This window comes from Leucopleurus acutus (assembly GCF_964270905.1).
Source record: "Leucopleurus acutus genome assembly, chromosome: 19".
NCBI classification, from domain to species: Eukaryota; Metazoa; Chordata; class Mammalia; order Artiodactyla; family Delphinidae; genus Leucopleurus; species Leucopleurus acutus.
The window spans coordinates 15,422,153-15,973,697 of record NC_139161.1 but is presented as its reverse complement, the minus strand read 5'-3'; the positions used below and the strand labels follow the sequence as shown (position 1 = coordinate 15,973,697).

Here is a 551,545-nt window from a genome sequence, read left to right as displayed (position 1 = left end):
GTTTTTTGTTGTTGTTGTTGTTTTTGCGGTACAGGGGCCTCTCATTGTTGGGGCCTCTCCCGTTGCGGAGTGCAGGCTCAGCGGCCATGGCTCACGGGCCCAGCCGCTCCGCGGCATGTGGGATCTTCCCGGATCGGGGCACGAACCCGCGTTCCCTGCATCGGCAGGCAGACTCTCAACCACTGCACCACCAGGGAAGCCCTGTTTCTCCCTTTTGGAATGAGAATGTCTGTCCTATGCCTGTCTCAGTATCGTATCTTGGAAACACATAACTTGTTTGGTTTCACAGGTTCACAGATGGAGAGGAATCTGCCTCAAGATGAATTGTACCTCGGGACTTCCCTGGAGGTCCAGTGGTTGAGATTTCGCCTTCCAATGCAGAGGGTGCGAGTTCAATCCCTGGTCGGGGAGATGGGATCTCACATGCCTCGCAGCTAAAAAGCCAAGGCATAGAACAGAAGAAATATTGTAAGAAATTCAATAGAGACTTTAAAAATGGTCCACATTGGGGCTTCCCTGGTGGTGCAGTGGTTGAGAGTCCGCTTGCTGATACAGAGGACATGGGTTTGTGCCCCGGTTTGGGAAGATCCCACATGCTGCGGAGCAGCTGGGTCCGTGAGCCATGGCCGCTGAGCCCGCGCGTCCGGAGTCTGTGCTCCGCAACGGCAGAGGCCACAGTAGCGAGAGGCCCGCGTACCGCAAAATAAAAAAAAAAAAAGGTCCACATCAAAAAAAAAAAAAAAAAAAAAAAGATGACTTGTACCTCAGGTCTCACCCATATCTGATTTAGATGATATTTGGATGAGACTTTGGAGTTGATGCCAGAACCAGTTAAGACTTTTGGGCTGCTGGGATGGAATAAATGTATTTTGCAGGTGAGAAGGACATGAATTTTTGGGGGGAAGAGGGAGAATCCAGTGGACTGAATGTTTATGTCCTCTCAAAATTCATGTGTTGAAATACTAACCCCCAATGTGATGGTATTAAGAGGTGGGGCCTTAGGAAGTGATTAGGGCATGAGGGCAGAACCCTCATGAATGGAATTAGTTCACTTATAGAAGAGACCCTAGAGAGGTCCCTTTCCTCTTCTGCCTTGTGAGGACATAGCTAGAAGACCACCATTTATGAACCAGGAAGTGGGCCTTCATCAGACACCGAATCTGCTAGCACCTTGATCTTGGACTCCACAGCCTCCAGAACTGTGAGAATGTTGTTTAAGCCACCCAGTTTGATATTTTTGTTACAGCAGACTGTATGCCCTACCTTTCCTCCTTTCTTTGCTCTTTATTTATTTTATTAATTATTGTTATGGGCTCATAAATTCCTATTTTTCTCCAATAGCATTATTGTACTTGATTTTGGGAGGATCAAATGTATTGTTTGGGCAGTCCAGTTGGCTCCTGTGTCCTTGTGACGTGCCTCCAACTCCAACTGAGTATTGTCAAGTTTTGAATTTTTGCCCATCTGTTCGGTAAGAAATTGTTATCTCTATGTAGTATTTTTTTCTTTTTTAATATTTTATTTTGGCTACGCCAGATCTTCGTTGTGGCATGCGGGCTTCTTAGTTGCGGCATGCAAACTCTTAGTTGCTGCATGCATGCAGGATCTAGTTCCCTGACCAGGGACTGAACCCGGGCCCCCTGCATTGGGAGCACGGAGTCTTACTCACTGGACCACCAGGGAAGTCTCTGTATCTCTATGTAGTTTTAATTTGCATGGATCTGACTGAATTTGAACTTTTCATGTTTAAGGGGCATTTTGTTATATCTTTTCGTGAATTGTGTTGTTCGTGTCTTTCCCCCTCTCAAAATTAAAAAAAAATTTTTTTACACATTAGGGGAATTATCCCTTTATCTGTGACATAAGGGCAAATATTTCTTCCCAGTTTGTCATTTGTCTTTCTTTTGGTCATGCAAAGTGTTTTTAATGTAGTCAAATTTATCAATGCTTTTTGTTGATTTTTTTTTCAATTTAAGGTGACATTTCACTTCCTCATATGCTTTTAAAAGCATATTTTTCTTTAGCTTTGCAGTTGTTTTGGGGAGAGTCTTTTTTATCAGCAGAAAGCCTTTAATTTACGTTTGCTGGCTTTTTGCAATAGTTTTGTATGGACGGGGATCGCTTTGCTCTATTCCCAGTCATTTCATGGGCAGGATTCCTAGTTTGAGAGCTCTTTTTTGCAGTTTCAGGATCTTGCTGGTAGGGGTGGGAAGAATGATGTGCTTTCTCTTTTCTGCCAGTCTTTTATTTCCCCTTTTTCCTTTCAATGCCTCTTTTTCGTATCTTAGTCTCCCGTAGAAACACTGCTTGTATGAGGCTGCCACTCCTGGTTCCAGACATTTTTAAACCTTTCCCTGAAGTGAGGGCTATAATCTACCAAGTCCCAACCTGTGTTCGGTATTTTACATTTGTTTCATTTTTTCCCCCGAAGATTCTGGGCTTCCTGTAATAAGTCTTCTACTCCATTCAGCTCTGTCCATGGAGAGACTTAGCCTTTTTCCTCACTTTCTGTGACCACAGGCTAATGGTGATAGCAGGATCCCTACTGGAAAATTTCCGCTCTACTTACAGGTAATTTGAAGTTATAGTATTCTCTTAATAATGAAGGCATGAAACATGTACAGTTTTGTTCTACTTGATTTTATGGTTGTTTTGGGAGAGGGACAGATTTGTAATCAGGTTAAGTGCCATTGTTTTCCAGCCCTAGGAGTCTCAATATACTTTTTTCTTATCAGACATACATTTCAGCACCCAGTCACGATGTAAACCATTGAAAACTAGCGATGGAAAGGAGGTATCTTAATTATCAATGGTTATAAATGGTAGTTGAAGTGAGAGTTGTGTTGGAATTGGCAATGAGATTAACAAAGGCAACGTATTGCACATGAGTGGTTTTAGATTATATGGAGTTGAAAGTTTGAGAAAATTAAGATGCATTTTCTTTAAGAATCGGAATAAAACAATGAGTGCTTGATATTATGGCTGCTACTGCTCCATATAATATTGGTGATCCCAGCCACAGCAATTAAAAAGAAAAAAGAAATGAGGTATTTTACACAAGGATTAAAAAGGAATTAATGCGAGAGAGAGGCATGGACATATATACACTACCAAACGTAAGGTAGATAACTAGTGGGAAGCAGCCGCATAGCACAGGGAGATCAGCTCGGTGCTTTGTGACCACCTGGAGGGGTGGGATAGGGAGGGTGGGAGGGAGGGAGACGCAAGAGGGAAGAGATATGGGAACATATGTATATGTATAACTGATTCACTTTGTTATAAAGCAGAAACTAACACACCATTGTAAAGCAATTATACTCCAATAAAGACGTAAAAAAAATAAAAAATAAAAAAAAATACATGATGGGGAAAAAAAAAAGGAATTAATGTCAGGAATTCCCTGCTCAAATAGAAACCCTACAAATTCTTAGAATAAGAAAGTTCACTAAGTTTTTAGGATCAACTGACAAAAAGCGCTACCCTCTCTACAGCAGTGTGGTAGGTGCTCTTGGCTGCTAAGCCAACAGCCATTCCCCCTTCTTTGCTAACAAAATCTCTGGGTCCAAACACAGATCACAATGTATCTAAACCAGTCATGGCAAACCCAGTCCCTTTTACCAGATTCTAAAATTTACCAAGTATCCCTTGCAGCTAAGGATGATTATTTGACCCAGTCCTGGCCAAAAATATGTAAGCAAATGTGTGCCAAGCTGTTCCTGCAAAAGATCTTCCTCTTTTTGCAAATGCTTTGGTTTCTCTAAGACTTAGTTTCCTCTTGTATGAAACAGGTAATACATGCCTTACCTTATAAGGCTGTAAAGATGAAATGAGATTATTCTTATATCAAAGTGATCCATAAATCCTAAATAAAAAGATGAATGCTAGCATTTTTCAAGATATGCAAATGATTATGGTCACAGATTTATAGCATCGACTGGTATAAGGGCTGCAAACTGGCATAAGTTTAAGGAGTGCTGTTATATACAAAGAAATCCCTTTACCCAATCAAGTCTTTTCATTATTAGGAAACTAAGAACTGATGAATTTTTATTCTTGTGTAGCACCTTGCCCAGTGATGTATTAACTCACAAAATATTGAGAAAAATCTAACACCTTAGACTACATGTTATTTGGGGTGATTTGCAGATAGTTATGCCAATATAGCTGTAAGTTCTCGTTCAGGGGTTACAGGATATAAAATGTCAGAATATATGTATAGTATATAGTATATGTGTATATATGTTTCTATTTGTGATGTTTCTATAACATCACCTCCACCCTGACAATACCACTGTATATTTGTACAGTGCTTTAGTTTTACAAAGCATTTCCATGCTTTAACACATATGATCCTCAGTCCTCTGTGGGATAAGAAGGGTAGATCTGATCTTCTTTTTATTGATGAGAAAAAAAGTTTAATTGTTCAGGGTCACACAGCAACTAAGGGGCAAAGTCTACACTTCCTAGATATCAGTCTAGTGCTTTTTAAAAATACATGATTAGAAACCTTAATTCTACTTCTTTGCTCCCACTGTTACTTACTCTTTTTCTTATTCCAACTCCAGTGATGCACTATCCATTTGAATTTTCTTCTCAAATACAGCTTTTAGCCTCAAATTGAAAATTCCATTTTGAGGGTGTTGAATAAAAAGAATGCTTGTGTTAAGGGAAATTGGTAATTAAAAAAAAAAGTAAAAATGGAAGGAAAATCAAGCACTTAAAATTTCCTACTTTAAAGCAAATTCTAGTTACTCAAGAAAGGGATACCGCTTTCAGTTTCAGTATGAAAAGTACAGAGGGAGGATACACATAAAAGCCCCTTCAAAGGACTAAGCATATAATAAATTTAAATCTACAGTTAGTAATAAAGTTTCCTTTGTAAAACCCGAACTTCTGTGATACTTAATGTCAAATGCTAGGGAGGACACTTGAGAGTTAACATTAGATATGATCTGAAACTTCCAGAGAAGTCCAAAACTAAGTAAAAGGTTTTGAACATACACAAATGCCAAAAGTGTCCAGCTCTATCATTTAATAGTTGAGTCTTGGTTTTCTCTTTTGTAAAATGCAGTAGCACCTACCTTATAGGGTTGAGGACTGAAAATACTGTACACAAGGAAAGTAACACGGTGCACATGGCAAGATCTCACTAAACATAAGTATTTAGCAAAGTTTGCACTTCTGAACCTTCATGAACCATTAATTAGAGGCTAAACAAACCAAAGAATACTTCCTACCTACATTTCTAGTTATCCCTGCCCTGCTGACAGCAAATGGCCGGTCCTAGGGAAGGTTACGGTCTGAGTCATTCCCTCTCACTTGCTCAGCGCATCTCACTTTATGTCTTTTTCCCTATTGCTACCCTTCCTTCAAGTCTGAATAAAACCCTTCAGCTCTCTACCCTTTTTCCAAGATATCAAACTAGAGTAAAATTTGGTTTCTATATTCTACTTCTTTCAGATCTTGATATTTAAAATTGATTCTAATTAGAACAAAAAAGCTGTGTGTCCCTTTTAAAGGAATTTCAGAAATCACATGATTAAAGAATAATAAGCAGTTGACTTGCAAAGTAGCAGCTGCTGGCAAGGGACTTTTGTAGTTTGGGAAAAATATGTTCTAAAAGTTACCATTTTTTGGTCACAATATTTATTTTGACATTCCAAATAATACTAAAAAAACGGTGTGAGTTAAAAAAATATATATATATATTAGAAGAGGGTGTAAGTTAAAAAAAAAAAGAGAAACATTGCCCTAGACTTTTGTGGAACATAAAACTGTAATCTTTCACTATTTTGCTGTGCTTTACTATAAAAATACAGATGGCACAGCTCTTATATAGCTTTAATGACTTGATTATAAATTTGCTTTCAAAAGTAATTTATTTGGATTTTCCATATCCTTTAATGAATTGCAAATATATTAACAGAAAAGACTTTCCCCCCCAAGACTGTACAATTTCCGAAATGTCAGGAAAAGCAAAAAGAAGACACAAAATTACATTGTTTCAATGCAAATAGAACACACACATCACACCCACGCTTGCATTTTCCTAGGTTTTCACAAAGAAAACAGGTCACCATATTTCTTGTGAAGACCCATACTATACTCTGGCTAAACAGAGACTTGCAAACTTTTTTCTTCAAAAAGAGCATTTTTAATAGACTAAATACTGGTTATCACTGAGTTTTTGTTTAAGGTACAACAGCAGCATGGTTCAAATGTCACTTGCAGTTCTTGGAAAAAATAAAAATTTTAAAGTAATGAAATACAGAAAAAGTAGGACCACCTTTCATTATTTTGAGTACCATTGTTCTCTTGAAAAAATATTTTCCAAACTTCTAAAATCCCAGAGTTAAGAACCATTTCCAAGGGGGAAAATATCCAATGCCACAACATAACTTCTGAACAAGAGTGTGTGTGTGTGTTTTTGTGTGTGTACACACACATGTGAAAAGCTTAAAGAGAAACAAGGACGTCAAAGTACTTAGTATTTCTGATTTCCTTCAAAATAACTTATGAAATTTGAAGCAAACATTTTGCTTGATCAAAATGCGTATCTTCTTCTGGTTGTTTAATCTCCATTCCAAGCAAAAAAGAAAGAAAAAAAGAAAAGAGAAAGCCAGAAACAGTAAATAGGCGGGAAATAAGGCTTCAAATACCTAAATGACTCTGAAAGTAGAGGTGTGAGGAAAATGCAATCAGGTCAAGCTTAGGCTGATTATCCCTCAGCCAACCATTGCCATGCTGTGCCTTCCACAACTATCCTTTTATCCTTGGTCTCAAAATTAGTACCAGAAAGACTTACTTCTGGCACAGGACATAAATTCCTACTACAAAAAATAACTAATTATACATCAGCAAATTGTTTTCTGAGCATAGCTTTCTCCAAGCTCTGTAACAAAGAGCTCAGTCCAAAGCTTTCTATGAAACTCTATATTTGATACTGTTATACAGCTGGCTTATGATTTGCCAATTAAAAAAATAAAAGAATATAAAATTAAATATTACAGAACTAATGGATAAAAATGGAATATTTGTTAGAATCCAAGTGCTAGCCTTTGGGAATTTTTAATGATATTCGTTTACTCACAACCTTTCCTTTTTCTTATAAATTATTTTTTTTTAGGCAGCACATATATAGATTTAGGTAGAAAATTTTGTTAAATACCTCTCTGGCACCCAATACCTAATCTAAGACTCTGACTTGAATTAGTTTGTAACGGTATCTAAGCCACATTCAAATCAGCAGATTAATAGTAAATGATAGAAAATTACTGAGTCTACAGGCTAAAATTTTTTTCTTATCTTCTGTAATCCACCTTATTTTCACAGCTTGACTAACAAATACAGGTAACCAGTAGATAAGTTTGTCCTTCATCAAATAATCCAAAACAATAACTGTAGGCCTGTCATTCATAAGAAACTATAAATTTGTTATATTCTGACATTGGCACTTAACAAAATGTTAACTAAAGTTTCTCTAAAAATTTCCATACATTACAATAAAGGAGATACACAATTTAAGACTTTAAATTGGTTACTGTGAAATTCCAATAATTCCCATTTCATTATGCATAATTAGATCTTTAAAATTATGGTCATTCCCCAAAGACATCAACCTATATTATGACAAACTCAAAAGAGAATTCCTCTCCTTCGTAAGAGCGGGGTTTTTTTTCAGCTAAGAATTTCTAATATCCTAAACCCAATCACTCTCAGTAAATGTTTTGGTGACTCACACTATTGAAAATAATTTGAAGCAGAGAGTTGAAAAGAATGGAAATGACCTCAACTGAAGGTAACCACACATTCTTGCACCCTGCTTAAACACTTAGAAAAGTCAGAGGGATACTGTCTTGAACAAATATAGATTCAAGGTTATGGCAGGATTCTGATTGTATTAAGGCTTTCACTATCATGATCTCCTAAAGTCTTTGCATTTAGTGTTCTCATTTTGATTCTTCTGGTGAACTTAAATGGTTATTAAGAGCCTTTTTTTGGCTTTTCAGTGGGCAACCCTTCTATCATCTCTGAATGTTAAAGGTGATCCCACAGAGCTCAAAGAGAAGAGGCAATATGGTAAGGACCAATTTTAAAGTTTGTAATACCTAGACAACAATGATCAACACTTTGAAGCAAGATGAATAAATTAAAATTCTTGGTTAGACATTAAAGTATTCTTGCCAAGAGTAACTGTACACTGTATGGAGGGATATTGATTCCTACATATGAGTTCCAATATGCCCATTATATTTGTTTATGGGAGACACTGCAAGTTTAAGGTAATTTACATTCCTTGGCAATCAAGTTACTCTGTTATAGGCAATGTCTTTTATTGTTCCATCTGGCACTTGCTAACACCATTCTTGAAGAACCTAGAAATGAAGATCAGTCACTTTGTTTATCAGGAACAGAACCAAGTAAAACAAATTTTTGGAAAAACGACCAAGAGATTCTGGTTCATCACCATTTTCCATCTCTAATGGTTCCTTCAAGATAAAACAAAACTCTTCCTTCCATGATAGCTTTCCAACAAAGGGAGATTAAAGAAAAAAAAAGAAAAGAAAGTTTCCCACCCTACCTACCCCCTAAATTGTCATTCATACTGGTGAAAGAGCCAGTCTTGTTAGCAGCTAAATATTGCACTGCCTTTCATTCTGTGTACAGTCAGGGTCCAATGAAAGGGGCACACTCAGGGTATAAGTGATGGATGATGACACTGCTGGCTCAAGAGTGAAGACTCAGTATATGGAAGGACAAGAAACACATCAGCACTAGTCACACATCCAGTTGCAAAAGTCTTGATTTCCAGAAGTTAAAATTCATCACTTTCAGCTGCATGAAGTTGTGTGTCATCCGCATCTGTCATGCTGCTCTCCTGGGATTCATCTGTTCCCACTTTAAAAATAAAACAAAAATCTATAGTAAGGTATCTGACAAATATTTTTTGTTGGTTCATGAAAACAAGAAAATTATTATATTCAGAGAGATGAGACCTTAAATAAAAGCCCTTAAAAATCCTGATATCCTTCAATAAAATGCAATTCAAGTTCCTTATTTTATAGCATGTCTAAGATTATTTTATTGCATTTAACCTTTAAGAGTTTTAACTACTAAAACTGCCTCTCCCTAATGAATTCCTATTCCTAACCTAAGAATCAGAACTATTCTCTGACATTCCGTCCAATTGTTGACTCCACTTTGGGGACAGTCCCTGTTAGTTCACAAAAATATAGAATATAAATATATTTCTGGAACAAAGTCATCTTAGTTTATCTCATCAGAGGTCTCTCAATTCTCTTACTAAAAAATATTAATATATTAAGTCTTGGCTCTCATTAATTATTTTAAGACATACTCTCAATTAAGCGATAGAGTATATATATTTTTTGCTTTTTAATTAATTGATGTATAGCTGATTTACAATATTATATTAGTTTCAGGTGTACAATGTAGTGATTCAGTATAGGGATAGAGTATTTACTGCCTTAAGTTATCAATCTAATTCTTTGTTCCTTCCTCTTTTTTTGACCTCTCCATTTAAATATATTCACCATATACTTAGATTTTAGGTTTGTGAGAGCTACATAGAATTTGAATAGCTACTACAGATCTGTCAGTACTTTAAAAGGTGCACAAATTTATTATTCATTCACTTAACACTTATAATGTTTTCAACGTAGTCACACCTATCATCTTTTCTCCCCCTACCACGTTCCTATGAAGCAGATAAGGCAGGCATTAGTTACATAGATTGAAGCTTAGGTAAAAATTAGCAATGGATTTGTCAAAAATCACACAGCAAACTAGATCCAGAACTGAAACTAGTTACCTGGCTCCATATGCATGCTGTTATTAAACGACCCTGTTCAATTTCCCTAAAATTTCATTTGGTATAAAGAATCTAACATGGTTAGAGATAAAATAAACAAGCAGTCCCTAAATCCGTATACAAAAGGTAGCTTTCTGAATACTCAAAAAAATTTCCATGTTTATTCTGTGCCATAAAGAAATATTTGTTTCATCTTACCAACTGTGATGTGGTGTTTCATTAGCTTTCTAGTTTGAATAACCACATATAAACCTAATTCACATGGATGATACTCACTGATCTGTTCCTCTTGGGTGATTGGCTCCTCATCATCTGGAAGGTAGCGCTTATCAATTGCCTCTTTAATCTGGTTATTGGCTCCTTTAGGATCTAAATCCATAGCCCAAGAGAAATTCATCAGGGCGAGGTGCGTTTGACCTAACTTCTTGTAAACCTAAAAATAAACAGCAGCACTACATTTTTCATTAAGTTGTAAGCTTCAGCTATAAAATCCTAAACATTTTAAATTTAAATTAGGCTCTTGATTATATGCTATAAATTCATTCTGATGAGTAGGACATTTTCATCCTATCGAAGAATTCATACCAACTTTTGAGTTCCTTTTAATATATTCAGGTATTATTTTCAGAATTCCTTGCCTATATCTCTCAGGTAGTGAGCTTCCAATAAATCTCACTCTGTCTGGAACAATGATAATGGAAAGAAATGGACTATAAGCTGCTTGATTAGCATTCATTTACACTGATTTTAAACGGAGTTACATCAACTCTCAGCACCTGTCCACTGTCCTCAGCTACCTTAACCAACTGGCATCTGGGGACCCAGTGTGTAAAATCCTGACTAGTCTGGCCTTGGAAATTTTGCAAGCCATTTTTTCAAACTAAACAACACAGCAGCATTACTTTTCTTCTTTTGGGGGATGTTTGAGTATTTTATTGATAATTGGAAGCTAAGGGCTTTCCTTGAGGTAGCCTCAGTTAGGAACTCATTACTGGCCATTGGCTGCAAGTGCTAATACACTTGCAAAACTATAGAAGGATTAGGGTTATAGGGTGTGTGTTCTTGCTTCTTCAGTAGGATGTCATCTTCTTAAGTGTTAAAACTAAATCCATTCTTTATTTCCAGAGCAATTAGTTCAGAGCTCTAGTTGAATTTGCTCAACAGATATTGCACAATAAAATATTATATTTATTCTTCAAAAATTAATATGTTATGAAAGTCACAGTTTAGAACCAGGGCCCCAATCTTTACCTTTCCTATTAAGAAGTAAACGAGGGACTCTTTGGGAACAATTTGTTTCAATTCTTCAAGTTCTTGTAAAGCAGACTGAAAAAAGCAAAGAAAAACACAGTAGCAAAATAGTACAGTTTTGACTAAGCAAGTGTTTTTATCTTAACTAAATCATCTTAACTAAAGCTTACTAGATCTTAATCAATGTACTTCCTTGTTGCATTAATTCTTGTTGTGAAAATAAAATGCAAGGAAAATACTTATGACAACAGGAACTAAGAAGTGGCAGGAATTCACCAAAATTTACTGAAAACACACACAATTCTTTGTGAAATATGGAGGTGACAACCCTTGCTTTTGTCACCATTTTGTTTAAAATAACTAAACTCCATCACACTGTATATGAAAGTGTTTTAAAACACTAAGTTGCAGAACAACTCTGAAGTTCTGTTAATTTACCTTCTCCCTGACACCAGCACTAAGCTTTGAATACCAACCTGCCATTTTAACTAATGATGAAGAGCCTAAAACTTAACCCTCTGAATTGAGTTAAAATTATCTAGCAATTTTCTGACCACTGCTAAAGGGTTCAGGAGATTGAAAAGACAGATAGGAAAACTGCATTTGTATTTAAAAGAAAGATATGATGATTAAAAATAAAAACTGGGGCTTCCCTGGTGGCGAAGTGGTTGGGAGTCTGCCTGCCAATGCAGGGGACATGGGTTCGAGCCCTGATCTGGGAAGATCCCACATGCCACGGAGCAACTAAGCCTGTGTGCCACAACTGCTGAGCCTGCGTTCTAGAGCCCGTGAGCCGCAGCTGCTGAGCCCACGTGCTGCAACTACTGAAGCCCATGTGCCTGGAGCCCATGCTCCGCAACGAGAAGCCCACACACCACAACGAAGAGTGGCCCCCACTCGCTGCAAAGCTCGAGCGCAGCAGCAAAGACCCAATGCAGCCAAAAATAAAAAACCCAAAAAAACTGGCTCCCCAAATGAGATACTGTCAATTTTTCACCTAGTAAGTGGACAAAAATAAAAAGTTTGATGTTACATGAAGTTACCATGAGTGAAGGAAATCAGGTATTCTCATCACTGAGGGCAGAATTGTAAATTGATGCAACCTCTATGTGAGGACAACTTAGCATTATCTATTAAGTTAACAACTGCAGGTAAACATTGATTCAGCAATCCCACTGTTAGGAATCTAGCCTAGTTATGTTAACTAACATAATACATTTCTAATCAGAACAATAAAATCAGTGAGAAGAGTGACACTGTTTAACATTTTTGCAAAACTCTGGTTAACAGAAGACAGCTGGACTCTCTTATCTGCTTCTGCACTCAATCTGTTATGATATCACATCAAGTAATTTTTGAAACATTCCACTGTACACTGGGGAGCAAATGAAAGTGAAAAAGGCAAATAACATCTAAATATTATTATGAAAATAGTTTTGACCTTGTGGACTTCTTGAAAGGGTTTTTGGGACCACCCCCACCAGAAGTTCCCAGACCATACTTTGAGAATCACTACTTTAAAGAAATTTTAATCAAGATAACATACCCCAAAACTTCTATACTTCTACACCACACACAGTTCACACAGTTCAGAATTGATGTGTGTTTTTTCCTATGACTATATGTTACAACTGTTATCAAAATTTCATGTATCTATCATGCCTCCCCCCGATAATCTATCTGCAAATAGAAAAATAGTGAGAAATAGTGTCTAACACAGCACCAGAGTTCTCATTTTTGCTCTAAAAGACTTAAGACTTACACAACTAGATATCAACACAACACATTAAATAGGGTGGTGTCTAGCAATGTTTTTGCCACAGAGACTGAGGTGGCCCTCTAACACAATTTGATTTTCATTTTGGAGGCAAGACATTTCAGGAGCAATCAGTAACTGTTCCTTATGCCCTTTTTCTACCTGTATCTAATCCATGCATCAAAGTAGCCAAGCCCCAAGCTGGTACTCAAAAATGACTATAACCATTACAGCCTGGACAGTGGATCAGATTAGAACATGAGCTTCTTGAAGCAAGTATAAGGCTGATTTACATGGCATTCCTGGTAGGTGTGGTGGCATTAAAATGGCTTTAAGAACAATAAATTGAATAAAATCCTTCAACAGAAAAACCTGACCACATATCTAGAGAAGTACAGTGAAGCAAAAAAATGAAAACAAATGCTGAATTACAATTATAGTGCTTCAAAGAGCAAGTTAAAAGTGTTTATTAGATTTAAAAGAAGTTTTAAAAGGACAGAACAGTAGGATTAGACATCCACTTCATAAAGAAAACCAGAGCGAGACTATAAGAATCACTGAATAAATGACAAAGAATAAATTATACATTTAATCCCTTTATATATCTTTCTTAGTCTTGTAAAAAGTTAAGGGCTTACCACCGAGTTTGTATTTTTCGATTTCAGCAAATTTCAATGTGTACTGGAATAACAGATTTCTAGGGAAAGAGTCCACTAAAATGCATTATTTAACCCAAGTTTTTCCGTGCACTTAAATTTCGGGTATTTTTTTGGTAACTTTTTAACTGTTTTTAGTAGAAAGAGCCTGAATTTATTTAAAAAGTAACCTGAACTTAAAATCAAAACTTTGGATTCATAGTTTATGATTACCTAGTCTCCCTGTTATAAGATCTCATAACTCACTATGTATACTTTTCCTTTATGTATTATTCTTGTGATTATTTGATTAATGTCTGTTCTCCCTCTAGAAGGGTACTAGACGGTAAGCTATTCAAAGGCAGGAAATATGGTTGCTTCACTTGCCACTATATTCCTAGTGCCTGACATATAACAGATACTCAAATAAATACTTATTGAAAAATGCACACATTCATTTGTCATCTGTTCGCATATTTTGGTCCTAACAGGATGGTTTATGTTTTACATTTAAGATAACTGCCTTTCCACGTAGGAAATCTTTTCAAGGGATAACCATATACTCCTAAATATCCATACACCCATCCTTCCCATGAGTACTTCTCATGAAGAAATAAAATCACACAGGCACAAAACAGAAATTAAAAGCTTTTAAAAATGGGGAAAATAGACTATTTAAGATAAAAATTCAAGTATAAATAACTTTTAGTTTATTAAAAAAGGGGCAAAACTTAAGCAGTACAACGTTGGAGATGATTAAGATACATGTATATATCTTACCTTATATTTTTCATTTGCAAATAAAACTGAGGCTCTGTGAAATTTGCATAGAGGGTTCTTAGGATCAATAACAATGGCTTTGTTTAGGGTATCCAAAGCCTTCTCAGATTTTTTCAGTGCGTGCTGAACCTGTAAGAAATAAAGATCCTACTTTTCCTTTTGATATTTATGAGGAAAGGTGAAAACCAAATAGTGTGACTCAAAACCAACATAGCTCCCAATTCACCATTACCCTACATAATGATAATCAAGATTCTATCTTTAGAGTAGATAGTTGGTTACCTTTAAGCTTAAAAGATAAGAAAAACCTTTGTCTTCCTTCTCAAGAAAATCTGTACTATTTAGCTAGGTAATACTCACATTTTAACAGATTTATTATGGTCCTCTAAATATTAGACTTTTCGAAACTTTCCAAGAACCCCTAGAGGATTTGGCTCTAAAACTTACCAACCCTGTTTCACTCGGAACAATTACACTTTTACATATTTTAGGAATTTGTTTTAAAAATGGTTCTTCTGCTTTACATATTTGAAAACCATTAATCTGTAATTCTGGGTAGTAAATAATTTATTTTAAATAACTTAAAAAAAACCCAACCAAGTCTCACTATTTATTCCTGTGTACTCATATTCTGCTGTTCCTCCTTAGATGAATTATATGTTAAAAATGAAGTGGAAAAGACTCACAGACATAGAAAACAAACTTATGATTACCAAAGGGAAAGGGGTGGGGGAGGGATAAATTAGGAGTTTGGGACTAACAGATACAGACTACTATATACAAAATACATAAACAGCAAGGACCTACTGTATAGCACAGGGAACTATATTCAATATCTCATAATAACCTATAATGGGAAAGAATCTGAAAAATAATATATATATATATATATATATATATATATATATATATAACTGAATCATCTTGCTGAAAACCTGAAACTAACACAACATTGTAAATCAACTATACTTCAAAAAAAAACAAAAACAGGGAAACTATAGCAAAGATAAGTGACCTTTGTAGGTCTTAGAACCCACAGATCACACAGTGCTGGACTATGGGCTTTAGAAACTAGCCAGTGGGGGGTGTTCAACCATCACACTTTGTCTGTTTTATATTGTATAATTATGAAACCATGACCCAGTCTCTTACCTGGAATTTGAGTGTGATTGGAAAGTGGGATTAAAACTGAAATTATGTTCCTTGAAAATCTCAATTAAAATAAATAAATAAGTTAATAAAATAAAATAAAGTGGAGTGAATGGATGTGATTGTGGAACTTTAACCAACAAGAATGTGAGAGTAGGTACTGCCAACATCTGGTGCTAAATTCATCTACGCAATGATCTTTGCAGAAGGTTATTACTACATGTGGCCAAATATTCTGCCCACAGAACTGAAATCCTAAATACTAGTTTCCTAACAGAGAAGCATACTCTTTTATCTAAAAACTTCAAAGAAACCACTCAAAATTATAAAACAATCTGTTCCACAATAACTTTAGAAGCAAGCCTACTATAAAATATGTTCAACTTCACTAAAAGGTATCAAGAGATAATCAAGTTTGGTTTATCTTAAGTGATGGAAAAAAAAATCTTTAATTTGACATACTTTATATTTTTTGCACAGTATCTAACTATAAAAGAGGTTACCATGTCAATTTTTAAGAAAATTATTATAAAGAACTAGAATTCTTCCCCCAAAATGAACAGTGAAATTCCAAACTAATATAATTTTCCTCATATTGTACGCTTGCTCACACAAAAGCCAAACTTGCTGAGAGAAAGAAAAAGGGGCAGGGGAAGGAAAGAGGGAGAGGGGAAGGGGGTGAGAGGGCAAGAAAAAGAACTTAAGGTACCATGCTTGCAGAGAAACTAGTAAATGAGATTTTAAAAAGCAAACATACCTTTTCTCCTATCTTATCAAAGTACAACTTATTATCAGATACATTAAAAAAATATATAAAATTGGCAATCCACACTGCCTTATGATAATTTTAATTACTCCTGACATATCTATATCACTCAGAGGCTAAAATACAGGAAATAATTTGCCTTAAATTATTAATTACTTAATTTAGGAGCTAAATATTAATATGGAAAACTGCTTTCAAAAATATGAAGTATCTCATATGAGTGTTATAATAACACTCAAAAATATGAAGTATCTCATATGAATGTTATAATAACGCTATGAGGTATGCAAGGTGGTATTACTTGTCATTCATAAAATAGAACCTCAGAGAAATTAAGTAACTTGCCCAAGGAATGAGGGTACTCCAGTGATTTCTCTTTATGCCAAGCAAAAAGGCAATATTTTTGGCTGTAAAAGAATCTAGGATATTGTTTCAAGAATAACAATAACAAAAAGCCCTAATTTTCATTATAGCAATTAAGTCAATAACAAACATTTCAAAAGGGATTAACTGAACAATACTTAGAAAGCTACTTACTACTCCAATGTGGCAAAGCAAAACTGAACTTTGAGGGTTGATGTCAAGTGCTTTCTGGAAATGCATTTCTGCAAGGCTGAATTTTTCTTGCTTGTAATAAATCATTCCTAAACCATACCTGAGAGTTTAAAATAAAGTACAATTTTAGGGATATGAACTGCTAATTTAGTTCAACTAATAAAAGGATATGTATGGAATGTGGCATTTTAATAAACCAGTAGAAAAATACTGATGGTCTTAGGACAGGCAAAAACGATCAGTCATGATAAATTGTCAAAGAATTCTAGCCAAGTCACTTTTACAGGTAAAAACAATAAATCCAATCCAGTCAATCAATCAATCAATCAAATAAAACTATAACAATGAGGGAAAAAAGAAACCACATCCTTAGACCCACCACTACAATCTAGATTTAGTAACTAATTTTTACTGAGTGGTTATCATGTGTGTGTGCCAAGAATTTTGTTAAATTCTTTGTGTGATTTACCTCATTTAATCCTAGAAGGAACCAAGGAGATAGGTACTGTTACCAATCACATTTTTAAATAAAGAAACTGAGGCTTAGAGAAGTTAAATAACTTGCCCAAAGTTATACAGCTAATAAGGATTCTAATCAGTTCCTTCCTTTATGATTCTAGACCCTAAACTCCTAACAATGCTAATTCCATGTTATTTGTCCAAATGCATATATATTTTATACTATAATTAGAATATGCATAGTGTCATGTTCTGCTTCCATCCCGTCTCCCCACTCACTGTGCCAAAAATATGCTCCTATAGATTTCAAAATTTACAGACTTCAAAATTAAATTTTTTAAAGGCTTCAAATAGACTTCAAAATTATACATTTTAAAGACTATGTAACAGTATAGTAACTTCACATACAGGTATTTTTCCTGAATTTTCAAAACATCAAATGAACACATTGTGACAGATTTACATTAAGGATCCCTCTTGGCTAAACTAGCTAATGATGATGGGGAATAAACACCAAATAATTAAGAAAAAAAGCACAACAGTATATCTGCTTTATTTGTGTGGTTTTGTTTATTATTATAATTGTGTTAGAGGTGAAGAAAAGGTATGAAAAGTTCTGTGCTAATAACGGTGAAAGTGGAGATAACTGAAGATTGGAGTTGGAAAAACAAATTTGCTTAATGTTTAGTTAAATACTTATATAGTTACCTAAATAACTCAATATTGAAATTCTTCCCAGTAAAAGCTTGCTAGTCTAAATATTCCTCCTTTTCTCTAATTGAAACAATTATTTTTATAGCATAATATTTGATATGGTAAAGTTTTTTTTAAGAATGCAACTATTGCAATATAGCAGAACAGACAGTACATATTTAAAAAACAACAGAAGTCCTATTAAGAACTGAGCTCTGAAAATATCACAGAGAACTTTATGTGAATGTTGGCAAGCCTGACTGTTTAATAGGTCGGCAGAAGCCAGCACTTATCAGGCCATCTTTCAGGCAATGTAACTACTTAGAAATGAGATATCCATTAAAAAACACATATACACCAATGAAAAAATATATTTCAATAATCTAGTGCTTCAGATTTAGTGACAAATAGAAAATTGCTATAATGATTAACCCAAAAGATTAACCTTCCACAGTCCCAACCACTTTCTATTTTAATCACCATTTTAGTGTTCTAAGAAATAGTAGCAAATCAAAGTAACAAAACCACCTATTTGCAAAAATTTGGTAGGAGAAAAGAAAAGGTTGAAACTGTTGAATATAAGGATCTGGAATTCTATTGGCATTAGTTAAGAGTTTGTTAAAGGTATAAATTTCACATAAAAAACCATTTTGGTTAGAAGTTATCAACTAGTAGGTACCATTCTCAAGTATTAGTTAGTAATCAAATTCATGACAACAAAGAGATATCTAATAAGAAAAATTACTGAGTATCAGCCCCATCAATAAGACACTGCCTTTGCACTTTGTTAGCACTTACCATGCATTATAATGTCTAGGATTGACTCTGATAGCATTTCGAAAACAAGCTAATGCTTTGTCTAATTCTTCAGTTAACACAAACTCATGCCCTAATAGAGTATAGGCATAAGCATAATTTGGATCAACCTGGATAGCTCTCTGGAAGAATTTAATCGCAATATCATGTTCCCGTTGCAAACTGAAACAGTTCCCTGCAGCACACCAGGCCTTAAAAAAATGGAAACAAGAACCAAATGCACAATTAAAATTTTGTTTTATTTTTTTCTAACAAAAGCAATCTATGACTAAAATCAAGACTCAGATCTTATTTAGAACAGAAAGACAGCAATTGAAAGAGTTTTAATATAGTCAATCCTCATTCATGGATTCCATATTGGCAAATTTGTCTACTTTCTAAAATTGATTTGTAAAACCAAAATCAATACTTGCAGTGCTTTAGTGATCACTGGTGGATCCAAGTGTGATATGTGTGTGTGTATTTCCCCTAGGAGCAATGGTTCAGTATTTGCCAATTCAGTGTTCATGGAGACTACAGAAGCTTAAATATGTTACAGAAGTACCACTAAATATTCTTGAGGTGCACAGAAATAAAATCCTTATAGGACTGAAACATGTAAACTGCGCCTATGTCTTAAAATGACAGTTAAAATTATTACTTTAATTTAAAATGAGCACTTTAAAAAAATCTCTATTTCTGTTTAATGAACTCTACTCTTGGTGACAACAGCAATTATAACAAAACCAAATCTTGATTAATCCTGAATGAAAAATCTGCTTTATGATTTTTCTATTTGTGAATCTGCACCATATACTCTAGGATTTCCCCTTCTTCCCTGAGTCCCTGCCTATACAGAAGAATACGAAAATAAGTGTGGGTGATACTAAATGAATGATTTGGGTCATTTCCGTTTGGTAAAGATGATCAAAAGATAGCTACAGGGAATTCCCTGGTGGTTCGGTGGTTAGGACTCTGCACTCTCACTGCCTAGGGCCTGGGTTCACTCCCTGGTCAGGGAACTAAAATCCCACAAGCTGCGCTGGTGAGGCAAAAAGAATAAAATAAAATAAAAATAAAAAAAGATAGCCACATAAGCAAAGTGTTTCAGTTAATTTACCTCTGGTGAATTTTTATCCATATCTGTTAAGTCTTTCGAAAGAACTGAAAGAGCAACATCCTTTTGAAGATGCCAAAGTGTTGTAGAGTAGATCTCCATGCCTTCGACTCTGTAATTCTCAATTCTTCTAACCTCTGAGAATATTCTTTCAGCCTGAAATATAAAAACTAGTAAGGGGAAAACAAGTTGATACAATTTACATATACAGAGGGAGAGTGCTGGGCACTGTTTTCATAGGACCTAAACGCTGCCTTGTTTTACAGTGTTTATGTGAACTAGTATTGATACTAACACATGGCCAAATTGAGCAACCTTCTATGGTAGGTCAAATATTGATGTAATCATATTCACACTTAACCTAGTTTTTATAAACAAGTTATGGCAGGAACATGAATTCTGAAAAGAAAATTTGTTTCCACCAAAAAGACAGAAGAGAGATCTATACAAAGTTAATAATTTAAAAAGAAGTCAATTATTTTATTCTCAAAAAACACTATTCCATGTTTTAATTATGGCTTTATAGAATAACTCTCAGGAAAGGTGAGAGAAGAATGACCTGTGTAATACAAAACCTATTTTTGTACTGATTATTAAGAGGTTGAGCTGAAAACTTCAGGGGAAAAACAGGCTTGGCTGGCCACCAACCCTATGGCATGTTGAGCACTGAATATTTTCATCAATGTCTTACCTGCTAGGAACTATAGTCCCTGCCTAGTATAATTCCCTTTTCTTCTGCAGCACTCTCTTGACTTTAGGGTCCCTTCTCAGCTACCAGGTCAAAGTTTTTCCTCACCACACTCAAAGCTTCCAGAACTGTGCTTCTCTCCCCTGAAGTTTGAGGCTTTGGGTTATGTAGCTCCCCAGTTTATCAATTCAGTAAGTTAAAAATTCTGAAAGTCAAGTTTAGTTTAGAATAAGGAATATCTGGTCTACTCTTAATGAAATGAAGATGACAAAATATGGAAACAATTTATAAAACTAGAAAAATAGGAACAATTCTTACATATGGCCATATACTATCTAAATTTAGCTTAGATTTGTGACTTCCCTGAATCCCTTAAAAGTTATACAGATAAGTTTTTCAAATGGACATTTTTCAAACAGGCATTGGTTAAGAGAAGACAGACCTAACCACCCGCTAAATACGGGTTTTGGAAACCTTCTGGTTTAAAATTTTTCAGAATCTATTGCTTCCTCTGAAAAGTGACTGTGCCATAGACAAAAAGGAAAATGAAAAAAAAACTTACTAAATTAAGTTGAAACAAAGGCTTTCTTTAGTTAAATATCTGGGTCTACATCTGCTCTATAATTAGGGGTAACAATAAAATTCATGTAAAGTACCTGTGAAACAATAAATAAGAAATAATCCACACAAAGCTTTTACCTGTGTACCAATTAAAAAAACCACAATCCAGCAATGAAAAAGTCTTTCTGTCTACAACTCTTTTTTCTTTAGTACTCAAAATTACAAGATAAATTACAATTTATTACAAGATAGATTACAAAAATTATAAGATAAATTACAATTGTAATTTACAATAAATTTCAATTCTGCATTTATTCTCTACCTGGAAGTACACTTCACCCCTAGAGCTTTGCATGGCTCATTCAGGGAGAAGTAACCTTTTTCTGAGCATGTTTTTTAAAAAATAGCACCATAATTCACTGTCTCCCAATCTCCTTACCATGCCTCATTTTTCTTTCATATGACTTATTGCTATGTCATATGCTTATTGCTATTATTATTGCTATTTCTTTCATATGCTTATTGCCTGTCCTTATATATTTATTGGCTTACAATATGTCTCTTACTAGAAAGTAAGCTCTCTGAAGGCAAGCAATTATCTGTCTAGCTATATTACAGTACAGAATAGAGTCTAGGATACAACATGCACTCAAATATATGCTGAAAGTAATCAGGGCAAATAAGTGACCTTATTATCAACTTTAAATAATTTATGTTAGAGAAATTTTACTAATATATAGGTTTCTTAAAGTTTTTTTTAAACGTTTTTCTAATTTTAAGTTTAGGGGCAGGAGGATGAAGTGCTTTGAAAGAAGAAATGGGGAGTAAATTAGAATTTTCTTTGGCTTTAGGCTAATCATCCTCTCCTTTCCTGATTTAAACAGATAACTTAAGCAACAAATATAATTAAAATTAAAATGATAAAAGCCTTGTAATATGGACATTATGTTCTCCATTACATACAACTTTCTCCATAGTATTAAATTTATAAAACATACTAAATGCCAAAAAGTCATCCCAGTAAGAACATTACATACAACTTTCTCCATAGTATTAAATTTATAAAACATACTAAATGCCAAAAAGTCATCCCAGTAAGAACTCTATATATATAGTAGAAAGAATTGATTATAAACATCTATTACATGGTAAATACACATTTTCAGATCCAACTAAGTAGAGTACAAATGGTTCACATAAGAATGTATCGATGGGGACCTCCCTGGTGGTCCAGGGGTAAAGAACCCACCTTTCAAGCAGGGGACACGGGTTCCATCTCTGGTCGGGAACTAAGATCCCACATGCTGTGGGGCAACTAAGCCCACGTGCCACAACTATTGAGCTCACGCCTCAAGGAGAGAGCCCGCATGCCACAAACTACAGAGCCCGCGTGCCACAACTAGAGAGAGAATACCTTCCTGCCACAACTAGAGAGACACCCAAGCAGACCATGTGCCGTAACAAAAAGATCCTGCATGCCTCAACAAAGATCCTGTGTGCCCCAACTAAGACCCGACACAAGCCAAAACAAAAAAAAAAAAAGGAAAAATAAATTTAAAAAAGAAAAGAATGTATGGATGACTTGGGTTCTCTACAACTCTATCTCAAGTAATCCCAAAGAATTTAAACTACCCCTAACACAAGAAAGAATTGTGCTCATATATATATATATATATATATATATATATATATATATATAGTGACAAAATAAATATAGACATTACATAATAAATACTGACCCTTTATATCTAGGCTTCTCAAGCATAAGCATTTTAATTAAATTTAAATTATCTCTAGAAAGGCATATATAACTGTTTTTCATACTTACTTGCATGTACTCTGAAAGTTCAAAATAGGCCCTTCCAATCTGGCACAGGACCCAACCAGTATTGTAGTGGTGAGAAGGTAGGTGGCTCAAGATATTTATAGCTTCTTTGCAGTTGTATGAGCACAAAGCTAAATAACCTTTCCCCATTTCACGAAGAAGGCTCATCAAACCTTCTAGGAGAAAACAATGTAGTAAACAAAGGAGAAAAACACAGTAAAGCAGTCTGGTTTTCTAGAAAGGCTAATTACAAAATAATTCATTAAAAATTCCAACATCTATCCAGAAAAACATGGAAAGCACTTTAATGAACATAAATAAATTTACTTAAAATAAGTGAATAAAATAAAATAAAATACAAAGAAGACATTAAGCATTTAAAACAGACCTGCTGCTGCTTTCTGTAGATTAAATGCCTGGATCTGAGGTGTGATTGTGGAGATTTTCCCTTCTGAAATGATTGCAGAGTCTAATTTAGTTATTTCTAGGCTATCATTTATGTTAGGTTGAGTTATTCCTCCTTTATTAGTTTTACTTTTTGTTTTTCTGTTTGGGATTTTAGGTGGAAACTTCATTTTTAATTTTTTGCTATTCTCCTGTAACAAGAAGGAAAATCCCACACTTATTATACTCATTTATTTTAGACATCCCCCCAACCCTTTTCTCAAGTATTAGATATAAAATAAACAGTTTTGATTGATCTGTATTTTTCTCAGAAAACAAGTCATCAGTCATTTAATTTGGAACACAACAATTCTGAAAATAAATCAGAGTAACTAACTAGTGTTTAAGGTACATTAGCTTTAAGCATTTCTCTTTATTGAAAGTATATCACTTTTGGGACTTCCCCGGTGGTCCAATGGTTAAGAATCCACCTTCCAATGCAGGAGACGTGGGTTCGATCCCTGGCTGGGGAACTAAGATCCCACATGCCGTGGGGCAACTAGGCCCATGAACCACAACTAGAGAGAAGCCCACGTGCCGCAACTACGAGCCAATGCAGCCAAATAAATAAACAAACATTTTTTTAAAAACCATCACTTTCATTTATTATTTAAAAATAAGAAAGTAAAAAAAAAAAAATAAGAAAGTAAGTAGATACAACAACTATCTAATTGTCTCAGAGCATTGTAATTTATAAGGTACAAAATTGCTGATCTATATATGTCAAAGTTAAAGACTGTCCATAATATTTGTCAATAGATGAAGAAAATTTACCAAAGGTATAAGTTCCTCCAATTGTGCAAAGAAACGTGCAAAGAAAACACAGAAAATTTCCATTTACTCTTCCCACAACTTTTAGCAATGGTAACGTTTGACATAATCGTAGTACACCATCAAATCCAGGAAATTGGAATTGGTACAACACTAGCAACCAAAACTATAGATCTTATTTGGATTTCATCAGTTTTCACATGCACCTTTTAAAAAATTTTGGTGTGTATACTTCAGTATAATTTTGTCACATGTATGGATCTGTGTAATCAACTACCACAATAAAGATATAGGACTGCTCTACCACTACACAAAGAAATTCCCTTGTGCTATGCTGTAAAAGTCACATCCTCCCCTCAGTTCTAGCTCCTAATAACCACTGACCTGCTCTCCATCACTATAATTTTGTAATTTCTACAATGTTATATTTATTAAAGGACCAAGAAAATTTACAAATGTTACAGATGGTCCTCCAAATTAAAAAACATTAAAAAATTTTTAAATAGTCTCCTAATTTATTCATCAGACATTGAGTCATCGATGAACAGAAATTTTAGAGGAGGAAGCATTAAGTAAATGTGATATACAGAAATCTTTAAATTACCTTGGTTGTAGAGCTGTCACTAGTAAAAAGTCGTGAACTTCTTCGAGGCAGTGCATTTGGGGGAGATGTGATAGTGGGGCTCAATACCTGAGGTGTTGTACTAAAAAATTATAAAAGTAGACATTAAAAAAAACCCTCAGTTTATGACCATTAACTATTGTTTCAATTCAAGTATATTAAAAAATAAGCATTCAACATGTTCGCATTCTAAAATTGATGACATCAGTCCTTTTCTCATCCCCCTATGAAAACTCTTATTTAAAAAATGATTCTTGTTACGATAAAATGATAAAAATTATAGCACAGATCTTCACTCTATCTGAAATTGCTAATTTGAACTTAAAACAATCCACATAAAAATTATGGGTCAATAAATAGTAAACACATCTATAAACCAATTATCTCTAGCCCTCATTTGCAACTATAGCAAGTTAGAGAAAAAGAAAAAGAAAGCTGGACATGGACAGTCTAAATGTGGGGTATTTGCCAACAAATAAATACCACTAGAACAATTGATACCTGGGAAGTTATTACCCTGTAAATTCAAACAGCCACACCAAGGGATTATTCTGTTTAGAGCAAAAGGAATCTAATAATCACTTGGATAGATTTTTTTTTTTTTACTTTAAAGGCAAATCTTAAGATATAAGAATTCTATTCTTGATACACACACTATACATAAAATAGATAAACAAGGATTTACTGTATAGCACAGGGAACTATATTCAGTATCTTATAATAACCTACAATGGAAAAGAATCTGAAAAAGAATATATGTGTATGTATATATATATATATATGTATGTATGTAAAACAAATCATTTTGCTGTACACCTGAAACTAATACAATTTTGTAAATCAACTATAGTTCAATTACAAAAAAAAGAATTCCATTGTTAGAAAGCAAGCAGATTTAAACCTCAAATTATCTAATTGACAGTAAGTCTATGGACTAAACTATTTACAGTTTATACAGCTTATGGGAAATCCTACTAATTACCTGAGTCTGGGTCAAAGAAGCTTCTGAAAATAAAAGAGAAGCTGACCAGTGAATAAAAGAATGCACAGGCTTTCAAAGATACAATCTCAATGTAGAGATTTCAGCAAGTGAGGTCATTTGGGTTGACCAATTTACTTTTTAATGATAATTTTTTTATTAATACTATTTTTTTTTAGCACAGTTTAAGGTTCACAGCAAAACTGAGGGGAAGGTGCAGAGAATTTCTATATACTCCCTGCTCCCACACATGCACAGCCTCCCCCGTTATCAGCATCCCCCACCAAAGTGGAACAATGTTACAGTTGATGAATCTACAGTGACTATCACATTGTCACTCATTGATAATCATCCAAAGCCCATAGTTTACCTTAGAGGTCACTCTTGGTTTTGTATATTCTATGGGTTTGGAAAAATGTATTATGACATGCATCCATCATTATATTATCATACAGAATGTTTTCACTGCCCTAAAAATCCTCTGTGCTCTGCCTACTCATCCCTCCTCCTTCCTTGGCAACTACTTACCTTTTTACTGTTTCCATAGTTTTGCCTTTTCCAGAAACTTATTCATTTTTAAAAGTACCATTATCCTTTACTTGGCAGGAACAACTATGTGTCATTTATACTATACATGTAAGCTATATTTTGTCAATAAGATTACGTAACTATAGAAAAGACTTTTGCCTGAGAAGTAGGAGGGAATAACTTCATAGTATGGAGCAGTTTATAGGGAGGACAAGACTGAGAAAGATGCTGAGCTTGCTTTAAACAGGCAAAAGGCTACATGAGGGTAACATACATCTTGTGGGGGTAGAAGTAAAAATAATAAGAGAGTTCTGGGGCTAGGAGGTTAAAGAAGACATCCCTGTATTATAATTTTCATTAGGGTTCTGTTAGCTCCAAAGGGCCATCTGACAAAATAAAAAACTCGAAGTCTGACAGGCACCAGAAAAGTGAAACAGGATACTGCATCTGTTTAACTAGGAGTTTGACACTGAAAGGCATGTGCTCCAGAATCAGACTGTTGAAGTTTAAAATCAGGTTCTACCACTTACTACTTAATTTGACTATGTGCCAATTATATGAAATACCATTTAAAAAAGTTTTTGTAAATAGCATCATCTTATGGCTTTGCAATAAAATATGAAATATCCTAGTAATTATAGGAAAATGCCTTGGAAAGATTATAGAAATGATTTTTAGAGGTTAACATGTGGAGAAAACGATGACCCACAAACTTTCTTGGGTGATTTAGCTAAGAGTACTAAATAAAAGAACAGACTTCTACCAATTATGATAGAGTAATATGGAATTATTTATTCCAGATTTATTCTCCCATCTTAATCAACTATAATACTGAACAAAATATATGAAACAATGTTTTTCAGACACTGGACAGCAGGTAGCACATGCCTGAGGAAAGTTCTGAGGACGCAGGGCAGGGAAGGGGAACACAACTAGAGCTCAGTGGACTCCGTGTGTTGAGAAGAAAATGTTGAGAATTCAGGGAAGCCAAGGCAGTTAGAATCTGCAGGTTGCAGCACCAGAAAGGAGAGCGCTAAAAGAGGGGAGCTCCAAAGATCTGTAAGAGGTTTCCTTAGAGTCTTCAGTTGAAAACTGACCAGTGCAGGTGTTTGAGTGTTGTATGATAATTTGCCTAGTCTTGTCCCAAGTTGTTGATAGGGAGCTTTTAAATCTTCAGAATTTCCCAAGTGATATCTTTGTTACTCATTGTGGGTGTCTGGGACCATGCCTAAGTTTATGCTAATGAAGTGACTCATGGTGGGGTCCTAGATAGTTTCAGGATGGGGGGCTGGCCATATTGGAAAGATTAACCATGTGATTTGAGGACTGGACTTTGAGCTAGGTGATATTAGCCTGACCTCCTCCAGGAAGGGGAAGGTGGCTGGAGACTAAGTTCATTCAAGGGATCAATGACACAATATATCATGCCTATGTAATAAAACCCATTAAAAACTCTGAACATCAAATCTTGGTTGAGTTTCCTGGTTGATGAACACACAGATATGCCGAGAGGGTGACATCTGGATTCCACATGGAGACAGAGGGTCTTGTATTCAGTACTCTCCCAGATCTTAACTTATGGGTCTCATTTGTCTGGTCCTGCTCTGTATCTTTTATAATAAAACTGTAATTTTAAGTATAGCACTCTCCTAGATTCTGTAAGTTGTTCTAGCAAATTATCAAACCTGAGGGGCTAGCATGAATCCTCAAATTTGTAGCCAGTTGGCTAGAAGTGTGAGTGGCCTGGGGAACCCCTGAGCTTGTAACTGGCAAGTCAGTAAGACTTGATGACAGTCTTGTTGGGACTGTGACCATAGCCTGCAAAATCTATGCTAAGTCTGGGTAGTTAGCATCAGAATTGCTTTACAGTATTGCAGTGAGGAAACTACCAGAATGTGGTGAAAGAACTACTGAAAAGGAGCAGGCAGAACAATTCTTGGAGCTCACCTTGGTCTGGGAATGGCTCATATATTCAATAGCCAGAGTGAAAAAACCTCATACTAAACAGAACATTGAGTAGAGTATTCAAAGTGGGGCAAAATTAATCCAGACTAAAGGCTGCTCTTGTCCCACCGAACAAATCAAAAAGCACAACCTGAAAGGATCAAGCTGTTAACAAGTAATTTAAGTGCATCCCACATATGGTCACCTTATCTTTGATAAAGGAGGCAAGAATATACAATGGAGAAAAGACAGCCTCTTCAATAAGTGGTGCTGGGAAAACTGGACAGCAACATGTAAAAGAATGAAATTAGAACACTCCCTAACACCACACACAAAAATAAACTCAAAATGGATTAAAGACCTAAATGTAAGGCCAAACACTATAAAACTCTTAGAGGAAAACATAGGCAGAACACGCTACGACATAAATCCCAGCAAGATCCTTTTTGACCCACCTCCTAGAGAAATGGAAATAAAAACAAAAATAAACAAATGGGACCTAATGAAACTTAAAAGCACAGCAAAGGAAACCATAAACAAGACGAAAAGACAGCCCTCAGAATGGGAGAAAATATTTGCAAACGAAGCAACTGACCAATTAATCTCCAAAATATACAAGCAGCTCATGCAGCTCAATATCAAAAAAACAAACAACCCAATCCAAAAATGGGCAGAAGACCTAAATAGACATTTCTCCAAAGAAGATACACACATTGCCAACAAACACATGAAAGGATGCTCAACATCACTAATCATTAGAAAAATGCAAATCAAAACTACAATGAGGTATCACCTCACACTGGTCAGAATGGCCATCATCAAAAAATCTACAAACAATAAATGCTGGAGAGGGTGTGGAGAAAAGGGAACCCTCTTGCACTGTTGGTGGGAATGTAAATTGATACAGCCACTATGGAGAACAGTATGGAGGTTCCTTAAAAAACTAAAAATAGAACTACCATATGACACAGCAATCCCACTACTGGGCATATACCCTGAGAAAACCATAATTCAAAAAAAGTCATGTACCACAATGTTCATTGCAGCACTATTTACAAGAGTCAGGACATGGAAGCAACCTAAGTGTCCAATGACAGATGAATGGATAAAGAAGATGTGGCACATATATACAATGGAATATTACTCAACCATAAAGAAATGAAATTGAGTTATTTGCAGTGAGGTGGATGGACCTAGAATCTGTCGTACAGAGTAAAGTAAGTCAGAAAGAGAAAAACAAATACCGTATGCTAACACATATATATGGAATCTAAAAAAAAAAAATGGTTCTGAAGAACCTAGGGGCAGGACAGGAATAAAGACGCAGATGTAGAGAATGGACTTGAGGACATGGGGAGGGGGAAGGGTAAGCTGGGACGAAGTGAGAGAGTGGCATTGACATATATACACTACCAAATGTAAAACAGATAGCTAGTGAGAAGCAGCTGCATAGCACAAGAAGATAAGCTCAGTGCTTTGTGACCACCTAGAGGGGTGGGATAGGGAGGGTGGGAGGGAGACACAAGAGGGAGGGGATATGGGGTTATGTGTATATGTATAGCTGATTCACTTTGTTATACAGCAGCGACTAACACAACAATGTAAAGCAATTATACTCCAATAAAGATATTAAAAAAAAAATTTAAGTGCATCCCAGAACAAAACTTGAAAAATACTTAAAAGGATACAAAAAGTCCAGCATTCAACCACGTAAAATTTCCAATAACCGGCATACAAAAAAACCCTGGCATGGAAAGAAGCAGAAAAATATAACCTATACTGAAGAGAAAAACCAATCAATAAAAAACAGACACAGTAAGACTTAGTAGTTAAGATCATTAGAAGAGCTACTATAAAATGTAGTTCCATATGTTAAAAAAGGTAGAAGAAAGCACGGGCATGTTAAGGAGAGAACCAAATCAAACTTCTAGAGATGAAAAACAGAATGCCTAAGATAAAATACACACGCACACACACACACACACACTGAATGGGATTAACAGCAGATTAGACACTGCAGAAGAAAAGATTCGTTAGCTTGACGACACAGTAGTAAACCCTATCCAAAATGAAAGAGAAGAAAAAGACTGGAAACAAAAAAGAACAGAGTATTAGTGAACTGTGGGACAACTTTAAACAGTCTAATATACATGTACTTAAAGTCCCAGAATGAGAGAGAAGGACATGGACAGAAAAAGTATTTGAAGAAATAATGGCCCCAAATTAGCTAAATTTGATGAAAACTATCAACTTACAGATCCAAGGAGCTCAATGAATTTGAAGGCCAAGAAAGGAGAAAACACACTACAGCACATCATAATCAAATGGCTTAATTATCAGTGATAAAGAAAATATCTTAAGAGTCAGAGAAAAGAGACAGATTACATACATAGAGAAACAAAAATGAGGATGGCAACAGGCTTCTTGTCAGAAGCAATGCAAGCCAGTAGACAGGAATGCAACATCTTTAAAGAAAAAAAAAAACTGTCAACTAGAATTCCATACCCAGGACTTCCCTGGTGGTCCAATGGGTAAGACTCCGTGCTCCCAATACATGGGGCCCGGGTTTGATCCCTGGTCGGGGAACTGCTAGATCTCGCATTCATGCCACAACTAAGGGTCCACATGCAGAAACTAAGAAGCCCACATGCTGCAACTAGTAAGTCCACATGCCACAACTAAAGATTCCGCATGCCTCAACGAAGATTCTGCATGCTGCAACTAAGACATAGTGCAGCCAAAATAAATAAATATTTAAAAAAAGAATTCAATACCCAGTGAAAATATCTTTCAAAAATAAAAACAAAGGTGAACTTAAAACTTTCTTCTGCATACAAAGGCTGAAAAAAAATTCATTACCAACAGACCTAGACTACAAGAAGTGTTAAAAGAAGTCCTTCAAGATGAAGAAAAAAAAATACCAAATTGAAATTTGGATCTACAGAAAGAAACAGAGCGCCAGAAACAGTAAATATGTGGGTATCTATAAAACAGACTTCTTTTTCTTATTAAAAAAAAGTCTCTGTTAAAGATAACTATTTAAGGCAGAAACTACAACAGTCACTCTAAAGTAAAATATATGACAGCAATAGCATACAGACTGAGAGAGGAGCATGAAAATATACCGTTATAAGGTTTTATACTGTATGTGACATGGTAAAGTATTACGTGAAGGTAGACTTTGATAAGTTAAAATGTGTAATATAAACCCTAAAACGACCTCTAAAAAGACAAAATAAAGAGTAAGTGTTAATAAGGCAATGTTATGGGTTGAATTGTATCTCCAAAAGGATATGTTGAAGCCCTAACCCCTGGTACTGTTAATGTGAACTTTTTTGGAAATATGGTCTTTTTAGATGTAATCAAGTTAAGATGAGGTCATCAGGGTGGGCCCTAAATCAACATGACTGATGTCCTAATAAGAAAAAGGAAATCTGAATACAGAGGCACACAGAGAAGATGGCTATGTGGAGACAGAGGCAAATACTGAGTTGTACTACCACAAAATAAGGAATGCCTGGGGCTACGAGAAGCTAGAAAGATAAGGATCCTCTCCTAGTGGCTTCAGAAGAAGCATGGCCCTGTCTATACCTTGATTTTGGATTATAGCTTCTAGAACTGTAAGTGAATAAATTTCTGTTGTTTTAAGCCACCCAGTTTGTGGTACTTTGTTACAGTAGCTGTAGGAAACTAAAACAAGCAATAAAGAAGATAAAGTGGTGTATATCAACAATACCTTAACTTAAAAAAAGAGAAGATAAAATGGAATTAATAATACAAAGAACACAAAATCATTATAGTTGATGCATATTAGTTAGTATATTTGTTTAAAGTGAAATGTATAATTCAGTAAATTATGTTTATGTATTCTTCAAGACTAGCATATACTTGGCCTGATTAATGCTGCTCTGCAGGAGGCCTCAGGCTCCTTCTCATAACTGAGCCTGAGGCAATCACTGTCACCTGCCTGAGAGCTGGCTCTCATGATGAGATGTACCATCCTGGCATTTTAGAAATATTGAGGCCTTTTATATAGTCAAGGTGTATGCGCACGTACGTCTGTTTTAAGACTTATGGTACATGTTCATTATTTTAGGAGACAAAGTTGGAGCTTTCTCTTAAAATATTAGCTATAATTTATTTTTGAGTCCTTGAACAAGAGAGATCCTACTTAACACCACTTCTGTGTGGAAATGGATTCATTATTTGAAGATTTATTGGAAGATTAGTATTATGATCCGTTTATAGAAATGCATAATAGGGGAAGGGGAGAATAATCTATCTGTACTTGACCAGTGGAGAAGGTCATATAAAAAAAGAAGAAAATTATTTTGGAGGACTGCTCAGAATATCTAGTTCAAACAAATTCATGAGGCAATTAGAGTAAAAAGGTATTTTAGCTAACTCTATTTGCATAATAATACTCAACTAAAAATTAAACTCGTTTTTCAGTAAGTTAGAAATTTCAAATTTAACATATTCAAAATTTAAAATAGTCATTCTAGAATTCTTGGGACAGTCAAAACCTGCCTAAACTGAAGGATTACAATCATGTTTCACAATAAGAAACAATATCAAATAATGAACAGTATCAAATAATGACACCATAATAAATACCTTGTTTGTGGGCCAGAACTTTGTGTTTGTGCAACAAGAATTGGAGTTACCTCTCGACTGTTTCCACTCTGTGAGAAGACAGACTTTGTTCCAGTTTGGCCGATTCTGGCAACAGACTGTAAAACACAAAAAGTCTAAGGTTTGTGAATTATAAATTGCACTGTAAATGATAAAAGACATCATGATGTGCCCATCTACATTTTCCTAATACAAGATTTCATATTATATACCGTCTGTCATCTGAAAACACAAACTATTAATGTCATTATTTATGTCATTTTAGGTTAATTTAATGTTATATTAGAATGAACATCAGCCTATTTCTTCATATTAACCTCAGTATTTTTACCCTTACACTATCCTTTCATCTTTCAACTTTAGTTTCCAGGGAAAGGCTCAAAATTCCTAGAAGCCATTTATTTATATATCTTTCCCAGTTGGGCTAAATGCTGAAGAACTTTAAGACAGCTACTATTCTCAAGATTTATGATCTAACTTAGTATACATAAAAAAATAATAATACAGCAAGATTTCATATCCCTTCTTTGGCACTTAGTAAAAACAGTTCTAGAGTAATTCAGAGGAGTAGATTAAAAAAAAATCATCTGATTATTTTCCAAATTCTAAGAATATTGCTCTTAGAATTAGCATTTCTTTCTGGTGTGTTCAATCTTCTATTAACTGGCCTCTGCTTGCCCCTTCTCTTTTCTCTAATTTACTACCTTATTTCTATTTATTTTAATCACTTAACCTTTTTTTTTTCTTTTTTGGCTGCACCACACATAATGAGGGATCTTAGTTCCCCGACCAAGGATGAAGCCATGTCCCCTTGCAGTGGAAGCACAGAGTCTTAACCACTGGACCACGAGGGAAGTCCTCACTTAACTTCTTTATAAAGTGATCTCTGGCTACTGTGTCAGTGGATACTAAAAAATTTTTTTACTACCAAATTAAGATCTTTAGCTACTCTCTCTTTCCCCAGGAGAGCCTGGCCATTCTAACCCTTCAATTATTATTTCTATCACTTGGCCAGAGTCTTTCCTCTATAACTAACTATCCACTGAATATTTTCACCTAATCTACCACTCCCTTCAATAAAACTTTTATAACACTTCCTCCTCTTCCTTCCCCAGATTAGCACCTCTACATTCACACAAGGGACAAAACTTAGTCAACTCTGGTCCTTATTTAGCAAAGTACTATCTACTAAACTCACTACTTGGTTTGATATTTTTAGTTGATACTGCAGGCAGACCTAGAAGTATACCTTTTCCAGGAATGTCTTGTAATAGAACAGAGGCAGAAGAGGTTGAGACAGGAAGAGGTTGAGACTGGGCAATGAAATCATGTAACTGTTCATTGCCTAACTTGTCCTTAATTACTCTGACTCACATGGTTTTGGCCTACTTCACCTGGCATGCTAACCACCATCCTGCTATGCCTTCTCATAACTGTAATAAACTAATTTCCACACTTATATTTCACTCCCATAATAATACAACAGCAGGTAGTTGCCAACTTTTAAAAAATCCTATTTAAAATAATCCACATATTAACTACTTTATAGTCCCTGTTTACCACTCTTGGAGTTCCTATTATCACTCATTAAGAAGCTATCATAGAAAAAAATTTTGCTCACTCTAAGGAAGTTCAGGAGTAAGAGTAAAAACAAAACAAGAAGCAACATGTCTCTCTAGGAGGGTAAAACGGCTATATCAGTCATTCACATACCAGTTTGACTCATTTAGCTTCCATTTCTTAAACATCTATTAAGCACGGCAATAAGTATTTTACATATAACTAATTTAATTGTTACATAAGATACCCTGCACCACGGATATGTTTTAAATAAACAGCACTTTGGCTTCTACTGCCACAGACTTTAATAAAAGAATATTATAAAAAGAGTCGCAGTTGCAACTCAGTCTTGTTGCAGTATTTACTATAAGGATACTGTGAAATATTTTTCATTTTACTATACATTTATTACATATTTACTCCACCTGTATGAGGATCCACTATAAAAATTTTATTATCAGAAATAGCTGGCTTTATCATGTTAATTAGTAAAATTAAAAAACGAACATAGTGGTGGGGATAAGCAAAAACTATGGCAGGTATAATTTCCATTATTTACCTTTGAAGTGATAGAAACAATCTTAATTTTGTTTTTTAAAAAAAGGAAATTAAAAATCTGAATGTTTATTTAGCTATATGCTGAATTAAACTATACTTGTGAGTTACAAACTTACATGGCCAATAGAGCAACCAGCTTTGTGTCTCCTACTATGACTGGAGGCTATGATAATGACAACTTTCTTTTACATTTACATAAACTCTTCTAAGGCAACAGCAATTAAAGAAAGTTAGATTCTGAAATTGCCTTTAACAGATTGGAATTTTAAATGAATTTCCTTCATCAATACCAAAACTGTATTTTACACGGAAAATACCTTTTTTGAAGGGGCTCCGGTTGATGGCACGTCAATTACAGAAGATGTATTAGTGTAGTTTTGTAAATAGGATCCATCTCCAGGACTTGGGGTTTCTAATGGCAAAATCCCAAAACTGAGAAGAGGTTGAAATCAAGGTGTCAAAAAGTCATCAAGGCATATATAAAGCAGCAGTATACTTAAATTAGAAGGTCTAAAAGGAAGAGAATGGCAAATCAGTCTTGGGGGCATTTAGGATCTGAGGGGCAGATTAAAAATAAGCTGTGAATGTAGACTATTCCACCCACCATAACTAAAATTTAAAAAAAAAAAATCAAACAATAAACTACATTGAGCAGCAACTACTGACTCAGGAGATTTATTAGAAATAAAGAAGAGTGGATTTGTAAAAGCTAAGATCCAAATTATCAAATTACTTCAAATTCTTGCAATTTATGGGATTTAGACCCTATTACAGAGAAAATGTCTCCAGAAGCCAATGAACACATCTGTGGATTCAATGAGTTTTGTAATCTCATGGTCATACTATTTTAGTAGCTCCCTGGAACTGGGACCCAACTCATAGTCTGTTTTAACATATAATTTTTTTTTTTTTTTGCGGTACGCGGGCCTCTTACTGTTGTGGCCTCTCCCGCTGCGGAGCACAAGCTCCGGACGCGCAGGCTCAGCGGCCATGGCTCACGGGACCAGCCGCTCCGCGGCACGTGGGATCTTCCCGGACTGGGGCACGAACCCGTGTCCCCTGCATCGGCAGGCGGACTCTCTCTCAACCACTGCGCCTCCAGGGAAGCCCCTAACATATAATTTTTTATTTTGATTCTTTTGGATATGCTTCCTCTGGGCTGGGTTCCTATATTTATATATACATATATTTCTGATAATTTGACAAAATATTTCATATCAATAGGTGTCAATTCTTCCTTCCCATTTTGGAATACAGTACTTTAACAATAACCACTGCTGTCACTCTGATTATTATCATAAGCAATCCAACATTTTAAGAGGTTCACTGATGCACAGCCATAAACACAATATTTTTTAATGCATACACCAGGTGAATAATGCATGTTTTAAAATTTTCTCCAATATTTAAGACGGAATTTTTATCACAGGTACTGTATTTCTATTACTTCATTTTCTGAAAATGGAATAGGTTCATTATTGATTTATTAAATACCTCTATTTCCATAATGATTTAGAAGTTGCTGTTCATATTAATTTATATTACTAATATAGGAATTACTATATGATCGTTTAATATTACAGCACATTTTAAAGTATCTTTTATTTGTCTTACCTTGGGGTTAATGGGCTAAGAGCAGCTGGTCCTCCTAATAAACTTCGACCAGTTTTTGGTTTATTTTGAACTTGTTTAGATAATATGGAAGTTCCTGTTCCAAGAGGGACAGTATCTGGTGAAATTACAGCTGAATCAATATAAGACACTGAAGAATCTGTATTCAATGAGTACTTTGAATTGGAAGATTCTAAATTCAATCTGTTTAATTCCTGAAACAGAAAATTTCTACCATGTCATTTATGATACATTATTTAGTTCAGATCATTGATTTTCATTTTCACAATATTTTGAACACTAGTGTATAATACACTTACAATTGTGTCCTGGGGTGTTTCTGTAAGAACTGTCTCAGGCTGTCTGTGAGATAAACTATGATTAGATACTAGTGTTGTGCAAGAGTTGGGCAGACAGCTGCTAAAGTTCTGTAAAGATGTTAATTTAAATGTTTGGTCAGGATCTGGCTTTTCACCTGTGAAGGGGAAAAAAAAAAGTTTGCCTCTGAGGAAACGAAGGTTAAATTTTTTTTTCAAGCATGCATAAATCAGTGGAAATAAGGCCTTATCCAAAGTTTTAAAGTTCTTCTGTTTCAGTGAATCAGATTTATCTCCCAAAAGCCCATCCATCAATTTATCGTAAAAGTTTACCCCTAAGATAAAGCTGTAAATTCAGGAAATAAACTAAACCACAATGACATTGACTTTAAATATAATAAATCACAGGAGAATGCAGATTTCTGTGTTTGTTTTAAAGCAGAAAGCAAATAGATCTCATTTTGCTCAAGGTAAGGAGTGAGGGTGAAGAGGTGAAACGCTGTAGAAATCATACTAAAGTTTTGAGCACTTCCATGTAAAGACACAACAATGTTTTAAAATGATCCTTTATGCATCCTGGAACATATATACTGAGACACTCTCCCCCCATATTATCCAGGTCTTATTTATAGAACAGTTTCTGCTCTGGGCATTCTTTTAATTTCTTTTCTTACCCAGAATGCTGTTTTGGCTAGTGTTATACTCACAATACAACTCATTCTAGAGGACACAAGAATGGACACATTATTCCTAAAACATATGATTCTACCTTATTTCTTGTTCTCAATTTTAAAAGCCCTTAGCTTTGAAAAATACTTTTCTTGTGGATAATTTGTATCACTCTCCAAAAATTAAGCAGGGGAAAAAAAAGAAGAAGAAGAAATGGAAGAACCCTCCTGTAGCCACCTCTACAAGCTTACCTATTTCACATAATGATTCAAAGGGGGACCAGAGGAAAGGATTTAAACTAAGGCTCTTTTGGTAACATTCTGATCCTTTGGCAAGCCGATCTGTCTTGCTGTAAAGACAAACAAATAGATTAGACAAGCTATAAAATCTAAAACATCTATTACAAAGAAACTATTGATATAGAAAATTAGGTAAATCTTATATAAGTTCTGAGAGTACTCTGCTAGATTCTTTCTTAAATTATCTATTTCTCCTTCTTACCATCCTCCAACCTCTATTATTTAGGGCAGTTCAAGTCAAAAGTCAGGTAAAAGCAAACAGAACATGAATTGAAAGGAATGTTAACAAAATAAACAAGCTATCATAGCCTTCTTAAATACTATATTGCTTTTAATTTCCTGTTGGATATTAGAATTACTGAGGAAATATGGAAAACACCCAAATATTTCAGTCTTATTGTTGATTTTAAATATAAATCCCAGTGGTAATTTTGAAAGTGAATTAAATGCTTCAAATAATAGCACATTTAAATGATCAGATTTTTTAACAAAGTAGAGGTGGTAGCTCTTAACTTAAAGGAAAATTCACGTTTCTTTCTAAATTGGGTATATAAAGGCTCACATTTAGAATATAAACAACGTTCTTGGGACCCTATATACTTGAAACAATCTGGAAATTATCAGAACAGCATCGTTGCCTCCCTAGCTTTAATTTTATTTTATTTTAAATTAATTAATTAATTTATTTTATTTTATTTTTGGCTGCGCTGAGTCTTCATTGCTGTGCACGGGCTTCCTCTAGTTGCAGCGAGTGGGGCTACTCTTTGTTGTGGTGCACGGGCTTCTCCTTGCGGTGGCTTCTCTTGTTGTGGAGCACGGGCTCTAGGCATTCAAGCTTCAATAGTTGTGGCACGTGGGCTCAGTAGTTGTGGCTCACAGGCTCTGGGGCGCAGGCTCAGTAGTTGTGGCACACGGGCTTAGTTGCTCTGCGGAATGTGGGATCTTCCCGGACCAGGGCTCGAACCTGTGTCCCCTGCATTGGCAGGCAGATTCTTAAGCACTGCGTCACCAGGGAAGCCCCTCCCTAGCTTTTAAATGGGGGAAGATGGGATTGAGGGTTAGTGAGACTTGTTGGAGCTTTCAGGTTAAAAAATACTATTCACCTGGTCTAAGGTTGAAATTCTTCATTATCTAATGGAAAAAAATTAAGATACAGCAATTTTTCCAAAACCCTAAGGTTTGATAAAGGACCACATGGCATCTAACCAAGATTTTCAAAACAACCTTCAAATGAAACTATCAGTTAAAACATAATCTGTTTATGTGCTGTCAGTGTATCTCAGAGAACTGAAAAGAAGACCCCCTTGAGTAACTATATATTGGTGTGCCTTACTTTCAAATTTTGCAAGTGAATAGAAACTAGAATAAATGATGTAATAAAGACAAGAAAATACCACTAGTTGAAGACTATCTAGCTTCCCACATTTGCCTAATTTGACCCAATAAACACATAGACAAAGAAGGAAGCAGGAGCAGGAGGCAGGCTTTCAGAAAATGTAAGTTTTATCAGTCTATATCTAGGATTGCTTAGATGAAATTTCTTAAAGGAAAAATAGTTGTAACAAGAATAATATAATCATTTACCATGGATAGAGGGGTAACTTAAAAATAGGAAACAAAGCAAAGACATAAAAAGAGTATTTTTTTGAAAGTGATAATTAGGAGTGGAAAGTGTCAAATCAATGCTCAGGAACTTTTAACATAAGGCCATGAAAAGAAAAGTACAGTGAAATCTCAATGTTTGACCTAAACTAACTCATGTTATATAGCCCCATCATTGCTTATATAACTAATTATGGTTTGTCTATTTCTTTACCTTTTTTTTTTTTAAAGATTTTTTTTTTTGATTTGGACCATTTTTAAAGTCCTTATTGAATTTGTTACAATACTGCTCCTGTTTTTGTTTTGGGTTTTTGGCCAGGAGGAATGTGAGATCTCAGCTCCCCGACCAGGGATTGAACCTGCACTCCCTGCACTGGACAGCGAAGTCTTAACAAACGGACCACCAGGGGAGTCCCCAATTTATTTATCTTTCATGTGTGCTCTCTTGCAATTGATTATAAGCTTTCTGAGGACAGGAAATTAGATTTCTCATTTTTATATTACCTCTTTCCTGTTTACAATAGCCTCGCCCCCTTGCTTTGCTTGTACAATATATCATAAAATACTTTTACTAATAATTTTTAAAGTTGCATTGAGGAGAATATATGAATTACTTAAATGGCCAGAAAAGTGGTGGATGAACTGATGAAGCAAAGATAAAATAATCTATTCAAGAAAAAATATTATGAAAATGTAAGAGGTGATCATTTGTGATGAAAATCCTCTTCTCCAGTATTATGTAAATTATATTCTCTTTTTACATTAGCAAAAGGTAAATTTTCTTAAACCTTTGATAAGTTGGCAAGGCTGATTTTTATAATAAGCCATGATCTGATTAATAGACCATAAAATAAATGTAAAACAAAATGTCTGCTAAGAAGAGATTAGATATACACAGACATGCACACACATGGATAGATACTGGTATGTATAAATATTGGGTTGGCCAAAAAGTTCGTTTGGGATGTTACGGAAAAACCTGAACAAACTTTTTGGCCAACCCAATAACATAAAAGTTAACTGGTGAAGAAGCCAGATGTGGACTTACAATAACCAAATCTGGGAGACAGATCTCTGTTCAATAGAGAGATAAAAAGGGGGAAAGATTTAATAAAATTAAGCTGCCTGGAGTGCCCCAACTTTAGATGGATTTTTTTAAAAACTAAAACTCCGAAAGAAGTTTCCCAAAGAATTGGGGTTAAAAAAACTATTTAAATGGCACTGGGAAGAAATAGGTTAATCTAAGAACCAAACTTAGTATCAGCTGTGTCCTAAAGATGCACGTTTCATGTGGTATTGTAGACAAAAAGACCAATGATTGTCTACATCAAAATACTGGAGATAAAAGATAACCTAACAAGCTGTAGCTTCAAAACAATAACACATGGGTTTCTAGATTACGGGGTGCAACTTTGGTCACAAGACAGGTGTATGATGACTGAAATGAAGCGCCAGTTTTTGAAGCAGGGTTGTGCCCCATTGGATACTTAATCTTTTAAACTTTATGATGAATAAAAATAACCCATCCTTATTTCTCTGAGGAAGGGGAAAAACCTTCCTTCTTCATGTTTAGGACTTGATAAAACTGCACCTTCAAAAACTTTTAAACAAGTGATCTTGTTTTAAAATAATTAGTAATATATATAGCATTTTTGTGATTTAACACCTTCCCTTACTTTGTTTTATTAAATAATGTTATATAAATGATATCATAGTGTATGTAAAATTTTGAAATTGGCTTTTTTCACTTGTCATAATGCCCTTGAAAGCCAAGTTATTATGTTTATCAATCGTTTGTTCCTCTTTATTGCTGAGTAGTAGTCCATTGTATGGATGCAGTTTTTTTATTCATTCACCCACTGAATTTGAGTTGATTCTATTTTTGGGCTTTTACAAATAAATCCGCTATGAACATTCATGTACAAGTACCATTTTACATTCTCACCAGCAATGTATGAGAAATCCCATTGCTCTGCATCCCCATTAGCACTTGATATTGTCAATACTTTTAATTTTAGCCATTTTAATAGGCATGTAATAGCTTCTAATGGTAGTTGCTTTTCCTTAATGGCTAATGATTTGGTACATCTTTTCATGTGCTTATTTACCATTCACATACCCTCTCTGGTGAAGTGTCCGTTCAAGATTTTGCCCATTTTCTAATTTTCTTATTATTGAGAAGTTAAAAGAAACAAAAACGACTCTTCTATCAAGTCTTTCCTAGTTACCATCTTACCTCTCTTCTTAACTGGGTAGAACTGATTATTCCCTCATTTGAACAGAATACTGCTCAAATTTTATCATAGCACTTAAATTGTGATGATAAAAATTTATAAACTTTTGTTTACTACTTCTTTCCTCCTACACTTTATTATAAACCTTTGGGGATGGAGAGGAGGACAGTGAGTTATTTATCTTTACATTCCTAGTGCCAAGTATGGTGGTGTCTAGCCATAATAGGGGATGGATCTCAAAGTGTTTCGAACAAATGACAAGAATCATAGTTGCATGAACTAAATCCATTACTCCAAGTCCTTCTATTAAGATAAATGAAGATATTGGTATTATATATTTACTTACTCCTGTTCTCAAAAGAGTGGTGCCATCTGAAAATGAGCCCCAAATTTCAGCCAAATAATTTATTCTGTTCAAAAAGGTATTTTCAAGGTTTTTAAAAAAACTGCTATTCAAACTAGCCTCAATTTACCTTAGAACAGATGCTAACCTAATTCTTTAGATAAGCAATCCTCAATTATTTCTCCCACATGCAACAGATGACATTTACACATGAAATACCCTCCCATGGCCAGTTGAACAATTCCTGTTACCTAATTACTCCCCAACTCAGAGTATTTCAGAATAAAAATCAGTGAGAACAATATTACCATAGTGATAACTCTGAATTCATTCTCACTTGCTTTTAAGAGACTTAATTTAAAATAAATGTAAATAAATTTTAAGATTATTTGTAAAATCACTATCATTTCAGCTACCATCATAGGAAATTTGTCAAATTCATTATGACATACCAGATGGGAACTGCTATTCTTTATTACTGAAACATGACTTCATGCCTCTTTCTAAGGAGCAGTGGTGATATTTAATATCATAGAAAAAACTTCACTCTTCGCTTCTTTTTCCTCAGTAGGTCACATGAAGATATTCTCCTCACCCAAGGTAAAAAAAAAACCCACATGCGCACTCAATTGTTAGGTAGTGCTGCTGTAGCTATTTATCATTAAAGCAAAGTGGACAGTCATAGACAGGATCAAAATCTCTACTGTTTTACAGGTTTAACAAGATCACAGAACTACAAGACTGTGTACTACTCAACCAAATGCTATTTGATAAACACAGATCAACATAGGTTTTTTTAAAACCACAAAGCATTCTAGTACTGGAAACGAATTTCTGGTAATTTGAATCATTCTTACTTACCAATATACATGTCCCAACAATGAAAGAGTAAAGCAAGCTGAATCACCAAACTCAGTAACAATATCATCATGGCTTTTCTGCTTATTAAACACTCCACCAGATAAGATCTGTTCCCCTTCTGCAAGCCTTTAAAACACAAATTTACACATTAAAAAAAAAAAAGTCAATATAAAAAGCAGTGTGTGTAAAGACATTCTTCATTACTAATGTACCTCTTACTATGGAGACAAAGTAAATCTTAAAATTTCAGTCTTACTTTTAAAAACAGAAACAGTTACCTTTATTCTCTGTACGTACAAATCTAGTCTGAGCAACATACACATTACTCACGTCAAAAGAAACGGAAGACCATTATACTGGGGGGAAAATATGAATGGTTCTTCATTAACAGATGTGGAGGTCCTTCTTAGTTCTATAATTCCTTGAAGTATGAATTTGCAAGCAGGTTAAACAAGACTAACATATTAATTAAAAACTGCATACTTAATGGCCTCAGTTATTTTTAGGTTTACAAATAAAACCTGAATAGCACTTTATTTATCAATTATGTTTTCTTGATATAGAAAATTACAAATGTTCCCCAAAGGGAAAAGAAATTTGCCTGATTTCACTATGTATTTTTTAGCATATCAGAGTTTGTAATGGTTTGTGTTTTAAAGTTTTTTCCAAATCATCATGTGGAAAACTCTCAAGTAAGCTTACATAGTATATCCTAAACATAAAACTTGATATCTAAAGTTCTGTTACTATCAGTGGAACTTTTTAAAAACTATAAATATTTATAAATGGGATAAGAATGTCTAATATAAGAACTGGCTTAAGAAACTGGTAAATTAAATAAGTAGATTTTAAAGAATTTAACATTAGAATCTTTGGAGTAGAAATAATTCAATAACAAATGTCTCAGAAATTTTGTATATATTTTAGCTAGCTTTAATTTAAAAGTCATCAATTAGACACTGGACAAATAAAACATTTAGCAGACTATGGAGACTTTATGAGGCTTATTTGTATTCTCTCACTGTAAATCTACAGACTAAATACAAAGGCTTTTACAATTATCTGTTTAGTCACCTTTACCATTATTCCATTTCTCACAGCACAGAAAACAGTTTGACAGAATACAACTAGCTAAATCTCTAGCTGCCTCCAGATTCAGAATATGGACAGCTGACTTGGTTGAACTGTACTGTGCAAAAGAAATGTTCTCCTGAATCTGCCTCCTTGCTTCAAAGGAGTAATGGTTCCCAAACCATTACCAAGAATGATCTTGAAAGGCAAATAATTACACAACTATTTAGACATAAGGGAGCATTAATCTCAGATGAACTGGTAAGTTAGGTTTTCAGGCTTATTCCAACTGGTCTAGCAATGAAAGCAAAGGAGAAGAAATAACACTTAGGATCATTTTAGAAAATGATTGGAATTAGTTATAACTTAGGTTTCTCCAGAGTTAAATTCTATTATTTATACCATAACAATGAAATCTCTCCATAACAAAATAATAATGCCATAAGCAGCAGTGTAAACATTTCAAAAGTTACTGAAATAGACAAACCTCTACTATCAAAAGAGGGGAGAAAGGGAGTCAGTCAGAGTTTAATCCATCAAAAGAATTTTATCCAGAATTCTACAGTGTAAGTAGAACAAAATTAGATAGAAAAGATTTAGAAACTTACTTGCTGAGATCAACACAACATTTTGCAAGCAGGTATTTACATTGCGGTGTAGTACAACTGTGTCCTTTCAAGAGTCTATATGCTTTATATGCCTTTCCTGAGCGGTAATAACAGGTTGCCAGTAAAAACAAGGCTTCTTCTGAGTGTACTAAGAACACACACACAAGAAAAATTGCCTATTATTCAGGATGTTGAATGGTAATCATTTTCACCTACCAATAGGTAAACAAGTTTAGCAACAACAACAAAAAATCAGCCATGTTATTTAATACAAAAAACAATTTATTAATTCAAATTTGAATTAAGGAGAAATACTTTTCTGACAGAAAAGTTAGTTCCCCAAGGAACCAAGGAAATAATATTCTGATAGAAAAGTTAGTTCCCCAAGGAACCAAGGAAATAATACAATGAAGACAATCGTAGTATTCTCTGTAAATCTTTAAGAAAAGCAAACACATGCACACAACTACCCTTAAATAGACTACCAGAAAAGCATCTTGTTTTTATGTAGTATTTTTCTAATAGACTCTTTGAGAGGACAGAAGTCAAATTTCATGAGAGGGAAACTCAGGGTTATAAACGTAATTATCAATCTGTATATTAAAAAAAGACCAGATTGGAACACAAACAAACACAAAAAACCAACCCACTTACTTCTAACACCAAATATACACTAGAGTATATTCAAGATAATTTAAGAAAAAGGAAAAAAATTTCTAAATTGTGAATATCCACACTATTTAAACACTCAATTGACAGACTTGACACCTGTCCAGTAACAATAATTAAACTGCTCTTTAATGGCAAGAGCAGAATTATTTATCAATCGCTTGCCTTTTCTTTACATTAGGAAATGCCTTAGTTAATGAAATGTGGCACTTTTCCCCTTACTCTCTTCCAAACTGACCATCACCTCACTTCTATCCTCACAACCTCACAACCAATCCAGATAAGAGGTTTTTTTTCTTTTTGGCCACGCCACGTGACATGTGGGGGTCTTAGTTCCCCAATGGACCAGGGATCGAACCCATGCTCCCTGCAGTAGAAGCGCGGAGTCTTAACCACTGGACAGCCAGGGAAGTCCCCAGATGAGAGTCTAGAAAGGTAACAATAAAGGGGATAGAAAGAAAGAGGGGAAAATCTGTTCTGTGCTTCTAAAAATGGGTTATGTAATAATATCAAGGCGCTGAGGGATCATCTAAGCCAGTGGTTCCTGAAGTGTGGTCCCTATACCGGCATCAGCATGACTTTGGAGCTTGTTAGAAATGGAAGTTCTTGGGCCCCATATCAGCTCAGACCCCTAAAATCAGTAATTCTGAGAGTGGGGACCAGTAATCTGTGCTGTAATAAACCCTTCAGGTGATTCTGATGCATGCTAAAGTCTGAGAATCACTGTTTTAAAGTACAGATAAACTTGCCACATCTTCCTGAAAAGTTAACTCAAAGATGTGGGATAAAAAAGTAATTTGAAATTTTCCTGTTATAAAGATTTTCCTTTTTCTTTTCTTTTCTTTTCTTTTCTTTCTTTCTTTCTTCTTTTTTTTGCTGTTGTTGTATGTCATGTATGTGCAAGCAAAACCCAACAGAACCCTTCTTCTCTGGTCCATTTTATTTTTCATGAAACCCTAGTATAAAAAACAGTGTACAATAAATGACATGTAGTAAATGATAAGAAATTTTAGCATATATGTGTTAATAGGATCTATAGTAGTATCTGTGATTCAGAAGCAAAAAAATGAATGAGGAGCTCTACTGCAGTGGGAACAAACTGTTAATTTCATTGAAATACAAGTGCTAATTCACATAAGTTAGAAAGTATGATTTCTTATAGATTTTGCAAAGGCCTAGTTTCTTGTCATCTAAAAAAGTAAGCTTTTAAAAACTAGTTATACCAATAAACGATGGCTCCCAAAAACTAGTTCAACTTTCAGCTAAAAAAATGCTTTATCAAATGTTTGTTTACAAACACTTATGTTTAGGTCCATTTTTCACTGTAGTAAAATTTCCTAATACTGAAACTCCTCTTCTTACAAACAGTTTAGGCTTCAAATATAGGTTAGGTCATTTAATAAAAGCCCAAAATAATTAAGAGGAGCTTAAGCTTGCATCCTTCAGGGACATTTCCATCAAATGGGAAGATGAATTAGTCCCTCAGTGCTTTCACACACACAATATTTGGTATAAAGATACCAAATATTGTGTGTGTGATTTTAGTGTCATACTGCAACTACGTTTTTGAAGTGTGATGACTTAAAAACTATATGTTTAAGTGAGATTATAGATTGGAGGTTTAAACAAATCTTAAGCTTAATGAAACTATAAGATAGTGAAGTAAATCCAGAACAACTTGAAGGGTTGTAAAACACATGGAGAGACATGGGTGGTTTTTGAGGCTTCCCAGAAATAACTTGACAGCCCCAAACATAGCTAGTGAACCAGCAGTAAGTGGCTATAATAAATCTAAAAAAGGTAGAGTACTGACAAATAGATTTCATCTGGAACAGTAACGCCAACTGACTGACAGTGGCTGCCTCAAGTACTAAACTCAGAAAAATTTTAAGGTTGATCATGGCTTTGCCAGTAAGTGTGCAAAGATCAAAATACCAGGATCTGGAAATAGTTATAGATGTCTGCATGACATTTATTTGCCATCCTTTATTAACAGCCTTAATTAAAATATGTGATTGGGAATTATATGGTGCATAATATACAACTGGCCCTCTGTAGCTGCAGGTTCTGCACCTGGAGTTGGCTGAATCTGCAGATGCAGAACCCATGGGTGGTCCTGAGATGGCTGTGTTTTATAAACAGGAATAAAGTAAACACTGATTCCACAAAGTTACTCTTAAAGTAATACTGATAAATCAATCATGTACGAGTTAAATTAAGGTACATCCATGTGATTAAACACTCTACAGCTGTCAAAAAAAAAAAAATGACAAAGATTTCCAGGATGCATTGTTAGGTGAAAAAACAAACAGAAAGTTACAGAACAATACTGAAAGTCCTCTTCTTACAAACAGGTTAGGCTTCAAATATAGGTTAGGTCATTTAATATGAGCCCAAAATAATTAAGAGGAGCTTAAAGCCTGCATCCTTCACATACATTTCCATCAAATGGGAAGATGAATTAGTCCCTCAGTGCTTTTAAATCAGACAGACACCTCTTCTTCATGTTGGCTTATAATCTAAATGAGCAGCCTTTTCCAAAATGCACCAGTTTTGGTAAGACTTAAAAAAGTCTATTGAGGTGAGTGTTCTCTACCTAGCCTTGATAAACTCTACAAATACCACAGAGAACTCCTTAGAGGTTAGAGTACTCTGCTTGCCACCCTCTCAAAAACTCTGATGTTATAAGTATTCAAAGGGCATAAAACCTATGGAATCATCTATGATTTGTGATACACATTTCATCTTTTTTAAGATGTTTTTTGCTGTGGACCATTTTTTAAAGTCTTTATTGAATTTTGTTACAATATCACTTCCGTGGGTTTTTTTTAAATGTTTTGTTTTTTTGGCTGCAAGGCCAAAATGTGGGATCTTAACTCCCCCACCAGGGATCGAACCCACACCCCTTGCATTGGAAGGCAAAGTCTTAACCACTGGACCACCAGGGAAGTCCCTACACATTTCATCTTAATTATCTTTTAAGTTCTCACATCACCTACAGACAGTATAGCACATGGATTAGAGTAATGACCCTACAGCCAAAACGCTTGAGTTCGGATTTTTGCACTACCACTTATTAGCTATGTGACTTATTAGGGCAAGTTAACTTCTCTGACCCTCTGTTTTTTCATCTGTAAAATAAGGATATAGTGATACCTACTTCTAAGTACTTAGTGCTGTTAGAATTAAATGAGTTAATATATACGTACTTTGGATAGCACCTGACACATAGTAAGAGCTCTAGGTGCCATTATTAAATTATTATTATTGACTTTCTAAATTTGCAATACCTGAGTAGTCATCTGACATTCATGTGGGGTATATATACACGACACTGAGCCACAAACTCAAGTAATTCCGTTTTATCACTTTTTTTGCTGTTTCCAAATGCCTGGGCGCTGTACTTTACATATATGATTTGTTCCACCCTTCAGAGTCATTTCTGTTGTTGAACACTTCACCTACATATACAACTTCAGTATTTTAATACTATTCTTAATTTTTATTTTCTCTATATTTGTTCACCTCCTAAACTTCAGTACTAACTGGTTTTATACCTGTTGTATATGATGGGGGTTAATATTTTTTAATACTTTGAAAATATGCTTGGAGTAAATACACCACAGATAAGAGGACTGGAGGAACTTTTAAAAGGCTCCTTAGTGTTTGAGGGGGAAATGACAATACATAAGGAGAAAGCAGACAGCCAGACTGTGCAGGGCTTTGCAAGCTATGTAAAGATTTAGGGATAAATTATTATAGCTATTATAGATCTCTAAAGCGTTTTGAGAAGGAAAGTAAAGAGAATGGGTTGATTTGGGAGGGGGAAAGAGAAGCGGCAGGAAAGAGTAAATATGGGAAGATCAGTTAGGAAGCTTTTCTAAGACATATTGGTGTCAGATTACAGTGGGAACATTATGAATCCAGTTTTGCATGAATTGAGTTTGATGTATGTGATGTTTGTGTGAAACATCTAAGTTAATGCATTGAAATAGTTGAGTCTTGGATTTAAAAAGTTCGTTGGGAAGATGAGAGTCTTAATTCACTAACACCTAACGAAAATGAAAACTATGATGATTAAAAAAAAATAGCATTGGGAGTTCCCTGGTGGCCTAGTGGTCAGGATTCCAGGCTTTCATGGCCGTGGTCTGGGTTCAATCCCTGGCCAGGGAACTGAGATCCCGCAAGCTGCACGGCATGGCAAATGAACGAATGAGTGAATGAATGAATTGAATATATAAATAAATAAAGAGAATATTAAAACAAAAAAAGCATCATATTTTTCACCAGTAAGAATTTAATGATGACAGTAAAAGAGTAGGCCAATGGGCCAGATATCCTTTCTGTCCCCCCATATGACAAAGTGACTTGAATTTTTAGCAACAAGATAACATTTATCAAATTTTCCACAGGCAATGGCCTAAAAATGATACAATATGCCATATCTTTAGAAGTATTTGGAAAACTTCCCTCAATGATGACCTTAACATAACTGTGTAAGTAATTTTTTTTAAATGTTGCCATTTGCAGTCACGTATTTCTGTGAGTTTGGGCTCTCAATATAATGGTTAAGACAGAGAAGAGAACCAGATGCTGAACCTTTTACTCTGATTCAGTTCTCTTCAACTAAGCCCAATTTATGGAGATCACTATACTCAATGCAATTTCTACATCTGGCCCATTAATCATTAAGACAGGTAGAAACCTGGTGAACAGTGGTCTTAGTTCCTTCATTTCTAAAATGGTAATAGCAATGTCTATTTTATAGGATTGTTGAAGACTAAATAAGGAATTAATATTAAGTACTCAGAGTCCTACTACACAGTAAGAAATCAATAAATGGTAGAATTACTGTTATTATTATTGAGCTGGGATAGTATCTACTCCCATTGCACTTAAATTCTAAAATCTTCCCTCATAGAAATATAGTCAAACAGAGCAGTTAGGTTCTATATTGAGAGAAACTAACAATGAGCAACTTTCCAAGTGTTAAGCACTGTATCAGACACAGGTAGTAAGAGGATTAAACAGCTTTATGTGGATTAATTTGGAATCCTGCCTCAATTCTATGGGAAAACCTGTTCATCTAAATTTGAAACCGCTAATTTGCAATCTTTTGGAACCTAACTATAATAAACTAGAAACTGCCTACCCTTTAATAAACAAATTTAAAAAAAGAAAGAAGTATAAGTCAGCAAAAATGGGGGCTTGCCTAGGTATCAATGAAAATATATATAAATAGATTATCCACAATCAACCTTGCTTTTACATAATCGAGCAGAATAGGGCAATCTATTATATTACCTTCTTTCTAAGCCTCTCACTGTTCTAAATCTTTTCATTTGGACCTCAGACTTCTGCTCAACAGATCTTCCCTCACTTTCCTCACTGAACTCCTGTTCTCCCCTGAGGACCTGTCGGCACTCCCAAAGGGATGCTAATTCCCTCCTATCCCACAGTAAGGTTGGTTTCCTCCTTGCTTCTCACAACTTTTTCCAAGCATTACCCTTTGTCCTTCTGTGAAATTCCTTCCTCCTGAGATTCATACCTTCTCCTTATAACTCTCAGTTACTAAATTCAAGACATTCTGCTTCATTAACGAAAGAATTCTGCACCTCATTCACAGTCTTCCTCTCCTAAGTTATTCTCATATATCTCCCAATTCAACTTCATCTGGACTTCCAGTACCTCTCTAAAACCTCTTATTTACCAATCCCTTCCTGTGTTAACTTTCCTATGTAGTTTACATTTCCTGGTCCACATCTTGCCTGTATTCTTAATGTTCTTATCCCTTGTCCCTTTTTGACACATGCCTAGCAAACCCCTAATATCTACCTTCTATGCCTGCAGTTGGGTTACTAAGCACTTTATTTGAGTAAAATCATATAACTGAGCAGAAAGGTTCCACTACTAGTTCATGCAGACACACAAAAAAACTCACCTACAATCATAAAAAAAATTAAAAATTTTGGTAAGTAATCCAATGGGAGGTTACTCAAAAAGTGGGAAAACTGAGTTAAACACTGGAGTAAAAAGAAGGCAGCACTGTTCCTGGTTAAGAAGGCTTTAAGATAGTAACATGTCAGTACTTGCTAAATTAATTCATAGACTTATATAGGTCCGCACTGATCAAAATATTTGTGAAATTTCAAAGCAGTAGTAAAATACACATGAAAAAAATAAAGAATTAAAAAAAGGGTAAAGACTTCTTAGCAAAGAAAGAATTGGGAAAAAAATGATGGGAGATAGGCGTTATTAGATATTAAAAGACAATATAAAGTGTTAATAATAAAACAGTATGATACTGAATTAAAAACAGAAAATTAACTAATGAAAGAAAGGAGAGGTTCTGGGGACAGAGCAAAACATTTTTTAAAAATCTAATACATGAGAACCTGTTGTATAGCACAGGGAACTCCACTTCATTTTACAGCAGAAACTAACACAACATTGTAAAACAACTATACCTCAATAAAAAATAAATAAATAAAAATTTTAAAAATAAAATAAAAATTTAATATAAAACCAAGTAAGATACCATGTGGGGCAGGGGGGAAATTATTTAATAAATAACATGGACCAAACTAAGTAATAATACTATGATAAAAAATTTTTAAATATTTTATTTATTTATTTATTTGGTTATGTCAGATCTTAGTTGTAGCAGAAATTTTTAAAAACTTTTTTTAAACTACCAAGAACTGTATGTTTATTGAGTTGCAGAAAGATGACAATTTTCCAGCTATTGGAGCAATAGGAGAAAGTTTAAATGACACAGCTGATGAGTTCAACTACATAACAATTTAAAATACCAGATTAATAAAAACCAATAGAATTAAGATTAAAAGGCAAAGAATCTGGAGCAAATATGCAATAAACAAAGATACAGCTCACAGAAATAGGAATACATTTAAAATAAACACTTGAGAAAATACCCAGAATCCTTCACAGTTATAAACATGCAAGACAAAATACCTCACAATTTTCCAGTAAGCAAAAATACATAATAATGGTAAATCTGATATTGATAGGACTATGAAGGAAGTCTTACACTATTGGTGACACCTTGATTATCACACCTCTCTCTGCTGGGTTATCAACTGGGCAAAAAGTAATTTGTTGTAGAACTGATCACACCTTTTGACTCATAAATTCCATTTTAGAGTATATAACCCAAGGAAATGACTTAAAAGAAAAGTTGTACATAATTATCTATCTTAGCATCTTAGAAAGAGGATTATAATAATTAATGACAGAAACAAAACACACATTACCAGCTAATGTTTACTGAGCATTTATTACCATGCCAGAAGGCTGTGCCAAATGCTTTAAATATACTACTTCATTCTTCAATTCTATGAGACAGTTACTATTATCTTTACTTTGTAGATGAGAAATCTGAAATAATCAGACATTAAGTAACTTGCCCACAGTATACTACTGCATGTTTAAGTGACAGGGTTAGGGTTTGTACTAAGGCTGTAGGCTCAAAACCCATGCTCTAAGCCACAGAATATAGACTGTAATAAAAAACCTGGGAAAAAATACCTAAAGATGGGGAACATGATTAAGTAAACCATAGCATAAAACCCAAAGCAACTCTACACAGTTATTAAAAGTAGCATATAAGGAGCTACACAGACACTCGGAAATATTTTTATGAACTAGTGTCAATCATAAAGATAAAACAAAAGTGATACCTAGGGGACTTCCCTGGTGGTCCAGTGGTTAAGACTCCGTGCTTCCAATACACGGGCCACGGGTTCTATTCCTGGTCGGGGAACTAAGATCCCACATGCCCCGTGGCGTGGCCAAAAAAAAAAAAAAGGAATACCCAGAATCTTGTTACAGTCATAAAAAGTGATGGAATTCCATATATTTTATTCTTTTACAGTTCTATAGAAACGAACAGATTACAAACCTTCTGCATATAGTCGCTCTGCGAGGAAAACTGCATCTCTGTAAGCATAGTGGTTTAGTGCTTGCCATATAGCAGCCTGTAAGTGGAGGAAAAAGAACATAAATATACAAACATAGAGAGTTTCAAGGTAACTCTTAGCACAGAGCCTTGCATATAATACTCAAATTAACATGTCTAAATTAAGTAATAAAACCTCACTGCCCACAGTGCAAACTCCATAACATATTAATAAGGCTCTTCACTGTATGGCTCCTAACATATCTGAATTTACTCACTCAACTCCCCATGAAATTTTAGACCTCTGTGTCTCTGTACTTCCTTTTCCTTCACTGGGGAATGTGGGCTCCTTCACCTACCTCCTCTTATAAATTCCTCATCCCTATAGACCCAGCTTAAATAATATCTACTTCATAAAGCTTTCTTCACTGGAGAGCTCTAATATTCATTTATTCAATAAATATTTACTGAGTGCCTACTATGTGCCAGCACTTTCTAGACTCTAGGCACACAATAAATAACAAATAGTTTCTGTTCTCATAGAGTGCATTTTAGTGTTACTCCTGTCTAGATCAGTGGCTATCAACCCTTTCTTGTGGTGCTCTACCTCAAATCCACTGAATCACAATCTCTGGAAGTTGGGATTGAGTTTAGATATCCTTATTTTTAAACCTTTTTACTGGTAAGCATTCAGGGTTCAGAACGATTCTTCTACTTTCTAGGTAAGTAGTTCTGTCTCCTTTTATAGTATACTCTTTTGAAAAACTTATAAAGCTATGGACCTCCTCCCCAGAAAAAAGCACATGGACATATATACAGAAAATGTGTATACAGTGTGTGGGGTTCACAAATATCTTGGTTCATTAAGAATCACTGGTCTAGCTGATGGGAGACAGTATTAGAGCCCAATACATAAAAGGTGTTCAATAAATATTTATGGAATTCAATTCAGATACTTGAAAGGGGAAGAGACAAGTTACTGACCTAGAAACATGCTTTCTCTTTTGCATATTAGAGACTACAGCAGTACTAGTGCCTTGAGGAGCACTGCCGCTGCCAGGACTAGGAGAGGTACTCCTTGTTTGAAACTCAAAAAGTCTTTCACTATACAAGGTCAGAAACGTTGGGTAAGTATACATGAAATAACAATTGTACTGGTAAATCAATCTGGGTAAGTTATGGATTTAAAAGATTTTAATGGGCTGGTTAGTGAATCTAACCATCATTTATAGAACTGCACATAAAGAAAAGTACCTAGGGTCTATCCCCTCTTTCCTAGTCCCAGTCTGTAACAGAATCTTCTTTCCTGTAAACTTTTATTTTCCTAAGTGGTTTTTCTACCTACAGGCTACAATGTAATCCATCCTGTCCCAAAATTCCTCAAACAAAAACATCATCACGGCTAAACAGGAGACAATAGTGAGAGGCTTGGGTTCAAATTCATGTTCCATGACTTACTAGTTCTGTGTCTTGGGCAAGTAACAATGTCTCTTAAGACTCAGTCTCTTAATTTAAAACATAAGACTCCAATAAAGTACACAATGGTTCCTAGCACATACCTAATAATTACTCAATAAATTTTAGCTGCTGCCCTCATCATTATCACTATCGTGTCTTCTTCCCTGATCAAAACTTGCTAATGATTCCTCTTGGATAGCCCCACAAAGTTTACATAATAAACATCTACAGAACAAAGCTCCATCAGTCCCTAAACATCAGCTGTATTTTCATATTTCAGAGTCTTCACCTCTGTTTGGGCTGTCCTTTGTCTTTAACTTCTATCTCCTGAAATTTGTCATCCTTTCTTCAAAATTCAGCTTACATGGTCTCTTCCTTTCATGAAGCCTTCACTGATCTATCCCATGCAATATTAATTACTCCATTCTATGAGGTCCTAGACAATTTTGTTTATACTTTTTAAAAAAATATCAGGCTTTTTATTAGATTTGGTTATATTATTTGGTTAACCAGGTTGCAACTTCTTGCGGGCAAAAGCCAGATTCTATTTTTCTCTATAATTCCCTGGTTATCCTACTTAACTAAGTTATTTCCCTAGTTATCCTAGATAACTGTCTTCAAACATAGAGAATGCTTGGGCTTCCCTGGTGGCGCAGTGGTTGAGAGTCTGCCTGCCGATGCAGGGGATACAGGTTCGTGCCCCGGTCCAGGAGGATCCCACATGCCGCAGAGCGGCTGGGCCCGTGAGCCATGGCCGCTGAGCCTGCGCGTCCGGAGCCTGTGCTCCGCAACGGGAGAGGCCACAACAGTGAGAGGCCCGCGTACAAAAACAAAACAAAACAAAACAAAAACATAGTGAATGCTCAATAAAGTTTGTTGAATGAATGTTTTAAAACTCTGAATCTATTTTCCACTTACTGACCTGTAAACTTTTAGTAACCCAATCTGGAAGTAAAATATAAGATATTCCTATAAACATTATTAAAACATTAATGTTGGCAATATAAAAAAATACAAATTAACATCCAGCTGTTTCTTCCTTGATACAATAAGCAAAACATTATAAAGGAACCAAGAATCTGGTAAGGAGATAAGGGTCAGTCTGACCGAGGGGTTGGAATACATCAGATTTGGGGGCAATAAAATCTCTCAGTGGTGTGATCTATAAATACCTGGAAGATAACCAGATTTTTCTGGTAAATGGCAGCTGAGATCATGTCTCCATACTACTTGGATCATTTTCCTTATCATCTTATTCAATATGCCTGCCACCTCTGAAATACATCATTCATCCATTTGGTAAATATTTATTGAGCATCTACTTTGTTTGCTATATGATCCTGATTGCAGTAAAAAAAAAACAACAACATAAAAAACTTAACCAATTTGAGAAAATCAAGTTCTTCAGGTAGGTTACACAAAGCCTTAACATTTTGAATTTTCAGGTATTTACTGACAATGAGAAGTAAGTCGGGTATTATTCTACAGGCATCTATCTGGTCATTGTCATTGTGCTCACTGTGCTTTTGTTTTCTTATCAAACAGCCAGAAAGCTGAACCTTTGAACAAAAATATGTGGTGTTAGCAAGGAGCGAATATAATAGCAGGTTTTAAACATACTACAGAATCACTGCTATCTAATCTGTATTTCCTCTATACTACAACACAACAAAGAGACAGATAAAAGATAATGCAATAAACTGTGTTTTCCTCAGAGAATTTCAACATTTGGGTAGAATAACTCAAAAAAAGTCATTCAGAAAACAACAGCTAAAGGGTATTCAAACCTAATGTGACTCAATTATTTCTTGAATACTTAATATGATCTCCACACCTCAATCCAAGGCAGATAAAGATCCCTCGGACACTAATCTAGATGACCAAATCAATTCTCTGACCTTTAGCTTTAATCATCTGTAAAATAAGGATAACAATACTTACCTCTGAGATAAGCCTAGCACAGTGACTGGCTAAATTCTAAACCCCCCAAAGAACTGATCTGGCCTTCTGGTGTTCTACCAGACCATATATGACCTAGGGTTCTGAAACTATGCCTATAGGTATCTTTCAAAATGATACTCATTTATTTCATTTTATTAAAAAATTTTTTAAATTAATTTATTTATTAGCTGCGATGGGTCTTCGTTGCTGCGCATGGGCTCTCTCTAGTTGCAGCGAGTGGAGTCTACTCCTCATTGTGGTGTTCAGGCTGCTCATTGCAGTGGCTTCTCTTTCTGCAGAGCAAGGGCTCTAGGTGCGTGGGCTTCAGTAGTTGTGGCACACGGGCTTAGCTGCTCCGAGGCATGTGGGATCTTCCCGGACCAGGGCTCGAACCCGTGTCTCCTGCATTGGCAGGGGGATTCTTAACCACTGCGCCACCAGGGAAGCCCCGATACTCATTTAAATTAGGCAACTGCAGTAATAATGAAAGGAAGAAACTTAATAAACATTTTTTTTTTTTTTTTTTTTTTTGGTGTGGCATGTGGGATCTTAGTTCCCCGACCAGAGATCAAACCTGCGCCTCCTGCATTGGAAGCGCAGAGTCTTAACCACTGCACTTAGGGGACTGCCAGGGAAGTCCCCTAAACATTTACTTTTAAAGGCAGACCATTTTTTCCCTGGATTACTTTAAGAGTGTCTTACTTAGCCCCTCTGAATTCTTTTCTACCCTATGATCCATTCTCTCCCTATGAGCTTTTCACAAGTCAGATCTGATCATATCACCCCTTTGCTTAAAATCCTTCAAAGGCTTCTCACTGTTCTTAATGATAAAAGCAAAAGCCACCAAACTAGGCAGTGTGGTATAGTCTGTACCTACCTCTTCTGTTCATCTTGCATCATATTTTCTCATGCTTTCCATGCTACCACAACGACCTTCTTTCAGCTCCTCAAATCTGCCATGTTATCCTTCTGCCACAGGTCCTTTAAACATACAGTTCATTTTGCCTGGCACACCCCCTTCCTTTCCTTCAAAATATGCAAATTCTAGTCATTCTTTGGACTTCTTTCCCAGGGAAGGCTTTTTTAGGACACCCAGATGAGGTTAGGCATCCTTATACACTCTGATGACACCAAGTACCTTTCCTTTGCAATACTTCTCACTGTTTTAATTTTACACATATTTAGAAGAGTATGTGAATAATGTCTTCCTCACTATAATATAAACTTTAGAAAGGTAGGGACTACATCTGTTTTTGCTCACTATATACTCCCAGCATTTATTATGTACTTTTTTTTTTTTTTGCGGTATGCGGGCCTCTCACTGTTGCGGCCTCTCCTGTTGCGGAGCACAGGATCCGGACGCGCAGGCTCAGCAGCCATGGCTCACAGGCCCAGCCGCTCCGCGGCATGTGGGATCTTCCCGGACCGGGGCACGAACCCGTGTCCCCTGCATCGGCAGTTAGACTCTCAACCACTGCGCCACCAGGGAAGCCCTATTATGTACTTTTTAAGTAGGTGCTTTAACTAATGTATGGTGAATGAATAAACAAATGGCCTTTGAACTCTGGCAGTCCTCCCACTGTTAGCATTTTATGTTAGTCTTAGCCTTAAGTTTTTCTATATTATTATATGTCCAATAGTTAAGGATCTCTGGAAATCTCGAAAGAAACTCCATGGTACATAGAATTATTTTTGTAATGCAATTAATTACCACCTAATTACTCCTTTATAAAATATGGGGATTTCCTAAGAACCTACTAAAAGAACATGGTGAAGAGAAAGAATATACCCAGGATTTGATGTTGGAGACCTGTGTTCAAATGTGTGTGCCAGCACTTTCAGCAGTGTGACTTTGGGGAATTATTTAACGTTTCTCAGCCTCAATTTCCTCATGTGAAAAATGGAACTCTATTTTTGGACTTGTGTGGGTTAAATGAAATGATATGGTGCTCCTGGTATACTGACTGGCACACATTAGGCACTTAAAACCTTTTGCTTTTCTAGCTCTTAATATAAACAAATTCAATAAATATAATTTATAGTTTGTGTTATGTAACATCTCTCATTATATCTGCCACAGTTGTTTATTTTGTAACATATAAGCCACACACACACACAAAAATAGATTCTGAAGAACCTAGGGCCAGGACAGGAATAAAGACGCAGACGTAGAGAATGGACTTGAGCACACAGGTAAGGGGAAGGGTAAGCTGGGGCGAAGTGAGAGAGTGGCATGGATACATATACACTACCAAATGTAAAATAGATAGCTAGTGGGAAGCAGCCGCATAGCACAGGGAGATCAGCTCGGTGCTTTGTGACTACCTAGAGGGGTGAGATAGGGAGGGTGGGAGGGAGACGCAAGAGGGAGGAGATATGGGGATATATGTATATGTATAGCTGATTCACTTGTGATACAGCAGAAACTAACACACCATTGTAAAGCAATTATACTCCAGTAAAGATGCTGAAAAAATAAAGTAAAATAACTAAAAAAAAAAAAAGACCCAATGATTGATTCACCAGCTACATTAGTGATATTGATCACCACGAAAATTTGGCACATTAATATTGTGGCCCAAAACTCCTAGAACTTTGACTTTCTGTCTTTTTAAAATTAAATAAATGAAAGAGAAAAAAAGTATCATATTCAAGAGTTCTATCCATTTCTGATTTAAAATCAAGTTTTGCTCAAAACAACATCATTCCTTTATCACCAATTCGTAAGAGGGTCAGAAAGGGACAGTGAAGGCAGGCAACAAAAACTCCCATACATCCCAGAAGTAAAACTTGCCACATAACAGCTTCCATCACCACTCTGCTCCAGCATCTGAGTGACGGTATGTATCTCTTTTGGGGGAATGGAGTGGGGAATAAACTATTTTCTAAAGCATTACAAAGTGGTAGCTCATGACAGACAGGGTTAAGATTAGCCCCCTTGTTATTCATTTACTGCTCAACTGCTGGTGTAAACCTGCCCATAAAAGAATATCATTCAGTGAATCACTTCAGGAGTTCTACAAAGTAAAGCCACATGGACGAAATGCTGCGAAAGGTTATGAAGCCAAACAGAGCAACACCCACCGACCCCAAAAAAAAGTTTAAAAGAGAAATCCTACTGATTAAATTAATGGGTCAGTCCTAGGCTACAGTGATTTTAAAGATACTTAAATCAACACCACAGAAATGAAATGGCAAAGTTCCTTACTTGCTTGCTCTTCTTAAATATAAAATATTATTTTAAATATAAACAAACCTCTGTAAGTTGTACAACTAATGCAGACTTAAATGTGACCACATAGATTGTTTTGTGTTATTCTTGTTTTTGTCAAAAAAGAAAATAGTTTTCTTTTAGATTATAAAAGATCTTTTTTTAGATCATAAAAGAAATGAACAATATAAGAAGGTATGAAGAAAAAAAATCACTGTGGAATTTTCCTATTATACATTACAATCTAATTTCTAGAACTCTAATTTAGTTCAGGTCTACATCAGTGGTTCTCAGTCTGGGCAATTTTGCCCCCCAAAAGGACATGTAGTGATGTCTGGGGGGGCATCTTTGGTTGTCACAAACAGAGGGGACATCTAGTGGGTAGAGGCCAGGGATGCTGCAAAACACTCTACAATACACAGGACAGTACCCCTACAACAAAAAATTAGCTTGCTCAAAACATCAATAGTGCCAAGATTGAGAAACCCTGATATACATTACCATGTAACTGGATTTCTCTACTAGCCTGTATGTCTCCTTAAATCTTGTCTTGTCCCTCCTTCCCAATAGCATCAGATTAATTTTTCCAAAGCAGTGCTTTCATTACGTAATTTTTCAATAGGTTGAAAAACCTATAATGGCTATTTATTACCAACAAATTAAATCTAAACTCCTCAGCCTGGATGTTAAGTCCCCTGTAACCTGATTCTACTTGGCTAGCAAAACCTTATCTTTTCCTCCTCTATTTCCATCCTAGCCAATGCTATAGTTTTATTATTTTCCTGTTCCTAAACACCATTCTCAACGTTGGGCTCTTGCTCATGCCATTCCATGCCAAGAATATTCTCTCTTCCCTACCAGTTCAAACCCTTTCCACCTTCTAAAGCTTTAAGTTCTACTCCTTCAAGAAACCGTTCCCATTTTTCCAGTCTACAAGGATCTCTCTTTCCTGTATTTATTGTTATCTGTGCAATCACATACTGACTTGTAACATCATCCAGTTGTTCCTGTTAAGTATACTTATCTTCCCAACAAGACTAGACCCCTCAAAAGATTAGAGGTTACATATCCACATTTCTACTGGTTGGTTTCACAAATATCTCCAACTCAATTTGTTCACAACAGAATTCTTAATTGTCCTCCTTCAAATTTGTCTCCTCTCAAAGAATTCTCCATTTATTAAATGGTGCCCCCCCAAATTAAATCCAGGTAGCTGTTCTTGATCCCCCCACAAACAATCAATTTCCATGTCTCATTGGTTCTTCCTCTAAAACATCTCTTGAATTTATCTACTTCTTTCCTACTTCACTGCTACCACTTTAGTCTAGGTTACCTTCATCCTAAGACTGTGTTTACTTTTGCCTCCTTCCTCCCTGACCTTTCACGTATAGTAGCCAGAGAGATCTTAAGATCTATATCAGATAGTGTCAACCCATGGCTGAAAATCCTTCAGTGATTCCCCATTACAGTTAGAATGAAAACTGAACTCCTTATAATGGCCTTCCATTACTATGCAACTCCAGCCACACTGGCCCTCCTTCAGTTCTTCCAATGCCAAGTTCTGCTGTGTCTTAGGCACTTTGCACATGCTGTTTTCTCTGCTTGTAATGCTCTTCAAACTACTGTTTCCTTCTCAAACTTTGAACTCAGGTTCAATGTTATTTGCTCAAAAGGAACTTTCCTAACATCCTTTTTAGAGTAGGTGTTAGAATGTCTTTTATCTGTGCTTGGCACATAGCAGGTGCATAACAGTCTTCCCAATTTGATTTTTTTCATTGAGGCTGCTTCTGAACATTGATGGTCCAATTGCAGATCTGACTTAGGTCAGGACCCTCCTATTAGGTCTCTCTCCTAACACCCTATTTATAGTGCCCTTCTTATCACAGTTTATAATTATTAATTTGTGATTATTTGTCTCATGCTTTCTCTATATATAAGCACAAAGGCTATATCGGGATACTAGTCCATAAAGGAATTACTACATATTTGTAACGACTTCCCCCTCTACCTCCCCATCCCAAAGCTTATTCTCCCAGTTCAGGTACTATGTAGCACTGTCTTCAAGACACTATATTGGACCTAAATATAATGTAATCTGTTTTCCAAAAGAAAATTTTATAAACAAAATGTTTCAGCTAACTTGAATATATAAATTTTTTCAATGAAGATCAAATAATCAAATGCCTATTGATTTATCAATTTAGTTACATACATATATTTTTTAAAAGCATAAAATATATTTAGGAATTTCATTTTTTTCTACTCTCGTTGGATAACACAGCTTTATTGAAAAGCCATTACGGGGGGTGGTGGGAATCATCTAACACAATTTTCCTGAATACACTACCTTCAATTCTATTGCTTGAAAATGGTACCTTATGAATCCACGTTAGATGCTGTCCCTGTTCATCTTATCCCAAGCCAAAAGTATTCCTTCACTATCTAATAATCTCTAAAACAATATTATATGTGTAAAGCACCCACTTACTATACTGCTTACTAAGGTGATTTTTACAACTTCATCCAACACTTCTGTGATGTCCTACCCCCAGGAATAATTGATAAATCTACATAAAATGTCTCTTTAAAAATCAACTTCATCAGGTGAATTTTATAAACATGCAAATTAGCATGGATTCAAGTCACTTAGGCTAGTGTGTCTTCCCTAAATAGTTATTTTAAAAATAAAATAATTGACAGAATTTCTGCCTCATAATAGGAGAGATTTTTTGCAAAGACTCAAAGTAACAATTTCCTATAAGAGATAATTTGGAGCGCTTATATTTAGGCTATGTGACATATCAACCTGGGTATTCCATGTTAAAACTTTAAAAAAAGAAAAAGCAAAAAACAGTTGCTCATCTTTTCTCGCAACTTTTTCCTATGCCTAGTAATACCTCAAACCCTGAGGCATCCCTAGAAAGGAAACGCTTTTTCAACTTACTCTCATTCCTCTACAAATACATGCAATCGCTTATCATAGTTTAAAAAAAAAAGTATCTTATTTAGTTGTTCTATTTTTATTTTCTTCCCTACTCTTCTTTCCTGTTTTCAGCACTATCCCTGATCAGTTTATCTTTATCATCGTAGCCAAAGTTGCTTGTTCCTCCTACTGCTCCAGATCCCTTCTTGAATGACTTCTTATCCTAAAAATTATAACCAAAATTCTCACCTAGCTATATCCTAAAACTTCTTACCTCGGTCCCCAAATCTAATAAACAAAGGTAGTGTGTGTGTGTGGGGGGGGGAGACAAATTTGACTCTTAAGCCTTAAAAATACCTACATGCATTACTGCTAAGACTACTTTAAGGAAAAAGAGAAAACCTATGGGTACTATCAAGGAGTTGGCTACATGTTTCTTTTCTTCTCCGTGTTTTTATGCAAGTTGAAATTGTTATTAAAAAGTGGTTATAGGCTAGCAATAAAACTAGTTTATCATTTTAGAAGCTGTACCTATAGGGCAAATGTATCATTAATTATTAAGACAAAATAACAAAAATATGAAACAGAAATTAAACAACTTGAGTGATCTGCTTATCCATTTAAGAGTATAGATAGCAACTTCTAATTTCATGTTAGGCCTCAAAAAAAAAATCTTAAAAAGAGACTCTTCACTAGTAAGAGAAATTTGGATGGAAAGAAATAGCTTTGAAAGCACCAGTATAATGTACAAACAGGTAAACTTCCTAAGACAGAATCCCACATTACATTAATTAAAAAACGAATAGCTGCTATATGTAAAGAGCTGGAGAAGGAGCCAACTAGGAGAAGTTGATATTTCATCCTGTGAAGAAAAATTAAGGAAATATGGAAGGAGTGATGTATTAAAATATTTACTATTTTACATCACAGGTCTTTAAGGGCAATATGAAGCAATTTCTAAAATCGGTTTGCTTTATAACTTCAAAATAAAGAAAGCCCATGACTCAATGACAGCAGTTGACAGAGGTCAACTCTTCTAATTAAGTCAAAGATCACAGGATAGGGTGAAAGTCTCACAGACCTGGTCCATCACCAAGGGACAAAAGATTCAGTTGCTTCAGATGGCGGGGGGGAAATGACTTGGCACTGCTTCACACACTTAAAAATCCAATAGTGTTTCTTCCATGCCAACAGAGCACTGTGCGTCAAAGCATACCTTGGTGTGGTATGGATGGAAAAACCATCATTTGTCTTTCATTTTCTGAACGCCTTGTAAACAGGCACAGTAAAACACTCCTCATCCCCCTCACAGGTCATGGAAAAAATCCAATTTGCCGTTTCCACCCTCTCCCCTTGGATAGGTGCTTGCGCCTCGGCACTGGGCCTCGGGGCTCTCTTCGCAGATCGTTGTCCAGAGGGAAATTTACTGAGCAAGAAAAGCAACGTGGACTATAAAGTCTGTTACCAAAATAGAAATTAGTATTAAAAACACCGATCCTACCCTCCCTCCACCTCTCACAGAAAACAAAAACAAAACCAACACTCGTCCTGCAGACTTGCCGCACCGTTATGAAGATCGCACAAGCGCTGATCAAACGTGCCTCCCAAACATCCTTAGGCAAGAGAGCACCTGGGGCGAGCTGTCGGCCCCTCATCCCTCACGCCGGCCGGGGCCCAGCCGCTGGGCTGACAGGAGGGGCTCACCGGACGCTGGCCCAGGGAGAAATGAGGTATTATTGCCGAACTCCGCTCACACCCAGGGGAAGAAGTAACGTAGGGCCAGAGGTAACACGGCTGAGGTTGCGGGCAAGGCCTCGGAACCAACGAGAAGACAGGCAGGAGCCGGCGTGAGGGTAGGCGGGAGAAGCAGCTGGGCCTAGGCCGCACCAGGCCGCGGAGTGGCCATACGCTGCTTCTCGACCGAGGCTGAGAGCCAAGCCTCAGAGAAGACGGTTACCATTACCTGGACAGGCTCCTGCAGCACCGTCATCCTGGAGGCTCAGGCCCACTTTCTGCAGTGCCTCAGGCCCCCCCCGTAGCGGCTCCGGCCCGGCCAGCCCCGGCTCATTTAAACTCACCAGCAACCGTTACCGGGGGATGGGGGAAGCCGAGCGTTTGCCGAGCACCTCCGAGCGGGACACGGAAAAACCCGAAGTGGAGAGACCCGCGCGGGAGCCAGACGAAAAGGCCCGAAGGAGACCGGAAATACCCGAGGTGAATCAGCGGAGGAGGAGACCGTTGCCGGAAGTTGTCGAGGACTACCGGAGACTACCGAGTGTGATCCAGAGCGTAGGTTCCTCTTCTCGGCCACGCCTTCCTTCACGCACGCCACGCCCCATCGGCCACCCAAGGCTGGGGCACGCCTCAGCGACAACCAATAGGCTGGGCGTGGCGTGCGGGAGACCGCTGGGAGCCTTACGTGGCCGGGCCGAGGTCTCGGTTCGCCATTCAACCTTGCTGGATTAATTGGTGCGTGGTAGATTAAGCAAAGAGTTAAACTCGAGAGTTTGGGGCTGACTTTAATTAATCAAGAAGTATCTGTCTGTTGAGTTTAGGTTGTTCATCCGTTCCAGAACTACCTATTCATGGCTCAAAGGGAAATAGGAAATTGGAAAGATTGCCATTCTTCAAAGATTTAGTATGACCTCTGTCCTGAAAGAGATTACGGTCTGTTTAACGAAAAGTAATGTAACAAAGAATGCTACATTATGTGGTGCCCATTATAAGTGACGTAAAAATTCAGAGGAAAGGGAAATTAATTAGCATTGAGAGTTAGCATTCAAGTTTCAGACTTCAACTGGATTTTGAAGGGTGGGTAGACTTAGAAGAAATGAAAGGAGAAAGTGAAAGGATGCAAAATGAGATCAATCTGGTAAGAGTTAAGACATTAACTGGAAATGAGTATTTAGGTGCCCAGATCACGGAAAATCTCAGGAGAGCAGAAATTTTTATTCTTGTTAAGAGAGGCGTTGTGGTGTGTTGGGAAATCCGGAGGTTGGATTTGAATTTTATCTCTGGCACTAACTTAACTTTAGGTCCTTAGGCAAGTCACAATCTCTCTGAACTTCTATTTCCTTAGTCTGAAAAAACACCGTTAAGAGAACTACGTGCATTAATGTATGTGACTGTGTCTAACACACGTAAGAGGCTCTCAGATTTCCTTCTTGCTCCCCCTACCCCCGAAATGTGTGAACAGGGAACTATTAAAATTTTGGTTTTTGGTAGATGAGAAAAACAGTCTCTGCAATATTTTTTTAATTGAAGTATAGTTGATTTACAATATCATGTTGGTTTCAGGTGTACAGCAAAGTGATTCAGATATATTTTCTTTTTTCAGATTATTTTTCCACTATAGGTTATTACAAGATACTGAATATAGGTCCCTGGGATATACAGTAAATCCTTGTTGCTTATTTTGTGTACAGTAGTTTGTATCTACTAATCCCACACACCTAATTTCTCCCTCTCTTCCTCCCTTTCCCCTTTGGTAACCATATGGTTGAAGAAAACAGTTTTTAAAGGTTGCTGTCCTAATGAGGACATCTCTAGGGTAGATGTGGGACTCAATGGTATATTCCATTTGTGTGGAAATTTCCCTTTCTGGTTCTCACATTTTATGCAGATAAAATCAGATTAGAATGGGTCACTCCCTTCCTTTGGGTGATGTTGCAGGGGAGTGTTTTGTTTTGTTTTAAACACCAGTTGACAGAGCTATAACCTTTACCACCAGCCATCTCTAGTCACTGCTTGTGTACTTATAGCCCCATAAAGGGTAGGTGCTAAGGTGATTTTATGCTGCCATATGCCCTGTTCTGTTAGCAGGATTATGCTGGATGAGTTAGAGTGGAAATAGTGTTCTACACTGTCCAGTGTGGTAGCCACTAGCTACAGTTTAGTTAAATTCAAGTGAAATTAAAAATGAAGCTCTTCAGATGCCCTAGCCACATTCTGAGGACTCAATACACATATGTGGCTAGCGACTCCCATACTGGATAGCATAGATACAGAATATTACCATCGTTGGCTTGATTAGGGCTGGAAGATCCAAGATGGCTGCACTCACATGTTTGGGGCCTTGCTGCTGGCTGTTGGCTGAGCCCCTCATTTCTCCTCCACATGACCTCTCATCAGTTAGTAGTCTAATCCTAGCTTCTTGACTTGGCGGCTGGCAACCAAGAAGGCAAAAACGGACGCAGTGAGACCCCTTAAGGCCTAGGTCTGTAAGTCAAACCCCATCACTCCTTATTGGTCAGATTAAGACACAGGGCCAGCCTGTGTCTCAACAGGAGGAGATGGGAGGAATGGCGAAGTGACACTGCAAAAGGCTTGTGCCATGGGAGGGATTGACCATCTTTGAGATGAGAGACTGGCAGTGGGAATGGAAAGACAGGGGTGGGTAAGCGATATTACTCTTAAAATGTGATGCTTTAACTGAACACAGCACTCCAGATTTAGTCAAATGAATTCAGAAGGCAGTAGGACTATTGCTTTTACTATCTGGATGACTTCTATTAAAGTGCACTAAAGTTGTATGTGCATAACAGTCACATGACTGCTCATGCTAAGCTTTTTGTTATTTTACACACATAGCGCTGTTTCACACAACATGCTGCTGTGTCTTGTACCTGCGCATTTGATTCTTGTAAATTTAAATGTAGGAACTCACAACACAGGATATATAAAGATGATATTTTTTGTGTGAAAATGTGTGTCTAGGCTCAGCATTTAAAGACTCTGTGATGCTTAGCACTCTGGCTCTTAAGCTTAGAATTTGCCTAAAATTCACCCCCACCCCCCTGCCCTTTTTTTCTTTTTTCTAATAAAGAGCATCTCTTTTCTGACCATTGTTCACTGGGCTAACACATTTGTTGCAGTTTTGTGCCCATTCAGACCCCATTGTTTGAAGTTGTGCTTTGATGGACTCTTTTAGAGCATTTTTACTTCCTTTTCTGTTCCTGATTGACCTACTTAAACTCACTGTCCAGCAACCACTTGAGCATCCTGCCATCACCCATTATCAACATATCTTTAGCTGGCAAGTGGAGTTAGGTTACAATAAGCATTATTCCAAACATGATAAATTATCCTTTTCCTTAGCCTGCCTCTTGGTCTGTTTCATATTCAATCAGATTTGGAAACCAGGGTTTAGGGAACTATTCAAGAAACTAGACATGGTATCATTGGCAAGGTGCAGGCCCACTGGTATAGCCAGAGCAAGCTTACTCTTCTGAATTCCTTCAGTCCTCCTTATCTGTACGCTTCTCTTGTCCCTGTTGTACGCTGCCTCTTATCCACTTTGTACTACCTGACCGTGAAGCTTCCCCCACCATCTTCGCTCCTCTCTCTTCATCAAGTCACCCCCTTCCTTTGGCATCTCTGATCACACAGTCTCCTGGTTTTCCTCCTACTGCTCTGTTCTTTATCAGTTTCCTTTACAGAACCCCTAACATTAGAATGCTTCAGGGGTCAGTTCTAGGCCTTCTCATCTTACACCTTCTTCTTAGGCAAACTCTTTCATTCTCATGGCCTCAATTTTTTATCTAAAATTGTTCCAAAATCTGTATCTCCAGCCAGACTCTTTTTAGAACTCCAGACCTAAATGCCTAGCTGTCAACTGGATGTCTCACAAATACTTTGTTCAGAATGGAACTCCTCGTTCCTCATACTTGAAATATTACCTTACTTGAAATATTACCTATCCCAGTTTCTCCATCGCCCAAACCTGAAACCACTCTCTTTTTTTAGCCCTAACATCCAGTCTCAGAGCCCTACTAATTTTACCTCCTAAATAGACACCTTCATGTCTCTTCCTGCCTCAAGTCTCACCTACCTCCAAAAACAAGTTTAATCATGTCAGGACCCCCCTCGCTAAGCCTCCCCACTGTTGACCTAAAACAAATAGACTGGGACTTCCCTGGTGGCGCAGTGGTTAAGAATCCGCCTGCCAATGCAGGGGACAGATTTGAGCCCTGGTCTGGACAGATCCCACATGCCGTGGAGCAACTAAGCCCATGCGCCACAACTACTGAGCCTGAGCTCTAGAGCCCGCAAGCCCCAGCTATTGAGCCCACGTGCCACAATTACTGAAGCCGGTGCGCCTAGAGCCTGCGCTCCGCAACAAGAAGCCACCACAATGAGAAACCCACGAACCGCAACAAAGAGTAGCCCCCGCTCTCTGCAACTAGAGAAAGCCTGCGCACAGCTATGAGGACCCAACGCAGCCAAAATATAAATAAATTAATTAATTAAAAAAATTAAAAATAAAAAAATAGACTAACAGTTATTTCTTCAGCAACAAATGTTTTTTGGGGGATCAGCAAAGTTCAATTCAGGATCTGCAACTATGGTGAGCCATGTGAAAGTCCCCAACAAAAATGGAGAAGAAGAACTCTTTTATAGAGGGGAAAAGGAAGTCAGGAGGGCTATAGTAAACAAAAAGTCCATGGCTCTTCCTTGGCTGAGTTGTGACAGTCTCTCATTGGCTGAGCTCTTGCCAGGAAAGAAGAGGAAGTCTTTCCTCTTCCTGTTGGGCTCTGCTATTGCTCTCACGCCCTCTTCTGGTCTCCCAACTCCATTTTAATTGAAGTTTCAGTTTATTAACTTTTTACATGCCCCAATTTAGGATTTCCCATTGTTCTCAGGATATAGTCCAAACCCTTTAACTAGTCTTACAAGGCTGTCCAAGGTCTAGTCTCTGCCTCCTCATTCAGCCTTAAGTCGCCTGTCTCCCTCTTATACTATATATTCCAGTGAAGGGGATCAGAAAATGCCACTTTGGCATGAGGATTATTTTGAACTGAAAGCAATTAAGACAGCAAACATAAATCTTTTTGCCCTCCCCCTATCTGCCTAAAAGCATGACATAAATTCCCCTTTGTGAAGGTGTATCCCCTCCCCTCTCCTGTAAAAGGAGCAGGAAAACAACCATTATCACTGGAGACAGAGGGTTGGCACCGAGCTGGGTCTGCACCAAAAACCCTTACTAAAATAACCTTTATCTTCCATTCATTTCCCCATCTATTTACCTTTCCACAATTTACCACCCCTAGAGGCCCAAACCCTGTTTCTTTGTCTTGTTACTTCTCCACAAATATATTGCCCTTTGCTAAGATGATAGGTAGGCCCCAAATTCTAACCACCTCTTTGAGTCACTTATCAATGAATTCGCCCATGTGTATGCATGTTGCATGTGTAAATAAAATGTTGATTTTTTTTGTTTGTTTTTTTTTTTTTTGCGGTACGCGGGCCTCTCACTGTTGTGGCCTCTCCCGTTGCGGAGCACAGGCTCTGGACGCGCAGGCTCAGCGGCCATGGCTCGCGGGCCCAGCCGCTCCACGGCATGTGGGATCTTCCCGGACCGGGGCACGAACCCATGTCCCCTGCATCGGCAGGCGGACTCTCAACCACTGTGCCACCAGGGAAGCCCTAAAATGTTGTTTTTTAAAATTCTGTTAACCCGTCTTTTGTCAGCTTAATCTGCAGGGCCCCAGACCCTGAAAATAAGAGGATAGAGGGAAAAGGTTTTTTTCTTTCCCCTACACCAGCTACATGGAACTTCTTGACCCACTTTCTTGCCCCAGTCTTTGTATATACTGCTCTCTCTGTCCAGAACACTCTAATTCCACTCTTCACTTGGCTATCTCTGCCCATCCTCCAAATATACTTCTTTAGATTTTTTCTGATGTATTGGAACACAGGGATAGGTTGCCTATCCCTGCTACTGCTCGAGTGCTAACATACTTGTCATTATTCTTATTGCCCTTTACTGTGATTACTTCCTATCTAGCCTATAAGCTCCATGATAGAAGCCTTGTTTGCCTGTTGCAGGATGTATTCTCCACCCTTAATACAGTATCTGGTACAGGCATACCTTGCAGATATTGTGAGTTGTATTCAAGACCATCACAATAAAGCAAATAGCAAAACACAGCAAGTCACACGAATTTTTTGTCTTCCCAGTGCTTATAAAAGTTATGTTTATAGTGTACTGTAGTCTATTAAGTGTGCAATAGTATTATGTCTAAAAAAATGTACATACCTTAGTTTAAAAATACTTCAGCAATTAATAGTAGTAACATCAAAGATCACTGGACACAGATCACCGTAACAAATATAATAATAATGAAAAAGTTTGAAATATTGTGAGAATTACCAAAATGTGACACAGAGACACAAAGTGAGCAAATGCTGTTGGAAAGATAGTGCCAATAGATTTGCTTGATGCAGGGTTACCACAACCTTCAATTTGTAGAAGGTTACAAAGCAAAATGTAATCAAACAAGATATGCCTGTACATGATGGGTATTCATTCTTATTTGTTTAATGAATGAATAGAATAAACTCATTCTGTTCCTATTATTATTTAAAAAAATTTTTATTGGGGTATAGTTGGTTTACAATGTTGTGTTAGTTTTTGCTGTACAACAAAGTGAATCAGTTATATATATATATATCCATATCTATATCTATATCTATATATAGATATCCCCTCTTTTTTAAGAGTTAGGTCACCACAGAGCATTTAGGTCACCACAGAGCATTGAGTAGAGTTCCCTGTGCTATACCTGTTCCTATTATTATTTTTTGTTTATTGATTGATGTTATATACTGAATATTTGTGTCCCCCTCCCCTCCCAATTCATATGTTGAAGCCCTAACCCCCAGTGTGGCTGTATTTGCAGATGGAGCCTCTAAGGTTAATGAGATCATAAGGGTGGAGCCCTGATCCAATAGGATTAGTGTCCTTATAAGAAGAGACACCAGAGAGCTCACTCTCTTTCTCTACTGCCCTCCCTTGTGCATGCACATCACCATGGAAATGTCATATGAGGGCATGACGAGAAGGCAGTCAACTACAAGATAGGAAGAGAGCTCTTACCAGAAACCAAATTTGCTAGCATCTTGATCATGAACTTCTAGCCTCCAAACTATGAGAAAATAAATTTCTGTTGTTTAAGGCACCCAGTCTGTGGTATTTTGTTATAGCATCCTGAGCAGACTAATACAATTGGTTATTCTATTTATGTCTTGTCTCGCTAAGGGAAGGCCAAGTCTTATATTTCTCTATACTGTTATTTGAAAAGCATTACATATTTAGTAGATGTTTAAAAAATATTGACTGAGTGATTAAAGTGTAAGCCTTGACAAATGTTACTTCTTCTTCCTAAAGTACTTTTCCCTTTCTCTTTAACTAGTTAAATTCTACTCATCCTTCAGGCCTCAGCCTTAATATCACCTCCTCAGAATATTCCGTGTGCTACCTAATCTAAATTATTAGCTTCATCCTATCTTTTTCGTTTTTTATAAAATTGAAGTATACTTGATTTACAATATTGCATTAGTTTCAGGTGTACAGCAAAGAGATTCAGATATATATATATATATATATATATATATATCTTTCCAGATCCTTTTTTTTAACTTTCTTTTTTTATATATAAATTTATTTATTTTATTTATTTATTTTTGGCTGCATTGGGTCTTGGTTGCTGTGCATAGGCTTTCTCTAGTTGTGGTGAGCGGGGCTACTCTTCATTGTGGTACGTGGTCTTCTCATTGTGGTGGCTTCTCTTGTTGCAGAGCCTGGGCTCTAGGCGTGCGGGCTTCAGTAGCTGTGGCTCGCGGGCTTAGAGCTCAGGCTCAGTAGTTGTGGCGCACGGGCTTAGTTACTCCTCAGCATGTGGGATCTTCCTGGACCAGGGCTTGGACCTGTGTCCCCTGCATTGGCAGGTGGATTCTTAACCACTGCACCACCAGGGAAGCCCTTTCCAGATTCTTTTCCATCGTAGGTTATTGTAAGATAATGAATATAGTTCCCTGTGCTATACAGTAAATTCTTGTTGTTTGTCTATTTTATATATAGTAGTGTGTATCTGTTAATCCCATACTCCTAATTTATCCCTTCCCTCCCCTTTCACTTTTGATAACCATAAGTTTGTTTTCTACACCTTGTGAGTCTGTTTCTATTTTGTAAATAAATTCATCTGTATTATTTTTTAGATTCCACATATAAGTGATATCATATAATATTTGTCTCTCTGTGTTACTTCACTTAGTATCCTCTAGGTCCATCCATGTTGCTGCAAATGGTAATATTTCATTCTTTTTTATGGCCAAGTAATATTCCTTTATATATATTATATATATATATATACATATACACACATATCTTTTTATCCATTCATCTGTTGATGGACACTTAAGTAGGGTCCATGTCTTGGCTATTGTAAATAGTGCTGCTATGAACACTGGGGTGCATGTATCTTTTCGAATTAGCTCCATCCTATTGTTCTCTCTCACAGAGTCGTCATTCTTTTCCTTCATAGTATGTATGGTAATTTTAATTATATTGTTTACTGTAAGTTCCTTGTAGGCAGGAACTTTGACTCTCCATGATATCACCACCACCTAGCACAGTGCCCTGTACAAATATGAAGGGATATTAAAATATTATAAATCTACAAACATTTTTGGAATATCTGATGATTGAATGATTTGACCACTTAGCTTATCTCTTATTGGTCATAACTTGATGCTTTTTTGACTCCCCTCTCTGGACCCAGAGAACATGCTGGCCTTGCCTACACGTCCTTGAGGGATTTAAAGTCTAGGCAGTGTCTGAAGTGTTGAGGCTAATCAGAAGATGCATCTTGGCTAGGAGGGCTATGCAGACTCAAAGGGAAAGAGATCAACGGTAAGCAAATTAGCTTGTTTGGAGCGGAGGCTGTATAAACTTGGTTGAAATGATGGTGTTGGGGACAGTTGATAAGCTTTGGGTTCCAGGCTGATGACTTTAGACTGATAAAATAGACCAAGGGAGCTGCTGCTGGTGATTGAGCTGCGGAGTGACCTCATGAGAATGGAATGTGAGAAAGAGTATGCTAACAGCTGAGGATTGTGTGAATTGGAGGAGAGAGTAGGGACCAGGAATACAGCAGAGAGGCTGCTAGGGAGTCTAGGCAGCTCTGAATTTCTATTATGATAGGATCCTAGATGGCTGAATCTGAAAAAAAGATGGAAAATGGAAATGGTTCTGAATTACTCATTTATAGTGAGAAATATTCTTATCCAATTCCTTCCCCTGAGGGCATTAAGATTCTAACCGGAAGGCAGCTTGGTGACTATAGACTTCAAACCAAAAGAGCTAATTGAATGATCTTACTGGCTATTATCTACTTATCCTCAGAAGGGACATATATGTCTGACTGCTAGAGAAAAAAATATCTGTATCATTTGGAGAGGACACCAACCAAATGATAGATTCTTTATTTCTCCCTTTTCTAGTTTCTAGAGAGACTTTCATTGTTCTCTAAATAAATTGCACAACAATGGATTAAACACAGACTTGATTTATTCCAGTCTTGAGTATACACCATAGTGGTCTTAAATAGACTTTGTTATTATTCTTGGTTTGTTTTTGTGTCACAAATATTTGATTTGGGAGATAGGTGATAAGCTAGGTTTAAAACATACTGAGTTTGAAGTGCCTCAGGTGAGAAATGTCCAAAGGTCAATTGAAAATGTGAAGCTTGAACAATTTAAGAAAGAAGCTGGCACTGGAGATATAGATTTTTCAGGTAGAACTAAATGCTTTCTTTTTGGGGTTATGTTATACCTTGTAAAACCTTTGTGAGACTATTTATCATTATATTAAAACTCTGTTTATATATCTGCATCCTCCACACCAGACAGTGAGCTCCTTGGGGCCAGCGGAGGCCTCTCACTCATCTTAGTAAACGTACCTGCACACTGTGGGTGCTCATCAGGTGTTAGTCGAATGAGTGAATGAGAGTAATGTAGATAAAGGAGATAAAGGAGAGGAGGGTCAGTGACATCTTTGGTGTTGTAAGTACAGCAGAGAAGGCCTAGAGATATCTAAGACCACAGATGTAGCCACAGACAAGTTACCAATGGAGTGTTAGGGGGGAAGTCAGAATTCAAGAAGTGAAAGAAGAAGCTGGTGGAAAGGGAAACCGAGAAAAGAGAATCATCTCTAGCATTGAAAGCACATCCCCAAATGCTGAGAACAAGTGCCTGCTAGGAGTTTGAATCACCTCCTCCTTACTGAGAGCCATCCATGCTGTAGGCACCAGGCCAGCTCTTTCACTGATGCCTTCTTGCTTCCATGCTCCCCTGGGTGCCAGGCCTCTCCCAGAGGGAACCCCTATCAGCAATTCCAGCTCCCACTGTCGCCTTAGTGTCCTGGGTTCTTGTCCCAGGTCTGCCGTGACTCACAGTGTGACCTCGGGCAAGTCACCCCCTTTTCTCTGGGTCTCTAAAGCCCCTTGCAGCTGTCAGGATGTCTGGGAGAATGCAGTTTGGATGACTGGTGAGGATTCCAACTTGCTCTCTGCTGCTTTTCATCTGTAAGTCGCTTTGCCAAAGCCCAGCTGTCCTGCGCTCTGTTTTTGGTCCTCAGGCGGACTCTAACCCACCTGTCGTTGGGCCCCTGCAGCATCCTCCTCCCACAGTTCAGTTCACAGATATGTCACCAGGCGGCACTGCTTTGATCTCAGCACAGAAAATAGCTTCAACCATTTAGGCTGACTGTTGAGTGATGAGGCCAAGCATATGTAGCACTCTCCACCTGAACTAAAACAGCCAAGGAAACGAAGTTTGAGGACATGATTTAAGTGCTCTGAGAGCTGGTGCTACCATGGTCCTTGAAATTTTGATTTTAGACACCTTTCTACTTCTTTTCTGCCTTTACCTTGGGTGCTCCGGGCCTTAAGGGTCTCAGAGTTCAGGTGACTCATTGCTTTTTTCCTCCTTCCTTGGTGGCAAGGAATCTTAGATACAGAGGACTGGGTTAAACACTCTACTTGATTTATAGCCTTCTTTCATCAATGGTTCATGCAAGGCCTCTCTTGTTTAATTGTTTATTTATTCCCTTTAATCTCATTACCCTTCCCATCTAAACAACGCTCAACATTACAACGTTAGGCAACCATCAGATATTTTTAATGTGTATTTCTTTTGTTTGTATGTGTTCTTTTGTGTGTGTGTTCTTTTGTATGTGTTCTTGAATAACAGGTAATGTTTCTAGTATGCATGTATTTTAAGATTTTTAATATATTTTATTCCACCTAGTGTACCCAAAATGTTATTTCAAGATGTAATCAATAAAAAATTACTAATGAGATATATTACATTCTGTTTTTTATTTGGTCCTAAGTCTTCAAAATCCAGTGTGTGTTTTACTCTTATAGCATTATCTCAATTTGAATGCTAAATTTTCATCATAAATATTTGGTCTGTATTTAGATTTCATAAAATTCACAGTTGAAAAGTAGATTCATGTATATGAGTTGTTCCAAACATACTTTAAAATTTTCTAGTAACTGAATCAAATACCAAAAAAATCATTTTCTTTTAATATTTGCATCCAAATTGAAAAAATTGCTTCATTTTATTTTATTTTATTTTTTAACATCTTTATTGGGGTGTAATTGCTTTACAATGGTGTGTTAGTTTCTGCTTTATAACAAAGTGAATCAGTTATACATATACATATATCCCCTTATCTCTTCCCTCTTGTGTCTCCCTCCCTCCCACCCTCCCTATCCCACCCCTCCAGGTGGTCACAAAGCACTGAGCTGATATCCCTGTGCTATAAATTGCTTCATTGATTTGACTTTGAAGCAAAAGCATGTCAGTTTCACAACTATGTACAAGTTAAGTAAATTTACCAATTCTTGTGTCAATCAGAATTATTAACATGAAATTCAAAGAGATATTGCATAAATTGGAAAGCAACTCTAAGATTTATTAACACCAGCAAAACATTTAAACTTTTTTGTCATTTTTGCGGCCAATTTACATAGGACTGTTGATTACAATTAAAATATCCTGTGTGTTTATGTTAGAAAAATGTGTATTGATTTGCATTATGAGAAGTTTCAATTTTACCATAAATTCTTGTACCTACCCAGCTAAGTGGCAAAGAAGCATTTTCTTTCCTTGGAGCTTCAATTTTAGCTTGTTCATATACAATACGATATCAGTGAGATTGTATGCATATATTTTTAATTTATAGAAATATTATCGTGGCTTATACCTCATTCAATGTCTTACTTATCACTATGTTTCTTCTGTGTATGCATCTAATCCTTTGCTTCTAACTGCTACATACTCTTTCATGGTACATGGTGCATCTTACCCAGGCATTCACAGTGATGGAGACCCAGATTGCTTCCAACTCCTGCTACCACAAATCATGCTGCAGACATCCTGTTCATGTACCTTATGAATTCATGTGAGATTTCTTTCAGATGTATACTTAGCTTGATTGCCCTTCTAAATCACAAAGCAGTACTCCTTCTATCCCCCATATTTCTTAGCTTTTCTTTTTTTTCTTTTTTTTTTTTTGCGGTACGCGGGCCTCTCACTGTTGTGGCCTCTCCTGTTGTGGAGCACAGGCTCCGGACGCGCAGGCTCAGCGGCCATGGCTCACGGGCCCAGCCACTCCGCGGCATGTGGGATCTTCCCGGACTGGGGCACAAACCCGCGTCCCCTGCATCGGCAGGTGGACTCTCAACCACTATGCCACCAGGGAAGCCCAGCTTTTCTATTTTTTCTTTATTATTATTACTTTTTGGTTGCATCAGGTCTTAGTTGCAGCATGAGGGGTCTTTGTTGAGGCGTGCAGGAGCTTTCGTTGTGGTGCGGGCTTTTCACTGTGGCGCGCAGGCTTCTCTCTAGTTGTGCCGTGTGGGGTTTTTTTCTCTCTCTAGTTGTGGCGTGAGGGCTCCAGAGTGCATGGGCTCTTTAGTTTGCAGCACGTGGGCTCTCTTGTAGAGGAGCACGAGCTCAGTAGTTGTGGCACACGGGCTTAGTTGCCACGTGGCATGTGGGATCTTAGTTCCCCGACCGGGGATCGAACACATGTCCCGTGCATTGGAAAGAAACTTCTTTACCACTGGGCCACCAGGGAAGTCCCAGCTTTTCTATTTCTTTGCCTTTCTTTTTTCCTTCCTGGAGACATTCTCTTTTGTCTTTCAATTCCCTAATATGTTTCCCAGCTGTGTCCAGTTTGCTACTTTTCATATCTATTATGTGCTCTATTTTAGTTATTTTTATACCTAACATATTGCTTGTTTTACTAAAGTTGTTTTTCTTATTTCAACTATTTCTTTTTAAATTTATTTATTTATTTTTGGCTGTGTTGGGTCTTCGTTGCTGTGCACGGGCTTTCTCTAGTTGTGGCGAGTGGGGGCTACTCTTCGTTGCAGTGCGCAGGCTTCTCATTGGGGTGGCTTCTCTTGCTGCGGAGCACAGGCTCTAGGTGCGTGGGCTTCAGTAGTTGTGGCACACGGGCTCAGTAGTTGTGGCTCGTGGGCTCCAGAGTGCAGGCTCAGCAGTTGTGGCGCTCAGGCTTAGTTGCTCTGTGGCATGTGGGATCTTCCCGGACCAGGGATCGAACCCATGTTTGGCAGGCGGACCCTTAACCACTGCGCCACCAGGGAAGTCCCTCTTATTTCAACTATTATAATTTTCTATATGTGATGTTTCTGTTTGGTTCTTCTTTATGTTTTCTTGTTCTGATGTCGTATTGGTAATATGTTCATTTCTTTAAGCATGTTTATTAAGCTACTTTTAAAATCTTGGTCTATCTGTTGTCATCTTTCTACTTAAGGTACAATCTGTAATCAAGTGGGTTGTATCCATCTGAATTAGATGTGTTCCTCACCTGTCTTGTTATTTGGCCCACGGGCACATAGGTTGCTCTGTTCAACAATGTGTACCAGTGCCATTTAGCTCAGGGGGTGAGGGTCAGGGGTGAATGAGCCGTAAGACTGAGAACCTCAAGCACCAAAACTCCCAAGTCAGTCAGACCCAACCTCACTAAATAATTCCTCATGTCAAGGCTTCACCTTTTGTCCCCACCTCCCAAGGGAGAAGCAACCTTAGGGGAAGTACTTCTTAGATTGCAGTTCTCCTGCTATGAGAGTTTAGGGGGCGAGGAGGGGAAACAACTGTCCGAAGTTCGGTTTCCCCTCCTATTTTTTATTGGATCCTCACAAGCACAGTGCGTCTTCAGTGCCCTGATTACTCTTACCAGCACCTGGATCAGCAGTTTGAGTCAGGAAGGTGATGGCAGGCACATCACTGTTTGTTCTAAGACACTGGTGGAGGAAAAGACAGATGAGAACCCCCTCTTCTTTTTTTATCATTCCACAGCCATGCCTGGCCACCTCCTGCCGTAAACCAAAGCCACCCCTTTACCACACACCACACCAGTTCAAAACAGGGCCCCCCTTCACCCAAGGGGTATCTCACAGTTTTCTTCATTTCTTGGTGTTTTCTGTTTATAATTCTTTCGTAGTTGCCCTTGGGAGAGGGAGCAGCAGTCACACTGGTTCAGTCAAGCTTAAGGATTTTGAGTACTTGCTTTGTGCTGGACACTACTCTAAGTGTAGCATCTGTATTAACTCATTTAATCCTTACAATCACCCTGTGAGGTTATATTAGCAGCCCCATTTTACAGACGGGAAAACTGAGACAGAAAGAAGTTTAACTAGCTTGCCTAACGGACAAATCAATCAGGACTCTAACCCAGAACTCTTAACTCCTGAGTGGGCCCTCTTAACCTCTGCCTTGCGGCAGAGTCCTCTACAGAGACATATAAATGTAGTGTTGGCCAGGGCTTTGCCCCCATGATGTCTAGCTTATGAGACACTGTCTGGAAGAGGCGGGGGGAGGTGACAAGAACAAAGCATTAACAGCCAGGCACACTGTCAGCATCATTTGATCCCAGGCAGGCAGGACACAGACCCTACATGGTTAGAGGTGAAGGGAGGAGGATGTGTGAGTGTGTGGAAGCCCAGCCCAAAGGAGGGCTGATGTCAGTTCTCTTCTGTGCGTTTGTCCAGATTTGACATGTGGTGTAAGCTGATTGGTGTGAAATTCTGTTCTGCGTTTTCCATCTACTGAGTGTGAGGTTCTTCCAGTGGCAGCATTCAAGTGGCTGGAGCAGCTCTGGCTGGGGACCACTCGATGCCTCCCTAGAGGCAGTAGTTAGGCTACCAGTACCTGCTACTATGCTTGCCTCTTTACACTTCTGCCTCTTCCTTCTGTCTCTCTTCCTTTCCTTTGCTCTGATTGGTCAACCCTGCCCTAGGTCCTGTGAAGGGTACCCTAGGTGGATGAAATTGCAAGGTGAAAGTCAGTGGCCGTGAAGCAGAATGAGGACCAGAAGAAAGTGAAAACTCTGACTCCAGTTCTTGGGGGTCTCATGAACTGTGGGCATCATGGGTTTTAGTATAACAAGGCTAGTGTCAGGTATCTTGATTCTCGACACAGCTCCTGGGAAACCACAGCTCCCCTCTAGTAGCTTCTGAAGTACCAGCCACTTCTTTAGCTGGGGGCTGCTTAAAGAGAATCAGAAACTGATTTGAGGAGCATCTCCTCCCCCACTGAGGTTTCAGGCAGCCAGGTTCCTCGTCTGAGTGTCGCTGACAGGCAGGCTGCCAGGCCCCAGGGACCAGTTACATGCTTTCTGAGCCACAAATATTTCACACTGTGGGTACCCAGCTGCTGCCCTTCCCCTCCCCCATTCCCTTCCACCTCTTTCTCCTTCCTAAACCCACACCTTACAATCAAGTTAGCCACAGCCACCTTCCCCGTCCCTCCCTCCTGTGGGCCCCTCTCCTGGTGTTCCTTCCAGGAAACCTGAGACACCAGAGCACACCTCTAGCTTCCTCTGGCTCAGAAAACAAAGTGAAATTGCCAGCTATGATTGTTTCCTATATGCCAGAGATGGTCTGTCGTGTCTAGCTAACATTACTTCATACAAATCTCACAACAACTTGAGAAGGAAATGTGTACTGTTAAAGGTCCTGAGGGTCCTGGGCCCAAGATTTAGAAATGGCAAAACCAGGATTCAGACCTATGCTTGTCTGCCTCTAAAGTCCACACTCTTTCCACGTTTTCAGATCCTCCAGCCCCATTCTGCGCTCCCAGTTTTCTAACCTCAGAGCTCTGCTCCCAAGCAGTCTGGATATTTTGTTTCGCTTTAGAATTAAAAAAAAAAAAAAAAAGAGGAGAAAGAAGAAAGAAAGAAAAGAAAGGAAAAGACAGAGTTACAACTGCCTGTCTTTTGGGGATCATATTTCTTCATAGAATGATTAGAATACCTTGTTTTTCTATTCAACATCTCATTCATTGGTTGTTTTTGAACTTTTAAATCATGGAACTATTTCCTACAAAATGACCATGGGACCTCCAGTATATAAAACACCTAGGAGTGGTGCTGTTTGAAGTGGCAGGGGATGGGAGAGCCCCAAGACCTGGCCCCTCTGTGTCCCTGACAGCCAGAAGCAAGCTAAGGAAGACGTAAGTGTCTGTCGAACACATTGAAAGCTCCTGACTATCTCTCACTTTAGAGATGAGGAAGCTGGGGCCCAGAGAGGGGAAGCAGCTTGACGTTCAGGACTAGTAGTGTCTGGCTCTTGCAGCTTCTGGCCTGCAGCTCTCTACAGTGTGGGTATCTCTGCACCTAGACCAGGAAGGGGATGAGGGTGGGGGTAGAGAAAGAGGAGAGGCGGGGCTTCCTCTTTTCCTCCTTCCTCATGACCAACAAACTGAGCTCCCAAGCCCCTTGGGGAAGGAGGTAGTCAGGGAGAGAACAGCCGGGGAATACTGAAGGGTGCAAGCAGAGGCACGCGGGAGCGCAGGGACGAGGAGTCGGAGGGAAGAGAAGGCTGGAGAGGGGAAGGGGGGAGGGGAAAAGAGCGAAGGAGCTGCCGGACCAGCCCAGGACCGGGACTGGCCTAGGGTTTGCTTCCTGGTCTTGCTCTAGGGTCCCCTTGGGCAAGACCTGCCCCCCTTTCCTGCCTCAGTTTTCTTTGAAGGCTTCTCTGCTCACCGGCGGTGAGAGCACGTGCAGGGTACAGGAGCGGCAGGGTGGTGTAGGAGCACCGCACACGAGCAGCCGGGCTTAGCTGGCGCAGCTCCGCCTGTGAAGAACTGAATGTCTCGCCGTAGCTCCGAAGTCTCCGGGGCCTTAGATTCCTCACCTGTCACACCAGACTGGATGAGACGATCTCTAAGGGCCCTTTTGGCTCTGAAAGATGTGGGACCTGGAGCCTGTGCTTAGGGAACCTAGAGAATGGGCAGATGTGGGCTCCAGGGCACCAGGCGTTATGTGGTCTAGCAATCTTGTTTTCTTTGTTTGTTTGTTTTTAATGTATATTTTTAAGTCTTTATTGACTTTGTTACAATATTGCTTCTGTTTTATGTTTTGTTTTTTTTGGCTGCGAGGCATGTGTGATCTTAGTTCGCCCACCAGGGATGGAACCCTGCACTCCCTGCATTGGAAGGTGAAGTCTTAACCACTGGACGGCCAGGGAAGTCCCTAGCAATCTTGCTTTATGGGAGAGGAAACTGAACCTAGAAAGGCAAAGTGACTTTTCTGCTTCTCTCAGCTTTATTTCTCTTCATCCTCTGAAATGTAGAGCGATACAATTCAGTTCAAAGCAAGTCTGTGCAGTGGATAAGCTTTTTGTTGTTTTTCTGAGCAATTTTATTTTGGCTTTCAACTTTTTTTTTTTTTAAATAAAAACAGTACATGCTCGTTGTAAAGACTTCCGTTAATACAGGAAGTGAAAAAAGTAAAAACTGCAAATTGCTGTCATCCTCCTGTTCTTACCCTTTGAGTCCTTAGGGGTGTCTCCTGTTAACATTTTAGTGGTATTCATCCTGACCTATCTGATGAACCCACAAATATATATGTGTCCCCCCCCATAGGATTATAATATCAATGATTCAGGCACAAACGTTAGAATCAGACATACCTGGGTTCTAATCCCAGTTTATAGCTAATTAGCTGAGTGGCCTTGTTACTTGGCCAGTTTTAGTCTCAGTCTCCTCATGTGTAAAATGGGAGTCATAATATCCACCTTATAGGACTGCAGTGAAGATTTAAGGAGGTTTTGTATGAATAGCACTCAGCTACCAGTGCCCGATACACAGTAAGTACTGCACACACACACACACACACACACACACACACACACACACACACAGGGGGCACAGAATGAGTTAGAGGTACAGTATATAAAAACGAGACCCAAGTTTCCTTACCTTCAGTCTCATCGACTTTCAGCCAACCTCTCTGCTTCTCACCCTGGCTCCACGGCACAAGTTATGTGCTCAATATTTGTTGAATGAATGATTGAAGTTGTGGGGTGGACCCAGGGATTTGAGGTCTGTGGAGTTCCCGGGAAATGCAGGGTTTTACCCGGTAGATTGGGAGGGTGTGGGACAGTGTGAGTTGGCCGGACCAGCTGTTGCTTCAGGGCGCCAGGCCAGAGAGTTGAACCTCAGGGCAGAGCTGAGGCCCCAGAGTGGCTCTCAGCTTAAAGGATCTTGGCTTAAAAGGAATGTGCAGTGGGCTGCCTCTGTTCAGGAGGGACTAAAAAAAGCCTCGCCCTCCCCTGGGCTTTGTGTGAGGGTTATCAACTGCTCAAGTCAGCTCATCTCTCTGGCTGGACTCTGGCATTTTTGAGATGGTCTGTTTCCCTGGCCCCTCTGGGTGTCCACCGATTGGCAGGAAGGGGTCAGCCTGACCCACAGGTGGAGGTCATGAGGAGTGTGAGGTGTGGGGGGAGGGGGAGGGGGAGGGGGCTGGTAGCCCCAAACCTGGTGACAATGCACAGTTGTCAGCTGTACCCTGCTGGTGTTTCTTCCTTTTATAGTCAGCAGCAGTTGCTCTTGCGATCACCCAGCCCCTCCGTGGGGGCTCCTGCCCAGGATAAAAAGGGCAGGAGGCAGCCCAGTCTCCCGTCTCAGCTCCTGGGTGCCGCATCTCTCGATTCCTTCCTAGGTCCCACCTCTGTGGAAGAGCCCAACGAGACAACATGCCTCCCAAGAAGCCTGAGCCTAAGAAGGAAGCGCCCAAGGCAGCCTCAGCCCCAGCCCCGGCCTCGGCCCCACCTCCCGAGCCTCCCAAGGAACCTGCCTTTGATCCCAAGAGTGTAAAGGTAAGTGAGCCTCAGCCACTGGGATGGGGGTGGGGATGACATTCAGAACGCTCTTTGCTCTGGAGCTCAGAGATCTACTTCACGGGGGCTGGACCGGGGTGAGGGCTGCAGTGTCCATCCCCCGCTCAGGGTCCCATGGGGCATGGAGCAGGTGTTGGGGCTGGTGAGGGCTATTTTAGATTGCAGGCTTTTCCCCTCAAGAACAGGTTTCTGCTCTGTCTGAGGAAGCCCTGCTCTGTCATCCCAAATTTGCCCAGCAAAGTTGGGAATGGCAGGGCGGTACGACCAACGAACCATCTAAACTTTCTTTAAGGCACTGTGGGGACCACCATAGTGAAGTAAAAAAGACTGTGTGATATCTTATGGAGAACAGACACAGAATGATAACTTCCAGTGTAACTTGGAGTAGGTGATAGAAAGAGCGAGGGAGCACTGCTCCCTGGGTGCTGGGGTCTGGGAAAGGCTTCACATGCAAAGACTCTTGCACTGGGTGGGTGGTGAGGGCAGGGAGGCCCTAGATAAGATGAGAAGAGCCTGCTTCTCTCTCCTCTTCCCCACCCTGGTGGACCCCTCCTTCTGTGCCCTTAGCCTGGGCTCCTATCTGGAGCACGCAGTGGCCTAGCCTAGCCCAGGCCGAGACCCTCCCTCTAACCTGGTGTAGGAGCTGGGCCAGGCTCCCTCTGCCGCCACAGCCCTATTCCCTCTCTGCCCCACCACGCTCCCCTCACCCTGAAAGGCTCCTCTCCTTGGAGCTGGTGTAGACCCTGCCGGCTGACTCAGTCATTTTAGGCCTCCCAGCTATCTGGCCCAGCTGCTTAAGGAATGGCACGGGGAGGGGATGGGCCAATGAAGGAGGGGGTCAGAGGCCTCTGGAGACTGAAGCAGTTTTAAGCTTTGGCACCAGAATGTAAGAGGTCAAGTGGCTACTGGTATGAAGGGCTATTAATAGCAGGTTGGGAGTGGTGGGCTCTTGGGTATATCAGCCTCAGGGCAGGGCTGGGGGTGGTGAGGAATCAGATCAAAATTAGAGCTCAGGACCTGGTTCTGTGACAAAGAGGAAGAGAAACTAGCCCCCAGAGCTCTAACTGGATGACCCTCCCTGGCCCTCTCAGGATACTTCCTAGTACCCACAGCCCTGGGAGACCCTGCCACTGTGCCCAGAACCCTGGGGTTGATCTATGGTAGTCCCTACAAGGGGCGGAATTTAAGCAGAATTGGCTTGGCCAAGAGATGGGACACTCTGGGGAAACTGAGGCACAGGGTAAGACCTTGAAAGTACCTGAAGGTTTTCTAGGTCATACATCGCTCCCTCTCTGGACAAAGCCTAGCAAGAAAAGCTGACAATCTCCCCCTTCAGGAAACCTGGATTTCTGAGTTGTTCTGATACGCACTGTTCCCGTGGGACAGCCTAGACTGGACAAGAGCTGCCTAGTGCTATCATCCGAGTTCCTTCTCTTGGGCCTATCACTTCCCTCCATCCACCCACCTTCCCCAGTTGCTCACATCTGGTTGCAATTCTCTTTTCCATGTCTGGATTTTCCAGTTCTGGGGGTTGTTGAAATTGCTTTAAAGCGGAAAAAAAAATTAGGTATTTTTCATGAAGACTATTTTCACTATTATTATACTTTACCCAGTTCCTTTGCTTAGAAGATTCTTTGCTCAAAAATAGAGCAAAAGTGGCTTCCCTGGTGGCGCAGTGGTTGGGAGTCCGCCTGCCGATGCAGGGGACACGGGTTCGTGCCCCGGTCCGGGAGGATCCCACATGCCGCAGAGCGGCTGGGCCCGTGAGCCATGGCCGCTGAGCCTGCGCGTCCGGAGCCTGTGCTCCGCAACGGGAGAGGCCACAACAGTGAGAGGCCCGCGTACCGCAAAAAAATAAATAAATAAAAATAAAGCAAAAGTAAACTTAAGCCCAATGCGTGTGGTTATGACCATATATTCAGATGTTATGTCGTTATACTGATTTCTCTTACACGTTTAATCCTGGGGCTTAAATCATCGCAAAGTAAGGCAAACTGCACCGTTCCCCAGAGGGTTCCTTCAAAGCATCCTTTACCCCATTTAGGGGGTTTCTTTAACTTTCTGACCCATTCCTGGGTACAGCTAGCTCTCTTCCCAACACGGTGTAACCCCTCTTCTGCTCTCCTAGCTCGTTCCAGCCACCTCCAGTGGTCCTCATTAACAAGGTCAGACTTGGATGGGCACAGAGCAGCAGAATCAGGGCTGGGAATGGTGGCACACAGAGAAGATGCTCCAGGATTGGTTACCACCACCAGTGGAGAGGGGATTTGAGGGGGTGGTGGTGGTAGATAAGGACCATGAAGTAACATGCAAGATCCTAAGTTAAAATAATGACTAATGCTTGTTCATTGTCATTCATCTTCAGAGCCTTCCACCTTCTTCTTCTGTACTCAGATTTGAATTTAGGGGGGAAAACCCAAAATTTTCTCCTCTCAACAAATATATTTTGAGTGCCTACTTTATGCCAGGCATTTTCTGGCAAATCCCCTGCCCTGCCGGGACCCTGGCTTCAAGGAATCACAGTGCACATAAAGGCATGACAGGAAAACAGTTAGGAAGCGTCCAGGGCCCGCCCGAGAGGGATGTGTGCCGAAGGAGAGGCTGGGATGGAAGGGGTGAGGGAAGGCTCTGTTGAAGGAGGTGGGTTGAAAGCCAGCATCAAGTAGAAACGGGAGAGACTGAAGGGGTGGATGCGAAGGCTGTTTACAGCCGCTGGGATGGAATTTACATTCGACCCAAAGGAATTATAATAGGGAGTCAGTGTGGGTTCTAGAGTTATTCAGAGTGTTTCTCTTTCCCTCTCATTTGGAGCCATCACTTAACAAGTGGTGCTGAGAGAGCTCTGGAGGCTGCATTATTTGACAGCCTGTCAATTGCGGCCCAGTTGTCAGGAGGCCGGTCGGTGTTTGACTCTCAGCCCGTAGTCTCCTTCCGTCCTCATCAGTGTCTGCTGGAGGTGACCCGATTGCTGCGGAAGCCGCTTCTGCTTCCTTTGGAAGGCCTTAGCAGTCCCAGCCCTCATTCCTCTGTGTTTCTCTCCACAGATAGACTTCACTGCTGACCAGATCGAAGGTGAGTACTAGCGACCCCACCTAGCCCATCACACTCTCTCTGTTGCGCTTCCTGGGGAGGAGTTGTTTTCACCACCATAATAGTAATCATCACCATCACCACCCTCATAATCACCACCATCACAATCACCATCATCACTGTCACCACCATCACAATCACCACCATCATAATCACCACCATCACAATCACCATCATCACTGTCACCACCATCACAATCACCACCATCACTATCAACATCATCATCTTCATCATTGCAAACCCGTATCTGAGTCAGGGTACACAAAGGCGTGACTGGAAAACAGTTACGCAAAATAGCAAGTATAGGTGTGTTCTCTGCTCACTTTCACCTACTACGTGTTATTACTTAAGCACTTTACGTGGATTAGTTTATTTAATTCTCACCGCAACCCTGTGAGGTAGGGACTGTCACCACCCCACTTTACAGGTGATAAAACTGAGGCACAGAGAGGTTGGGTGGCTTGCCCAGTCTCACACAGACAGTTGGTGGTGGAGCCAGGATTCTAACTCAGGCAATCTGATTCCAGACTTGAGTTCTGAACTACTCTGCCAGACTGCCTGGAACATAATAGATGCACAGCAAAAATGCCTTTTTTTCCTCCACTCTATAATCTCCTATCCAAGACATTTAGAAGCCCTCATTTCTGGTTTGTTATTGGAAAGCCCTCCTCAGGTTACCAGCTCCCTCTCCCTGCATCCTGAAGTCTGCCAAGATGCTCACCCGCTAATGGTGGCAGGACCAGCGGTGACTTGAGGGTGCCTTAGCCCACCTGTTATCTCCATCAGCCCTTCTCCGTCTTTGATGAAGACAATTTGTTTTCTCAACTTAATATAAGTATTCTTAAGTGTAGCTTCAAGACTAGCCTCGAGACCTCCCGCCCTCCAACTTAATTGTTGCCCCTCAGCCCTCTTCTGTAGGAGTCTGGTGTTTTGAGGATGAAATATTTCATCAAGTGATATCTACTTTACAGCTGGGATCCACCTTCATTGCAACTTATCCCTTTGTTTCCCCCACCAAATGCCTCCTGGACATAAAATCATAGGAATTGAAAGGGACCTTGAAAGGTCACCTGATTCAACCCCTTGATTTTAAGCACAGACTATATTTTAAAAATCAAACGAATCCATGAACATGGTAAAAAAAATATATATACTACTTAAAAATAAAGAAAATTAAAAATATTTATTTTCCCCTTGCTTTCCTCTCATACTGATCCCCTCTCCCCAAGACAATCATTGTCAATAGGTCTGTGTATCCTTTGATTAAAAAACATATAATGTTATACCAGTATGTATGTATGTATGTGTAACGTTTATACAAATTGAGTCATGTGGTGCATACTGTCCTGCATCTTTTATTTAATATATATTTGGGTTTAACAATGTATAACATAGTACATATTATTTAATAATATATTTAAATATCTTTTTATATTTAACACCAACAGTTCTACCTCATTCTTTTAAACAGTTATGTAGATTCTCACACACGGATGCACCTTTTAATCCAGTCAGGCCCACATTGATAGACCTTCAGGTTGTTTCCAGTTGGGGGAGATAGTGCTTTCCCCAGGAGATCTTCCCAGCAATGAGGCAAAGGATATGTGCATTTTAATAGTTACTGCCAAGTTTCCCTCCAAAAAAGTGATGCCAGTTACCCACCAATAGGGCATGAGAGATGGCAGATGCATTTTGAAACAAGTGAACCGAGTCCAACTCCGTTTTTGCAATACCCTGTGGACAGTCACTTTCCATCACTAGTTTGGAGCACTGTGAAATTCTTAAAATAAATTTTAATGCATTTTTAGTTAAATATATATATATACTCAGTGTATATACAAACACAGTGGTACCCATGAGGACTAGAAAATCAACTAATGATAAAAATTTTTCATTTCCCAAATGGGAATCCTGGTCAAAGCCAACCGAGACAGCTGGTTGCCTCTTTTCTCTGTGAAGATATTCAGGGCTGGGGCCTAACTCATTCCAGCCTTTCATCCCTCTGACTTTGAAGGCATTGTTCCTTAGGTTGGATTGGAATTGTTTTTGCTTTAATTTTATTCCTATCTCTTCATTTGCTCTTTGGTGAAACTGAAGATGGTTTTCTCCTGTTTTGCTGGAAAAACGTTATCTGCAACCAGGAGACTTTGAAATTAGCCCCAAATCTGCCACTATTGGCCATGAGACTTAGAGCAAGCCACTTCTTTAAACCTGGATTTTCTTATCTGCAAAGTGAAGGTATTTGGTTCTTTTCGATTCAGAAATTCTGTGACTCTCTTCAGCATCTTCTAGATACCCTCCATCTATTTGAAGACAGTTATCAAATCCCTTCCTGGCTTTATGATCTCCAGGTGATATGGCTCCAATTTCTTTTATTTATTTATTTATTTTCTCATAGGAATTAGTTTCTAAGTCCTGACTTCCTTCTCTGGCCCATATTTCCATATCCTTCTGGAAAGGGATCACCACCATTGTTCACTGCTCTAGCAGGCAGCTCCCTACTACAGATCTTTCAGAAGTTTCTTCTGGGACAATGCACTTCATCTCTCATATACCTCGAGATCACACTGGTCTTGTTTTCCTCCTAGTAGCTATCCTAGACTTCAGTGTTTGGTTTTTATGTGCATACCAGCCTTCCCAGCGGTGTGGAACATTAGCTGGTGCAGCAGGCCTCTTCCTCCTCCTCCTCCTCCTCACTTGGTTTCCTTAATAGTTGGCTGGAAGTCACAGCTGCAGTGGCCTATAAATGAGGATGATAATAGCTATAGCATAAAGTCTTTGTAAAGATGAACGGGATAATTCATGCAAAGTTATCAGCTCAGAGCCGGGCCCACAGTAAGTGCTCAAATCATAGGTCATTACTCCTGTTATTTCCCCCCTGTTCCATCCTTCTATTAAATATCATTCTTCTTTTAAGTAGAGACTCCTACTTTTATTAAGTTTGCCCTCACTCTTCTGAATGAATTAGAAGATCAAAAAGTCTGAGTTCAGATTCAACTGCCATATTTATTGAACAATGAATTTGTGCCAGAAGCCATGCTAATTGCTTTAAAAGTTCAAAAAGAATTAAATTGTTCTAACAAAGCTGTGAGGTCAGTGCTATTCCTTTTGACAGAGGACAAAGTTCAGTGAGGTTATGTGACTTGGCCAAGATCACACAGTTAAGTGGTAAAATTGGGATTAACCTCAGTAAGAGATTACTAACAGCATTGTTGGAGAATTTACTCTGTGTTAAGACACAGAGTTAAAGTTTTATGCGCACATTACTGTATTTTATTTGAATGTAATTTAAGGACCCTATGAGGTAGGTGCCATTTATAGAAGAAAAGAGGTTTATAGAGGTTAAATATTTACTTGCCCAAGGTCACACAGCTACTGAGCAATGGAAACAGAATTTGAACTCAATTAGTTAGTAATTTGAAAGACAGGCAGCTTTATATCTTTGAAATTCATACAAAGCCTAATAAAGAGTGGCAGGTAAATGTCTTGGGGAACCTGTTTTGATATGTGGAATGATTTGTGAATAATCCGTATGCAGCATCAAAGGAAATAAGTGTTTCTAAAGTGCTTAGAGAGGATTAAAAGCAGCTTTTCTCCTAAGTAGTTCACACATTCTTCTTAGGTTTATATTGTTAATCTGCTTAGTAAACCGTTTTGTCGCCGGGAGCATAAGGTAATTTCAATGCCATACCCAGTCCATATTATCCCCAGTGACGAGTTGGTTGAATCCAAATTGATTAGGAATTAAGGTTCTTTGCAAAGGGCCCAGGAGTGCCTTCATTCAGCCTTGCGCCTTGGACACCTGCCCTGGAACCTTCCTCTGGGAGTCTGGCTCCAGAACTAGGAAATATAATAATAACCACCATGTGTTGATTCCCTTACCACATGCTAGACACCATGCTTGGAGTGCTTTGTAATCCCCCCAGCAGCCCACACAGGTGGACACGGTATCCTTACTTAGAGCTAAGAAACAGAGGGCCCATGGGAGTTAGGAGTTTGGCCGAGGCCACCTGCGGGTCAGTGGTAGAGCTGAGGCGAGCTGACTGTTTCCACCAGGTCACCTTGTCCAGCCTGGGAGCCCCCTCTCAGCCTGGAACAGGCAGTACTGATATTAGCTGACTTCTGAACAGGTCTTGTCACTTTGCAAAGTGCTTCCACACACTGCCACCTCCTTTGACACTCGTAGTAACTGGGAGGGGAGGGCGGGGTGGAGCCTTACTTTCTGCGCGTGCGCAAAGAAAGTGAGACCCAGCCTGGTGCTGCTTGGCAGAGCCAAGAGGAGAACCCAGGAATCCTGACTCCTCCGCCAGTGCTCTTTTCACTTCCCTGCCTCTTTCAACAGTCAGCCACCTCACCTGCAAAGGGAAGGATGGGTGGGTGGGAGGGGCGGGGGCAGGGGAGACTTCAAATGATGTGACAAGTGATCGATGGAAGAGATCCCAGGCCCAGCGCTGGAACAGGTCGTGGGGCTCCAGGATGCTTCTTTAGTTGTCAGAAGATGGGGTGGGGATGGGTTACAGGGAGCGGCTGGGATGATGGCTGCAGGGAAATACTGAAATATTTTATCAACCACAGCGCGGGTGGAGGCCGATCAGCCCCAAGCCACCGCCTTCGCTTGGCCCCGGGGGCTGCAGCCAGTCTTTTCTCTGCAGAGTTCAAAGAGGCCTTTTCACTGTTTGACCGGACCCCGACTGGAGAGCTGAAGATCACCTACGGGCAGTGCGGGGATGTGCTGCGGGCCCTGGGCCAGAACCCCACCAACGCCGAGGTGCTGCGCGTCCTGGGCAAGCCCAAGCCGGAAGGTCAGCTTGGGCCTCGTGGTGTCTCCCGCCGCCCCTGGGGCTCTCTCCCTTCAAGACCAACCTACCCTCCCCAGGTTACCCTCCTCCCATTGCTAGAATTACCTGGAAGCACCTGGCACTTAGTTGACCCTCTCTCTTGGGCTTGTTCTTGTTTTCCCCATGAAGGCAGGAGCTCCTGGGGAGCAGGAACAACATTCTGCTTCTTTAGTGTCTTCCTGTGACACCGAGGGTGCCAGGGACATGGGGCAGGGAAGCTTGGAGGGAAGCTGATAACTGAGCAGCGCCCCCCCCTTCCCCACCAGTAAATTGTGGTCGAGGTGTCACAGCGCTGAGCTGTCCTCCTTCTAATGATGGTTAGATCACTGAGGATTGCAAATTATTCATTTAATATAAATTAGAGCAGACTCAAGATTAACTCTATAATGATGCTTCTTTCACTCGTTTGTATTTGATAGATTTTGGTGAATGAGAGGTTAGAAAGTGGTGCAAGTGGCAACATTTGTGAACGTCACCTGTCACCATGGCAGTCAAGTTGACAGCTGCCCTAACACACATGTCCTTCTGAGAGGACGGGGCCAGGCAGACCTGGGCAGGGGCCCGCAGCCAGGGTGGGCCATCTCTGGAGGCTTCCTGGGGCCCATGTTCGCTCTACCCCCTTCCTTGGTTTGGCCCCTTCCCCTCCTGCTCTTGCTGGTGAAGACACTGGTTGGGGGTGAAGGATGTGGGCCAGAAGGACCAGAGGAAGGAGCCTACCGGTGTCAGTAGGGCTTCTCAGAGGTCGAAAGACATCTGGGCACTTCCCTTGTAGGAGGTTCCTGGGTTATAAAAGAAAGCAATGCCAACATTTGGAGGTATTTAAAAATGGTTTACCTCTATTAAATTAAAGCTTTTAACACATGACAATGTGGGAGAAGGGTGCTAGTCACACAAGAATCACACATTTTACTGGTTAGTAGTAAATTGATTCAGAGTTGCTCCAGGCACTGTTGGTCTAGTGATGGGACCCAAATTTGGAGTTATGCAAAATTTTCTTTTTGCAATTTTGTCAGTTTACCCTTGTGACTGGGAGTCTGTCACGTGTCAGAAGTCTAAGTTGTGAATGTGAGGCCTGCGCTGTGTGGCCCTTGGGGTCCCTCAGATCCTACTGCTGCCACCTCAGCTCCCTGCCCCGCTGGCCACCTGGAGCTCAGAGGTCTGGGTGGAGTCACGGTCCCTCTTCCCTCCTGCCCTAGTCCTTTCACTGAGAAGAGTGCCCAGAGTCAGCTCCTGCCTGGCTCCCAGGCCTCTGAGCCCTCCAGGATTGCTGACGGGGTGCCCCACCCAGAAGTGGCGGCGGCTGAGCTCTGGGTGCTGCCAGGGACGGGCTAGCCTGGCAGAGCCAGGTGAGACCCCCCTGACCCTCTGCTCCCTCGAGCTCACGTCGAATTCCCTTTCCTTCCCTGTCCCCGCCGCAAGAGATGAACACCAAGATGCTGGACTTTGAGACGTTCCTGCCCATCCTGCAGCATATCTCCCGCAACAAGGAGCAGGGCACCTACGAGGATTTCGTGGAGGGGCTGCGCGTGTTTGATAAGGAGAGCAACGGCACGGTCATGGGCGCCGAGCTTCGCCACGTCCTCGCCACCCTGGGTATGCCAGCTGGGCAGAGGTGGAGCCCAAGGGCAGGGGGAACAGAGGCGTGGGAAGTGACCGAGCGGCATATGCTGGGGACACATGGGGGTCCCTGCGTCCTGAGGATCACATCCTGATCCAGGCCTGTCTTGCTTCCCCAGCTGGGTTTGCTCAGCAGGGTGGGAAGGAGAGGAGAGCAGGTTGGCCGAGCGGGGGTGAGGCCTGAGAGGTGGGACCCAGGGCTCCTGTCCTTGTCTTTGCCTCAGTCACTGGGGCCCTGGTCTGCTCACCCACTGGTGGCTGTAGCCAGAGGGAGAGACCTTGGGAACTAGGAAGGACCTTAAGACCCTTGGCTCCACCCTCCAAAGCCTCTGGGGGAGCTTTGGTATGGCCACTTCCTACACCCAGGAAGTCTTGAGCCATCAGACTCAAGGGGGTGCTTGGGTTTGGCCTGTGCCTCCTTTGCCCATCTGTAATTAAGTGCCCACTGTCTCCCGCCCCAGGAGAGAAGATGACTGAGGCTGAAGTGGAGCAGCTGTTAGCAGGGCAGGAGGATGCCAATGGCTGCATCAATTACGAAGGTATCGGCTCATGCTGCACTTCCCCGGTCGCGCAGGGCTGGGCTGGGCTGCAGAACAGAGCAGATGCAGGGGCTAGGGAGCATGCACACCCCGTGGGCTTTGGTGAGCTCCCAGTGGACATTGTTCTTTTTCTTTCCTGGGAGTGAACATCACGGTGTAATGGAAGGGGCATGGATTTCGGAGATAGCTCTGTGATATACCAGCTGTGTGACCTTGAGCAAGTCACTTACCTTCTCTGAGCCTTGGTTTTCTCATCTGAGCAATGGGGTGATGCTGGCCCCTGTCCCAAGGTTGCGGGGATTGGCGGAGATAATGTAGCTCATTTCATCTGTGTCAAGTACCAGCACAGAGAATGGACACAGAGCAGTGGTTATGTCTCTTCCTTCCTTCTACCTTCTCCCCATCAACCCTAAATGGGGGAAAGAATCATGCTCTGAAGAAAGGGTATTGGGAAGGTTTGAGGTCAGGCGGTATAGAGCAGGGAGAAGAGGTTTAAGGGGCTGAGAGGGGCCAAGTGCAGTGGCTGATTTCCGTCTTCTTTCCCAGCCTTTGTCAAGCACATCATGTCTGGGTGAAGCAGACCCCTCCAGGGTGAGTGCAGCCTCTCCTTCGGGGTCCCTCTGGGGCCCCACAGGGCACTGCAGGGGGCGGAGAACAGCCTGGCCCCGCCCATCAGTCCCCTGCCCTCTAAGTGCTCCTGTCACCTCCTGCTCTGCCCCCTGCCCTCCCTGGTCTTTGCACCTGACCTTGACCTTCATCAGTCACATCCTCCTGCCTCTTCTGGGGTCTCTCAAGGCAAGACCATTCCCTCAGGAGGGGCCTCCTGTATAGGCTCCTGTGTGTGAGGAGCCAGGTACCAGGTGCCCTTGACCCTGTTCCTCTTTTCTCCCTTCCCTGACCACCCCCTGCACCCTCCTGCCCAGGCTTGGTGCCGTCCTGGTAGGGGTGGGGTCTGTGATCAGGGGCTGGGGTATGGAGAGTGAGGTAGAGCCCTGTACATCTAGTGCTTTCTTTCAGGTGCCTGGCCCATGGCCTTAGCCCAGGTGAGTTAACGAGAGGCCCAGAGTGACTGAGCTGGAGTTGGAGTCCTGGACTCTCCACTGCACCGCAGCCCCGAGGACCTCATGGGCCCATAGCCGTCCCCGTAAATAAACAGCTCCGGCAAGGTTGTGCCAAGTTCCCTGATTCCAACCAGTCTCTGAGTTGCTTTTTTAAATGAATTAACTAGTTGAGTTGGGTTTTTGTGAGTGTGTGTGATGTCACCTGAGGCCTCATGCATATTCCTCAGAGAAATAAGCAGTAACTGGGAGCTGGGGGACAAGGGCCAGAGCCCAGAGATCTAGAAACATGAGGGCCAGACCATGCACAGAGAGCTCAGGAAGGGCCTGCATTTGAGGAGCTGTAATCAGGAGTTTCATTTCCTTCCAAGGCTCACTCTCCACCTTATGTCCCGTGCAGGTGACAAATAGGAAGAAGCCACCTGCTTCTTCTTTTTAAAAAAATTGTGGTAAACAGGGGGAAGGGTTGGGGGGAGGGATAGTTGAGTTTGGGATTGACATGTACACAATGCCGTACTTAAAATGGGTAACTAGGGACTTACCTGGAGGTCCAGTGGTTAAGACTCTGCCCTTCCACTGCAAGGGATACGGGTTCGATCCCTAGTGAACTAGGATATTCTGCATACCGTGCAGCTCAGCCAAAAAAAAAAAAAAAAAAAAAGGATAACCAACAAGGGCCTACTGTACAGCACAGGGAACTCTGCTCAATATTATGTAACAACCTAAATGGGAAAAGAATTTGAAAAAGAATAGATACACTTTGCTGTACACCTGAAACTAACACAATATTGTTAATCAACTATACTCCGATATAAAATAAAAAGTTTTTTTAAAAAAGAAAAAAATTGTGATAAAATACATATAATATAAAATTTTCCATCTTAACCATTTTTAAGTGTACAGTTCTGTAGTGTTAAGTATATTTACATTGTTGTGTAACCAATCTTCAGAACTTTTTCATCTTATGAAACTGTAACTCTATATCCATTAAACAATAAATCCCCATTTCCTCCTCTCCCCAGTCCCTGGCAACCACCACTCTACTTCCTGTCTCTATGCATGCACTTGACTACTCTAGACAGCTTACATAAGTGGAACCATACAGTATTTGTCTTTTTGCGACTGGCTTATTTCACTTTGATAATGTCTTCAAGGTTGATCCGTGTTGTAGCAAGTGTCAGAATTCCCTTCCTTTTTAAGGAGGAGTAGTATTCTACTGTATGTGTGCAGGTACCACATTTTGTTTATGGTCCTTGTATCTTTTTTTTTTTTTTTTGGTCATGCCACATGGCACGCGGGGTCCTCGTTCCCCAAACAGGGATCGAACCCATGCCCCCTGCATTGGAAGCTCGGAATCTTAACCACTGGACCACCAGGGAAGTCCCAGTGTTTATATCTTGATGTGGGCCCTTTAGGTGTCTCTTCCCCTGAGAGCAAAGCCTCTGGTGCCTGATTCAGCCCTGCTTGTTCTGGGCATCTCACCGACTCCCTGCTCAAACCTACGACTCCGTACCCGGGACTCTGGGAAAGTGCCAGGGCTTCAGAGGGAGCACAGGCCTCAGGCTGGGAGGGCAGGGGAGTGCAGGGAGGCAAGTGAGAAAAGGAGGAAGACAAGAAACCAGAGACTGGGAAGAAGGAGAAAGAACATGTAATGAAATTAAAGACACACATGTGAGGGGACTTCCCTGGTGGAGCAGTGGTTAAGAATCCGCTTGCCGATTCAGGGGACACGGGTTCGAGCCCTGGCCAGGGACGATCCCACATGCCGTGGAGCAACTAAGCCCATGCGCCACAACTACTGAGCCTGCGCTCTAGAGCCGGTGACCCACAGCTACTGAGCCCGCGTGCCACAACTACTGAAGCCCACGCACCTAAAGCCCACACGCTCCACAGCAAGAGAAGCCACTGAACGAGAAGCCTGCGCACCACAACGAAGACCCAACACAGACAAAAATTAAAAAAAAAAAACTAAATAAAAGAAAATTACATGTTCATGAGCCCTTTAACAAATAATAAAAAAAATAAAGGCACACATGTGAGGGGACTTCCCTAGTGGCACAGTGGTTAAGAATCCGCTTGCCAATTCAGGGGACACGGGTTTGAGCCCTGGCCAGGGAAGATCCCACATGCCGTGGAGCAACTAAGCCCATGCGCCACAACTACTGAGCCTGTGCTCTAGAGCCAGTGACCCACAACTACTGAAGCCCGCGCACCTAAAGCCTACGCTCCACAGCAAGAGAAGCCACTGCAACGAGAAGCCTGCGCACCACAACGAAGACCCAACACAGAAAAAACTAATAAAAAAAAAACTAAATAAAAAAAAATTACATGTTCATGAACCCTTTAAAAAAATTTAAAAAAATAAAGACACACATGTGAGCAGAACACATGCCAGAACTCAGGGGCCCAGTCACCCCTGGATGGGCGTCCCTTAAATCCCTGAGGACTACCCAAGGTGGATTAGATTCTCCTTCTCACAACCTTTCTGCTACCCTGTCAGGGCATCCAGCCACAGAATTTTGTGAAACATCTTTTATTGATAATGATCCAGCCGAGGCTGAGATTCCATGAGCCCAAACAGGAAGTTGTCATGGGAAGCTGAGAACCATGAGCCCAAATTCAGTCTTCTCAGAATCTAAAGTCTGGCTGGGAAGATGAGACCAAGGCCCATGTGCACTTTTCTTCCTTGAGGAGGGGCTCCAGCTTCGGGAGAGAACTGTTGAACCATAAAACCTGAGATCTTTATGTAGTTGTGAGTGGGGTTGTTGACACCAGTGGTTTTCAGACTTGGTTTTAGCCCCGTAGCCTTTTGCTCAAAATAAATTCTATGCAGAAGCCAATGCATGAATCTGAAGGGAGCAGAGCTTCTCTGGCTGAGGAGGTGAGGCCCAGATGCCAGCATCTTGGAGCCTCTGCCTGGGCTCCTTGGAGCACAACCAGAAGACCACTGATTGAGTCAGACCTGCTAACTGTAAAAGTAAGAAAATGGATCTTTAGAGGAGAATTGACTTACCCAAGGTCACAGCTAATGACTGATGAGCCCAGGTCCCCGGAATCCCACATTTTTCCATCTTTTGACACACACCAACCTGCCTTTGAAATTTTTTCCAGGTTAGGCTCTTGGGATTCTTCTCTCTTGTTTGCCTCCTACCATTCTGCCTGCTCCTTTTTGACCTTACTTATTTCTCCTTTTTATTTTTTATTTCATTTATTTTCTTTTTTTGGCCGTGCCGTGTGGCTTGCAGGATTTGTTTCCCAACCAGGGATTGAACCAGGGCATGGTAGTGAAAGCCCAGAATCCTAGCCACTAGGCCACCAGGGAACTCTCCATTATTTCTCCTTTTTAAAAGTCACCCTCCCCAACTTGAAATGCTAGCATTCCTCCTCAGTGTTGGGGCCCTGTCAGGTTTTCCTTCCTCCTTCCCTTCCTCCCTCCCTCTCTCCCTCCTTTCCTCCCTTTCTCCACAAAATATTTATTGTCCACTGTATACATTTTTTCTTTCTTTCTTTCTTTCTTTTTTTTTTTTGCGGTACGCAGGCCTCTCACTGTTGTGGCCTCTCCCGTTGCGGAGCACAGGCTCCGGACGCGCAGGCTCAGCGGCCATGGCTCACGGGCCCAGCCGCTCCGCGGCACGTGGGATCTTCCTGGACCGGGGCACGAACCCATGTCCCCTGCATCGGCAGGCGGACTCTCAACCACTGCGCCACCAGGGAAGCCCCCACTGTATACATTTAGGAGGAATTGGGGTTAAGCTCCCAATGATTAAAAACTGAAAGTGTTTTCCCTGCCAAAGTAGCTTACCATCCAGTTAAGCAAGGACATAAGCATCAGGGCACTAACTAGAGAATGAGCATCACAACAACAGCAGGACAACTTCATCTACGAAACACAGGGTAAGTTCCAAGGGACCTGCACGAAGCAGAAGGAAGTGAGGTATGACAGGGATGATTTTCCTTGGTGGGCTTTAAGTGAGACCTTAAAGGAGAAGATGCCCCAAGTCTGCAGCTCAGGCTCAGGTAGGAAAAGGGCACGAGCAGGGGGTCACTGACTCATTGGACAGACACTGATTGAGTGCCTGCTGTGTGTATAGCACTGGTTTGGGCCTTGAGAATACACTGAACCAGACAGACATGGTCCCTGCCCTCAGGGAGCTTACAATCTAGTGGGAAGACAGACATTAAATAATTGTATCGTGTGGCAGATAACAGCCAACATTTATTGAAGGCAGTATCGGTTACGAGTATATTGATATTTGGCTGTGGGTTATGGAGACCGAAAGACAGCGGCTTCTAAGATGCGAAAGTGCATTTTCCCCTCCCACCGAAGTCCGGAGGTTGGCAGTCTAGGGCTGGTATGGCAGCCGCTCTGCACGAAGTCCTCAGGACCTAAGCTCCTTCTATCTTGTGACATTGATGTGTGACCTCTATTCATGGCCCATGATGGCTGCTCCAGCTCAGCCACCTTGTCTCCTCAGGTCTCCTACTTGGTGAACCCTCCTCAGGAACTGGCATGACTTATTGGCCTCCTTATGGTGCTGGGCTCATTCATTTGAAGACCGAAGAACTCCTGTCCTCCTTGTCACCTTTTCTCTGCCCCAGCCTCCTCCTGCCTGGCCCATCAGTAAGGCTCGGCACCGCCCCATCTGGGAAGAGGTATGGGTAAAGGGTGAACTATTTCCAAGATTTTCTTTGGACTGACTTCCAATATTTCAAACCGGGACTCAGACCATGTCTTAGTCTGCTTGAGTCGCTATGACAAAACCCCATAGACCAGGTGGTTTCAATAACAGACTTTTATTTCTTACAGTTCTGGAGGCTGGAAGTCTGAGATCAGGGTGTCAGCATAACTGAGTTCTGGTGAGGACTCTTTCTGGCTTCCAGATGACTACCTTCCTGCGGTATCCTCACAGAGAGAAAAAAGAGGAGAGAGAAAGAGAGACAAATAGACAGACTAATCCCATTTTGAGGGCTCCACCCTCATGACGTCACCAAAACATAATTACCAAAGTCTTTAGCTCCAAGTACCATCCCATTGGAGATTGGGGGCTAGGGCTTTAACATATGAATTTTGGGGGACACAATTAAGTCCCATAGCGGACCATGTAATTTATAGGAATAGGGCTGCTCCCACTGTGGTCCCTTCCACCACCCTGTGGGGTGGCTGACTGTGGACGTGAGAGGATAGCACTATAGGAGGTTGAGTAAGGGTGGGAGGAGGAGGAGGAGGGGTGTCCCAGCTCTTGGGTGGATTGAAGGAGGGCTCCAGCCTGGAGCTAAAGATGGCGTGAGTCCTGACAGGGTGACGGCAAGTGATGGGACATGAGACAGCTGCTTTTGTGGGGGGAAGATGACTGAAGGTGCCCATAGGCTGAGCTTCCTGCCTCCCGGGGATTGGTACAGTAAACATGGCCCTGGTGCAGCTGCCTTCCCACCCTAAACCCTGCGGACAAATGTTGCGGAGAGTTTTCTGCTCCATGTCAGAGAGGATGGGTAATTTCCTTTAAAGTTCCCATTGTCAGAGGGAACGAGCCAAGGCAGGAGCAGGGATGAGACTTACGCTCTCCCCACTCAGCTCCTTTCCTTTGCAGCGTTTAGCTAAGTGCCATCAGGTGTTGGGCATCCTCTACACGCTCTCTTTGGTAGCTTGGGCTCTTAAGGTAGAATGTATGCTGGCGATTGCTGGTGGTGCAGTATCGGCCTCATACCACTGGATGGCACAGTTGCAGCATCATGCTTCCAAAGGACACCCCGGAGTGGGAATGAGAGCAAAACTGATTCCCAGCCTGGGTTAGAAGGAACCTTCAGAAGTCACTCGATCCATCTCTGTGCCTTCAGAAAAATGGGGGTTTTATTCACTTTCAAAGACTCACAACTATTAGTGAGCTTGTTTCAGTACCTCCACAAAGGTTTTGCAGTGAGGGGTCAGAGAGCGGACACTGTTCTGGACACGTGGAAACCTGGCATGTAGGCCAGTTGTGCTCCTAAGTCAGATACACACTCAGCTTCCGATCCACAGGTTGAAAAATAAGGAAGTTGATTAGATCATCTTTTTTTTTTTTTTTTTTTTTTGTGCGGTACGCGGGCCTCTCACTGCTGTGGCCTCTCCAGTTGCGGAGCACAGGCTCCGGACGCGCAGGCTCAGCGGCCATGGCTCACGGGCCCAGCCGCTCCATGGCATGTGGGATCCTCCCGGAGAGGGGCACGAACCCACGTCCCCTGCATTGGCAGGCGGACTCCCAACCACTGCGCCACCAGGGAAGCCCAATTAGATCATCTTTAATATTCTTCCCAGCTCTCTGATATGGGTCATTTAGAACTCAACTAACTACTTGCTGTACTCAGCTCTAGTCCATTTGTTTTATTTTCACCCCATGTATATGTGTTTAGAGTATTAAGTGGTAGAAAGTATTCACTCAAAATAACTATGGAGTGCACAGTTGTACGTGCTTTGGGAGATAAAAAGCAAAGCCGGGCTTCTCTGGCGGTGCAGTGGTTAAGAATCTGCCTCCCGATGCAGGGGACACGAGTTCGAGCCCTGGTCTGGGAAGATCCCACATGCCGCGGAGCAACTAAGCCCATGTGCCATAGCTACTGAGCCTGCGCTCTGAAGCCCGTGAGCCACAACTACTGAGTCCATGTGCCGCAACTACTGAAGCCCATGTGCTTAGAGCCCGTGCTCCTCAACAAGAGAAGCCACCACAATGAGAAGCCCTCGCTCTGCAACGAAGAGTAGCCCCCGCTTGCCACAACTAGAGAAAGCCCACGCGCAACAACGAAGACCCAATGAAGCCAAAGATAAATAAATAAATAAATTTTTTTTTTTTGAAGTTGAAAAAAAAAAAGAAAGGAAAGTCACTCATGGTCTTTCACTCCATGAGTTTATACTCTATGGAAGTAAGAATGATCTACAGGTGAAAATTTAAACTATGTTATAAGGCAAAATAGAAGAAAGGACACCAGGCAGTATGTGTCTAAGAATTGAGGGAGAGGTGTGTGTGGGATCATAGCCCTCGGATCTCAGGGAATGGCCAGGGAGGGCTTCATGGAAGAGGAGTGAGATATAAATGGGATGGGATATAAATAGACAAGAACCCAGAGAGTGTGATTCCTGACAGGAAGCAGAGGGTGCCTTCTTCTTTGCCAACTATAATCACAGTCCCTGCCTTTTAGGATTTACATGAAAAGAAATAAAGAGGAATAAAAGAAGAGTGAGAAAAGCAACTAGAGAATGGGACAAGAGGCAAGAAGGGAAGAATGACAGAGGGAGGGTGGAAGGGTGTGCAGGGGTCACACTCTGGAGTGAGGTGCTACCAATTCAGAGGTAGAGAAGCAAAGTTTAAAAATTCAGTGTATGCTGGGAAAGTACTCATTCTTTTCTCCCCTAATCTTGTTAGGCCACAGAATCACAGGCTTTCAGGGTTGGAAGAGACCTCTAATTCAAACCCTTCCATAAAAGTCCTGTAAAATGATCGTCCAGTGTTCACTTGAATACCTACCATGACACGAGACTCACTGCCTCCCAAGATAGCCCACTCCATTTGGGAAAAACTATCATTTCTATTGTTCTTAGTAGGAATCTTACATTTACATCCCTGAAATTTCCATCCACTGGTCCTGGATTTGTCTTCCAAAGTGACCCAGAAAAGACCTAAGACCATTCCCTGTGATAGAAGTTGACGTTTCCTCTTTTCTCAGCTCAGCACCTCCCAGCCGGTGCTTGTTCCACACTGAGATTCTTGAACCCATTTCATGTGGCCGGTTGCTGTCTAATGCATTCTATCTTGGGCCTCAGTTCCCTCTTAGCAATGTAGTTTGCCACGTTAGAGTCTGGAAATTAATCTTCTTGACAGAAAAGACGGAACTGAGGTCAAAGAGAGGTTCGAGAGTTCTGCAAATGTCACACATGTAGCACTGAGGACTGTGCCTTTTCTGTATTTCTTGCTCTGAACCTTAGTGCAGCCGATTTTTGTTAACTTTACCGTTAAAAAAATTTTCACCTAGCTTGGGACTCACGCCTTCTTGGCCTTGTTCTCACAGCCCCATGTCACAGCTTTATGTTCATAACAAGCCCTTGGCTGCCCCACCTTCCGTTTATTCTGGATAAGAACGCTGTTGAACTCTCTTTCCTCAGCTCCACCAGCCTCTTCAGAGCCCCTTCCCCAGTTTCCTTATTGAATTGTTTGCATTTCACTTTTTTTTTTTTTATGCGGTACGCGGGCCTCTCACTGTCGTGGCCTCTCCTATTGTGGAGCACAGGCTCCGGACGCGCAGGCTCAGTGGCCATGGCTCACGGGCCCAGCCACTCCGCGGCATGTGGGATCTTCCCGGACTGGGGCACGAACCCGTGTCCCCTGCATCGGTAGGCGGACTCTCAACCACTGCGCCACCAGGGAAGCCCGAGAATTTGTACTTTTCATCATATTTTCAAAAGGGTAAGAGACCCAAAAAAGGTTAAGGACTGCTATTTGAGAGCCTTTGTGGGATTCTGTTTATCTTTCCTCTGAATGTTTTGACATTGCATCTGCTGTGGCCAGCCTTCCGCCGGGCTACCACGACCTCTAAAATAGCACATCTCCTTCTCTCAGGACCCTCTTCACTTCCCCCTCTCCCCCAGCCATTCCTTGGGTCACACTTAGGTTTAGAAAGGCAGTTCCACCTTTCACTTTTACTCCCTCTGTGGCCCTGCTTTTAGCTGAATAAGAATTGCTACCACACCCCTCTGAGCCTTGCTCCAGACTCTGCTGAACCAACGTGGGCGTGCACCCCCCAGCTGGAGCCGCGGGCTCACGGGCTCACCACATCCCCATGGTCCCTTTGGTTCCTCTCTCCTTGATCAGACTCCGATGGCCTCCGCTGGGCTTCCTCCCTCAGACAGGTGGGTTCCCTGTGGATATGAATCTTCTTGATGGTCTGCACTCACATGCCCGCTCTCCTAGCAGTTTTATCTTTCTTAGAACAGAGTCCGTTGTCAAATGGCGATGATTCCCATCTCACAAATTTTTGGTCATACCCAGAAGAGCATGTAGAGAGATTCTAAAAACTCTCCATCATTTTGCATTTATGTAAATCTCATAAGATATTAGTTATTAGGGATCAATGTGTCATTTCGTAACCAAGGGCCGTGGTCGGTGTAAGGACAGGTTGTTGAGGGTGTCCTGAGCGTCTCTGTGGAGTGTGAAACTTCGGTCTGGGCATCTGAGGACTTGAAACAGCACACCTGGCAGTGCTGGTCCATTAGGGATCCCTCCGCTTCCCAGCCCCCAGGCTTCGAAGGAAATTTTAAAAAATGACCACTTTGGCCCTACCCCTTCTCCCATTCCATCCCACCCACATTTCAGCTCTCATTGCAGCCTTTCTGTGCCCTACATGTTAAGGAGAAGCCAGAGGTCAAAGATCTAGTGTTTAAAACTTGGTTACCAGTTGGAATGGGGGGAGAGCTCTTGTGTAGTTAGTTTCACAATTATTTACTGAGGGCACTTTATTGCTGGTACTGCAAGTTTTGTTCTGATTTAGAATTTAGTCTTTGTGCTATTTTGCCAGTGTCTAGTTTCTTATAATGGCAGCTGGCATTTTGCCAGGACTTTGGGGTTTATAGAATTGAATAGGACCTGCTCCTTGCACTTAGGACTGACAGGTAAGCTAAGACATATATGTGCACAGATACAAAAGCATCAAGTGGAAGGCAAAGGCGGTGAGACAGATACTAACAAAGAAGTGGGGGAATTTTAAAGGGAAAAGCAGGATTATTTCCAGTTAGGAGATCATAGGAGGCTCTTTGGAGGAGGAGGGACTGGCCCTGAAACCATGGAGCATGGGGGTGATTTGGATACACACTCATAGAAGAGAGCCGTAGTCAAGAGCGTAGTCTCAGGGTCAGGATGGGTCTACACTCATGAGCTGTGTGACCCCGGGCAAGGTCTCCAAGCCTCAGTTTCCTAATTTACAAAATGGGGATAATAGTAGTGCTGACCTCATTTGGTTATCACAAGGATCCAAGGCGTTAATCCATGTAAAGCACTTAAAACAGCACCTGTATATGTATAACTGATTCACTTTGCTGCACACCTGAAACTAACACAACATTGTAAATCAGCTATACTCCAATAAAAATTTTTTAAAAATCTAAAAAAACCCCCAAACAAAAACAGCATCTATAACATAGTAAGGACTCAATTATGAACTCTGTAGGGGAGAAGGGTATTCTAGGTAGTGGGTACAGCTCTAGCAAAAGAAGGAAAATGAAAGAACTATTATTCTTTTGGGAAATCCCCAAATGATAGAACTACCCAGGAAACAGTGGAGAGAGAAATGGCGCTCATCATAATAGCAGCTCCCTGTGCCGCATAATTACTCTGTGCTTAACGCTCTTCCAAGTGCTTCACGTGCTTTGTATGCTTACTCTTCCCAGCGACTCCTCAAGGGGCAGGTGCAATTATCACCATTCTACAGGTGAGGAAACTGAGGCTGGTGGAGGCTAAGTAACTCCCATCAGGGCACTCAGTGAGTGGGCAGAAGCTTCAGACCCACCTCTGCTCGTAAGCACCAGCTACCGTGCACTTGCCTTCCTCGGCCCCTGCAGGCTCCGCCCCACGCCCAGTCAAACCCATGCCCCCTGCAGTGGAAGTGCAGAGTCTTAACCACCGGACCACCAGGAAACTCGCTTAGTTTCCTTTTGAAGTAAAGGAGTCAAGGATATTCTGGAAGTCCCTCTCTTCTCTAAGGAGTCTGATTTCTTCTTCTCCCTTCTCCTCAAAACTTGTCTTTATTTGGCTGTCATGTACCATTCCAGCCATCAAATGTCCCGATGACAGGAGTGCACAAGGAAGTAGAAAGCCAAGCACCCAGGTTCCTTGGTGCAAGCCTGCTAGCAGGTTAAAAGGAAAAAAAAAAAAAAAAATCAAACCAGCATGTAATAAAATCAAGGCAGAAAAACTGAGGTGATTTGGGATAAGGAAGTGACCAGAGACAAGAAGTCAGTGAGAGACCCTTCCCAGGGAACAGGAGTCTAAAATCTGACCTCAGAAAGAATAGGGAAGGCTGCTTTGGGCTCCAGCTGGTAAGGTGGAATGAGGGGCTGTTCCCCAGCGACCCCGGCCTCTGGTCCTCTCTTTGTGGCATCTGGGGCATCTGACTGAGATGAAGCTTGAGGGTTGTTGTGGGGAGAGACAGAGCAGGAACAGCGCATTTGAGGGCAGAGAGGGGAGGCAGTGAGCCACTTGCGTGACATGGCTGGCAGTTAAAGGCGGACATGTTACTAAATTTCTTTTTTTCTGGGAATTTGGACTTGTTAGGAGTAGTCTTGCACTATAATCACTCATATTTTTTATTTGGTTTCGTTTTCTAGCTTGATAAAGAATACAATTGAAAAACTGCCGCACATAAATAGGGCAGGGACTTAGGCTTTTTTTTTTTTTTTTTTTTTTTTGTGGTACGCGGGCCTCTCACTGTTGTGGCCTCTCTCGTTGCGGAGCACAGGCTCCGGACGCGCAGGCTCAGCGGCCATGGCTCACGGGACCAGCCGCTCCGCGGCATGTGGGATCTTCCCGGACCGGGACACGAACCTGTGTCCCCTGCATCGGCAGGCGGACTCTCAACCACTGCACCACCAGGGAAACCCAGGGACTTATGCTTTTTAACCCATGTAACTAATTTCATGTACCTTTGGCAGTTCTACCATGTGCTTCTCCATCTTCTGCCATGCTACAATTAGTTTTTGAAGGACTTTGAGAGTTCTGTCCCCCTGCCTTAAAGGACACTCATGGTCACCTGCCACAGTGTCCCAAATGTCCGTTATTAACCACCAGCCTCCTGATTATTGAGGGTTTGGGCTCTGAAACCAGAATGCCAGGGTTTGGAACTGAGGACTAGAGTACACCAGTGAGTGACCTCGGGCAAACAACTCTCCCTCTCTGCACCTCAGTGTCTTCATCTGTAAAATGGGGATAAAAACAACACCCATTTCATTCAGGGGTATTGTGGGGATTTTACAAGCTAATATCTATGAAGCATTTAGTACAGCACCTGGCACATAATAAACCCTCGATAAATGTTAGCTATGAATTTGTCACCACTCTGTCATCTGAGCTTAATGGATTGCCCAGTAGAATTCTGAGGCAGTAGGAAATAGAGGTTCATTCTGTGATCTGGACAAAGGAAACAGGGCATTCCTTAACTAGGATGGTCCCAGTCTGAAGGTTTTACCACAGGCAAAATCCTCTGAACATTTAGGGGATGGCTAGAGTGTAGAGTTCCCAGGGAAGGACCAAAGACACAGGGCCAGGAAGACAGGTGAGAGGTGGTTGCAGGTAACTATCCGGGGATGGGGAACGCAACCCTTGGGGTAGTCACAGGTGACTGAGCTCCTGAGGGGAGGACACTGGAGCAAGAGGGGAGAAGGGTGGGGAGCCTGAGAGGTCGAGGTGCTCTCCTGCCAGGGGTTCTGGTTGGAGGGCACGAGGTGTGGGCTCTCCACTTCCACTCCTTCCTCAGACCTTGGGGCTTCCAAGTCCGGGCTGAGGATTGCAGACCTTACTGGGTTGGAAGCAGCCAGAGCCTTGGGGAAGTGAGGCACACTGCCGATCATACTCGAGCTCACAGTCACCCTACTCTGTGTCATCCTTTCAGGGAAAAGCTGAATCCCAGGGGCCCTCTGTTTGCCCCAGACCTTGGTCTAATGACCAGGTTCTTCCGGTGTAGCTGTCATATCTCAGGAGTCAGCTGGTCATGGCTGGTAACTTCTTGTAATCGTTAAGACAGGAAGTGGTCAGGACCTTTAAATAGAGCAGCGCTAGGCGGTAGGAGAGCAGGGAGAAGGCTTTTTCTGGAGGAAAGGCTCTGTGTGCCTTCTTGGGCTATGTGTGCAGAATTCCTGGACTTGGCCTGGGTGGCAGGATCCCTAGGGAAAACTTCTTTATGGACTTCCCAATTTAATGTCTTCCTTTATTCCAATAGGAATTTCTCCCACGAACATAGCAGTGCCCACTTGAAACATTTGGGGGTGTCTGGCAACCTATAGTCCCACTTATAGCAAGGGAGACAGTGGGTTGTCAAGTCTGACCGACCTGTTTCTCAATCCCTGCTTTGCCACTTACTACCTAGGTGCTCTTGAGCTAATTATCGCATTTCTCGGAGCCTCTGTTTCTTCACTTGTAAAATCAGGATTCCCATGCCTATTTTGTGCTGACTAAATAAAGTATGAAAAGATTCTTAACATAGTATTTTGTATATAAAAATTACAAAATAAACGGCAGCTAATATAACAACAACAACAAAGATAGTAACTGTCCCATCACCCCACCTAACCTCAGTTCCTACCTCCGTAAAATGAGTTATTATGAGGATTAAGGGAGATGATCAATATTTGTAAAGGAGGCGGTATACAAAAAGAAGGATATATATGTTTTATTTATCTTTTTTTTTTTTTTGCGTCACGCGGGCCTCTCACTGTTGTGGCCCCTTCCGCTGCGGAGCAGAGGCTCCGGACGCGCAGGTTCAGCGGCCATGGCTCACGCGCCCAGCCGCTCCGCGGCACGTGGGATCTTCCCGGACCGGGGCACGAACCCGTGTCCCCTGCATCGGCAGGCGGACTCGCAACCACTGCGCCACCAGGGAAGCCCAAAGGATACTTATTTTAAAGAAGGGAGGAAGGTGATCTCCGCGTCTTACTCTTCCGCCATCTTGAAGCTCCTCCCAGAACATGACTTAACGTGAACTTTATTTCTGTCAGAACCTGTCTCGCCAAGCCGTGGCTGGAAGAAACTCTGGATACAGATCAGGGGCAGAGAAGGCGCTCTCAAATCCTAGCCCTCTCCCTCAGAAGGAAATCACACTCAGGGGAAAAGGACCTGGGTAAGCAGCTCATCACAGTGAGGGGAAGTGGGGGTGAGGGGGAAGGGAGGCCATTTTCTGGCTGGAGACCTGGGGAGCTAACCCTCCCTGTTGAGGGATTGGGGAATGGATTCAGGCAGATTTGGGGGCCCGTTGACTGGCCCCTGTTTGTACAGAGAAGCTGGAGTGGTGGCAGGGAACTGTGGATACTGTTGACACTGGCTGCACTGGGGGCCCCTCTGAGTCCTCAGAGGCCCAGCAGAAGGCCTCCCAGCCTCATGGGGTTCTAGACTCTAGGATTCCCCCAAAGCAATGGTTCTTAACATGTGGAATCACAGACCGTTTAAGAAGCTAGTGAAAACTAAGGACTATTCCTGTAGAAAACATATATCACACAAACTTTTGCCTATTAGAGGGGGTTCACAGATCCCTTGAAACTTATCCAAGGTCTTGGGGTGAAGAAACTCTGTCCCTGGCTTCAGAAGAGCCCTGATGCTTTAGGTGTTGGCAAGAAGAGGGGTCCATGAGCTTGGGACAATCTGGTACTTGTCCCAGCAGCACTGATTATGCCAAGAATCAGCCATGGGTTGGTACAGGGGCAGGGGACCTGACCCAGGAGCTACAGCAGAGGATGGTCAGTTTGACCAGCAAGGACCATGCCCATAGCCTATAACATCCTCCTGCCTCAATTCAGCTCACCTCAACTAGCCCAGGGGGCTAGTGATAGGCAACAACTATGAAGCAGTGGGTATCTTGACTTTTAGGCAGAATGTGGGGATATACTAGGAATCCAGCATAGATGAGTTGATCCTAAGGGGGAAAAAAAAGTTCACCTTTATTGAATACTTATTGCAGGCTGGTCACTGTGCTAAGTGGTTTGCATTAATTCTTTCCAGTGAACCCCGATTTTACAGATGGGGAAACTGAGGTTCAGTGCAGTTAAGCCACTTGCCAAGGGTCACTGAGCTAATGAATAGTGGGGCTAGGATTCAATTCTTGGCCACCTGACTCTTGTACAGGCAATCCTTACTTTACTCTGTCTCTTAGGAAGGCAAGGAGGGTCTGAGAAGTCTAAAATACATGTCTGGAGGGGGAATTCCCTGGTGGTTCAGTGGTTAGGACTCTGAGCTTTCACTGCCGTGGCCTGGGTTCGATCCCTGGTTGGGGAACTAAAATCCTGCAAGCCATGCGGTGCACCACACCGCCCCCCCAAACAAACAACAAACAAACAAAAAAACATGTCTGGCGCCCAGCTGCAAGTTTGGATTCACTGAAGCAGGGCCCCAAGGAGGGTGACTGGGAACTTAGAAAGATGCCAGAGCAGGTATTTGGGTCCAGAAGCCAAGAAGCAGCTCTATTATTAGAACGAGGCAACCATGGCTTGGGGGTTGGATGGGGAGGGTGTCTGGATTGGTCTGAGATGGGGTGTGAGCAGCCATGTGATGCCTTCTGTGGGCACAGAGCTTGAATCCAGCCTTGGCCAGGCAGTACTTTGTATGCTGAGCTGGGATGGAGAGTCCACGGGTTCTTACATTTTCTTCTCAGCAGAGAAAGGTCTGGCTCATCACTTGAGGATGGTCTCCTCACTTGAGGATGCAATCCCAGACAGAACTTGATTGTCTCAGGCCCAACTGGGCTCAAGCTCTAGGAGGGCGGGGCCTGGGGCTCTTCACTACCACATCCTCAGTATGCTGAGAATCACCTGGCACGCAGCAGGTGCCTAATACATACTTGTGAATGAATGTGAAATGCCAAGGCTGAGCTCATCCCTCCACAACGTTGATAAAAATCTAGGGGTACTTTCTCAGACAGCTCCCCAGAGCCCAGAAATTCCAAGCTATATCATTGTTAAGTCAGAGTGTGGACTCTGAAAAGCCCATTTCCTTTAAGCCAAAGGAACAGCTCTATCATCTCTCTCTCTCTCAATGGACAGAAGAGCCACTGACAAATGTGTAGGAGGAGAAGATTCTGAGCCAATATACTTACTCTACACTCAGTCTCCTTCACTAGAGGAATGAATTTGCATTGATAGACCTACAATCGCTCCACAAATAATAACAATAATAAGAACACTTCCTCTGTGTTTTTCAGATTCCAAAGGCTTTCATATCCCTGGTTTCTAGAACCTCATAAATGTGTGTGTGTGTGTGTGTGTGTGTGTGTGTGTTGGGAGGGGGTAGAGTGGGTTTGGGGGTGAGGAAAAGGGCAGGGAACGGATAGTTATTTTTACAGATAAGGAAAATGTGTATAGAGAGGATTTGGAGACTTTTTTTTAAACAAGATGATCGTGTTTTTTTTTAACTTTTTATTTTATATTGGAGTATAGTTGATTAACAATGTTGTATTAGTTTTAGGTATACAGCAAAGTGATTCAGTTATACATATACATGTATCTATTCTTTTTCAAATTCTTTTCCCATTTAGGTTGTTACGTAATATTCAGCAGAGTTCTCTGTGCTATACAGTAGGTCCTTGTTGGTTATCCATTTTTAATAGAGCAGTGTGTACGTGTCAGTCCCAAACTCCCTAACTCTCCCTTCCCCCTGGTACCCATAAGTTCATTCTCTAAGTCTGTGAGTCTGTTTCTGTTTTGTAAATAAGTTCATTTGTATCATTTTTTTAGATGATATATATATATACCATATCTTCTTTATCCATTCCTCTGTTGATGGACATTTTGTTTGCTTCCATATCTTGGCTATTGTAAATAGTGCTGCAATGAACATTGGGGTGCATGTGTCCTTTCGGACCGTGTTTTTCTCCAGATATATGCCCAGGAGTGGGATTGAAGGATCATATGGTAGCTCTATTTTTAGTTTTTTTAAGGAACCTCCATACTGTTCTCCACAGTGGCTGTACCCATTTACATTCCCACCAACAGTGTAGGAGGGTTCCCTTCTTGGAGACTTTTTCAAGATCACTTAACTAGTAAGAGGTGGGGCAGGGACCTAAATCCGGGGACCTTCTGACTCTTAGTACAAAGGGGAAATGAGCATGACCTTGAAGGCAAGAGGTCCAGGAAATGGCCACAAAAGTGTTTCCTCCAACTTATAGTGGTGACAACGAGGAACTGGATAAAAGTGAGGCTTCCCCAAGAGGGCAGACTATTGATGAGAGCACAGGGAAAGGATTCGTATCTTGGGGTCAGCCTGGCCAAGGTCAATCAAGGAGCCAGATACTGTGACTCTTGCATCTTTTTTTTTTAAATTTTCCTCTTTATACTGTCTCATCATAGACATTTATTTATTTTTATTTTTTAGTTTTTGGCCACACTGTGCAGCTTGCGGGATCGTAGTTCCCCAACCAGGGACAAACCCGGGCCCTGTCAGTGAAAGCACCACGTCCCAACCACTGGGCCACTGGGGAATTCCCTCTTGCAACCTAAATGGATCTTGGAGAAGATCTATCTGTCATGCACTGGATACCCCTCCATAGTCCTATCACCTGGGGAGTATGGTACTTGGGCAAATCACAGAATAGACACTCAGATCCCCCAACATCGTTGTTCAATTAATATTTTATTAAAATTAACTATCAAGGGCTGCTAAGAAGGCAAAAATAGGAAGAAATTCTCTTTTTTACTGAGAGCCTACTGGGGAATATAAAGATAATAAGCACTCAGGGATCTCACTGTCTACCACAGAGAGGTGATGGTGGAAGAGGTGGAGTGGAAAAATAATCACAGAACTTCTGCTTCTGACTATGACAGAGTGACTGGTATGGGACTTGCTCTTCCACAGATAACAACAATACATTTAGATAACATATATGAGAAACTGCTTTAGACATTGAATATGACAAAGCAGAATTATAATCCTTGAGGGAAGGGAAACACATCTGCCGAGCTTTCTGCCTGGGGGAACTTTCTGGACTGCAGTGCAAGAAGGTGGAGCCTAATAAGTGCATGATGGTCTGACTGAGGTGAAGTGCATAGATTACGGTTCAGGGCTGCTGAGGAAGCTGTAATTTGTGGGAAAGGCTTTTAGAGAGGAGGGAGTTGAACAGAGAGGCGCCCCCAGAAATCTGCATGGGTGATCTCCATGGTCTTTGGATAAGGGATGAGCTGCACATGCACATGATGAGACTCTATAAGGCTTAGCAGAGAGCAGCTGAGAGCTGACGAGAACACTACAGGTTGTACATGGCTTAGAGATGTTGGAGTTTTAGCCCAGTCAGAATGAAAAGATCTCACTAAACAACTTGGGTACTTAGGTGATACAGAAAGTCCATACCTTAGGAGTAAGGACCATGTTCTACAGTAAAAAAAAAAAAAACACACCCTAAGACTAAGGATAAAATTTAAAATGACCAGCCCTGAAAAAGAATAAAACCAACCTGTCAAGATAACCTGCCAGTAATTTAATTGCCTAATATAACAAAACTCAATAATCTTCAAGGGAAGACAATATATACTCTGAAATGCATAATTCACAATGTTTAGTATATAATCTAATATTACTATACATATGAAGAAGCAGGAAACTGGGACCCACCATTTAAAAAAAAAGCAATAAAGTGATACATTTCCTGAGATGAGTCAGAATTAGCAGACTGAAATTTTAGAATAGTGGTTGTAAACATGTTTAAGGGCTTAAAGGAGAATATAGACATAATTATTGAAGATATGGGGAATCTCTGCAGAGAAACTGAAACTATGAAAGACAAGCAAAGGGGAATTCTAGAACTTAAAACACAATGTCTGAAAAATTTCATGGCTAGGCTTAACAGCGTATTAGAGAGTGCCAAAGAGAGAGTTTGGAAACTTAAAGAGAGATTACTGTTTAACTGAAAAACAAACAAAAAAATGATTTAAAAAACCTGGAGCCTCAGTGGCCTGTGGGACAATTTATTTTAGATAACATCTAAAATATGGGTAATTGGAGTTTCAGAAGGTAAGGAGAGAGAGAATGGGCAGAGAAAATATTGGAAGAAATAATGGCTAAGGAGTTCCTATATTTGGTGAAAAATAAACCACTTATATATCCAAGAGTCTCACCAACCTCAAGCAGGATAAGTATGAAGAAAACCACTTATTCATCTTACAGTCCAGCTGCTAAAAACCAAAGATAAAGAGCACATTAAAAGCAGCTGGAGTCAAACTGAGACAGTTTGAGCAACAAAATAAATCATAGGATCGGATTATAACTCATAGGATAAAATAAATGCCCATGAATTCATACTGATATAAATAAATAACTGAATTTAAAAGTGAGGAAGAAGGGGGCAGGGCTTCCTTACTATGGAATACCAATTAATAGCTGTCGGAGGAAAAATGGAAGTGGAAAATCACTATTAACCAACCATCACACTAACTAATTGCAGTCAAGAACCGTTGATGGATGCTAAAATTAGTGGGTGAAAGTATGAAGAGAAACAGGACATTTGCATAGAATTGCAGTATTCTCATAAAGTATTTACTAATTACAAAGAGCAAAATAGTTATTTATAGTGAAGAAACCTGGCAGACACCACCTTAACCATGTGACCAAAGTTAACGCTGTAAGTAATAAAATGTATTGTCATCATGTACCCCTTGATATAATGTAATGACAAGGCACATACTTTTTGTGATGTTCTTGTATAGAATGCCTCAATACAATCATGAGAAAACATCAGACAAACCCAAACTGAGGGTCATACTATACCATAACTGGCCTAATAATTGACACAAAAGTGTCAAGGTGATGAGAAGAAAAGGAAGACTGAGAAAATGTCATAGATTGAAGGAGACTAAGGAGATATGATGACAATACAATATGGGGTCCTGGATTGGATCTTACACCAAAAAAAGGACGTTAGTGTAATACTGGCAAAATTCAAATATTGTGTCTAGATTAGTTAATAGTATCATATCGATGTTAACTTCCTGTGTTCAATAATTACAATATGGTAATCCAAATGTTAATAATAGGGGAAACAGTGAAGAGTAAAAGGGAACTCTCTAATATTTTTAAACTTTTCTGTAAGTGTAAATGATTAAAAAAAAAAAAAGCCAGAGGGAAAAGACAAGGGAACAAGAATGTAAATGATGGGAATTCCCTGGCAGTCCAATGGTTAGGACCCTGTGCGTTTACTGCCGAGGGCCAGGGTTCGATCCCTGGTCAGGGAACTAAGATACCAAAAGCTGCGTGTCGCGCGGCCAAAATTAAATAAATAAATAAATAAAATACAATAAATGATGGCTGACTTCTTATCAGAAACAGTGGAGGCCAAGATAACAGTGGGACAACATCTTTGAAGTACTGAAAGAAAAAAAAACCCTATTAATCTAGAAATCTCTATATAAGAAATATCACTAAAAATGAGGATGAAACCAATGAAAGTTGAGCACATCTGCTGCCAGTGAACCTTATTTACAAGATGTGCTAAAGAAAGTTCTTCAGGCTGAAGGGGTTGGAAATTTGGATGGTATGTTTTCTGGGCCAGTGCCCACCCCAAGTGGTTGGCACCAGCAGAGCTAGGCTGAGGAGACACCTAGGTGAATGGGAGACTGGTTATATATATATGGGAATTAAACACATAAGTAAATATCGAGGCAGAGATGTAACCAGGCTGTGTGATCTGGATTTTGCACCAGGGCAATGGCAACACTGTTGAAATGGCTTCTGACCTAGAGGCCTTCCCGCAGCTAGGAGAGGTATATTGTCCTCAGGTCAGGAAGCCCATCTACCCACTGTGGGCTGGCTCCTCCCCTGCCTCCTTGCAAATTGCTAGTGACACTTCTGCTGATGTGTGCTATTCTTTTGGTGTATCCTAGTGTTTGGGAGGTCTGAGGAGGGAATGCCCATCTCTGCTGAGGGTGGGGCAGAAGGAAGGGGGATATCAGATAAGATTACATGGAAGAAGTGACATCTGAGATGTTTTGAAAGAGAAGTGGAATTTTCCAGGTGGAAAAAGGAAGTAAGATCAATCAGACAGAGAGGCATGGCGTGTTCGGGAATGCTAAGTATCTTCTTGGACTAGGATGGGAGATGAGGCTGGACATCTGAGGCAGGGCCAGTTTTCAGGTATCTTGTGTGTCTTAGGAGAGGGCTTAGGGAAGCCCAGGGGCAGCCTGAAAGCCTTTAGGGGAGCCCAAGAGCTGGAGAGATGTCCAAATCCTGCCTGATGCCTCAGGCCTTATTTTTTTTTTATTTTATAAATTTATTTATTCATTTATTTATTTTTGGCTGTGTTGGGTCTTTGTTGCTGTGCACGGGCTTTCTCTAGTTGTGGCGACCAGGGACTACTCTTTGTTGCGGTGCACGGGCTTCTCACTGCGGTGGCTTCTGTTGTTGCGGAACACAGGCTTTAGGCGCACGGGCTTCAGTAGCTGCGGCACATGGGCTCAGTAGTTGTGGCGCACGGGCTTAGTTGCTCTGTGGCATGTGGGACCAGGGCTCGAACCCGTGTCCCCTGCACTGGCAGGCGGATTCTTAACCGCTGCGCCACCAGGGAAGTCTTCAGGCCTTGTTTTTAATCATCCTTAGAGTTTCCCATCGAGGCAGCCTGAACCAGCCCCTGCCACTGGTGGCCTCCTGCTCATAGCCCTAGCATTTTGCCCCTTTGAGCCTCCTGAAGTTTCTAGTTTGGGGAGGACCCAGAGAGCAATAGGTAGGATTCGGCGGAGGCAGGAGGCCTTTGAAGAGAGTAAGATAAAGCTCCAAAGCCTGTGAGTTTGAGTGGAGGTAGTATATTGACTGTGTCTTGAAACGTTTATCAGATACTTACCCTGTGCAAGCAAGTATTTGTAGAGAAAGGCCCTTTCTGGACATCAAGTGCTTACACAGCTTGAGATGTGGTCCTGTCCTCAAGAGGTTTACAGTTTACCTGAAAACCGAACCAACCCAAGATAAAAATTAGTGAATAATAAAGGACTAAACCGGGGCCTGGCACAGAGTAGGCATTCAGCAGGTTTGTCAATTAAATGAATGTGTGAATGACCAAAACTCAAGGTACAGAGGGCAAGTGCCCAAGGAATTCAGGGGAAAGAGAAAGCCGCGTGGGTGTCTCCAGGGAAAAGTGCCAGAGGCTCCTGGTTTTTCTAAGTATTCCAAGTGCCCAGCGCGCACCCTGGGACCAGGATGTCTGCGGAAGATGCGACCTCGACCCCCGCCCCCCTCTCCCCGGTCCCAGTCTTGCCTTGCGTACCCGCCGGCGATCCCCGCCGGCTGAGCCGAAGTGGCGAGAAACGAGCGGCGGTTTCTCACTTCCCCCCATGCGGTGGAGGGTCCAGAAAAGTGCCAGAGGGGAGGAAGCGCAAGTCCACGGCCCGCCCCGTTGCGTCCCACCCCCTGCGTCCCCTCCCCTTCGGCCACGGGAAAAGCGGCCGCGGGCGCCGCTGCTAGCTGTGGGGCTGGAGGACGCGGCCGAGGCGGAGCGCGGCGGCCAGCGGACGAGATGCGAGCGCTGCCGCTGTGGGCCGCTGTGCTGGTGCTGGGGGCGCTGGCGGGCGTCGGCGTCGGAGGTGAGTGAGGCTCCCGCGCGGCGGGGACGCAGCCAAGTGTGCAGACTTCGAGCGGGGAAACCGGGCGGGCGGGTCCTGCGCGGCTGCGCTCCGAGTGCGCGGGGCCAGCCTGGGGCTGTCGGAGCCCGGAGCTGGGGACCTTCCGGGCCCCGCTGTGGGAAAGGCGAGAGGCTACCTAGGGGCGGGTCCTCCGGGACACCGAAGCCCTTAGCCAGGTTAGGCGCCTGCTCCGGGCGGTCTCAACGTGCGCGGTGAGGTGGGCGCATCTCTGAGCCCCGAGTTCAGCCCCGGCTGCGCGCATCGCAGGTGGTCCCGGCCCTCCGAAGGCAGACTGGCTCTGGAAGCCAAGGCGAGCTGGGGCTTCCCGGGGCTGTTCCCGCGTGTTGGCAGAGGGATGCGGTTGTAGCTTCTCGGATGAGAGTGTGTGCGCCCCTGGGTTTGCCGGTTACTCGACATTCCCCTTTCTCTTTGTGTACACTTTCTCCCAAGTTTCTGTTTGGTTTTTGCTTGGTGGCTCCCCGCGGGAACGATTCGGAGGAGGATGAGGGCTCTGCCTCCTACAGTGTCCCCGGGTGGCAGCGGTGCCTCTGCTTCCGGGACAAACCCAGCATCCGAAAAATCTCCGCTGTATGCGAGCTGCTACGCCAGGGGTCCCTGGAGCTGGCTTGGCTCCCTGGCTTTGTCTCTCCTGCTGCTGCGCACACTGTTAGCTGCCAAGGCAGTTGGCATTCGGCCTCCTTGGTGCTGCGAGGGGCAGAGCAGAGCACAGCCCAAGGGTGCTGCCCGTTGTCTTTCTGGAGCCTGGGTGACCTTCCCAGGGAGAACGCTGGCTCCTGGTCCTCTGTGTTTCTCTGCAGAGGACGCACAAGTGTGCATATACCTACTTTTAGTGAAAAGAGTAGTACTTATTGTAGGGCAATTTAGTTCCTGCAGAAGATATTTTTTAAAAAGTAAGATTTATTGCTAAGGCCATTTCGAAGATAGCTATTCATAAATACTTGATGACTTCCTTCAAGACTCGTGCATGTATAAGAGATTGTGCAGGAGAGGGCAACAGCATCATTTAAAAAAACCCACTTTACTGAGGTATGATGGACATACAAAACGCTGTATATATTTAATGTATATGACTTGAATTTGGAGATAAGTATACACTCAGAGATAAGTATACACTCATGAAATCATAACAATTTATGACCCATAACTTGATGAAGGAGTTAGAGATAACATATAGGGGGCTGTTTAAGTTGTTACTGCTGAAGCTTCCCATGTGACAGATGCTCAAACAGGTCAGCTGATGTCTTTAGCCTGCAGTGAGCAGCCTGATGACTGTGGCATGGAATTATGAATCTCCAGCATTCAGCCCTGGGAGAGGTTAGAGCCTTGGTTCAGATGCTGTCTGAATGGAGAAATCTAGAGGCAATTCAGGTGTCTCCTACGGAGATGCCTGCTTCCATGAACTTAAAACATTTTTGCTTTTTTTTTTTTTCCACATCCACAGCTTCCTGAATTTCAGAATGATTTCTGAATCTAATCATTATATTTTCTTACAGTTTTAGAAGTAAGTAAGGTAACACAAGATAGAGCCTAGCATGGTGCTTGGATCAATTAGTGAAAATGAAGAGCGTATTTGTTATTTTGGTGTCTCTTTCTCCACCCCTGAGTATACCTTTTGTCGATCTGTTTTCTTTTTCAATAATACGTAGAGGATTCCACTGCATTGACATACCTAAGTTTGCATGAAATATCCTCTTGGGGATCTGTTCACAGATTCATTGTTGTGATTGGGGTGATTCCAGAAGTGGTGATAGGTTGTACTGAGCTAGCCTCAGACTCCCTCTGAGAGGCAGGATAGAGTCATATTTAAGAGCATGGGCTCTAGAGAAGACCTCCAGAGTAATAAGCCCCGCGTAAAAGCAGTTGCAATTGTCATTAAATCCCCCATCTCAGTGTTGGGGGCTGGCTTGCAGGTAACATCAGATCCCTGGGAAGCAGATGCAGGATGAGAGTTGGAGAGCTATATTGGGATACACAGTGTTGAAGGGACAGAGACAGAACTGGGTGGCGGTGGCACAGAGAGGCCACCCCAGAGTGGGAGAGTCTCGTATGGGGAATAGAGAGGTTGTTTGAGTGTAGACTTGAGTTTTGGAATTTATGTGCAAAGGTGATTTTTTAGCTTCACTCAAGAACTCTTGGGTCTTGTGGCTTCCCCAAATATGGTTCTTTTATTTTTTATATAAATTTATAAATTTATTTATTTTTGGCTGCATTGGGTCTTCGTTGCTGCACACGGGCTTTCTGTAGCTGCAGCGAGCAGGCGCTACTCTTTGTTGCGGTGTGCGGGCTTCTTACTGCGGTGGCTTCTCGTGTTGCAAAACATGGGCTCTAGGCACGGGCTTCAGTAGTTGCAGCACGTAGGCTCAGTAGTTGTGGCTCGCGGGCTCTAGAGCACAGGCTCAGTAGTTGTAGCGCACAGGCTTAGTTGCTTCGCGACATGTGGGATCTTCCCGGACCAGGGCTCGAACCCATGTCCCCTGCATTGGCAGGCGGATTCTCAACCACTGTGCCACCAAGGAAGCCCCCAAACATGGTTCTTTATTCTAATCTGAGACCTACTGAGTGACCAGTTTTGTTTGCTATCACCATCTAAATTGATTAGTTCTGAGCTGAGGTGCTGATTTCCTCCTGATTTATATCCTGGAAACTCTCCAACTGAAACCCTCTGCAGGAGCCCTCAGAGCCTGGAGAGACATAGGAGGAAGGCTTGCTGGCTGGGGACGGGGACAGCTGTGATTTAAAGCCAGTCAGATGTGGGTTTAATTCTTGATTTTGCCTCTTATTGTCTGTCTTACTTTGGGCAAGTGACTTAATCTCTTGGGTCCTCAGTTTCCTCATCTGTAGAGTGGAGGAAATAATACTTCTATGATTGTGCCAGTTAAATGAGATAAAGGCACAAAAAAAGTTTGCAGTAAATGGCATTATTCTTCCTATCCTTGGTAACTACAACGTATTGGAGGTAAGGCTGCTACTGCTTCATGCATGAATACAATCCAGCTTCCTAAATGAGACCCACGGGATCCCTTTTCCCATGCCTATGTGACAGGGGACTCCTCCTTATTTCAACCCATTCTGCATTTGTGGCTTGGCAGATCTCAGCCGCTCCGTCGCAATAAGAATTCACAGAAGAGTCCAAGAGGAAGAGAGGCCCATACATTTGCTTTATCCATGAGAAAACCTTAAGTTCTGTCCCTGGGAAAAGAGGAAAGTAAAATACATTCACAGGTTTTGAGAAGAAGGACATGTCTATTTTGTTTGACACTCTATGCCCAGTGGCTGAAACATAGGTGGCAAAATACGTACCTATGGAAAGCTATGAAAAGGCATCTAGAGGAGATGTGCCTCACCTTAAGATACCCAATATTTGAATGTCTGTATTCATTCATAGACGATCCTCAAGTGCTCCATCTGGGCATTCTGGAGGATATTAGAATACAGCCAAGCCCATGAGTTCTCTGGGCATTTGGACCTCTATACTTTTGCACATTTAGACCTCTGCTCTGAGGGTGCTGGAAACTCAGGGGATCCTCTGTGAAGTGTTTGCTTTTTCCCCCACCTCCTGGGAGAATATACACAGGAGGGCAGCATTCTTCTTTACCACCTTCAAAATTGTGAGTGTGAGCGGCTGAGGTCTCTTGGGCACAGCATAATTGGGGCAAGAAGGCAACAGTGACGAGGGGGAGTCTGGATATGACTCTGGAATTTCCTAGTAGAAATTCCCCCTCTACAGCTCCCCACCCCACTCAGGATCTCTGGTTATCATCCCCTCCCAGCCCTAAGACTCCTTCTGCCCTTGTTGGCAGGGATAGCCAGGAAACATGCCCACCGGAACCACAACTCATGAATCAGCAGACAGATAATTAACTGGGGGAATGACTGAGCGGCTTCAGGGATCAACCATTTGGCTTGACCCACCCCCCTCTGCTGCCCACAGAGCTGGCCTGCTGCGTCACCCCATCGCCTCTTCTCTCTTCTCCTGACCCCTGGCCCTTTCTGAGTGGGACAATCATTGTGGCTGATGGAGCTCAGGTCACAAGTGGAAGTGCAGGTGGCAGCAGGGAGATGACACTGCCTGTTCTCCCTGTGTGAACTGCTGGTGTTTATTTAAATGGGAGACTCTGCAGCAAAAATTTATAAAATCTGCCTTTCTCTGCATGCACACAGTATCGCCAGGAACACTCTTTTCTTTATAGTTAGTTTATTTAGGTGTAATTTATATACTGTAAAATTCATCCTTTTTAGGTGTACAGTTCTATGAATTTTTACAAATGCTCACAGTCAAGTAACCATCAGCATAATCAAGATACAGAATATTTCCATCACCCTAAAGAGTTGTCTTGAGCTCCTTGTCAACAATTTCCTTTCCCCACCTTTATTTCCTGGCAGATCTGTTTCCTGTCCCTACAATTCTTCCTTTTACAGAATGTCATATCAATGAAATCATACAGTGTGTAGCCTTTCAATTCTGGCTTTTTTTTTTGTGCGGTAAGCGGGCCTCTCACTGTTGTGGCCTCTCCCGTTGTGGAGCACAGGCTCCGGATGCGCAGGCTAGTGGCCATGGCTCACGGGCCTAGCCGCTCCGCGGCATGTGGGATCTTCCCGGACCAGGGCACGAACCCGTGTCCCCTGCATCGGCAGGCAGACTCTCAACCACTGTGCCACCAGGGAAGCCCAAGTCTGGCTTTTTTCACTTAGCATAATGTGTTCGAGACTCATCCATGTTGTTGCGTATATCAGAATGCTAAGAGGTTATCCCAGGCTACTCTGTCTTCCTCAGGTTCTGAGACAGTTACCCTGAAAGCAGGGGGCTATATCTGTTAAACCCAGATCCAGCTTTCAATCTCTAAATTTTGAAGTTGGATAGATGCATTTGCAGCCAGCACTTTTATTATCCTTGGTCCTAAAATCAAATGTGGTCAAATATGGTATGTCACAATCTTTGGAGCTAGAAGCTAAGTAAACTGGGGCTATTCTACCTTTTAAAATTTGGGGTAGCATCTCTGAAAAAAACAACCCACCCTAAGTCTTCCTTTCTGGTTTTCTTTCATGTTCCCACAAAAAGACTTCTCTTTCTCCCTGCCAGCATTTCTTAGTTCAGTTAGTAAAGCTATTTAAACATTCACGGGGTGAATGAGGTGATGTGTGCTCATTATATGAAAGCCACATGTTGGAGAGTAAATGGCTGGTTCCCCTCTAATTCTGTTCCCCCCTAATGTTCACTATTAATTATATGGTGTGTTCTATTCATATTTTTTGTAAAATCTTGCATATGTAATAATTCTTGCATATGTAATAATGCAAGAATTATTGCATTATGTAATAATGTATGTAATAATTCTCATGGGTATGTGTATTCCCTTACCTAAACTTGCATATGTAATATGTATATGTAATAATTCTCATTGGTATGTATATATGTAATAATGCTCATGTGTATGTCTATTCTTTTACCTAAACTTGTGTTACATTTTTTCAACTTAACAAAAGCCACTTTTTTGTTCATATAGAGAAAAACCCCTCAGGATGAAAAGAACTGTGGGTCTGGAATTGAGAAACCAATATGCAATTCATGGCCCTACAGGCTTTTCTGTCAATCTGCTGGGTGATTTTGAACAAGTCATCTTACCTCTGGGCCTCAGGCTCTTGGGGTCTCAAGGGCTGCAAACGGGTGAATGTGTCAAAGGGAGAGATGTTGGTTTGCTCTTGCCCTTCCCCACCACCAGCTGGAGAAGTTTTTCCTTTAGCTGATTAATAGTGTGGAAGTTCGTATAAGGATTTCTTTGGGGGGAAAAAAGGGAGGTCTGCAGTTAAAAACAAGCTTGAAAAACTTCGCCCTGGAAGAAAGCTCCAGAAGTTTGGCAAAAGGCACATTCAGTAGCCACTTTGAAAGTCCCTGTCGTCAACCCTAAATCTGCTTGGTGATGGGATTCTTGGATAGAGGGAACCCAGGTCTGTGAGAACCGCTGATGATTCCAACCCCCTGCTTTAGCTACTGCACGTGATAAACTCCTCCAGGTTGAACCTGGGCTGGAGCCACCTGCAAGGGGCAGGTTTGACCAACTCCTTGGGAAGGTGGAAGAGGAGGGCGTGCGGTGCCCCCACTCTGGGACCCCTACAGATAGAGACTAGACCACACTCTCCTGGGAGATTCCTGAAGGCTGTGGGAGCGGGCTGGCCAAGTTACTTCTGGAGTTCCCCTTGAGCTTTGGGATTCCAAGAGGCTACTGGGTTTTGGGGCTGAAGGTGCTTGCTTGTAGAGAGCCTGGCATGCCCTGGGGAGCCTACCTTTAAATGAATGCAAATGTAGAGACTGAGACAGAAGGGAAGACATTTAAAATTAGCTTTAGGGTTTTTTTTAGCTTATAAAACGAATTCAGCTTTTTGTGGGGGGAAAAAAAAATTCAAGGACATTCCCTGGCCATCCCGTGGTTAGGACTCAGTGCTTTCACTGCAGTGGCCAAGGTTCAATCCCTGGTCAGGGAACTAATATGCCACAAGCTGCATGACACGGCTGGGAAAAAAAAGAAAGTCAAGCAGTACAGAAATAGAATAATGTAGAAAGTACAAGTCCCTTGTAGTCTTGTACTTAAAGATAACCACTGTTGACAGTTACTCCAGAATTTTTTTCCTATCTATATGTCACCATATATAATGATTTATCATTATTGTTGTTTCTCAAGCAGAAACATCCACAGTAGGATCATTGTCACTTAATAATATACCGTGAGCATCTTTTTATATCAGTGCATGGCCTTCCATTACTATTTATACCAAGAGCTGTAACTCTAGTCAGAAGGCATATTGCTATGTGGATATACCTGAATTTTCTTAACCAATTCCCTGTTAGTAGACATTGGGATCACCCCCAATTATCTGCTACTACAGATAAAGCGGCAGGGGACATCCTTGTTCATTATTATGCACCTTTGTTCAAGTGTTTCTGCAGGCTGAATTTCTTAAACGAAAGCTGCTGGGTCAAAGGACACGAATATTTTAAATTTAAATTTTAATAGGTTTTCCAAATTGTCCTCCAAAATGGTGGGACCGATTTGCCTTCCTACCAAGACAGGCTGGAAGCAAGGGCTGGTGACAGCACCACCGCCTGCTGTTTCTACCCACAAGATATGAGCCTCAGGAGGAAAAGTAGCAGAATTGGACAGTTGAATGCCAAGGAGGTCACCAAAAGGGTGCTGCTGGGCTGGGCCTCAAACAGAACTTGGTATGGGCTTGCCTCTTTTCTATACTGAATGAGTCAGATGGGAGGTGGGGCCTGTGCTGATAAAATTTTCCAGAACTTGAGATGCAACATTTGAATCAAATATTAGTTAGGCTGTTAGGAAGAAATGGACATGTGTGCAATATTTGAGGGTTCTGGGGCCCTGGGATGTTAGGCTTCCTAGAGTATTAGTCAGCTTGTTGATGCTTTCTGTTTGGAATATATGTACTTCCAGGGCTGGCGGCAGCTTGAAAATCATCTCATCTAATACCGTTTGTTTTACAGAGAAGCACAAAGGGAGGTCCTGAGAGGTGAAGTGACTTGCCCAAGATCACACAACTAGTTTAGTGGCGTTGGTAGGGTCTAGCCCTGGGGGCTCCTGTCTCCTGGCCAGTGATTCTTCACTGTATCCTGTAGAGACCAAGGACCCTCTCTCATCTGACCCTGAGGCGGGTAGGGGTGTGGGGGGGATGGGCATTCCTTGTACAGGAAGTGATTTGCATGAAGGTAAGTAGGAAGGAAACCAGCATTTACTGAGCATCCACTCTGCTATCCGTGGTTCTTTCATCTGTGTTATCTCGTTTAATCCTAACAACTCCTGAGGTAAGTGTTCCGCCCATATTGGGAGCATGGGGGAAAGGAAGGTCTCCAGTGCTTGGCTGATGTGGCCGGGTTGCACCCGTTAAATAGGAGGGAACAATTATAAGTTCTCGAATAGAGATGTGACACTGGACCTTAGAGAGAGCACCAGAGAGATGAAGGGACGTGCCTGAGGTCACACAGCCGGTGGAGCTGTAAAAGTGGTTTTAGACCTGAGGTCTCCTGTCTGCTGTCCCACCACCATGCTTCCCCCACCACATCCACTGTTACACTGTTCATCGTTTTACTCCCCCTGCCCTCAGGGTGTTTTCCAGGGGCTGGGTGTTAATTTTAGATAATAACTACACAGAAGACAGGACTCTGTCCTTTTTATGCAGTGTTCAGCATAAAACATGGCGACTTAATTATCCCAGTTGGAGATGATAACAAGACATGTTCTGGCTTCGCTTACAAGGGCAGGGCCTACTGGCTGAAGAAAGGTCAGTGAAAGGGCATGGCCAGTGGTCAGTACATTTGAACTTTGTCCAAGGGGATCCACTTGTTCAGGGAGAAATCCTTCCTGTCTTTCGGTCATGTCCCTCATGCCAGTGGATCAGCAAGTCCTCAGAGAACATCTAGGGTCTAACCATGCCATGGATACCACTACCATCCAAATCCAGCCCCCTGCCATCTGCTGCCTGGATGGTTGTAATGCTTCCTAATTGGTCTCCTGGTCTTGTTCCCCTACTGTCTGCCCTCCTTTCATGGCCAGGATGATCTTCTGCTCACCTCTGCTCACAGCCCACCAGCGGCTTCCCACCACATGGAGAATGACAGCCACACTCCCTACCATGGTTACTGCTTCCCAGTATTATGGTCTCTGACTGCGTTTCCAACCGCCTCTCTATCTCTCTCCTCTTCCCTCTCTCTTCCTGCTGTTTTTTTAAGAGGCTGAGGACCATCTAGCTGCTGTGGGTTCTTTCTGGAATACTCGTCCCCTAGATCTTCCCATGACTCACTCCTTCATATCATTTTGAAATGTCACTCTGAGAGGCCTTTCTTTAAAGGAGACACCCTCCCCTTACCGATGCTTTGTCCTGCTTTATTTTCTTAGTGCCTTTGCCACTTTTTGAAATTGTACTTTTTCGTTGTGTATGTTTTGGCTTTCTGTTGAGCATGTTTGATTTTCGCTAAACTCTAAGCTCCACAAGAGTAAGGGGGTTGTTTATTTCATCAGTGTGTCTCCAGTGCTTAGCAGAGTGCCAGACACAGGTAGGTACTCAGTGAATATTTGTTGAGTAAGTGAGTGGATGAATGAATGCCAACACCATTGATATATGTTAGTAGAAAAGTATAAAAGAAGAGTAAACACTTTTCTGTTATCCATAGGTGGGTTAACCATTACAAAATGGTTAGGCTGGCTTTTTTCAATCATGCAGAGTATTTCAGAGCAGTGTTTCTCAAAATCATGTCATATATGCTACGGAAATGCAAATCCATTTTGTATTATTAGCTTCTTAGGGCTGCTGTAACTGGGTGGCTTAAAACAACAGAAATTTATTCTCCCTGGAAGCTAGAAATCTGAAATCAGGGTGTCAACAGGGCCATGCTCCCTCTGAGACGCTGGATGGACTCCTTCCTCATATCTTCCTAGCTTCTGGTGGTAGCTGGCAACTCTTGGCGTTCCTTGGCTTCCAGCTACATCACTCCAATCTCTGCCTCTGTCTTTATACGGCAACGTTCTCACTGTCTGTCTTCACGTGGTGTTTTCCTCTTATGAGGACATCAATCATACTGGTTTAGCACCCACCCTAATGACCCCATCTTGATTACATCTGCAAAGACCTTATTTCCAAATAAGGTCATAGTTGTAGGTACTGGGGGTTAGGACTTCAGCATATCTTTCTGGGGGACACAGTTCAACCTGTAACACATTTTAATATTGGTCGAGGCAAATTGTACACAAACGGCTTCTGATGTTAAGTACCATATTTAATTGGCTCTGATGCACTTTTTTTTTAAACATTTGAAAATCCCTGAAATCAGCCTGCCTCCTGTACGGTAGTTTGGACTCCCTACTGCTTTGGGAGATGCTTACTGAAGCTTTCTGCTCAGAGCACAGAGGTATGTGTTACCTTGAATCCCACCTTCCTGCCTTCTTCCCCTTCCTTGGATTACTGAGCTGCTGCTGCATGTAAGTGAAAGAACAAAAATAAGATAAACTTGCTTAACTGCTTGTTCTAGAGAAACCACTTGTTGCATCCACAGCACCGTTAGCCTCTGTTTTGTTCTTGGGTGAGTCACCCAGCCAGGTGACTGCAATGGGAGATCAGGCACTGCCCGAGTCACCCAGTGTCCCCATGGACCTATCTGAGAAGTCACTAGTCAAAGGTCAGTGGCGGGGCTGGAGACCCAGGCCAGAACTCCTCCCTGCAGATAGTAAGAGAGATGTGGTATGGACAGTCCTCCCTTCCACTGAACACCTCTCCCTCTGACTGAGCCCTCTCCTGGAGTCCCCTGGCCTCACTAGAGTGGCCCGTTCCCGTGTTCTGACATCCTGTCTAATTGGACAGCATATCCTCAAAATAGCTCTCATTGACGCATTATGACTTCCACTGGTTCCAACTCCCTTCCTTGTTCCCTTTTTTTCCTCCATTTTCCCCACCCTTTGTCTCTCTTCTGGTTCTGTGAATTGGGCTGATGTGTCAAACCACAGCCTTCTACTTCTACTTTCCAGGCAAAGTTCTTTGCTGGTCTTGTCTATGTTTTCTAATTGGCCTTCTCTTCTTGGCCATCCCTCTTAGATTATATATATATATATATATATTTTTTTTTTTAACATCTTTATTGGGGTATAATTGCTTTACAATGGTGTGTTAGTTTCTGCTTTATAACAAAGTGAATCAGTTATACATATACATATGTTCCCATACCTCCTCCCTCTTGCGTCTCCCTCCCTCCCACCCTCCCTATCCCACCCCTCCAGGTGGTCACTTTTGATCCCCTGCCTTCAACTGCTTGGGCCTCAGGATAAAAACAGCAACAATAAAAACAATAGCAACCATAGCAGCTGCAGCCTTTATTGAGAACTTTCTGTCTTGCCAGCTGTTGTGCTCAGAGGGTGACGGGGATTGGTTGCTTTATAACTACACCGGGAGGACCAGGGCCAGTCCTCCTGTTGCCTCGCTGTGGCTAAGCTGTCCAAGAAAATGGGTGCTAGGGTTGTTAATTTGTTTCAGTGACAAAGTTCTGATGAAGACCCTTGATTCTCCAGCAGAGCCAAGTCTGGGCCTCCGAGGCTGAGCAGGAACATGGGCCTTATGAATGACTGGAAACAGAGGCCCAAACTCCTTCCACATGTTTTGGGGGAGGGGTGGCCTCAGAGCAGCGGCTCGTTGAATCAGCATGGCCCAGGCGCAGAGACTTCTGATGAGTCAGTCACTTTCAGCCACTGCATTCCGGGGAACCTGCCCTTGGTCGCAGGTCTTGGTGGGGGGCATCCCAGGAAGCGGGTGTGGGGGGGAAATCCTTGATTCTCATGAAATCAACCTGTGATTCATTAAAAAGGAGAGGTAAGGGGAGCTGGGTAACCGTGACTCCCCAGCCATGACTTCCTAAAGAACAAGTCCCAGCAGCTCATAGCATCCTCTGGGGTCAGGGACTGCCCGTTCACTGCGGGGGTGGGGGTGGGGCTGCTGTTGTTTATTTCACATCTGATAAGGCTTGCTTTTGTGGCTATGAGTCAAGGACTCATGGGGAAATGCTAATTTGAGAATGAATGGATGGCTAAATGGATAGACTGGGAAAAGTTTTCAAAAAATAATTAGCGCCCACACCTCCCACAGCCCGCTTCTCTCTTCTGACGCTTCCTGCGATCTTGTGCGTCTCCTCTCCCTACCGAAAATCCATGTCACTTATGTCCAGAAGTACTCCCATGGATGTAGATTCTCATGGAAACTTCAAAAGGGGATGCCTGAAATAGTGCAGGCTGTGCTTCTCTCAGAACTCTTCCAATAAGGCAGTAAAAGGGGGATGAGTTCCCATCTGGCTGAGAAAAGAGTGGTTGTGAGCTAACAGCCAGCCAGGCAGCCCGTGAAGGGAGAGGCCCTCTGGATGCATTGCTGGTTCTGAACATTCAGGCATTCTGAATCTGGCAGCTCTGGGAAGATTGGCTACTTTTCTTCCATTAGAGACAGTACATGGCTGAGGGCCACCCCAGCTCAGAGGTGGCCTTGGTGCCGTAGGGCCAGGTCTGGAGCCACTGCCGTAATCTCCACTTCGCAGTCCTTGTATGGCATGCTTAGGTTGGAGTCCGTCAGAGGCTGGAGCCCCAGAGGTTACCCAGGGGCTCGCGGTAGCATATCACTTGAAGAATCTTAGGGTAGGGAAAGGCCTTTTTAAAACTCAATTTGTTTATTTATTCTTGGCTGCATTGGGTCTTTGTTGCTGCACCCGGGCTTTCTCTAGTTGTGGCGAGCAGGGGCTACTCTTCGTTGCGGTGCGTGGGCTTCTCAATGCGGTGGATTCTCTTGTTGCAGAACACGGGCTCTAGGCACGCGGGCTTCAGTAGTTGTGGCACGTGGGCTTAGTTGCTCCGCGGCATGTGGGATCTTCCCAGACCAGGGATCGAATCCATGTCCCCTGCATTGGCAGGTGGATTCTTTTTTTTTTTTTTTTTTGCGGTACACGGGCTTCTCACTGTTGTGGCCTCTCCCATTGCGGAGCACAGGCTCCTGACACACAGGCTCAGAGGCCATGGCTCACAGGCCCAGCCGCTCCGCGGTATGTGGGATCTTCCCGGACCGGGGCACGAACCCGTGTCCCCTGCATTGGCAGGCGGACTCTCAACCACTGCGCCACCAGGGAAGCCCTGGCAGGTAGATTCTTAACCACTGTGCCACCAGGGAAGTCCTGGGAAAGGTCTTTGAAGTTAGACAGACTCAGGGCTCTGAGGAAATGTGGGGCTTCCAGAAGGCGCTTCAAGGATTCCACATATAATCTAGTGTTTTGTGGAGAACAATGAAAATTTAAATTGCCCAAGGAACAGTTTCAACCCATTTGCCTGTTTTATGTTGGAATTGTATGCATAATTTGGAGAAATGAGCTCAGTTGCTTAAAAAACAAAACAAAACTGATCTAGTCCAATACCTCTCAATTTGCTCTAATATATATTTATTTAGCATCTCCTTTGAGCAAGGGCTGAGGCTGGGCTGGGCAGGACAGGCCTCAAGAGGCTTAAAATCTATTGAGCGGCAGTGCTGTTAAGGCAGATACATAAATAATTATAAGTTGGGAATATTGGAGTGAAGAAACTAAGGCTGAGAGGAATTAAATGACTCATCCAAGACTATATTATTAGTGGGTGACTCAGTTAGGACCACAGTCTGCTGACTGCGTGTGTACCTTTTCTGTTAGGTCACTTTGCCCTGAGATGGATACTGTTAAAGTGCAATTTTCAAAGAGTTAAATGTATGATTCTCATACAACTATAAAATGAACATGTGTCAAAGATTTCATCCAGCTTAATGAGGGAACCAATAAGATGTTGACTAGTTCAAAAGAGAATTCAAGTAAGGGAGTTATAGTCAGTCAAAGGAATGCTGAAATCAGTTACCTAACAGATTCAAAATTGGTTAATGTTCTACAAGGCAATAAACCTTAACCTTTGGGGGTTACCTTTTCTACCGGACAGAAATCATTTACGTTGCTGTTGGATAAGAATCATATACGTTGCTCTCCATTGTTGTTGGTTTTCTACAGGTCAACCTCTGTTCTTACAGAATCATAAGATAGAAGTCAAACAAAGGTACACATCCCTGGAAAATCAGATAATCCCTAAGCATGGTGGGTCTACTGGTCAACCCTTTGCATTACCTTGAAAGGACACCCAGTACTCCCTTTGCCTATTTCCACATTTTGGATAATTTTTCTTAACAATATTCTGTGTATGTGTGTACACACGCATTTGCTGGGTGTTTTTTTTTTTAATTTTTTATTTTCCCCAGATGTTGAAAGGGAGTTCAGCCACGCTGTTATAAAAGGGACTGAGACAGCTCCGTAAGAAGTTTCAGGGACACTGGGAAAACATCCCAGTGATGAGGTTGATTTCCCCCAAATATATTTGCTGGTCTTACAAACTGGGGGCAAGGGACCACTTTGGAAAATTGGATAAAGTAATTGTCAAGATAATTGGGTCACAGTAGGAATGGGTCTCCCTCATTCTGCTCTTTGCACAGTTGTCCCTCGGGATCTGTGGGAGATTGATTCCAAGCTCCCCTGACGACCAAAATCCAAGGATGCTCAAGTCCCTTATAGAAATAGTTCAGTGTTTGCATATAACCTTTGCACATCCTCCTGTATTCTATAAATCATCTCTAGATTACTTACAATACAATGTGAATGCTATGTAAATAGTTGTAAATCCAGTGCAAATGCTATGTAAATAGTTGCTGGCACGTGGCAAATTCAACTTTTGGTTTTTGGAACTTTCTGGAATTTTTTTCCTGAATATTTCCAACTCGTGGTTGTTTGAATCTGTGGATGCAAAAGCCACGGATATGGAGGGCTGACTGTACTGCAGAAGGCCTTCCTGGTGCACTGGAGGTTTACCTGACTGAGGCCAGGAAGGCTAAGCTGGGGGAAGGAGGGAGGATGGGGGCTTCTGTCCAGGCAGATGTCTGGGGTTTGCTTCCTGGTTGGGCTTCTCAAGGCTCTTTTCATGCCTCTGGTTGTCTCTGCTCCTCCCTGCAGCTTTTTCTCTGTCCTTTGACAGTATGAAGACTGTTCACACTTGAGTGGCATTTTGTAGTGTACCCACTGCTTCTCCTTTACCTCACTGACTTCTTTGCACACATCCTATGAGACAGATATCATCACTTCATGGAGGTTAACTAACTTGACCAAGGTCATGACACCTAGTAAGAAGAGCATTCAGAATTCAAATACAGGTCTTCCAACTCCAAAATTCCAAGTTCTTCCAGCTTATATCAGTCAACTTTTTCTAATATTTCTGCGGTTTTCCCTAAAGCATTCTATATACTTGGATCCCAAGATATATGTATTGGGAAGCTTGAGAAGATTTGCTTTCCCCTGGCAGGCCAGTAGGACACTGCCATGGCGGTCACCCCCCACCCCCATATTTAGACCGTGTGTTAATGTCAGTGCATCCGGGCTCTGAATTCCCTGTGTAGCGGCTGTGACTAAGTCACTAGAATAATTGGAGAGAGGGTACGTTGTCATGGCTCTGGGCCTGAGATTTTCATTTGTACAATGTAGGTGTCAAATCAGTTGTTAATTAAAGCCTTTCCGTCATTTATGATCTGACACTTGCTCCATCACTTGCCATCACAGTGACCTCATCAACTGAGGGCTGTGATGAGTTTCTCCTGACCTTCCTCATTCTCCTTCTCCCTTAGCAAACAGCCTGTGTTTGGTACATGTCCATGGGATGGGTAAGGTGTATTTGTGTGCATCTGAGAGCTGTAAACCTGGGCATTTGGGAAAGCTAGGAAAGGATGGGGGCAGACCAGGTACTTTGTCGTGTCAAATGAGATACTAATGCCTCTGTCTCTCTGTTACAGGGCCCAACATCTGTGCCACACGAGGCGTGAGCTCCTGCCAGCAATGTCTGGCTGTGAGTCCCATGTGTGCCTGGTGCTCCGATGAGGTAAGGAGCAGATATCCGACTTTATTTCTTCCCCAGACTTAGCTGCTTTTGTGTAGAGACAGACCCATGGGGATATCTCCTTCCTCCTAAGTATACAAGCCCCTTGTCCCTTCTGAGCAAAACTAGGGAGAAGCCTTCCCATTGATGGGCATCGAAGGGAGCCGTCATGGGCTGTTGCTGGGAATGCCATCCAGAGTGTATTGCGTGGCCCCGGCCTTAGGCAGAGTGGTTAGGCCTGCTGGCCTCTCTGTAGCCATTGCCATCCTTGACCACACTTTGCTTGATTTTTGTTGGGGTGCAACACCCCCGAGAAGCAGGGCCTCGGGTCTCAAAAAGGGAGGCATGAGAGGGTTATAGGTACAAAGGGGATGCTGGCTTATGAACATTCCAGAATTTTTAAAAGGCAAGTAAGAGAGGGATCTTGCGCTTGTGTGGAGGGCTGTTTAGACAGAGGATCTCTTCTCTTCCCTTTTCCTGTCTGATGACTGGACCCCCATGGCTGTACATTTTCCCCTTTCTTTCTCCTCTTCCTCTCCTTCCTTCCTTCTCTTTGGGAAGGTGTCAATGAAAGAAAGAGCTGGGCCAATTTGGTGAGGCTGGGAGGGTGACAGGAAAGGGTTAGCTGTGTCTAGGCAGAGGATTTGTTGTGTCTGGGGCCCTAGGGAATGAGTGTGTCTGAGGGAATGGCTGTGTTTGTGGCTGGGATGGGAATTTGGAGCTGGCAAGAGCTGGGGGGTGAGTGTGGCTGGAGAAGGTCCAGTGATCACAGAGTCTGGGGCTGAGTCATGGGCCTGGTCCCCGGCAGGTGGTTACCTGAGCTCCTGGCCTGGCTGCGTGTCAGCCACCTGAGGTGCCCTCTCCGTCCCTGCCCTCTGCAGCTCCGTGACTGCTCTAACTCAGGCCCTCATTCTCTCTGCTTCTCTTCCCAATCTGCTGAGTTTCCTAAAAAGGCAACCTCCCTGGAAGGCTGGTGGTGGGGGGGGGTGGGAGCCGAGAGGCTGTGTTTATCCCTCAACGAGAGGACAGCCAGAACGACAGAGGCCAGCCCAGCACACTGCTTTGGCCTCTGAGCAGTTCAGCACGAGAACTGCTTCCAGAGGCAGCTGCCCAACATCTGGGCCACATTGACTTCATTTAGCAAATGAGATATTCCCTGGGGCTGGGAGTTGGGGGTGGGGCTGGGTTGAGTGAGCCCTTCCCCTCCACCCCCGCAGGTTCTCCACCCCTCTGGGCTGAACTGGCTGCTCAAGTGTGATGTGGCCTCCTCCCTTCTCATTTGCCGTATGCTCCTTCCCTTGGTCGCCATCGTGATATTATTAAGCTTCTTTTACGAGGAAGTTGGAATTCTGCAGCTGAATCCTCGAAGAAGGGAGAGCTGGATGGGGAGGGCGCCTCATTGGATTGGGTGGCCTGTAGCTGGCTGGAGCAGAGGGGTAGCCAGGGCAGAAGCCCTAGTATCACTCAAAAGATGCTCCCCTCTCTTCAACCCAAAGCAAGACGAAATGGAGAAACTGTGGTTCAGAGGAGTCTGGGATTCTTGGAATGTCTGTCACCTGTCTTGATCTGCATAGGAACAAGCCAGGTAACTGGCCTGCTGAGGCCATGCTGAGGCCTGACCAGACAAAGCCCTTAGGTCATGTGACCAGAATTTGGAGATATATGTAGAATATTTATTGATGGCCGTGGTGAATTTTTTCCCATGGGGCATACCAAGGTGGGAGGAGGGAAGAAGGAGGGTGGGAAAGGTACCAGGTAGGATCAAAATATAATGTAGGACTAGCCTAGGGATGGGGGATGGAGTCAGAGAGAAGACGGGTGTATCCAGGACCAAAGAATACTAAAGAGAGGAGATAGATGGTCCAATAAGATATTTTCTAGGAGGATGGAATTTAAAAAGGAAAGTGTTTTTTTTGTTTTTGGTTTTTTTGAGTGATAAAGTCAGATTTATTGCTCTGGATTGAATCAGTGGACAGGACCTAGGGAGGGGGAGGGGGACACAGGAAGTTAGTCAGGCATCCTCCTGGCCTTTGCTGAGTTCTCAGCACCCTGGGGAAGCGGGAGGGCCAAGGGCTTAGTGAATGACTACAGTTATCTAAGAGGGGAGGAAGGGTAGCAGAGGAGACCAGTGTGGGTTAACATTTGTCAACCAGGGAGAAATGGGAGGTGGGAATCCCGGGACTGTAACTTGAACAGGACTGCTGTTTTTTTCCTGAGGGCTTCCCCTGCACTGACCAAGTTTAACTGCTGAAAGTGTCTTGGCTGTTGATTTTAGAAACCAAAAGTGAACCATCTGGGCCACTTTGCATGTGATTTGTTGAATAATCAATCCTGGAGAGCCCTCTGCTCCTGCCTCTCTTACCTTGGCTGTTACAGGCAGAGTTGGCAGTGCCTGGAAAAACAACTGGTTGGGCTCAGCTTTCCCTGGTCCTGGAGGACAGCAGCTCTGGGTGTGGATAGCAAGCCCTTGGCTGGGTAATAGGAAAACATAGCCAATGTGGATGAGTGCAGAGCTTTGGGCTCATCTGCATAGGGTGTGTTCTTGGGGGACTGGATACTGATACGGGTTGGGGTGGTGTGCTGTCTCTGGACTGTGAATCTAGCAGAGAGGCTGGCTTCACAGAGAGGTTCAGCTTGTGGTCTTGGCCTTGGTGGCATCATGTTGGGATCTAGAACCTTCCAGATTTGCCTTCTGGTAAGAATCACCTAGGGTGCTTGTTAAAGATAAGGGTTTCCAGGATGGACCCTGAACCTGTTGCATCAGAATGGGTTGTTACAATAGCAAGTTTGGCAAATATTGCTAATTGAAGGGGCTGATCATTGGGGTCATGATGGGTGGAGCTGGAGTTAAGGTTGCCAGGTAAAATACGGGACACCCCAGTTAAATTTGAATCAAACAACAAATACTTTTAGTATAAGTATGTCCCAAATACTTTTAGTATAAGTATATCCCAAATATTTACCAAATTTGGCAACCCTAATGTGGAGAGAAATACTAGGAATTCTTCTATAGTCGTGAGTGCACGTCAGAAGGTAGACCTGCTCACACTCAGCCTGACATCCATGGAGAAAACAAGAAGAAAGGGTTTGGATCCCACAAAGAAGAAGACTCTAATAGGACTTACTTCTCATTTTTCTTCTCTGCCTTTTTGGTGGGGGGAGGTTTAGGCCACTGTTTAATTCCTTTTTAGTCACTAATATACTTTCATTCTCACTTCTCTGCTGCTTTTTCTTTCTTCCTATTTTTGTTCTTAATCTGGACGGCAAACTCTCATCTTGAGTGTTTTGCCCCCATTTGTTATCATAAAAAAAGGCATAATATTAAAAGTGCTCCTCCCTCTGTAAACAGTGGGGTGTGAGTATCAATAACCATAAACTAAAATGCTTTCCTTTTCCTCTCCTTTCTGTCCCCTCCACACCTCTGTCTCTCTATGTTCAAGTGATTTCTTGTCCTTACCAGATGTCAAGAGAACAATGTTCATTTTTTTGGATTGGAGGCATTTGTTAGCACTCTGGGGAAATAAAATATACCACGACCTATTGTTCCTTGTCCTCCAAGAAAGAGTATGCAATAATAGCAGTAGTTAGAATGGTAATAGTAGAAAAGAGTCGCCTATTGGAATCTATTTGTTTATATCAGATCAAAAGGATTTGAGTATATTTGACTTCCGTTGAGATTTTTATATTTTGAAAGCATTTCCCATTCACAGTTTTATCCCCTGTCCAACCCTGTGAAATAAGTAGAATAATGACAGTTATTCATGCTGTCCTTTCCCAGTTTCTAAAATGGGATTAATGGAGAACGGGACTAGGAGCTGAATTCCCGTCGGGAGAGGGCGGGAGTTCAGCTCACACTGCGCGTGGGGTGGGACCTCCCCCTGCTGTGCTCTGGCTCTTCCCCTGGGGCTTGGTTATCTTTGCCCTTTTGTGTAACATCTGGTCTCACTGGGAACTGGAACTTGAACACTCCTCCCCCCCCCTCCAGCTTTCTCTCCGAGTAACCTGGACACATTCCTTTTACCTTCTCAGCCTGGGTGATTAAGAAAGGAATGTGGCCCAGATGTGTCGAGGTCAGTGCCTTGGTGTCCTTTCGGGACAGCAGGCTCTCAGGGCGAGCGCGGCTGAGGAGCAGGCCTGACCCCTGATGTCAGCGACCAGAGAGGGAGGGAAGGAGACAGTTTTTGTTTCTTAGTGTTTAGATTTCTTCGGAAATTCATAACAAACCATAAGCACTGTCAGCAAGGCTTGGCACTTCAGACTCTCTTCTAATAAACACTGCCACGTTAGGAAGTGGGGGGTCAGGAAACCCCCGCCAAGATATTCTCTCCCTGCACCGATGCAGCCTGAAGATACACGATGGCCTTGCTGTTCTCATTGTTTCCTGGTCTCCCCCTTCCCTCTCTCTCCTTCAGCATCTGTCTTAGTCCTGGAAAGGATCAGCAACTCAGGGCATCTCGGTCCATCCAATCATTGCCTTTTTTGGAAGGTTTTCTCTCTGGGGTTTTGTGGGACCCTGGAATCAGAGATACAGTAGGGAGTTTTTTGAGCAAGAAAGAGACTGCTTCCTGAGAGAGAAGGGTTGGGAGAGATGGACAGAAGCTGCAAGAATTGGGGCACAAAAACGTGCAGTGTTCGTGAGTTCTCCCTTCTGCCATTCTGTCCCTGGCAGAGGGACCTGGCTGGGTGAGGGGAGGGCATCTTCATCTCTCTGAGGAGCTCTGATGTCCTGTTGGGATCTTCTGAACCAGGAAGATTAAGTCTCATGTACCATTTCCCATTGCTGATGCCGTTTCTCTACCTCAGACCCGTGAAGAGGAAGAAGGAAGCTGCTGGCTTCTGGAAGCTCTTTCCACATTTTGCCCGGGCTAGGACGGTCCTCATGCCATTTGTGTCCGTTCAGGCTGCTGTAGCAAAAATACCACAGGCAGACTGCTAAACAACAAACATTTATTTCTTACAGTTCTGGAGGCTAGAAAGTCCAAGATCAAAGTAGCAGCAAATTCAGTGTCATCGATGGCCATCTCCTCACCGTGTCCTCCCATGGTGGAAGGGGCCAGGGAGATGTCTGGGGCCTTCTTTTAAAATAAGGGCACAGTCCCATTCGTGAGGGCTCCACCTCATGACCTGTCACCTCCCAAGACCCCACCTCCTAATACCACCACCTTGGAGATTAGGGTTGAATATATGAATGCTGGGGGACACACATTCAGTCTGTAGTACTGTTGGTGTTGTTCATGGTCCCATCCACATGGGGAAGCCTTTCCGCCCATCAGAGGAGGGCTGGGCGGGAGTGGGAGAGGGGCGTCAAGCATCGGGAGGGGTTTAAGCTACAGAGTCCTGAGTTTCTGAGTATGGATGTCTCCCTGTGGCCCAGTCCCTCTCCTGGAAACATGGCTTCCAGTCACCTGAGGGGCTGAGGAGGCAGAATGTTATCTATCCTTCCCACACCTCCCGTATCCCCATCTTGCATCCTGTTCCCTACCTGGTGCATTCTCAGGTGTGGCTCTTCCCGGGACTGTTTCTTCTGCATTCCTGCTTCTCTGCCTTGATTCCCGCTCTACACAGAATGCAATACAACGTACCGTTTTATGAGGATAATTACAGTCAGACAATCCGGTCAGCATCTCACTTCTGCCACTTCTTAGCTCTGTAGCTTTGGGCAAAATACTTAATTTCTCCAGACCTTCGATTGCTTACTTGTAAGATTGGGTTCCTCATTTGTGAAACCTCCAAGCCTCAGGTTTGTAATTTGTAAAATAATAATAATTCCAGCATTCCAGAACCGTGATCAGGAGGATTGCAATAATCCATGTAAAGTGCTTCTTCTGGTACCTGACATGCAGTGAGTACTCCATAAATGTTAACACTGGCTGTTCTGGGATATTGGTGTGGGTTATTCAGCTGACTTCTGGAAGTGGTTGTGAGAGGGGGTGGGTAGGGATGTGTGGGATTGTGGGGTTGAAGGCCTAGATATTTCGAAATAGGTCCAAGGAGGGGTTTTCTAGCTTTGCAGGCAGTTCCCCCAGCCTGGCAAGAAGCCCTTATGGGCTTGCGCCCACACGGTGCTGGCTAAGTTTGCTGAATGTCAGAGCAGGAAGGGACTGAGAACACCATGTCATCTAACCCCTTTAACAGGGGTGAACAGGTGAGGGAACTGAGGCTCAGGGGAGTGAAATGACTTATCTGAGGTCACAGGCTGGTTAGTGGCAGACCTAGGATTGAACCCATTTCCTGATTTCTAGCGTTCATTCCAATGCAGCATGTTCCCCGTTCAATACTCAGGTGGAAACACACACCGAGCCCCAGAGGGCTGTGGGATACACACCGGGGTGTTTGGAAGGGCACTCAGTCTGCCATTTGGCCAGGGTGAGGGAGGAAGCTGAAAGTGATAGGACAGGCTCTGATCAGTGGCTTGACATCATGGGATTTGCCTAAGCTTGTGAAGTTTATTCAAAATTAATTTATCCAGGAACTATTTATAGAACATCTTACAATAATAGCTAAGATTTGTTGAGCATTTACACTATGGCAGGCACCGTGCTATGTGTTTTACACACACTGTCTTATATGGTCTTGCAGAACATCCCTGTGAAGCTGGGGCTATTATTATTGTCATGTTATAGATGAGGAAACGAAGCCTGCAGAGTTTAGGTGACTCGCCCTAGTAACCAGCTAGGAGGAGGCAATGCTGAGATATAGTCTCAGCCAATCTGTGCTCTTAGTGTCTACTCTCTGCTGCTTCCCCATATCCTCCTGCCATCACTTAGTTGTCAGTCTCGCGTCGTGTGCTGGGAATAGAGGGGAAATGAGACACACATAGTCCCTGCCCTCGTGGATCTCACACCCCAGCCAGTGTTTCAACACAGTGCCTTCCAAACTGTTTTGACCCTCACCCAGAGAAAGACATACATTTTTATCATTATTTGTTATACATATTATACCCTACTCCCCAACATATAAACCTTTCCCGGGACTTCCCTGGTGGTCCAGTGGGTGAGACTCCACGCTCCCAACGCAGGGGGCCCGGGGTGTGATCCATGGTGGGGGAACTAGATCCCGCATGTTGCAACTAAGAAGCCCGCCTGTCACAATGAAGATCCCTTGTGCCGCAACTAAGACCTGGCACAGCCAAAATAAATGAATAAAATAAAAACTAAATATTAAAAAAAAGAAACTTAAAAAAGATTTCAACTTAAAACCTTAAAAAATAAATAAACCTTTCCCAAAACAATATTTACTTTTACCACTTACACACTTTGATACTTTCTATTCTGTTATGTTGCATTTTAATAAATTGGTGGTTGAGACCTACTACATTGATTTTTGAGACCCACAGGTGGGTTGCATTTTACAGTTTGAAAAACACTGGTCCAACAGGCCTCTTATTGTACTGTTCCTCTTCCTACCTGCCCATCCATGAGCAGGCACTCACCCAACCTTTCTGATGCCTCAGTCTCCCCCTTCTGTACAACAGGCCTAGGGGCTATCTTAGGAAGGACCACACGAGTTCATTTATGTTGGTTTAGCTCCAAAGTGCTGGGTAAGCTCTAGGCTGCTGGGATGTGGCAGAGCCTGCAGGAAGCAGAGAACCACCGTAGCTCTGATCACAGGGCTTCCTCTCGTCTTACAGGCTCTGCCTCCGGGCTCGCCCCGCTGTAACCTGAAGGAGAATCTGCTGAAGGATGACTGCGCCCTGGAGTCCATCGAGTTCCCCATCAGCGAGGCCAGAATCCTGGAGGCCAGGCCCCTCAGTGACAAGGGCTCTGGAGACAGCTCCCAGGTCACTCAAGTCAGTCCCCAGAGGATTGCGCTCCGGCTACGGCCAGGTGGGGATCCTGCAGAAGTAGCTCACAGTGGAATTGCGGTGGGAAGAGAAGGATGTGGAGGGAAGTGTGGGCAGGAGAATGGAAGAAAGTGGAAGGTTTGGGAACTTGAAGTCAGAAGATCTGAGTTTGAATCTTGACTCTTCCATATATTAGCTATTTGACTTTGGGCAAGTTACTTAACCCTTCTAACTTAGTAGGTACACAAAAATGTTTGTTTCTTCTTTCCCCCAATGCCTGTTTTACCCAGCATATAGCTTTTTATTGAGGCTCAAGTGAGTCTAAGATGAGAAAGCAAATTGTAAGCTCGTTTTCCGTGTAAGATTGGGGCAGGGCATGCATGGGGGCACAGAAAATAGGGCAGGAGACCTTCAGAGGGGGGAAGGATTAGGCTAAGAGACAGGCTTTTTTAAAAAAAATTATTTTTGGCTCCGTTGGGTCTTTGTGCTGCATGCGGGCTTTCTCTAGTTGCAGCGAGCGGGGGCTACTCTTTGTTGCAGTGCGCGGGCTTCTCATTGCGGTGGCTTTTCTTGTTGCAGAGCATGGGCTCTCAGCGTGCGGGCTTCATAGTTGTGGCACGTGGACTCAGTAGTTATGGCTTGCCAGTTCTAGAGCGCAGGCTCAGTAGTTGTGGCTCACGGGCTTAGTTGCTCCGTGGCATGTGGGATCTGCCCAGACCAGGGATTGAATCCGTGTCCCCTGCGTTGACAGGTGGACTTTTAACCTCTGCACCACCAGGGAAGTCCAGAGACAGGCTTTTCTGAAGCACTCATTTTGACTTTTCAATTAAGTCAAGAATTTAAGAAAGTACCTTCTACGTGCAAGGCGTATATTGGTTACTATGGGATTCAGAGAAGGGTGGGACATAGTTCCTACCTTTTACAGAGTCTGAAGTGTAATAACTGCCAACACTTCTGTGACTCAGGGTGGTAGACCCTTGGGACCCAGACGACTAGACAGATGAGGATTTAGAGAGGGTGGAGACTTTTAGAATGGAAAAGAAGAGGTTAAGGGCTTCCCTGGTGGTGCAGTGGTTGAGAGTCCGCCTGCCGATGCAGGGGACACTGGTTCGTGCCCTGGTCCAGGAAGATCCCACATGCTGCGGAGCGACTGGGCCCGTGAGCCATGGCCGCTGAGCCTGCGCGTCCGGAGCCTATGCTCCACAACGGGAGAGGCCACAGCAGTGAGAGGCCTGCGTACAGCAAAAAAAAAAAGAGGTTAAAAGTAGGAGGGTCAAGCGATTGGAAGAGGAATAGAATTGCAAGGGGAGAGGAAAAGGGACCAGGGCTTTCAAGTTTGGTTTGATTAAAAAGTTACTTCAGGGAATTCCCTGGAGGTCCAGTGGTTAAGACTTGGCGCTTTCACTGCCAGGTCCCGGGTTCAATCCCTGGTCGGGGAACTAAGATCCCACAAGACGAGTGGTGCGGGGGGGGGAAAAAAAAGTGACTTCATCCCAGCTGTGTCCAAATCTACTTAAGTCCTAGAGGGAGAAGAGGAGAAGAATTAACGTCCTTCTGCCTTGCAGATGATTCGAAGAATTTCTCCGTCCAAGTTCGGCAGGTGGAGGATTACCCTGTGGACATCTACTACTTAATGGACCTGTCTTATTCCATGAAGGATGATCTGTGGAGCATCCAGAACCTGGGCACCAAGCTGGCCTCCCAGATGCGTAAGCTCACCAGTAACCTGCGGATTGGCTTCGGGGCCTTTGTGGACAAGCCCGTTTCACCATACATGTACATCTCCCCACCAGAGGCCCTCAGAAACCCCTGCTATGAGTAAGTCTCTCTTCTAGAAGCCAGGGCAGCATCTCTCCCCGTTGCCCCAGACAAATCCAAGTCCTGCTTCCTCTTTCTAGTCTAGGGTAGCTTTGTTGGCTGCCTTCTGGCCAAATCATATCTCCTCTCTACCATGGTCTCCCTGTCCGGCAAGTGGGCCAACCCATTGATCTGGAGTGTTGTATTAATAGAGTCCAAGACTGTTTGGAGACCTAGAAAGGAAATCCATCAGCTTCTTGGTCTAGGCCACGAATAAATAGTATAAGTGGATAGAGGAGTTATGATTTCAGAATGATTGATTCCATTGCTATTGTCCTCGTTATCCAGGATATGAGTCCTGCAGGGTTAAAATGCAAGAAATTAAGTCCTAGAGGCATAGGAAAGAGTGGAAATGATATTTGTTGAACCCTCTAATAGCATAAGTTGATGTGTCCCTCTGTTGAGAGTTGGACTTACAACTGAATGGCTTATTTATTTGTTGGAGACTATGCAAATCCATGGATTATAATTTAAAATGATGGTTACCGAGCCTGACGAGGTATGAATTTACTTTTTAGACTTGAGAGTTATATGATGTGCCTTTTAAACCTTCTGTCTGGATTGTAAGAAATTGTGTCAGCCGTCAATTAAACAAACCATTGGACTGGGGACAGAAATGCTCCTGTTCGGCACAGATCTATCAATTTATTGATAGTTCAGGGACATTAAGTTATTGATGAACTTTTGCTTTGTTGTTGTGTTAATGTTACTTTAGAGAAGTGTTAAATATAAAGTGACAGCAACAACAACTAGAGCCTCACTCTGATCTAAAAGCTTTACATCTATTAACTCATTTAAGCCTCACAACTCTTATGAGATATGTGTTATCATGTCCCCATTTCTTTATAGGTTAGGTATAGAGAAGCTTGCCTAGGGTTCCATGACTAGTAAGTCAGGGAGCTGGGATTTGAACCCAGGTAGTCTGGTTCCACAGTTCACTCCCTTATCCTCTGATCTAGCTGGAGATTAGGTCAATGTGATGCCTAGGTAATTTGAAGGGTTTGGAGTCTAACCTGTCTGGGTAATGGTAGTTGTATAGAACTCGCCTGGGCATTCCACTGTCTATATCTGTCCCCCTCTTTTCCCTCCCACTCCCCATGCAGCCTTTTCCATCAGATGTCTGCTTAAATCATTCCTTCCCTCCCCAGTATGAAGACCACCTGTTTACCCATGTTTGGCTACAAACACGTGCTGACACTAACTGACCAGGTGACCCGTTTCAATGAGGAGGTGAAGAAGCAGAGTGTGTCGCGAAACCGAGATGCCCCAGAGGGTGGCTTTGATGCCATCATGCAGGCTACCGTCTGTGATGTAGGTTTGGAGGGCATGGAGTGCCAGGTGTGGGTGGTGCAGATCAAAACGGGGCGGGAAGTGGCTCAACTGTGGGGATTTCTATGTGAACTACGAGATAGGAACTAGGCAGAGCTTTGTACCATTTGTACAATTTGAGCAACAGGTTGCTCCCGATCAGCAGCCTCTGCTTGTATCCGCTCCCTGGCCAGAGCTGATACTTTTGGGAACCTCAGTGGTCCCAGATGTTTTCTGGGGAGAGGATCTTCTCTGGAAGTGTATCAGAGTCAAGGCTAGGTTCACCTAACCTCAGCAAAGTGGGCAGATGTCCAGATGGGATTTATTCTAGCCCAACCCAGCTCTGCAGATGCAGATGGGTTTCTAGATGGGCCATGTGATTATCATTGAAGAAGTTCTCTTTGGAGTTGAAGTAGGTGTCTTTCAGCTGCTTGAAGTAATGAGCCCTGAGACTGTTTTCTTAAGAGAACAGAAACCCCTGAGTTGGAAAACTCCAGCTTATGTTCCAAGGACTAGGACTGAGGCCCTTCTCCAAGACAACTTGTCTAGCCCTTCAGATGGGGAGCTTCTTGGGTCTTTGTTTTGTACCAGTGACATGGCTAAAGTCACTGTCTCTCTTTTGCCTTTTTCTTTTTTAACAGGAGAAGATTGGCTGGAGGAATGATGCCTCCCACTTGCTGGTGTTTACCACTGATGCCAAGACCCATATAGCGCTGGATGGAAGGCTGGCAGGCATTGTCCAGCCCAACGATGGGCAGTGTCATGTGGGCAGTGACAACCATTATGCTGCCTCCACTACCATGGTGAGATTCTCGGTACCACCTATGGTTCCTATTCAATATGGCCAGGACTGCCCTAACCCAGGCACTCTTTGTGTGAATATGAAAATGGCAGCCCTTCCTCTGGGCAAGGCTCAGGGCTCTTTTCAGCCCGCCCTCACCTCTCCCACCTGCTGGACACCCTCATCCAGGGTACCACCTGTACAGCCATTAGAGATGGTCCTGACTGTGGTCGGTGTTACCACTGCCTCCAGCACCAGCAGCATCGGCATGGCATCCAGAGTGGACCCAGAGGACTTCTGCAGGTCCAGCTGGAAAGCAGGCCATCCTGTCGACTGTGCATGGATTACCCCTTCTTGGAATATCATGCTCACTTGTGGTTATTGGAAGAAGACAGAGGAAAAAGAGACAAAGATCCTCAAAAGCATAGAAAGCCAGTCCTGTGAGGAAACGTTAAAGGGCTCAGAGTCCTTTAGCTGGAATAAAAGAAGGCTAAAGGATGCTTTAGCTGATCCATGAGAAGACTTTGTTTTTAATTTATTTTTTATTGAGGTAACATTGGTGTATAACATTATATAAGTCTCATGGGTACAACATTATATTTCTACTTTGGTGTACCCTACAGCGTGCTCACCACCAAAAATTTAGTTTCCATCTGTCACCATACAGTTGATCCCCTTTACCTATTTCTCCCTCCCCACAACCCCTTCCCCTCTGGTAATCACTGCTCTGTATGAGAAGACTTCTTATAAGTTGTTTTCTGTATAAGTTGTTTTCCTCTAACCATAGACGGTTAAATAAGAGGAGAGGAGTTTACATTGAAACAGGAGGAATTGCAGTAAGCCATAAAGAGAAGGTAGAGCCCTGCAGAATGCTGCCACCCTGAGTATCTAGAGGTGTGAACTCTTCATTTCTTAAAGACGATGTAGCAACTACCTCATCTAGGTGGCTTAAAGGTACAGCTGTGAAAAGGAACCTGAGTTGCATGAGCTCATGAGCTCCCTGAAAGGTCTAGGATTCCAGGGACATGTTCATAATTTACCAGCACCCCCATTTTGGCTTGAATTCTTTGGTGGCAGCCATATACAGGTTGAGCACAACCAGGCAATGGGCGAGTCTGTAACGATTGACACCTAGTGTATGCAGGGCCTTACCAGGGGCCAAGATAACAAGACTATATAAGGTCTCACCCTTAGGGAGATTTTGGTTTAGTTGAGGAGATGTGGTACCAATAAGAGAAGATGCATGATTACAGCTAACTGGATAGAATAGTTGATGAGGATTTTAGGTATTCAAAAGAGGAAAGCTCGTCATGAACTGGGATGATCAGGGAAGGCCTCCTGGAGAAGGTGGGACCTGAGCTGGGTCCTAAGGAAGGAGGAGCATTACCAAAAAGAAGGCCACTCGAGGTGGGAGAAAGAAAGACAGTGGGCCAGCTCGGTGGTAAGTAGAAGGGGGAGAGAGGTGAATGATTGGAAAGGAAGGTTGAGACCACATGGTGAAGGATTGCAAGCAACAACCCAAGGCATTTGTCAGTAGCTGCAAAATGGGAGGAAGCTTCAAAACAATGAGGTCTGGCAGTACCTGACCCGTGGAATCTGCTCCTTGGTACGAATGCATTGAATTTGAGTAGGAAGACAGAGGTGCTTAGTTTTGGCACTACCAGCCTGTACCTCTTTATCTATCCTTAGAGTTCACAACTGGGTTTGTGTTTGCCTCACATTGTCATGGGGTGAAAAGGTTTAAATCCCACCACTGTCAGGGCCATGGCCCAAACCACCCAAGTCCTAAGGCTTAGAATTCATGGATGTATGTGAATAGACTTCTTGACTGACCATCACATCCTCTCTTTTCATAGGATTATCCGTCTCTGGGGCTGATGACCGAGAAGCTGTCCCAGAAAAACATCAATTTGATCTTTGCAGTGACTGAAAATGTAGTCAATCTCTACCAGGTGACTATGCCTTTGGGGCTTCCTGGAGTGGGAGTGGGGCCTGTGATGGGTGGACTGGTCTCAGGGAACCAGCCCACACCAGCTTTGGCCATGGTCCCTAACTGGGAAAGACCCAGGAGCTAATGATTCCTCTCGACGGTCTCTCTCCTCCAACTTTGAACCTAGCAGGATAGGTGTGTTGATGTTTGCACTGGTGGAGGGGAGTAATTCAGTGGGGAGAGGGGTGTGAGAGGTTCTCTGTAATTTTGCTCAGTGCTGAAAAACTGCTAGATATATTCCTGGCAGTGACAAGTAAAATATCCCATCCTGGGCTTCCCTGGTGGCGCAGTGGTTGAGAGCCCGCCTGCCGATGCAGGGGACGCGGGTTCGTGCCCCGGTCCGGGAGGATCCCACATGCCGCGGAGCGGCTGGGCCCGTGAGCCATGGCTGCTGGGCCTGCGCATCCGGGGCCTGTGCTCCGCAGCGGGAGAGGCCGCAGCGGTGAGAGGCCCGTGTACCGCAAAAAAAAAAAAAAAAAATCCCATCCTTCCCTCAAGTTTCATTTCAAGACCCTCAGTCTGATTTGGGGAGGGCTTTTGGAGACTACCGGCTTCATCAGTCATCCCCGGACATCTCTGTCTTCCTTTCTAGAACTATAGTGAGCTCATCCCAGGGACCACAGTGGGGGTCCTGTCTACTGATTCCAGCAATGTCCTCCAGCTCATTGTTGATGCTTACGGGGTAAGTGTCTTACACTGGGAATGGGCCTGCTAAGAGTCCACTTCACTTGGCATTACCCAGGAGGGCTCAGATTTGGGAGTCCTGGCTGCAAGTCCACCATGCAGCTTTCACCGCCTTCCTCTTCTTCTTCCAGAGGCCAGGAAGTGATAGCCAGCACTGGGAGGACTGCAGCCTTCCGAGATAGAAACGGCTCAGAAAGGAACGCCTAGGAGGCTTAGGAACAATGGGGGAAGAGCTTAGAGAAGGTGGAAGAGAGAGGATGGGGATGGTGATGAGGACGAGCAGGGCCCTGAAATTGAGGGGGGCGGGTGCAGAGTGATGGAGATCTGGGCTCCAACAATAGAGCAGAGAGGGAGCTGAACCATGGGGAATGTGAGGTTGATGAAAGATCAGGTAGAAAGTGCTACTAGCCAAGGTGACCAGTATTAGCACTCCCTTCTCACACGTCCGTGAGTCCTGCAGGAGGGCGTAGCTAGTTTAGATTTTACCCAGACTCACCTAGAAGCAAGTGGAGAAAGAGAGAGAGCAGGTCTTGGGCTGGAAATACAGCAGGAAACAGGCTCCTAGGGATGCTCTGGCAGCTTGCAGGTGGACCTCAGCATCTGGCACTGCAGGTGAGTCCAGGACCATCTGGGAGGTTTTGCTTGGGATGTAATTGGCTCCTACTCATTTCCTCTCAGCCCATTTTCTTATCTTCTCTTGCCCTTTTCTGCTCAGAAAATCCGCTCTAAAGTAGAGCTGGAAGTGCGTGACCTCCCTGAGGAGTTGTCCTTATCCTTCAACGCCACCTGTCTCAACAACGAGGTCATCCCAGGCCTTAAGTCTTGTGTCGGACTCAAGATTGGAGACACGGTGAGGTGGGCTGGGCAGGGGCTGAGGCTGCAGCTCTGACCTTAGCCTGTGCCCCAGAGCGTCTGTGGGCACCCACCCCTTCCTTCCCTGTACCTTCTTTCTGAACGTCCTTACAAGTTAGATGTAGTGGAGCTGCCAGCCTTTTCCTCTGAGGCTTCTGTTGCCTAAACCTTCTCTATCCGTTAAGTAACTTCACCATCAGGATTTTTAAAAACTTGCGTTTAGGTTACCTCTGTTTATGAACAGTTGATTGCAAATGAAAATATTTCTACCTTCAGCCCCTAACTGGTCTCCAGCCTCCCCTAAGGTAATGCCTTTCTTTGCTTCACAAGGTAAAACAGCAGTGTCATCTATAAATATTTATTGACCACCGACTTTGTGCCAGGCATTGTTCCAGCTGCTGAAGATTCGGCAGCAAACAGAATAGGCAAAAATAGCCACCCTTGGGCTTCCCTGGTGGCGCAGTGGTTGAGAGTCTGCCTGCCGATGCAGGGGACATGGGTTCGTGCCCTGGTCCGGGAAGATCCCACATGCCGCAGAGTGGCTGGGCCGTGAGCCATGGCCGCTGAGCCTGCGCGTCCGGAGCCTGTGCTCCGCAACGGGAGAGGCCACAACAGTGAGAGGCCCGCGTACCGCAAAAAAAAAAAAAAAAAAAAAAATAGCCACCCTCGAAATTAACACAACATTTTAAATCAATTATACCCCAATAAAAATTAAAAGGAAAAAAAAATAAACACATACACAAAATACCCACCCTCCTGGAACGCCAGAATGCAAATGTTCATTTTGCCTCTCCAGTCCGTCTATAGTTTTCCTTCCTTAGTGGCTGGTTCTTCTCTGCTTCTGCCTTAGGGGAGAGGGGTTGGTGAAAGGGGAGGAAAAAAAGAGGGGATATCTATAGCTATATCATCTATATCTACATCATCTCTGTCTATATATCTGTTTCCATCCATCCATCTCTCTATCTTCTAGGCACATGTGCACACACCCTATGTAAAAAATATTGGCCTGAAACATGTTTGATTGCATAAGTGATGAAATGTTTTGTGGAAATTGCACAGTAGACTCTGAGCCTGTGGTTGGCCACTGTGTGGTGTGAAATAGTGCTTTGTATATCTTGATGATATTACGTAATCAGTCCCGCTAGCTTATTTGGCCACGGCAGAGCGTTTGTAAGATCAAAGGTTCTTTTCTGCTTGAGCTGGTTTATTTTCACGTATGGAATTTTAGAAAAAAGCTATCTGTGATTGTAAACCATGTCTACACCCAGCCAGATATGTCCCAACTGCACAACTATCCCCAGGCTCTTGCTTTGGCTTTGCAGACCGTGGTGGTGGGAAGGCTGAGGAACTCCAGCTTGCTGGGGGACAGGACACCCAGTTTGGGTATTCCTGGGCAGGGCAGGGAACAGCTTCTTTCCCTCCAGGGCTGGAGTGTCAACAGGGTCCACCTGTGTCTGAATGCGATCTTACTTTCCATCCAGGTGAGCTTCAGCATTGAGGCCAAGGTGCGTGGCTGCCCCCAGGAGAAGGAGAAGTCCTTCACCATCAAGCCTGTGGGCTTCAAAGACAGCCTCACCGTCCAGGTCACCTTCGACTGTGACTGTGCCTGCCAGGCCCAGGCTGAGCCTCAGAGCCACCACTGCAACAACGGCAACGGGACCTTTGAGTGTGGGGTGTGCCGCTGCGGGCCTGGCTGGCTGGGGTCCCAGTGTGAGTGCTCAGAAGAGGACTACCGTCCCTCCCAGCAGGACGAGTGTAGCCCCCGGGAGGGCCAGCCCATCTGCAGCCAGCGGGGCGAGTGTCTCTGTGGCCAGTGCGTCTGCCATAGCAGTGACTTTGGCAAGATCACGGGCAAGTACTGCGAGTGTGATGACTTCTCCTGTGTCCGCTACAAGGGGGAGATGTGCTCAGGTGAGTAGAACTGCACACCCCTCCCATCCTGGTACCCCCACACACTCACACGTCTGCAGCCTCTGGAAATGGATGCAGGCCAGGGCTTGAGGTGGGCACAGGAAGGCCCGGGGGCAGAGCGAGTAGATGGTGTGCCACTCCAATGGCAGGAAACAGAAATGAGTTTCTCTTTAATCCTCTCAGCTCCCTCTGCCCTTGCTCGAGGGGCACAAGGAAGAGAAATGAGCATCTGCTTCCTGGGGCTTCTCTCCTAGAAGAGGGTGGGAAGACGTGGGGAAACTTGAAAGTGAAGATAGTTTTTTTTCTTTTCCTTCATCTGCCCTTCTGCTAGTATTTTGTCACTGGTTCCTAATCTTTTCGAGGATATGGACCAACCCCTTTTTAAGTTTAAAAAAAATCACTGACTGATGGTAATTAAATTTTTAGTATATCTAGGTTTGGAAACTACATGATGTCAGAATATGTAATGAAGTTAGTAACATTTATTTATTTTCAAACAATTATTTTACATGAATTTATTTTTTCATCACAAAAGACGTGGAAAATGGTAGTGTATATGCAAGATATTGGAGCACATTTAATGTGCCACTATCCTTAGACAATGACTGGAAAATAGTGAGCTCTTATTAAATGTTGCTACTATTTTGTTATCACTATTGATATACTATTACTTTTTGTACTCTAGATCGCTGTTGTCCAATATGGCGGTTATTTAAATTTAAATTAATCAAGAGTAAAGTTTAAGTACATTTAAATCTAAATCAAATTCAATAAAAAAGAAAAAGTTTCATTTCTCTGTCACTCAGGAGCCACATGTGGCTAGCGGCTGCCCTTTTGAACAGCACAGATGTTTATTGGATAACACTGCCGTAGAGAGTCCCAGCCTGCAGATTGGGGGTTATGAATTTAAGTCCTTCTACCTGCAGGGTACTGCGTTTTGTCCTTCTCATTACAAAATTCAGTAAAATCTTGAGGCCCACTGGTAATCTGAAGCTGGTTTCACCTTGCCCCAAAGCCCACTCCTGGGGTACTTCGCCAGCTAGAAGAAGTCCAGCCAATGTTAATGTAGTCTTTATCTGCAGACACACTGACAACACTCCCAGAGGCAGTTAGGCAGTCTGAGTTGTTCCTGGGCACTGGGGATACATTTCTGCTGGGGTGTAGTGGACTGTGGCTTAATCCCTCTTGTGAGAGATAGATTGGAGATATTTGCAAATTGGTTGGGACTGGTTTGTGGGTGTCTTGTGTGGCCAATCAAAGAGAGATTATCATCGGCTTCTGGCGTGATCAAATCCATGACCCAGATTGGCTTCACTTGCATGGGGGTTCTAACCAGCTGAGCTAATTTACCCAGATGTTCACTTTAACGTCAGCCTTTCAGAAAGCCTGATGAGGAATGGAAATGTGTGTCGTGCTGAAGCCCAAGTAATATAAAAGTGGCTCCTATGTGTTATCTGCAACATTGTTTCCTTTACTCATTTTTTTAAATTAATTTGTATTGGAGGGTGGTTGCTTTACCGTATAGTGTTAGCCTCCACTGCACAACAGAATGAATCAGCCGTACACATACAGAGATCCCCTCCCTTTCGGACTCCCTCCCACTTAGGTTACCACAGTGCATTAGGTAGAGCTCCCTGTGCTATACAGTTGTTTCCTTTACTCATGCCAGCAAAATTCGAGAGAGAGATTGGAGAAAAATGGTATCAGAGATAATGGGAAAGAGAGATCAGATACGCACAGACACACACACACATACACACAGATCAATCTGAATTAGGGTGTGAGGCAGAAATTTCAGTTCCTTCTAATATTTAATAGTATTTACATCATATTCTAGTTTCCAAAGGGAATGGTTAAGTTTGACATGGGAGACCCATGAGGAGAAGTTTGGGGTTGAGGGGAAGAGTGTTACCCTAGGAGAGGCCTACGCATAGCCTACGGGGGCACCAGGGATGGAGGGAGGTCCTCTGCTCCTCTGTGGCCTGATTGTTCCTGGTCTGATTGAGGCATGTGGGAGGGACCCTGGCCAGAGTGTGTTTCCTTTGGCTGCCGGCCACACTGAAGCCACAAAACAAAGCTGCCGGGGTCAGCAGCGCTGGTTCCTGCCTCCCAGCAGTGCAAGAACAGCCCATCCTCAGTGTGCTCCTGCCAATTACACGAGGGAACCCCGGACAGCCGCTGCAGCTTCTCAGAGGCCTCCCTCTCCCTTCCTGCCAGGGTGTTGGGTGCCCGCTGGCCTCAGATCTGGACCCTGTGGTGCCATGATCACGTTCTCCGTTGACAAACAGTCAGGAACACATGCTCCCTGAGCACCTGCTCTGTGCCAGGCCCTCGGTCCATATGGGTGAACGGGGCTCATGCATGATTCCTGACCTGGCCAGGCCTATAGCCCAGCTCACCATTATCCCTGCCCAGAGCTGCTGGCCTGGTCTGTTTTTTTTTTCTTTTTTTTTTGCGGTACGCGGGCCTCTCACTGTCGCGGCCTCTCCCGTTGCGGAGCACAGGCTCCGGACGCGCAGGCCCAGCGGCCATGGCTCACGGGCCCAGCCGCTCTGCGGCATGTGGGATCCTCCCGGACCGGGGCACGAACCCGTGTCCCCTGCATCGGCAGGCGGACTCTCAACCACTGCGCCACCGGGGAAGCCCTGGTCTGTTCTTTGCTCAAGCAGGGGCTCATGAGGCAGGAGCACTATGCCTCGGCCATTGTTTCAACCCCTGGACGTCCCTGTCCTCTCCTCCCCACCGGAGGCATGGTCTTCGTGCTCACACAGTTTCAGCACCCCTCAAACGTCAGGGCGTGCGTCCTTGTCGTCAAGGGACTCTTCCACCTGCCACATCCGTGAACATAGATTGATCAGGCACCCACGTGAGCCAGGTTCTGTGCTGTGTGCCGTAGTGTTGTGGGATAAAGAGGCATGAAAAAGACAGTTTTGCTCTCCATTAACTTACCTAAGGAGAATTCACAGCATGAGGCAGAACCTCCCAGATCCTGGAAGTGGGTGTTATAGGAGTCCTCCGGAGAGAGACTCACTGTGGACAGGGGAGGCCTGGGCGGCTTCATGGAGGAGGTGGGAAGTCAGAGGAAGGGCTGGCTCATAAAGGAGGGCGGTGGAGTGAGGCATCAGCCCAGAAGGTCAAGCTATATAGAGAGAGTGACTTCATTCCTTCTGACCTGAAACACCGGCCCCTCCCTTTCCTCCTCTCCCGCCCCCCCCACCCCCCACCGCTGCCTTCTTCCCTACCTCCCTCTTCTTTCTTACACTTTCTCTTCATTTCCCACCCTCCTCCCCTGACTTTCCTGTGAACCCGTTTTGCTGGAGGGGTGCCAGTCCTGTGACATTACCACACTGTGGCTTCCTTTTAAGGGTTGACCCTGCCGGGGCCTTGGAGTCAGCCTAGTGGCACTGGCCTGCCACTTCCACTCCCAGCCTCACTCCCTGGCTGGCCTGCACAAGTCTTCTCAAAGATCGCTTTGTTTAGCCTCACAAAGGAAACACTATGGGACAAGCGTTTCAGAGGAGACGGAGGCCTCTGAGTGCTGCCAGGCCTCTGTGATGTCTTTTCCCTATCTGGGAGGTGTGGCCAGAAGCCGGGTGTAGTGGACACTGTGGGGTCCCACTCTGCTGGCTGGCCCACCCATCCCCCAGCTGCTGGTAGGGCAACTGATCGTACCTCACAGCTGCCCCTCCTCTGGAGAATTGTATTCAGCTGACAGGACCTGGATTGCTCTCAGAGCTTGGCTGATGACTGATGGACAGTGGGGTTACACAAAGCCAATCCCTTTGCCTCAAGGTTATTGTGGTACCGTCCATGTTCCTGAGCCCACCGTGGGATCAGGCTGCGGGGAGTCTCCGGATGAGACCGCATTCCTGCCGGCCTTTGCCTCCTGCCCTGTCCTGCGTCCCTCCTTCCCTTCTGCTTCCCCAGTAAGTCACTGGAACAAGAATCCTCACCGCAAGCTATACTGCTAGGGAACCCAACCTCACAATGCAGTCTTCTTCTTTCTCCACCCTTCTGCCAGCCCGGTAGCTCTACTCTCTAGATGTCCCTGGCAGCTGGGGCAGGTGAGGTTGTATTTCCCTTCCTTCTTGGGAAGCAGACACACACACAGTGAAGGTGTGTCTGAGTCTTGAATGCCGGTGTGGTTCCTAGAGGATTATGCTGGTATCACTCATCCTTTAGTGGGTGATACCCACCCAGGGGGACCCATTGTGGCCAATGGACATTTATCAGACCCACCGGGGTCACCGGGGACAGGGCTGCCAGCTAGTTGCTATCTGAGCTTGGCTGTGTACCACCCTCTCCTCCACCATCTTGGGGCCCATCTGCTCACACAGTGGCATCGTTTTCAGACCGATTCAGGTTACTTCCCCCTTGCTCCCTGCCTTTCCTCTGATTAACAATCAGATTTCTATTGTTCACCCACTTCTTCCTGTTTCAGAATCCTGCAGAATGAGTCACCTTTCTGTAGGGTTTAGGAGCCAAGTTTACCAATATTCATTGGTAGATGAATATTAGGGGAATATAGTGTTGAGAGTCAATGCCTACATTTAAGCCGTCCAACCCCCCACCCTAGTCTCTCTGTCCCGTTCTATACTCATGTGGGAAAGTGAATAGGTCTTTCCTACTAGGGCTGACGGCTCTTTGCAATACTATGATAATACAACCCAGGGCACATGTTGGTGGAGGTTTGTGTGAATTTCCAGGAATTTAACTAGGATGTAAGCTCCGTGATAGTAGGGACCTTGCCTGTCTTGTTCACTGCTGAGTCTCTAGTGCGCAGGTTGTGGTATGAGCTCAGTAAATATTTGTTGAATGGATGGATAAATAAACATTAATGGCATGCCTACTCTGTACCAGATGTTATGCTAATCACTATTGTTGGAAAAATGAATATGATATGTGCTCCCCCATCAGGGAGCTCACAATCCAGAAAGAGAAGCAGATAAGCAAGCAAATGGGTTGAACATCAGGGTTGAAATAGAGGTATTTATAAGTGCTGGGAGAGCACATGGGCAGACAGTTGCTTTGGCCTGGGGAGGTCAGGAAAAGTTACAGAGGGAAAGGAACATTTGGGTTGGGCTTTAAAGGGTGAGTAGGAGTTTGGTAGTGGTCACAGGATGAAAGGGCATCTAGGCAGAGGGAACAGCATGCAGAGAAGCATGAGGCTATGAGGACAGTGTAGAAGATGATTAACGACTCAGTGTGGGGGTGAAAGTGTGGCAATGTGAGGAGGGGTAAAGCCAGGATGCTGTCCTGGGGTGGGGCCTCACTGGCTGGTCTGCCCCTTTGGGCTGTGTGTTTTCAGGCCATGGCCAGTGCAGCTGTGGGGACTGCCTGTGTGACTCCGACTGGACCGGCTACTACTGCAACTGTACGACACGCACGGACACCTGCATGTCCAGCAATGGGCTGCTGTGCAGCGGGCGGGGCAAGTGTGAATGCGGCAGCTGCGTCTGCATCCAGCCGGGCTCCTACGGGGACACCTGTGAGAAGTGTCCCACCTGCCCTGATGCCTGCACCTTTAAGAAGTGAGTGAGTTGGAGAGAGTTGAGTGTCTGGGGATCCCCCAGACTGTGCAGGTTCTCTCTTACTCACCAAAGCTTTAGGGAGAGGAGTCTGTTACAGCAAATGACTAGCATTCCTCTTTCCATTGAAAACTTGGGGAAAAACTGGAGGTAGAGCCAAGCGTGAAGGGGACAGAGTAGGACCAGCTGGACTGCTGTTGGAGAAACCTCTCTTTTAGGCTGGATCCTGAATCCCTGAGTTGGGAGGAAGGCTAAACCAGGTGACTCCTGGGGAGTGTTCCAGTGCTCATGTTCTGATTCTGTGCGGGATGTGGGGCTGGGGTTACGGAGGACACTGTGTGAAACAGGAGAAGTTCACCGCTGCAAATGTCCCTCATCGGGGCGTCAGAGGAAGTCCCTGCTAGCCCAGGCCTGTGGCACTGCTGTTTCTCTTACTACTTTAAGCAGAGCTGGATTCATGGGCGTGCAACCCGCACATTTGTACAGAACCCCGTGCTTGGAAGGGCTCTACACTTCGTTTAATGTTCTGCTGTCACTGTTTTGAAATTCCTACTAAGTTTTGAATGAGGAACCTGACATTTTCATTTGGCACCGGGCCCCCAAATTATGAGACCATTTCTGACTTTAAGGCTCCCAGAAGTGGCGTAGGGTTTGCCCTCCTGTCACAGTCTTGGATGGGACATAAAGAAGTTTAATGAAGTTACCGGGGGCCTCTGCCTACCTGGCCTTACCTATAGGTGAGGAGGGCACTCCCACCCCGAACTCCAGACGTGACTATCTGGGACCCCAGGATTGTCTTACAGATGTTTTTGTTTGTGTTTGTTTTCTGGGATGGAACAGTTTTCCTGGTGTATGGCAGGCAGAGCCGGACTGAAACACATTGAGGTTTGTTCTTTCCCTGCCTTCATGCCTATGTCCTCTCTCCTTTAGGGAGTGTGTGGAGTGTAAGAAGTTTAACCGAGGAGCCCTATTCGAGGAGAATACCTGCAGCCGTTACTGCCGTGATGAGATCGAGCCTGTGAAGGAGCTTAGTAAGTTCGGCATGTCATACAGTTGCACACACCCACGTTCTAAATTTTTCCGATTTAATCCCATAACCTATCCAAGTCTCATCTGTAAAACGGAAGAGTAATTCCCACCTCGAAGGCATGTTGTGCAGGCCTGATGTACAGTAGGCACTTAAAAGCTGGCTTTCTTGAGAGTCCTCCTGCATCTTTACTTATCTGTTCAGCAGTCCCTTCCCCTTCTGCTTCCCACAGCCCACGGGCTCAGCAAAATCCTGCAAATACCCTTTAAAGTATGTCTAAATCAGGCAACCCTAACTTTACCACCCCAAGGAAAGGAAGATAATGTACCCCATTTTACAGATGAGGAAACTGAGGCACAGAGTGAGGAAGTGGTTACCCATGATAATCTTAGCTTAGTAGGCCAGTAATCATTTACTAAGTTTATCTAACTACGAGTGTTAAGCAATGCCCAGGCATACAGCTTTGCTGGTTTAGAGGGAAACCTTCGCCCTTACCGATTTGTAGCCAAAATCATTAGCCTGAAGCCCTTTTAGCTCTCCAGAGCCCCTCCTGGAGTAAGACAGATAGAAACATGATGGAGAGCAAAACTCTTGCCTGCAATTATTCTGGTTTGTATTTCATCTTGACTTAAAAGGAGATGATCTTTGCTGCTGTCACATACATGACGTGGTTATCTGGGCCAGCTAGGCATTGGGTGGTGCCAGGAGATGGCAATCTCTCTGGAGATGGTGATCTCCCATGAAGGCAGGAAACACATTTTCAGTGAGAGCCACAGTAAGACACAGCTAGCCAGCCAGCTTCTGGGTGGGGTGTTATGGGAAAGACTTAGATCCCTGGACCCTTTGGCTAATATCAAAAGTGGGGCTGGAGTGAGGGTAGTGATTTGGGGATTGAGTTAAGCAACAGTTTTTCCTCTGGAGGAGACCAGGCTTCCTATGATTAGCTTAGATGGAACAGACTGCTGAGATAGGAGATTTTTTTTTTTTTTTTTTTTTGGTACGCGGGCCTCTCACTGTTGTGGCCTCTCCCGTTGTGGAGCACAGGCTCCGGACGCGCAGGCTCAGCGGCCATGGCTCACAGGCCTAGCCGCTCCGCGGCATGTGGGATCTTCCCGGACTGGGGCACGAACCCGTGTCCCCTGCATCGGCAGGCGGACTCTCAACCACTGCGCCACCAGGGAAGCCCAGAGATATTTTTATCATCTAGACCAGATGGGTATTCCAAGTTAGTCAATAAGTACCCCAGCTCCCCCACCATGATAACCATAAAAATAAATGCTTCTTTGTATGGAATTTTATAACTCATACAAATTATAAAAGTATCTTTTCATGCACATTATCTTATTCTTCTCCCAACAAGCTAGTAAAGTAGAAGTTAGTACTATTGTTATCTTCATTTTGAGGATAAGGAAATTGAATCTCAAGAAAGTTAAGGAACTTGTCCAAGCAAATGAGTGGTGAGTTAAGATCAGAACTAAATCCTGAAATCCTTACTCTTTCCACTGTCCTGTAATACTACTGGTTTACTGAAGGCATATTGAGTTAAAGTCCGTAGGATGTGCTTTGAGACTCATGTCCTACCCCTACTCCATCACTTATTTGCTGTGTGACCTTGGCACCTTTGCTTAATCTCGTAGGGGCATAGTGCAGCTGGTGGAGGGTAGCCCATAGTTTCACAGTCAGAATAACAGGTTTTAGAATTAGAAGGGATGAAGCCAACAAAACATGATGGGAGTCAGAGAAGAGGAGATGTCTCTGGAGAGGAGCGCTGGATTGGAAGCAGAAATAGAAGAAATATAAGGGCTGAGTAAACAAACTATTGAGAATCATTGAGCAAGCAGAGAAAGGAAGGAGGGGGAAGGGCACGCCCACTGCGTGGTGGGTAGTTGACTTCATGCTGTTTGATTCTCAACCATCCCTGTGAGTGAGCGTATCTTTTCTTCGATTAGAAGAAGGGAGAGATTCGATGAGGTCAGGTAACTTAGCCAAGATCACATAGCCGGTAGGTGATAGAGCCAGGTTTTGAATCAGATTATGTAATGCTTTTATGTCATGCCCCTTCCAGAGGAAAGAATAAGAACCAAAAAGGGCCTGTGAGGGACAAAGTACATCAGCGAGGGTCAGCCGGAGGCAATTGCCAGGCACCACAGCCCTCTCGAATCTAGGCATCTTGCCTAACGTCAGGCATACGTGACATCCTGTCACCTGCTTTCCCAGACGTCCCATGACTGGCTTTGGGGGTGCCTCCCGCTTTCTGGAATTGCCTTGTTTTTCATCCTCCCATCTTTCCCCCTCCCCCAGAGGACACTGGAAAGGATGCTGTGAATTGTACCTACAAGAATGAGGAGGACTGTGTCGTCAGATTCCAGTACTATGAAGACTCCAGTGGAAAGTCCATCCTGTATGTGGTAGAAGAGCCCGGTGAGTGAACCCTGAGGGTCCCAACCCTGCCCCGCAGGGAGAGGGAGACCAATATTAGGCAGTTATTTCCACCCATCACTCCTCTTAAACAGAGGCAGCCAGGTTAAGCCTGACCTTACAAGTGATAAGTCAGGGCCTGTTATCTGGGTGTGAGGGTATATAAACACAAATATTAGCAAGAACTTACTTGCTAATTTAGGAGATAGAAAAATAAGAAGGTGGGTGAGGAGAGGAAGAAGGGAGGTATGGAGCTCATCAAGGAACAGAGTATATATAGCATGGCGTTTTTTGAGGTTGATAATGTTAAGAAGTAAGGAATTTCAATTCTAGCACTTTCCAGCACAAGGCATCTGCTCTTCTAAAAGTTAAATGGTTGCCAGGAGCAACCTGTTTGCTGCTTCAGAGGAAGGCCTGAGGTTTGAGGGCAAGCTGCCCTTGCCAGCTTCACCACAGGATGTGGTTAGGTGCTTGAGGCACCGGCCCAAGGCTGCCTTGAACGCTGAAAACTTACCTCTTGTTCTCAAGACCCTCTGGAAGCAGGGAAGGTCATCCCGTCACACACAGACCCACCACAGATTTGTCACCATCCAGCATGGTAGATTTGCTTGCTTCCCCTTATTTCCTTCATCTCCTTTCTTTCCCTTAAACAACAGACTAAGTAATGAATCATTTGACAATATTCTTGAGTACTTATTATATATCAGGCAGTGGGCTAGGTGCTGGGGTTATAACAGTAAATAAGGCAGATGTGGTACTCACAGACCATGGGGGAGAGAGGCATGTAAATCGGTAATGACACTGCAGAGGGATAAAGGCTACAGTGTGGCGGGCGTTGGGGATGGGAGGGGTGGACAAGAACTTTCAGGAGTGAAGGAACAATTTCTGAAGGCAGAGGGTAAATCAGTCAGTCGCTGGACATTCTTTACAGCCATAGGAATTTCTTCAAATCATCCTTTAGACCAGGGGCCAGCAAACTTTTTCTGTAAAGGGCCAGATATCAAATATTTTAGGCTTTGTGGGCCAGGTGGTTTCTGCTGTGACTACTCAACTCTGACACAGTAGCAGGAAAGCAGCCATAGACTATATGCAAATGAAGGGGTCTGGCTGCATTTACAGAAACAGGTGGCCAGCCGCATTTGGCTTACTGGGCCGTCGTTTGCTGGCCCCTGCTTTAGGGCAGTGGTTCTCAAACTTTTGTATGTTCCCTTGTTAAAAACTCCAGAGTCCTGAGCCCTGTCTTGCTTCCACAGGCCTATGCCTCTGTGTCCTTTGTTAATGCTCCTGGTAACTGTGACATATTCCCCAATGTTTGAGCGCCTCTGCTTTAGATACTTCACGTCCCCTGATGAGCCATCTCAGACCTCCTCCAGCCTCCATTCCGATGACTAGATTTGGTGACCTGTTTGATTCTCACAGCAGCTGTCCTTCCCTTTAGATGGGCCTTCATCACACTATCAAATTGCTGCTTTTTTTTTTATTGGAGTATAATTGCTTTACAATGGTGTGTTAGTTTTTGCTTTATAACAAAGTGAATCAGTTATACATATACGTATGTTCCCATATCTCTTCCCTCTTGCGTCTCCCTCCCTTCCACCCTCCCTATCCCACCCATCCAGGTGGTCACAAAGCACCGAGCTGATCTGCCTGTGCTATGCGGCTGCTTCCCACTAGCTAACTATTTTACGTTTGGTAGTGTATATATGTCCATGCCACTCTCTCACTTTGTCACAGCTTACCCTTCCCCCTCCCCATATCCTCAAGTCCATTCTCTAGTAGGTCTGTGTCTTTATTTCTGTCTTACCCTTAGGTTCTTCATGACAGTTTTTTTTTTCTTAAATTCCATATATATGTGTTAGCATACGGTATTTGTCTTTCTCTTTCTGACTTACTTCACTCTGTATGACAGACTCTAGGTCCATCCACCTCATGACAAATAGCTCAATTTCGTTTCTTTTTATGGCTGAGTAATATTCCATTGTATGTATGTGCCACATCTTCTTTATCCATTCATCTGTTCATGGACACTTAGGTTGTTTCCATGTCCTGGCTATTGTAAATAGAGCTGCAATGAACATTGTGGTACATGACTTTTTGAATTATGGTTTTCTCAGGGTATATGCCCAGTAGTGGGATTGCTGGGTCGTATGGTAGTTCTATTTGTAGTTTTTTAAGGAACTTCCATACTGTTCTCCATAGCGGCTGTCTCCCTCAGCTGACCATAAGTTCCATGAACACAGGAATGGTGTCTGTCTTATCTACTGTTATATCCCCATACTTGGGTCAGTCATTTACAGAGAAGATACCTAATACACAGTTTTTGAATGAATTAATAGGACTGATTATTCCTAGGACACAGACAGACTTATATACATCTTAATATCTGTTGGCAGAATTTTAGCTGCTTAAAGAAGGGAGGGGTTGAAGGTGGGAAGAGGGCTACATCTATGTCACCCAGGGTGTTGCTGTCCCCGTGGGTAGAGGAAAGCATGGGGTCCCCATTTGTGATATTGTTCATCAGCCTTTCCAGAACTCTCATCCTTTATAAGGGAGAAGGAAGGTAAGGAAAGGGCATCACCTTAGTTTTATTTTGTGACTCAGGGAAGGCTGGTGTGGGGAAGTGGAGAGGGAGGAGTCTGGGTATATCTCTCTGGGGGAGCAGATGTAGGTTAGTTTGGCCATGACTTCCTCACACTTTCCCATCCACCTGTGTTAACACATTAAATGGATTTTCCCACACCCTCCCGATCTGTACCATTGTCCCTTCTCATTACAGAAGGGCAGTGTGTTCCTGCTTTGGGGTTTAACATTACTTCATCTCTTTGTTATAACAATCCGGCTGGTGCTCTTGCTGTATCACTTACCAAATCATTTGACCTGGTATTCTGAGACTGGAGTCTACTTCCTGGAGTTGTGGGGAACGAAGATGATGATAACTGGGATGGTAACACATAACTAGTTAACAGAGTGGAGGGTAACTTTTTAGGCTTACTGCCAGTAGACCCCTTCCTCCACATTAGGAGATGGGACCCTAGACCTACGTTTCCTACCTTGTAGTCCTGGAATTCCAAGTTCTGCCTCTCCTCTCACCCCAACCTCCAATCATTTTCAGGGTCTCTGGCTTTTAGTAGAAGGTAGCGTCTGGGGCCCTGAGTGTAGGAGGAGATTATTCTCATTCTCTTCCCTAACTCATGTCCTTGCAGATGTCCTTTTTGAAGGGCTGAGCCACTGCAGGGCAGTGAAGAGGGCACCACCAGAGTTTGGCATTGGCCAAGTGGTGTTCAGCCCTCAGGTTATGAGCCCCCCTGAGCTGAGCCCTCATCACTTCCAGATAGTATTGCCTGATAAAATATAATATGTCCCATGCAATATGTGGCACATACTTAAAAGGTTACTTGTTGTTTATCTGAAGTTCAAATTTAACTGGACTTCCTGTACTTTTGTCTGTCAAGTCTGCTAACCCTACCCTGTCTTCCCTGACCTTGGGTCATCACCCGCCGTGGGCCATCATCCCTGTGGCTGGGAGGGCTCTCCAGAGACCGCCTGATCTTGTGTCTGCTTCCAGGAAGCCTGCCATCCACCCCTCTCAGGACAGATGGTTAAGAGATTTAATTCTTCCCCTTAAGATCTGGCATTCTACCTGTCCTGCCTGTACTGACATGTAAAATTGAAGAGATTCCACTTTGAGGTTTGAGGGTCAGCCCTACCTCAGTCTTCCAGAGAATTCGTAACTGCTTTTCCCAGAAGAACGGGGGCCCTTCACTCCTAGGACCTCGGACACTGGAACCTCACAGCCTCTCTCCAGACATTTCTTTCATTATAGACAGCTTGTAATTTGGTGGGATGGGAAATAGCCAGCTTGGATTCTGGTGGTGGCTGTTTTTGGGTAGTGTGTGGTGAGCATAGTGCATATGTTTAGAGAAGAAGGTGGGAAACAGTGTGGAAGGTAGGTGTGACTCCTTTCCAGGCCCATCAGTACTCACATATACAAACACCTAATTACATAACACCTGAGAAGTTACCGGAGCGAGGTCACTCATCAGATGTCTGTGGTTGATGGGAAGCAGAGCTGTTCAGAGCATATTCATCTTGGCCCTCAGAGGGGTGACGTACCTCTGTTTATGTTGGTTTTTGACTGGGATTGAACAGGAAGTCGGTTCTCAATAGGGTTAGGATTTTGGATGACTAAATATTTTGGGAAGAAACCCAAAATATTGTCTTGGCTGGCAAGCCTCCTAGTCTCAAAGTATGCTAAAATTGTCATTGGTTCCCAGCCCTCGGGGATGTTAGATATCTGAACCAGGGCAGCTAACTCAAATGCCTACAGGAGCTGGGTAAGTAAATTAGGGAAAATAGCCACGTGTAACAGGGGCACCAGTAATAATGGGAGCTGATATTTATCGAGCACTGGCTCTGCCAGGCACTGTTCTGAGTTCTTTCGATATATTTAACTTAATTATTCCTCATAATAAAGGTTTGAAGTCAGGGCTATTACTGTTAGAGATGGAGAAATGGGAAACAGACACCAGAAAGGTTAAATAATTTATCAAAGGTCACATAGCAGAGTAAGTGGAAAGCCAGGATTCACACCCAGGCAGTCTGGCTCCAAAGCCCACAGTGGCACAGACTCAATGACAAGTCACACTTTGCCTCTGTTTAGTGGAGAAAAGAGGGAGTAGTGAGGAGTCTGGCAAACTAAAAAACGTGTCCCATCTAAAAGGGGCAGCTGCTCCTCAGCCCTAGCCATTTACAACCCTATAAAAATATAGGTTCAGTGGTTCTAGGTCTTTTGACTTTTTTTTTTAAAGAGAAGAAGAATCTGAAATTCTAAGGGGAGAATCTCCTGATTATTCAATGTTGCCCACAAAATCAAATTTTTAATAAACAACTGTGTGGGTCTTCCCTGGTGGTGTAGTGGTTAAGAATCCGCCTGCCAATGCAGGGGACACGGGTTCGAGACCTGGTCCGGGAGGATCCCACATGCCACGGAGCAACTAAGTCCATGCGCCACAACTACTGAGCCTGCACTCTTGAGTCCGTGTTCCACAACAAGAGAAGCCACCGCAATGAGAAGTCCGCGCGCCGCAGCGAAGAGTAGCCCCCGCTTGCACAACTGGAGAAAGCCCGCGCACAGCAACAAAGACCCCACGCAGCCAAAAATAAATAAATTTATTTAAAAAAATTAAAAAACAAAAACCAGTTGTGGGGACTCACACAGAGTAGGCTAGATTCCGCCTGTGGGTGACCAACTAACAACCTCTCATTTAAAACCATCAGGACAGATTATTGCTGCTCTAAAGCTTGTACCCCCCGCCTTTAAAAAATTAATTGGCTTATTTTATAAGTCCTGTTCCCTTTAGATAACTTTCTAGTGTGAGTTGGGCAAAAAGTTCGTTCCGGTTTTTCATGACATTGGCCAGAAAAACCCGAACGAACTTTTTGGCCAACCCAATACTTCATTACTTTGTCAAGAAGATCTTATTTATAGCCAATTCGAATGATTCCTGTTCCATTGCCAACCACCCTGCTCTGTGCTCTCTCCTGACAGAGTGTCCCAAGGGCCCTGACATCCTGGTGGTCCTGCTTTCAGTGATGGGGGCCATTCTGCTCATCGGCCTTGCTACTCTGCTCATCTGGAAGCTCCTCATTACCATCCATGACCGGAAGGAGTTTGCTAAATTTGAGGAGGAGAGAGCCAGAGCCAAATGGGACACAGTAAGAGGCTGGGCTGAGCTGGGCATTCTCCTAAGTCGCTGGTTCAAGGGTCTCAAGAGGAAGCAGCAGATGCTTATTTAGGGTGGCCAGCATCAGCCAGCACCATAGTTTCCCAGTTAGCCTCTGTTCTGGAAATTGAGAGATGGTCTAACTGTCCTGTTGTCCGTATGCTTCTTGGAAACCACCCGATTCTCTCTCTACCGCATCAGTGAGTACCAACTGAGCACAGAGAGGGCTCAGCTCTGCTCTGGACACTGCGAAGTGATGAAAAGGAAACTTATTCTCTGAGTGAGGGAGACAGGACAAACTTGAGAATCCTACACTGAGGACATATAGTAATACATGATATACTACTGATGAAAGCATTAAAGACAAACAGAGACAGATAATAATAACTAACATTTACTGAGGATTTACCAGGAACTGTTCTAAATGCTTTTTACATATTAATTTATTTCATCTCTATAACAGCCCTATGTGGTGGGTAACATTATTATTCCCATTTTATAGACCAAGAAACTGAGTATAGAGAAGTTAAGCAGCTTTCCTGATTGTGGGAGGGAATTAGGTTATGATAGGAATTATTTTGGGTCAGCCTCTTAAAAGTACGCTCCCTGAAGTTTATCCTGATTGAATCCAATCAAACAAGCATTTATGGAGAACCTTCTGTATACTTAAGTTTACTCTATTCTCCTTTGGCTCGTGTTCCACATTTTAACTTTTTTCTGGACCTTCCAAATGACCGACTCCCTGAATACCTGAGGTTAGGCTGAAAGTTTGTTCCCATTTGATGGTGACCTCAGGCCATTGTACTCAAGGGTCCCAAGAAACTGAGATGTTTCTGTTCAGATGATGTAGAAATCCTGACTCTCTGAGGCACATGAGAATGTGCTCTGTTTCTTGAGGCTACCACTAAGGCCTACTAGACCTAATGGGAATTGTCTCTTTTTGTTAGAAAATAATTTGGGAAACCAAATTATTGTGAGGGCCTTTTTCCTGATAACGTGACAGTTTGTGGGTAGTGCTTGAGGGATGAGATGAAAACAGATTAAGAATTATTTGAGCAAATGTGGTCCTATATGTTCCAGCCACCACCTGCTACATTTCTCTTCTCTGCCCACACTCCCAATCACAGTCACAACAAAGAAAAAAAGGGAGAAAGGCAAAAGAGAGAGTTCATAGGGAGGGAGGAAATAGGAAGTATTGGCTAAAAGCTATCTTGAAGTGTTTTGGGATCACCAAAAGTGATGGGCTGAATTTAACCCCTTAGGCATGGTGGCAAGATAGCATTCCACTTTATCCTCTTATTTCCTATCCATTCCGTCCTTAAGAGCAAATGTGTGAGTACCATGAGCATCAAGCAGTCCATCGATGGTGTATCCCAGAGAAGAGTGTCTTGGGTAAACATCTCAGATGACGTGTAAACCCTGAGGGTAGGGAAGAATTGAGGAATTCGCTGTAAGACACTTTTCTGTTCTCTCCGCAGGCCAACAACCCACTGTATAAAGAGGCCACGTCCACCTTCACCAACATCACCTATCGGGGCACTTAATGACAGGCAGTCATCCTCAGATCACCATCAGACTGTCCCAGGATTGTGGGTGTCTCTGCTGTCGTGTTTACAGGGGCAATACCTGTGGGGCGGAATTGGGGGCTTGGAGTGGGGTGGGTTGGAAGAATGTGGGTCTCTGTGCGTGTGTGCATGTGAGTGTGCTGCGTGTGGGAGAGTGTGTAACTTAAAACTTGTGATGTGTCCCAGATAAGCAGAGCTCCTCGCCTTTGTCCTCAGAACGCCTCCTTCAGGGAGTCTACCTGCTTAACCTGAGGGTGACCTAGTAGCTGAGCAGGTATTCTTCATTACCTCAGTGGGAAGCCAGCTTTCCTTCTCAGGCCATTCTCTTAAAGAGGAGGGCAGGGCCAAGGCCTCTCATTTCAGAGAAAGGGACCTTGGTTTACCCTGTGTTTGTGGTTCTTGGGCCTGACTCTCAGCAGCTCTGGTAGGAACTGCCAGGCTTTGCAGCCTTGCTGTGTCATCCATGCCCCTAGCTCCTCTCCCTTTCCCTCAGGCAGAAGGAGAAATCCGGGGAGAGCTGAACCATCAGAGCTGCCTGTCTTTGCCATCACCTCAATCCAGCCTGGTTCTCTCCTAAAGGAAGTCCTTGCTACCTATTCTTCGGTCTGTTGAGAGTGAGAATGGCAGGGTCACCCACGGGTCATGCATGACCTTGGGTTAAGGTGCCCGAGTTCCCCAGTTCATAATCCTAACCCTTCAGATTTGCCTCATTGACAGCTCAACCCTAGTGATTCGTGTAGAAAAGGTGTGTCACCCTTAGACCAGCAACACCTCTTTACCTCCTATTCCACCCTCTCACTACTATAGACATTTGCTACATACTGGGAATTTCTCTCATGACCAGAAGCTTTTCCTTCCAGGGAGAGTGCTATGGTTAGAGCCAGAGGTCTGGCCTCACCCTTCAGGCCTTCTGTCTCGTGTCCAAGGCACCTCCACACACCCAACCCTGTGCTTCTGTGTGCTACGTCCACCCATGGGGCTGATTGCATTTACCTACCTCTTGGGTGTCTTGTGAAGGAGTCATTCCCACGGGTCTTTGAGTCTGCTGGGCATAAGTGCCAGGGTGGAATGATGGGCCAGTCGTATCAGCGTGTGTGGCCCATTCTCCTATGGGCCGGGCAACCTCATTTTAGCTCAGTCTTTAATCTGAGAGGCCACAAGTGCAATTTTGTTTTATTTTTCTCATTGGGGCACCTGAAACCATGATGAGGCTTGTTTAATCTAAAGGAGCATAGATATAAACACACTTGCATTATATTTGTAATTTTATTTGATGATGAAGAAGAAAAGGGTGAAAAGCCACACAGACCTGGGCTGGATGCAGACACTCCCACTTGGCGTCATTCATAGCAAGTTGCTGCCCAGTTGCTGGGTCTGTAAGGGCTCTCTCATCCCTGAAGCCTGCGGGGATGGACACATGGACATGCTGGACCTTTCCTAAGCAGGAGGAGGTAAATGGGCTGTTCTTTTTTTTATAGCAAAAGCAGAAAAACTCCATTGGTGTTTATATTCGTTCAACGTTAACCACCACCACCACTCCCCAAGAAAAAGGGAAGGGCCTAAAAACAGTGGTCTGATGGTCAGAAAATCTAAGTCCTGGCCTCAGTGTTGCAGCTAAGGAACTTTAACCTTAATTAAGGCAAGTTACTTTCTTTTTCCTGGGGCTCAGTTTTCTAGTTTGAAAAATGATGGGTTTGGACCAGCCAGTCTAGGCGGTCTCTTTCAGTATCAACAGTCTGTGATGCTGGGACTTACTGTGGCATCAAACATGCAGTCAGGATTCTGTGGGATGTTGATACTGTTTGTTTTTTCAGTTGGGAGACCTGGCTCTGGCAAGAGCAGATGTCATCCCATATCACCTTTCTCAATGAAAAAGCTTCATTCTGTCGTCTCACAGAACCCCTTTTCCAACTGTTGTTGGTAGTTACATCTCCTGGTGTAGCACTTAAGCTCCAATTACTTATTATTTCTTTGTTCACTTTGCACATGGTTTCATCCACGAATTGGGGAAGAGGACTCCATAAGAAGTAGCTGCAATGTGTCTTCTGTATCCATGTGTTAACATTGAGAATAAGCCTTGGGATTAGGAACAGGACAGATGACCGGGTTAGGATGACAGATTAGGAACAGGACAGATGCCTCACTCGTGGATTACACCTTCCTGTTGAGGATGGTAATGTTGTAGAGGGATAAACGGGGAGGGATGATCATGAATCCAAGAAGTTTAGAATCTAACTATAACCTTTGGCTACTGAGAAGAGACTCCACTGGAGTAACAGTTGGTCACTTTCTTTAGATAAAATGGTTTATATGAAGAAACTGTATCAAAGGAGGAGGAACATGTATTCAAAGGATGAAAAAAACAGTAAGAATCTTGTCTGAGTTTCTGGAATGAGGCTCACAGTCTTTGAAGATCAGTACTGTTTGTATGTGGGGAGAAGCTGTAGCTGTGCTCCCGAGATAGCAAAGAGCAGTCAGTTTTGGCATTGTGTAGGGTGAACATCAAAATAGTATTTTAGCCTCAGACAAAACAGCCCGAAGAAGTTATTTGTGCCTAGCTCTTTTGGAGATATTTTACGTTCAATCTCAGGGTCTGTGGACAATAATGGGAAATTTTGAACATTCCTGACAAGTTGTCACATAAGAAGTCAGTTCTTTACCTCTCAGATATTCCTAGACCATTCATGATTTCAAGATATTTCTCTTTGTTAAATATTCCTGGTTGAAATTACCTACCTGACTTCCTGACTTCCTAACCACCTCCTCTGTTTGAGTTGTGCAACGGTGAATTAAATGTGCTTTCCAAAAAGAATTGGCTTAAGGCTGCCCAGTGCTTCCTGTGTTGTTATTTCTGTTTCCTTTGGGTGAATAAGAGTGTCATTGCCTCACAAATGATTATTTTAGAACAAGTGTGCTTCCAAATGTAACAGAATGATGACGATTCCGGGAACTGAAGTTAGTTTTGGAACCTAGAGCTTTTCTTCAGACTTTAGTAACAAAACGAGTACATTTTTACTGTTATGAGAGTCAGAGTGTTGTTTTGTTTTTTTAATTGGAGATTTTTTAGGAACTTGTATAATCTCAACAGAACTGTCAATTTAGTCTAGGTTTTGTCTGCAGGAAGCATAAATTAGTAAAATAAAGGCTTAATGGCAAATTACTTACAGGACCATTTAAATGCCCAACTTTTATTTTTTTATTTTTTAATTAAAAAATGCTTTATTGCTAAAAACTGCTAACCATCATCTGAGCCTTCAGCGAGTCCTAATCTTTCTGCGGGTGGAGGGTCTTGTCTCAATACTGATGGCTGCTGATTGTTCAGGGTGGTGGCTGCTGAAGACTGGGGCGGGTGTGACAATTTCTTAAAATAAGACAACAATGAAGTTCACCACATTGATTGACTCTTGCTTTTACAAATGATTGTTCTGTAGTATGCAATACTGTTTGATAGCATTTTACCCACAGTAGAACTTTCAAAATGAGTCAGTCCTCTCAAACCTTGCTGCTTCTTTCTCATCAGCTGAGTTTGTGTAATATTCTAAACCCTTTGTTGTCATTTCAACAATTTTCACAGCGTCTTCACCCAGAGTAGATTCCATCTCAAGAAACCACTTTCTTTGCTCATCTATAAGGAGCAACTCCTCATTGTTCAAGTTTTATCATGAGATTGCAGCAATTCAGTCCCATCTTCAGGCTCCATTTCTAATTCTAGTTCTCTCACTATCCGGCACGCCTGTAATGACTTCCTCCACTGAAGTCTTGAACCCCTCAAAGTCATCCATGAAGCTTGGAATCAACTTCTTCCAAACTCCAACTTTTATTTAAGGCAGTGGGTTTCAAAGTGTCGGCCCTAGGACCAGATGATCTAAGTCCCCCTGGTGATTTTTTTGCATGCTCAAGTTTGAGAACCACTGATTTAAGGAATCATATACCTATCCTTTCTGGCTTAGAAAGAAGTTTACAATAAGTCAGCTCAGTTACTAAAGGATTAAGAACATACCTTGGCTGATAGACTAAGAAAACCAAATATCTACCCACACAAAATGAAAGTCTACTTTCAATCCATTTTCCAAGTTAAGTAGTCACAGGCTTATTGGGTTCACTCACAGCCACAAATTCCCATGAAAAACTAAAAGAAGTAATAGATCAGAATCACAGGGGAAAAAAACGCTAACAGGATACTTGGCTGGCATAGAAGAAAACCTTTTGTGTGTACCAAGCTGAGGCAAGAAAATACTCTTACTGCATTAATTCACAGGAGATAGGATCAAAATCTTAATTATTAACAGTATCATCCAATAGGATGCCAGAATAAGACTTTAGAATTTGTAACTTCACTTTTTGCTATTTAAAATTTATTAAGCACTGACAGTGTGGCATTGAAGTACTTTATAGAACATTTATTATCTTTGCCTTTGAGTCTTACATTCCTTACGTAATGTACATTTTTAAAAACACAATACAGTACATGTCATCATAAAAAGATTATGTGAACCTAGACTGAGTCCTTATATGGTGAAATTTTGTAAGATTCATTGTTTTATTTACGTCATGGTAACTGATGACTAAATGGATGAAAATGGAGGACTTTATGTGAAAATGAGATGGAAAGCAATATGTCAAGTATACGTGTAATCCTTTAACTCTTGACCTCTGTAGTTTGAATTCTATTATAATAGACATCTAATGACCACTGGGACCAATTATAAGCAGATTCTCTTGGAATTACAATGCCCTCATTTTTCACAATGATGTAAGGAAACAATAATATATGCTTTGCAGATAAGCTATTTAATACTTGTTGAAAAATAATCTCTACTTGGTTTTGTAATATAATATATTCTGGAAATACATTTTCCTAATTTGTTTTAGTTTGATTAAAGCACACAAGGAGGCAGTTTTAAACCTTTTGATCGGGGTTAACCATGCTGTTAAATAAAATTTTTAAAATCCACTTACTGTGGGTATCCAAGAATGGATTGTGTGTGAAAGGAAAATTATAGATCAGGAACATGACTGTGTTCCTTGCAGCTGCTAATGTCATAGTGATGTCTCTCCAGCCTCTTGCATAGAGGAAATATTTTTCATTAGCTGTGTATTTTCTGACAGTACACCAAAGAATGCACACGGAATGTAAGTATCTAGAAAGCAACATTTAGGAAATTTAAGAGACTTTGGGCAAAACCTCCATTGTAAATTATTCTTTAACAGTGTCCCTGAAAATATCTTTGAAAGGACAAAGTTTCACAATTCATTGTGTTTTACCTAATATATTAGTTTTTTTGTGACTCAAGCACAATAGGCATGATTCTTTGGAGAGGTCAGAGTGATGCCTGTATAAATATCATGTGATGGCCGATGGAAATATTTTGTTAAGAAAAAGGAAAAATGTTGATGGATCTATGCCAGACTTTACTTTTCGGTACCCTTATAATCACCCACTGTGACAGAGATTACTAATTGTGCTCCAGTATCTGTTTTCACCTTTTCACATAGTACTAGAACAACTAATTTTTAGCTGGACACATGGCTGCTCAGAATAAATACTGTTTCCTAGCCTCTCTTGAAGCTAGGTGTGTGATGGCCATCTGTTGACAGATGTTAATGAAAGAGGTGCACACAACTTCCAGAAAGTGCCACTTAAGGGAGGGAGCATGACTTTCTTCTCCCCTTCCTTCTTCCTGCAGGCTGGAATGTAGAGATGATGGCTAGACTGTAAGCAGACATCATGGATCAAGATGTGATCTAGGGGATTACTACTGTATAACAAATTACCACACAATTTTAGCAGCTTAAAACAACAAACACTATCTTGCAGTTTCTGTGTTCAGGAATTCAAGAATGGCTTAGCTGGGTGGTTCTGTCTCAGAGTCTCTCGAGAGGTTGTAGTCAAGCTGTTGGCCAGAGCTGCAGTCAACGGAAGGTTCAAAGGGGCTGGAGGATCCTCTCCCGGGATGGTTTATTCACATGGCTGTTGGCAGGAGGCATCAGTTCCATGCTGGCTATCGACAATAGGACATTTCCATAGGACTGCTTGAGTGTTCACGTGGCATGTCATCTGGCTTTTCCACAAGTGAGTAATCCAAGAGAGAGCAAGGAGAAAGCTGCCATGTCTTTTATTACTTAGTTTTTTTAAGTGTCACATCATCACTTTTGCCATACTCTTTATTATAAATAGCTCACTAAATCTAGCCCACATTCAAGGGGAGGGAACTAGATGCCTCTTCTTGAAAAGAAAAACTTTGTGGTAGACAAAACCATTGCCTGTGACCACTCCCACCCCCAGCCAAAAATATCCATATCTTAATCCCCAGAACCAGTGAATATGCTACCTTACATGGAATAAAGAACTTTGTTGATGTAATTAAGTATCTTGAGATAGGGAAATTATCATGGATTATCTGGGTAGGATTAATTTAATCACAAGAGTCCTTATAAGAGGAAGGCAAGAGGATCAGAATGAGAGTAGTAAATGTAATCATGGAAGCAGGTCAGAGTGATATGGCCATGTGTCAAGGAATGAACACAGCCCTTAGATGCTGGCAAAGGTAAGAACGGATTTTCCTCTAGAGCCTCCAGAAGGAATGCAGCCTTTGATTTTAGCCGTGTAAGACCCATTTAGGACTTCTGACCTCCATAAATGTAAGGTAAAAAATTGCTGTTTTTTACCACGAACCATGATGTTTGTGGTAATTTGCTACAGTAGCAATGGAAAACTAATACAAGCATCAAAGTATTTGTGGACATATTTTAAAAATCATCACAGTCCACCCTCTGGTCACAAATTATTATTTTTTAAAAACATTTATTTATTTATTTATTTTGGCTGTGCCGGGTCTTAGCTGCAGCATTCGGGCTCTTTGCTGCAGCAGCATGCAGACTTCTTAGTTGTTCATGTGGACTTCTTAGTTGTGGCATGTGGTCTCTTAGTTGTGGCATGCATGTGGGATCTAGTTCCCCGACCAGGGATCAAACCTGGGCCCCCTGCATTGGGAGTGTGGAGTCTTACGCACTCGTCCACCAGGGAAGTCCCATGGTCACAAATTTATAGTCCTCCCACATGCAAAATAAACTCACCCCTCCCAAGCGCCCCAAGTCTTACCCTATTATAGCATTGTTGGAGGAGGTAATCAAGAAGATGAGACTGCTGGATGACCCACAAGCTGAACCTGGCCAACTGGAGCTTCCTCACTTCCTCGCCTGTCCTTGGAATGTACATTTTGCCTACTGTTTCCACAGTGGGAACTTTTTCAAGGACGTAGCCTTGAGACAGTAAGGTGTTGTTGAGACTGTCCGGATGTTATATATGACTGAACCTAGTTAAAGCCTCTATATAAACTTAAAATTTAAAAAAAAATTTTTGTTGAAGTATAGTTGATGTACAATATTATATAAGTTACAATAGAGTGATTCACAATTTTTAAAGGTTATACTCCATTTATAGTTATTTTAAAATATTGGCTATACTCCCTGTGCTGTAGTTTTAGCTTACTTTATACATAATAGTTTGTACTTCTTAATCCTCTACTGTTATACTGCCCCTCCCTGCTTCCCAGAGCCTCTATATAAACTTTCAGGGTTCTGGTGGGTGGGTGCAGAAATCTACTTGTCTTGCAGCCTCCCAAGACAAGCCTCGTATGTAAGTTCCCTTGCTTATTAAAACTGCCACCTACCAATGGGGAGTGGTCTGCGTCTTTCTTTCTTTGGTCTCTCCCTGCCCTTCATGTGGGGGGCTGGTTTCAGATTTCACCCCAGGAAGCTCCCAAGGTCGCAGACTAACAAGCGTCAGCTCAAAGTCCAGAGTCTTATCCTCTAAATGCATCCAGGGGTAGATAGACTTCTTGGGTGAATTCCTTATATACAGCTACTTGAGTACCTCTCAATCTGAAGTCCTGTGAACTAAAGAAGCTATATGCTTCCTTCCTATAACAACCAATGTAAAATGGTGGGATAGATGGGATAACTACTACAGACACTCCTGTTCCAACAGACAGAAAACAGGAGGTGCGCAGAAGTTCCTGGCCCATTGCAATTCTCAAATTCACTCAGGTACAGGTTTGCAGTTCCACCTTCAAGGCCTCAGAATAATTCTCCTTGGCGCTAGGTTCTACCCTGTAGGCTCTTTGTTAAACCCTCTAAGTCATCCGTTTTTCATGAAAGGTAGCCCATGGTTTGCACCTAAATAGTTTTCTCAGCCTGCTCCCTGCTCATAGAACATGAGGGTCCAAAGCCCTCTTTTCTTTCTGTACTCTCTCTGTCTCTTTGAGGCCAAGCTGGCAGTGTTTCTGACAGTACAATTCTCTTTAAAAATTGTGAATTTCCTGTGAATCTTACTGGGGTTCAGTCCATGAGATAAAAGCCATATCCATAAGTATCTTTGAGATAAATCTTTCTCTACCTTGAGCTTCTGCCGAAGGAAAAAAGCCTTAAGCTTTTTAGAAGCCCTATTGTTTAAATGAGAAGATCTGAGAAGCATAACCTTAAAATTTTTAGAGTCTTTAGTTTGATTGAAAGATACCCTGAGGTAGCTCCATTAAATCACCCCTGGAACAGAAGCCAGTGGAACAATACAATAGAAGAAGCCTATGTACCTGCAACTATGGTACACATTAGCCCTGGAGTGACTATCTCTGAACCTCTTGAATGTGAGAGAGAAACAAAATTCTGTCTTGCTTAGTCAACTATTATTTAGGAATTTTCTGTTACTGGCAAAAGAATCTAATCCTAACTAATATATAGTTGGTGCTATTGTGGGGGGGGGTCTATGAAACTGACTAATACAGTACCTAACTAGCTCATGAATAGATGTAGTGCTAAAAAAACTACAAGTGTTCAAGATTTTTAAAGCATTCATAGTCTGTTGATCAGCGTACAGACTGCAGCCATTAGAGTCCTTACACATTTGGAACTGATGCTGTATGAATTGGTGGAAAATGGGCTGAGTCATTAATAGAGGTGACTGTAAACAAGGTGGGGGGGTGGGGAAGTAGGGAATGGAGAGTCGGGTATTTACAGAGATAAAAGACATGGTCTCAGCACTCAGATTACATATGGACTATTTAGGGAGATACACTGTATACATTTTGAATGTACTAAAGAATGCCTACAGAGCAGGGTTTAAGGTACAAATGATCATAGCAGTATCCCTGAAGGAATTAACTGTGGTAACATATTAGGTACTACACATACAGGTTTGAGTTATCACAATCCAGGGAAAATTAAGGCTTAGATAGCATGGGTAATTTGCCCCACCAGGTGCAATGAATAAACAGGATTTGAATTTGGATACATCTGCCTCTAAAGCACATGCTGTTCGCCGCATGTAAATAATGGAGAGCTCACGTTGGATCGATCAATGTGAACAATTTTACCTATATGTTTGTAAAGAAAAGATACTTTAAATCGTGGTCTATTTTCAAAACACTCTGCTTGACAGAGCATTTACAACTTTAACAAACCTTAAAGACGATTAATTTCATCGAATTGGATTTATACGACGTTTTAGGGACTCCTGCGGAAAGCCATGAACAATTGCTTTGTGTATTTTCTTTCACCAATATCAGTTCATCTGCATGAAAAGAAAAGTTGATTTTCAGCAAAAAAACAAAGTATCTGTTCCAAAAGTAGAGTTAGTCCTCGGAAGGGCAGCCTAGAACAAATCTCAGTAAGGTTGTGGGACAAACGGCTTGGAGCCACTGTCCATTACTAAGTAATAGAAGCGAAGGAGGATGGAATGCTTTAGAAGAAAGGGAGGGCGGGAGGTATTCAAAGGACGGATAGAAGATAACATTGAAATGGGATCAGATGGGGAAGGACAGCGGACCAGAAAATGAACACAGCTACCAGAAGAGCAGAGAGCGTGTAGGATGGAGGGAGAAATCGAGGTCCAGGGTGCAGGAGGGAAAGCTCGGAGATGAGCCCCGCCACTCGTGTCCAGGCCGCCGACCCCCGGCCGGGTGAGGTCACAGGCCCTTATGAGGTGGGGCAGACGGGTGCGGCCGCAGCGCTCTCTAGTCCGGGCGGAGGCGGCGGCGACCTCAGCCGCTGCCCGGAGCCCCGGAGCCCCTGCAAGGCGGCCGTGGCGACGGCATCCAAGGAAGCCTGGGTCCCGCGATCACCCAGCGCCGGGTGCTCAGTGGGCGGAGCATCCGGGCGGTCAGGTGACCCGGGGGCGGGGCCTCGTTGCGCCGGAGCCCGGGAAGGAGGTGGAGCGAGAGCGTCGCGCCGAGCGAGGGGCCGAGGGGCTGAAGCACCCGCGTGAGGACCCGCAGACACCTGAGGGAGCGAGGGACAGATTGGGGAGTCGTAGGGGGCCGACGGTGGGACCTTCAGGGGACAGAGGTGGGGAGGGGAGACCCGCTAAGGCGATGGGGAGGAACAGCCTCTGAGGCTGAGGGAGAGAAGACGGCCACGCGGTGTGACGTACAAAGTAGAACAGTTCCGGAGATGAGTGAAGGTTCCAGAAAGGGCAGTGAGGTGACGAGGCGGACAGTCAAGGGGCAGAGTGAGGGTTGACTGGGCCGGAGCCGGCAGTCCCTCAGAAATGGTGGTGGTTCTCGGAGGGTGGCGGTCACTGTGGCGGGGAGGCTTCCCTGCTCCTTCGCATACAGTTAGACCTCCGTTAGGGCGCTTGTTGCCGCCTTCGCAGGTGGTTTTCTTGTCTGCTTGTCTACTTGCTTTTCTTCCCGAAGAAGTCATAAGCTTCACAAGAGCAGGGCCCCTTGGAATCCTCCACCGCGCGGGGTTTTGCATGAAGTAGATGTTCACTTAATATTTGTTAAACAAAGGTGGCGATTGGGGGTGATCAGTAGATGCAGTGACATGGTTATACAATTGCATTTAATGGACGTGTGCCGTCAACAAAAGTGGAGAAGAGTGAGTGAGTGAGGCAGCTCGTGAGGGAATCGGTGTGGAAGGAAAGAGTGGAAGGTACTTTGTGAGGGGATGTCCCTCTGAGAAGCAGTCAGTTATTCTGTGGAGGTGATGATAATTCATCAAGGGAGAAGGTACAACTGTGGAAGCACAATGTAAACCTTAAGGCCCTAAACAACATTAAGTTTTATTTTGGGCTTTTGGAGTCAGAAGCTCTTTGTTTTCTGCCTCAGCTCTGCCTCTCTGTTTACTAGGAAGCAATGGAGTTTTACTGAACTATCCCTGAATTCAGGAGTCAGAGACCTGAAGTTTGCTACTGTGTATTTTCTTATGTACTTTGTGTGCGCAAATCACAATCTCTTTGTGCATCAGTTTCCTCATGTGTAATTAATAATTAAGGGGTTAGACTGGAAAGATTTCTAAGATCATTCTAGCTCTGTTATGGATTCTGTGATGTCATGTAACATCAAACAAGGAGTACCCCCCACCCCAGCCCTTAACATATATATATATTTTTAAAGATTTATTATTATTAATTAATTTATTTATTTTTGGTTGCGTTGGGTATTAGTTGCAGCACTTGGGATCTTCGTTGGGGCATGCGGGCTCTTCGTCGTAACACGTGAGCTTCTCTCTAGTTGCCGCACGCGGGCTTCTCTCTATTTGTGGTCTGTGGGTTTTCTCTCTCTAGTTGTGGCGCGTGGGCTCCAGGTCGCGTAGGCTCTGTAGTTTGCGGCATGCGGGCTCTCTAATTGAGGTACATGAACTCAGTAGTTGTGACACGCGGGCTTAGTTGACCCGTGGCATGTGGGATCTTAGTTCCCTGACCCGCAATCGAACCCCCGTCCCCTGCATTGTAAGACGGATTCTTTGCCACTGGACCACCAGGGAAGTCCCTAACATATATCTTTTAAGTTACAAAATTTTGAAAATTCTATACTTTGCCAAGGACTGGAAAACCATTTAGTAACAATACAACAGCTTGATCTACATAGGGAATGAATCAGTCATGATATTAAAAAAATACCTTTGATGTATCAGAGAGTTTTGAATTTTCTCACTTCTTTTTGGTAGTTTTTGATGAGTCAGATGATGACATCCAAGAAGCAAAGGAAAATGAGAAAGGATGGTGTGTGGGGGGAAGTGTGGTGGGCAGAATACAGGATATGGCTGCTGGTGGCTCTTTTGTCTCTTACTCTCCTAGTACCACTGGGACCTTTGCCAGAATGGATGCCCTTCATGCTTCTCATAGCTGTTTCTAGACTTTTCTTCCTCCCATTCTCAAAACTTTCAGTTTTGCACCTCACATCAGATTATACCATGCACTACTACTGCTTGTTGCAAATTTCAGCTCCAGGCTTTCTACCACTCTAGCAATACTTCTGTCATAATTCTTGTGATTTTAGTATTCACATAGATGATCCTTTGAATATCTGGTCTCTCAGTTCTTGCCCTCCTCTCCTACAATAATTTCACCTTTCCTCAGTCACTTGCTCCCTTCATAGCTTCTGTCTTATATTACCAGTAACTGAAACTCTGTTATCTCAATATGCTGCATTCTCCAGCCATCACACTCCTACCTTTAGTTAAAAACATTTTTTTAAAATGTCACCCATTCTCTGTTGTCCTTACTTCCCACCCACCTACTCAGTTTGTTTCATGGTCACTCCCTTGCATTTGCCCCCAGTTCCCTTACCACCTTTTCAGTTCATTTTACTTTCTTGGCTAAATCACAACCCTAGATTTAATCTAGATCTCTGCCTACTGAGTTTCAGCATTTTTGCAATGAACATGGTTGGAGGAAAACACACAACCATGATTACTGTTCACTTTAAATTCATGATCACTTACCTAAAGGGACCCTTCAAGCTGTCCAGCGATCATATCAGATTCCCCTGGGCTATTAATTCTATTTTTTTTTAATTTATATTACCATTTATTAGTTTTGCCCATTCTTTAAATTTTTTTATTTTATTTGTTGAAGTATAGTTGATTATATGACTTATATTAGTTTCAGGTGTACAACATAGCAATTCAATATTTTTATAGGTTATACATTTAAAGTTACTACAAAATAATGGCTATATTTCCCTGTACTGCACAATATATCCTTGTTGCTTATTTATTTTATACATAGTTGTTTGTGTCTCTTAATCCCATAACTCTATTTTACCCCTCCCTACTTCCCTCTCCCTACTGGTAACCAGGAGTTTGTTCTCTGTTTTGTTACATACATTCGTTTTCTTTTTAGATTCCACATATAGGTGATAATATGAAGTCTTTGTGTTTCTCTGTCTGACCTATTTCACTAAGCATAATACCCTCTAGGTTCATCCATGTTGTTGCAAATGTCAGAATATCATTCTTTTTTATGGCTCAGTAATATTCCATCACACACACACACACACACACACACACACACACACACACATCACATCATCTTTATCCATTCGTCTTTTTTCTTTTTTTAAAAATAAATTTATTTATTTATTTATTTTTGGCTGCATTGGGTCTTTGTGCTGCGCACAGTTTCCTCCTCGTGGAGGCTTCTCTTGTTGCGGAGCACGGGCTCTAGGCGTGTGGGCTTCAGTAGTTGTGGCTTGCTGGCTTCAGTAGTTGTGGTTCACGGGCTGTAGAGCACAGGCTCAGTAGTTGTGGCATATGGGCTTAGTTGCTCTGCAGCATATGGGATCTTCCTGGATCAGGGATCGAACCCGTGTCCCCTGCATTTGCAGGCAGATTCTTATCCACTGCGCCACCAGGGAAGCCCTTAATTTTCATATTATTAAAGATTCTGGTAATGCTACTCACATATAACATTTCTGAAGTTTTTAATATTTTGTTAGTGTGTTAGAACTAAAATTCGTCTTACTATTGGTGTTTTGCTTTTGACTTATATTTAATGCGTATTAGCATACTGCTTTATTTTCAGCATTGACTGATGTCATCAAAGCTATTGATAAAGATGAAAATATTGATTATGGGGATCTGAATACTTGTCTTCAAAATTTTGGAGTTTACCTTTCTAAGCCAGAATTTCAGAAGATCACAGAGTTGACTGAAGCTGGCGGTAAGTGATATATTTTCAGGAAAATTGGGTTGATGCATGTGAAAAGAGGATCAGTTTGCTATTCTTTTCCTCAGAATGATGACTTTATAATCTTTGTTAGAAAAAGAGTCCATTAAAATTAAGCCAATACTGAAAAGTACAAAAATACTCAAAAGTACAGCAAGACACTCAAAATCTCATTGTCCAGAAATATGCAGTCTTAATAGTCTTTTCAAACCTTTTTTTCTAGGCAAAAATGCAAACAAAAAGAAAGTAGGGTTTGTGATTTTGCTTTCTGATTGACAGAAGTTAGGACAAAAGGTATTAAGTGGGACAAAGAAGGACTGTTTATTATGTCAAAGCTGACAATTCACAATAAAGGTACCAATTTTTTTAGGTGCCCGTAGAACATAGCAGCAACTTTCCTAAAGAGAAAGGGTGAGAGTAAGGTAGAGGGGTGGGTGAAGTTATAGATGAAATAATAATGGCCATAAGTTGATAATATTTGCAACTAGGGAGAGTACATGAGTGTGCATTGCCATATACTTTCTTTTTTAAAAATTAATTTATTTTATTTATTTATTTTTTTGGCTGTGTTGGGTCTTCATTGCTGCACGCAGGCTTTCTCTAGTTGTGGCGAGCAGGGGCTACTCTTTGTTGCAGTGCATGGGCTTCTCATTGTGGTGGTTTCTCTTGTTGTGGAGCACAGGCTCTAGGCGCATGGGCTTCAGTAGTTGTGGCACATGGCCTCAGTAGTTGTGGTATGCAGGCTCTAGAGCACAGGCTCAGTAGTTGTGGCGCATGGGCTTAGTTGCTTCGCTGCATGTGGGATCTTCCCAGACCAGGGCTCAAACCCGTGTCCCCTGCATTGGCAGGTGGATTCTTAACCACTGCGCCACCAGGGAAGTCCACCATATACTTTCTATTTTGTATATATTTACAATTTTTCGTAATAAAAAGTAGGGGTGTGTGTGTGTGTGTGTGTGTGTGTGTGTGTGTGTGTGTGTGTGTGGTGTTGAAGGAGACCAGCTTTCCTGGATGTCAAGTCTCATTATAAAGCTATAGTAATTTAAACAGTGTGAGAATGGCACAGGGATAGAGAAATTGACCAATAGGACAAGATAAGGAACTTCCAAATCTATCTACATACATATATGGCAACATATATAATGAGGTGTTAGATCACAGCAGGGAAAAGAAGCACCACTTAATAAATGGTGCTGGAATAATTATTCAAATGAAAAAAATGGAATTGGATCCTTATCTATATACCATATTCAGTAATAATTTCCAGATGTGAACAGTAAAAGTTTTAGGAAAAAAAGAAGAAAATTTTTCTGACTTAGAGTTAGGAGGGATTTTTAAAAAAATACAAAATCACTAATAAGAAGAGAAAAGATTGATAAATTTGGTTACATAAAATTAAGAACTTCTCTTTACTAAAACATAATACAAGGAGAACAAGCCACAAACTGAGTAAAGATTATTTGCAACACTTATAACAGCAAAGGATTGTTGTAGAGAATATATAGGGAACCCCTATAAATTAACAACCCAATAGAAAAATGGCTAAATTTCAAGAACAGTCATTTCCAGGTGAAGAAACACAAATTGCTAATAATCATATGAAAAGCTTCTCAATATCATTAGTAATCAGGGAAATGCAAAATTTAGGTCACAGTGAGATAACTTTTTATACGCACTAAACTGGTAAAAATTAAGCTGTCTGTTAATCTAAGTGTTGGTAAATATGGTGAAAGTGATAAAACAACTTTGAAAAACGTAGTATTTTGTAAGGTTTTCATATCCCTGTGGCTTAGAAAAATCCATTTTTAGCTATAAATTCAAGGAAATCTCTTGCACTGATTTACAAGGAGACATATTCAAGAATGTTCATGACAACACTGATCTTAATAATAACAACAAAAAAAGAAACAACATGATCAGTGACAGAATGTATAAATTGTGGTATATACCTTTGTTGTATAATGGAATATTAATGGTGTACACATGAGTGAAAATGAACATAGCAATATAGCATATGGATGATTGTTGGATATATAATATTGAATGAAAAAAGCAAGTCTCAGATCGCTATAGTGTAACAAAAGCTTGAAAACAAAATTTAAAATAATTTATTTATCCAGTTACAAATTATATGTAAAAGAGCAAAAGATTGGTAAATTTTAAAAATTCAGTAATATTCTCTTTGTGGGGGAAGCAGGATAATGGAATGGGAAAAGCACAGAGGCAATGGTATTAATAATCTTCTTCAGCTGGGTGGTGGCTTCCCAGTGGTTTGGTGTATAATCACGCTTCATAACGAATATATGTTGCAAATATTTAGAAAGTTATATGTTCCTGTTAGGGAATGTAAATCTTAACTAACTCTATAATTACCCCAGAATTTTTCAAGGTCTCTTTTTTTTTGTCTCCAAAAATTTGGCTAAGAATACAAAGTGATTTGGTGCTCTTTGAAGTAAACGCTCAAAGATTTTTAATATTGGGAATAGGAAGTATACTGTGCTGTATTTTTTACAGTGCATTAGAATTTTTTTTCTCAATGGGGTAAGCAAAGGACTAGGGTTATCAAAAGCTCATTATATTTATATAAAACCTTTATATCTGGCCTTAGAAAATTCTTAGAAATATTTTATCCATTCTAACATTGGGATATTATGAAGAGTTATACATAATCAAGGAAAGCCATTGTCTAGGTAAAAATGACTATTAAGATGTTTAATGGTTTCAACAGTATACTAAAGATATCAATGTGAATGTTAGCCTGATGTAGAAGAAACAGAGTCAAGAGAGCTCGCTTCTAATTCTTGATCTTGCGTTTCCTACTGTGAATGTAGAAAAAAAAATCATATCACGTATGTGTTTTTTTAAAACATGTAAAATAACATACTAATTCTTTACCTACATTTTTTTATTTTGATGATGGCCATTCTGACTGGTGTGAGATGATATCTCATTGTAGTTTTTTTTTTTAACATCTTTATTGGAGTATAATTGCTTTACAATGGTGTGTTAGTTTCTGCTTTATATTTACCTACATATTTTACTGAGTTGTTGCAAGACCAAGACAAGATTAGTTTAAAGTTAAAAATGTTGTACACTTGTGGCTAGAAGGATTTTGACAAATTTTCTTGGTATTTTCAGGGTTTAGCTTTTGCCTGTAAATTGAATTGCTTTTCCACCTTATACCCTTATATCTTTAATGGTTAGTATTAGCTGTTGGATATAATTATGTTATCTCCCTGAATATATAACTTATTTTATATAATTCAGTATTTATCATAATAATTTAATACTTGAAGATACTGAAGAAAATGTGTTCTTTTCCCTTCAGAAACAAAAAAAGTGAATTTTAAAGAATTCGTTGATACTATGATGAGCAACACGGAACACTTCTCTGAAAAATTATGTTACAACATCGTATCTTGTGCTTTTTGTGGACTAAATGGTTTGACAGATTTTAGAAGAGTATAATGTATTAAAAGAGCTAGCCATCCTAAAGATCATCAGGCAAATAAATGCCTGGCTTCGTGCTATGTTTGATCTTAATCTTCTCCATTACTGATTCCTAAATCTAGAACTTCCACATGCAAATGAATTGAAAGCTATCATAATCTTACTGTTCAACCTCATACTTTATTATAAAGAGCTAGAACCACATATATGAAATTCATATTTTGGGAAGGTTTAAAATGTTTTCTTACTTTGGGAAAGTGATGCCATCTAGTGACCATAGCTGAGTACTATAATGCAGAATTTCTGGTTTCAGCTATTCGTATTTTTTTTCATCTTCCACTTTATTCAATAACATTTATTGAACCATTACTATGTACCAGATTATATGTTAAGCTGTGAGAGTGCTAAGGTGAAGAAGACAGTCTTTGTCACTAAGAAGCTCACTGTAAAAAAATGTAAGGTCATATATGTATATTGGAGTGAAATTAGTACTTTGAAGATTGGGGCTAAAAGTAGGAATGCGTTGTTTTGTGCCACATATTAGGTAATAGTGCACTTTAAGTAACAGCTATTTTTACCTTATATATCAATTTAATTTGTCTCCTATACAAGGAAACACAATTGATTAATTGGATACAAGGATTATTTGCATTGTCAGGCACTTTTCCTAGGAATTTCAGTTTCATGGAGATAAAAAATTTTATTAGCACAGGGTTGTATAATATCTTATTCATATCTGTAGTTATATTTCCTTTCTCACTCTTTTTCTTCAAGTACTTTTTTAATTAAAGTAAATGCCAATAGAAAATAATTTTAATAAAACCATTTCAAGCACATCCAATGACTGGACATATATTTTTACATTGTGTACTCATTCAGATTTTATGTAAGCCACTTGATCATTCCATGTGGCTGTCATAGAATTTTAGTTTTTATTCTTTTATCTTGGTTTTTATTCAGTTACTTACTTTTATTTTTTGTAGTTTACAAGATAATGGCTATAATTCCTTGTGCTATACAATATATCTTTGTTGCTTATCTATTTTATACATACTAGTTTGTATCTCTTAATCCCATACAGCTGTCTTGTCCCATCCCCTCTTCCCTCTTGCCTCTCCCCACTGATAACCACTAGTTTGTTTTCTATAACTGTGAGTCTGGTTTTGTTCTTCTGTATACATTCATTTCTTTTATTTTTTCAGATTCCACACAAAAGTGATTTCATACAGTATTTGTTTTTCTCTGTCTGATTTATTTCACTAAGCATCATATTCTCTAGATCCATCCAAATTGCTGCAAATGGCAGAATTTTGTGCTTTTTTATGGCTGAGTAATATTCCATTGTGTGTGTGTGTGTACACACATACCGTTTCCTCTTTATCCATTTATTTGTTGATGGACACTTAGGTTGCTTCCATATCTTGGCTATTGTGAATAGTGCTGCTATGAACATTGGGGTGCATCTGTATTTTGAAATTAGTGTTTTCTGTTTTTCCAAATATATACCTAGGAGTGAAATTGCTGGACATATGGTAGTTCTATTTTAGCTTTTTTAGGAACCTCCATGCTGTTTTCCTCAGTGGCTGCAACAAATTACATCCCCACCAACAGTGTACAAGGGTTCCCATTTCTCTGTATCCTTGCCGATATTTGTTATTTGTGGACTTTTTGATGATAGCCATTCTGACAGGTGTGAGGTGATATCTCACTGTGGTTTTGATTTGCATTTCTTTAATAATTAGTGATGTTGAGCTTCTTTTCACGTGCCTTTTAGCCATCTGTATGTCTTCTTTGGAAAAACCTCTATCCAGGGCTTCTGCCCAATTTTTGATTGGGTTGTTTTAAACTGGTAGTCATTTAAGTTCAAACACATTCTAAAAGGTCTACAGTTTTTACTCACTTCCCCCACATTTTGTGTTTTTGATGTCATATTTTGCATCTTCATGTTTATCTCTCAACTGTTTATTGTACTTACAGTTGCTATTACATTTTTTTCCAGGTGGTATTCTTCTGTATCACTTTAGTCTGCCAATCATTCCTTCTAGTATTTTTTTTATTTCAACTATTGAATTCTTCATTTCTGATTAAGTCTTTTTTATATTTTCTAGTTCCTTGTTAAAATTTTCACTGTTCATCTATTCTTTTCCCTAATTCAGTTAACATTTTTATTACCAATGCTTTGAATTCTTTATCTGGTAAATTGTTTATTTGTTTCATTATTAATTTTTTTCAGGGGTTTTCTTTGGCTCTTTCAATTGAGAGCAATTCCTCTGCCTTTTCATTTTGCTTAACTTTCTCTGCCTCTGTTTAGGTAAAACAGTTACCTGCTGTGGTCTTGAAGGGGTTTTCTTATGTGGGGGCATCCCTATACAGACAGGGTGTGCACAATACCTTTGGTGGGAGAGCTGGATTTGGCATGGACACAGGTCACATCTTTTCTCAGAGTGTGCTGGTAGCTATCACCTGGTAGGGGTGGGGCTAGAGATGGAGGGGCTAGAGATGGAGTGAGGTGTGAGGTAGGACTTCTCTGCTCAGTGGCCATCCCTGCCCTATCAGGGCGGGGTTTGATCCCAAGTTGCTGAAGCAGAAGCCCTGAGGGTTGGGCCAGGCCTGGCTCTGTTCCCTTTAAGTGTGTGCTTTCCCTTCTTCCTGCTCCGGGACCCTTGCCTGAAAGGGGAGGAGAGCTGAAGCAAGTGGAGTCCATGCAGGTTCTCGGCTTGTATCGATCTCAGACAGAGGTCTGAGGTATCTCCAATATGCTACCTGTGCAGGGGCCAGCAATTGTTTCCGTCACTCCACTCAGATGCAGTATTGGGTGCAAGTCTACTTTGTCCTTCACATCCAGTCACTGCCCCCGGCCTCCACTGCCCCCACCCTGTTGTGGAGCCACACCACAGGGCAGGCGGGGCCTGTGTGGACTCTCAGGGTGTATTGGGGGTGAGCTGTGGTAGAGTGGCCACCCTCAAAGAACTGGACTGTTCCTGATGTGTTGCTTGCGTAAGCGCCAGCAAATATTATATTTATTGATATTCTTAATTTAGTATTAGAATATGTTTTATTTTTGAGGTTGAAGGGGAATCTGGCTATTCTCAGTCTACCATATTGCCAGTTCTCTCTTTAAAAGCACTCATTCAGGTTTTTGACCTTGCCACTTCATACTAGCTTTTTACGAAAAGTTAAATCTCATCTTGTTAAATCCAATGGTCAATTTTCTGTCTTCATCTTGTTTACCTCTAGCAGGTTTTAATATGTTTCTTCTTAAAAATTTCTCTTCTTCTGTCTTCTGTGACACTGTAGTCTCCTAATGTCCCTCTCATCTTATTGGCTCTTCCTTTAAAAAAAAATGAGATATAATTGACATTGTGTAAGTTTAAGGTGTGCAATCTGTTGATTTGATACACTTATACATTGCAGTACGATTACCACCGTAGTGTTTAACTAACACCTCCATCACATCACATAAATATTATTTCTTTTTTGTGGTGAGAACATTTAAGATTTAGTCTCTTAGCAACTTTCAAGTGTATAATATAGTATTAACTATAATCACAATGCTGTGCATTAGATCCCCAGGGCTCATTAATCTTCTAATTGCAAGTTAGTATCCTTTGACCAACATCTCCCCAGTTCCCCCACTCCCCAACCCCTGGTAACCACCATTCTATTCTCTGTTTCTATGAGTTCTGCTTTTTTAGATTCCACATATAAGTGAGATCTTATAGTATTTGTCTTTCTCTGTCTGACTTATCTCACTTAAGTAATACCCTCAAGTCCGCAAATGGCAGAATTTCCTTCTTTCTCGTGGCTAAATGATATCCCATTGTATATATACCCCTTCCTTTTTGGTCTTGTTTGCTGGCTGCTTCTTTTCTGGATGACTTTTAAATATTAGTGTGATCCCAGATTCCATTCTGAGTCCCATTCTCTAAGGCTTTTCCTGAGTGATCTTATTGCTTTAAAATAATATCTGTATCCTTTTGACACCCTATTTATTTATCTCAAACTTAATGTGTATGAAAAAGAATTCTTATTCTTTCCCTGGTCTTCCCTATATCAGCTGTTGATACCACTCTCCACCCAGTTGCTCAGGTCTCAAATCTATAAGTTCTTCATGGCCCCCGCCCCCTTAGACTGTTATTCAATTCATCATTAAATACTCTCAGCTTCATGCTCAAAATGTATCCTGTATTTGTCCACTTCTCCTTATCTCTATCACTTTCACCCTTGTTGAAACCACTATCATTTTTTTGTGTGTGAGCTACTACAATAGCTTCCTAACTGCTTGATCTTCAGAAAGTTCGTTGTCTACATTGCAACAGAGTGATCTTTTATACTTTTGTAATATGATAACTTCACTCCCCTGTTAAAACTTTCCAAAGGTTTTCTATTGAAATTTTAATCAAACAAAATTTCCTTCCATGGTCTGCAGTGGTATATTAAAGAGGAAGTAGTTATCCAGGAAAGAATTTTTGGGGGACTAGCAAAAGCTATTTAATTCATGGTTTTATCAGTTGGACATGTTTGTGAATTCAGCCTTTTGTAAATCTACAGTTCAATGAAAGTTATTCTTTATAATGATTATTTAGGGGTGCAGACATTATAAGTTCTTGAAATATTTTAGAATCTTCAAAGATATACTTAATTTTGTATTATTTTATTCTGCTTTAATATTTGAAAATTGGCAATTAATTTATACTGTATTTGTTATTCTTCTTAACCATAAAAATCTCAATTCCTAACTATTCCAGATAATAGTTTGCTGTATTAACTTCTTGGACAAGTATGTTGTAAAACTTGTGTTTTATGTACCCTTTAGTATTGCCTGATGCTATTGAAAACCTCCACAATCTTAGCAAAGAGAAGATGAGTGCTCCTGACCTGTGGAATACTCTGTCTAGTTTGAAAAGTAATTTAAAAAAAGACGAATTCCTAGCTGCGCTGAAATTAGCAACAGTTGATGGTGAGTATTCCAAATACTAAAATTAAAAGATATATGTTTTTATCTTCTGTCAATCTTTATTTGTCCTTGTATCTTGTATTTGATTGATATGCCAATATATACATTTAGGAGATATAAAGAAAGCTCAGATTGTTTGTCCTATAGAAAAATATTAATATCTAATATATTATTACTCTACACTGATCAAATATGTATTGACTGTAACCGGATGAGGCCAGCAAGTTTGGCTTCTTGCTGATTGAAAGGCCAATACTCAAGAGACAAGTGTTGGTGGAAAAGGAAAAGTTTTATTTGGGAGGCCAGCAACCTGGGAAGATGGTGGACCAATGTCCTAGGACCATCTCCAAGTTGTTGGTTAGGAGACAAAGGTTTTACAATCAGTGTGGGGGAGGGGGCTGCAGGGTGTGCGAATGGCTTGTGCACAATCTCGGATTGGTCGGTATCAAGGTAAAGTTTCAGGCAACACCAATCCTCTGGCTTTAATTGGTTTGGGTTCTATGTGCTTGCATTGTAGTTTTCATCTGAGGGGTGTCTGCTTCCTGTAAAAACAACTGAGGAATATGTGTTAGGCCTTTATCAATATCTTCAGGGAACTGGGAGCTCAGTGACTCTGCTATGTGGCTGGTTTGTAGTCTAAATTATTACCAGTTTCCTGACCCAATAGATAGCTATTCTTTGTTTTTACATCTTCACATTTCATATTCATTAACTTTTTTTTAACATCTTTATTGGAGTATAATTGCTTTACATTGTTGTGTTAGTTTCTGCTGTGTAACAAAGTGAATCAGCAATACGTATACTTATATCCCCATATCCCTTCCCTCTTGCATCTCCCTCCCACCCTCCCTATCGCACCCCTCTAGGTAGACACAAAGCACCGTGCTGATCTCCCTGTGCTATGCGGCTGCTTCCCACTAGCTATCTATTTTACATTTGATAGTGTATATATGACCATGCCACTCTCTCACTTCGTCCCAGCTTACCCTTCCCCCTCCCGGTGTCCTTAAGTCCATTCTCTACATCTGCCTCTTTATTCCTATCCTGCCCCTACGTTCTTCAGAACCATTTTTCTTTTAGATTCCATATATATGTGTTAGCATATGGTATTTACTTTTCTCTTTGTGACTTACTTCACTCTGTATGACAGATTCTAGGTCCATTCACCTCACTACAAATAACTCAATTTTGAGTTATTTTGAGTCAGTTTTACTTCTTCTCTTACGATTTGAATTCCTTTTATTTCTTTTTCTTCTCTGATTGCTGTGGCTAACACTTCCAAAACTATGTTGAATAATAGTGGTGAGAGTGGGCAGCCTTGTCTTGTTCCTGATCTTAGAGGAAATGGTTTCAGTTTTTCACCATTGAGAATGATGTTGGCTGTGGGTTTGTCATATATGGCCTGTATTATGTTGATGTAAGTTTCCTCTGTGCCTACTTTCTGGAGAGTTTTTATCATAAATAGGTGTTGAATTTTGTCGAAAGCTTTTTCTGCATCTATTGAGATGATCATATGGTTTTTCTCCTTCAGTTTGTTAATATGGTGTATCACATTGATTGATTTGCATATATTGAAGAATTCTTGCATTCCTGGGATAAACCCCACTTGATCATGGCGTATGATCCTTTCAATGTGCTGTTGGATTCTGTTTGCTAGTATTTTGTTGAGGATTTTTGCACCTATGTTCATCAGTGATATTAGCCTGTATTTTTCTTTTTTGTGACATCTTTGTCTGGTTTTGGTATCGGAGTGATGGTGGTCTCATAGAATGAGTTTGGGAGTATTCCTCCCTCTGTTATATTTTGGAAGAGTTTGAGAAGGATGAGTGTTAGCTCTTCTCTAAATGTTTGATAGAATTCGGCTGTGAAGCCATCTGGTCCTGGGCTTTTGTTTGTTAGAAGATTTTTAATCACAGTTTCAATTTCAGTGCTTGTGATTGGTCTGTTTCTATTTTCTATTTATTCCTGGTTCGGTCTCGGAAGGTTGTGCTTTTCTAAGAATTTGTCCATTTCTTCCAGGTTGTCCATTTTATTGGCGTGTAGTTGCTTGTAGTAATCTCTCATGATCCTTTGTATTTCTGCAGTGTCAGTTGTTACTTCTCCTTTTTCATTTCTAATTCTGTTGATTTGAGTCTTCTCCCTTTTTTTCGTGATGAGTCTGGCTAATGGTTTATCAATTTTATCTTCTCAAAGAACCAGCTTTTAGTTTTATTGATCTTTGCTATCATTTGCTGCATTTCTTTTTCATTTATTTCTGTTCCAACCTTTATGATTTCTTTCCTTCTACTAATTTTGGGATTTTTTTGTTCTTTTTCTCTAATTGCTTTAGGTGTAAGGTTAGGTTGTTTATTTGAGATTTTTCTTGTTTCTTGAGGTAAGGTTGTATTCCTGTAAACTTCCCTCTTAGAACTGCTTTTGCTGCATCCCACAGGTTTCGGGCCATCCTGTTTTAATTGTCATTTGTTTCTAGGTATTTTTTGATTTCCTCTTTGATTTCTTCAGTGATCTCTTGGTTATTTAGTAGTGTATTGTTTAGCCTCCATGTGTTTGTATTTTTTGCAGTTTTTTTGCTGTAATTAATATCTAGACTCATAGTGTTGTGGTCGGAAAAGACACTTGATACGATTTCAATTTTCTTAAATTTACCAAGGCTTGATTTGTGACCCAAATCACAAATCTATCCTGGAGAATGTTCCAGGAGTACTTGAGAAGTAAGTGTATTCTGTTGTTTTTAGATGGAATGTCCTATAAATATCAATTAAGTCCATCTTGTTTAATGTGTCATTTAAAGCTTGTGTTTCCTTATTTATTTTCATTTTTGTTGTTCTGTCCACTGGTGAAAGTGGGGTGTTAAAGTCCCCTACTGCTATTGTGTTATTGTTGATTTCCCCTTTTATGGCTGTTAGAATTTGCCTTATGTGTTGAGGTGCTCGTATGTTGGGTACATAAATATTTACAATTGTTATATCTTCTTCTTGGATTGATCCTTTGATCATTATGTAATGTCCTTCTTTGTCTCGTCAGTCTTTATTTTAAAGTCTATTTTATCTGATATGAGAATTGCTACTCCAGGTTTCTTTTGATTTCCATTTGCATGGAATATCTTTTTCCATCCCCTCACTTTCAGTCTGTATGTGTCCCTAGGTCTGAAGTCGGTCTCTTGTAGACAGCATATATATGGGTCTTGTTTTTGTATCCATTCAGCCAGTCTATGTCTTTTGGTTGGAACATTTAATCCATTTACATTTAAGGTAATTATCGATATGTATGTTCCTGTTACCATTTTCTTAATTGTTTTGGGTTTGTTATTGTAGGTCTTTTCCTTCTCTTGTGCTGCTGCACAGAGAAGTTCCTTTAGCATTTGTTGTAAAGCTGGTTTGGTGGTGCTGAATTCTCTTAGCTTTTGCTTGTCTGTAAAGATTTTAATTTCTCCATCGAATCTGAATGAGATCCTTGCTGGGCAGAGTAATCTTGGTTGTAGGTTATTCCCTTGCATGACTTTAAATATGTCCTGCTACTCCCTCCTGGCTTGCAAAATTTCTGCTGAAAGATCAGCTGTTAACCTTATGGGGATTCCCTTGTATGTTATTTGTTGCTTTTCCCTTGCTGCTTTTAATATTTTTTCTTTGTGTTTAATTTTTGATAGTTTGCTTAATATGTCTTGGCTTGTTTCTCCTTGGATTTATCCTGTATGGGACTCTCTGTGCTTCCTGGACTTGATTCACTATTTCCTTTCCCATATTAGGGAAATTTTCAACTATAATCTCTTCAAATATTTTCTCAGTCCCTTTCTTTTTCTCTTCTTCTTTTGGGACCCCTATAATTTGAATGTTGGTGCATTTAATGTTGTCCCAGAGGTCTCTGAGGCTGTCTTCAATTCTTTTCATTCTTTTTTCTTTATTCTGCTCTGTGGTAGTTATTTCCAGTATTTTATCTTCCAGGTCACTTATCCGTTCTTCTGCCTCAGTTGTTCTGCTATTGATTCCTTCTAGAGAATTTTTAATATCATTTATTGTGTTGTTCATCAATGTTTGTTTGCTCTTTAGTTCTTCTAGGTCCTTCTTAAACTTTTCTTGTGTTTTCTCCATTCTATTTCCAAGATTTTGGATCATCTTTACTACCATTTCTCTGAATTCTTTTTCAAGTAGACTGCCTATTTCCTCTTCATTTGTTTGGTCTGGGTTTTTACCTTGCTTCTTCATCTGCTGTGTATTTCTCTGTCTTCTCACTTTGCTTAACTTACTGTGTTTGGGGTCTGCTTTTTTCAGGCTGCAGGGTCGTAGTTCCCATTGTTTTTGGTGTCTGCCCCCAGTGGGTAATGTTGGTTCAGTAGGTTGTGTAGGCTTCCTGGTGGAGGGGACTGGTGCTTGTGTTCTCATGGATGAGTCTGGATCTTGTCTTTTTGGTGAGCAGGACCACGTCTGGTGATGTGTTTTGGCGTGTCCTTTACCTTATTATGATTTTAGGCAGCCTCTCTGCTATTGGGTGGGTTTGTGTTCCTGTCTTGCTAGTTGTTTGGCATGGGGTGTCCTGCACTGGAGCGTGCTGGTTGTTGAGTAGAGCTGGGTCTTAGTGTTGAGACAGAGATCTCTGGGAGAGCTCTCACCGATTGATATTATGTGGGGCCAGTTGGTCTCTGGTGGTCCAATGTCCTGAATTCGGCTCTCTCACCTCAGAGGCTCAGGCCTGACAGCCGGCTGAAGCACCATGACCCTCTCAGCCACACAGCTCAGAAGAAAAGGAAGGAAAAAAAGAAAGAAAGAAAAATAAAATAAAAAGTTATTAAAATAGGGCTTCTCTAGTGGCACAGTGGTTGAGAATCCGCCTGCCGATGCAGGGGACAAGAGCTCACGCCCCTGTCCAGGAAGATCCCACATGCCGCGGAGTGGCTAGGCCCGTGAGCCATGGCCACTGAGCCTGCGCGTCCGGAGCCTGTGCTCCGCAACGGGAGAGGCCACAACAGTGAGAGGCCCGCGTACCGCAAAAAAAAAAAAAAAAAAAAAGACGGGAATTCCCTGTAACGCTGCCAGGAGTTTCAGTGCAGAGGAAGACTGTGAGTAATAGGACAAACTCCTGAAATGACCAAGTCAATAAGTGACAATAAAAAGAAAGCCATAAATCTCAAAAGAGGAAAGGTTTGAGTATTGTTGGAAAGCAGCAATTGGAATCTAGGAGAATGCCAAGCCTAAGGCAATGGAATATAGAATAATGAGTAGCTTTCTCTAAAAATAAATAAATATTTTAAATTTAAAAAAAATAATAGAAAAGTCTATTAGGAGGAGGCGAAGTTCAGTTAAGAAAGAAGGTAAGAGTCTTCAAGGAGACTGATGATACAGAGAAATTCAAAGAGTCCAAGAGGGCACTATAGGAAGGGTGGAAAAGAAAGCTATCAATGGAAAGAAAATTTTGAGTAGTAAAACACAGAATAGATTAGAGAGAGCATAGAAATTTTTGAGGTGCTTACATTTTAGAGAGTGGAAATGATACAAATAAAAGATATGGTTAGAATAATAACCTTGAGGCAGAAGACCCATGTCTGTCAAAAGCCTGATCAAGTTAGCAGACTGGTAAGATGCTCTTTGTGTCTGAAGAGCCATTCCTTTGTCTGGTTACAGGGGAATATTAGGACTCCTGTGGTCCAAGGCTTCACAAAAGTGTTCTGAAGCAGCTTGGGGAAAACAACCCTTGTGAACATTTCCTCCCAGGCCCTTGTACAGAAGCTCGCTAACTCCCCAGATACTCTCCTACCAATAGTAGCACTGCAGAGTTTTCTTTTGCAGGAACTGGAAATGATTAGGATGTCCAAATTGTCTGCCTAAACTGCATCTCTTTTTTTTTCCCCTAGGTTTATTGAGCTGTAGTTGATATATAACATTGTTTAAGGTTAAGGTATACACTGTGATGATTTGATACATGTATTTTTACCACAATAAGGTTAGTTGACACATCCTTCACCTCACACAATTACCATTTTGTTGTTTTGTTGCTAAACTGTATCTTCAAACTAAAGAGAAGAGCCATGTAAAGGAAAGCTTACACATAGCCATCCTACAAGCAGATGGGGAAACAGTTGCAGGGGGCAAGGGTAAGTGGGGCTTTCCACCCTCATAACCAGGAACCAAAAAACAAATTAGTTACCAAACAAGTTTGTTAGCTTTATGCCTTACCCATGCTTGTGATAGTTTGGTGATCCCTGTCTATTTCACTCTACCACTTTACATTAAAACACTAAAAATAAAAAATCTCTATGTGCTCGTTTTCCTGGGACACAAAAAAAGAGGCGAGCTTGGAAGACTGCATCTAACTTTCTAACTGCCCAAAAATATACTGGGTGGTGGTAGCTGCTAAGAACAGAGGACGACAAGGCCACGAAATCTTTGAGATGTGACAGAGAGCCAGGCTGGGTTAAGAAAGAAGGTCCTGGAGAAAAGCCCGGCGTAGTTCTATGATATGTGATTAAGCAGACTCAAAAAAACCAAGATTTTAATGTGTGCACAGAATTATATTTTAATAGCAGTGTTTTCCTTATTGATGTATTCTCTCACTCTGATGAATGTTTCCATCTACTGACTCACAGCCTAACTTTGATCATCATTGTTTTCGCCAAAAAGCTCAAGATTACATCTTAGCAATAGCTTGCATTCTTGCCAGGTTTACTTCATTGCTTAATCAACAAATGCCATGGAGACATTTTTTTAATAATAAAGAATCATCGTTCTTCAAATTTTCAACCATTACCGTGTTTTACTTTTTAAAGGTGAGAAGGTTGATACTAGTGACCTGGAAATTTTTCTGCAAAATATGGGGATAGAGCTCACAGAAGATAAAGGCATGGAATTACTGAACAATCTTCCAGTTGATGGTGAGCATTAAAAATATCACAGTGGGGTAAACAGTCACAGTGGCCTTCAAGGAAACTTGAGTATACGGACTTAGGTGACTAATACTCCCTATTTAAGGAATCTTTCATGCACCCCTTCCCCACCAAAATGATTTCACCAAATTGAGAGCTGTTTCTGTTCCTGAGTTTTATTCTTTTAAGTGAAATAATATAAATGTCTAGAATAAAACATTTAAGTCTTTATGTTTCTAAAATTATGCATGTTTTATTCTATTTTAAAATATCTGCACTGCTGTCTGAGACTTGAATTTTTCCCTTTCTTGCAGCCAAAAGAAAGGTGTATATGAACAGATTGATGAAAGAATTGCAGTCTTTTAAAGGTGAGTGAGAAGTATGATGAAAAGGCAGTTAAAACTGAGGTCATGGAGCTTTGTTCTTGTTTTCAAAAACTTTCTATTTCACATATTTCAGATGATTAATCCCGCTGTCCCAGTTATTCAGTATTTATTCTTTATAAGCTTTAGGTACTCTACAGTCACCAAAAATTGTTTAACTACAGTAAGCCCAAAAGCAGTGGTTCCCAAATAAAGTTGTACATCAGAGTCACTGGGAGGGGGGGGCGGAATTTAGCATTCAGATTACTGGGCCCCTTTCAGTCAATTTCCGGAGATAGCACCTAGAAACGTATGTTATTAAATGTATAGGATTATGATAGTGTAAATCCATGGATTGGATGGATAGTTCTCCATTAATTTAGCAAGTTTCAAATCCTACTATGCAGACATACTTATAAAGGTTGATTTTAGTCTTTGCCATGACTTACCACATACCTCTAACCCCTCACTTTCGTCTCTTAAAAGTTTTCCAAGTCCCAGAGATCAGGGTTAGGTATTCCTGACTTAGACACCAAACCATATTTACTTGAACAGTTTGTTCTTTGCTCTTTATTTTCTATACAGTATTGATACCTAGGCATGAGCTACAATGACCCACTCTTTACATCATTACAAATATTTCTCATATCTACCCCTTTCTTTCCTAAGGGACAAAGGTATCTTTAGATAAGGTGGACACTTTCATTAAAAACATGGGAATTGACCTCAAGGAGAAAGAAATCCAGGAATTGAAGGACCACCTACCAGTTGATGGTAAGAGTTTTGAATATCAATATACCCCTTAGCAAAACTTTGCACATGAGGCCAGTATCAGGGCTGGAAAGACTAAAGATAGGATGTATATGAAAAGAAGAAAAAGAAAGAGTGAGGCCTTCAGCATAGCTGAAACCAAATAGCTATCACTTGAGAAGGATCACCAAGAATGCTACCCAATATAGATGGCAAGTGTCACTCTCCATAGGAAATGCCAAGGTCTAACGAGAATACTTAAGACTGTAATCTTTGGGTTTTGGGTTGTTTTTTTTTTAAAGAATATGGAGGATTTATTAGACTAGAGATTTTGCAGATTTCAGAGCATTAAGAACTCACAAAATCATATGATCCAGTTTCCCTACTGCTAATCCAGCATTAGATAGCAATGACCAACACTTATATAGTCCTGACATGTGCAAGGCACTGTTCTAAGCACTTTACATATATAATCTTATTTAATCTTCCAAACAACTCTATGAGGTAAGTGCCATTTTAACCCTAAATTTACATATCAGGAAACTAAGGCACAGAGAAAACAAGTAGCTTACCTAAAGTCAGAAAGCTAGTAAGTGGTGGACAGGCAATCTGGCTCCAGAAACTATCTCTTAACCACTGTGCTATACTGCCATGGATTACAGAATTAGTGAACTTAAGAAGATGTATAGTGAAGTTACCAACTGGATTAATTAAATTTGGCATATGTAAGACTGTTCTCATGCTAGTAGAACTGAGACAATTTTTTCAGGAAATTTTGAGGGACACTTGCCCCCTTGAGCAAGTAGTAAAGATGGAAAATTTACACGAGTCAATGAATCTGGGTTTTTCCAAATTAGTAGTACCTTCATTCTTCTTTCTTTCTTTTGTTTACTTAATGAAAGTTTCTTTAAATTCTGTGGTGCTTTACAATTTTCAGAAGTTTCACACACATGATTTCATATAATCCCACAAAACCCTTTTCCCCCCACCCCTACAGTGCCCCTCCCCCATCCCTCTCCCCAGCACCTTTCATTCTTTCATTCTTAAAGATGTTAAAAAAAAGAAAGAAAAACTTTAATTGAATGCCTATGATGTGTCAGGCACTGTTCTAGGCCCTTGGGGCCTTTGCCTTAGTAAGAGGTAAGCAGTTTTTCCAAAAATGACATTATTTCTGATTTTTTAAACCCTTTCATAACTTTTTTTTTTTTTTTGCTGTATGCGGGCCTCTCACTGTTGTGGCCTCTCCCGTTGCGGAGCACAGGCTCCGGACGCACAGGCTCAGCGGCCATGGCTCACGCGCCCAGCCACTCCGCGGCATGTGGGATCTTCCCCGACCGGGGCACGGACCCGTGTACCCTGCATCGGCAGGCAGACTCTCAACCACTGCGCCACCAGGGAAGCCCTATTTTTAACTTTTTGAGGACCTTCCATACTGTTTTTCATAGTAGCTGCACCAATTTACATTCCCACCAATAGGCACGAGTGTTCCCCTTTCCCTACATCCTGGCGGACACTTGTTATTTCTAGTCTTTTTGATAATAGTTTTTCTGACAAGTGTGAGGTGGTATCTCAGTGTGGTTTTGATTTGCATTTCCCTGATAATTAGAGATGTTGAACATCTTTTCATGTGCCTGCTGGCTGTGTGTATGTCTTCTTTGGAAAAATGTCTATTCAGGTCCTCTGCCCATTTTTTAATCAGGTTTTTTTTATATCGAGTTGTATGAGTTCTTTATATATTTTGGGGGGGGTTGTTTTTTTAATGTAACCGCTTTTTTTCAACAAATAGCCCATACTTTTTATTTATTGATTTTATTTTTTTATTTATTTATTTATTTTTGGCTGCACCGGGTGGTTTGCAGGACCTTACTTCCCCGCCCAGGGATCGAACCCGTGCCCCCTGCATTGGGAGCGTGGAGTCTTAACCACTGGACCACCAGGGAAGTCCCTCTTTATGTATTTTGGATATCAACCCCTTACTGATATATCATTTGCAAATATCTTCTCCCATTCAGTAGGTTGCCTTTTCATTTTGTTGATGGTTTCTTTTGCTATACAAAATCATTTCAGTTTTATGTAGTTCCATTTTAATATTTTCCCTTTTGTTTCCCTTGCCTAAGGACACAGATCCAAAAAAAAAATTTCTAAGACCAATGTCGAAGAGCTTACTGCCTGTGTTTCATGGTTTCAGGCCTTATACTTAAGTCTTTAATCCATTTTGCATTTATTTTGGTATATGGTTTAAGAAAGTGGTCCAGTTTTCCCAAACCACTTATTGACTGAAGAGACTCTCTTTTCCCTTTGTGTATTTAATTTTTCAAATCTTATTATCTTCACCTGAGTCTAAATTCTGAATTTTCTTACAGAAGATGAAAAGGTTGACTTGGATGTGTTGATGGATGCAGCACTTTTACAGGTGAGTGAGAATTTGTATAAGATGTTATAAAATTGAGATTTTGATGCTTTATAGAGGATTACCTTCTTAAAGCAGTAGTTTACTCCCTCCAGTCATCATTAGTAAGTTCACTCTGCTCTTTTACCTATTTATTGGTAATTTTGTCTTATTGACAGCAGTTTAGATGATTAGAGATTTAGGGAAAGTTTGGGCACTCTCCAAAAGGAGTATTAACTTGTCTAATATTTTGACCAGTAATGTGCTCTCATTTCTCTTGTGTTTAAAGAATCAAAATATAGGTGACCACAATCAATCTCAACATGAAGTTTTTGCATCAGGAAATACGATCTCTATGAACAGTCAGTTCTATAATTCAGGTTACGAAGTAGTTACAGAGATATTACTTGCCTGTAGAATTACGTAGATTCTACTTACCATCATAAATCATTGGGTAGTTATACTGACCCCCTGTTACTCCATGCCATATTGGCCCATACACAGGATAAAAATGTTACCTTCTTATTTGAATTAAAAAACCTTTTCAAGTACTGAATTTCACAATAACTCTATGTAAGTGAAGTCAGTTCATATATTTAAACTTCATCCTGCAGTTAAAAAATAATGTTGTACTGGATTTAGTTTTTCATAATTTAGAATAATTAGATCTCTTAATATTATCACCTGAAGCAATTCCCATCTATTCAAAGGAGAAAAGGTTGAAGCCAGTGACTTTAAAAATGTGCTGGGAAACATGGGAATCGAGCTCACCGAAAAAGAACAGTTGATGCTGTCAAAAACTCTGCCAATCTCTAGTGAGTAGTTAACATACCATCATGGTGCTCGGGGAAATGTGGTACTGTGGGCTTCTGGGTGAGAATTGTCCAGTGCCCTAAGAAACCCCCTAAGAAAAATGCAGTTCAGACATAAGAAACTTTGTTATTGTTACTTGTGTTTTCATTTAGAAGTGAGAAACTTCTCTCTTTTCTATTCAGCCAATGGATAAACTTTTTTTTTTATTTTAGCAGCTACACAGCTAAATTCTTCTGTAGCCCCCTGAATGCACCCCACATCCTCAGTCCCTCGCCCAGTAGCCCTCCCATCTCCCCACAATCCAGCAACTAAATTGTAAACACCTAAGAGCAGAGAACCTCTAGGACCATGTGCTTATATTGTCAATATCCATTCTGATTGGTCAGTGGCCCCACCAGTCAGTTCCTCAAAAGTTTTACCTCCTGGGCACCTGCGTAGGCTCGCCCACAAAGACCCTAGAGGCCAACCTGTGCTTCACCTGTACCTCCTGCCCAATCTCAGAGACCCCGACACATAGATATTCTGTCTCCTGCCCCAATAGTTCCTGTCCCTAATTGTTCCCCAGGCAAGAGAGAGCCTACACACCACTAAGGGGGCTAGCGCCCCTGGTGGCAGAATTAGCACCCTGGGCAGCAAATGCTCAATGCCTGCTTGAATCCTCCCCACATACGCCTGAGGCTGTGGCCACTCACTATGTCTAGCATTGTCCCCAGATTGCTCTCAAGGGGCCAGTTGTGAGAAATGCAGCATTCTTAGGATATTGGCTTTGAGAGAGCAGGATAGAGACACAGAAAGAAGCAGATGGACTGTAATGGAGACGACTGCAGGCACATGCCAGGTGCTGAGGGTTATGTCAACTCTGCAGACACTCCTACCACAGAATGGCGGACTCTGGGGACAGATAGCACCTGTGGGGTTGGGTTAGGCTGGTAGGTGTCCCTTGTTCTCTGTCTCTGTTGAATTTCACCTCCGTTAATGAAAAGATTTTGTTTAGAAAACAATTTTTTTCTCATTTCAGTATTATTTTGTATTACTGTTTGGGTTGATATCTATCTTTAATATCACCACTTTATAGGATCTACCATTAGATATAAACATATACTTATGGGAATACCTCATGGGCCTAGAGCATAGGCAAGGAAAAAAGAAAAAGGCAAAGGAGTCAAAGTGCAGTTAAAGAAGAGAAGAATGAGAAGAAAGATGTGTGTGTGAGTGTGTAGCCTGCATCAGCTACTGCCAGGTGTTCCAAATAGAGGCTAGATTGACCACATTGAGAACAGTCCTTACCTTTTGTTATAATTTGAAGGTGAAATACAATAAATTTCTAGGTGAATTGTATAAAATGTCTCATAAAATGATAGAGTTTCTTATCCTTTTTCTTTTGACTTGAATTTTACCATATCTTCCAGGAGACGGAAAGGTATATAAGAAAAGATTGCTGGATAGCGTGAAGCCTCTCAAAGGTAAGAATCATGAGAACAGCACCTAAAATTTATTGTAGGTGCTTTGCATTTGCTTTTTAAAATTTCTGATTAGAATCTTGCTACTTCAATATTCTACTGGTTTACTGATACTGAATTTATGCCTTGTAACCTACTGTTCTTCTTTGGGTATAACTACATTTGAAGAAGTCATTGTTAGTAATATGTAGCAAGTTTAAAATTTTGATTTCATTTAGGTTGATTATCTTTATCACAATTCATCATACTTGTCTAATTCTTTTTCATCCATGATTACTTCAGTTAAAAGCTACAGCACAGTGTTGAGAGAGCATTTTCTCTTCTTGACTGCAACGCTAACTCTCTGGGTTCACTTAAATGGCCACTGTTTCCCTCTTCGTTTAGGGTGAATGCATACTCAAAGATAGCATCTTCCACTTCTTGGACCTGCTTGTATTTCTTATGTATATCCTCTTCTTTCCTAAGGGAAAAAAGTCAGTGTCAATAACCTAGACACGCTAATGGAGAACATGGAAATTCAGCTTGAGAAAGAGGACTATGAAGACTTACTGACCCATCTGCCAGCTGATGGTAGGTATTTCAGATACCACTGTACCTAGGGGGGATCTTAGGTTTCTATGTGAGGGCTTCTGAAAGTACACTTCTTTTTTAATCTCTTTGAAAAACTTATGAAATATTTCAAACATATATAAAATAGAGGACAATATAACAAACACTGGCTAGAGTTAAAAAGTATTATCATTTTGCCATATTTGCTTCATACATCTTCCTTCCCTCCTTCTCTCCCTCCCATGTATACCTTTTTTTTAATAAGATAAGGTTTCATTAATGACCCAATAAGACCAATTAAGCTTGATAAAAATGTCAAAGAGGCAAAGTTAGGATAATTCATTAGGAAGAAATTACTAAGGGATGAGCCCCAGTCTAAGATTTCCTTATTGGATTCAAATGCAGATCCAGTGGCTTTGAATAAAAACCTGATGAAAAATAAGCTTCCATCAGAAAGCCAGACAGCACATCTTTCAGCAGAGCCAGTATATGCCAATCAAAGTGAACCATCTTTTGTGCTACTCTTACCTGTATCTGGCCTTAATGTAGAAAACAGTTTTGGCCTAGCTTGTAGTTTAAAACTGGGTTTAATAATGCTGGGAATCATGGTCCCCACATATTAGCTAGGGGTCCTCAAAATGCTTCCTACAGGAAAAGATATTGTTACCAATAAAGTATTTTTAGAATCCTTGATTCAAAAACAAAATAATTTTTTCTAATCCAACAGTGTGACTATTTCTGTACCACTGAAATTCATTCATTTAGCTAGCACAAACTATATGCAAAACACTGAACTATAGAGTGGAAAAGTTATACCTGGTAGTATAAAGAAAAATAAGGCATGATCCCTGCTCTCAAATAGGTTACAGTCCTGGGGAGTGGCAGTGGAGAACATAAGCAAAATTTAGAGAGTGGGAAGATAGCATACTATTAAGGTTTAAGGGTCAGATGCTTATGTAAATAAATGACTTTCAAATTCTATCTTGTCTATTGAAATATGTTCCCATTATTGGGTGTGAAGAAAGGGAGAGGCCTATTAGAAGGCACTGCTTTTAAACTTGCTTCATCTTTACTTTAAGGGTCAGTTGATACTATACAAAAAGTGATATTAATTAAGTGGATGCTCACTTTAAATAACATTTTTTTAATTAATTTATTTATTTACTTATTTATTTTGGGCTGTGTTGGGTCTTCATTTCTGTGCGAGGGCTTTCTCTAGTTGTGGCAAGTGGGGGCCACTCTTCATCACAGTGTGCGGGCCTCTCACTATCGCGGCCTCTCTTGTTGCTGAGCACAGGCTCCAGACGCGCAGGCTCAGTAGTTGTGGCTCACGGGCTTAGTTGCTCCGCGGCATGTGGGATCCTCCCAGACCAGGGCTCGAACCCGTGTCCCCTGCATTAGCAGGCAGATTCTCAATCACTGCGCCACCAGGGAAGCCCCCTTTAAATACCATTTTGATCTTCTTTCCTGTTTCTTGCTTATTTTGAGTTAAAAGAGTTACTAAAGAAAATCATGAAAAATAGCTGAATTCCAACACTTTATATTACAACTTAAATGTTTCATATCATTTTTCTCTTTACAACTTAAATGTTTCATATCATTTTTCTCTAAGTCTAATAATTTTTTCTGTGCCTGAATTGTCTTTTCTTACAGAGAATAAAATGGTTGATTTGGATGTGGATGGATGATGCAAAAGCTTTCACAGGTGAGTAAGAAGCTGTGGTGAAAGGGAATTCATTATTAACTAAGGCCTTAATGCTTTTTTTTAAAGATGTTCTTAAATGGTAGTTTTCTGATTGGGCTATTACTAACATGCTAAGTTGACTCCCTCCAAATATAATGGTTAAATGTTTGTTTTATAATCTTACTGTTTGATTTGGGATTTTTCCTGAATGGACCTATATTCTGTGGAGTTTTTACCAATGATGTTTTCCACTTCACCATTGTTTAAACAACCAAAATATAGGTCAACACTGTCCAATCGCAAGGTGAAGTTTTTGTGGGGTAGCTAGGAAATACTATTACTGTGTCAGAAGACCCAATAGTTCAGGAAAGTTAATGGCATTTGACTTGTATCTGGAATTATATAAGCTCTTCTTTTGCTTGAATTAAAAGTATGAATTCTATTTCTGACTCAATCTACCCACCCACATGTCCTTTTAGTCTACATAGTTTAACAAGTTTCATTGTCAGTTTGCTCTTCTAATTAAAGATGATGCCACATAGGTAATCTTTTTCATAATTTGAAATAATTATTCCATTCCTAAAATTATTACATGTTAACAATTCCCATTTTTCCAAAGGAGAGAAAGTTAATGTCAGTGATCTGGACAATGCGCTGAGGACAGTGGGGCTCATGCTCACTGCTGAGGGGCATGAGGAGCTGCTGAAAGCGGCCAATTCACGGTGAGGATTTAGCACATTCTTTGAAGCTTGGAGTCATGGGCTTGTGTGTGAAAACTGATGAAATTATATATGTGTATATCCAATAAATCCTATTTGGAAAACACAGTTCTTACACAAGAAGAAACTCTGTTCTTGTTGCTTACATTTTTGTACTGAAAACTGACAACATCTTTCACTGATCTCCCACCATAAAGGCTAAATTATCCTGTGGGAGCACTGCCTAACCTAAATCATGGCCAAGGCAAAAAGGGAAACCAAGGGAGTAACAGAAGTAAGGAAAAAGGAAGAAACAAGGAAATAAAACTATTTTAAATTCAACCAATAGGTGGATCTATATCAGTGAAAACTTTCTTCAGCTTTGGTTTCATTCTTACTTGAGGGTAAAATAGAATAACTTCTAACAAATCTGAAGGGGTTTTTTTCCACTGAAATTATGGATGTTATGTTGTCTTTGTGCTGTCTTTGTTAACCTTGCCATCATTTAACCTTTATTCTTTATTGTATCTTACATTACAGCTGATGGAAAAATATATAAGAATAGATTGCTAAAAGGTGTGAAAGCCCTCAAAGGTGAGTGAAAAGCATGGTGAAAGAGCAAGTAAAAGATAAAATCCATAGCATTTTCTTTTAAATATTCCAAGTTTGCTTCCTGCCAATTTATTGATCCATTGTTATGACTCCTAACCTATCATCCTTCTTTGGGTACATTGGCCTTTAGAATATAAGTTAAGGACTTCCCTGGTGGCGCAGTGATTAAGAATCACCTGCTGATGCAGGGGACACAAGTTCAATCCCTGGTCCGGGAAGATCCCACGTGCCATGGAGCGACTAAGCTGTGCGCCACAACTACTGAGCCTGTGCTCTAGAGCCCACGAGGCACAACTACTGAAGCCCACGTGCCACCGCTGCTGAACCCCGTGGGCCTGGAGCCCATGCTCCGCAACAGCAGAAGCCACTGCATGAGAAGCCCGCACACTGCAACAAAGAGTAGCCTGCATGCAGCAACAAAGACCCAACGCAGCCAAAAATTAATTAATTAATTTTTAAAAATCAATTAGAATATAAGTTAAAGTATATGACCATAGGAAGTTTCTAACACTGTTTTCTGGCTAGAACTGTATAAATTGGTGGTTATTTTAATCATGAATCATTAGAGTTACCTATTCCTGTCTAATGACCTCTCATGGAAAACTGAAACAGAGTCTCCTGGATAGACATTAAGGAAGATATCCTATTTTCACTTTCTATACTAATTCTATGTAGACAATTATATTTTTAATTTTAATTAGAAAAAAATATTTTAAAACACAAAATACTATAAGAAACTTATCTGATTCTACCACTTACAAAAACTGATATAAAGAAGTAAAAGTCAAGTCATGAGGATGTGATGTACAGCATGGTGAATATGGTGAATAATACCTTATTTTATATTTAAAAGCTGCTAAGAAGGTAGATCTTAAAAGTTCTCACCACAACAAAAAAAACGTGTAACTATGTGTGGTGATGGAGGTTAACTGTGTGTGGTGATCATTTTGCAATATATACAAATAATGAATAATTACATTGTACACCTGAAATTAATGTTATATGTCAATTATATCTCAATTTTTTAAAAAAGTGAAAGTCCCCTACTTCCCACTGATCTAATCCCCCCCATAAAGATAAATACTGTTTACTGTTTACCTTTGTCTCAATGGTTATATTTCTCCATTTTTTCCTACTTTCAATAGACAAATTAGATCTAGGGACATATATATATGTTATAGTTTCTTTGTGCCCTTGTGCTTTAACCCTCCAGTGGGGGTTTTTGATGCATGATCATGATTAGCATCTTTCACTCTTAAGCATCAGTACTCTTGTTCTTCTTTTTTTTTTTTTTTTCCAGTACTCTTGTTCTTATTCCATGCCCTTCTTTCCTAAGGACCAAGGGTCAAAATCAAAAAACTGGACTCCTTTGTGGAAAACATGGGAATTAGACTCAAGGATGAGGAATTTGAGGAACTAATGACCCAACTGTCAGCTGATGGTGAGTGTCACAGACATCATTATGCTCTTCAGAGAAACATTAAGCCCTTCTATTGGAACTGCTGAAAGCAGCCTTTTTAGTAGCATAATGAAGTAAATGTAAATAGAAAGACTTAATCCTGACTCATGAAGAAATATTATCTCCAAAAACACTTTTAAAAAATTATGTTGGAAAAAAAAAAAAAGATATGTTGGTGGACTTCCCTGGTGGTCCAGCAGTTAAGACTCTGTGCTCCCAATGCAGCGGGCCTGGGTTTGATCCCTGGTGAGGGAACTAGATCCCACATGCTGCAACTAAGAGTTCACATGCCGCAACTAAGAGTTTGCATGCCACAACTAAAGATCCTGCATGCCACAACGAAGATCCCGCATGTGGCAATGAAGATCCCCCATGGCAACTGGCTCCTGATGCAGCCAATTTTTTTTTCATGAATATATGAAGATTTATTTTGTGATAAAAGTAGCAATTTATACAAGTGGGAAAAGAATGAACTAGTCAAAAATAGTGTTGAAATGAGTGTCTATGTGCAAAACCTTAAGTCAGATTTATAAGTCATACCGTACACTAAAATAAGGTTAACTCTTTCTTTTTTACATTGGAAAATTTTTTTTCTTTTTTTTTATACAGCAGGTTCTTATTAGTCATCAATTTTATACACATCGTGTATACATGTCAACCCCAATCGCCCAATTCATCACACCACCACCACCACCCCCCGCAGCTTTCCCCCTTAATGCAGCCAAATTAATTAATTAATTATTTTTAAAGTAATTTTTTAAAAAAAGATATGTTGGGAATGTCGCTTTCAGGACTCAGCCATGCCTGGGAATACCATACACTTAAGGAGCTAAAATAAAAATGAATTTTTAAAAAAAATTTCATTCATAAGGGAGCATTTCATAAGGGAACATGTTAATAAGGGAACATTTAAGAAAGTCAAAAATCAGATGATGCACTAGGAGAGAATGGTTGCAAGATCCCTAAGGTAGAAAAAGCCCTCATACATTGATTAAAACATACTGACAGTAGAAAAATAGGCAAATATACAGATAGATCATTCATGAAAAAGGAAATGTAAATGCCCAATAACATATGAAAAGATATTTAACCTCACCAATAATCATGAAAATACAAAATAAAACAAGATACAGAAATATTTTCAGTTCTCAGACAGGCAAAAATTAACAGGACTGACAACACTTAGTTCTGGTGAGAGTAAGGGGAAAGGAACTTACTGGTACATTTTGGGTGAGAGTTGCCATTGCTCTTGGAAAAATCATTTGGCAGTATTTTTGGGGAAAAAAAAAATCTTCCCTATTCCCTGGTGAATCTAGCCTACATGCTTCATCTGTAGTATATAGTATTTCTTTATGCTGAGGCCTGGTCCCTATTCCATCACTAACTTGCCAACAATTTAACCCTACTGAATCTAAGTGTCTTCACATGAAAAATAGGGAGTTGAATTAAATGATTCTCTATGGTCACTTCTTGCCCTGAAGTTAATATAGATAATACACATAAAGGTCTTAATGCAGTGTTTAGAATACTCAGTAAATGTTAGTCATGATGACAGTGGTAGTGGTGAAGATGATGGGGAAGATGGAGAAAATGTTGAAGAACAAAGGAAAAAGAAAAGGAAATTCTATGATCTAGGAATCAATTTTGCCTGTTATAAAAATGTAAGTCCTAGTAGAATAAATACTTATTACTAATTATGACCTTTATATAAATAAATGAGGTAAAATACAACTTAGAATATTTTACAAGAAATAGCACTGGGCTCACTGGGTTCCTCCTCCACTTCTCCTGTCCTTATTCTTGGCAAGTTCAATACCTTCCATACAGATCAGAGGCTTTTGACTTTACTGTGCCATAGACCCCTTAGACAGTCTGATGAATTGGACCACGTCTGAATATAATATTGAATATTTTTATATGCATAAAATAAAATACATAAGATTACTGAGAAGCTAATTATATTAAAATATAATTTATCAAAACATTAAAGATATAAATTATTAGTACTTATTAATACATTTAACAAGTTCTAGTATCAGGTCTAATAATTATTGTCATTTTAAAGTAGTGATGAGCATAAGCAACTTCTCAATACATTGAAATGAAATGAAAATGTTAGTGATTTATATTAGTAACAACCTCACAGATTCTCCTAGTACTACTATGGTTTGTGGACTACATGAATAATTGAAGAAAATGCTAAAGTTAAGTTAGTGATTAGTGAAAATAAAGATGTATTTTTTTAACAAGTTCTAGTATCAGGTCTAATAATTATTTAATACATTTAACAAGTTCTAGTATCAGGTCTAATAATTATTGTCATTTTAAAGTAGTGATGAGCATAAGCAACTTCTCAATACATTGAAATGAAATGAAAATGTTAGTGATTTATATTAGTAACAACGTCACAGATTCTCCTAGTACTACTATGGTTTGTGGACTACATGAATAATTGAAGAAAATGCTAAAGTTAAGTTAGTGATTAGTGAAAATAAAGATGTATTTTTTTCCATTTGAGCTCAAGGACTCCCTGTATTTATAAATCTATAGATACAGGGTCCATGGACCCTAGATTAAGAACTCCTGATATAGGTCACCCATCCAACATCCTGACCTCCTGCTCCTTGACCTCTTTAACTTCAGTCATCTTTTCCTCCCCTCCCTTAACTACCACTCACATGGTGATGACCTAAACCTTGTCCTCGCCTAATACTTGATCACCCCCAAAATCTTTATTTCATATAACCACTCTCTGCCCTTTATCCTTCCAGTTCATTTACTATGCAGACTTTTCTTCCATAACACAATGTAGGAATGCCTGGAAATCTCCCATTCTGTAAAATTGCCCACCAAAGTAACTGAGCTTATGGGGAAAACTGGGGAAGCCCACTCAAAATCTATGCCACTTTGTAACCAGAGCACTAACAAAAGCAGAAATTGATACTGTGAGGAAGTTGGAAAAGCCCAAATAACCAGCTCAGAATGGCTGGAAGCCATTTAGAAATGCACACATACACACAACCCAAAAAGGAGTTGAAATGCTGACATGCAGCTGAAATAATGTAGATGGAAGTAGAATTCTGAGCGAGTGAACCTGATTCCCCCTCATGCATTGTACGCACTTATTGTTTAATTTTATTAAAATAGAGCTGAGAGGGCCCCTGCTATAGCCAACCCAGGATTTTTTCTTTTCCTGCTGAGGTTTATAATTCTAATTCTCTTACTTAGGAAAAATTATTTATGAACCAATACAACTTCCACATTATTGTGACATTATTTCACTCACTGATTGAATATGATGAATCGGTGCTATTAAACATAGGCTGTAGCAGAACAGAATATAGAACTCCAACTCTCCAGCCACAAGGAGACCTTCAATGTCTTTAACTCAACCATTGTTTCATTATTCAACAACTCCTCCCCGTATGTCCTCACTTCCTTCCTTAAATTAGATTCAATACTTCAACATCATATAACCTTACAAACTCTCAAAACTCCTACCAGACTTGCTTGGCAAAAACCCAGCCATCACCTTACTCTAGGCTTGCCCCTGAACGGCTTTAACATTGCTGAAGAAAATCACAAAACTACACTAATAGAACTCACTTCCACATAATAGCCACGAATATCAAGTCAGCCCTTAATGTGGCCAAAGTGCCTACTACCTTTTCCAAATAAATTCACTTTCTCACTCTCAGAGACAATTTCACACCTTCTCTCTTCAAATTTTGAGGGGGAGGGTGGGGAGAAGAGACTAGGTTTCATTTCTTCTTTCCCTCATATCCCACATTCAAATCTAGGCTTTACTTGAAAAATAGGTCCCGAATCCATCCATTATCACCATCTCCACTGCTGTACCCATAGCCCTAGCCACCATCATCTCTTTCCTGGGCCACTGAAACAGTCTACTATCTAGTCCTCATTCCTCCAATTTCCCCATCTTGCATACACCAGCCAGAGTGATCTTTTGAAAGCCGAAATCAAGTCAAGTTACTCCCTTCTTCAAGACCTCCAGTGACATTCCATTGCAACCAGAATAATATCCAAACTTTATCATCATGGCCTACAAGACCCTGCATAATTTGGCCCCTTTCACACTGGCCTTTTCTCCATCTCTCAGCCACGTCAAATTCATTCCCATTTTAGGCCTATCACACATACTATTTTTCTACTTGGAATGTTCTTCTCTCCGTTCTTTACATGGCTCTTGTCATCATTCAGACCTCAACCCAAATAGAGCCACTTCAGAGAGGCCTTCCCTCAGCTCCCTGTCTAAAGAATTCCCACCCACCTATTACTCTTTATTATATTGCCCTATTTCATCTTTGATAGCATCTTAACAATACCTCAGAACAACAGTACCTTTTTGCTCATTTGTTTACATGCTCGTTGTCTGTTTCCCTCTACCAGACTGTACACTCCTTAATAGCAAGAACACTGCCAGCATGTTTACTTTTGTATCCCCAAAGCCTAGCAAAGTGCCAGGCACATAGAAGGTACTCCTAAGTATTTGTTGATTAATTACTAAATAAAAATACTCAGGGTCAGGTTTATTTTTCCTGTCTCCCTACACTTACCTGTAACCAATCACTTCTTAATTTAATCTTATTCTAGTAGTCTATAAAAGGAAAGAAAAAAGGAAGATACAGGAATGATTCATTACAGATTGAAAGCTTTGTTTCTAAGATAATACTGTTATCTCTAAGGATAAGATCATAAAATTCTAAGAAAAATTAGAAAAAAATTAGTGAATTCTTACGGTCTTCATAATTTCAGAACTTTATGTGTCCTAAATTTTGTGAGTCTCAGTAATATTTGCTTATCTGATTCTGAGGTTTATTCCCCTTTCCTTACAGGTGATAATACAGTTGGTCTGAATGATTTGATGGATGCTCTCAGTTATATCAAGGGTGAGTTGCGAGCTATGATGAAAAGATGTTATAAATAGCATCTTAATATTTTGCAATTGGTGGAGAAAAATATATCCCCTTATAAATGTTTAAATTCTTTCATATATGTTCCAGTTTTGTGGATGCTACTGAAATTGGGTAAACAGTAATTAATCTGTACTTATATATCAATACCCATAATATTCTCTGACGTTTTCCCCAAAAGAATTCTTCAACATAGTTACAGATCTCAGGAGCCACAGAACTATTCATTTTCCCCATTAACCCCAATCCTAGAAATTTATCCTCTGGAAATAATTTAATTGAATAAAAGAAAAAAATCTCTTCCTAAAGACCTTCAGGGAAATTTGAAACAGTCTAAATATCTAACAGTATGGGAATACCACGTAAATCATGGTAAGTCAGGCTTATGGGATATCATCTGTTGAAATGTTAACTGTAAAAATTATGTAGCAACTTGGAAGCAAGTTTATGAAGTAATTATATTAGGCTGGAAAAGCAGAATACAAAATTGTATGTATATTAGATTTCTGCATTATGAAAGTACAGCTTTCATAATGGAAAGCTGGTATATGAAAACCTAAAAATGTTTTTTGTGATAGGGTGGTGGAATTATATTTTTCCCACTTTATAATAATCTTAAATGTTGTTATATTTTACAATGAATGAGGAAAAATTACTTCTGACTGTGTTGAGATGAATGAAATTCTTGGAATGCATAGTGCTCAGAGAAGCAAACTAGGCAAACATTTTTTAAAAATAAATAAAAATAAAATTTCAAAAACTGGTCTATAGAAAAAACTGAATTTTCCAGTGGGGTAGGAGGAAGAGAAAAAAATAAAGCCAAATACCTATATGTAGCTTAATTTGCTATGGGTTGCAATAACCCACCAGTGAATTATTTTTTTTGTAGCCACTTTCTGATTTTCTGAACCAGAATTTGAAACAGAGGATTTTTTTCTGATCCTCCTGTTAATTCTAGGTATACATGGGTAATGTTATATATAAGCACAAATAGTGTTTTTCATCCTTTGTAGACAGTTATATAATATTTCTGCAATTTATTTCTCACCTTTTCTAAGGAGAGGTGATTGATATCCAGGACTTAGACAACCTTCTAGCAAATGAGGGGGTTGAGCTCACAGAAGAAGAAATGAAACTAATGCCTCATTTGACATTCAATGGTGAGTTTTTTGTTAAATTCTGTTGTCTTCCTAGAAGTTACCTTTGTTATCTTGTATATAAGCTTCTCAGAAATGATCCTTATCTTTCTTGTGTCACCTAGAACAATGCTTCTCAAACTTGAATGTGCGTATAAATCACCTGGGCATCTTGTTAAAATGCAGATTATGATTCAGGTCTGGAGTAGAGCCTAAGAAATTCTGCATTTCTAACAAGCTTCCAGATGGTGGCAATGCTGCTGGTCCAAGGTCCACACTTTGCCTATCTAAGACCTAAAAGATGAAGAAATGATATATTAAGATTGTGCCTGGCCTTTCATTTCTTAAGTCACAAGTACAACCAATATATTATGTGCCTGAGGGCATGATTCCATCCCCAAAATAAGAAGGAAAAATATTAGAGTAATTAAAATTAGCAAATAAAAATGAGTATTAGGGAGAGACACACAGGGAAAGCAGAAGGAGTTAGGGATTGATTGATTGATTTGTTTGTTTATTGAGATTTTTATTATTGCTTATTGAGTCTAGTTACATGACTTATCTGCTGGCTCTTCTGTTATATAACTACTTTAGATTAGACTTGTCTTTTTACTTCTATTACCCTCTTTGTTGTTCTGATACAAAAAAGATGATCTAGGAGCATTTGGGGATTATCAATTCTTACTATAATGATGTTTCTAGAAAGCTTCTGTACAGCTCTGGCCTTGAAAGAAAAGATTGTATATTGATTTATTCAAACAACAAATATTTATTGATCACTGAATATGTCCAGGAACTATACTAAGGGATGAAGAAGGGAATACATACTTGACTTTCTCTGCTAAACCCAACAGAAAGTAGGAAATAAAACACAACCATTATGTTCTCAATCATGATTTTAATAAATTTGAACCTATTCATTGCAAACATCTCCATTTTCTGTTTTCTCCAGTTAATCATTTCTTCTTATTCAGGAAGATATACTATGTCCCTCTCCTCTCTTCAGTTGAAGAGGTTCTTTTCACCCTTCCAAATCCATTCCTCTTGACCTGATCATCTCCCACTTTTTTTTTTTTTTTTTTTTTTTTGCGGTATGCGGGCCTCTCACTGTTGTGGCCTCTCCCGTTGCGGAGCACAGGCTCCAGACGCGCAGGCCCAGCGGCCATGGCTCACGGGCCCAGCCGCTCTGCGGCATGTGGGATCTTCCCGGACCAGGGCACCAACCCGTGTCCCCTGCATCGGCAGGCGGACTCTCAACCACTGCGCCACCAGGGAAGCCCCAAGGTATAGTTGATTTACAATATTATATTAGTTTCAAGTGCACAGCACGGTGATTCAAATTTTTTATAGATTATACTACATTTATAGTTATTATAAAGTATTGGCTATATTCCGTTTGCTGTATAATGTATCCTTATTTATTTTATACATAGTAGTTTGTACCTCTTAATCCCCTACACAGACATGCCATCTTGTAAGTCTTTTTATTCTCTGTACCTGCAGTTAGTAGGTGTCTGCTGAAGCAATGAAGGGATGCGTGTATCCATTCACTTAACAATCATAGTCTACTGTGTGCCAAGTATTACTGTACATGCTTGGGACAAAGCTCACTACTCTCATAGAGCTTACTTTCTAGTGAAGAGATATACACAATAAACAAATAATAGTATGACAGAGATTACAGAGAAAATAAAGCAAAGAAAATGGGTATAGGGGATACTGTAGGTAGAGGAAGTTAATCAAGAAAAGACTCACTGATAAAGGGCATTTAAGCAAAAAGCTAAGGAGACCAGGGAGCAGAAATCTGGAGCAAGAGCACTCCACGCAGAGGGAAGAGCAAGTGCAAAAGCCCTTATACAAGAGCATGCTCATAATATTTGAGAAAGAGTACAGAGGCCACTGTGGCTGAACAGAGTGAGCAAAGGCAATGTAGGAAGACATAAGGTCATAGAGGTAGGGGACGGGACCACCACATTGAGCTACATAAGCTATGCACTGTACAATTCCAGGATTGTGCAATGAGATGTTCCTTTTGGGGGAAGGGGGTGGTGCAGGTGTGGGGAGTAGCTGATCATATAAACCCTGAAGGCTATTGTAAAGATTGGGTTTTTTTCCTGAGTAACACAGGAAAATGAGGATTTGAACAGAGATAGGACATGATCTGACTTAAGTTTTTAAAGGACTGTCCTGGTTCCTGTGTAGAAGAGACTTGGCAGGGGTGAATACAGCAAGAGCAGAAGCAGGGAGACCAGTTAGGAGGTCTTTGCAGTAACCCAGAGCAGGAAGTAGAGGTGGAGGTGGTGAGAGTGGTTGAGTTACATATATATTTTGAAGATGGAATCAACAGTACTTCCTGATAGATATCCCAGGGCCGAGAACATAATAGGCACTAAAAATGTACTTATGAAATGGATGAATTGGATTAGGTGTAGAACACAAAAGAAGAGGATTGAAGCATATTCCAAGCATTTTGGCTTCAACAGAGGATGGAGCATAGGCCTGGAAAGATGCAATTATCATTTCCTGAGATGAACAGATGAATGAATAAGAGACTGGCTAAATGCTATTATATTTGTTGAACTAGTGAAGAAACTAAATGAAATCCATATGGATTCAAATATTATATAAAGAGGAGATATTAAAAATCCGAGTAGTTAGTGATCTGCAGAACATGGGTTAAGCAATCTATTATTATAACTTGCTATTAAGTTGATGCTAGGAAAATTTTCTGACATTCTGGATAGACTCTCAAGAAAAAATCAATGAGGATGAGCAAGTGATTGCCACATATTTCTCTACCTTTTCCTATTATTGCCTCTATATGTGATTTTGTAAGCCCTCTCACATCCTTGCTTTCCCTGACTTGGTTGGGTGGTATGGGAATAAGGGGTTTTTGCTGTACATTTACATAGTTGCTGCTCCAAAAACCATCCATGTTGGTGTACACTAAATTTAAAAATTATAACCAGTTGGTTTGCATGCATAATAACTTAAATGGTATTGTGTAAAGAGGAGTAAGACGCCTTTTTCAAATTTATTTATTTATTATTTATTTATTTATTTTTGACTGCACCAGGTCTTACTGCAGCACATGGGATCTTCGTTGTGGCATGCGGACTTCTTAGTTGCAGCATGTGGACTTCTTAGTTGAAGCATGTGGACTCTTCGTTGTGGCATGCAGACTCTTAGCTGCAGCATGCATGCAGGATCTCATTCCCCGACCAGGGATTGAACTCAGGCCCCCTGCATTGGGAGCATGGAGTCTTACCCACTAGACCACCAGGGAAGTCCCAGGAGTAAGCCTTCTAATTTCTGCAAATATCTCCATTATTAATTAGACTAGTCAGGAGGGAGCAAGAGAGGAAGTGGGGCTCATCAGGATTAGGCCAACCCAGAGAATTTTGCCTACCCAGGTTACCAGACTTGAAGTGGGTGATGGAGTTTGAGAAAAGCCTAAGAGGAGGGAGAAGTGGTGAAGCACAAAAATCTCTGCCCCAAAAGGAAGGAGCATCTTGCCTTTCCCTAGTCATTCATTGACTACCTATGTTCAATGGACAGAGCCAATGTTGGGAAAATAGAATATTAAGCTTCTCACCTCAAGGTACTTACACACTTAGTGAAAGCAAAAGAGCCAGGGAGAGAAGTGAAGGGCATCTGCCTGTAAAGCCTGATTCGCCTACAGGGGCAGCATCTCTAAGAGGGAGGTAGCTACTTTTTTTCCCCCTGAAAAATCCAGTTCCCATTGCTCTGGTAACTGAAGTAACTGGTGAGATTCTCTTCTCCTTAAGTCTCATGTATCTTTTTTTAAATTAATTAATTTATTTATTTATTTTTAGCTGTGTTGGGTCTTCGTTTCTGTGCGAGGGCTTTCTCCAGTTGCGGTGAGCGGGGGCCACTCTTCATCGCGGTGCACGGGCCTCTCACTGTCGTGGCCTCTTCTGTTGCGGAGCGCAGGCTCAGTAGTTGTGGCTCACGGGCTTAGTTGCTCTGCGGCATGTGGGATCTTCCCACACCAGGGCTCGAACCCGTGTCCCCTGCATTGGCAGGCAGATTCTCAACCACTGCGCCACCAGGGAAGCCCAGGCTCATATATCTTTAACTATACAGGATGAATTAGGCATTACCCTGAAATGTTAGGTTTTCAGAGGCCACAAATTATAAATCACATTGAGACATAACCTTTTCCCATAAAACCCCTTTCTCCTTTGGTGAACAGTACTGCATAGGAAGAAGCCTAATACTAGATGTTCTCCCTCATCTAATAGTCACTTCCTTTTTATTCTTCGTAAAATCAGCAGGGAATATGAGCCTAGGCGATTCTTAGATTGATATGGTTGAATTAATTTCTATAGAAAACAGCTATATTTATGCAACATCCCTACTTAAATATCTTCAGAATTCCCCAATGCTAATGCTAAAGTCTAGACTCCCTTAGCTTAACAATCAAGATGTATATGTATACACAAAAACCATGTTAAGGGCTTCCCTGGTGGTGCAGTGGTTGAGAATCTGCCTGCCAATGCAGGGGACACGGGTTTGAGCCCTGGCCGGGGAAGATCCCACATGCCGCCGAGCAGCTAAGCCCATGCGCCACAACTACTGAGCCTGAGCTCTAGAGCCCGCAAGCCACAACTACTGAGCCCACATGCCACAACTACTGAAGCCTGCGCACCTAGAGCCCATGCTCTGCAACAAGAGAAGCCACGACAACGAGAAGCCCACGCACCACAACAAAGAGTAGCCCCCGCTCACTGCAACTAGAGAGAGCCCGCGTGCAGCAACAAAGACCCAACACAGCCAATAAATAAATAAATAAATAAGTTTATTAAAATAAAACATGTTAAATGAGTGACATGCTGGGTATAAGAGACTAGAAAAAATGAGGGAGACTGTGGCAATCAGGAAACCTTGGGTTCCAGTTAAAAGGGTGACAGTTTTTCTGCTCCTGCCAATTATTGCTAGATAGGAATGGGGGCCATGTGTTCTCTGATCTTTGGGCTTTTCAGAAGTCATAAACTGATAACTTTTAAATTACCCATGTTTTCATTTATGAAATTCAAAAAAATTTTAATGTTATTTAAGCCAAATAAAACTTGTATGGAGATCAAATTTGCAATCTCTGTTCTAATAACCAACCCTAGCCCAAATACCTAATCATTTTTGCTCCCATTATCTCACTTCATGCAGTCTTGAACAGTTCCTTGTCTCCTAAGCTCCCATGATTACTCTACGTGCTTTTGCTCTTCTTTCACTCTAGACTACTCTTCCCTAGGAGCTACATGCTACGTGTTAAAATTCTACTTCTCCCTACACACAAAACCTAAAACTATTAGAAGAAAACATAGGAGAAAAGCTTCATGACATTGGGTTTGGCAATGATTTCTTGGAAATGACACCAAAAGCATAGACAACAAAACACAATCAACAGAGTGAAAAGGCAACTTACAGAAAGAAAACATTTGCAAATCACATGTCTAATAAGGGATTAATATCCAGAATATATAAAGAACTCCCATAACTCAATAACAACAACAACAAGTGATAAAAGACTTGACTTGGGCAATAGACTTGAATAGACATGTTTCTACAGTAGATATACAGTAACCAACAAGCTTATAAAAAGACACTCAAAATCACTAATCATTAGGAAAACGCAAGTCAAAACCACAATGATATATCACCTCATACCCATCAGGGTGGCTACTATCAAACAGAAAACAACAAGTATTGGTAAGGATGTGGAGAAATTAGAACTCCTATGCACTGTTGGTTGGAATGTAAAATGGTGGCCACTATGGAAAACAATATTTCTTCAAAACATTAAAAATAGAATTACCATGTGATCCAGCAATTCCACTTCTGATGTATATTCAAAAGATTGAAAGCAGGGTCTTGAAGAGATATTTGTACACCAATGTGTCACAACAACATTATTTATGATAGCCAAAAGGTGGAAGCAACCCAAGTGTCCATCAACAGATAAATAAGTGCTTTATCTTATTATCTTAAAATGTGGTACATATAATGCAATGTTATTCATCCTTAAAAAGGAAGGAAATTCTGATACATGATACAACATGGATGAACCTGGAGGATACTATGCTAGGTGAAATATGCAAGTCACAAATACTGTATGATTCTACTTATATGAGGTTCCTAGAGTAGTCAGATTCATAGAAACAGAAAGTAGAATGGTGGTCATTAACTTCATTTTAAGTCTTGGTAGCCCCTAACATAGTAGGCCCTAATTAAATATTTGTGTAATTTGTAAATTAAACCTTCCCTTTCTTTCCTCTGTATCCCTAGCCAGAATGAAAGGTAATATAACAAGTTTGGACAGACTAAGGAAAAGTTAAATTATGCACATAATAAATAAATCCCCCAGAGCAGGAATAGAAAATCTCTAGAATTGCAGCTAACAAGTGAAGCCTGAAACAACTTGGGGGGCTCAAGCTAAGCCTTTGCTGCCAGAGGTATCTGTGCTTAGCCATCATGAAGACTAGAGACACTCCTAGCTTCTGTGCTTAGATGATTTAAATACCGTGAGACCTGTCAGATCTTGAAAATTTCTGATTAAAACAATCATAATACTTTCCTTAATTGCTCTTTTAAAATCACTCTTTTCGATAACACTATAGACTAAAACCTGTGAGAGTTTGATTTTTCCCTCTTTCTGGATGTAAACAATGAAATGGTTCCTAATCAGCATTCAACCAAGGGAACTGGGTAAAATTTTTTACTTCAACAACTTTCAATTCACCAATGTTTAACATGAAAATATATTAATACAGAATTTTTTTAAAAACCTCCCCTTCCCCAAAATCCAATCAGTGTCAAAATATTCTGATTCTGTAACTCATACCCACACATACCCTGAGGGTGCCGAATGAACCACATTGAAATCACAGTTGCTCTAAAGCTGGAAGGAGCTTGTGGGTCATTCTTACCTGGACCTGAGCCTGAGAAGTGAATGAGGTCACAGTTGTGTGATGGAACAAACCCTTTATGGATTCTTGATCTGACTGAAGCCCAGAAGTTGTAAAGTAACACCACCTAGAAGTAGGTAAATATCCAGATTTTGTAGGAATCTACAAGGAGACCTTTTTTTTTTTTAATCTATCATCTCAGTGAGAGATTGAAGGTAGTTTTTTTAAAGTAATGATTATTTTAAGCCATGAGGATGATTTCACAGCACCTTTCAACTGCCTACATTGTCAAGCCTCTCCGGAGTTCCGAGCTCTGTGATAGGTTTCCAGATTTTGAGCACATGTAATTGAGTTGTTTAGAAGCAACAGTTTTCCAGAGTCTGAGGTAAAGACTTAGGAAAATTGACTGAACTCTAACCAAACATTCAGAGACTTTTTCTTCATGGTCTAATAGTGTATGATTGTCTGCTGTTCCTAAGTCAGCAACCCAGTTTTCTTGTCAGTGAACTACCTAATACACTCTATATATTAAAAAGATAATTAGAGGACTTCCCTGGTGGCACAGTGGTTAAGAACTTGCCTGCCAGTGCAGGAGACATGGGTTCGAGCCCTGGGCCGGGAAGATCCCACATGCTGCAGAGCAGCTAAGCCTGTGTGCCACAACTACTGAGCCTGCGCTCTAGAGCCCGCGAGCCACAACTACTGAGCCCATGCGCCACAACTGCTTAAGCCCATGTGCTTAGAGCCCGTGCTCTGCAGCAAGAGAAGCCACCGCAATGAGAAGCCCATTCACCGCAACAAAAGTAGCCCCTGCTCACCGCAACTAGAGAAAGCCTGCGACCCCAATGCAGCCAAAAATAAATAAATATAAATAAATAAATTTATATTAAAAAAGATAATTAGATAAGACCAACAATAAAAGAGAGAAGCCCTACCAACCCAGCTTCTGGTCCATAGGTTCTGATTCTTAAACTATGCAGACGTAGAAAGGAAGGACTAGGGAGTCCTTTGTGGTTAATAGTCCATTCAGGGAGATCTAAGGTAGCAAAACAGCATTATATCCCACCCCTATTCTTAGTTTTTAAAAAGACCAGTGGGTTCATAAGAACTGATAGGGCAGGGGTGGACCTCCCAGAAGGAAACCCTGGGAAAATCTACTTACTACCCAGCAGCTATCCAAGATATAAACAATTAGGTAAATATTTTGCAAATGCTATAACATTTTATTCTCTGTCAATTATGAGATGAAAAGCACATTTTAAAAATAAATTTTGTCTTTAAATAACTTTTTCTACATATTTGCAGAATGCTCTACCATTTATTTTTATATAGGATCAGAATGATACTATTCGCAGGAGGAGCAATGGCAAGAAGTTTCGCTTAGAGATCTTGGGATAGTAAAGGGACCCATCCACTTGGCCTTCCAACTTTGCACATGCCTCTAACTTGCATTTGCACATATTTCCATTCCATGAGGCCCTGGACTTCAAACTCCAGGTCTCGAGCTGGGAAAGTTGTAAAAGAATATAAACAAATTAATCTGTGATTTGATCCTTAACTGTATCTTCTGAATTCCAGACAGAGTTACTGGCCACATGGCAGTTTCTGATATTAAAGCAAAACTTAAACTGAATCCTTCAACAAAAATACCCAACTTCCATGGCAAGAGGTAAGTAATGAATTTATTAATGTAATCAATATATTAAGATAAAGAATTATTAAGGTGATGAATATATTAAATACTCATAAAGGCTATAATGAAACAAGTTAGAATGTTCTTCAAATATCTATTCTGTGATAAAGTTAATTATAAAACAAAACATCTGAATTGAAGATAAAGATTTTTTTATGAAAAGAAAGATATATATATACACTTTTTGATTAGAGAAACAAAGAGTTCTTCCTATTCTCCCAAATGAGAGGCTATTTTTGTTTGAGGGGACAGAATACCCCAGAAGAAGAAGGTTGTCAGAAGGCTAGAGGAGTTGTCAGTTACACATTAAGACATTTCAAGTGCCAGTTTAAAGGAGAAAAAACTCAGAGGATCATAAACCCCTAAGTGTCAGAATATAGAAAAAGAGGATGTAGCTCAAAAATGGCCAGTAAAATGAAATCTGATAAATTAGCTATGACTAACCTTGAGCTAAAATTGGGAAGGGAGGTTTGCCTGTGACATTAACAATAGCTTTTTCTCAACCTGATAACTACAAATTCCAATAAACAGTAGCCACTAGTGACTGAAAATGAAAGCCTGATGCAAATTTTATCAGATCATAAAAAGAAAAGCCTCTCTCCTCTCTCACAATTATCCATTTTCTTTGCCACTTTGAGAGGATTTCTCCTAGTGTCCTTGACTATGCCATTCTACAGGAATATATTATGGACTTTTTTATCAGGATGTGGGTAACACAACCTTATAGCAGCCAAATCCCTTGATCTCATTGTTCCCTTACCCTTCATCACGAACTGTCTTTTGAAGTAGTGACTTCCTTGTCACTGAAAGTAGTCAAGCAAAGACTAGATAATACCACATGTAGAGGGAATTCCTACATGAGATGAGAGGCTAGACTGGGTCCATTCCAAATCTAAAGTTCTTTGAACCTTTGAAACACTGTAAAATAAAAAATCTATTTCCCATGTTTGATCCAAGATAAGATTTGAAATTCTGCCAAGAGTATGGTTTTTTAAACGTAGCTAATAAAGAACTTGCATTGCCTGGGCTTCTACTTTCTTCTTGCTTCTTGAGAACTTCATATTTCTCCATCCACTACATCTTTTGTGTGTGTGTGTGTGATACGCCGGCCTCTCACTGTTGTGGCCTCTCCCCTTGCGGAGCACAGGCCCCGTACGCGCAGGCTCAGCGGCCATGGCTTACAGGCCCAGCCGCTCCACGGCATGTGGGATCTTCCCGGACCAGGGCACGAACCCGTGTCCCCTGCATTGGCAGGTGGACTCTCAACCACTGCGCCACCAGGGAAGCCCCACTGCATCTTTTATATCATGCAAAAGAAATCTGTTTCTATTTAGAAATATAACAAATATAAAATAACCAATCTGAGTGAAGGCATCAAGTTGGTAATGAAAAGCAAATACTAGAAGATATCAATGATAGTAAAAGCTGAGAAAAATAAGACTAATTAGATCAAATTCCGTGTCAGAAAAATTGAGAATGGTGCATTTCACCTCCTATTTTACCAGGTCCTCTTTAAAAATAGGCTGAATCTAGTAGACACTGTAGAGGATACTAAATTCATAAACTATAATTTTTTTATTTAACTACCATGTTTAGTATTTCTTATAGTTTTACTTTTTTAATTGCTTCTTGTAAAAGCACAAAAACTAAGAGATGACATATTTCTTAAAACTTTTAGTTCTACTAGTATCAAAACTAAATGTATTTTAAATAAAATTAATCCATAAAATTATGATTATTATAAATTTACTATTAAATTACCATATTATAAGTAAACCCAGTTTTGCATAATACATTTTTATGTTCCTAAACTAATAAATTGCTGCAGATATATACAAAATATCCCCAAAGTATTAATATTTTCCTCTTTTTCCAGATTTTATTTTCCTGAGGAAATAAAAGGTCACCTAGGGTTCCAAACTTTCCGGAACTTTTCTCTCTTGATGAGAGATAGATAGATACGGTTGATATAGAGACATCGAGACAGAGAGAGAGAGAGAGAGGGAGAAAGAAAGAGATCGATCTACCGCTCTCGCTCTCTCATATGCTGGTAAAAAAACAATTTGGCAAAGTTGTAAAATAAATGTGAATACAAAATTTCATTGTAAGTATATTCACCATAAGATTATTTAAACTAGTTAAAAGTTTGAAACAACTTATATTTCTAACAATAGGAATAGTGTGAGGCTTATATTCTTCAACTTTGGCAACAAATAAACCTGGATTTGAATCCCAGGGCTTCCAGTTATTAGCTGTGTGACTCAGGACAAGTTATTTAATCCCTCTGAGCCTCAGTTTCCTCTTTTGTAAAATAAGAGATATCAGATTTTTTAAGGGGGTAAGGTTGATGGGCAAGTATAGGGGAGAGGTGGACCTCAGTGGCCAACATCACTGTCCATCCTGTAGCTATTGGCAATTGACAGTAACAGGGCCCTTAGGTGGTGTGACTCTGAATATATTTTGATGCTTACAGTCACTCCAGTCAGCAGAAACTGATGAAGGGAACTAATATTTGCTGGTTTCAATAAGTATCTCTTTTCTCAGGGATAAAGATTTACCAGGACCTCTGCCAAGCCAATTACAGCGCAAAGAAAGGAAGTTGAGCCCTTCACAAATGCGAGGTAATGAGACCCATCCCAAAATAAAAGCATAAAGAAAAGCCCCTTAATATATCTTAGCATTTTTTTTTCTCTAAGGGAGATCTGGGATTTCAAAGGTTGTCTACAGTACTCTGTTATTTAAAAACAATAAATATCTATATTTTATGATACAATGTCTAATTTGTGGGAAGGAAGGTGGATTACTTTTTTTAGTATTTATTTTTTGGCTGTGCCAAGTCTTAGTTGCAGCACGTGGGATCTTCATTGTGGCAGGCGGGATCTTTAGTTGCAGCATGTGGGATCTTTAGTTGTGGCATGCAGACTTCTTAGTTGCAGCATGAGGACTTCTTAGTTGCAGCATGAGGACTCTTAGTTGCCACGTGCATGCAGGAACTAGTTCCCCGACCAGGGATCGAACCTGGGCCCCCTGCATTGGGAGCGTGGAGTCTTACCCACTGGACTACCAGGCAAGTCGTGGGGGATTACTTTCAAATAGACATCTTCAAGAATTTAGACAGTCCTGGCCAAATATTTTTATTCCAAGGAGAACTTGTGGTGTGGAGAAGAAAAAATACAAGGTCAAATAGAAATTAAGTAGCAAAGCAGTATCAACACAACTAAAGTCCCAGGACTTATCATAGAAAAAAATTATAATGATAAAATGAGCTACCCTCACTACAGTTCATTCATCCAAACAACAAATACTTACTTAAAGCCAACAGTGTACTAGGCGAAACACAGGTCAGACATGTTCCCTGCCCTAATAGGAAGTCTTACAGGGAAGACAGTTAAACCATGAATTTGTTGATTGAACCATTTAAATTACAACATGACACAAGTTATGATAGGGAAAGTATAGAGTTAAAGGAACATAAAAGAAAGTGTCCTAACTTAGTCTCAGTAAGGATAGGAGGGAAGTCCCAGCGAAAGCTGAATAATGAGTAAATCAGACAAAGAGCACAGAAGGGAGTGTTCTGGGTAGAAAGAGTGGAATCTGCAAAGACCCAGAGAAAAGGGAAAACATGACACACTAGAAAAACTAAAAAAAAAAAAAAAAAAAATCAAGCATGGCTGTGTTTGGGTTCTGAGAAGGTTAATGCTTCACCCCTCCAAGTTTGGAACCAACTAAGACATTCCTCCAAGAGACAGGAATCAAAAAAACACGTTTATTGCTGGGAAAGCTGGTTTGGGAAACACAAAAGATTGTCAGAATCAGAACTTCATTTTTCACTGTAAAACCGAACTAAATGCCTTATTAGTAGCAGTTTATGGCTTTATACAACTTCAAGGTTTCTGAAGTACATTAATATACATTGGTGCTTTAAGGGTACCCACTATTTGTTTTAATCAGGTATTGTTATACATACAGACATAGAAACAACTGTCCTGGAAGAAGTATTTTATTCTCAGAGATCCCTAAAAGTAAGAGACACAGCACACCATGAAGAGGGAAGCACCAGAGTCAGTCAAAAGGCAAAGGGTAGAGGGAAGTGGGCAAGAGCCTTAGTTTGGTTTCTGCAGGAAGGAATAGACAAGGCAGGATAAGCAGGTTTAGGATTGGCTAGGTAAATCATTTCAGTGAGCTCTGGGTTTCAGGGCTGTCCCTAGTTGTCTGATACCTGGCCCTGCAGTGATTAGGACAGAGGAACAGTAGCCCAGAGTTTAAGAGCCTAAGAAAGTTGGTGACTGGGGATACGGTCTCTGGATTGGTTGGTTTGTATATATATGAAGAACATACTCACAGGCAAGTCTTTTACTATCGCTAGGAACTGGCTAGTTATGGGAGGGGCAGGCCCTCCAGGATCAGCAAGGCCCCAGATATCAAAGCATCAAATACAGAAACTAGAAAATGTGGTTGTCGTGAGGATTAAGCACTATTACAGGTTAATTTGTTCATTTTACAAATATTTATTGAACACCTCCAAATCCCCAACATCTGCTACCATCCTCACTCTCAATTGATATCCTTGCTTCCTACCCCTTTATAATCGGAGAATTCTGATTCTGCAATCAGAATAGAACTTCCACAGACTCCCACTTCCATATCTACCCCCACCAGCATCTGTACCCACAAACTCTGCCCTCCTCCCTCTTCCACAAATGAACTTTATACTTTTATCTAAAGTCAATCCTTCCATTGTGGACTAGATCACATCTCCTCTCTCAAATTCAAAGATACGACCAAAGAAACTGTGCCCCCCTCTCCAACACCAATTTTTTTCACTCTCTAGTGTATCATTCCTGATCAAGCTCAGTCCTTGATCCTCTTCTCTTCTTCATCCCACTCACACATGTGGTGATCTCATCTAGTCTTAGGCTTTAAATACCTATATGCCAACAATTCCCAAATGTATATGTCCAGCCAGGTCTCTCTCCCCAGCTCCAGGCTCATATCTAACTGCCTACCTGACATCTCCAATTGTATGTCTAATAGACACCTCAAACTCAACATGTCAAAAACTGAACTCCTGGGAAATTCCCTGGCCATCCAGTGGTTAGGACTCCACGCTGCCGCTGCCGGGGTCCCAGGTTCAGGGAACTAAGATTCTGCAAGCCACACGGCATGGCCAAAAAAAAAAATACAACTGAACTCCTGATATGTTCCTCTTACTCTTTTTTTTTTATTGTAGTAAAATATACATAACATAAAAATTACAATTTTTAAGAGTTCACACAGATCAGTGGCATTAAATATGTTCACAATGTCCTCTAACCGTCACTACCATCCACCTCCAGAACTTTTTCATCATCCCAAACTGAACCTCCAGACCCATTAACCAGTAACTCCCCATCCTCCCCTCCCCTCAGCCTCTTACTTTTAAACTTTGACCTACCCATAGCCTTCCCCATCTCAGATAATGATATTTCATCCTTCCACTTGTTCTGGAAAAACTCTGGAGTCATCCTTGACTCTTTGTTCTCACCCTACCTCTAAATCCATCAGGAGGGACTTCTCTAGTGGGACAGTGGTTAACAATCCGCCTGCCAACGCAGGGGACACGGGTTTGAGCCCTGGTCAGGGAAGATCCCACATGCTGTGGAGCAACTAAGCCCGTGTGCCACAACTACTGAGACTGCGCTCTAGAGCCTGCAAGCCACAACTACTGAGCCCGCATGCCACAATTACTGAAGCCCACATGCCTAGAGCCCGTGCTCCACAGCAAGAGAAGCCACCAGAATGAGAAGCCCGCCCACCACAACGAAGAGTAGCCCCTGCTCGCGGCAACTAGAGAAAGCCTGCGTGCAGCAACAAAGACCCAATGCAGCCAAAAATATAAATAAATAAATAAATAAATGAAGAAATGTGTATTTTAAAAAATAAATAAATAAAATAAATCCATCAGGAAATCTCATTGGCTCTACCTTTAAAATATATCGAGATTTATACCACCTCTACTGCCACAACCCTGGTCTAAAGCACTGTTATTGCTCACCCACAATAGCCTCCTACCTGAGGCTAGTCTCCCTGCTTCTACCCAAATCCTTACAAAAGTCTGTTCTAACAATAGCCACAGTGATCCTGTTAAAATATAAGTCAGGTCGGGGAGAGGGAGGCGCTGACCTATGTAACTCTGAAAACAACATTTTGACTAGAAACTGTAAGACTGAACACAAAAGGAGCTATACATAAACAACACACAATATACTCTAATTAGTAAAGTTGTTTCTCATAGGGGTATACATTAACAATCCTGAAACTGTTGTACATGTATACGACAATTGAATAAATAAGTGACTCAATGGTGGATGGTGGGAGCCAGGTTTCTCTCTGTTGGAGTAGGAAGTTTCAGATAAACAAAGGGAGAAGGCTAAAGTGAAGCAGTGGAACTGGATTAGAGTGAGACATTAGTGTGAACTCATGTTTAACTTAATGGATGCAGATGGATAGATCAAGAAATAATATGATATGTGTGTATACATGGGTTAGTGTATGTGCATATATTTCCTAGCTCTGTTTGCTGAGAGGACTTAAAAGCACTGACACCCCCATAGCAACAAGCATACCCAGCACCCAAATCTTGACTTCCAATGTCAGTCTCCTATCAAAGAATCAGAGTTCCTTGGATAAATGGCTGATTCTAGGGCTTTGGCAGAGAATATACAAAATGAACCTGGAATATCTTGCAGTACCAGAAAGTAAGGAGATGCTCAAAATACAAAAGGACAAGAGCATGTCAAGGAGATACAGAAATGAACCTGAAAGAGCTCACAACAGCCAAAGCTGGAACAGTTTGAACAACAAAAATAAACAGAATAGTATTGGATTATAACTCAAAGTATAAAATAAATATCGTTAAGCCCCTAGTGATAGAAATAAATGATTGAATTTTTTTTTTTTCGCTGCGTTGGGTCTTCGTTGCTGCACATGGGCTTTCTCCAGTTGCATCAAGCAGGGGCTACTCTTGGTTGTGGTGCGCGGGCTTTTCATTACGGTGGCTTCTCTTGCTGTGGAGCTTGGGCTGTAGGCACACGGGCTTCAGTAGTTGTGGCATGTGGGCTCAGTAGTTGTGGTGCACGGGCTTAGCTGCTCCATGGCATGTGGGATCTTCCTGGACCAGGGCTCTAACCCGTGTGCCCTACATTGGCAGGCGGATTCCTAACCACTGCACCACCAGGGAAGTCCCATGATTGAATTTTTTAAATGAAAAAGAGACAAACCTCTCTTACAAGACAATTCCAAATAACGTATGTAGATATTACCTCTTCCAGGAGGTAGAGCTTAATTCCCCATTCCCCTGAGCCCTCTGTCCCTTGAGTCTGGACTACCCTTAGTAACTTGCTTCCAAAGAGTAGAATATGAAAAAGGAAGGAAGGAAGTTTACAGTGGAAAAATCTGACGAACACTACCTCAGCCAGTTAATCAAGGTTGCCATCACCAGTGATAAGTCATGTTGATAGCCTTAATAAATGATGATAACACCACTTCAGTTCTGTGGTCTTCCTCCCCAAAACCCATAATCTCAGGCTAACCATGAGAAGAACATCAGAAAAACCCAAATTGAAGGACTTCTACAAAGTACCTGAACAACACTCCTCAAAACTGACAAGGTTGGACTTCCCTGCTGGCGCAGTGGCTAAGAATCCTCCTACCAATGCAGGGAACACAGGTTAGATCCCTGGTCCGGGAAGATCCCACATGCCACGGAGCAACTAAGCCCACGAGCCATGAGCCTACTGAGGCTGTGCGCCACTACTACTGAAGCCCGATCACCTAGAGCCCGTGCTCCGCAACAAGAGAAGCCACCACAATGAGAAGCCCGCGCACCTCAAGGAAGAGTAGCCCCCGATGGCTGCAACTAGAGAAAGCACACGCGCAGCAACGAAGACCCAACCCAGCCAAAAAAACGAAAAACAAACAAACAAAAACACTTCCTTGCTGGCTGTCAGCCAAGAGCCTCTCTCAGACCTTTAAGGCTGCCTGCATTCCACATCACATGCCCTCTCCATCTTCAAACCAGCAACAATGAGTCAAGTCCTTCTCCTGCTTTGAATCTCTCACTTCATCTGCCACATCTCTCTTGCTTCATAAGGGACCCATTCAGATAATCCAGGGTAATCTACCTTAATGACATCTGCAAAATCCCTTTTGTCATGTAAAGTAATACATTCACAGGTTCCAGGAATTAGGGTATGAACATCTTTCAAGAGCCATTTTGCCTGTATATTTGCTTTTCCACCAATTAGTTTATTCTAGTTCAAATCTCATGGAAGGACACTGTCCTTTATAAGAAATGTCTACTAAATACCCAAATTTCTCTAGTTTTTCAGAACATGACCTCCAATCAACGGTAATATCTGTTCTAGTTCCATAAGAATATGTATTTATTCCTGTCCTAACCTAATTCCATTTCCCCAGCCTTCCAAGATGCCTACAACTTCTTTAACAAGGATAAAACTGGCTGTATTGATTTACATGGAATGATGCGCACTTTAGCTAAATTGGGAGTGAATCTAACCAAGCATGATGTCTGTAATGAACTAAGATGTGCTGATATTGATCGTGAGTACTTTGACTTGTCATTATTTTTTTCATAAAAAATTTTTATAAATATATATATTTTCTCAGACTACATAAACATGAGAAGTAAACCTCATTCATTTGCCAAAAGCACATATATGTGTTTCTCTTTAAAGTTATCGGTATACAAGTTATGAAATCAAATTAATGCTACAAAACGGGCTAGTCTTTGAAAAAGCCTGTGTGGAAATGAAAAGTGACTGTCGTATTTAATGTCAAATTCAGATTACTTGTCCTAATGTACATTTTGGAGGGTGCCTTGAAATAACAGATACAAAGGCATTGGCAATTTCAAAAATAACCTGTTACTATTACCCAAAAACTGGCTTCACCTCTTGGTGGATGTTGAGGCAAAAGACACAACCAAGCCAAAGAGCAGAAGGAAGGATTTATTACTTGCAACAAGTAAGGAGAACGCTGGAGATCTTTCCCAAAGCAGTGTCTCCCCAGACAGCAAAAATGGGAAGGTTTTAAGCTAAGGGAGCATGCATATTCATGAAGGGGCTGGAGCAGAGGAGAATTCAGCATAGATTTGGGGCAAAGGTCGACAGAGTCCAGGCTGTAGTTGATTGGGGTTATGAGAGTCAGCAAAGGTCAGCAGCATCATTCCTTAGGCTCTAGGTATTCTGGTAAAGGTTGAGTGCTCAAGGGGGGTTGGATCCTGCAAAACAGCTCAGGAATGTGCTTCAGGCTAATCTCAACTTTCAAAACAGAACTGGGAGTCTTTACAACTGGTATGTTGTTTCCAATATGGTTAAGTTATTTTCCTGGCCTGGTAATACCAGTTTGTTCTTACATTCTTTGTTCCTTTCAAATCATTAACTATGAGGCGTATTCTTCTGCAAGGGCAAGCACTGTGGCCAGGCTTAGATGACAAAATGGCTTAGGCCTAAAATGGCTTCTCTTATGTCAAGAAAGTTATGTCTAGTTTTCTTCCTCCGGGACCCCCTACCCTATCTGCCTACATTGCCAAGGAAATCCAAGCCCTTTGTTTCTGTTTGAATCATTTTAGTACAGATCTTCCTTCCATCATTAGAGCCCACCTATATTGAATCTTAAATGCCACAGCATTTTTATTGATATTTTTAAAGCATATAGGTAATGTTTTCTTTGAATATACTGGGTTTTTTTGTTTGTTTGTTTTTTGCGGTACGCGGGCCTCTCACTGCTGTGGCCTCTCCCGCTGCGGAGCGCAGGCTCCGGACGCGCAGGCTCAGCGGCCATGGCTCACAGGCCCAGCCGCTCCGCGGCATGTGGGATCTTCCCGGACCGGGGCACGAACCCGTGTCCCCTGCATCAGCAGGCAGACTCTCAACCACTGCGCCACCAGGGAAGCCCTGAATATACTGATTTAGTGACTAGTAGCCCAAGCTGGTATGTTGTGTGGAATATATATTCAGCACAGTACCTCATCTCACCTCTCCTCACCCACCTGCCAGTGCCCCATTCAATCAGCAGCATCCCATGTGTGTCAGTCACCATTTAATTAAAGTGTCACTTGTTTCCACTAACTCTACCCAAATTTTTATTCTTTCATTGAAACACAAACACTCTAATAGCACTCGCTATCCTTTAATTTTAGTGGAAACAGGGTAAAACTCTGGCATATTCTAATAATAGAAATATAGAGGTGGGAGTGAAGTGGGAAGGTAAATATATCCTTGTTCTGAGCTTTAGATCTCTGTTGCAGGAGATGGGAAGGTGAATTTCTCAGACTTTATAAAGGTGCTAACAGATAACAACCGCTTCCTGAAGGCTGTGGGTGAGTAGAAATATTGCTGAATAGATGGCAGATGGTTAGTTGCAATTCATGGCACTGTAAAGATTATTCATTTAGGTCTCCAATCAGGAAGGTGTAGTCTGGGATGTGATTTACTTTTGTACTGCTTCTCTAAAACAAAATTTGCTAAGGAAATTGATACAGTTTTAGAATTTTAACTTAAATGCATCAAGTCCTTCTGCAGAAGACGCTGCTTTTTGGACTCCAATGAGAACACTCAGGCAGTGGTGTAGAAAATTTTGGTCACCTTTTATAGTACTTTAATTCTTTACCAGTACCTGTGCTACTTTGGGAGGTACTCCTCCTACAGAAGAAAAATTGTCTTTTTAGAAAAAGAAAAATTCTCTCTCTCTCTCAGGCAAATTTGAGTATAGATAATTCACTGTTCCTGAAAAATATCTTCCTCACCCTGGTGAAGCCTCTGCCCTCAGTGTGAGGGCTGGAGAGTCTGCTGGAGGTTCGAGAGCATGTTTTCACACAAGGTTATAATGAAGTGGAGGTACTCAAATTATTGTTGTTAGTCCTCTAACGGTTTGTTTATGAGTTTAACAAGCTGCCTTGGAAAATCTAACCCTATTCATATCATGTCTTCTAGGATAAATGCATTCCAAATTCCAAATATTGTATACAGTTTTGAAAAATACATCCTTTCATAAGCTATGAACTGTTTTAGTATAAACAGTAGTTACTGTTTCAAGTATCACTATAGTAACAAGGGTTTGCCTGCACACCAGAAGTATGTATATCAACAATTCCTTTACATAGAAGAACAGAACAATAGTCCTTAACACATAATTCATGTTTATGTTAAATGTATTACTGTATTTACTTAGAAGTCACTGAACTAAAAGTATTTCATTTAAAATTCCATGATTATTTTGTCTGTTCAGTAATCAAAATGACCTTTTTACCAAATAGAACAGACTTCGAATGTTTTTCTATAATTCTGTAGTTCTTGACTTGGTATTAATACTGTATATACAGTAAAACAATTTAATCCTTTTTATGATAGATTTTTTTCAGAAGGCATTTTGAATTTTTTTTTTCCCTCCATAGTTCCAGAAACGGAGAGCTGTTTAGATTTAGCTGGCAACCCAGGGATCCTATTGTTTGAAATCCTATCAAAGCTTGTAGAGACTTCAGCCTTACCCAGAAAGGCTCTAATGGAAATAGTAAGGTAGGTGGCAAAGAAAGAACAAAAACGACCTTCTCGGCAGCATTTATAGGATATTAACAAGGCAGCCACCTCTCCCAAACATCCTACTCCACGGATCTGCTCCAAAACGAAGGAGAAGGTGTATAGGCAAATAAATAGTCATGTGCCACAATAAGACAGCCAAAAGTTCAGCTTCTCCTACCCTAGGCTAGAGAATCCCAGAGGAACAAGACTTTTCCAGGAATGATTTTGGGTGAGCTTGGAAATCTGGTTTGAATACAAGATACTCTCATTCACACTGGATCTACCAGGGGCTGTCAAAAGGTCCTTTGGGATGAGGTACAGCAATTTCATACTTCCCAAAGTAGTCTTTGGACTGGACCAGAGCCAGAATTAGACTTGAGAATAGAGGATAAGGAAACATTCTCACACCCAAATGTGTTTATTCCAGCAAATATCACGAAAGATACATTTCCTCAATCTATGTCTATCATTGTATTACAAAAATTAAATGTTTCTGTTATCAATCTTTTCAACTCTTACTCTCTCAAAGCATTCTACTATCCCACTTAGAGAGACTTAAAAATACAGAATGCCACCAACAATGTAAAATATCCTTCCGCTGCTCAACAGGTAATCTCTTTATACTATCCTACACCTCGGTCAGATGTGGAACAGAGGGTGCACAACATTCTACATTTCATTCCAAGTCAAATACATTTATTAAATGCCTGCTGTTGGTACACAAATTTGGCACATTCCTTAACCATTCAGCCTCAGTTTCCTCATCTATAAAATGAGAATAATAATACCCATAACACAATTACAGGGAAATTGTGAGGTGATAATGCAGGTAAAGTGCTCAGTAAATCATAAGAGCTCAATAAATGTTAGCTATTATTATTATGTGAAAGTAACTAGAATAAGCATAGAATACACACGTTATTTATTTTAATCCTCACCTACTGATATGCCCTATCATCCCCACTTTACAGATTAAAAAAGCTAAAGCACAGGTCAGTTAAGTAACCTGCCCAAAGGGGTAGGGGTGCCTAGATTTTAGCACAAACTGTCTGGTTCCAGAAACCATGCTCTTTTCCACCTCCTTGTATTGCGGCTTATATCCAGTAAGTGCTCAGGAAATGTTAGCAGATGTTGGTGTTTTTATTGTTATTATGGTTGTGGTAGTTACTTATCATATACCTGGTTCCTAAGGAGATCAGAAGTATTTAATAGGTGGCATTTGCATTTAAGGAGCTTAAAATATAAATGGAAAGAAGGGACTTCCCTGGTGGCACAGTGGTTAAGGATCCTCCTGCCAATGCAGCGGACAGGAGTTCGATCCCTGGTCCAGGAAGATCCCACATGCTGCGGAGCAGCAAAGCCCATGAGCCACAACTACTGAGCCTGCGCTCTAGAGCCCACAAGCCGCAACTACTGAAGCCTGCGTACCTAGAGCCTGTGATCCACGAAAAGAGAAGCCACCACAATGAGAAGCCCGCGCATCACAACGAAGAGTAGCCCCCACTCTCTGCAACTAGAGAAAGCTCATATGCAGCAACAAAGACCCAATGCAGCCAAATAAATAAATAATTAATTAATTTTTAAAAATCTTCCAACAAACAAAAGTCCAGGACTCGATGGCTTCACAGGTGAATTCTATCACACATTTAGAGAAGAGCTAACACCCATCCTTCTCCAAAGGATCTTCCAAAAAACTGCAGAGGAAGGAACACTCCCAAACTCATTCTACAAGGCCACCATCACCCTGATACCAAAACCAGACAGAGATACTACAAAAAAAGAAAATTACAGACCAATATCACTGATGAATATAGATGCAAAAATCCTCAACAAAATACTAGCAAACAGAATCCAACAACACATTAAAAGGATCATACACCATGATCAAGTGGGATTTATCCCAGGGATGCAAGGATTCTTCAATATACGCAAATCAATCAGTGTGATACACCATATTAACAAAGTGAAGAATAAAAAACATATGATCATCTCAATAGATGCAGAAAAATCTTTTGACAAAATTCAACACCCATTTATGATAAAAATTCTCCAGAAAGTGGGCATAGAGGGAACCTACCTCAACATCATAAAGGCCATATACGACAAACCCACAGCAAACATCATTCTCAATGGTGAAAAACTGAAAGCATTTCCTCTAAGATCAGGAACAAGACAAGGATGTCCACTCTTGCCACTATTATTCAACATAGTTTTGGAAGTCCTAGCCACGGCAATCAGAGAAGAAAAAGAAATAAAAGGAATACAAATTGGAAAAGAAGTAAAACTGTCACTGTTTGCAGGTAACATGATACTATACACAGAGAATCCTAAAGATGCCACCAGAAAACTACTAGAGCTGATCAATGATTTTGGTAAAGTTGCAGGATGCAAAATTAATGCACAGAAATCTCTTGCATTCCTATACACTAAAAACGAAAGATCAGAAAGAGAAATTAAGGGAATAATCCCATTCACCACTGCATCAAAAAGAATAAAACACCCAGGAATAAACCTACCTAAGGAGGTAAAAGACCTGTACTCAGAAAACTATAAGACACTGATGAAAGAAATTAAAGGTGACACAAACAGATGGAGAGATATACCATGTTCTTGGATTGGAAGAATCAGTATTGTGAAAATGACTATACTACCCAAAGCAGTCTATAGATTCAATGCAATCCCTGTCAAATTACCAGTGGCATTTTTTACAGAACTAGAATAAAAATCTTAAAATTTGTATGGAGACACAAAAGACCCCAAATAGCCAAAGCAGTCTTGAGGGAAAAAAAATGGAGCTGGAGGAATCAGACTGCCTGACTTCAGACTATACTACCAAGCTACAGTAATCAAGACGATATGGTACTGGCACAAAAACAGAAGTATAGGTCAATGGGACAGGATAGAAAGCCCAGAGATAAACCCACACACCTATGGTCAACGAATCTACGACAAAGGAGGCAAGGATATACAATGGAGAAAAGACAGTCTCTTCAATAAGTGGTGCTGGGATAACTGGACAGCTACATGTAAAAGAATGAAATTAGAACACTCCCTAAAACCATACACAAAAATAAACTCAAAATGGGTTAAAGACCTAAACATAAGACCAGACACTATAAAACTCTTGGAGGAAAACATATTCAGAACACTCTATGACATAAATCACAGCAAGATCTTTTTTCACCCACCTCCAAGAGTAATGGAAATAAGAACAAAAATAAACAAATGGGACCTAATGAAACTTAAAAGCTTTTGAACAGCAAAGGAAACTACAAACAAGATGAAAAGACAACCCTCAGAATGGGAGAAAATATTTGCAAATGAATCAATGGACAAAGGATTAATCTCCAAAATATATAAACAGTTCATGCAGCTCAATATTAAAAAAAAAAAAAACCCAATCCAAAAATGGGCAGAAGACCTAAATAGACGTTTTTCCAAAGAAGACATACAGATGGCCAAGAGGCACATGAAAAGATGCTCAACATCGCTAATTATTAGAGAAATGCGAATCAAAACTACAGGAAATTATCACCTCACACCGGTCAGAATGGCCATCATCAAAAAGTCTACAAACAATAAATGCTGGAGAGGGTGTGGGGAAAAAGGAACCCTCCTATACTGCTGGTGGGTGGGAATGTAAACTGATACAGCCACTATGGAGAACAGTATGGAGGTTCCTAAAGAAACTAAAAACAGAGCTACCATATGACCCAGCAATCCCACTCCTGGGCATATATCCAGAGAAAAACATGGTTCAAAAAGATACATGCACCCCAGTGTTCATTGCAGCGCTATTTACAATAGCCAAGACATAGAAGCAACCTAACATGGATCATAATCGATAGGTATTTTTCTAGACAGGACTGAGAAATCTTGGGGAAGAGGAAGGAAGGCAAAGCCCAGGGACTGCATATATAAAGTAATTAAATGGCCTGTGGAAAATATCAGTAGATGTTCTATAAATGTCACAGAAACAAGCCCTCAATAAATAATATTGAATGAATATACAAATTAAAATGAATGCATTCAGCATATATAACTTGCAATTTGACTTTTTTTTCTTTCTGTCCAACACTCAGGCACTTTTTTTCAGTAGGACTTTAGCACTTTTTAACCACCTCTGAATTACTTTTTTTTTCCTAGCTATTTCCGAAGAAAATTCCAGGAAACCACCTCGGAAATGGTGTGGAGCCCTTATGCTACAGGTTATGGAAAAAGGAGATTTAAGCCAGACATATGCACACCTCCAAGCTCAAGCACAGCCGCCTTTGCTAATGCTGCCCGGATTGCAATAACGAAAGAAAAGGATTTATTTAAATTTCTTGAAGAGCTCAAGAGTAAGAGCCATTTGTCCTCTCCCCACTGTTGTAAAGGATTTATTTGTATATTACTGGTCAGAATTAAATACTAAATGCCAAGTGCTTTAAGAGTAAGGCCACAGCCTATTCTGAGTGTCTGGTCTCTGTCACACAGATATCATTTGAAAGCAAATGTACCTGAATCCCCAGACACCTGTATGAAGCTGAAAGTCTGTGGATGCGTGGGTGGTAGGAGCAGGAGAGTGAAGAAGGGGTGGCATGGCCTCTGAGGAGATGAATAGACAAAGAGCAAAATAGGTACCACATGTATGTCTTTTATGTGAATTTCTTCTTACATTATTTGTGATACCAGTTTTTATCTTCTTAGGATGCAATCGTCCTTCAGATAGCCCATATTCAAAAATACCCGTCTTTCCACTGTTTCCTAATGTGGATGGGGTGGTGATGGGAAAGCCATTCAAAGACATACAGAAATTAGAAATGCTAAGGAGAACGGAGCCTCTGAATTTCTTTGAGAACTATTTTTTCCATAAAAAAGACTGGAAAACACAGGTGAGATTTATATTACATCATATCAGTTAAATACTTAGGTTTTCAAGTTCTAACTTAACAGAACTAGTAATGTGCTTTTTAATGACAAATATTTTCAGTCATGATATTTCAAACCAGATTCCATAGCCATGTTCCTAAATTTAAAGCCCAGGTATAAATATTTCATTTAATTTCAACAAATAGTTAAACTTACTAAAATTACATAATATTATCATTCTAATCTAGTCCATTACAACATCTAATCTAATATACAATAAATGTCAATTACAAACCAAGAAATGGAAGTTTCAGAATGAAAGTAACTGAGCTAACATGAACACTACCCCACCCAAGCTACTCACTCACCATGCCCAACCCATCACACAGACTCATGTGACCACATAAAAATACCAAATGAAATAAAGTGACATATAAAAATGCATTCAAAAGAAAAGGACCCCTTTGTTTCAGAAAGAAGAGAGAACCTAAGGCTAGAATGGTGTGTTCATAAATGACCCTGTGAGTGGCTGAGGGAGAGGTGAGAGGTGAAGCCCTCATGGGGCTTCACATGGATCTGGATCCTTCATATGGATCTAGACCCTGATGGCTAGGGGTTGGGGTTTTTGTCTTTATTTCCCAGTGGGAATGAATATTTATTTGTTTGTTTGTTTATTTATTTATTTTTATGTCTTTTTTTTAACATCTTTATTGGAGTATAGCTGGTTTACAATGGTGTGTTAGTTTCTGCTTTATAACAAAGTGAATCAGTTATACATATACATCTGTCCCCATATCTCTTCCCTCTTGCATCTCCCTCCCTCCCACCCTCCCTAAGGGGTTGGGGTTTTGATAACTGTTCAGGGTCAGGAGATATGGACCCTGTAGGTGAGCAGCTAGGACTGAAACCTCTACAAAACCAGAATCTGGATGGGCTGCGCTTTTAGTGAAAGGAGGAGTCCCCTGGCGCAACACAAACAACCACCAGTTAGAACCAGTTAGAAGACATAAGAAGATAAAATGACTTCATTTAAAATAGTAAGAGAAGAGATAAAACTCCTAGAGATTACTTAGGGAATATAAAATATCTGTATAAGGAAATGGTTAAGATGCTCCTAAAGGACCCAGAAGAAAATGTGAACAAACAGAAAGGCAGACCATGTTCTCAATTTACAATATTTGACATCATAAAGATGTTGTTCTTTCTTGCTTGATCTATAACTTTAGTGTGATTTTTTGAATTTACCCAAAGGATTTTTATAACTAAATAATCTGGTTCATACACAAAAAATAAGAACAGTCAGAATAATCTGAAAGAAAAACTTAATGAACACAGGGAGTAATTTTACTAAATATTAAGGCATATTTAAAAGTCTCAATAATTAAAATAGTGGAGCTATTGTCAAATTAATAGGTCCAAAGAACAAAATATAAAATCCAAAAATAGATAAAAATATACAGAGAATTTTAATTTTTAAAAAATGTGACATTTCTGGAACTTCCCTGGTGGCACAGTGGTTAAGAAGCCGCCTGCCAATGCAGTGGACATAGGTTCGTGCCCTGGTCGGGGAAGATCCCACATGCCACAGAGCAACTAAGCCCATGCGCCACAACTACTGAGCCTGCGTTCTAGAGCCCGCAAGCCACAACTACTGAGCCTGCGTGCCACAACTACTGAAGCCCATGCGCCTAGAGCCCATGCTCCGCAACAAGAGAAGCCACCGCAATGAGAAGCCCACGCACCGCAACGAAGAGTAGCCCCTGCTTGCTGGAACTAGAGGAAGCCCATACGCAGCAACGAAGACCCAAAGCAGCCAAAAATAAATAAATTAAATAAATCAAATTTTAAAAAAGTGACATTTCAATACAACATGGAAAAGATAGATTGTTCAATAAACAGTGTACTAGGTAGCCATCTGAGAAAAAAATTGAGATGCATAAATTACACCTTCCACAAATTCCAAATGGATCAAGGATATATAGGTAAAAGGAAAAAATGGAAAGAGGAAGAGAATAAAAGAAATCTTTAAAATACTGAAACTCTGGGAAGGCCTTCCTAACAATGACACAAAAGTAATTTTTAATAGAAAGATATTAATTCAAGTACTTCAAGATCAAAAATCCCTACATGGCCAAAAAAGTCACATTTGCAACACATAACACAAAGAGCTAACTACTCTAATACATCAAAGAGCTTCAAATTGATTAGAATAAACTAACCTATATAAAAATGAGCAAAGGATATGAACAGTTTTCAGAAACATGAAAAGATATTCAATCTCACTCTTCATAAAAGATCCAAATTAAACCTACCCTGAGATATTATCTTTCCATATTAGATTGCCCAAGACCAAAACGCTGAAAAACACATGGGGCACTCCTAAATTGTAGATACGAGTTTAAATTGATTCAACCTCTACAGAGGAAATTTGGTAATATTTACCAAAATGACAGACCTCGTTCCTTTTGACTATAGGGGAGGTACAATTTCTCCTCTATCCTCTTAAGGTTTTTGGCAGGGCCTGAGAATTAAGTTGACATAAGACAGTTAAAATGGAGAAAAGCAAACACATTTTATTAAATTTTACATGTACCTGGGAGAATGAAGACCCAAAGAAGCAATTAGAATTGAACGCTTATGTACTGAAATGGACAGAGTAGTAAATTAGGAAAAAGTGTCTAGACAAAGAGGCTTGGCTAGGGTAGTTAAGTGAGTGAAGAAGTGAATAGGAAGATAAGGGTTAGTTTAATAAGGTATGTTAAGAGTAACTGCATAAGAATAAAATACTTTTCTAAAATCATAAAAAATTCCCTGGCAGTTCGGTGGTTAGGACTCCATGCTCTCACTGCTGAGGGTCTGGGTTAAATCCCTGGTTGGGGGAATAATATCCCACATCCCACAAGCTGCACAGTGTGGCCAAAAAATAAATAAGAATGTAAAAAATCATAAAAAACAGAATAAAAAAATTTGTTTGTACAGCTTTCTCTTTGCCTTGAATCCTTGTCCCTAATGATATGAATGTTACTTTCCTCCTGGTATAGGGAGGACATCTTCCATATGGGGGGTTTATCTCCTGTATTTAGGGGAAAAAAAGGAGAACTCAGTGTACCCTTCTTACACCTGCTGTTCTTCAAGTGCCTTTAGCTCAAAATAATCCTATGCCAAAGTGGCATATTTGGGGGTGGCATATTCTGTCACCTTCATGACCTGGCAATTCCACTCCTGGGACACCACCTAATATACACAGATATCCTTGCACATATTCCAAATGCCACCCATAAAAGGGTAATTTATTACAGGGTCATTTCTGCTAGCAAAAGATTGGTGGGGGGTGGGGGGGGAGACTAAATAACCATTAATAGGGACTAGTTAAGTTAGGCTCCAAACACACAGTGAAATGTTCTGCAGCCATGTTAATGACTAAGAAACTCTTTGTGCAATGATGTGAAAGATCTCCAAATGGAAGAAGCAAGATACAAGGCAGTATGAATAGTACACAACTATTTGTGTAAAAGGAGGAAAAGTCAATATGAAATACGGACATTTTTTTCTTGTAAAATGGGCTGGAAGGAAACACAAGAAATTATGACATTGGTTGCCTGTAGAAAGGGAAACTAGGGGGTTGGGAGAGAAAAGTGCCAGGGAGATCGCAGTGTATACTCACCATACTTTCAGAATTTTGAACCATGTGCATGTTTTACCCTCTAAAAAAACCCTGAAATAAAAAAGAAGTACTGGGCTTCCCTGGTGGTGCAGTGGTTGAGGGTCCACCTGCCGATGCAGGGGACACGGGTTCGCGCCCCGGTCCAGGAGGATCCCACATGCCGCGGAGCGGCTGGGCCCGTGAGCCATGGCCGCTGAGCCTGCGCGTCCGGAGCCTGTGCTCTGCAACGGGAGAGGCCCCAACAGTGAGAGGCCCGCGTACCACAAAAAAAAAAAAAAAGAAGTACTGGTTTGAAGAATATTAGACAATAAGAACTAAAATAGTATACCATGGTAACATGGAAGATGAGGAGGGCAGTGCCCAGAATTAAAGCTTTCTAAATTCCTTTTATTGTTTGGGGAGAGGCTTATGATATTGATTAAATCTATAATTTGTTACATTAATTTTAAGTATTAAAAATGTGAAGACAATCACTAAAAGCTAAAATGAATAACAAAACAGTAGAGGAAGAAAAAAATAAGAAAAAAGAGAAACATGAGAAAATAGAAAGTGCAAAACAAAACAGGCAGAAAATCCAAATATATCAGTAATCACAATAAAAGATTAAACACACCAGTTTAAAAAAATAAAAGGGAAGGAAGGAAGGGAGGGAGGGAGGAAGGGAGGGAGGGAGGGAGGGAGGAAGGAAGAAAGGATCATTTTCAAATTAAAAAAGATTCTGATTTTTTAAAAACTAATTTTAAGATATATATTCTTTAAGGGAGACACCTAAATTATTACACAGAAACTTCAAAGGGACAGAAGAAGATATATCAGGCAAATACAAATCAAAATAAGTTGTTATCCATACATTAGTGTGGGGAAAAGAAAATTTAAGGAAAATATAACTAAAGATAAAGATGCTATTTAATGATTTTTAAAAATCATCAGGAGAATCTTAACAATAAAAGAAACAAACCGATAAAACAGACACAGATTCACATAGAACAAACTAGTGGTTACCAGAGGGGAGAAGGATGAGGACAGGGGCAAAATAGGTGAAGGAGATTAAGAGGTACAAACTACCAGATATAAAATAAATAAGTTACAAGGATGTAATGTACAATACAGGGAATATAGTTAATATTTTATAATAACTTTGTATGGAGTGTAATCTATTAAAATATTGAATTATTGTTTGTACACTTGAAACTAATATAATATTGTAAGTCAACTATACTTCAATTTAAAATTTTTTTAATAAAATAAAAATACATATTTTTAAATTTTTATTATTTTTAATTTAATTTTTTATTTTGGCTGCACCACACAGCATGCGGGATCTTATCTCCCCAACCAGGGATCCAACCCATGCCCCCTGCAGTGGAAGCGTGGATTCTTAACCACTGGACCTCCAGGGGAGTCCCTTTTCTTTTTGGAAAAAAAATTTTAAATCATGAGGAAGATATAACTATTCTGAATCTGTACACACCTAGCAAATTAACAGATAAGGTGATAATTAACAGAATAAGGATTGGCTTTAGACTTTTTTTTTTTTTTCGGTATGCGGGTCTCTCACTGTTGTGGCCTCTCCCTTTGCGGAGCACAGGCTCCGGACGCGCAGGCTCAGCAGCCATGGCTCACGGGCCCAGCCACTCCGCGGCATGTGGGATCTTCCCGGACTGGGGCATGAACCCGTGTCCCCTGCATCGGCAGGTGGACTCTCAACCACTGCGCCACCAGGGAAGCCCTGGCTTTAGACTTTTTTTTTTTTTTTTTTGGCTTTAGACTTTTTAAGGCATTATACATGGTAAAAATAAATACTAAATGAATAAGCAAATCCATAAGTACAGTAGGAGATTTTTATGCATCTTCAGAAACTGATAATGCAAAGGCGCGGTTGGGGGGATCAAATCCTCTTACAAAAATTTAAGTTTAACAGAAACATGAAACTATAGCTTGATGTAGAATCAGAGTCTAGAAAAAGTTGTTTCAGGACATAAGAGATGAGCACAGTTTGTAGCCAGGAGGAAAAACCCTTAGAACTCCGGTTCTCAATCTTGGCTGCAAAACAGAACTACCAGGGAGAGCTTTTAAAATCCTGGTGCCCAGGCCACAACCCTGTCCAGTTAAATCAGATCTCTGGGAACGGGGCCCAGGGCTCAGTATTTTTTAAAGTTCCAACATGCAGCCAAAGCTGAACACCACTGCTCAAAGAGAAGAGAAACTGAAGATGTTTGAAGATGTAGGAGAGGGGCAAGACTGGCTACATAACTTGCTAGGCCCAGTGCAAAATGAAAATGTAGGGCCCCTTGTCCAAAAATAATTAAGAATTTAAAGACAGCAACAGGGACTTCCCTTGTGGTCCAGTGTCTAAGACCACGCTCCCAATGCAGGGGGCCCAGGTTCAATCCCTGGTCAGGGAACTAGATCCCACATGCCGCAACTAAGAGTCCACATGCTGCAAATAAAGATCCCGCATGCCACAACTAAGACCCAGTGCAGCCAAATAAATAAATAAATATTTAAAAAAAAAATAAAAATAAAGACAGCAACGATAAAACATTAAACCAAACTTAGGACCCTTCTAAGTATAAGGTCCTGTGTAACTGCACAGATCACACACCCATGAAGCCAGCCCCGGAAAGAGGAAAATTGAAGGGATAAGGTACAGGAGGAGACCTTGGGAATTAAGAAAAACTCTCAGATATAAGAGGGAAGGAGGGAAAAAATGGGTTAAAGGATGGAGAAATCATAAGGTGGAAAGAAGAGCTGAAAGAATTCATATTAGGGGAATTCCCTGGCGGTCCAGTAGTTAGGACGCTGCGCTTTCAACTGCCAAGGGCCTGGGTTCCACCCCTGGTCGGGGAACTAAGATCCCACAAGCCAATGCAGCGCAGCTAAGGGAGTTTGAAGGTCTGGTTTTCCAGCAGCCGCTATGAGGACTGTAAGAGAGTTTACAGCAAATGAAGAAAAGTAATGTCAAGCAATACTGAGGGCCTGGATGACACTGGGTCATACACATTTTCAAAGAAAGCAATCTGCATATTTACATGATTTCCACCAACATTGTTCAGTAGTCCAGGAACAGTAAAAAATAACAGATGGCTGGTTCCCTGTGAGAATTTTGGGAGTAGTATATGTTGTACTTTGTGGAGGGCACATTCATTTTTAGTGCTTTGGAAGTTTGGGTGAGGATGGAGTTGACTCCTCTCTACCCTCCGTATCCATCCCCAACATAAACCATCCTGTGGTCTATGCTCCTCTTATGAGTAAGCTTCACTATTAAGAAAGAGAGTTTGCCAGATGCCCATTTACGCATGGCACTATACCAGGTACCCCAAAACAACTGACAAGTGCTGTAGAAATAACCTTGTAAATCATATACACACCCTTTCATAATACAATACACTTCCGTGTATTTTTGTCTTTGTTATATAATTCAACTAAAATATATTACTAACCTTCCTTTTTAAATGTTCATAAAGGCAGCAAATACAAAGTCTATCGACCGTGCCTCAGGCTACCCAACTGACATCCTCGCCATCGACCAAATACTCAAGAAAAAGCAGAATTGGACAGTGGCTGATGCAGCTGCTATTAAACAGCATGTGAGTATTCTCTGTTGAACACCTTCAGAGAAACCACTGACAGCTATGTCTTTAAAATAAGACCAGATCATTTCTTATTTTCATCCATTGTAATGATATTTCTTGCTCTATAATCAAATGGGTTCAAGTGTTAACTGTTATAATTCATCCTGCTAATCACCTATGGAGTCATACCCAGCATCATTTCTGGGACATTCATTTGTTTCATGCTGGAAATAGCAACTAATTAAGGCAGTAAACCAACGGTCACAGTGAGTGGTGTAATCAGGGAATTGTGATGAGTGAATGCATCTTTATTATGGCAGCTAAAAGAATAATTGTAATAATAGTAGTTTAAGTATGCTTCCTAGGTGTCAGGCACTGTGCTCTATAAGTACTCTACAAGTGCTCTACAGGTACTAATTCATTTACTTATCACAACAAATCTTTGAGGTAGGCACTGTTACTCTTTGTCATTTTACACATATGCACAGAGAGGTTAAGTGACTTGCCCAAAAGCACACAGCTAGAAACTAATAGGGCCAGAATTATAAGCATGGGTAGCTTGGCTTCAGAATTCACAACTGTGGATTAACCACAACTGTGTGCCACCTGTCTACTTTTGTGCCCTGACTTCTTAGCAACTTTTGTCCTCTAGAGACAGACTGGGGTGTATTTATTTTATGCCACCTCCCTTCTGCATTTGACACTAATGATCAGGCTCTCCTAGACACTTGCTACTTCCTTAACATTTACAATACTGCATCTTTAATTCTCCTTGTAGTTCTGTGTCCTTTCCTCTCTCTTCTCTTTCCTGAAGGTTCATCCCTTAAGTCTTTTTTTTTTGAAGTATAGTTGATTTACAGTGTTTCAGGTGTACAGCAAAGTGATTCAGTTATACATACACATATAAATATATTCTTTTTCAGATTCTTTTCCATTTCCCTGTGCTGTAAAGTAGGCCCTTGTTTATTTTATATATAGTAGCATGTATCTGTTAATCCCAAATTCCTAATTTATCCCTCCCCCCTTTCCTCTTTCAAACTTTGGTAACCATAGTTTGTTTTCTACATCTGTGAGTCTATTCCTATTTTGTAAATAAGTTCATTTATATCTATTTTTAGATTCCACATATAAGGGATATCATATGATATTTGTCTTTCTCTGTCTGACTTACTTCACTCAGTATGATAATCTCTAGGTCCATCCATGTTGCTGCAAATGGCATTATTTCATTCTTTTTCATGGTTGATTAGTATCCCATTGTATATATATAAACCACATCTTCTTTATCCATTCACCTGTCGATGGACATTTAGGTTCCTTAAGTCTTTGTTTTTGGCTGTGTTGGGTCTTCGTTGCTGCACGCAGGCTTTCTCTAGTTGCGGTGAGTGGGGCCTACTCTTCTTTGCGGTGCGCGGGCTTCTCATTGTGGTGGCTCCTCTTGTTGCAGAGCACGGGCTCTAGGCGTGTGGGCTTCAGAAGTTGTGGCGCACGGGCTTAGTTGCTCCACGGCATGTAGGATCTTCCTGGACCAGGGCTCGAACCTGTGTCCCCTGCATTGGCAGGCAGATTCTCAACCACTGGGCCACCAGGGATGTCCCTCCTTAAGTCCTGATGGTTCCTAGTTTTCTAGTCTCATCCTACTGCTCTTATTATTATATACATTCATTTGTTCAGTAAATATTTATCCAGTGTTAACAAAGTTCTGAGATTATGAGATACCACAGAATAAAAAACACAGTTCCTACCCTCAATGAGCTAGCAGTAAGGTGGGAGACACGGAGAAGGAAAGGAGCAGTAACAATACATTGGGATAAACGGAACTACAGGAGGTCAGTACAGCATGCCACAAGAATGCAAAGGAGTAGACTCCCAACCTCTGTCTCATCATGGCATAAATTCACACTGGCGTAAATGGAGGTCGATTATAGCCAAAGGGCTCCAGCCCTGAGATGCTAGCTGCCTCAAGGGCTAGGAAACTTGAGAATACCAATAATTTGGCATCCCTATAACCCAGTCGCAACAGAACATTGGGGATCTCTGCATTAAGTAAAGGAACAGCTAGGGTGAGTATCCTTTGAGCTATCTCAATCTACCCTCCTTGTTTCAGCTGCCACCTATATACCTGATAACTCTTAGCTGTCACTAGCCTAGACTTCTTTCCAGTACTTCTTCCTCATCTCACCGATTGCCTGATGAACATCTCTACCTTGCTGTCTCACCACATATCAAACTGGACATGTCCAAAACCGAATTCATCATCTTCTATATCAAACTGGCTCATTCTTGAGGATTCCATATCTCAGTTGTTGATACTACCATCTACCCAGGCACTGAAACTAGAAGGCCAGGAGCCATCCTTAATTTATACTTTTTCTTCACTCCTCACATCCACCAATCACCAAATCTGGCTACTCTCATTCTCCCAAAGATTTTTCACATCTGTCCCCTTTATTCCATCCTGTTACTACTGTCTCAGCTGAGGTCCTCATTAGGCTTTACCTAAACAGCAACCTGCAATGATTATCCCTTCCTCAGAGCATCACCCATCCTCCACACAGCTGCTGTGAGGAATGAATCCAAAGAAGATCCAGCCTGTCACTGTCCTGCTTAGGAAATGAATGTTTCCTTCTCAGAGATGACAGGGTTTTTCAACTATATTTTTTGCTCCATACAACTGAGGGATTTATCTCACTTCTAACAGAAAAGTGTCTCACTACAGCATGATTTTCACTGATGAAAGGGCTATGCCCAACCTCACTGAGAACAAGTCTCAGGGCCTGATTACAGCAACAACACCTGGCCTGCCTCTCCTCAAATTTGACACTTTAGCAATACCAAAGTGCCTGGACTCCCCCTACCAGCTCCAGGATGCATTGCCTTTGAGCCGTTGTTTATGCTATTCCCTCTCCCTGGAACACCTTCCCATCACCACCCACTCCCTTGATTTAATCAAGTCCTTGAGGACCTACTCAGCTCAGCATCTTCTCCCTCCCTGCCCTAGGCTGGACTGAGTACCATCCTTGGCACTCCTATTATATCCAGAGCCTATCTCCATCCCACTTTCCTCCTGTTGTAGCCTACTGTGTTTTTAAATTCTTATAAAATTTCTTAAAATCTCATTATTCCCAAGTAATACATTTTCATTGTCCATCAACTCCTAACTCACATGTCCTCAAGAGGCACTACCCAATATATAAATTCAGTGACTTTCAAGTAACCTGGGAACATAACTCTTGGGATATCTAGAATTGTGGTCCACAAACCAAAGACATTTTAAGGTAACTACTGTAAACTTCTGCTCTCTCACTGCAGGTAAAGAGAGCTACAGATACCTATAACTTGGGAATTGCCCTTGAGCACCGGGAACAAATGCTAAACCTCTGGCGGAAGATCCGAGGGGATTTGATTGGGATAGACAGTAAAAATGAGTCCTTTTATGACACCTTTTCTACTTATACATGGTCCTGGAATGTCTGCCAAGAATTACTTTCCCCAAAGGACTTAAGGTTATATGATGCCTATGTGAATAGAAATTCCTTCCACAACTCTGCATTCTCTTCCTCTTCGGATATTAGTGAGTGTGACACAGGAAGAAGAAGAAAATGGAAAGGCTTCAAAGGGTTTCGACAATGAAATTTCTACATTTTCTAAACAGCTCATTGCAAACTACTTTTTCATAGATATCAAAATTATTCTTGCTTTTGTCTAATACATTCTTAGCAGCTGGAAATGTTGACATCTTTGGAATTCTGACCAGTAAAAAAGTTTAAGTCATAGTATGGTTTCCCTTTCCTAATTCTTGCTAGTAGATAGATGCCTTGCGGTTATTCCCCTAGCAACCAGCTGCACTCCGCTGCCCCTACCTGGTTCAAAACTGCCTGGGCCTCAGCAGGAAGGAGAAAAGCAAAGCTGGCACTTACCTCAGCACAGGGCTGCCCTTCTGACCTCCTAACAGCCCTCTCAGCAATAAGCACCTGAGTTTATGTGACTTAAGTGGCATTAGTTTTTTTATCGTTTGTGAAAGAAGCCAGAGGCAGCAGATGACAATGACCCTTCAGTTTCAGGGAATAATTTCGCAATCCCCCAAGGAACCTTGATTAGATTTGGGTTTTCGTAAGGCTCCTTAGCCACACACTTTCAGACTGATCTCTTGGATTACCCTAAAGAATAGCTGATTTCACTCACTCTTCACTGTTAAGGTCAATGAGTGAGTAACAGTTTTGTAGTAGTTGTGATTAAAGATGGATTTTGGTTGGAAAGAATATTCTTTTCAAGTTTTATCACTCAAAAAAAAGATTCCAGACCAGACTTCTGGCCTTTGCTAAACAAAAGTAGTGTTATTTTTGATCAGTGCTATGTATGCCTGGAGAAAAATTCCCAGAATGAAGGATAGCTAGATAGGAATTTTATAAGCAAGAAAACCAGCCGTCCCACTCCTAGGTATTTACCAAAAAAAAATTTTTTTAAGGTGATCTCATCCATTATGCTTGTTGTTGTTCTTTAATGCATTTAATAAAGGAGCACATGTATAACTGTATTACAAGTTTGAGGGGTTGCAATTTTTTATTGTGGAAAAATATAAATAATATAAAATTTATTATTTTATATTTAAGTGTATATCATCCATTACTTTTTTTTCCTTTTAGAAAAAGGAAAATACATGTTCCATATTGATGGAGACAGTGGCTTATAATGTAAAATTATAACATGCCAGGAAGAAACAATGAAGATAGTGAAGGATCCCAAAACTGTTTAATGAAATAACCTTGAAGTAATTTTGTGTTACCTTGAATATTCAAAACTGTCTAAGTATATTTGCCAGTCTTTATAATGTTATGTTTGGGACAAAAATAGATAACATTATAGATAAGTGATTATATTTTCTAAATAAAAGACAAAATTTATGGTTTGACAAGAGATTTTTTTTTTTTTTTTTGGTATGGCTGTGAGTATAACAGGCAACCTAAGAGATTTAACTTGGATGCCAAAATATTAGAATTCCTGAAATATTTCCTTGGATCAGTGTGATAACAGGACAGAATATTTTTAAGTACATCTGTCTTGGAAAATTTTAAATGTGCAGTAATATATTCTATTAAATTATCACACTGTTGATGACAGCATAAATTGGCCTCTCTCTGATGGAATACAGTATAGCAACAGGTACTCAGCCATTCATTCACCAATTATTTCCTGAGTTGCAAACTGTGTGGTGGACCCTGTTCTCAGACCTGGATATCTAACAGTGAGCAAACAGATAAAATGCTCTGACCTCCCAGAGCTTAATAACGGAGCTAATTATAACCATTCATTCAGCACTTCCACTTCTAGAAATTAATCCTAAAGAAATAATCATGAGGGTGGGAGGGAGGGAGACGCAAGAGGGAAGACATACGGGGACATATGTATATGTATAACTGATTCACTTTGTTATAAAGCAGAAACTAACACACCATTTTAAAGCAATTATACTCCAATAAAGATGTTTAAAAAAAAAGAATTATGAATGTACAAAATGATTTAGTTATAAGGATTTTTCTCATGGTGAATTTTTAATAGTAAGAAACTTAAAGTAGCCTAATTGTCCAATATATTATGATACAGCTATACAAAACAATACAAGGGTCATTAAAATTATGTCATAAAAGCATATTTCAGGGCTTCCCTGGTGGCACAGGGGTTAAAAATCTCCCTGCCAATGCAGGGGACACAGGTTCGAGCCCTGGTCCAGGAAGATCCCATATGCCGCGGAGCAACTAAGCCCATGCGCCACAACTACTGAGCCCACGTGCTGCAACTACTGAAGCCCGCGCTCCTAGAGCCCGTGTTCCGCAACAAGACAATGCGATGAGAAGCCCTCACACCTCAATGAAGATTAGACCCTGCTCACCACAACTAGAGAAAGCCCATATGCAGCAATGAAGACCAAATGCAGCCAAAAATTAAAAATAAATTAATTAAATAATTTTTTTCAAAAAAGCATATTTCAAACAAAAGAATAATATTCACAATTACAAGGCAGACTACAACTGCTAAAAGGCATGAGAGAACGTTATGGGATTGTTCTAAAACTTAACTATGATGGTGGTTGCACAAATACAGATTTTTATGAAAACTCATCAAATTTTCCATTTTAAATGGATGAATTTAATTGTATGTAAATTATACTTCAATGAAACTGTAAAAAAAGAAGGGCACAAAGCAGTTTGTTCTGAAATTATTTAATTTAAAAATTATTTCTATAAATAAATTAGAAAAAAAACACTGGAAGGATATAAACCAAAGTGTCTAATGGATTAAATTAAAGGTAGGATGGGATATTTTCTTTTTTTTGTCTTATCTATATCTTCTAAATGTTCTACAATAAACATATATGTATTTTGCAATAAGGAAAAAGCCACAAAAGCTGCTTTAAAATTAACGTTGTTAAACCAGCTTATTCAATATCTAGGGCTGCTACGAAGGCTGTCCAGGTTCTATGAAACTGTTAAGGAGAGCAAATTAGGACACTAGGATACCTTCACCAGTCCTTCAGTTCTAGAGCACATGCTTACACAGCCCAGAACTTCCACTGACTGGAATTGAATGAAAGCCTGAAACAATTAACTACCCCTGTCTAGGATTAAACACTCAAAGCAATAATCCAGCCTAAGAGTTCTTAACCTTTCCATGCTTTGAACCCATGCCACCCACTGAGCTGGAAGAGTTCTCAACACTCACCAGCAGAGGGACCCTTAGCTCCTCTGAAAGGGTAGTGCTTGCTGACACTACAGTCCAGTTGATACCACGGAGGACTCACAGATACATGTCTTCCAAATTCCTTCCGAAATATTATTTTAGGTGCTTCAAAAGATGGAAAAAGGGACTTCGCTGGTGGCGCAGTGAATAAGACTCCACGCTCCCAATGCAGGAGTCCCTGTTTGATCCCTGATCAGGGAACTAGGTACCACATGCATGCCGAAACTAAGAGCTCACATGCCACAACTAAGACCCGGTGCGACTAAATAAATAAATATTAAAAAAAAAAAAAAAAAAGATGGAGAAAAATGAGTTGTACAGGTCAACCAAAGATAATTGTATAAAAGTTAAGTTTAGGATACTCTATCACATTTTATTAAAAGGCCCAAGTTGCTTGACATTTTAATTTTTTTTTTTCTTTTTCCCTCCTTGCAGTACACAGGCCTCTCACTGTTGTGGCCTCTCCTGTTGCGGAGCACAGGCTCCGGATGCGCAGGCTCAGCGGCCATGGCTCACGGGCCCAGCCGCTCCGTGGCATGTGGGATCTTCCCGGACCGGGGCACGAACCCGTGTCCGCTGCATCGGCAGGCGGACTCTCAACCACTGTGCCACCAAGGAAGACCTGCTTGACATTTTTAATGGCTCTAATTATTGGAACTAATATAGCAAGCAACTTCAAGTGAAGACAGAGAGTGAGCTATCTGCAAGAAGATACGCAGTGGGACTGTTGATTGGGACCACAAACAGCTTCTGGTGTGGGGAGGAAAAAAAAGCCTGTAGATGAAGGAACAAGATGCCAAAAATAAATATAAACCAACCACCTTATCTGCAAACAGCAGGCCTTGAGAAAAGATAAAAATCCTTGTACTTGTTTTTTGGAAAGGAGCTTTTGTTCAAAATGCTTCAAAAGACCTTGAGAATGGCAAAAGTATTTTGTCTTCAAAAAAAGTAGTACAAGTTCTTTGCTATCTTATCTTCTTGATTCACTCCTGTATTTTTCTTAGTGATTACAGAGGGTTTAGAGCTTGTTCCCATTTCTTTGGTGGGAAAGGTATAGAATCTTTCATTGCTCCCCTTGGTTTTGCCTATGGAAAGACTAAGCAGTGGAGTTAAACTATCACTGGTTACCAGTATGCTAAACCTAGTACTACATTACTTAAATAACTAACTCTTCCCTTCTCTTCTTACAAATGGTAGTCATCACTCTTCTACTGGAAGTCTTCTTAATTAACCTTACCTTATGTTGACAGCACACTTTCTTCTTTTGAGAATCAGTTTGTAGTAATTATCAAAATAGAAATGTAAGGCTGAAAATGCATTAATATAACTACATATGTGTATGTATTACAATTCTGATTGTGCAAATAAGCTCTCATACAGATAATCCAAAAAGGTAGTTATATTTTTAAACTTGTCCTTGGATATTCGATTTCATTTGACGAATAAACCTCGTGTTCTCAGAATTCATTTCATATCCTCCCCCAGAAAAAAAATATATATAGTCCCACACTATTATATATATACTTTTTAAATATACATGTATACACATTTTTTTTTCCTTTTTCACACTGTGATAATCTGACTATAGAAGCTGGAAAACTGCCCTATTTCGTCACCCTGCTTGCTACCTTCCTCAATTATCTTGGTCATTAGCTCTACGGTGGAACTAGGTACCCTTAATTCTTAAAGTGATTCTAGATTTTTCCAGCCTTACAACTTAAGGGAAACTAGGGAACCTGTTAGAGGATCCCAGCATTAGAAAGGAGGCTCAAGTAGAACGTCTCCCACTTTTTCGCCGGCCTCTTCAGGGACAAACGACTCTGGGGCGACACCCCGCCACCTCTCCTTCCCCAAGGAGCCCCGCGCGACCCGACGGACCCCGAGCGCCGCCTGGATACCCAACTCCAAGGCCGCCCCGCCCCCAGGGCCGCCCCGCCCCGCCCCGCCCCTCCTCGCCTCGCCCCGCCTCCGTCTTTTCCCGCCCAGACCGCTCGCCTTCCGGAAGGGGGCGTGACCTCGCAGGAAGTGCTCGCGTTAGGGAAAGGTAGGGATTTCCGGCTCCGGTGTCATGGACGCCTCCTACACTGAAGGTGCAGACACCGCGGTCTGCGGGAAGAGGCAGCAGTTTGGGAGCCGGTTTCTGAGCGACCCGGCGCGCGTCTTCCACCACAATGCCTGGTAACCGCCCTGCCCCTCGCCCGGCCTGCGGTTCGCCCTCTGTCCCGGCGCCGTGGAGCGCTCCGAGAAACCCTTGACCGCCGGCCAGAGTCCCGCTGCCCTGCTCGAGGCGCTCTCCTCCCACGGGAGAGGCGCTCCGGGGCCATGGACTCACCTACCCGCAGCGGGAACCTGAGGCCCCTAAGCTACCCGTTTGATTTTCTCAGGGACAGTGTGGAGTGGTCAGAAGAGCAGGCCGCGGCGGCGGAGAGGAAAGTCCAGGAGAACAGTACCCAGCGGGTGTGCCAGGAGAAACAAGGTGCGCCCAGGTGGGCCCACAGTGGTATAGACAGCCAGCGTACTGCTGGACGTGTTCTCCCGGAGAGGCCAGAGAACCGAGGCCGCCGGGTCTTTGTTAGTGGACTGATACAGAATTCGGAGGTAGAATGGGAGTGGAGGGGATGGGCAAGGATGGGAAAGGGCTGCGCCTTAAAATCTTGTTAGGGCGTAGAGCGTGTTTTGGTTTGGTTTTGGTTTTTTGTTTGGAAGAAGATAACCATCTTGATAGTATTTTCTAGTGATTTAAGTCTTTAATTATGTTGACTAGATCCTTGTTAATATGGCTGGCGTGTGGCAACCGTGTGGTCACATGATTGTCTTAGAGGGTGTATCGATACTTTCTCTATCATTACACTTCGCCTGAGGAAATGTTGCCATTAAAGCTAGATTCAGGTGGTCAGATTCTGAATATTGTTGGGGGGATGGCTAATGAGTAGTGAATTGTGTGCCTTTTCTTTGTGTGATGGCTATGAGGATTTAGGGCTTCTGCCAAGGAAAGATGGATGAAGCAGAGTGGAAATAAGTCTGGCCAAAGAAAAAGAGGCCCTTTCTGCAGAGGTGGATGATTTCACTGCAACGTATCCCTAGATACTAAAAAACTAGGACTGGTTGGGCCTGTGTCCTAAGTGACAATTGAAGGTAGTGCTAGGAATGGGAGAGTAGTACCCACTGAAAGAGTTCTGAACAACAATTAGAAGATTCCGGTTACAAAATATTCACCCTACATAGTTTGACAAAGACTAGATCAAAGCAAGTTAAGGTTGAAAGGGATTTTGAAAATCATATAGTCCAATATCCTCTTTTTACAGTTAAAGAATCTTGGACCTCAGGACATTAAGTGCCTTGCCCAGAGGTAAGCAGTTAGTAGTGGTGGAATTGAAATCCAGTTTCTCGGGTTTTTATTCTCCTACTACACTAGTCAAGGCCCTGTATTGGCAAAGAGCAGAAAACTGAAATCTAGTTATAAACCAGTGTTATCTCAAAAAAATAATAAATTAGTAAAAAGGAAAAACTGAAATCTAGGTCTGCTTACGTTAAACAGCAGCTTTCTTTTAAATAGTCCATACCTTAGTCTCTCCTGTACTCTATCATCAAATCTCTTCTCATCTGAAGACATTTTCCCCTCTTGTCAGCATTTTCTATTTCCATTTTTAGTCTCTATTAGTAGTAGAGAATTTATTTCTGGGCTCCACACTCTAAAGAATCACTGACAGAGGAACATAATGTAAAGAGCTACCTGTATCATAACCATTGATTTCACATGGGGAGTAACTGAAGAACCTGGGACGTTTAGCTTGTAAAAGAGGATTTAGAAGGGGAAATAATTGTCCTCAAATACAAAAGAGTTGTTCTCTTTGGCCCTGAGAAATAGTAGGACCTTTTGATCAGAAATGATTAGACAGATTTTTTGCTTAATATTAGGATTTTCTAGTAGTTAAGAGCCATCCAAAGATGTGAGGGGAAATTTGATAGGTAGTAAGTTCTCTGGCAGAAGTTGAACTCCCTGGAAGGACAAGATACACAGCAAATTCAAGTGTGATAGGTGGTAGGACTAAATGACCACCAGCTCTGAGACTGTGGCTCTACTTGAGTATAACTTTTAGTACAAATTTTGGTGAAGCAGGATGGTTATTTACACTATATACAGATAAAATATTGAGAGATGGTTCTTAAAATTCTTTCTTAACTATTTACAGTTGATTATGAGATCAATGCCAACAAATACTGGAATGACTTCTACAAAATCCATGAAAATGGGTTTTTCAAGGATAGACATTGGCTTTTTACTGAATTCCCAGAGCTGGCACCTAGCCAAAACCAAAATCACTTGAAGGCTTTGCTCTCAGAGAACAAGGGGAGTGAAGTACCTGTGTGTAGAAGCAGTGAGGATGGATCTGGTTTAATAATAGAAGCACAGCACAGTTGTTCTTCAGTCAGCCTTGGATGTAAAACACAGCCACCTCCTGTGGAAGAGAATGTAACTCAGAAACTCCATCACCTGGAAATCTGTGCTGATGAGTTTCCTGGATCCTCAGCCACCTACCGAATACTGGAGGTAACCTCCCTTTATTGTCCTGGTAGTGGGGTTAATGAGGCTGTCTTACTATTTACATAGGGTGGCAGTAGAGAGGCTGACCACCAAAGTAACTTCTGACTGATGAACCTGACTAGACTGGACCCTTATGTTGGCCTGGAAACACCTCCAGGTGTTTGAACTAATGAAATGCCCTAGATGCAGACCAGATAGCTGGTGGTCATGGCAAACAAAGACAGATCACCTGCTATTGGGAGCATTATATTGCATCCAGAAGTTGTAGCATCCTGCTGTACCTGCCATCTAGTAAAGAGTCCCAGGTCAGAAGACAACTTTTGTTACTTCTAAGATAGTTATGAGATGGAGAGGTTAGTTGCGGTGGTACCTACTCTCAATTGTGGGAGAATTCTTGTTTTCTCAGTTTGGATGTGTGGCAGAGGCTAGGCTAGACCTGAAAAAGTGTCTAGGGTGGCCACTGTAACAAATGTTCACAGAAGTGACAACACACTCCACCAGAAGCTGACTAGTTTTGGGACTGAGTCCTCTGGCATGACTTTGTGCTAGTCCCTCACCCAGCAGAATGGGACTTCTGCCTCTCTCTGCCTCATAGTTGTTACGGGGGTTAATTGAAGTAAGGTATGTAAAATGACTGAGAATAGTGTCTGGCACGCAGTAAGCCCTTAGTAAATGGTGCTGTTTTTATTATTACCACACCCAGCGCTGAATTTAGGACAGTGTTGCCATGGTCCTCCTTTCATGAATTTTTCAACCCAGTCTGCTAGAAACATTTCTCCAATAATGATATAGTGGAGCTGAGTAAGAAAATGTTTTGTTTACAGGACCATTTGCCAAAACTCAGAAAGTAAAAGCAGCCCATGCCCTTTTTTCCAGACCATCTCCCTCCCGCTAGTGAAAGCCCGTGCTCTCATTTTTTATGGCTATCTCTTTAAGGGTTCCCGAGGTCAAGGGCAGGGAATGTCATGGGTACTATTTAGCTCTGGTCACTACACCTTCCCTAATACAATTAGACAAGATTATCCGTTGTTGATTATTTATCTAGCTTTAGGGAATTAATTCTTTGGAAAGTTCTGTGATTAATAGTTCATTTCTGTCTACAGGTTGGTTGTGGTGTGGGAAACACAGTCTTTCCAATTTTACAAACTAACAAGTAAGTTTGTTGTAAAGTTTAACTACATGACAGCAAAGAAGAGCAAAGTGAGGGGTTGTTGTTTCTTAGAACTCTTACTGCATCCAAGTGGTAATAGTGGTTATTGGGAATTGTGGGTTATAGGAGATTAGATATCTACATTATCCATTTATGGATTGTTTTGACTTAATTTTATTTATGAGTTATCTTTGTCATCAGGGAAATTAGTGGGTGTTAAACCTGTTGCATTGTTAATATATGGTACCTTCATATTTTAACTCTGCCACATAGGAAAGAGAATAGACATAGTACAGTTTGTAATCTAATTGTTCTGCTGTTTTTTCTGCCCATTTCAGTGACCCAAGACTCTTTGTTTACTGTTGTGATTTTTCTTCCACAGCTGTAGAACTGGTCCAGGTAAGTGCAGTGCTCCTGTCACTAATTTTCACTGACTTAAAGGGGAAAGGGTCTGCTAAAAATCAAGGTCTCTAGCTATTTTCTTATTGTACTGTGGTCTGAAAGTAAAAGATGCACTGAAACAGCATGGAGTAGAGGAAAGGGCCAAATGTGAATACAGAATATGTTGCTTGCCTGCTGTGAAACTTTGGGCGGGTCTCTTGACCTACCCAAACTCATGTTTTAAGGATTAAAATGAGATGATTATTTCATTCAGGATTCTTTGAGTTACAAGTTACAGAAACTTCTAGACAAACTCAGCTAAAGGGATTGTCATAGAACTCAAGGGCGTAAAGTGTAGCCAGGACTAAAACTCAGCCCTGAAAAGGTATCAGATACCAAAGGCAAACTGGCTGGCTGGTGAGATGTTGCCGCCCCCTCCTATCACAATACCTCCCTCAAGTTCACAGTGTCTTATCTCTCATTGCCCATTTGCCTTCTGTTTTGTTTTTTCTTTGCAGACCAGCTTTCTCTAATAAGTTTTTCCTGGTTTTGCACGTGGCCTTGGCCTCAGCATACTTGCCCCTCCCAGTCCCTTACAAGTCTCCCCTCTTCACGTGTTCCCAAAACCTCCCCTCAATGACAGTGTCTTGATTCCAAAGTCCCCAGAAAGTCTGATTGACTCAACCCAGCTGACAGTCTACTTGCCCTGTTTCAATTAGCTGTGGCCAGTGAGGAACAAAGTCACATTTTTGGAGAAGAGAGATGTGGATAGGGAAGTTACCCTAAAAATGTGCGTGTTACAATAATGTATGATGCTCCTAGCATAGGAGCTCAGGAATTGGTAATAATTCTGGATTTTTTTTTTTTTTTTCTTCACTGCTTGGCTTGCAGGATCTAAGTTCCCTGACCAGGGATCGAACCCAGGCCCCTAACAGTGAAAGCATTCCCTAACTGGACTGCCAGGGAATTCCCACTTGTGGAACTATTCTTGCAAACCTATACCAGACGAATATTGAGGCTTATCCTTAGTTAATTTAATGATAATAAATTGTAGGTTAAATCTTCCACATCTAGAGAGAGAGATTTTCCTGGAGAATTCTATGATCTGTGTAATACGCTGTAGTAGGAGTTTAAATCATGCTTTTTCAGTACGTTTTGTTTTCCTCCTTATGAGGTTTCTCTTTGCCCTTTTGGTCACTTACCTTCCTGGTCATTTTCCAGTCTTCAGATCTGACTCTGCATCAGAATAAAGACTAAAATTAGAGGAGTTGGGAACATTCCATTTTAAGCATACCAGTTAGATTCCACAGGGTCCTAGAGTTGTTCCTGATTCTTACCCTAAGAGTAAGAATGTTTGCCATAATGGCAAGAACTATCTCCTCAGTGGGAAGAGGCGGTGATTACGTTTAAAGCAAGATAGCTTTTCTTGAGGCTATGTGAACATTTTCTAGCCTGTGTCCTCTCTTCCATCTGTCTGCAGACAAATTCAGCATATGATCCTTCTCGGTGTTTTGCCTTTGTTCACGACCTGTGTGATGAAGATAAGAGTTACCCAGTGCCCGGGGATAGTCTTGATGTCATCATCCTCATATTTGTTCTCTCAGCAATCATTCCAGACAAGTAAGTTTTAGATCCCTTAGCCAGTAGCATAGCAAAAACAAAGCTTTGGTCAGGGACCTGGATGTCAGAGTTGGAACCTAAATAAGAAGGATTTTATTAATGTTCTGATAGGCAGGAAGAAGCTCCTCCATCCTAGGAACAGTAGGAGCTTCTCAACTATTTTTCTAAATTTGTCTTGGAGTCCAACTTCTGGTTTAGCATCTAAACCTCTGCTTGTTGACTGCAGTGCTCGGTTCTTCTCATGATTATGGTTTAACATCCCCAGAGAGTGAGGGGGCTGTCTTAGTGGGTATGTGGAAATTTCCTATTGACCATCACATAGCATGATGTCTTAGAACTGTGGATGCCACAGCTATTAGAGAACATCCCATTATTGGCCTTTTAAATGCTTTCAATAAAACAAGCTTATTAACAGCACAAAATTTACAGTGAAGTTTAACTCAGGTGTTCTCTGTTTAAGTTCTTCAGAAAACTATAGTACAGGAGAATTCCGTAAAATCACGATTAGATAAAAGGAAAGTCGGTTGGTTTACCCTAAAAGATACCATTGAAGTCTCCTAGACAGGCAGCCAGTTGTCCCGACGAAGGTGAAATACTGTCTCAAGGAGGCAGTAGCATTCGGGGCAGTTGCGGGGGGTGGGGGGTGGCTGACTTTCTCTAGCCCACATTTCCTCTAGGATAGCATTGTGTCATCTGACCTGACAGGGATATTGTGAGTGAGAAATAAAGGCAGGTGGAGGGCAGCCCAAACAGCCTGGCATGGTTTTAAACATTAATTGCAGAAGCTTACATGCTGTACACTTTTAAAAACTGATATGGACTGAAACAAAACATTAAAATTAAAAATTCATTATTCAGTATTTAAATAGACTTTCAAATGGTTTTTGTAAGTTTTAAGCATTTATACTTTTGCAGTGGTTAAAGCTGAAACCTGCACTGAGACTCTGTATATGGAAAGTCAGAAGTGTAAAGCAGTCTGCCCAGAGTACTCATTTGCATACAGACTGTATCACCATGTAAATTGTAAGTTCTAGGTTCAGTCTTCATTTAAGAGATGGAAGGATGCAGGCTGCATTCAAAGAGCTTGGGCCTAGTGGGGCAGGCAGATGGGTCAACTAGCAATCTCCATACCGGGTGGTCAGGGGTCCTCTCAGATCCATGGGAGCCTGGTGTAGGATTGGCTTCCCCATGAGGAGTGGGAAGTGAATCAGGCAGAGAACATATAACTTCCCCCACGGTGGACCTCTGCTGAAGAAGCAGGCCTCTTCAGACCTCTTCATACTGAAGGCAGTGGATTGGAGGCACAGTTGTGAGCAGGCAGCGGAAGGCACAGCAGAGGTTTGGGCATGTGCTCAGGTTATAACTGAAACAAGAGCGGAGGAGATTTCAGGGCTTTTCGGGATATGCTACAGGGGAGAGGAACCTTATCCCTAAAGAGATCTGATCTTCGTTCCCTGCTGCCCCACAGGATGCAGAAAGCTATCAACAGGCTAAGCAGGCTTCTGAAGCCTGGAGGGATGATGCTTCTGCGAGATTATGGCCGCTATGACATGGCTCAGCTTCGGTTTAAAAAAGGTATTTTCCCACTATAATCAAAACAACGGTTTTGCCATAAGAATAGTCATACAAATTAGTGGAATAAAATAGAGACTCAAATTATATAGCTCCATACATAAAGCCATTTAATACATGATAAGGATGGTATGTTTTTGAAGACTTGTATAATCTAGGTGTTAGGGAGGTCTTTTTTAGAAAAAGGCATTTGATTACATAAATAGTTTTTAAGTGTGGTATGGCAAAAGATGCCATTAAAGTTAAAAGACAAATGACAGATTGAGGACAAATATTTTCAGTTAAAGGAACAGATAAAGACAATGTCAGTGCTCTTCAAGCAGGGCTGTTGGCAAATTGATAAGGGAAAAGATCAGTGACCCACCAAAAAACAGACAAGAAGTGTTTTAGAGTTGATTTACTAAAGAGCAGATCCAAATGGCTGAAACCAAAATTTCAAGAAAATAAAAATAACAATGAGATACCTATTGCTGGCTGATTCAGAGAAAGAGATACACTCTTCCATTATTGGTAGAAATAGAAATGGTTACAGCCTTTCTTTAAGCATCCTAGTGTTATCTATCCAATCCAACAGTCCTTTTGGGATTTATTCAAGAACCAGCACATAATATGTGTATGATAGGCAAAATCTTGGAAACAAAGTGACTGCCTCTGGATAGGGGAATGTTGTGCATATCACATGAGATAGACCCCATACCACTGGTCTTGGGGGGGTTTCCATGCTATATTACCAAGTGAGAAAAGCAATGTGCACATGGGTATTTTAAACTTAATCCCATGTATAACAGTAACTGGGGGAAAATAAGATTATTTGGACATTCAAAAGGTATAGAAGGATTGATTACATATCAGGTTGTTAAATTGACAAGGTCAGGGGACTTAGCAGCAGGAGGGGAAGTGTGTGTCTTTGATAAAAACAGTATATATGTGATCATATTTATGAATGTGCATGTGGATACGTAGAGAGACATGCAAAAGGACAGTCACTAAAACAGGAATAGTGGCTGTCTCAGATTTCCTTAAACTTAGCTATATTCCTTGAGGTTTTTTTAAACGTATTTTTAGAGGGGCAGAAGGCTGTTTAGAAAGTTGTTTCTGTTTTCAAACAAAGTGTATGCGCTATTTATTTAATCGGGGAGGGAGGGAAAAACAAGCTATTTTCATCATGAAACGGAACTGTAGAACAGGGGGCTGAGAATTGCATGTGTTAGCTAACACTGAAGTTTGATTATTCCCCTTGGGCTGCTCTTCTCCAAAGCACCATTCCTTTGTAGGAGAGAAATTGCAGATTCCTGCAAAGTACCAGTGTAACCAAGAAAAGGATCCGTTCTTGGCCCAAGAAATTGATATCTTGATGCACATTTGATTGGCAATGAAATTCAAAGAAGTGCTTTAAAGTTTCTCTGGTCTTTACCACACCACTCTGCAGGTCAGTGTCTGTCTGAAAATTTCTATGTGAGAGGCGATGGCACCAGAGTGTACTTCTTCACACAAGGTATGAAAGCACTCGTCTTTATGCTGATAGCCCCCACAGGGCCAGATTACATGTTCCTCCGTGTGCTTTCAGAAGTGAAATCATCTGGCCCTTCTATCTTTCGCAGCCTCTTCTCTGCCCTTCCCCACCTCTCAGCCTACCTTCAGCCACCTTGAACCACTCACTGCTCCAAGTAGGCTCAGCTTGTCGGATCCTTCTGTCCCTCCTTTGCTCTTCTACTGGCTGCTCTTCCTCTCTATCACTTTGTCCAAAACAGGAACCTGCCCATTTTGCAAGACTCCACTGTAGCTGTTTCAGGCTCTAAGCTGGGTTGTACCTTAGGTGCACCTGAGTTACGGTGAACTCATGGCCCCTTGGGTTCTAGGTATAACTCAGAACTGCTCTCCTCCGCTGCTTGTCCTGCTGCCAGTTTCCTCCTCCTCCAGTGCCTTATGAATACTTCATTCCTGGGCCGTTTGTCAGGTCACATACTTTTTTGAACCTTTAGTTAGTGATGGAACCTCTCTCCTAAAAAAAAAAAAAAAAATGGCCTTGACATGCCATATATGTCAATTTTTGCATATAATTGTAAGGTGTACGTAGAACCCTAGAAAATTCTTTCTCATCAGCTAACTTTTAGAGAGGTTCTCCCTGTGGGTTCCAGGCTGCCATTCACTCATGGTTTGCCTTCCCCTACCTAAATGTGGACTTCCTGCTACCAAGCCACTACTGCATGTGTAACTAAACAATACTGCTCAAGCCATTTAAAATCTATAAATAAGGACAGCAATCTCACAGAGTGCCATTTAACATGGGAAGTGGTAGGCACAGTGCTTTTTCTTCAGGGGAAAATATATAAACATCTCTTTCCAAACTAGATGAACTGGACGCACTTTTCACTACTGCTGGACTGGAAAAGGTTCAGAACCTGGTGGATCGCCGGTTGCAAGTGAATCGAGGGAAACAACTGACAATGTACCGAGTTTGGATTCAGTGCAAATATCGTAAGCCTCTTCTGTCCAGCACCAGCTGAGAGGCACCTGCTCCTGACAGGCGAGGTCATTGGGGCTTTTTAAAAAGAACGCCCACAAATGGTGTCTTGTAGCTATTAAACCATTCAAGGATTCCAACAGATTTGAACCTAGGAAGAATTATTTTATATCAAGATTCTAACCATTTTTTATAAAGCAGAAACACACCATTGTAAAACAATTATACTCCAATAAAGATGTTTTAAAAAAACACAACAACAACAAAAAAAGATTCTAACCATTTTTGCTTCATATTTGTGAAGCCCTGTGGTATATACTTTTCTCATTTTTTTTCTTACTTGGAGATCTCAAAGAATCTTTCTTGCCATTTTGTAACTTAATAGTTGAAATGTTATTCATGGGAATCAAAGAATTTATTTCCATGTGTAAGTATTGTATATGATGAAGTGAATTAACTAAGTTGCATTAAATTAGTTGGGGATTCAAATGCCTAGACTAAGAAATTGATACAAAGATGACTAAAGGCCTCATTCATTGGTCATCAGAGATGCAAATTAGGAAGAATCACCTGTCTTTGGATATTGTCCTGACTCAAAAAAAGAGCATCAAAATACAGTGTCCTTGTTAAGTATTTGGTCATGGTCTCTGCTTGACCTTAGTTCCATGGAATTTTAAGTACTGTTTCCCCATCTAAGTAACCTGCATCTAAAAAAATTAAAAGGATCTTCACTTTTAGCAAATTGTCTTTCTGTGTGTGCCCTTAAATGTTTGACTGAGAGACATTTTAGCCATTTCATTTCTGAATGTGAGCCTTTCATCCCTGTTAACTTTTTTAATGTGATCGCCCCCGTTGATGGTCCACAAACTATATGATGTGTTCTTCATTTTACTGAATTAAGAATTTTCAGTTCTTCATTCCTACATTTTGGGTTTTTAACTCAAACTTTAATATTCTCATAATTGTTTATTTTATTTATAAAAATATAAGTCATAAGCATTTATTTTAATAATTCCAAACTTACAGAGAAGTACAGTACCAGAAATACTGTGAGAATAGTCAACTTTTTTCTGAATTGTTTTTTCTTTTTTTTTTGGCCACGCTACATGACATGTGGGATCTTACTTCCCTGATCAGGAATTAAACCGGTGAACCCTGCAGTGGAAGCACGGAGTCTTAACCACTGGACCTCCAGGGAGGTCCCTTGAACCATTTTTTTTTAAAGATTGAATTTTAGTTATTTTTGGCTGTGTTGGGTCTTCGTTGCTGCGTGCGGGCTTTCTCTAGTTGCAGCGAGCGGGGGCTACTCTTCATTGCGGTGTGCGGGCTTCTCACTGTGGTGGCTGCTCTTGTGGCGGAGCATGGGCTCTAGGAGCATGGGCTTCAGTAGTTGCAGTACCCAGGCTCAGCAGTTGTGGTTCACGGTCTCTAGAGCATAGGCTCAGTTGCTTCGCGGCATGTGGGATCTTTCCAGACCAGGGCTGGAACCAGTGTCCCCTGCATTGGCAGGTGGATTCTTAACCACTGTGCCACCAGGGAAGTCTCCTTGAATCATTTTTAAGAGTAAGTTGCAAGGTGATATCCCAACACTGCTGCATATTTTATACTGTGTAATTCGTGTAACTGAAGATGTTCTCCTATATCACCGAATATATCCATCAGAAGTGGATAATTAACATGGAAGTAGAAATTAACATGGAAATCCTACTATCCCCAGGTAACCAAGTTTTCCCAATGGTCCCAATAATATCCTTTATCATCAAAAAAAAAAAGGCCTTCTGTTGCATATAGTAGTCATTTCTCAGTCTGGAACAATCCTTGAGGTTTGTTTTCATGATCTTGACATTTGAAGATTACAGGCTATTTTGCAGACTGCCCTCAAATTTGAGGGTTTGTTAATGCCTCATGATTTGGTTCAAGTACATATTTTGGGCAGGAATATCAGAAGTGATGCTATTGTGGTCCATGATTTTGATGAACCCTGGTGGTGGTGGTGTTAACTTTGATCACTTAATTGGGGTGGTGCCTGCTGCGTTTCTCCGCTGAAAAGTTCCTAATAACTATTTTGTAGGGTAGTGCTTTGAGACTAAATATCCTATTCCTCATTAAACTCTACCCCTTAGTTTAAGCATCTATTGCTGTTTCTTGGCTGAATTACTATTATGATGGCAGCCAAGTAATGTTTTTGAATCCCACATTCCTCCTGTACTTATTGGTTGGCATTCTACTGTAAGGAAGGCTTCCTTTTCTCTATTCATTTACTTATGGACTCATGGGTTTGTTTTACTCAATGATTATTATATATTACTATCATTTTGATATTTTATGATATTGATGCTCATGTTGTCCCAGATTTGGCCAGTGGGAGCCCCTTCAAATGCTTCTGTGACCTTTTGATATGTGCAGGAAGCAGGAAGACTCCGCTTTTTTTTTTTTTAATTTTTATTCATTTATTTAATTTTTGGCTGCATTGGGTCTTTGTTGCTACGTGGGGGCTACTCATTATGGTGGTTTCTCTTTGTTGCAGAGCATGGGCTCTAGGTGCACGGGCTTCAGTAGTTGTGGCTCGCGGGCTCAGTAGTTGTGGCTCACGGGCTCTATAGAGCGCAGGCTCGGTAGTTATGGTGCATGGGCTTAGTTGCTCTGCAGCGTGTGGGATCTTCCTGGACCAGAGCTCGAACCCATTTACACTGCATTGGCAGGCAGATTGTTAACCACTGCGCCACCAGGGAAGTCCCAAGACTCAGGTTTTATACCTGACTGCAAAGCACAAGGTAGGTGCTGGGAAGATGGAATAAAAACTGTTCCTGTTGTTATGAATGCTTTAGAGATGCTGAGGGAAGGTCTTTAGTGGATCATTTAATATATCTGTTCTTCATTTCAAAGGACAAATGAAATACCATTCCAGCACTTCAAGCACAAGTTGTTCCAGGCTCACCTTGTACTTTCTCTGCCCCAGTCTGAACCAGCTATTTCCCCCAAGGAGTTCTAGTTTCTTTTAATAGAGCAAGGTATTTAGAAACCAAGCCAAGGGTGCTCATTGCTATTGTGGTGCCTATTCCCAGGCCCCCTCAGTGGGTGGAGCTCAGGGATATATGTATATGTATACATACTTACATCTATATTTCTGTACTTAAATATATATTGAGGGCTTCCCTGGTGGCGCAATAGTTGAGAGTCCGCCTGCCGATGCAGGGGACACGGGTTCGTGCCCCGGTCCGGGAAGATCCCACATGCCGTGGAGCGGCTGGGCCCATGAGCCATGGCCGCTGAGCCTGCGCGTCCGGAGCCTGTGCTCCACAACGGGCGAGGCCACGACAGTGAGAGGCCCGCGTACCGCAAGAAGAAAAAAAAAAAAAAAATATATATATATATATATATATAGAAAACCAGTTCAAACCAGTACCTTTGATTCCAATCCAACACCACAGGATTTATTCTAGTTTTTATTCTTTCTCTCTGTACTTGTTCTCTTTTCCAACAATCCCAAATGCCCACAATCCTCAACATATTGGGATAATCCAGTCATATGTAACCATTCTTTTGTCACCACACATGGATGCCCTCTCACCTCTTGGGCTCTTTGACACCCTCTCCAAGCCACTGTTTCCATCATTACCTCACCTAGTCACCCTCCTCACCCAGACACCCTCCTGCCCTGGATTCAGCACCCCACAGAGCCACCACCACCCCTCTGCCCCTGCACTAACACCTACCTTGCTTGGTTTCACCTGTTTTAAAAGGTAGGAGTAAAGGAGCTCCCATCTTTTCCATTGTAATGAATTTATTTAAAATGAAAACACTGGGGCTTTCCTGGTGGCGCAGTGGTTAGGAATCCACCTGCCAATGCAGGGGACACGGGTTCAAGCCATGGTCCGGGAAGATCCCACATGTTGCGGAGCAACTAAGCCCGTGCGCCACAACTACTGAGCCTGCGCTCTAGAGCCCACGAGCCACAACTACTGAGCCCACGTGCCACAACTACTGAAGCCCATGTGCCTAGAGCCCATGCTCCACAACAAGAGAAGCCACTGCAATGAGAAGTCTGTGCACTGCAATGAATAGTAGCCCCCGCTCGCTGCAACTAGAGAAAGACTACACGCAGCAACGAAGACCCAGTGCAGCCAAAAATAAATAAATTTTAAAAATAAAATGAAAACACTGAGTCACTGGAATGTATTTCATTTGTCTTTTGAAATGAAGAACAGCTTTATTAAATGATCCACTAAAGACCTTCCTTGCAGAAGTCCGCAAGGCTGTGATAGACTTCACCTCAGAGGTCACCTACGCCCAGCCAGCTGAGGGGGCATCTCCAACAAGGTCTCCATCCATGCAGCAGTGACGGGACTCCCAGTAGAGGAGGTGGTCTGCCTCAGTGCTCCCATCAACACCACTCGCTACAAGCTGATGGTGGCAGATACTGTGATTGAGAAATTTGCTTCAATTAAGAGTGAAATTGAAAAACTGAAGATGAACAAGGACCACTTAGAGAAGGTTTTACAAGGTGGGTCAGCAAAAGCCAAAGAATTAGCATATCCCGTGTGCCGGGAGATGAAAAAATTGGTGGGACTTCTATAAGAAGGTTCAACTAGTCACAAAAAGGCTTTTCTATCTTTTGGTCTGTGCACTCCAGTAAAGGCAGCTTTCCTCACAAGAGAAAAATTATAGTTTGGGGACACTTAATTTGGTACACCTGATCATTGGCTTCATTTGATGAATAATGATTTGTAGCTTTCAAAAACAGAACAAGAAAACCTTCCTTTGGCATCGCTGAAGCATTTCAAAGCAACAGGAACAATTTTTATTCCATCATCCTAGTACCTGCCTTGTGCCTTGGGCTTAGGTATAAAAGTTGAGCCTTTTCCTCCCCCTCTCCCGCTGACTCTTTATCTGTCAAGCTAACTTGAACTCTGTAAGGGACTTTGCATAATTTTTCAGCCTTGGAATCACTAATGGGGGGCAGAGGACAATTAAATATGGTCAGGGTAGATTAAAGTATGACGTCAGTGCCACTCAAAAAAATACAGACTGCCTGGACTATAAGTCTGACTCCAGTCTGACTCGATACTCTTTTTTTTGAATTTTATTTTATTTACTTTTTTATACAGCAGGTTCTTATTATCTATTTTACACATATTAGTGTATATATGTCAATCCCAATCTCCCAATTCATGCCACTACCCCCCACCCCACCCCGCCACTTTCCCCCCTTGGTGTCCATACGTTTGTTCTCTACGTCTGTCTGACTCAATACTCTTAAAGAAGAAAAGTGCTTGTGTTGGCTGGGAAGGTAGCTCCACATGTGAAACTGCTCAGGAAGTTGTGTGGTTTAGATTCGAGTCTAGTAGAGAAGTGTTTCTGAAACTGATCTTAAGTGGTGTTAATTTGGCTGAGGAGATAAATTCAACGTTGTTTGAAACATGAGGGACAGTTTAATTTGAGACAGGTGCACCAGAGCTATTAGAGAGAAGCCGTGTTCCTGAAGGTGGTGCCCAGGGTCAGGGTGTAACACTGTCACCTGGAGACCATGGGTTCTTACACCTCAGAAGTGATTCATCGCCCGATTTTGTGTGCTTCATCTTGAACCTGCCCTCTGCTAATGCTGTCAATTCTATGCAGTGGGTCCACTACCTGCCTTCGTGTGAGTTCATACTCTCTTGGATCTGAGTAGGAAATTAGGGCCTTGGAAACTTAGTAGGAAAAGGAAAATCTAATGTACTAAGACATCCTACTTTCCTCTAATTGATTCCTATCTTTGATTAAAGACGTTACTTTAGTAATAGTAGGGGGTTCTATCTGTGGCTTAAAAGATGAACTCAGGACAAACCGCTTCTTTCACTCTGTTCACAAAGGCCTTTTTTTGGTTTGTGGCTGCAGCTGCTATTTTCAGTGCTGGGCTGCATCGATGCGTTGCACATTTTTATATGCTTCTTAATTTGGTGTGCAGGTTGATTTGGGAGCCTGGGTTGAGAGGTGGGAGGAGTGCTGGTGATGAATTTTGCAAGTAAAAACACCAAAATGGTGTGTCACAGCCACCTCACTTTACTCCAATGAATTTCTAGGTGCAAGATTGGATATCGATTGTCTCTTGACTGTAGTCAGTGGACTGTACTACATGACCAGGTTACAGGACAAACAGCCACAGTCAGATTCCATGCTCCAGTGGGGGCCCGGAGACACAGTAGCCAGTAACCTTGACCAAGGGCTCAAACTTGGCATCTTCACCCTGAGGTAAGCCCCAAATTGCATTCATTCATTCATCCCCCACCTTCCTTTCTCCATTAAAACTTAAAATATCCAGGAATTCCCGGTGGTCCAGTGGTTAGGACTCCATGCTTCCACTGCTGAGGTCCCAGGTTCAATCCCTAGTTAGGGAACTAAGCCCACGGCGCAGCAAAAAAAAAAAAAAAAAAAAAAAATCCTTAGAAGGAGCCACACTTTAAACACTTCCACGGGGAGGAGCAGGACTGGAGAAAGCCCTCATGTCCTGTGCCGCCAGTGAGCCCCCCATGCCCTGCTCAGCCTTGCTTCCCATTGCTCAGCATTTATTGGGTGATTAAGGCTGACACTCAGTGGAGCTCAGGAAATGATGAATTCCTTGGGGGAACTTTGTATTCTCAGCACTTAGCCGAGTAGCCAGCACCTGGCCCACGGTCGTGCACGATGCATGAGGACTGAATCACTAAATAGCTTTTTCCTGCCATGCCCCCACCCCCGACAACAGACATGCATTGGCACACAGTTTGTATTTAACTTCAGAAGACCGTAGTGTACAGGACTGTGGTTGCAAGTATCAGCAGCTCAAGCTGGCTTAAGGGAGAAAACAGAAGGTAGGAGGACACAGAGTGTCTCATGGATGCCCAGGCAGAAAGGTAGAGGGGCCTCAGGAGCCCTGGGAAGTGTGTACTCACCAGCACTCCCCAGTCTGGCTAAGGACCTTCCCTGCTCCTTGGTCCACTTGTAGGAGGCGACCATCAACCCTAAGGCTTGATGTCTCTGTAATATGAGTGTGTTTCTCTGTGTGTGTGTGTGTGTGTGTGTGTGCACGTGCACACACAGGAGTAAGCAGTTGCCAGAATGGGTTTACAGACCAAGCAGAGTCCCCAAAAGGCATCCACAGAGCACCCTTTATGTGACATCTGGGCACCACCATTATTTACTTGATCTTTTAAAATTACTTATATTCTTAAATTTATTTTTAAAGGAAACTTTATATCACTGTGATAAATGTAAAATAAGTATTTGTCCTGAACAAAAGTATTTTTAAAAAATAAATACAATGAAAACAAGAGAATAATATAAGTTCTATCTGGATCCCATTGCTGGTCAAAAGCTCTGAGCCCCAGGCCTGGAAACACCGCAGTGGACAGAGCAGAGTCACAGCTCTCTCGGAGCTCACACTTAAATGGGGCGATTCCAACAGTAAACCTATAAAACATGAGTCAGGTGGGCATATGCCAGGAAGAATCGAGCAGGGTAGGGAGGATAGAGAGGTGACAGGGAGCAGGGGAAAGGGCCCTCTGAGGTGGGGTGGGCAGAGAAGATCTCCTGGAGGAGGTGACATTTTTCATGGGATGTGTGGAGGCAGGGCCTTCAAGGCAGAAGGAACGGCCACTGCAAAGGCCTAAGGATCTTGGTAGACTCCACCCCACGGCATGGGCAACACTGCATCACAAATAGAAGCTTAGGGGACCATTGCTCACTCTTGTAATAAAAGTATCTGCCTTTAGCACCTTTTAATAAGCATATTACTGGGAGTTCGCTGGTGGTCCAGTGGTTAAGATTCCACCTTCCAATGCAGGGGACTCAGGTTTGATCCCTGGTCGGGGAACTAAGATCACACATGCCGCGGGGCAACTAAGCCTGCCTGCTCTACAGCCCGCGCGCCACAACTAGAGAGCCCTGCATGCTGCAACTACCGATTAATTTAAAAAACTAATTAATAAGAGTATTACCCAAGTGCGCTAAGAAATTAGAGAGAATGATTACTTGTCTCCTTCAGACCCTCAGGTCCAGGATCTGGATTCTTCTCGGTTCATTTAGGGACAATTAAAATTAATGAAGGCAGCCCAACTCACCAGAGTCTCTTATATAAACCAGGATTATTGATCTGTGATCTGAGGCATACCTGACAAGCCAAGGGGATCTCCCCAGGAAAGGAAGCTGCTTGAGAAACTGAAGATCAGAAGTTGATTGCTAAGAATACACCAGAGCCTCAGAGTCAGTGGCACAAAGAGAGGCTTCTGTCAAGCCGTGGCTGTCCCGAATCCCCTGTCTGCACGGGTGAGGCAACCACTGAGCAGATCTGTAGTAACACTACCTGGCATTTGTTTAGACCTTAATACTCTAAAAAGGCTTTTCATATGTTTAATCCTCACAGCACCCCTGTGAAGTATAATTATCTCCTTTTTACAGATGAGGAAATCTGAAGTTCGGGGAGAATAAATGGTTTACCAAGGTCAGAGGACTAGTGTTAATCATAAGGTAATTAGCCTAAGATTAAGGAGGGGTGGTTTGATATAAATGATATTTGACATAATATAGGGGGTTAAACATTCTTGGCTCCAACCAACTGTGCCTGCCCGGGACATGTCACACCTGCTCAGGGGTTAACCCTATTGTGAGGAGGAGAGGTTCCTGGGCCCCATCTGCCCTAGATCTCCCAAGGGAAAGAAGAACACTGCAACTGTCAGAAGTGTAATCAAAAGTCCATGAAATCAGCTACATAAATTATGTTGGTTTTGCAACATTGTACAGTTTGCAACATTTTCATCAAAATAGAAAATTTTAACCCACCACCTTTACCCTGTGTCCTGTGGCCCTGCCTGCGAGGTGAGGCTCAGCCTGGGGTGAAAGGAGGACCTGGATTCCGTGCCTCATCTTCCCAAGGGTCTCCACTGGGTTGGGGCCAGTGTCATGGACCGTGTCCTGTTGAGTGGCACCATGCTCGGTGCTCAGAAGGGCCCTCACCAGGTTCAATGCTCTGCTGTCACCATCTTGAAATTCTTAACAATTTTTTAACAAGGGCCCCGATCCTGCTGCTGCTTCTTCCTTGCTGCTTTTCCTCCCTCTTTCTCCTTCCCCAGGAAAAAGGGGTCTTCTCTTCCCATCTTGTCAGCTGGTCCTTGGTGGCCCTAGGTTGGGCCTTTCACCCAGGGCAGGACCCCCTGCCTGCCTTGGCTCTTTCTGCCTTTCCAAGCCCCTCCCCGCCATCAGGAGGGCCTTCCAGGCATACCAAGCCTGGACCTGCACAGCTCACTGCTCCTGCTGGAAGGGCCCTGCACGCACCCTATCTCCTCACAGCCGCTACCATCTCCTCATTCAGGGCTCAGCTGCAACATCCCCCCTCTGAGACTCCTTTCCCACCAACAACCTTGACCAGTGTCACCGCCACTCCTCAGAGCCCTCCTGTGCCCTCACTCACGCCACATTATGAGGCTTTATTGTATTCCTGACACCTGGAACTATTATTTGTTTATTGTCTGCCTCGTGCCTCTAGACTATAAGCTCCTTGGGTTCAAGAGGCTTTGTCAACTTTGTGCACAGTTGTATCCTCAGTACCTACAATGGTGTCCTGCACATAGTTGGTGCTCAATAAATACTTACTGTGTGGGTGAGTGCACAGAGGTGCTGGTTCCACAGGGAGATCAGGCATCAAAGTGAGGAAAGTCAAGTTCTGGCATCTAATCCAGCAGGAAATAGTGGGGCTGGAGATGGAAGCCCAAGCTGGTAGCCCAGGGCCTGTGGACAGAAGTTGCCCTGTAAATGTTTCTCAGGAGCCAGGCATACCTGGGAAAGAGTAGGGAGTAAGAGCCCACAAGAGAGCAAAGCTGCTCATCTCCCCAAGGGAAGGGGCCCACTCAGGGTGGTTTCATGGTACAGAGATTGCAACAGAGTGAGCAAGCTGATCCACTTTGAATCTTTAAATGCCACCAGCACTTGGATAATTCCCAAATCTATGTCACGAGCTAGGGATCTCACCTGATCCTTGAACTAGTTTATCTAAATACCTCCTGATGTCTCTCTCCCCTAGAAGGCCCTCAGGCACCTCAAACTCTGTCTGTCTGTCCAAAGCAACTCATAAGAGCACAGACCAGGATGGAAATCCTGGAGTCACTAATTCATTTGTGCTCTGCATCATCTTGGCTCAGTGACCAGATTCCTCTAATTCTCAGTTTCCTCAACTGTCAGTCAGGTATGAACAATAATCATCATCCAGCAGCCCAAGCGGCCCCCATAACTCCATCCTAACTCCTTGAGGGGACAGCTTTGAGAGCCAGCCTCTGTGGGCTATTATGTATTTATAAGGCTAGTTTGCGCAAGGCACGCTTTATCGTATGTTGTGTATTTAGCAGTTATATAGATGGTATGTCCCTTGGCAACTTTTGCCTAGAGAGAATAACCATGTGTCCCTGAGTCTTGATAAGATTGTAGCAAGAAGCATTAATCTACATCTTCTCTCAAGTCTCAAAGAACAGTTAAGAGGAGATAAAACCTTCGAGCTTTCAGTGAGTTTCAGGTTGTTGCCCTCAGCCAGAGTCAGCTTCTTCATGAGGCACAGGGCACAATCTCCTTTACAGTGCATTGACTTGGGCCCACAATACTTTTAGGGGCCCTTGAAAACGTTTTAATTTGATTTATTTTAAAACCAGAAGAGGGGAATTCCCTGGTTTTCCAGTGGTTAGGACTTCGTGCTTTTACTGGAGGGCCCAGCTTCAATCCCTGCTCGGGGAACTAAGATCCCACAAGCCCGCAAGCCGCCTGGTGCAGCCAAAGATTAAAAAAAAAAAAATTTTAGTAAATTAAAAAAAATACAGAAGGATAAAATGAATAGTTGGAAATGAATATATGATAATGAAGGCAGCCTAGGTTATGTTTGTTTTTATACCAATACATTTATTTTAAAAAAAAAATTGGCGGCTTCCCTGGTGGTGCAGTGGTTGAGAGTCTGCCTGCTGATGCAGGGGACACGGGTTCATGCCCCGGTCCGGGAAGATCCCACATGCTGCGGAGCGGCTGGGCCTGTGAGCCATGGCCGCTGAGCCTGCGCGTCCGGAGCCTGTGCTCTGCAACAGGAGAGGCCACAACAGTGAGAGGCCCGCGTACCACAAAAAAAAAAAAAAAAAATTTTAATGAATGGAGGAAAGGGCTCATGAAATCAAAAGTGCCCAGAGCCCATGAAAGTCACAGTGTGACTAGGCCCCTCAGGTGGCATCAGCCTCCCAGATGGAGGGGCAGAGTTGATGGAGGTAGATGTGAGTGAACCCCTCACTCTACCTTCCCCCTCTGCCCAGCCCACACTGTGTCTCAGGGAAACATCTGTGGAGAGAATTGTTGTGTAAAGTCTTTAGCATTTCTGTATGCATATAGGGCAGTCTAACTGTTTGAGCAAAGTCTCAGTGGGTCAGGAATTTGGGACGGTGGCATCCGTGGCATCGAGGGAAAACATCCAGGCTTTTTACATTTATTTGTACAGAAATGACTTCCATAAATGGCATTTTCCTGGAGCACAGAAGAGCAGGACTTCTCGGAAGGATGTTACAGAGCAGGTAACCCTTGGGCAGGGTCTTGGAAGATGAGTTTACCAAGTGGATGGGGATGGGATGATGGTGTCCAGCCAAAGAAATGGAATTTCACAAAGACCACTTTATGGGGGAAGAGCAGCAAATGGACAGGATCATGGCTGTTCTGGAAGGATGGTACATGGGACAGTTCTCTGAGAAAGAAATGGAAAATTTTATTGGAGCTAACCTGAGGATTATAACCCTGGAGACAGTCTTTCAGAAAACTCTGAGGACTGTTCCATCAGTTAGAGGTCAAAGCACAGTTATATAAGTTTTTGAGACAAAGGGTCCTACATCAAATGACGTAGTATTGACAGTTGACACAATCCAGACCTACATGTGCACAGTGAGTAGTGGGTCATGGGTCATTGTGGCCCCCTACAAGATTAAGAAGGAAGGTTATTGCTTAAGAAGGTCTGGTTGATGCGGATGCACACTACACACCAAAGGGGAGAGAGGAGGCCCAAACAGGCAAAGAAAAATTTTGTTTAAATTTTTCTCGTCTTGCCATAGAATATGAATTTTACTTCATCAATGCCATAATTAGGGCTTCAATCCAGAGAAGAAGGAAGAGACTTCAGGGTATGGAAGGAGAGCCTCCCAGTTTGAGCCACCCACGGCCATCCTGTGGGGCCATCCTGTGGGGCCATCTAGCAGCCAGATACAAATCTGAAACCAAGAAATTGGTGGGAAAGGATTTCAGTTAGGGAATCACCCGCATAAACGTGGTGGTTGGTTGAAGCCATTGCAGTGGGTGATATCTCAGTGAGAGCCAAAAAAATGGGAGAAAGAATCCAGATATACAATGAAAAAGCAGAAGCGGTGGAAGGTGAGGATCCGTTCAAGGTTCATGGCTGGAGATTGACCAGGGAGGTGACAACAGAGCCGATGGAGGCTAACAGTGGTTGTCCTCAGCTGATGTAATCCTGTTTTTTTTCCCCCTTGTTATTTTCTGTATTTTTTAACTCTTTTATCAGTAAGTATATATTGCCCTTTTTGGCTAAAATAGACATTTTATTGGAAAAATAAAAGGGGTAGTTCCCAATAGGTTAAGCGCTGCTGAGAGGCCGAGCGCACTGAAGGCTGAGCAGACTTAGAGACATTGCCCACCTTCTTCCCCCAAAACCGCTCCCCTGCCCCAAACTCCAACCCCCAAGGGAACCAGTGCAACTCCTGGCAGCCGTGTTTTCCTCCCAGTGACCTGTTCTTGGCCACAGATGATTGGACAAGGGTGTTCATGTGATACCAGCTAAGCCAATCAGAGCCCTCCCCAGGAGATTGCCTGGAGAGGGCGGCGTGAGTTTAGAGCCGGGGCGATCTCCAACAGGCAGGCCGACCTTGAGACCCAGGGTAAGGGCGTAGCAGCCAGAGGGGAGAGCCTGTAGAAACAAAAGGCCCGAGGGGGTAAAGCCTGGGTATTTAAGGAACTAAGTGGAGGCCAAGGTAGGGTCACCGGAAAGAATGGTGGAGTAGGTTGGAGAAAGCCAGGACTAGACCACCAAGGGCCGCAGAAACCCCGCTGAGTTGGGGGTTTTCTCATTACAAGGAGAAGCTGTTGGAGGGTTTTAAAAGAGGGAGTGGTCTGACCTGAATTACAATTTTAAAAGATTAGCAATGCTGGAAAATGTGCCGGGCCGGGGCGGGGGGGGGGGGGGGGGGGTGCGGCAAGCGTAAGGAGCAGTTTGGAGGCTCCCGCGCTATGCAGACCCCTGAGGGTGGACCAGACGTCAGAGGCGGCGGGGAAGATGCAGGGAGCAGGGGTCCAGACAAGACCCAGTGGTTGGGGGGCTGGTGAGGGAAGGGTGGAATCGGGGCAGATGATAGGTGAGGGGGATGCTGTTATTGAGATGGGAAAGAAGGGAAGACGTTAAGACCTCAGTTTGGACATGTTAAGTTTGAGATGTTGATGGCCCGTCACAGGGGAGATGCTGAGAAGAAAGCAGTGGGGTACATCAGTCTGGAGTTGGGGGATGTCAGAGCTTGGATGCTGGAAATATGGGTGGCATCAGCATGCAGCTGGTGTTAAAGCCACCAGCCTAGATGAGACCACCTGGGAACTGGAGAGAAGGGGCCCAGCACAAAGGCCTGGGGTCCCCCAACATTCACAGGACTGGTAGAGGGGACGGAGCAAGGAAGGGAGGGGGGGAACCGAATGTGTTTTGACCCAGAAGCCCACATTGGAGACTGCCCTGGGTTACCCCCCTGCCAAGGCCAGAGAGGGCTTTTTAGATTTGGTAAAGAAGTCACCCGACTTTGAACACTCTGGGTGGAGTGGTGGATCTGAAAGTTAAATTGGGGTGGGCCTCTTCCCTGAATGAAAGCTGGATTAAAAAGTAGCTATGGGGGGTTTCCCTGGTGGCGCGGTGGTTGGGAGTCCGCCTGCCGATGCAGGGGACGTGGGTTCGTGCCCCAGTCCGGGAGGATGCCACATGCCGCGGCCATGGCCGCTGGTCCTGCGCGTCCGGAGCCTGTGCTCTGCGGCGGGAGAGGCCACAGAAGTGAGAGGCCCGCGTACCGCAAAAAAGAAGAAGAAGAAAAAAAAAAAAAAAAAGGTAGCTATGGGGCTTCCCTGGTGGCGCGGTGGTTGGGAGTCCGCCTGCCGATGCAGGGGACGCGGGTTCGTGTCCCGGTCCGGGAAGATTCCACATGCCGCGGAGCGGAGGCCACAACAGTGAGAGGCCCGCGTACCGCAAAAAAAAAAAAAAAAAAAGTATCTATGGAGGACCTTTTGGGGGCAAATGAAGAAATATGAAAATGGACTTTATATTAGATTATTGTATCAGCATTTAATTTCTTGGGTGTGATAATGGTATGTGGTTATGAAACAGGGGGAAGGGGCTTCCCTGGCGATCCAGTGGTTAAGACTCCACACTTCCACTGCAGGGGGCGGGGTTTCATTCCCTGGTGGGGGAACTAAGATTCCACATGTCACGTGGTGCAGCCAAAAAAAAGAAACAGGAGGGAAGAGGGCAGGGCACAACCTTTAAAAGAATGACATAGCTGTTGAAGATACCACAAAAACTGGTTAGAACTGATTAGGCCCAAGATGGTGGAAGATTCCACTTCCAGTAGACCTTGAGTCTCATTATACGCTCATTGTAATACATTAGCATCTAAATGGCACACTCGCGGGCACCAGGATCGTTCTGAGGCTAACCATAAAGGGCTAAAAAGTGGGCAGTGGCCCAATTCTTGGAAACCCCTGCCCTCCCCCGCCAAATAGTTGGAATAATTCTCCCACTTTTATGGGCTGGGTAATTGCATAATTAGCCTATGTAATTATCCAGCCCATAAAACTAACCACCCCAGGGAATTCCCTGGCAGTCCAGTGGTTAGGACTCCACGCTTTCACTGCCTTGGCCTGGGTTCAATACCTGGTCGCGTAACTAAGATCCCGCAAGCCATGTGGCAAAAAAAACCAACAGCCTAAACTAACCACCCCATATTTTGGGGTCGCTCTTGCCTTTTGAGGAAGACTGCATTCTGTCTATGGAATGTGTATCTCTCTAAATAAATCCACTTCTTACCTATCACTTTGCCTCTTGCTGAATTACTTCTGCACTGAGACATAAAGAATCTGAGCTTCATTAAGTCCTGAGACCTGGTGTGTGATCTCAATTAAAAGACAGTGGGTTCGAGTCCCAGCCCATGGGTTCGAGTCCCATCTGAGTTGTGCAGTTTCAGTTAACGTGAGAGAGGTCTGGTTCTTAGGAGACACATGTTGTAGTATTGTAGTATTTAGGGGTGAGGGAGCAAGATGCCTGAACGTTTTCCAGTGGTTCAACAATAACAAACTATACATATATATCTGTATATGTTACATATAATATATGTAATATTTATATAAATTGTATTTATGTTATATATAGGTATATACATAGGTATATACATAGTTTATATATAGGTATTAGATTTATATATAGTTTATATATATCTATTAGAGAGAGAGATACAGCATATGTGGCAAAATGCTAGTTGGAAAATCTAGGTGGGGGGCTGTTTTAACACTTTTTCAACTTTCCTGTAGGCTTAAATTTTTCCTAGGGACTTCCCTGGCAGTCGGATGGTTAAGACTCCACACTTCCACTGCAGAAGCCCTGGTGGCGCAGTGGTTAAGAATCTGCCTGCCAGTGCGGGGGACACGGGTTCAAGCCCCGCTCCGGGAAGATCCAACATGTCACGGAGCAAGTAAGGCTGTGCGCCACAACTACTGAGCCTGCGCTCTGAGCCTACGAGTCGCAACTACTGAAGCCCGCGTGCCTAGAGCCCGTGCTCTGCAACAAGAGAAGACACCGCAATGAGAAAGCCAGTCACCGCAACGAAGATCTCCACAACTAGAGAAAGCCCGCGCGCAGCAGCAAAGATCCAAGGCAGCCAAAAATAAAATAAATAAATTTTAAAAATTAAAAAAAAAGGAAAAAAAAACTTAGAAAGAGTGAACTGGCAGGGCTGTGCCCCCACCCTGTTTGTTGTTTGGCTTGAGGCATCCCAGCACCGGAGCCTGCAGGTTGTTGGGTGGTGCGGGGGTGGCGGCCTCCAAGAGAGCTCATGCAGATGACTGGTCCCCAGTGCCTCTGCCACCAGTGTCCTTGCCCCCACAGTGAACCACAGCTGTCCCCCACACCCCCTGCTTCCCCGGAGACCCTCCATGACCAGTTTTTGAAGAGCCGGAAGATCCAAGCAACAGGTCGTTATTCTCTGAAATTATCTCTCCGATTTCGGATGTGAAGTTCAGCCACAGTGGGAGGTATATCATGACCAGAGACTATCTGACCATCAAAGTTTGGGATCTCAACATGGAAAACCGCCCCACTGAGACTTACCTGGTTCACAGCTACCTCTGCAGCAGGCTGTGCTCCCTCTACAAAAATGACTGCATTTTTGATAACTTTGAGTGTGTGTGGAATGCGTCAGACAGTGTCATTATAACAGGCTCCTACAACAACTTCTTCAGGATGTTTGACCGAAACAGCAAGTGTGATGTTACTCTTGAGGCCTTGAGGGAAAACAGCAAACCCCAAGCTATCCTAAAACTGAGCAGTGTGCGTGAGGGGCAAGCAGAGAAAAGACGAGATCAGTGTCGACAGTCTGGACTTTAGCAAAAAGATCTTGCATACAGCTTGGCATTTTTCAGAAGGTATTGTAGCAGTGATAGCTACAAATAACCTATATATATTCCAGGACAAAGTAACTAGGAGGACACGTTATTAATAATCTCACATACTGAGTTTTAGTCAAACACTTGTTAAAAATATTTTTATTTTATTTTTTTTGGCCGCACGGCATGTGGGATCTTAGTTCCCCGACCAGGGATCAAACCCATGTACGCTGCAGTGGAATCACAGTCTTAAGCACTGAACTGCCAGGGAAGTCCCTCAAACACGTTTTTTAAATGTTTCTTTGGGTGTTCATTTGATGCATCGACCTTAATTTCCCTCTTTGTAATAGAATTCAGCTGGAGTCCAACTTTCCCAAATCCCAAGTTCTAAGAAACTTTTGTCAAACCCGATAGGTTCTGGGACACTTCTGTTTAGAATTGAGAGCTGCCAGCTAACAGTAGGTCTTCCATAGCTGATTTGAATTTCTGATGCTTTTATTGCCCTGTTTTCTCTGGTGGGTCCAGTGTTTTGTTTCTAGGTGTCTGCTGAGGTAAAATGAAATTGTCTGTAGTATTTAAAGAGAAAACAGAGAAGTTTTTTTAAATTAAGCTATTTCATTTGATTGAAAAAATTCAACAAAAAATAAACACCGTTTACTCTAAAAAACAAACAAAAAAAGAAGTTAATGGCAGCTGTAGAGGAAGTGGAAACAGCCAAGTTTTCAAGGAGAGAAATGGTATAGTACCAGGAGGGGATCGTGAGGTCAAGGGAGGGTTTTACACAAAAATGTTTAAAATGAGAGCAAGAGTGTATGTTGACAGGAATGTTCCCATGGAAAGGGAGAAATTGATGTTGTAAGAAAGGGGTGAGAGGTGCCGGAAAAAGTCCTTGGGAAGGCTGGCCGACGGGTGGCCCCAAGCTTGGAGGGGACACCGCACTGAGGTGCTGCGCTGGGCCCTGGGATCGGTGCGGGGGGGCAACCCCTCAGGAAGTAGGATCTGAGGCTCTCAGCTGACAAGAGTCAGGAGGGCAAGTGGTTGTTTCAAGCAGATTGAGGCGCAGAGCCAAAGAAAAAGTGGCAAATTTGTTTGGTGTTTAAGATCTGAATGGCGATTATTCATCAGCTTAGGGAAAGAGCCAACAGGGGAGAGATTTAAGTCCTTACCCCTCTGCTACTCAGTTTTTCCATCTGTAACATGAGGGGATTGAACTGGGGGCTCTCAAAGGACCCTGCAAACTCCTGTTCACTCAGGGTCCCTTATGATACCTGATGGAGAGCTTTTACTGAATAGCATGTGTTTGGGTTGTTAAAGGATTAAAGATGGCAAGTAAAAATTGGACACTTGCCTAAGAGGTTTCTAATTGAGGGTAAAAACCAAGAGATACAGAGAGACACTTGAAAGGAAGACTGCTTAAGGCTTGAGGGCACCCCTGGGGGAGCAGGGGGGTGGCCCGGAGGTTGCTGGGGCGCTGAGATGCCTTGACGACGCTTGGATAAACGCAGTACGAGGTCCCTTTGAGCGTAAATTCTGCTGTCTCTGGGCTCTCGCTGAAGCTGGCATTGCACAGCGTGAAATGAAACAGCACATTAATGTGATTAACACTGAATAAACCTCCGTGTGTGAGCAAATATAGCTTGAAGCGGGTTCAGGAATTTGAAAGTATCTATTATTAAAGACAGCCTTCAGGGGCCGTGGCATCCAATGACAAGCCAGAGGCTGCTACCGGCATCTAATATTCCCAGAGTCGTTTCCTTCGGCAAAGTGCATTTGCAGGCTTCTGTGCTAGGCTCTTCCCTGATCCTCCAAGGAGGATTAGCACCACTGCCCCCATTTTATAGATGAAGAAACTAAAAGCATTGTCAACAGTAGGCCTCTCAGGCCGCTGAAGGCAGAGACCTTGCCTATCATCACTGGCTCCCCAGTGGCAGGCAGAAGGCCAGGGCAAGGGGAGGAGCCTCTCAGCCCCTGAGAGCCGGCCCAGCGAGCCACGAGCGCTGTGCTGGGACTTCCACGTCTGGCGTCACTGCTAAGCACCAGGCTGTGTGCTGCAAGCCTCACACAGATGGTCTCACTTAGTCCTGATGACAACCCTTGGCAGTTGGTATTATTAACCCCAAGAGGAAACTGAGGGCAGACAGGTTAAATAACTTGCCAAAGGTCACCTGGCAGAATCAGGATTCAGGCTTGGATTTGTCTGCAGCGAAGCATGTGCTTGACTGCCGAGCTGGACGCTGTCTTCCAGGAGAGTATGGTGTGGACGTCTGGAATTCTTACAGCCCCTGTGCTCGACAGCCGTTAGCACAGCGCTGAGCACAGGTAGAAGGGTGGCACCAGGGTCAGTGAGTAGAGACTGAGGGGCAGACAATCTGAACGGATGAGTGGGTAGAGATGTGAATTCCTGTCTTGTGGGGTCTTCCTCTTCAAATTGAAGATTTCCCCAAAGCTTATGAATGCTCGATCTAATTAAGGCAAAAAGGCATCTGAGAATTGCTAGGCCTTTCCTTTATTAACTGTCAAGTCCAATCTGTAGGCTGTTTACGTGCCGAGGTCAGAGATCAGTCTTTAGCTGCTCGCCTTTCATTCAACTGGCAAAGCCCGGAACATAAAGTTTATTGATGCAAAACTGATTGGCAGGCAGGGGTAACGAGGTGGCAGGGACAGGGAATATCAGAAGGAGTTCTAAGCCAGTCGGGTCATTCCTGCTCCCTTGCCGTGCTAACTTCACGTGCTCCAGGTTCCTGGGTCATAACTCATAGCTTTCTGCACCACAGTCTAGATGAGCAGCAAATGTCTGGACCTTGGGCAGTGTTCACAGAGCACATCAAGATGGGGAGGGGAAGGAGTCCTTTCTCCCTGTTTGTCTGTTAGTTTGGAAAGGAGAGAGTGAGGCACGGAAGGTTAGGTATGGATGGCCTTGAAACTTCACAGATCAAAAGGAATTCCCATGTAAGCTTGCATCGGAGAGGCCTGGGAATTGGGAAGACGAAGGTCATTGTTACACCAGCCCAGGACTAAGTTGCTCCCTGTCTCTGGTGAGCTCCTGTGGGGCCTCCTCCATGCCCACCAGCAAGAAGAGGTGGGAAAGCACGTGTGGGTCCACACCTGGCTCTATCTACTCGCAGCGTCCTCAGGATAAAAACCAGGAGTAAGGGGCTTCCCTGGTGGCGCAGTGGTTGGGAGTCCGCCTGCTGATGCAGGGGACGTAGGTTCGTGCTCTGGTCCGGGAAGATCCCACATGCCGCGGAGTGGCTGGGCCTGTGAGCCATGGCCGCTGAGCCTGTGCGTCCGGAGCCTGTGCTCCGCAACAGGAGGGGCCGCAGCGGTGAGAGGCCCGCGTACTGAAAAAAAAAACACACACACAAAAAAAACCAGGAGTAAGGCACTAAGTTCCAAAAGAGGGAGTTGGACCCAGGAGTTGTTGTACTCATGCCACTCAGGATAGGGAAGGTCTCAAATATTATTTATTTATTTTTATTTTTAAAAATAAATTGATTTATTATTTTTATTTATTTTTGGCTGCGTTGGGTCTTTGTTGCTGCGCGCAGGCTTTCTTTAGTTGCGGCTAGTGGGGGCTACTCTTCATTGTGGTGCGCGGGCTTCTCATTGCGGTGGCTTCTCTTGTTGCAGAGCACAGGCTCTAGGCGTGCGAGCTTCAGTAGTTGTGGCACGCGGGCTCAGCAGTTGTGGCTCGCAGGCTCTAGAGCACAGGCTCAGCATTTGTGGCACAGGGGCTCAGTGGCTCCGCGGCATGCAGGATCTTTCCGGACGAGGGCTCGAACCCGTGTCCCCTGCATTGGCAGGCGGATTCTCAACCACTGCGCCACCAGGGAAGCCCATCAAATATTATTTATTTTTATCAGGACCAAACTGGCTGATCTGAGGAGAAAACCCTGACTGCAGGTCATTGTAAATGCCTTCTTGTCTCTGCAACTCAGAAATAGTGGTTTTCCACATCAGTCAGCTGTCTGGATTCAACCCCCCACACTCATACATCACAAAGCAAAAAAATAACAAAATTAAAACAAACCAAACCCCCAACCCTCGTTTCATTTCCTTAGAAAACAGTCCAGGTTCAAGGTCTAGTCTGAGCAGGGAATGTCTCCTCTCCTGATCTGTTTTTGGATAGGCAGGGGGGCAAAGTCCCTTTTCCTCTTCTCCGTGACAGGGTGTCGCACAAAGCTCCAGAGAGAAATGTCCACCAAGGAGCAGAGCTGGACCCAGGGCTCCTGTGCCTGTGACCTCCCTTGAGTTCAGTGCTCATGATGGGCCGTGGCTACTGTCGGGCACTGGGGTAGGAAGATGATTAGGAACGGATCCCAGAGACCCACACACAAACCACTAACCATAGTAAAACACAATAAATGCTCTTTTGCAGTAGGAATAAAGTGTTTCAGCTGCACAGAGAAGGAAGGGAGAGGGAAAAGCTTTGGTGGTTCTCAAAATGGTTCCCAGGCCCGCAGCAGGAGTGTCACCCAGAAGTTTTTAGAAACACAAATGCAGGCCCAGCCCAGACCCACAGAGTCAGAAGCCCTGGGGGTGAGGCCCAGCAAGGTGTGTTGGAAGACACCCCCCAGGCGATTCTGGTGTGAGCCAAAATTTGAGAGTTATGAGGGGGCTGGCAAACTGCCTGTTTTTGCAAATAAACTTTTAACTGGAACACGGCCACAGTCATTCAATTACGTATCATCTGTGGCTATCTTCCTGCCGTGCTGGCAGGGTGAGACTTGTAACAGAGACAACATGGCCTGCAAAACCTAAAATATTTACTGTCTGGGCTTTATGGGGGGTGGGGGATGGGGGAATTGCTGCCCCCAAGGAGGGGGGTGGAGACACCTGAATCCCCCTTCTGTGGCCGGTGCTGCTAGGGCCTCTGCAGTCATGCTTCAGTCAGCTCAGTGCTGGGACCCAGCTCTAGTCTGGGGACTTACTGAAAAGACTAAACAGTCCATTTGAAGTGTGAACAATATAAAGAAGCCCCCGGTTACTGAGTCCCTGTTGTGCTCAGTGCTGTGCTTGATGCTTTAAGGGCCTAACTCCACCCTCTAAGATGGGCATTGTATCCCCCTTTTACAGATGTGGAAGGTGAGGCTGGGAAGATGAAGTAACCAGCTCAAGTTCTCGGAGCCCAGGACAGGAGAGCTTGGACTGGACCCTGGGTCAGCTTTGCTCCCAGCTCAGGCTCTCTGCCTCACACCTACCACCTCTGTTTTCCCAATTATAAGATGGAAACTCCCTCAATGGACAACAGGGGCAGCTCTCAGGAATCTGTTAATGTAACAAGCACAATTTTCATACTTTTTCCACTGGGGAGATGAGTCACCAGGGGCTGGAGAACCCAACCCAGGCCTACATCCTGAAGGTGTCCCATCCTATGGGGAGCACGGCAAGGGGAGGGCAGGAGATGTAGGACCCACAAGGACACAGGACCAGCTCTCACCTGTTCTAGCCAAATGGGGCAGGTGGGAGCATGCAAATGCTGAATCAGTGCCAGGTGGGATGCAGCCTCTGGGCACTGTGACCACCAAAGGCCTCCCAGTGCAGCCCCTTCCCCACATTCCAATCCCACAGGTCCTTCTGTCCAGTTCCTGTGGAGATATGTATAAGGGGCGCCCCAGGGAAAAAGGACTTCGTAACTTAGGTGAGTCTTATATCTGTGGTAGAAGAAAAGAACCTATCAGGGTATTTCCTGCTCTGATACAGGAGTGGAACGGATCAGCTGATCAATAAGATAGTAAGCCAGTAATCAGATTGGGGAACCTGTTACTATGTGATATTGCAACATCGATGCCAGTGATTGAAACAGCAAAAGTAAAATCTTGCCCTGCTACCATTTAAGAAACGTGGGAGCTAAAAAACCACTGTCTGGGTGGCTAAAACAGTGACCAAGAAAGTCTGTCCCCCACGCACATATGCAGCATCTATTTTGGCTTCCAAATATTTTGTTAGAATAGGAAGATCAAAAACATTCTTAACAGACAGAAGAGCTTGGTTTGTCAGGCAAAAGTTAAAACCTCTGAAGAAAGAAAGCATTTTGAGGAGAAGACTAGTGATAAACTGCTTTCTCTTGTCAAACAAATCAATGACATTTAATTATTTTAAACAAGCATCATTGGAGTGTCTTCTGCACGCCAGACACCACACTAATCTTTCTGAACCTCGGTTACCTCATCCCATCCTCACATCAGCTTTAAAGGACAGGTCATGTGAGCAGCCCCATTTTACGGGGGGGCGGGGGGTTCAGGCGGAGGGGAGGACACGTGGCTGAGCGTCACCCAGCATGCACGGCAGAGCTGAGTTTTGAACCCAGGGCTTGTGACTCTGCGTCTTATATTCCTTTCAGAGCATCGCATTTACTCTGCAACTAAAAACTAAATCTGGACAAAGCACAGGGAGACCAGGGAAACACAATAGCCAGAGTCTGTGGATGGCTTCACACTGAGGTAGTATTTATTAGGGCAGTGGTTCTTGGACCTGGTGGAACCACACTCCCACTGACAAGGGCTGCTGGGCTGCTGCATGAATGGGCAGTGTAGGCTGCAGATCGTGTGCAGGGCCAGCTGTACTGTCACAGTCTTTCCCTGTTGCTTAAACTGTTGTTTTAGGGGAAACTTGCCTTGAAAGAATAATTCTGTTTTGCATTTGCATGACACTTTTTTTTCCCCCTAAATTTCAGAAGACTTTTTTTTGTTGCTGTTGTTGTTGTTTTTGTTTTTGCGGTATGTGGGCCTCTCACTGTTGTGGCCTCTCCCGTTGCGGAGCACAGGCTCCGGACGCGCAGGCTCAGCGGCCATGGCTCACGGGCCCAGCCGCTCCGCGGCATGTGGGATCTTCCCGGACCGGGGCACGAACCCGCGTCCCCTGCATCGGCAGGCGGACTCTCAACCACTGCGCCACCAGGGAAGCCCCAGAAGACTTTATTGTGTTAAGTAACTTAATCCTTAGAGCAACGCTGAGAGGAGAATAGGTGTTAGTTCCCGGTTTGATAGAGGAGGAAGTTGAAGTAACTTTCTGAAAGTCTTATGCTAATGAATATTAAAGCAGAGTCTCAAACATGAGGCCTCACCAAGATACCTGCAAAACCAGAGAACAAAACTTGGAAGACTCCACGGTGATGGAGGAGATCAGCTACCTACAAAGCAGCAACTTTGGCTAAAAATGGGTTATCCAAATTTCCAAGAAAATGTAAGCCTATATATATATATATATATATATATATATATATATATATATATATATATATATCCTATATATATATATATATATATATACATTGTGGTTTCAGAAGAGGAGAGTCCAAGAGAGGGGAATCTAAAAAGCAGGGCTCTGGTGTAGTTTCATGAGAGGGACAGACCCAGCGTCCTGTCCCTTTAGAAGACAGGGCACTATTTCGAGGAACTGGGAACGGCAGCGGTGGAGCCCTTAAGGCCATGCCCTTTCCCTTGCTCCTTGTTCGGAGGAGCCTTCCGAGCAGCTATCCTGGGATCAGCGTCTGTGGGTCAAATGTTGCCACTTGGCAGTCACATTCCCCTTTTGAAATGAACGAGTTGGCATCCAGGGCTGTGAACGAGTTGGCACACAGGGTTATGTACCATTCTCAGCATTTTGATGAGGTTCTTCCCAAATTGGATTAACTCTGGGACCAGGGGGACCCGAAGACCTGAGAACCAGATCCTGTGCAATGGTGAGTTTGGTAAGAGTCTTACCTAAGTGACTAACCAGCTGCCCACATCCACACCTTCAGAGGAGGTGGAAACTAATGGCCAGGGAGGAAAGCTGTGAGACACAATAAATATGGGGTAATGAAGCCAGAAGCCAGAAGCAGGTGACAGGAAGTTAGTGTTAACTGAAGCAAACTAAAGGAGCAGGTGGAACCTGGAGTCAGCCAGGAGGGGCAGGATTGAGCACTGCGCGCCCTGGCCCATGCTAACCCTGCCTGGTGGGGCAGAGGGCACCGGTCCTGGAGCCAGACCGCCTTTCAGAGAACTCCCTCACCTCCTCTCCACTGTCTCCTCCTCCTCTCTATGGTGGGCCTCCCTCAAGGTTGAAAGGATTAAAGGTAATAATGAACATGCTCTCATTCCAGTGCCTTCCCCATAAATGCTCAATAAATGCTTTTTGTTATAATCCTTGCCCTTTGGGATCAGGCATTAAACGCAGGCTCAAGACACTGAATCTCACTGCAGCATAAAGCACCTTATTATGTCGAAACCTTGGTGAAATTGTGGCCTACACCCATGCCCGGCTCAGCAGCAGGCATCTTCTCACCCTGTCGTGCAAGGCCCAGAAGGCCCAGAGAGACGCTGCAGTTTTGCCTGACAAGTCATCCTGCTGCAAACACGCTGGTCCTGGCCCCAGGCCATTTTCACTCACTGTTCTCTCTGCCTGGAAGGCTCTTCCCCCAGACGGTGACAAGGTTTGCACCTTCGTTTCAGACGTCACGTCACGTTATCAGAGAACAGCTGTCCCTGACCTACCTCCCTATACAAAGTAGCATCCCTGCCACCACTGGGGTCTAGCACTCTATCCTCATACCCTGCTTTCTATTTCTCCATGACACTCAGCACCTCTGACATATAGTTTTGTGTTTTTTGTCTGTTTCTCTCACTGTCATGCACCTGAGAGCAAGGATTTGGTTTTGGGATTTGCTCTTTTTATTTTGTTTTTATCTTCCAGTTTTATTGAGATATAACTGACCTACAGCATTGTATAGGTTTAAGGTGTACAGCATAATGACTTACGTACATCATGAAATGATTGTCACAATAAGTTTAGTGAACAGCCACCATCGCATATAGATACAAAATTAAAGAAGTAGAAGAAAATTGTTTTTCTTTTTTAAAAATTTATTTATTGTATTTATTTTTGGCTGCGTTGGGTCTTCGTTGCTGTGCGTGGGCTTTCTCTAATTGCGGCGAGTTGGGGGCTACTCTTCATTGCGGTGTGCGGGCTTCTCACTGCGGTGGCTTCTCTTGTTGCAGAGCACGAGCTCTAGGCGCACGGGCTCAGTAGTTGTGGCATGTGGGCTCAGTAGTTGTGGCTCATGGGCTCTAGAGCACAGGCTCAGTAGTTGTGGCACACGGGCTTAGTTGCTCCACGGCATGTGGGATCTTCCCGGACCAGGGCTCGAACCCGTGTCCCCTGCGTTGGCAGGCAGATTCTTAACCACTGCACCACCAAGGAAGCCCCCAAAATTGTTTTTCTTGTGATGAAATGGTCTTTCTTTTCAAACTGCCCTCCTCACTTATTTCTACTCAAAAGCCTAGCATGGTTGTCTCTTGAAATGGCCTGGAGGTTCTTCTCACTCTATCATGGAAAGGCAGCCACTTGCCAGCTCCGTATCATTATCACACATACGCAGAAGATAGGACACATTCCGTGCAATGCAGTAACGTGGCCACACCTGCTAAGTGTCTGGTGAAAGTGTTTCAGGTAGAGGGATAGTAAGTGCAAAGGCCCTGAGGTGTGGGAGGAGGCCAGTGAGGCTGGAGTGGAGGTGCTGGGGATAAGGGTGTAAGAGAGGATGATTCCAGGGTTTTTGATATAAATAATGAAAGAATGGAAATGACATTTTCTAACATGAGTTAGGTAGGGGGAGGAGCAGGGTTTGGATGTAAGTTTTATGATGCTTTCAGGTTGGAAGCACCTGGCAGGAATCCGGCAGTAAGCCAGGTGCTTTACATACATTATCTCCATTGCACGGATAAGGAAATCGAGGCTCCAGAAGTCACGTGTCCTTGGGTCTCAGAACATGTATGTAGAAGGGCTGAGATTTGAATCCAAGCTGTTTCTGCAGGAGTTTGTCACCCTGAGAAGCACTGCTCACTGAAGAAAGAGCTGGGAGAGGACTGCTTGCCTGCAGTTGGAAGAGTCGAGTATTTTGCATAAGGTGAACTCAGATCTCCTTTCCAAATTCTGCAATATCAGGACACAGAAGGCCTTTCTGTAGTTGGACTGGTACGTTTAGGGCCAATAAGAGGAAGCACCACATCACAAGAGGGCTGGGGCTGCCATCCCTTTGGCCTCAGCAAGGTGGCTGGCAAATCCATTTCCACGGCTATTCAGGCTGTCACATGATGCCAAAACAGTGGAGTGAAATGTGGAAGATTCGACTGAGGTTATTATCATGGGTTACACTCCAATTTTTCATACTTTTAAAGATTTGCTCACTGTACTTAACAAAGCATTCACATAAAGCATTCACTAATGTAACAGACAAGCCTTCAGAGCATTGAAATCCAGTGTGGGCTGCAGACCCGCAGCAACAGCATCACCTGGGGCTGTCAGAAATGCAGACTCTCAGGCCCTATCCCAGATGCATTTTGGCAAGATGCCCAAGGGATACGTATGCTTGGTCCAATTTGCGAAGGCCTGGCCTAGAGCAAGGGTTGACTAACTGTTTCTGTAAAGGACCAGATACTAAACATTTTAGGCTTTGCCTGCCTGTCACAACTACTCAATTCTGCCATTCGTAGTGCAAAATCAGCCACAGACTGTATGTAAAGGAATTAGTGTGGCTGTGTTCTAATGAAACTTTACTAATGGACACCAAAATTAGTTAATGTAATTTTCACGTCACGAAATACTATTCTTCTTTTGATTTTCTTTCAGCCATTAAAAATAAAACTCGTTCTTAACTCAGAGGCTATACAACATCCATCTTCTGACTTGCCTTTCTGGGCTGACCATGCCCAAGGCCACTAGCCGAATGATCCCCTTCTGTCTTCTCTGTGGGCTTGGGCCCCCTTTCCCTCATGACCTGTGCCACTGTGTCTGAAGGTTGATTACTTAAGCCTAATATGAAAGGTCAATGGAAGAACTAAGATTTATAAAATACACTTTTGCCAGCTTCCACAGATGCAGTGTGTTTGCTGTTGTTCCCTATCTTGACGTTTTCTGAGAAAGACCAAAATGGAGGATTCAATAGCTCAGGGGAGGGGGCTTGTTGCTTTTCAGGGGCATTTATTCTCTTTGCTCCTCTACTTGTTTCTTTTACATTTCAGCTGCTGGGAAGAAGGAACACACAATTCAGGGAAGACAAGTATTAAAAAGTAACATTTGGGGAGGGAGTTGAAAGAGGAAATTAAAGAAGGGAGGTACTCTCCAGGAGAATAAGAATATTGTTCCAGCATCACTGGGCTGCGGGGAAGAACGCATGATGATAAAGAAAGTAAAGTGTGTCAAGGAGACTTGCTCGGGAAAGCTTTCTGAAGCAAGCTGGGCAGAAGAAGGGTATGAAAAACATAGAGATAGGCAGAGACTCTTACGCAGGCTGAGATCTGAATTTATTTCGTCTATAGTGCACTTTCATGGCAACCAGATGCTTTTCCACTTTGTTAGAAATGGGGAGAAGGGAGGAAATAACACTGACCAAATGCCTACTGTATGTCAGGCACAGTTACAAGGCATTTCCTATCACTATTTCAACTTTAATTAAAGCCACTCATGGGATTAGGTGTGCTGGCCAGTTTTCAGATGAGGAAACTGACAGGTGAAGAGACGGGGTTAGGACCTAGTTCATTCCAACCACCAGTGCCCTGACGTTCTACACTGCCCTGCCTACCAGAATTTATAGTGGAAATATTGCCTTCACAAAATTTGTTATTTCTTCTCACCATTAGAAACCCTCAATTCTCCAGGATGGGGGAAGAACATAAACAGACCAGATGACTTTTACATTTTTCTCTACTTACCCACGCCCCCCCAAAATAAAATGTAATTTTTTTTTTTTTGTAATGCATTCTTTAAAGGGACATCAAGTCCTTTTTCTGTTATGAAGAAAATAGACCCACAAACAACTCAGTACATTGGCAGCCTGGTTTCCGAAGTTAAACTGTGTGCTGCTAACCAATCTAATGACAAACGTCTACATCCTTGGTAGAAATGTGGTTTGGGGACCATTTATTTAGGGATTACTCTGTCAGGCACACACCATTATCTCATTTCATCTTCCAACAGTCCTGTGAGGTTTTTAACACCATTTGATGGATAAAGAAACTGAGGCTTAGAGAAGTTAAATATCTTGCCTAAGGCCACACAGCTGGTAAGAGGCAGGGCCAAGATGAAAACCAGGGGGCTTGACTAGGAAGTTTGTCCTCTTAGCCACCACACTGCAGGCCCCTTCTGGAAAAGGTGCACGTAAGGCCCCCTGCTCAGTAATATATGCCAGATGGTGGACATTAAGAAACATTGAAGAAGATGCTGGACATTCTTTAGTGTGGTACAGGTGAAAGGGCAAAAGAGTGCTAGAACTACTTTAGTTTTTCCCAGTGTCTTTCTCAAAACACCTCTCCCATGAGTACCTGAAACCACAAACCAGCCAACAAAAAACCAGGGTGGTGGTTCCGAACATCAAATAGGAAACCACTGAATACCCTGATCCCCCACCTGGAGATTGTCGTATGCCTATTGTACATTTTAGGCTCTAAGTAGTACTGAAATAAAGGATTCCACTTTAACCTAGTTTCCCGAGGTCCAATGTACATCTACTCCCTTTAAAGCATTTAACCTATCGAGATGTGCAGAGCACAGCTTGGGGAACACCAGTGCCCTGGTCCTCTCTGTGACTATGAACATGAACATGGAGGACTTGTCATACACTGAAGGCAGGAAGGACCAGATGATCAACGTGCACATCTAAATGAATCCATGTTTGAGCCTTCTGAAGCTGATGGGAATTGGGCCTTTGCATGGGGAGTGTCACCATTTGCCAGTCTATGACAAGTTGAGTCTCACAAAGTTGCCCTGTGAGCAAACACACTTTAATTAATTAATTAATTAATTTCTGGCCACATGGCATGTGGGATCTTAGTTCCCCGACCAGGGATCGAATCCAAGCCCCCTGCATTGGAAGCACAGTCTTAACCACTGAACTGCCAGGGAAGTCCCAGTAAACACACTTTAAACTGGTTGGTTCATGAACCCAAGGTTAAATTACATTGTGAGAACCATCTGACAACAACAGAGCTTATTTTGAAATTATCCATCTATTGTTCTTTTTCCTTACTGTTGATATTTTCATTTATATGATGCTTATAAACAGAAGCACCTCATTTTTGTGGTAAGCAAATTCATTAAATTCCTTTGAGCAATTCCTGCTGGGATGAGTGTTAAACGTGGAGTGGGGCTGTGAACAGACCTATGGCAGTGTAAGTTCTTTGACATGCAGAGGAAAATGCACTAGGCAAAGTGAAACTAAAAATCTCATCTTTTCCTGTATTTCAGTAATTACTTTTATTTTTTAAAAAATAATTACCTCAGGGACTTCCCCAGTGGTCCAGTGGTTAACACTCCGTGCTCCCAATGCAGGGGGCACGAGTTTGATCCCTGGTCGGGGGAACTAAGATCTCCCATGTTGCATGGTGCGGCCAAAGAAAAAATTAAAAATTAGCTCAAAAAATAGAATCATAGCCTTATTATTATCTTATTATCCTCTAGTCCAAACTCCTTCACAGATGAGGTTGGCGAAACTTGAAAGGTTAGGTAACTGGTCCATGCAGCTTGTCTGTGAAAGAGCTGGCTGGAACTCAGCTCCAACTCTGTCCGGTGCTCTTCCTTTTAAACTCTTCTCATTTGAGGCATTCCAGTGTCATTTTAAGGAGTTACTTTTTTGATCATTCGCTATAATGACAGAGCTTGCCTCACTTGCTTTTCGAGTTGTAGGGGAAGGTACTCTTGGTTCTCCTGCTCTCTTGATAGTCCTTCACTTTGCCCTTTTTCACCCTCGTCTGCCTGGAACTTGCTCTCCCCCTCCCCTTCAAACATTGTTATCTTTGGAAATATGTGCGTGCACAGGGCCCAACCTGGCTGGGTTCGAAGCAAGGTGACTCTTGGTTGAATGGAGTTTTTCCACAGTGCTTGAATTTGTCCAAGGCTTTGGAAGGCTGGGCAACTAACAAAAAGTAAACTGCCATCCTTTGCCCTTCCAGCAGGTCTGTGTTCCATTAATACAGGATGAATTAAGAATAAGGAAGAAAGAAAGGCAGAAACTCCCCTTGAAGTACTTGCCTACCCCCTGGAAAAGTTCAAGGCTCTTGTTCATTATCTGAATTTTTCCCAAGTGATTTGCCTGTAGTCCTTAAGTCATCTTCAGACCTCTGATCAAGGCAGCATCAAAGGAAAATAAAAAGTTGGGTATTTGCGTTTAAGTCAGTGTCCTGGCTCATAGAAGTCGGTGGAGAATGTGATTTTTTCTCTGGTGCTGGGTGATCAAAATGGGAGGCTTTTTCTGTGCAGGAAGCCCTCCTAGCTGCGGGAGCTACTGCACCCTTTCACATTTCCCATTCCTCAGCAGACACTGAGGGGCAGGCCTGTTTTCTCCATTCTAGACCTTACTCTCCGAGCCCCCTAAGTACCCAGGATGGCCTTGTTGTTAATCAAAGGTTGAAATGGAACCTCCCCCCGGGGGCACCGAGAGAGTCCCTTTGGGACAGCATCCTGGTGGGGGTGGGGAGTCAGCCTTGATCCCAGAGGACCTCTTGTCCCTGGAGACGTCCTGCCAACCAGGTACGTGGAGGTGAAGCGCTGTCCGCTTTCCAAGGCGGCTTGGATTTGGGGAGTGGGAGGGTGAGTTTGGAGAGTGGCGGGGCGTGGGAGCCGGCCAACACGGGTGGGCACAGCCAACTCACTAACTGGGCGTCTCCGGGGAAGTTCGGGCGGGGTTCGCCGGCACACGGGCTTTCTTGCTCTAAAATCCATCCTGGGCAGAGCAACCCCACTTCTCACCCAAACTCGTGGAGACCAGGGATTAGGCTGGCGCAGGGTTCGACGAGGCGTATCGGGGAAGCGCCCGGCCCCGGCGGCGAGGCCCCTCTAGCTCCGGTCCGCGACCCAGGGCGCCGGCCCAACCTCCTCGGCTGGGGCCGGTCCCGCGGGGCGAGGGCCGATTTTACGTAGACGGCAGTGGGGTCTCCGGAGCTCCGAACGGGTCCGACCTCTCCTAGCGTCGCTGCGGGTTCGCCGGCGCCGCCCGTTCGCCCGCCCTCCTTCAGCCGCCCGGCAAGGCGGCGGCCTCCTCAGCCGGCGCGGGGTCCCCTGGTTAACCCCTGCCCGCCAGCCCGGCCGCTGATTGGAGGAGGCGGGGCGCCGGGGCAGCGGGGACCCCCCCACCTTCCTCGTCCCCTCCCCCTCCTCCCCCACTGTCGGCTCTTCCCCCACCCCCACTGGACCCCCCCCCGCCTCCCAGCCGTGCAAATCTCGCGAGGAAACACGCGGTTTCACTAGTGTGTTTACACCGATCACTACTAATCCGGACCGAACCGATCCGGATTAAGGGGCCGGAGGCGGGTCGTGGGCACCAGCGGTTCCGATCCCCCCCCCCCCCGCCCTCCACGCCGCACCCGAGTGGCCCCTAGCCGAGTGGGCCCCCACCTCCCGGCCGGGCCTGGGCCCTTCTGTGCCTCCCTTGGCCTTTGTCCGGCGCCAGGAGACCGGTCCCGCGCCCCCCGCGGCCGCCCGGGCCCGGGCCCGCGTCGGGCGCCTGGCTCTGTACGCGAGCCCGGGGATCTGCGGCCTCCGAGGCCCCCCTCCCCCGCCCGCCCTCTCGTGGAGCCCAGCGCCGGCGGCGGCTGCCCGGGCGGGGGGTTGCGGTGCTCAGGAGAGGCCCCGGCTCCGCCCCGGGCCTGCCCAGGGGGAGAGCAGAGCGGTCCGCAGCCGGGTCGGGTCGGGGCCCCTCCCGGGAGGAGCGTGGAGCGGCGGCAGCGGCGGCGGCAGGTGAGAGGCTGAGCCCCGAGCGGGGGAGGGCGCCGGGCCTGGGGCATTAACCATCCGGGCGACCCCCTCGGCTGAGAAGGCTGCGGCCCGGGCCCACACGGGGGCCGGCGCGGGGCCGCACCTCCTCGGCTCTGAGGCGGGAGGGGCTTTCCGAGGGCTGCGGGTCGCTGAGGGGCCGGGCCGAAGATTGGGGAGGCCCAGGCGGCCCCGGCCTGGGAGTGGGGCCGGCGGCCGGCGGGGAGAGGGGGGCGCCCGGGCAGCTGGAGGCCCCGGCAGCTTCCCGGGCGCCCCCGAGAGCTAGCCCGCCCTCCCTCCGTGACAGGTGGGCCTGGAGTTGGGGAAAGTTTGGAGCCAGCGGGAGGCGAGGGGCGCCGGGACCAGGCCCCATCGGTCCTGCTTCCTGGCTGTGGGCTACAGGGAGGATCCCAGTCTAAGGCCCCGCTGGAATGGAACAGAGTGGATCTTTCCTTAACATGAGTTGACATTAAATGGAATAACCGCTGGGGCGTCATTTTCCGGGCCAGGCCTGAGGATGGAGGTTTAGGAAACGTGCCGAGAGACCCTGGGTCTTGAAGGGAGGTTGCAACCTCTGCCATACTGGCCTCGATTAGGGCAGGGCGAGACGCGAGGAAGGCCACTTAGGGAAACACTGGCTCAATCTCTTTTCTTCTTCTTTTTTTCTTTCCTTTTTCTTTTTTAAGATGCCTTTCTACCCTTCCGAGAATTTCCTAATTCCCTCTCTAACCTGCACTTGTCTGTGTGGGTGAAACTTTAATTTGCCACCCTTTCATTCCCCTTTGCCCCAGGCTCTCAATCCAGGAAGGGAAATGAAACTGGAGGACTTTGTAGGGGTTGTTACTGGAAATTGTGGAGGTGTTAGATTGCAGAGGAGCATGTTTCATTCATGTTTTCAGTGAACTTTTAAATCATGCCAGTCATTCCAATAACTATTTAATAATATGTTCAAAGGGGTTCTATGTAATGGTATATGCACCTCTTCTACTTTTAATATTGGGGAGGTTTCCAGTGGGTTCTGCAAGAGTTGATCTCTTGCAAATGATGGAGGTATTTGCTGAGAGTAGCCTGTGCATTAATTGGTCGTGGAAGGAGTTTAAAAATGGTGTCCTCCTGCCCCTCCCTGCTTGGAAGGAGTGCTAAAAGCAGATGTCTAGAGAAACCTACTTGCTCCAGGGAGTGGCAGAGAAAGATTTTGTAAAGGGATGGTTATGGAGCTATACTAATTTCCTGAGTGAATGCCGGTTGATGGTTTTACCATGGGTTCTCTATTAAATTTGAAGTAATTCCATTTTTCATGAGCTACTGTCTGGTCCTTAGAGCAAGGAGGCATATAATAGCATTATTTTAAGTTACTAGTAGCTTCTGATTCATGCTGTGTTTTTTTTTTTTTGGCTGCATTGGGTCTTAGTTGCTGCGTGTGGGCTTTCTCTAGTTGTGGTGAGCAGGGGGTTACTCATTGCAATGGCTTCTCTTGTTGCGGAGCACGGGCTCTGGGCGCGTGGGCTTCAGTAGTTGTGGCACACAGGCTCAGTAGTTGTGGCGTACGGGCTTAGTTGCTCCGTGGCATGTCGGATCTTCGCGGACCACGGCTCGAACCCGTGTCCCCTGCATTGGCAGGCGGATTCTTAACCAGTCCTCAGAAGAGGACTTTCGAGCCACTTTATAACTTTAAATGTATTACTGTTTGGTGCAGCACATTGTAGTTTATTACTTGTATGCCATATTTATTTGAGGTTTACCTGTATGTGACCGTTTGGTGAAATAATTACTCTGAGTTTTGTTACATCTAAAAATTGGTTCCTCATGTTTTAGCTTTTATGGTCTCACAGGTACTTTTTCTTTTTCAGTAGAAATGATGGAAGAATTGCATAGCCTGGACCCCCGACGGCAGGAATTATTAGAGGCCAGGTTTACTGGAGTTGGTGTTAGTAAGGTGAGTAAAATGATGATAACAAACACTGATTATAGTCTAATGTAAACACATTTAAAAACAAAGAGCAATTTGGGTGGATCATACAGATACACTGAAGGGGGAGACAATTTGGCTTACGGTTCCAGTGAACTTTTAAATCCTACCAGTTGTTCCAGTCATTTAACAGTATGCTTGCTTGAAGGTACTCTCTATGGGAGGATATACTTCTTTTTACCCTCTAATATGGGAGAGGTTTCCCATGGGTCTGTTGCAAGGATATTAACAGGATGTGTATGTAGATTCTATGCCACATTTTGTCAAAGCTCAGTCACTCAGAAAAAACTGTTAATGCAAAGGTATTGGCATAGCTTCATTACGCTAGACTTTCTGGATAGTTATGTGTAGAGTTTTGAAAAATCTGCCTCTGCTAAGTCTGTCAGTTCTCCAAATCTGCAGTTCAGCAGATTCCTCCTGGTTGTACCCCCAGACTGCTTTTCTCTCCTTCTATTTTTCCTTCTTGTTCATTCTTTATTTTGTTCCAGGAGCATAAAATAAGATCAGGCCTCATTAATGGGCGGGTGTTAAGTTAAGCAGTGTTATGGCTTCCTGTGCAATCGTATATACCTGCTACCTCACCCCTCTACTCTCGTAGGATGGCTTTAGTACAAAATGTAAAACATATTTATGATTTTAATACAATATATAAAATATATTTATGATGTTTTATTTAAAATTTTCACCAATCCAAGATGTTGCTTCCTTGGGCTTGAGACTCGACAATTTTTGATCTTTGACTTCATGTGATACATTCCTTCCTGTGCTTTTCAAGAAATCTTATTTCTAATGGTGACTTAGATCTTAGTCTCATGCTTTGGTCAGTAGCTTCTTATTTTTTATTTATTTAGGCTGTGTTGGGTCTTTGTTGCTGCACGCGGGCTTTCTCCAGTTGCCGCGAGCGAGGGTTACTCTTTGTTGCGGTGCATGGGCTTCTCATTGCGGTGGCTTCTCTTGTTGCGGAGCACGGGCTCTAGGCATGCGGGCTGCAGTAGTTGTGGCACTTGGGCGCAGTAGTTGTGGCTCGTGGGCTCTAGAGCGCAGACTCAGTAGTTGTGGCACATGGGCTTAGTTGCTCCGCGGCATGTGGGATCTTCCTGAACCAGGGCTCGAACACATGTCCCCTGCATTAGCAAGCGGGTTCTTAACCACTGCGCCACTAGGGAAGACCCAGTAGCTTCTTAAAGGAGAAGGTGTTTGTCAGGTTTAGTTGGAAAAACTGGCTGCTTTGAGGAGTCTCATAATTTTGGTGAGCTGGAATAGCCTGATAGTTTTTGTTCATTCAGCAGCTACTGAGTACCTGCTCCATACTAGGCGTTGTGCAGGGTGTTAGGGATGATGCCTCAGTACAGTGCTTCCAAGCCCCGCCGCAGTGTGGAGAGGGCAAGTGCTCTAGACAGAGAGCTGATGCTGTAATGAGAGCTGTATTAGAGCTGTGGTGAGGTGCTATGGGAACACAGGATTTGTTACATATTTTGTAATTCTTAGTTTCTTGGCCTCTTTAATTAAGTAACTGACTTTTGTGGCACTTTGGAGCAGCTATACTCCTGACTGTTGCTGTATGTTAAAGTTACATGTGTAAATGTAAATTCTCTGATCTAGGTGAAGTAGCTTCAATTGTAAGTGAGCAGTATATTTGAGTATTAAATTGATCTCTGATTCAATTGATTACCTAATAATAACCTTTGTTGTGTCTTTTAACTGGGGAATTCAGCAAAAGGCTCTTATCCAAATCTGTCTGTTTAGATGGTCACCTACTGAGTAAAAGTGAGTTTGTATTCAAATTGTATGCGGTTTAAACTCTTTAGGCTTCCTTGTTAGGATGCTTTTCTTTCCTTCTGTTTTTAGGTTCATGGTAGCTGTATCCAAGCATACTTTCCATGGGGTAGAGCGTAAGTTAGGGGAATGAGTAACATTGTGAATTCTGCTGCCCAGGCCCAACCTAAAATCATGTAACTAAGGTGTCAGAAAACTTTATCTGTTTAATAGGAAGTTCTCCCTTTGATACATAGAAAGAAGTTACTTCATATCCAAAAGCTTTTATGCCATTAATTGTATGTTATTTTGAAATTTCCAATCATGGTAAGTATATTGATTACAATAAATTTGTTATTCATGGACTAGCAGGAGAGTATTTTTACCCATAGCAAAGAAACTTGGGAAGAAAAAAAAAGGCAAGTATATTATTTTGTGGAGTTAGGAAGAGGAAAAAGAAAATCTCCATTTTGCAGGACTTCTTTTGCCTGCAAGACATTGTATCTCTCAGACCACTGATTTGAAATAGGAGTGGGGAGGTGACCACAGTACTGGGAGAAAAGGTGCTTTTGGATAAGCTCCTCCTTCTAGCTTGGAATTCCTCATTATGGGTCATAATTTCTCAACGAGGATGACACTGTGTTGATGACAGCTTTCATTTTTACAGAGATCATGAGCGCTTTCAGCCCTTGCTCCAAATGGGAGAGCAGAGTGACTTTCCTGTGATAGTGCCATCTAGTGGGACTGGTGCAGCCTCATGGGCTGTCTCTTGAGTTTCTGCGAACTATTCATAACATTTTCAGTACTTTTTGATGTCCATAGAAGGAAGAAGGTCAGTGCCACTGTGGATTCTTTCCTAGTGGACAGGGTGTTTAAAGTAGCTGCAGTCTTTGAACTTCCTGGTTATTGTAGATATTCTGTCATGTTGCCTTGAGTGTTTTGTACCTGCAAATTGGATATACATCACAAAACTTAGGCTAAAAGAAAATGGCCAAGCCACCGCATTTATTACTTATAGTATTTAAGTTGCTCTTTACTTATACTTAGGTTATTGGCAAATTAAAAATTTTATTGTACATTGCATTTATATGCATTAATTTTATATAATTTTATGTATAATATTTAACTTATAATAATTGGTAAAACAAAGGCATTTGTTTTGCGCTTTGGGATGCACCATGTGGTTTTGTTTAAGAGATTGATGCTTTCTGTCATCAGTGAGTTGATAATAGAGGAAGGTAACCTGATGTGCACTAAGCTATAGCTGACTTTCCTCCTCTAGTCTAGCTGCCACTTTTACGAGGACCTGTAGCCATACTCTTGGCATTTTTGAGGTGATAGATTAATTGGGTTACGAACCTACTTCTTCATTTCTTGTTGACTTGACATGTGAGCTATCCTTCTTTAAGTTCTCTTCCTTTAAGTGCTAGATAATCCACTTCCAGTAATGTGAAACTGTATTCATATGTTTTCAATGAGGACTTAATGCAGTTTATATTCCCTACTCTCTCCCCTTTTGACAACTTAAATACAGGTAGTCTTGTCTCTGATTCTGGAGACTGTAAAGTAGGTGGATTTCCACCCTTGCATGCACTGTTAACTGTACCTAGTTGAATTTTAATGCTAAGATAGTAACAAATACTCTTAAAGTACTTTCTGTGTGCCAGATACTGTCCTGAGTACAATAAAAGCAATAAGTGAATTTAGATCTTTCATAACAGGGATACTAGTCTTAATAAACACTCCTTCTCTTTTTATAAGACATACTAACTGATGCCCACTGCATTGCTCCCACCAGTTGATTTATAGACTTACCAAGAGTCACTTTATGACAGCTTGCACTTGTATTATAATCATATAGTTCAATACAAAATTGTGTCAACCATTGACATATGATTGTAAAATGAAAGAATTGTCGATTTGGTGAAAACTAAGGTAACTGCCTTGGAAAGACTGAATATAAAATGAGTCAATAAGGAGATAACTATAAAAATTCATAAAAAAGTTTTTTTTTATTCTGGAAGAATTCTTCATTTAGATCCTTGGAAAGTATCTTTAAAGTTCTTGCTTCACTTTTAAAGAAATTGAAACTGGAAATTGTAGATGATGCATTATGGGTGTGGTTTGTGTAAGACAGTGTGAAACTATAGTGGATCTATAACTCAAAGGGCCTGTATCAAAAGCTTGGCAACAGAATAAACATTTATGTTTTAAGTTCAAAGAAAACGTTTAAGGTGTTATTTTTTTAGGATTCCACACTATCACTTACTTTTTTGATTAATGTCGTTGGTTTCAGTTGTATTGAATGAAATGGATTATGCAGTGTGTTGATGGTATTGACAAGAAGAGCAAAATGAGAAGCCATGAAAAGTGGGACTATCTCTTTTGGCACAGTAAGAACCTTCACTTTATAGAGCCTGAAGCAAGAGCATGTAATTTTAGGTAGTACCACATAGTAGATTATTGATGTCTTCTTAAAGAAAAATGATCTCTTTTCCTATCTTTTATAAATTTGTGAGTCTGATATGTGAACATTTTAAATGATCACATTTGATTTCTGAAAAGACCTTTAACCAGCCAATACCTTTCTCCTGTCATTTAGTGAATTGCATCAATTAGAAGGTGTCAGTTATCAATATCTAATGTTAGCTATTTCACATACCAGTGCCAGTAATTTTGAACAGTGTGTTTAGGTGTTTATATTTAGTACATAGTTAGATGGTCAATAAGCATAAATGTCGAAAAATAGTGTACATTTATACCGGTTAGTTTTAAGGAACTGTTGATAAATTTATTATGTTTGCTTTTATGTTACGTTCTCCTTTTCATTACAGATCTTCCTCGACTTACAGTGGGGTTATGTCTTGGTAAACTCGTTGTAAGTTGAAAATATCAGAAGTTGAAAATGCATTTAACATACCTAACCTACCGAACATGGTAACTTAGCCTGGCCTACCTTAAACGTGCTCAGAACACTTACATTAACCTACTATTGGGCAAAATCATCTAACACAAAGTGTATTTTACAATAAAGTATTGACTATCTCATGTCATTTATTGAATACCATACTGAAAGTGAAAAGCAGAATGATTGTCTAGGTACAGAATGGTTATAAGTGTCTTGGTTCTTTTACCCTCGTGATTGCATGGCTCACTGGGAGCTGTGCTGATGCCGCTGCCCAGCGTCGTGAGAGAGTGTTGTGTCACGTATTACTATCCCGGGAAAAGATCACAATTCAAAGTTTGGAGTATGGTTTTAACTGAATGTATATCATTTTTGCACCATCATAAGGTTGAAAAATCATTAAGTGGAACAATTATAAGTTGGGGACCATCTGTACTTTAGTATTCCTTTAATTCTACCCTCATTTCACATGTAGTCAAGTATCAACTCATTTCTCTTCTTTCTCTAGTATTTGTCTGCGCCACTGCTACTGCCTTAATCCAGACCTTCCTCATTCATAACTGTAATAGCTAGTTTCTCCTATCCCATTCATCTTTTTGTAACCTGCCACCAGTTATATTTCTAAAAATACCAATATTATTGTTTTACTCCCTTGCTTTAAAGGCTCCACATTGTCTACTGGGTAGAGTTAAAACTCCCTATCCAAACTTTTTAACTTCATGGATCATCTACTCCTCCAATGCTGGTCGCTGCTACCTCAGACCATGACTGATATTCTAACCTGTCATGTTAGTAAACAGGATTGTGATGTCTCCTGTACCGTTCCTTTTTATTTGTCAAATGAACTTTCAGTTTACTTTTCAAAGCATAATCCGGATATCCCTTCTGTATAGCTTTTCCAGATAGCTGCACCATCTAGTTGCATTATCTTATTAACACCTGATAACCTACTTTTATTATAACACATTTGTTTTCCCCATTAGTCTCCTTGAGAACATGGGTGATACCTTTATTTCTGACTATTCAAGTGCTCAGCACATTGTATACACTGAATAAATCTTTGTTGAATTGGAAAAGAGTATTGAGAAGATGAAAATAGAGTTAATTGTCACCCATATAGGCAAGTTTCTTCTTCTTTTTTTTTTTTTTTTTTTTTGCGGTACGCGGGCCTCTCACTGTTGTGGCCTCTCCTGTTGCGGAGCACAGGCTCTGGACGCGCTGGCTCAGTGGCCATGGCTCACGGGCCCAGCCGCTCCGCGGCATGTGGGATCTTCCCGGGCCGGGGCACGAACCCGCGTCCCCTGCATCGGCAGGCGGACTCTCAACCACTGCGCCATCAGGGAAGCCCCCATGTTTCTTCTTTTAATCTAGCTCCAAACTCTTGTCTAAGATTGTATTTAAAGCAATGACATATATTTTGGCTTAAATCTTCCTTATGTTTCTTTTAAAATCTTTCTTATGCTTCTTTTACCTTCTTTTGAAATTTTTTTGTAATTTATTGAGTAATTGTCTGCTATGAAAGACAAACATTCTCCTACTATTTCCCCCCACCTTCAAATTTTTGTCAGTTATGTTATTATTTATTTTTAATATTCCATTTTTCCACCTTCTAGTTTGAAAGTTATGCACTCTTTTATTGGTTACCACAGAAATTACAATATGTATCCTCAGTTTATTAAAGATTAATGTTAAATCAATACCTTTGCCCTCCTTTTTGTCAGTATAAGGGCCTTGAACATTTAACTCCATTATTCCTCTCCCACCTCACATGCTATTGTTCTGTATTTAATTGTATATGTATATATATTTAACTAGTAGGCTTTTAGAGCAGTTTTATATTTATAGAAAATTGAGCAGTTAGTACAGAGAGCTGTCATATACTACCATCCCATCCCTCCAGTTTCCCCTATTATTAACATATTGCGTAAGTGTGGTAGACTTGTTACAGTTGATAAACCGGTATTGATACATTATTATTAACGAAAGTCCATAGTTTAACATTAGGATTTACTCTTCGTGTTGTAGAGTTCTATGGCTTTTGATACATGAAGAAAAGTCATGTATTCACCATTTGTATATATATTTTTAAGAGTCCACAGATTATTATTGCATCTGTTTTATAGTTACGTTCTTTTTGCCTAACCTACATGTTCACCTATGTGTTTACCACTTTCTTTGTCATTCATTCCTTTTCACATCTCTGCCCTTCTATCTGGAATATTTTTTCTTTTGCCTGAAATATATCTTTTGGAATTTCTCTAGTGTGGGTCTACCAGTGATTGTCTCTCCATTTTGTCTGCTTTAAAATGTCTGTTTTTGGTTTTATTCTTGAATGGTGGTATTTTTGCTAGGTTTAAAGTTCTAAGTTGGTTGTTATTTTCTTTCAGTACATTGTTTACTATTGTCCACTGACTTCCATTATACTCTTTTTATTTTTAGTCTCACTGCCATTCTGTTGAAGGTAATCTATCTTTTCTTTGTCCATTTTCGAGCTTTTCTCTTTGACTTTGATCTTCTGCACTATAATGTAGGGATGAGAGATATGTCTAGATTGGATTACTTTTTTTCTTTATTATTTTCCTGAGCTTTATTTACATCTGAATATTTTTGGGGAACCTGAGAATACACTTAAATAGATTTTAGTTTTTAGAGTAGTTTTAGGCTCACAGCAAAATTGAGTGGAAGGTACACAGATTTCCCGGATACCTCCTGGCCCTGCACATTTGTTACAACTGATGAACCTATGTTGACATATTATCACCCAAAGTCCATAGTGTACATTAGGGTTCACTCTTGGTGTTGTACATTCTGTGGGTTTGGTCAAATGTACAATGATATATATTTGTTATACTATCATACAGAGTAGTTTTACTGCCCTAAAATCCTCTGTGCTCCAGCTGTTCATCCCTCCCTCCCCTAACCCTAGGCAACTACTGATCTTCTTACTGTCTCCATAGTTTTGTCTTTTCTGGCATGTCATGTAGTTGGAATCATACCGTATGTAGCCTTTTCAGATTGGCTTCTTTTACTTGTAATACATTTAAGTTTTCTCTGTGTCTTGTCATGGGTTGTTACCTCTTTTTAAAAAAATTTTTTTTTAAAGCACTGAATAGTATTTCATTGTCTGGATGTACCACAGTTTATTTATCTGTCCATTCACCTACTAAAGAATGTCTTGGTTGCTTCTAAGTTTTAGCAGTTATGAATAAAGCTGCTATAAACATCTGTATGCAGATTTTTATGAATGGTTGGATTATTTTGATTTATTCTGCTTGGAATTTATTGGATTTCTTAAATCTGTGGGTTGCTGGTTTTCATCAGTTCTAGAATATTCTCAGCCGTTGTCTCTTCATATATTGCCTCTGCCTTCCACTCTGTCTTCTCTTTCTTGCATTCCATTTAAACATATGTTAGACCTTCTTACTGTATTTTCTCTGCCTCTTACCCTATCTTCTGGATTGCTGGTCTTTATTTCCCAGGGCTGAATTCTGAGTAGGTTGTTCTGAAATTTCCTTGCACTTTTATATTTCTTCTGATACCTCCACTTCTTTATTTTCTCTTTAAATTTGTCTAATCTCCATAATTCTATCCATTGAGTTTTCATGAGGGCTGGTGTATTCCTAGGTGGCTGTTACCCTGAAAGGGTAGCCCTGTGCTCTTTGTTTAAAGTATAGGGTAGATTTCCCAGAATACCCTCATTGGGCAGGTCCTGGGCTTTGACTTTCTTCTTTCTCCACACACTCAGGCCTCCAAAAGTACAGCTAGCTCAGTTTCAAAGCTTTTTCTTTAGAATTAAATCAGCAAATGTCCTCAAATAGAAATACTATTTTTTGAGTGCTGATCTTACCTTTCTGAATTCTTGTCTTACGGATTTTGGTGCAGTAATACCTTATTTCTCTTTTTCACAGTCAGTAATATAAATTTGGTTGACACTTAACAAAGTGTACATGAACTCTTGTGCCACAGTGGTTGGAGAATCCATATCCATATCTAGTTTTCCTCCTTGTGATTTTCACTTTTCATCTGCTTTCTTCCTTCCTATATGTGGTCAGTATTGTCATTATACCTGGCTGTTAGTCATTTATGTTACTTCTTATTTTCTGTTTACTTTTAGTTAAAGATTAAATTGAAGTATTTCTTAAATTTTTTTTTAAGGCAAGGAGAAAGAAAGCAAGTAAGGTTGTATTATCAATGATTTTTTCTAACGTTTTCTGAATGCTTTTAAGGCTTTATTTTTTACTTTATTTATCTTTAAATTTATTCATTTATTTTTGGCTGCGCTGGGTCTTCGTTGCTGTGGGCTTTCTCTCTACTTGCCGCGAGCAGGGGCTACTCTTGGTTGTGGTGTGCGGGCTTCTCATTGCGGTGGCTTCTCTTGTTGCAGAGCACGGGCTCTAGGCATGTGGGTTTCAGTAGTTGTGGCACACAGGCTCAGTAGTTGTGGCTCACAGGCTCTAGAGCGCAGGCTCAGTAGTTGTGGTACACGGGCTTAGTTGCTCCGCATCATGGGGGATCTTCCCGGACCAGGGATTGAACCCGTGTCCCCTGCATTGGCAGGCGGATTCTTAACCACTGTGCCATCAGGGAAGTCCTATCAATGATTTCTTATTTCAAACTTGAGTCTAGAGATGGTTTGGCTTGGTTAGTCTTGTTCTTCCTCTTTGCCTTGTCTGGGTCTCAAATTGCTAGGTACCTCTTTTGTTTTCAGTGCTAATGTTTATAAAGTTACATCCTAAAAATGTTTCTAATAAATAGTTTTAAACAAGATCTGTTGCAATGTTTTTTGTTTTTTTTTTTGCTAGGTCCCTCTTGATGGTAGGTTTCACTTGGTCCTAACTACTACTGTGTGTAATGGGATGGATTAGTTTAGAATCTGCTTCCTAGTATGTTAGCCATGTTTAAACACTTCTTAGGCTGTTCTTTTTGACGTTTTACAGTCCAGTTTCCCTTTTTCCCTAATCCAGAAAGAGACTTGGCTTTTTCTAGTCCCAAATTTACCTTGTTTAGACTTTAGTCATATTTAAAAAAAAAAAAATCATTCCTGGAGTATTTGATGACTTTGCCCTGCAGAAGGGTTGCCCTTCCCATCTCTCTGTTCTTTTTGGTTCATTTGAGGCTAGGCTTTGAGTTAGTGTGGCGCCGCAAAGTTTCTGTTGTAGGGTCATTTGTCCTAGCACCTGCTTGCCCGCTGGTCAGCTTTTTTTGCCCTTAGAGGCTTTCTTGGGGAATTTCGTTTCATAATTTGGACTGCTCTTGCTTTCTACCCAAGGAACACTCCTTTGCAGGTTAGAGCAGTCTGAAGGATCTGGAGTACTAGTAAAAGCTCTTCTTCTCATTTCGTTGATTAGTTTTGCCTGTTTTCCAAGGTTCTCACGACGAAGTCAGGCTCTTTGCTTTCTTCCCACTTTTCATACACTAGTTTTGTAGAATCTTATCTTTACTGTTTAACAATAGAACATAGTTATACTGTATTAGCCATCAGATACAAGCAGTATCATTCCCCTCACAGATATACCTTGTGCTGAGGAATGTTCACAGTCAAATGCTCACAGTAAGAGAATTTTGTTTTTTTGTTTGTTTTTTTACTCTTTGGCTGCACTGTGCGGCATGTGGGATCTTAGTTCCCCAACCAGGGATCGAACCCTTCCCCCCTGCAGTGGAAGCAGGGAGTCTTAACTGCTGGACTGCCAGGGAAGTCCCTGGTTCAGTTTTTGATAATTTTAGAAACCTAATTGGTAATTTCCTGTGCAATTTGGAATACAGAGCTAAGAATGGAATTTCGTTTTAGTCATATCTTACTCTTTTAACTTAACCTCCCTCTCCCCCCTTTTAACTGCATATACTGCAAAGTGTACTGGAATAGGAATAATCTAGCTTTGGTTCTGGTACCTTCTAAGAAGTTAATTAACTGTATGACTTGGAAGTCAGTTCAATTCTGGGTACTTCCAGTTTAAGAAAATTATTTTTGATGATCTGCACCAAAAGAGGGAGCCATATTTGAGAAAGGGGAAAGCAAAACTAAAAAATTCCATTTAGACATTAATCCTATCAAAGAACGAGTAGTGGCGTTAAAATACAAAACCCTCAGGAACAAAGGCTAGAAAAAAATCCTGCCAAAATCCTTTCCTTATTAACCCTTTCATTATGTGTATATAGACTTCTGGGAATTTGGATTGCAAATACCAAAGGAACAAGAAAAGCACTTTGTTCTGCCCGTTAAGTATACTGTGAGACAGTGGCAAGGAAGATAGAGGTGGAGTGTTTTTCTAAAAGTATTCTTTAAAAATGGGTGATGTCTGTTTCCTAATTCTAACTAGATGAGAGAGATAAAGAAAGAGGTTGGTCATCAAACTTCACTCTTTTTTTTTTTAAACTGAAGTATAGTTGATTTACGATGTTGTGTTAGTCTCTTTTGTACAGCAAAGTGATTCAGTTATCTATCTATCTATGTATATTCTTTTTCATATTCTTTTCCATCATGGTTTATTATAGGATATTGAATATAGTTGCCTATGCTATACAATAAGACCTTCTTTATCCATTCAATATATAATAGTTTGCATCTTTTAATCCCAGACTCCCAGGCCAACCGTCCCCTGCCTCCCCTCCCCCTTGGCAGCCACAAGTCTGTTCTCTATGTATGTGAGTCTGTTTCTTTTTCGTAGGTAAGTTTATTTGTGCCATATTTTATTATTTATTTATTTACTTATTTATTTTTCGGTACGCGGGCCTCTCACTGTTGTGGCCTCTCCCGTTGCGGAGCATAGGCTCCGGGCGCGCAGGCCCAGCGGCCATGGCTCACGGGCCCAACCACTCCGCGGCATGCGGCATCCCCCCGGACCGGGGCACGAACCCGTGTCCCCTGCATTGGCAGGCGGACTCTCAACCACTGCGCCACCAGGGAAGCCCCATTCTAAGCATTTTTGAGTGTACAGTGCATTCACTTTGTTGTACAACCATCACCACCGTCCCTCTCAAGAACTTTTTCATCTTGCAAAAATGAAACTGTACTCATTAAACAATAAATCCACGTTTATGCCTCCCCTTAGTCCCTGGCAACCACCATTCTACTTTGTTTCCATGAATTTGACTACTCTAGAAATGTCATATAAGTGGACTCATATGGTGTTTGTCTTTTTGTGACTGGCTTATTTTACTTAGCATAATATTCTCAAGGTTCATCCGTGTTGTAGCATGTGTCGGAATTTCCTTTCTTTTCAAGGCTCAATAATATTATATGTACCACATTTTATTTATCCATGTATCTGTCAGTGGTCACTTGGGTTGCTTCTGTGTTTTGGCTACTGTGAGTAATGCTACTATGAACATGAGTGTACAGGTATCTGTTCGAGTCCCTGCTTTCAGTTATTTTGGGTGTATATGCAGAAGTGGGATGATTGGATTTTATTAAACTCACTCTTTTGTTGAAGCTTGACCTCCTCTCATCCCATATCGTTGACAAAGCGCAGTCAGAAAATGGTGATTGTTTTTCTTTTAGTCCACATTTAGCAAAAGCCCTAGAAGTCTTGAAAATTTTGTTAGCATCTGCACAACTAGTAATACTACTCAAATGGCAGTTATTTTTGCAAACGGTATTATTGGCCCAGGATGTTGACAAAGTAAGTAACTTGGTGAGTTACATAGCATTGTTGAGCATCTTTTCACATATGTCTTTGGAGAAATGTCTATTTCAACGCCTTTTATTTTAACCAAAGCATAGTTTAGTTTTAAAATGATAACAGTAAGCGGCTATCCAAATTTGCTGTACTAGAATTTTTTTTTTTTTTTTTTTGCGGTACGCAGGCCTCTCACTGTTGCGGCCTCTCCCGTTGCGGAGCACAGGCTCCGGACGCGCAGGCTCAGCGGCCATGGCTCACGAGCCCAGCTGCTCCGTGGCATGTGGAATCTTCCCGGACTGGGGCACGAACCCGTGTCCCCTGCATCAGCAGGTGGACTCTCAACCACTGCGCCACCAGGGAATCCCTAGAATTTTATTTTAACCAGTATTACCTCAAGTATTAAGTCCTGTGAAGACTGTTAATGTTGCCTACATAAAGATAACAAGGTGATGGTATCTATTGTAATAGATGTGACCCGCGTGACTGATAACTTTGCTTTTATAAAGAGTAAGTATGTGACTTTTATCACATAGTCTGCTGCCAGGGTTCATGTTGATTTAATTTCTGTTTTGTCTGTCTCCAGAGGAATACTAAGGATTAATTGTGGAATTAAAATGTAATCTGAAGGGCCGGTTAATCTCAGGAGATGGTGCCTGTAGTTCAGGATATATTCTGTTATATTAACTAACTTCAGCAGGCAGATTTAATGTTCAAATTTGGCAGAAGCTACTAGCATCAAGCCAAAACTAACTTGTCCAATCTCCATTATATTAACAATTGACTAGCTAGAATCAAGGCACAAAATATTCCATCAGCTTCTAATGAAAAGCCGTTTGACCTGCTGTGTGATAATCTGGATGAGATGAAGGAGAAGAAATATAATAGCTATATTGAAATTTTAGTGCCCAAATTTTTCAGCAGCTGAGTTCAGCTAACTCTTACTGAGTTTGTACTATGTATAGGTGTTACAGAGGATTAAAAAAAAATCAACCAGGTGCACTGCATACTCTTGAGGCACTTATAATCAGGCAGGCATGGACCCATATGTCTATGGCACACAGCTGATGGTGGATATGGAGATGTGAAGGTATTACGAACCTAAAAGAAGGGAGCACAAGTACATATGTATATTCACTCCCCTCCATTAAAAACAATATGGAGATGTGAAGTTATTATGAGCCTAAAAGGAGAGAGCGTAGTAATTAATTTGCTCGGGGGTCAGATTGTGGAAGGATGAGACTTTTTGTTTCACAGTAAGATCACTATAGCTAAACAACCTAACGAAAATTCTGATAAAATATTATTATGAATAAGTCACAGAATGATAGTGTAGAATATCTTGGTTTTATTTTTTTTAATATTTATTTATTTATTTGCCTGCACCTGGTCTTAGTTGCAGCACATGGGGTCTTCGCTGCCGCGTGCGGGATCTTTAGTTGCAGTGTGAGAACTCTTAGTTGTGGCATGTGGGATCTAGTTCCCTGACCAGGGATCGAAACCGGGCCCCCTGCATTGGGAGCGTGGAGTCTTAGCCACTGGACCACCAGGGAAGTCCCCTAGAATAGCTTGGTGTTTTTTTTTAGAATAGCTTGGTTTTAAAGCTTAGCAAAACTGCTTAGGGTCTAGGCAGAGTTTTTTTTTTAAGAATTAATTTTGATTAGGTGATATATTTACATAGTACCAAATGCAGAAGATCTCAAAGATACACAATGAAACATCTCTGCTATGCTTTTCCTTTTTTTTTTTTTTTGGCCACACCATGCGGCATGTGGGATCTTAGTTCCCCTACCAGGGATCGAACCTGTGCCCCCTGCATTGAGAGCATGGAGTCTTGACCACTTGACTGCCAGGGAAGTCCCTGCTACGCTTTTCCTATGTCCGTCTGGTTCCCTTCCCTGGAGACAACTATTAGCAGTTTCTTGTATTTTATTTGTGTGTGTGTATATCATATATATCATACATGACAATGTATACATTATATATGTGTGTGCGTGTGCAAATACATATGTATATTCACCCCTCCGTTTTTTAAAAATACAAAGACAAGTATGTTACATACAATATTATTGTGTATTTTCCTTTTCGTGTTTAAAATATTTTTTATATTAGAATAATAGAAATTGTTTTATATTAGTACACACAGAGCTTCCTTGGCTTTTTTTCCCCAAGGCTGTTTAATATTCCATTGTGCAGCTGAACCATAATTTAACCAATTTCCTGTGGATGGACAACACTGTTTTATTGACATAAGCAGTGCTATAGTGAATAGCTTTGTAATACACAGTGTCATTTCACACATGTTTACTGGATAAATCCCTAGAAGTGGAATTGGTGGATCAAAGGATATGAGCGTTTGTAATTTTGGTAGTTATAGCCATATTCCTTTCCATAGAGAAGAGGAATATAACTGTATTCCTCCATCAGTGAATGAGAACATTTGTTTCCCCATAGTTGAGTATGTTAAGGGAGTTAGTTAAGGGAGTCTGTGGACAGATGCTAGTGTTCCTGAACCTTGTAAAATGATAGGTAAAAATTTGTATGTGTGTATTTATGGCTGTGTCTTTTTCTGGGGGGACAGGTCCACAGTTTTCACTACATTCTTAAAAAGTTCAGTGATTCAGAATAGGGTTAAAGGAGCTCCCTATGGCACAGTGGTTAAGAATTCACCTGCCAGTGCAAGGGACACGGGTTCGAACCCTGGTCTGGGAAGATCCCACATGCCACGGAGCAACTAAGTCCATGCGCCACAACTACTGAGCCTGTGCTCTAGAGCCCACGAGCCACAACTACTGAAGCCCGTGCGCCACAACTACCTAAGCCTGTGCGCCTAGAGCCCGTGCTCTGCAACGAAGAGTAGCCCTCACTCGCTGCAACTAGAGAAAGCCCGCGTGCAGCAACAAAGACCCAACACAGCCAAAAATAAAAAAATAAATAAAATTAAATCTTTAAAAAAAAATAGGGTTAAAAACCACTATCTGGCAGTTAGTTGTTTCAAATTAGAACATATCGCTTTGAATCGTATTTCTCTTTTACATACTATTTGAGCAGAAGCGTGTAAGTAATTATTAGAGATGTTGTGTGGAAAGTTATTGTGTAGGAGAATGGACTAAATCTAATTCCCAATCTTTTATTATTCTTCCCTTCACTCCCTTGGGAGGCCATGTTTTAAAAGGCCTGTTTTCTATTAAACTGAATTTATTAAGCAATACCTTATTTCCCCAGTTTTATTAATTAGAGCTTTAGAGCAGTATGAGGTGAGTTTTACTACATAGAGTTAATCCTTTCATCTATACTGAGTTGATGAAATTTTAGCTAAAGTCAAGTCAGTTTATCATTTTAAATAGGCTGTGTAGGTGAAAAATAGTTCAGGACCCCCACTGTTATCTTTAGGACTTATTAGAGATCTAAGGAACAAATCTCTACACCAGATAATCTCCAAGGCCCGTTTGAGTTCTGTGTGTCAGCAGTACATATTCTGAGGTTTTTTGTTTTGTTTCTTTTTTTTGCGGTACGCGGGCCTCTCACTGTTGTGGCCTCTCCCGTTGCGGAGCACAGGCTCCGGACGCGCAGGCTCAGCGGCCATGGCTCACGGGCGCAGCCGCTCTGCGGCATGTGGGATCCTCCCGGACCGGGCACAAACCCGCGTCCCCTGCATCGGCAGGCGGACTCCCAACCACTGCGCCACCAGGGAAGCCCAATTCTGAGGTTTTGATGAGGACCATATTAAGTTCTAATACAAGTACTATTACAAATAAACTCTCACCATAACAGATTCCATAGGGCTTTCATATTTTGGAATAATTTGGAATTAATCTGTAATTACAGTATGCATATTATTGAAAGTCACAATTCTGTTAAGTCCTGGAGAAAAAAACAGGAGCTATCTAAAATGAATTAGAAAGTTAAAAGATTTAATTTATTTAGAGCTAGTTGGTGGTGTTATGTAAAGCCCTCTCTTTTTTGATGCTATATTATTATTTGGTGGCTTGTTTTGAAAGGGGAGTTTTCTAGGGATGATTTAGAATATTTCATGTGGGGAAAAGTGAGGTGAATCTGTATGCCATACTAGATACTGGAGCAAAAGTTAAAAGGTCTTGCCTGTTAATAGCACTCAATTAGGACAATTTTTTAAAAAATTGTTACATATTCTGGAATAGAACCTGAGGAGCTGTTTGTTATACAGAATTATTTGTTGTAGATAACTTATTTTATCTAGTTCTCCAAAGTTTTATTTATTTCTGAATAGAAACTTAGAACAAAATTTTTGTTATAGGCTATCCTTATAGAACTTTTTATAGTGACATTTGTTATAATGGGAATCTGCTTTTACTAACAAACCTTTGATTACAATGAATTTTTTTCTTTTTATTGGAGTATAGTTGATTTTCAATGTTGTGTTTCATGAGTACAGCAAAGTGAATCAGTTATACATATACATATATCTACTCTTTTTTAGATTCTTTTCCCATAGATTATTTGGAGGTTGGTTATGATAAGTTAAATGTGCATACCACTAAGAAAATAACAAAACAGAGATAATAGCTAATGATCTCTTAGTGGAGATAAAATGGAATACTTGAAAAAATATGTATCTCAGTTCTAAAGAAGGATGGGGAGGAGGAAAAGAAACAAAAGATAGGAAAAGAAAGTAACATAGTAGGTTTAAACACAGATAATTAATTTGTAAATGGTCTAGCACTCCAATTAAGAGTGTCAGGTTAGATCATTGTTATGCGATCCAACTATGTGCTGTCTACAAGAAACCCACCTTATTTTTAACCTGTATCTTTGTATTTAAAAGGATGGAAAAAGATACTGTATAAACACTAAGTATAAAAAGATTGGCGTGCCTATAGTTGTATTAGACAAAGGAGACTTGAGAACAAGGAAAATATTACAAGGGGTAATGAAGGGCATTTCATAATGAAAAAAGGATCAATCCGTTGAGAAGACTCAGCAGTTGTAAATGTTATGCATCCTATAACAGAGCAAAGCAAAAACTGACAGTTGAAAGGAGCAGTAGACGAATCCACAGCTTTAGTTGGAAATTGCAGTATTCTCTCTCAATAACTGATAGAACAAGCAGGCAAAAAAATCAGCAAGGATGTAAAAGATTTGGACAATACTGTCAGTGAACTGTACCTAACTGACATTTATAGAACACTATACCCACATGCTTTTCAGGCGCACATGGAACATTTACCAAAATGGACTATATCCTGGGCTATAAAACTTGTTTCAACAAACTTAAAAGGATTAAAACTATATAGAGAGTATTCTGACTACAACAAAATTAAATAAGAAATCAAAAAGAAAAAGATACCTGGAAAATCTCCAAATATTTGCAAGTTAAATAACATACTTTTAAATAAACTTTAGATCAAAGAAGAATTCACAAGGGAAATTAGAAAATCTTTTGACCTGAGTGAAAATGAAACATAGTCTATCAAAATTTGTGGTATGCAGCTAAAGCAGTGCTTTAGAAGGAAACAGTTTCAAAAGAAACATCTAAAATCAGTGACCCAAGCTTCCCCCTTAAGAAGTTAGAAAAAGAGCAAACTAAGTAGGAGAGAAATAGAGTTGAAATAAATGAAATAGAAAGCAACTCTGAATAACCCTATATGGATTTGTAATTAAAAGCCTTTCCACAAAGAAAAGTCCAGGCCCACATGGCTTTATTGGTGAATTCTATCAAACATTTAAGGAAGAAATAACAAATTTTTCACAAATTTCAGAAAACACTTATGAGACCAGCATTACCTTGATACCAAACCAGGTAAAGACATTATGAAAAAAGAGAACCATAGCTCAGTATCCCTCATGAATATATATGCAAAAATCATTAACAAAATATTAGTAAATTGAATCTAGCTCTCTATGTATCCTATAAGTATGATAACACATCATGACCAATTGGGTTTAATACCCATTGCAAGGTAGATTGAACATTAAAAGTCAGTGTAATCTACCTTATTGATAAAATAAAGGTGAAAAGCTAAATGATCTTGTAATAGATGCATAAAAAGCACTTGAACAGAGTTCAGCACTAATTTGTGATAAAAGCTCTCAGCTGGTTAGGAATAGAAGGGAACTTCCTCAATCTGATAAAAGACGTCTATTAAAAACCTGCAATGAACCTCATACTTAAATGGTGAAAGATTGAGTGCATTCAACCTAATGTCCAGAACATGTCAAGGATATCTGTTCTCACAGCTTCAATTCAGCATGTTCTGAAGGTCCTAGCCAGATGCATTAAGGCAAGTAAAATGAATAAGCTTATAGATTGGAAAGGAAAAGTAAAACTATGTTTATTTTTTAGATGTCTTATATTGCTTTGGCCAGAAAGTTCCTTCGGTATTTAAGTAAAAATAAAAGACACATTTTTCATTTTCACCAAGAACTTTGTTGAACAACGTATTCACTGTTTTGTTCTACTACCTTCTGCCATTTTTCAGGCAACTTCATAATTCCATCTTCCCAAAACTTTCTCTTTTTGAGCAAAGAACTGTTCCATGTGCATTTTACAATCTTCCAGGGAATTGAAATTTTTTCCATTAAGAGAATTTTGTAAAGACTGAAATAAATGGAAATCCAAAGGTGCAATGTCTGGTGAATACGGCGGATGAATCAGAACCATCCAGCCAAGCTGTAACGGTTTTTGCCTGGCCATCAAAGAAACATATAGTCTTGCATTATCCTGATGGAAGATTATGCATTTTCTGTTGACTAATTCCAGACACTTTTCGTCGAGTGCTGTTTTCACTTGGTCTAATTGAGAGCAGTACTTGTTGGAATTAATCGTTTGGTTTTCCAGAAGGAGCTCATATACAACTCCCTTCCAATCCCACTATATACACAACATCACATTCTTTGGATGAAGACCGGTCTTTGGTGTGGTTGGTGATGGTTCATTTCGCCTGCCCCACGATATCTTCTGTTTCACATTATTGTACAGTATCCAGTTTTCATTGCCTGTCACAATTTGTTTTAAAAGTGGAACCTTTTTGTTACGTTTAATTAGAGAATTGCATTCAGAAATATAGTCAAGAGAGTTTTTTTCGCTTAGCTTATGTGGAACCCAAACATCAAAGTAACATGAGTAACATAACCAGGCTGGTGCAAATGATTTTCAGTGCTTGATTTGGATATTTTGAGTATGTCGGCTATCTCCCGCGTGGTAAAACGCTGATTGTTCTCAATTAATGTCTCGATTTGATCGCTATCAACTTCAACTGGTGTACCCAACCTTGGAGCATCGTCCAGCGAGAAATCTCCAGCATAAAACTTCGCAAACCACTTTTGACACGTTTGATCAGTCACAGCACCTTCTCCATACACTGCACAAATCGTTTTTTGCGTTTCAGTTGCATTTTTACCTTTCTTGAAATAATAAAGCATAATATGCTGAAAATGTTGCTTTTTTTCCTTCCATCTTCAATATTAAAACGGCTGCACAAAAATTCACCAATTTTGATGTTTTTTTAAAATGCACACTGATATGACAGCTGTCACAATACAGTCTAACAAAATTGTTTCGAATGAAGTTAAAGACAACTAAGTGCCACTAGAGCCATCTTAGGGAAAAAGTCGAACGAACTTTTTGGCCAGCCCAACAGATGACATGATTATGCATGTAGAAAGTTCTGAGTAATTGGTGTAAAAAAAAGCTACTAGAATTTAAGTTTAGCTAGGCTACAAGTTCAATTTCTGAAATACATCAATTGTATTTATGTAAACTTGCAATGTACAATTGGCAATTGAAATTTGAAAAGCAATACAATTTACAATAGCATCAAATAGTGTAAATATAAAAACATTCCCAAGAACAGAAGGGTGAGAATATTTCTTAAGAGTTCCTTGTAATAGAAGTTTCTTTGTATTCCCACTTCATTAATGAGGACATTGAGGTACAAACGATTAAAGAACATCGTTTGTTTATGAGCACACCTTCGTTAAATACCTGTTATGTAATAGATACTGTGCTAGGGACATAGTATATAGTAGTGAGTAGAAGATTATCCCTTCACTCATGGAGTTTATAATCTAGTGGAGATTGCAGGGAGAAATAGATTGAGGGTGCTGCGTTCCCAGCCTTGGTTTAGCATTTTTTATTTAGATCAGTGGTTCAAAGCCATTACCTTTTAGTTAGATTTTAAATATTGTGACTTGTTGAATAATCTGGCCTCTATGCAGGCAAACTATTTTATTGTAATATATGCCTGACAGTTTATAGAGTGCTTAAAACTGGTTAGCTTGGTTGTTTAAAGTTTCATGTTAAGGATGGTCCATGTGTATCTTCCCGTACTCCCATTGAGCACCAATTTTATTTCAGACAGTATTTTATCCACCTCCCCAATATATAGTATTATTTAATTCTTGCAATATCCCTAAGGTGGGTGGTTTTTCCTTTTTTATCACAGATGAGAAGACCAGAGTTCATAGAGCTTAAGTGATTTGCCTAGTTTCATTCAGTGGTTCAGTGATTCAGTCCCACACCTACCTGACTTTAAACTGTCGGTACCAGCTATTCTCATTTTTCTATTGGTCACAACCCTGGGCCATCCCATTCTTGCCCATTCAGGAAATGCGAGTAAGTGAGATAAATTTTTATAGTGCTAAGTTTGAATCTTCCTTTTTTTTTTTTTGAGAAAAACTTTTATTTATTTATTTATTTTGGCTGTGTTGGGCCTTCGTTGCTGCGCTCGGACTTTCTCTAGTTGCGGTGAGTGGGGGCTGCTCTTCATTGTGGTGCACGGGCTTCTCATTGTGGTGGCTTCTCTTGTTGTGGAGCATGGGCTCTAGGTGCACGGGCTTCAGTAGTTGTGGCACGTTGACTCAGTAGTTGTGGTGCACGGGCTCTAGAACCCAGGCTCAGTAGTTGTGGCGCACGGGCTTAGTTTCTTCGCTGCATGTGGGATCTTCCCGGACCAGGGCTCGAACCCAAGTCCCCTGCATTGGCAGGTGGATTCTTAACCACTATGCCACCAGGGAAGCCCTGCAGTTTTAGTTTTGTTATACTGTTTCCTGTAGGAGAGGGCAGTGGGTTTGTTTCTTACAGATTAATTAATGATCTCTTCAGAACAGTAAAAACCAGGAACCTTAAACTTACTGGTCATCGAACTTCCTTTAGGGTTATGTATCCCTTGGATATTTTAATTCTGATTATGATTTTCTTTCTTATGAAAGATTATGCTGATCTTTTAATTTTTGTTCTTATGACCATTTCTTCTGTGTTATCTTTACTGTGAATGTGCCCCATGATTTTGTACATAGCTTCCCTTTTCTATCTGTAAATATTAAATTTGTAGTTTTTAATCAATAAAGGAGAGGGTTTTTTTGTTTGTTTTTCAGCATAAGGAGTAAGGTTAAAGGCTAAATTGTAAGCTTTATGATAAGCTATAAAGTCCATATGACTTGCTTTTATGTGAATTGAAGTCATACTCCTTTCCCTTAGGATTAGTTTTTTTAAATGATTAATTTTCAGTTGTATAAGGAATGCATGCATACTTTTATAATAATGAGAACTGTAATTGTTCAGAAAACTTTGGTATGTATCCACCTAGATTTTTAAAATACTGTACTTATCCACTTGCATACATATTTACCCGTAGAAAACATACAGTACTGATTTCTCTGTGACTTTTACAAGCATTATTGTTATTATTATTGTTCTGAACTTACTTTTCACACAGCAGATGATTTTGAGATCTACCATAAAGAAGTTGTTAAGTGTAGACCTAGTTTGGATCACTGTTTGAATAATCATCCCGTAAACACATTTGTAGAATGGTGTTTTGTCACTTACTTAAAGAAATATTAGATAAGGGATTAGAAAATTAGAAGGAGAAAACGTAGCCTGATCCTTTCCATAGATGATCAGGAAGCTCTGGAGGGCAGGATTATGTTTGATGCTCTTCTGTATCCACCACAGTAGCAGTACAGTCCCATGGTTGTAAGTCCTTCCTGTATTGAGCAAGAGTGCACTGATTTTTAATTTTTTTAATTTTTTTAAATTTTTGGCTGTGTTGGGTCTTTGTTGCTGCGCAGGCTTTCTCTAGTTGCGGCAAGCGAGGGCTACTCTTTGTTGCGATGCGCGGGCTTCTCATTGCGGTGGCTTCTCTTGTTGCGGAGCACGGGCTCTAGGTGTGCGGGCTTCAGTAATTGTGGCTCGCGGGCTATAGAGCGCAGGCTCAGTAGTTGTGGCGCACGGGCTTAGTTGCTCCGTGGCATGTGGGATCTTCCCGGACCAAGGCTCGAACCCGTGTCCCCTGCATTGGCAGGCGCATTCTTAACCACTGCACCACCAGGGAAGCCCGAGTGCACTGATTTTTAAGTTTTATTAAGATGTAATTCACACAACATACAGTTTACTCAATTAAGGTATACAATTCAATGGCTCCAAGTGTATTTATAGAAATGTGAAACCATTACCACAATCAATTTTGAAACATTTTCCTCACCTCAAAAACCAAAACCAAAACCACAAAACCTTACCCCTTAGCTTTCACCCTCAAAATCCCTCTCTCTCAGCTCTAGGCAACCATTAGTCTACTTTTTGTCTCGATAGATTTTGCCTGCTCTGAAAATTTAATATAAATGGAATCATACAATATGTGGTCCTTTGTGATTGGCTTCTTTCACTTAGCATCACATTTATAAGGTTTGTTCCTGTATCAGAACTTCATTTCTTTTTATTGCCAAATAATATTCCATTGTATGGATAGACCTCATTTTGTTTATTCACTCTTTCAGTTGATGGACGTTTGGGTTGTTTCCATTTTTTGGCTATTATGAATAATGTGCCATGAACATTCATGTACATGTTTTTGTGTGCACATATGTTTTCATTTCTCTTGGGTGTATTCCTAGGAGTGGAATTGCTGGGTCTTATGGTTAAGAGATAGTCCATTAAGGGATGAACATAATATAAAACTAAAAATCTGTCTATTTTTTTTAAGTCATTAGTTTAACCCTTTGAGGGACTGCCAGACTGTTTCTCAAAGTGGCTGTGCCATTTACCTCTCCACCAGCAGTATATGAGGGTTAAACTTTCTCCATATCCTTGCCAATGTCTGTCGTATTATCTGTCTTGTTGGTTATATGTGCCAGATCTTGAGTAAATATATAGACTTCCATAGGCAGGTTTGTCCAGGAGAAAAAACAAAGGATTTCTTATTCTTACTGTTGGACTTGCTTGTCTGGAAATGGATGTTAATAAATTACATGGTTAGGATTTTGCCATTTATTTAGGACTGAAATACTACTAAAAATCATTAATATCAGTTAAGGATTTTCTTGACAATATACTGTAATATTTTGTTTGCTTGCCAAAACACAAAGTCATTCATTTAAAATCACCCCACTGATTTGACTCTGCTATGGGGTGAAGAGGTGGTGCTAACTAATGACTAAAAAAAGTACAGAGACCCCTAGTTTTAACCCATTAGGTCTAGTCTTTAATGGAGTATCTTTTTTTTTTTTTAATGGAATATCTTTTAACTACCTCAGGTAGTTTGACCCTGTTGTCAACTGTGCTCCTTTATACTTAAGTTTAACTTTTGTCTGCTGTTCTCAGTCCCTTTTAAGATGCCAATTTAGTTCAAGGAGGAAATGAAGACTTTAGAAACTAAACAAATGTTGACATTTAAATTTTTACAAGAGTGAAAGATTAACCTTTGGCCTCCACTTCTACAAGGTTTTCTTAGTTCATATAGGCTTCATTCATGTGCTAAATGTTGGTTGTCAACATTCGTATTTTAACCTCAGTTTTCATAAGTTTATAACTCGTCCGCAAGGTTTTCTTTAGGCTTGTTACTGACGTATTTTTAAGCCCCCCCAAAGTGCATTTAAGTATATTAAAAGTGTGTTTTATTTTGTTTTGGGGAGCCCTGCTTTTTTTAAAAACGAGAAACTTGACTCTTGTCTATTTTTTAAACTGTCCATTTGGTGTTTTACTTAAAAAAAAATCATTAGCAGGAGACAGGGTAATCAGCTTAAATGTTAGCGTGGAAAATAGGGCTTTTACTGAGGAGTCTTAACTTATTATCAAACTTTGTTTAAAAAATTTTTTTTCTTTTATCTTTATTTAAAAAAATAAACTGTTGTGTTAAAGGCTGACTTTCAATAGATTGAAGATTAGGAATGAATCAATCTAGAGTTGGAAAATTAGAAAACAAAGAGGAAAATGGAGGAAGTAAATGGAATATAACAAAATTGAGGACTTAGAGAAAAAACGAAATGGATGCTGTTAGTTATGTGATTAATATGAAAATCTCAGTGAATTAGATAATTTCACTCAAAGATAGTAGAAATTAATGTTGACAAAAATAAGATGTAAAATCAGAATAGACTCCTATAACCAAGGAAAAATCAAGATTTTAAAGTTATTTCCTCCTCCTCCTCTTCCTCCTACTCCTTTGAAGCAGTGCAAAAAAATTCACTCCCTGGTTACTGGTGATCTCTCCTAACCTTTCAAGAAGTAGATAATTCTCATGTTAAATAATAACATAGGGATAATAAACTCTGATAGCAAAACCTGACAGATATGAGGAAGTAAAAGTATAACCTAATTTCATTTATGAATATATAGATGTTTAAATTCAAGTAAAAACACTTGCGAATGGCTAATTATTTTGTTTCAGGGAGTTTATCCGAAGAATGTTGGACAAGTTCAGTATTTTAAAAATGTATTAATAGGACTTCCCTGGTGGCGTAGTGGTTAAGAATCCGCCTGTCAATGCAGGGGACACGGATTCAAGCCCTGGTCTGGGAGGATCCCACATGCCGTGGAGCAACTAAGCCCGTGTGCCACAACTACTGAGCCTGCGCTCTAGAGCCCGTGAGCCACAACTACTGAAGCCTGCGTTTCTAGAGCCCGTGCTCCACAACAAGAGAAGCCACCACAATGGGAAGCCTATGGACCGCAAAAAAGAGTAGTCCCTGCTCGCCGCAACTAGAGAAAGCCCGCGTGCAGCAACGAAGACCCAATGCAACCTAAATAAATAAATAAATTTATTAAAAAATATATATGTAGCACTCACTTAAAAAATGTATTAATATATGTAGAGATGACTCTATATTAATATATCCAGAGTATAGTGCTACTGAATGGCTAGTAGCACGTATTTTGAAGCCAGGTAGCTTAGGTCTAGATCCTGGCTCTGCTTCTTGCCAGCTCTGTGATGTTGGAGAGTTCACTAAACTTCTCTTATAGTTTCCTCATCTAATAATGAGACTACTGATAGCTATCATATAAGGTTGTCATTAGTTTGCTAGGGCTGCCATAACATAGACCGGGCGGCTTAAACAATGGAAATTTATTTTCTCACAGTTCTGGAGGCTGGAAGTTCAAGATCAGCATGTCAGTAGGATTGATTGCTTTTGAGGCTTTCTCTCCTTGGCTTGCAGATGACCACCTTCTCGCTGTGTCCTCATATGGTCTTTCCTCTGTGTGTGTGCATGTCTGGTGCCTCTGTGTCCTAATTTCCACTTTGTATAAGGACATCAGTCGTATTGGATTAGGGTCCACCCTAATGACACATTTTAGCTTAGTTACCTCTTCAGAGGCCCTGTCTACAAATACATTCTGAGGTTTTGGGGGTTAGGACTTCAACATATAAATTTGAGGAAGACACAGTTGAGCCCATTACAGGTTGTTAGGAGGATTAAATGTGCTAATATAGAATACCTGACTGTGTAGCAAGCACTACCTAAGTATTGTTTACCATTATCATTTCTTAACTATAGCAAGTAGTTATACCCCTTCTGTCCCAATGTAAGCACCTCATGTAATTATAGTACAATATTAAAATCAGGAAGTTGACATTGGTGAAATCCACAGAACTCATTCAGGTTTCATGTATACGCACATCATTTGTGTGTGTGTGTGTACATATACTTCTGTGAAATTTTATCACTTGTGTAGCTTATTGTATCCACCACCACAATCAAGATGCAGAACTGCTTCGACAAGACTCTCTCCTGCTACTCCTTTGACAATGTTGATTCTTCCAGTCTAAGAACATGCTATATCCTTTGTCTGTATGTCTATCTTCATGCCAGTGCCATGCTGTTTTGATTACTGTAGCTTTGTAATAAGTGGAAATGGGAGACCTCCAACTCTAACTTTTATAAGATTATTTTGGCTCTTTGCAGTCTTATTACAGTTTTTAATGGTAAAGCACTAGAGGAGTCACCTTGAAAAAAGAACAAAACAGTGTTCTTTATGGTGATTATTTATGTTTTATTCAAAGCAGTAAAATATGAAACAATAAGAGATATAAATTATGGAAAGGAATGTATAAGCTTATTATTTATAAATGCTATGATTTATATCTAGACAACAAACTCAAGAGGAACAAACTGCGAGATGATTAGAAAGAGTAACAGTTCAGTAAAGTGACTGGCTAAATGAAGTATATGAAAATTATATAATTCCTGAATGTCAGCAGTATCAGAACAATAGGAAAAATTGAATCCCAGTTATTTTAACTTGGGAGATGAAGACGAAGATGTCACAGTGGTGAATGGGAGTTAAACTTTGGTAACCCATAAGCTTTTATGCTTTTGGGGTTAATTTCCCCCTGGGGGTAGTAATTGAGACCAAAGGCTTGAACTGGAACTGTATAAGGCTGGGAATTGGGAAGGGGTAAACCTGTCTATGAATTAAGACTAGTAAAACTGCCCACCAGTCCAGGACGTAGGATGGAAGTAAGCTGCCTAACTTTGGATTGTGGCTGTTAAAAGCCACAAGAAATGGAAACTACAATTTTGTGCGGAAATCCTGGGCAGGAAAGCTAATGTATAAATATGTTTGGAACTGATGAATGTTGTAGGGCACTGGCAGAGGTGACCATTAAACTTCTCTTGGGACTGACTGCTCCTTAACCCCTGAAATGTGGAGAACTCCCCCAAAGCTGAATATGAACTCACACAAAACTTATAAAGCACCTTAGTAAAAAGATGCAACAAGTAGGAAAATTTACAATTGAAGGACTGATAATAATAGACTGGAACTTAATTATCTAGTATAGTCCATATTCAGTTTCTGCCTTTGTCCCAATGATGTCCTTTATTGGTTTTGTTTTGTTTTGCTATCCACAGTCAAATCAAGGATCATACATTGAATTTAGTCATGCCTTTTTATCCTCATCTAATTTAGCTTAGGTTTTTTCTGCCATTTTTGTTTTTTAATGATAGTGACATTTTTGAAAGATAACATTGTTTGCCTAAAAGCCTTTGGTTAGCTCCCTTACTAGACAGTAAGCTGTTTTAGAACAGGGAATGTATGTCATTTATCCCTGCTAATTAAATTTAATCTAATGATTTTATAATAATTTGGGATGCGGTGCATCAGAAAAGGATGGTGAAAGGTAGGATTAAGTGATTCTTAATCCTTTTTTTCTTTTCGTTAGACACACATACCCAAGGAACCACAAGGATCCTTGCTTGTGCCTCTTGCATCGATATTTCAGACACTACAATGTACACCACTGTTACGCACACTTTACAGTTTATGTCATTATCAGTAATTGCTAATAAAAAAATAGGTTCTTCAGTTCTCTCTTGCCACAACTACTGAAGCCTGTGCACCTGGAGCCTGTGCTGCGCAACGGGAGAAGCCACCGCAGTGAGGAGCCCGTGTACCGCGGCGGGGAGTAGCCACCGCTCGCCGCAAATAGAGAAAAACCCACACACAGCAGCAAAGACCCAACGCAGCCAAAAATAAATGAAATAAAATAAATTTATATATATAAAAAAAGGAAATGGCAAGTGTGATGAATGAAGCCCGCCATTTCCTTTTGAAAATGAGGGATTGGGCTTCCCTGGTGGCGCAGTGGTTAAGAATCCGCCTGCCAATGCAGGGGACACGGGTTCAAGCCCTGGTCTGGGAAGATCCCACATGCTGCGGAGCAGCTAAGTCCGTGCGCCACAACTGCTGAGCCTGCACTCTAGAGTCTGTGAGCCACAACTACTGAGCCTGTGTGCCACAACTACTGAAGCCCACATACCTAGAGCCCGTGCTCCGCTGCAATGAGAAGCCTGCGCACCGCAACGTAGAGCCTCCCCTGCTCCCCGCAACTAGAGAAAGCCCCACACAAGCAACGAAGACCCAACGCAGCCAAAAATAAATAATTAATTTATAAAAAAGAAAATGAGGGATAGTTGGTGGGTAAAGTGGATAGTTAAAATATAGTGTATGGGGCTTCCCTGGTGGTGCAGTGGTTGAGAGTGCGCCTGCCGATTCAGGGGACACGGGTTCGTGCCCCGGTCCGGGAAGATCCCACATGCCGCGGAGCGGCTGGGCCCGTGAGCCATGGCCGCTGAGCCTGCGCGTCCGGAGCCTGTGCTCCGCGGTGGGGGAGGCCACAACAGTGAGAGGCCCGCATACCACACACAAAACAATAAAAAATAAATAAAAAAAATATAATGTACGGTTTTATTATTATCCAAGGGGAGGGGAAATACTTCATAATGGTTACAATAAAGATAATTCACAAACGGAATATTTTAAGAATTTAGGCATAGAAAGATTCAATTTAAATTATTCTAGAATTCTTACGTGAATAAAGCTCTTTTTTTTTTCAATTAAAACATCATGGAACTCTTATATCTTTAAAGGAATAAGTCCTTTGTTGATTTATGTCACTGGGAATACATGATTTGATTTTATTTCTTATCCCTAGTTTCACTTTATTTTTTTTATTTGCAATTTCACAAGTATCTGTGAAGCCTTCTGGTATATTGTGTTGATTACAGTTTAAAAATAGTGCTTTAAGGACACAGTGAAAAGAAAACTTAATACACCCTTAAAGGAATGTAAATTATTTCTGACGCTAAGCCTAATAATTGTTGTTTTTTTAACAACCTTATTGAGATATAATTCATATTCCATACAATTCACCCATTTAAATTACACAATTCATTGGTTTTTAGCATATTCACAGATACGTACAACCATCAACACAGTTTTAGAATATTTTTATCCCCTCAAAAAGAAACCCCATACCCTTTAGCTATCACCCCCATGTTCTCCAACTCCTCCCCTAAGCAACTACTGTTTATATTCTGTTTGTCTTAGATTTCCCTATTCTGGATTTTCACATGAGTAGTCATTTGATATGTGGTCTGTTGTGACTGGCTTCTTTTACTCAGCAAAATGTTTTCAAGGTTTGTTTATATTGTAGCATATATCATTGCTTGATTCCTTTTTATGGTCAAGTAATATTCCATTGTATGAATATACCATATTTTGTGTATCCATTTATTAGTTGATGGATATCTGGATTGTTTCCACCTTTTGGCTTTTGTGAGTAATGCTGCTGTAAAGATTTGTGTCCAGGTTTGTGTGTGTACATGTTTTTATTTCTTTTCAGTATGTACCTAGGAGTAGCATTCCGGGTCATATGTAACTCTGTGTTTAATTGTTTGAGGAACTGCCCGACAGTTTTTGAAAGCACCTGCACTATTTTACATTCCTACCAGCAGTGTGTGAGGTGTGAGGGTTCCAGTTTCTCCACATTCTTGCCAGCACTTCTTGTTGTCTTTTTTGAATCTAGCCATCCTAGTAAGTGTGAAGTGGTACCCCATTTTGGTTTTGATTTGTGTTTCCCCATTGGCTAATGATGTTGAGCTTCTATTCATGTGCTTATTGGCCATTTGTATCTCATCTTTGGAGAAATGTCTGTTTAGACCTTTTGCCCAGTTTAAATTGGGTTATCTGTGTTTATTTCTGAATTGTAAGGGTTCTTTATACAGCATACAAGTACCTTATCAGATGTGTGATTTGCAAATATCTTCTTTCGTGGGTTTTCTTCGGTGATAGTGTCTTCTCAACCATAAACGTTTTTAATTTTGAAAAAGTCCAGTTTATCTTTTTTTTACTTTTGTTGTTGGCACTTTTAGTGTCATATCTAAGAATTCTTTGCCCAGTTTGAGGTCATGAAGATTTACCCCTATTTTTTTTTTTAAGGGAACTTTTTGGTTGCATTGGATCTTCATTGTTGCACGGGCTTTCTTTAGTGTGGTGAGTGGGGGCTACTCTTCGTTGCGGTGCATGGGCTTCTCATTGCAGTGGATTCTCTTGTTGCGGAGCACGGGCTCTAGGCGTGCGGGCTTCAGTAGTTGTGGCACGCAGGCTCAGTAGTTGTGGCCCGCGGGCTCTAGAGCACAGGCTCAGTAGTTGTGGCGCACGGGCTTAGTTGCTCTGCGGCATGTGGGATCTTCCTGGACCAGGGCTTGAACCCGTGTCTCCTGCGTTGGCAGGTGGATTCTTAACCACTGCGCCACCAGGGAAGTCCCTTTTCCTCTACTTCTTTAGTTACTGTTTCCTTTGGTTCCATGAACATATTTAGGATGGCTATTTTGAAATATTTTTCTGTTAAATCCAGCATCTGGTCATTCTCACCAGCAGTTTCTTTTGCCTGCTTCTTTTTTCTTTTCCTGGTATATGGGTCGTACTTGTTTGTTTCTTTGCATGCCTCATGATTTTTTGTTGGAAATTGGTCATTTTAGATGATACGTTGTAGCACCTCTGGGTACTGATTTCTCATCCTGTTCTTTGGGGCCTTGATATTGTTGCTTGTTTATTTGTTTAGTGACTGGCTGGATTATTTTAGTGAAGTCTGTTCTACCACCCATCCCCCCAGAGCTAAGCCTCATGGTACTCCTCAGGGAGGCTTGGCTCTAGGCAAGCCTGCAGGTGCCCTGTGGTGACTGGTACTCAGGAGGACTCTTTTCCTGACCAACCCAGCTGTTAAACTACACTAGTTGTCCAGATTGCTCTCTTGTTTTCAGCAGTGCCCTGAGGCATACATTCCTCTACAAACTACAAACTAATCCAATCAAATTGGGGCTCCTTGGAAGGAAAAGTTCCTGAGGTCAATGTTTGCTATTTGCTCTGACCCCAGGGAGGTCTCCTCCCTGGTGTCTTATTCCTTGATTCTCTCCTGCAAACTAGCTGACCTACAGTCTAGACTGTATCTTCATTACACGAATCTCTTTCCGCTTGCCTTTTACCAAAACCTCCCTTAGATTTAAACTTGTCCACACTGTTGGGAATGAAGTCAGGTCCTTTGGGAAAAGATTTGGTACTACATGTTCCAGCTTTTTCCCCCTGGCAAAATATCCAAGCCAGGGTTCTGGAGCTGGGGGTGGGGACAGTGAGTAATACTTTTCTGTGAGTGACATTCAGGCTGTAGGAACTGAGTGCCAGGAGGTAGAATGTGGAGATGCGGCACCACAGCAGCTTGTCTCTCCTGGTGTTGAACCACTGTCTCACGAGCTGAGCGAGAGGGCTGTTGGGGTCCCAGTATTCTCAGTTGACCATGCCTAAGGCAGAGCCTCTGTTCCACAAGTCGGTGTTGGGCAGAAGGGAGCCTCCTGTCTTTGATGTACTTGCCTGGGACTTAGCCTCAGTAATGGGGGCTGGGGATGGGTTGAGAAGTCCGAAGTCCTGCTCCTCCCAGGAAGAAAGCCCTTGGACTGAGAGCCGGGGGAAGGGGGGACCTTGTGCTCTTGGCTGCAGCAGTATGGAGCCTTGCTGAGATGGGGGGGCGGGGGTGGGGTGGGGAGAGTGGTCTTGGTTCTAATACCACAGACTTTCACCTTTCAGGCTGAATTTTCATAGATTTTACTGAATGGTTGTTTCTTCATTTGCTGTTTGCCCTTAGGGACCATTGTCAGAGGCTTTGAATGGTGGTTTTTAAAAATAATTTGCATCAGTTTCCCTGAGGAGTGAGCTAGCAGAGATCCTCACGCCATTAGGCTAGAAGTCAGTCTCTTGTAACTTTTTTGAGCTAGCAGTCATGCCTGTTTTAAAGCATGATTCGGAAAAGTGTTTCCTTCATTATGGTCTCTGACTGCCTCCTCATGAGGAACCCTTGACATACCCCTTAACACCTCAACTTTCAGATATTGCCTGTGTGATACGAGAGGCCAAGAGAATTGATTTTCCCCAGCTTATTTTCCTTAAAGAATGAGCTTGCTACATGTGAAAGTACTCTAGAAGGGAAAATTTGCACGAGTTAAGAGTTTATAAAGGAAATGAAAATAATATTAGCTAGAGAATTTTAACATGAGGGCCCTGTACTATATGGTTGATTGAGTTCTTTTCAAGTTGGCTCAGAGGTGTTGCAGTTAACTCTTGGCTTCTTTGACCTGACTTAGATATCAAAATCAAATGGCTTCTCCCTCATTTTTGCTGTCATCCTTAAATTAGTTAATTTTGATTCCTTTTCTTTTTTCTTTCTTTTCAGGGGCCACTCAATAGTGAGTCTTCCAACCAGAGCTTGTGCAGCGTGGGGTCCTTGAGTGATAAAGAAGTAGAGGTAAGAAGCCACATCCATTGCAAGACTTCTCATATTCCCACACTTTGGGTCTGGGTTAAACCATAGCACTGCAAACTCTGGTGTCCTGTTAGGGTCTGGGTGAATGACTCCCCTTTGAGTTGTTTGCTCGTTGTACAGTTGTGATGTGGCCTTGATGGGTTTTTATTACGATAATAATAACCATCAATAAAGGGTAGAGATTTGCAGTTGTAGCTGAATTAGCCTAGGTGCCATTGAATTTTAGCACTCTTTAGTACTTCAACAGAGTTGGGTTAGTGTGGCCCGACAGACTTTAGTAAGAAAATTTGAAGTTTTTTTTTTTTAAGGCACACAACCTAGCTGCATTGATAGGTAACCGCTTACTTTGCACTTAGATAAAACTTTCAATAAATTAGTCAGTTGATTATGCATATCTTTCCTTTTTGGAAAAAAGGATTAGATTTAAGCTCTTTTAAAGTAGAAATATTGTGGAAATTCCCTCGTGGTCCAGTGGTTAGGACTCGGCGCTTTCAGTGCCAGGCCCGGGTTCAATCCCTGGTTGGGGAAATAAGATCCCGCAAGCCGAGTGGCATGGCCAAAAAAAAAAAAAAAAAAAGTAGAAATATTGTAACAGCTGCTGTCTGAGAGCCTACTATATGCTAGATGTGTGTACTACATTTGTGCTTTGTAAAATTGAAGCTCTGATACTTTGAGCAGTTTGCTAAAAATTGTATAGGTGGCTTGGTTCCAGATCCTGTACTCTTTCCATGACCCTGCTCTAAGAGTTGGACACTCATTTAGGACTTGTCTGAGCCAGTTAAATATCCTTATAAATTTGATATTTTGTACATACTCTCTAATTTTCATAATGTGAAAAATTTAACAAAATGCTAATTGTGATGTATATGGTATTTAACAGACTCCTGAGAAAAAACAGAATGACCAGCGAAACCGGAAAAGAAAAGCTGAACCATATGAAACTAGCCAAGGTAGTAATACTTTCACACCGGTAAAAATACTAGATTCTTATGTACTTAGAAAATTTCCAGCTCACACTAAGTAATTAGTTTGTGCACAGGGATTCCTAACAATGAAGATTTGTATTCCTTAAGGGAATATCAGGTTGTTTATTATAGACTTGCCATTTGATACACACTTGATGAAACAGTGTCAGTTCTTTGGGGACTCTGGTTTTTCCTGTTGTAAGTTAACCATCTTCTCGCCATGGTTTTGTCTTCAGACTAAGTATTTATTGTACAGAAAAGAGGTTACATTGGAGTTTTAACTATGTCTTGCACTGGATCAGTGATTTGCTAATAATAGGCAAGCAGAGATGGTTTCAGTCACATGGCTGTCCTTTTACCTGCCCTTCTTCCATGTCAATTATTTAGTTGTACATTGGTGCCCAGTGGAATAAATCTGTAAATATGATGGTGGTAATGCCAAATTTCTGTAAATAATTAAAGGAAGAATAAATGAAATGGCAGAGCTTCCAAGAAATGGACACCCTAGTCTTTTTTTTTTTTTTTTTCCATATTCTTTTAATCTGCAAATCATTTTTTACTTTTTTGGGAGAAAATTTTCCCAAAGTGACAAGGTCACATAAAGTTTTTTGTGAAATAGAATAAACCCTTTTGTTCTGATGAATTTGTTTTGCATTTTTTGTCCTCTTAGTTGGGGGTGTAGTTTATAGTTTAGTTTTATTTTGATGCACAGTTGTGGCATGAGTTTTGTTAGTGTACTTGTAAAAGAAAGATTAGTGAATCTTAAAGGAAAGCGAGCTGTGAAAAAGTCTTTCACTGCTTATTTCAGTCTTTAATTTTGTGGAGGAAACTGTCTTCTGTTCTTATGATACAGGTATTTTGGCTCATTTGTTAAAAGTAAGCTTGACATTTGAATTGATAACAACATAGGCAGTTATTGAATACATAGTACACTTTAGCGAATGATGGTTTACTTGTGTTACTGGAAAAACTATACTTACTTTGGTTTTATTTTCAGGGAAAGGCACTCCTAGGGGACATAAAATTAGTGATTACTTTGAGGTAAGTTAAGTTTTTGGAAAAAGAAATCTATAGTGATTTTTTTAAAAACCTAAATCCTTTTGTTCATTTAAGGCTTTAGAGAGGAATATATTGCCTTTACTGTGCTCTCCTCCCCTTCCTCCCCATCTTCATCAACCCTATGCTGCCCCATCTCTATAAGAGGAAACGGCTACTGACTTCCTAAATTTAAATTTGTTTATGATGTGTCTTTTCTGTGATGATATAAAAATTCACAAATGAGGTGATTTTTCTCTTGGCCAGACTAGGTTTCGTGTCTTACAAAGATTGAAGTGAAATGACTTGGACTCTTGTTTTGTCCTCTTCCCTTTAGTCCATAGGAACCTGTAGTAAGCTCACTGACCCATCCTTAGTGGTTACTGAAGAAGACACTAACATCCACTGTACCACTATATTCCTGCTTCGTGTATTTTGAGACAAGAAGGGAAAACATTCTTCTCTTACGTCCTTTCAAAACCATGTGTACCTTCACCTTTCTAGCCATGTTTTCTTTATATCTTGGTACATTTCTGCTGGAGCTCCTCCTTAAAATCTCGTTGAAAAGATAGCAGAATTTGACTTATATGGCATTTTCTCTCTAGAATAAGATATATTGACTTAAAGGGGCCGTATATAATTAAGACCTGTTTGTGTATTAATCTTTTACTCTCCTTATCTGAAGCCTAGTACTGTTGTGAATTATTCATATCCATTTTTCCCTGTTGGCCAGTTTGCTGGGGGAAGCGGGCCAGGAACCAGCCCTGGCAGAAGTGTTCCACCAGTTGCACGATCCTCACCGCAACATTCCTTATCCAATCCCTTACCGGTAAGCATTCACCTGGAGAAATTTGACACCTGTTGTAGGAGACAAGAAGCCCAGGAACACTCGAGCAAAAGTTTCTCTTCCGTTAATTACCCAAGGGGAATGAGGCATTAAGGAGAAACGTTCATAGCATTACCTATGAATCACTTAACTTAGATTCAAATCTGTATCAGTAAATTTACATTTTATAAGAGCTGACCCTTTTCTCCCAGTATAATAAATTACTTCTAGGCCTGCAGCTCATTGTTCTGTCAAGGAACTGATTTCCAATCCAAACATCAGATTTTTATCCTTGCCAGACTTAAATGTTCCTATAACTAAATTCCTTAAAAAAAAAATTTGGTCAGCTCCTGGCATTTGAATTATTTTTAAGGCTTACTAGAGAAGCTAAAGCTACACAAATTTGGGATAGGTTTGTTTTCTGCCTATAAGTGAGATCTGAAACTCTTAAAAACATGATAGCCAAGTTAGTGGTTCTCAACCGGAGGTAGTTTGTCCCCTCAGGGGACATTTGGCAGTGTTGGAGTAATTATTGGTCAGAAATAGAGGGTGAGTGGAAGGATGCCATAGGCATTTACTGGGCAGAGGCCAGGGATGCTGTTAAACATCTTACAGTGCACAGGGCAGGCGCCACCACGAAGATCCAGTCCAAAATGACACTAGTGCTAAGGTTGAGAATCCCTGAGCTAGCTAATGTAGGATTTTGTGTTAATTTGCTCAAGTGCCTTTGGATAATTTGTTGATACCAGTAAGAACTCTGTACTTAAGAGTGTATTATGTCTACTGATGCTTCAGGTATTGCTGTGGGATCCAAGGGAAAAGGGAGATCAGGAGTTTTCATCCTAGGTCTCTGTTTAGGAAAGTTGCTCTTCTCTGCCTTAGCAGAGTTGATTAATACTACTTTTTTCCTAAATGATTTAGTCTTCTGTATTGTTAAAGTATTTTAAAATATCCTTCCCCTCTTCTCTCTCATGAAAGCATGCATTCATTAGGGTGATTATAATTATTAAAGCACTTAGGAAAATGTATTCAACTTGAAATTTCTGCTATTATTTTGTCATCCTTGTTATATTTAAAAATTTTAGAAATGTTTGATGTGTAGATCTGTTTGGTTAGGTTGAGGTTTGTTAGATAACTTTCGAGGAGGCCTATATCTATATTTTTATTAAGTTTTAAACCAGTTGAAGTTTTAAAATGTTAAATGAGATTGCAGAATTATCTATTTGGGACGAATATGATTTGTAGAATTTTGTTGTCTATTACTCTTCTCTCCCTGAAAAATATTTTTTTTTATTTGGTTTTTAGTAGTGTACCACCCATCTATCATGTGTCCATTTAAGTCAGGTCTTACCTGACAACAAAAGAGATGATTCAATGATCTGTAGACATTTCTGCCACCTCTGTGAATGGTGGTGGGGGCCTCATCATTATTACGTAAATCTAAGTATATCTTGGGTGTTAAAATAGGAACCAAGCCTTAATTTCCTTTTTCCATTGCACTGAGAAGCTCTTTATCCTTCTAACTTAGATTCTGTGTTTCATTGTTATAATTACTGATTTGTGTATACCCTTCAATTCCCTTTCCCCACTCTCTCTCTATCATATTTGCCTGAAAAAACTCAGCCCTGGTTATCTAATTTTCCACCTTTTCCTTGTCTAAGCAGCTCAGCATGGTTAGAGGAAAACACATATACCCATGCTGACTGATCTCACTTTAAGTTCATGACCACCAATCTCATGAACCCCCTAGTTGCTGCCAGTCCTATTATATTTCCATAGTTAGTTCCCTTTCCTAGATGAATATTTCATATTTTTGTCATTTCCTGCAAGCCTCCAGCAACACTTCCTCCTCTACTATTTCAACTGATGGCTTTACTTTTTTATCTTCCTGAGAAAGTAGAAGCAATCAGAAGAGAACTTTCACATGCACCTGTGCCAAATCTACCAAGTTACTTGTATCATTATCCATATCTGCCTTTTAGGATGAAAGAACTTGCCAGCCCTTTACTTGGGCACTGGTTTCCCTGAAAATTGCATATACAACTCTACGTGACATTTCCACTTACATAACTAAATGGGCAGCTTTAAAACGTCCACAGAGGAACTGTTGCTCACTAGCAAAACAACACAGCAAACTGTTCATCCTGCCGTCTACCCTGTCCTGGTAAATGACAGTTTACTCTGTCCAGTTTTTCAGATCATAACTTCATGCCCCATATCTAACCTGTCAATAAATCCTGTTTTCTTTTAAAAAATACCCAAATCCCAACCTCTTTTTCTATTCTTTTGGTTCTCTGCATTAACTCTCCAAAGTGGTCTCCCTGCTTCTGCCTGTGTCTCACCTATTTTCAGTATAGTAGCCAGAATGATTCTGTGAAAAAATTAAGACAGATCCTGCTCAAAACAGTCCAGACTGTTCTGGGCTTACATGGCCTAGAAGCTCCTACATGATTTTTGCTCCCCCCATCCGCCTGACTCCATCTGCTCCCCTCTCACCCTCATACCACTCCAGCCATGCTGGCCTCCTTGAAGTTCCTTGAACACTGTGAAGCACCCTTTTGCTTCACGGCCTTTGTACCTGCTATTCCCTCTTCCAGGAATAGCATGATTAGCACTCTCTTCATCAGGCTGTTGCTCAAAAATGACCCTATCAGAGAGGTCTCTCCTGGCCAACTTCTTTAGTATATGCGCTGCCGAAGCGCGCACAAGGCCAACTTCTTTAAATATCAGTCCCTCTCACCTTGTAACTTTGTCCCTAATCCTGCTTTAATTCTTAGTTATTACTACCTGACATATGTATTTAAATTTTGATATGTATGTAAATTTTTTCATTGATTCATACTTACACATATAGAAGTGTATACATGTAAGTCTACAGCTTAATGAAGTTTCACAAACTGAGTACAAGAAACAAAATACCAGGCCCTCCAGAAACCCCCTTATGCTCCCTTCCAGTCATTAGCCCCCTCCCTGCCACTGGGGATAGCCACTATCCTGACTTCTCACAGTACAGGTGGGTTTTTTTGTTTTTGTACTTTGTATAAAAGGAATCATACAGTATATACTCTTGTGTCTGGCTTCTTTCGTTCAACATTACTTTTGTGAGATTCATCCATACTGTGTGTTGTTGTAGATCATTCATTGTCATTGTGTGGTATAATTTTAATATTTTTATTTAATAATTTACATATCTTAATTTTTAACTATACACTTAGTCTATTGCCCAGCTTCTTCCACCAGAATGTTAATCCTAAGAGAGCAGGGATTTTGTTTTATTTACTGCTGTTTCCATCTCTTACAGTGTTTATTACATAAAGACGTAATCATTTTAACTGTCCCCCCCCCCCCATGGAATAGATATCTTGTTCAATTTTTAGTCTGTAACACCCAAAACAGTGTTGGGTACACAGTGGGGGCTCAAGACTATTTGTCAAAAGGGAAGAATGGATAAAGAATTACTTCAGCATTTTTCCCCCTAAATGATTCTTTTATATTTTTTGTTAAATACAAGAAAGTACATAAACCGTGAGCCTTTTATGCAGGAGTTGGTAAACTACAGCCCACAGTTGGCAAGCTAAGAATGATTTTTAGATTTTTTGAGTTGTATAGACAAAGAAGAATATATATCACAGAGATGATGTGTTGCCTGAAAAGCCTAACGTATTTCTATCTGACCCTTCACAAAAAATGTTTCCAGGAAATCATTATGAGGTTAACTCCATGTAATCATCACTTAGGTCAGAAAGTAAAATATTTCCAGCACCCTGGAAACCTTCCCTGATCACAACCCTCTCCCAATACCCTAGAAACAACCACTGTTCTAATTTTTGTGATTATCATTTGCTTTTCCTTATAGTGTGACCACATATGCATCCCTAAACAAAATAGTTTAGTTTTGTCATTACGATAATTTCGTTAAACATGGCATTTAATCACAGTGTTTAGATCTTCTGTATTCTGACTTTTGGCTGTTTGTTCTATCAGTTACTAAGAGAGGTATATTTATGAGTCTCATGATTGTGGGAGTAGTTTGTTTCTTCCTGTATATATATTTTTGCTTTATGTATTACTAAGTGATTCTCTTCATTCCTTCTGATACTTTTTGCTCTAAATGCAGTATATCTGATATTTAGTATATCCAAACCACTGTATGGTGTAAATACTTCCATTTTTATACTATCAACTTTTCATTATTTTGTTATCAGCGTATCTGACAAATATCATATAGTTGAAATTTTTTTCTTTATTCAGCCTAAAATCGTTTTTAGGGAATTCCCTGGTGGTCCAGTGGTTAGGATTTGGCACTTTTACTGCTGGGGCCCGGGTTTGATTGCTGGTTGGGGAACCAAGATCCTGCAAGCTGCGTGGCACAGCCAAAAAGAAAATCTTTTTAAACTTCAGTATTTATCCTATTTACATTTAACTTATCATTATATTGGTTTTAAATATACCAGCTTTTAATGTATTTTCTGTTTATCTTACCTGTTCTATGTTACTTTTTCTTTCATTCCTTGTTTTCATTTGGATTAAAAAAAATTATTTCATATTTTTCTCCTCCACTAGTATGTAGGTCCTATGTGGTGTTTCTCTTAGAAGTTACCACAGGTATCTTTAATATGCCAAAGTTTGATGTTAATAGTATCTTTGCCCTTCTCCTAAATATATGATAACCTTGATTCCATTTATGTGCTACTGCTTTGGTGGTGGTGGTGTAGGTTTATATTTTGCCTTTTTTTTTTTTAGTTTCATAAAACATCATTATTACACTGTCAGTGTTCATTTAGATTTATCTATATACTTACCTCTTTGCACTTCTTCCCGTTTTACATATTACACCTTCCACTCTAGGGTCACTTCCTTCTGCCTTCAGTGGTCCTTTAGTATTCTTTTAGTACAGTGTTTATCTGCTGGGGGTTAACTCTGTAGGTTTTTGTTTGCTGAAATAACTTTATTTTGCCCTTATTCTTGAAAGATGTTTATGCTCTGTATATTTCTAGATTGGCATTTTTTATCTTTTCACACAATTGAGTATATAATTACCATATTCTGGTTCCCATTGTTACTACTGAGAAAACCGTTTTCATTTACTTGTTATTTCTTTTGAAAGTATCTGCTCTGCTTCCCCCCATCCCCAGCTGCTTTTAACATTTTTATATGTGGTGTTCTGCAGTTTTACTATGATGCATCCTTTTATTTTCTCTTGTAATTTGTTGGGCTTCTGGTATTTGTGGGTTGGTGTCTTGTACCATTTCTGAATAATTATTTGCCATTGTATTCAGATATTATCTTGGCCCTGTTCCTTTTTCCTCCACCTATAAAATTTCAATTAACCGTATGTTAGACTGTCTCACTTTATCACCATGCCCCTTAACTTCTTTTTCTTTTGGTCTCTGTATGCTCCATTCTGGATAGTTCTTGCCTTTCAGTTCCCAAATTCTCTGTTTTGGTGTATCTAATTTGCCCCATTGAATTCTTAGTTTTTGTTATTTTATGTTCCCTGCAGATATATTCAAACTTGTCTTTATTTTTTTAATCTAGTAGACATAGTTGTTTTATAACCTGTCTGTTAATTCTTGTATTTGAAGGTTTTTTGTTGTTGTTGTTGTTTTTTGCGGTACGCGGGCCTCTCACTGCTGTGCCCTCTCCCGTTGCGGAGCACAGGCTCCGGATGCGCAGGCCCAGCAGCCATGGCTCACGGGCCCAGCCGCTCCGCGGCACGTGGGATCCTCCCGGACCGGGGCACGAACTCGTGTCCCCTGCATCGGCAGGCGGACTCTCAACCACTGCGCCCCCAGGGAAGCCCTGAAGGTTTTTTTGAACCTGTTTCTGCTGTCTGTTCTTTTTTCCTAGTTGTTGCTCAGGGCTTTATTTCTTTTATGCTTTTGGTTTTGTGTCTTTGTGCTGCTCATTGTTCTTGAAAAATTATTTGTGAAATTTCTTTGAGATCAAGAATAAGATATGTTCCTCCAGGGAGAATTTTTATTTGCTTCTTTCAAGTGCCTAGAGATTCTACCCATCTCTACAAACTACTGAATTCATGGCTTGCATTTTGTCGGTTTGGTTTGCTTATTTTGTTTCTTTCTTTCAACCACCCAGGCATTATTGATTCCAATTATGTTAACATTTCTCAGGGGAGCCTCCACCACCTGCATGGCCAAGGCAACTTCATTGCAACTCCCTGAGGGCAGGGGAAATGTTTCTTCTGGCTTACATTTTCCCTGAGGCTGTAACCCTTTGGAAGTGTAGCTGAAGTGGGAAGGGTTTCGTAATGAACCCCCTACTCTGGGTGGGCTTTGGCCTATGACTATCCAGTTGGCAACATGATGCCCTAGAAATGGAAATTCAAGATCTGCAGGTACTCTTAGGGCAGATGTGACTTTGTTTCCCTTAGGTTTTACCATGACAGACCCCTACTATTTTATCAACTTTTCATTGCTTTTAATATCTTTTTTTAATATTTTGTCCTATCTTTACAGTTAAGGGGAGGTTGGTACAAACATCCCAGCCTGCTATATTCCAGAGACATTTAAAGATCTTTCAGCCCTTGGCACATATTTATTGAATGTATAACAGCATGGTTTGTTTTAATATTGCAGCTTCAATGATACAGTCTCCCAAGTAGAGAGAATATTGTGAATGAGTATTACAGGTATTCTGGAGCCTGAATTTAAACCATTTTATTGGTTAGGGCAGGAGTGTTATTTTTAAGGCGGTAGATTCTACTCAGATTTTTTTAAAAATAATTTTTTTGTCAGGATCATTTTGATTAGTCTCTTTTACTTGTGTTTTCTAAAATGAAAGTGTTAAATAGATTTCCCTGATAAAGGGATACATGCTGATTATGAAAGTCCAACAGTTGAGAAGTGGTAAAATATAAAGTCCTTTCCACAAGAACTATTAGTAAAGAGTTTAGTGGGCATATATGTGTATACATGTATGTTCATGTAGTAGATTTCCTCATTTTCATTGTATTTTTTTAATCAATAGCCTTGAACATTTTGTATTCTGTAAGTAATGCTGTAATGAATGTCCTTGTATATACATCTGTACTTATGCATGTTTTTCCTTTGGATAAATTTCCAAAGTATAGCTCCCAAATCAAAGAATATGCTCACTTTAAAATGTCATCACATGAATGATAAAGAAGATGTAGTGTGTGTGTATACACTCACACACACACACACACACACACACACACACACACACAATGGAATATTACTCAGCCATAAAAAGAATGAAATATTGCCATTTGCAGCAACATGGATGGACCTAGAGATTATCATACTAAGTGAAGTAAGCCAGACAGAGAAAGACAAATATCATATGATATCGCTTATATGTGGAATCTAAAAAAAAAATGTTACAAATGAACTTATTTACAAAACAGAAATAGACCCACAGACATAGAAAATAAACTTATGGTTACAAAAGGGGAAAGGGTGGGTGGATAAATTAGGGATTTGGGATTAACATACAACACACTACTGTATAGAAAATAGATAACCAACACGGACCTACTGTATAGGACAGGGAACTGTACTCAATATTTCATAATAACCTAAAAGGGAATCTGAGAAAGAATATTTATATTGTTTTATATATATATATATATATATATATATATATATATAACTGAATTATTTTGCTGTACACATGAAACTAACACAGCACTGTAAATCAACTATATGTCAATTTAAAATAAAATAAATGTCACCACATAATTGCTAGCAGGCTGTCAGCAGTTTGAGAGTCTCAATTTCTGCCTACCCTTCTAATACTGAATTTTATCATTATAATCTTTGCCAGTGAGAAAATACCTTGTTTTAACTTGCATTTCTTCATCAGTGATATTAAACATCTTTTCCTATGACTAACGGCCTTTTGGATTTCTCTTTTAATGCTTACTCAGTTCCTTTGCCTATTTATTTATTAGTGTATTGTCTTACTGATGGGTAGGAGCGCGTTATTTATTAAGATTGTTAACTCATTGTCATTTATATTGTAGATATGTTTTGCCTGTTTGTACTTTATTTTTTAACTTTATGTTGACTTTTACCATTCAGAAGTCAAAAAATTTGAAGTAGTCAAATTTATCAGTGTTTTTCCTTCATGACTTACTGGTTTTGTCTTACTCTTAGATGTTTCTATATGGTTTGTATTTTTACTGTCATGTTTAAAAAGTCCTTCACCACTAGAAAGTCATAAAAGCATTTGTTTATATTTTCTTATAATTTTTATGTATGCTATAAGGAAGCAGTCTACTTTTCCTTTTTTCTAATATCAACACACATATCCTATCATCTTTGTAAGAAATTCCCACTAATTAGAAATGCACTATAATCACAAATTATACATCCATTTTATATGGGTCCGTTTCTGAATTTTCTGTGCCACTGATCAATCTGTCTGTTCCTGTACCAGTGTTATGCTCCTTTGGTTAATGTTGCTCTGCAGTAAGTTTTAATAGCTGGTCAGGTTCCCTGATACCCTTTATCAAAAATTATGCGGCTAATTTTGATTATTTTTCCAAGTGGACCTCAAAATTAACTTGTGAAAATCCATAAAACATTCCCCCAAAAGAGCAAGAGAGAAGCTAGATGATCTCTATACTACCACAACACCTTCTCTTACAAAAACAGAAGCAAAAATACACAAAAAGCCCTAAGTAAGCATTGACTTTTAGAGAAATTTGACATGTATAAAATTTTAACTCAGGAGCATGGTATTGCCATTTAATTTAGGTCATCTTTTATATTTGTTAGTGAAGCTGTGGGGTTTTTTTAATGTGTAATCTGCATATTTCTTAAGTTTCCTTTTAAGTATTTTACAGATATTTTGAATCTGCTTTTTCTTCTGTTACTACTTGTTCAGATTATAGTCAGTTGTGATATGCGGGGAAGTTACTGATTTTTGTGTATTTATTTTACATTTGGCCACATCTTACTGAACCCTTACTTGTTCTTTTCAGTTGATTTGTTTGGTTTCCTTTGTGAATAGTTATATCATCCAAAAGTGACACTTTTTAATGTTTAATATTTTCTAATATTTATACCTCATATTGTTTTCCTTATCACTTTGGCTAAAAATTCTATGATAATGGTGAATGATTATGATATTAATGTGTTAACCCCTGTATAGTTCCCAATTTTAATGAAAGTGCCTGGAGTATTGCACCATTAATTATATTTATGTTTATTTCTGAAAAAATACTCTTTGTTGTGTTAAACATGGATACTCCCAGTTTCTGTGGTTTTATTTTAAGCATTGCCCAACAATGTGCAAATCTTGTTTGGCGTCTAAAGGAAAGAATTTTGATTCTCTGCCCACCCCCACCCCCCACATTAATTTAATGAATTACATCAGTAGAGAGAATAATGAACTATCCTTACATTCCTGGAATAAACCGTACATAATTGTGGTATATTGTTCTTTTGTTTGTATTTATTTTATATTTTTGCATATAGGTATAGTAGGGTGAGAATAGAATAGAGTGAAAATAAGTTCTACCTGTAGAGTAGGGGACAAATGCCTTAATCTTTATTAATCTAGAGGAGAGAAATAGCATTTCCTTTGTAGAATTGAGGGTATTATGAAGTTGTTTGTTGAACTCTACAAAGTAACCTGCAAATTCAGAGTTATGTAAATATAGAACCATTAAAATGTAATTTTATGGAATTTGAGTAAGATACTAACTCAGCTTTTTAGATAGTTCATAATCCAGTGATAATGTTATTATGCTTTCCATATTTGTTTGCAGAGGTGTTTTTTTAAAAAATCCTTCTTATATCTGATAACTGTGTTTTAATCTGTTGCATGTTTTGGCAGTATCAGATTTTCTTTCTCATGTAATTTGTGTGTTTTCTTTAATGTTTTCCAGCGGCGAGTAGAACAGCCCCTCTATGGTTTAGATGGCAGTGCTGCAAAGGAGGTATCAGAGGAGCAGTCTGCTCTGCCAACCCTGATGTCAGTGATGCTGGCAAAACCTCGGCTCGACACAGAGCAGCTGGCACAGAGGGGAGCTGGCCTCTGCTTCACTTTTGTTTCAGTGAGTACTAAGGCTAAGTTTATGCAGATCCTTGTTTTCCTGGAGCTCCAAGATGAAGTTTGAGTAATTATTTTGGTAGACAGATGATGATTTCTAACTCTGTGTTACTTCTAAAGGTATGTGTTTGTACTCAGTCCTGCTTGGTTCAAGGGGGCTGAGAGACTGCTCTGTCAAAGTCTGAGTGTACCATGGGAAGGAAAACACAATCTTAGGTTGACAAAGAAGAAAAGAAAAGAATTGTAATAATGGAATCAAATTCCATTAGAATTAAAAATAAAATCTCCAAACTCCAGCCATCACTTATTTAAAGTAATATTCAAGTTAATAAAATCTTAATGTGGGGACAGGCATGCTTACCAGTCATTTCCCCCTGTGTGGTACTTGGGCAACCTACATGCTTGCCTTCTCTCACTTCTTCAGAGTGTTAGCACAGTTACTTTTTCCAAGAAGATTTGGCTCCATGTCTGCTCCTTTCAGCTTGCTTCTTTCTTCTTCCTTGAAGAACAAGAATTTGATTATATAAATGTTTGACCCCCGTTTTTTTTTTTGCCGAATTATAATGCAGCTTGGCTTAAAAGTTGTTGCTTTTCTTGGTTTCTTTGCCCTACCAAGTACCTGTTTGTTGCCAAGGATGGTATAAAGCAAGAGAAAGCCCCATTGCCCTATTCCTCCATTTTTAGGGGCATCATTCAGAGCTGATGTCACCATTGATCAAAATTTCTTTCCCTCTTACTGGTTCATTTTCTCCAGTAATAATCTGTTTCCTCTTTATTTGCTCTGTGGATTCTGAGCAAATAAATTTCTGATCTCTGGTATTAACCCACATGTGATTGTATTAAGAAAGGCCATGGAATGGTGGGTGTCTTAAGGAAAGGAGATAAAAATAATATAATTAGATAGGGATCATTGTGTATTATTTGAATCGATTCCTCCCTTCCCTCCCTCCCTCCCTCCCTCCCTCCCTCCCTCCCTCCCTTCCTTCCTTCCTTCCTTCCTTCCTTCCTTCCTCAGCTTAAAACAGCACCCATTTATTACCTCACAGTTCTGTAAGTTTGGGGGTAATTTGCTGCAGAGCAATAGAGGACTAATACACATGGCTTTATCCTTAATGCCTGTTTTTCCTCACATTCTACATCTAATCCATCAGAAAATATACTTATATCCAGAATCTGACCATCTCTTACCGTCTCCACTGCCACCACAATGGCCCACCATCTCTCTGCTTTGGAATACTTTCTTGTAGTTATTACTGCTTTCCCTCAAAAAAGAGGTAATACAGCTTTTTAAAAAGGTACAATTTTTTGTTGTGTTGTTCAACATCAAAAGAATGGAGAAACTTCTTGTGTGAAGACAGTATAATTTTGTGCTTCAGTGGCAAAGGAGACAAAACGTAAAATGGGAGAATTGATCAGTATAGTATTTTCAGTGGGCCTGACAATAGTATGGAATAGTTTGTATGAGAATGCAGTAGTGTTGTTTTAGAGAAATGTTTGTCTCTCTGTGTATGTATATATTTCATTGTGTGACAGTCACATAGTCAAAAACACAGGATTTTGATTAGCAAGAACTCGTTCCCCTGATGCGAGCCTTCCATCAGAGGTATGGGCATGCAGGCTGGGGGCTGGGTACACGTGAAGGACAGCCACCTGCTCAGTCCTGTCACCTAGTACTCAGGCTGTCAGAGGAGTTGCACATGTTACAGCCAGATTGCGCTCATGTGGAAGAGACATGACACAGGAGTAAGAAAATAATCATGTCTGAAGAAGGAACATGGAAACAGTATAAAAACCAAAGGCCTAGAAGCTTTGGTATAGTTGTTTCTCTCTCTTTTTTCTTTTTTTTTTTTAAATAAATATATTTATTTATTTTTGGCTGCATTGGGTCTTTCTGCTGCATGCGGGCTTTCTCTAGTTGCGGAGAGCAGGGGCTACTCTTTGTTGTGGTGCGCGGGCTTCTCATTGTGGTGGCTTCTCTTGTTGTGGAGCACAGGCTGTAGGTGTGCAGGCTTTAGTAGTTGTAGCACGTGGGCTCAGTAGCTGTGGCTCGCGGGCTCTAAAGCGCAGGCTCAGTAGTTGTGACACATGAGCTTAGTTGCTCTGAAGCATGTAGGATCTTCTTGGACCAGGGCTTGAACCCATGTCTCCCGCATTGGCAGGCAGATTCTTAACCACTGCTCCACCAGGGAAGTCCAGTTCTGTTTCTCTTTGCTTCTCTGCAGTTCCAGCCGGGATGTAAACTTAGTGATATAAAAAAGGAAAAAAGCAAAAGAGTTAACATTAATATATAACAAATGTTAATTAATAGATATAGACAAGCAGTTTCCTTTAAAAAACAAAAGGCAAAGACTATGAACAGGCAGTCTTACAGGAGGAAGAAAAGACAAATGACTAATAACAAGAAAAAATGCTTAACTTCAGCCATAGAGAAATACAAAATAAAATAACGCTTTTGAATTATCAACTTGGCAAGGATTAATAAATTTGATAATTCCTAGTGCAGGTAATAGTTTAGATACACATGCAGTTTTATACTGACTATAAATTCGTACAGTCATTTGGACAAGTTGGTAATGTATCTCAGTGTTAAGTTTACACATCCTTGGGTCCAGAAATTCCATTCCCATAAAACTACACAAAGATGTTTATTGTATTGTTATAAATTGCAAAAATCTGGAAGCAGTGTCCCTCCACAGTGTTTCAGAGGAACTTAGAACAAGGATATCTGTGACCTCCATGTTGCTAAATCCAGCAATCAGTTCTCAGAACTTATTCAATATAATTCATTAGCCACAGTCCCTTCTTCTCCGAGCACATGGTCTTCTCTTGGCTTCTCCTCTTTTGGTTCTTCCTCATTTCCCGGATCTCCAAACACTGGAGTGCCCCAGGGCTCAGTCTTCAGACCTCTTGTCTACCTTCATTCTGTAATGAGAATCTCATTTAGTTTCTTTGTTTCAGTTATCACCTATATGTAGAGGACTTCCAAATTTATATCTCCTGCCCAGAGCCGAGCCCTGAATTCCGGACCTATGTAGTCAGTTGCCTCTTTATGTCTAATAGGCATATCAGATTTAACATGACTGAAAGTGAATTCTTCATCTTGTTCCCCCACTCCAGACCCCCATTTCTTCCACATCTCAGTAATTGTCAACTCTCTTCTTCTAATTGTTTAAAAATCTTGGAGTCATTCTAGTCTTATCTCTTTTATACCCCAATTCCAAACCCATCAGCAAGTCTTACTGATTTTACTTCAAAATATGTTCAGAATCCTGCCACTTCACCCCCCTTAATGACTACCACTCAAATCTAATCTCCCACTGAGATTATGATGGCAGCCTCCCAACTGGACTCTTTGCTTGTGCCTTTGTTCTCAACAGATCAGGGTGATCCCATTGAAACATAAGTCCAGTCATGCCACTCCTCTGCTCACAAGTGTTTAAAATGGCACATAACGCTTTGTATGGCCTCTTTCCCACCACTTTGACATCTGTTACTACTAACCTCCCTTCCTCACCAAGTTCCATCCACACTGCCTACGTTTCTGCCTCAAATACTACCTGACATGCTCTCACCTCAGGGCCTTTGCGCTTGCTGCTGCCTTTGCCTTAACATCCTTCCTCTAGACATCAGCATGCCTTGCTCCCTCAGTTCTCTCTAGTCTCTGCTTAAATATACAGCCTATCAGAGAGGCTGCACTGTATAAAATAGCACCACTTCCTGCCCATCGCACACATTGTGTTGCTCCTGTGCCCTATTTTTTCTTCTTGGTCTTATCACCAACTGACCTGCTATAATTTACTTCTTTGTCTCACTACCCACTCCCACACTACCTCCCCTCCACTGGAATGTAAGCTCCATCAGGTCAGGGACTTTGCATTGTTCACTTCTGTATTTCCAGTGCTGGAACTGGATCTGCTCTCATAGACACTCAGTGTAATTATATGTCGTATGAATTAATGAGAGCATCTTTCATATAAGGACTAGTGAAATAAAATATAATACATATATACAGTGGAATGCTCTACAGTTGATCAAAGAAGTGAGATATATATGTGCTAACAATGAAAGATCTATAGATACTGATAAATAAAAATAGGTGGCAGCATATTATGACTTTGAGCCTTTAAATCGTATTGTTACATAATTTTATATATTTCGACATAGGAAATTAATTTTTTTTTTTTTTTTTTGTGGTACGCGGGCCTCTCACTGTCGTGGCCTCTCCTGTTGCGGAGCACAGCCTCCAGGCGCGCAGGCTCAGCAGCCATGACTCACGGGCGCAGCTGCTCTGCAGCATGTGGGATCTTCCCTGACCAGGGCACGAACCCATGTCCCCTGCATCAGCAGGCGGACTCTCAACCACTGAGCCACCAGAGAAGCCTGGAAATTAATTTTTAAAATTATAAGCATATAATTTTCTAAATTGTAAAAATAGTACATACACATGGCCCACAAAAAATTGAAGTGATGGAGAAGAGTAAAATTCTTTCCTTTGTGTTCCTCAGACAGACAACCACTCTTAAGAGTTTGTGTTTTAGATTTTTTCTACTGAATACCATTTTAACGTCAAATTATCTCTTGTGTAATCAACTTTATTTTTTTTGAATATTTATTTATATTTTTTGGCTGCATCAGGTCTTAGGTGTGGCATGTGGGATCTTTCGTTGTGGCGCGTGGGCTTGTGGGATCTTAGTTCCCCGACCAGGGATCAAACCCGCGTCTCCTGCATTGGAAGGCAGATTCTTTTTGTTTTAACATCTTTATTGGAGTACAGTTGCTTTACAATGGTGTGTTAGTTTCTGCTTTATAACAAAGTGAATCAGCTATACATATACATATATCCCTATATCCCCTCCCTCTTGCGTCTCCCTCCCACCCCCGCATTCCACCACTCGAGGTGGTCACAAAGCACCGAGTTGATCTCCCTGTGCTATGTGGCTGCTTCCCACTAGCTATCTGTTTTACATTTGGTAGTGTATATATGTCCATGCCACTCTCTCACTTCGTCCCAGCTTACCCTTCCCCCTCCCCATGTCCTCAAGTTCATTCTCTACGTCTGAGTCTTTATTCCTGTCCTGCCCCTAGGTTCATCAGAACCATTTTTTTTTTTTTTAGATTCCATATATATGTGTTAGCATACGGTATTTGTTTTTCTCTTTCTGACTCACTCTGTATGACAGACCCTAGGTCCATCCACCTCACTAGAAATAACTCACTTTTGTTTCTTTTTATGGCTGAGTGATATTCCATTGTATATATGTGCCACGTCTTCTTTATCCATTCACCTGTTGATGGACACTTGGGTTGCTTCCACGTCCTGGCTATTGTTAATAGTGCTGCAATGAACATTGTGGTACATGACTCTTTTTGAATTACAGTTTTCTCAGGGTATACGCCCAGTAGTGGGATTGCTGGGTCTTATGGTAGTTCTATTTTTAGTTTGTTTTTTTTTTGCGGTACGCGGGCCTCTCACTGTTGTGGCCTCCCCCATTGGGGAGCACAGGCTCCAGACGCACAGGCTCAGCGGCCACGGCTCACGGGCCCAGCCGCTCTGCGGCATGTGGGATCTTCCCGGACCGGGGGCACGAACCCGTGTCCCCTGCATCGGCAGGTGGACTCTCAACCACTGCGCCACCAGGGAAGCCCTGTTTGTTTTCTTAAAAATATATATTTAGCTTTAGTTGAATGCAGTACTATTAGGGTGATTAACATAGGTTGTTGGCATGGATTTTTCCCTGAGGTGGCATAGTACTGCTTCGCAAATAGCCCACCATTCCGGGGGTTGGGAGGCGGTGACTGTGTTCCCTGTGTAAGCATCTCGCAAACTCTAGGCAGAAAGACCAGCTCCTTTACAAACATGGAGATAAGGAGAGCATTGTTTTGATAGGTAACTATTTCACTCTTAGTGATGTATTCCATTTCTTCCTCCATCGTGTCAGTTGTGGAGGGCAGGGGTACTGTACTTATAGCAGGAGCCCTCCCCTGGACCCACTTATTTTCCATTTTTAAATATTTACATGTTTGTTTTTTATTTAAGAGACCAGTTCTTGTGCTTTACCCTTGGGTCAGAAGCAGTAGTATCCAGGGCCCACATTATGCAAGGAAGAGATCAAGAGAGGACCCTATTGGACAGTATAGGTTTTATTTATGTATTTACTTATTTACAAGTAAATAAATAGGTTATTTATTTATTTGTTTATTTATTTATGGCTGCATTGGGTCTTCGTTGCTGTGCGCGGGGGCTACTCTTCGTTGCAGTGCGCAGGCTTCTCATTGCAGTGGCTTCTCTTGTTGCGGAGCACAGGCTCGAGGTGCGCAGGCTTCAGTAACTGTGGCTCGTGGGCTCTAGAGCGCAGGCTTCAGTAGTTGTGGCGCACGGGCTTGGTTGCTCCGCGGCACGTGGGATCTTCCTGGACCAGGACTCGACCCCGTGTCTCCTTCATTGGCAGGCAGATTCTTAACCACTGCGCTACCAGGGAAGCCCCGTATAGGTTTTAAATGTCTGATGATTGTCCCATGGGTCACTCCTGGTTCTTTTAAAGGTAAATCTCATTGTGAGGCTTTGGAGGAGCTCTCTTGAAAAGACCCAGCCTGTTTTACTGCTGATGTTTTCAGCTGTGAATTTCTTTATTTCACTTTCTCTATCAGTCTGATCCCAGCTGCTTTTGAATGTTTCTTAAAATTTAAAGTTTTAAAAAATTTCTGATTCTCAACTCTCCCTTGTTTCTTAGTGCTATTATGATTTTATTTTTTAAAAATCTCTGAATATCAGTAGGACTTTGGGAGATCCAGCCTGTAATCATGAATTAGAAGCTAATATTACTTTTATAATAGGAACAAAGAATATGGAAGTCTGGGGAGAATGTTTTGCAAAGTAGGGGTTGGACTAAATTTACAACTACAATGGCCCGCTTAGCAAGGCCATCGACTTCTGTTCTCATTTCTCGAGGACATGATTCCGTAATCGTGGACTTGTTGGGAGACTGTAAGCTCTCTTTGTTTTCCAGTGTTGCACTTCTAGTGTTTAACACAGGACCAGGCACAGAGGTTCATAATTAATATCTAATGAATGATCAGATTTAGAGCATTTTTTTCTACCATGGATTCACTTGTCACAGTAGGTCCTTATATTTTTGTAGTTCTTTTTTTTGTTGGTTTTGTTTTGTTTTTGCGGTACGCGGGCCTCTCCCTGTTGTGGCCTCTCCCGTTGTGGAGCACAGGCTCCGGACGCGCAGGCTCAGCGGCCATGGCTCACGGGCCCAGCTGCTCCGTGGCATGTGGGATCCTCCCGGACCGGGGCACGAACCCGCGTCCCCTGCATCGGCAGGCGGACTCTCAACCACTGCGCCACCAGGGAAGGCCTATTTTTGTAGTTCTTTTACCTTTTGAAAGTATTTTCGTTTTCATGAGGATTTGCTACCTCCTTACCTCTGTCCCACTTCCTCAGTTAACTTTCTACATTTTTACTTCTTATCATGGGGCTATTTATATGTACATTTTTACAGAGAGCTTTAATTTGGAAACATCCCCTTGAATCACATTCTAGCAATATTGGTTTGCTGAAAGAAAACTTAGAAATGAGCACATGTTAAAAAAGCATTTTAACAAAGCCCATATACCAAAATCTAGAAGTTCATAGAAGGGCCTTTTTAGCCGGTCATGTGATTCTTACTGGCTTTTATTATAAAAGCTGCTCAAACAGTCATGTTTGTTTAGGGACAAATTTTAAAAGGAGAGGGTTGTAAGAGCAACCTAATGATAACTGAAGGAGATAATGCTTGAATCATAGTGCAGTATGATTTGTGAGTTTATTTATTTTTTAATAAATTTATTTTATTAATTTATTTTTTTTGGTTGTGTTGGGTCCTTGTTGCACACGGGCTTTATCTAATTGCGGTGAGTGGGGGCTACTCTTCGTTGCGGTGTGCGGGATTCTCATTGAGGTTGCTTCTCTTGTTGTGGAGCATGGTGGGCTCTAGGTGCGCAGGCTCAGTAGTTGTGGCGCACAGGCTTAGTTGCTCCGGGGCATGTGGGATCTTCCCGAACCAGGGCTTGAACCCGTGTTCCCTGCACTGGCAGGTGGATTCTTAACCACTGCACCACCAGGGAAACCCAATATGTGAGTGGTGATGACCCTTAATCAGTAAGACAAGGTTAGATTTGCCACATTGTAGAAAGAGTGGGGAACATTTTCATCTCTAATCGCTGCTCTGACTTACAGGCTGTGCGCATTGTTTAACCTCTTTGAGACTGACTCCTCTCTTTTTACTTCTTTGATCCCCACATCATTCTTCTCTCTTCCCCTAAGGTTCTTGTATGGAATGTGAGAACCTGGAATCATCTCCTTTCTTTGATTGCTTATTTCCTTCAAATCTTAACTCTGATATTACTTTCTCAAGGAATTCATCCCCAACTCATTAAGTTAGGTTATGTACCCTGCTGTGTACTCTTATAGCATGTATCCTAATTGCAATTTTGCATTTATTATATGATTGTTTATTTAACAATTTCTTTCAACAGATATTTATCGGGTACTTAATACATCGTCTCTTGGATTGTAAGCGTTATAAGGCAGAGTAATGACTGGGTCTGTGGGTTTTGTTTCTGTTTTTCTTGGCCACTGTGTCCCTAGCACCTAACACAATGCTTAGACGTAGGGTGTTCTCAGTGAGTACTTGTTGAATGAATAAATAAAAATGGAGGTGATAATACTGCCTACCTTACAAGGCTGTTGTGAGCCCTCAGTGTAATTATGTGTATAAAGTGCTTAGCTTGCTTGTGGCCTGTAACTGTTGATGTGAGGCATCAGTGTACCGTGGACATAGAGATCGGGTATTGTGGATGCAGATAGCCCTCTATTCTTGTTCCCCCACTAACTAGCTTTGTGACTGCACGTAGGTGCTTAATATCTCGGATTTGTATTTTCTTTATGTATAAGTGGAAATAATAACTACCTTATAGGGTTTTGTAAGGACTGTGTGTGATCATGGTGATAATTGCTCAATAGGTGGTGGTTATACATTGTTTTAATGTTCATGAATAAGACAATAATTAAAGGAATATATAGGAAGTATCAAAAAATTTACATATGTGGAAACACTGTATTCTCTGATGTGATGATAATACTGTATTGCCATTAGCCCATAATCCCCAGAATATCCAATATTTTCTAATTATGTCTATGATGGGTTGTACTGTGTTGGGTGCAATTTTGTTTTTAAAAGGACTTTCTGAAGTACAGGTCTTCCTCGACTTACGATGGGAATTAGGTCCTGATAAATACATCATAAGTTGAAAATATCATTCGTAAGTCAAAATGTGTTTAATACACCAAACCTACCTAACATACAGTAGCTTAGCCTTGCTTACCTTAAATGTGCTCAGAACACTTAACGTTAGCCTACAGTTGGGCAAAGTCACCCAACACAAAACCTGTTTTATAATACAGTGTTGAATCTCATGTAATTTATTGAATACTGTAGAGAAAGCAAAACCCAATGTGATTGTCTGGTACAGAATGGTTGTAAGTGTATTGGGTTGTTTACCCTCATGATTGTGTGGCTGACTGGGAGCTGTGGCTCACTGCTGCTGCGTAGCATCATGAAAGAGTATTGTGCCATATGTTGCTAACCCAGGAAAAGATCAAAATTCAAAATTTGAAGTACCATTTCTACTGAATGTGTATTGCTTTCACATCATCTTAAAGTTGAAAAATGGTTAAGTGGAACCATTGTTAAGTCGGGGACCATCTGTTTAATGATTGCATATTCTTGAACAGTTGAATTATATTAAGTCCTAAACCTTATAAACTTGAAAATGCCTTAGAATGCCCCATCATTTATGTGTAAAAGTCACAGTAAGCAAGTGACAGTATTGGAAATCAACCAGGATTTTTTGGACCACTGAATGTTCATGGATAATGTTTGAGGATATAGGACGCTATTCTGAACAGTAGTTCACAGTCCTTTCTGCCTGGAGTCACAAGCATCCCCTGTGCTTTCGATGCTTCACCAGCCTTTCCTGCAAAAGCGTATTAAAATACAGCTGACCCTTGGACAACATGGCTTTTGGACTGATTGCTCAGGTCCACTTATATGTGGATTGTTTTTCAACAAATCCATTCTACAGTACTACACCATCTGAGATTGGCTGAATCTGCAGGTGCAGAACCATGGATACCGAGGGCCACCTGTAAAGTTAGATACGTGGATTTTCACTGCACTGTGGGCAGTGGGGTGGGTGGGGTGGTCGGCACCCTTAACCCATGCATTGTTCAGGTATCAACTGTACAAGTGAAAAGGGCATTTACATATTTGATAATTTAACATATTTAAAAAATTCATTTATAAGCATTTGATGCTTTTAACTATTTACAGTAACGTAGTCTAAGCTACCATGTCTAGCCCTTACTTTTCATTTGAATTGTTTATACTTTCGTCTTGGCTACATGGCCCTGACTTTTGACTTTCATCAGCAAGTGTTTCTTTTATATAGAGTTAATCATTTGTATTCATACAAATGTTTGTGGAGAAAGATGCAAAACTTCCTTGTGATTGGTGATGGACCTTTATTACAGGCTCAGCAAAACAGTCCCTCCTCTACGGGATCTGGCAACACAGAGCATTCCTGCAGCTCCCAAAAACAGATCTCCATCCAGCACAGACAGACCCAGGTAGGTCAGTGATTGTTAAACAGAGGAGGAAAAGAAGGGCGGAGGAATAAATACTAATAACTACATATAAAATCTAGGTCCTCCCTTTGTTGTCCCTTTATTTCTCTGACTTCACCTCATTATTTGTGTGTCTCGTATTCAGAACTTGCATTATGAATATTTAGAGTCTTTTGGAAGGTGCTTTTAATTTAACTTTTTGAGGTGTTTGTTTACCTTTCTGGTGTATTGCAGCAGAAATGATTATACTGCAGCATGATGTCAGGGAAAAGACCTCTAGGCCTAGGTTCAAACTCTAGCTCTACAACTTATACCTTATCTTTTTGGGCCTTAGTTTTCTTCAGTTCAAATCATCTATAAAACTGTGGTTGATTATCATCATCTTAGTGTATACAAAGCGCTTGGTGGGACAGTGCTTATTGTAGGCTTCAGTGAATCTTAATTCCCTACTTTGTGAAAGTACTTAATTTTTTCCTTGTACATACTCATTTAGCAAGACCTAGCTAAACTTCTTTTTTTTAGAAATTTTTATTGAAGTATAGTTGATTTTATAATATTGTGTTAATTTCAGGTGTACAGCACAGTAATTCGGTTATACATATATATGTATATGTCTATATTCTTTTTTTCCAATTCTTTTCCATTATAGTTTATTACAAGTTATCGAATACAGTTTGCTATGCTATACAGTAAATTCTTGTTTTAAACTTCTTTAACATGTGGCACACCAACATAATTTCTCCTTAAACAGTCTTCAGAAACTCCTTAATTTAGGGAATGTTGTGAACGTTCAAAGATAATATCTGAAAAGGATAGTGAATATATCCTCCATTTTGTGGTATTGAGCTAGCCAAATATTATGCCTGGTTTTCTTGAAGCCTGTTGGCACTGTGTTGCCTTCAAGACAGGATGCTTGGCAATCTAGGAGAATTTCTTAAGATGCAAGAGCTAAACATTCCCTCAGGAGCAGATTTTCAATTTTATTTGAATTAAGCTTTTGAATAGTTGAACAGACTTAGATAGTTGAGCGTTCATCTCTCCCTTCTGGTTACTCTTTGTTTCCACTAGGTGGCATGTTTGTTGTTTAGAGATTTGGGTCCTGTCTCCTCTGATGGCCTTTTCTATTCAAAGTTAGTTTCATTTCTAGAGTAGTTATGTTTCTTTACTGTTCAGCGCACAGCAGTTTGAAAATTCATATATTTGATTCCAGAGCTAATATATTTTTGAAGGGCAGGTGTAGCAGAACATAATGCTTAAAGAATGGGATGAGGAAAGCAGATTTAAATTCTTGAGCCATGCGATTCCAGGCTAGTTGTGTTGTCAAGTGCTTTTTTTTTCAGAAAAGTAATGAGAAAAATGTGATGACATGTAATATTTTGAGACTAATCCTAAACTTGTTTTCTCTTTATAGTCTGACCTCACAATAGAAAAAATATCTGCACTAGAAAACAGTAAGAATTCTGACTTAGAGAAGAAGGAAGGAAGAATAGATGATTTGTTAAGAGTAAGTATTAAAATGTTGTAAGAGATTTTATAACAGCACTAATTAATTTTATGTATATTTGAATTATGTACATATCATAGAGATAATTACCATAGCCAAATAATAAAGTTAAAAAGTAAACATTTGGATATTTTCCTTTAATCTGAGGGAATCTGAGTAGGGAACGAGGATCAAACCTATATTCTAAACTCTGTCTTTAAATTGGACATCTCAATTATAGAATTTTAATATTTAAATATATACTAGAGGAGTATATGTGTGGAGTATTATTGTATTTCATTTGGAACTGTGAGAATAGGTATAAAATGTTTTCCCATTTCAGGAAAATTGTTTTGTTTAATGTCCTTGAATTTTAAAAACTATTTCACAAGTACTTTTCAGCCCTGGTTTTGTATTTTGTATCTTTTATAACCTATTCATGTAAAGTTTTTGTGCTTACAAGAGAAACTTTAAAAATAACTAATATGGAATTAAAAATATACCTCTAGAAAATATACAGTGGTGTTTTTAAATTTTAATTTTATTGGAGTATAGTTGATTTACAGTGTTGTGTTAGTTTCAGGTGTATAGCAAAGTAATTCAGTTATACATATACATATATTCATTCTTTTTTAGATTCTTTTCTCATATAGGTTATCACAGAATATTGAGTAGAGTTCCCTGTGCTATACAGTAATACCAGATATTTTTTGAAATAATTTTTTATATATATATAAATTTATTTATTTTATTTATTTTTGGCTGTGTTGGGTCTTCGTTGCTGCGCATGGGCTTTCTCTAGTTGCGGTGAGCAGGGGCTACTCTGCAGTGCGCAGGCTTCTCATTGCAGTGGCTTCTCTCGTTGCAGAGCACGGGCTCTAGGTGCATGGGCTTCAGTAGTTGTGGCACACGGGTTCAGTAGTTGTGACTGACGGGCTCTAGAGCGCAGGCTCAGTAGCTGTGACGCACGGGCTTAGTTGCTCCGCGGCATGTGGGATCTTCCTGGACCAGGGCTCTAACCCATGTCCCCTGCATTGGAAGGCAGATTCTCAACCTCTGAGCCACCAGGGAAGTCCTTGAAATAATTTTTTAATATACAGTTTGGCATATTGACTGACCCATTCTTTACAAGTTTTTTTTAAGGTTTATTGTTTTCTTATTGTAAAAGCAATACATGCTTTTTATAATAAATTTAGAGAATAGTAAAAAAAAATAATATGACACCCATAATTCCATTACTGAGGTAAAACATTTGGTACATTTACTTCAGTAATTTTTTGAGCTATTTGTTGCATATATATAAATTTAAAAATTTTTTTATTTTTATTTTTTGGCCGCGCCACGCATCATGTGGGATCTTAGTTCCCTGACCGGGGATTGAACCTGTGCCCCCTGCAGTGGAAGCACGGAGTCTTGATCACCAGACTGCCAGGGAGGTCCCTGTAGCATATATAAATGCATCTATACATAAATACTACCAATTTATAAATAAAATTGGCTAACATTTTAATCTTCTCCAGTGTTTTTATTGTTCTCAAGCTGATGTTCCCTTTCCTATTCAGAAATATTTTTCCTTAGGCCTTTTTTTTTGTTGTTTGTTTGTTTGCTTTTCTCCGTCTTTCAATGAGGAGAGCCATGTTTGGACTCAGTATCTATTTTCCATCTTTCATTGTTAGCATCCATACTTGCTTGGGGTTGCTCTTATTCCTGTTTTTGTACACTTGGGTGCTCGTTGAATTACCAAGATTTATAATTAGATATGTGGGTTTAAAAAGTTCCTAACCTAGTTGCAGTATTGGCAGGTTTTTGTCCAGGGTAGCTCTGCTGGACTGAAAAAGGATCATGGGCTTGTCTTCTTCCTTCATCACCTGACTTTCTTAAGATTGAGAAGATGAAGTGAAAAACTGATCCTAACTTAGGACTCTTTTTTGGGGGGGTTTTAAAAAAATGTCTGGTTTAATTTTCCAGGGAGTGGTATGTTCTCTTTACTCACCGCTACCCTCTTTCTACTGCCTTGTTTTCTGAAGGTTGTAGTCTTTCTTTGGGTATAGAGCAGTGCCAGTGGAATGGATATGTCAAAAAAGAAGACACAAAAGGACAGCTGCCATTTTTTCAAGTTGATGAGAGCTTGTGTTTCTGATTTGGAGGGACAGGGGGAATGACCACTGCTCTTTATATCTGCTTTCAGGCAGGCATGGACCATTCATTGAGTTTTTCCATTTTAGTTAGATGTTTGGGTAAGGCTGCATCAGGAGCTGCTAGCCAGGTGCTATTTTAAACCTGAATACAAAATCGTTAGTGTTAGAAACCACAGAAATTGAGTTCTTAAAAGTTTAAATAAGCTGCCAGAGATTGATTGATGCCATAAATTTGATTACAGATTTCAATGCTCACCTTCCAAAAGTAGATTGAATTTCATATAAACATTACATGATCTTTGTTGTTTTTTTAATGTTTGTTTATTTATTTATTTATTTATCTGGCTGCGCCGGGTCTTAGCTGTGACACACTGTATGTGGGATCTTTGTTGTGGCATGCGGGCTCTTAGTTGCAGCATGCGGGCTCTTAGTTGCAGCATGTGGGCTCTTAGTTGCGGCATGCATGCGGGATCTAGTTCCCTGACCAGGGATCGAACCCAGGCCCCCCCGCATTGGGAGTGCAGAGTCCCAACCACTGGGTCACCAGGGAAGTCCCAACATTACATGATCTTTGCCTTGTAGATTTTTAAGTATGAATTAGTCACATTTACCCAAATGTACTTGTACTTAGCCTTCGGTAATGTGGTGCATAGAACTCTAGGGCTCTGTTAGAAGAACTAATGAGAAGAAATTATGTTTATGAGGAGAGTAGAAATTTGGAGATGGAAGCTGTTGTACAGTGGTCACTTTAAAATGAAGCTGAAAAGTCTCACAAATTGAGTGTGCTGTAGTATCTTCCATTTGTGCTTTTTACTGTTTCAGAAACACTTATATCATTTGATTGGGAAATGCTGTATTTTTTTCATAATTCAAGCAAGTTATTATAAAGTATCATTTATTTGCCAAAAGAGTAGATATCTTTTGTTTAACACAAGAATAAATTCAGGAGTTGCAAGTCAAAGTTGACCTTGGGTTAGTGGTTCTTCCCTTCTCTGTTATTGTAGGAGGCTTGAATTTTTCAAAGTATTTAGCCCTTCTGACCACAGCTAAAGTAACTGTGTATTTACATTCTGGTGTTCTTGAACCAAGATGCTGTATTCAACTTCTTTGTTAGTTCTGTCTTAGGCGGGCATGGGTGTGCCTGGCTTCTCTGGTAAGGGACATTTATATAAATCCATGTCTCTTCTTCTTTGGAAACAAGAACAGAAAAACAAAGAACAATTGAACATAAAGAACATTATGTAGTTTTTTAAAAAAAAATTCTGTAATTTTTTGGTAGTGCTTAATCACCCTTTGGAAGTATTTAATCTGTAAGTGCTAAAAACTGCTCTTTATATGAATTTTAAACATCTCATTCATTGTAGGACTTTTATTTTGTGACAATTTAAGTATGTGTGATGTACTAGATTTATCTGTAACTGGCTTTGGGGAGGAATAAAATATGATCAGTAGAAAAACATGCCCACTTCTAGTAGCAGAATTCATCTTTAATAAATGATAAGTTTATTTAAAGAGAATCAAGGAATGAAGTACTTACCTTCTTTTTTAAAAAGACATAGTTACTCTTACCTCTTTGAACCTTAATTTTGCTTATAATTTAACAACAAATGATTTTCAGACTCCCTAGAAACTGCTTTTGTATTAATCTATCTTCCTTGGAGCTAATTAAAAAATTTTTTTTCCATTGAAGGCCAACTGTGATTTGAGACGGCAGATTGATGAACAGCAAAAGATGCTAGAGAAATACAAAGAACGATTAAATCGATGTGTGACAATGAGCAAGAAACTCCTTATAGAAAAGGTAAGTGATTAGTGGTGGCCTGAACTCTGTACCCCAAGATGCTTAGTATGTTTCATTATTGTGGCTTCTATACTCTTTACCTGAAATGAAAATATTTCAGAGTAGGGCTTCTTAGGAAAAGACTTCTCATGATTTGACAGTTAGAATTCTTTCTTGTGTGGACACTGAACCAAGTATCCAGAGTGATAATTTGGGATATTTTTTCTGATTGTGCTTTGCTTTGAGTATGGTGTTGGTTGGACAGGGGCAGCTTGTCCTAGTTGAGTTTATTCAGGGTATTGCTCTCCAAAATTCTTACATTCGTCCTATTAATTAAAGCGTGTGTCCTTTTGCTATTACAGACATTTAGCAATAGTTTTATGTCTATTTCAGATATGGTATTTGGAGTAACTTAAGTATATAATAATGTGATAATTCAGTGCTTTGTGCTTTAAAAAACTAAGTTGGTATTTACTTGTATATGATTACTTTAATTGGCTGATGTCTCCTTTATTATAGTAACTGATTAGTTGCAACTTGCTTTTAATAGATATAAGTAACTATTTATTGAAAACTTTTAAAATACTACATCTCCGGTACTTATTTATCTTATAGTGAAAGTTTTAAGATGACAGTACTTCCTAATGAAATTATTACAAGCTAGAGGTTTGAGACAGACAAATGTTTTTTTTTTAAAAAAAAATTTTTTTTAATTTATTTTGGCTGTGCTGGGTCTTCATTGTTGCGGCTTGTTGTGGTATGTGGGATCTTAGTTGCGGCATTTGGGATCTTAGATCCCCGACAAGGGATCAAACCTGGGCCCCCTGCTTTGGGAGCCTGGAGGCTTAACCACTGGACCGCCAGGGAAGTCCCAGACTAGCAGTTATTTTTGCTGAAGTCTTTGAAATGCTGTTAAAAAGACAGGGAACACTGATAAAAGTGAAATGAATTATTTTATTGATGTCAAAGATACTGTGGAGAACTTTGCTTCATCTCTTAATCCATTAATTTTATAGAAAGGAAATAACTTTTTTCCACATTTATAAGAGAAATAACAAGGTATATGTTAACATAGAACATTTATGGGTTATATAGAACATTTATAGCTTTAGGGTACTTCCTGAAGTCAATGTAGATTTAGCCAGTTGTCCTAAACTTTGAGCAGTATAGTACAAAAAATAAACATAATGCTATGAGTTCTCATAGGAAAATAAAATTATTTTCTATTTGTCGTTTTCCCCTAAGTCAAAACAAGAGAAGATGGCATGTAGAGATAAAAGCATGCAAGATCGCTTGAGATTGGGCCACTTTACCACTGTCCGACATGGGGCCTCGTTCACTGAACAGTGGACAGACGGTTATGCTTTCCAGAACCTTATCAAGTAAGTGAATTGTGATGATTAAGTTGAGAACTGAAAAGTTGGTTTGGACTTAAAAAATTTTTTGTAATTGTAGTCATTAATATCTTAGTAGTGGCAGTCATTTTGTTCAGTTTTTGTCACCACATGTGTTAAGAAATGTAGGGAATGAGATAAAGTCCTGGGAAAAAAATGACAAATAATCAGATGAATAAAAAACAAGTTCTACAATAAAGCTTAAAAGAATCAGAATCAACAAAGCTAAGAAAGAAAAATCTGGACCTGACTTGATATCCTTTTAATTATGTAATTGATTTTCATGAGGAGTACACCCACAGTCAGCATTTATTCTGGGTCCACAGGAAAATGAAATAGGCAAAGACCCAAGGAAGGATTTCCTGAGTTAGGTATAAAACAAAATAAAGCTTAGGAAGAACTTATAGGACATGTCCCTGGGGCCGTTTAAGGGGAGAGTATCCAGTCAGCAGAGATAATCACCTCCTTGGAGGCAAGGACTGAGCCATCGGTCAGGCTGGTGACCAGCCCCACTGCCTGTGCCTCTCAGCAACTTGGAATCTTGAACATTCCTTCACTTTATTATAACTTTGGTTTGAAACATTCAAGTATTTACTCCAAGGAGAGAGTTAACGTTTAAACTCCTGGAATTCCAACTGTGTAATATTAGCTCAGGACTTAAAAAAACCTTTAAGTTGTAGTACCTTTTATTGTATCTTATTTATTTATTTTGATTTGATAGATCATTTCCATTTGAGACTGGGTTGCGGGGGGCAGGGGTGGCACATTGTATTTTTTTTTTTTTGCGGTACGCGGGCCTCTCACTGTTGTGGCCTCTCCCGTTGCGGAGCACAGGCTCCGGACGCGCAGGCTCAGCGGCCATGGCTCACGGGCCCAGCTGCTCTGCAGCACGTGGGATCTTCCTGGATCGGGGCACGAACCCATGTCCCCTGCATCGGCAGGCGGACTCTCAACCACTGCGCCACCAGGGAAGCCCTGATAACTTTTTGTTTGTTTGTTTGTTTGTTTTGGCACGCCACACGGCTTGCAGGATCTCAGTTCTCTGACTGGGGATTGAACCCGGACCCCAGCAGTGAAAGGGCCGAGTCCTAACCACTGGACCACCAGGGAAGTCCCCTGGCTGATACCTGTTAATTATAAGTATTTTATTTTTTAAAATTGTGCTTTAATCAGTTAATTCCCTTTCTTAATTTTAATGCAGAATTGAAGTTCTTTAGTTGTAAAAGGCTGTAGCTGATATCCTCACAAATGATAATTTTCTGTGTATAAGAAACTCCATGGGGCTTCCCTGGTGGCACAGTGGTTGAGAGTCCGCCTGCTGATGCAGGGGACACGGGTTCGTGCCCCAGTCCGGGAAGATCCCACATGCCGCGGAGCGGCTGGGCCCGTGAGCCATGGCCGCTGAGCCTGTGCTCCGCAACGGGAGAGGCCACAACAGTGAGAGGCCCACGTACTGCAAAAAAAAAAAAAAAAAAAAAAAGAAGACAACTCCATGACACATAATTTGGTGGGCAAGGTACCTGAACACAAGGCAGGAATACTAGGTTTTATAGGAAGAGGCAAACCTCAAGACATTAAATTTAATCAGATAATCAAATATAGTCTCAGTAGGAGCCTCAACACAGTTCTTTTGTTCTCACTGTGTTCCTTGGCTCTGTTTTGAATGATCTTTATTAAGATCCTAAAACAGAAGATTTACTGTCTAATAGGAAGATCATAACAGATTTGTAATGTTTTTGACCAGGTTAGTAATTTTTCCTAAAAATATGTTTGAATCTATTGAAAAAGTAGCTTATTTTATAGTTCTGAGAAAGTAGTTATATTAAACACTGTTGTTATTCAGGACACAATTTTTTATTTAAACAAGTCTTAAAGTCTCAAATAATGGCAAGGCAATAAAAACTTTTTATTAAGATTTTCTTTATATTAAAGTAAACCACATTAAAGTAATGGAATTTGACCTGTATACAAAATTGTGGTTGTTTAAGATGTGGATTATCAGAGGGAGTAAATTAAACTTTATAGCATTGTTATAGTCCACATAATCATTCTGGTGTGTAAGGAATCATAGCATTCCATTTTAAAGTCATTTCTCCTGAACCATCTGATTCTTGGTCACATGATCCATAATGAGAGACAATTCTTTTGTTTTAATTTTAATATTTTATTGAAGTATAGTTGATTTACAATATTCTGGGTGTGCAGCAAAGTGATTCAGTTATACATATATATATGTATTCTTTTTCAGATTCTTTTCCATTATAGGTTATTGCAAGATATTGAATATAGCTCCCTCCGCTATACTGTAGGTCCTTGTTGTTTATCTATTTTATATATAGTAATGTGTATCTGTTCATCTCAAATTCCAAATTTATCCCCCTGTCCTTCCCCTCTGGTAACCTAAGTTTCCATTCTGTGTCTGTGAGTCTGTTTCTGTTTTGTAAATAAGTTCATTTGTATCATTTTTTAGATTCCACATATAAGTGATATCATATGATATTTGGAGAGACAACTCTTTTTGTTGATTTTAGAAATGCCAGATTTTCCTTGGGTAGTATATACCATTTTACAGTTTCTAGTACACATGGAACATATGAAATCCTGGGAATCTTTAAAAATTGTTATCTTGGATATTTAGACGCTCTCTGTAGATCACCACTAAAATTATTTTGGTTAAAATAATGTCTGAAAATATGTGCATTTGTTTTTTTAATACCTCTCCTACTAGTTATGATACAGTTTTGCTATTGAAGTTGCCTGTAATCGTTTCCTAGGGCTACTGTCACTAAATATCATAAACTGGGTGGTCTAAAACAACGTAAATTTATTTTCTCAACAGTTCAGGAGGCCAGACACCTTGAAATCAAGGTGTTGAGGACCATGCTCCCTCTGAGGCCACTAGGGAGGCTCCTTCTTTGGTGTTCCATGGCTTGTGAGCATAGCTTCAGTTGCCTCCGTCTTCACATGGTGTTCCCCTATGTGTCTCTGTGTCTTCTTTTCTTATGAGGATACCAGTCATATTGGATTAAGGGCCTACCCTACTCCAGTATAACCTTATTTTAACTAATTAAATCTTCAATGACCCTGTTTCCAAAGGTCATAATCTGAGGTATTGGAGGTTAGGACTTTAACATATCTTTTTGGGTGACACAGTTCAGCTGATAATGGTACCTAAAGCTGATGGTCTTCTTATCATTTACAAATAATGGCTTTTTAAATAGTTATTTAGATTTGAATGAGATAAATTTATCAGGTCCTCAATACTTTTGTAAAAGATAGTAGAACTGAGACTTCCCTCGTGGCGCAGTGGTTAAGAATCCACCTGCCAATGCAGGGGACACGGGTTCTATCTCTGGTCCAGGAAGATCCTACATGCTGCGGAGCAACTAAGCCCACGCGCCACAACTACTGAGCCTGCGCTCTAGAGCCCACGCGCCACAACTACTGAAGCCCGTGCACCGTAGAGCCCACGCCGCAACTACTGAAGCCCGTGTGCCACAAGTACTGAAGCCTACGTGCCTAGAGCCCGTGCTCCACAACAAGAGAAGCCACCGCAGTGAGAAGCCCGTGCACTGCAACAAAGGGTAGCCCCTGCTCCCCGTAACTAGAGAAAGCCTGTGTGCAGCAATGAAGACCCAATGCAGCCATAAATAAATAAATAAATAAATTTTTTTAAAAAATGTGTGGATTTTCCCTGAAAACATTAGGAAATTAGTTTTATTTTAATTTAATAAGGGTAATTGCTAAAATCTCAATCTTCCAAAGCAGTTAGTCTTCAGAGACAAAATGTTGTGGCACTGCACTAGTACACGGCAGTTTATAGTTAAACTATATATTATATGGTTATCTTCAGAGAGTTCAGAGTGCCTTGAACTCAGTGAGGCCCCTGAAAGGGTAGAAATGAGCTTAAAGATATTTTACCAATTTTTTTGATTGGGAGACTCATATTCAGAGAAGATAAATGTTTTCCTCAAGGACATTCATTAAGTGAGAAGAAAGACTGTGATTTAACCTAAGGATTCTTTGTCTTAATCCAGAATTCTTTCAAGCCATGAATTATTCATATATATATATTTTGGAGGGAAAGGCATATCTCTAATAGTTAAAAGATTTTCTTACACAAGCAGCAACGCTTGAATTAAAATTTCTACTCTGCTGTTAAATTGACGTCTAATCAATAACCCAGCTCATCTTGAAGCCAAGAGAATCGTATTATCAAGTGAATGGATATTTATTTGCGGTACTCTGTCTGATCAGGTTAACCGTGCTTACGGTGTTGCCATTTTAGATGTGGCAGGGTAAATTGTACTATGGGCATCTGCTCTGGGGTGTATAGTCTTGTTTTTCTGGTTGCCGTTCTTCCAAGAAAGATATACTCAATCTGGAAAAGGTCTAGAGACCGACAACTATAGTGTTCCGGGAAGAGGGTCAAGTAGAGTTCATTTTAGAATATAGGTTTAAAAAATTAGATTGTATCATTCCTCAAAACTGTGAAGTTGGATTGAGAAAAGGAGATGGGGGATAAAAGCATGGTAGAAAGAGAAGGTGAAGGAAGACATTTGACTGTCAGGTCAACTATGTTGGGTGATTTAAAGACTTTAGTCTGTTAGGTCTTGGTATACTTTTATATGCCAAGTCTATAAACCTTAGTGTCTTTCAGGTAGCAGGATACGTGAGAGAAAGTGGATTACTTATATTGGTATTTTTATTGACTCCTAGTTTGTAAACTAGTTATTATTAAAAAATTAGACATCTTATTAGGAAATACTCTAATGGAAATGGTGTTAAATATCTTAAGAGTCTTTATATATGTTTTTTATTAATTCATTTTGCGTACTATTTCCTGAGGAGTTTTTACTAGTTGAAAGGCTTCATTTTGCTTTCTCTAAATGTACATCCTTGTTCTTAAAAAACTTAGTTTAGGGTTTCCCTGGTGGCGCAGTGGTTGAGAGTCCACCTGACGATGCAGGGGACATGGATTCGTGCCCCGGTCCGGGAAGATCCCGCATGCCGTGGAGTGGCTGGCCCGTGGAGTGGCATGGCCCATGAGCCATGGCCGCTGAGCCTGCACGTCCGGAGCCTGTGCTCCGCAACGGGAGAGGCCACAACAGTGAGAGGCCCGCGTATCACAAAAAACAAACAAACAAAAAAAACTTAGTTTAGGTTTCACCATATTAGTGACTGGGAATGACTTGGCTGTGGTAATGCCTCACTTAGACTAGAATAAATGATAGGTCTAGAAGGAAAGTCTTTTTTACTTTGTTTAGCATTCTTCAAATTTGGTATCTTTCTAGATAGAATTTGAGGAAACTGTAATCCAATAAAAATAAAAAGGCACTTGGAACCTTTTGTACTTTCTTATGTAAATACAGTTCTTTACTTTAATGGGTTCATTACCAGGAGTTGTTTTCTTAACTGTTAAAAAGCAATCAGAACATTTTTCCTTTTGAGTTAGAAAATAAGGTCACAATAGAAATTTGATATTGTTTCTTCCTGCCCACTTTCCTACTCTGAGAATTACCATAATTAGTGTCTTAAAAGTACAGATTCATTCCGAAAAATAGTTCTATCACCAAATGTTTGGCTTTTCCAACCTGAAGTTAAAGTCAAATCTTTACTTAAAGGGGTTTATTTTTTCTGGAGTCTATCGAATATGCAGGTAACAAATATATTTATGTTTATTCCACAGCCATGTTCAAAAAATTTTGACCTTCTTCCTCTGTGCAACATCTTTTGTATCTCTAGGCAACAGGAAAGGATAAATTCACAGAGGGAAGAGATAGAAAGACAACGAAAAATGTTAGCAAAGCGGAAACCTCCTGCCATGGGACAGGCCCCTCCAGCAACCAATGAGCAGAAACAGCGGAAAAGCAAAACCAACGGAGCTGAGAATGAAACGTATGTTCTTTATTAATGTGAACTGAGACACCATATTCTCCCCTGAGACACAAACCTCCTATTGAGTGCCACTGGAAAAGTGATAGATGGTGGAGATTTCTAGAGCTTAAAGTTTCTTTTTAGTTACATTAATGGATTTGCTCAACTCATATAAAAGCCATCTAAAATTGACTCATTTTCTTAGTCACGATCTTATATGAGGAGTTTCAGATGAGAGGGAGAAAAAATGTCATTTAACTTGATGTCATGATCTTTGGCCACTCTTATAACAAATGTGAAGTCATTAGGTATTCAAATGATATAATTGCTTACATGTGGTTCCAGGTTATGGTATGTTGGCTTCATCTTATGGAGAGTACCTGACTCTGTTTCAGACTGAAGAATGCACAACTAAAGAATGCTATTTAGTAGTCTAAAGAACACTAGTTAACACTCACAAATTTAGGTGTAACCTAAGAAAAAATAGGTATTATTTTAGGAAAAGGACATTTTCCCAGTAAACCAAATCTTGACATTCCCAGTACTTTTTCCTGTTCTGGCAACCTAAGGAAAACACCAGTATCTTCAACTGCAGTGTAGTCATCTATTTCACTGCCAGTCAACAATTATTCCATAGCTACCATGAATACGAGGAGTAGAATATTCAGAGTACAAATGCCTTCTTTTTTCACTCCAGCCCCGTGTCAGATTTCCCTAATTGATTTTTGAATTCTTGACCACTAGAGAATCTTCCTCTAGGACAGGAGTTGGCAAGCTTTTTCTCTAATGGGCCAGATAATAAACACTTTAGGCTTTGCGCACTAGAGGGTCTCTGTTGCAGCTACTCAACTCTACTGTTACAGCTTGAAAGCAGCCATAGACAGTACATAAGTGAATGGATGTGGCTGTGTTCCAGTAAAACTTTATTTCTAGAAATAGACTGTGAGCTGAATGGCCCACAGGTTGTAGTTTGCCAACTAGGCAGGACTGTTAAACAGTTAGAATTGGTGCGGGAAGTAAAACCTGTATATTACTTACCTGTTTAAATGTGTAACATTTAATGTTACACATGTGTAACAGCCCTAATGTGTAACAGCCCTAATGGGTGTATTTTTTCTTGCTCTTTTTTTTTTTTTTTTTTTGGTACGCGGGCCTCTCACTGTTTTGGCCTCTCCCGTTGCGGAGCACGGGCTCCGGACGCGCAGGCTCAGCAGCCATGGTTCACGGCCCAGCCGCTCTGTGGCATGTGGGATCTTCCCGGACCGGGGCATGAACCCGCGTCCCCTGCATCGTCAGGCGGACTCTCAACCACTGCGCCACCAGGGAAGCCCTTTTCTTGCTCTTTTTATCTTCTTTTAGTCAGACCTCAGAGACACTATTTTGTAGCCCTTCCTGGTTGATAGGATAGCTGTTTCTTCTTTCTCCTGCTATTTAGAATATATCTAAACAGTGACACCTCAAACTTTGAAGTATATGTGTGTGCTTCTAGAATGTGAAGAGAGTGAAGATGGAGGAGTAAGATATCACTTCTTACATGCTCATTCTTGAGATATGAGGATGAGATCAGGGTAGGTGGAACATGAAATGAGTGATTACCCATCAAGTAAGCCCTTTGAGAACTGTGTTAAATAGCATTTTACAAATTATAGATTCCTTTCATATTCTCATTTTAATAGTCACAACAGCTTTTTTAGATAGGTATCATTACTTGCTGCGTTTTTAGGAAATTGAGGTTAAAGTTGCTTGCCCAAGTTCACATGGCCCGAGTTGTGCTTTGAACCCTAGTCCTCAGACTCCAGATCCTGGACTCTGTCCTCTAGGTTCTTCTCCTTGTATCAAAGTCCAAGAGTTACCAAAAATAATCAAATACGTTGGCTTATTAACATCCCCTTTATAAAAACTTTTAGACATATAATTTGGCTACCTCTCCTAATGGATTTTCATCTGAGTATGTTATGGAACAAAACTCATTTCATAAGTAACGTGAAAATTTAGCTCATTGATTTTTCTCATTTTTTTAATAAATTAGACTTCTGGCTTTGAAGTCCTTCCTTCACATCACATCTGATAAATCACAGAAGTTTTCTCTTGTCAAAGGACTGCAAGATAATCTATCTTTTGGTCATTTTAACTAAGAGACTTAACATACGGTATAGCATGCTTTGGCCTTTCTCTTTAAATAGGCACACTGTGATTTCAAACAATTTCCTGAAATTTTTATCATTATTTTCCAGGTTAACATTAGCAGAATACCATGAACAAGAAGAAATCTTCAAACTCAGATTAGGTCATCTTAAAAAGGTAAGTGTAATGAGAAAACCTGTCTGGAGAAATGCAATTTTTAGTTTACATTTGGTGTTGAAGCTCTTTGGTCATTTGGGCAAATTAATAGCTTTACATACCTGTGGAAATCTTCAGTAGTTGCTCTGTCACACCTGTATTCTAATGGTGGAGTTCATATCTTTCAAGTTGCAAGTCAATTCCAACCACCCGGTGAGAGTGCCTTTTCCATCAATGATGTACCAGTACTTAAATCTGTATACCTCATTCGGCTCCACAAGTGATTATGTTTTTAGTAAAAATTAAATATAAAATAAGAGCAGATGGTTCTAAAATTGATATTTAAATTATTGTGATGTTTTAAATCACATAGCAGCTCTTATCTCTTGCTAAACTGGCTAAGAAGAGAAGGTCTTGCACCAACCATATTGAAACACAAAGGCAGCTACACAGAATTTGTTATTGAGTGTTCATGGAGGTATCTTAGATGTAGGTCACTCATCTCTTAAATTCAGCAGCCTGTGGGCTTCCCTGGTGGCGCAGTGGTTGAGGGTCCGCCTGCCGATGCAGGGGACACGGGTTCGTGCCCCGGTCCGGGAGGATCCCACATGCCGCGGAGCGGCTGGGCCCGTGAGCCATGGCCGCTGGGCCTGCGCGTCCAGAGCCCGTGCTCCGCAACGGGAGAGGCCACAGCAGTGAGAGGCCCGCGTACCGCAAAAAAAAAAAAAATTCAGCAGCCTGTACTTTTTGGTGGATGCTGCTTATTCTGAAGATGATAAGTAAGTGTCTAATAAATTGCTGTTGGTGTGTGTTTGTCGTCTCCTCCCCTTTCTCAGATCCTGTTAAATCGGTGGAACTTAAGGCACCAAGTATAATCCCTCCTTACAGAACAGAACCAGATAGAGAACGTGATTTTTGTTTTTTAAAAAAGAGGAAAAAACAGATTGCATGCCTTATATGTATACACACAAAATATTTCTGGAAACTTACACAAGAAACTTAACAGTGATTATATCTGGGGAGTGGGCATGGCTGGAGGTGGACAGAAGACTTTCACTTTTCCTGCTGTACTTCTATGATTTCAATTTTATTTACTGTTTTGCTGTGGGCTCGTTTTTATGATTAAAATTCTAGTTCTTAAAAACATCTTTTTCAAAGTAAAACTTCTTAGCTTTTCATAAGAGAAATGTCTGCTTTTGTTTTTGAAATGAGATTCCGAAACGGTAAACTTTCCTGTGTTCTGAGCTGTTTCTTTCTTTTTCACTTTAGGAGGAAGCAGAGATCCAGGCAGAGCTGGAAAGGCTAGAAAGGGTTAGAAATCTACATATCAGGGAACTAAAAAGGATACATAATGAAGATAATTCACAGTAAGCAACTTGGGAGTATGTTGGGTTGGAGATTGCTGAGCACTTTCTGACATGAATGGTCTAGAATGATATTTTTGCTTAATGTAAATTTGGTAAACCATTCCACTGTGTATTTAGCTCTGTTGTGGGTGTAATACAGTTTTATGAATAAAATTTTGATTTGCGTTAGTTTAAATACATATAAATATATTAGGTTTATATATTAAGTATACATCTATACATATATTATAGCATTTTTACACAAGTAGAGGTCACTAAAACAATACAACTTTGTAGTCGCAAATGGTTTAGATACACTGTGTATTCAGATTTACCCTCAGAGCCTTACTAAAGGGAAACATGGGATGGCAGTGTGGTGTTGTGGAAAGATTACTGGGTTGAGATGACATTCGGTTTCTGAATTACCTTTATGGGCCATTTAAGTGTTGAGATTTTTAAGAAAGACTCTCTTAAGTTCAGCACATTAATTATATATAAATGCCCATCTTTGTTTGTAAGTCATTTAAGGAGCTGAAACTGTGAAAAGTAGATTGCAAGTGGGAAATGGCTTCTAACCATAATCCTTTCTTTTCCCACATTTTTCTGACTCTAAAACATGGGGGTTTGGGCATGGCTACAGCTTGTGTATTTTTGTTTGACCAGAGTGAGCCATGGACTTTGCTTTCTGTAAAGTGGCAAGCAACAGCAGCTACCATTACTGCACACTCTCTGTGTCAGGCAGAGCGCTAAGTGTTCCTGTGTTCTATCACTTAACTGTCACAATAGCCTAATGAGGTAGGTCATCTTCAATACATAGATCTGGAAACGGGCTTAGACAAATTAAGTTAACTTGTCCAGGGACTAGTGTGACCAAACAAAGAGTTGAAATGTGGATCTGACTCCACAGCTAACTCCCATGCAGTAATATCACCTCTCTCCACAGGCATGCCACTGTCTCAAAATCAAAATAAAGTAATTTCAGGAATATTAGTGGGGCTGATGAGGAACTAGGTAGAAATAATCGAAAAGTTATTTTTGCCAGAGTCTCTCATTTCTTTGTCTCATTGTTAGAAGTGGAATCCTATATGGGGAAAACAGTTATATCATGAAGACTTAAAGAGAGAAAATGAATGCACGTAGAACATGTGACTCACTTTATAATGAAATCTGTCTTAAAGGCCGTGTAAACTATCTTGGAATTTTATTGTATGTAGTTGTGGAATGGTGGGAACGAGTGGTTCTTGAATGGTTTGGAGGACCCGAGTAGCACAGTTTGAAAATCCCTGATCTAGTGTTATCTCCTCCCCGCTCCCGCCCTCCACCTTTACAGCAGGGCAGAAAGGGAGGGAAGTCAACAAAGGTCACTAGTCTAATTGTGGCTGTGCTGAGACTGGCACCTGTGTCTCATGACTCCACAGCTAATGCTGTTCATTGTAATTATGCTGTCTCTTTGAACTATAGAACTTATTTTAGGCTCAGAATTAGCTATATTGTGATGATTGCCAAACTGTTGGCAGCATCTGTAATCATGTGTATAACATGTTAGATATTCTGGAAATTTTGCAAACATGGAAAATTGTGTAGTCCTTGACCTCAGGATGTTGTTATCTATCTGCTGTTTCCACAGATTTAAAGATCATCCAACGCTAAATGACAGATATTTGTTGTTACATCTTTTGGGTAGAGGAGGTTTCAGTGAAGTTTACAAGGTAAGTATGAGGAACTTCGTACAGGGACTGAGGGTTAAATTATTGGTTATTACAAACTTGGAGATCATTTAGAATAGTGATATAACTCTGGGTTGATATCTATTGGTTGAAATTCCAAAAACTTTTAAGAACGTGTATCTTTGGGAGAACTACTTCCAGTAAACTTGTTGACTAAAGCAGGATTCAATATTTTACCCTGTTTTCAAGTTTGAAAAGTAAATAATTACAGATTTTAAAAGAAAAAACAGGAAGGGAAAACAACACTCATTTCTGGATAATGGAATCTTTCTGCCTCATCTGTATTTGTTAGAGATGAGTGTTACTTTTATTCTCATAAGTTTTTGTTTTGTTTTTACAAAATGGATGTGTTAAAAAGTTAATTCTTTGAAAACCTGTTTTTTGCTTTTAAAATGTTCCCATCTTCTAAGTCAGAGTGTTTAGTAGCACTGGTGTTCTGAAGGATTGTCCTGGCTTCCAGTACTTCAGTCGGGCCAGCAAAGAACAGGCTACTAATACGAAGCCTCCAGTTGATTTTCCCTAGATGAGGAATTCGGCCTGTTTTAAATATACTTGTAGATACATAACATGTTCACCAGTCACAGCCTCCTTGAATTTCTCTAGATGTTTCTGGCACCTGGCTTTTAAATGCTGAATTGGTTTATTAAGTGGTCTTTACTGCATGACCCTGGTAATTCTCTCTTTTCTAAGGTGTAACCTTCACTGTTAATGATTTATATTATGCCCATATGAGTTTTTATATAGGAAATCTTTTGAGTAAAATAATTAGTTTTTATTTCAGATAAAAACTAGTTCTACTGTTTTCCCTTTTTTTAATGTTAATTTTTTCTTGTGATGATGTATACACAAAATTTGCCATTTTAACCATTTTTAAGTGTACAATTCAGTGGCATTAGGTACAGTCACAATGTTGTGCAACATCACCACTTTCCATTTCCAGAACCATAAGCATATTTCTAGTGTACTGCTGGGTTTGATTTTCTAATATTCTGCTCGTATTTTTAATCTGTGATCGCAAGTGGGACTGGCTTATAGTTGTCTTCTATGTGCAAGCAGCATTGTCTAGCTTTGATGTCATAGTTATCCTAGAATGAGTTGTGAAATTACCCTTTTCCCATGTTCTGGAATGCTTTGCATTACATGTTGGCTACTTGAAAGTTTGTTAGAGCTAAATCATAAAATCACCTGGGTAGGTGTCATTTTAGAGGAAAACTATTTGACAACCTTTTCAATTCCTTCTACAAATATCGAGCTATTCAGATTTTTTCCCCCTCCTTAAGTCAGTTTTGGTAATTCATTTTTTCTGAAAAATCATCCTATTTCATCTTGATTTAAAAATATCGTGCATACCTTAGTTATTTCTCTTCTCTTATGAAATGTTTATTTTTGTATCTCTTGACTGATAGGCCAGAGATTAGTCAATGTTTCTTTTTTCCTCTGGAGATTAACTTTTTATTTTTGTTGATCGGATCTACTATTTGATTTGTTGTCTATTTCATTAACTTCTGCTTTCAAACCTTCCTTCTTTCTTTCTGCTTTCTTTGTGTTCATTCTTGAGTCATATACTTAGTTTATTTTTTATTTTTGGTAACTTTTTTGATTGTGATAAAGAACACATAGCATAAAATTTACCAATTTAACATTTTTTAAGTGTATAGTTCAGTAGTAGTAGGTATATTCATGTTGTTGTGAAACAGATCTCCAGAACTTTTTCATCTTGCAGAACTGAAGTTCTACCCACTAATCAACAGCTCTCCTTTTCCTTCTCTCCCCAGCCGCTGGTAGCCACAATTCTGCTTTCTGTTTTTATTAATTTGATTACTTTTACTTAACTCATACGAGTGGACTCACACAGTGTCTGTCTTTTTGTGACTGGTTTATTTCACTTAGCATAATGTTCTCAAAGTTCATCCATGTTGAAGCATGTGACAAGATTTTCTTCTTTTTAAGGCTGAATAACCCTCAGTTGTATGTATATACTTCATTTTCTTTATCCATTCATCTGTCAGTGGACATTTGGGTTGCTTCCTCCTCTGGTCTGTTGTGAATAGTGCTGCTTTGAACATGCATATGCAAATATCTCTTTGAGACCCTGCTTTCAGTTCTTTTGGCTATATTCCCAGAAGTGGGACTATTCCGTTTTTAAAATCATCAAAATTGGTTCTTGGGGCTTCCCAGTTACTTGTTAGTGATTTCTTCATATTTTTTCCTAATGTATCCTTCAAACATTTTAACACTTCTGAAATCTAAATGCCTCTGACAATGATGTGTTCATTAATGTAGTTATTCTTTTGCTGTTCTCCGCTCTCCAGAAGCCCTTCTTAGATTAGTGGTGGATCACAGTGCCTTGGATTCAGAAATAAGGTTTGGTAATTGGAGAAAATGACACTTGTAGTTCATTAGTGCTCTTACAAATTAGGTGGTATTTAATCTGGCTTTTAATAGCTTGAAATGATTCTCTTATGGCCATGATGGATACATGCATACAGGTGGACTTCATTCAGACTCTGTAAGAAAAATAGAGTTCAAAAGTTTCCATTTCTGTGAAATAAGATATTCTGTTTGAATTGAATGGTTTTTATATTTAAAAAATACTGGTTTAAATTTGGTATAAATTAGAAGTTTCTTTTATAATCAGGCCTCTCTTGTATCCTGTGCTTTCTTAGAGGTAGCTTACATCTTTAAAAGGTCTGTAGAACGGTAATCACCACTATTCATGGACTGTATATCCTGTGCCTGTTGCCTTCATCTGTTCAAACATTTGTGGAAACTGACAGATAGGTGGTAATAGTGTTGAAACTGGAGTAGTAAGTTTTTAATCTGAACTTTAAAACCTAGGAAGAACTATTCATTCTAAAAGAGTTCCTCAGTAAATTCTTTTGTATTGGGGAAATCTATTGTAAAATGCTACTTACTTTTTTTCAAATTGTGATTTACACCAGGCATCTTCGAAAATCTATCCGTTACCTTTTTTCACCCCATAATATAGCACTACCTAGCTGATGTGGAACTTGCCAGCAGTGGTGGTCTTTGGGGAAAGTATGTCCCTTTCTTTGGACAGTGCTGGAGAAGCGATTTGGTGTGACTAACTTCAGACATTGTTGCGATCCAAAATTGCTTTTTATTTATCCAGTATATAGGGGTGGGATTAAGTAAATTTAGCAAAGAGGTGTATCCTGGGGGTTTCTTTCTCAAGGAGGCAGATAGTCTATGTCCCTAGCATTTCAAAAGTGGCAGGACCTCTGAACCTAAAACTGCTCTAAAAATAAAGCCTATTAAAAAAATCTTAAAAAAAAAAAAAAAAGTGGCAGGACTTACTGTTGAAGAATGTCAGGTCCCAGTGTCAGCTGAGGGATGAGAGCCAGCTTAGGGAAGAAAGGTCCCAAATAAGGTAGGTGATGTCCAGAAAGAGAATTGTTTAGAAGTGACTGTTAAGGCATGGGCTGTCTTTCTGTTTGTGGTGTATGCTTGGTTTTATTTTCTAAACCCTTTGGTGCCAGTGCGTCTGGAGACTTCTAAATTATCTGATTACAAGTTTCAAGAAAGATGATTGCAACTCTGAAACAAGTGTATGTTGTGTTGTCCGCTGTTGTTGTTGTTTAATAATGCATTTTGGACTTTGAGTATGTTGGTCTGTTAAACAGAAGCTTCAAGTCAGTTGCCTGTAATTCTCGTTAGCATTATCCAGAATATAATTTATTCCTTTTCTTTATAGGCATTTGATCTAACAGAACAAAGATATGTAGCTGTGAAAATTCACCAGTTAAATAAAAACTGGAGAGATGAGAAAAAGGAGAATTACCACAAGTAAGTGATATTAGAGTGTCTGATTTTTCAAAATTTAGTAATAATAGCTGTAGTTTGAGCATTGTGTTAAGAGCTTTACATGCATTGTTGTTGTTGTTTCATTTAATCCTCATAACTGTCCTAGGAGAATGAATAAATTTTCCATCTTACTGCTAAGGAAACTGATACTTAAAGAATTTGAGTAACAGTTATGAAATGGCTGAGCTGGTATTTAAATCTAGACTTCCCTTAATCCAAAGCCAGTGGGTTTAACCATCCCCTTCCATTGAGCATCTAAAATTAGCTATAATAAACAAGTAAAGCCTCAGAAATTATTGTTGCTTGTCTGTAGAAACCAGATGTGAGAGTGTTCTTCAGTGGTCTAGGGACCCTGGGGAGCTCCGGGTGGGGCTTTGTCTGCTGCTTCAGTCACCTCGTCGTAAAGGAGACAATGTGGGGCGCCTGGTGTGCCTCGGTGGTACTTGTTTGACTTGTTCAGGCCCTCAGTGCTGAGCTCACCTTCCCCATCATAGTTTGCCCATCTCAGAGTTCTTGGTCTTCAGCGTCCAGCTCGCTGTGCTTTCCCCTCTTCAGAATGCCACTCACGGTGGCCCCCATCTGTGCCTGGGGTACGGGGTGAGAGGGTGGCTCTCTAGAATGAATAGTTATCACATGAGCGGGTGTGAATGTCTTTGTTCCACTGATGTCAGGCCTTGCCTGTCTCTCCTCTGAGCTTCAGAACATTGGAGTTCATGGTTCACTTGCTTTGGAGGCCATGCAGACTTAATTTGCTGTTAGGATCCCCACTGAGTTTAATATTGTTTCCTTGTTGTAGGTACAAATACTACATTAGACATGTCCTACCCCTGAAAGGAGGAAACAGCCCCTTTTGATGTAAAGCAGTCTACCTCCTTTCTATAAAAGCAGTTTTGTTTTTTTTTTCCTATAAATAGTACTTTGGAGGGAAAAAGGCAGTGGACTTTAGCCAACTTTTAGTTAGCTTCTAAGTCTTAGTGGAAACATAAAACATTTCTACATCATCAACCCATTCTTCAGGCATGGAGCAAGGCAACTCCTGCTCTATACCTACTGTTCATCCGGGACCTGGGAACTCTTGCTGTTCCATGCAGATTGGCAGTGGTGCTCAGCACTCGGGGAGAGAAGGTTCCTGTGGCATTAAGAGAAGTGGGGCTTAGCAGAGGTCGGAAAGTGGATGATGTGTGCTCTGTGCATGGCACCCCTCATGCGTCCCTTATGTGAGAGGCAGCTGCAGTCCAGATGCTTCTGAGGAGCAGTTACATTATTATAAGTACATTCCAGGCATTTGACATGCAGGGACGAATAGCACGCGGCAGCGAATGCCAGGGAGCACTTGAGAGAAGGAAACCACATGTTATTCTGACCAGTTAGAAAAACGGTGAGAAATGTCCTTATTATATTGAGACTCAGAGTACCTAAGGGTATAGGAACAGTTCCTGCATCTCTTTCAAAATACCCTTCAGCTATCCTCGGAGCCTGTGCCGCAGCTTGTGTGCACTGCCCACTCCAAACCAGCTGACTCTACAAGGGGACAACCTTGGTCAACCTTGAGGAAGTAGTTCCTGTGCAGAGACTTATACAGATTTTACCTAGTCTCAGTATCCAGCGTTCAGGCTGATCTTAAAGAGAACGCTGGTGTCGAATACTGTAGTGACTGCAGGTGGGGTTGTGCTCACTGTAGCCTTTTTTTTTTTTTTTTTTTTTTGCGGTATGCGGGCTTCTCACTGTTGTGGCCTCTCCCGTTGGGGAGCACAGGCTCCGAATGCGCAGGCTCAGCGGCCATGGCTCACGGGCCCAGCCGCTCCGCGGCATGTGGGATCTTCCTGGACCAGGGCACGAACCCGCATCGCCTGCATCGGCAGGCAGACCCTCAACCACTGCGCCACCAGGGAAGCCCCCACTGTAGCCTTTTGAAGCAGTGAGGGGTTGAAGTCAGGACCACGCACCTCCTTGACACATTTGGCAAGCTGTTTTGAGTCCTGACGGGTGTAGGTTGGTTCTCTTTTCACATTTGCCTACCAGATGGAGTCACAGAGCAAGTGAAGGGCCAGTCTCGTTTTCCTGAGTTCTGCGCCGGTTCAGCTGTGGCTCGCAGTGGTGCCTCCGAGTCTTTGTTTCCTCACCAAGGCGGGAGTCCTGACTCCTGAGCACCTTCTGTGGAGCCATCTGGGCAGGAGCTGTTTCCCAGTTGACAGACACACTGGGGAGGGGGTGTGCAAAGTTGTTGTGACCTCTTCATCCTCGAGGGGAAATTCTTAAAGCACTTCCACCTTTCTTTGAAAGATTTTGCTTGCTAACTGATATGAAATCATACTGATGAATTTCAGGCTACAAATAATAGTGAATTAGCAAAATGTTATTAACTCCCTTGAACTTAAATTAAGGAGGCTTATATCAGGCACCAAACAGATTTTAGAGAGTGCTTCAAAACTTCAGTGTTAAACTGAAAAGTAGTACACTTCAGTGTTGTGGTAACATTATGAAATACGAAAATGCTACTGTTACCCTCCATAGTAAGGTCTTTTGATTGCTTTTCGCTTTGTGGGGATGACTTCCAAGCCCCATCTGGAATCAGAACATTTATTTGGGTAAAAAAGAAGGAAAAATTCAAAGAAAATAGAAGGTTGTTCTATTGTTTATTTTTGAGTTCTGTTCTATACCCCCTTTCCTCTCCTCTCCCCACAAACACAAAGTAAACTGATTGTTTTACTTTTGCATTATTAAAGCATTAATAGGTATTACTCGATTTCTTTAACTCCCCAAAATAGCATATTAAGAACTTTATGGTAGGAAAAACTTCATATAAAGCTATCCACAGAAATAATTGTATCTGAAGTAGTTAGTATACTCTTTTTTTGGGGGGGGGGTCTGTGTTGCTGCGCGCAGGCTTTCTCTAGTTGCGGCGAGCAGGGGCTACTCTGTTGCAGTGTGCAGGCTTCTCATTGCAGTGGCTTCTCTTGTGGGGGAGTGTGGGGTCTAGGCGCGCGGGCTTCAGTAGTTGTGGCTTGCGGCCTCTAGAGCGCAGGCTTAGTAGTTGTGGCTCAGGGGCTTAGCCGCTCCGCAGCATGTGGGATCTTCCTGGACCGGGGCTCGAACCCGTGTCCCCTGCATTGGCAGGCGGATTCTCAACCACTGCACCACCAGGGAAGTCCAAAGTAGTTAGTATACTCTTGTATGATACTCTTTTCTAATTTTCTAGGATAAAATTATTGAAAGTCTAAATATAGATCCACTTAGAGTAAAAGACTAACACTTAAAAAAAGAAAAAAGACTAACACTTTAGTGGATAAGTTTTTTCCAGCCTTCTATTTAAGTTTCTGTATTTATAGTACATTAATCCCTTGGATGCTTAGTTGAAAGTTGAACATATAAAGGACATGGCAGAGCCTCTGCCTTGCCTGCTGAACCATAAGGAATGGCCTTAGAGCCTGACGTGACGTTGAGGGAGTGCTTTCAGTGACACACAGAAAGTTTTCTTAGTTGGCGAGGACTTTGCCACATTCTTTGATTCATAATTTTTGCCTCCTTTATTTTCCTCTATTTTTTATACCACGATGGAGAAATTGGTCTCTACTTTGAAAAGCACAAAAATCAAAAAGTTAAAAGGGCAGAGGACTATAGATTTATAGTGTGTGAGAGTAAGAAATGACTTAACGGTAATCTGTTTAGACCATAGGTTTCTAAATTTGTTTTCTTTTTTTAGAAACAGCATCACCTTTATTTTACCAAATGAAATATTACATGGAATCTTTTTTTTTGGCTGCACTGTGTGGCATGTGAGATCTTAATTCCCCAACCAGGGATCACACCTGTGCCCCCTGCATTGGAAGCATGGAGTCTTATGCACTGGACTGTCCTGTGGAATATATATATAAATATATATATATATAGTTTGTCTATTTATTTATTTAGGCTGCGTTGGGTCTTCGTTGCTGTGCACGGGCTTTCTCTAGTTGCAGCGAGCAGGGGCTGCTCTTCGTTGTGGTGTGTGGGCTTCTCATTGTGGTGGCTTCTCTTGTTGGGGAGCATGGGCACTAGGCACCCAGGCTTCGGTAGTTGCAGCACGTGGGCTCTAGAGCGCAGACTCAGTAGTTGTGGGCGCATGGGTTTAGTTGCTCCACGGCATGTGGGATCCTCCTGGACCAGGGCTTGAACCTGTGTCCCCTGCATTGGCAGGCGGATTCTTAATCACTGCACTACCCGTGGAATCTTGATATGTGAAAAAGGACAGTGTGGAGCTGCTTTGGTGGGATGGGGGGTTGGGTCAAAGCTACGTTTGCTTAGCTTCTCTTTGGAGGCATCCAAATCTAGGGAGCTCCCTTTAAAACTTCCAGTCCACTGCCATGATGGTGCAGGCCCACAAGGCCGGAGGGGGGGCATCATGGAGCTCAGACTCAAAGCCTGGTTTCTTGATCCCAGTGCCTCCTGTGTTCTAACGCTGCTCTGCCTCAGTGCTGGAAAGTTTTTTCTTTTCAGAAAGACATAAAGATGCTGATGAAATTAAGCATCAGAAGAAGCAAAAACTGCCAAAAATGGCCACTTGAAAAATAAGCCTAGTCAGACAAATTTCCATTGGGGAAGAATATTTAATTACTTTTAGATTCCTATCCTTCCCCTCCCTCTTCCCCTAGTCGTTCCTCAGCTTTTCTTTGGTTGAGTACTTTCTGTGTATTTTTGATATGCTAGAGTACATTTCAGAAAATAACACACTTTTTTTTTAATCATACTATGGAAAGTTTCCCTTTTCTGACTCTTGTCTTACAACAAAATGCCCCAAACTAAATGGTGCTAGATTACTTAAAATATAATAATATCCTATTACTCTCTTTGTAAGTGAGAACTAAATGTTACTCTTTTAAAATTCAGTATATGAATTTGCCAGATTATAGCGTACATTTTTGTTCCTAATCTTACTAAATAATTTTAAATTGGAAAAGTACTAAAGAAGAAAGATGTTAATACATACATACATACATATATATATATATTCTTGTTATAAGAAAACTAGGGTTTCCATAATTTCAAACTTTTGATCAAATTAACATTTTCTTAAAAGAAAGTAAAGCTGATAGTCTTTTAAATTTCTTTTTGTAAGGAGTAGGATTTAAAAACAAACAAATACAAAGCACTGCTAATTGCCTTTTCTAACAGGTAATCCTTTTACCCAGTGAATTTACATGCTAACATTGATCCCCTTGATGTAACCCCAGGATATGTAACATTTATAGATAGAAAATATCAGCTTTAGAGGAAAGAAAAGAATGCTGTCTTTATAATTTTTAAAGTTCTGATATTTGGGTATAAATATAAAAGAGATTACCATAGAATGAACTCGAAAGGGATAAAAGGTTAGCACCTACTATTTTCTCAACAGCTTGGTAGATACTGGTAGAGAAAATAAGATGAAGAAAGATCAGGGGACTAGATGGACCTGAATGGAATGAATGTTCGGGAACAATGGAGAAGTGAGAGAATAAATTAGGAGTATCCTGGAAGAGTTCTAAGAGACAGGCCAAAATGCAAAATGTTAATTTTCCATTTTGTTTACAGGCATGCATGTAGGGAGTACCGGATTCACAAAGAACTGGATCATCCCAGAATAGTTAAACTGTATGATTACTTTTCACTGGACACTGACTCGTAAGTGCTATGCCATTTTAGCTTAGCAGATAATATTTTCTTGCAGTGTGTTGACTACTCATGGAATAGAGTTTAAATCTGGGTCCAGGAAATGCTCTCTGAGGGGACCAAATATACTTATGGGCAAATGGTCATATTTGAATTCAGATTTGGGCCAGCAAGACGTCTCTTGGCCACAGGGTGTGTGCTGTTGTGTGCTGGTAAATGTTTAACAACCAGCTTGGTGGGGAGAGGCATAGGGCTGATTTGTACTGTTTGCCAATTTCTGTGGTATAAATATTCTGAACATGTCCAATTAAAAAAAAAAAGCAGCTTTATTGATACATGTTTACATACATACAGTTCACCCATTTAAAAGTATACAGTTCAGTGGTTTTTAGTGTATTCACAGATATGTACGTTGCAGCCATCACCGTAGTCAATTTTAGAACATTTTCACCACCTCAGAAAGAAACCCTGAACCTTATGCTATCGTCCCCCTATTCTTCCAGCCCCACTCCCTGCCGTAAGCAGCCGCTAATCTACTTTTTGTACCTTTAGATTTGCTATTCTGGACTTTCATATGAATGGATCATATAGTATGTGAACTTCTGTGACTGGCTTCTTTCACTTAGCATGGTGTTTTTTCAAGGTTCTTCTTGTGTCATGTATCAGTACTTCCTTTTTATGACTGGATATATTCCATTGTATGGATACACTACCTTTTGTTTATCCATTCATCCTACCAGTGGCTTAAAAGCCAGCTCACGAAAGTCCTGAAAATTTATCAGCTCTCAGAAACTGGCACAAATTGGTGCCAGCATACCACCGAGAAGCAGCAGTCAGGAGAGTCTCTGCCCCATCCTGATGAGCACTGATGGGCCTCTTAAAGGAGTGCCAGCGGTGTGCCTTTATTGCACAATGAGAATGAATGTGGCGTAGCCCAGTGCTGCATCCTGAAATATAAGTTGGTTCAGAGGCTTATAGGGATTTCGGTCCAGCCCTCTCACTTTGTAGGTGGAGATTTGAGGACCAGGGAAGTTAAGTGACTTGTCTGAGATCTTTAATAACCGTAGGCATTGTTGTATTTCATTACTTGGTATAGGTAAGCTCTAGACCTCTCGGTTTATCCAGGAGTTTAGAAATATTTCAGCATTTGGAGACATTTTCTCTGTTGGAGTCTGAAATGAATCAGGAGAACATACCTAGGTCTGGCCCACAAGTGTTTCCCTCCACCTCTCAGGCTGTTCAGCCTGTTCCAGATAGCAACTGTCTCAGAGGTTGCTGCACAGAGAGCCGGCCGACATTTAGAAGTGGCCCCAAAGGGAGACCATAATTCCCTTTGGAAACATCCACTCAGGGATTTCCCCTTTCCAGTCGGGTGCACCCAGCACAGCCATGTGTGTAGCATGGAGTGGGGTTCAGAAAACCCCACTGTAGTTAGAGAGCAGGTTTCCACAGGGTGGCTTACTGTTTTGCTTTCAGTAAGTTCCTTGAATACTAGGAAGGACACACACACACACACACACACACACACGCACCCCCAAATGTAAGTACAAAAACCGTTTCAAAAATAAATATAATGACTCGGATTATCTGCTGTTTTGAATTGTATACACACTTTTAACTAATCTGAGAAATTGAGTTGATTCTATGCTATTGTTAAGTTGTTTACTTTGTTCTTCCTGTTGTGTGTATGGTGAATTTTTATCAAAAGTAAGTCAGACCATTGTTTTAGAAAGTCTTCTGAGAGTTGTTTGGGTATTAAAAGTGAGATTTTATTTTCAGCTTGCATTGGGTCCAGAATAAATTCACTAAGCATGAGAGTCTTTGCCTCAGATTTCAGCATATCAGATCAGAGAATCTATAAATTTTAGGCATATTTTCTCAGATAGGGTGCTAGCATGCTAGGACATGCTATGTTTCATAAGAAGCATGAGCTGTTGTTCAGTTTGGGGATCCCACAGGACTGTGTGTGTCCGCATTTTGTTGCTGTGCTTTGTGAAGGCCTCAAACTGCCCAGAGCCCCATAGTGCTAGTCCTGCGCCTCTTTAATCTTAGCTGAGTTGGCCCTTGCAGGGTGTCTTTACCAGGCTCCTTTGTCAGTTGTTATTCAGTGGGGTTCAGCCAATGGGGAGATAGGTGGTGGTGGTTGGAGACCCCTCCGCCCAGCTGTGGTTGCAGTTTCCCTTGGTGAGTCTGGTTCTGGTTGCACCACCCTCCTCCCTTTGGCCCTCTGGCCTTAGGGTGCTAATGCCTTCCTGCTCTAGATGATTTCTGGGGTGCTCACTGGCCACTTTGTCTTCTCAGCTCTTCCGTCATTTCTGGGATTAGTTCCCTGAATTAAAGCCCCTCTGTTATAAATACTGGTTTTTATTTCCCAGCTAGACCCTGAGTGATTTACCCATATTGTCACAGCTTAGAATAGTTTAAAAGGTATTCATCTCTCAGGAAGCCTTCCTTTAGCTTATAACTGCCTTGGAAGATAGACACATGACCCTTAGTGGCACGAATGGTATGTAGTTTTAAATTTGGGTCTGTATGATATATATACAATGGAATATTACTCAGCCATAAAGAGAAACAAAAGTGAGTTATTTGTAGTGAGGTGGATGGACCTAGAGACTGTCATACAGAGTGAAGTAAGTCAGAAAGAGAAAAATAAATGCCGTATGCTAACATATATATATGGAATCTAAAAAATATATATATGGTTCCGAAGAACCTAGGGGCAGGACAGGAATAAAGACGCAGACGTAGAGAATGGACTTGAGGACACAGGGAGGGGGAAGGGTAAGCTGGGACAAAGTGAGAGAGTGGCATGGACATATATACACTACCAAATGTAAAATAGATAGCTAGTGGGAAGCAGCCGCATAGCACAGGGAGATCAGCTCGGTGCTTTGTGACCACCGAGAGGGGTGGGATAGGGAGGGAGGGTGGGAGGGAGACGCAAGAGGGAGGAGATATGGGGATATATGTATATGTATAGCTGATTCACTTTGTTATAAAGCAGAAACTGACGCACCATTGTAAAGCAATTATACTCCAATAAAGATGTTAAAAAAAAATTGGGGTCTGTATGCTATACTGATACAAGTGAAAGAAAAAAACTCATACTGTGTAATAATACATTTGTTAGAACCATCAGTACTGTACTTTAAAAAGCTCTTTTATACCTTGTGTGTTTAGCAAAGAGAAATCATAGTATGTGTCAATCTGGCAGGAGAGGTAGTATGCAACCAGCCCTTGGGACCTAGGCAAACCCTAGATTCTTCCTCACTGTCAGCACTTGAGGTCATATAAAATGTTTGCAGTGACAATTGTGTATTTGATCATAAGGTGCTTGTTTAGAAATGGAGCATTGTGTAGATAGTAAAAGAGGTATCTAGCTTAAATACATTACGGTTCCTGTCAGTATTGTTATAGTCTTGATTCAAGGAGAGGTATGCCCTGGGTGAACTTTAGCACAGCAGGTTCCAGCAGGAAGGGTGCAGACGCTCTTCACCAAAAGAGTAAGCAGTTTTCTTCCAGTAAACCACTCAGTTAGCTAATACTGAATAAAGAATAGAAGAATATTTTAAGGAGCAAAGAAGAAAGAAGTGAGAAGCTAATGACCTGACGTTTTCAGTTGGGCTGGTTTAGACTTAATCTGCTTGCTCTTACCCCACGGTCAAATGTTGGTTTATTTATGTTTAGGTTTTGTACAGTATTGGAATACTGTGAGGGAAATGATCTGGACTTCTACCTGAAACAGCACAAATTAATGTCGGAGAAAGAGGCCCGATCCATTATCATGCAGATTGTGAATGCTTTAAAGTACTTAAATGAAATAAAACCTCCCATCATACACTATGACCTCAAACCAGGTATGTCTAATTTTTAGGAGACAGTATTGGTAGTATTTCTTTGGTCTTATAAGTGATTTTTAACTTTATAAAGTTAGGGGACTTGGCCGGGGACCAAGAAGGCCTAATAACATCTGACTTTAAATTGCCTGGGTAGTGGGAATAAGAGAGTCCCGGCCACACAGCACTGGGTTTATTAGGAGGGTGGGTTGTATTAAATGCTCTGGAGAAACAATGCCCTTGTCTTAGAGCCAGGGCAGTTCATGATGTCAGTCCGATTAAGAAAGAACTGCTCTGGCAAGCTCAGTTTTGTTTTTTTCCCATTACTCACACTGCATAGCAGTTCCTCTACTCCAAGTCTCTCTGATAAGTGCCCCCCACATTAACAAATTATTTTACACATACGCCTCCCATTTCATTAAATTCCGAGTGGAATTTTCCATCTTTTCTCATGGTTACTATCTAACTTTGATAGTCGCCAGTCGAGTAGAGAGCAATTAGACTTCGTACTTCTGTCTGTTGTCATTTTGAGCTGTTGCTTAGAAGTCTGCCTGTGTTGTCTATAGACAGCTCTAACCAGCTGAGCTTAGGTGTTGGGAAGATTCCCATTTACCTCCTGGTGGGCACGGTTGTTAACTTTGCTTTCCTCTTCTGATAGCTACATGTTAAATCTCACTATTCACTATTCTTTAATTTTCTAGTATAATTCAAATGACTAAAAAATTCATCACAATGAAGTGATTTTTTAAAAAGATGGCTATTGTGTGATTGGGTTTTCTGTCACTGAATCCATTACATTTTCCTGCCCCAGGAGCTGTAGGTGGCACTGTGGTACTAGCTTAGATTCCCTTGTATGTTTTCTTTGATTCCCTCCGGCCCCCCCCCTCCGAAACTACTGTCCTAAACAGGGTGGTTAAGAGATCCTTACTGAAAGTTCGGATGTAACTTTCCCACTATTTTTGACCAACCATAGAAGTGATACTTTACTTTGGCCAGTTAATTATTTTTTTCCACTGCTCATAGTGGTGGTTTTGGCACATTAAGCAGGTGATTCTTGGAAAAGAGAAATTTGCCGCCAGACACTTACAACTCTCCCCTAGCATCCAGAGTCCAGATCGTTTTATTCCAGAGATTTAAATGTTTGCTGTTATATGTAAGAGTTTCAGTTCAGTTGTCCTCTTCTTGCCTGTTATTACCTTGGTTTATTTTAATTAGTAAGTTTTTTATTCATGAAGTTTTTTATCTTTTTAGGTAATATTCTTTTAGTAAATGGTACAGCATGTGGAGAGATAAAAATCACAGATTTTGGTCTTTCCAAGATCATGGATGATGATAGCTACAATTCAGTGGATGGCATGGAGCTAACATCACAAGGTGCTGGTACTTACTGGTAGGTACCTGCGAGATTTGTCAAGTTGGCTGATGGAGATGTGGCTGTGCTATACTGAAGTGTTGGTAATTATTAATTAAACTACATCCTGTCTGCTTAGGCAAAAATGCTGTATACCATAGTAGACTTTCCTCTCCAAATATTTACTGTCTTTTCAACAGTTTGACTCTTTGTATTTACATGAATTTGTCTTAATTTTTCTTTCTGTTCTTGAAAAACCATTGAGAAAGAGATTATGTGGGGCCACGTGTTTGAGTTGTTTGTTTCCTCTGTAGGTTTGCCCCTACTGAGTAGATAGAGGATGAGGTTGCTCATGCGTATGTAAAGAATGGCCTTAAATTCTTTTCAGAATTTCAAATGCAGGTCTCTCTCTTCATGAGTTAATGGGATGAGGGATTTGTTTTTAGAGTTGCCTGAGGATGGTGGACTCTCAAGAACTAAGGAGTGATGAAGATTAGGACGTAAAATAACCATAGCATCCCTTGAAATCTAAACAGGAGAACACAAGCATGGTTTACCAAGAAATTTGTCCATTTCTGGCAGCCACGTTCTAAAAGGTTTTGAGCCACATTTCTTCCCGTCTGTTGTCACTCATCTACTCCCCAGCCACCCCACCCCAGCTAGCTCTGCCTGCCTGTTCTATGCCCTATCCTACTCTGCCAAGTATTACTTTTGACAGTGAGAACCATAAAAGATACCTGCAGCTCAGGCATTTGGCTTTGTGATTGTAAAGGCATGTTACCAGAGCTTTCTTTTCACGTCTGCGGCGGTGACACAAAGCCATACATTGCAATGTGTAATTCTGAACATGGGAAAGCCTCCAGTAGCACTAAGGGAGGGGGAATACATACTGTTAAACCCCAGGGTCAGTTGGCCAAGTCACTTATGTTTGAGACTGAAGGGCCCTGGCCCTTAGGAGATTAGTGACTCTCTCGGAATGAGGTTGTTGATCTGAAACAGACAGAGAAGAGGGGGACGTCAGTCCTGGCCTTACCACTCCCATCATATTAAAGAAAGACTCAATCATATCCTGCTAGAAACACCATGTACACAAAATTTCAACTTTCCCTTGCTCCGTATTGTTTGTGGAGATGGTACCTATAGTGAAAATCAGTCCCTAAATTAAAACTTTCAGATTCTAGGTTTAAAATAGAAGCTACATTTACAGTGTTTATTCACTTGGTGGTGGTTGTGGGTTCCTGTCAGTAAATGATACAAAAATATCTGTTGTTGGAAATTCTGGAAGCAGGTCTATACCTCTGCTATATAAATTCACCAGAACTTGGATTTTAGCTTTTCATTTGATAGCTTGTTCTTTTTTAAAAAGGTAAAGATTTTTCATGTTTAAATTAATTATCTCATTGCTGCCTATTGCTGTATTTGCTAAGCTATAAAATTCAGTGGTTGGAATTTAAATAAAAATATATAATGTTTGGGATTTGCTTCAAAGTAATCTGTTTGGGGGAGGTGGAGAGGGGTGTATAAGAGCAAAGATTTGCCGCATCTTGACAATTATTGAAGCTGGATGATGTTTACGATTCTTTCTACTTTAGATCATATTTGAAGATTTTTTTTTTCATAATAAAGAGTAAAGTAGAGAGGGAGCTACTGAGAAAATTAATATTATGGGTTTCTATGAAGGTTTAAAAAGTCTCCATATTGGTGTTTATAATCACCATCCTCAATATGTCATCCTCGTATTATGTCCCAGAGACACATAGATAGAATGGGAGGACATAACAGATTTTAAGTGATTGTTTGCGGCATTTGGTTGTTCCAGAATTCTTCTACATGGAATACTACTTTTAAATAAGGAACCCCTAGACTAGGCCTTGAGAATCATTTTTCTCTATGAGGATTTTATCATGATGGCGTATGCAACTTCGTTTGTTTTTTAAATACAATTTAGTGTAGTATCTTAGAACTGTCTTCTACTCTCCCTCCCAGAGTCCTTGATAAGGACTTAGAATGCTTATTATTTGGGTGAAGAACTAGTGTATTTCTTCATTTATAGTTGGGGAAACTGAGTCCTAGAAAGTGATATGCCAGATTTGTACTGTTAAGGGACAGTGTCTGTTTGGTCAAATTATTGCTCTGCATTTGGAGAAGTCCAACAACCTCTGTGCTTCCTCACCACAAACAAGAACTTACTTTTTCCCTACTGCTTCCACCAAAGAGTTATAAGTACATTAAAAAAATCATTTTAGAATCAAGGTTCTATTTGTTATTTATCCAAGATCATATTTAAGTTATGTATATTAAAGAATCAAGAACCATGAAAACTTACGGTTCAGGGAGGTTTTAGTGGCATTTGGAAGAGCTGTTCTTTTTATAGATTCTTTGTCTATATTTTTATTTCTTTGCCTTTCTCCTCCACCCCCCTTTGTGAGTTCTCTGTCTATATTTTCACTTTTCAATGTGTGTTTTGGCTAAAAGCTTTCATTGTGAAATAATAATCTAGGTCAGTGGTCTTAATCATTTAAAAATGACTGTTAAAAATAAAAAGGAACAACCTGAAACTAAAATTCTTTAAAAAAAAAAAAAAAAGCCCATCATCTGAACATTTTCTGCCTCTCAACTCTTGTGATTCTCTTCCAGCTATACATTTAGATTTTTATACCAGAAGCACAGCAGGGTTTATAATAGTTTTTCACAGAATTGATTTTGCCAGCATGAAATCTGCAGAAATCAATTTGTTATCTTCAGAATTCTGCCTTCCGGCTGTGCTATGGTGAAGACTCCAGGCAATGAGGAGAAACATATTTATTTCGTTTCCTAAATGCTAAGAGGCACTTACCTTCCACACCATACAATTTGGTGTGGTTGGCTGTCCAGCTAGTCTTTTTAGAGGCCAGGGGTGGGTGGGGAAGGAACGAATTCAGATGAGGATTGAGTTGGGCTAATAACTAGTAGTTTGTTTGGCTTTTTATGCACTATTTGGTAGTCTTCCATAAGCCCCTGATCACTCTTAAAGTAGGGAATGTAAAATATCCTTTCATAATATGAACTTTAATGTCACCATTGACTATAATTGTAGTTATTTTTAGTCTAGATTTCCAAAAGAGGCTACCTTAAGAAGACAGAATAGCCACTCCCCTCAGAGATTTGTACTGGGTCCTGAATTCATTTGGACTTTTAAAGGAGTAATTTATTTTGGAGACATCTTCTTCTGCCAGCCTGAAAGGAAATCACACCACTTCTAGTTGTATTTTAATGTTTGTTGCTGCAGCTGTCATAAAAGGGAGTGCACTTCTTTTGTGCTCCCTCTCCTTTTAAAAACTTGTTGAATGACACCTGTATTAGGCACAGCACTGGGAAAGGAGGCTGGGGTGGGTAAAGTAGGAACTAGGGACAATATTCACCTCTGTCCGTAAGTAAGAAACATGTATTTAAGGCTTTATAATAGGACATTGCTGCCTCCTTAAGTTAGAGTGTCTTTTCATCTACTTTATCCAGATGGGTCTAAGTTGGCTTTTCAACTGTTAAGATTCAGATATTTTTATTTCTAACAGGGTCTTTATTTTGCCTTTTTGTAAATGTCTTAGATTTATACAGTCTTTTTTCTAAGAATTTTTATTTCCCTTGTGTCCCAGGTATTTACCACCAGAGTGTTTTGTGGTTGGGAAAGAACCACCAAAGATCTCAAATAAAGTTGACGTCTGGTCAGTGGGTGTGATCTTCTACCAGTGTCTTTATGGAAGGAAGGTAATGAAGACAGTTGGATGTGGTGGCTTGTGTCTTAGGTGGTGCATGTACACGGTGGCATTGTGTGGATTATTCTCTTGGAGTTAATCATTGGGTTATACAGAATGGAATCCTGAAAGTTGTGGTTGGAAGAAAATACAGACTTTAATTATAAAAGCTTTATGCATAAGCAGAAATTTTCAGTCCCAGGGCACCTAATGAATTCTGCGGAGCTGTTGAAGACATGCATTTTTTGCTGTTCTCAGATCCAGTCTATGTTTTGATTCTGATAATATGTACAGGGAAAAATAGTTTACTAAAGTATACAGTCTTCCCAAGAGCCATTCTTAAGGGTCCCAAGAATTGAAACTTGAAAAATCTGCAAGGCTTCTTATTGCCAACCACCCTATTAGTTAGAGCTATTATTAATAAACGCATGCCTTGTATTTCTGTACCGGGTAGGTGACATCAGAAAGTACTCATTGTCTGTTACTTCTGGTAAAGGTGATATATTATTTGCGTAAGTAAAAACGTAGATGGTAAACTACATCTAATGAATTGTCACATTTGTGTTTTCCTTATGAGCATAATATCTTGTATAAATGTATATATTGGGATCCAGTTGTATATTTATATTCTTATTTCTGCTACCGGTGTGTTTGTGTGTTTTAGCGTTCCCCATTGGGCTGTGGGTTTAAGCCATTTGGGAGTTCTACAACTCCCTTAGACTCCTAATATTTTGATTACAATCTCCAGACCAAATTCTTAATTCAGATCTCAGCTTCCTCTTTAACTTCTCCTTGGGTTTGTTTCTTTATTGTACCTATCTAACGTGGGGAAACTATTCAGAACTAATAGGGTTTAATTATTATTTATACTCTGATATTGTGGAAGTGCTGCTGATAATAGTAGTAGAGGTTATCTAGAAAGAATCGTGATCTCAGTAGAAACACTGTAGAGATGACACTAGGTGTGAACTTATTTTTTTAGGAGTTTATTAGAAGATAGCAATTTGTGGCACAGATGAAGCCACTCACTGAGTAGCCCCGACTCTGTTTTTTCCCCACTTTGTTGGTACCCCTCTCCTCTTTCACTTCCTTTCCATTTCTTCATCTGTGTCTCGGGTCTGTCAGCGGCACACATATATATTGCTTAAGCCCACAGGTATCACTCAGGGCAAAAGAGGTTGCTGGTTCCTGCTCTGAATCTTCTTCATCTTTGCTGTAAGCAAAGCTTAGCAGAGGTGTTGTGATATAGCAGATGCTGCTTCTGGTCCCAGCTCTGCCTTAACCTAGATGTTGGAATTTGAGCAAGTTACTTAAGCTCTGAGCCTTTCCATCCATTATCTATAAAATGAGAGAATTAGAGGAGATCATCTCCAAAGTTCATTCTAGCAGTTCTTGTTGAGATGTGTCTTCTCCTTTCCTTTCTCTTTGGTTTTGAATTGTGTTCTCTCTCTCAATTAATTAATTAATTTAAGGTTGCGTCAGGTCTTCGTTGCTGCATGTGGGCTTTTCTCTAGTTGTGGTGAGCGGGGGCTACTCTTGGTTGTGGTGTGTGAGCTTTTCATTGCGGTGGCTTCTCTTGTTGCGGAGCACAAGCTCTAGGCGTGCAGGCTTCAGTAGTTGTGGCACGTGGGCTCAGTACTTGTGGCTTGCGGGCTCTAGAGCGCAGGCTCAGTAGTTGTGGCGCACAGGCTTAGTTGCTCCGTGGCCTGTGGGATCTTCCCGGACCAGGACTCAAACCCGTGTCCCCTGCATTGGCAGGCAGATTCCTAACCACTGTGCCACCTGGGAAGTCTGTGTTCTCTCTAATTTTAACCAGAGGCATACCTTTGTTTGTTTTGTTTTTATATGATAGCCTTTTGGCCATAACCAGTCCCAGCAAGACATTCTACAAGAAAATACTATCCTCAAAGCTACTGAAGTGCAGTTCCCGCCAAAGCCAGTAGTAACACCCGAAGCAAAGGTAAGTTTTGATCCATTGGCCAGCAGAAATGTCTCCTTTGCTTTCTCTATTATTTCTCTGGGTAATTTGTCCAACCCCTACCTTCTTCTCCCCCTCTCTTCCCACAACAAACATTTATTGGGTGCCTATTAAGTACTAGACACTGTTCTAGGTAGTGGAAGGAGATGTGACTGTGTGGCAGTGAACTGCACAGACAAGGTCCCTATACTTACGGAGTTTACATTTTACTAGGTGAGACGAACAATAACTAAAAATGAATACGTTTCAGGTGGTGATAAATGTTTTAAAGAAAGCAAATCGGAGTAAGGGAGTAGAGAGGGGGGAACCCCCTTTTTTGATAGCATGGTCGGGGAAGGCCTCAGTGATGAAGTGACTTTTTTGAACAGTCTTGACTGATGTGAAGGTGGGAGCCATGTATAGATTTGGGAGAAGAATATTCTGAGCAGAGAGAAGTGAATAAAGCTCAGATATGAGTGTGAGCTTAGCAGGTCCACAGAGCAGGCTGAGCAGAGGGGAGAGTAGTAGGAGAGGCAGCAGGATAGATTGTAAACTGATGGAAGGCAGTTGAAGGTTTTAATCAGGGCAACTTTGTGATCTGATTACTGTTTCAAAAGCCTGCCCTGGAAGCTGTGTAGAGGGAAACTTCAAGGCAAAAGGAGTTTATTTGATTGGTGTCCATCCCAAGAAAACCTTCCAGCTTCAGGTATCTCACTAAGAAAGCTTAATTTTTTTTTTTTTTTTTGCGGTACGCAGGCCTCTCACTGTTGTGGCCTCTCCCGTTGCGGAGCACAGGCTCTAGACGCGCAGGCTCAGCGGCCATGGCTCACAGGCCCAGCCGCTCTGCGGCATGTGGGATCTTCCCGGACCAGGGCACGAACCCGTGTCCCCTGCATTGGCAGGCGGACTCTCAACCACTGCGCCACCAGGGAAGCCCAGAAAGCTTAATTTTTAAAGGCCAAGGATCCTTATGTTCATTTCTGTTAATTTGTTATTTTCCAAATGCTTTAATAAAGCAAGTATGTGTAGGTGTCTTTGCTTTTGAAAAACCAGGAATTTTATTAATTAAACATGAAAAAAATAGAAAATCAGTAGTTCATTTTATGTTTTAGATATATTAAAATAGACTTTACTTTTCAGAGCAGTTTTAGATTCACAGCAAAACTGAGTGGAACATAAAGCATTGCCATATACTCCCTGCTGACGCAGCCACCCCATCCGCGGATGCACAGCCTTCCCCCTGTCAGCATCCTGCACCAGAGTGGTACATCTGCTACGATCAATGGACCTACATCCAGGCATCATTACCACCCGAATGTAAAGGATGGACTTTGGATGATAATATTTTAGATTTTTTAAAATTGATTCAATTTAAAAGAATTATATTATAAGGCTGTGATTAAATAGAACTGTCTGGTTAAGAAAAGGAGAAGACAGATAATCTACGTAAGGGCCTTTGTGTTTAAAATTGTAGAAACTGAGGCTACATAGCTCTTTGTACCTAGCACAAAGGAAACCTCCATGTTGGTAGTGAATTAGGATTCCAAATCAGTAAGTTTTTATGTCTGCAGTACTCTTGAGGAGACAAGTCCTGTTCAGGTTTTCCTTTACTACTTAGATGTAGTAGTGCCTGATCATTTGCCTGCTGATCTTTCAGGGAAAAATAAGATACACCGAGAAAGCATTTACCCATCTGTGGCACACCGCAGTGTTAGTCAATATTGGTCTCCTCACCCTGCACGTGGTGATAGTTTGTAACTACAGTTTCCACTTCCTCAGGAAGTTCACACGAGACCGTGGTTTGTAGATGCAGAACTATGAAGTTGTACTGTGCCCGTGCACATCAGCCGAGGCAGAGAGGGGCAGTTTTGCGTTGGTCTTTGTGCTTTGGGGACAGAGATCTTTAGAAGTCGTGCCCCGTGCCCCCTCGGGAATGGCTCAGGCACCTTCGCTGGGGAAGGAACCAGCGGCCACAGAGAGATGCTGCGTCTGGCACGTCTCTCCTGGGTCTGCCTAGTGGTTTCCAGGCAAGGCCCTAAAGCCCCTTCTCTTTAGGAGACGTTTGTTCTGGGCCCTGGCAGCTACTACAGAACCTCCTGGGTTCCCTCTTGGGGTGCCAGGATCATCTGCTTCAGGCTTCTTCAAGAAACTTTCCTTTCAGGCGTTTATTCGACGATGCTTGGCCTACCGAAAGGAGGACCGCATCGACGTCCAGCAGTTGGCCTGTGACCCCTACTTGCTTCCTCACATCCGAAAGTCGGTCTCCACAAGTAGCCCTGCTGGAGCTGCTATTGCATCAACCTCTGGGGCGTCCAATAACAGTTCTTCGAATTGAGACCCACTCCTAGCCACAAACTGTTCAACACACACAAAGTGGACTAATGGCATTCAGCAGCGGGTTTGGAACATAGCGAATCCAAATGGATCTCATGAAACCTGTACCAGGTGCTTTTATTTTCTTGCTTTTTTCCCATCCATAGAGCATGACAGCATCGATTCTCATTGAGGAGAAACCTTGGGCAACTCTGGCCAGGCCTCGTAGGAAAAGGCCCCGCCCAAGGTTCCGGCGTCAACGGCCACTGCGTGTGGCTGCTCTGAGTGAGGAAAAAATTAAAAAGAAAAACTGGTTCCATGTACTGTGAACTTGAAAACATGCAGACTCGGGGGGGGTCCCTGATGCAGTGCTTCAGATGAAGAATGTGGACTTGAAAATACAAGACTGGGCTAGTCCAGTGTCTATATTTAAACTTGTTCTTTTCTTTTAATAAAGTTTAGGTAACATCTCCTGAAAAGCTTGTAGCACAAAGGCTCGGCTGGGGATGGTGTTTGACTTCGGAGGAAAAAAAGTTGCTCTTGCCTGTTAAAGGCACTAGAGTTAGTGTTTTATCCCTAAATAACTTCAGTTTTTAAAAACATGCAGCTTCCCTCCCCCCTTTTTTATTTTTGAAAGAATACATTTGGTCATAAAGTGAAACCCGTATTAGCAAGTACGTGGCAATGTTCATTCCAGCCAGATGCAGCTTTCTCCTCCGTCTGGTCTCCTGTTTGCAATTGCTTCCCTCATCTCAGTAGGGAAAAAATTGAGTGGGAGTACTGAGATGTGTGGGGTTTTGCCATTGGACAAAGAATGAGGTTAGAACTCTGCAGCTTGGAGTCTCTCTAGGTTTTCAGCTATTTCTTCACAATTTGAACACTTGACGGTTGTCCCTTTTAATTTATTTGAAGTGCTATTTTTTTAAATAAAGGTTCATCTGTCCATGCAGTCCTCTTGGATTCTCTGAATGTAGTAACTATTGAAACTGTTCCAAAGGTAGGCAGAAAACGGGCTGGGGAGCCCGATGCTCCAGGGATCAGGAGTCCCACCCACAGTCTCGTGTGTACTTGCTAAATGGTGTACATTTCTTGTTAACCGTGATATTAAAACTTGATCAGCACATAAGCTTTCCTCTGTTAGATCTTTTGGCAGGAAACAACCTCCAAACCCCTAAATTTTGTGGGTGTGTGCTGGTGTGTGTGTCTGTGTGTGCATGTGCACACACACACTTTGTCTAACTCACTTTAATAGATTCATTGAGTGAAGTTAAAAAATAATCTCAAAGGAAATAGGTATTTCAAATATGAACATTCTCTTGGAACTAATTTTTTAAAAATTTGGTTGTTTCTGAGATGTATGATCAACTGAAGATGGAGCTGAAATGGGAGCTGCATGGCCCCACTGTGCCCTTGAAACAGCAGAGCACTCGACAGTACAGGGGGAAGGAGGCCAGAGTCTGAACATGTGGTAGCCAGCTTGGAATGTTACTGACATATGTGGCAAAAGGGCTCAGCCAGAAATATTTAAAGATGCAGCATTCAGGCATCTGAGTTCCCTAGGCAGGGGGGAGGGCAGTCAGGAAGGGTAGAGAGCTCTCAAATGACTCATGACTAGTATTTCTTTTACATGTGAAAAATGCCAGTAGTGACACATTTTCTAAGACCTTTGTTTGTTTTGTGGACCTGCCCCACTCTCCTCAGTGTCAGGAGATCTTAAGGGACGATGGAGTGTTCCATATTGGAGAGGGGTTCACGGATGTATTGTCCTGTGGAACTCTGAAGGGAAGGAAGTCAGCTCCAGAGTCCTTGTTGCCCCTAGCTTTCCAAAGCGATTTTATTGCAATATATGTATTTATACACGTGTGTATCGTACCTTTTTTTTAAACCATTACTTTCAAGCTGCTAATCAGAATACCCATGGGGTCTCAAAGGTTGAGCACAACACTGAAAGGATGGTGTCTGTATATGTGAAAAGATGGATGAAGTTGAGACCATGTTTAAACTTACTCAAGATAATTAAGTTCTGTTCCTCTATTCTTCCCTCTCATTCAATGATCCCATCTCATTCAATGAAGTGTTTAATTTTTAACTTTCTTTTAAGGATGAAGGAATGCTGCATCTTTAAGACTTCCCTCTAACTTCCTGCCTCCTTTCCCCCAAGTTCTTCTGAGTGAAGCTGTAGGACTTTATTTGGTGATCTACCTTTTCTACCCTCATTTTGAAGAAGGGATGCCCTCTCTTCTTGCTTTTATTGGGTCTAGGGCTTGGTTGGAGCTGATTGGGCTTGGTCGAGTCTGGCCAAGGCCTCTTTCCACTGCATGGATAAGCCCCAGGGAACATGCAGAACGTTGACCTTTTCTAGACTTGTAAGTAACCAGTGAAATCACTAAGTGGAGCTCTTCCGTGACATATTTTGTTAATATGGGTTTCACTTTTTCCAAGGATAATCCCTCATTGCCACAATGTTGATTTACTTTAAACAATGACAGAAAAATGTGTACTGATTTGTAATTAAATCCAGCCAGACTGTTGGCTTCCCCAGTTTGGGGGGTGGGGAAAATATTAAAATAAGTTTTAAGAAGTGATTTCCCAGCCTCTTGATTTTACTCTAGTCTCCAGCTTCACACGGGGCCCTTACCGCCTAGAGTATAGCTAGAGCGGTTCTGGCAGCTGGCAGAGTCCCAGTGGACGCTGCAGGCATGATGGGAGTGTGGGATTCACGCAACATGTTTTATACCCCTGATGTGCCAACAGCTAGGCTTGTGGGTGGGAATACAGCAATGAACAGAGTGGGGAAGGCCCAGCCATGACCATGAGCTCACCATTCAGGGGTAAAGGCACTGGGCCCCAGGAAGGGATGGAATACAGGGGTCGAGGAGAAGGACTTGGGCTATGAATCTTCCATCGTGACATGGGCAGCTTTAAGTAGAGAATCGCCAGTCAGAGCCGTACGCACCCCACCCTGCGGCTGACCTGGACACATCTGCTGTCCTTTTTTAGAGGGTTTGTTTCTTGCCTGCTTTCTAGTCCAGGAAAGACAGGGTTTCCTCCAGCTGAGAAGATTAGCAGTCAAGGAGCTCTTGTGTTTCTTAATTTAGAAAATAACTGTCCTTAAACATAGTTATCTCCTTGAATCCTAGAGCTAGAAGCAAGCTTTGGGTCCAGCTCCTTGCTCCTAAGAAGGCGAAGTTTACAACCAACTCGACCCACCTTTGGCAATCTTTTGCTTTCTGAGAATCTTTTCCTTCTCTCCATTACTCATCAGTCCAATCACTCAAGCCCTCTTCGTCTGTAATTAAAATCCACGTGGGGTTAAGTGGGAGAGAGACATGGTGCACAAACTAGCTGTTCTGTTTTAGTTTCTTAAGGCAGAATCACCTAGAGGTTAAGAGCCTGGGCTTTAGAATTAGGTCTGGTTCAAATCCCCCTTCTGCAAGCTTCAGGAATATCTCTTTGCATGGTTATAGTGAGGAGTAGAAATAAGGTGTTTAAAGTACCTGGCACATAAGAGGGAAATCAGAAAGTGTGGTTTGACAAAGATCACAGGATTTAGTGAGACTCCCAGGTTTGCTGGTTGAGGTTCAGAGCCTTTCTACTGTCCAGGTTGTCAGGAGATTTTGTCTGGAGCAATGATGTAGACCCTTCAGCAGCCTTCCTCTCTTGCTTGAGATTCAATATCAACCTCTATTCTACAAGGTCAGCAGCCTCCTCTTACCCTGCATCCAAGACTGCTTCTGGCTGAGTGTGGGAGGAGGCGTTTTATAGGCCAGTGTGGCCACCAGTCCAGCAGCATCAGCATCACCTGGGAACCTGTTAAGAATGTATGTTCTCAGCTGCCCCCCTCCCATTATCTGTCTCCCAGATGGCATAAACACTGAAGGTCACAAGCCCTACTGACCTTATCATCCACTCCAGCAAGGGGGCAGCTGGAGGGTGGCTCTCAGGACTTGTCTAAACTCACCCAGCTGGAAGACAGAGGTGGCTTTGTTTTATTTTTTGTGTTGGGGATAAAAATCTGCTTTAAGCTGTGGGCTGTCCTAGGACCAGTTGTCATTTATATGCCCTTTTATATGCTTATACTGGTGCCTTGGTACCTAACAGTATACTCAAGAATCATTCACTCCTTCAGGCAAAGCTTCTTACCTTTGGCCTTCTCTTAAGATATATGTAACAACTCATCAGCTCCTTCTTGTGAATTAATTTATCACATTTTTCTTTTATCTGAGGGGTCCAGGGCTGCAGGAGGATTGAGACCTGGGTCTGCTTATGAATCCAGCCTGGTAATCTGGATCTGGGCTGAGGAGATCCTGGGGCTGATCTGCAGCTCCGTGGAAGGGCTCTGGGGAGGAGAGAGTTGCAGAGAGATCGTGGGGAGAGGAGGTGGGACTCTGGCCGATGCCAAGCTCTGTGGGTGGGTTGGGGGAACCTGCCAGAGGCTAGGAAAACAGGCAGGCCCGGGAGCAGGTCTGGGACATGGTAGGGGCAAGGAATAAAGAGCTCTATTGTGCCGGGGAAGCTCGCAGGGCCTGAGACAGGCTGGCCGGCGGAGGGGGCGTGTGTGGTGCTGGGCAAGAGACCACGTGGTGTGCAGGGGTCAGAGAGCGGCAGGCCACCGGTCAGGCCTGGGTGTGGCGGTAAGTGCCTGGCCAGAGAACTGTGGTAACCTCAACCTCCTTGGCCTCCAGGTACAGCCTGCCACTGTGGCGGCCTCCTGTGCTGTCCCAGCCTTTGCACCCCCAAGGCAGCTTGGGGGAGGAGCTGCAGAAGGAGGTATCAGCAAACAGAAGGGGCTTTCGCAGAAGGAGGTATCAGCAAACAGAAGGGGCTTTCGCACTGCTACTTTGCAGAGAAGTTCCTCAGCTGTGTTGCTTCATAGAAGCATCTCGCTGATTTTATATATGAGGAAACCAAAGCCCAGACTGATTTGGCGACTGGTAGTAGGTAGGTAGAGCAGGATCAAAGGGGAGGGACTGCAGGCTTGAACATTATGTGAGGTGGATTCTCTGAGTGCCATCTTGGGGCAGAGAGCATTGGAGCTGAAGGCTGCACCTTGGCGCCCAGCCGGAAGCATATCTTTCTCTAATCTTGGGTTCCACTGCCCCGGGGCTCTCTTCACTGAGTAACCCCTCCCTCAGGGCTAGCCCTTAGAAATCTACTTGGAGACCCAGCTGGCTTGGGTAGCAGCCCTGCCTCTGCTGTCCTGAGCTAGAAGTGAAGTTAGGTGGGAAGAAGGGGCCATGGTTTCCCAGAACATTCCTGCCTCAGGTTCCCTAAGCCCTCTTATCGTGTCATCTTGCTTTGTAGATGAGGCAGTGAAAAATTCTGTAACTCCCTGTCCCTGTGTCCTAACTGACAAGTGGGAATCAGACCCTTTGCCTTGACTGCTCACGGTCGCTGTAAGTCTTGAAGTGGGTGAGAGATGTAAAGATGTTTTCAGCAACTGAAAAAGTAAAAAGGAGAGGGTGTTGCTAGATGCCTCCTCTGCATCACAGGGGCCCTTGGAGAGGTGTCTGCAAGACACAGAGGGCCCTCCAGTGCAGGTGGGCCCTGGCCTGTTTCTAGAAGGAAGACTGTCCTAGAGTCAGACTCAGCCCTGTGCCCTAAGAGAAGGGCGTGCATGAAAAGGAAGGTCTTTCCCTACAAATTAATTTCAGCAGCCATTGCTTCTTCGCATCTACAGACACCCAGAACCCTCCCCACAACCTTAATGCTAACCCTGCTCCTCAGCCCACGTGAACCAGACAAAACTGGACCTGGTTTTGGTATCTGATAAAACAAGACAACAGGAGAGCTCCTAGTGAAGACTGCATGCTCTGCGACCCTGGGCCAGGCACTCACACACTCTGAGCTACAGTTGTCACAGCTCTAAACTTCATGCATCCACTCAAAACACTTCTCTTGAGAGCTTTCTGTTTCTAATACGTTGGGCTAGGCTGTGTGGGATGTAAAAAGGTACATCAGACTTGGCTCCTGCGTTATCATATAGTAGCTACATGTAATAAATGTAAGCTTGGAGCTGATGAATTCCGTAAGAGTGAGATGAGGTGCCTGGGGATTCGGGAGATGGCGTTGAACTGGGCTTTGAAGAATGGGCAGAATGAAAGAGAGTGAGGAAGGGCAGTGTTTGCAGCAAAGGGTCCTTCACCCATTCTGTGCTCTTGCCATGAAGTGTCTGTCATGCGTAGATCTCTCCCTGCACTCTCATGCCTCCAGGACTTGGTCATCTGAGCATCTTTGAAAACTCAGCTCAAGCGTCCCCTGCAGCCTTCCTTTCTCTGGGCTCTCACAGCACCTTGAACAACTCTCCCTTACTTCTCTGCCTTGTCGTGTGTGTGTGAGCCCAGGGCATGGCTAAAGGAACATCGGGTCGTCGGCCTGCTGAAGCACAGTTCCTGGAAGGAGAAGTTGGGCTGGACAGGTGGGGGTGAGTGACCGATGAGAGACCGAGGAGGAGGTCGGGGCAGTGTGTTGGATGCAGGTCTTTGGTCAGGGAGTGAGCAGATCGGAGCTGGGCAGGGACAGCCAGGGAGACTGTGTAGCTGGTTCCAGGTCTTCAACAGCAGTATTTTTCAAATTTCTTTGATGGCAAGCCACACAAAGAAACCCTTAACACCTCAACCCAACGCACATTTCCCAGACTAGAGCTTGGCTCATGTGCAGTGCACTGATACCGTTTGACTTCATCTTAAAAACGCTGGTCACCAGCCGCTGGTGCCCCAGTCTGTGCTTGCTGCTGCTTCGCTGGGGGCTGTGGAAGGGTCTGGCCGGTCTCTTGCAGCTGGAGTGTGGGTGCCGGGCCAGCTGGGTGCAGCCACCTGCATGCGGGGCTCTGTTCCGCCAGGGGAGGCTCTGCCTTTGGTCAGGATCAGGGAGGGCCACACAAAACTGTGGGCAGGAACTGGACCCAGCCCTGCATTCGGAGGGTCAAGTTCAGAGACTGGAGAAAACCTCATCCTGCCTGTCCTTCCTGAGTTGGGAGTTGGGAATTGGGAGTCAGGAGCTCCCTCCTGAAGCCTCAGGTGACCTCTTGAAGAGAGGGATGCAGAAGCTGCTGGCCCAGCCAGAGCTGTGGAGCAGAGCAGGCCTCGACTCCTGGCTTGCCCTGTCCTCAGTGCAAGGAGACAGGCTAAGAGGCCCTGCACCTCCAGGTTGGGAGAGCGCCCCGTAGAGCAGACAGGGTGATGCGACATCCCTCTCTGCCTGCTCTGGCACCAGCTGGGTAGGGCAGTAGAAAGGAAGGTTTTGGGAACTGCGTCCTTCAGCTCAGCTCTGTCGCCCCCTCCCGTTTGTGGCGGTGCCTCAGGCCAACCTCTACCCCTCTCTCAGCCTCCATTGGCCAGCTTGTTTCTGACCTGCTGAAGCCTCCTGAGGAGACACAGGAGCCAGTGAGGATCCTGGAGGCATTGGATTTGTAAGCCCCCAGCTCTGAGCTTGCTCTGGGGCCCTGCTGTTAGCTGTGGGCATCACTGTGGTGACTCCTCCAGCTGGGAGGCACATCCAGACTAGATGATGGGGAGGAAGTCTGCGTGCCCTGCTTCCTGGAAGGGGTCATGAGGTGATTATCTCCTGTTCCCTGGGGAAGAAAAAGCTGGGGTTTGGAGTCCCTTCAAAGGAAGTTTTCTAATCCAGGCCTCGGGCTCGAAGTGAGTGGATACAAACTCAGCGGCCCTTTTGGGAGTGGAGGGCCCTTCTCAGTGTCCTCCAATAAGAGGGAGTAAAGGAAAGAACCTAGGGAGAGTGGGCAGACTTGTTTTTAGGTTATATTTGTGGCCATGATGGGGCAGACCAGGAGAAGACAGACAGCCATAAACTTTCCCAGTTAGGTGGATGTTGGAGAAAATTTTGTTTTCTTTTTTAAATTTATTTTTGGCTGTGTTGGGTCTTCGTTGCTGCACGCGGGCCTTCTATAACTGTGGTGAGCGGGGGCTACTCTTCGTTGCGGTGCACAGGCTTCTCATCGTGGTGGTTTCTCTTGCTGCAGAGCACAGGCTGTAGGCGCGCGGGCTTCAGTAGTTGTGGCATGCGGGCTCAGTAGTTGTGGCGCGTGGGCTTAGTTACTCTGCAGCATGTGGGATCTTCCCGGACCAGGGCTCGAACCTGTGTCCCCTGCATTGGCAGGCAGGTTCTTAACCACTGTGCCACCAGGGAAGTCCTGGGAGAAATAATAGTTCTTTTAGGTTAACTGTCCCAAGATCATGCAGCTGGATGAGGTGGAGCCAAACCTTGAAACTTGGGTGTGTCTGAACCCCAAGCCTGCCTTCTTCCTTCCGTCTCTGGTCCTCAGTGCTGCGGACAAGGGGGGACTCAAAGGGCAGATTGCCTGAGTGGAGAGCCAAGGGTTTGAGGTGCAGGAGCCCAGGGAGAAGGCGGAAGGGTTGGGATCTGCCCAGACCAGCCCCAGGCTTGGCCAGACTTTTCCCCTGGCTTGGAAAGGTGCAGGGTGGGGAAAATTTTAGATGCTCCTTGGGGCCCATACCCCCTTAGCCTAGTTGCCTCAGGTAAGGACTGACCTTGTCTTTCTTTTTTCTTTTCTTTTTTCTTCTCTTCCCTTTCTTTTTCTTTCTTTCATCAGATTTTGCCACCTAATTAGCCAGAGCCTTTAGTTGATCAAACTCTTTTTAAAAAATATTTATTTGGCTGCGTCGGGTCTTAGTTGCAGCACACAGGCTTCTCTCTAGTTGTGGCACGTGGGCTCCAGAGCGTGTGGGCTCAGTAGTTGGGGCGTGCAGGCTTAGTTGCCCGGTGGCATGTGGGATCTTAGTTCCCCGACCAGGTATCAAACCTGCGTCCCCTGCATTGGAAGGTGGATTCTTAACCACTGGACCACCAGGGAAGTCCCTCTTTCCTTTATTTATGTTCTCCTATTCTACTTGGCCATCCAGTTGCGTTCTTCCTGCCTTGTGTTCCTTTCTCCTAAGCTTTTGTTGCAGGCCCGGCTGCCAGGAGTGTCCATGGGCTCTGCTCCCCTGGGCACCCTCTGGCCGGAGAGGCTGCTGAGGTCCAGAACCAGGGAAGAAGAGACGAATACAAGAGGAACCCTAAGCACAGTGAGTAATGATCCCATAACTTGTACGTCAAAGGGCTCCTGAGACTCAGAAGGGAAGTGACTTGCCTGGAGGGCACCTGGATAGTGGGTGGCTGAACTGGAATTCCAGCTCAAGTCCGACCCCCAGGCCTGGCCTCGTCCCACTACTTCTGGACATGTGTTTATCGGCCAGCAGAAGCGGGCAGAGAGCTGCTGCTACCCGGTTTAGTTTACACTTCAGAACACCATTTTTACGTACAGTTAAACATGGAGATGTTCAGAGCAGGTGGGGAGGTTGTCTTGTTCTCTCAGGCAAAGGAAAACATTGTGTTGCAATCCTGATCAAACCGACATGTGCAGCTCTCGTGGCCGGTGGGGTGGGGTCGAAAGGTAGGCAGGGTGCAGGGTAGGGAGTAAGCGAGATAACCCTGATGTCCAAACAGCAGAGGAAGATGGGAAGCAGGGAGGGTACTGACGTTTCCTGAATGTCTTTATCTAGGGGCCATGCCCTCCCTTTGCACAAAATATTTCATTCTCAGGACAAGATGGGAATTGTTACCCCGTTTACAAATATGAATTGTGACCTCAATGAGAGCTTCAGTAACTCACTGCATGTCACAAAGCAAGTAACTGGGAAAGTCAGGATTCTGACTCAGGTCTCTCTGACTCCAGAGTCTGTGCTCCTTCCTCTAAACTGGTTCTGATGAGATCAGCAGACCCACAGTGCCTTTGCTGCTGAGGGAGAGCCATTTCTCAGTATCGATTCCATTATAGTGAATATCAACTTGGCAAAAATCTCCTGGACTGGCTAAGTCCCCAGCATCTAGCCTGATGCCTGGGACACAGTAGGCCCTCAACAAATGGCTGTTTGAGCTTTAACAGGAACGGTGAGGAGGCAGTAGGCACAGAGGACACTGACCCTTCTTTGGAAGTAGATGAGGTTCTGGGTGCTGATGAGGGGGTCCCTCTGAAAGCCCCAACCTCCTCACAACACCCAACACTCCTGCAGACTGTGACCACCTTCCACTGACAACTGATCCTGCACAAGATCTTTAAGCGGTGGGGGACTGGGCTAGACTCTCCACAGGGAGAATCGCCCAGACGTCGCTGGCTCTCTGCCCTGCAAGCTGAAGATCTAAGACAGATGGTGGCCACGGATGTGGGCCCAGACGATCAGCAGAATACAATGCGTAACCCTGGCACGCTGGAGTAGGAAGCCTCACCCTCGGCAGAGACTAGAACAGGGCCTCAGAGACTTGAACAAACATCTGCCCCTCCTAGTAGCGCAACATACTTCCGTGCTCCTCAGCCCTTTCGTGGCAGTCTTCTCTGCCTGGAATATGGCAAAAATTGTGTCATTTTCCCCACTAAACAAGACTCTTCTAGGACTGCGACTCTGCTCGTCATTGTTCCCCAGCAGCTAGCCCAGGGCTAGCCACCAGTGCTTGTTGAATGGTGAACGAAGAAATGAGAGCATCTCTTGTGTACTGGGCGCTCAGGGCACCGTGCTGGCCAGTGGTGGACTTTCTGGACCCACGTGATTCACTGGTGATGTCAGGTAGTCAGCTTCCGCCCTCCTGGTGGGAGGAATGCCCAAACCTACTTGGGCTGGTGGGGAAGAGAGATCCAACCCTGTTCCAGAATTTGGAGGGCTCCTTGGGAGCCCTGCCTGAGTTCCCTTCCAGCGGCAAGGGGACTCCTTGGTGAGAACTGTGGCCAGCACATCCAGAGATAAGCAAGCAGGTAGAAGCCTGTAAGATGACTTAGAGAAGAAGCTTCCTGTGTTTTAGCTGCTCAGACAGGAAGAAAGGGCAGCTTAGCTGAAGCTGGCAAATCCTGAACCCCCTTGTAAATAATGTGAGAAAGGGGGCACCACGAGGATGATCTTGGAGGCAGCCCCAGCGTGGTCAATAACCCGCAGAGCGCTGGGATCCTAGGACATGCCACATCAAGATGTGTGCTAAAGGGCAGTGAAGGCAGTCACCAGAAGGGACTTAGGTCTGTCAGACCTGCCCAAGCTAGCTGTGGAGTGCCAAGGGCTTTGCTGGCCTGACTGCTAACCATTTTTTAGGGCCAAAGTGTGGAGAGTAGGAATCTTCCCAGGGGACTCTAGGAGATTTTAGTGGGCGCTCACTTTGGGGTCCTGCAGCCTCTAGGTCGATGTTTGCGAAGAATCTCAGCCCAGCAGGGATGGAAAGAGCTAGTGAGCATATTTGGCCCCACACCCTCATTGCAGCGATAGGGAAAGATTTACCCAAGGCAAGGGTAGTAAAAAGAAAAAACATTGAATTTGTTATTTCCAAAAATAGCACTGAGGTGGACAGTACAGGAAACAAAATTTATATTACAGTTTCATAGTGTTTTTATTTGATTACTCGTGGTGGGAGAATGTGAATCTTCTTCGCATTAGGGTGTCTAAATGTCTCGGGCCGGCTGTGAGCCCAGACGTCCCAAGTAACTTTTTCAAGGTCGCTCAGGGAATCAGAGGTGGGGCTGGACTCTTAACATCCTCTCAGTTCAGTGCTCTGCGCTGCAGTGACCTGTTGCATAATACGAAATAGCTGTGGCTTGTCTTCTCTTTTATGAAATTTCCATTTGGTCCTTTGCGACCCGTCAGCAGTGAGGTTGCTGGTGAGAGTGATGATGTCTGTCTTCCGGGACGTCCAGTGGACGGATTTTACCTGGGTTTCTGGATACAGCCCCATCTAGCAAAAGCACTAACACCGCTTTGCGCCAGAGACGCAGACACGCGGGACACGCAAATGCTAAAACAACACTTGGAAGTGTTTGCCCTCCCGCACAGGGCACAGGGACCGTGCCTCCTCCTCCCCCAATCTTTGCCTGGGTGGCCGAGCCCTGGGCTCCGCCCCTTCCCCATCAGACCGGGGGAGGGGTCCTCCTAGGCGCGGAGGTAGCGGACGCTTGGCGGCTGGAGACTTGGGCAGAAAGAGGCGGGACAGAGGGGGTGCCAGGGGCCGGGGTCTGGCCGCCTGGGTCAGCCGCGCGCCGCCGCCCCGCCCAGTCGGGCGGTGCAGCCCACGTCCCGCCACGCGGTGAAGTTTGCTGAAAGTTTTGCAGTTGCTTCCCCGCCCGCGCCAGCCGGGGAGTTGTGACGCAGCGTCTGGGGCTCCAGGCCCGGACAGAGAGGGAAGGCGAGGCGGGGAGACAGGGAAGCGGAGAGCGAGATAAAGAGTGCACGCCGGGGTCCTCCTCGACCCCGCGGATCCTTCTCTCCCGCCTCCCCTTCCTCTCCCTCCCGGCGCTCTCTCTCGGGCCCGGACCCCGGCCCCGGCCCCGGCCCCGCGCCCGCCCGCTCCTCCTCCCCTTTCCCTCCCACACTGCCCGCTTCCCTTCCCCTCTGCCCCTCAAACCCTCCTCCCGGGTTCTGCGCTCCTCCCTCCGCCCTCCCTCCGCCCGGCCTGCCTCCTTCCCTCCTCCTCCCCTCCTCGCCCCGGGAGGCATCACTTCTTCCCGACCCGGAGGAAGACGCGAGCCCCTCGCGGGCGGTCACCACAGCCCAGCGCCGGGGCCGCCACCGCGCGCCGCGCCCGTGCGCCCTCGGTCCCTGCGTCCCCTAGCGCCACGCCGCGGGCATGGGGCCCGGCCGGCCGGCCCCCGCGCCCTGGCCTCGTCACCTGCTGCGCTGCGCCCTGCTCCTCGGGGGTCTGCACCTCGGCCGCCCCGGGGCCGCCGCCGCTGCCCTCTCGGGTAAGGCGCTGCCAGCTTGGCCAACTTCGGGGGCGGGCGGGGGGAGCGCCGGGGAGCGGGCCTCTCCCGACTTTTCCCTCCTTTTTTTTTTTTTCCCCCAGAAGTGTGTGTGTGTGTGTGTGTGTGTGTGTGTGCGTGTGTGACTGGGTTTTAAAAAATAGTTTCCGCTTTTCTGAAAGCGGGGGAGAAGGGAGGAGGAGCGCGCCTGGAGGTGGGGGGAGGACCTGAGTGGAACCAGATGTGGCGGGCGGCGGGGGAGGGGAGCCCGGGGGTCTCGAGCCGCCTCGGAGGAAGAGGGCGGGCTCCGGGAGGACCCCCGCGCCCGCCCTCTGGGACCACCCGGCGCCGGCCCTGCCCTGGGCCCGGGGACAGGCAGGGCGCGTCCGAGAAACCAGAGGAGGCTCCAGGCCGGGCTCCTTGCTTTGCTCCAGGACCGATGCATTACTGTTGTTTTTGAACTATTCGTAAGGGCTTGTTTGCCTTTACCGGCACCTCGGGGATGTTTGTATTTTCTTTTCCACACTGTCTTCAAGGACAGCCTGTGGCATGCGGCATCCGCACCAGTTGAACGCAGCTCTGTGGGGCAGTTTTGTGCCATCAGGAGGATGCAGCGACAGGCTGGGCACGGTGTGCGTGTGCGTGTGGTGTAGTGTTGTGTGGGCAGCTCTGGCCAAGCTGGCACCCCTCCAGAAGGGACAGATCTTCGGCGGCAAGAAAGCTGCTAAAGATGCAAAAACCCACCCGACAGAAAACAAAAACCGGAAGCTGTGCATTCTTTCTGCTGGTCTTTCAAAGGATGACAGTGAAGTGTGGGGACAGACAGACCTCTCACCAGGAATTCCAGAGGGAAAGGGAAAGATCTGCTTCCTGGGGGGCTTGCAGGAGTCAGAGCTGGAGCTGCCAGGGAGTGTGGTTATTACAGCCCCATTGCTGGGCCTGTAAAGCTTGGTCTTGCTTTATGTTTCATTTGGGGAGGGGGCTGAGTGAAAGGGGACAGTTAGTGCAGCGTGTGCAGTTTTGTGCCAAGTGCAGACAGCGCCATGGAGGATCTGGGGCCTCTAGCCACAGCCAGTGCTTGCTGGGTTGGCCTGCCCCACTGATGGCGTCATGTAGGCGACCAAGACACGTATCTGCCCTGATTGTGCCCGATTGTGCCGATGGGAGAGGTGGGGGCCGGGTGATGCATATTCACACCGGGCAGAGACCCTCTGCTGAATTCCAGACCCACCCGGAACTGAATGTCAGGCAAACACAAACCAGGAAGTACCTCCCTATCCACTGCAGGTCCAGGCACCCAGGCTGTTCCCCTGCCTCCCTGCATCTCACTCCTCTGTGAAGGCAGGCTGGGTGGGAGGGGTGGAGGAGCATGGCTATTCCAAGAGCCCCAGAGCACATTGTAAAGCCAGGCCCTGGGAGAGCTGTGGCCAGAGTGCTGACTCGGCCTTTTCCCCTATGGAGCCTTTGACAGAGGGAGCTGGAAATGTCTGGTGAGAGGCCAGGTCAGGGAGGATGCCTGGAGTGGCCCTCTGCCTCTGCGTCTCCTCCAGGCCCCGCTTGCCCTTCCTCAGGCTGTGTCCCTGGGCTTGTATCCCCCATAGCCTCCGAGAGGCCAGTCCCCAGGGCAATGTGTTGATCACCCCAGAGAAGCTTAGGTGTGGGCAGGGGTAGATGGAGGGGAGCTGGAGATGAGGGCGGGGGTGGGGCGGGGATAGCCTGGTCTCCAGAGCAGCAGCTGAGCAAGAGGATGTTGAAATTGTTGCAGGTACTGTCCCTGCCCTGTTCCCTCTGCCCAGAATACTCCTCTTCTAGCCGAATTCTTTCCTCATCCCCCTGTACCTGACGAATTAGGTGGTCACTGGGAAGAATTTATCAGCACCGGGCTCCAGATGGCCCCAGGAAGTGCTCGTGGGAGATAGGATTCGGCTCGGCAGGCCAGTGCTGCTGGGGTGAAACTTACCCTGGGGGTGACGTGCACGTGGTGGCTTTCTGACCACCAGTAGGGGAGAGGATGGGGCACCACAGAGCCCCTTGGGGGCGGCAGGGCAGCAGCGCCTTCTTGGTGTGGAGTGGCAGAGTCCATCTTTTCTCCACCCGCTGTGGAGTACCCAGAGGGGTGCCCTGCACAGCTTGTGGCTGGAAGACCTCTTTGTGAATTGCAGTATTGATGCATTTTTGTATCCTTCACTGCTCCATGCTGAGCCAACTACTTGGGGAGGAGGGAAGGTACAGGGGAGGTGTAAGTTGTGTCCTTAGAGAAGCCGAAGAAACTGTGTGGGGGAAAGGGTCACCAAGGCCTTCGGGAGGGAGGCTGGGAGGGGCCAGGCTTTGCAGACGCGGGGAGGGGAGCAGAGAGGGCGAGACCGGCAAGGCAGCCTGGACGGTGCGGGGATTCTGTGGAAGCTTGCTGGGCTGAGGTGGAGAGCTCCTGAGTGGGGTGGGGGAGAAGCTCGAGCGAAGAGGAAACTGGCCAGCTTTCCGGGAGGCCAAAGTGGGGGAGCAACTTGCTGGCCGGCGGTGGGGAGCCCTGGAGAACCCCTGGGAGCTTCTGACCAGAGGAATGAGGTGCAGATTGGAAAGAGGGTTGCTGGGAGCCCCAGGCATCAGATATCCAGGTCCAGGAGTGAGGAGACCTTGGGAGATCTTGCTGTGGGGACAGACGCTGCTGTCTGAAGGACGGGTTGCTGTGGGGACAGACCCTGCTGTCTGTCTGAAGGACAGGGAGGGAGGCGCCCCTTTGGAAAGGCAGCAGGTACTTGCTGCTGCTGCCAGTCAGCCGCACAGATGGCCTGCGCTTCTGGCCCAGATCCTGGTGAGTCATGGAGCTGAGAGCTTTCTTACTGCCCCTCCACCCAGTCATCCTTTCTCCAGCCGCTTGCCTTCTGTGAGCTGCCAGGGCTGAGATAGTGCCCGGCTGAGCTGCGGTTAGTGCTGAGATCCAGTCCTCTGCTGGGTTGACCTGGACGAGGTGAGGGTGCAGGCAGGGGAGGAGGAGGCCAGGGTCTTGGTCCCCGTTGTTCACAATAGGGAAATCTCATCGGTTTCCTGATGCCTGCAGGGTAGGGTTGGTTTGGGCCGGTGAGATGATTTCAGAAGCACCATGGACTTCTCAGAAGAGCATTCGTGTGGATTCACCACTCATTTAAGCGTTAGACAGGCACCCTGTGGCACCCTTCAGAGGGTTGAAGTGGTAACAGCAGTGGCTCCCATTCTGCATGCTCTGGGCGCTGTGTGGCATACTGCAGGACAAAGGCTCTTCCGCCTCTCACAACCCTGGGATGTGTCATCACCCATCTCACACACTGCCGGTCAACAGACTGGCGACGTTAAGTCGTGTGCGCGAGAACACACGGCTAGAAAGAGGCGAAAGCGAGATTCAGGTGTGGCTCCTGAGCCTGAGCACTTAGGTACCAGACCACGGTGCATCTCCATAAAATGAACTTTACCAGAGTGTGTGTTAGGAAAGGTGGAAAATTCTGCTTTCGGGGCTTTCCCCCAAAGCCCCAGGTCCGTCAGAACATCCTCTCAATGTGTCCCCCTGAGAGGAGCCCCGGGAAGGGGGCGGCCCTCTGTTACACCCCAGCTGTCTGGGCGCTTGTCTCTTCCCCAGCCCCAGGGGCCCCAGACGCAGGGACGGAGCCCCCCTCAGTATCCTCGGGGGTCTGAGGTGCCTGCTTCTGAGGGACTGAAGGGGCCCGATGGAGGAGGAGCCCCGCTTCCCTGCGGTCAGGGATTCGTATTTGTTCATCCAGTCAGTCACAGGATGTTTACCGAGCCTGTGCGGTGCTGCGGGAAGGAGTGACTGCGGCCTGTTCTTGTGAGCCCACCTCCCCTGCACCCCCTGTGGGGGTCCCTGGACTTGGAGGGCCTGGGCTTTGCTGACAGGAAGTGTTCCTTCCGGTTTAGTCCTTCATGAGATGACGGGGTGCCACTTTCCTATGACTGGATCCTATAAATCTGGGGTGGGGGGGGCCTTTGAGCGGTGATGCAGCTCTTGGAACTCACCCCGGGCACTGCAGATCCCAGTCACTCCTCAGCTAGGGGCTGTGTCCTGAAAAGGCAGAGGGAATGAAGGCTGTGTAGTGGCATCTGTGGCATCAGCCAGCTCCAGCCTTAGAGGACACATTGGGTTGGTCCCCCACCTGTGGCTCCATGTGCAAGTCCAGTGGTTAGTTTCTTTCCTGCCCTTCCCCCTCTTCTTTGGACCCTCTGTTCCCTCTCCCGAGCCCCTTGAGCGTGTAGACTCCTTCCATCCTGCCTGGTTGGGCCCAGGCTCTCTGCCTCTCCTCAGCTCTCCCCGCCCCACTTGAGTACCTCTGACTGTGCATCCTGCCCCCGCAAAAGCCTTGGTTGTGTTGCAGGACGATGGCTCTGAAACCTCAGCTTCTTCCCAGTCACCCAGCCCCCCACGCCTTTTCCCTGCCCTCCCCCTTAGCGCGCTGCGCCTTCCTCCCTGAACCGTCACTGCTCGCCCTCCCATAGGCCTTTGCACACACCGCTCCCTCTGCCTGGAATGCCCTTCCTCTCTTCTTGCCTGGCTGCCACTGCCCCTTCCTTCCAGACTCAGGATCCTGAGAAGGACACCGAGGGGTCCTGGTCACCGCCTCTTGGGCTCACCTGGGCTAAAGGGACACAAGCTCACAGAGGGCGAACACGGGGGTAAACCCCAGAAGGGAGGGGCTGCCTTTTTTCTCTTTTTCTTGGGGGTCACTTCTAGAAGGACATGCTGAGAAGCTGCCGTGGTGGGCCTGGAGCTCCTACAGGGAAAAACAAGAAGCCGGTTTCCCAGCCTCTCCCGACATCCTCAAAAGGTGTTTGGAAGGGGAGGCAGACACGGCGCTCCCCACTGTAGACTGAGGCTGGAGGGGGCGTGGCTGGGAACGCCCCGCCTCCTCAGGCTCAGATGTAAATCAGGACAGGGTCGGTGGGGCTGTAATTAATGCCACTCGCCAGCTGTGTGACCTCGGGCAGAGGCTCAAGTTTCTTCATTTGTAAAATGGGAAAAATAAAATAATAGCCCCTCGTAGGGATATCGTAAGAAATGACAATATATGTATGAGTTACGTGGTACAGTGCTGGACACAGTCACTTCTTAACAAATAATATTAAATTATTGCTATTTTTATTATTATTAGGAAGAGAAAACATGAATATCAAGGGACTTAAACATGAAAGAAACACAATCCTCAACATACAAAGCCCTAACTACAGCCACTTTTATTTTTAATCAAAGTAGGTCTTCGATAACCCTTTACTGCTTGATGACATACCATAAGGGCCAAAAAGTAACCATACTTTCTCTGAAAGTAAATTTAAATCCTAAAGAAAAAAAAAAAATCCATCCTCAGCTGTCCTTACCCCTTAGGCCCCTCAGTTTACTTCCCTCCTTTTTTTGCTTCTCTTCATCATGAAGCTTCTTCAGCTAAACTTCCTTTCAGAGCTGAGTTCCCTGGACTCTGCCCTTTCAGTGCACACGGAGCCGCCAGTCATCCTGCCTCACCGTAACCGGCCTCCTGAAGAGTTGCCTCCCAGCGGTCCTGGTAATTAGGCTTCCTAGTTACTAAATGCAGTGCCCCTTGGCAGGCCTCACCTTGCAGCATGGGTGCCGTTGTTAGCCTCAGGTTGTTTTTTTTTTTACATCTTTATTGGAGTGTAATTGCTTTACAATGGTGTGTTAGTTTCTGCTTTATAACAAAGTGAATCAGTTATACAGATACATAGGTTCCCATATCTCTTCCCTCTTGCGTCTCCCTCCCTCCCAACCTTCCCTATCCCACCCCTCCAGGCGGTCACAAAGCACCGAACTGATCTCCCTGTGCCATGCTGCTGCTTCCCACTAGCTATCTATTTTGCGTTTGGTAGTGTATATATGTCCATGCCACTCTCTCGCTTTGTCACAGCTTCCCCTTCCCCCTCCCCATATCCTCAAGTCCATTAGAGCATGCATCATTAAAACTGAGGCTACTACCCTGAGATAGCCTCAGTTTTAATGATGCATGCTCGGTGGAAAACGGTCAGACCATACAGGGGTAACATGTAAAAAATCTGAGGTCCTCCCTTCCCTCCACACGCACCCTAACAGTAACCACTGTCAGTAGTTTTTTAAACGGCGTAATCTTCCGTTCTTTATGCATATACACCCATATAAATACTCCTTTTACACAAACAGAACCACGTTTTATACTGTATAATACAATACATTTTATTTAATAATATTCATGGCATTTCCAATGGCTTCAGAGCTGTGCCATTCTTAATGGTGCTCAGTAGTTGGTAGGAAGGATGTACTGTTATTTTTTTTTTTTTTAAGCTGCTTCCCTATTGATGGACACTGTTTGAAAATTTTCTTTCCCTCTGGCCTCTGTGATGTGGTTTGCATCTGCAGTCTCTGCCTCCTGGCTTCCATCCTCAGTCCAGAGCCCACATTGTTGCCAGATTTGTGATCCAAGAGGGCGGATTTAATCGCCAACAGAACAGAGTTGAATTGAGAATTTGAGGCCTTCCATGGTCAGGTTCCAGCCTTTCTTTTCAAACCCTTGAGCAAGTCAAATTCAGATGCCCTGAGTCCTGCCCAGTGAAGCCCCCACTCCCGCTTTTCTCTTGGCCAGGAACGCCTGGCTCCGCAGGTGTGGCTCTGGGTCCCCGCTCATACCTGCAGCCTCAGCTGGAAGTAGACTTTCTCCCCAGACTCCTTTTCCATTTCATTGCTGCCGCCTGCCTGGTGGAGCCCCTTCCTCCCCTCCCAGACTGTGAGCACCTCTGGGGCAGGGCTTTGTCAACCCTGCACAGCTTCCAGCCTTGGACACTGTCATTTAGTAAATATTTATTGAACCAAACAAAAAAAGACAGGTGTTCCAAAGAGCTCCCCCCCACCACCAGTTTTAATGAATGTAATTGACATATAACATTGTATTGAGTTTAAAGTGTACACATAATGATTTGATATCTGTATGTATTGCAAAATGATCTCCACAATGTTAACATCCATCACCTCACATCTTTACAAAGTTTTTTTCTTGTGATGAGAATTTTGTTTGTAGTAGTGGAAAGGCAATGAGTTTGTAGTAGTAGAAAGGCAATGAGTTTCCAGAGTTTTAGATGATGTCACAATCATGAAAAACATATGGCATTGAATTAAAATAAACAGAAAAAAAGTCCAGTGGACCGGAATACATTTCAAAAGTAGACTTAGACTGTTATAAGAACTTAATGTAAGACACACCAGAAGCAACACACTAATGGGAAAATGAATCTGTACTTGTAAATGGTATTGGACAACAGGATTATAATTTAACATTTTTAGTTTCAATTTACAGCTGATCATGAGAAAATTCAGCTGGCAGGTTGTCATGTAGAAAGTGCAAAGATCACTAGAAATTAAAGAAATCAACTTTAAAAAATATGTAATTAAACTAGTAAAAATAGAAAACCTAATCTTGGCAGAGCTGCGAGGCAACTAATATGTATGACTGGAGCACATAAAGTAGTTCAGTTTGGTTTTTTTTTCCCCCCCCCCGGGTCGCGGGCCTCTCACTGTTGTGGTCTCTCCCGTTGCGGAGCACAGGCTCCGGACGCGCAGGCTCAGCGGCCATGGTTCACGGGCCCAGCCGCTCCGCGGCATGTGGGATCTTCCCGGACAGGGGCACGAACCCGTGTCCCCTGCATTGGCAGGCGGACTCTCAACCACTGCGCCACCAGGGAAGCCCCAATTAGTTCAGTTTTTTAGCATTCAGTCTTTCAGACAAGATGTAAGAAACTAGATATGTAAGACTTCATCTCCTTTGACCTCATAATTCCACTTGGGGAATTTGTAAGGCATTAATCCCAAAGAGAAAAAAAAAATGTTCATAGAAGTGCTATTTATAGTAGCAAAACAAATTGGAAACCATCTAGATGCCCAACAACAAGAGCATGGCTAATCAAGAATCTTAACACGATGGACAATTTACGTAGTTCTAAATGACAAATATAGAATATAACGACACATGTAATGCCAGGGACTTCCCAGGTGGTCCAGTGGTTAAGACGCTGCCCCTCCAATGCAGGGGATGCAGGTTCGATCCTTGGTCGAGGAACTAAGATTCCACATGAGGTGCAGCAGTGTGGCCAAAAAAAAAGAACTAATGCCAGTACATGGAAATATATCTAAGAAGGAAAGTGATCATGACCACAAGGCAATCATACAAACTAATATACACACACGGGTAATAATTAAGTGAAGATGCATGTCTGATCACTGACATGCATTTTCTCATTCATTTGGTTAACTGTTTTGTTTTCCCGAGCACTGACAATGTGCCAGGCGTGGTATTTGATGCTGATGACACCATGGTGAACAAGCCAGTCATGAATGCTACCTTCCTGAAGCTTATATTTTAAGAGCAACCTCTCTCCCCAGCCCCAAATGTAGAGGAACATTCTAGAGGCAAATGTGTGCTGATTTCAATTTAGTTGCAATTTTTAAGTTTGTTAGAAGGAAGATGGAAGCAATAGACTGCTTTGAAATCTCAGACACAGGGTTGGGAACCTGTCTGACTGCAGAGGGAACAGCATTGAGTCAGACCAGTTTGGTCAAATAGGAATTCAACAGGAAACGGCCTTGCAGTCAGTCCTGGTCCCTGAGGAAAGGATTTTCTAACTTCATAGATGCTTAACCTCATTTCTAAGGATCTGAGGATCCTTGGTCACATTTGCTTTACCTCACTGTGTGTGTGTGTGTGTGTGTGTGTGTGTGGTGAATCTTTCAGTAGTTGTAGACGTGACATTTCACACCAATACTTCACCATGTATCAAGTAAAAACAAAGACATTCTCCTATAAAACCATAATACCGTAATCACACCTAAGAAATACAACAGATACTATAGTTTTTTCTAATATGTGGTTCGTGTTTGAATTTCTCCAGTTGTCCCAATAATGTCAGCTATTGTTTAAGTCTAGGACTCAATTTGGTGTCGTGTCTCTTCAGCCTCTCTTAATCTAGAATAGTTGGCCTTCTTGTCTTTTATGACACTGGATTTTTGATGACTTCAGGCATCAAATGTTTGGTAGAGTGTTCGCAGTCTGAATTTGTCTGATTGTTTAATCTTTAAATTTATGTTAAACATTTTTGGAAAGAAAACCACAGGGGTGGGACACAAATGTGTCCTTCCCGTCGTTTCACATTGTCAGTTTGTTCCCTTATTGGTGATGCTGGCTTTGATCGATTGGTTCATCTGATGTCTACCAGATCTCTCCACTAAAAAAGTACCTTTTCTCCTTTGTGTAGTAGATAACCTACGGAACTATATTCTTTTTTTTAAAGATTTTTTTTGATGTAGACCATTTATAAAGTCTGTATTAAATTTGTTACAATATTGCTTCTGTTTTATGTTTTGGTTTCTTGGCCAAGAGGCATGTGGGGTCTTAGCTCCCCGACCAGGGATCAAACCCACACCCCCTGCATTGGAAGGCGAAGTCTTAACCACTGGACCGCCAAGGAAGTCCCTAAACTATATTCTTTTCTTTTTTTAATAATTTTTAAAACAAATTTATTTTATTTTTTATTTATTTATTTTTGGTTGCGTTGGGTCTTCGTTGCTGCGCGCGGGCTTTCTCTAGTTGCGGCGGCGAGCAGGGGCTACTCTTCATTGCGGTGAGCGGCCTTCTCATTGCGGTGGCTTCTCTTATTGCGGAGCACTGACTCTAGGCGCGCGGGCTTCAGCAGTTGTGGCTCACGGGCCCAGGTGCTCCGCAGTATATGGGATCTTCCCGGATCAGAGCTCGAACCCGTGTTCCCTGCATTGGCAGGTGTATTCTTAACCACTGCGCCACCAGGGAAGTCCCTAAACTATATTCTTAAAAAAGCCAAGGTGCTCACAGCAGTACTATTCATAATAGCCCCAAACTGAAAACTAGCCCCAAACTGAAAATTACCCAAATGCCCATCAACAACAGAATGGATCAATTATGGTGGCTCCACACTATTAAGCAGTATACAGCAATGAGAATGAGCAACCTACGACCACATGCGACAGTTTAAGGCTCACAAAAATATTGAGCCAGATGCATTCATACCATATGATCCCATCTACATAAAATACAAAAAAGAGGGTAACACTGACCTATGCCGTTTGAAGTCAGGAGAGCGGTTACCCTTAGTGGGAGAAGTTGTAACCAGAGGGAGTCACACATAGAATTTAGAAGAACAACAAACAGGGAGGAGATGTCTGGAATAGTTACGGCAAGAAGCTCACATAAGCCAGTGAGAAAAACACAGGAACCTCCACTAGCTTTAAGGCATCTAAGGTTAGAATACATGAGCCAGTAAAAGCTGGGAACAGAATTCACGAAGAAGGAATACCAATGTCTAATACGCCTTTGGAAAATGTTTTAAATCCCTAGCAGTAAAAAAAAAAGAAAAAAAGGCAAGATATGCCTCCAAAGTGCCAACAAAGATTGATGTAACAATATGGTCAATATATTATTTATAATTAAGAAAAATCTGCTTACAAGTTGAAGAGCAGTAATAGCTAGGGAATGAGTAAATGGAATGTGGTATATCACATCATGAAATAGCATACAGCCATTAAAATGGTTTTTACAAAATTAAAAGATACAGAGAAATCCTTTTTCTAAAATATTAAGTACAAAAACAAGACTCAAAAACATTTGTTTGGGTGTGCGTGCGTGTGTATGTGATATATAAATGAATGTAACTTGTATATGAGGCATAGGGACAAGATAAAATTGGTAAAGATCACACCAAAATTTAATAGATGTCATATTCTGTTATATTATGTATTGATTATTTAACAGGGGTTATTTTTCTTTTTAGCATGTCTGTAATTTGCAGCAATGGGGTGGCAGAGGACAACTTTCTCTCTGTCCAACCAAGTGATTCCAGTCGCCCCCTCCATCCACTCCCATCACCTAACTGGTCCAAGCCTGCAGCACGTGACCCCACGGGGCCAATCAGAGTCTCGTGGGGGCAGGGCGGGCTTTTCCCAGGCGCGAAGGGAGCCCTGAAGGGTCTGGTGCAGCACAGGGGGGACAGCCTGGCTCCAGCAGGGGAGAGTGGAACGTGGGTTCGGGGTAGGTGGCACTGAGATCCAGGCTGGCTGAGACCCTGGTTACAGTTTTCCCTAGCCACTCCAGGCCTGCCCCTCTTGTTGGGGGTACGCGGGCCTCTCACTGTTGTGGGCTCTCCCGTTGCGGAGCGCAGGCTCAGCGGCCATGTCTCACGGGCCCAGCCGCTCCGCGGCATGTGGGATCTTCCCAGACCGGGGCACGAACCCACGTCCCCTGCATCGACAGGCGGATTCTCAACCACTGCGCCACCAGGGAAGCCCCCTCTTGTTTTTTTTTTTTCTTTTTTTTTCTTTTTTTTTTTTTTTGCTGTACGCGGGCCTCTCCCTGTTGTGGCCTCTCCCGTTGCGGAGCACAGGCTCCGGACGCGCAGGCTCAGCGGCCATGGCTCAAGGGCCCAGCCGCTCCGCGGCACGTGGGATCCTCCCGGACCGGGGCACGATGGGTTTCCGCTACTTGCAGGCGAGGAGGCCTGTGCAGGAGGGTCAGCCTCAGAGCGGGGTTTCCTGAAGGCGCGCTCAGGGTTCTCACCTTCAAGAGCTGGATCACCGGTGTAGGCACCCGCCTCAGGCTCTTTCCATTAACAGACCCTCCAAAGCGAACCTGTTGATCTTGCACTTATCAGCTGAGTGTTTACAGAAGGGACAGCTGGAGAGGATGCGAACGCTGTAATACAAGTTTGCATTTCAAGACACTAGGACACGAAATTCTGTAAGTACTAAATGGCCGTCCATACGGACAAGATTGGAATGCAAATCAAACAGGTAGCAGTCAGGGGACAAGCTTTTGGAAGGCTTCCTCCTTTTTGAAAACCTTATGACGTTTCTATATGACACTAACAAGTGAGAGAAATGGAAACCGTGTTAATGTTTACTGAGCACGTATAGTCTGCAGCACGTATAGTCTGCCAGGGTCAGTATTAGGCAATTCCACATGCACTGTATTTTTTTTTTTTACATAAATTTATTTATTTTGGCTGTGTTGGGTCTTTGTTGCTGTGCGCGGGCTTCTCTAGTTGCTGCAAGTGGGGTCTACTCTGTTGCGGTGTGCAGTCTTCTCATTGCGGTGGCTTCTCGTTGCGGAGCACGGGTTCTAGGCACGTGGGCTTCAGTAGTTGTGGTGCATGGGCTCAGTGGTTGTGGCTTGCGGGCTCTAGAGCGCAGGCTCAGTAGTTGTGGCTCACGGGCTTAGTTGCTCCGTGGCATGTGGGATCTTCCCGGACGAGGGCTCGAATCCGTGTCCTCTGCATTGGCAGGTGGATTCTTAACCACTGCGCCACCAGGGAAGTCCCTGTATTTTTAATCCTCACATTCCTCTATTTCACGGATAAGGAAATTGAGCCAGATAGGCTGCGAGCCAGGATCACATATCTAGTGATTGGTGGAGCAGGGCACTCAGTCCAGTTTGCTTCCCTGCATGGTCTTCTTTTATTTTGTAAACAAAGTATGCATTATAATATAATGAACATTTGCGAACCCACCACCTAATCCAAGACAGAGAACATTACAATACTTACATCTACCTATGTGCTTCTCTCTCCCTCTCTCTCCCTCTCTCTCCCTGTTCCTCCCACCCAGTCTCTATTTTGTGTTTATCCATGCCTTGCTTTAAAATTTTTTCATTCTTGGGGTATAATATAAATACAGGAAAGTGAACACACCATGTTCAGATGTTCAGCTCAATGAATTTTCACAAACTGAACACACCCATGTAACCAAGGGTCGGATCTAGCAAATAGGAACATTACCAGTATTTCAAATGCTTTTAAACATTTTTTCCATAACCTCATTAGACATGGATATTTCTTCTTCATGAATTGTCTGTTCATACATATTCTTTTTTTTTTTTTTTTTTTTGCGGTACGCAGGCCTCTCACTGTTGTGGCCTCTCCTGTTGCGGAGCACAGGCTCTGGACGCGCAGGCTCAGCAGCTATGGCTCACGGGCCCAGCCGCTCCGCGGCATGTGGGATCTTCCCGGACCGGGGCACGAACCCGTGTGCCCTGCATCGGCAGGCGGACTCTCAACCACTGCGCCACCAGGAAAGCCCTCATACATATTCTTGATCATCTCATCTGTTCAGGTCTTAGGGGCTTAAAATTACTGGGTCTCTATATTTTTCTCATTGGCCTATATGAGCTTCTTGCCATATTTGTTAGAAATCTCTCCCCCCATCCCAAAAAACAAAAACAAGAAAAAAAAAAACAAAAACGGGTCTTCCCTGGTGGCGCAGTGGTTGAGAGTCCGCCTGCCGATGCAGGGGACACGGGTTCGTGCCGCCGTCCGGGAAGATCCCAACATGCCGCGGAGCGGCTGGGCCCGTGAGCCATGACCGCTGAGCCTGCGCGTCCGGAGCCTGTGCTCCGCGACGGGAGAGGCCGCAACAGTGAGAGGCCCGCATACAGCAAAAAAAAAAAAAAAAAAAAAAAAAAAAAACCAAGGGACTTACCTGGCGGTCCAGTGGTTAAGACCGCACTTCCGCTGCAGGGGGCAGGGGTTCCATCCCTGGTTGGGGAACTAAGATCCTGCATGCCGCAGCCAAAAATAGGGGAAAAGAAAAAGAAATATCTTTCCCCTGTTTGTTGTTCATTTAAAATTTTTATTCCCTGGCGGTCCAGTGGTTAGGACTCCGGGCTTTCACTGCAGAGGGCCCTGGTTCAGTCCCTGGTCAGGGAACCCTCAAGCCACACATTGCTACACCTATATCTATGTCTGAAGTATCTTTTTATCCCCCCTTCTCCTCCACACAATTGGCCTTGTTAGTAAGGTTTACAAAGCCCTTTGGGGTCACACTGAGTTCTCTCCTTCCCTGGAAGGCTACTCTTCCCCCTTTTAAGCACCGGCACCTTTTCTGTTTCACTAACCCACCCTCCCACAAGGCCCTCAGAAAGACAGTGTTACATATATATTTTTTCAGGATCAGAATACATTTTTATGATTATAAAAAATGTTACCTATTTATAGTACACAATTCAAAAGGTAGAAAAAGTTACAAAAAAGAAAGGTTACCTAAAATTTCACCACTAAGAAACAGGCTTGTTAACATTTTAAAGAATATCCTGCCAAACTGTGTCTCCTCTCCTCTCCTTTCCTCTCTCTGTATAAAACTTTACATAGATGTTTTAGTGTTGATTTGTAACATTCTTTCATATGTCAGTATGTCATCAGTGTATTTCCACCCAATGCTTCCATGGCTGCGTAAGATTCCGTTGTACGGATGTCCCGTAACTACCCCTTGTTGGACATTCAGGTCATATCTCTTTTTAATTTCCAAACATGTAAATTGTAGAAAATACAAAGAGAAGAAAATAAAAATCACCAGGTATCCCATAAGTCAGTGATAACCACTGTTAACACTTAGGCATGTACAGTGTTTCTGAAACTCTGGTGAGCCTCAGAATCGCCTGGGAACCTTGTTTACAATCCAGATATTCCTTCATCTTGAGATTCTAATTCAGTAGGTCTGCTGTAGGGCCTGGGCACTTGCTCTGTAAACAAGCACCTATGGCGATTTGGACACCCACGTTTAATAACAAGAATGCACAAAGGTCTTTTCAGACTTTACTTGATTTAAAAGAAAATAAAAATAAGGTCATATTATACATCCAGTTTTTTAAAATCAGTTACAGTGTGAACCTCTATTCATGTCGAAATACTCTTATAAATTGATTACTGTTGTCTGCATAGTATCCCATTGTGTGAGTGTATTTCAGTTGACACAGTCAGTGCCATATTGTTGGACATTAATTTTCCCCCAGTCATTGTTGTTATAAATAATGCTGTGTAGCAAAATCTTTGCATAGATTCTTAATTATTTCTTTAAGTTAAATTCATAAGAAGTGAACTCTGGGTCAAAGGTCTGTGTTTTTGAAGGCTTTTGACGCGTGGTGCTATATTCTCCTCCAGAAGGGTTGCCCCCAGGGCTGCTGTCCCCATGAGCTCACTTGTGTGGGGCAGTGTGGTGAGTCGTTCCATCTGTGGTCTCAGCCAGTTCTGCCAACCACTCAGGGGTCAGCATCAGCACAGCTCCTGGCACATGCGAGGTGCTCAGTACTTGTTCTGTGCCGTAAGCAGGAGTATTTCCTCCACTGAACAGATGAGGTCACTGAAGGATGAAGAGGTCAAATGACTAGTTCAAGAGCAGGAATTCAAACCCAGCCTTGAACCCAGAGCCCAAGCTCTCTTAACCATGCTGTTGATTTTTAATTAATATCAGAGAGGGAGGAACTGTGATGGTTGTGGGAGCAGTACTTTTTAAAATATGGTCCTAAAAATATACTGAAGAAATCAGGAAAAGGGTGTGAAAGGGTGGAGAGAGAGAAGGGTTTGGGGGACCCTCGCAGACATTCCTTTGTAGGTCAAGTCTGTTGTGTCATTGGAGGTCTGAGTGATGTCACAGTGGTGGTGATGATGGGTCTTGTGTATATATCTGACCCTTTGTAGCTTCCAGGGCAAAGCAAGTCAAACTCACTGAACGCTGAGCAAGGAGTCGGGTTCTGTGGGAAATGCAGAGAGCTTTGGTTCCTTCAGAGACCTTAAGATGCCCCGTGTCTCGCTTCCCTCAGTTTTATTTACTCTAGAAACATTATAATAATATAAGAGAAAGTTACACATAATCCCAACCTCCTGGCACAATAAATAATTTCATGTCTCCCTTATCCTCTTCTATTCATCGTCCATACATGATCTGCTTTTAAAGGAGGATGCAATTCAGAGGATGTTAAACCCTTGCCTATAGGACATAGGACAGCTTGCCTTTCCACCTCCCCTGGTCCAGCTCAGTTCAACACACATGTGTTTTTGTTTTTGTTTTTTTCTCAGTTGCTATTTATTTGCCTTGTGTTGTTCCCAACATCACACCTGAGCCCAGCTATTCATAGGAAAGGGGACTCTGCCTCCTTTGCTAAGGTAGCTGGAGCCATTATCCTCCCACATAAGCTTTATCAGAGAGGTTTTTATTCATGGAATCTAGTAAATGTTTGCTTCCTCCACTGCTTATTCAAAGTCATTGAATATTGTAATTTTTTTGCATTAATCAGCATTATACCTACATGCATGCTGTATGAACAGTGGAAAGGAATGATGAGGCGTGATGTTTACTCTGATGCTTTAGGTGGGAACGTTCATCTTATGAAGAAATGAACTGAGACCTAAAGCATTCTCCCAAGGAATACCTCTTATGCATTCCACTGAATTTGCTTCTTAGTTTTCTTTTTTTAACTTTTTCAGTTATTTTTTAAAATTAATTAATTTTTAACAATTTATTAAAAAAATAAAACATAATGGTACAAAAAGTTTGAAAGTAAAAGAATTGGGAAAGATATACTGTGCAAATATAAACCAAAGGGAAATTGTATAATAACAGATACAGAAGACTTGAAAGCAAAAGCGTTAGTAGAAATAAACAAGGGCACTTCATATCAACAAGTCCAATTTACCAGGAAGTTTTAAATTTTGTATGCACTTAACTTCAAATTATATAGAGCAACAGAGCTACAAGGAAAAAATAGACAAATTCACTATCATAATAGGAGATTTAACATACTGCTATCATTCACTGATAGAGGATACCTCTTTCAGAACCAGTAGACCCCCCCAAAAAAATTAGTAAGGATATAAAAAACTTAAATAACGTGAGCAGCAAATTTGATTCAACAAGCAGATATATAGTCACTATGCTCCAAAGCTTTAGATTACAAATTATTTTCAGGCACACTTGGAACATTTTTTAAACTGACCATATTGTGCTATAAGGCAAATTTTAACAAATTTCAAAACACACATGTATTGAGCACCTGTTGTATGCCCTGAACTGGGGAGATAAATGGATGAGACATGCTTCTGCTCTGAAGGAACCATTTAATGGGGGAGAGAGACCCTAAAAGAATCATGTCAACATCCCCATAGACCTCTCCCTGTAGATCTCCCCAGGACGCTGTGGAGAGGCAGGGAGGCTTGTTTTGTTTCTTTGTTTGTTTTTTTGCGGTACGCGGGCCTGTCACTGTTGTGGTCTCTCCCGTTGCGGGGCACAGGCTCCGGACACGCAGGCTCAGCGGCCATGGCTCACGGGCCCAGCCGCTCCGCGGCATGTGGGATCTTCCCGGACCGGGGCATGAACCCGTGTCCCCTGCATCGGCAGGCGGACTCTCAACCACTGCGCCACCAGGGAAGCCCAAGGCAAGGGTATTTTTGAATTCGGTTCACAGGTAAGAAAACCGAATACCCTAAGGTCATTTACATTGTAATGGCAGAATCAGAACCTGAACTCCTAGACTAGATTCTCAGCCTGCGCTGCTCCAACCCTTGCCTCCTCCCATTCTTGGAGCCCCACTGCCATGCGACTGCCTGAGTCCCAGCGAGGGGCCCACGCAGACTCTGTCCACCTCCTCCTGCCCCAGCATCTGCCACCCCAAGCGGAGTGGGCCCTCGCCACCTCCTTCCACACTCCCTTCCAGCTGCGTTGTTTTGTGACCTCATTTTACCTTTACGACTGCCCTTGGACTTGATTTCTGCAGAACCAGAATGTGGCGGGGAGAGCAGCATACCCCATGCTGCCCTGACCTCCCCAGAAGTACCCCCCTTTCCCCTGTCACACTGTCCATGGCCTCTTCTTGCATCTCCCTTCCAGGTGCACCTGAGGAGGGTCCAAAAGCTCAGAAGTTAGAAACAAATGATAGTTGCCAGGGACCCACCCATGGGAATTGCGGGAGGACTCTGCATCTGGACCGTGGATTTATTTTTCTTTTAATTCTTCTGAAGAGCAGCTTAAACACTCAAGTCCTTGGCTTTATTTACTCTTATCACTTCCTCTTATCCGGATTGCAGCATCTGCTACGCCTGGTTCCCAGGCTCTCTGCTGTGAAACAGACTCTTGAGCTCACAGCTCTGATCTGGGCAGAGGCTCTTCAATGTTAAAAAACAATAATGGGGACTCCCCTGGTGGTCCAGTGGTTAAGAATCTGCCTTCCATTGCAGGGCACGTGGGTTCAATCTCTGGTCGGGGAACTAAGATCCCACATGCCACGGGGCAACTAAGAGAGCCCAGGTGCCATAACTACAGAGCCCACGCACTCTGGAGCCCGTGCACCACAACTAGAGAGAAGCCCACGTTGCAACGAAAGATCCCGCGTGCCGTAACTAAGACCCGATGCAGCCAAAATGAATAAATATTTAAAACAAACAAACAAACAAAAAATAATGGCCTTCCATTACCAAATGCTAAAGGTACAAAGCATCTTTAAGCATTTTCTTCCTTAATCTTCCCAGAAACTCATGAGATTGGTCATATTGGTGTCTTTCCCCAAAGTGAGGCTTGCAGAAGTGAGGCAGCTGGCCCCAGGGCCCAAGAAGAGATTTGTACCTGGGTGGGTCCAGATTCCAGAGTCACCCTCCTGAGCCCTCCACCGTGCTTCCAAAGAAGGTGTGGGTAAGGAAGGTTCCATTGGTTTGTCATTGCAGAAGTCAGCAAGTGTTTAATCTTTGGCATATAGTCTTAGGGAGATCCTAAAGTTTCCCAAGCAAAAAAGATTCTAAGTTCATTTAACTTTTGTGTTGAGAAACCAGAGCTGGTGTGTTCAATTAAGAATATGCAGGTTAGGACTTCCCTGGTGGTGCAGTGGTTAAGAATTCGCCTGCCAATGCAGGGGACGTGGGTTCGAGCCCTGGTCTGGGAAGATCCCACATGCTGCGGAGCAACTAAGCCCATGAGCCACAACTACTGAGCCTGTGTGCCACAACTACTGAGCCTGTGTGCCACAACTACTGAAGCCTGTGTGCCTAGAGCCCATGCTTGCAACAAGAGAAGCACACTGCAATGAAGAGTAGCCCCCGCTTGCCGCAACTAAAGAAAAGCCCATGCGCAGCAACGAAGACCCAACGCAGCAACGAAGACCCAAAAATAAATAAATTAATTAATAAAAAAAAAAGAAGAAGAAGAATATGCAGGTTAGAGGAGGCACAAGCCACCTACATGGATTGGGGTCGGCAGGTACTTCCTCGGCATCCGAGCTCCCACTTTAGGGAAGTGAAAACCCTGGGATTGTTTTGGTTGAAGGGACAATTTCAGTAAACCAACAGAGAGGAAGTAAAAATAACAATTTGTTACTTATACATCCCAGAAACAGGGTGAGGGGCGGGGGGTTGGTGGCACAATGGGCCAGGGGGAGGGCAGCCCTCAGTCCCAGGTCATCAGTGGGCAGGACAGAGAGAGCAGGGTAGCAGGCACCTCGTGCTTACCAGGTGGTTGGGGCAGAGGTCAGTAATTGTTTTCTTTTTTTTCTGAACACCACTTTTATTTAATATGCACCACATGCACATGATGCAGGCAGGGAGAGGTTATGAATCCACGCATTGAAGGTGAGACCAACTGGGACTATTGTCAAACGTGCGCTGAGTCAGTTAGGGTGTTGCTCAAAGTTCTTTATACTTAATGGTTTCCTCGAAAGTAAGTGCAGAAGCAGAAATGTGTACACATCCCAAAGCATCTTCTGCATTTGGTTTCCTGTGCTTTCTTTGCATTCTGTTTTTCTTTTGCCTTTTCTACTAGTGGTATTAACTGCTGGTGTTCTGCTAAAGTCTTTAAGAATTCCATAATGAATGGCAGATAATTATGCTTCCTTCTGATGTTTTCAATCTTATATCTTTTTAATTTCTGTACTTCTTCAATAAGCACCTGATTTCTGGCAGCCTCTGACTGAATAGCACTTAACATGTTATTACCCTGATCTGTATCCATGGGTTCCTCCTCAGCAAGTTGTCTTTGTAATTCTTCTATCTTCTCTTCATATATCATTTTTCTGTCAGACACAATGGCCATTAAGTTAAATTGAATTTCACCTTCACTGTACTTTTGTATCCTTTTTTCTATGACAGGCCTCACTGCACTGATCCAGTCATCTTGATGACATACACCTAAATCAGTGGGTCCTTCTCTTAATCCATCTAATTCCTACAGCCTTACATTACTAGGAACATAACTGACAAAGTGAAAAGCATCTTCTCTTTCTGATGTCTATGCATCAAATTCAAACATCTGCTGTCTGGCGAAACTGTTGTGTACTTGTCGAATCACATCCGAATTACTCAGTGCCAAACCTTTCACAGCTGCATCAAAACTTTGTGAAAATTCTTTAAACCCTGATAATGTCTCTCCTAAATGGACATCTTGATGGATACAGTTCAATAACACACTTACTATGGCTGGAGTAGCACAAGCATTATTAATTACCCGCTTGGCAAAAAATATCATGTCAAGTCTGGAGTCCTGAGCCCCAGAGCCTGCTGGTTCTTCTCCTGGCTGCCACTTGAAAAGAAAAATCAGGGCTTCCCTGGTGGCACAGTGGTTAAGAATCCACCTGCCAATGCAGGGCACAGGTTCGAACCCTGGTCCCGGAAGATCCTACATGCTGCGGAGCAACTAAGCCCGTGCGCCAGAACTACTGAGCCTGCGCTCTAGAGCCCGTGAGCCACAACTACTGAGCCCGTGCGCCTGGAGCCCGTGCTCCGCAACAAGAGAAGCCACTGCAATGAGAAGCCCGCGCACCACAACGAAGAGTAGCCCCCGCTTGCCCCAACTAGAGAAAGCCCGTGCACAGTAACGAAGACTCAATGCAGCCAAAAATAATAAAAATAAAATTAAAAAAAGAAAAATCAACCCATGAACCGGATTTATCAAAATTCTCAGGCTCTAAACTCCGTATTTCTTCTACTTGGGCTCCTCAGCAACTGAATGCTTTAATGAGCTCGGTGAAGACCCGGGGTCATTTTCCACGCAGCGCCACTCTCTGGCATTGCCCATCGTGCCCTCTCCCCCACCGCTCCATCCGCTGCCGGCCACTGGAATCGGCACACCCGCACTGGCTCGTCAACCACACATCCCCCCCGCCTACTCCGTCACTAATTTTTCAAGGGGTCAACTTTTTTTTTTTTTTTTTTTTTGCGGTACGCGGGCCTCTCACTGTTGTGGCCTCTCCCGTTGCGGAGCACAGGCTCCGGACGCGCAGGCTCAGCGGCCATGGCTCACGGGCCCAGCCGGACCAGGGCACGAACCCGTGTCCCCTGCATCGGCAGGCGGACTCTCAACCACTGCGTCACCAGGGAAGCTCCAAGGGCTCAACTCTTAAGTGGTTATTTTAAAAGGTGCCCCCCAAAAAGCAAAGCAGGAACTTCGGGTGGGAATCCCAAACTCAGACCCTTATCTAAATGTCCAGACTCTGGGTGTGAGCAGGTTTGTCATACGGTAAAGTGCCGAGGCAGCAACTCCAAGGAGTTGTTTTTCTCATCACAACTTTAAAAAGAGTGCCATCCGTGCCTTGCTTCGAGAACCAAACAAGTCCTTGAATGTTGCCACATCAGAAGGTCACGGAACTGCCAGCGAGTGGAGCAAAAGCTTGTGGTGAATCGTGTCAGGAGTTCTCAGAATCATATTGTGCTGTGTTTCAGACACGTCTCGAGAAAGGAATGCAGCGAGTCACAGGGACATTATGGTTGCTGGGCAGTGGAGCCTAATTTAGAGGGGACCCCCCAACACACTTTTTTTTTTTTTTCGGTTTTGAAATAGGCACACCCCTCTGGTCATTCTTAATAGAGACCAGGATATTGAAGAATGTTTCTGCACTCTGATAAAAACAGTAGTGCCAACATGATAACATATGGCCATTCTCCTTCCACTTCAGTGTTGGAGTGGGGGCTGGGATGCAAAAGGGGTGGGTGGGGACTGTGGCAAACCGGTGAGCCCCCTCTCAGGTGGGCAGCTCCACCCAGAAACTGTGACTGGCGCCTTACAGGCACACTGGCTCAGCACTGTCAGGCCTCCCAATGTTCCTGAGAGAGTTGGAAATGCAGATTTTTATGTGAAATCCCTCCAGTTTTCAATGCTCGCTCACTTTTCTGTCACATACCGTGACGGCCAAATGCACCTTGCTTGTGGCTTATCAGTTTCAAGTGCCTGGAATAGTTGTTTGGAACTGACCAGTCTTCCTGGTCTCCCGTCTCTGCTCCGCCCCTTATTAACTGTGTTATCAAAAGAATTGATCTCTCCGTTATTTAATACCTGTTTCCTTATCTGTCAAATGGAGATAGGAATTTTACCTATTTCTGAGCATTGCTGTGAGGATTAACGAGAAAGCCTGGGAAGCCGGTGCCGGGTACCTAGCCAAGTGTATGGTAAACATTAACTTGTATCATTATTTGTGGTCTCTTTCCATAAGTGCAGGGTGACCATATGTCCTAGTTTGCCTGGGACAGCCCTGGCTCAAGCTTGTTGTAGTGCTGTAATTATTAGTAACTCCCCTTCTCATTCTCAACATGAGACAATAAATGATATGGTCAACTTATATAAGCAGATACTGGTGTGATACGGTTCAGGACTTGAATAAGGTTTAGTCCTAATGGAAAGGTCATGGTTCCAGTTGTTTGAATGTCCTTGGACAAGTCACTTAACCTTTCTGTGTTTCGGTTTCCAAATTCTAAAGGACTGACAAGATGAATTCTAAGACCCTCCAGTTCATATTCATTCTGTCATTCGACATTTGTGAGTCCAGACTATGGCAGGCAAACGCTGGGGACATGGAGAGGCGGAGGATAGAACCTGAGCCCTCAAGGGGCACTTAGCCAATGAGGAACTCATTGTGTTGTGTGAATGGGGGGGAGGGATCCTACCCTTTTTTCTATGTTATGTGAAAGACCGTTAGTTAGAAATTGTTGGGCTTCCCTGGTGGCGCAGTGGCTAAGAATCTGCCTGCCAATGCAGGGGACACGGGTTCGAGCCCTGGTCCCACATGCCGCAGAGCAACTAAGCTCGTGCGCCACAACTACTGAGCCTGTGCTCTAGAGCCCGTGAGCCACAACTACTGAAGCCCACGCACCTAGAGCCTGTGCTCCACAACAAGAGAAACCACCGCAGTGAGAAGCCCACTCGCCGCAACTAGAGAAAGCCCGCACGCAGCAACGAAGACCCAACGCAGCCAAAAGAAAAACGAAAAATTGTTCATAAAATAGTTCTTGCGAATCCAATGGTTTATATTTGAAACCTCAGTTTCTCACAAACAAATCATTAGATTTTAGTTTAATTCCCCACACGTTTCTCTTTCTTTGTTTGAAAAAAATCTTCACTGTGGAAAATACAGAAAGGCCTAAAGGAGATTTTTTCTTCCTTTCTGTTGACTCTGCAGTAAGCAGTAGGGGGGCGGGGGGGGCTTCTAGTATTTTAGCTTTAAGTTACTGCCCCCCCCCACTTCTGCAGCCACTTTGGCAAAGCTAATTTTTTTTTTGTTTGGCCAGTTGAACCAACCCTCCCCCCGCCCCCGCAGTGAAAGCGAGGAGGCCTAACCACTGGGCCGCCAGGGAATTCCCCAAACTAAATTTTTTAAAAGTCGCTCTCTCTGTTTGTCCCGGTGTCTCCTTTATTATAAATCCTTTCACTCATTCATTTACTCATCCTAAATCAGAGGTATGAAGCATCTAATGCAGCGCTGGGGCTGGGGCTCTCCTATCCGTGCTTTTATGAAATAATCTGCTGACGACTCCCACGGAGAAGTAAAACAAGTGTGGCTCCGCGGAGGCCGGCGCGGGCGGCGGGCGCGTGATTTCTGCGCCGGGACGGCTACGCCCCCACCCACGCGCGCTCCCTTCCAGGGTCGAATGAGGAGCTGGACCCGGCCCCAGCCGCGGGTCCTGGATCCTGCCCTTCGCTGGCTGGTCAGTGAGGTTGGATTGTCCTGGCCCAGAAGGCCACTTCCCGCCACGACCGGAGCCGGCCGTTGTTGTGAAAGTTGCCCCCCGGGGAAGGAAGTGGCTTTGGGCTGTTTATTTTGGCTGCGGGCTAACAGACGGCGCGCCGGAGGCCGCCGACCTGGGGTTCGCAGAGCTGGGCTGGGGAGCCTGGCGGACCTCGTGGCCGCGGCGGGGCTGGGGGAGGGGTCTGCGCCCAAAGGCCCCGGGCCGCGCCGCGGAGATGGGAGCGCATCGCGGAAGGAGGGCGCACGGCCTAGGTGGGGGGGGGGCGCAGCGGCCACGAAGACCCGGAACTCCGAGGACGGGCTGGGCCCAGCACCTCGGGTCCTGGAGGCGGGCGTGAGGGAGGATGGGGTCAAGGTGGGCCCGCCCCTGGGATGCTCTAGTAGAGAAAGAGACGTGGGGACCAGGCAGGGGAGCGAGGCTGCGGGAGCTGCCCGTGAGCAGAGGGGTGCAGGGTCTCCCCAGAGGTTAGAGGCGATTTGGGGCTCGGCATCCCCCGCCCTTCCTAGCCTTCGTACAAGATGGGGCCTGGGAAAGGACGGGCCGAAAATATCGTGATGCTTTAGTCTGAGAAGACAAAAGACAGCAGGGCATGAGATCAAACACTCTTAAATCGCCACGGGGTGAAGGTCAGGGCGGGTGAGGATTTGCGTCTCCGAGAGCCCCAGGGGCCAGCTCCCCTCAGCCGGCACCGCCTGGGGGACCCAGGCAGAGCCATGGGAGGGTGAAAGCTGCCTTTCCGAATTTACCGGAATTCCTATCCCCCCTTCACACCATCCTCTTGCATGTATTAGGTGACAAGCCCATCTCTTAACCCATTCTCTGCCAGAGTTTGCTTTAACATCTTAAGACACAGCATATCACATCGTGCAATACAGACATTTTAAGGGGGGAAAAGAGCGTCTCTAGAGGAGGTTGACTGCTGCTGGAGAGAGTGAGAGAGACACTGCACACAGCGTGCGTGGGACAGCCGCGGAGCCTCCTCGGGGCTGTGTGTGTTCGGTTCCGTCCCATGCTCTGTAATGGACCAGCAGTTTGGCCTGGCTGGAGTGGAGGGGCTGCTGGGGAGGAGGCCGGAGAGTAGGAAGAGCCTGGCGGGTGGGCGGTAGAGGGGGAAGCCCACACTAGCTCAGGATTTTGGTGGCGATGCTGCACGGCTGGGCAGAGTATTGGGCCTCGAAGGCGTGTGACTCCCCTGCCCTCCACGGAAGGAATGCCCTGCCGCCCGCCCCCCCAGGTCCGGTGTGCGTGCAGGGACATGGACACAGCCTCTAGCAGAGGGTGGCGCAGGGTGGGACGCCTGGTCCCCAGGGTTGGCCCCTCTGCAGGGCGGAACTGGCAGCTTCTGCTGACTCGGACATTTCCAGGCCTGGCCTCAGGGCCAAGTGGCTCATTGAAAACAGCTGCTCCTTTTGGCTGGCAGCCCTGCGGGGGCTGTGGCTCTCCCTGGGATGACCCCTGGCCTCTGCGTGGCCTGGGGAGGGGTGCCAAAGGGGGAGACGGCTGGGGAGGGGGGCGGGTGGTGCGGGGAGAGACTCAGCGGCTGGAGGCCACCCTGCTGCGCCCTCTGGGACCAAATATGGTCAGCTCTCCCCAGGCTCGCCAGCTGGTCCCTGGTCCCCAGCTCTCTAGGAGCTGAGCCAGGCTGTTTGCTGGGTCCCCAGTCTTTGATTCTGCCATTCCCCGAACTTGGAAAACCCTCCGTGTCCTTGTCTCTGCTTGCGCCTTTCAGGGTTTTGTTTGACGTGTCCCTCGTTCAGTAGATATTTGTGGAGAGCCTGCTGTGTGCCAGGCACTGTGCTCGAGTGAACCTCCCCTCCGCTTCCTTCAGCTCGAGTGAACTTCCCCTCCGCTTCCTTCAGCGTGATGTCTTCAGCTTGTGATGGGGAACAGCCGTCTCATCGGAGGTCAGACCTCTGGCTGCCTCTGCTGCTGGGCTGAGTCCGGGAAGCTGCAGGGACAGCTGAGAGGTTTGCTGCTGAGAAACAGACAGTTGTGAGCCTCTGCACTCAGCCTCAGGACCAGCACATTGTGTGTACCTTACAGCAGACGGGAAAGGAAAGGAGGCCACAGTGACCCTCAACCCGGAGGGAGGAGGTGGGGTTACTCAGTGTAGGGCAGATATCTTTAAAACCCAGTTACCTCTGAGCACGGGAATAAATTTCCAGGGTGATGCCCTGGATATCTGAGAAGCAAGGAAGTATGGATTCCACACCAGAAAGATTCCTTCAGTTACCTGGGAAATCCATTTCTATCCATTTACCCCCAACCATGTGGTATAAATTAGATCTGACTGTTTTGCACACTTGTTGATGTGTTGCTTGTAACTTTTTCATGGATTGCTTTGTGAGTTCTGCATCTCCAGCTTCACTGTAAACATCTTGAGGGCAGAAGCCACATCCTTAATTTCCCTATAGTATCTAGTTCAGTGTTTCGTAAATGCTTGTCATTGTCATGAATGAGAAAGTCTCTGGGGGAGCCGCCAGAGATACGATCCCAGAGGCAGCCACCGGCCCAAGAAGCTCATCATTGGTCTGACGGTCAGAGGGGACTCTGGAACAATGCCTCCAGGGGAGTAAGGAGCATGGACCAGTGTTCCAGACTGGTCCATGGACCTAGGGTTGTGTGTTTATCAGGATTCTTTGGTTACAAGGACAAAAGCGCGATGCAAACCAGCTCAGCAAAAAAAGAGAAAGGGATGTGGCTGCAAATGATCCCGAGTGATGCACAGTGCGGAGGAAGAGCCGCAGGGACCCAGGGGCTGGGGCTGGACATTCTGCACCACAAGGACTCACGTCCTCTCCTTCCGTCTCTCAGCTCTGCGTCTCTTTCCATATTATCTCCTTCCTTGCTTACAACAGAAAGATCTTTTCCTCATGGTAGGAAACGTGGCCGTTGGCAGCCCCAGTTTAGCCACGTGAACAGAGAGAGGAGACGTCAGGGCTCCAGGAGAGGACTCTGATCAGCCCTGTTTAAGTGCCAGTCACTGTAGCCAGGGGGATGGACATGATTATTGGCCAGTAGTGAGCCTCGTGCCCACTCACATAGCTAGAGATGCAGGAAAATACTTTATAAATAATAAGGGGAAGAGAGTGGGAAGTTTGCTAGGTAGACAAAAACAAAGACCAGAGACTACGGGCAGCTCCACGAGGTCAGGGATTCCGTTATCGTCCCCGTATGTTCCACGCTGAGCCTGGCTCCCGCCAGCCCGTATGGTGACAGGGGCTGGGTTGTATCTGGGTAGCTCATCCTTACACCCTCTGTGCCTGGCACCCTGCCTGCCACCTGTGAGAATCTCAGGGAATATTTGTTGAACAAATGAATGAATGACGTGCAGTTGGTTTTCGATGCACAGTTCCCTCCCTGGCCTCATTCATTCATTCACTCCCTGAACAAGTGCATCGTGGCCCACAACTGGGTGCCTGGCGTTGTGGTGTCGGTGTGGTTGCCATCCAGATACAAGGGGTCATCTTTGTCCTTGCTGAGGACCCTACCGAGGTCCTAGTGGGGGCCACTCCCACTCCCTGCATTGCCACCTGAGGCTCCCCAAGTGAGTGGAGCGGGGCTAGGGGGCTGGGTGAGGCTGGAGGGGACCTTCTTGGGAGGTGGGGGGCATCAGGCCTCCGCGCTTTGAGCTCCCTCTGCCGCTTCCCGTGTGCCCGCGGAGACCGTGCATGCGAAGCACACAGAGGCAGTTCTCAAAATGCCTGGTTCCCTTCCCTCTCGCCTGAGCGTTTCTGGCTCGGCCAAGGCTGGGCTTCATCTCTGCTTCCATTGGCCCCTTGAGAAAGAGCTTCCTTCCTCCCGCCCTTCGACTCTGAGCGGAAAACGCTCTCCCTAGAGTCCCGCAGCCCCCTGCTCGGCAAAGCCCCTGGGTTCCACCGCTGAGAATTGGCCTCAGCCTCCCCGCCGCTCCCAAGTTCCTTATCCTTTTCTCATTTGCTGCCGCCAAGGCACTTCTGTGACCCGCATTCCTCACCTTCTGCCCCCTGCGGATCCTCAGTGACTTCAGACTCTGAAGACTCAGCTCTCTGCGCCACCCCCAGACACTTGGACTTGAAGGGCTCGTTTGGCCTCATGTCCTGCTGCGTCCAAACCCACTGTCCTCTAACTAGGAGGGTGCTGTGTGTTTCCTCGTGTTCCCCGCGTTGCCTGGGACATACCGTGCACAGAGCAGGCGCTCCAGGTAGATATGTGGATTTGAACCCAGAACCTAGGACAGCTGAGTGAGGAGGGGACTTGCGCAGTGATCCACGTGACAGAGGAGGAAACGGAGGCCTTGAAAGGTACCGCGATTGGGCGTCCTGCTCTCTTGCCCTCTGGGCCTCGGTTTCCTCATCTGCCGAGAGGTGAGAAGGTGGCGTCTCCCGACCCCACGGGCCTCTTTCAGACCCTGCATTTGCCATTTGTTACGACTTGATGTAGACCATGCGTGGGTTTTCTGGTCAGGGAGGAGGGGGAGCTACTGTCCCCCTGGGCTGCCGTGGGCTCCTGGGGCGTTCTGAGCTGCATGTCCAGCCCGCCCATCTCCAGGAGCGCCTATAAAAGCAAGCACGACTTTCTCCCTTTTCCGGTCCCACGCCCTCTCCCTACCGCCTGCCAAGGGCCACTTTCTGTTATCACTGACTCTCCTCGCTGGAGTGGAGTTTCTGAGGATCAAATGCCCGATCCAATCAAAGGCTCAGACAGGCCTGGATCAAGTCCTGGGCCAGTTTATGGTTCCTGGAGGGGGGCCGGAAGGGAGGGTTGGGGTGAGGGCAGCGGGGGAGGATTGGCTGTGGCAGTCGCCCTCGTTGGTCCTTTAGGAAGTCACCCGTGTCTTGCCCCGAGAGGACCCCCATCCCGGTGTTGTCAGAGAATAGAGTGACCGGTGTCCCTCCCCACTGGCCTTCCCACTGCGGAGTTTCAAACACGCGGCGGCAGGAGATGTGGGCGCTCTGTTTTAGGAAAATGAATTTGGCAGCCGGGACAAGGAGCAGAAAGTTAGACGGGTTGGTTGTGATTGTTATTTAGGCATGAAATTCATTCATTCATTCGTTATTATATTAAGTATTACCGTATGTTGGGCAGAGTTACAGGTACTGGGGAATATAGTGTGAAGATGAAGTCCTTGGAAGCTTCTGAACAAGAGGGGAGACAGAAAATAAACAAAACCACGTCCGATCATGAGCTCTGGTTCTGGAAATGGCAGGTTAGCTTGTATTAGTCTAATTCTCTGGCCAAGGGTCCTTATCGACTAAGGACAAAATATAAAATACAGTGGTTTGAGAGCAATTGAAACCAGACAGATGCTGGGGAGGAAACAGTCCTTGAAAGAGAAGAGGCTGCTGAGCGAGTGGTTCACTTCAGCAGCTGTTCCTCCTGAGAGCCCTGCCCAGGCTTGGGAGCTCAAACATCTTTACCGGTCAGAGTGTGGGGCTACCAGAAGAGCTGAAAATCAAGAGGGAGAATCCTGGAAAGGCAGGAGACGTCCTCCTACAAGTTCTCCTCAAATCCTTGGCTGCTTGTAAACTGTGCGTGGGCAGAGCGACGCTTTAAGGAGCCCAGCGAGAAACAGCAGCTGGAGGAAGAGATTGCAGGTGCTGCCTGGTGCTGGGGAAACAAGAGTTTGGAATTCAAGTTCCACCAAGTTAGAGGAGCTGAGTAATTGCCTAAGGTTTTCTTTGAAAACTCTAGAAGGCCTCATCTAGGATTAAACCCAAGGCTAAGGGCCACACCTTAAGACTGAACAGAAAAACGCAAACAACCCCACCCTAGCAAAACGTAAAACCAAAGCTTCTCCGGGATCGAGATGATCCAGCAGTGACTTAACTGCCTGCCACAACAAAACTCAGCATTCTTTTTACGAAGATAAAAAGTCCAGACTCCCTGTAACATGTCATCTACAAGTCCAATACGCCAAAAAAAACTCCAGACTCCTCGTAACATTATCCACTATATCCAGTATGTAATAAAAATTACTAGACATGGCAGGCAGCAGGAAAAAGTGACGCATAATCAACAGAAAAAATAGTCAGTAGGCCCAGACTCACAGATAACCCGGATGTTGGAAAAAATACCAGATAACAATAAATGCTGTGAAGAGAATTATGCTAGAGAATAACTGTGGTTACCACTTTAGATTGGGAGATCAGGGAGGGCCTCTCTAAAGATGTGACTTTTTTTGAGGCAGAGGGAGCAGTGCAAAGGCCCTGAGGCAGGAAAGAGGCCTGTTCAAGAAGGGGCCAGGAGGTCCTTGACCTGAGCAAGGGACAGTAGTATCATATGAGATCAGACTGGTAGGCAGGACCAGAACATGTAGGGTCTCGTGGCTCATAGTAAGTAGTATGAATTTTATTTGCAGAATGATGAATTGCCTTTGAAGGCAGGAGAGAGACTAATCTGACTTATATTGCTTTTCTTTTACTGTGAGAGAGGCTGTCATTTCAAATATTTAAGAACCAATTGCATTTCTTCTTTTTTTTTTAGCTGTGTATACATATCTTTTATTCATTTTCTACTATCTTGGTGCCATTTTACTCATAATTTATTGTATTTTTTATAAAAGCTCTTTTCATTTTAGGCAATAAACTATTTGCCTCTCGTAAGTTATACATATTTTTGTCACTTGAATTTTGATTTTTTATGGCATTTTTCATGCCATGAAAAAATTATTATGTTATTGAAGTTATCGCTGTTTTCTTTATGACCTTCAACACTCCAATATTATTTAAAAAATTTTTTTTTACAACTTATTTACATCTTTAAAAGATCACGCTGCCTGGCCATGAAGAATGACTTACAGAGGAATGCCAAGGCCAGCATGGTGGAACAGAAAGGTCTGGGGCTTGGACTCAGAAGACTGGGGCCAAATTTCAGCCTTGTGACTCTGGTCAAATTGTTCTACTACCCCTAGTCAAATACTTTGCCTATAATACGGAATCATCATCATCATCATCATCAACATTTATGGTGCTCTTACTGTGCGCTAGACCCCGTTCCAAACACTTTGCATGTCTTATCTCATTTAACGTTGACAGTAGTCTCACGATGAGGAAACCAAGCCGCGTGCCCAACTCCCACATTGAGTGGCAGAGCAGAGATTTGAACCCTAGCAGTCAGACTCATGCTTTCAAGGCATGAAAATAATCCTGAAGGGCCAGTGGATGCAGACGTGCTCTGGAGACTGAGATGTGCTGCATGTGTGTGTCGTGTACTAAGTGGCAGCTAAGGAACAAGAAGGAGGTGGTGAAACGGTGTCACAGAGACCTGGGTTCGCTTACTGGCTGTTTGGTACCATGAGTGGGTCGCTTCACAGCTCAAACTCACGTCAGTTTCGTCCTTTCTCTCTCTCAAACACTTTAAGATATAATCACAGCTTTTGAGATACAATTCACAGATTGTAAAACTCACCCATTTAAAATGTGCCTTTAATTGGGTTTTAGTATGTTCACAGAATTGTGCAACTATCATGACAATCTAATTTTAGCACATTTTCATCACCCCCCCAAAGAAACGCTGTACCTTTCCCCAGTCACTCCCCATTCCCATCACCCCAACCCAGCCCCAGGCAACCATTGATCTACCTCCTCTAAATTTAAATCTTGATTTCTTCATCTGTAAAGTAGGTGTGCAGGGGGCAGGTTGGATTTCAGTGTCTTTCATAGAGTGTCTGCTCAGTGAGGTGATGGGTGAGAAGATGCAGGATTGGGGAAGCCAGAGAGCTAAGCTCTGTCTAAAATCTAAGGAGTGAGATGGTTATGGGACATGAATGGTTGGGTTTTGCTGGGGGCGGGTGTGGTGAGTTGTTTGGGAAGATTCTAAATGAGAGGAGAAGATGGAGCCGCTGCATCTGAGGAGCAGGAGGGGAGAGTGAGACAAAGCGACTCCAGGCTGGAGAACTCTGGCGGAAAAACAGCGCTACGTAACAGAGGTTGGGATAAAGGTTGCAGCGTGGTGTGTGATGTGAACACCTTCACCGTCCTCATAAGATCTTCAGAAAAGTCAACAGTTCCCAACTTGCCATATGGAGTTGGGTTTGCTTTAGGGGGGTGGGACGGAAGGCTGAGTCCTACCTTCAGGTGGCAGGGGGCTAGAACAGAGGCTGGTCGCCTAGGCTCTGCCTTGACTGGGCACAGGGGGACAGCAGTGCCTCTTGCCAACACCCAAAGGGCCAGTAGTGAAGACTGAGTGATTTATCATATGAGAGAAGGCTCACAGCCCAGCACCAGGATCATGGTCAGTGTCTGCAGGCGGCCTGGCCGTCAAGGGCGGCCAGGAGACCCCTGTGATGGCCTCGTGTCCTGCCTTCCCTTCCAGAACCCAACGTCTTCCTCATCTTCAGCCATGGACTGCAGGGCTGCCTGGAGACCCAAGGTGGGCAAGTCCGAGTCTCCCCAGCCTGCAATGCCAGCCTTCCTGCCCAGCGCTGGAAGTGGGTCTCCCGAAACCGGCTCTTCAACCTGGGCACCATGCAGTGCCTGGGCACAGGCTGGCCGGGCACCAACACCACCGCCTCCCTGGGCATGTACGAGTGTGACCGGGAGGCACTGAATCTTCGCTGGCACTGTCGCACACTGGGTGACCAGCTGTCCCTGCTCCTGGGGGGCCGTTCCAGCAACACGTCCAAGGCTGGCACCCCTGAGCGCGGCGACCAGACCCGCAGCGGCCAGTGGCGCATCTATGGCAGCGATGAGGATCTGTGTGCTCGGCCCTACTATGGTGAGAGGCTGCTGGCAGGGCAGGGCTGGGGTCCTCGTGTCCGGGGCCTAGAGCCACAAGGGCAGATGCTGGGGTGACAAAACCTTGGCCTCTGCAGACCTCTGGCAGGCACCTCTTTCATTGCAGTGGGAAGCATTTTGGAATAATTGAGAAAATGAACTTCAAAGCCTATAATTTGCTTTTTTAAAAATTACGAAGTTAATACACTCTTGTAAAGACCTCAGACAGTACAACAGTGTAGAACGTAAAATGAGAAATCCCTTCCCCCAGGCCCACTCTTCAGGGGAGACCCCAGGGTAATCCTCCACAGGGGTCTTGATCCCCATTTTGCAGGGGTGAACAGGAACCAGAGTCACCCAGTGAGAGGGGCCTTTCCTGGTGGGCAGCTTCATCCTAAGGGTCCTTTCCTGGGAGTTCCAAGATAGAATTTGGCGTGAGGGCCAGCTGGATTTTGGACAGGCATTAAGGGGCACTGCGGGGCCCCCTTCCCAGCCCTATGGGATGAGCAGTAGGCCCTCTCCCAGGCTCCTGGGCTGACCTGACGGCAGAGGGAGCGTTAAAGCCACAGTCTGGTGCCACTGCCCCTCCCACTCTCTGCTGACCCCTGCCCACCCCGGCTCCCAGGGTTATAGGGGTTTTTGTCTGAGGGATAGGCAGCCTCTGGGGTCCAGGTGCCAAGGTCTTGGCTCCCCTCTCCTGCAGAGGTCTACACCATCCAGGGCAACTCCCACGGGAAGCCGTGCACCATCCCCTTCAAGTATGACAACCAGTGGTTCCACGGCTGCACCAGCACAGGCCGCGAGGACGGGCACCTGTGGTGCGCCACCACCCAGGACTACGGCAAGGACGAGCGCTGGGGCTTCTGCCCCATCAAGAGTGAGAGTGGAGCAGGCGGGGCTGGCGGGAGGCTGGCCCTGGGGGACGCGAGCGGGTGGCGGAACTTGCGGGGCAGAGTGGGAAGTGGCCTCTCCTCGCAGCACGGGGCAGCCTGTGTGGAGTCACTGCACTCCTGGAGGGACCCCCTGTGGGCCCTGCAGGAGAGGGAGGGCTGGGGAGGGACCCACACTCGGCTATCGTGGTGGCAGGTAACGACTGTGAGACCTTCTGGGACAAGGACCAGCTGACGGACAGCTGCTATCAGTTTAACTTCCAGTCCACGCTGTCCTGGAGGGAGGCCTGGGCCAGCTGTGAGCAACAGGGGGCGGATCTGCTGAGCATCACGGAGATCCACGAGCAGACCTACATCAATGGTGAGGCTGGGGCGGGGCGGGGGGCAGGCGCCTCAGACCTGCCCTGCCTTTGGAGGGCCCTGAGCCCTTTCTGCTGGTGGGGGTAAGGATGCTGGTGGTGGGGCAGAGGGTGGAGGGCCAGGGATGGGGCGACCCCTTCCTCACTGTCGCTATCTTGCTGTCAGGGCTGCTCACTGGCTATAGCTCCACACTGTGGATTGGCCTTAACGACCTGGACACCAGCGGAGGCTGGCAGTGGTCGGACAACTCGCCTCTCAAGTACCTCAACTGGGAGAGTGGTGAGGCGCGGGGTTTGGGGCGCAGGGAGGCCAGGGGACCTGCGCACAGGCACTTGGTCTCTTATTTGCTCCTTCGCTGGTACCCTACTCCAGGAGAGCAGTGAGGGTGGGGGCAGATTTCCACTCCCTTCTGGACCGGGCGCCACTGGTCCATGGCGTGTGTTGTCCGAATTAGGAACCGATGCCCCTTCCTCGGGACACAGGGCCTGGGAGGGGACTGGATCTTATTCTCCACGCACCCGTTCAGCCGCGGGCACCGGGGCACCGAGCGCGCCAGCAGCCTGGCCAGGGCGGGCGGGCAGGCGGGGCTGGAACGGGTTGCTGCGCAGAGGCACCAGGACCACGTGGGCCCAGGTTAGGCAGCAGGAGGGCCGAAGCGGGGCGCTGGGCATCTGAGCGGGCTCAGGTCTCCCGAGGGAGCACGAGGTTTGGGGTAGGGCTCCCAGGCCAGGGGGTGAGTTTCTCTCGCCTGGGGCGCTGGCGCCCTGCCCTCCCCACAGATCAGCCGGACAACCCGAGCGAGGAGAATTGCGGAGTGATCCGCACGGAGTCGTCGGGCGGCTGGCAGAACCGCGACTGCAGCATCGCGCTGCCCTACGTCTGCAAGAAGAAGCCCAATGCCACGGCCGCCGAGCCCCCGCCTCCCGGTGAGCCTGGCAGCCGCGGGGCGTGGGTGGGGCTCGTCAGGGCCGCAGCCGCCGGCGGCTCAGCCTCCCAGCACTGGGGTCTCTGATCCTCGCTATTCTTTTTAATGGTTCAGCTGAAGTCTGAACAAACTGAAATGTGCCATTAGTTCGTTCCGGGAACGTTCGTTGAGCACAGTGTTCAATGCCTCCGGACTCACCGTGTCCTCGTGGTGGTCACAGCCTGCTGGAGGTGACAGACACCTCAACATTCGATTGGAATGTCCTGAGTTATGTGCTATTATAAAACACGTGTATAATAAATATCAGAGGGGCCTAGAGAAGAAATTGATTAAGCTCCAGAGACTTAAGGAAGGTTTCCTGGAAGTGACATTGGATTTGGGCCTTTCAGGTTGAGCATAAGTTTAAAGAGGCATAAAGAGGTGTGAGGGGGGCGTCCCTGGCGGGGGCTGCAGGTGCAAAGGCACGGGGGCCTGGGAGCTCGCGGCAGCTTTGAGGACGGGCAGTATTGCTCCCTAACTAAGGGTTAGAGTATAGGCGCTAACCACTTAGTGTGGTCCGCCGTCCAGCAGCACAGCGTCACCTTCCCAGGTGACGTTATAAATGCTCGTTATAAATGTAGAATCTCAGGTGCACCCCCCCCCCACCAATTAATTGAATTAGAACCTGCATTTCCCAAGATCCTTAGGCGATTCATGTGCAGGTACAGTTTGAAAAGTACTGGATTAGAGGGTATGGGAACAAGACGGTTCAGAAAGGCAGGTTGCAGCCAGTTCCTGAAGGATCTTGGCTTCTGGGTGAAATCTGGGTGGGGCCGGGTAGGCTGTGGGAGCCTTTGCAGACTTTTAAGGCAGGGAGTGTCTGGTCCACATTTGTGATTCACCGAGATAGCTCTAGAGGCCGGCACCCGCTTTGGGGTGTGGCCTTGGGTCCGCAGCTTAGTCTCAGAGGTGCAACTTGAGGATAAACTCAACCCCATTGCAGGGTTGCTTTAAGGCTGGAGACCTGGCCTGGCTTAAAGGAGCGTCTCCTTAGGTTGGAGGGGCTACTGCAGGAGTCCAGTAGCCATGGGGTGAAGACGGGATTTGTACACGGAAAATACAGCAAAACCAGAAAAAAATCCACAAAACAGAAAGTAAGAGCTTACAGAGCAAAACTTCTGCTTCTGACCATTGAAGTGTTGCCGAAGGTTGATTCAGGGTCACTGGCCACCACTGTCTGTCCTCACCCCCTCGGGGGTCAGGAGCAAAGGTTTCAAACATTGGCCCCCACATCTAGGGCGTCTCACCTCCAGCTCAGGGGGAGCCTGGGGCAGGCACCAGTTCCAGGGCTTCCCTTTCTGAAAGGAGGGCCACAGGGCCAGTGTGGGCAGGCCTCTCTGTGGCCCCATCGGGACTGGCCCCTCACCAAGTCCTCTGTCCCCTGGATCTGCCCAGAGTGGCTGCTGTGGGGGGTTCTCCTCTGGGGCCTCACGGACCTGCAGGTATGTCTCTAGCCGTGGATTTCCTCTTTCATCCTGGCCCACATCTCTCTGCACGAGGTGTATTTTCTAAGCAGTTTCTTGGGTGGTTCTGCCTCCCGGGACTCATCACTCAAAGCGTGTCATTTTAGAGGCAGGCGCCGTCACGCCCCCAAAGCGTCCTCATTTCCTAAACTCCCTTCTTCCTACAGCCCTTGGGTCTGCACACCCACTAAACTCTTCTGTCCAAGGAGGCAGCCTTGGGTCTTAGCTCAGCGGCTGACAAGAGATGATCGATAGGTCTTGAGCCACGGAGGGAGGCTGCTCAGGCCCTCAGCCCTTCCCCACTCTGCCAGGTCTCCAAGAGACAGTATGGCTGGACCCTGGAGCATCTCCCAGGATGGAGTGGATCCCAGTGGGGCGATGCTTCAAGTGGGTACTTGCTTTCTTGCCCAGCCAGCAGAATCCTGTCCAAGCCTGATGGTGTGGGTGGTTTGGTAAAGTCTTGTTTTCTCGTGCCAAGACCCAAGTGAGAGCTTGTTTGCATCAGGTGCCTGCGGACCCTGATCCCTAGAGGGTGATCTTGAAATGCATGGAAATGGGAGTGAGGAAGGGCCTAAGGCCGGTTGGTTTCTCAGCTCTAGGGTTCAGGGAGAGGAGCTGGGGGTGGGGGTGGGGGGAGGATCAAGAGTAAAAATCCCAGCCAGGGGACGCCTGTCAGGCAGCGGTGAGTTCACGAGCGGCTGACCTGGGAGGCCCCGTTTCCCCACCCCCTTCATCCTGGACTAATGGAGCCACACTCCATAGATGTTCTTTGAGACAATGACGGCTGTGTCATTTATTAAGTGAGGTGGACACGCGCTAAGTTGTAATCTTACAGCAGGAAACCCCATTTACAGAGGAGGAAACTGAGGCTCCTGGGGCTGGTCTGTCCTGAATCCCCATCTATCTCTCCGTGAGAGCCCCAGCTTGGGGGGGCCGTCCTGTCTTGGGTGGAATCTGCCACCACCTCCCGGGGCTTCAGCCACCCTGGGAGTTTTGTCTTTCCAGCATCATTCGGTATTCAGACCTGTCCTCGTGGGAAGGGCGGATCTGTGACAGGTTTGGGGAGGGGGTGACTTCCAGGCCCCTGCCTGTGTTGACACCCAGGGGGTCGGTTCCCGGGCTGGGCAGCTCGGTCCCTGAGCAGCGGCCTCTCTGGTGTCCGCAGACGTGTGGGCCAACGTGAAGGTGGAGTGCGAGCCCAGCTGGCAGCCCTTCCAGGGCCACTGCTACCGCCTGCAGGCTGAGAAGCGCAGCTGGCAGGAGTCCAAGAAGATGTGTCTGCGGGGCGGGGGTGACCTGCTCAGCATCCACAGCGTGGCGGAGCTGGAGTTCATCACCAAGCAGATCAAGCAGGGTGAGGGGCCGCGTCCCCCGCGCCCATCCCATCCGCCCGGAGGCCCAGGGACGGTCCCTCCCTCCCCTGCCGGTGCCTGAGGCTGACCTCCCCATGTCCCCTCTCCCCTCTCCCCTCTCCCCGGCCGCACCCCAGAGGTGGAGGAGCTGTGGATCGGTCTCAACGACCTGAAACTGCAGATGAATTTTGAGTGGTCCGACGGGAGCCTCGTGAGCTTCACCCACTGGCATCCTTTTGAGCCCAACAACTTCCGGGACAGCCTGGAGGACTGTGTCACCATCTGGGGGCCGGTGAGAAGCCCCTCTCCCTGTCACGGGGCCCCCAGACCTAGCCTCAGTTTGCTCATCTGTCAGGGTAACTCTAATGGTGCCACCCTCAGAGGGTCACTGGGAGGATTAAAGGAGTGAGTTCTTGTGAAGCCTTAGGACGGTGCCTGGTGCGATCTTGGTCTGTTGCCAGCTGCACTTCCCCGCCTGCAGGTGGCGTCAGAACTCACATTATGTGGACATGCTCTGCAGGCAGGACTGCTCGGTGCCAGCCCTACCCAGCCCAGGGTCCTGCCCCCTCAAGAAATGATGGAGCTGTGACTGTTTGCCATGGCTTTGGCTCAGACAGTGTGGGTGGATGAAGGAATTGATCCAGGGCTTCAAGCAGAGATAAGTCTGGCCCTTAAAGAATGGACAAAGCTGTAGGGACAGACTGCTTACTCCAGAGACAGGACATTCTGCCGTGAGATACAGCCAACAGTGCCAGCGACTGTGGAGACATCTGGCTTAGAGGATGCTATTTAAAAATTTATGAACAATTATTTATTGAGCATCTGCTATGTGCCAGGCATTCTCCTGGGGGCTGGGACATATTAACACCTCTGCCCTCCAGATGCAGCTCAAGGCAGACAAATACTGCTGGCTGGGTGCCCTGGACACAGGAGGGTTAAGGCAGTGAGGAGGGGCCGAGGACTAAGTTCCTCTTCAGCTCCGTCAGCTGAGGTGAGGGTCTGGGCACACGGCCCCTGCTCGCCCTGGATCTGCAGGTACTGGCTGGACGCCTTGCCGACCTGGGAATCTCATTTGTCTGTCCTGCTCACAGTCTTAGCCAGCTTGTCCTTCATGTTTATGAAATGAGCTGTAAGTAATTTAAGAGAGCACCTTTTTCCGTTTAGACGGTGCTTGTCAAAGTTTTGAGGCATTTGCGCATCAACTCTGTGTGCTCTCATCAGCCCTGTGAGGCTTGTAGCACTAATCCTGCTTCCCCCATTTTCCAGCCTAGAGCACAGAGAGGTCAAGCTTCTTGCTCAGAATCACACAGCAAGTCAGAGGCACGGCCAGGTCTGGAAACCAGGTTCACTGAAGGGGTTTGGGAGATTTGGAGGAGATAGATTGAGACTCCCCCTTACCCTGTGTCCCTAGGAAGGTCGCTGGAATGACAGTCCCTGTAACCAGTCCCTGCCATCCATCTGCAAGAAGGCAGGCCAGCTGAGCCAGGGGGCCGCTGAGGAGGACCATGGCTGCCGGAAGGTGAGGGTGCTTCTGGAGCTGCCCCGGGTGAGGCCAACCAGAGGGGCTCCCAGGGGCAGGAGGGCAGGTGGAAGCCCGCAGCCTCCCATGGCATCGTCCCTTCCTCGGCATGCCCCCTCCTCCGCTCTCCAAACTGCTCCGTTCCAGGAGTGATGTTGGATGAGGTGGGGTGGGGGGAGAAGCTGTTGGGAAGAAGCAGAGCTCCCCTGCCACCCCTAGCCCTGAGCCCCCCTCCATGGAAAGCCACGGAGAACCCGGAGGTGGCGGTGGGCGGGCCCCCCAGTCTGGTTCAGTATCCCCTGAGTGGAGGCTGCTGGGGAGACCCTGGCCCTCTGTGCACCCCGGCCCCATTCTTCCCGCCTCACTTGCTGGCATAGCGTGTGCTTGTCTATCTCCTTAGGAGGAACGGGGCCATGCGGTGTCTCCGCCCCTGGGCTCTCGCCCCAGGGAGGGAAGGGATTAGGACTGAATGGGGGGAATGAATCAGTCGGGGGGCGGAGCTATGAAAGAGGGTGAGGGTGGGTGATGGATCTGTTTCCCTCCTCCAGCTGCCCGCCCGCCCCACCCCTCGCCGCCCCCAGAGGAGCAGGGGTGTGAGCAGTGTGGACACACGTGGGGAGGCTGCTCTTCAAGCCCACTTGGTTGTGTTTTGGCCCCTGGCGGCTCCATCTGCAGAGGCCACGCTCACGTACACACATACGCACGTAGACATGCACAATATACACATAAACACACACAAACACATAACGCACACACATGTACGTATAGACACAAATACATGCACATGTACACATGCGCGTGTACACATATGCACATGTACACACACACATGTACACACACACACACACACACACACACACACACACACACACGCCACTTTCTCCTCTGCGCTGGTTCCTGCCCTGGGGGCTGCCTCGCTCTCTCTCCCAAGCTCCAGCCCCCACCCCCAGGGATCCCACTTGAAGGCTTCCTGGAGGCAAAGGCCCTGGCAGGCACCTGGTGTCACCTTAGGAGGAATAGGGCTGTGGCAGGGACAGACACAACCTCTGTGGTGCGGGTTCCGGTCTGGGCTCTGCCTGCACTGTCTGTACAAAATCGAGCCACGTAATTCTGAGCCTCAGGTCCTCACCTGTAAGGCAAAGCAGAGAGGCCCTCAGGTGGCCCAGGGGACAAGGGGTCGGTGGGGTGAAGCCTCCCCGGCCTCATGGGGATGGGGGTAGCGAGCCAGCCGTGTAGGAGGGGTGGTCTCTCTTCCGCAGCTTTGCTGCCCCTCGCCGAGGGTCTGTCCCGCCTGCTCGCGGGCCAGGCGCATCCTCCGTGTCCTCCAGCTTTTCCAGGCCCCCGAGGATTGCCCAGCCCCCTCCCCATCCTGGCAGCTCTCCCAGCTTTCTGGCTCTGGTTTCCCAGCCCACTGGCAGTTTTCCCACTGCGTCTCTTGGTTCAAACACCCAAGCGAGGAACCCGGTGGGCCACTCATCTTTCGTGGCCAGGCCACAGGCCGGGTGACTGGCTGTCTCCCAGTCAGCCACCCGTGGGCCATGCTTACACCCCGGGCCTGGCAGTTGTGGGTAACGGTAGGGAGGGGAGTGTGGAGTGACAAGGTGCAGAACACAGCACAGGAAGAGCCGGCTCTGGTGTCAAACCAGTCCCCTCTGTTCTGTGCCCAAGCCTGCAGAAAATTCAGTGGTGCCACTGATAGCACCTGCACCCCAGGATTTATGGGTGAGAAAGGAGAGTCCTCCCCCCAGACACCCCTTTTCTGCCCACTCTCTTGAGCCAGGGTTGGACGTGGCACAGCCCATCCTGCTACTGGCTGGGAGAGGACCAGGTGACCTACAGTGAGGCCCGGCGCCTGTGCACCGACCACGGCTCTCAGCTGGTCACCATCACCAACAGGTACAGGAGAGGGACCAGCCCTCCCCTATGTCCTGGCCTAATGTGGTCCCTCCTCCAAAGGGGGCAGCATCCTGCCACCAAGTGCAGAGGGACTCGAGTCCTTTGAGCTTCAACAGGCTCCAGGGCCTTTTTCTAATATTGTCACCAGAATGACTCCTGTTTATTAAGCGACCCCAGCGTGGGACAGGTCCTGGGCAGGGGCAGGGGCAGGGGCAGGAACAGGCGTAGGTGTGGGCTGGATGCCCCGAAGAGACCTTGGCTCTGTCTGATTATCCCTCTCCTCAGCAAGCCATGGAGGTGAAGACAGTAGAAGGGGACCTGGGTGGCTGTGTGTCAGCTGCAGGGTCCCCAGGGGTCCCCACTTCCCTGAGCAAGTTTCTTTTTTAAAGCATTTCTTAATTTTTTAAAATTAATTTATTTTATTTTATTTATTTTTGGCTGCATTGGGTCTTCATTGCTGTGCGCGGGCTTTCTCTAGTTGCAGCGAGCGGGGGCTACTCTTTGTTGCGGTGGGCGGGCTTCTCATTGCGGTGGCTTCTCTTGTTGCGGAGCACGGGCTCTAGGCACGCGGGCTTCAGTAGTTGTGGCTCGCGGGCTTCCCTAGTTGTGGCTCGCGGGCTGTAGAGCGCAGGCTCAGTAGTTGTAGCGCACGGGCTGAGTTGCTCTGTGGCATGTGGGGTCTTCCCTGACCAGGGCTCGAACCCTTGTCCCCTGCGTTGGCAGGCGGATTATTAACTATTGCGCCACCCAGGGAGCCCCCTGAGGAAGTTTCTGACTGGGTGCAGCACCCAGGCTCCTGGAGCAGGGCATCTGGCCTGTAGCCCAGGGAGTGGTGGGGGGCGAGCTCCCTGCCTCGACCAGCCTCTCTCCCGCAGGTTCGAGCAGGCCTTTGTCAGCAGCCTCATCTACAACTGGGACGGCGAGTATTTCTGGACGGCCCTGCAGGACCTCAACTTCACCGGCTCCTTCCGCTGGCTCAGCGGGGATGAGGTCATGTACACCCACTGGAACCGGGACCAGCCCGGTGAGCCCCTCCTCCACAGCGCCCGCTCAGCCCCCTTCTTGGACTTTCCTTGGTGAAGCCAGGAGGCCGCGGTGGACCAGCCCTGCCACGACCGAGACCCAGGGCTTCATAGGAAACAGATCATTCGTACAGTGTGGTGATGTGGTTATAGGAGGACAGGCTCTGGAGCCAAACTGCCCGGCTCAGATCCTGATTGTGCAGTTTATTAGCTGTGCGTCTTTGAGCCTCAGTTTCCTCATCTGTCCAATGGGGATAATGGTACTTTCCTCACAGGGTTGACATGAGGCTTGAATGGGTTAATACACGTAAAGCCCTTAGAGTAGTGAGCATACAAGTGCTCGCTATTACTGTTACCATTTTAAATTCGTCTTTTTTAACCTTTTCAAGAACCTGATGAGGCAGATGATGAAACAGGCTCAGAGAGGTTAAGCAAGTTGCCTAAGGTCTCACAGGAGCAAACATAGAGCTAGGCCTCTGCCCCCATTTCCTTCCTCCCCACTGGGCCCCGACTCCACAGAGCATGTCCCTGCAGAGATGGCTAAGCTGATTCCCGGTGCGAGGGCCGTGGTGGTGCCCCTCGGGGATGTGAGGGAGGACTGGTGAGTCCTCTTCAGCATGTGGGTCTCCCTTCTCCCTCCTCCAGGGTACAGCCGTGGGGGCTGCGTGGCCCTGGCCACGGGCAGCGCCATGGGGCTGTGGGAGGTGAAGAATTGCACGTCGTTCCGGGCTCGCTACATCTGCCGGCAGAGCCTGGGCACGCCAGTGACGCCTGAGCTGCCTGGACCAGACCCCACACCCAGCCTCACCGGCGCCTGCCCCCAGGGCTGGGGCTCAGACCCCAAACTCCGGCACTGCTATAAGGTAGGCAGCCTGTTGGCCTGGGGTCAGGGGAGAGAAACAAGAGCAAAGAGGCAGCACCCCTGGCAGGGTGGGTGGCCCCAGTGGGACCCAGCCATGACCCAGGCAGGCGGGCCCTGGAGAAACTTACAGACCACAGACAGAGGTACTTTCTGTTGAAACCCTTTTGTCAGTGGCATCTGAGGGCTGGTGCATAGTAGGTGCTCAATAAATATTTGAGGAGTTGAAAAAACCACAGAGACCATCAGTTGCGGAGGTTCCCAAATGTTGGGGTCAGGCTGGCCGCTCTCTAGAGTTGCCTGGGGAGCCCGAGTTAAACAAATCTTCCAGGCTGTCACTATGGAGATCGGGATTAAGTGGGTTGTAGTGGGGCTTGGTAACCTGTGTTTTTAAACCCTGCTGGGTTTGGGAGCCACTGAGGTAGTCCAGGGTCTTTTAATTACAGGAAGAAGCTGAAGTCCAGGGAGGGGAAGGGACTTGCCCACAGCAAATTGTGGCCCCGCTGGTTAGGGGGACCATCTCTGGGAGATGGCTGTGCCAGTTCCCCTCCCCTGGGGCTCCCTCTCTGATGAGCAGGATTGTCCAGTGAGGCCCCAGCCCCCTTCCCCACTCATGTCCTGGGAGGGCAGGTGTCCCGTGGGGAGCTGGGCTGGGGAACAGCTTGGACTCTGCTCCTGCAGGTGTTCAGCGCGGAGCGGCTGCAGGACAAGAAGAGCTGGGTCCAGGCCCAGAGGGCCTGCCAGGAGCTGGGGGCCCAGCTGCTGAGCCTGGCCAGCTATGAGGAGGAACATTTTGTGGCCAATATGCTCAACAAGATCTTCGGGTACTGAGCCTGGGGCGGTGGCCCCTATGCACATGAGTCGGGCTCTTGCTTTTGCTGGGCAGGGTTAAGGCGACCCCAGGGCGGTCGGTTCCAGGGCTTGGAATGACCTGTGCATCTGCTACTAATGCCAGGCCCATCCTGACCCCCCCTCAAGTAACCCTGGTCTCCCTGGAGTCGGAGACCCTGGGTTGCTCACCAGAGCCAGCAACACCCCCTGAGACTCACAGACTTTTACACAAGTAACCGCCCTCACCACCCCTCCTTCTCCATGGCAGAACCTCCAGGCTGATCCAAGTGAGCGCCCCCTCCTGCAACCCTACACCATCCCATAATAGCCCACACTTTCTCAATAAACAGCTTTTCTTGAGAGACAGGAATAGAAAGGCTACAAAAGTGAGCATCTGCCTGCAGGGTCCCTCCAGGTCCCTGTCTCTGTCCTGTGGGTTCCTGGGACATACAGCCCTACGGTCCCTTAGCCTTGGGAAAAATCCAAATGGATCCAGGCTTCCTGACATCTCAATTCCAGGGATATCTCCTCCCAGCAAACAGCACAATTACATTATTTGACTAGTAATTATAATAGCTCGTGTCAGTTGCTTCTCACCATGTACCAGGTACTGCACTAAACATTTAATCCATGTTCAAGACTCTTCTCAATCCTACTAAGTACACATTATCCCTTGCGGGCTGTTAGAGAGGTTGGGTTTTTTTACCCAAGGTCACAGAGCTGGTCCCTGGGTGACCCACGACCGGAATCCAGGTGTATCTGATTCCACGGCCCCAGGTCTATTCACCGTCCCCATCGGCTGCCTAAAGTGAAAGCCTGCAGTCTTGCTGGCAGGGCAAACCCCACCCAAAGGAAAGCAAGGGAAGGGAGCCAGGCCACCTGCCCGCAGCGAGCGTGGCGCCTGGCCCAGCTAGCCCAGTTCTCTCTGGGGAGAGCTTTTTAAGGGTGGCCCCAACAGTGTTTTGCCCGGTGAGTGTGAAGCCCAGTTCGAGAGGCCCCAGGTCCTTGGGACTGCCCAGGTCACAACTGCAAGGGGCCCCTATAACTCTCATCCCCGTGTCTTCTGTCTTCACCCCCGGGTTGTGCTAAAGTGAGTCAGAGCCCGAGATCCACGAGCAGCACTGGTTCTGGATCGGCCTGAACCGTCGAGACCCCGGAGCGGGGCACAGCTGGCGCTGGAGCGATGGACTAGGGGTGAGGGGGCCTGGAGGAGGCGGGACAGGTGGGCGGAGCCTGGGTGGGCGAGGTTTGGGTGTGGGCGTGGTCTTTTGGAGGTGCGCGAGGTTTAGTAGAGGCAGCGCCTCTGGCCAGAGCTGCCAGGTAAGGGAAAGGGGGTGGGGACCGTCTAGCCCAGGTTGGGGGTTCCTAGCTTATGCCAGGTCTCTGGTTGGTCTGTTCTGGGGGGGTGGGTGCAGCCTGCGCCTGGTGCCTGAAACCCCTCTCCCCTTCCGACCTCATCAGTTCTCTTACCACAATTTCGACCGGAGCCGGCACGACGATGACGACATCCGGGGCTGTGCAGTGCTCGACCTGGCCTCCCTGCAGTGGGTAGCCATGCAGTGCGAGACGCAGTTGGACTGGATCTGCAAGATCCCTCGAGGTTGGGTGGGGCGGCGCTGGCGGAGCGGGCATGGGACGAAGGGCGGAGGGGGCGGGGGTCCAGGGGAGGGGCACCTTTCCCTGCAGCGTCTCTGTCCCTGTTGTCCCCATAGGCGCGGACGTGCGGGAGCCTGACGGCAGCCCGCAAGGTGAGGCACCCCGCTCCCCACGGCGGCCCGGAGGGGGGAAGGGGCGTCACCTCCTGGGCAGGGCCTGGCCGGGACAGAACGAAGGGGCTTAAGGGCTTGAGCCGAGGGAAAGGTGATGGGGGCACCCTACTGGCCCAGGTCGGATGGGCTCGCAGGCCCGCCTGCCTAGGCTGCCCTGGACCCGCCTTGTCCTCCTTGGGCTGGGCGGGCAGGCAGCCCCAGCCTGGCCTCCATCCCCACGCCCCCTCCGCCCCCGCAGGCCGACGGGAATGGCTGCGTTTCCAGGAGGCGGAGTATAAGTTCTTCGAGCACCACTCCACGTGGGCGCAGGCGCAGCGCATATGCACGTGGTTCCTGGCCGAGCTGGTCTCCGTGCACAGCCAGGCGGAGCTGGACTTCCTGGGGCACAACCTGCAGAAGGTGGGCAGGCTACCGAGCAGGGAGGGCAGGCCCGGGATCCAGGGAAAGGGCCTGCCATCCCTCACCTGCCTGCCCGGCTTCCCCTAGTTTTCTCGGGGCCAAGAGCAGCACTGGTGGATCGGCCTGCATACTTCAGAGAGCGACGGGCGCTTCAGGTGGGAGCCCTGGCGGGGCAGCGGGTGTGGATGGGCAGCGGGGCGCATGCGTGTATGGCGAGCCTCAACCCAGGCTGGAGGTAGGCAGGCGGCACAGCATATAGAGACAGATTTGGATTTGAATCCAGCCCTGCCCTCCACTGGCTATGTGGCCTTGAGCAAGTGAGTTAACCTTTCTGGGCCTCGGTTTTCTCACCTGAGAATGAAACGAGGCCTGCCTGGTAGGATCATTGTGAGAATTAGAAATGAGGTATGGGAATCCTTAGCATGGCATCCAGCACATCATCGGGCACTAAGTAATGGCAGCTCATTATTATGCTGGGGTCACTCATGAATAAGGCCCCCTCAGGACATGGGCAAGAACATAGGATGGTCCGGAGGGGCCTCTGTGTATTCACGGCCCACCTACCATATGTGAGGCGTGGAAGGCCCAGGAGCACATGGGTGTCTGAGCGTGGCGCTGCCCTTGGACCCCTGCTCTGGGATCCTTAGACTTCTTTTCTAGTTAGAGAAACGGATGCCCAGGAAGGCTGGCCCTTACCTGGAGGCGCCAGGTCCTTGGGTTCTAGCTGCACTGAGCTCAGTAGCCCCACTCCTCAGCCTACGGCCACTGAGCCCCTGGTGTTGGGCTCTGGTCCCTGCCCCCTCATTGCTGCATACAGGGGAGCACGGTGCCCAGTGCTGGAGTCACCCCTGCTCGGTGCCATTGCAGATGGACAGATGGTTCCGTTATAAACTTCATCTCCTGGGCACCCGGCAAGCCTCGGCCCATAGGCAAGGACAAGAAGTGCGTGTACATGATGGCCAGCCGAGGTGAGCACAAGATGGGGCAGAGAGGGTGCAGAAGCTGAGGGGAGGGTGGGTGTTGGGGGCAGTGAGGTGAGCCTGCGCAGGGGCCCTAGATCTCTTCTCATTCTCTCTGTTCCCACAACCCAAGAAGGGCTAGACCCAGAGAGGGGAGGGCCTGTCCCTGTGATCCCGCAGCCACAGAGGACTTGAGTTCAGAGCTGGACTCAGGGACGTGAGCCCCAGCTCCACCTCCTCTCAGGGCATGAGGCCAGGGTGCTGGCAGCCATGCCCTGCCCTTGGGGTGACAGCTGTTCTCTTTCTGCAGAGGAGTGGGGGGACCAGAGGTGCATGACAGCCTTGCCCTACATCTGCAAGCGCAGCAACAGCACCAGAGAGCAGCAGCCCCCAGACCCACAACCCACAGGTGGCTGCCCCCCTGGCTGGAGCCAGTTCCTCAACAAGGTAGGAAGTGGAGAGGGGGCACCCAAGGCGAAGGCTGGGCCTCAGGAGTCCTCGCCCTTTGGCAGCATCAAAGTCATGGCCTCTTGCCTGTACCCACCACCCTCTCTTCTGCATGGCCCCAGTGCCAGGGCCAGACTCCTTGGAAACTAAGTCAGCGTAGTAACACCTTCTCATTCACCAGGTAATGAGGTTGCCCGTATAGTTTGGTGAGTTTCCTAGATCCCTGGTCGCCAAACATCTGCTTTTTTTTTGTTTGTTTTCTGTTTTGTTTTTGGAGGCAACAGTGCAGCCTGTGAGATCTTAGTTCCCCGACCAGGGATCAAACCCGTGCCCCTGACATTGGGAGTGCAGAGTCTTAACCATTGAACTGCCAGGAAAGTCCCCAAACACCTTGATAATGAATTCCTATTAAAATGTTGAACATACAAAGTACGTATGTGTGCATTACATATGTGTGTGTAAGTAAATATATATTTACTTACATACTAATGTGACTGATCATATATAGTTAAATAGACACAAGAACAAAACAATATAAACCATGAGCGAGAGATTTTTAAATAGTATTTTTAAGTTTTCAAAATTTTCCTTTTAGTGGTGTGAAAAAATTTTTGCGCCACTCAAAATTTATCAATTATAATGATTGTTACTATTTAAATAATTTTGATAAGAGCAAAGTGATTGCATATTCTTCATTATTTGAAAAAATCTTGGTTTGACGCTTTGTGATTCAGACTTCACAGGTCTTGTTTGAAGTTCAATTTTTTTTTTTTTTTTTCTGGCCATGTGGCATGTGGGATCTTAGTTTCCCGACAAGGGATCGAACCCATGTCCCCTGCATTGGAAGCACAGAATCTTAACCACTGGACCGTCAGGGAAGTTCCCTGAAGTTCAGATTATTTTAACACATGGATAGAATGGTTGTTGTAGACGGAAAGATTACCTCACGAAGACAAATAGATCAAGATGAAGAAAGGTCATCCATCATTGGCTGGGCTTTCTAAGTCCTTCTCCCTATTTTCCAGTCCTTCTACAAATTAAACAAAGGTTTTTGTTTAAAAATTGGTCCGTTTCTGCATTTAAACTAATCTGCCTTATAAACTAATCAGAAGAGCTGATTAAAAGAGTTAAAAAAAAATCCTTGGAAGATTTTTTAAAAACAACATTTAGAAAATTCTCTTCCCAAGTGTTCTGAGTGTGCAGCTAGGAAAGTTTGAGACAATAAAATGAATTCGAAGGGATATGCATCTAAATGCGTTTTCAAAATGTTCCCTCTAGAGAGTGAGTTTCTTTCCAAAAGTGGTTACTTCCTGACCCTGCGGCTCATTCATCAGACCTGATTAGACCTTCATTGTTTTTACCTAGTGGCTGAAAGCGCTTACCCCAGACAGAGAAGGGCACTATTTCCTTGTGGTTTCATTAGTATAAGCTTCGATCCATGCCTTCTTTGCAGGACATTGTAAGACCGCTTAACCCCTATTGTGAGGATTAGATTAGTTAACGCTAGATAACATGATCCATAAATCTTTGTCAGACGTTGGCCTACAGCCCGCCCATCGTGTCCTGGAGTGCTCACTGTCTTCAGAATATCCAAGCGAATATTACACCTTTTCTGCGTTAAAAAAAAAAAAAAAAAAAAAAAAGAGTAAGACGTGTATTATTAACATCTTGGGGAAAAAAACAAAAAATGAAACTAAAACTCATCCATACTCTGCAGAGATGACCACTATCAATATTTGTTACTCACTTCCTGACTTTTTCCATGTAATTGAGATTATACTAAATAACACAATTGTGTAGCCAGCTTTTCTTTCTCAGTATTATATTTTCAGCATTTCCCCATGTCATTAAATGTTTCCAAAAGCTTATTATGACTTCTTCCACCTAATTGAAAACAAAATATATTTCATATATGTAATTGGCCCTTTGCTTAATTTGTTAGCATCATTGTAATGATACAGTAACTCTGTCAAGAGCCTTTGGAGTATGCGAAGCTGAGAGCCAGACAGACCTTGTCCCCAGGCATGGCCCAGGCGGTGCCGTCACAAGTAGTAGAGCATTTGGTGGCCCGGAGAAATCTTCCCACTTAAAAACTCCCCACAGTGTGGGCGAGTGTACGTGAATCCGCTGTGCCCGGTTGAGAGGGTGCCGGAGACCACCCTCTCAACCGGTCAAGGAGACCCCGACCAGTGGTCAAGGAGACCCAGATGTCCTGGTTCTCATGCTTTTCTCTCACAGCCCCCGAGCCTCCCCAGGGCCTGCGGCCGAGGGCTCCGCAGCGGAGTGTCTGGGTGTGTGGGACAGGGAGGTGGAGCAGGATGCCATGCCTCCCCCTCCGCCCCACAGTGTTTCCGAATCCAGGGCCAGGACCCCCAGGACCGGGTGAAGTGGTCAGAGGCACAGTTCTCCTGTGAACAGCAAGAGGCCCAACTGGTCACCATTGCAAACCCCTTAGAGCAAGGTAGGGCCAGCCCATGGGGAGGCCCCGTGATCCTCTGACACCATCCCCCCAGAGGGCTAGAGCAGAGCGAGGAGGGGGCTGCCCTGTCGCTCATCACTCTCTCTTCTGGGGGACTGTAGCGTTCGTCACAGCCAGCCTGCCCAATGTGACCTTTGACCTTTGGATTGGCCTCCATGCCTCGCAGAGGGACTTCCAGTGGGTAGAGCAGGAGCCTCTGCGGTACACCAACTGGGCCCCCGGGGAGCCCTCTGGCCCTAGCCCTGCCCCCAGCGGCAACATACCGGTGAGGAAGCCCCTCCCCACCCTCTCCTTTGCCCTCCACCCCCACCCTGCCCCGCAGCGCTTGCCTGGGGACCCCCTTCCAGCCTCTTTGCTCATAGTACAGCTTTCTGGGGGCAGTGGCACAAGCGGGCAGCTGCCGGGGCTCCCCTGAGCAGCTCCTTCCCCCCAGACCAGCTGTGCGGTGGTCCTGCACAGCCCCTCAGCTCACTTCACTGGCCGCTGGGATGATCGGAACTGCGTGGAGGAGACACACGGCTTCATCTGCCAGAAGGGCACGGGTACGTGTCACCGGGGAACCTGGAAACCCCAGCCCGGGACTGGATTCCGTGGGCCATGCCCTGAGGGATGAGACATGGTCCTTGACCTCAGAGGGCCCCTGGGGCCACCCCCAGAGTCTAGTCTGCTCGGGAAGCAGATGGGCAGAAAGGCCAGGCGCCAATCAGAGGGAAGGGCAGTGGGCACCAAGGGGTCTCAGAAGGAAGGTTTGGGGTTTGGAGGGCTGACCGGGGAGAGCTAGACACTGGGCATGCCTGGTGGCAGGGGCCCTGAGGTTCTGTGTCTGAGGTTCCTGCAGCTCTGTGCAGGGGTCCCTCTGCCCTGGATTCATGGTCGAGCTCTAGGTTGCTCATCCCTTTATTAGCAAGAACATATTGTTACTAATAACAGCAATGACCGACACTGAGCCAGGCACTGTGCCCAGAGGAGAGTTGGTCTCTGCCTGATGTCCGGCGCTCCCCCCTCCCGGCCTCATGCCTGGGGATGGGGTGATGGGGGCAGAGCCCGGCCTGAGCCCTGCCCCCTTCCCTGTAGACCCCTCCCTGAGCCCATGCCCAGCAGCATCGCTCCCTGCCCCGGGCACTGAGCTCTCCTACCTCAACGGCACCTTCCGGCTGCTGCAGAAGCCACTGCGCTGGCACGATGCCCTCCTGCTGTGTGAGAGCCGCAACGCCAGCCTGGCGCACGTGCCTGACCCCTACACCCAGGCCTTCCTCACGCAGGCTGCCCGAGGGCTGCGCACGCCACTCTGGATCGGGCTGGCCAGTGAGGAGGTGGGCACCGGGCTGGGCCCACTCCCCTGATTTCCCTCCCTGCCTCCCCCTAACCCTGTGCCTTACCTGCTCCCTGACCCGGCTGGTCCCCTTCCTCCCACCCTGATGGCTGGCTGTGCCCAGGGCTCCCGGCGGTACTCCTGGGTCTCGGAGGAGCCGTTGAGCTATGTGAGCTGGCAGGACTGGGAGCCCCAGTACCCGGGGGGCTGCGCCTACGTGGATATGGATGGGGCCTGGCGCACCACCAGCTGTGACACCAAGTTGCAGGGGGCTGTGTGTGGAGTTAACGGAGGTGAGTGCCCACCCGCTGGGGCCGAGGTGTGGGCTGGGGGTAGGCTGACCCTGGGAGGACCCTGGGCCACTTTCTCAATCCTGCACCCCCATAGGACCCCCTCCTCCCCGAAGAATAAGCTACCACGGCAGCTGTCCCCAGGGGCTGGCGGACTCGGCGTGGATTCCCTTCCGGGAGCACTGCTACTCCTTCCACATGGAGCTGCTGCTGGGCCACAAGGAGGCGCTGCAGCGCTGCCAGAGAGGTGGGCCGGGTGGGCGAGAGCCCATATGTGGGCATTCCAGGTGGCGACCCCTCTCGTGGACACTCAAAGCCCCTGTGAATGCAGTCCCCGTGCTGCGGTCTACCTGTCGGCAGCCCTCACACATAAGTGCCCCTCGCGTTGCAATACGCACAGACCACCTGTGACATAACGTGTGTGACTATAACCCCCTTCCCTCCATGCACGACTCCACGCCATCGTCTCCTCTGGCTGCCAGGGAAGAGGGCGGGGGCCTCTCTGGAGGGCTCTGCTACCCCAGGGAGACCCGTCTGCCCTGACGTGAGCCTCCTTTGTGTCCAGAGGGTGGGGTGGTCCTGTCCATCCTGGATGAGATGGAGAACGTGTTTGTCTGGGAGCATCTGCAGAGCTCTGAGGGCCAGAGTCGGGGCGCCTGGCTGGGCATGAACTTCAACCCCAAAGGTGGGTCCCTGTGTGTAGGATCAGGATGGGGAGGCCTCAGGCGGCAGGGGTGATGCCCTCCAGCGGAGCTTGGTGGAGGTGAGGGCCTGAGGAAGGTGGGAGTTGATTCTAGAACAGGCCTGCTCTCTCCCACCTGCTCCAGAGAACAGGCCTGCTCTCTCCCACCTGCTCCCACCTACCCGCCCCTGCAATGCCCCCTCAGTGCCTTCTTCCCCCAGGAGGTACGCTGGTCTGGCAGGACAACACAGCTGTGAACTACTCCAACTGGGGGCCCCCGGGCCTGGGCCCCAGCATGCTGAGCCACAACAGCTGCTACTGGATCCAGAGCAGCAGCGGGCTGTGGCGCCCGGGCGCCTGCACCAACATCACCATGGGTGTCGTCTGCAAGCTCGCCCGAGGTGAGCGCCCGGCAGGCACACCCGCGGCTTCCTGCCACCCCCAGGCATCTGGTGCTGGCTGGGGGCCCGACTGCTTCTCGTTCTGCAGACAATGCAGTGGATGGGAGAGAATAGACAGACAGGCCTGGGGCCTGACGGGACCTTCCCCTGGGATTAGTCTGTAGGACTGGGCCTTGCTGCACATTTCCAAACTAGACAGCAAACCCGTCATTTTGTAGTGGTTAAAGGCAGGGATGGGGTTCAAGCCCAGGCCAAACCATTTGCCAACTCTGTGACCTTGGGTAAGTCATTCAAACTCTGTGGCCTCAGTTTACACATATGTAAAATGGGGTAATAAGAGTATGTATAAGGGGATCAAATGAGCAAACGAAGTGCCTGGGCCTGCAGAAAATGTTCTTACGTGTTTGCTTATTATTGTCATATTATCACTGCTACTGTTATTAACTGGTTCCTCCTCTGCCGCAGCTGAGGAGAGCAGCTTCTCCCCATCAGGTGAGTCACAGGCAAGGCTGAGACTAGCCCTGTCCTCCTTCCCCCCCTTGTTCCGGGCGGCGGGGGCCGTAGCGGGGCTTCTGAGCGGGGGTTCTTCTTGCTGCAGCAGCCCTCCCGGGGAGCCCTGCGGCCCTGCTGGTGGTGCTGATGGCGGTGCTTCTGCTCCTGGCCCTGCTGACGGCGGCCCTCATCCTCTACCGGCGACGACAGGGCGTCGAGCGCGGGGCTTTCGAGGGCGCCCGCTACAGCCGCAGCTCCTCCGGCCCCGGCGAGGCCACTGAGAAGAACATCCTGGTGTCAGACATGGAGATGAACGAGCAGCAGTAGAGCCAAGGGCGTGGGCGGGGCCGGGGCGGGAGGAGCTGGGTCCGCCGGGCCGCCCCCAGCTACAGTCCAGTCGGCCCATGGAGGGGTGCCCTTGGGAGCTGCCGTGGGGAGCTGGGGCTGGCAGGGCCTGGGCTGGTGGGCTTCCTCCCTCCCACGAGGGCTGGGCTGAGACCTGGCTGAGTGCAGCGTGGCGTTTCCCTTTGGGGGGGGTCTTAAGGTCTTGTCACCCAGGCCTGTGCCCCCATGGTAACCAGAGGCAGGACGGGAGCCCCTTTCTGCCTCTTCCTCCCCGGGCCCGCCTGCCCAGGCCTGTGCCCCAGGCCCCAGGACCTGCTTCTCGCTGCAGAGTCTGAGGAACCTGCCCTGAGCCCTCAGCCGGCCTCTTGCTTCTCTCCTTCCCTGGCAGCCTCAGCTCTGAGCCCCTCACGCCAGCTCCTTTCCCTCCCTGCCCCCCTTGTCACACAGCCCTCCCTTCTGAGCCAGGGCCCTGGGGTTTGGGGAGCCCTCTTGCTCTTGGTGGGGGTTGGCTGAGGGGGCCGAGCATTTGTCACTCCTGTGCCTGCTGGGGTGGCCGTGGGACATGGCAGGGGGCCCTGGGCCGGATGGAGAACAAGAGCATCACTGTGGCGTCAGCTGGGCTTGGGCTGGAGACAGGACAGGGGAGAGACACCCTGACCTCCTGGGGGTGACCAGGCTGGGCTGGGTGTCATCTCCTGCCGGCCGGGGGGAGGGCTGTGTCCCTAAAGAGTCCCCTGTGGGGACCAAAATAAGTTCCCTAACGTTTCCACCTCCTGGCTCTAGTTTGGAGAGAGAGGTGGTGTTTGGCCAGGGTCCTAGGGGCTTCAGAAGCGAGAGCCCAGGGACGTCCTCTAGTGGGGCCCAGAGGAAGAGCGCCTGAGTCCCCCGAGTGGCCCCATGCGGGTGGAGCCGAGCCACCCAGCACCTTTCCAAGAGGCCGAAATCCCAGCAGGAGTCACCAGTCCTGGTGCCGCGACCCAGGACAATGTGAACATGGACTCGAAGACATGGTCCTTTTTTGTAGTTCTTAATTTTTTTAATGTGCCATTATTGTTTTAAAAAAGAGAAAAAAGAAAAGCAAACAAATAAAACACCTTTAAGAGGCTTGAGAGAGAAGGGTTCCTGCTCTGTCCTGCTGTGAGCCTTGTCCTTCATATCTTTTCAAGATAAATGTCTTTTTGGGGGGCTTGCATCCATTTTGCCTCCGCCTCGGGACCACACCCTTCTCTCTGTTCCTGGGGATATGTGTGAGGGCTGAGGGCTCTGGAGCTGCCGAACAACGGTGTGAGCTTGTGCAACTTGGCTCACCTTTCAACGTGTAAGACGGGAGAACAGGACGCATCTCCTAGGGTTCCTTTAAGGATGTTGGAGGATTAAATGAGATCACCTGTGCAAAGCAGTCGGCGCCTTCGAGCTCGTGCAGTAATTGCCCCATAAACGTCAGCTGTTACTGCTGTTTCTGGGCTGCAGCTCCCAGGGGAGCGTGTGAGGCGCCCAGGTCAGCCAGGGGCGGGGGACGCATACCACCATCCTTCCAAGGCAGTCGTCAGACCTGCATTTGAGCTTCGAGAAAGCGAGTGCACCTTCGTCCCCGGGGAGCATGGGCTCTGGAACCGGCAGGAGGCGGGGCAGTGGATCACAGGACCTCCCCCCGCCCACCTTCACTCATCTACCCAATGATTTAGGGTGTTTGAGCTGGAGACAGCCACGAACAGAGAGAAGGCCCTGCCAGCCCAGGTTGGTCAACCATGCCAGGTCACGCTAGGTGCCGTGAGGAGGCCTAACACAGGCCGAGGGGGCTGCGTGAGGGCCAGTTTGGACGGGGTGGCTGGGGAGGATCTCACCAGAGGCAGTGAGACTGGCACCTGAGGAGGTGAGGGATGGTGGGGGAGGGGGCAGGGGAGCGGGGCGGGGCCTGATTGCCCGAGGCCTTGAGGGCAGTGGTAGAGAGTGTGGATGTTAAGCAGAGCAGGAAGTCAGTGGGAACAGCTAGTCTGACCTATTCAGATGGTGCTTTGGATCCGGCTACGGCAAATGGTAAGATTCTGTGCGCATGCGTGCACATGCGTTTTTTGCCTTGTTCGTGATTTTTAAAAAAAAGTTTATAATTTTCTGAATAGGTGATACTGTCACATTGTTCAAAGCCTAAACCCAAATGATATAAAAAGATACACATTGAGAAGTCCAAAGCTTTTGGCCTGGACAGCAGGGTAAACGGGGTGCCATTTACTGAGTCGGGGAGCCCTGAGGGAGGGTTTGTGAGCTCCTGAGTTTTCTGAGGCCAAGGCTGAGGCCAAACCCGAGGCCCTCCTCCATCCAGCTCTTCTGTCTCTGCAGCAGCAGCAGGAAACATGGAGGGGCCTGGTCAGCCTCAGGGAGGGAGCCCCAATCCTGTGGCGGGTCCTTAATGATTTTTTTTTTAATAAACTTATTTTGGGGGGCTGTTGGGTTTTTGCTGCTGCGCGCGGGCTTTCTCTAGTTATGGCAAGCGAGGTCTACCCTTCGTTGCAATGCGCGGCCTTCTCATTGCGGTGGCTTCTCATTGCGGAGCACAGGCTCGAGGTGCACGGGCTTCCATAGTTGCAGCACGCGGGCTCAGTAGTTGTGGCTCACGGGCTCTAGAGCGCAGGCTCAGTAGTTGTGGCGCACGGGCTTAGTTGCTCCGTGGCATGTGGGATCATCCCGGACCAGGTCTCGAACCCATGTCCCCTGAATTGGCAGGTGGATTCTTAACCACTCCGCCACCAGGGAAGCCCCAGTGATTTTTTTTTTTTTATTTAATGTGGACCATTTTTAAAGTCTTTATTGAATTTGTTACAATATTGCTTCTGTTTTATGTTTTGGTTTTTTGGCCACAAGGCATGTGGGATCCTAGCTCCCCCACCAGGGATTGAACCTGCACCCCCTGCATTGGAAGGTGAAGTCCTAACCACTGGACCACCAGGGAAGTCCCCGGGTCCTGAATGATTAATCCACTTCACCCTGAAGTGATTAGTTCTCCAAACTGGGGAACAGCTCCCTTTGTCAGTTAAGTGCCCTGCCATTAGCCACAGCTCAAAGGTCGCCTGACCAGGCTGCAGGGAGCCACGTTGGGCAGAAGCCCCCTGGGAAGCTGGCAGCTGACCCTTGCGCTGAGAGAGAAGAAAAGCCCAGGGCTGAAGGCAGGGGCACGGGCTCTGGGTGGGAGGAGCAGCTGAGAGAGTGAGAACCCAAATAGTGAGGGCAGTAGCTGGTGTGTGTCCAGAGGTTTAAATCACGCCAGAAATACCTGTCCCCACTCCTCTCTCCTTCCCTCGGGTGGCTTTAGTCCTCACCAGAGCCCTGAACCCCACCCAAAAGCATTTTAAACAGTTTCGCATGCACCTGGGGGCTCCCCGTAGACCTTGTTCTGCTTGCGGGCTCCTGCCTGCCCAGAGGAGGGCAGGGGGACTCCGGGCAGGTCTCTGTAGGACAGGAGGAGGGCTCTGGGCCCGGGGCCATCTGCCTCTGGCTCCAGGCCAGTGCTGGTTCTGGTAGAGTCTGTGGCAGAAACTCCTTTCTGTTTGCTCATTTCGATATAATAAGCGTTAAGCACCTCCTCTGCATTCCATCTTTGATGCCTTGAGACCCAGCCCCAGAGGCCTGGGCAAAGGGCACTGTATCCCGGGCACTGAGCCCAACCTGCACTTGCGGGGCTAAACCGGCTCAGCTCTGGCCACCTGGATGCCGTGACAGCTCGCTGAATCCATGAATGAATGGGCGAACGGGCCGCTCTCCAGAGAACGGTGTCAGGCGTTCTCACAACCTCTCCTTGTCAAGCCAGAGATGGCTTCCTCCCAGGTGTCCTGGCAGAGCTGACCTGGCCCAGAGGGCAGTGCTGCAAGGCTGCGGGGTGAGGAGTCTGCCAGCCACATCACACGGCTCTCCGGGAACGGGGCTGGCCGGGCCCTGCCAAGCTGCCTCGAGCACTAGGGCTGGAGTCTGTTGCAGGGACAAGGTAAAGAATTGCATCTGGAGGGAGAACCCCAAGAAAGGCAGGCAGGAAGGGGGGGGAAAGGGAAAGGAGATGGAGGGAACATGGAGGGGCCTCAAGCAAGACCAGCATGAGATGAAAGTGCCCAGATGTTCAGGCCTTTATCTCAGGGGTCAGGGCTGCCAAGAGGCCCAGGGAAGGCTGACTTCAGACTTGACTCTCCCCCAGAAGCGGCCTGCTGCAGCTGCAGATCTCAATCCTTGTCCAGAAAAGCAGGCGGGGTGCCAGCCCTGGAGAAAGGAAAGGGGCGAAGCAGCATGCAGGCGTTTCCCCCTTGGAGTGGATTCGTTGCTGCAGTCAGTGCAAAAATATTAACTGGCTTCTGATACTGGCTGATGGCAGGACTGTAGTTTTAGCCATTTCAGGGAAATCCTGGTCAGCTCAGGTTTTCTAGTCAGTTGGCTTTTTTTTCTTTCCTGCCCAGCACCTCTAAGTTCTGAGGTCTTGTGGGGTGTCTGGGGATCTGGCCCTCAGTCATTGCATGGCCCTATTAGCTTATGCAAGGAGGCCTGTCTGTATCTCTCTCTGGGACTTGTTCTAACTAATTCTTGCCATGAATTAACTCATTTTATCCTCTCAACACATCATCAGCTGGGTGCTACTGTCCCCCTTTACAGAAGAGAAAACAGAGGCACAGAGAGGGGAAGGACCTGCCGTGCCACTTCTCCTCCACCCTCACTGCTCTATAAAAAGGTTGGGGGGCGGGCAACTGGAGGGAACCCCTCTGTGATACTACAGTCAGCCTCTGAGGCTCGAGAACTTTGTCTCTATCTCTGCCGAGTTTCAGAAGCCTATTTGGAGTATAAGGGCTGAGTGGCCTCTTTCCTTTTCTTCTTCGACGGCCTCCCTTCCCAAGGCAGTGGGGGAGGGACACCTGGGTACCCTGGGCTGGGGTCGGACTTCGGGATACTATGCATAGCCTTGCATAGAATGGGGACTTCCCTGGCGGTCCAGTAGTTGAGACTCTGCGCTTCCACCGCAGGGGGCACGGGTTCGAGCCCTGGTCGGGGACAGACGTGCAGCGTGGTGCAGCCAGAAAAACGGAGAATTGTGTAGTGTGCATAGAAATGAAGTGGGGGCTTGGTGCTATACTAGACATTTACACTATTATGGATATTTTAAAGCTCACACTCACCTCCCCAGTGGGAGTCAACTCACCCCAAGGCACTGCAGCAACAGCGTGCTCTCCTCTCTCTCCTCCTGCCGGCTCTTCTTCATCTCACCTGCTTGGGTTTGGCTTTTGGTGGTTCCCTGCTGCCTATGTGTGGACCCTCAGCTCCCTGACCTGGCCTGGGGGCTCCCCAGCTCCCCTGCCCAGCAACCCCATTCTAGCTGGTTGCTCCCACCATGCCCTTCATCTGTGTGGGCTCCCTGTTTCCCTTCTCGCCACCATCCTTCAAGGCCCTTTTCTGCACCCCTTGGCTCTGGGGACCACCTATTCCCCTGACTTCCTGGGCTGGTCAGGGATGTTGCCCTCTCTTTCGGGCAGGCCAGGAGCATGGCCTTGGCCAGTAGACTGACTTCACCCTATAAACTTGGGGGCATCACTTAACTTCCCTGAGGTTAGGTTTCATGATGGTTTAATTTCTATGTCAACTTGACTGGGCTAAATGATGCCCATATAGCTGGTAAATCATTATTTCTGGGTGGGTCTGTGAGGGTGTTTCTGGAGGAGATTAGCATTTGAATCAATAAACTGAGTAAAGCAGATGGCCCTCCCCAGTGAGGGTGGGCATCGAGGGCCTGAATAGAACAAAAAGGGAGAGTAAGGGCACACTTTCTCTCTGTTGAGCTAGGCCATCCCTCTTCTCCTGCCCTCAGCACTTCTGGTTCTCGGGCCTTGGGACTTGGACCAGGATTCATACTCCTGGCTGTCCTGGTTCTCAGGCCCAGTTTGAACTGGAACCACATCACCGGCTTCCCTGGGTCCTCAGCTTGAAGATGGCAGACTGTGGGACTTCTCAAACTCCATAATCATGGGAGCCAATCCCTCATCATAAATCTCTTTATCTCTCTCTCTCTCTATCCTATTAGCTCTGTTTCTCTGGAGAACCCTAATCTACGTTTCCTCCCACGTAACATGGGGTTACTAATACCTGCCTCATAGGCTTATTGTGCGGATTAAAGGTAAATATAAAATGCTTATCCCCGGGCTCGGCTCCTAGGAAGTGGCGCATGTGGGCTCCTTCATCTCAGCTTGACTTTTTCTGTATATGTCCTGCTGCCCCGGTAAGACTGAGCTCCAAGAAGATGGGCATCGTGCATTTTTCCTGTGTCCTCACAACGTAGCACATAGTTAATGGTTGGTAAAACTGCCTGAAGAGCTAAAGGCTTAGAAAGACCCTGTGTCCTATCCAGTGTGACTCAGCCTCTAATAGGTTCTGGCGATATTTAGCCAGTTATAGAGGGGGGAGATAGCCCTTTTCATCACTGTCTTTTAATAAATGAGACTCGGTCCTTAGGGCACCTCGGGCCATGAGAAGCCCCACCGGCAGATCCCTGGGCTGCAGTGATGTTGAATTGATGGTGCAGGTGGATGTCTGTTCTGTTGCATCTCTCCCCACCCAGACCTCACAGGAGGCACTCCTGCTTGCGTGCGTAAATCCTTCATAAAGTTTCCCAAAACCCAACATGGACTGATGTAAACCTGTAACGGTCTCAGGGTAGCTGCCTCAAACCCTGCCACATCTTACTGGGGGTTTGGCCTGTCGGAATGTTTACCCGACTGCCTCACATTCCATCAAGCTCTCTATAAACCTTATTTTTAAAGTATGCGTTGTCCCTTCTTCGATGTTTCTCAGTATTGGCTCCTGGACAGATCTTTTGTCTTCAGTCAACCTTAAAGTTCGGTTAAAAATAGAGACCCATTTTCTCATAGAATGATCGGGGCTTGGGGCTCCATTTGTGAACGGAGGAACCTGAGGCTTTAGGAATTTTGTGTACAGCATGGAGATATTTTCAACTTGAGTGGCTCTTCTAGGCTCTATTCACATTCAAAGATGCCCCTTTGTTTGGCGCATGGATCTTGGTGGAATCGACTTGTTTGCAGTCCCTGAGTCTCTGTCTAACTGTGGAACAGATCAGAGAAGTGGGACAAGATTTTGATGTAATTCAAGGCTAGCTTTCCTAAACCCTATTGGCATCATCATTTATTTGGGGGACCCCCTTGGCAGCAACATCTTCAATGGTCACTCCTGGTCTGAGAAGGGCGGGTCTTGAAGGTGGGACGGGAAGCCCGTCTTCCTCTTCCTTTCACCTTTTTCCCTCTCTCTCTCTCTCTTACCCTTTCTCAAATCTATTGAGGCATATTTTACAATTATACCACAGAGTTCGCCCGTGTTAAGCACACAGTTCAATGAGCGTTAGTAAATGCATCCAGTTGTGTGAACACAACCATGGACCAGCTTTTAGAACCCCTTCATCACCCCATAAAGTCCCCTCGAGCCCTTGCGCAGTCAATCTCCGCTCCTCTCCCCAACCCCCAGCAACCACTGCTCTGTCTCTATAGTTGTACCCTTTCTAGAAATTGCATTTCAGTAGAATCATACAGTATGCCGTCTTTCGTGTCTGGCTTCTTTCACTTAATGTTTTTGCAGGTATCAGCAGTTCATTCCCTCCATCTTTTTTTTTTTTTGACCTGTCTTTGATTCTCTCTCTCTCTCTCTCTCTCTCTGACACACACACACACACACACACACACACACACACACACACACTTTTCTTACTAAATTCTCTGCCCTTTTTGCATCCTAACTCTTGATCTGGTCTTTGGGCCCTAAGACATAATTAGGAGAGAAGTGTGGAGTCCATGTACCAAAACTTCCTAAGTGGGCACCTACGGAGGGCGGCTGGCCAGCTAGCCTGTCCCTGCCCGTGGGGCCCCAGGATGTGTCATCCGTCGTGGCAGTGATGGTGGGGAGCAAGGAGAAGTGGAAGTTGAGGCCCTGAGCCTTTGTCCAAGGAGACTGGAATGAGCACCAAACGAAGCTGGGTGAATAAAGTCGGTTTACGGATTCTACTCGGGGTGGAGTGAGGCCTGAATGGGCGCCCCAGCAGGGGGACCTGAGGCCACGGGGCCCGCCAGGGCTGCTGGGTCCCCTTGGGCTTCTGGGCTTCTGGGCAGCCGCAGGGCAGCCTGCGGGGGCTCAGCGAGCCCAGGTCGCTTGGTCTGCGCTGTCTGGGACTAGGCCGGCCGCTGTTGCCGTCTGTAGATGCTCAAGCCAGACCCTGAGAAGACAGTGGCAGGAGGTTGAAAAAGCTAATTGCCAACACATTGGTTTCAGTTTCAGTAGAGAGAAGCAGGAGGGGAGGCATGTGGGGACGTAGGGGGGCTGCTGGGGGGAGAGGTTTCCGCCCAGCTCCATGGCCAGCTCCCTTGCTAGACCACTGGGCTGTTGCTTTCACAAATGCTACTTTCATTCCCATCTCTCCACTCGGAACCTGGAAAGCAAGAGCATCTCTCAGGCTGTGGAGCCACGGCAGGCCGTGGGATCTGGCATGGAGGGGCGTGGCACCTCTGCCCTTCCTGCCCCCTCCTCCCCCAGCCCCAGTGACCCCCCACCTACCCACACATGCACGTGCGCATGTGCACTACAGTGCCCGGAACAGTGCGGAGAACAGGAACCCCAGTCTTTCAGAGATCAAATTGGCTGGAAACAGAGGGTCACGTGATGGGAGGGAGGGCAGGAGGGCAAAGAGGCAGGGAGATGGCAGTGGGGTCAGAGTGGAGGATGTGGGGTGGGGTGCGGGCTTTTCTTTATTCTTGGGGAAAACTCTTGTTCTCAGGACATTTCTTTCCCCATTGGCCTGAGTGAGCGCTCCCTATTTGGAAGTGGATTCTGACTGGTGAAGAAGGGCAGGGGAGCAGGAGTAATTACTATCCCTCCATCCCTACCTGGACCCTCTCAGCATCTACCTCCACCACAAGGAGGCCCCAGCCCCATGAGCTGCCCCCATTCTTTCACTCCTCCTGTTCTTTCCCCCAAATCTAGTTGCCTTGACTCTTATGTATGGGGGGGAGGAGCTCTGGCCCAGCCTTTGGCTTGAAGGCTCTCAAGCCTACTCCTGTCACACCTGTACTGGTGGCTGCCAGAGGCATTGTTCCCCTCCCTGGACTCGGACGTGGCTGTGGTGACAGTTATTCGTGCCAACTGGGGAGCGGTTGTCGGGGTTGGGGGGGCGCTGGGGTACAGAGCTGTGTGACAGGTTGTTAGACCCAGGCGCACCCAACCAGGGACTCTGCCCAGCTGCCCTGACCTCTGCGCCACCTGTGGCATCTTGTGTGTGGCCTCGGTTCCCAGGTGCAGGGGACAGGGTGAGAAGGTTGGCATGGGCACCACAGAGCCACAGAGAGGCTGGCATCTCTTTGTGTCACCTGGTGTGCCCTGATGTTCTGCCTTTTTCCCTCCCTGTTTACCTGCACCGAGCTAGGGCAGCAGGTCACAGCTGTGACTCAGTTCTGACAACCCAACTTAACAGGGCGCTGCCAACCAGGTGAGTCATGCCAGGCTGCCGGAGACCAAAGAAGGGTGGCCCCGGGGGAGGGCGGGAGGCATGTGGATCTGCCTCTGGCTGCCCTGGCTCCTGTCTTGATCATGGCTCGGGCGGGAAGCCAGGCAACGGCGGCGTCCGACCAGCGTGCCAGGACGGTGTCTGTGCAGGGCTGCCCCTGCCAGCGTCTGGGGTGTGTGCAGGGCTCAGGGCAGGTAGAGAGGGCCTAGACCTGTTTCCAGGAGAGAATTGGCGGCCCCTACATTGGGACCGGGACGGGGGAGCGGTGGATCCTAGAGCTAGTCCCAGCTTCCTGAAGAGGGATGTAAGTGACATCAGGGGACCATCTGCCTCAGAGCAACACGGGAAGGCAGGGTGCCCTCGGCGGAGACTCCTTTTTAAGCACCACCCCAGGGGTGCTCTTCTCCTGCCCTCTAGAGACGTCCCCCTTCCCTGGGGCTCAGGCTTGTAGCCGGGGTGCCCCTTCCCCATCCCCAAGCTGGGGTGTGGGTGGGAGGCTCTCCATCCTGCTCAGGGCCTCCCCAGGCAGCAGGGCGGCAGCGGCCCCCGCTGGGCACTAGGGGTCGCCCCTGCCCAGCCAGACCCACCCGGGCGCGCCCGGCAGCAGCAGGTTTCCTCCAACCGGGAAGACCGCGGGCGCCTCCGGGGCGTGCGCTGGGGAGGGGTGCAGCCGGGCGCGGCGCCGAGACCCTGTCCGGTGCCTCGGGCCACCGAGTCGTCCTGGCCGAGGCGCGGGGGCCCTTTCCGGAGCAGGGGCTCTCGCCAAAGGCCGGGCGTAGAGCGGGTGCGTGCACCCGCACACAAAGGTCCGTCCTAGACTTCACAGCTCCCTGCCCGCTCTCCCTTCCCGGCTGCCCGAGGGGGAGCAGCCGCTCGGGGTTGGCCCAGGCGACGGCGCCGGGGTCGGGCCGGCCGCCCCGCGTGGCCCCAGGGCTTTGCGAGGGCGCAGGGGGGCGCTGGGCCCTCACCCGGCTCGGCTGGACCCCCGCGGTGGCGCCCGGGACTGGGACTCTGCGGGTTCCTTTTGTGAACGGAGGGAAGGGCCCTCCCCCCCGCTCTGAAAATGGTCAGCCCAGGTTTTCGGGACTGCGCGCCCTGAATAATAGATTGGGTGCTGTAGGGTCGTCATCTGGGCCCCACCCTGCGGAGCTCTGAGCTGGTTTAGCTTCTCCTGCAGATGGGTCTGTTGGGGGTTCCCAAAGCATCACCGTGACCGGCTGCATCAGGATCACCAGGGGCCCACCCCATCACCTGAAACGGAATCTCAGGGAGGGGCCCAGGAATCTGTACTTTTGGTAAGTTCCCCAGGTGATTCCCATGGCGGAGCCAGCGTGGAAATCGCTGTTCTAAACCTTTGAAGGCGGGCAGTTGTGAAATTTCTCGCCAGAACAGCCTCTGGGCATGGAATTGTCACCCCCCCCCCCCCCCAGTTCACTGTAATGTTTGTTCTCCCAGCTGATGGAGAAGTTCTTCCCAAGTCTGACTGCCAGCCCGCCTGCTTTAATTGAGCACGTTTTCTTCAGTTGGGTTTTCTATGGGATAATGAACCCGCTTGAAGACAGCTGTCCCGCCGCCTTTGACTTTGCCCGACACCTGTTTTCCTTGTTCAACTTCTGAATCCAACAGGCCCACTTGAATGGGCCAAATTAGTGAGAAAATCCAGTACTAGCTTGTGAATGACTGTTTTCCCCTCAGGTAATGGCTAAACAGTGCCTTTCCAAGGTTTAGAAGAAAACCCAAGGGGCTCCCCAAGGGCCGGACGCTGGTGAATCCCAGCAAAGGGAAAGGAAGAAACCTGTAGCAAGTTAACCTACACCCGAGGAGGCCGTCCTCCCTTTGCTGGCCTTTCCCCTCGCTTTCGGGATGAATTAGAATCCTTATCCAGCATACTTGGACACGCCTTCCCGACGGCTGCAGTTAGAGTTTCCCAGGCTTTGTGGGGTTATTTTTGCCTCTGGGTGGTGGTCATTACTTCCTTCCACACCATTAGGTTCAACACAGTCACCGAAAGAGAGCACATTAGCAAACACCGCAACATGGCAGGACTGATCCCCAAACCTACTTTCATTTTCTTCCGGTCTGGGTTGTGGGTAATTTCTTGACAACTATGAGAAAGGAGACAATGAAAAATGAATCATTTTTCCAAAGCAATTGTGAACAGATGTCTAATTCCCTAGTCTCGGGGATGTTCTAGGAATCCCTTACGTCACCTTAAAGGGGCAGAGTAAACGCGCGGAGGTGCCAAGGGCAGTGCGATGGTCAGCGCCTGTGGGGCTTAGGCTCCTCCTAATGAGAGCCTCGGCCGGAGCCCAGGTCCCCGTCGCTGGTGCGGGGCTTCTAAACTTGGCAGCGTGAACAGACTTGCTTCCTTTCAGCAGTTGATCTGAATAGCAGAATCCCATCCTGATGGTCCAAACCGCATTTACAGGCCGTGGGGTGAAGGCCGTGCTAACTGGCCACTTGCCTCACCACTGGCTTTTCAACAATCGGTTGTATTCTCTGCCCGGCAGGAAGCAGCGGGCCCATCAGGGCTCTGGGCTCCCTCTTTGTTCTGACTTTATGGCCTTTTATGCCACAATAAGAAACACTGTGTACTCCACGGGAGCCCATTGTGCCAGGCTGCAGAGGGGCCGCTGCTCTTCCCCCAGGGGCAAGAGGGGCTTTGTGACAGGCTGGGGGACAAAATAAGGGGTGCTGGACACTGTTACTAGGGCAACTACCTGGCCAGCGTGGAGGCAGCTGTGGTCTCTGGGTCCCTCTCACCAGAAGGCCAGGGGGAGGGCAGGAGAAGGATGGAGTTTCTTCTAGAGCAGCAGTCCTGGTTACCTGGTAAATGATACATCAGGACTGTGCTAGCAATGGCTTCCATTCTCTCCAGGCTGCTAGGATGGCCTCATCCTGCCTCTAGATTCCATGCCAGGGGGTGGCATCTTTCTAAACCAACTCTCACACGCCACCAGGAGCTAGGATGACCTCATCCTGCCTCTAGATTCCATGCCAGGGGATGGCATCTTTCTAAACCAACTCTCACACGCCACCAGGAAGCGCCGTCTTGGTGAGTGGGGAAGCTTTCCCAGCTGCGGGCCAAGCCCGGGCCTTGCATCCTTTGGGTAGATTCGGTCCTCTGAGGCAAGGGTTTTCGGTTTTGTAGAAAAGGTGTGAATGGGGAGGGCCTAGAGTAAGTCCATCTAGCCTCACTCGTGAATGGGCCAGTGGGGTTGCAGAGCTACTTCGAGACCCTCCCTGCCCCCCAGGCCAGCCACTGCAATCCCTTCCCCTCCCATCCAGGTGAACATTTTCCTACAGGGGAGGTGTTAGTGCAGCGCGCCTGGGGCGGAAGACAGAGGCAGGCGCTCACGCCAGGAGGGCCTCACGGAAGGCCTGGGGGCCCTTCAGCGCTCTGCCTTTTGACTCACTGACAGGGATTCTTTCTTTTACCTAGTTTAGCAGATTACGCACTTGAGGGGTTTAGGGGAGCTGCTATGGGCAGGCAGGGAGAGGAATTCGGGGTCCCGGGTCATTTCATTGGGGGGAATGGAGAGTGTGGTACAGATCACGCCCAGGGCTAGGAAGAAGCCCAGGACAGGGGCCCCGGGGTGTAGGCCCTGAATACTGGAGTGTCCCGCGTAGGCGCGGAAAGGGAGAACGGGGAGGAAAGGCAAGCCCATTTAGCTTCACCCCGCAGGACAGCCCTGTGTCCCCACTAAAGGGTGAGCCCAAGTGGGATCAGGTGAGGCTGGTGGGGCGCTGTGTTCTCTGGAGACGCTCCCATCGTGAACAGCTGAAGTGAGAAAAGGCCACTTTCCTGCTGGGCATTTGCAGAGAATAACAGGCAATGCTCCCTTCAGCCTGTACCTCACTCTGTGCCCTCCTAAACCTGCCCCCCACCTCCGGTGCTCCCCACGTGGGGCCTCTCACCCTGTCCCAGGGCAGCAGCCGCCCAGCCGGGCTTTTCCCCCTCCAGTTCACCCTCCACATGGCTGCTCGCGTTCTCTCTCGGAAACGCAGATCTCCCAGCCTGCCAGCCCCAGGCTAGAAAGCCTTCAGTGGCCTCCCAGAGCTTCACACAAACCCTTCACATCCTGCTTGCTTCCTGCCAGCTCCGGCCACGCTCAGCTCCTTGACTTTCCCAGATGCGCAAGTCTTTTCCTTTCTGAGCCTTTGCATTCGCTTCTGCGTGGAATGCCCTTCCCTCCCCAGCAACCCTGGTCCGAGATTCAGCTCAAGCATCACCCCCTCAGCTGATCAGTGGACAAGAGCAATAATGGAAGCAGCTTTGCCACCAGGCTCCCAAAGCAGTGGGAAGACTGAGGGCAAAGAGTACAACCTAACTGGGTGAAAAGCAAGCCCTCTGCAACGTTGGCTTGTGTCCCCGAAGGCCCTGACTGGAGAGTCTGTCCTGGAGAAGAAGTGGAAGGAGGGGGTGAGAACAGGGGCCCCTCCCGTCCTCTAACTCTGTTCTGTGTTCCTCCACATATGGCTCCATCTCCTGTCATAACACAAGGCACACTTTTTGATAATCTTGGTTACATGTCTGTCTCTTTAGACTCTTGAGTCCCTTTTAGGCAAAGCGTGTCTTTTTTTTTTTAATTAATTAATTTATTTATTTTTGGCTGCATTGTGTCTTTGTTGCTGTGTGCGGGCTTTCTCTAGTTGCGGTGCGCGGGCTTCTCATGGCGGTGGCTTCTCTTTGTTGTGGAGCACGGGCTCTAGGCACATGGGCTCTAGGTGCACGGGCTTCAGTAGTTGCGGCACGCGGGCTTTAGAGCACAGGCTCAGTGGTTGTGGCGCACAGGCTTAGTTGCTCCGTGGCATGTGGCATCTTCCCGGACCACAGGACGAACCCGTGTCTCCTGCACTGGCAGGCAGATTCTTAACCACTGCGCCACCAGGGAAGTCCCCAAAGCCTGTCTTGATCATCTTTGTATTCCCAGAATCTAGTTCAGAACCTGGCACATAGTAGGCACGCAGAAAATCTTTGCATACATAAATATGCCTTGAACTCGGGAGTGTTCCTTTACCTAGGATACCTTTTTCTCTCCACAAATTTGTACTATCACTTTCTCCAAAACATAACTCAAGACTCGCCTCCTGGGAGAAGCAGGTATTGGTTCGTTAGTTCATTGTTTGAGTATCAGAAGGTTACTGAGCACCTACTGTGTGCCAGGCATTTTCTAGGTACTGGAGGACTGTGATGTACAAAAGAGATAAGGGGTCCATGTCCCAAGTTGCCAGTGACCACATCCTCCCCCCACCCTGCCTCTGCAACCCTTAGCAGACCGCATCCTTATCTGACAGTTTAGCGAAATTTACAAAATTTAGCAAGTTTGTAAGCACTCAGTGCTCCTGGCATCCGTAGTGCCTGGGACTTGGTCAGCAGTCAGATATTATTCATTGTGTGCCCGGCATCATGGGAGACACGTGTAGAAGATCTGGCTTTGCCTTCAACAAGCTCACGGCCTCAGTGGGGAGGCAAATTATTTGTTTATAGGATCATTGGAAACCCCAGGAGGCCACAGTCAGGGAAGATCTTGGGTTATCAATATCACAGCCGCTGGGAATTCAGTGGGTCCGTTGGTTCTCTTGACCAAGGGCTACTTTCTGATTATTAACTGGTTTTCTAAATATGTGAGTCACATCTTCCCACTTGATCATAAGCTCCTCAAAGAAAGAGACATCATGGTATCATGTTTGGTAGCCATTTTCCCAAATTCCCATCTCAGCATCTGATACAGGCCAGGGCATGAATAAAGGAGTGAATGAATGATCGCTACCGTTGACAGGCACTCATCACTGGGTGTCTTATTGAGACACAGCCAGAAGCCTGGCATGAATGGGTTTTTTAGTTCTGGTAGGTGAAGGAGAGGGAAGGAGGGTTCCTTTCCCATCGTAGTGCCTCTCTTTTGCTAAACGTTACCCTTAGAGTGTGGGTGTTTTCTACAAGAAAATACTGAGACTCAAATCCAGAAGAGTGTGAATTTGACAGAAGGCACTTGTCTTCCGAGTCCCATTCAGGTACCTCTTTTTTTAAAAAATTAAAAAAAAAATTAATTTATTTTTGGCTGTGCTGGGTCTTTGTTGCTGCACGCGGGCTTTCTCTAGTTGCGGCGAGTGGGGGCTACTCTTCGTTTCGGTGCGCGGGCTTCTCAGTGCGGTGGCTTCTCTTGTTGCAGAGGACGGGCTCTAGGTGCGCAGACTCAGGAGTTGTGGTGCACAGGCTTAGTTGCTCCGCGGCATGTGGGATCTTCCCGGACCAGGGCTCGAACCCGTGTCCCTTGCATTGGCAGGCGGATTCTTAACCACTGCGCCACTAGGGAAGCCCTCCGGGTATGTCTTAACTGATTATTTGTGCTGGTTATTGCTTGGTGGTTTAAATGGGTGAGATCTATTTCAGGGAATCTCAAATTACATGTAAGCTTGTGGGGAGAGAAGAGTGTTGCCCTGTCCCTTCTGCTTCCTTCCTCTCTGGCTCCCGGCCTGCTCCTGGCATCACTTACTGCTCCTCTAGGATAGTTTTTAGCAGAACGTTCTCTAGAGCCAATGCTTTAGGGCCTAGGTTTTCATCCAGTGGGTTGTACTGTTTGTTGCCTTCTTGTGTGTGCTTTGCAGTCCTGGAGGCTAATGTCACTTGCATTTGTTTGTTGATGTTGTGGCCATCTGTAACCTCTCTCAAACCCTAGGTGCTTTGAAGTTCAGTGTGCAATAAAAAGTTCATTAAAAAGATGTGGAATCATGAAAATGAGGTTACAGACATGTTAAACAAAGGATCATTTCCTGCTTCCTGTACTTCTTTCTCAAAAAAAATGTATTTCTCTGAGGAATTTATGTCACCACTAAAACTACGGAAGAGTGAAAGGAAGGACAGGCCTGGGTCAGAAAGAGGGTGAGATTCCTGAGGAGACAATTTTGGCAAAGACCCAGCCTTTTGTCTTAATTGAGAGCTTAGGGTCTAAGGGGAGAATTGAAGTCAGAAAGATGTAGGGACAGATCTCGAGTTCTTACGATTAATGGTTTGAACCCAGCATTTCTAGTGGGGACGGCTCCAAACGGATCACCTCGGCCTCCAGTGGTGCGAGGACTGGGGCCATGGTGGAGGACCGGGTTGGAGCCAGTGGGGTCCAGCCTCCAGGCAGTGACTGGTGCCGACAGATGCCTCTTGTCCACTTGAGGTAGAAGAGGAGAGACACGGAGAGGAAAGTGAAGAGGAGAGGAACAGATAAGGGGGCAGAGCATCACTAAGGCTGTCTCGCGGCCCCGTCAGTGGCTTGCCCACTGCCATACTGGCTTTCTTTCCAGTGGTGACCTTCTGATGTGAGCAGAGGTTGAGTTCCAAGCCTCAAGGGGTGTACGGGCAACCCCACAACTAAGAAAATGTCAGCGCCTGGCATGGCTTTAAGGTAAGGGAGGTGCCCTTGTGCTGCCAGTGCTCTTTCCTGGCCTGGCCACAGGGAGGCATTTAACCAGGAGGGCAGCCCCTTGGGGCTCAGGGTCCTGACTCGACAACAGCCAAGTGTACTTGTACATTTCAGAGGTCGGCCTGTCTGTTGCCTGCATTTTGGTAGAGTAGCGGATCTAGGCTTCTCTCTCCACGCCACAGGGCCTCCTGGAGGGCCTCGGTTCTCTTATTAAAGGAAGGGCAGCCGCAGATGATCATTTCTGGTAAATACACTGTCACTTCTCTAATGACAGATGGGACCCCATCAGCACCTTTGTTTCTTGGCACACACACACAGACGCTGGAATAACACACCCTAGGATCCAAAGCAAAATAAACAGCTTCCCCGGCTGGGGGCAGGGAGGGTTCCTGTTTCTCGTGGATCCTCCTGCTTGGGCAGGGGGCATCCACACATAACGTACACCCAGACCCCGCAACCTTGCTGGCCTCTATTCTGGGGGGGCAAATATCCCTAGACACTCACTTGCTTATGTGACCATTCCTGACCATTTCATCACGACTCCTGCTTAACAATTACGTGACTGTCACTTACTTTTCAGCCAGAGGGCCACTGTGCCTACACCCAGCAGCCACTGAGTCCTAGTCCTAACGATGACAGTGCCACATCCCACCAGCTGGCCTTGAGGACCTCAGGGGATGCACATCTCATAAACGGCGAGGCAAGGCTGGCGGGACTGCTGCCCGACGGCCCAGGCAGGGCCAGACTCACCCTCTCTCTTGCATCCTGACCGTGGCTGAGTCTCATGAGTTCTGCAAACCTCTGTCCATAGAGACGAAGCAGCAACACCAGGCACAAGCCTGAATTCATCAGCTCGTGTTGTGCCTGCATGTGGACAAGGAAGCTCTTAAGTTCATCTGTAAAATATACACGGTCTACATCATGGGGTGGAGGGTACCAGGCCAAGAGGGGACAAGAAATAGGACGAGAGCCCGAGCCCCAAGGCAAGCCCTGTCCTGGAGGACCGGAGAACAGAGCAGAAGCGGAATCCAGGGTGGAGGCCGTGCAGCCATCCTGGAATCCGTTACTGCCTACTGGGGGATGCTTGAGAAAGCTCCAGGCTTAGCCCCAGGCCGTGGACGTTTACTCCGCGGCATGTGGGATCTTCCCGGACCAGGGCTTGAACCCGTGTCCCCTGCATTGGCAGGCGGATTCTTAACCTCTGTGCCACCAGGGAGTCCGCGTGGACATTTACTGAGCAGCTACCTGCCACGGCCTTGAGCTGGGTGTTTGGAGAACACAGGGCAAAAGGTCTCATCTCCCTGCTGGGGCCCCTTCCTGTGATGTGGGAGAGAGCGCCTCATTCATAGATGGCTCCGGTAGCAGCTGGATGTGTCAATGGCCACGAGGGAGATGCGAAGGGGAGGAAAGAGTCTGGTTGCGTGTGACGTGGGGGATGGCATCTTTGGTCCTTAAAGGATGGGAGGGACTTCGGTAGGTGGCTGTGGGGGGCGGTCGGGGCCTTTCAGACAGAGGCACTGCATGCTGGCACACACACAGAGGGCAGAGCATATGTTGGGCAAAATTCTCTGCTCACTGGTGTGGCTGGAGTATATGGGGAGGGTGTTTGTTTTGAATTTTTAAAGAATCTTGGCATGGGCCGGGGAGGTGGTAAGGTGGGAGACCATGTTAGGCAGAACTGAGGTGTTTGGACGTCACACTGTGTATGTGTATGTGTGTAGCTGCTGGCCTCTGAGTAGAGAGGTAAACACGATGAGATGTGTGTCTTAGGAAGGCAGACTTGTCTGTAGGGGAATCTGGGGCACAGGTGCCACGGGGGTGGGAGGGGGCACTTGATTTTCCTAGATCCCTCGTTTGCCCGGGGAAAGGGCCTCAGGCCTTAGTTCTGTACGTTTCTCCCTTTACAGATGGGCTTAACGACGGTCTCACCTAGGGGCTCCCCGACTCCCCACCCGCCCTGGCTGTTCTATGATCATTTGACCCCCAGAGAGGGCGTGCCCTGTGAACCTCAGGGCCTTTGCTCATGCTCTGTCTTGTGTGGTCTCTTGGCTTGTTTTGGTACTTCTGTTGTGCATATGCTCCTCTGCCACTCTCCACCTTTCTAAGGCTGTGTGCACGACTTCCTCTACAGCTGTCACAGTGTCACCTCCTTGCAGAAGGCTTCCTGACGATACCCTCATTTGATCTAGTCATTCCCCCCCTGAGTCCTAAGCATTTGTCTTTACTCTGTACGCAGCATTTCGCACTTGTTAATGTTTTTGCTTTTTCTCGGTGGGTGGGTTGAGTTGTATTTTTCTCACTGGTGCTGAGAGCACAGGGAGGTTCCCAGGGAGGATCTGGCTGTCTGGATGACCACGGTGCCTCTGTCCTCGGCTCCTTTGGGCGTCTGTCCTCCAGAGCCTCACCCTGTGGACCTGCATCGACCCTCAATAAGTTCGTGGAATAGTGATGACTCCTCCTTGCCTGCCACTTTATACCCCCATCTGTCCTCATGTCCAATCTCCAGGGTGGGAGGGTCGGGGATGGGCCAAACAGTGCTCAGGAAGCCCTGGGGGCGCAAAATCCCCTGCAGAGGGCATGGCGCTTGACATCACCCTTGGGAAAGCTCGGCACCATTTTCCCAGGAGAACCGAAGCTCGGACTTGACCCAGTGAGCATCTCAGTGCCTCCTCCTTCCTTCTTCGGTGGCCTGAGGTGCCTCACAGGCCCATCATCCTGTTCCCATCCCGTCGAGGGCAGCTCAGGAAGCTGGCGCAGAACACACCTCTTCTAGGACGAAACAGCTGCCCGAAAAGGTGCCCAAGCTGAGCAAAGATCGATTTGCTCTTCCTTCTGCATTGGGGCCAGCTCCAGATCTTGGTGACCGCTGGCCCCAAGGTCACTGCTCAAGACCCCTCCACCACCCTACAGACCCGTCTTTAAAGGCTCTAGTCAACAGTCCTGAGCGGTTTGCCTCCTGTTTTAGCCTTTCTCTCCTGACCTTGGCCTAGAGCAGGCAGAGAGGCGGTTGCTTGTTGCTACTTTTCTTCTGTGTTAATGGCCTCCTCCCATCTTCCCCAAGAGCTGGTGCCTCCTTTGCGGTCTTTCTCAGGAGCCACTGCCTCTGGGAAGCCTTCCCAGACTACCTACCGTTTAGCTCCTCCACACAAACCAAGCCTTGTCCCTCATTCGCTTTTCCCGGTGCGGGCGGCCTCCTGTGAGCTCCCGATGGCTCCCTCGCCCCAGCGCTCGCTTCGCCAGGAAGCCTTTCTGCTCACAGACACTCCGATGCGTAATGGCAAATCAATCAGCTAGAAAATGGCTTGGAACTATCAGGTTTGTCACAGCGTTCAGGGAAATCATTTACTTTTTATGACTCCATAAGACCCGGAGGCATGCAGATGGGAAAATCTCCACTAATGTTTTCTGCAGATCATTTGAAAAGTCACTTCCAGCAGATTGTGTCTCTTCTCTGGTCTGTGGGAGGGAACCTGTTACTCGGTACCATAAATCTCACTGGCCCAGCTCCTTTATGTGTGCCCTTTGCAGAGCCTGTGATGCTGGACAAAAGGGCTGGGCCAGCCAATCAGTGCAGGCATTTCATAGTCAGCTCAGAGTCGTCCTCTATACTCAGAGCCACAAGTGGGAGGGATTTGTTACCAGAAAGAGTTCCGTCCATGGTGTTTGTTCGCTCAGGGCAGAATGAGCTAGTTTTTGGAGCGTTATTTACTGGAGCTGCTCCCTCCCCTCCCCGCCCCAACCCAGTTGCATCGCCCTTTGCTGCCCACATGCAGCAGCAGAGGTGGGGATGGGCGTTGGGAGACTTTCAGGGGAGGGAGAGGCATGTGAAGCAGTGGACGGGGGCTCGGGAGCACTCGGCCCACCTGCCAGATGTTTTTCTTCCTATTCTCCTGCCCCTTCATTTTGTTAAAATTCATTTCAGTCAAGAGATTTGCTACGGGTGGAAATTCTCAACACAATCCGCTCGAAGAAACAGACAGCCTGGCTGAACGTTCTGTCAAGTCTTCACATATATTCAGGGGATGCTCCCAGGAGTGAGGGTGATTAGGTGACTGCGTGTGTCCGAGGACATCTGTCTGAGGCCAGGATGGAGCGAGTCAGGCCTGTGCTTCTGAGCAATGACAGCCGGAGGCCCTCTGAGCCCCTCCTGTGCGGCAGGGCCAAGGGCGCGCCTCCGCCGCACAGGGGGCCCCCAGAACAGGCAGCCTGGGGCCACCGCGCCCTGCGAGGTTGGGCAGACTTTTAACTGTGCATGGACAAAGGGACTCCATTGATAAACGGGTAGAAGTAGCCTCTGTTCTGCCTGTTTCTCAAGGCATTATGGCAAAATGAGCTAATCCGAGTGGACGTGGTATTTCGCAAAACCGAGAAAACATCCAACAAGAGGCAAGAGCTAAAGCTAGGACTCAGGGCAAGGACCTCATGTGCCTTGCCTGCCCCTGCCCTTCCCATGTGCTCCTAGTGCCTAGCCCATGCGTGGTATATGGTATGTGCTCAATAAATACATGCACAGATGAAAGAATGAGGAAAAAATGTATAATTTTGGACCAGTGATGACTATTGACTCTAGTGGCCCCAACTTTAACATGTATCAGAATTACTGAAAAGGCCTTTTAAAATGCAGTTGCTGGGCACCCTTTTCCCCAGATTCTTATTCAGTGGGTCTGAGTGGGGCCCAAGAATGTGCATTTCTAATGAATTCCTAGGTGATGCTATTGCTAGTGGTCTGGGGACCACCCATCTTTGAGAACCCCTGCTTTAAACTAAGGATCAACAGTTGGTACCCAGTAATCTGAATCTGGCCTGTGGATGTGCTCTGGTTGGAAGGAAGGAAGGGAAGAAGGACAGACATGAACTTCTTCCGTTGGAGAGAGTATTCGCAATTTTGTCACAATGGCCACCACTCCCAATTGATGCCACTTGGGAGATTCTGATCATTTGTTTATCTGCCTGGCCTCTATGGCATTTGAATGTACAATCTATGGCCTAAACTTTTCTTAAACCTGTTTTCTCCTGGTCCATTTTGCAACCTGGAATGTTCCTTGGAGCTCTACCTGCTGTCATCCTGGAGTTCTTCCTTCCACTCAGAAACCAATCAACCAACCAGTCAGTCAAGCATGAGTCCCACGTCCAGGTTAAAGAGCACATGGGAAGATGTGGGGTTGCTTCGCGGGCAGCACTGCTGGGAGGTGGGCGGTGGGTGTGGAACGCCTGCTGGGCTTAATTTTCAGGCATCTTTTTTTTTTTTTTTTTTTTTGCGGTACGCGGGCCTCTCCCTGTTGTGGCCTCTCCCGTTGCGGAGCACAGGCTCCGGACGCGCAGGCTCAGCGGCCATGGCTCACGGGCCCAGCCGCTCCGCGGCACGTGGGATCTTCCCGGACCGGGGCACGAACCCGCGTCCCCTGCATCGGCAGGCAGACGCTCAACCACTGCGCCACCGGGGAAGCCCTCAGGCATCTCTGAGTTAGGGCGGGGGTGAACTGCTGCCAGCCAGTGGCTGGACCACGAAATGCCCGTAGCCCAAGGTGCTTAGTCCAGGTCCTGGGCACCCCCCCACTCCAGCTGCTTTAGCCTCAGGGGGCCGCTCTCCAGGCCTATAGGAGCTCCTAATCTAGCTGCTCCAAGTCTGGTAACAAGCCTTGACCCTACGGGGCCCAAGGGAACCGCTCAGAGTCTGAGAGGTGGAGGGATAATCGGATTTCAGTGTTAGAGGCCACGGGCGGCAATGAACCAAACCCGGAAAACATACACTGATCCGAGCCCAGGGGCACCTCAGAGACCCCTTAGCGTGCGGACTGGGCACCTGCTGGGTGTGTCCACCGCCTGTGGTCAGAGGCTGAGGGAGGTGTCTGTCTCCCACGTGAGTAGAAGGTTTTGCCCTCAAGAGCCTCTGCCGTGGAGGGCTCACTCTTTTTCCTCTCCGGTCTTAAAAGGCTCCTCTGTGGGGAGGGTCTCTCTGGTCCTGAGAGCAGGTCAGGCCTCTCTGCGCTGTGTCCACAGCTGCTCGTCTACCCCCTGCTCTGATCCTCCCACACCGGGGTCCCTGCCTGCTGGTCCACTTCCCCACTATACGGCAGTGACTGTGTTGACCGTGGGCACTGCTGTATCTCCCAGCACAGTATCTGGCATACAGCAGGCACTCAACATGTGTCTTAAAAGTTTGGGCTCCCCTGGTGGCGCAGTGGTTGACAGTCCGCCTGCTGATGCAGGGGACGCGGGTTCGTGCCCCGGTCCGGGGGGGATCCCGCATGCCGCGGGGCGGCTGGGCCCGTGGGCCATGGCCGCTGGGCCTGCGCGTCCGGAGCCTGTGCTCCGCAGCGGGAGAGGCCTGCGTACCGCAAAAAAAAAAAAAAAAAAAAAGTTAATGAGTTAAACTTTTGTGTTATGTGTATTTTTCCACACTTAAAAAAAAAAAAAAAATTGACCCCTGGTCCCATCCCAGACTAATTAAATCAGAATCTCCAGGGCTGAGCCTAGGCATCAGTATTTTAATAGAAAAAAAAAAAAAAGACATGCAGCTAAATGTTAATTTCAATTATGGGAGACTTTTGTGTGTTTGTGATTTTTATAACTAAGGAAAACCAAAAAAAATCTAAATGTGAAAAATGCACAAGAAAATAAGTTAGTGAGTTAGTTTGCTCGTTAGTGAGTTGAGGTTAAGTGCAGGCCAGTCTGAGCGGAAACCAGTTCTAAGCCTCTTCTGGTTTTGACCCTCTCTGGGTACATGTCTGCGTTTGGCATCAGCTACCCCACTTCTCAAGAAGGGAACCCATTTGCCAAGGAGTGAACGGCGTTGAGGGTTGGCTTAGAGGGCCCAGGGGAGCCAGGGTTTGGGAGTCGGAAGAAGGGCCTGCACCTCAGAAGCACAGGTGTGCACATCAGCCTCCAAGGGTCAAGGGTCTCCCACCTGGGGACGAGCAGAGATTGTATTCCATCCTTGTTATCTTTGTGCTAAATGACAGTTACTCTGGTCTTCATCCATGGAGAGTTTCTGAACTTGTCGAAGTCACACTTCCCTAGTGTCTCAAGTTTAACTCAGACTGTTAGCAGACAGACAGCACTGAATTCACCACGGGCCATCGGAACAGAACTGCTGTAAAAGTGTGAGCCGAACTGCTTTCCATCAGCAGATAAATATTGCACATTGGTTCTTGGGACCTTTGTTCTCCCACCAGGGTGGGTCTGTCAATCTCATTTCTTCCTGTGATTATAATGAAGGGCATTTTCAAAAGGCTTTGACAGCCTGTCAAGTTCTCACTGAAACTAATTTGAACTCTCTTCTGCTTCTATGTCCTGTAATTACTGTGCTGGATATTTTCCATTTTCCCCTCCAGATACACTTTCCACCCTGCTCTGTGGCCCATCGTTGGCTGGTCTCAATGGATTGCGTTAACTAGGCCCCCTTGTCCTCTGGCTCCCCACTGGGTTCAGCCAATGGGAGACCCTAGCTGGAGACCAGAGGGCGGGAGAAGAGAGAGGGGCTGGGGTAGTTATTCCCCTCGTCCCCTCTCTGCTGGGCAGTGGTGTGGCCATGGCAGCTTTCCCCTACTGAAGGTCGCAGGCTGGTGGTGGCTCTCTCCTGTAGCCACAGCCCTCCTGATAACTGCCCCCTCCCCTTGTCACTCCAGGCCTAGGGGTGGTCAGTTGTCGGTCCCGGAGTGCCTAATCATTCCTCGTTGCTTTTACTATCCACATTTTGGCCCTTCATTCAGCTCTCACCACTCGCCCCTTGTGCACGTGCCACCATCTCTTTCCTGCCCAGACCCTGGCTGACACGATTACTTTCACGGTTCTTTTTAGAATGTGCTCATAGCCCATTCTCTCAGCTGGTAGGATGCAGTGAGGCCGAGGTTACAGGTATGACCCCTGTGGGGGCCAGTTGGCTTTGTTCCGTGATGGATTCTGGCTTGGTCCGGGTACCCTTAGCTTTCTCCCTTGAGTCTAAAGAGGTCAGGCATCTCTGGGGCTGTAATATGACGGTTCTCATTCACCAAGAATCTTCTCTGCTCAGGCACTGTCTTAGGTGATGTACTGGGGTCCTTTCCTACATCCAATCCTTCGGGGTAGGACTTATCATCTCCCACTTCCTACAGATGAGAGAACTGAGATATCCAGAGTTGGTGTAGTTTCCTCAAGGTCACAGGGCCTCTCTGGGGAAGGGAATAGGATTTAGGTTCACATCTTAGTCAAAGTTCGTGTGCCAACTTTGTCAAAGTTGGCGGGGTGGGCTGCCTCGGGCTGCACGCATGCACACATTTTTGTGCAACTGGAAAAAGCTGCTGTTAGAGAGCCAGTTCTGCAAGTGCCACTGGTGAGCCAGCAGTATGTGGTGGCGGCAGCAGCTTCGCAGAGGGAGAACAAGGTGAAAATGCTTGGGACCAACAGGGGTCTTTACTAGACAAGGCTTTCCCCTGGGCTGCATGGAGGTGGTGATGCCTGCAGAATATGCTGGTGGGATTCGGGTAACCCGGCCTTGCCTGGTCTTGTCCTTCCCGGGAAGTCCCGCAGGCTCCACTCCCTGAAATAATCCATTCTTTGAAATGACCTCAGAGAAGCTGTCTGCATCTAGCTGGCACCCTGACCTCAGGCACTCAGAGGGCCTGGTTCCTTTCAGTTGTTTGACTACAGCATCCCCAGGGTCCAAGAATGTGAGTCGCTTCTGTTTCTCATCTCAGCTCTCAGTGCCTGGGGGTTACGACTGAGTGATTTGAGACCCTCAGGCCTCAAAATGTAGGGACTCAAGATACTGAATTGTTTTCTCAGGAAACTACTTTTTTCTTCCTTTCTCTCCGCCTCCCTCCCCTCAACTTCCTGACGCCCAGCCTTCAAGGCTGGGATGGCGTTATGTCCATTATGTCACACTTATTGGTTGTGCTGCTCAAATCTCTATTCTTTTCTTCCTTCTCTCCTTCCCTTCTTTCTCGCTCTCTCTCTCCTTCCCTCCCTTTCCTTCCTTCCTTTCATCCTTTCTTCCTTTCTTGTCTAGCAACCTTAGGATTTTAAAAAGGTAGCTACAGGATTGCCCACACTCACGGGCACCACTTTGACTCAGCTGTGCTTTTTGCAACAAAAGGTCTGGATACAGACAGGCTAAAGATCTGAAAGCCAAAGTGACTCCTCTGAAGAGTGACATTTTAGTTGCTAACAATGATTTTATAGTTTTTAAATTATGTGCTTTACTGTCGTGATTATTCATCATGTTTTTCCTAATTGTGTGAGGAGGGAGGTCAGTCTTGAATTTTAATGGTAATGATGGGCTCTTTTCTTTTGATAAAATATCTACTGACTGCTTATGCGGTTCAAGGCATCTTCCAGATCAGCACCACCACCCAGTAGAAATACAGTCGGAGCCACCAATGCAAGCCACGTATGTAACCTGAAAATTTCTAGGAGTCACATTAAAGTAGTAAAAAGAAACTGGTCAAATTAATTTCAGTAATATATTTTATTTAACCCAGTATATTTTAAATGTTATCATTTCAACACATAATTAATATAAAATTATTTATGCGATATTTTACTCTTTTTTTTTTTATACCGAGCCTTTGAACTTTGGTGTATAACACAGCGCATCTCAGCGGGAAGTAACCACTTGTTCGTGCGCTACCTGTGGCTTGTGGCTTCTATCTCGGGCAGTACAGCTCTAAACAGAAGACTGTTTGCCTGAGAATTGGGCAGTGAACTATTATCCTGGGCATAAGTCACCTTCCCACCTAAGGTTAACTCTTTCACGGTATTAGAACTTCAATCCAAATACCCCAGGAGAATTAATTCACGAGGTGTTAAAAAGCACCTTTTTAACCAGTAGGGGAATTCCCTGGTGGTCCAGTGGTGAGGACTCGGTGCTTTCGCTGCTAAGGACCTGAGTTCAGTCCCTGGTCGGGGAACTAAGATCTCACAAGCCGAGCAGCACAGCCAAAACAAAAAAAAGCACACAGTAGGTGCTTCCTACATGGCTTTAAACCTTGAGCAAAGCAGTCCCTTGTTACCCCAGAGTTACTTGATATATAAATTGGAGACTATTTCCTCCAAGACCCTAATTTTTTTCTCTTGTTATTAAATTATTTCAGCAAATTTGGGCATGAAGCTTGCCAGACTATTCCTATTTCCGTGTGTCCAGTCAGCTACTGTAGCTTCCTACTTCGTCCCTGACAGCAGTGGGACCCCAGCAACCAAGCAACCAAGTCTTCCAACCCTCCAGTGGTCCAGTGTAGTAACAGACCTTCTCAGAGAAGCGAGCTAAATTAGGAGACTCCCAGACTCACCCCCTGCACAGGGCTTCTATGCTCCTTGTATCAGGGAAAGTTTCTTCCTCCCTCGTGCCTCTACCCGACTCTAGCCTGTGGACCCAGAGCGGGTGTGAGCAGCTCTTACCCGGGACTGCTGGTGCTTCTGGTAGAACTCGGCCACGTTAAAATCATCCAGGTCGACCAGCAGGCTTTGTTTACACATCTCACAGGTCTTCACGGCGCCAAGATCTGCTCCTTAAATGAAAGAATTTTGTTACACGTAACCCTTTTGGTGTTGACATTTGCGAGCGCATTTGTGTGTGTGTGTGAGGAATGCTGCGTTTCAGTGGTCTTCTTTTTTAAGGTCAGTCAGTTTTCTTTTTCTCCAGGCTCAAGGTAGAAAATGACCTTGAACCTGAGATCCAAAAACTTTCCTTTGTCATCATTTTCATTATGATGCAAGCTTCCTGTGAGTGAAATTCCCAGGAATTTCACCTGTTTTAAATAACAGGTCTTGCTTTCTGTTTAAATATAAACATATTGGTTCATAAAATTAGAATCACTACATGGAGGCTGAGAGTCGGTAACACGAGTGTTTGCCAGAAGAGTGAATATTATGTCTATGTTACTGTTGTTTTTCCGGGCAGATCTAACACTGGTCCAAGCAAATAAATTAGTAAGGACCGAATTGGTGGCAGAAGCTATCCTCGATCTGTGGCTTAAAAATCTGTCTTTATTCCTGCCCAGGTGACTTGCCACCTGAGAAGAGTGAGGGACCCTGGGGCCATGTGTGGGCACTGGCATGGCAGTATCTGGGGCCAATGCTTGAGCCTGTCAGCCTCATTTGGGAAAAGAAACAGGAGAAGGCTTCCTTTGTTGCTGGTTTGTTGGGTTTTTTTTTAACGTGATTTCTAGATCAGCACTTTTTCCTCCGCTTATCCTGTTCCCCAGTGCAAAAGTGGAAGATGCAGATCTGTGGCTGTTATGTCTAAGCAAGCGTGTTGCCATATGCCCTTTCCCCCGGCGTAGGTGCTGCATTTTGGCTAATGATGTACTAGTGTTTATTTTATGCATTAGAAAACAGAGGACTGGGGATTCCTTGGCGGCCCAGTGGTTAGGACTCTGCACTTCCACTGCAGGGGGCCCCGGGTTCAATCCCTGGTTGGGAACTAAGATTCCACAAGCCAAGAGGTGCAGCCAAAAAAAAAAAAAAAGAAAAAAGAAAACAGAGGACTAATCAGTTACTTGAATTTATTTGGTCAAGATAGGGTTTTATACCCCAGTTCTATTTTTCCCCACTGGGGATACAAAGAAGTAGTAAATAATAGAGAATTTCAAAAGACAGGGATGAACAGCGATCTCTTATCTGCATTTTGTTGACTTGATTTTTTTTTTTTTTTAAAGCATCATTCTATAACACTTAAGGCTACGGAAGGTCCCATGTGTCCTCCAGTCTGATCCTGCCAGATCACACCCAGACCAGCATTAGCATTTACAAGCATTTAGCAGTACTTTCATCACGCATCTCATGAGGAATTTTTTCTGTGCTAGATGTTTAATTAGCCCCGATTTCTCGTAAGATAAAGCATCGCACAGCATAGTCATTAGCGGCTGAGATCCACTTGTTCTTTGCTCTCTGAAGGGCTGGGTACCCTGCTCACTGTGTGGAGATGCATTTAAGTAGCTCGGGCAGTGGGCGCTCCTACATTTCTCCTGCAGACGTGGAGAAAGGGCCTCAGGGAGGAGACCGTTAACGGGATCATCCTGTGTGTTCGTTGCCTGATTAAATGGTGTGCTGTGCTTGCTGAGGGGGCATGGTGACAAGCCACGGGGACAGGGTCAAGTTCTAGGTCTCCTGGGCTGTCTGGCACAATGATAACCAAGGAGGAGAACATGGAGGAGAAGCGAAACAGCATCTGGCTCTGGGGTAAAAAGTTTTCAGAAAGGGGAGTCTAAAAGCCTTAGGTCTTTTTGAAGCGAAGTGTTCTTTGCATTGGCGTCCTATTTTTTTTTTTTTTTTTTTGCGGTACGCGGGCCTCTCACTGTTGTGGCCTCTCCCGTTGCGGAGCACAGGCTCCGGACGCGCAGGCTCAGCGGCCATGGCTCACGGGTCCAGCCGCTCCGCGGCATGTGGGATCTTCCCGGACCGGGGCACGAACCCGTGTCCCCTGCATCGGCAGGCGGACTCTCAACCACTGCGCCCCCAGGGAAGCCCTGGCGTCCTATTTTTTTTGTTGTTGTTATTCAAGTTGCTCTTGTTCCTAAATGTTTTGAAGAAATCTGTTCTCTGCCAGGGAAACTACAGCCGACCTACTGACATGGCTGTATTTAGGTTATAACCTCCCTCGGGAGTTGAGAACGGGGTTTCACACCCAGTTACAAGATCTGTTAAAGACAGAGCTGACAAAATGAGCACAATGGGACTCTCTTTATCTAATATGGCGGCAGAAAAATTAGATCACTGCTCTTTTCGTTGCCGCAAAAGGGCAGCTGGGCTCAGCTCCTAGGTGCTACCCCAACCCCTCTCCCCAAGTAAAAGGAAGCAGAACTGGTCTGTCTACCAGCTGCCGTGGCCGCTGTGTGTTTGCCGAGACCCAGCCATAGACCCAATTCTAGTTTCCTTCCTCCTGGGAGGCAATCTTAGCATCTCTGCTCAGGCCTCGAGCAGGGGTAAAATTCGACAGCACGTTCCAGGATTCTTCCCTCAGCCTTTAAAACAAAACAAAACTCATTTCCCTCCCACAATTTGAAGGCAGCTTAGTCCTGCCCCTGTCCTTCGGGGGCTATGAGCAAGGGCCCCGTTCCCCCCGAGCGACTGCTGCCGTGAGCTGTCGTCAAGGCTGCGAGTCCCACAGGGCGACGCCTCGTGTTAAGTATTCGGCACGTGTGTCGTTCCGCCTTTCCCACCTACCTGATGTTATTTTCACTTTCAGCCATGTTTTCAGGCACTCCGGATGGACAGACCGCAGGCTTCCCACGCAGCCGCACGGCTCCACGAGGGGATTGGCGGGGGAACCCCCGGCTATCTGACAGATGCGACACAAGTCTCCCTCATCCTCAGAGTCCTCCTCCAGGAGACTAAGTGGAAAACAAGCCCTCGTCACCAGGAGTCTACACGTTTGCAGTTTCCGCAAATACCAGTTCCCAGAGCGTAGGGTGGGGCGGGGAGGAAAAGGGAGCCAGCCCCCCCGCCCCCATGCCTTCCTGGGGGCTAACCCACTGCTCCCTCTGACCCTGCTGAAGATTCTTCCGGGCATGATGGTTACTGATAACAGGGTCAGGGATTCTTTCTCTTTTCTTTTCTTTTTAGGCCGCAGCCGGCAGGTGGTAGAGGTATTTAAAAATTTTTTTAATTTCCTTTGTTTTAGGCCGCACCCCGCAGCATGTGGGATCTTAATTCCCTCACCAGGGATCGAAGCCCGCCCCCGCTGTAGTGGAAGCGCAGAGTCTAAACCACTGGACCATCAGGGAAGTCCCCAGCTTCACGATTCGTAAGTCAGGCTCCTTTGCAGTTACTGATCCGTGTGAGCTAACCAGCGCTCCTATCACGCATCCAAAGGTTGGGCAAGAGCTCCAGAGGGAAACTGAGCCAGAGGCTGGGAGCTCTTCTCCCCGCACCTCCAGGGCCTGCCTTTGAGGTTTGCTTCTAAAACTTGTGAGTTTGATGACTTTGGACAAGGTGCTTGCGCTTTCCAGGTCTCTGTTTCCTCATGGGTAAAGCCACGATGATCCGACTACTGCTACTCACTTATAGGGTCATGGGGCGGCCTGGAGGGGGTGGTGAGGGTGAACCTGTTGTGCAGACAGCAAAGTGCATCTGGAGTCTGGTCAAGTATTGGCATGTGGAGACCACTCGGTAGATGTTGGTTGGGGTGAGTGATGAACCAGTGAACTTGGACGTGAACTCACCAGTAACTCAACCCTTGCCAATAAGCTATGCCAACATTCCAGAATATAAGCTGCTGGAATGTGTTGAAGATGGAATTAATGAAGATGTAAGCAGACATATTTGTGTCTCATAAATGGTGAGTCAATAGCTGGTTGATGTTTCTGCAGGGAGGCTTCTGAGGAAGCTAAGGCTAATTGTTTGTTCTGTAGAATCCTCATGGGCCTAGGGACTCTCTGGTCAAGGAAAGCAAAACTGGCTAGAGACTAACATCAAAGGAGAGGAAGAAATGGACATTACTGTGGACATAGGAGTGTATGCTCCGTGTCTGAAAAGAGTTTTCTCCCCAAGAAAGGGACGTTCAATGAAAAGGAACAGAATTATACTATCTCATGGTGGGCACAAATAAAAGAAGAGATATGCCATGTTTACCAAAGAAAGACTCGATGTCTCCAAGATGTCAGTTCTCCCCCAAATAATCTATAGATTCAATGCAATTCCAATGAACATCCCCAAAAGCTGATGTTTGAATGTATATAGTCAAGGACTCTTAAGGAACAAAGTGGGGAGGGAGGCTTTTGCATTTATAAACTTATAAATCTTCAGTCATTGAGATGGTGTGCCTTAGGGAAAAACAACCAAAAAAACAGAACAGACAGAACAGAGAGCCCTGAGACAGACTTATGTATTTATAGTTATGTTATGTGACAGATGTGGCTCTGCAGGGGAAAGATCCTGGGACACATTGGTATTCACAGTGCATACCTCACACCACAAATTAAATATCACACTTAAGTCCAAAATTCATTTCACATGAAGTCCTAAACGTGCACAGGAAAACTGTAGAGATTTTGGAAGAAAATAGGAAGAATGTCATAATGACCCCAGGCTAGCAAAGGATTTCTTAAGACAACAAGGTACAAATCATAATCTGTAAAGAAGATGGATACAGTTGGCTACATTAAAATTAAGAATTTATTTTCACTAAAAAACATCAAGACAGAGGAGAGACAAACTACAAATTGAGAAAAGATATTTCCAACACACAACTGTCAAAGAATCAGATTAATAGCCAGACTATATAAAGGATTTAAAATATATATATATTCTAAAAGAAAAATGGGCAGAAGACATAGATAAGCATTTTATAGAAGAAGAAATAGAAATGGTCATTTAACATTTAAAAGAGCCAACAGGGACTTCCCTTGTGGTCCAGTGGTTAAGACTCCCTGCTCCCAATGCAGGGGCCACAGGTTCAATCCCTGATCAGGGAACTAAGATGCCGCATGCCACACAATGTGGCCAAAAAAAATTTAAGAAGAGCCAACAGAACACCTAACCTTACTAACAGTCATGAAAATGTAAATTAAAGCCACGGTATCATTTTACTCCTGTGCGACTGGTGACAATTTGTAAAGCCAATCAGTACAAGTGCTGACAAGGATGGACAACAGTATACATCACTGTTGAGACAGTACATTGGCATCACTTGTATGGTGGAAGCCGTGCTACCCGCCAGTCCAGCAAGTCCGCTCCTGCATAAATATCCTAGAGAACTGTTCCCATGTGCACCAGGAGACGTTTACAAGAATGTTCATGTAGCACTGTGTACAGAAAACAGTAAAGGACCCAAATGTCCATTGACAGGAGAATGGCGAAATTGTCTGTAGTGGTGAAAGCAAATGCATTAAAGCCCCAGAATACCAACCAGGATGCACCTGGCTAACGATGTAGGGGAAGAAGCAAGTCACGGGAGAACAGATATTCCATTTCTAGGGAGTTCAAAAATAATAGGAACATTTCTACAGAATTCAAAAATATATACAATGTGTTGTTTAGGAATACATATGCTCATATGGTGAAGCCATGAAGCAAAAAAACTTCCAACAAGAAACTAAAAAGCAAAGGAATGATGATTGCAATGCAAGAATGATTTCCAGAGGGTTTAGGGGGTTGGGAGGGAGGAGATGAAGGAGGGAGATGAGGAGATAGAGTGAGTGAGGGGCTCCCAAGCTCCAGTGATGTTCCGTTTGCTGGAAGGTGGGCACAGGGATGCCCAAGTTTTGTTCTGCTTCTAATTCTCTAGAGTGTGCGTATGTTAAATGCTTATCTGTATGTATCAAGCTAACTAATCAAGTGAACTTTTTTTTTTTTTCTTTGCTTTATTTTGCAGTACGCGGGCCTCTCACTGTTGTGGCCTCTCCCATTGCGGAGCACAGGCTCCGGACGCGCAGGCTCAGCGGCCAAGGCTCACGGGCCCAGCCGCTCTGTGGCATGTGGGATCTTCCCGGACCTGGGCACGAACCCGTGTCCCCTGCATCAGCAGGCAGACTCTCAACCACTGCGCCACCAGGGAAGCCCTCAAGCGAACATTTTAAAGAGTGTAAGTGGCATTGAGAAATGGGCTTGAAATCTTAAAATAAGGCATATTATAAAATATGAACCAATGTTTACTAAAAATTGCATTTATATGCAAAGATAAAAGACTGGAAAGAGTTTTTCACAGTGCTTTTCTCTGGATTATAGGGTTATTGGTGATTTTTCTTTTAAGTTTATATTTTTAATATTTCCTAAAATGAATAATTTTGAAATAATAAGAAAAGCATAAGGTTTATTGTATACAGAAAAAAGAGAGTGTCTGATAAACGAAGTACACAAATAGTAGCTGTTTAATGCATTACTACACCTAGAAGTGGGTGCATTTTTAAAAGAAGTCATTTTTAGCCCGAAGGCACTGCTTTGGGATGGTGGAGGTCCAGACCCCTGCCAAGTGGGTTTGAAGAGTATTTTTGGGTAGGTGAGGATGGATGGGTGCTGAGACCTTTTGGCCCTTAACCCTGGGTCTGTCTTTGGTAGTTTGTTTGATATGGAAAAAAAAAAAGGTGCTGCTAACAAGGAAATTACTTCATTCCTGCAGTCGAATGATAGACAGGAGTGTGTGAGCATTCTAAGTCGTATCTTTTCCTCCTTTTTGCATTCAGATTCATTGCCATGGAATTTTCCCACTTACAGATGAATATCAATGGGATAATTAATGACCCAGTGAGCCATGCTAACACAAAAAAAGAGGGCTCGCATTCAAAGAATCACTTTCCAGATCAGTAAGCCAATATCAGGGCATGGCAACACCTATCATAAATTAAATGGTCAAATCCCGACATGGTGTTTAACGACAGCTTTAAGAAGTATTGCATTTCATAGTTGTGAAATATCCCAGAATCATCTCGCAGGAAAGGAGAGATCAAAGAAAAGAGCGATTCAAAAAAGATCTTATTTCTTTCTTTCTTGTGCATGAGAAGCAGCACATAAAATGGAAGCAGTGGTCACCCCAGCGTGGCCCTTCAGAGAACTGAGGTAGCTATGGCAACTGTTGGAGACCGGCCTTTTAGTTTGGAAGGTTCAAATTCTAGAACTGTTGGTTGGATTTGCGCAGAGCTCATGGGGGAGAGCTGGTGAACTTCCAAGTGCTGAATGGCTCCTTCTCTGGGGAGATAACAACCATTTCATAAAAAAATCTTGGTTCCTAATTGCTAGGGGGAAAGGGAAGCCCTATGTAGAAGTCAGAAACCCTTGGGACTTCCCTGGCGGTTCAGTGGTTAAGACTCCATGCTTCCACTGCCGGGGGCACGGGTTCGATCCCTGGTCGGGGAACTAACAAACTGTAAGCAGCAAGGTGCGGCCAAAAACAAACAAACAAACCCCAAAACCCTTATATTTGGCAAACTTGCCTTTTATTTTCTTTGTTTCTAAAAATTTTATTTATTTTTTATTGGAGTATAGTTGCTTGCCTTTCTTAAAGTTATGGTATTCAAGGAAAAAAACACTTTGGGAATACTGAAGGAATTGGGCTGGAACACCGAACGTTTCTTTGTAGAGACATATATTTTAAAAGCAACAAACTAGACAATTTTCTTGAAAGAAGAAATCATTAAAATGTCAAGGAAGGGCCTCCCTTGACTTAGAATCCCCATGACCCTTTAAGGAAAGCACTGCTTATTTTCGTGTTAGAGAAATAGAGTTTAGAAATATATATGTATATTCATATAATTATGAAAATTCCTCACCTTTCTTGTAATTTCTTGAGTTTCTCAGGGTCTGCCTTTATCTTAGTGGCTTCCTTTTCATCGGTGACGCCAGGGACCTCCATTCTGCTCCCATTGTCATTTTGATTTGGGAACTCAGACACTGCAAAGAAATTAAAAGGTATATTTTCTTGCAGGGACCTGGGCACATGCAAGTGGCCTTGTAAATTCATTTCTGATGGAGAAGAGCTGGAAGACCCCACCAAGGACAAGCTGCTTTGGGGATTTAGGAAGAGATCTTCTGTATGTAATGGAGCCTCCTGAGATCGGCTTGTTAAAGTAATATGTTCTGCTCCCCTGACATCAAATTCATGCGCACTGTTTACAGGAAAATAACTGTGGTTTTCAGCACTGGCAAATAGATTCCTGTTTCTAATGGGGGACAGTGGTTGACGAACATTAAACCTGGAGCTTCCCTCCGAGTCTGAACTGGGAGCTAAGGTAGATGATGTGGACAGGTCTATTGGAGTATCGTCTCTCAGAGCAGAATGCATGAATGATCCTGGGGTGTTATAGGATGAATTCATTGATGATCTTGGAGCTGTTGGTCTACCAGCAAGAAAACAGCCAACAGGATTATGAGAATCACTTAAATGGGCCTGCCAGTCTCTTTCATAATCATGGGTTCCGGGCCTGTCTTCCACAGAAGTAACATCACGAAATACATTTTCAGCATTAAGGTCATCCTCCAGACTGCTTTTGGATTTGGTGTCCCACGAATGAAAGGTCTTCTCATTTTCACTGTCACTGCTGTCTTTCTCTTTAGCAGACCCCCCATCAGGCCGCCCAGGGTCTTGGAATATCCCTTGCCAGGTGGAAGGCTGCCCTGTCACTAGCTGCATCGCACTGCTAATTCGTAATGAGCCATGACTGGACTCACTTCTTACAGAATTCGCTCTGCAATTTGCAGGATTTTCTTCAAAACTTTTATTTTTGGCCTGAGTGGCCAATGTCCCAAGAAATCTACTTCTCTTATGATTGGAAGGAGAATGGAGCGGGTGCATACCAGCCAGCAAAAGTTCTTCCTCTACATGGGTTTCCTCTTCAGTGTCATCATTTTCTTCTCCAGAGTTTGAAGATAAAACGGAATAAAAATCTTCATCTCTGAACCGAAACATCATTCTTCTTGGCCCTTCCAAGGTGGTAGCTATGCGTGGTGGCCCCAAGGACTCGGTCAACTCTTGAGGACTGTTCGTTCCTTGGAAGGCCTGGGATAGGGCTGGGTGTGGTTCCTTCTGGGAGAGAGCACTCAGGCCTTTTTTTTTGGCTTTCTCGGGGGTATTCTCCATCACCGTTACTAGCTGTGAGGATGGGACCAAGTTTCTTCTCTCTCGAGTTGGCCTCTTCAGCTTGGTGTCACTTGCCCACATTGGACCTTCTTGTTGAACGATTGGATCTGTATTGAGAAAAGATAAGCTTATCATTTTACTGTAGGTGCTCACAGCTGAGAGACCTCTAACACCAAGGGTGAGGGTCCCATAAGGCAAAAACAAGCCCTGGAGAGGAAAACGGGCACGGTTAAGATGACTGGAGGTACTGAAGGAGTACAGGAGAGCTAGTTTCAGTTTACCGCGTACGAACTCTCTTTTGTTTTTGTTTCTTTTTTTTTTTTTGGCTGTGCCGTGTGGCATGCGGGATCTTGGTTCCCTGACCAGGGATCGAACCCTTGCCCTTTGCAATGGAAGCACCGGGTCTTAACCACTGGACCGCCAGGGAAGTCCCTATGAACTCTCTTTTGTACACTTGTGGAGCTCAGGTTGGTCCTGGGGCAGCACAATGACCCTGAGGATACAGATCCTTTCTGCAGAAGCTCTGGGAAGACTGTCCAGCCCCACGTCAGTCAGGGCTGATGATGGGTAACATCTCTGAAATGATGGTTTCCATACCAGTGTTTACTGAGAAGGAAAACCAACACTCCAGGAATGACTACTGCAAAACCCACCAGTGCCTTCTCATCCCAATTTGTTCAACGTACATTCAGGACACTCCTGCTTCACACACAGCTTTACAAAACATTAAGAAAGGTACAGTCTGCTCTGGCAGATGGGGAGGAAGGCTCTAGAAGCTGCTGCCCAGTTAAATGGATGGTCATGGTTACAGTTACTACTCAGTGCAAATAAAAATCGTAACCCTCTGATGAAATCATGATCTCCTCTTTGTCGCTAGCCCCTAGTCAGTTTGTAACCTCTGACTGTGATAGAATTCCTCTCCGTTGCCCCCTGAATCTAAAGTATGAGGAGATGTAGAAAGAGGAGAGAGGTCAAGTGCCCAAAGGCGTAGGAATGTCTATGGGTGAAATGGTTTGGTCAAAACTTGCCTTATAAAAATAATGCATAAGCACTGAGGGCACCATGCTGATTGCGTTACATGCACACAGTTAGGCTCACAACCCTGTGGAACAGGTGCCACAATCACACCACATCATAAGTGAGAGCACCAAGGCTTAGGGAGTCACATAAGTTGCCCAAGATCCTATTTCCAGTAAGTGATGGAGTGAACATTTGAACTCAGATCTGCCTGATGCTACAGTTTGTAACCACTGCCCTGCACTGGCTGGACTAACAATTTCCTTGTAAACAAGAATCCACTTCATTCCTGGTGTGGCACTGTTGCGGGTTTTTACCCTCCCAACGTGGAGAGGACACTGGACCTGCTTCTCTGATTCCACTCTCCTGTGTTCCCTCCTGCCATTGGCCACCCCCTTCTGCTCCCCCCTCTGCTATCCTGTAGGATCTGGTGAGGCGCTGCCATCCTTATCGTTTGGTTCCCAAAGCGGTTCACCCTGTAGAGTGGACAGGACTCCACAGCTTCGGCAAGGCCTGTGTGGTAACAGCTCAGGCAGGTGAAACGGAAATCCTCCAAGTGTCTGGCTTAGCCAGAGACCAAGTCAATACAGACTTGCTTTAGTGGAGGCGCCTCTCAGGGGAGCAGCAGTCTGCGTCTCCAACATCCTGATACTCCATAAGCCTCCTTTTATTGCTAACTGCATGGGACAATCAGGGACGCGGTGAGAATCTTTACTCATTGGCTCTTCTAGAAATCAGTTAAGCTTTCTTATCAGGCCCCTCCCAAGTTTTTATAAACCCCAGTAAGAGACGTAGCAGTGATTCTAGGATGCTCTGGGCATCTGGCTATGGATGTAAAGGATTGGAGCTGTGTGCCCACCCAGGCTGGGCTGATGGCATTTTAAGGAACAAATGCTTCTATGTGACAATCTGAATTCTCTCTCTCTCTGTCTCTCTGTCTCTGTCTCTGTCTCTGTCTCTCTCTGTCTCTCTCTCTCTGTCTCTCTCTCTCTCTCTCTCTATATATATATATATATATTTTTTTTTTTTTTGCGGTATGTGGGCCTCTCACTGTTGTGGCCTCTCCCGTTGCGGAGCACAGGCTCCGGACTCGCAGGCTCAACGGCCATGGCTCATGGGCCTAGCCGCTCCGCGGCATGTGGGATCTTCCTGGACCGGGGCACGAACCCATGTCCCCTGCATCGGCAGGTGGGCTCTCAACCACTGCGCCACCAGGGAAGCCCCTTTTTTTTTTTTAAGAAAAAAATGATATGGAGGATATGGAAGTGTAGGCTTTGGTTAATTACTTTTTGTTTTTTGTTAATTTAATTTAATTTATTTTTTTATACAGCAGGTTCTTATTAGTCATCCATTTTATACACATCAGTGTATACATGTCAATCCCAATCTCCCAGTTCATCACACCCCCACCCGCACCCGCCACTGCTTTCCCCCCTTGCTCTCCATACGTTTGTTCTCTACATCTGTGTCTCTATCTCTGCCCTGCAAACCGGTTCATCTGTACCATTTTTCTAGGTTCCACATATATGCGTTAATATACGATATTTATTTTTCTCATTCTGACTTACTTCACTCTGTATGACAGTCTTTAGATTCATCCATGCCTCTACAAATGACCCAATTTCGTTCCTTTTTATGGCTGAGTAATATTCCATTGTATATATGTACCACATCTTCTTTATCCATTCATCTGTCGGTGGGCATTTAGGTTGCTTCCACGACCTGGCTATTGTAAATAGCGCAGCAATGAACATTGGGGTGCATGTGTCCTTTTGAATTATGGTTTTCTCTGGGTATATGCCCAGTAGTGGGATTGCTGGGTCATATGGTAATTCTATTTTTAGTTTTTTAAGGGACCTCCATACTGTTCTCCATAATGGCTGTATCAATTTACATTCCCAACAGTGCAAGAGGGTTCCCTTTTCTCCACACCCTCTCCAGCATTTGTTGTCTGTAGATTTTCTGATGATGCCCATTCTAACTGGTGTGAGGTGATACCTCATTGTAGTTTTGATTTGCATTTCTCTAATAATTAGTGATGTTTGCGCAGCTTTTCATGTGCTTCTTGGCCATCTGTATGTCCTCTTTGGAGAAATGTCTATTTAGGTCTTCTGCCCATTTTTTTTTTTTTTTTTTTTGCGGTACGCGGACCTCTCACTGTTGTGGCCTCTCCCGCTGCGGAGCACAGGCTCCGGACGCGCAGGCTCAGCGGCCATGGCTCACGGGCCCAGCCGCTCCGCGGCACGTGGGATCTTCCCGGACCGGGGCACGAACCCGTGTCCCCTGCATCGGCAGGCGGACTCTCAACCACTGCGCCACCAGGGAAGCCCCCTGCCCATTTTTTGATTGGGTTGTTTGTTTTTTTTAATATTGAGCTTCATGAGCTGTTTATATATTTTAAAGATTAATCCTTTGTCCATTGATTTGTTTGCAAATATTTTTTCCCATTCTGAGGGTTGTCTTTTCTTCTTGTTTGTAGTTTCCTTTGCTTTGCAAAAGCTTTTAAGTTTCATTAAGTCCTATTTGTTTATTTTTGTTTTTATTTCCATTCCTCCAGGAGGTGGATCAAAAAAGATCTTGCTGTGATTTATGTCAAAGAGTGTTCTTCCTATGTTTTCCTCTAAGAGTTTTATAGTGTCCGGTCTTACATTTAGGTCTCTAATCCATTTTGAGTTTATTTTTGTGTATGGTGTTAGGGAGTATTCTAATTTCATTCTTTTACATGTAGCTGTCCAGTTTTCCCAGCACCATGTATTGAAGAGACTGTCTTTTCTGTGTTGTATATCCTTGCCTCCTTTGTCATAGATTAGTTGATCATAGGTGCATGGGTTTATCTCTGTGCTTTCTATCCTGTTCCGTTGACCTATATTTCTGTTTTTGTGCCAATACCATATTGTCTTGATTACTGTAGCTTTGTAGTATAGTCTGAAGTCAGGGAGTCTGATTCCTCCAGCTCTGTCTTTTTTTCCCTCAAGACTGCTTTGGCTACTCGGGGTCTTTTGTGTCTCCATACAAATTTTAAGATTTTTTGTTTTAGTTCTGTAAAAAACGCTACTGGTAATTTGATAGGGATTGCATTGAATCTGTAGATTGCTTTGGGTAGTATAGTCATTTTCACAATATTGAGTCTTCCAATCCAAGGACATGGTATATCTCTCCATCTGTTGGTATCATCTTTAATTTCTTTCAACAGTGTCTTATAGTTTTCTGCATACAGGTCTTTTGTCTCCCTAGGTAGGTTTATTCCTAGGTATTTTATTCTTTTTGTTGCAAAGGTAAATGGGAGTGTTTCCTTAATTTCTCTTTCAGATTTTTCATCATTAATGTATAGGAATGCAAGAGATTTTTGTGCATTAAAGTTTGTATCCTGCTACTCTACCAAATTCATTGATTAGCTCTAGTAGTTTTCTGGTGGCATCTTTAGGATTCTCTATGTATAGTATCATGTCATCTGCAAACAGTGGCAGTTTTACTTCTTCTTTTTCAATTTGGATTCCTTTTATTTCTTTTTCTTCTTTGATTGCCGTAGCTAGGACTTCCAAAACTATGTTGAATAATAGTGGCGAGAGTGGACATCCTTGTCTTGCTCCTGATCTTAGAGGAAATGCTTTCAGTTTTTCACCATTGAGAATGATGTTTGCTGTGGGTTTGTCATATATGGCCTTTATGATGTTAAGGTAGGTTCCCTCTATGCCCACTTTCTGGAGAGTTTTTATCATAAATCGGTGTTGAATTTTGTCAAAAGGTTTTTCTGCATCTATTGAGATGATCATATGTGGTTTTCTGTTTGTTTGTTTTTTGTTTGTTTTTTTGTTTTTTGCGGCATGCGGGCCCCTCACTGTTGTGGCCTCTCCCGTTGCGGAGCACAGGCTCTGGATGCGCAGGCTCAGCGGCCGTGGCCCACGGGCCGAGCTGCTCTGCAGCATGTGGGATCCTCCCAGACCGGGGCACGAACCCGTGTCCCCGCATCGGCAGGCAGACTTTCAACCACTGCGCCACCAGGGAAGCCCGATCATATGGTTTTTATTCTTCACTTTGTTAATATGGTGTATCACATTGATTGATTTGCGTATATTGAAGAATCCTTGCATCCCTGGGATAAATCCCACTTGATCATGGTGTATGATCCTTTTAATGTGTTGTTGGATTCTGTTTGCTTGTATTTTGTTGAGGATTTTTGCGTCTATATTCATCAGTGATATTGGTCTCTAATTTTCTTTTTTTGTAGTATCTTTGTCTGGTTTTGGTATCAGGGTGATGGTGGCCTCACAGAATGAGTTTGGGAGTGTTCCTTCCTCCACAGTTCTTTGGAAGAGTTTGAGAAGGATGGGTGTTAGCTCTTCTCTAAATGTTTGATAGAATTCACCTGTGAAGCCATCTGGTCCTGGACTTTCGTTTGTTGGAAGATTTTTAATCACAGTTTCAATTTCATTACTTGTGATTGGTCTGTTCATATTTTCTCTTTCTTCCTGGTTCAGTCTTGGAAGGTTATACGTTTCTAAGAATTTGTCCATTTCTTCCAGGTTGTCCATCTTATTGGCATAGAGTTGCTTGTAATAGTCTCTTAGGATGCTTTGTTTTTCTGCAGTGTCTGATGTAACTTCTCCTTTTTCATTTCTAATTTTATTGAATTGAGTCCTCTCCCTCTTTTTCTTGGTGAGTCTGGCTAATGGTTTATCAGTTTTGTTTATCTTCCCAAAGAACCAGCTTTTAGTTTTATTGATCTTTGCTATTGTTTTCTTTGTTTCTATTTCATTTATTTCTGCTCTGATCTTTATGATTTCTTTCCTTCTGCTAACTTTGGGTTTTGTTTGTTCTTCTTTCTCTAGTTCCTTTAGGGGTAAGGTTAGATTGTTTATTTGAGATTTTTCTTGTTTCTTGAGGTAGGCTTGTAGTGCTATAAACTTCCCTCTTAGAACTGCTTTTGCTGCATCCCATAGGTTTTGGATCATTGTGTTTTCATTGTCATTTGTCTCTAGGTATTTTTTGATTTCCTCTTTGATTTCTTCAGTGATCTCTTTGTTATTTAGTAACGTATTGTTTAGCCTCCATGTGTTTGTGTTTTTTACGTTTTTTTTCCCTGTAATTGATTTCTAATCTCATAGCATTTTGGTCAGAAAAGATGCTTGATATGATGTCAATTTTCTTAAATTTACTGAGGCTTGATTTGTGACCCAAGATGTGATCTATCCTGGAGAATGTTCCGTGCACACTTGAGAAGAAAGTGTAATCTGCTGTTTTTGGATGGAGTGTCCTATAAATATCAATTAAATCTATCTGGTCTATTATGTCATTTAAAGCTTGTGTTTCCTTGTTAACTTTCTGTTTGGATGATCTGTCCATTGGTGTAAGTGAGGTGTTAAGGTCCCCAATTTTAATGTGTTACTGTCGATTTCCCCTTTTACAGCTGTTAGCATTTGCCTTATGTATTGAGATGCTTCTATGTTGGGTGCATATATATTTATAATTGCTACATCTTCTTCTTGGATTGTTCCCTTGATCATTATGTATTGTCCTTCCTTGTCTCTTGTAACATTCTTTATTTTAAAGTCTATTTTATCTGATATGAGTATTGCTACTCCAGCTTTCTTTTGATTTCCATTTTCATGGAATATGTTTTTCCATCCCCTCACTTTCAGTCTGTATGTGTTCCTAGGTCTGAAGTGGGTCTCTTGTAGACAGCATATATATGGGTCTTGTTTTTATATCCATTCAGCAAGCCCGTGTCTTTTGGTTGGAGAATTTAATCCATTCACGTTTAAGATAATTATCGATATGTATGTTCCTATGACCATTTGCTCAATTGTTTTGGGTGTGTTTTTGTAGGTCCTTTTCTTCTCTTGTGTTTCCCACTTAGAGAAATTCCTTTAGCATTTGTTGTAGAGCTGGTTTGGTGGTGCTGGGCCTCTGAGGCCCTGCATGGACTCCAGGCCCTGCATGGACTCCAGCCCTACTGGAGTGCCTGCCGTTTCCAGGAGTCTGACTAGGTGCAACCGAATGTTGTGGGTGCAGTGAGATGAAACCAGAAAAAGCATCTCTCTGCCCTAAGACTATGTCTTTGGTCTAGACTTCCGCATGTGCTTGACCAACAGTTTCGTCCATTCTGACAGCCATAGAGTTTTGTTTTCCTCTGGTTAAAAAAGTAGTCGATGTCCATTGTAGGAAATTTGGAAGACACAGAAGAGGATGAAGAAGAAATAAAAATCACCCAATATCCAAAACTCAGAAGACCATTGCTACTGTTCTGGAATTCAGAGGTGGGTTGCAAACTCAAGACCCGTGGGCTATTTTCATCCTGTACTTGTCTGCTGGCTCAGTGTTTGAACACTGAGTTACCTGCCTTTAGGGGGAGCATGTCTGGTTCACCACAGGCCCCACAGCCTTCGTCATGTATTTCTCCTGCCATACCTGCCTGTTCCCTGAAGACATTTGAATTTACAACCCAGGGCTCTCTTATCAGAAGTATTGTCTTAAAAAACAAAATCGGGATATCTGGGTATATACAACTTTACGTCCTGCTTCCTTTCCCTAAACATTTTATTGTGAGCATTATCTCCTGCCGTTAATTGTGAAGAACACAATAATAATTATACTGCAAGGGTACATTATATAAAATATCATAATTTGTATAACCCTTCTCCTATTGTTGGGTATATAGATTATTTTAAGTATTTTTGCTGCCACAAATTACTCCGGGATAGATGTCCTTGCTTATAACTCCTTGACTATATGTCTTATTTTCTTAGAATAGATTCATAGGAGTGGAATTGCAAGCTTTCTAAAGACTTTGACACATGTTGCCAAATTCCACTTTGTACCAAGTTACCCTACAGGTAGACTATGAAAGCGTCTCTCATAACTGTGTCATCAGGAATGCATGCCAAGGGCTTGGCAAGCACCTGACACATCAGTGCCCAGGAAATGTTAGTTATTAGTTTCACTACCAGTATTGAACATTATTTGAAAAAACCTCAGCCTAGCTAAGGTAGGCCAAATTTATCTCATGTAAGTTTACGTTCATTACTGAGTGAGCTTGAACTTTTTTTCCCTCCAATTTTATCAGCCGTCTGTATTTCTTCTTCTGTGAAATTGTCTGCTGTGCCTCTTCCCCAACTTTTCTATTAGGCATTTGTGTTTTTCTTATTATTTGTAAGAGCTGTCTATGTATTACCTCTCTGTCCCATTTGCTTCGAATCTCTCACTGGTGCAATTCAAACATGTGACTCCTACTCCCACTTATGCAAACCACTTAGAATGTGAAAAAAAAGGACTACAGCGAGATGACTGAGGGAATAATTGGGGGAAGATGAGGAGTCCTGGTATAATAGAAAATTGGGACAAAATCTCAGTGAATCTCAGGATCATGGAAGATGTCTTCTGGGTGCAGGTGGCGGATTAGATGAGCCTCCCGGGTCCAGGAACGTCTGATGCATAGGGAATCTCACCTTTCAAATAACAGTCTACGGTTCACTGAGGACTGTTGGGGAGATGGCAGGAGAGAAACTTACAGGAGTTGAGGGTCCACTATAGTCAAGTCCTGGTCAGAATATTAGCTCCTTTAGTTATTACAGCAATGCAGTGAGGTAGATATCATTATCCTTATTTTAAGACAAGGGAACTGTAACCCAGACTGGCTACCTGACCACTCAAGACTCCATCGCTGGGAGGAAGAAGAGCTGGAATTAGAAGTGAGGTCTGCCCTTCCCAACGGAAGGCATTAGATCACTGGGAGCCCGTGGACATCTAGTTGCTAGAGATTCACCTATGCTCTAATCGCCCCTAACTTCAGGCCATCCAGATACATGTTCTATATTTGCGTGTGTCCACCACAGTATATATCATATTTTTAAGTAAAGGCTCCTGTGTTTATCGGGTGGCAAGGGAGTGTGATGCTCGGTGGCTTCCCCAAGGGGAAGAACAGGTCCTTGGCAAGGTGAGCTGCCAAGCATCCCTTTCCTTGAATCCCAAGGGGGGTCCCTAGGACCTGTTCCTCCTTTCCTTCTGCCACCGCAGGAGAGGACAAGTGTGGCTTAGGCCTTGGGATGAACGCTCAAGACTGAAAGAGGAGGTGTCCGCCAACCAGGGCTTTGAAATAAAGCATATATTTGCTTCGATGTTATTTCTTACACGGTAAGGTCTTGACGCCTTGGATCAGACGGGAGAAGATCTCCGTGGGAGGTGAGTCGTCTGCCATCCACAGACCCCCCTATCCTTCCCTCCTGGGAAGTGGGCAGGAACTGTGGCCAGGTGAGACATCCCTGGGCTGCAGACTGCCTCTCCACCCCCCACCCCCACCCCCTCCCCCAACACCTACCACCCACCACCCAAATACCCTCTCCAGAAGCCTGACGGTGGGCATCCACTCAAAACCGTGCACAGTCTCACTTATGGAGTAATGGCAGAGAAAATTAAAACTCCTCCCTGCCCTGCCTTTTCCCAGCAGCCTCCCTTGGAGAAGGAAATTGGATCCAATAGTTTGCTTTTAAGTGTTTCACTGTAAGGTACACACTCTTCACATAAAAATGGAAGTGTCTAAAAACCACACGGAATTCAGCACAAGTCAGTCTCTCTGAGGACTGAGGTGCACGAGCTGCAGGTCCTTACCTACTCCCCTGAGGGCTGGCGCCTTCCCGGGCAGCTGCAGTTTCTCTCTGCTTCTGTCCCCAGACGCTCTCGGGCTCTGCATTTCTGGGCTGACTATTAGGTTTGGCCTCCTCTTGCTTGATAAAATCTGCGATGCCTGGGCTGCTGAAAGACACAAAATCTTTTCAATAATTTTTACAGGAAAACATCTTCTGTAGAAAGAATGCTCAAAGGGTGGGGAAGGCTTTTAAGGAAGTAGACCCAGGAGGTCAGGGAAGAGCTGGATTTGAAATCTGGTTCTGTGACCTTGTAGCCATGTGGGCTTGGACAAATCACTTCTGGAAGCCTCAGTTTTCCCACCTGTGACATGGGAATAATAGTACCTACTTCACAAGACTTTTATCACCATTAATGAGCACCCCTGACACCTGCAATGTGGAGTCTGTAGGGGGTGTTTCCTTTGACTAAGAAATTTCTTGCTTCCAGTTCTTAGATGTTGGGATGGGCCTGTTGGTAAAACCGTCAAGAGCCTTTTACATTTGGGACAAGCCCTGCTCCCCACGTGTTCATCCAAGTTTGAATCACAACCTATTTTACACCTGCATATTCATATCCTCAGGTTGTTTTTTAGCAGCTAATCTGGCTTTCCAGAAAGGTTCCAAGCATCTGGGGACCATATACCCTTTCTCTTGCCTGTGTGCTACCCACCACTGGGCTGGGATGATACACTCACAGGAAGATGGTAGCTGGAGTGCTAACTTGGATTGAGTTCCCAATGTTTTTTTTTAAGATTCACATTTTGAATTAGGTTGCTAATTAGTATGAATAATCTCAAGTCTCTCCCTCACACGTATTAAGTGTCAGTGCACGTGAGTTTAGGGAAAGAGTTTTGTTATTTTCCATGCAGCTCTACAAGTTCTCGAGTTCACAGGCAGTTAAATTGTGAATATCTAGATTAAATGCTTCCAAGAGAACTTGCTTGGCTCATCCCCTTTTGGACAGTTCAGAAATTTCAGAAATAGCCGTAGCCAGCAGGCCACGGGGGTAAAGCTGGGAAGGGTCCCTGCGTCCTGTGCGAGAGAACAGCCTTTCTTGGCACGTGAAGACAACTGAATTTATGTTCCGTGGTGTAAGCTGTGGTTGGGTGAATAGTTTTCATCCAGATTCAGGGAAGGAATGGAAGCTCTCCTTGGCAGTCCGTGAAACCTCATTTAAAACAGTGATTAGGTACTACCTACTTTCCCTGACAGGCCCTGGTAGGGGAAGGCAGTGGGTTCTGTGCTCTGAGACAGAGAGGATCGTGTTCCACAGGGAACTTACTAAAAGGGGGAGCTGCCGGTGGTGTGGGTTCCAGCTTAGGGCACGTCGGTGGAGCCCAGAGAGGTTGTGGGCATGACCAGAAAGGAGAGAAGAGAATCCTCCAGGAAATGAGATGGTGTAGGATGGTGGTTACACAGGATCTCACTGACCAAGTGTGGGGAGAGAGGAGGAGGGACCAAGGGCTTTACACTAAGGGACCGGGCATGGAGGAAAGTGGGGAGGCACTTAGCCCCAGGAGCTGTGCTCCTCTGGTCCACAGGCTTCTCCCCATCCCCTGAGGCCTCGTTCCTGTCCAGCGCTCAGAAGTCAACGACTGCCTCCTGCCTAAGCCCCTGGCTGACCGGGGAGAAAGCAGCAGGAGGAGGAGGAAACAGGGAGGATCAGGGAAGGGCCAGGCTCGGGGCACAGGCCAAGTCCAGTGTGTGTTCAGAACCTGGCTCAAAGGTCCTTGTCACAAGGATTTTACTCTGATTCCCAGCAGAGTATTCAAATTTCCTTCACAGCCCAGGCAGCAGAACTTCACCCTGCCTGCAGCCCCCTACTCCCCCTGCTCCACACCTGCACACCCTCGGGGGAGTGAACGCCCTCCCAGAGGGCCTTTCTTCTTCAGCCTGCGCTAACATGTGCCAGCCAGCAAGTCCCTGGAGGTCTGTTTCCAGTTTTAGGAGTCTGCTTTGGCCAGAACGTTTCAGGGTCCTTAGGGCCTTTAGCATTTAAATATTCCAAAATTGCCTCGGGTGTGTGTCTTTTCTCTCCAACTAGACTGTAAGCTCCTTAAGGGTGAGGACCCTGTCTTAGCCAGCCTGTGTGTTGCCTCAAATTCTACTGCAGGGCAAATCATAATCGCCTAGCAGGCCTTGAGAAGATGGATTCAGCTGAAACTATGGGGAAATTCCAGAAGTAGAACCATTTGTTTTTTCTTGTGCTGAACACCAAGGATGACTTAAGATAAAAGGTTAGTCTGTTTTCTTGTTCAAAAAAAGTACTTTCTTCAAAGCGTCAGATCTCTTAAATGATTTCCAAAATGATTTCCATAATCCTGTCTCCTCTAATTGAGTTCTCAGCAAACTAAAGTAATAAAGCTGAAACACTAGAGGCTGTTTTACCAGGTCTGGCAGTGAAGAAAACACTGCTGGTACTGTAAGCAGAATCCTTGACTTTGGGCAATTTGAATCTCAGTATCTGCAGCTGTGAAGTGGGAATATTCCTATCTTGTAGAGTTATTGTGAAGATTAGCAATAATGTATGTAAATGCTCTAACTCAGTGGTGCTTATTAGCTGCTAAAAATGGTAACTGCTGCTTCCACCACAAATAGTGATACTGCTACTACTAATAATAATTGGGAATCTGAAGTCACTCCCCTGAGAGAACTGAATTTGACCAGAAATTTATTATTATGCAGGCTTTATAGGTTGAGAATAACTTATTCAGCAGCCTTTATTTCTGTGTTATTCTTTTTTTTTTTTTTTTTTTTTTTTTTTTGCGGTACGCGGGCCTCTCACTGTTGTGGCCTCTCTCGTTGCGGAGCACAGGCTCCGGACGCGCAGGCTCAGCGGCCATGGCTCACGGGCCCAGCCGCTCCGCGGCATGTGGGACCTTCCCGGACCGGGGCACGAACCCGTGTCCCCTGCATCAGCAGGCAGACTCTCAACCACTGCGCTACCAGGGAAGCCCCTGTGTTATTCTTGCTCTCTTCCTTAATCCTGTTATAAAATCCAAGAGGCAAACAGCAACTTGTTTTTTTATTATAATTTGTTCAACAACTACCCGTGGGCCTTTGCTATGTAATGATCCAAGGGTTCACAGAGATGAGTAACACATTTTGGCCTAAAGATTATAATCTAACTTGGCTGCACCACTGACTTCTTCCCTGTGATACGCTTTAGGTTCAGTGGAAAGCAAACTCCTGGGAATTATTCCTTCTTCTCCATCTGCAACTGAAGTTACAAATGAGGTGACCTAAGCTGCCTAGTTTGTATGTCCATGAATTCCAGTTCCTCATCACCTTGCCCTCATCCAAAGTGAACCAAACCTCAGACCTCTGGGGCCTTTCTAAGATGGTCCTCACCGTGGCACGTTACATATATTAATCTGCAGGAAGGCCAAGTTATATTTACACTGAAAGGTGAAATGTAACTTCCTCTCCAGGTAGGAGGACAGACGCTTTGCCTTACAGAGAACGGAGGGGGTTGTGTTCAGGAGTTTCATTGCCAGCCAACCTAACATCCTGAAGTTTGTAGGTGAATTTGGGGAAGACTGTGGCTTGCTTTGGGCACCGTGAAGCCCACACCTTCTAGTATCTGGACAAAGGGGTACCTCCAGTAGCAAAAAAACCAAACAGCTGTTTACATAGAAGGTGTCTGCCTCCGTTCTCTCTCTTTTTTTAAATAAGTTTATTTATTTATTTATTTTTGGCTGCGTTGAGTCTTCATTGCTGCGCGCGGGCTTTCTCTAGTTGCGGCGAGCAGGGGCTACTCTTCGTTGCGGTGTGCGGGCTTCTCATTGCAGTGGCTTCTCTTGTTGTGGAGCACGGGCTCTAGGCGCGTGGGCTTCAGTAGTTGTAGCATGTGGGCTTCAGTAGTTGTGGCACGTGGGCTCAGTAGTTGTGGCGCACGGGCTTAGTTGCTCTGCGGCATGTGGGATCTTCCCGGACCAGGGCTCGAACCCGTGTTCCCTGCATTGGCAGGCAGATTCTTTTTTTTTTCTAACATCTTTATTGGAGTATAATTGCTTTACAATGGTGTGTTACTTTTTGCCTTGTAACAAAGTGAATCAGCTGTATGTATACATATATTCCCATACGTCCTCCCTCTTGCGTCTCCCTCCCACCCTCCCTATCCCACCCCTCCAGGTGGTCACAAAGCACTGAGCTGATCTCCCTGTGCTATGCGGCTGCTTCCCACTAGCTATCTGTTTTACATTTGGTAGTGTATATATGTCCATGCCACTCTCACTTCGTCCCAGCTTACCCTTCCCCCTCCCCATGTGGCAGGCAGATTCTTAACCACTGCACCACCAGGGTAGTCCTGCCTCAGTTCTCTTGACAGTGCTGGGACACTAATTGTTGACTGAATAGTTCTTAATTTGACCAGGAAAGGGAGAAAAAGGTAGAAACCTTATATTTATCCAAGACTCTGATGGCTGAGAACCGAGTCCATTTAACGGTCCACGTTAATTCCACGCACCTGATAATTGTTCCGCCCCTCACATCACCTGCCGTACCCAGACACGGTTCTGGATAGACCAAGTTTGAAAAGCAAGGTGAAGAGAAAGACAATTCCTGAACATTTACCCTCCCCCACACCATCTTCACTTCGATGCCCGATGCCCAGGAGGTGCCAAGGCTCTGCCTGAGATGCCTTTTGAAAAGATTTATTGCTTCTTTCAGATCGTGGGAAGAATTACAGCTTAATCGCAGGAGCTGCTGTTGCCTTGGTGTAATAGGCAGCTTTCGGTACAGTTACAAGTAACAGGCCCTGTCTGTTTGCCAGTCTGAGTGTGCTGGAAATGAGTGTTGTCTCGCATCCCCAGAGGAGCTCTTAATTAAAGCTTCATTATGCAGCATAAATATGTTTTATTTTGGGCCCCAGGAGGTGGGATTTTTGGTTTGGGGAGGTGTAGGGCCTAATAAGGAGTCAGGAAAGAAACTGTAAGCAGCGACTGAGCCCTTGAATTTGTCTCTCCTCCGTGTGGTCCTGAACCAACAATCAGATCCAGCGTGGGCTTCCCCCAGAGGCCTGTCCCTGGTGCCAGCCTCTCAGGGCCGGCTCGGCGGGCCTAGTCACACCCCCAAGGCTACGAGTAGACCCGGAGGAGCCTGATCCGTTTCTGGTGGTTAACGATCGAAACTGCGCCAGACGCGGGAGTGAAGAAACCAGATGAGTCTCGAGAGAGGATGGGCTTTTATTGGCCGCTCACTCCTTTAAGTGCTGGAAGAAGGCCGAGTGAAGTGAGAGCAGCTGTCTTGGTCTTCCTGCTTCCCCGCACGTTACACCTCCTGCCGTCGGTCACGGCGCTGCCCTCCGGAAGCTTAACGTCCCCCCGTCCCCGCTCCCTGACTCCACTGTGCTGTGTCCTTCACCGAGGGCGACTTACCACACGAGGTAAATTCTACTGGGCCTTCGGGGGTCCGGCAGGCACAGCACAGGGGTCTCGGCCGGGCTGGGGCAGGAGATGGGGAAGCAGCACAGGGCTGCCGGTGACTCGGGTGCGGGGCCCGGAGAGGAGGGAAAGGAGACCGGAGGGGGAGGCGGGGAAGTGTCCCGGGCCCCCGGGGAGGCAGGCGGCAGTAGGGGCAGCTGGAGGCTGCAGAAGTTGGTATTGGGCTGCAGGACGGGGGAGAAAGCAAAGACGGAGCAGTAAGGGGAATATTCAACACAGAACAGGGGGCGCTCCGTGCCGCCACCTGCGCGAAAGAAAAAGAGCAGTCAGGAGGCAGCCCTCACGGTGGGAAAGGACATTTGGAAGAGGCTGTGAATGAATCTAAACTCAAAACTCGTTCTTGGGGGCTGGGGGGTGGTGTGTCTAGGTGGCCTGGGGGCAGCCGGCCTGGCTCCTGCCCAGGAGGTGCCTGGCTTGGAGCTCAGAGTCACTGAAGAGCTAACCAGGGCAATGGCATCACCATCACACCCTTCTCCCGCCGATGGTCTCCGGCGTCCCTGACAGATGCAGGAAAGTTCCTTCCCACTAAGTTCCCATGTGGAAGCTCGTGGGCCCTTCTCCCCTCCCACAGCCAGTCTAATTAGCTGTTCTGGCGGCAACATATGGTGGCCCGCTGGGTCTCACTTCGGTGACGCTCTCTCCCCCGATTTTCCAGATGCCCCGGGTTGGGAGGTTGTGGTCATGCCCTAATCTGGCCTTTCTGCTGCAGAGGGGAAGCTCGGGGAAAGAGAAAGAAGCAGAGAGATCCTGGTGGGCTCACGGCAAGCGAGAGAGAGCAACCGGGGAGAAGCAGGTGGACGGGGGAGGTGTCCAAGTGAAGTTAATGATTTGTTCGCTAACCTCACACTCCATCTGCCATCCTTGCTGGACGCAGAATATGGGCACGTGATGCAGTCACGATCCAGAGAGACCCCTCAAGCATGACAGATCTCTCAGCTCTGCCACTAGCCAAGCCGGGTCACCTTGGATCAACGGCTTACCTCCTCAAAACCTGTTTTCTCTAGCCCTGCTCCTGCCAGGGTGGCCCTGAGACCAGCAGCGTGGCTGTCACCTGGCGGCTTCTTAGAAGTGCAGCCTTGCTACCCACTCAAACCTACCGAATCAGAACCTGCAGTTGATTGAGGTCCCCAGGTATTTCTCCAGAACTTCTGAAGTTTGAGAAGCAAGGCTATGAGGTCCAAACCTCTGGGATGAGAATCAGCTGTAGAGCTTGTGGAAAACCAGCTCTGCAGGCCCCTTCCTTGGAGAGTCTGATGCTCTGGGTCAGGACGGGACCCAGGTGTGTGTGTTTTATTAAGGACCTCCCTGGCGATTCTTATCAGAGAACCTGGGGAAATGCTGCGGCTGAACTCAGTTCCTATGCTAAGATGCCATCCGGTCGAAAACCATGACCTATAACGGAGGGCTCTCGGTCCTTATTTACTTGAATCCGCTGTAGCTGACACTCTAACCCACTCATTTCCAAAGGCCTCCCTTGGCTCCTGGAGTGGCTCCTACTTCTCGGACCATTTCTCTGTCGTTGTCTTCTCCCTTCCCTCCTCAGGTGTTTGTATTTCCCGAGGTTCCTTCATCATCTCTCGTTACCCTGTCCGCTCTCGCAGGGGAGACGTTCCTGTAGTTTCAGCCACCTCTTACTCACTCTAGGCCCTTGGCTTCCTTCCGGTGGCCAAGAGTTCTCTGCTGAGCAGCAGACCTGCGTACCCAGGTGCTTCCTGGCATCTCCTCCTAGCCCATCCTGGCTATTCATTCACGGACAACGGCCACAGGATGGGCCCCACCTACTTCTTGCTTTGTCAGCCTTGCAAAGGCAACTGCCGTTGGCTTAGTTTTCTGGGCCAGACCCCCAAGATCTCTCTGATTCCTCCTTTTTCCTTCTCCCCATCCCCAGTGCTCACCAAGTTGTGCCAGGCTTAACGTCCTTAAACATCCCTCCAGGCCAGGCCCTCTCCCTCTGTTTTTGCTTCAGGTCAAGCCCTTCTCATTTCTCTCCAGGTCCACAGCAGCTTGCAGCTTGTCTCTCGGCTTCTGTCTGCCCTCATCCTCCCAGCCGGCCCCCTTTCATGAACACAGTCAGCTTTTTTTTTTTTTTTTTTTTGCGGTACGCGGGCCTCTCACTGCTGTGGCCTCTCCCGTTGCGGAGCACAGGCTCTGGATGCGCAGGCTCAGCGGCCATGGCTCATGGGCCCAGCCGCTCCGCGGCATGTGGGATCTTCCCGGACCGGGGCACGAACCCGTGTCCCCTGCATCGGCAAGCGGACTCTCAACCACTGCGCCACCAGGGAAGCCCAGCACAGTCAGCTTTTAACGATGCCGATCTGATGCTCCATCGCCTCCAGCATGACGTTTAGGGCCCTCGGTGGCCTGGTCCTTGCCTACACGTAGGGCATCAACTTTACGCTTCCTAACTTGTAGCCTGACCCTACACAAGCGCTTCTCAAACTCAGATGTGCACACAGATCTCCCAGGGGCCCTGTTAAATGCAGGTTCTGAGTCAGTAAGCCTGGGCTGGGATTCATGCATTCTTAACAAGCTCTCCCGTGATGCCTCTGCCCCTAGTCTGGGGATACTTTGAGGCCCTAGACTCTTTGTAGTTCCTCCATGTCTGTCTGTCTGTCATCTCTTTCCCCTCTTCCTTGCTCTCTCCTCCATGCCTTCGCACCCTCGGTACCTCCTGCCGGGCGCACCTTTCTCGCCTCCCTCCCCGGACCCTGGCTCAATCCCCTCCTTCAGGATTTTCTCCCCGCCGGCCCCTCCCCACACATCCTTAGAACTTGCCTTGGCTGGGGCGTGTTGGTGTCCTGCCCTCCCACTAGGCAGTGAGCCCCTGGAGGGCGGGTCCTGTGTGTGGGGCAGTTGAATGTACCTATGCTAACATCCCATAGGTACTGGGGGTACAAATGGATGAGTTTATTGGTAATCAAAGAGGTAAATTTTTTAATAATCAAGTTACGACCTCTCACATCTCAAACTAAAATTTCTTTGGTTGAGCTGTTCTCTTATAAAGGTGCTAACCTGGGAGCAGTCTGTGGTGTTGGAAGCAGGCTTCATACATAGAGGGAGGCTTTGGGATTAACCTTTACCTGAAGCCCAGTCTATACCCAGGATTCCAGTCCTCCTGTCTACCTGGTGGGGTTGGTAACGACTCCATTTTACTGACGAGGAAACAGAGTTTGGAGAAGTCGCCAGTTTACATTTATAGGGCTAGTATGCGGTAGACCAGGAATCTGAGCCAGAGCTTCAGATTCCGGGCTCTGGGATGCCCCAGGCCCCCCTGTCTTAGGAGCGTTGCCGTAAATGGACTGAGAATTATGGTTCTCTCTATAAATGTGGGAGCATTTGCTTATGTTGGTTGTTTTCTAACTTGGGCAGACAGCTTGGAAAGTTGTTGGATGCCAGTGGACTTGCCTGGAAACCCATCAACCTTGGCCTTTCAGAGGACATCTTCAACAGAATTTATTTGCCAGGTAAGTTATGAAGATTGGGATTTGCCCTCAAATTTCCCTTCCAGGCTGCTCTTCAAATGAATAGTTCCCAATCCAAAAGAGACCACAGTTGCCTTAGATGTGTACATTTTAAAATCTGAGTTTACTGCGTTTTCTTAGTTTTACAGTCTCCACCATAAGCCACTATTAATCTGACTAGGTTTTGCTATTCCTACAAATTCGAATCTGGTAATGACGAACACTGAACTCAATAAGGAGTGAGGAGAATTTCAGAACATTTGGCTTTGTTTTAAAGGGCAAGATTTTGGAAGCAGGCTCACCAGACTCCATCCAGATCCATTTTCCTGGCACATAACTAGTAGGACTCTGCCCGGGCTCCAGGTGAGAGGAAAGGGCAGGAGAGGGTACTTACTTCCTGTGAGCCTGGCACGGGGATCAAGAGTGACTTAGGACTCCAGGTGCCAGACCCCCACAGCACAATGGCCTTTGGATGCCTCTGCGTGTCCTGGAAAGGAGAGGTGGCTCCTTTCCAAGGCAGGATGGGGCTGGTAGGGGTTTTGGGAACAGGCAGGAGTCCAGGAGCTGATGGCCACCATAGCTCCCTGCACTCACGGGGCCTGCTGTCAGCTCTGCTTCCCCCTGATTCATTCATGGGAGGATGCAGATCCTGTGTACAGACTGGGCTTTCGGTAAAGGTTAATCCCCAAGCCTCCCTCTGCTTGAAAGAAGAATATGTAACTCGGTCAGGCTTTTTCTCACCCTGTGTCAGTGTTCACCTTGATCATGAAATAGGATTTCTGAAGCAATTGCACATCAGACCCGGCTGGGTCTGGACTCACTGCCTGAGTTTTCCATGTCTTTTTGGAGGGGAAGCAAACCTCTCACTTGGTGAATGCTTTCCGATTGTTCATCTTTTTCCATTTGGTGTTTTGCTTTGGAAATTCAGGGCACAGTAGAAGTGTCTGTACCTGCGTTTGTGTTAGGAGTTTAAAAATATAACCCTGATTTTTGGTAAAGGAAAAAAGATTGGGGTGGGAGGTGGGGAGGAGGTAACGTGAAGACAAAGAAAACAAAGTTTTCTGGTCCATTCTCCCTACTGAATACAGCTGCCTTGTACCCGATACCTTAAGGCTGTCATGTATGAGCTATGGTGTCGGGGGCCGTTCTAATGGCTGAGCATATGTTTATCATTGAATCCTCACAGCCATCCCAGCAGGTAGGATCTGTGCTGACGCCCAGGCTCTGCCATTTTACAGATGAAGACACTGAGGCACAGGGAAGTTACTTGCTCCAAGTAACAGCAGATGAGAAACGGGGCTCAGATGCTAATCCAAGCATTTTAAAGACGCTAAAGCACTTGCCCAAAACTGCACGGAGGGAGATAACAAGGAGAATCACAAGCCAACTCATTTAGAAATAGTTCCCTGGAATGTATGAATTAATTTAAAATGCGTGAATTTCTTCTAACAGAGTGCGAAGTACAATGAAAATCTCGGTTATACATCTATTAGTAGAGGGCACTGATGGTTCCTCTGTTGTATTGATAAGTAGCTGTTTTAGGCATTCCAGATAATCGTTCACATAGAGGGATTATAATGGATTACCATTACATAGATTTGCATGTAAGTCAAGCCACATTCCCCAGCTGTATTGTTTTATTCAGGAAAAGTCTGGCGTAACTCAGTATGGAAGGTTAGCCTATTAGGCAGATGTTGCAAAGGGATGTCACTGTCTTAATGCTTCCGTTTTGCACAGAACTCAGGTCTGACATGGGAAGAAGTTTTGGTGACTTACTGCCAACTTTGGGTGACCCCCCCCCCCAAAATGCTTTAGAAAAATATTTCCCTACAGAGGTGAAGGAAAGCAGGAACCTATGAGTTTACCCAGTGAACTGGATCAACGTGTCCAGATAATTCAGGTCCCCAAGCCTCTTTTTCTATAATAGCAGCATATTTATCTGAATTTTCTGAGTTGTCACCACCACTGGACTCAACTTTGCCTGAATGGACTCAGCTTAAATTCTTGCCGTGTCCCTGGTCTGTCATTTCACTGTGCTGATGAAGAAACTCTGAGGGTGAGACTATACATGTAAAACGAATGGATCTTAACACACCAAGGCTTTGCTTTAGCTCACGTGATCAACCCAATTTGCTATAGAACTGAGTCGGCTTCTGTAGTAACTGACATCAACCAGCAGGGCTGTTACACTTGCTGGGCGGCCAGGCCACAGTCCAGCTCATGGCTGCATGGGGCTTGGACACGGTCTAGAGCTATAATATGGTGATAAAGCTGCTGTTTTAAAATTTATTTATTTTATTATTATCATTATTTTTAAGCTGGTGGTTTTTCAAGGCTGTTTACTACAAGTAACATCTCTTACGTGGTGAAATAGATATCTTTCTGCCAACTTGGCTCTCTTGCCTAAACCTTGGTGCTTTCTAGCCTAGTAATTCTTCGAATTTGAGGTTTTATAGAAAGTAAAGTGAATTAATTCTCCCTTTCTGTCAGTGTTGTAAGTTCCGTGTGGAGTCCGCTCAGTCGGAAGAACATCTATATTAATCAGACAAGCTAAGATGGGGTGGGCCTAAGCTGTCCATTAGAATGATTTATCTCTACAGAGGACAAAGCACATCATGCAAACAGCTACCTGGTTTTAGCAAGAAGCCTAAAAATTATATCGAGTGACTGGTGTTGCCTTACTTAAATTTATTTTTTTCTATTAAAGACATCCTCAATTTGATACATGACAACATGGATTTTGATATATTTGGGGAATGATCTTATCTGCCCTATTTCATTCCTTTTGTGTTTTTTTTTTTTTTTTTTTTTGGTACGCGGGCCTCTCACTGTTGTGGCCTCTCCTGTTGCGGAGCACAGGCTCCGGACGCGCAGGCTCAGCGGCCATGGCTCACGGGCCCAGCCGCTTCGCGGCATGTGGGATCTTCCCGGACCGGGGCACGAACCCGCGTCCCCTGCATCGGCAGGCGGACTCTCAACCACTGCACCACCAGGGAAGCCCCTGCCCTATTTCATTCTTAAACAGCTGAATTAAAGACCTAATTCCTACTAAAAGGCTTCAAAATGAGAAGTTGTTAACTACGATGATACTTTCCCCTGATTAAATAAGGAAAAAGAGTTGGGGCTTTGTCTGAATGGACATCATTTCGGAAGTCAATTTTTCTTTAAACTTCATTAAAGCTATAAAATGTGGGTGGTTAATCTAAGTGAGAGCTGCCATTGTCTAAAAATGCATTAAGACTTAACCAGACGGGTGGTTGCACGACAGGAGCTATTTAGGATTAGAAAGTCATTGTGATTTGGATTTAAGCGAATTGCATGCTGTTTACGAATTCTTCGGCAGTTAATCTAGATCGCTTCCATTCCACCGCAAGCAGAAGGCAGACCTTTCTGCCTCGTTATCCCAACTTCCACGGCAGTTCCCAGAGGAATCAAGTTTGTCCTACAGATGTTGGCTTTAATGGGGATGAGCCTGAGGGACTCTAAACTTTCAGTGGCATTTATCCCCTTTCTGGATACTATTAAGTTTCTCCTGCCTTAAGCAGAGGACCGGTCTTTGCTTCAAAGGCAGCTAAAGAGTGAATTATTTACCAAATTGCACCAAGGGGAAGATTTACCAAGCCCCCTTTTTTTTCCCAGAGAGGACAACCCCAGAACTGGAGGACTTTCTCAGCAGTAAATTATGCCATTCAGATGCTTTTGAAAGCTTCCCTTCATGCTCTGGACTGAGTCATAAAATTTGATACCTGGGGCCAAATGCCTTTACCCCTCCCAGAAGGGTGAAGAAGATGAAAAGGCAGCCATTCTGGGCCAGGGCCACAGAAAGCCGATGACTGGGCAGAAAATGTGGGCAGTGGAGACAGTTACTCTGCATAATTCACACCTCCTTGACCTGAGAGTCTGCTCCGAAATGGATTTTATCATTTGCATAAGGTCATCAGACCCTGCAAAACCTGAATTGGCCGCTTGGAAAACACTAGGTGTAATCGGGACCAGGAATTTGATTGCTGTCCTTATCTCTGATGCCGGGATTTTAGAGCTTGTGAATTTCAATAAACCCGCCACTCACCTGGAGAGGGTTTGCTGGGGCCCGCGTTCTCTGATTTCTTTGGAGTCATGGTACTTTTATGTTTGTGCTTGACTGATGTTTGGTCAATTGCTGGAAGTCTGGAATCACTCTTACGCGCAGAACTCTTGGCAGGTAATCCTGGTTCGGCTAGAGCATGCTTCTCACCAGAACTCTGCCGAAAATCAAAGGTGTCTGAGTATCTGTGGTCAATAGGCCATCTTGGCAGAGGAAGAAGAGACAAGCCAAATGCAGCAACCCCTCCACAGAGACACTGGAGCATCCTGCGAGCTCAGTGTGCCCTTTCACCAGATTTCATCAGATTTTCATGGACTGGGCGTATCAATTTAGAAATAATAGCAAAGTTAATGAGTCTATTTTGTAGAACATTATGAAAAGAATGAATTCCTGACCCTTAAGTAATTGGATGACCAACAAACAGCTCACGTTAAGAGCTACATATGAAAACAGGAGAAACCATCTGTGCATTTAAACTTCTCGCTATTTGTTATTTGAACTACTTTGGGGGGAGGGGGAGGAAAAATGTTCCTTATGTTAATCATATACTTGACAATGAAAAGGAAATTTAGATAAGTGTGTTGGGACTGAATCAATGAGACCTCAGTTTAATACTCTGAATTATTGGGTGCAACATAAGACAGATTAATCTTTTTTTTTTTTTTTTTTTTTGCGGTACGCGGGCCTCTCACCGCTGTGGCCTCTCCCGTTGCGGAGCACAGCCTCCGGACGCGCAGGCTCAGCGGCCATGGCTCACGGGCCCAGACGCTCCGCGGCACGTGGGGTCTTCCCGGACCGGGGCACGAACCTGCGTCCGCTGCATCGGCAGGCGGACTCTCAACCACTGCGCCACCAGGGAGGCCCAGATTAATCTTTTTAAAAGGCCCCTACTTGTCAGTCTTCTATAAAGAAGTCAGTATAAATTTATGCACGGACAAATCCTGACTCATGCGGTGTCAGAATATCTCAACACAGCCTTGCAGACACAATAAAAATTATCCAGGCGTTCAATAGCTTTACACTTTGCCACACTTACACCCACCAAAGAAATGAATGAAAACAAACATGAACAATTAGGAGAAACTTGGTCCTGAAGGGCGATTTAAGTCCTGCCTTCAGGTCTTAGATCCTGGTGTTAATATGATTTGCTAGGCGATGCACCCAACAAGCAAAACCACAGGGTTCCCCCCCGCCCCAGGGGCAGGGTCACTAAATACTCCTGCACTGCACAGTGGTCTGTGTCGGCAAGTCCTCTGAAAGTGTGTCCTCTGCGGACACAGAGTGCTAAGCTAGCGCCCTCCACGCCTCCCCAGCGGCGCCAATTCGTATTGACTTTGCTTCCCGTTCTGACAGTTGTGGCGTTTTCATTTTAAGCCTCCTGACTCAGGAAAATACTCTGAAGAGCTTTGGATTATTGGGGTGACGCAAGACAAACTACACTCTCAAAAAAGTCCCCTACCTGTCGGTCTTTCTACAAGGATGTCGGTACAAATCCACAGGTGGACAGATCATTATTCTCCAGGATTAGAAATCATGTTTGGTCACTTAGAGCCTGGTGACAGCCTTCAAACAAATAATTATGGTTTCTCCCTGCATTTTCAGAAAACAGACCACCCTCAGATAAAGGGACGGGAAAAAGGAAAGGACATAACGAGTTGGTTGTTCTCCCTTTTCCCTTTTGGTTCTGGAATGTAACAGAAATCCTTGAAAATGATTCTGAAATGTCAAAGATGAAACATGAGGTCATTTCTGAACATGAGATAGGCTTTCCATTCTCAGAAAAGGAAATGTGGGCAAATTTTAATTCTGGTGCCTAAGATGGTCATCAGGCAAGAAGAACAGCGGTGAACATGTGACGGAATTTCTTCCACAAACTGCTCAACACGAACAACTTACATTAGCGAATGGAGAAGCCTGCTCACACATCTGTTTTTCAGCCAGTGGAAAGGCAGGAAAGATGCTCTGGGCTAAGACTACCAATATCCATGGTTACAGCATCAGGAGCAGTAATAGTGTCCACTCCTGGTGGGTCCGTCCCCTTCACCCTCAGCCAGGACTAGAATTCTTTGCTTACCCCAGGCAGTGGTGAATCGGGAGGAGTTGGTGAAGAGACTTTTTATTGGGTGGGGTGTTAAGCCATGTTTATCCTTCCTTTACCCATTCATTGTACCTCCAGCATTAATAGCACCAAAGGTGGAAGAAAACTTGGCCAATTAAACCATGCCAATTACATATGGTATCATGCACCTGCCTTCCAAGTATATCCTTCTCTGGTTCCTGGTTCCATCAACCTTACTTCCAGTTGCAAATCTTATCTATCTATCTATCTATCTATATTTTTGGCTGCATTGGGTCTTCGTTGCTGCGTGTGGGCTTTTCTCTAGTTGCAGAGAGCGGGGGCTACTCTTCGTGGCGGTGCACAGGCTTCTCATTGCAGTGGCTTCTCCTGTTGCGGAGCACAGGCTCTAGGCGCGTGGTCTCAGCAGTTGTGGCTCGCGGGCTCTAGAATGCAGTCTCAGTAGTTGTGGCTCACAGGCTTCGTTGCTCCGTGGCATGTAGGATCTTCCCGGACCAGGGCTCGAACCCATGTCCCCTGCATTGGCAGGCAGATTCTTAACCACTGAGCCACCAGGGAAGTCCCTGGGAATCACCCTTGAGTCCAGAAATTACAGCTGGAAGTGGGTGTTTTGTCGGTTGGAAACTAAAGCCACAATGGTAAGAACTATAATATGTATGAATGTGCTACTGGGTCTTTTCGTGCTTGCTTTGAGTAATCTTAAGCCAATCACTTCAACTCTTTGTATCTTCATTCGTGTCCTGTCATGATTTTAGCCATTCTCATGTGTCCTCTCTCATGAGAGCCCATTATATTATCCAAGGAGGATGCTCCTTGGGTGAAAGAAGTTGAAGTAACTCATTCTGGCACTAAAATGTAGTATTTAAGACTCTGGAGCCCAGCTTCCTGGGAGTGAATCCTGGCTCTTTCACGTAGTGACCGTGTGACGTAGGATTAGTTTTAGTTCATCCCTTTGCCGCTCAGATTTTCTCATCTGTGAACAATAGTGCCTTCTTTTTGGTGGTTCTGTGAGGATGAAAGGAGTTAAGATATGTTTATAGCACCAAGAGTAGTGGTGCCAGACACTGAGAAAGTACCATGTAAGTGTTGGCTTTTGCAATTAGCCATTCGTGTTCAGCCATTTAAAAAAGTAACCAGCTAACCGCTGAAAATTAACTACCTGCTGTTGAAACCAAAACCATAAACCCCACTGAAAAATTCAAATGCGTTGTCACCTGCTTCAAAGAGCAGTGGACGGCAAGGTGGGGCACTTCTGTGGTACAAGTTCTCTTTCAGACAGTAAAGTTCTAATGGCAAACATTTAAAGATTAGCAGACAATAAAAATTAAATTATGTTGATTTTAAGCTGATTTTAAAACTGTCTCCTCCTCTCGCAATTTTGAAGAGTAGTTACAATTTTCTTCCCCCATATGTTCCTAAGTTGAAATGTCACATGGAGGTGGAGGCAAGAGCATACTGCTCTTCCTTTAGGGGAAGAAAACTAGCGCTGTGTTTCAAAATCAAAGCCTGAAACATTAAAAAAAAAAAACTAAACTAAAAAACCCAGACTACATAATACATGTGTAGACTTTTTTTTAAAAATTTATTTATTTAATTTATTTATTTTTGGCTACATTGGGTCTTCGTTCCTGCGCATGGGCTTTTCTCTAGTTGCAGCGAGCAGGGGCTACTCTTCGTAGCTGTACACAGGCTTCTCATTGCGGTGGCTTCTCTTGCTGCAGAGCATGGGCTCTAGGCACGTGGGCTTCAGTAGTTGTGGCACGTGGGCTCAGTAGTTGTGGCTCGCAGGCTCTAGAGCGCAGGCTCAGTAGTTGTGGTGTACGGGCTTAGTTGCTCCACAGCATGTGGTATCTTCCCGGACCAGGGCTCGAACCCACGTCCCCTGCATTGGCAGGCGGATTCTTAACCACTGCGCCACCAGGGAAGCCCCATGTGTAGACTTTAAGTTCTCTCTTGGTAATCTGATGAGCGTCCTAATAAAGCCACATTAACTGAAAGAAGTTATTGTCAAAATTAATATTTTCCTGGAGTATTATGGTTTTTGCAGTCAACATTTTTCAAAGATCCCCAACTTGCTCTTTTGGCATCATCCATAATAAAGTAGAGATATGACCTTGCTAGAAACTCTCAAAAGTTCAGAGCAAGACTCACGCTAGGAAAAGAAGGGACTTACATTAGGGAATTGGGCACTGAAGTAGCGACTTCGAAACATGATAATGGTTCTAGTTAGACCTCCTGGATGATGGAGACCCAAGGATTGCCAAGTGGGATGCGTTTCTTCAGGGATGTTAGAGTGACTAGATTTTTCTTTTTTTTTGAAACACAGCGTTCATTAGTATTTAATGCAGTTCTTTCTAATATTTCTATCTTTGAGTATATATATAATTAAAACAACATCACCATGGTTATGATATTGGAACTTCTTGGAACTATTTTAGATGCAGGACACCTCATGGTTCTGGATATGTGGGAGAAAAACTTTTATTGTTCTTATCCTGGGATGGCTTCTGCCTTGTTTTTCCAGTTGATTTCTGCTCTCCATGTCACTCAGAACCTGGAGGCCTGGTCAAGTCCTGTGCTGGCTAATGAGTGGCAGGGCACGTTGTGGGGAGTATGAACTGGGATTCTCGACCACAATCCTCAATCTTGACTCCTCCTACCCAGTCTCTAGCACTGGTCACCCACTGCAATATTAAAACTGAAAGTAAAATCTCTTCTTTCCTGGATGTTGTACATTGCTCTGGTTTCAGGACTTAATGAAGCCCAGGTTCTTGATGTCTCATCACAGAAAGAATTCAGTGAGAGACAAAGTGGTAAGAAGTGGATTTATTTAGAGAGAGAAACACTCCACAGACAGAGCGTGGGCCATCTCAGAAGGTGAGAAAAGGCCTAGATTTTTAAACTGGGTCCTAACGGTGTTGAGTCTGAAATGGCAAGGTGACAGTGAGCACAGATGATCAGAAAGGCATGGAGACAGAAGAAGTAGTCAGGGACAGAAAAGACCAAGTCATTTTCCAGCTCTTGCCTGATGGCTCATTTCCAAGATCTACAGAGCTGGTTCTCAACTGGTATGCCGCCTCCCTCCCTCCCACAAGGTGTGCTGATGAGTTCTGATGGACGTGTACAAAACGCATTGTAGCCGCGTGTCATGTGATGGAAGGCTGAGCTGAGTGGATCTTATGACATAGTGTAAAGATCAGGACACGACTTGCTTTGAATAGGAAAACAGACAAAGAGTGGTGTCAGGCTGGTGCCAGAGAAAGACGGTGTGTTTATTACCTTTGAGATAAAACGTTCTCCCGAGATCACGAAAGAGAACGATCAAGGCTGTGAACCTCGACATGCAAACGGTCACAACATGGGAAGGGTGACCAAGGAACTGTGGGTGCAAATGAGTATCTTCAGAGTGCTGTCCCCAAAGTCCACATTCATATCATGCCTCAGACACAAAAAAATGGCCTTTGGGAATTAAGGGCAGCCTGTATAAATAGCATTCTGGACAGGATGGGGACTTCTATGGATTCAAGAAATATAAAGTTAGCATGCCCTACACAGAATGCTGATGTATCCCAAAGCTGGCTAAGCATTCTCTCTTCTAGAAGAAACTAAGGGCAGCAAAGTCCTTCCCAGGTTCAGGACAATTATTTTTATTATTATTTTTTTGTGGTGTGCGGGCCTCTCACTGCTGTGGCCTCTCCCGTTGCGGAGCACAGGCTCCGGATGCGCAGGCTCAGCGGCCATGGCTCATGGGCCCAGCCGCTCCACGGCATGTGGGATCCTCCCGGACCGGGGCACGAACCCATGTCCCCTGCATCGGCAGGTGGACTCTCAACCACTGCGCCACCAGGGAAGCCCCTCTCCTTCATTCTTTATTTGAATTCATATTCTCCTTTTAGTTGAGAGGAACACTTGAAGAACATGAAAGACTTAGTCATTAAATGGAGGTCATCCATGAAAATGCTTCCTACTCAGAATAATAGGTCATAAAACATGGGAATTAATTGAACAGCATCATATGCATCTACTGTGTCTTCAACCCCGTATAAAGACAAGATACTTGCAATGGGAGAGACACAATTTATACCATACTAGCAAAATGCAAAACAAAGTTTAATTAAGTGATAAATTGGGTGGCACCAATTCTAAACTTCAAAGAAACTCACAGCCAAAAAGTGAGATGTCAAGGGAGGCTTCATGAAGGGGATGGTGTTTTCTAGGAACTCAAGGAGCAGTAGGGACCAGCTTCGGCTGGAGGCAGCATGGGAGCCAAGGTACGGATGGAGTGACGCCCACGGCGTGATTCTCAGGCAGCAAGGCGTATGGCCAGAGCAGAGGGTGTGAGAAGGAGAGGTGAGAGACAAAGTTGGCTGGCAAGCTGGGGTCAGATTGTGGGGGGCTCTGAGAGTCAAGCAAAGAATTGAGAGTTAATGTGATGGAGAATAGGGTCCAACTGAAGGTTTCTGAGAAGAAAGATGCTTAATGTGGTACTTAAGATTAGCTTGTATGTTTCTTTCAGAGGAAGAAAACAAAGCATCTTTTTGTAGTTTCAATGGCTTATTTTTGTAAAGTGTAAGTCTTTTCTTTATTGCCAAAAAAAAAAATCCATGTTCATAATGGAAAACTAAAGACAAAGAGAGAAATTTTAAAGCATTCAAAACTCCATTAACCTTGAAATAAAAACTGCAAATAGCTTGGTCTGTGTTCTTTCAGACACCACCCCCCCCCCCTTTTTAAAAACATCTTTATTGGAGTATAATTGCTTTACAGTGTTGTGTTAGTTTCTGCTGTATAACAAATGAGCGTGATGGAGACTACTAGCTTTCCACTGAAATCCCTTCTCAAGTGATAAGAGCTACAGCTGGATGTGGCTGCCCACCTTGAACTGAATGACTCAGTTTCCACTGCAACTAGGTGTGGCCTCAGGAGGAAAGTCTCACCAGTGGAGTGGGAGCACAGTTGACACGTACAGCCTGCTTCAGAGATAATCTCTGGCCCTGCTTCTCGGCTGGAGAGGCAACAACTTTGAAAGTCATGTGTTGAAGACAAGAGAACCATTATTGGCCTGAATCCCTGTAAGTCCTAGTGGAGGAGAGCTGCCTGCTGATCACCTGGGCCATCACAGGTACAAGAAATAAATTCTTTCTTGATTGAATCATCATATTTTTGGTCCCTTTGTTATAGCAGCTGACATTACTCTTGCACATATATTTAGGCATCTGTGTAAATATTGTTTTTTAACAAAAATAGAATTGAGCCATACATACGTTGTCACTTAACAATACATTGCGTCAATAGATACCTTTCTATAATTTTGTCAACCTTATTTTGAAAATTTTCAAATCAATGGAGAAGTTGAAAGAATAGTACAAATAACATCCATTACCCTTTACTTGCCAATTTGCTTTCTCTCCCTCTCCCCCATCCCTCCCTCTCTCTAGACTTCATAATACTTTACCCCTAAATACTTCAATATGCATCTCCTATCAAAACGGACATTCTCCTACAAAGCCACAATACCATTATCTTACCCAAGAGAATTTAATAGTTCCATAACATTATTTATTATGTAGAGCATATTCAAACCAAACTGTCCCCAAAATGTCTTTTTAGCTGTGTATTTTGATCTATGATCCAATCAAGATACACCCATTGCACGCAGTTATTATGTCTCTTTCGTTCTCGGCCCTTTTTGTCTTTTCATGATCTTTACTCTTTGGAAGAGTCCCAGCTTCATAGAACGTCGACCGTTCTGAATTTGATGGCTTTCTCATGATAAAATTCAGGTTAATCATTTTGGGTTAGAATATTCCATAGGTGGTGTGGTATCCCTCTTTATAATATCACCTCAGTGCCTAACAATGCTGCTTGGTCTCTAGGGTAAGGTGGTGACTGCCGGATTTTTCCACTATAAAAGTACATTTTTCCCTTTTGTAATTAGTCAGAAATCTGTGAGACGATTCTTTGACACTAAATACCCTATTCATGATACATTTTACCCAGTGATTTAGCATCTTTTGATGTGCTTTGCCTGAATTGATAATTACATCAAGGTAGCAAAAGGATGATTTTTCTGTTTCTATCCTTTCTTCTACAATTATTAGCTGGCGTTCTTCTCTAAAGAAGAACTTTCCTCCCTTCTTATTTGTTTGTTTGCCTCTTTGTTTGTTATCGTCATCATTGTGGTTTCAAGGACACATTTTATTCAATCATCTCATCACATTTTTTGAGGCTCAAATCGTCCCAAAATTGGTGAATGGGAGTTCATTCAAGTTTGCTCTGACTTGAGTCTCCGAGCACTTCTACGCTTTATGGCACAATAAAAGTTCATAGCCTCACCTTGTACTTTACCTGGCTCAGACCTAGAATCAGCTATTTTCCCAATAAGCTCTGGTTCCTTTTAGTTTACAAAGCTATTTAGAAATCAGTGTCTTCATGCTGTGTGTGTTCATTGCTCCTAGAGGGACATTGTTCCTAAGTCCTTTCAATGGAATTAATTAGAAATATGTATTTAACACTGATACATATTTAGTGGAAGGGGTTTTCCCTTCCTTTCTTTTGTTTTATATTTGTATCTTTTTATTTAAATCTTTAAAATCTTTATTTTTAAAGATTTTAAATCTTTATTTAAAATTTTTATTCCTTAATTATATTTAAAATCTTTATTCCTTAATTATATTAATATATGTATTTAATTTAAAATCTTTATTCCTTAATTATATTAATATATGTATTCATTTGTTTTACTCTGTAATGAACATGAAATAATTTCAGAATCACAGTACAAATATACTCTAAGAATAAACCCATTAAGTAAACTTTAGTCTTTCTTGGCAGTTCTCGTTGTCTTTACAATATATTCCTATTGTATGGCTCTGTCATACTTACTTTTGTTGGTCATTTAGGTTGCTTCCAACTTTTTCTATGATAAATAATGCTATGATGAATATTCTTATATATTTATGCACATCATCAATTATTTCTTTAAGTTCCCAAAGTGGGAATTTATATTAGTAGATTAACAGCATCACAAAGATTTACAATATTTTGTTCCCAAATTGTCCTCCAGAAACACTGTACCAATTTACATTTCCAGAGGTACATGAGAATGCCAATTTCTACATAACTTTTCCAACTACATATTATCTTTTTAAAAGCGACTTTGTCATTTTGGGAAAAGACTATAATTTTAATCTGTGACTTGTATGTAATTTTAATTTAATTATTATTATTTTTTGGTCACGCCATGTGGCATGCAGGATAGTTCCCCAACCAGTGATCGAACCCGTGCCCGCTGCAGTGTAAGCATAGAATCTTAACCACTGGACCACCAGGGAAGTCCCCTAATTTAATTATTAAGTAGGTTCATTTATTTAGCTCATCTATTTAGAATCTATATTCCACCAATTTCTAAAAAGTGACTTAAAAGTTGAACTGAAAACAGTGTAAAGAAATAGAAAAAGAAAAGGCAAAACTAATTTATGGTGAAAATACTCGGAACAGTGGTTGCCTCTGAGAGGGACAGAGACAGGAATTGACTGGAAAGGGTCATGGGGTGATGGAAACTCGGAACATGGTTACATGCATTTATCAAAACTCGTTTAAAAAAGTGAATTTTGATACATTTTTAAAAAGGAACTGGGCTTCCCTGGTGGCGCAGCGGTTGAGAGTCCGCCTGCTGATGCAGGGGACACGAGTTCGTGCCCCGGTCCGGGAAGATCCCACATGCCGCGGAGCAGCTGGGCCCGTGAGCCATGGCCGCTGAGCCTGAGCATCCGGAGCCTGTGCTCTGCAACGGGAGAGGCCACAACAGTGAGAGGCCCGCATACCGCAAAAAAAAAAAAAGGAACTGCATGGACAACCATCAGAAGATAGGGCAGAGGTTTTTTGTGCGGGGGGCTTGGGCGCAGTTGGGGAAAACCCCCCTGAGGAAGTGACCTGAGCTGAGATCTGAGACCTGGTGGGAAGGCAGGCCGAGTGCTTCAAGAAAAGGGAACAGCATGTGCAAAGCCTCCTAGCAGGAGGTGGCCTGGCACGAAAGAGGACCCCAAGCCAGTGTGGTTGAAGCATAGAGCAGTAAGGAAGGCTAGATCCCAAAGGGCCTTGTTGGCTACATGATGGGTGTTAGTTCCCATTCTGAAAGCCACAGAACACCATGGAAGGGGTTTAAGCGGCCAACAGAGTGATCTGGGTTCCACTTGTCAAATCACGTGTGGTAGAGAAAGTGGGATTTGGGGGCAGGAGCAGGAGTTGCGAAGACCTGTGAGGGGGCCTTTGCAGTAACTTAACTAGGTGATAGCAGAGACGAACACACAGATGGATTAAAATGATAAGTAAAATGGATGGGACTTGGTGATGAATAAGACGGTAAGGAGGAAAGTGTCAGATTCTGATGATACTGCGCAAAAGGAAGAGCAGGGACTTCCCTGGTGGTCCAGTGGTTAAGACTCCACGCTTCCACTGCAGGGGGCGCGGGTTTGATCCCCGGTCAGGGAACTAAGATCCTGCATACCGTGCGGCTCGGCCAGAAAAAAAAAAAAAAAAAAGGAAGAACGAAGGGCCAGGCTGGGAAACTTTAGCACTGGGCCTATTGAGTTTGAGACATCCAAGTAGAAATTATTTAGAAAACAATGGGATATTTAGATCTGGAGATCAAAAGCGAGGTTTGGGTTAGAAATGCGGATTTGGGAGTCATAGGCAGGTAACATCTTGGGCAGGTAACCTGAGAATAGAGCAGGGTTTCTTGGGGGTGGGACATGAATATGCATGGGAAAAAAATTGCATCTTTATTTCCACTAACCTCTTATTGAAATCTAAGCATATCTTTCATGTACTAATACAGGCAACAAGCCACAGTAGTATTAGCCGTACCTGTGATTTGTCCCCAATCGAAATCACAGGTATTGTCACATTTCATTAAATACGTTGCAGATGTCTCAAAGTACCCTTTACGCCCATCACTTGTTATTTCATGTGTTAAAAAAGAAGCACAGGGCTTTCCTGGTGGTGCAGAGGTTGAGAGTCCGCCTGCCGATGCAGGGGACACGGGTTCGTGCCCTGGTCCGGGAGAATCCCACATGCCGCGGAGCGGCTGGGCCCGTGAGCCATGGCCGCTGAGCCTGCGCGTCCAGAGCCTGTGCTCCGCAACGGGAGAGGCCACAACAGTGAGAGGCCCGCGTACAGCAAAAAAAAAAAAAGAAGCACATATATTACTGAGTCAGAGATTTCTAAAAATATCTTGATGATTATTTCAAGGATTGTGGTTTCCTTTGAAATCCTGTGCATCTTATTTTATGCATTTGAAAATATTATTGTGAGAAGAGGATCCAGAGAGGTCATCCGTATTGCCTAAGAGGCCTGTGATACAAAACCAGGATAAACCCCCAGGTGTAGAGTGAGAAGAGAAGCGAGCCTGGAGGAATCCCAGGACTCAGCGCCGAGAAGGACGAGAAGCCAGGAGAACGTGGCTTCGCAGAAGCGCGGGGACGCAGCATTTTGAGGACAGTGGAGTGGCCAAGCGAGCTAAAGCTGCTGAGAGGTGCAGCGCAGTGAGGACTGCAAGAGACGTCCTGCATCACAGACGTGGAAGGCATCTGACGAAGAGCCGTTTCTGTGGAATGACGTGTGTGGCAGCCAGATTGCAGTGGGTTGCGTTGTGAGTAGGAGGTGGGGAAACTGAGTCAGTCAGCGTAAATGATTCTTTTGAGAGCTTTGTGAGGGAGAAGCAGTAAGTGCAGGGGATGGGGGCTCAAGGAAGGTCTCTTCTGTTGTTCTCTTAAGGTTTTTGGTAGGAAACCTTGGATCATGATTAAATGCTGATGGGAAGGGAAGGCTCTGGTACAGAGTTGGAGACGCGGGAACGGAAGGGACAATGGATGGAATGAGGGTCCTGAGCAGAGATGGAAGGGTTGGTAACTGGGTGGGAATGAGGGGAGGGTGGTGCAGAGGGAAAGGGGTGGATGGGCTGGGCAGCAGAGAGCTGAGGGAGCTTCCACGTGAGGACCACTGTGGAGTGGGGTGGAAGAGAGGAGGGATTGGGGAAAGGGAAGAAGGCTTGAAGTGGGACAGTTGACCAGGGAAGCTGGGCAGCATCGAAGAGTTGCAGGAGGTTAGTGGCCGTGACCTTCCAGGGGCACCATTTTTCAAGGTTGGGTGATTTTTTTCCGGCAGTCACCAGTGGTATGGGTGCAGACCCAGAGACCATGGATGGGCAGGATTTGGCCAGAGAGGTGTGTCAACAAAACAAAGGGCAAGGGAAGTGTTGAGAGGATCAAGCACAGAACATAGGCTGCTTGGGAAGGGAAGAGTTGGTACAGAGGGGACAATGAAAGGACCAAGGGAGAGGAACCAAGGGACCAGAGGTTATTCATTACTATATCCCCATACCACCCAACACAGTGTCTTGGACACCAGTGATTTATAATTCCTTAACAAATAAAGCAATTGTTGTTGTCAACAAAAGAAGGTTTTAGGGTGAAATGCTGTATTTATAGGTTATGTTTAATGCGAGTATGCCCCTGAATAATCATGTCTGGCAACTGACTGAAAAAATTTTAAATTTTGATATCTGAATTTTAATAGGTTTTTAACAAGTTTCTTGGTTTTAAAAAACAATTAGAGGGGTTCCCTGGTGGCGCAGTGGTTGGGAGTCCGCCTGCCAGTGCAGGGGACACGGGTTCAGGCCCTGGTCTGGGAAGATCCCACATGCCACGGAGCGGCTAAGCCCGTGGGGCACAATTGCTGAGCCTGTGCTCTGGAGCCCACGTGTCACAACTACTGAGGCCCGCAAACCTAGAGCCTGTGCTCTGCAGCAAGGGAAGCCACCACAATGAGAAGCCCGTGCGCCGCAACAAAGACCCATCGCAGCCAAAACTAAAATAAATAAAATAATTTAAAAAAAAAAAAAAAACAGAACCATTTTTTTTAAGTAGGGGATTTTAATAAGATGTTGTAAACTGAAATATACAGCACTACATAAAATGCGAAAAAAGCCACTTTATCATAATCTTCACTCATGCAATTTCTGAGCTGCTGAGTCTAATTAACACGGGGAACTCTTGGGGTCAGAGGTCAACATTGCTCGGCACCGGCGATTTCACTGAGCTGGGATGACAATTGGTGTTTGTCTCGCTGGGCCGAGTGGCAGAATCACCCCGTGGAAGGATTGACTCTAGGCTGTCCTGCTTATCTGTTCAAAAGGCAGGACGACATTCTGGAAGCAGCTGCAATTTAAACTGACAGTTGCCCCATTTTCCTGCCATGCCCTATTTTAAAATTACCTAGTGGAACTCAGGCAAAGCACAGAAACGGAGGAGAAAGGAAGCACTGCCGGCTTTGCCCAGACCAATTATCACTCGTTTGTGCCATTTACTGCTGTGAAAGGCTTCTAGGACCCTGGTTTGCCCAGGGGCCTGCACCCCAGGTCTTCCAGTTACTCTATAATATGATCACAAAGGAAACCTTCAGTTCAGTCTGGTGAGTTACCTGGTGGGACATTTAAGCACACCAAGATGACCTCTTATAAGTACGAGTGAGTCCTGGGTCAACTTTGGGCTGTTCTGAGTTTCCTCTGTCCACGGAGAGCTGCTTCTATCTCTGTGTTCTTGCCCACCTGTGACAAAAGGAACTTACCCTGAGCTTTAAGGAAGCCACCTGTCGCTTTGCGGAGTGCTAGGCCAGGAAAAGAACGTTCTCTGTAGCCAGTCACTCTGGTCGCCACCGATGAGGAGCTGGTTTCCAGATGGTTGGTTGCGGTTTCGGCCTTCAGACCCAAACTGGCCATTGCGCGTTGGCGGCCTCAGCAAACCACTCTCTTCTTGATGATTTCAAGCCGGGCCAGCGTCTGCCCACCACTCGTGGTAACGGAACCCCTTTCTTCTCTCGCTCGAGGCAGGGTCCTGCTCTGGCGGTTGTGGTTACACTGCTATGATTTCAACATGTGCACATTCCTAAAACATTCCTGTGACTGGCAGTCATCAAACATTCATGGAGCTCCTAGCGTGTGGTGGAAAAAAGAGCAACTAAGCCCGTGTGCCACAACTACTGAGCCTGCGCTCTAGAGCCCATGAACCACAACTACGGAGCCCGCCTGCCACAACTACTGAAGCCTGTGTGCCTAGAGCCCACGCTCCGCAACAAGAGAAGCCACCGCAATGAGAAGACCGTGCAACACAACTAGAGATAGCCCGCGCGCAGCAACGAAGACCTAACACAGCCAAAAATAAATAAATAAAAATTAAAAAAAAAAGAGAACTTTCTAACAACTAGTGTGTCTAAAACTGCAATGGGTGACTAGACTAAATGTCCTTCAAGGTCCCTTTCCTGTGCTGTGCACCTATGATTTAAAAAAAACAAAAAAATGTGTTCTTCATCTACACCATCCACACGCTCCTGCCCGTGCACATGCGGGCCGCGGTACTCAGCGGGGTGCTCCTGTCTGCCCCTCACCTGGCCATCGCCCTGTGCACCAACGCCCGGGACTGGTTCCCGCTCAAGCAGTTCTAGAGGCTGGAAGTCCAAGATCAAGGTGCCAGCAGATTTGGTTTCTGGAAGAGTCTGGAAGTGAGTGCTGAAGAATGAAGTCTCAGAGAGCTGTTGGTGGGGAGGTGACCTGCCCAACAAGACAGCAGGTCCTAGAGAATGCCACCCTCTGAGGGACAGCATCATCTCTGCTTCCAGGCCCCCTGCACCATCTCTTCCTTCCTTCCGTCCCTCCATCTCCCTTGCCCTGTGCCCTCCCTGGGCACCTCACCTGGGTCCTGCCTTACAACTTCCTGCCCCTGGGTGGGGCCTTTGTCTCAGATTTTTTTTAATATGAAACATGGCAAAGTAGAGAGAATAATAATAAACTCCTATATACCCGTCATTCAGATTCGAAAATTGGCGTGATTTTTCGCACATTTACTTCATTTATTCTTTTTTCCTCTTGCTGAAATCTATTAAAGCAAATTCCAACCATCAAAAAAGAGCAATAACCAGTGCCTGCGCCTGAGTGGCTCCCAGCCTAAGGATGAGACAGACAGGAAGACGTATCCTAAGATGGGCTTGAGCCCAGACGGTGTTCTGGGGAATACAAAGGAGGGACAAGAACAAAGCCACCTGACCCCCAGGAGCAGCTCTGGAAGCTCTTCCCAGAGGAAGTGTCCTCAGAGTTGAGGGTCAGGCCATCCAGGGCCTTGAGAGCCATCAAACACTTTGCTAAGGTGTTTGAACTTGATCCCAAAGACATGGGGAACCACTAGAGAGCTTTTAATAGAGGAGTGGCATGATCCAGTTTGCTTCTAGACGGATCCACTCATAATGCTGCCTGGGAGACTGGCTGGAAGGGGTGAGGTGAAGACAAAACGATCAGGAAAATGGCTCCCACAATAATCCAGGCAAAAAAAAAAAAAAAAAAAAGACAGGGCCCTGCAAAGGGAGGTGCTGGTGGACACATTCAAGAGAGAGGAGGGAAGACAGTCTAACTCTGGTGTCTGACGGCCGTGAAGTTGAGAAGGGGCAACAGAAGGAGGCGTCTGAGATAATCTCCAGAATTCCGGCCTGGGCAGCAGTGAATTCAGGAAGAGGAACCAATCTGAGGGGAGAAGACAATGGATTCAGCCTCTTGAGTCTGAGGGGGTGGTGGGACAGGCCAAGGAGGACAGACCAACAGCTAAAACGGAAAACAAACTCCAACGAAAATTCCCGACAAACCGTGGGCTGCACTTTCTGCCTCCCTGACGTCCGTGTTGGGCTCGAGATGCTGGGTGTGGAGCTGCATTGTGACTCAGGTGCACCTCGAGGGCACGGAATCTGCGCTAGAGTGGAGGGGGCGGCGGTGACCACGCCTGGCCAGGTGTTAGGGATGACTCACAGCCTCCCAGGTGGGCCCCCCCGCACCCCCGGCAGTCAGAGCCAGCATGTATGTGTGTGACCTGCCTCATTTTCACACGGGCCCGGGGCCAGAATGACGGGAGGCCCGGCCCACGGGGAGTCTGACAATGGACAGGTAGAAGTTAGAGAAAATTAAAAGCGTGAGTCACAGAACGCATATGCCGTGTGCTAAGCTGGCTGCTTCCGTGACACCATCAGGGGTGTTGGTAGGTTGACACTGACAGATTAATGGGAGAACAAACAGCTCCCCAAGAGCGGTTTGAAAGAGGAGAAGCTGCAGGTTTCACAGGCAGGAGAGGCTGGAGAGGCAGGTAAAGAAAGGAGACATGCAAATATATACCCAAGTTGGAGGAAAACACCAAATGCAAAGCGAGCCAGCCTTTGCGGACACCTGACTCAGCAACGGAGAGCAGACGTTTGCAAGGAGCTGCAGTGGGCAAAAGCATTGTAGTGCGGAGTACGCGAGGACGGTTTCTGGGAAACAAAACCCTTGCTGGCCCGCGGGATCTTGTCTTGTTTCATCTTTTGGACTTGACCATAAACAGGAGCAGTGCTGTCCTATAGAATTTTCTTCAATGTTGGAAACGTCCTATATGGCAGCCATGGGCCACATGTGGCTCCTGAGCCTGGAACTGCATTTAAAATGTTATTTTAATTAAATAGTCCCACATGGCTAGTGGCCGCTGTACTGGACAGCACAGTTTTAGGCTTTTGCTGCCCTCGTGTAGGAATGCACTTTCTGACTTTTTAAGCCACTGCAGATTACTTGAAGAAGCTTTATTTTTCATTTCAACCTCCAACGTTTGTGTGGATGGTCACGGACAAAACAATTAAGATGTTTATGTCGGGTGACCGCCTTCACACTTAGGCTTGCCTTGCCTTCTGGGAGGTTCGGGCGACCTCACGGATGTAAGCATCCTGCTGAGCCAGGCCTGGGGCGGAGCCGGCTGCTGCTGGTGGCAGGTTAGCCGCCTCCTTCCAGTGTGACGCTGGGTCCCGGTGACCTGGAATCTAAACGTTTAGCCGCCTGGTTGCTGCTCGTGAAAGGATGACAATCCTATTCCTATTATCCGAGCGAACTGTGCTCTTGAAAAACTGAGGGCTGGTCCCCACCTTCTTTGACAAATATAGTGACCACATGTCCTCAGTCCTTGAGATTTGTGCTCTTGGAAGTGGCCCATCCAGCAAGGATGCAGGATCTTGGAAGATGAGAAGGGGCCATGATGACTTTCTTCATTGAAGGCTGCTGTCCCCCAAGTCCTGGGCTAATCAGTTTCATCATTTTCTCTGGGGAAATTGGGGGTCCTGGCCCTTCTCTGTGAAGTCTTTTTTTTTTTTTAATTCAATTTCTTTTTAAAAATATTTTTCTTTTTGAACTTATTTTTATTATGTAATTTTGGTTGCGTTGGATCTTCGTTGCTGCACGCAGGCTTTCTCTAGTTGCGGCGAGCGAGGGCTACTCTTCGTCGCGGTGCAGGCTTCTCATTGTGGTGGCTTCTCTTGTTGCGGAGCGTGGGCTCTAGGCTCAGGGGCTTCAGTAGTTGTGGCACGTGGGCTCTAGAGTGCAGGGCTCAGTAGTTGTGGTGCACGGGCTTAGTTGCTCCGCAGCATGTGGGTTATTCCCAGACCAGGGATCGAACCCGTGTCCCCCGTATTGACAGGTGGATTCTTAACCACTGCGCCACCAGGGAAGTCCCCTCTGTGAAGTTTTGAGAGGTCAAAACATCCTGGTGCCCCTGGCACCACAGCAGGCTCCTCTGGGCCAGCAGTGTACCGGGGACACTGTTTCCTGTTCATACTGAGAGACTGCTTTGCTTTTTAATGTACTAAATCACCCAAGGTGTAGTTGGTTCTGTAGAGCTGCTGTTTATTTCCCTGTTAAATTCTAATTTGATTAAACAGCTCACAAGGTTGTAGGTAACTTTGAAAAGGGTGTGAAATTAAGTTGCTGCGTTAGGTTAGCTCTTTGAAATGTGGCCTGAGATGGGGCTGAGAGGAAGGAAGGTATTCTAGAAGCCTCAGGAGCTGCTCCTCTGTCGACAAGTGTTGGAGCATCATTTGCAAGCATAGCTGGACACCAAGGCAACTTCTAATGAATCTAATGTTAGTATGACCCTTGAGCATCTCACACGTTCTCACAATGATCCTATGAGATAATAGCATAATAATAAGGAGCTCCTTGATGGGAAATTGAAGTACTTAGAAGTAAAGTGCTCTGTCCGAATTCACACTGTAATGAGGGACACTGTAATGAGGGAGCCCTTGATGATAAGTGTTCTTTGTACTGTGTCACACAACTAGCTTAAATGAATTTAAGAGGTGCTGCTTTATTATTTTTTTTTGTAATTTTTAAAACTTGAAGTACAGTTGATTTACAATGTTGTATTAATTTCTTCTGTACAGCAAAGTGATTCAATTATACATATATATATTCTTTTTTGATATTCTTTTCCATTATGGTTTATCATATGATATTGAATATAGTTCCCTGTGCTATACAGTAGGACCTTGTTGTTGATCCATTCTATTTTGTGTGTGTGTGTGTTGCGTGCTTTTGTGGGGTTTTTTTTGTGTGTATGTTTTTACTAATGATTTTTTTTAAACTTTTTATTTTATATTGGAGTATAGTTGATTAACAACGTTGTGATAGTTTCGGGTGTACAGCAAAGTGATTTAGTTTTACATATACATGTACCTATTCTTTTTCAAATCCTTTTCCCATTTAGGTTGTTACATAATATTGAACAGTAGGTTATACAGTAGGTCCCTGTGTTATACAGAAGGTCCTGTGTTATACAGTAGGTCCTTGTTGGTTATCCCTTTAAAATATAGCAGTGTGTATATCCATTCTATTTATAAAAGCTTACATCAGCTAACTCCAACCTCCCACTCCATCCCTCCCCCAAGCCCCTCCCCCTTGGTAACCACAAGTCTGTTCTTTATGTCCCTGAGTCTGTTTCTATTTCAGTTCATTTGTGTCATATTTTAGATTCCATGTATAAGTGATATCATATGGTATTTGTCTTTCTCTTTCTGACTTACTTCACTTCTATGATAATCTCTAGTTGCATCCATCTTGCTGCAAATTGCATTATTTCGTTCTTTTTTATGGCTGAGTACTATTCCATTGTATATATGTATCACATCCTCTTTGTCCATTCATCTGTCGATGGACATTTAGGTTGTTTCCCTGTCTTGGCTATTGTGAATAGTGCTGCTATGGACATAGGGGTGCGTGTATCTTTCTGAATTATAGTTTTGTCTGGATATATGCCCAGGAGTGGGATTGCTGGATCATATGGTTATTCTATTTTTAGTTTTATGAGGAACATCCATAGTGTTCTGCATAGTGGCTGCACCAACTTACATTCCCACCAACAACGTATATAGGAGGATTCCCTTTTCTAGGAGGTGATGCTTTAAAGAACCCCTCAGCACAGACTTGGTAGTGATTGCTTTATCTTGGCGTTTGATTGAACACAATCTCTGCATAACCAACGGTTAAAGCCACGGGTTGGAGTGAGGAGGTTGTGCCATAAGGGAGGGGCTACCATGTTAACTGTGCATTTATCTGGGGATCTGCCCACCCCCAGGCAGGCGTTTAGAAATGGCATCTTGATACTGGATCTATTCCTTGATGGTAAATGCCTCACTTTTTCCAGGCCCATCAGCATTGTGATGGTCTAAGACTGGGTTAAGGAATGAACAAGTGATGGAAGTTGCAATACAAGTGTCAAAATTTGGTGGTAGCATGCTTCACATCCTGACTGTACAGTGGAAAAATTTCCATGGATTAAGCAATCCACTGTCACACAACCCACTCAATCAGGGAATGAACTTGCCTTCTCAAATCAGGGATAAAATGTTCTTTTGAGTTTTCAGCCACAGCAATTTCTAGAAGGAAAATACTCAGGGAAATGTTCCCTAGGTAAGAGGGCTTGGGCTGGGTTTACACTGTCTCATTGGACTCTATCTTTCTCCTGCCACTTTCTGATTGACCAAGGATCTTTTGCAGCTCTAGTGCCTGATGTGACATTCCATACACTAAGCTCTGGAAATTGCATCAGTCCGGCCTGGGTTCTCCTTTGGGAGGTGCTAGCATTCTTTTTTTTTTTTTTTTTTTAGTATTTATTTATTTATTTATTTGGCTGCGCCGGGTCCTAGTTGTGGCGTATGGGCTCTTAGTTGCGGCATGCATGTGGGATCTAGTTCCCTGGCCAGAGATTGAACCCAGGCCCCCTGCATTGGGAGCACAGAGTCTTAATCACTGGACCACCAGGGAAGTCCTGGTGCCAGCATTCTTATCCTGGGAAACTAGCTCTAGGATCTCCCTGGCCTTGGGGACCCTGTAGAAAGAGGTTTCATAAATTCTGCATTCCCTCAGGATTTGATACAGAGCAGGGCAGCCCCAGATTATGAAGGTTTAAGAACAACCAGATTTTCACAGAATTTGGGTGGGGGTCCAAACCTGGGAGGAGAAATCTTCAAACTAGCCCATGATTGTGGGAGTTGAAGATTTCTGGGCTCTGGTTTGAATGTCATAAGGGCTCTCTGGCTTCACTTGTACCAGGCAAAAGTCGAAGGATTGAGTGAGGAGGGATTGGGATTATAAGCACACAGTCCTGATGGCTGTTGACAAGGATGCGTTCCATGACACTTCCCCTCACCCTGACCTTCCTGCACTTTTGTATCCAGAGGCAAAATCCTCCAGTATCCCCCAAAGAATATCTGTAACACAGGGAGCAAAGCAGAGGTGAAATTCACTGTGGAAAATTCGAATCTTGTCACTCTTCTTGATAGAGAAGGTGCAACTTGGAAGTTACTTGTACAGTCAGTACCCAAACCCTTGGGATAGCATCATCTGGAAAAAATCGGGAGTATCAAGTAATGTTGTTCCAAGTTCTCCGACAAACTGAGGTGCGGTGACATAAAGCAAACATGAAAAATCCTGTTCGCGTGCTTTAGAAATTGCCAGTTTTATGCACTTTACCACATATTTTTGTCTTTATTTCATAATTACTTTTATATGTACAGCTGCATCCTTTTTTAGATGTGGTCTGAGTGTTTTGCAATGATGCCTTAAAGAATGAGTAATTTGTGTAGCATGAAGAAGGGAACTACAGGAATCTGTCACCAGTTTGTCCCCTAAACACAGTTTGTGGAGACGAGCGTGAACCTTCAAGTTCTAGATTATCCCAAATGCATGAGTGTTGCCATGCGAAATGGCCAAGACTCTGCATATGAGTCTTTGCATGAAAACAGAAGAACCCAGCTGCCCATTTGTTCAGTAATTCCAAACGAGGAATATGGCTTCATGCTACTGTTTGACTGAAATTACATTTTTTTTCCATCTGTCCTTGATTTTTGTTTCTAAGTGCAAAACTGAGAATTTATCTTAATGCTAAAAATGTGTTGTTCGAGCCAAACTAGATTTGAGTTTTGGATTAATCTCACTCCCTGAGTCTAATCAGCAGCAGGCATTATATTTAGTCCTTGGCTAACATGAAAAGATGCAGGCAATGTGTTCTTCTCAGCGCTGCCGATATTGTGAGATAGTCTCTTTCACCTTCAGGCTTTAGGTGGAGTATTTTATTGTGTGATTTTATGTTCCTCAATAGGGAATATAGATCTCTCCCAGGGATACATCCATAAACATCAATCACTGATGTTTTTAAGGTGTCCTTCGAACATGAAATAACCACCATGTGAACATCCTAGATTAAAGAAGAAACCCCAACAAGAACTTGATTCATATCAGGTATCCAGGATCTATCTTGAGGATCCACACCAGTGATAGAAAAGAGAGTCCGTCCTCTAGAGTATATTTCAGGCATAAAACATTAAATAAGCATTCATAAAAGGCATAGTACTCATCTTAATTTGCCATACTAACAACCATTGTTGAATGCAGCTTGCGGTATTCAGTGCTTACATAGGATAAGTAAAACTCTTACACAGATAAGATCTTAAACATGAAATATGATCCTATAGCTCAGGGGTTCAGAGCACCCTCTCAGGGGTCAGACTGCCTAGAAAGAAAACTCTACTCCACCACATACCGGCTGTGAAATCTCAAGTAAAGTTTCTTAACTTTTCTAGGGCTCAGTTTTCTCATCTGTAAAATGAGGCAAATATATAGAGATTTATGAGAATTAAATAAGTTAATAGGTATAAAGTGCCTAGCACGGTACTGGAACATTGTAATCACTCAAGTAATGGTAACTTCTACTACTGTAGTCATCATTTTCATGTTGTTACCATATTATACTGATCTTATTATTATTATCATCCAGACAAAAATATTTGAACAATTTCTAGTTATTACATGATGCAATTATTACTGCATTTTACTCTATTTGAAATAAAAACTATACTAAGCAATGCAATGGGTAAGACTATAAGCCTACATATATATATATATATATATATGTCTATATTAATATAGACAGATCAAGTAGGCATAGATATAGGTATATAGATATATTATGATGCAGTGCTTCAGAAGGCCCGGTGCTTCCGACTCTTAAGATCAAAGAATTGCAGCATTTCTGATTTGGGTGGTACCTCAGAGACCATCTCCATTGGTCTACAGGAGAGAAGAGTGAGGCCCAGCCAGGGTGAAGGGGGAAGGTCACACAGCAGAGGAGGGGCAGGGGGGCACCCAGGGCGAGAGCTCCTGCCCCTGCCTCTCCCTACCCTGCCCTTTAAGATTCTTCAGCATCTCCTCTTGGGGCTGGCTTTTTCCTAAGTCAGTTACACACACACACAAAGACACACACACAGACACACACACACCCTGCAGCAAAAGAATGTCTCCCAGCATTCTAAGTACCTGTTTGGAAGATGACCCGCTTGAAAACCGGGATCTCTCAAAATTTGTCTCTTGTCCCCAAAATTGATCTCGTTTCTTCCCATTTGGGTCTCTTCTGTATTCCTGTCGTCTCAGACAAGCCTGCAGAACAAAAAAAAGATGTTTCTTTGGTTTAGGTCCACAACTAGCTTTGATAACTTTATACTTAATTCCTGTTGTGAGGAACATGCAATACAGGCGTCCATCTCTAAGTGTTCATCAATACCTGTTACCAGGTGTGAAGACACTCACCCAGGCATCACTCCCTCCTCCCTTTGCCCAGAATGTCAGGTCAAAAAATATTAGTCACTGCCTTAATAAATTCAAACAACAGACATACTAAGAGGCATTTTGTTAAGTACTTACCCGACAATTGCCTTCTTAAGGAAGTACCCAATACACTGCGTTTATTTCTCTTTCTGTTCTCTTTCTCTCTTTTTTAAATTGAAGTATAGTTGATTTACCATGTTGTGTTAGTTTCAGGTGTATAGCAAAGTAATTCAGTTATACATACATATATATGTGTGTATGTATATACGTATTCTTTTTCAGATTCTTTGCCCATATAGGTTATTACAAAATATTGAATATAGTCCCCTGAGCTATATAGTAGGTCCTTGTTGGTTATTTATTTTATATATAGTTGTGTGTATATGTTAATCCCAAACTCCTAATTTATCCCTCCCCCTTTCCCCTTTGATAACCATAAGTCTGTTTTCTATGTCTGTGGGTCTATTTCTGTTTTGTAGATAAGTTTATTGGAATCTTTTTTTAGATTCCACGTATCAGTGATATCATGCTATTTGTCTTTCTCTATCTGGCTTAATTCACTTTCTTTCTTTTTTTTAAATATTTATGTATTTATTTGGTTGCACTGGGTCTTAGTTATGACTCCTTACTTGCAGCTTGCTGGCTTCTTAGTTGTGGCATGTGAACTCTAAGTTGTGGCATGCATGTGGGATCTAGTTCCCTGACCAGGGATCGAACCCGGGCCCCCTGCATTGGGAGTGCGGAGTCCTATCCACTGTGCCACCAGGGAAGTCCCTGGCTTAATTCACTTTCAACTGATATTTCAAATACTCCAAAATAGCAAAACTTCTTGCAGCATTTCTATAGATCCAACGACTGAACTCACCTTTGTCCTACCAGGGCCAAATTACCCACTGTAACGAAGTACAGTGTAAAGACGGACACTATTGTTCTCAACTAGGCCTGCCATCTCCCTCTTCCTGCCTGTGTTGAGAAAGGAAAGACTCCTTCTCCATCTTTTTCCCTCTGTTAGAAAATGCATCTCCTTCCTTGATGTAGAAGGACTTGCCAGAATTTCACGGCCAAGGAGAAAGCCAATATTCTGCTACAAGGTTAAGAGTAGAAATGACCTGATATTAATAAAACATTTACCTCTTGGACTTGGGAACAGTGAATCAGTTACCTGCAGCTAGTGGAATCCTGGATTCCCAAGAGAAAGGTGCTGTTTCACCCCACCTTGCTTGGAAAGGGAGAGCACCCCAAAATGGTGGGGTTCTTTTTCCCCTTGGGTTTATTTTCAAAAACGATGCCATATAGACAGCAACCCATTTTAATAATCCTGGATAGTGTTTGTTTTAATAAATAAGAAGTCCCCCCCCCAATGCTGAATAGTAGTAACTGTAATAAATAAGTTACACAAACAGACACCAAATAATAGAATAAACCAAGGTAAAACTAAAGAGAGCCAGCTGGAGAGTTTAATGGAGTTCAACTAAATATGGGCCCATTTTTCTTACTCCCTTACGATGACTTCAGATTGGAGCTCCCTGTTGAGGGGGGAGCTCTGGCCTGGAGTAGAGTATTGTTTCCTGGAGCCACAGATGTCTCTGTTATCCTAACCCACTTGTATTAAAGGCACGAGAAGAAAACGCTGATGGGCTGTAAGTGGAGGAGCCTGTTAGCTATTGCACGCAGGACCGAGGCAGACTTGGTGGGATGAACAGAATTCCTGTGGGCGGAGTGTTTTTTGAAACTTCTCTCCAAGAATGCATGCAACTTAAGTATTTCTTTACCAAAAGGGGAGGAGGAATAGAATGGTTTGCAACGTTGAAAAAAAACATGTTTTTCCCCTCTGATTCCTTATCCTTCCTCTCACAGAGGACCAGGAGAAGAAACCAGTGGCAAGGTAGGTACTTCCTAATTTTTATCTTGAAACAGCCAAGCAATCTTTCCGTGTAAATCAAACGTTAGCCCTCTCCAAGTTATTGCTTCGCTGAGAAGGAACACGGGGACAGAGCCAAGTTCGGACTTCCAGTCCTAGAAACAGCAAGAACCTAGCCATACCTCCCCCCGCACCCCCGTCGGGGGCTGGTTTTCTTGTTATTTGTAAAGTGAATGATGTTTTTGGTGTTTTTGATGCTGGTTTTGTTTCTGCTTGGAGGGTCCTGAAGGGACAGGGGCAGAGGCCCCTGAAATCCACAGGAAGGGGAGAAGGAACAGATTCGTAATTCATCATCACCAGGGGCTCCCCTTGCTCTGGAACTTTATTTCCCTTTCAATTTCACGTGTCTGGAGCTAGATTGCTATAAATAAGTTTCTGTTCATGTGACAAAACTGGCCGAGTCTTGAAACGGGAGGCTTCAAGTAACTTCTTCTTTCTTCTTTCTGCGGAGAATCGGGGCTTCCTCCTTTCGCGTCGCGCCCCCCAAGCCCGTCCCTCTGATTGCAGTGCTCGCGGTCAGGCTGCCTTCTGTGCAGAAGCTACCACTGTAGGGCAGAACACGGAATGTGCGTCTATGCCTGTGGGGGATGACATGGGTTTTGTGACTCACCGTAACTCAGTACGGGTAAACACGACAAACCACAGCTCTGCCACTTTCTAGCGTTGTGACCTTGGGCAGGCTGACTAACTCCATGGATTCTTGCTTCCCTCCTCTGTGAGAGGGAGATGCCTCTGTGCTGCAAGATTGCCGGGAGAGCATGAGGCACTGTTGGTAAGATGCTTAGCAGAGTGACCGGCTCGCGGTGAGAGTTCAATAAAACTCATCATCATGACCATCACCATCACCATCATCAGGCTTTAACTGTTGTTTCCAATCCCATTTCTTGGTTTACTCCTTTTTCTAAACTCAGCCTTTGCCAAATAATGCGATTCTGATCTTGGTTGTGGAAGAAAAAAGACTTGAAGTTCATCCTTGTTTTTCTGAAGGCCCGAAGGCCTGCAGGCCTGAAGTTCATCCTCGTTTTTCTCCCCTGGAAGTAGAGGTCCGTTTCCTAAGACTGCCCATTCCCCCGGGAAGCCAACTGAGGGAGCTCTGCAAACTGCTTTTTCTTCAGAATTACAGCTTTCTGAACCCACAGCGATGCTCAAAGTTTCTTTTGTTCCCTTTATTACCAGCCCCATTCTTTTAGTCATCATCCGGGCTCCTGGTACCTTAAGAAGCCATGCACCACAGGGACACTTCCCAGCCTCATGGTTCCGGCCTAAAAAGCATTGTAGCATCGACATATATACACTACCGAATGTAAAATAGATAGCTAGTGGGAAGCAGCAGCGTAGCACAGGGAGATCAGCTCGGTGCTTTGTGATGACCTAGAGGGGTGGGATAGGGAGGGTGGGAGGGAGGCTCAAGAGGGAGGGGATATGGGGACATATGTATGCATATGGCTGATTCACTTTGGTGTATGAGAGAAAGTAACACAGTATTGTGAAGCAAATACACTCCAATAAAGATTTTAAAAAAACCCCACATTGTAACTGTGACCCAACTCTACCTCTTCATCAGCAGTGGCCTCTGTCAAGGTTATTGTTACTTGAACTCTGTGAGTGTTTTGGGAAGTAGGACTTGCCTTCAGTTGCTTCTTTTTTTGTTGTTGTTTTTATGATCCAACATGTCTCAGAGTTTGGGGTTTTAATTATCACTGGGGACATTATCGAAGTTCATTCGTTTTAAGAGGTTAAGAAATCAAAGGTGTAAAAAGTTTGACATGATATTCCCCTCGACTGAGTTTATTTTTCTCTTCTGTGAAGAGCAGAGAAACACACATGTCACATGTCCCTCCCCATGACTCCTATGGGAGGGAAAGTTGAATTATCTCTGTTCCCTCAACCCCCTGAGTGGACAGACCCCAAACCCTCGCCACCTGGTATAGTCACCCATCACGTCCTTGAACAAGTATATATCATCATATTAGTTGTTTGATCTGCACTTGAAAGAATCAGAATGAATAAGCAACATAAAATAAAACCCATTTGAACACATTTGATAGTCTAGAAAATCATCCTGAAACTCCAAGTGTAATCTTTCTCTCTAGCTTTCAGTGGACATTAATGGCTAAATTTCGCCACAAGTTACATAAACACATTTGATGGAAAGAAGGGGAAAAAAAGCTATGCAGCATGAACACGCTTGAAGACATATAGCCAAATTCTGAGATGTCGTATAATTATGTACTAGTTACCAGATTCTGAAATAGCATGTAATATGCCAAATAAGTATCTCCTCTTGTTTTTTTCAAACGGGCCCCACCCAACCACTGAAAGGAGTAGCATCAGAATAATTCAGGGTGGGTTTAACCTTCCTCTCCTGCCACTAGCAGACAGACCTATAAAGTCACTGCTAATTTGGTACATACCAACGCATAGCATATTTTAGGCTATAGCAGGAATAGTGTCTACAGGAGGTTTCCAAGGGCCTCAGTCTGAGTCAGTTCATTAAAAGCAAGTCCATCTCAGGAAGGCATGTGTGGCAAATGTCTATGATTTGGGAGTCATATCTGGTTAGTAGGTCTTACACTATTTGTACACCCTGAAACAGGGAACCCTTTGCACATCGCTGGGCTGCTCGTGAAAGCTGGGATGTCCACGAGTAACCAGCCAAGCTCATCCATGGCCCAAGGTTTCAGTATCCATTCAGTGCAAACTCTACCTTAGTAAATAATCTAAATACACGAAGGTCGTATGTGGACCAAGTTACTGAGGGGTCATTAAAGACATGCAATTCTTAAACCCCAACTTGAAATCTTTTCTGGAGCAAGGCAAGGGACAGAGTCAATAATATAACTCATTGCTGTTCCCGTCAAAGTAATCGTTTCTGTGGGTTTCTATATACTTAATTCGACAGTCCTCAGAACATATGAAAGACAACCATATTTATCTTTGCAGACCTTGTGGTGAGTGGTTTGGAAAATGCTCAGTGAAGGTGGATTGAACTTTGAGGATTAGTTACAAGTCAGCTGGACCTATGTCTGATAAACAGAGTTGGTGGTCAAGTTCGGTAGCGCTGGCTTTCATCAATGACAAGGCATTCGGTTCGACAGAGGAGAGTGAGACTCTGTCCCTGCCCTTAGGAAGCTGCAGTCCAGTTTGATAGGAAAACACACAAAAGACAATTTCAATACAATTTCATCAGCAATGAAAAAGAGGTATGAAAAGGGTGCTTTGGTATTGGACCGATGGAAACGTTCTAAAATCAGGTGATGGCAATGATGGCAAATTTGGTCAATTTAAACTTAAAACAGGTGAATTTTATGCTATGTAAATTATACCTCAATAAGGGGTTTTTGTTTTTGTTTTTTAAAGAGGGTGCTATGGGAATACAGAGGTTCCCTTTAGTTCTAAGTTAAAACTATGGTCTTAGGACTTCCCTGGTGGCGCAGTGGTTAAGATTCCATGCTCCCAATGCAGGGGAGCCTGGGTTTGATCCCTGGTCAGGGAACTAGATCCCGCATGCCACAACTAAAGGAGCCTGTAAGCTGCAACTAAAGGAGCCTGGCTGCCGCAACTAAGACCCGGTGCAAACAAATAAATATTAAAACAAACGAACAAACAACTATGGTCTTCACCACCCTTGTCGAGAGAGTAGGGAAGAGGGAAGAGGAGGTTAGAGAAGTGGTCGAGGATTGGACTGGTCTTGCTGTGGTTCTTGGGTCTGGGACACACCTCTACGTGAGAGAAACAACCGAATTACGTAGTTTGCATTTTACATAAATTTCAGTCTGAAAGGTGGCAAGGCTGGAGGCCGGGAGGCCAGTTATGAGGACATTGTAATAGTCTTGGAGCTAAACTATGGACATTGCAACCAGGGCGATGGCCATAGGATGAGAAGGGAGGCACGAGCTCATGAGGTTTTAGGTAAACTCAGCAGGACTTGGTAGCTGGGGGATATGGGTGGTGAGGGCGAGGAAGGAGTCAGGGAAGGCTTGGGTCACTGTCTTCAGAGAGGGGCCACAGAAGAGGATGGCAGGGGATGGACACATGGAGTCCAACTGCAGACACGCTGAATTCAATGTGCCCGTGTGACACCCAGATGGAACCATACAGCAAGCAGGTGTGCATGGGATTCTGACACTTTGAGAAGACACAGGATTACAAGTCATCAGTGTATGAGTGGTGGTTACAAACATAGGAGGGGATGAGATGGGCCACAGGCATTGTGAATTAGGAGAAAATTGGGCTGATGGAAAGCTCGGGGAATTAACCTGTGAGGAGCAGGGAGAGGAATGTGAGTGAAACAGGAGGAAAACCAGGAGAGTGCGATGTGAGAAAGCCAGAGAAGTAATGTTGCGAGAGGGAAAGAGTAATGGCGCCAAATGCAGGTAAAGCTTCAGGAAACAAAGACTACAAAGGTGTCTGCTGAATTTCGCTACTGACCTCGGCGAGCACCGTTTCAGGGGAGGTGAGGAGACCGCCAGGCTGCAGCAGGTGAGGGCATGAATGGGATGGCGGGGCGGAGTGGAGACAGAAGTGTAGCTGACTGTTTGGGGACATCTGGAGACTGGAAAGTGCCAGGGCTGTAGCTAGAAAAGGACACATTGTCCACAGACAGCTTTGTTCTCTTGTTCTCAGTATGAGAGAGAGTTGAGCATGTTTGTGGGCTGAGCCAGTAAGAAGAGAAATTCCAAGGATGCAGCAGAGAGGTCCATGGAGGAGAGGGGCTGGAGACAGAGGGGCATGGACCAAGATCTCAGGTCCGGCACCAGGAGGGAGACTGTCCTTCACCCGTCGAGACTTGAGGGCTGGACGGGCGTGTAGCCTGGGATAGAAGGGGAAACGCCGAGTGGCTCCCCACCTGACGGCCTCAGATTCTTTGTTTGGTTACACGTGTATGTAAAACAGAAAGAGATGGTCCTTGCTGAAAGTATGGGGACGGGAGGTTTGAAAAAAGTAAAGTTTAAACTGTGATAACGGAGGGAGCTAATGGACAAGAAAACGTGTTGAAGTGAGTCATCCTCTATTCCTCTCTTTCCCTCACTCCGCCTCCCCGTCGTCTATCAGCAAGATGTCTGCGCTGCTTCTATATCCTGGCTCGGGCTACTTCTCGCCACCCCTGCCCCCACCACGCTGGTCTCTCCTAAATGTCTATCAGGTTCCTTACAAGTTTTTCTGCTGCTTCTCTTGCCCCTTTCAGTTGTTTTCCCACACAGCAGCCAGAGTGATCTTAAAAAAACAAAACAAAAAAAAAGGTAAAGCAGATCATACCACTGCCCTGCTTAAAATCATTCAGTAATTCTCACCGGGCTAAGAATAAACTCCAAATACCAAGCTTTGTCCTGAGAGACTCCACACGATCTGGTCCTAGCCACCTCGTCCGTCCGCATTCTCCCTTGGTGTTCCAGCCGCTCTGGCCTTCGTTAGTTTCCTCCAAGTTAGTTCCCGCCTCAGGGCCCCTGCGCTTGCTTTCCTTCTGCTCGGGTCGCTCTGGTGGGCTCATTCCCATCATTTACCTCCACGACCAAATGCTACTTCGTCAAAGAGGCTTCCCTGCCTGTGTGAAGGAGCATCACCCCAGCCCTGCTGCCTCTGTTTTCATAGGCCTCATTATGTTTATCATATACATTATATTGTCTTGCCTGTTTACTTTACTTTGTGTGTATAGTTTGCTTCTCAATCCGGGAGAGCAGGGAGTTTGTTCAGGACACAGGAGGCATTTAATACATATTATTATTTATAAGGACGGTGTTGAAAGTGTCCTTACGAACAAGGACAGTGTTGAAAGCCCAAATGAAGTTAGAAAATAAAACTGCAGTGGCTCCAAGCCACGCAGTTGTGCAGTTTTCTTCAGCAGAGACCATCAGATAATAAGATTGATTTTCTTACGTGCCTGTTCTAGAGACAATTTCAGACAAGTATTTCCAAACCTGGGCTGTGTGGCAGAGGCATCTTTGTGGAGAGGGGAGGGTCCCCCAGTGTGACCCGTTTGGATGTTTACGTTCTTACTTAGTTTGTAGAGACGCCCTCCACTTTACAGCCTTGGAGGTGGACCGGCAAGTGTAGGAGGAAGTTGCTGGCTCCATTTCCAGGCCCAGAGCTAAGCTGTGCTACGCAGGTGAAATCAGGTTACTGAGATCGCTCTGGTTTCCTTGGTGCCCCGGGAGGTTCAGTTATATTTGAGATTGCTAAGGAGGAGGAAAACCTGATGACGGCAGGCCTGTATTTTCCTTAGGGAGGGAGCGCTTTTCGATCCTCAGTTGAGGCTGAGGACCTGCCTCCTTGATTGGCGAGGGCTGACCTCCGGCCAGGGGGCTGAGTGACACTTTCTAACTGCTCCCAGAATCCCACAACCCAGCCTGGCAAGTTTGTCCTATGCCAGCTCTGGGTAATTACATCATGACTCCTCAGGCTCCCTGTCTGTTTTGTTTTTGCCTGTAAACACTGTAGCTAGGGTGACGAAGAGTTAGCTTATTGTAGAATGTGCTAACCACCTTTCTTCTGGCCGGAGGACAACAGGAAGGGCGTGTTATTTTATAAATGGTAGGGCGACCCAGTTAACTCCTTAATGTCTTTTTTCTTGGTTGCTGGTTTATCCAGTTTAAGCCCTGATGTCATTGGTTGATAACGTTTGTGTGCCAAGCTCTGTGCTAACTAGTTGAAAAATGTTATTTCCATGACAGTATTATAAGGTGGAGACTATTATCCCCATTGTACAGATGAGGAAACTGAGACTCAGAGAGGTAAAGTAGCTTTTCAAGGTCACACAGCTAGTAAGTGTGGGTTTTGGATTTTAGAAACCTATTACTGCTTATCATATACTGATACTGTAGCCTGAATTCTCTCCTAATACCATAAGTGAAAGTAGAAGATATTCTCACTTCCTGCCATTACCTGATATTCTGAGTCCGTCTTATGCTGTATGTCCCGCAGATATTGAACATCACTGACGAACTTCTGCCTGTCCTTTGCTTCATGAAACATGATTCTTAATCCGTGACCTGCATATAAAAGATAAATAAATATGCTGTGATATCATCCTTTGTTGCTTTGCCATATTTGGATTTCTCTTAGTATAATTGCTTTTATTCTCTTATTAATCTAATATCCATTGTTGGAAAGGCACAGATGCTCCTTTCAAACTGAAAGGACTCTTTGTATGGGTGTCGATGCCTTTACAGCCGTCTTGTTCCAGACATAAATAATGCAGCCACTTTCATGGGCTGGCTTCAGTGAGCCTGTTCTGGTTAGTCATAGGGAGTTAGACTGGCAGACACCTGATTCAGAAGCAGTTCTACCACACGACAAAAAAGAAAACCCAAGAACCTAGCTAACTCAGCAATGATCAAAGCTCTGAGCCCCTGGTGACTTAAATTCATTGACTCAACAAATGATCACACCCCTATTCCAACTCAGACACTCCGCTGGGCACTGGGGTACGGCGGTCGGCAAGATGACATGGCCCCGGCCTTTGTGTTGCTACCATCTAGCCTGGAAGAACGGCAATGAATGTTGCTGTCCTCCAGCCCTTCAGACTCCACATGACTTTCTCACATACTTGCTC

General features: G+C 43.7%; 9 protein-coding genes, 1 long non-coding RNA gene and 1 pseudogene across 25 annotated transcripts; 8 read left to right on the top strand and 3 right to left on the bottom strand.

Annotated features, from left to right (window-relative positions):
- Positions 1-5,467: 5,467 nt before the first annotated feature.
- On the bottom strand, positions 5,468-64,721 carry CDC27 (cell division cycle 27). Of its 9 annotated transcripts, none has more exons than XM_082861651.1 (19): positions 64,602-64,721; positions 53,109-53,184; positions 44,519-44,666; positions 42,840-42,965; positions 37,752-37,849; positions 36,835-36,989; positions 36,518-36,729; positions 35,221-35,335; positions 32,768-32,901; positions 24,682-24,781; positions 23,251-23,458; positions 22,866-23,038; positions 19,792-19,944; positions 18,675-18,883; positions 16,707-16,824; positions 14,255-14,383; positions 11,084-11,158; positions 10,109-10,265; positions 5,468-8,898 (listed from the first exon to the last, which is right to left on the bottom strand). In XM_082861651.1, exons 1-19 carry the CDS (start codon positions 64,626-64,628, stop codon positions 8,816-8,818), a joined length of 2,496 nt encoding a protein of 831 aa, XP_082717777.1. In that variant the 5' UTR covers positions 64,629-64,721; the 3' UTR covers positions 5,468-8,815. The 9 variants fall into 9 exon arrangements, 8 of the variants coding, with proteins under 8 accessions (XP_082717777.1, XP_082717781.1, XP_082717778.1 ...); XM_082861655.1 differs by having other exon boundaries at positions 10,109-10,201; XM_082861652.1 differs by having other exon boundaries at positions 22,866-23,035.
- An 18,760-nt stretch (positions 64,722-83,481) lies between these two features.
- Positions 83,482-94,782, top strand: MYL4 (myosin light chain 4). Its single transcript, XM_082860274.1, has 7 exons — positions 83,482-83,619; positions 86,685-86,712; positions 91,383-91,532; positions 92,988-93,161; positions 93,647-93,724; positions 94,271-94,315; positions 94,742-94,782. Exons 1-6 carry the CDS (start codon positions 83,497-83,499, stop codon positions 94,297-94,299), a joined length of 582 nt encoding a protein of 193 aa, XP_082716400.1. The 5' UTR covers positions 83,482-83,496; the 3' UTR covers positions 94,300-94,315; positions 94,742-94,782.
- A 22,124-nt stretch (positions 94,783-116,906) lies between these two features.
- ITGB3 (integrin subunit beta 3) lies at positions 116,907-168,096 on the top strand. Of its 2 annotated transcripts, XM_082861223.1 has the most exons (16): positions 116,917-117,055; positions 132,488-132,573; positions 140,201-140,396; positions 141,919-142,171; positions 143,359-143,521; positions 144,160-144,321; positions 146,156-146,251; positions 146,882-146,971; positions 147,689-147,828; positions 149,312-149,736; positions 155,045-155,267; positions 156,195-156,295; positions 158,593-158,712; positions 164,258-164,424; positions 165,911-166,021; positions 167,476-168,096. In XM_082861223.1, the coding sequence occupies exons 1-15, from the start codon at positions 116,989-116,991 to the stop codon at positions 165,974-165,976; spliced, it is 2,355 nt and encodes a 784-aa protein (XP_082717349.1). In that variant the 5' UTR covers positions 116,917-116,988; the 3' UTR covers positions 165,977-166,021; positions 167,476-168,096. The 2 variants fall into 2 exon arrangements, with proteins under 2 accessions (XP_082717350.1, XP_082717349.1); XM_082861224.1 differs by having other exon boundaries at positions 116,907-117,055; positions 165,911-168,096.
- An 8,347-nt stretch (positions 168,097-176,443) lies between these two features.
- On the top strand, positions 176,444-196,301 carry EFCAB13 (EF-hand calcium binding domain 13; the record flags this gene model as incomplete). Its single annotated transcript, XM_082860783.1, has 7 exons — positions 176,444-176,501; positions 179,802-179,939; positions 183,274-183,348; positions 188,212-188,355; positions 195,110-195,214; positions 195,527-195,573; positions 196,237-196,301. 6 exons carry the CDS (start codon positions 176,444-176,446, stop codon positions 195,538-195,540), a joined length of 534 nt encoding a protein of 177 aa, XP_082716909.1. The 3' UTR covers positions 195,541-195,573; positions 196,237-196,301.
- Positions 196,302-199,426: 3,125 nt separating this feature from the next.
- On the top strand, positions 199,427-201,515 carry LOC309975692. The gene is made up of 3 exons (XR_014326954.1): positions 199,427-199,521; positions 200,929-200,982; positions 201,445-201,515. It is a non-coding gene; the product is annotated as an uncharacterized lncRNA (long non-coding RNA).
- A 19,040-nt stretch (positions 201,516-220,555) lies between these two features.
- Positions 220,556-247,972, top strand: EFCAB3 (EF-hand calcium binding domain 3; the record flags this gene model as incomplete). The annotated part of the gene is made up of 9 exons (XM_082860895.1): positions 220,556-220,646; positions 223,215-223,291; positions 229,128-229,271; positions 230,980-231,051; positions 232,126-232,246; positions 236,396-236,589; positions 236,939-237,123; positions 244,232-244,354; positions 247,652-247,972. The coding sequence occupies exons 1-9, from the start codon at positions 220,573-220,575 to the stop codon at positions 247,970-247,972; spliced, it is 1,311 nt and encodes a 436-aa protein (XP_082717021.1). The 5' UTR covers positions 220,556-220,572.
- Positions 247,973-253,145: 5,173 nt separating this feature from the next.
- Positions 253,146-263,508, top strand: METTL2A (methyltransferase 2A, tRNA N3-cytidine; the record flags this gene model as incomplete). Of its 2 annotated transcripts, XM_082859970.1 has the most annotated exons (9): positions 253,146-253,255; positions 253,462-253,553; positions 255,271-255,629; positions 256,727-256,776; positions 257,112-257,172; positions 258,635-258,774; positions 260,243-260,349; positions 261,776-261,841; positions 262,699-263,508. In XM_082859970.1, the coding sequence occupies 9 exons, from the start codon at positions 253,146-253,148 to the stop codon at positions 262,851-262,853; spliced, it is 1,140 nt and encodes a 379-aa protein (XP_082716096.1). In that variant the 3' UTR covers positions 262,854-263,508. The 2 variants fall into 2 exon arrangements, with proteins under 2 accessions (XP_082716096.1, XP_082716097.1); XM_082859971.1 differs by lacking the exon at positions 253,462-253,553 and having other exon boundaries at positions 253,147-253,255.
- Positions 263,509-294,735: 31,227 nt separating this feature from the next.
- Positions 294,736-396,490, top strand: TLK2 (tousled like kinase 2). 4 transcript variants are annotated; one of them, XM_082861754.1, is made up of 22 exons: positions 294,736-295,183; positions 297,052-297,134; positions 329,702-329,773; positions 330,672-330,741; positions 331,754-331,797; positions 332,525-332,620; positions 342,495-342,662; positions 353,235-353,330; positions 354,739-354,831; positions 358,639-358,749; positions 359,974-360,110; positions 365,868-366,020; positions 368,234-368,300; positions 369,549-369,646; positions 371,253-371,334; positions 375,068-375,159; positions 380,728-380,817; positions 384,496-384,665; positions 385,896-386,034; positions 389,628-389,739; positions 391,579-391,686; positions 393,845-396,490. In XM_082861754.1, exons 2-22 carry the CDS (start codon positions 297,054-297,056, stop codon positions 394,016-394,018), a joined length of 2,253 nt encoding a protein of 750 aa, XP_082717880.1. In that variant the 5' UTR covers positions 294,736-295,183; positions 297,052-297,053; the 3' UTR covers positions 394,019-396,490. The 4 variants fall into 4 exon arrangements, with proteins under 4 accessions (XP_082717880.1, XP_082717879.1, XP_082717882.1 ...); XM_082861753.1 differs by having other exon boundaries at positions 297,049-297,134; XM_082861756.1 differs by lacking the exon at positions 332,525-332,620 and having other exon boundaries at positions 297,049-297,134.
- A 10,025-nt stretch (positions 396,491-406,515) lies between these two features.
- On the top strand, positions 406,516-459,937 carry MRC2 (mannose receptor C-type 2; the record flags this gene model as incomplete). 2 transcript variants are annotated; one of them, XM_082861752.1, is made up of 30 exons in its annotated part: positions 406,516-406,729; positions 438,824-439,225; positions 439,928-440,101; positions 440,311-440,475; positions 440,640-440,753; positions 441,254-441,400; positions 444,067-444,255; positions 444,391-444,545; positions 445,665-445,772; positions 447,553-447,668; positions 448,544-448,692; positions 449,336-449,553; positions 450,231-450,373; positions 451,472-451,574; positions 451,842-451,980; positions 452,093-452,128; positions 452,388-452,548; positions 452,636-452,703; positions 453,416-453,516; positions 453,818-453,954; positions 456,301-456,415; positions 456,535-456,698; positions 456,867-456,975; positions 457,508-457,746; positions 457,870-458,038; positions 458,133-458,282; positions 458,601-458,720; positions 458,939-459,118; positions 459,584-459,610; positions 459,720-459,937. In XM_082861752.1, exons 1-30 carry the CDS (start codon positions 406,615-406,617, stop codon positions 459,935-459,937), a joined length of 4,431 nt encoding a protein of 1,476 aa, XP_082717878.1. In that variant the 5' UTR covers positions 406,516-406,614. The 2 variants fall into 2 exon arrangements, with proteins under 2 accessions (XP_082717878.1, XP_082717877.1); XM_082861751.1 differs by having other exon boundaries at positions 459,717-459,937.
- LOC309975547 (ubiquitin carboxyl-terminal hydrolase isozyme L5-like) lies at positions 426,216-427,586 on the bottom strand (annotated as a pseudogene). The gene is made up of 2 exons: positions 427,452-427,586; positions 426,216-427,111 (listed from the first exon to the last, which is right to left on the bottom strand). The product of its transcript is annotated as a ubiquitin carboxyl-terminal hydrolase isozyme L5-like (transcript).
- An 8,213-nt stretch (positions 459,938-468,150) lies between the features above and the next one.
- On the bottom strand, positions 468,151-550,971 carry MARCHF10 (membrane associated ring-CH-type finger 10; the record flags this gene model as incomplete). The annotated part of the gene is made up of 10 exons (XM_082860782.1): positions 550,876-550,971; positions 541,785-541,904; positions 518,992-519,163; positions 506,001-506,144; positions 495,073-496,486; positions 490,034-490,200; positions 487,268-487,377; positions 477,644-477,757; positions 468,290-468,407; positions 468,151-468,194 (listed from the first exon to the last, which is right to left on the bottom strand). Exons 1-10 carry the CDS (start codon positions 550,963-550,965, stop codon positions 468,151-468,153), a joined length of 2,493 nt encoding a protein of 830 aa, XP_082716908.1. The 5' UTR covers positions 550,966-550,971.
- Positions 550,972-551,545: the final 574 nt, after the last annotated feature.

Excerpts from the sequence above, each read along its gene's own strand:
- CDC27 (XM_082861651.1), bottom strand. The coding sequence starts at position 64,628 with ATGACGGTGCTGCAGGAGCCTGTCCAG. Across the intron at positions 23,039-23,250 it reads TCTACAGAAAGCAGCAGCAG|AAGGTTTGATGAGCCTTCTT; the intron begins GTCTGTTTTAAA and ends GTTTTCTCCTAG. Across the intron at positions 16,825-18,674 it reads CCTAGACATTATAATGCATG|GTATGGTTTAGGAATGATTT; the intron begins GTAAGTGCTAAC and ends TTAAACTCTCAG.
- MYL4 (XM_082860274.1), top strand. The coding sequence starts at position 83,497 with ATGCCTCCCAAGAAGCCTGAGCCTAAGAAGGAAGCGCCCAAGGCAGCC. Across the intron at positions 86,713-91,382 it reads CACTGCTGACCAGATCGAAG|AGTTCAAAGAGGCCTTTTCA; the intron begins GTGAGTACTAGC and ends TTTTCTCTGCAG. Across the intron at positions 93,725-94,270 it reads TGGCTGCATCAATTACGAAG|CCTTTGTCAAGCACATCATG; the intron begins GTATCGGCTCAT and ends CTTCTTTCCCAG.
- ITGB3 (XM_082861224.1), top strand. The coding sequence starts at position 116,989 with ATGCGAGCGCTGCCGCTGTGGGCCGCTGTGCTGGTGCTGGGGGCGCTG. Across the intron at positions 146,252-146,881 it reads ATGTAGTCAATCTCTACCAG|AACTATAGTGAGCTCATCCC; the intron begins GTGACTATGCCT and ends CTTCCTTTCTAG. Across the intron at positions 164,425-165,910 it reads CCAGAGCCAAATGGGACACA|GCCAACAACCCACTGTATAA; the intron begins GTAAGAGGCTGG and ends TTCTCTCCGCAG.
- TLK2 (XM_082861754.1), top strand. The coding sequence starts at position 297,054 with ATGATGGAAGAATTGCATAGCCTGGACCCCCGACGGCAGGAATTATTA. Across the intron at positions 360,111-365,867 it reads GCTTTCCAGAACCTTATCAA|GCAACAGGAAAGGATAAATT; the intron begins GTAAGTGAATTG and ends TTGTATCTCTAG. Across the intron at positions 368,301-369,548 it reads GATTAGGTCATCTTAAAAAG|GAGGAAGCAGAGATCCAGGC; the intron begins GTAAGTGTAATG and ends TTTTCACTTTAG.